This window comes from Puma concolor, chromosome B3, assembly GCF_028749965.1.
Source record: "Puma concolor isolate L17-30 chromosome B3, mPumCon1.1.hap2, whole genome shotgun sequence".
Classification (NCBI taxonomy): Eukaryota; Metazoa; Chordata; class Mammalia; order Carnivora; family Felidae; genus Puma; species Puma concolor.
Window position 1 is genome coordinate 120705464 of NC_141672.1, and position 487587 is coordinate 121193050.

The following is a 487587-nucleotide window of genomic DNA, read 5'->3' on the forward strand; positions in this document are numbered from 1 at the left end:
CTACACCTCAAACACTGATGGCTCTATCAACTGATGGACAAAGAGGGAGGGATAAAGTCAGAAATCACAGGCTCCTAAAGAAGGAATGCAGACTCCTTACTGACAGGCCTCCCAGGTGTAGTCCTTCAGAGGGCTCCCTTTGCCTAAGCCCACAGACATTTCTGATTCCAAATACAACCTGGTTGATAGGAGACTGGTGCTGGGTACTTCATTCTCAACATTCTCCGCATCTCATACGTGATGAAGAATTCTGCCAGTCTGGGTCTCACTTCCACCACTTACCGCTTTTTATGAAAAATGGTTCTGCATGGAAACAGTTCCAACAGTTCCATCAGTTCCTTCTCAATTTGGTTTCAGAATGATGTGGCCATCTCCAAACTTAGGGTGTGTAAATGTGCTTGGGGAGAATGCTTCTCGGTAGGCTAAGCCAGAGATTAGAGGGGGACTCCAACTCCTGTGTGAAACAAGGGGAAAGGAACATATATATCTCCTTCCAAAATTTTATCTATGCCCATTTGATTGAGAACTCTGACTCCCATTGTGGTCATTCCTATCCCATTGCTGCTCTTCTAACTTGGTCTCATTACACATAACAATACCATGGGTCATTCCCTTTCACAACCAATATCCAAGGACTGGAGGTGAATCCAGGCAGTTTCTGAGCCAATGCAGGTCCCTAAGAGTCTGATATCCCAGAAGACAGCTAGCCCTCCTATACCTGAGGCCTCAGTGCTTAGCAGGCTAAAGTATTAGGGGGATAAGTAGCCACAGTGACTCCCACCTGAATTGTTGGAGAGACCTTCATGCAGAGGAACAGTCTAAACATGTAGGTATGCTCCATGATGTGATCAATGCCGAAAAAGACTTTTGAATAAATAGTGCACCAAGGGCTCGTTCCCAGTACTCGATCATCACATTCTTCACAACTGAGAGTCACTGCTGCCCTTATCTAGTGATACAATGGGAGGAAACACACCAGAAGTCAAAATTTCCATTTCTGAAGAAATGCTCACAGGGTTCACAGGGCCTCTTCCTTTTGAGTACTCCTGTACTCAAAGCCTACACAAGGTTCTTTTGGATCCTGAGCAAGCCACCTTGCTCATGTATTGTGCTGTTCAGTTTATTCTAAATGGTATCCAATTCTCATCCTCGGTGAAGAACTCTGACCCCTGGTGTGTCACGTCTCATGACATTGCTTTATTATCCATCAAAGATCATCTTGGGGCCCATACAAAGGCAGTCGTTCAGATCAATATCTCCAGTTTGCAAATATCCAATGTGAACATCCCTGGTGATGGTGGGACAAGTGTAGCCAAGAGGCCCTGGCATTTTGGTTTGGGGACTACATGGGCACTGGAAGGGGCCCAGATGAGGACTGTTTGTGTGGAAACTGGACCAGACAGACATATTAGTGGAACCTGGCCCCCTAGTGGGGCCTAGGGGATATGAAGTTCAGCATCTTCTTTCTGCATTGATCACATCCCCATTGGAAGGAAATATTGAATGCACGTTGGTCCTGGCTGCAGCCATTCCTTTACCCGACTGCTATTTCTGACTCAGTCTTTGTTCACCCTTGAGGGGTATGGAGCTGGTACTCCCTCAGTAGGCACCAAGGGATGGGTGTCGGGTTCCCACTGGGTCCTGCGCTCAGGAACAGCCATCAACTTCAGCTATCCTTAAGGAGATTAGCCCTTCTCTCCATGAGTGTGGTGCTTGACTCTTTGAAGCACGGGGTGGCAGGAAGAGAGCCAGCTTGCTTCATTGTTCTGCCTGATTGAGGTGCCCTCCTTCTGCAAAGCAGACAGTTCACAAAGGAGCAGTAGTCTCCAGAAGCTGGTCACCACTGAAAGAGCCCTTTACAGGAAGCTGGCACCAGTGCCCTTTGCCATACTATGGAACAAGAGCCCTGGGACCCTTCCAGCTGCAGCACTGTCACAGCTCCCTCCATTCAGTGATGGGAAAAACGAGAAAAGCAAAGTCCCAGGACTCTGTAGGTCCTTCCAAAAGAAGGCAGGCCTTTTCCTGACAGGGCTCCCAGATGCAGACGCTAGAGGGCACTTTGGCCTAGGCCCTCCGATGTTTCTTTTTCCCCACAGACAGGTTGCCAGGAGCTGGTGCTGAGCACTTCCTTCTCCACAGAATTCCCCTCCCAATCTCTGAAGAGCTCTGGCGTCCTTATCTTCCTGTACACGTTTGCTCTTTTGTAGAAACAATCTTTGCAGAGCTCTGGGTTTGTTTTGTTTTGTTTTGTTTTTATAAAACTTTACATATGTTTGCTCTTTTGTAGAAAGAGGGTTCTTCTCTCAACCCATTAAGAGTGTCTGAGAGGGGCACCTGGGTGGCTCAGTCAGTTAAGCGTCCGACTTTGGCTCAGGTCATGATCTCACGGTTCACAAGTTGGAGCCTTGCATCGGGCTCTGTGGTGACAGCTCAGAGCCTGGAGCCTGCTTCAGATTCTGTGTCTCCCCCTCTCTCTGCCCCTCCTCTGCTCATGCTCTGTCTCTGTCTATCTAAAAATAAATAAAAACATTTTTTAAAAATTTAAAAAAAAGAGTCAGTGTCTGAGAGTCATATTCTCTATGTTTCACCTGGAAGTCTGGTTTAGTCCTTGTGAATGTGGGAGAGATTTTGCCACAGGGCTCCCTTTCAATTAATTATCAGATATATGTGGCTATTAATATTCTCAGGGCATTTGTAGCTGTCCAACAGAGGATTTTTTTGTGTGTTGCCTGGGACAGAGATTTGGGCAGAGAGCCTGCTTCCTTCTGTGCAAGGGCAAATGAATTAATACATCTTCTTTCCAAGTTGATCCCAGTTCCCATTGGAAATGTCAAGCTTTGCTTCCCCTTGAGCACATTTCCTTCCCCTTGCTGTATTTCTATTTTTAGGAGCCATACAGCTATTAGTCCCTCAGCTAGCACCCCTAGGTGGGCCACAAACTCTAACTCTGCTCCTGTGTTCATTGAGAGCACCCAGGCTCTGATCTACCAAAGGACAGATGGCCTTATTCCCTGAGTGCTGGTGATTGGCCTGCCGTGGTATGGGAGGTAAAGGGGAGCCAGCTTGCGTCACTGACCTGGATGCTTCATTGCCTTCCTTCTGAGAAGCAGTTTGCTTAGGGTTCATATAGACCAGGAGATGGTCATCCCTGGAGAAGCCTCTTCCAGGAATAGGGAATGAAGTCCTTGTTCCAGACTCCTGAGCAAGAGCAAGCAGAACCTAATAGCTAAACCATTGCTGCTTCCATCAAGTGATGGAAGGGGGTGGGGGGGGGGCAGGCAAAGCCAGACATCTCTAGATCCTCAAGAAATAATGCAGGCTTCTTGCTGACTGGGTTCTCAGCTGGAGTCCTTCACAACACTCCCTTTGCCTAAGCCCACAGGCATTTTTTTTTTTTCCAGATACAAGCAAGCCTATAAGAAACTGTGCTGGGTACTTCATTGTCCACCTCTCATGTAATATGCAGAACTCGGGCAGTCTGTCTCCATTTCCACCACTTAGCCCTTTTTGTGAAAAAAAGTTCTGTGTGGAATTTATCCAAGGCCAGGTTTTAGAGTAATAGCCTTCTTCTTTCAGTTTGGAAGTTCAGTGGGTCCTTATGATGGTGATATAGGTATATATAGGTGATATAGGGCCCTTCTCAATTTCGTTTTAGAATTATGTGGCCACTCCCAAATCTGAGGTGTGTAAAGCTGCCCAGGAAGAATGTAGGTTAAGCCAGTGGTTAAGGGAGGATCCTGCCTCTTATGTGGGACAAGAGGAAAGGATTCTAGAGATAAGTCCTTCTTCAATTTAACCTGTGCCCATTAGAATGCAGAACTTTGACTCAGCTTTTAGCCATTCTTATCCCAATGTTGCTTTTCTAACTTGACCTCAGTTCACCCACCAAGATCATGGGGCTTTCCCCTTCACAACCAAGTTCCAAGGATTAGAGGTGATTTTCCAGGTGGTTCCTGAGCCAAAGGAGGGCTCTCAGAGTCTGATGTCCCAGAGGACAGCTGACCCTTTGTCCCTGAGCTCTTTTTGCCTAGCAGGCTCATAGTGTTACTAAATGATTGCTCTTCTATGGAAACAAGGTTCTTCCTGGAATACTTTCAGAGTTAGTGTCTCAGAGTCCTGTCTTTTCCTATTAAGTGGGGAGTTTAGGACAATCCTGGTGAATGTGCAAGAGGCTTGCCACTGGGCCCCTAGGAAATGGGTTTCAGAATTTGTAGATATCACCTTGCCTAGGGTACCTTCAGGTGCCCAGTGGCAAATGCTTGTGTGTAGGCTAAGCCAAAAGTTTTAGGAAGGGAGCTGGAGTACTGTCTGGATCGAGAGTTAATGAAGAAATATATCTCCTTGCCAGATGGATGCCATTCCCTTTGGAGATGCAGAACTTTGGCACTGCTTGTACTCATCCCCATTCCCCACATTGCTGCTTTTCTAGCTAGGCCTCAGTTCACATTCCAGGACCACAGGGCTGTCACCTACACAGCCATGGCTGTATGAATGGCGCCAGTTTCCCAGTCAGTTCCTGAGGAAATTGAAGGCTCTCTGGATCTAATATCCCAGAGGAAACCGGCCCTTCTTTTCTGAGTACATGTTTAGCTTGCCAGGGTATGCACGAGCATGGGCAGCCAGTTGGCCTCGCTCCCCTCACGAATGGAGATCCTTTCATTTTGATGAACAGCAGGTTTTCCTGTGGGCAGGATGCTCCAGGATCTGGTCGGCACAGATCTATTATAAAGAGTGAAATCTTGTCTTTTGCAGCAACATGGATGGACCTGATGCTAAATGAAACCAGTCAGTCAGAGAAAAACAAATTCCATATCACTTCACTTCATATGTGGAATTTAAGAAACAAAAGAAATTCACAAAGAAAATGTAGATGAAATGAAAAAAACTATTCTTAATTATAGAGAACTGATGTTTACTAGAGTAAGGTGTTTTGGCTGATGGGTGAAAGAGGTGAAGTGGTTTAAGAGTACATTTATTGTGATGAGAACTGAGTGATAACAGAATTGTTTTTTTTTTTTATTTTTTTAAAGATTTTCTTTAAGCTTATTTATTTTGAGAGAGAGAGAGAGAACAAGGTGAGGGGCAGAAAGAGAAGGAGAGGCAGAACCCGAAGCAGGTTCCATGCTGTCACTGCAGAGCCCATTGTGGGGCTCCAACTCACAAACTGGGAGATCATGACCTGAGCCAAAAGCAAGAGTCTGATGCTAAGCAAGTGAGCCACCCAGGTAACCCAATAGAATTGTTGAATCACTATATTGTACACCTGAAACTCATAGTATGTTAAATATACTGGAATAAATTTTTTAATGTTTATTTATTTTATATTTTTTGAGTTAAAAAAATTTATTCCAGGGGCTCCTGGGTGGCTTAGTCAGTTGAGCGTCCGACTTTGGCTCAGGTCATGATATCATAGCTTATGAGTTTGAGCCCCGTGTCAGGCTCTGTGCTGACAGCTCAGGGCCTGGAGCCTGCTTTGGATTCTCCCTCTCTCTCTGCCCCTCTCCCACTCACATTCTCTTTTGTGCCAGTACCATATTGTTTTGATGATTACAGCTTTGTAGTAGAGGCTAGAGTCTGGGATGTGATGCCTCTGCTTTGGTCTTCTTCTTCAAAATTACTTTGGCTATTCGGGGTCTTTTGTGGTTCCATACAAATTTTAGGATTGCTTGTTCTAGAAGAATGCTGGTACAATTTTGATTGGGATTGCATTGAATGTGTAGATAGCTTTGCGTAGTATTGACATTTCAACAATATTTATTCTTCCAATCAGTGAGCATGGAATGTTATTTTTTCCATTTCTTTGTATCTTCTACAATTTCCTTCATAAGCTTTCTATAGTTTTCAGCATACAGATCTTTTACATCTTTGGTTAGGTTTTTTCCGAGGTATTTTATGCTTCTTGGTGCAATTGTGAATGGGATCAGTTTCTTTATTTGTCTTCCTGTTGCTTCATTATTAGTGTATAAGAATGCAACTGACTTCTGTACATTAATTTTGTATCCTACCACTTTGCTGAATTCATGTATCATTTCTAGCAGACTTTTGGTGGAGTCTATCAGGTTTTCCATGTATATTATGTCATCTGCAAAAAGTGAAAGCCTGACTTCATCTTTGCCAATTTTGATGCCTTTGATTTCCTTTGTTGTCTGATTGCTGATGCTAGAACTTCCAATACTATGTTAAACAACATTGGTGAGAGTGGACATCCCTGTCATGTTCCTGATCTCAGGAGGAAAGCTCTCTGTCAGATTTTCCCCATTGAGGATATTAGATGTGGGCTTTTCATAAATGGCTTTTATGATGTTTAAGTATGTCCCATCTATTCCGAATTTCTTGAGGGTTTTTATTAAGAAAGGATGCTGAATTTTGTCAAATGCTTTTTCCGCATCAATTGGCAGGATCATTACGTTCTTTTCTTTTCTTTTATTAATGTGATGTATCACATCGATTAATTTGTGAATACAGAACCAGCCCTGCATCCCAGGAATGAATCCCACTTGATCATCGTGAATAATCCCTTTTATATGCTGTTGAATTCAATTTGCTAGTGTCCTGTTAAGAATTTTTGCATCCATATTCATCAGGGATATTGGCCTGTAGTTCTATTTTTTTTTTTTTTTTTTTTTTTTTTGCAGGTCTCTGTCTGGTTTGGGAATCAAAGTAATGCTGGCTTCATAGAATGAGTCTGGAAGTTTTCCTTCACTTTCTACTTTTGGAACAGCTTGAGAAGGATAAGTATTATCTCTGCTTTCAATGTCTGGTAGAATTCCCCAGGGAAGCCATCTGGTCCTGGACTCTTATTTGTTGAGAGGTTTTTATAACTGATTCAATTTCTTCACTAGTTATGGGTCTGTTCAAGTTTTCTATTTCTTCCTGTTTGGGTTTTGGAAGTAGGTGGGTGCTTAGGAATGTGTCCATTTCTTCCAGTTTGTCCAGTTTGTTGGCATATAATTTCTCATAGTATTCCCTGATAATTGCTTGTATTTCTGAGGGATTGGTTGTAATAATTCCATTTTCATTCATGATTTTATCTATTTGGGTCCTGTCCCTTTTCTTTGTGAGAAGCTTGGCTAGAGGTTTATCAATTTTATCAAAATTTATCAATTTTGCTTATTTTTTCAAAAAAAAACCCCTTGGTTTTATTGATCTGCTCTACAGTTTTTTTAGATTCTATATTGTTTATTTCTGCTCTGATCTTTATTATTTCTCTTCTTCTGCTGGGCTTGGGGTGTCTTTACTGTTCTGCTTCTATTTCCTTTAGGTGTGCTGTTACATTTTGTATTTGGGATTTTCTTGTTTCTTGAGATAGGCCTGGATTGCAATGTATCTTCCTCTCAGGACTGCCTTTGCTGCATCCCAAAGCATTTGGATTGTTGTATTTTCATTTTCATTTGTTTCCATATATTTTTAATTTTTTTTCTCTAATTGTCTGGTTGACCCATACATTTTTTAGTAGGGTGTTCTTTAACCTCCATGCTTTTGGAGGTTTTCCAGACTTTTTCCTGTGGTTGATTTCAAGTTTCATAGCATTGTGTTCTGAAAGTATGCATGGTATGATCTAAATTCTTGTATACTTATGACGGGCTGTTTTGTGACCCAGTCAGTATGTGATCTATCTTGGAGAATGTTCCACGTGCACTCGAGAAGAAAGTATATTCTGTTGCTTTGGGATGCAGAGTTCTAAATATATCTGTCAAGTCCATCTGATCCAATGTATCATTCAGGGCCCTTGTTTCTCTTTTGTTACCTTGTTAGCTCTTCTTGATGGATAGACCCTGTAATTATTATATAATGCCCTTCTTCATCTCTTGTTACAGCCTTTAATTTAAAGTCCAGTTTGTCTGAGTATGATTACTCCAGTTTTCTTTTGACTTCCAGTAGCATGATAGATAGATCTCCATATCCTCACTTTCAATCTGAAGAAGGTGTCCTCAGGTCTAAACTGAGACTCTTGTAGACAGCAAATAGATGGGTCTTGTTTTTTTATCCATTCTGATACCCTATGTCTTTTAGTTGGAGCATTTAGTCCACTTACATTCAGTGTTATTAAAAGATATGGGTTTAGAGTCATGTCTGTAGGTTTCATGCTCAGTCAGACCCTAGGTCTGTCTCCAGCCCACTGCTGGGGCCACAGTCAAACTGGTGTGTACCTTTTCTTCCCTTCTCCCAGAGGCAGGACTCACTGTGGAGTCGTGTGGCCCCTCTCTGGGCTACTTGCACACTGCCAGGCTTGTGGTGCTGATTTGATGGGATCTGGCCTATTTAGCCAGGGTGGATCCGTAAGGTGCACAGGGGCGGGAGGGGCAGGCTTAGCTCACTTTGTCATTGGCGGTCCCCTGTGGGAGGGGCCCTGCAGCACCAGGAGGGAGGCAGATCCGTCGGAGGGATGGATCCACAGAAGCACAGCGTTGGGTGTTTGCACAGTGCAAGCAAGTTCAGTGATGAGACCTGGTTCCTTTTGGGATTTTGGCTGGGGGATGGGAGAGGGAGATGGCGCTTGCTAGCGCCTTTGTTCCCCGCTGAGCTGAGGTGTCCTCTTGCCCTCCGGCTCTCAGAGCAGAGCTGTTGGCTTTTAACATTCCAGATGTTAAGTCCCGCTGGCTGTCAGAACTCACGAAGTCTGGCCCCTCTGCTTTTGCAAGCCAGACTTCAGGGGCTCTGCCTTGCTGGGCGGGCTGCCCCTCCACTGCCCCGGCTCCCTCCTGCCAGTCTGTGTGGCATGCACCGCCTCTCCACCCTTCCTGCCCTCTTCCCTGGGCCTCTTGTCTACACTTGGCTCCAGAGAGTCCGGTCTTCTAGTCTTCTGGCAGTTTTCTGGGTTATATAGGCAGATGTGGGTGGAATCTAAGTGGTCAGCAGAATGAGGTGAGCCCAGCATCCTCCTATGCCACCATCTTCTCCAGATGTGACATTTTCATGTGTGGTATAAAAAATACCTTAAACACAACTAAAAATACCCAATGTCATCAAAATAAAATGCAATCAGCCACTGTCCTATAAAAACAATTACATTAACCAAGTAGTAATATATATGTCATATACCTATATGAAACATATTGTGTATAATATATAGTTTGTATAATATACAGTGTATAATAGGTATATAACATTTATTACATATATACACAAAACATATATTAGTAAGTAATATACAATATAAAATCAAATATTGTAATAGTAAAATATAATCCAAAATAAAATTAGAAAATACACCATGCTGAAATCAGAAGTCCATTAGAACAAATAGATTATAAATTTTTATGCAGTTTTATGCAGAATTGGATTATATTGTATGACCCAAGTGAAATTTTTTTTAATCTTTTTTTTAAAGTTTATTATTGACAGAGAGAGACAGAAGCATGAGCATGGGAGGGGCAGAGAAAGGAGGAGACACAGAATCCAAAGCAGGCTCCAGGCTCCAAGCTGTCAGCACAGAGCCTGACGCAGGGCTTGAATGCACAAACCGCAAGATCATGACCTGAACCGAAGTCACATACTTAAATAACTGAGCCACCCAGGCACCCCACAACCAAGTGAAATTTGGAGAGCTTTCTGCTCTCCAAAGATAAATCCTGACTATATGTAAACATGCATGCTGATTAGAAGCCCTCTTCTCCAAAGTGAGAAGACCAAAGTGAGAAAGTCACTTTAAAATATAATAGGAAAATGTAAAGCTTTAACAACACATAGGAAGATATTTTCTGATTTAGAAAATAGAGGATACATAATGACATAGGCAATGAAGAATCTGTGGATAAAATATTAAATTCTTACAGGAAAGAGGCTTATAACAAAAAATTAGACTATAGTAACCTAATTTTACTTTTGCATGGAGATACACAAAATTAAACTAAATGCCTTCAGATTTTGATTTTTAATAGGAGAAAATTTGATTTGCAATGAATTACTATATGCAATTAAAATGCAGTCACTATCTTCACTCTTTAATAATCTGAAAATTTAAGTTTTGATATATTTTATGACAATAGTTTTATTTTTTTCATCTTTTTATTTTATTATTTTTTTAACAATTGCAAATGTTTTATTTGATAAGGGGTTAATATCTAAAATGTATAAAGATTAAAGATGGGCAGAGGTCCTGAATGGACAATATCCCACAGAAGACATAGACGACCAACAGACACATGAAAAATGTTTAATACCACCAATAATCAGGGAAATTCAAGTCAAAACCACAACAAGACACCATCCCACACTTCCCAGAATTGCTGAAACAAAAAATAGAAGCAATAACAATTGCTGTTGAGGATGCGGAGAATAAGAAACATTCATGCCCTTTTGGTGGGATAGCAAACTGGTGCAGATACCGCAGAACGTAGCGTGGAGGTTCTTCAAAAAATCAAAAACAGAATTACCATACATCCAGCAATTCCACCACCAGGTAACTAACCCAAAGAAAACAAAAACACTAATTCAAAAGGATACATACACCACTATTTTCATTGAAGCATTATTTACAATTTACGTATCTAATAATCTCTAGATATGAAATCAACCCAAGGGCCCACTGAGAGATGAATGGACAAAGGCAATATGGCACACAGCACACACACACACATACACACACACACACTGAAATACTACCCAGCTGTAAAAAAGAATGAAGTCTTGCCATTTGCAACATTACACCCTATAGGGTATAATGCTAAACGAAATAAGTCAGAGAAAGACAAATACCACATGACCTCACTCATATGTAGAATTTAAGAAACAAAGGCCTGTGTCATCCGCCATTTTATGCAAAGCAAGGTGGCCTCCACGTTCCCAGAGCGTCCTCTCCGCTTCTGCCTCGACCGCGTCTTGATAACAGACATGTCTCGCCTTGAGCTGTGGCGGCGGCCGGGGCAGCCTCCACGACTTCCGCTCCCCGCCACCTGGCATGGGCCTCAATCAGAACCGGGGACCAATGGGGCCCAGCCCGGACCAGGGTGGCCCCAAGACCCCAATCCCCCAATCCCTCAATCCCACCACCAGCAGCAGCAACAGCAGCAGCCACCGCTGCAGCAACCGCCGCATCAGCAGCCGCCTCCACCGCCACATGACTCGTCCAAGCCCGTCGTTCCTCAGGGACCCAGCCCAGCTCCCGGAGTGGGCAGCGCTCCACCGGCCTCCAGCTCTGCACCGCCCGCCATTCCCCCGACCTCTGGGGCCCCCACAGGGCCAGGCCCCACCCCGAACCCGCTGCCCGCTGTCACCTCGGCGCCCCTTGGGGAGCCACCGCCCGAGCTGTCGAGCAGCGGCGTCCCCACCACCCCACCCCAGGCCGGGGGTGCCCCCAGCCTCCACCCGCAGGGGGCCTGGGCCCCGGTCCTAAGCAGGGCCCAGGACCCGGAGGCCGGAAAGGCGGCAAAATGCCAGGCGAGCCAAAGCCCGGCAGCGGCCCGGGCCTAAGCACTCCTGGCGGCCACCCCAAGCCACCACACCGAGGTGGCAGGGAGCCCCGAGGAGGCCGGAGGCCGGCAGCACCACCCACCCTACCACCAGCAGCACCACCAGGGGCCCCCACCCGGGGGGCGCGGTGGCAGCAGCGAGGAGAAGATCTCCCAACTCGGAGGGGTTTAAAGCCAACTTGTCTCTCTTGAGGAGGCCTGGAGAGAAAACTTACACTCAACGTTGTTGGTTATTTGTTGGGAATCTACCTGCTGATATCACAGAGGATGAATTCAAAAGACTATTTGCTAAATATGGAGAACTAGGAGAAGTTTTTATTAACAAAGGCAAAGGATCTGGATTTATTAAACTTGAATCTAAAGCACTGGCTGAAATTGCCAAAGCTGAACTTGATGATACACTGATGAGAGGTAGACAGCTTCGGGTTCACTTTGCCATACATGCTGCCACCCTTTCTGTTGGAAACCTTTCACCTTATGTTTCCAATGAACTGTTGGAAGAAGCTTTTAGCCAGTTTGGTCCTATTGAAAGGGCTGTTGTAATTGTGGATGATCGTGGGAGGTCTACAGGGAAAGGCATTGTTGAGTTTGCTTCCAAACCAGCAGCAAAGAAAGCATTTGAAAGATGCAGTAAAGGTGTTTTCTTACTAACAACAACTCCTCGTCCAGTCATTGTGGAACCACTTGAGCAATGAGATGATGAAGAAGGCCTTCCTGAAAAACTTGCACAGAAGAATCCAATGTATCAAAAGGAGAGAGAAACCCCTCCTCATTTTTCCCGGCATGGCACATTTGAGTATGAATATTCTCAGTGATGGAAATCCCTGGATGAAATGGAGAAACAACAAAGGTAGCGACTTGAAAAAAACATAAAAAATACAAAGGACAAATTGGAAAGTGAAATGGAAGATGCTTATCATGAACATCAGGCAAATCTTTTGTGTCAAAATCTGATGAGATGCCAGGAAGAATTAAGATGCATGGTAGAACTTCACAATCAAGAAATGTAGAAACGTAAAGAAATGCAGCTAAGGCAAGAAGAACAACGTAGAAGGGAAGAAGAGATGATGATTCGTCAATGTGAAATGGAAGAACAAATGAAATGCCAAAGAGAAGAAAGTTATCGCCAGATGGGCTACATGGATCCAAGAGAAAGAGAGAGACATGAGAATGGGTGGAGGAGGAGCAAGGAGCATGGAGATCCCTATGGTTCAGGAGACCAGAAATTTCCACCTCTAGGTGGTGGTGGTGGCATAGGTTATGAAGCTAATCCTGGAGTTCCACCAGCAACCATGAGTGGTTCCATGATGGGAAACGACATGGTAAGAATGATGTTGGCTGATATTGGAGTACTCATTCACTTCAAGTGGATAAGCTATTAATCTCAAGGCAATATCCCACAACATGAGCCAAGAAGGAAAGCCACAACTTGTTAGACTCAGGAAGAGTCTGGGATCAGGTGAACTGTGTCCAGAAAACCAGTGAGTAAGAGGGCAGAGGAATGAGCAACCTAATTGTTGTTAATAAAGACATTTTAAAATCAGAAAAAAAAGAATTTCAGAAACAAAACAAATGACCAAAGAGAGAAAGAGACATTCAAAAATGCTCAAACTCTTAAATACACAGTACAAACTGTGCTGACAGATACTTAACATAATCTCTTCATTTTATTTTATTTTTTCAATTCTTAAATTTTATTTATTTATGTTTTTTAAAAATTTAAATCCAAGTTAGTTAACAGATAGTGTAATAATGGTTTCAAGAGTAGAATTTAATGGTTCATCACTTACATAAAACACCCAGTGCTCCATTCCAACAAGTGCTCTCCTTAGTGCCCATCACCCATTTAGCCCATCCCCAACCCAACACCCCTCCAGCAAACCTCAGTTTCCTCTCTGCATTTGAGTCTTTTATGGTTTGCCTCTCTGATTTTATCTTATTTTTCCTTTCCTCCCCATGTTCATCTGTTGTGTTTCTCAAATTCCCTGTGAGTGAAATCATATGATATCATGATAATAGTTTTAAACTGAAAGCAGTTGTTAGTATTTTTTAAATCATCATTGTGTTTTGATCTTCTAAAACTGATCCATTATTTTATTATTATATTCTTATACATTTGGTAATGGTCTGGATTTATTGTTGTTTTTAAATAATACTACACTTAACAATACTAGTCACATGAAGTCCTGCAAAGATACTTAATGAGTTGATAGTAAAAATATCTAAGATTGTCACTATATTATGAGAAGATGTCAAACACACAAAATAGTCTCTTTCGAAAACAAGAAGTGTATTTTAAATACAGATAATTTGTCTTCATTTAAAGCCAAGAAAGTAAAATAATAATAAATTCTGATTTTGACATACTTGAAATATTGTATCATAAAGCGATGTCTTTTTTTGTTGTGTTTTAATACACCTACTACTTACTTTTTCAATATACCTTCACGTTATAGGAAAAATTAACCATTAAAAATTAATGAAAGTAGGTGTATAAGTTTACACTTTTACCCTTAGGCCTGTGGATTCCGTATGTCTCTAACAGGTACATCCCATGTCCCCCAGCTCATTGGACCGGAAGGTCCTTATATCCTGTATATTCTTTTCATCATCATCCATGTGTTTATCTCTCTCTGAACTGTGCAGGGATTTCTTCCCATGAAACAACCCTGAGTCTGTAAACGACCCCAGAGCGTTATTTTGACCCACCAAGTCCTTTAAAGAACAGGTCCTGTTGTAAAGTAAGTAGTGTTAAAGCAGAGAATAATCCACATATCCACATGGGAATGGTCCAAAAACAAAACGAAACAAAACAAAACAAAACAAAAAACAAGGCTCTGTGCCTCTGGGACAAGCTGCAGCACAGCCCCTTACTGAGCCCTTGTGGCACCAAAAGGGAGTGTTTTCCTCACACTGACACCACCTATCCAGTCCTGAAGCCATGAACCTTGTTGGAAGTTCCTAAGGAAATTATCTCACCAAGGACATGCTGATGTACTCTAAAGGAACACTCACTCACGTGTTGCAAGATACTCAGGAAGGGTGACTTCTCGCTCCCCCTGCTGGCTATTGGGTGCAGTGCAGGATGCTGAGGACCCACTTTGGGACGGCCACGCATGCTCTTTCTGCTGTCCAGGGCAGTGCAGGATGTTCTGGGATCACAAGGAGATGTGTACCTCCTCCCAGTGGGGATGCTAAATCATTTAAAAGCTCAATGTCCCAGTCTTTTTTGCTGATTGCACCATGAGTGATGCTTTGCTCTAGCCATGCTCTAGTCATGCTCTAGCCACACTCTTGCCCGGAACATGCCTCATTGCTTGAAGCCACGACGTGGAGAGAAAGTGAGTCATCAGGCTTTTGAGTCATCTCAAAAAAATTGCCTCTGTGCCATGACATAATGGCAGTAATAATTTCAGCTCTCTGCAAAGAGCCAGCCATTTCCACCATCAGATTCTCCACTGGATTTTTAACCTATTAGACACAAAGAATTGCAGCTCTCCTTGGGAGCAAGGTCTTCCTTGATGAACACAATATGTAGACTTGATCATAATCACAAATAACTGAAGCAGAAGAAAGTGGAAAATCTTCGGCTTGTCCTAATTTTGAAATTGTGGTCTAGAGATACTTCCAAAAACTCAGTAGTTATCTACGCAGTGGAACACAGTTGGTATACTTTGGAGCTTGTCAAGGAAGGAATAAAACTGTTTTTTTTTTTCTCATTTAGCAATTCCTCTGAAAAACTAATGAATAAGGTGTAATATTATGCTCATGACCCTTTCTATTATGTTTTTATGCACAAGAAAGTAATCTGCACTCATGCTATGTGAAATATATCTGAAAATGTAATAATGGTAAGATATTTAAAATGACACATCTTGGATAACCAAAAAATGATTAAGAGAGAACAGGATCGATGCTTCTTTTTTTTAACTTTTTTTTTTTTTTTTACTTTTGAGAGAGACAAAGACAGAGTGGGAGTGGGGAAGGGGCATAGAGAGAGGAAGACACAGAATCTGAAGCAGGCTCCAGACTCCAAGCTATCAGCACAGAGCCAGATGCGGGGCTCGAACTCACAAACCGCAAGATCATGACCTGAGCTGAAATCAGACACTTAACCAACGGAGCCACCCAGGTGCCCCTGGGATCTATGCTTCTTAAATAAAGAACCTTATGAGTTATATTTTAAATTTATCCTTTCAAAATTCTGAGTGTTAAAACTCCTTGGGACTTTCTTGTAAGCTCAGAACAGCATCTGTTTTTCCCTCAGATTGTAAGCAAGTCAATATTTAAATTGGTAATTCTGTGTCCATGCATGTCCACAAATCAGCCTGGTGGCATTCCCATGATAGAATTCCCTACATCCGCCCCTCTCATGCCTCTTCTTTCCAAGAAGAAAGGTTCCCACCCTCCCCCCATCCCGCCCACGAACTAACCAAAGCATTCAACAATGGCAAAGAATGCAGCCATTCATGGGCTTGGGCCTAGCTACCCTAGCTACAAATCAGTAACAATAAAACTGTTTGTGCACACTTGTGACTGTCTGAGACCATGGACTTCAGAACCACATGGACCCAGAAGTCATCTTGGCCAGCAAAGGAGAATGTGGGGGTTCTCACTGGCCATTTATATGGACCTTGATCTTGGCAAATAAGAAACCACCACAGATCCAAGTCCCAGCCAAGGAGTGGGAGTGATGCAGGGAATTTTTGCCTTAAAAAGAATTGTATAAGGAAGTGTAGGAATGCTGAAAATCTTATTCATGAATGTTTATGGAAGGAGGCCCAGCTAGAGCTTTAAAACATGCATCACACTCTTTCCCCTGGATATAAGACAAGCAGAAAAAGGAATTTAAAGTACATGGATGAAGATCTTAGGTAGAGGGTGATCATGGAACCCCTATAGGGATACAGGATAGAAAGTTCTTACTGCACTTAGGCCATTCACAAATTATCTTTTCTCTTCATGCTTTACACATGCACAGTTTGATCTCTTTACGTTTTTTCCCTACTTAGTGCTGATGCAATTTCAGACATTGAACTAGAGAACTTAAAGTTTTTAATACTTTATTGCAATAAACCTCAACAAGAGAAGCTAAAAAATGTTTCCTTTCCTCCAAAGTGTGAAAACCACTGTCCTGGGGCAGGAAGTGGTCCTGGCAAGTGTTAGACTCCCAATTTCAGTGATGGTTGCTATGTCTGTGAAATTAGCTTCAACTTCTACATCCTAGTAGATTTGAGGACTCTTCTGCTTCTTACAAGAGAGCCACACTGAAGTGAACATATCCTCTGAGGAAGGGGAATTTGGGGCCCCTTCACTAGGAAGAGTGTGGCATGGACATTCTCCTTTCTCTCACATACAATAAGCTTGTAACTCCAAGATTTCTTTATTCAAGAGGAAATGTGAGCATCTCGTCATCATTTAAATTAGCATAGGAAGTAAAAGAACCAAATAACAACTCCTAGGCTGTAAAAGAAACATGACTTTAATGTAATATTTAAACTAAACTAGCACTTACTAAATATCACCCCTCCAAATAGGTAAATAGGCCTCAGAGAACTGAAGTCAGGGAGATGGATGGGATCATTTCTTCTTCCCCTGGCCTTCAAGAGACCCCAAGAAGAAGCTCCCAGTGTTCTCCTTCACCTCAGAGCAGGGGTACTGGTGCCCCCAAGCATCTCAGCTGTGTCTCCACAGCCGAGGAAGAGGTTACACTGCCAGCTTGGACACTCACTCACACCTGAACTTGATGATGGCCATTTCTTCTTGGCCTTGACAGATCTGCTGGCTCACTAAGATCAGGGCTCCAGCTGACAGGACAGGATGTAGATATAAGACAGAGTGACACCTATGAGCCTATCAGGAATCACACTTAAGGAGTCCTTTCCAGTGTCTGACCAGCAGCTAAAGTCCAGGTACTCCAAAGGTTACAATGCACCAAGGTCTAGGGCTGACCCAGGGAGCTATGGACACAGATTCTCTGGACTGGCCACCAGGGAGAGTCCAAGCTGCTCTCCACCATCTCCTGCTTGAGCTCATCTCACCTCTCATTCTCACTGAGTCTCTCTGTGTCTTGGAACCAGGCCCCAAATTCCTCCTTAGGGTTGAGGTTGTAATTATTTGCAGCCATCTGAAGCAGCAGGATCTCCCTCATTGCTTTGTATTCCTGGAGCCAGAAGAGAGAAAGACAGGATACAGACAGGACCTCATGGGGGATGCTATAAAGTCTTGTGGGGTGTGAAGAATGGGACAGTGGATAGGTCCTGGGTCTTTGCATACATGGGAACCCTCCTTTCCTCAATTCCATCCAGGCCATATCTATTCTCAGAGATAGGTGTAAATAGCGCCTCCTCAAGGAAGTTTGCCTTGATCCCACCCCTTCCCCCTTAACCCCAAATTTCAGTTGGATGGGTCTCTTCTGAATACACATAAAATATGGGATGGAGTCAGGGAGTAATCTGTTTGGGGTGGGGCCATGTCTCTGATTTCCACTCCCCAAACTCTCCCACAGGAAGTATCACAGCTGTTCACCTCATTCCTTTTCTTGAGGTTGATCTTTCCTCCCTGGAAAGCAGACAATCAAAACCAATCAGAAAGAGCCCAGTAGCCATTCTGAGCCCCCTATGCCAAATGCTTCTCATGTTGCACTACCACCAGGTCCCACAATGGGGCCAGGCACACACAGAAAACAGAACAAGGACTTAGGCCAGGTGCTGGGTCCAAAGAAGGGGGGACATGGGGACAGAGGCTCAGGGACCTTATAACCCAGCCCTTTCTGATGGTATACAAAGAGGCTGAGGCCTCAGGCAAGAAAAGACTGCTCATTCACTTAGGTGCTTCCTGACATGGATGGGCCAGATTTCAGTCTCCCCCAAGGTGCCTCATATGAGGAAGAGACTGACCCCAGCTCTGTCAAAAGCTTGTGCACTTTGCAGTCAGGCAGGTCTGCTGATTTATCAGCCTGGGGAACCCAAACCAATGTCTTATGCAGAGTCTCCCTTCACATCACTTAAGATGGGCATGATTTACCAGCTCACAGGAGTGGCTGTGAGGCTCTCAGGAGAGGAGCTTTGCCAAATTCTGCGCTCAGGGCTCTCTGCTTCCAAGCTTCATTAATGGTTCCCTGCTTAGTCCCCAGGCTCACCCACCTCCAGATAATCCTCCATTGTCAGGGGCAGCATCACCAGGCTGATGAGGGATATTCGAAGGAAGGGGACAACACCCTGTGCCATTGTGGTAAGGGTGGGATGAGCCCCTGCCCTCAGGAAACCCCACAAACTTCCAAAGAAAAATCCTTACCCTCAGCCTCTTCACCTACCCCAGGGTTCCCACATGGACCAGACTATGTCCCTTAGCAGCTTCCCCCCAACTCCCTTTCCCTCACCCTCTAAGAACACCAGACTCCTAGTCACAGGATATGTGGTCCTAGGCCCCTCCTTACCCCCAAATCCATCCTGCACCCAGCTTTACAGACCATCTTCCGGTTACTTCTAAAAGAGGATTTCAGGCACTGTGACAAAAGGAGTCAGAACTAAAGTGAGAAGCTGCTCCTCTCTTGATTTGCAGTCCTCCTGCTGGGAGGGGGAGCCCCTCCTCTCACCCTGAAGCCCCTGCCCCATGCTCCATGAGCACACTTACTTCCTGCTGCTGATTCCTCTCTTGGGCTTTCTGGGTGTTTATCTCTTGGGTGACAAGCCTGGAGGGTGCCTCCTGCCAGGGTTGAGGACAAGGTTAGTGAGGCCACACTTCCCCCTCACCCAAATTCTCCTCAGTACTGCTGTATTTGGCCACTTGACATGTGACCTGAGTCATCCGGTGCCAATGCTACTTTAACATCCCAGTGTGCCCTGATTCTAGATCAATCCCAGAACACTCATTCTGTGTGTGAAGTAGGGCCTGTGGATGGGCCTCCCTGAACCTGCTTCTTCATCTGAAAAGTGTGAGAATTCCACCTACCTCACAAGGCCTACTGAGGACCCAATGCCATATTTTTTATCATCACTGGTCTTGCTCTTATACATCAGATGGAGCAGGACAGAAAGATCTATACATTCCTTTCCTCCCTTGAACCTCATCACCACTTGGTGAGGCCTGCACCACAGAATTGGCATCCCTCCATTTCCCAAATGAGGAAACAGAAGTCCAAATAGGGGAAATAAATTTTTCAGGGGTTCACAGATGAAAGGCCACTCTCTCCTTTTAGTCAGAGACCCTGTCTCAGCTGCTCTTCCCCAGTCTAAGACCACCACTGACCAGAAATCCTTTCTTCTGGGCTTTTGAAGTATGTCCAGGCCCCTGACTGGGCCAAGCCATTGATGGAGAAGAATAGGGTGTCTTGAAAGTCTGATTAAGCAGTAGCTGCCTGCCTTATCCCATTTGGAGTCTCTGTACCCAGATCAAAGCCAAAGTTTGATCCTCTCCAAGCAACAAGTCCTCAGGACATTCCTCAGCTGAGCAGTCTTCATTCACTCAGGAAGGAAACCCTTAAAGTGCTAACCTCTAATTGACAGAGAAGAGGATGACAAGACACTTTACTACCTTATTTACATGAAACTTCTCATACCCATTCAGGAAGGATCCACTGTGAATCCATCATTTCCCCAGACATTTCTCATTAGCCACTGAGGGCATATGTCAGTGTCAACTAAGCACTTAGGTGAGAATCCTATGATTGAATAGCAGTGATTGCCGTAGGGGTTTAGTGTGGAGTCAGAGAATGCATACATATCTGTCTCTGTCCAGCCATTTGAACACAAGCCTGGAAAGGCTTTTTTTCCACCGGATCCATGGGAATCCCCTTAGAGACGCCCTCTCCTTGGAGATGTGCAAACAGAAGAAAAAGCAGAGTCCAGCCTTCCTGAGAGCAGACTGGGCTGGTTTAGGAAAGAAAGGAATCCCTAGCTGTTTCATCCACTCAAGAGCCTAGAGGAAGAATAGTGCCAGCAGGATAGACCTCATGGAAGCAAGAGACTAGCTAATGTTGCCAGCTAGACAGTCCTGCCAACACCATTATATCCTATGACCAGGGACTCCCGAACCTCAAACTGTCCCCCATTTGTCCATAGACCACACAGGTCCCTCCTCCTGTAAAAAATCTATAATTAAACAACAATAAAAACAAACATTAAATGAGAAACTAACGAAACCACATCGCACCCATTCCCCTTTCCCTCTCAGTCCTCCCTCTGTTTCCAGACTCCCAACTTCCACTCTACCTTGGTCATCGTTTCCCTGCTCAGTGACTTGTCTTGACTACACAGCTCCTTAAATTTTTCGTAGCTCTCCCTGAGAGGAGAAAAAAGAAAAATTTAGGAATAGCATGGAGGATATGAGTGCCAATCCCTTTTATTTAAGAACCAAAAGCTTCAGCTGAGTGAGTGTTTTCACTAGGTTCCTCTGAGCACTAAGGTGTGTGTGGTTGGGGAGGGGAGCTTTCATGGTGGTCACCTGGGGCCTCAATTTCCATTTCTATTGAGCTTCTCTGTGTTGCCTAGTTTTTGGTTTTAATGGGCTTATAGTTCTGCTGCTACAAACACTGGAAAATCTCCAACTTAAATCAACCCAGTATCTGACCTGTAAGAGAACTGATTCCTGAAGCAGAACTGGTGGACTGAGGACCCAGAGAGTCTAAAGACCCCACATATCAGCCCAGTCTCTGCCCCCAGGGTTTGCTGCCTCCCAGGAGTTCCCAGCTGACTGAGGGAACAATGGTAGAAATAGGAGGTCCCTAATCCATCCTGGTCCTCTTGTGGAGAGAGGTAGATACCTGGAAACCTTCCCCCATGTGTTCTTCGGACTGCAAATCAAGGTGCTCTGCAGAGCAGAGAGGATGGCATGCAATGAGTAGTTCCTCAGAATTTGGCACTCCTGGAGAGGAAAGAGGATATGCTGTGAGGTGGGGAGCTGGAGCCCTATTTCCTCTAGCTTTAGTCGCCTCAGTTTAAATCTCCCCTCCTGGATGAGACAGATGCTTGGGGAGTCCTGGAAATGCATATTTAGGGCCAAAAGAGTAACACTCATAGGGAGGACGATTTTGTTCCATTCAAGGAAGAAACCAGGTAGGAAGTCCACCACTGGGACATAGGAGTCAAATCCGGTGTGCTTCTGGCAGGAAAGGCCTAGGGACTGTGGAGGGGCTCAGACCATGACAATGAAAAAGTGAAGAGGCAATTCCCAAGATTCCAGAGTAGGACTCCACTGGAACTCCCCCAGCATACCTGGGGCACCTGGATCCAATGCTCTACTACCCTGGCCCTGTCCTGGGCAGTCAAGCGTGGGTCCCTGAGGCAGGTGGTGATGACACAGTTGGTCACACTTTTGAATGGGTGATGGTGTCACAGACCATGGCTGCCAGATGCTCATTGCCAGGTTTATCCCTCTCGGACCAAGTGGAGCCCAGGCAATGACTGGGCACCACCTTCTTGAACAGCTCTTGGGGAGCAAGGAGAGTGTCATTGGGCACTGCCACATCCTAGATCAGTGCCCGCAGTCCCAGGAAGTATTCACTGGTCAAACCTGGAGCTCAGACCTATTGGGAGTTCCTAGGTTTTGTTCTCTGCTCGCTGAGGGCATACAGCATGGAATGACTCATGACCCAGCACTGATGGTGAAAAAGGGTTCTTTTGCATCCAGCCCCTCCTCACTAACTCTGAGATTCCAGAAAGTAGCTCAAGTTTGTTCTTCCCAAGGGAACATCTTCCAGCCATCCTGATCACCCTCTGCTCTTTCTATTGAGATGCACATCCTTCTGTGACAACTATAACCATGGCCTTCTTTGTCTTGCTTGTAATTTAGTACACACCAGGTGCCTAATAAGTGCTGAGGCTGCTGAGTTTCCTGGGCATGTGGGTGGCAACCCATGGACCTGGCTGCACACAGGGAGTGTTCCTCCCTCACCAGTTGGGCTAGGCCTTACCCAACTTTCTATCTGTTCTACTACATTTAATCTGCACAGCCAATTTTTGCAGCAAGGTGCTATTAGTGTCCCTCTCTACTGACCAAGGTGGACAGTAAAGGCTCAAACGTTTAAAAAGTTACACAAATCAGGGGCGCCTGGGTGGCGCAGTTGGTTAAGCGTCCGACTTCAGCCAGGTCACGATCTCGCGGTCTGTGAGTTCGAGCCCCGCGTCAGGCTCTGGGCTGATGGCTCGGAGCCTGGAGCCTGTTTCCGATTCTGTGTCTCCCTCTCTCTCTGCCCCTCCCCCGTTCATGCTCTGTCTCTCTCTGTCCCAAAAATAAATAAAAAAACGTTGAAAAAAATTAAAAAAAAAAAGTTACACAAATCAGACAAATGGCAAGCGGTGGAGCTGGGACTTGGACCCAGATAATGAGTCCAGATCAGGAAAAGGCAGGTCTGAGGCAGCTGATGACAGAGGGAAGTCCTCCCTTGACAAAAAGAACCCAGCTGCTCACCACATCTATTACTGTTAATTGCTTGGCCACCAGCTGGGGAGGGAAGACCATGAGGTCAGACTTTTCCTCAACTGGACTGTTCTTACTTGTTACATGCCAGGAGCAGGAGGCCTCTGAAGCTGGAGGTGGCTCTGTATTTATTTTCATAGGTGGAGATGAAATTCTGAATATAGCTGAAGGTCTAGCTGACTCCAGTTCAGGACTTGGCACCTAGAGCTGATGTTTGCTCTTGCTCCAGCACTAGAGCTGTTGATGGTGTTGATGGTGGCTCCATCACTAAATGTGGTAGTAAAAATAAATCTGGAACAATCTCTAAATCCAGGGTTGGCTCTTGTTCTGACTTTGCAGCAGGCTGGGGAACTAGAGTTGGCAGTGGAGAGGATAAAGAGAAAAGTTCAACAATATAACAGACTTTCCATGTGTCTTTCCCAAAACAGGAAGGATCCCACTGTCTTTAAGGGAGTACCTAGCACATGAACCCTACCCTAGAATTTTTTCCCAGACTGAAGTCCCTCTTACCCTCTTGCTCTGCCTCAAAAGGCGCTAGATATTCCAAATGGACCATGAAAAGTGGGTCATGGCACTTCAGGTCTAAGCCAAATTGGCCTATATGTATGCCATCTTTAAGTTTAACCATAGCAGGGTCTGCCAGTCATCTGTAAGTATTTATCTGGCCAGGTGCCTGAGATGGGAGAGAGGCCACTGGAGGAAGCATGTGTGGAACAGAGTCAGAGGCCTAGCCTTTTGCTCAACACCATGCTTCCACAACCTGCTTCTTTGGGGCTGAGGTCAGACTCCCAACCACTCTGTGGCTCTTTTTAGCAATGGAAGTCATGGTCAAAAAGCAAATCTAAAAGAGATCCTGTGTGCACCTCATCTTCCCACTGACACTTGTCTCCCAAAGAGTCTGAGCATACTCCTATGCACATGAGCATCAGACTGAGGTTTATGACATATTTGTGGGCAGGCTGTTCACCAAATCTACTATTCTGGACACCAGCTGTAATGGTCAAGAGAGGTAGGTATGGACAGGCAGGGAGTGTAAGATGGAACTGTGGAAACGATGAGTCCTTCATGGGCTGATTCAGCCCAGCCTCCCCTCTGATCCCAGGGGGCTTGAGGCCCCATCCAGAGTTCCCTAACTCATTTTCTCATGCAGTGGAAGCCCTGAGATGCCAGCCCTCCATGGGAATCAAACATGTGTGAGATCAGGGTACTACCAGTCCCTCCCCAGGGGCTCCCTTACAATCCCATTTTGTTGTGTGCAGACAGTAGATCCTCTTTCTAAGCCCAAAGACTATTCACAGTTTTAGTTGTTCTTGTGTTCCTTCATCAAAGTCTGAATATGGGAAGACGCATCTGTGTCTACAGAAGGTCAGGAGAGAGTCAACAGCTAATGTACTGAGAACATGACTGATTATACTATCTAGTATGACACTCTGATTCTCAGAATAGAATTGAGGTCCAAGGATTGAGTCTGCTTCATTGAGTTATCTTAGTGTCTACAAAAATGCCTCCATTTAGTAGGTGTTTAATATATACTATTTAATGGATGGAGCCCAACCAGAACCTTCCCAGATATATGAGTGTGACTGGGGCTCCTCTGCCTGCCCCCAGAGAGGTCCAATCTGGCTACACCAAAGGCAAATACCAGGAATAGTTAGAATCTCAAAACTTCTTTGCAATTGGGAAACCAGTTTGTTTTCCATGTTCCTTTCCAAACTTACAGAGGCCACAGGCCAGGGAGGGACAAGGCAGTGAGCTCCTTCACTGGGGACAGAGAAATAACAGACATGAAGATACCCAGCATGTCTAGCAGCCCTTTGTGCAGCGTAGGGTACTAGGTAATCACCTGCCATGAGTTTATCCCATGATGTCCTACAATGATATTTATTCTTTTACCAACCTACTTTTCAGGAGAGCAAAGTGAAGTTCAGAGAAATACATTGACATTCCACAGACACATGATTCTATGGGGGGGGGGGGGCAGGCACTCACCTACTAAATAGATGGCCCAGGATCTTTTGGAAGCTGGTGAAGACCTCATAGGGGTTGAGGAATGTGGTGATGTAAGTGATGTTTCTACTTGGGCATGCTGGTACCAGAGACGTGCCTTCCATGAGTGTTTACATTGTGCAGGCCTCATCCAGGCACAATGTGGACTCTTTTTCACACTGGTGGACAAGAGGAAAATATAATCAGCAGCATCACCATGAGACACCAGGAAGATCAAGGACTGGAGCTCAGACCAGAAACTCCCATCACCTCATGGACTTGTGCAAGACATGGGACCTGAGTGCCCACACCATAAACTGTTCTAAGCTTTAAAAGTACATCTTGATACTTTTAAATGATAAATAATTTATCATGATTATGATAAATTGTTATCACTGTTAGGTGAAAACAGTAAAACCTCTATGTGTTAATATCCTGTTGTAAGAGAATTATCCCAGTGAGTCTTCAACAATATTGAAGGAGGATTAGGGATTTCCTGTGGTTTCTCAAGATTATGCACACCAGAACTGAGAAGCATCTAAAGAATAGGCTGCATGACATTCCCAATAAATAATCTGAGGCTTGGTCAGCTCCTGACAGGGATGGGAAGGATATGGAATAATCATATTCCTGGAAAGGCCTCAGGAGTTGCCAGATTTGAGTCAAGGATCTGGGCCCACCCCAGTTATCCTGGGGTCCTGGCTGTGGTGACCTCCTCTGTGCTTATACTTAAAAAAGACCAATTTTGGCCTTTGTTGCTGGCCTGATGCATCTGTCCCTTGTCTAGGGAGATGGAGTAGTTGAACCCATTTTCCAGCTCCTAAACAACTTCCTGAGTGGAGATCTGTAGAGACAGAGCCCATTACCAGGCCAGTAGGCGTTAGAGGACTTTCACCCATACTGCGGTTATATATTATGGCACACCTAGCAAATCAATACAGACTATTAGGACACTGAAGATGTAACCTGTAGAATTGCTAAAGTGGCAATAAAATTGACACTTTTCAAGGTCCAAGAACACGGAAAATCTAAATCAGTGACCAATTATTTTCTTTATTATTATGAGATATTATGAAGATGCATAAGGCCAAAGTTTCTGACCTGGTGGGCCTATAATGATTTTACATGTTCTGTCACATAAATTGCAAAGAAATATACATACCGCATTAATCCACCCCTACCCTATCTTGTAGAAACCACCATACCAAGAATGGTAATTTATAAGACTTGGAAAAAGTCTGCAAGGACATTTGAGCTGATTGATACACTGGATATCTGGACAGGTAGTTAAAACAATCAAAGCAATAATAAAATGCAAAAACAATATACATTTTTTAACTATTCTAACATGTATGTGAAGAGTGCATTTCTACTCTACCATGTGGCTGGTGGTTTACATGGGGAAGTTCAGATTGATTTGGGAATAGGCCTGTGGAGTGCTCATGTCAGAAAGCCCTGGGAGGGCCTCAGGGGAGTGCCCAGATTTGATTCTGGGTCTGGTCCCACCCCAGTCATCCCAGGGTCCTGGTTATGGAGGTCCCTCTACTCTTGTTCTCACCTCAGGTCAGTATTGGACAGTAATGGTGGCTTGATGTACCTGCCCCTTGTCTGGGAGGATGGAGATGTTGAATCCATCAGCCATATCCTCGATGATCTCTCTGAGTTCTGCAAAGACTGTGCCTGGTAGCTTGGCCAGAAGAAATAAGGGACATGTCTGGACACTGCCACTGGGAGATACTTTCAAGAGAAAATCTGTTCCAAAATTGGGGCATAGTAGGGAATCTGCAAAGAACTCTAGTCAGGGAGGAAACAAGATAAAACTTGTAGGTCTCAGGACTAACATATGGGTAGAGGAACTCACCTCATGAATCAGCCATGATCTAAGGCATGAACAAGAAAGACCCACCAGGCTTCCAACATCTAACAACCAGCTTCTTCCCAGGAAGGACCCAACCCTAATTCCTTGTCTTGTCGCTCCCCAACACACACATGTGATGAGGGACAAGAAGTGTGGAGCTGCTCAGGTAGAACCACGATTTTGTCCTGGCCTGAATTGGCCTGCCATGGTCTCTTCTGTTACCTTTCGGTGTCTTCTCCAAAATGACCAGATACGTTGGGACTCATGGCTGAACCAATATCTACAGTAACAAAGACAATTCTCATTCTGAGCTTTCCGAGCCCAGACCTGAAACCAGGGAGACAATATTGGAACATCTAACTATCCTCCACTCAAGTGTCTCCACTCAAGTGAGATGAATAGGGGGCTGTGTCTGGAATGTGGGTGATTGGTTATCACAGTTCTAAGTTCTGTTGAGGTCTAGGACCAAAGATGTGAGATCACTTTTTGAAAATTCTCTTACCAGGGTACCTTCTTTGAATCAGACTTACCCAAATCCCCCTATGGGTGTTTATTGCCGCTTCTCATCCCCCATGCCAACTCCTTAGCCATAAAAAATTAGTCAAAACATCCCTCTTTACAGTTCCCTGAAGATGTAATGAAGATTCTAGCACTGAGAAGACAGAGCTAAATTTGGACCTCCTTTGTCTTACTAGTTCTTTCTCCTGAGAAAATCACTGTGTCTCTCAGGTCCTCCCCAGTCTCCAAACCTGAACAAAGGGGATGAGGATGAGTCTAGAACCTACTTTCTAGGGACCTCATCAGGTGTATCTGAGATACTATCTACTCCACCTGTGGGATGGTGTCATATGTGTCGAAGGCAAAATTTAGTGATTGAAGAATTACAAGAAGGAATTGGAATATGACTCAAAACAGACCTGGGTTCCAGCAGTATGATACTGGAATAGTCACTTCCATCATTTTTAGGTCATTAGGTCATTTTACGTCATTAGGTCATTCCCTCATTTTTAGGTCAGACCCATGAAGGCTTTGTAATTAATGGAAATTCAGACATTGTCATCCATGGGATAAAACCGTTCAATTGTCTCATAATAGAATGAGACCCATGTACATCATCTCATCTTATGAGGTGGGCCACCTCCACAATGGCTTTCAGTGATCCCCACCTCTGATATACACATCCTTGGGTAACCACTAAGTATTTAGAAACTGGCTTCTGACCGAGAGAATACGGCCAAAGTGATAGGATGTCTGAATTTTAATTACAAAGAGCCTCTTACTTCCCTCTTAACTCATCATTTGTGTCACCCCCCCCCACCCAGCTCCCTCCCTCTCTCTCTCTATCTCTCTCTCTGTCATTTTACAGAAGCATGGAATCAAGTGCTTGATTCCCCATTTCCAGAGGTAGAGGAGAAACAGAGGGAGAAAATGAGGACAGAGAGCAGAGAGACAAGGGAAGGATAAAAGACCAAGAGAGCGTGAGAGAGGAATAGAGAGACACACAGAGAGATAGAACAAACACAGGACAAAGCAAATAAGAAGAAAAGGACAGAATTTGTGTCATGAAATTTTGAAACTGACCTCCTATTACTCCGACTATGTTCCAATGATTAGAAGTGAGTCACTAACAGCTGAGTAGTTTTACAAGGAGTGAAATTTCCTGGCTGGACATGGATCACTGTCTGTGTACCCTGGGAATGTCCAGGAGAGTGTGTTCAGGCTTACCAGAACAGAGAACAGTGGCTACATTCTGGAAATGGCTGTAAGTGATGAATGTCCAGCCTCACTCATCAGAAAAGTGAAAATAGGACAATGAATTTGGTGCAATTTCTCATCCACCAAACCAGCAAAAATATTTCACCAAACTCCTGAAACTAGACCCCTTGTTGTGCATTAGAGATAAGGGCACTCATTCTTCACTAGTGAAAGCAGCCTCAACTCCTTTACTGGAGGGTGATTGTTGCCATGATTTTAGCTACCATCACCTTTGATTCTGGTGGGTCTGCTTCTAGAAACCAAAGACAGTGATTAGAGATTTGCACAAATAATTCATGTAGGCATGTGTCATCTCTGCTTTGACACTAAGGGCCCTGAAAGGGAAACCTTATCATCAGACAGTAGAATTCAGTGATTCATCACTTACATATAACACCCAGTGCTCATCACAATACCCATCATTCATCTAGCCCATCCCTCACCCACCTCCCTCCATCAACCCTCAGTTTCTTCTCTGTTGTTAAACACCCCCTTTTCTTCTCTTCCCCACCATCTCATATGTTAAACTCCACATGGCAGTGAAATTCTATGATATTTGTCATTTCCAAATGGACTCATTTTGCTTCACATAATACATTCTAGTTCCAACCACATAGTTGCAAATGGCAAGACTCCATGCTTTTTGATGGTGGGGTAATATTCTCATCAAAATCAAAAGGCCTACACAGTAAAGGAAACAATCAACAAAACTAAAAACAGCCTAAAGAATGGAAGAAGACACTTGCACGGGACATATCTGATAAAGGGTTAGGATGCAAAATTGAGACACAATTTATCAAACTCAACACCCAAAAAACAAACAGCCCAGTTATGAATTGGACCTGAATAGACACTTTTCCAAAGAAGACTTCCAGATGGCTAACAGAGTCATGGAAAGATGCTCAACATCAATCATCATAAGGGAATGCAAAACAAAACCATGATGATATACCACTTCACATCTGTTAGAATGGCTAAAATTAACAACACAAGAAACAACATCTGCTGGTGATGATATGGAGAAAGGGAAACACTCTAGCACTGCTGGTTGGAATGCAAACTGGTGCAGCCACTCTGTTATGATTTTTTTAAGGAGAGTGTTAGAAAGCACTCCTCCTCCTTTTTTTGAACATTTTATTTTTATATTTGAGACAGAGAGAGACAAAAATTGAAAGAAGGGACAGAGAGAGAGGGAGACACAGAATCCCAAGCAGGCTCCAGGCTCTGAGCTGTCAGCATAGAGCCCAACATGGGGCTCAAACCCAAAACCCGTGATCATGACCTGAGCTGAAGTCAGACATTCAACCAACTGAGCCACCCATATGCAAGGATCCCCTTTCAACACATCTGTGCCAACATCTGTTACTGCCTGAGTTGTTCATTTTAGCCTTTCTGACAGGTGTGAGGAGGTCTGACATTGTTGTTTGATTTGCATTTCCCTGAGCATGAGTGATGTGGGACATCTTTTCATGTGTCTGTTAGCCATTGGATGTCTTCTGTTCTATTGATCTGTGTGTCTATTTTTGTGCCACCTATTTTTGTCACGCACCTAGCTTTGCTTTTCTCTTTAAGGAGTGTTTTGGCCCTTTGGAGTCTCTTGGAGTTCCACAGAAATTTTAGGATTGTCTGTTCTAGTTCTGTGAAAAATGATAGGGATTGCATTAAATGAGTAGATTGCTCTGGGTACAATAGACATTTCAAACATGTTTGTTTTGATCCATGAGCTCAGAATGTCTTTCTATTTCTTTGTGTCATCTTAAATTTCTTTCATCAGTGTTTTATCATTTTCAGGGTAAGGTCTTTCTTCTGTTTGGTTAGGTATATTCTTGGTATGTTATTATTTTGAGTGCAACTGTAAATGGGATTGTTTTCTTAATTTCTCTTTTGGTGGCTTCATTATTAGTCTATGGAAATGCAACAAATTTCTGTATATTGATTTATGGATCCTGAGACTTCACTGAATTCATTTATCAGTTCTAGCCATTTTTTTTTTAATTTTTTTCTTTTCAACGTTTATTTATTTTTGGGACAGAGAGAGACAGAGCATGAACGGGGAAGGGGCAGAGAGAGAGGGAGACACAGAATGAGAAGCAGGCTCCAGGCTCTGAGCCATCAGCCCAGAGCCCGATGCGGGGCTCGAACTCATGGACCGTGAGATCGTGACCTGGCTGAAGTCGAACGCTTAACCGACTGCGCCACCCAGGCGCCCCTGTTCTAGCCATTTTTATTGTGAAGTTTTTAGGCTTTTCTATACATAGTATCCTGTCATCTGCCAATAGTGAGAGATTTACTTCTTCCACACTGATATGGACTTCTTTTATTTCTTTTTGTCTGATTGGTTTGGTTATGTCTTTCAGTACTATTTTGAGTGAACATGGTAAGAGTGGACATCCCTGTGTTGTACCTAAGGGGAAAAGACCTCAGTATTTTCTTATTAAGGATGATGTTAGCTGTGTTTTTCATAGATGGCCTTTATTATGAGGTATGTTCCCTCAAACCCTACTCTGTTGAAGTTTTTTCTTTTTTATCATGAGTGGGTGTTTTATGTTACCAAATGCTTTTCTGCATCTGTTGAAAATGATCTTATGGCTTGTAACCTTTCTCTTATTGATGTGATATATCACAATAATTGGCATGTGAATATTGAAGAACAGTTGTGATCCAGGAATAAATCCCAGTTTATCATGGTGACTGATTTTTTTTATGGATATTGAATTATGTTGGCTATTCTTGTACTGAGAGTTTTTGCATGTATGTCCATCAGAGATATTGGCCTGTACTTCTCTTTTGTAGTGGTGTCTTTACCTGGTTTTGGTATCAGGGTAATGCTGGCCTTATAGAATGAATCCAGAGTTTTCCTTCCATTTCTATTTTTGGGAATACTTTAAGAAGAATAGATATTAAATCTTCTTTAATGGTTTGGTAGAATTTGCCTGTGAAGCCATCCGTCCTGGATAGTGTGTTAGAAGTTTTTAATGACTGACTTGATTTTCTTACAGGGTATCAGTCTGTTCAAATTTCCTCTATTTTTTTTTCCATTTTGGTCGTTTATATGTTTCTAGGAATTTAAGCATTTCTTCTAGGTTTGCATTTTGCTGGCATGTATTTTTATATAGTATGCCCTTATGATTGTATTTCTATGGTATTAGTTGTTATTTCTCCTTTCTCATTGGTGATTTGATGTATTTTTGTCCATTCTTTTTTTCCATGATAAATCTGGTTAGAGGTTTGTCAATTTTATTGATTTTTTTCAAAGAGCCAGTTTTGGCTTTCATTGATCCCATCTATTGTTTTTGTTTTCTTCCTTCCTTCCTTCCTTGCTTCCTCTCTCTTTCTCTCTGTGTCTTTCTCTTTCTTTTCTTTTTTTTTTTTTAATTTTTTTTTCAACGTTTATTTATTTTTGGGACAGAGAGAGACAGAGCATGAACAGGGGAGGGGCAGAGAGAGAGGGAGACACAGAATCGGAAACAGGCTCCAGGCTCCGAGCCATCAGCCCAGAGCCTGACGCGGGGCTCGAACTCCTGGACCGCGAGATCGTGACCTGGCTGAAGTCGGACGCTTAACCGACTGCGCCACCCAGGCGCCCCTGTGTCTTTCTCTTTCTCTCTCTTTCTTCTTTCTTTCTTTCTATGTAATTTGTATCTGCTCCAATCTTCATTATTCCTTCCTTCTGCTGGTTCTAAGTTTGTTTCTTGTTCTTTTTCTAGCTTCTTTAGATGGAAGACTAGGTGGTTTACTTGAGATTTCTCTTGCATCTTGTGGTAGGCCTGTATTGCTATAAATTCCCTCTTTGATTTGGTTTTGCTGCATTCAGAAGTCTTCCACCATTATGTTTCCACTCTCATTTTTTTCCATGCACTAGTTAAAAATTTAAATCCAATTTACTTAACATATAGTATAGTAATGATTTCAGGAATAGAATTTAGTGACATCATTTATATATAACTCCCAGGGCTCACCCCAACTAGTGTCCCCCTTAATCATCCATTTAACACATACCCCACCCACCTCCCCTCCAAACAACTTCAGGTTGTTCTTTTTTTTAAAGATTTCCTATGGTTTGCCTCCTTCTCTGATTTTATCTTATTTTTTCTTCCCTTTCCATAGGTTCATCTGTTGTTTCTTTATTCCACATATGAGTAAAATAATATATTTGTCCTTCTCAGACTGACTTATTTTGCTTAGCATAATATACTTCAGTTCCACCCACGTTGTTGCAAATGGCAATGTTTCATTCTTTTTCATCACTGAGTAATATTCCCTTGTACATATATAACACATCTTCTTTATCCATTCATCAGTTGGACATTTGGGTTCATTCCATACTTTGGCTACTGTTGATAATGAAGCTAAAAACGTTGGGATGCATGTGCCCCTTCAAATCACCCCTCCTATATCCTTTGGAGAAATACCTAGTACTGCAATTTCTGAGTCATAGGGTAATTCCATTTTTAATTTTTTAAGGAACTGCCATATTGTTTTCCACAGTGGGTGCACCAGTTTGCATTCTGAACAGCAGTGCAAAAGGGTTTCTCTTTCTCTGCATCCTCACCAACATCTGTTGTTGCCTGAGTTGTTAATTTTAACCATTCTGACTGGTGTGAGGTGATATGTCATTATGGTTTTGGTGTGTATTTCCCTGAAGATGAGTGATGTGGAGCATCTTTTCATGTGTCTGTTAGCTTTGTGGAAGAATTTTTTGGAAAAGTGCCTATTCATGTCCTTTGCCCATTTATTCACTGGATTATTTGTTTTGGGGATGCTGAGTTTGATAAGTTCTTTATAGATTTTGGATTTTTCCATGCACTTTTAAAATTTCTCCTTCTCCTCCTCCTCTCTCTTCCTTTTCCTGTTATGCTTCCCTTTCTTCTTCCCTTTCTCCTTCTCCCTTTCCTTCTCCTTCTTCCTCTTTCTCTACCTCTTATCCTTCACCTCCCCTTCCCTTTCTCCTCTCCTTCTTCCCCTTCTCCTCCTGCTCCTTCTTCTCCTCCTCTTCCCTCTTCTTCTCATTCTCCTCTTCCTCCTCCTTCTTCTCCTCCTCCTCCACCTCATCCTCCTCCATCTATTTCTCTTCCTCCTCCTTCTCATTCTTCTTCCTCCTCCTTCCTCTCCTTCTTCTTTTATTTTTCTTCTTCTTCATCCTCTTTTTCTTCTTCTTCTTCTTCTTCTTCTTCTTCTTCTTCTTCTTCTTCTCCTACTGTGCATTCACTATTTAGCAGAATGTTATTAACTATCATGTATTTGTTGTCTTTCCAGACTTTTTCTTGTAGTTGACTTCTAGTTTCATAGCACTGTGGTCAGAATAGTTGCATGGAATGTCTTCAGTCTTTTTGTATTTGTGCAGATCTATTTTGTGACCTAACATGTGGTATGTTCTGAGAATGTCCCATGTTCACTTGTAAAGAATGTGTATTATGCTGTTTTAGGATGGAATGATCTCAATATATCTGTTGAGTCCATCAGGGCCAGTGTGTCATTCAAAGCCATGTTTCCTTGTTTATTTTCTTTTTAGTCCATTGCTGACTTCTTGAAAGTAGATGTTAGCTGAAAGATTGCTCACAGTGTTGTTTCACATAGTTGAGAATATGACACATTTCTTATGTTTCTAGTCCAGATTTCCAAACACTTCTCAATTAGTGAAACAAGGTGTTAGTGGAAAGATGGGTTGTACACAGTGTTGTTTCACAGAGTTGAGTATATGGCACTTTCCTTATACTCTCGGCCTAGGTTTCCAAACAATTCTGAGTGAAAAAAAATGTTACCTCTCAGATGGCTTTTCCAGGTTTGTTTCACACTATATAGAATATGGCACTTTCCTTATACATCTAGACCTACCTTTCTAAACATTTCTAACTTAGTGAAACAAGATGTTGGTTGAAAGATTATTTCTCCACAGTGTTGTATAACAGATTGAGTATATGGCACTTTCCTTAAATTTTTAGTGACCAGATATTAGTTGAACGATGGTTTGTCCACAGTGTTGTATCACAGAGTTGACTATATGGCACGTTCCTTATACTTCTAAGCTTAGGTTTACACCAATCCCAACTTAGTGAAACCGGATGTTATTGAGAGATGTTGTCTCCACCGTGTTGTTTCACAGAATTGAGAATATGACACTTTTCTTATACTTCCAGCCTAGATTTTACAACACTTCTAACTTAATGAAACAAGATGTTAGTACACAGATGGTTTCTTCAAAGTGCTGTCTCACAGAATTGAGTGTATGGAACTTTCTTTATATATCTAGGGCTACTTTCAAAACATTTCTAACTTAGTAAAAAGAGATGTTACTTGAAAGATGATTTTTCCACAGTGTTGTTTCAGCATTGAGTATATGGCACTTTCCTTATACTTGTAGGGCTAGTTTTTAAACACTTCAAACTTAGTGATATAAATTGTTCATGTCAAGATGATATCACCGCAGTGTTGCTTCACAGAGATGAGTATATGGCACTTTCCTTATAATTGCATGCCTAGATTTGCAAACACTTTCAACTTAGTGAGACAAGATGTTAGTTGAGAGATGGTTTCTTCACAGTGTTGTTTCAGAGTGTTGAGAATATGTCATTTTTTTTATACTTCTAGGCCTGTGTTTCCAAACCCTTCTAACTTAATGAAACCGGGTGTTAGGTAAAAGATAATTTCTCCACAATGTTGTTTTTACAATATTGAGTATATGGCACTTTACTTATACTTCTAGTCCTGGATATCCAAACACTTCCAATTAATGAAACAAAATGTTAGTTGAAAGATGTTATCTCCAGTTTCTTTCACAGATTTGAGTGTATAGCACTTTTCTTATACTTCCTGACCTCTCCAAACCCTTCTAAATCACTGAAAAAAGACGTTAATTTAAAGTGGTTTCTCCAAGAAAAATCCCAAATACAAAATCTAACAGCACACCTAAAGGAAATAGAAGCAGAACGAAGACACCCCAAACCCAGCAGAAGAAGAGAAATAATAAAGATCAGAGTAGAAATAAACAATATAGAATTTAAGAAACTGTAGAGCAGATCAATGAAACCAAGAGTTGGTTTTTTGAAAAAATAAACAAAATTGATAAACCTCTAGCCAGCCAAGCTTCTCAAAAAGAAAAGAGAGAGGACCCAAATAGGTAAAATCATGAATGAAAATGGAATTATTACAACCAATCCCTCAGAAAGACAAGCAATTATCAGGGAATACTATGAGAAATTATATGCCAACAAACTGGACAACCTGGAAGAAATGGACAAATTCCTAAACACCCACACACTTTCAAAAGTCAAACAGGAAGAAATAGGAAGCTTGAACAGACCCATAACCAGCGAAGAAATTGAATCAGTTATCAAAATCTCCCAACAAATAACAGTCCAGGACCAGATGGCTTCCCTGGGGAATTCTACCAGACATTGAAAGCAGAGTTAATACCTATCCTCAAACTATTCCAAAAATAGAAAGGGAAGGAAAACTTCCAGACTCATTCTATGAAGCCACATTTCTTTGATTCCTAAACCAGACAGAGACCCAGTAAAAAAAGAGAACTACAGGCCAATATCCCTGATGAATATGGATGCAAAAATTCTCAATAAGATACTAGCAAATCAAATTCAACAGCATATAAAAAGAATTATTCACCATGATCAAGTGGGATTCATTCCTGGGATGCAGGTCTGGTTCAACATTTGCAAATCAATCAACGTGATACATCACATTAATAAAAGAAAAGATAAGAACCATATGATCCTGTCAGTCGATGCAGAAAAGGCCTTTGACAAAATTCAGCATCCTTGCTTAATAAAAACCCTCGAGAAATTCAGGATAGAAGGAACATACTTAAAGATCATAAAAGCCATTTATGAAAAGCCCACAGCTAACATCATCCTCAATGGGGAAAAACTGAGAGCTTTTTCCCTGAGATCAGGAACACGACAGGGATGTCCACTCTCACCGCTGTTGTTTAACATAGTGTTGGAAGTTCTAGCATCAGCAATCAGACAACAAAAGGAAATCAAAGGCATCAAAATTGGCAAAGATGAAGTCAAGCTTTCGCTTTTTGCAGATGACATGCTATTATACATGGAAAATCCGATAGACTCCACCAAAAGTCTGCTAGAACTGAATCATGAATTCAGCAAAGTTGCAGGATACAAAATCAATGTACAGAAATCAGTTGCATTCATATACACTAACAATGAAGCAACAGAAAGACAAATAAAGAAACTGATCCCATTCACAATTGCACCAAGAAGCATAAAATACCTAGGAATATATCTAACCAAAGATGTAAAAGACCTGTATGCTGAAAACTATAGAAAGCTTATGAAGGAAATCGAAGAAGATATAAAGAAATGGAAAAACGTTCCGTGCTCATGGGTTGGAAGAATAAATATTGTTAAAATGTCAATACTACCCAAAGCTATCTACACATTCAATGCAATCCCAATCAGAATTACACCAGCATTCTTCTCGAAGCTAGAACAAGCAATCCTAAAATTTGTATGGAACCACAAAAGACCCCGAATAGCCAAAGTGATATTGAAGAAGACCAAAGCAGGAGGCATCACAATCCCAGATGTTAGCCTCTACTACAAAGTTGTATTCATCAAGACAGTATGGTATTGGCACAAAAACAGACACATAGACCAATGAATAGAATAGAGAACCCAAAATTGGACCCACAAATGTATGGCCAGCAGGAAAGAGTATCCAATGAAACAGTTTCTCTACAAATGGTGCTGGGAGAACTAGACAGCAACATGCAGAAGAATGAAATTAGACCACTTTTTTACACCATACACAAAAATAAATTCAAAATGGATGAAGGATCTGAATGTGAAACAGGAAACCATCAAAACCCTAGAGGAGAAAGCAGGAAAAAACCTCTCTGACCTCAGCCGCAGCAATTTCTTACTCAACATGTCTCTGGAGGCAAGGGAAACAAAAGCAAAAATGAACTACTGGGACCTCATCAAAATAAAAAGCTTCTCATGGTGAAGGAAACAACCAAACCGAAAGGCAACCGACGGAATGGGAAAAGATATTTGCAAATGACCTATCAGACAAAGGGCTAGTATCCAAAATCTATAAAGAACTCACCAAACTCCACACCTGAAAAACAATCCAGTGAAGAAATGGGCAGAACACATGAATAGACACTTTTCCAAAGAAGACATTCAGATAGCCAACACACACATGAAAAGATGCTCAACGTCACTCCTTATCAGGGAAATGCAAATCAAAACCACACTCAGATACCACCTCACGCTGGTCAGAGTCGCTAAAATGAACAAATCAGGAGACTACAGATGCTGGCGAGAATGTGGAGAAATGGGAACCCTCTTGCACTGTTGGTGGGAATGCAAACTGGTGCAGCCGCTCTAGAAAACAGTGGGAAGGGTAGTCAAAAAATTAAAAATAGAACTACCCTATGACCCAGCAATAGCACTGCCAGGAATTTACCCAAGGGATACAGGAGTGCTGATGCATAGGGGCACTTGTACCCCAATGCTTATAGCAGCACTTTCAACAATAGCCAAATTATGGAAAGAGCCTAAATATACATCAACTGATGAATGGATAACGAAGATGTGGTTCATATATACAATAGAATACTACTTGGCAATGAGAAAGAATGAAATCTGGCCATTTGCAGCAACATGGATGAAACTGGAGAGTGTTATGCTAAGTGAAATAAGTCAGAGAAAGACAGATACCATATATGTGAATCTTGAGAGACTTATTGAGGACCATGGGGGAGGGAAGGGGGAAAAAAGTTACAGAGAGGGAGGGAGGCAAACCATAAGAGACTCTTAAATCCTGAGACCAAATGAGGGTTGATGGGGGATGAGGGAGAGGGGAAAGCGGGTGATGGACATTGATTGAGGAGGGCTCTTGGGATGAGCACTGAGTGTTGTATGGTAACCAATTTGACAATGAATTGTAGTTTTTTAAAAAATGAAAGTAATTAAGGGAGACAAAAATATGGAATATTCCATGCTCATGTATTGGAAGAACTTCTTTTTTAATGTCGTTACTACCCAAAGGAATCTACATATTCAGTGCAATCCGTATCAAAATAACACCAAAATTCTCACATAGCTAGAACAAAAATCTTAAAATTTGTTTGGAACCAGAAAAACACTAAATAGTCAAAGTAATGCTGAAAAAAGAAAACCCAGCTTGGAGGCATCACAATTCCAGACATTATGTTGTATTACAAAGTTGTAATCATTGAGACAGTATGGCCCTTGCCCAACAGACACATAGATCAATGGAACAGAATAGAGTACCCAGAAATGGACATACAAATGTCTGGCCAACTAATCTTCGACAAACCAGGAAAGAGTATCCAATAGAAAGCAATCTGATGCAAAGGTTCTGGAAAACTGGACAGCAAGAAGAATAATGAACCTGGACCACTTTCTTACACCGTACACAAAAATAAATTCAAAATGGATGAAAGACCTAAATGCAAGACAGAAAAGCATCAAAATACTAGAGGAGAAAAGAGGCAGCAATTTCTTTGACCTCAGCCAGAGCAACTTCTTACTAGGCACGTCTCTGGAATCAAGGGAAATAAAAGCAAAAATGAACTATTGGGACCTGATCAAGATAAAAACTTGTGCATAGCCAAGGAAACAATCAACAAAACTAAAAAGGAAGAAGATATTTGCAAATGACATATCAGATAAAGGATTAGTATCCAAAATCTATAAAGAACTTATCAAACTCAACACCCAAAAAACAAATAGTCCAGTGAAGAAATGGGCAGAAGGCATGAATAGACACTTTTCCAAAGAAGACATCCAAATGGCTAACAGGCACATGAAAAGATGCTCAATATCACTCATCATCAGAGAAATACAGAGCGAAATCACAATGAGATACCACCCCATACCAGTTGTAAGGAGGTTCCTCAAAAAATTTAAAATAGAACTACCCTACAACCCAGAGATTACTAGGTAATTCTTCAAAAGATACACCAGTGGTGATTTGAAGAGGCACCTGCACCCCCAAAATTTATAGCAGCAGTATTGACAGTAGCCAAAGTATGGAAAGAGCCCAAATGCCCATTGACTGGCAAATGGATAAAGATGAAGTGGTATATATACACATTGGAATACTGCTCTGCTTTCAAAAAGAATGAAATCTTGCCACTTGCAACAACATGGATGGAACTATAGTGTATTTTTTTTAACGTTTATTTATTTTTGAGACAGAGAGAGACAGAGCATGAACGGGGGAGGGGCAGAGAGAGAGGGAGGCACAGAATTGGAAGCAGGCTCCAGGCTCTGAGCCATCAGCCCAGAGCCCGACGCGGGGCTCGAACCCACAGACCGTGAGATCGTGACCTGAGCCGAAGTCGGACGCTTAACCGACTGAGCCACCCAGGCGCCCCTAGAGTGTATTATGCTACACGAAATAAGTTGATCAGAAAAAGACAAATATCCTATGATTTCACTCATATGTGGAATTTAAGAAACACAACAGGTGAACATAGGGGAAGGGAATGAAAAAATAAGATAAAACACAGAGGAAGGCAAACCATAATAGATTCTTAAAATCAGAGATAAACTAAGGGTTGCTGGAGGGGAGGTAGGTCAGCAGATGAATGAAATGAGTTATGAGCATTAAGGAGGGCACTTGGGATGATCGCTGGATTTTATATGAAAGTGGTGAATCACTGGGTTCTATTCCTGAAACCAATACTACACTCTATGTTAACTAAGTTGAAGTGAAATGAATATTTTTAAAAAGAAAGTAATCAGGCTGAGCAAATAAGCAAAAAAGAAAAAAAAATAGACCAAATTAGAATAGACATAGGAAGCTCAGTCACTTCATCAAGCATAATAACATTCATATTATAGTGATGTCAGTAGAAGAAGAGAGAGAAAATAGGGCAGAAAACTTTTTTGAAGAAATAATAGCTGAAAACATCTCTAATCTGGGGAAGGCAACAGATATTCAGAAATAGGAGACACAAGAATCCCTCAACAAAATCAACCCCAAAATTTCCACGCTAAGACACATAGTAATAAAAATGGCTAAGTAGCAATAAACAATTTTAAAAGCAGCAAAACAACAGTTTCACACAAGGGGAAACCCCATAAGGTGATCAGCAGATTTTTCAGCAGAAATTTTGCTGTCCAGAAGGGAGTGGTATAAGACATTCAAACTGTTGTAAGGGAAAAATCTGTAGCCAAGAATATTGTATACACTGCAAGGCTATCATTCAGAGTAGGAGAGATAAAAAGCTTCTCAGAAAACAAAAACCAAAGGACCATTAAATTGGCCCTTCAAGAAATATTAAAGGGGACTCTCTTAGTGGAAAGGAAAGACCATAAGTGAGAGTATATAAAGTAGAAAACATAAAAGCAGTATAAATATGTATATCTTCAAAAATCAGGCATAGGATGGGAATGCAAGCTGGTGCAGCCACTCTGGAAAACAGTATGGAGGTTCCTCAAAAAACTAAACATATAACTACCCTACAACCCAGCAGTTGCACTACTAGGCATTTATCCATGGGATACAGGTGTGCTGTTTTGAAGGGACACATGCACCCCCATGTTTATAGCAGCACTATCAACAATAGCCAAAGTATGGAAAGAGCCCAAATGTCCATCAATGGATGAATGGATAAAGAAGATGTGGTATATATATATACAATGGAGTATGACTTGGCAATCAAAAAGAATGAAATCTTGCCATTTTCAACTATGTGGATGGAACTGGAGGCTATTATGCTAAGTGAAATTAGCCAGTCAGAGAAAGACAAATATCATATGACTTCACTCATATGAGGACTTTAAGAAACAAAACAGATGAACATAAGGGAAGGGAAACAAAAATAATATAAAAACAGGGAAGGGGACAAAGCATAAGAGACTCATAAATATGGAGAACAAACAGAGGGTTACTGGAAGGGGGATGGGAGAGCAGATGGGCTAAATGGGTAAGGGGCATTAAGGAATCTACTTCTGAAATCATTGTTGCACTATACACTAACTAATTTGGATGTAAATTTAAAACATAAAATCAATCAATCAATCAGGCATAGGAACACAAAATAAAATAAAATGTGGATATAAAATATGACAGTAAAAAAAGTGGGGAGAAGAGTAAGGAATGGGTTCAAACTTAAGGGACCATCAATGTATTATAGACTACTGTATGCAGAAGATGTTATAAACAAACCTAATGGTAACCACAAATGAAAAACCACTAATAAATATTCAAAGAACAAAGAAATCTAACAAACCATGAAAGAGAGCAAGAAAGAAAAAAGGATCAGGAAAACCTACAAAAATAACGCAAAACAACACAAGGGCAATAAATACGTATCTATCAATAATTGCTTTGAATGTAAATGGACTTAAACCCTCCAATCAAAAGACATAGAGTGACGAAGCCAATAAAAACATGAGATTCATCTATATGCTGCCTACAAGAGACTCATTTCAGACTTAAAGACACCTGAAGCTTGAAAATGAGGGGATAGAGAAACATTTATCATGCAAACGAATGTCAAAAGAAAGCCAGGGTGGCAATACTTACATCTCACAAAATAGACTTTATTTTTTTGTTGTTCATTTATTTTGAGAGACAGAAACAGTGTGAGTTGGGGAGGGGCAGAGAGAGGGGGAGAGAGAGAGAATCCCAAGCACGCTCTGCACTGCCAACTGGAGGCTGACATGGGACTCAAACTCAGAAATTGCAAGATCAACCTGAACCAATACCAAGAGTCAGACACTTAACCAACTGAGCAACACAGGAGTCCCTCACAAAATAGACCTTAAAACAAAAGTCATAATTAGAGAGAAAGAAGGACTATATAATAATGTATAATATAAATATTAATCGTAATAAATATATAAATATGGGACATATATAATATATAATAAAATAAATATATAACAATGTATAATTATATATAATAAGGGGGACTCTTATTGTCCTATATATAATATAATATAATATAATATAATATAATATAATATAATGTACAATAATAATAAATGGGACAATCCAACAAGCAGCTCTTGAAACATATTTTACATCTTCTTTCATATTCACTATTCATATGAAAAACATTGTATTTAATATGCAAAAATGTTATGCTAACAAGCTTTTTTGCATTTATTTTTTTACCTGGGAGGCTGAATATATATTTTTAGGTTAGCCATTTACTTTTTCTATTGCAAATTTTTTCTTCAAGTTCTTTGCTTTTATGCACTGGGAACTGAATGTTCTTATACTTGTTTTAGATTGAATTCTTTCAAACAAAAATTACATTTTCACCAAGTACTCTGCCATTGAATTCTTGAGTATATATTACATGTATTTGTGAGGTGGTATGAGACGTTATAATTTATTTGGTCAAATATATTAGTCAATCACATTGCATTCCCACATTCTTTTTTTTCTCCCCCCTTCTTCATTCCTTTCTAAACATAGGAAGTTTTGCACCATTTTTATGTGTATTGTCCCTGTATTATACATCTGTTTTTCCTAATTGTTACCTTTTTACATTTTGTAATTAGACCTATTTTTTAAAAAAACAATCATTATCTTCCATCTTGTGGAACACATTCTTTGTCATTCAACTAAAGATCATCTATACAATTTTTTGCACGTATGAATACCTTTATGATTATATAAAGGGTGAAATTGTAACTTTGGATACTGCTTTCTACATATTTTTAAAAATGTAGATTTTCCAGGTCTTTTAACTCCAGTCTTTCATCCATTTAAACTTGAGTTAGAGATTCATGTTAATGTGATTATTTTATTGTTATATATACATATATATGTGTGTGTATATATATATATGTATATACACATATCTACATGTATATGTGTGTATATATATGTATACACATGTACATGTAGATATGTGTATATACATATATATATATGGCAGTTTCAAGATTTCAATTCCATTAGGGAGGAAGAGTTAAGATGGCAGTGTGGTAGAGGGCCCCTTGGCTAGTCTCATTGCCTGAACATGGCTAGATCAACACCAAATCATTTTTGAACACCTAGGAAATTGAGTTGAGGATTAAAATTTTTTATTTATTTTTGAGAGAGTGAGAGAGACAGAGTGCAAGCAGAGGAGGGGCAGAGAGAGAGAAGGAGACACAGAATCTGAAGCAGGCTCCAGGCTCTGAGCTGTCAGCACAGAGCCCTACACGGGGCTTGAACTCACAAACCGAGAGAGATCATGACCTGAACCGAAGTCCGACGCTTAACCAGCTGAGCCACCCAGGCACCCCTCGATTTAAGGATTAAGAGAACATTCTGCATAATTTGAGGGTGAGAATGTGGCATATACATGGTGCAGAGAGGGAAACGGGGAGAGAAAAGCCACAGTGCTGCAGTGGAGTGGGAGCCCTTTTCATGGAAAGGAGGAGAGAAGGGGAGTGAGATAGCAGTGCATCAGGTTCGTGCAAGAAACTACTCCCCTAAAACCTTTGATGGGTAAATTGTGAGGACTATCACAAGTTTTTGCAAACAGTAGAGCTGAAATTCTGAGTTTTTGGAAGTCTGTGACATTCATTTGAGTATATTCAGGTGGGTGGCGGTGCTCCAGGGAAGAGGGAAGGGAAGCTGGGAGCGAACAGCAGACTGCATGGTACAAGGATCCCATGGGTCGCACTGGAACAGAAAGTTCCCCTTTTCCAAGTGCATTTGGAAGACAGTACACTGCTTCTCCAAGGACAAAAGATCTGGCTGGCACCTTTGAGTAGCTCTTCAACAGCAGAAGACAGAAGCATGTGCAGAGGGCAGAAAAAGTGGTTGCAGCTTTTCACTGTGCTTCACTATAAATGCCAGGAACCTGCACAGCCCTGAGACTGCTTTTCTGGGTCAGAATGCTGCAGCAATGGCGAGGCTTTCCTCTGCAAGAGGAGAATGGGTCCATGCCTTGCCAAGTTCTTCAAGATTTGGAGTTTTGAATCCCAATCACACACCAGAGATAAAGCACAGGAGAGCTGTGGCACTCTGTGGGTCGATGGCCCAGGCACACAGGGTTAAGGGCAGGGATCTGACACAGGAAGCATAGGACACGGGAAAGGAGATCACTTATCTGTGAGAATGACCTGAACAGAGGTGAGCACCAGCTCCCCTACACCAGAAGAGAGAGTGGGGTGACCCCATCTTACCCTACCCACCAGAAATGCTGGACTTCAGCAAACAATACAGTACCCCAGGCAAGGCTGCAGCCACCTACACCAACCCCCCACCCCTGGGCCCTACAGCAACAACTTTATAAAGGTAGGTCTAATTGTGTGGCAGCACAGCAGGCCTATCCCCAACAAGACCAACACAGGCTTCCCCACATGCACCAAATCTACTGATCATAGAGCACTCCAAAACAGCAGTTTCGGTTCTGGTGGAAGTACAACCAGGCTTTTTTATTTTTATTTTTTGGAATCAGGCTTATACTGTTTTGTTCATTTGTTCTTCTTGCCTTTTCTCATTTTTGGATCAGGCTCCTTTTTCTTGTTCTTTTCTTCTTATTCTCTTTTGCTTTCTTTTTTTTTTTTTTTTTTTTTTTTTTGGAATTAGGCTTATAGTTTTGTTTGCCTGTTTTTTAGGGTTTTTTTGTTCCTTTTCCTTTTTTTATTTTTTTGGATCAGGCCTTTTCTTTTTTTCTTTTTTAATTTAAATCCAAGTTAGTTAACACATAGTGTGATAATGATTTCAGGAGTAGAATTTAGTAATCCATCACCTACATACAACACCCAGTGCTCATCCCAAGTGCCCTCCCTAATGCCCATCACCCATTTAGCCAATCCATCTACCCAGTATCCCTCCAGCAACCCTCAGTTTGTTCTCTGTATTTAAGAGTCTCTTATGGTTTGCCTCCCTCTCTGTTTTTATCTTATTTTTTGCTTCCCTTCCCCTATGTTTATCTGTTGTGGTTTTAAATTCCACATATAAGTGAAATCATATGATTTTTGTCTTTCTCTGACTTATTTTCCTTAGCACAATATACACTAGTTCCATCCACATAGTTGCAAATGCCATGATTTCATTCATTTGAATGTCAGGTAATATTCCATTGTACCACATCTTCTTTATCCACTAGTCAGTCGATGGATATTTGGGCTCTCTCCTTAATTTAGCTATTGTCAATAGAGCTGCTATAGACATTGGGGTGCATGTGTTCTGTTGAAACAACACTCCTGTATCCTTTGGACAAATACCCAGTAGTGGAAATACTGTGTTGTAGGGTAGTTCTATTTTTAATTTTTTGAGGAACCTGCATACTATTTTACAGAGTGGCCGCACCAGTTCACATTCCCACCAGTAGTGCAAAAGAGTTCTCCTTTCTCTGCATCCTCACTAAATCTGTTGATTCCTGAGTTGTTAATGTTAGCCATTCTGACAGGTGTGAGGTGGTATCTCAAAGCGGTTTTGATTATTTCCCTGATGATGACTGATATTTAGCATCCTTTCGTGTGTTTGTTACCATTTTGATGTCTATATTAGAAAAGTGTCTATTCATGTCTTCTGCCCATTTCTTCACTGGATTATTTGTTTTGGGGGGTTGAGTTTGATAAATTCCTCATAGATTTTGAATACTAATCCTTTATCTGATATGTCATTTGCAAATATCTTCTCCCATTCTGTTGTTTGCCTTTAGTTTTCCTGATTGATTTCTTTGCTGTGCAGATGCTTCAACTTGATGAGGTCCCAATAGTTCATTTTTGCTTTTGTTTCCCTTGCCTCCAGGGACACATCTAGTAAGAAGATGCTCTGGCTGAGGTCAAAAAGGTTGCTGCCTATTTTCTCCTCTAGAATTTCGATGGTTTCCTGTCTTATATTTAGGTCTTTCATACATTTTGAGTTTATTTTTGTGTATGGTCCAGGTGCATTTTTCTGCATGTCACTATCCAGATTTCCCAACACCATTTGGTGAAGAGAGTCTTTTCCATTGGATATTCTTTCCTGCTTTGTCAAAGATGAGTTGATCATATAGTTGTGGGTCCATTTCTGGATTCTCTATTCTGTTCCATTGATCTATGTATCTGTTTATGTGCCAGTACCATACTGTCTTGAGGATTACAGTTTTGTAATTAAGCTTGAAATTTGGAATTATGATGCCTCCAGCTTTGTTTTTCTCTTTCAACATTACTTTGGTTATTCAGGATCTTTTCTGGTTCCATACAATTTTGAGAATTGTTTGTTCTTGCTCTGTGAAGAATGCTGGTGATATTTTGATAGGGATTGCACGGAATATGTAGATTGCTTTAGGTAGTATTGACCTCTTAACAATATTTATTCTTCCAATCAATCTTTGTGTCTTCTTCAATTTCTGTCATAAGCTTTTTATGGTTTTCAGGGTATAGATCTTTACATCTTTGGTTAGGTTTATTCCTAGGTATCTTATCATCTTCAGAGCAATTTTAATGGGATTGATTCCTTGATTTCTCTTTTTTACTGCTTCATTATTGGTATATAGAGATGCAACTGATTTCTGTACATTGATTTTATATCCTGTGACTGCTGAATTCATGTATTAGTTCTAGTACTTTTTTGGTGGAGTCTGCTGGGTTTTCAGGTAGAGTATCAAGTCATCTGCCAAAAGTGAAAGTTTGACTTCCTCCTTACTGATTTGGATGTGTTTTACTTCTTTGTGTTGTCTGATTGCTGAGGCTAGGCAACACTATGTTGAATAACAGTGGTTTGAGTAGATATTCCTGTCATGTCCCTGATCTTAAGGGGAAAGTTCTAAGTTTTTCCCCATTGAGGATGATATTAGCTGTTCTTTTGTATACAGCTTTTATGATCTTGAGATATGTTCCTTTACTCCCTACTTTCTTGAGGGTTTTTATCAGGAAAGGAAGCTGTATTTTGTCAAATGCTTTTTCTGCATCTATTGAGAGGATCATGTGGTTCTTATCCTTTCTTTTATTAATGTGATGTATCACATCGATTGATTTGCATTATTAAACCAGCCCTGCATTGCAGGAATAGATCCCACTTGATCCTGGTGAATAATTCTTTTAATACTTTGTTAGATTTGGTTTGCTAGTATCTTGAGAATTTTTGCATCCATGTTCATGGTGGAAATTGGTCTGTAGTTCTCATTTTTAGTGGGGTCTTTGATTTTGGAATCACTGTAATACTGGCCTTCCAGAATGAGTTTGGAAGCTTTCCTTCCATTTCTATTTTTTGGAACAGCTTCAAAAGAAAAGGTATTAATTCTCCTTTAAATGCTTGGTAGAATTCCCCAGGGAAGCCATTGGTGTATAATTGCTCATAATATTCTTATTATTGTGTGTATTTCTGCTGTGTTGATTGTGATCTCTCCTCTTTCATTCTTGATTTTATTTATTTGGATCCTTCCCTTTTTCTTTTTGATCAAACTGGCTAGGGGGTTATCAAATTTGTTAACCAAGAACAAGCTCCTGGTTTTGTTGATCTGTTCTACTGTTTTTTTTTTTTTTTCATTCTGATATCATTGATTTTTGCTCTAATCTTTATTATTTCCCTTCTTCTGCTATTTTTTGGCTTTATTTGTTGTTCTTTCAGCTCCTTTAGGGATAGGGTTAGGTTGTGTATTTGAGATCTTTCTTCCTTCTTTAGGAAGGCCTGGATTGCTATAAACTTCACACTTATATTGGCCTTTGCTGTATCCCATAGGTTTTGGGCTGTCGTGTTTTCATTTTCATGGGCTTCCATGTACTTTTTAATTTCTTCTTTAATTTACTGGTTAACCCATTCATTCTTTAGTAGGATGTTCTTTTATCTCCAAGTATTCATGGTCTTTTCAACTTTTTCTTGTGGTTAGTTTCAGGTTTCACAGCGTTGTAGTCTGAAAATATCATGGTATGATCTGAATCTTTGTGTACCTGTTGAGGGCTGATTTGTGACCCAGTATGTGATCTATTCTGGAAAATGTTCCGTGTGCACTCAAGGAGAATATGCATTCTGCTTCTTTAGGTTGAATTTCTGAATACATCTGTTAAGTCCATCTAGTCCAGTGTGTCATTCAAAGCCATTGTTTCCTTGTTGACTTTCTGCTTAGATGATCTGTGCATTGCTGTAAGCTGGCTGTTAAATTCACCTACTACTATGGTATTATTATTGATGAGTTTCTTTATGTTTATCATTAATTAATTTATATATTTGATGCTTTAAGTTGGGGCATAAAGAGTTACAATTGTTAGATATTTTTGTTGTTACAGTCTTTGTTTTAAAATCTAGTGTGTCTTATATAAGTATGGCTACTCCAGATTTTTTTTTTATATCCATTAGCATGATAGGTGGTTCTCCATCCCTTCCCTTTCGATCTGCAGGTATCTTTAGGTCTAAAATGAGTCTCTTGCAGGCAGCATATATATGAGTCTTGTTTTCTCATCCATTATGATACCCTATGTCTTTTGATTAGAGCATTTAGTCCATTTACATTTAAAGTCATTATTGGAAGATACTAATTTAGTGCCATTGTATTGCCTGTAGAGTTGGTGTTCCTGGTGATGTTCACCAGTTCTTCCTATTCTCTGTTTCTTTTCAGGTTTTTTGTTTTGTTTTCTTTTCTCCACTGAAATATTCCACCTTAAAATTTCTTGAAGGGCTGGTTTAGTGGTCACAAACTCCTTTAGTTTCTGTTTGGGAAACTCTTCATGTCTCTTTCTATTTTGAATGACAGCCTTGCTGGATAAAGAATTATTGGCTGCATATTTTTCCAATTCAGCACACTGAATATATCCTGCCACTCATTTCTGGACTGTCAAGTGTCTATGGACAGATCTGCTACAAACCTGGTTTGTCTTCCCTTGTAGGTTAAGGACTTTTTTTTCCCCTTGCTGCTTTCACAATTCTTTCCTTGTCTGTGTATTTTGTGAATCTGACTATGATATATGTTGGTGATGGTCATTTTTTGTTTAATCTAATGGGAGTTCTCTGTGCTTCTTGGATTTTGATGTCTGGGTCCTTTCCCGGATTCAGAAAGTTTTCCGCTACAATTTGCTCACATAAATCATCTGCCCCTTTTTCTCTCTCTTCATCTTTGGGATTCCTATGATTCAGATGATATTCCTTTTTAATAAGTCACTGAGTTCTCTAAGTTTTTGCCATGATCTTTTGCCTTGGTTTCCTTCTTTTTTTCTACTTCATTGTTCTCCATAATTTTATCTTCTATATTACTGATTCACTGTTCTGCTTAGTCAATCCTTGCCGTTGCAACATCCATTCGAGATTTGCATCTTGGTTACAGGATTTTTAACTTTGGCTTGAATAGATTTTAGTTCTTTTATCTTGGTAAAAAGGGAATATTTTATCTCTGTAAAAAGGGAATGTCTTTTATGCTTTTTTCAACCCTATTCTTATACTCATGCTTTAAGTTTTAGTTCAGACATCTTACTTATATCTGTGTTAATTAAATCCCTGGCCTGCATTTCTTCCTGTTAATTAAATTCCTGGCCTGCATTTCTTCCTGTTAATTAAATCCCTGGCCTGCGTTTCTTCCTGTTCTTTCTTTTGTGGTGAATTCTCTCATCTTTCATTTTGGAGGAAGAAAAAAATTAACAAAATTAAAATAAAAAATTAAAAACAAAACAAATCAAATAAAGGAAGCTAGATCTTAGGTGTGTTTTGGTCTTCTTGTTGAAAGAAGCTTTATAGAATAGAGAAAAAAGGGAAAGGGAAGTGAAAAAAAGTGAAGAAAAAGTTTTAAATTAAAACATGTAAATGATAAAATAGAATAAAATAAAGAAATAAAATGGAATATGAAATTTTTAATTAGAAAATTAAAAATTAAAAAATAATTTTCCCTTTCTGTATTCAAGAAAGAGGAAAAAAAAGAAAAACACAGTTAAAGCAAAAACAGGAGTGAAGAAAACAAACTGATAAATGAGCCAGCAAACGTAATGAAACCTGAATGAAGTTACATCAAGTTTCCCCTAGAACTGACACTTTGAAGCACATTATAGTCCGGTTAGCTAAGCTGGTGGAGGAATTTGTGCTGGTGTTCTGGGGGATGTGCCTGGAAGGTGCAGTTGGGTGGGGTTTGGTATAACGGCTCCCTTCTCCACTAGGTGGCACTTATTAGCATACTGGAGTGGATCCGTGTGAGTATACACATGCCCATGCATGGTAGAGGTGAAAATGGTTTCACCCAACTACTTAGTCTATGATGCAGGAACTTCATGCTCTCACCAACTTGTGATCAAGCATACCTTTTTTGTCTCAGGCCTCTGTCAGCTCCCCACCTCTACCCTGTTTGTGTCCAAGCTGTCTGCCTACCAGACAGTACCTCCTGCCAGAGTTTTATCTTAGATGGGGTTGTGTTTCAAAACCCCACACTTCAGAGATCCCTGTGCCTTGGACCCATGCTGACTCTCTGGGGGAGGGTCTCACTGAGCAATGGCCAGACACCAGCTTTCCCCAGCAAACATTCATGTGATCACACAGGGGCAGAGGTTCAGAGATTTTGGCAAATCACAACACACAGCCAGCACAAGGTTTCACCACATTCTGGTGTCTTTCTCCCATTACCAGCAAATGTGGCTGCTCTACGGGATCTACCAGGACCTTTGCCCACACAGAAGCTATATGGCCTCTACCAAATGAACTCCAAGCAGAGGTACTGATATTCCCTGTGTGGCACATGGACCCCTCAGACCACACTGCCTGCTCCTGGGGATTCACCCTACTTCTTCACCAGAGCACTGCCAGGCAGTGAGCTCTGAACCTTCAGACTCTGAACTCCACTGTTTATAGAATCCAGGTGGTATTGAAACCCTCTCCTTTCTCCCCATCAATGGTTTTGGGGAACAGATTTCTTTTTCAGTCCCCTGCAAGTGTTTTCACTCTTTTTCTCAATCTTTCTCTCCAGCTACTTTCAGGGGGAAGGCTTTTCTTGTGCCATCCCAATGCACCACACTCTCCCCCATTCTCTTTCTTGCTCTGTCCTCTTTCTGTGAAAATGGCTCCCTACACTCTGCAGCTTTTCTCTCCCCCAATTCACCTCTCCACACTGTGTACCTGCCAAGTTCTGTGGCTCAATTTATGCATATTGTTGGGTTAATCCTCAGATCAATTTTGTAGGTGTTCAAAATGGTTTGGTGCTGGTCTAGCTGCATTTCAAGGACAATACAAGATCAGGGTCCTCATACTTTCCACCATCTTAACTCCTCTCTCAGGACTTTTATTTAATCAGGCCTATTTTAACAAACAATCAAAGAACACCTAGTGAAAGGCCCAAACACTCCCCACTGCAAACAAGGAGTAACTCTGAAGAGAACTAACCTGGGGAAAAGACCAGCCAAATCACAATAGCAGAGTGCAACAGCATACACTAAAAACATTTCCTGAACTGCCAAGCCCTGGACAGTATAAACCCCTTCTTAATATAACATTACACTCAGAATCAGGAACTATAACATGCTTTCCTAACATGCAAAAAACAGAAACTTAGACAAAATGAAAACACGGAGGAATTCTCCCCCAAAGAAAGATCAAGAAGAAACCAGAGTCGAGATATGCTCAAAACAGGTATAAGTAATATATCTGAACAATAATTTAAAACAAGAGTCATGAGAGTACTAGCTGGCTCAAAAAAAATCAAAGCATAAAAGACTCAAGGGAAGACCTTGCTGCAGATATAAAAGAACTAAAAACTAGTCAAGCCAAATAAAAAAATGTTATCACGGAGATGTAAAATCATCTGAATGTCATTGCAACCAGGATGGAAGAATCAGAGGATCAAATAAGTGATATAGAAGATAAAATTATGGAAAATAATGAAGCTGAAAAGTAGAGGGAAATAAAACTATTAGATCACAAGTATAGACTTTTTGAAGTCAGCAATTCTTAAAGCACAATAATATCTGTGTCATAGGAGTCTCAGAGAAGAAGAATGGGATAAAAGGGACAGAAGGTTTATTCAAACAAATTATAGCTGAGAACTTCTCAAATCTGGGGAAGGAAATAGGCATTCAAGTGCAACAGGCACAGAAAACTCCCCTTCCAAATTCACAAACAGGTCTACACCAAGACATATTATAGTAAAATTTGCAAAATATAAAGATAAAGAGAGAATTCTGAAAGTGGATAGGGACAAAAGGCCCTTAATCTACAGGAGCAGACACATAATGTTAGCAGAAGACCTCTCCACAGAAACTTGGTAGGTCAGAAGGGAGTTTCATGATGTATTCAATGTGCTAAACTGAAAAATACACAACCAAAAATACTTTATCCATCAAGTCTGTCATTCAGAATAGAAGGAGAGAAAAAGAATTTCCAAAACAAATAAAAACTAAAGTTCATTAACACTAACCCAGTTCTGCAGGAATTATTAAAGGGGACACTTTGAGTGACAAAGAGAGACCAAAAGAAACAAAGACTAGAAAGTAACAGAGACGGTCTACAGGAACAGCAAATTTAAAGGTAATACAATGACAGTAAATTCATACCTATTGATAATTACTCAGAATGTAAATGAACTAAATGCTCCAATCAAAAATATAGAGAAAGACAGATACCATATGTTTTCACTCTTATGTGGATCCTGAGAAACTTAACAGAAGGAGGAGGGGAAGGGAAAAAAAAGTTAGAGAGGGAGGGAGCCAAACCGTAAGAGACTCTTAAAAACTGAGAATAAACTGAAGGTTTATGGGGGGTGGGAGGGAGGGGAAAGTGGGTGATGGGCATTGAGGAGGGCACCTGTTGGGATGAGCACTGGGTGTTGTAAGGAAAACAATTTGACAATAAATTTCATATTAAAAGAAAAAAGAAAAATGTAGGAAGTCAAATGGATTTAAAAAAAACCAAGACTCATCAATATGCTGCTTATAGGACACTCACTTTAGATTCAAAAAACCCTCCAGATTGAAAATGAGGGGATAGAGAACAATTTCTCATGCTAATGGACATCAAAAGAAAGCTGGAGTACACATACTTATATCACGCAAACTAGATTTTAAACAAAAGACTGTAATAAGAGATGAAGAAGGGCACTATGTCATAATAAAGGGGTTTATCCATCAAGAAGATCTAACAATTATAAATATTTATGCCCCCAACTTGGAATACCCAAATATATAAATCAATTAATAACAAACATAAAGAAACTTGTTGATAATAATACAATAATAATAGAGGACTTTAACACCCCACTTATAGCAATGGACAGATCATCTAAGCAGAAAATCAAGAAGGAAACAATGGCTTTGAATGACACATCAGACCAGATGGACTTAACAAATGTACTCAGAGCATTTAACCCTAAAGCAGAAGAATACATGTTCTTTTCAAGTGCACATGGAACATTCTCCAGAATAAAGCACATACTGGTTCACAAATCAGCTCTCAATGAGTACAAAAAAATCCAGATCATAGCATGCATAATTTCAGACTTAAACCCTATGAAACTTGAAGTCAACCACAAGAAAAAAAATTGGAAATACCACCAATACATGGATGGTAAAAGAACATCCTACTAAAGAACAAATGGTTTAGGAGAACCTAGGTGGCTCAGGCAGTTAAGCATCTGACTCTTGATTTTGGTTCAGATCATGAACTCAGAGTCATGAGACTGAGTCCCATATCAAGCTCCATCCTGGGCATAGGGCCACTTAAGATTCTCTCTCTCTTCCTCTCCCTCTACATCTCTTCCACACACACACTCTTTCTATCTCTCTATCTCTCTCTGAAAAAAAAAAAGAATAAATGGGTTAAGCAGGAGATTAAAGAAGAAATTTTAAAAATACATGGTAGACAACGAAAATGAAACCACAGCAGTGCAAAACTTTTAGCATGTAGCAAAGACAGTCACAAGAAGGAAGTATATAGGAATGCAGGCCTTCCTCAAAAGGAATAAAAGTCTGAAATACACAACCTAATGTTACACCTAAAGGAGCTGGGAAAAGAACAGCAAATAAAGGTAAAAAACCAGCACAAGAAGGAAAATGATACATATTGGAGCAGAAATAAATGATAGAGAAACAAACAAAAGTAAACCACAGTAGAACAGATCAATGAAATTAAGGGCTCGTTCTTTGAACAAATAAACAAAATTGATATACCCCTAGCTAGACATACAAAAAGAAAGGAGAAAGGACTCAAATAAATAGAATCATAAGTGAAAGAGGAGATATCACAACCAGCACTACAGAAATACAAACAATTATCACAAAATATTATGAGCAATTATATGCCAACAAATTGAGCAATATGGGAAAAAATGGATAACTTCCTAGAAACACATAAACTGCCAAAACAAGAAGAAATGCAAATTTTAAACAGACCCATAATCAGTAAAGAAATAGAATCAGTAATCAAAAATCTTCAAATAAATAAGAATCAGGGCTGGATGGCTTCCCAGTGGATTTCTACCAAATATTTAAAGAAGAGCTAATACTTATTCTTTTCAACTGTTGCAAAAAATAAAAATGGAATAAAAACTTCCAACTCATTCTATAAGGCCAGCAATACCTTGATTCTAAAACCAGACAAAAACCCCACTAGAAAGGAGTATTACAGAGCAATAACCTTGATGAACATCAATGCAAAAATTCTTAACAAGATACTAGTAAATCAAATTCAACAATACATTAAAAGAATTATTCACCGTGATCATGTGGAATTTATTCCTGGGATGCAGGGGTGGTTCAGCATTTGCAAATCAATCAACATGATACACCACATTAATAAAAAAGAGATAAGAACTATATGATCGTCTTGTAGATACAGAAAAAGCATTTGAAAAAATACAGCATCCTGTCTTGATAGAAACTCTCAAGAAAGAAGGGACAGAAGAAACATAGCTGAACATCATAATGGCCATATATGGAAGGCCCACAACTAATATCCTCAACGGGGAAAAACTGAGAGCTTTACCTCTAAGGTGAAGAGCACATCAGGGATGTTCACTCTCACCACCGTTGTTCAACACAGTACTGGAAGTCCTAGCCTCGGCAGTCAGACAACAAAAAGAAATAAAAAGCATCCAAATCAGCAAGGAAGAAGTCAAACTTTTAGTCTTCACAGATGGCATGATACTCCACGAGGAAATCCCAAAAGACTCCACCAAAATACTGATAGAACTAATACATGAATTCAGCTAAGTCGCAGGATATAAAATCAATGTGCAGAAATCGGTTGCAATTCTATTCACCAATAATGAAGCAGAAGAAAGAGAAATCAAGGAATCAATCCCATGTACAGTAGCATCCCAAACCATATAATACCTAGGAATGAATCTAACCAAAAAGGTAAAATACCTGTATTTTTTTTTTTTAATTTTTTTTTTTCAACGTTTATTTATTTTTGGGACAGAGAGAGACAGAGCATGAACGGGGGAGGGGCAGAGAGAGAGAGGGAGACACAGAATCGGAAACAGGCTCCAGGCTCTGAGCCATCAGCCCAGAGCCTGACGCGGGGCTCGAACTCACGGACCGCGAGATCGTGACCTGGCTGAAGTCGGACGCTTAACCGACTGCGCCACCCAGGCGCCCCAAAATACCTGTATTTTAAAAACTATAGAAAGCTTATGGAAGAATTTGAAGGAGACACAAAGAAATGGAAAAACATTTCATGCTCATGAATGTGAAGAACAAATACCGTTAAAATGTCGATACTACCCAAAGTAATCTACACATTCAATGCAATCCCTATCAAAATAACACCAGCATTCTTCACAGAATAAGAACAAAGAATCCTAAAATGTGTATGAAATCAGAAAAGACCCTGAATAGCCAAAGCAACCTTTAAAAAAAAAAAAAAAGAAAATCTGGAGGTATCACAATACCAGACTTCACACTGTATTACAAAGCTATAGTCATCAAGACAATATGGTACTGACACAAAAACACATAGATCAGTGGAACAGAATAGAGAACCCAGAAATGGACCCACAACTGTATAGACAACTAGTTTTTGAAAAAGCAGAAAAGAATATTCAATTGGAAAAGGATAATCTCTTCAGCAAATGATGCTGGAAAATTGGACAGTGACATGCACAAAAATGAACCTGGACCACTTCTTACACCATAGACAAAAATAAATTCAAAATGGATGAAAGACCTAAATGCGAGACAGGAAACCATCAAAACCCTACAGGAGAAAACAGGCAGCAACCTCTGTGACCTCAGCCAGAACAACTTCTTACTAGACAAATCTCAGGAGGCAAGGGAAACAAAAGCAAAAATGAACTATTGGGACCCCATCAAGATAAAAATCTTCCTCAAGCAAAGGAAACAATCAGCAAAACTAAAAGGCAACTGACAGAATGGAAGAAGATATTTTCAAATGACTTTCAAGTAAAGGAGTATTACCTAAAAATCTATAATTAACTTATCACACTCAACACCCAAAAAAACAAATAATCCAGTGAAGAAATGGGAAGAAGATATATAGACACTTTTCCAATATAGACATCCAGATGGCTAACAGCTAAATGAAGAGATGCTCAACATCACTTATCACAGAGAAATACAAATCAACACCACAATGAAATATCACCTCACACCCATCAGAATGGCTAAAATTAACAACTCAGGAAGCAAAAGATGTTGGCAAGTATGTGGAGAAAGGGGAACACTTTAGCACTGTTGGTGGGAATGTAAACTGGTGCAGCCACTCTGGAAAATGGTATGAAGGTTCCCCAAGAAATTAAAAATTGAACTACCTTATGACCCAGAAATTACACTACTAGGTATTTATCCAAAGGATACAAAAATGCTGATTCAAAGGGGCACAGGCACCCCAATGTTTATAGCACCATTATCAGCAATAGTCAAATTATGGAAAGACCCCAAATGTCCATTGACTGATGAATGAAGATGATGTGGCATATATATACAATGGAATATTACTCAACATTCAAAAAGAATGAAATCTTGCCATTTGTAACAATGTGGATGGAACTTCTTTTGCTAACCAAAATAAGTCAAAGAAAGATAAATATCCCATGATTTCACTCATTTGTGGAATTTAAGAAACACAACAGATTAACATAGGAAGGAAAGGAAAAATAAGATACAAACAGAGAAGGAGCCAAACCATAAGAGATTCTAAAATACAAAAATAAACTGAGGGTGCCTGTAGAGGAGTTAAATGAGGCCAAAAACTAATGGGTGATGGGCATTAAGTAGGGCACTTACTGGGATGAGCACTGTGTATTATATGGATGTGTTGAATCACTGAGTTCTACTCCTGAAACCAATACTACAGTGTATGTTGACTCACTTGAATTTAAACAAAAAAATAAATAAAATAAAAACAAAAAAATTATTTTTCCTTTTTTCTTTTTGTACTTGTTCTTAAAATAGCCATTAATCTCAGTGTCAGGAATATAACAGGCTTTCCTAACAATCACACACAGACACAAAAACAGTGATCCAGACAAAATGACAAAATGGAGGAATTCACCCCCCAAAGAAAGAACTAGTGTCATAGACTCTGGGTCTAAAGTTCTTTCTTGTCCAGCAAGAAAGCGGACGTGGGATTAAAATGTAAGAGACGGCTAATGTCCAGAAAAAGACAAGAGCCCCAAATAAGGGTCCTTGCTCTGTATTTATTAAGATCAGAAAGCCCACAAATGTGATAGGCATGCACAGACAATGAATCTGGAACATTAACTCATGGGCATGAGGGAAAGGAGGTTTTGAAGATATATGGTGTTAGGGGTTTGGGTCAATATAAACCAAATTCCTGGCTACAGGCAGATTGGTGTTAATGGCAGACAAGAGGCACTGTGTTTATCTTAGTCAGCCTAGGGGATAAGACAGATAGACTGTGCAACCTCAAGGTTAACAAGAAACCTTTCTTTTGCTAATTAGCTCCCCTCCGGGCAGCTTCACAGGCAGAGGTCTATAGCCCTATTTACTTGTTTACCTAATTTGGTCCTTCCTTCCTGTGAAAGCAGCTTTCTGCTATAGTGCTAAATTGGGGGATGTATCTGCACTGAATATTTAATCTTATTTACCTCATATACCTTTGTATTGGGGCCTTTGCCCTGCCCTCTCTATCCTGGGGGCCTTTGCCCCCCCCCCACTCTATCCTGGGGGATCCCCCCATACCTATTTAGCTAATCTTGCTTACCCAAACTTGGGTGTGAGCATCCTATGGCTTTGTAATTCTTTATGCCTTGTTAACCCATCAGTGCAGGCTCAGAGAATTCCTAAGATTATTACCCACAAACTAGAAGTCACAGCCAATGATTTAATTAACACAGATATAGGTAAGATGTCTGAAAATAGAATTTTTAAAAATAATCATAAGGGTATGAGCTGAGCTTGAGAAAAGTGCAGGAGACACTAGAGAATTCCTTACTGCAGACATAAAAGAACTAAAAAGTAGTCAGGATTAAATTAAAAAAATACTATAACCAAGATGCAAAACCAAATGGATGCAATGAAAATGAGGAAGGAGTGATGCAGAGGAATTAATCAATAAGAAGATAAAATTATGGACCATAATGAATCAGATTAAAACAAGGAAAGAAAGATATTGGATGATGAATGTAGACTTAGGGAACTCAGCGACTCCTTATAGCATAATAACATTTGTGTCATAGGAGTCCCAGAAGAAGAAAAGAGAGAAAAAGGAACAGAAAGTTTATATAAGCAAATTATAGCTGAAAACTATGGCTATCCAAATCCAAGGGGCACAGAGAACCCCGATTAAATTCAACAAAAGCTGGCCATCATGAAAACATATCATAGTCAACTTCACAAAATATGCAGGCAAGGAAAGGATACTGAAAGCAGTATGGGGAAAAAAGACCTTAACCTACAAGGGAAGACAGATCATGTTCAGAGCAGATCTTTCCACAGAAACTTGACAGGCCAAAAGGAAGAGGCATGATATATTCACGTGCTGAATGGAAAAATATGTAGCTGAGAAAACTTTATCCAGCAAGGAATTCATTCAAAATAAAAGGAGAGATAAAGAATTTCCCAGACAACAAAAACTGAAGGAGTTCATGACCACTAAACCAGCCCTGCAGGAAATATTAAAAGGAACTCTTTGAGTGGGAAAAAAAGACCAAAAGCAACAAAAACCAGAAAGGAACTGAGAACATCACCAGAAACACCAACTTTACAGGTAACACAATGGCACTAAATCCATATCTTTCAATAATCACTCTGAATGTAAATGGACTAAATGCTCCAATGAAAGGAAATAGGGTATCAGAATGGATTTTTAAAAAAATAAGACTTATCTATATTTTGCCTGCAAAAAAACACATTTTAGACTTGAGACACCTGCAGATTGAAAGTGAGGGGATGGCGAACCATCTATCATGAAAATAGATGCCAAAGAGAAGCTGGAGAGGCCATACTTATATAAGACAAACTAAATTTTAAAACAAAGACTGTAACAAGAGATGAAGGGCATTATATCATAATTAAGGGGTGTATCCACCAAGAAGATCTAACAATTATAAATATTTATGCCCCAACTTGGAACACCCAAATAAGTCAATTAATAGCAAACATAAAAAAACTCATTGGGGGGCACCTGGGTGGCTCAATCGGTTGAGTGTCCAACTTCAGTTCAGATCACGATCTCGCGGTCTGTGGGTTCCAGCCCCAGGTTGGGCTCTGGGCTGTCAGCTCAGAGCCTGGAGCCTGCTTCCGATTCTGGGTCTCCCTCTCTCTCTGCCCCTCCCCCGCTCATGCTCTGTCTCTCTGTCAAAAATAAATAAATAAATAAGCATTAAATAAATAAATAAATAAACAAACAAACATTAAAAAAATTAAAAAAAGAAAAGAAACTCACTGGTAATAATACAATAACAGTAGGGGACTTTAACACTTCACTTGGCAAGGGACAGATGATCTAAGCAGAAAATCAAAGAAAACAATGGCTTTGAATGACACATTGGATGGACTTAACAGATAAATTCAGAACATTCCACCCTAAAGCAACATAACACACATTCTTCTTGAGTGCACACAGAACATTCTCCAGAATAGAATACATACTGGGTAACTATCAGGCATCAACCAGCACAAAATTATTGATTATATCATGCATATTTTCAGACCACAATGCTATGAAACTTGAGGACCACCACAAGAAAAAGATTGGAAATACCAAATATACATGGAGGTTAAAGAAAGAATTGGTTAACCAGTATAAAAGAAGAAATAAAGAAGTACATGGAAGTCAATGAAAATGAAAACACAACAGTCCAAAACCTATGCTATGCAGCAAGTCAGTCTTAAGGAGAAAGTATACTGCAATATAGGCCTACGTCAAGAAGCCAAGAAGCAAGAAAGGTAGAAAATACATAACATAAACGAATACCTAAAGCAGCTAGAAAAGGAACAGCAAATAAAGCCTAAATCCAGCACAAAGTGGGAAATAATAAAGACTAGGGCAAAAATAAGTAGTGTAGAAACAAACAAAAAAGAGTAGCACAGATCAATGAAACTAAGAGCTGGTTCTTCAAAAGAATTAATAAAATTGATAAACCTCTAGTCATACATCTCAAAAAGAGAAGAGAAAGGACCCAATAAATAAACCACGAATGAAAGGGGTGACATTACAACCAACATCACAGAAATATAAATAATTATAAGAGAATATTATGGAAAATTATATGCCAACAAACAGGACAATCTAAAATAAATGGATACATTCTTAGAAACATACAAACTACCAAACCTGAAGCAGAAGGAAATAGAAAATTTGAACACACCCACAACAAGAAAAGAAATTGAAACTGTTATCAAAAAATTCCCCTCCGGGGGTGCCTGGGTGGCGCAGTCGGTTAAGCGTCCGACTTCAGCCAGGTCACGATCTCCCGGTCCGTGAGTTCGAGCCCCGCGTCAGGCTCTGGGCTGATGGCTCGGAGCCTGGAGCCTGTTTCCGATTCTGTGTCTCCCTCTCTCTCTGCCCCTCCCCCGTTCATGCTCTGTCTCTCTCTGTCCCAAAAAATAAATAAAAAATGTTGAAAAAAAAAATTAAAAAAAAAAAAATTCCCCCCCAAAAAACAAAAGTCCAACACCAGATGGCTTCCTAGGGGAATTCCACCAAACATTTAAAGAAGCATTAATGCTTCTTCCTCTTAAACTGTTCTCCCCCCCCCCAAAAAAAAAAAAAAAAAATATATATATATATATAGAGAGAGAGAGAGAGAGAGAGAGAGAGAAATCGAAGGAAAACTGTCAGACTTAGCCTATGAGTCTGGCATTACTGGATTCCAAAACCAGACAAAGACCCCACTAAAAAAGAGAATTACAGGCCAATATCCCTGATGAATATGGATGCAAAAATTCTCAACAAGATACTAACAAAATGAATTGTGAGATTCATTCTCAAGTGAGATTTATTACTGAACTGCAGGACTGGTTCAATATTCACAAATCAGTTAAGGGGATATGCCACACTATTTAAAGAAAGTATAGGATCCATATGATCCTCTCAATAGATGCAGAAAAATATTTGACAAAATACAGCATCCATTCTTGATAAACACCCTCAACAAAGTAGGGATAATGGAATATACCTCAACGTCATAGAGGCCATATACGTAAGACTCACAGTTACTGTATTCTCAATGGGGAAAAACTGAGAGCCTTTCCTCTATGGTCAGGAACAAGACATGGATAACCACTCTCACCATTGCTATGTAACATAGTACTGGAAGTCTTAACCTCAGCAATCAGACAATAAAAAGAAGTAAAGGACATAAAAATTGGCAAAGAAGAAGTCAAATGTTCACTATGTGCAGATGACATAATATTCTACGTTAGAAAAGCCAAAAGAGTCCACCAAAAAATTATTAGAACAAATACAGGAATTCAGCAAAGTCACAGGATACAAAATCAACATGCAGAAATCTGTTGAATTTCTATACACTTATAATGAAGTTGCAGAAAAAGAAATCAAGGAATCTATCCCATTTTCAATGGCACCAAAAATGGTAGGATACCTAGGAATAAACCTAACTACAAAGGTAAAAAAAACTGTACTCTTAAAATTATACAAGATTTATGAAGATATTGAAGAGGACACAAAGAAATGGAAAAGCATTCTATACTCATGGATTGGAAGAACAAACATTGTTAAAATGTCTATACTACCCAAGCAATCCTGAAAAAGAAAAACAAAACTGGAGGCATCACTATTCCAATTTTCAAGCTGAATTACAAAGCTGTAGTCACCATGAAATATGGTAATGGCACAAAAACAGACACCTAGATCAATGGAACAGAATAGAAAACCCAGAAATGGACCCACAACTAAATGGTCAACTCATCTTTGACAAAATCAGGAAAAAATATCCGATGGAAAAAAGATAGTCTCTTCAACAAATGTGTTGGGAAAACTGGATGGCAACATGCAGAAGAATGAAACTAGACCCCTTTCTTACACCATACACAAACTTAAACTCAAAATGGATGAAAGACCTAAATGTGAGACAGGAAACCATCAAAAGCCTAGAGGAGAATACAGGCAGCAATCTCTTCGACCTCAGCCATAGCAACCTCTTACTAGATGTTGTTGGAGGCAAGGAAAACAAAGCAAACATGAACTATTGGGACTTCATCATGATAAAAAGCTTCTGAACAGCAAAGAAAAAAATCAACAAAACTAAAAGGCAGCCTACAGAATGAGAGAAGATATTTGCAAGGGTTAGTATCCAAAAATATAAGGAACTTCTCAAACTCAAAACCCAAAAAACAAACAACCCAGTTAAGACATGAGCAGAAGACATGAATAGACACTTTCCCAAAGAAGACATCCAAATGGCTAAGAGACACATGAAAAGATGTCAACATCACTCATCATCAAGGAAATACACATCAAAACCATGATGAGATATTACCTCACACCTGTCAGAATGGCTAAAATTAGCAACAAAAGAAACAGCAGATGTTGGTGAAGATGTGGAGAAAAGGGAACCTTCTTACCCTGCTGGTGGAAATGCAAACTGGTGCAGCCACTTTGGAAAACAGTATGGAGGTTCCTCAAAAAACTAAAATTAGAATTACCCTACTATCCAGCAATTGCACTATTAGGTATTTACCTAAAGGGTACAAAAATACAGATTTGAAGAGATACAAATTTTCAGCCATAGCCAGACTATGGAAAGAACTCCAATGTCCATTGACTGATGAATGGATACAGAAGATGTGGTATATATTCACAATGGAATACTACTCAGCCATCAAAAAGAATGAAATCTTGACATTAGTAATGGTGTGGATGGAGCTAGAATGTATTATGCTAAGCAAAATAAGTCAATCAGAGAAAGACTAATATATGATTTCACTTATATGTAAAATTTAAGAAAAAAACAGGTAAACACATGGGAAGGGGGTGGGAATTGAGAATAGAGGGAGACAAACCACAAGAGACTCTTAACAATAGAGAACAAACTGAGGGTTAATGGAGGGAGCTGGTGGGAGATTGGCTAGATAAGTGATGGGTATTAAGCAGGGCACTTGTTGTGATGAGCACTGGGTGTTGTATATAAGTGATGAATAAGTGAATTCTAGTCCTGAAACCAATATTGCATTATATGTTAACTACCTGAAATTTAAATTTTAAAAATAATACATTATATAATATATATAAGATACAAAGTATGCATTAATCAAATATTTGTGTTATTTGGTAAGGCTTCTGGTCAATAGTAGCTATTAGAAGCTGTTGAGCAGTCAAAAGTTTTACTGGGATTTTCAACTGTATGGGGCCAGGCACCCTGAACCTCCATATTGTTCAAGGGTCAACTGTATATACTATTGGCGTAATTTTATAGTATAGTTTTGCTGTGCAATACATATAAGCTGAACAGCATTGGAAAATGAATGAAACCCACTGGATGTGCAAGGGTCAAATTGAATAGCACATGTTGTGCACACCAGGAGTGATAGTCAAATGATACAGAGTGGTTTGGCATAGAGTGGTTGAATCACAAACAAGTTTGAGGGGTATAGTATTTGGTTGGGAAACTGCTGATGAGCAGGAATTTGAAATCAATGGCACAACCCGGGTTGAAAATGTGATGACTTGCAATGGGTATGAGGCATATAGACTGGACAACACAATTGGTTTGCAAATTATTAGGTGCATAGAACATCTAAATGTATAAGGAGTCAAGTTAGAATGATGTAGAATGGGTAAGCAAGAAGTTGTTATTTCTCTATAAGTTATAGTTAAATGGCACAGTGTGTATGCAAAGTACAGAAATGGAGAAAACAGCCTGGTTATGCCAGATGAATTCTACAGAGGGAGCTCAGGCAGGTGGTTTTTGGGGGGTGGATGGGACTGGGATCATCCTAGGGACACAGCCATAAGGCTGCTAGAAGCCATGCTAGCACTTGGTCAAATCTCTTAGTGCAGTGGTTTAGATGGAGTTGTTATATGCCAAGATTTCTACAATCCTCACCCCCAGGGCCTCCCAGGATGCCCTGTTTCCACCAGCACAGGGGTGGGTGGGTCCCACGCAGGGGTACGGGTGGGCTTGAACAAATCCCATGGTCATCTCTCTCCAGCCAGATCGTTCCAGTCCTCTAGGAAACATTTTTTGAGGTGCTGCCAACCCTAGGAGTAAGAAGCCAGTCCCAGGAACCCTTTCCAGGCCTCCCTACATGGTCCAAATGGACCTGGAAACATTTTCTAGAGGGTCATGTGATGACAAGGGCCCATGTGGGACTATGGTCAGACCACTGACTCCTCCACAGACGTCTCTGACTGGACACTCCAGAGACATGAAAAATATTTAAAAGGCACATCTGACCACCTAACCACACCCAGGACTGTGGCCAAAACCATGTTATCACTGGGCCTCCCTTTCCATCCCAAGGTTTTCACTGCCTTCAAGTGGGACTAAGAAAAAATTTCAAGAGGCCTATCTGGTAGCCAGGCCTCTCATAGGACTATGTTTGGGCCCCAGCACCATCCCATGCCATAGACCCAGTGCCATAGACAGGACTTAGAAACGTTTTCCACAGGCACATCAAGTGATGAGGGCCCACACTTGACCATGGTCAGGATACCTCCACAGAGCTTCCTAGACACCCAAGCTGTGCTTGTCACCAAAGAGAGCTTAGGAAATTTGTTGGGTGGTGCTTTCAATGACTGGCCCTACACAAGACCTCAATGAGCATGGAGTGCAATCTCAGAGTGTAGCTGACCTGCCTGCAGTGTTCCTTTCTCTGGTGAGGGATATGAAAATATTCAGAGGGCTGAGACAAGCAGGCCCACATAGGAAACCACCAGGCATGGGCAACCCCTTTTTGGTTCTTACTGGCCCCCATCATTGGAGTGGGCCTTGGGAATGTTTGGGGAGTGCCTTATGTGACTGGGTCCCATGCAGGGCCACAGCTGGGTTATAGACACCCACCTAAGACCTCTCTGGCCAGCTTGGACCAATCCCCGTTTGCCAGAGGCATCTGACAACCATGGCCAAGACCAAGGTGCCCTGCTGAGTTCCCCATGTCAGTCACAGGCTGATGTCCACCTCCAGAGAGGAACATAGAAAAAGTTTCTGGAGGCACATCAAAACCTAGACCTCATGAAGCACCCTCCCTGGGCAGCCCTTACTGGCCACCAGTACCCACATTCTCCAGAGGGCATATCCAGAGGCCATCCAATGACCAGATCCACACAAGACCAGGGCCTGATCCTTAGTGCCCCCACAGGCCTCTGTGGCAGGATGTGTCTATCTCAGCCACTGGAGGTGGGTTGAGAAACATTTTGGGGAGGCACCTCTTTACTTAGGAATCAAGTATCAGCTCAGGTCAACAGGAAGGCACAACAGGTCACCCCAGTTCTAGTATGATCCCACTTGGGAGACTAGAAGCTGAATGCACATTCTGAAAATGTTTATGCCTCCCTCCAAAGGGGAAACCACCAGAGAAGTCTGGTATAGAAGGGCACCATGGGCCTGGCTGTGGCCTTTCCTGGGAACTTTGGAGGCATCCCCAAAACATTTCTAAGTCTCTAGCATGGAAAGGCTTGAGAAGGCCAGCAAGTCCTCAAGAAGGAGCTCTGATGGGTCATGGTATTAGGAACCCCACCTGAAAAGTTTCTAATTCCCCCTTCACAGACCAGGACCAGTCCACTTAGTACAGACAGGTCTGGGGAGTGCACTCTAGGCTGGCCACAAGTCCCACATGAGTCCTGGTCATTGACTGTATCTCCCAAGAACATTTCCAGTTTCTCCTCCAGAGGTGAGCATTGCCTCAGGTTGGCCATGGATGAAGAGAAGGGCATTGCAACTCCTACAAATTTTTGTAAGTTCCCTCCAGAAGCCACTACAGACTTGGGTGGGCATGCAGGTCTGCAATAGGCATCCCCGGATTGGCATAGTCCCATGTGTGGAACATTTGACAGAGATAATCCTTAAATATTTCTAAGTCCCTCCAAGTGGCGGGAGGGGGTCATGGGACAAGATGGACAAGTGGGATAAGGATGGTGCCTTTGGCCAGGCTGTAGTCATGCATGGAGCCCAGTCTTTGCATGCACTTCCAGAAAATTTATCTAAGCACCATACTGGAGGGCAGCACTGATCCAGGTCAGCAAGGGACAGATGGCAGTATTCCTGGCCTGTTTGCTGTCCTATCTTTCATATGTACTTCCCAAAAACTGTTTCCATGTCCATTGCCAAAGGGGTGACCAGCTAGGGCCAGACTTAGAGGTCTACAGAAGATGTCTGGAGGCTTATGGTGTTTTGAATGGGACTCAGTCAACTAAGGCACCTTGGGAAAATTATTTCAACTCCCCTTTCAGAAAAGAGACGCTAACCCAGGCCAACCAGAGAAGCCCAGGAAGAGTGGCTCAATCTTTAAGAAGTCCAAGTCACTGGGAGTGACCTGTGGAAAGTTTTCTAAGTCTCCCTCCAAAGGTCAAGACCAACTGGCTGGACAAAGAAATAGAGACACATGTAAGCATATGCATATACTTTGATTTTTAGAGATGTACAGAAAGCAATTAGATTATAGGTTTGGGGTCCTGAGAAAAACGTGAACTACTTACACAGAGAGTGATAAATGTACAGACGACAGGTGAAACTGGAGTAGAAAAGACTGCTCAAGAATAGAGTAAAAATTCCCTTTCATAGAACCATCTAATACTATGATTTTCTCTTTCTTGTAAGATTTGTGTAATCATGTGCAGTCTATGTTTTAGGTAGTTGCTATGGTGTCTGAATGGTCTGCCCAAAATTTATATGTTGAAATCTATTAAGTTGAAATCTATTAATCTATTAAATCTATTAATCTATCCAGTGATGATGGTATTAGGAAGTTGGGCCTTTGAGAGGTAATCAGGTCATAAGGACAAAGCCGTTATGAATGGGATTAGTGCCCTTATAAAAGAGACCCTAATGAACTCCCTTGCCCCTTTCACCATGTGAGGACACCTTCACCCAACCCCATGCTGGCACCCTCATTTTGAATTTCAGCCTCCAGAATTGTGAGAAATAAATTCTGTTGTTTATAAGCTACCCAGTCTATAGTATTTTGTAACAACAGCCCAAATGGACTGACAGTGGTATATCAACTATCTATTACTACAGTAAAACAATGTAATAAATCACATGAAACCGTACCAGATCCCTAAAAGAAAACATAAAGAAGTCCACGTAACAGGTTTTGGAATAGTTAGATGCAATATTGAACAGAAACAGTTCAGGGGCACCTGGGTGGGTCAGTTGAGCTTCGGACTCTGGCTCAGGTCATGATCTCACAGTTCCTGGGTTCCAGCGACACATCAGGCTCTGTGCTGACAACTCAGAGCCTGGAGCCTGCTTCAGATTCTGACTCCCTCTCTCTCTGCCCCTCCTCCCCCCTCAAAAATAAATAAAAACGTTTTTTTTTTAATGAACAGAAACAGTTCACAGGTACAGTTTTAACTACTGAACTGTATTTTAGTAATTTAATTAGTGAACTGTATTTCAGTAATTTAATTACTGAATTTTAAGTACTGAACAACAAAGACATACTCCATCTTTAATCAACAGGAATTATAAAGTCCTTTGGCAGCTCCCAATCACAAGCCAGTGAGAGCAGAAGGAGCAGCGCTCAGCCTGTCTGCCTCTGCCAGACAAAGCACTTTGCTGACACTTGCTGTAGTGAGGACCATGTAGTGTGTCCTGTGTAGACAGAGGGAAACTGAGAGATCATTATAGATCACCTCTAGAAGGAGAAACTGAAGCTTGGATAAGAATGGACAATTAACTGGTCACGGTACCTGAAAACGTAGGTGCGAATGAGAACTAATGGCTGTTCTCCAAACATCGTAAATTAAACCACCTACCAAGGTTAGCCAGAGATTATTATTAATCTGACTAACAGTAACGGCTATTTCTTTGAGGACGCTCCTAAATGTACTCAAGGTTAAACTGGAAAACGCACGCAAGAACGTCCTACAAGAATCAGCACGGACACAACCGGGCAGGAGCTAGAATTCGAACTCTCGCGACAGCGGCCGGAACCTCTCCGATGAGCAAAGCGGTGGGACCGTGAACTCTCGCGAGAGCAGGAACAACCTCACGGAAGGGCGTCGTTGTGGAAGTTAGAGCAGTATGTTCCGGCCCGCGCCGTCTTGGAGCCAACTGGACCCACAGCAGGAGCGCGACGTTCGCGAGCTCATTCGCCATGTGGCTGGCCTTCAGGATGAGGCGGACCCCAACTTCCAGCTCGCCCTGCACTTTGCCTGGTCCAACTTCAGGTGTGGGGTGCGGCTCCGGGGCCGAGGCTGGGAACAGGAATGGGTCAAGGGGTATCCGGGCGCGCGGCCGGGTTTCCGACCGTCGTGCGCCTGCCTCTCCAGCAGCTTGGTGCTCTAATGTCCTTTGGATCCCTGTCGCGTGTGACAAACGCATAATGAAACAGTGGATTTTGGGTTGTTATGGGTCGGCCTTACCCTTAGAAGCGTACTTTTGGAGAAGGGGTTTGTGTCTCTCATGTTCCTTCTTCCACTCACTGCGCTTAGCGCGGTGCACTGCGCAGCAAACATTTTTTGAATGAGTAGGTAAATGAAGTTTTAGAGCAAAATAATGGTCAAACCCTACTTAACACTGTATTCTTACTCCCTACCCCTTATTGAGCCTCTCCAGATCTCTCTTACCTTGGTCTTGTGTTTTTTTTTTCTCTTTTCGAAACGCACAGCATAGTACACTGGATAACTTGTATGTTTACTGTTTGTCTCCTCCACCCCTCCTTCCAGCTAAAATGTAAGTTCCATGAGGGTAGGGATAATGGTTTGTTTTGTTCATTTCTTATCCCAACACTTGGAATAGTTCCTGGCACATAGTACACTAAGCCACCATATAATACAATTTCTAATACAGTGTCTCATGTAATTTCTTGAGATTTATGAAGTCAGAGCTCCTATTTTTATTTATGGAAGATGTAAATTAGACAGTACTGTTATGATCATTACCTATAATAGAATTATTACTAAAAGAATGTCCATCCATGTTAATATTTGCCTATTTAATTTCAATAGAAATGGTTTTTCAGTTTCAGTATTCTTGATCATCAACCTTAATCATGCATACAGTGCCTACTTGGTTTATAATGAGAACAGACAATGAGTCTAAAAGCCTGCCAAGTTTCTGAAATAATGAGTTCAGTTCTTAAGTGTAACCTATAAATATAACAATGTCTGAATAGGTCATATAAGACAGAAATTTAAGTGCTGTACCCCAAATAATTTCTCTATTAGTTAATATGTCAATGGCAGTAGGTAGCTGGACATCATTTTAGACTTCAGAGAGACATTAGAAGTTACTGTCTCACATTGAGAAACTAAGTGATAAAGGGATGTTCTCTATTCAGCCATTTACTGGAATAGAATTAGATATATATTTTTAGTGGTGTAAATTATTTCTTTTAAATACAGATTGTTGTCTTTGATACTAAAAATTAGAAAGTGAGTTGAATGAGCTATATGATGCTTTAATCCATGAGAAAAATGAACAATACATGTTTGCTTTTTTAAAAGTTTGTTTATTTTTGAGAAAGAGAAAAAGAATGAGTGGGGGAGGGGCAGCGAGGGGATGGGGGGGGGTGGTAACAGAGGATCTGAAGTGGCCTCTGGACTGACAGCAGAGAGCCCCATGCAGGGCTCAAACTCATGAACCGTGAGATGGAAGTCAGATACTTAACTGACTGAGCCACCCAGGTGTCCCATATTTGCTTTTTTTTTTTTTCTTTTTTAAATTGTGGCCATGTTCTAGGCCCTAGAAATTCAGAGATGAGTGAAATATACCCTCTATCCTAAAGGAAGACAGGTCTACATATGATATAGAATTGGAATTTTTAATCTGAGAGCCTGTAGAATTCAGGTGTTAAGAACTTGGACAAGAAAAAATTACACTAACCTCTAACTAAAAACTGGCATTTCCTCAAATTACAAATAAAAGCAACAAGCAATAACAATTTACCTAGGACTGTGTCACAGGTAGAAATCACATAGTTCACATCATAAAGTTGTGGCAGATATTTTCAAATATTTTTTGCTGTTGCTTTACTGATAATTGTGGATCCATTGCTAGATCTCGTTATTTAATGCTTTAATAAATGTCTCTTATTATATCACAAACTTTAAAAGGTACTTCACAACCATATTTCAGTAGGCTTGGGTTTTTTTGTATTTCATCTCACTGGCACCTGGGTGGCTGAGTTGGTTAAGCATCTGACTTTGGCTCAGGCCATGATCTTGCAGTTTGTGAGTTCAAGCCCCGTGTCAGGCTCTGTGCTGACAGCTCAGGGCCTGGAGCCTGCTTCAAATTCTGTCTCTCCCCCCACTCCCCGCCCCTCCCCCTCTTGTGCTGTCTCTCTCTCTCTCTCTCTCTCTCTCTCAAGAATAAACAAACATTAAAAAAATTTTTTTAAACATTACTTTGAGAAGTAATGTTTCATAAATTCATAAAGCCTAAGCTTCACTGGGCTTCACTATGGCATTAAAAGATTAGGAACCCCTGCTATAGAATGTGCTATACTGACTTAGATACAAGGCATTATGGGAAGATGAAGGAATCAGAGGACAAAGGAGGCTAAGGATGACCTGTGCTTGAGGAGTTTCTGAGATGCAGTGGCTGTTTGCCTGGATGGTAGAGGTGATACAGGGAGAGAGGTGCACTCCTGGAAATATATTGCCGAATATAGGGTGACTATGGGGATATAGAGGGCTCTTGAGACTGGTCTACTTAGCTATATGACAAGGTTCACCTAAAAATTACATTTTCTCTTTTAGATTTCATCATTTCTTGGATGTTAACAGCCACAAAGTAGAAAAAACAATAGAAGGGTAAGTTAGTTTCATATATATGTACATATTAAAAAATATATGCATTTTCTTATAAATCTTTCTATTAATGTAAGTTTATAACTATCAGTTTACTTTTAAATATATTTTAGAATTTATGAAAAATTCATCATTCATTCTGATCTCAGCAAAGCTGCTAGTTGGAAGAGATTAACTGAGGAATTTCTAAATGCATCTCTTCTGAGCATAAAGGAAATAAAGGTATGCATTATATTGTGAGATCTCTTTTATATTTTGCCATTTCTAATCTGTTATCATCAACTTGTTTCTGTTACTATTTAAACATTTATTTTACAATTATGATTGGAGCAGAGTCTTCTGGAAATTGACTTAAGCATTGTCATCAAACCCAGTGTGCCTCAGGCTTGTGATCCAGGAAAAAGCATGTTCTTGTGTAATCATCTTCTTAGCCCAACCTACTGTGGAGATTGAGATCAGAGATTGGCACAAATAATAACACTGTCTGGCTGTCTTAAAATTTTAAATGGCTTTTCAGCACTTGGTAATAATAACTACCTATGTAATGCCTACTAGATGCCAGGTGCTGTCCTCAGCACATTCACATTCAATTGTGGGTTCCTAAGATCACCCTTAGACTTGGTGATTCACTGGAAGGATTCACAAAACTTTAAAAACGCTGTTATCCTCACTGGTAACAGTTTATTACAGTAAGAGAATACAGATTTAAACTGAGCAAAGAAAAAAGATACATAGGATAAAGTCCAGAAGAAACCAAGAATAAGCTTCTAGGTATGCCTTCCCATAAGAGTTGTATGAGGATGCACTTAATTCTCCCAGTGATAATGTATGACAGCACATGCAAAGTGTTGCAAATGAAGGAAGCCCATCTGAGCCTTGGTGTCTAGCATTTTTGTTGGGGGTCAGTCACGTGGATGTGCAATGCACATGTGGCTGACCTTAGTTCCTCAGTCTCCAGCCTCCCCCAGACTTCAAACCAAGGACCTCAAGCATAAGAAAATACATTCACAGGGGCGCCCCGGGTGGCTCAGACAGTTGAGCATCCATCTTCGGCTCAGGTCATGATCTCACAGCTCATGAGTTCGAGCCCCACATCAGGCTCTGTGCTGACAGCTCAGACCCTGGAGCCTGTTTCAGATTCTGTGTCTCCCTCTCTTTCTGTCCCACTCATGCTCTCAGGAGCTAGTCAAGGGCGAGTTGTCCTGAGACCTTTGAGATACTCAGAGTTTGGGCAACTCAGGCTTCCTGAGTAAACCCTTTATTATGCACATACATTAACTCATCTTCACAATAATTTCTGTGAGATATTCTGTAATTGTTAGGTTTTACCTTTGTCTACACTGTGGGAAGTGGTAAGGAAGAGAGCTTTCTTCTTTGTAAGGAAGAGAGCTTTAAAAAATTTTTGAAACTATCGGTTTAAGGAAAGGCTATAAAAGTATTTCTGGAAAAAATTGCTGCAGTGCTCTGAATCCATGCCCTGAGAGTTAGGAACACTTGTGTGTAGGGAAATACAAATCAAAACCACAATGAGATACCACCTTACACCTGTCAGAATGGCTAACATTAACAACTCAGGCAACAACAGATGATGGCAAGGATGCAGAGAAAGAGGATCTCTTTTGCGTTGTTGGGGGGAATGCAAGCTGGTGCAGCCACTCTGGAAAACAGTATGGAGGTTCCTCAAAAAACTAAACATATAACTACCCTGCAACCCAGCAGTTGCACTACTAGGCATTTATCCATGGGATACAGGTGTGCTGTTTTGAAGGGACACATGCACCCCCATGTTTATAGCAGCACTATCAACAATAGCCAAAGTATGGAAAGAGCCCAAATGCCCATCAATGGATGAATGGATAAAGATGTGGTATATATATACAATGGAGTATTACTCAGCAATCAAAAAGAATGAAATCTTGCCATTTGCAACTACATGGATGGAACTGGAGGGTATTATGCTCATTGAAATTAGCCAGCCAGAGAAAGACAAAAATCATATGACTTCACTCATGTGAGGACTTTAAGAGACAAAACAGATGAACATAAGGGAAGGGAAACAAAAATAATATAAAAACAGGGAGGGGGACAAAACAGAAAAGGCTCATAAGTATGGAGAACAAACTGAGGGTTACTGGAGGGGTTGTGGGAGGAGGGATGGGCTAAATGGGTAAGGGGCACTAAGGAATCTACTTCTGAAATCATTGTTGCACTATATGCTAACTAATTTGGATGTAAATTTTAAAAAATAAAATTTAAAAAAAAGAAAATATTTTTTAAATAATTGGCATAATTTTCCAAATAGATGTCAATGAATTAAATCCTCTGAAAATAAAAAAGGAGCAATTCCAAAAAACAAAAACAAAACAAAAAAAGGAACACTTGTGGGTATTGTGTGGAATACACTCGTGTGTATTATTTCTGCAAGGACCATTTTGAAAGAGGAGGCAGCAAATCTTTTCTTGATTTATTTATACAACTTTCTGGTTAGACTATAGAATTTAATAATTTAGACCTTATGACAGCATAGTACTAATAAAAAAAATAATGGCAAGCATTATTACAGCACTTACTGCGTGCCAGGGCCTTTAGTTCCATAAAGACCATGTTCAGTAGGTACTATTACTATACTCATTTTGGCAAGACAAATGCCTTAATCTCAGTCTCATTTGAACCAGTGAAAACTTGTGTTGTACAAAATAATTAAATAAAACAGTGAGTGTCACTTCTGATTCCTGCTTTGACCTTTTCATTGTCATATCCTGTGATTTTTCTGTATATTCCTTGAGCACAGGGGGACCACATTCCCTTTGCTTTGCTGTGGCACGTCCTATGTCCTGTACTTGAACTGCCCTTCCCCTTCTCTCCTGCCTGAGAAATCTCATCCTTTAATATTAAATCCAAGTGTTGTCTCTATTGATACTATGTATTGCAGTATGTTATTACGTTCGTTATTGTTTCTTTCATATTTCCCCCTTTCACATGTGAGTTTTACAAGTTTAGGGTTCTGTATCTGATTTATTCTCAGTCACCTGGAACAGTGTAGACAATAAATATGTGTGGAAGAAAGAAATCTGTACAATCCTATCCTCTCCCTGTCTGTCCTCGACTCTTGTGCCACCTACATCCAGAATTGGTTGCCATTTTCCCCCTTGCTGTGGCATCTTCCACACACCTGTTATAGTGTAGCAATGTTGTAGACTCTTGAGTCTATAATTAAGAGTCTCTTATGGTTTGCCTCCCTTTCTGTTTTTATCTTATTTATGCTTCCCTTCCCCTGTGCTCATCTGTTTTGTTTTTTAAATTCCACATGAGTGAAATCATTTATCTGTCTTTCTCTGACTTATTTCACTTAGCATAATACCCTCTTCTAGTTCCATCCATGTTGTTGCAGTTGACAAGATTTCATTCTTTTTGATCGCTGAGTAATAATTCCATTGTATATATATATACCACATCATCTGTATTATCTGTTGATGGATATTTGGGCTTTTTCCATAATTTGGCTATTGTAGATAGCAATGCTATAAACATTGGGGTGCATGTGCCCCTTTGAGTCAGCATTTTTGTATCCTTTTAATAAATACCTAGTAGTGCAATTGCTGGGCTGTATGGAAGTTCTATGTTTAATTGTTTGAGGCACTTCCATACTGTTTTCCAGAGTGGCTGCACCAGTTTGCATTCCTACCAGCAGTGCAAAAGCGTTCCCCTTTCTCCACATCCTCACCAACATCTGTTGTGTGTGTTGTTAATTTTAGCCATTCTGACAGGTGTGAGGTTTTGATTTGTGATTTTTTTTGATATGTGGCTTTTCATTGTGGTTTTGATTTGTATTTCCCTATGATGAGTGATGCTAGGCATCTTTTCATGTGTCTGTTAGCCATCTGGATGTCTTCTTTGGAAGTGTTTATTCATGTCTTCTGCCCATTTCTTCACAGGATTGTTTTTTGGATACTGAGTTTGATAAGTTCCTTATAGATTTTGGATATTAACCCTTTATCCAGTATGTCATTTGCAAATATCTTCTCCCTTTCCGTCAGTTGCTTTTCAGCTTTGTTGATAGCTTCACTGTGCAGAAGCTTTTTATCTTCGTAAGATTCCAGTAGTTCATTTTTGCTTGTTTCCCTTGCCTACAGAGACCTGTCTAGTAAGTTGCCATAGCTGAGGGCACAGAGTTTGCTGCCTGTTTTCTCCTGTAGGATTTTGATGGTTTCCTGTCTTACATTTAGGTCTTTAATCCATTTTGCATTTATTTTTTATGTATCCCATTTATAAGTTACCCATTTACAATTGCACCAAAACCCATAAGATACCTAGGAATAAACCTAACCGAAGAGGTGAAAGATCTGTATGAAATCTGTAGAACACTTCTGAAAGAAACTGAAGAAGACTCAAAGAAATGAAAAAACATTTAATGCCCATGTATTGGAAGAACACATACTGTATTGTTAAAATGTCTATACTGCCCAACACCATTCAATGCAATTCCTGTCAAAACAATACCAGCATTCTTCACAGAGCTAGAAAAACAATTCTAAAATTTGTATGGAACCACAAAAGACCCCAAATAGCCAAAGTAATGTTGAAAAAGAAAAAAGAGAGAGAAAAGGAAATGAAAAAAATAAATAAGAAACTATGACCTTGATTCCAAAACAAAAAAAGAAGAAAGAAAAATATTAAGCCTGGCCCTGTTTCCACCGGAACTGCAGTTGTCATTTTGAAGCATTCAGTTTTCAGTATACTTGGTGCATGCAGGGTCCTGGCTGTGCTGTTCTTCTAGAGGAGAGCCTGAGCCACTGCCTTGGTTCAGAGTTAGTCTTGCCTGAGTAAATAAGCAGTTGCCAGGCACAGGGGGGGCGAGGTTTGTTGTAGGTATGGCCCGCCTCCACTGGAGGCTGCTGTGTTGCTCTCCAAAGTCATACTGTGTTGGTATGTGGGGAAAATGGCACTACCCCAATCCTTCATCACTGGACAGAGAATTGCACACCCCACACTGGTCAGGCAACCCTCACAGAACAGTGAGTGAGGGCAGTCAGCTTGCCCTGTACCACAACTCTCCTGCATCTTTTCTTTGGGAGTCCAAACTTATGCAGCTGGGATTCAAAACTTGAAGTCTTAAAGGACATGCAACCATGCTGACCCATGCCCTCCCTGGAGTAGTGCCCCTCTACTCTGTCTAAACTCTTTTGTCTCTGAAAAACAGTCCCAGGCCTGCACAGTGTGTGGAATCTATAGTGTAGCACCACTAAAAGCAGCAAAGGTTATTCTCTCTGGGTGCATCTCTGTCCCCTGCTGATTAAAGACCTTTTGCTGGCACCTGCAGGGTCTTTTGTCCTTGGGGAGGCAATGTACCCTCTTCCAAAAGTACTCTAGGAAGGAGAATGTTCTCTATCAGTATGCCCCTGAGATCCCTACACTACGCTGTGCACTCCAGCACCAGTGTCCTCCTTTTCCCCAGTAGCTCATGCCACAGCTCCACTCTGGAGTAAGTTGCACACTTCCAAAACCTCAGAGTTTAAGCTCCAAACACCATTTGCAAAAAAACCTGCTACACTCAGTACTTCTTATTCCCCGGCCCATGGTCCAGAGAGGCTTTTCTCCTGTGCAAATGAGTGCCACACTCTCTCATCTCCTCTCTTTTTCTTGCCCTTTTGTCTCTCCACAGAAAGGGTTCCCTCCCCTCCATGGCACCACTGTTTTTGTCTCACCCAGTTCACTTCATGTACCTTGCACCTGCCTCGCTGTCTCCCTCCAACAATGGAGATCGTTTTGCCACTCCACAGATTAATTTCCTAGGTGTTTCAGAGAGTGATCTGATCTCAGTACAGCTGTGTTTGAGGGACTAGGAAAGCCCAGGGTCGATTTACTTCTCCACCATCTTAATTTCCGAACTTCATACTTTTTTTTTTTTTAGTTTTATCAGTATATAACAACATACCATAAAATCTATCTACTGTGATATACATTTCACCAGTTTTAGTAAATATGTAGTTGTGTAACTACAATCCAGTTTTAGAACATTTCCATTACCCCAAAAGTTTCCCTCAAGCCCATTTGCAGTCAGTGCCTGCTCCCACCCCAACTCCAGGCAGCTGCTAATCTGTTTGCTCTATTTATAAAATTGCCTTTCTTGGATATTTCATATAAATGAGTTCACAAAGTATATAATTTTTGTGTGCTTCTTTCATGATGTTTTGAAGTTTCATCCATGTTGTAGCATGCGTTCATCTTCTATTTTAATTGCTAAATAGTATTCATTGTATGGATAAGCCACATTTTACTTATGCACCAGTGGATGACATTTGGATTGTTGCCAGTTTTTGGTTAGCATGAATAGTGAACTGCTATGAACATTCTTATAGAAGCTGTGTGTGAACATAAGTCTTCACTCTTTTTGGACACATTTCTAGGAGTGGAATTGCTGGGTTATATGGTAAGCTTAGGTTTAACCAAATTATTTCCCAAAGTGGCTATATCATTTATATTCCCCCAAGCAATGTATAAGGGTTCCAGTTTCTCCACATTCTTGCCAACACTTGTTTTTATCTATCTTTTATAGTATAAACATCATACAAAATATGTAGTAATACATTGTTATGGTTTTGATTTACATTTCCCTAATGACTAAAGGTTGAGCATTTTTATGTCTTCTGTAATGTCTGTTAAAGTTTTTTTCCGTTTTTAAATGATTGTCTTCTTACTGAGTCATCATTGTTTCTTTCCTACACAAGTTCTTCATCAGAAAAATGGTTTACAAATATTCTGGTTCCTAGCTTGTCTTGTCATTTTTTTAGTGGTGTTTTTTTGAAGTTTAAAAAGTTTTTCGTTTTGGGGCGCCTGGGTGGCTCAGTCGGTTAAGCGTCCGACTTCAGCTCAGGTCACGATCTCGCGGTGTGTGAGTTCGAGCCCCGCGTCGGGCTCTGTGCTGACTGCTCAGAGCCTGGAGCCTGTTTCAGATTCTGTGTCTCCCTCTCTCTCTCACCCTCCCCGTTCATGTTCTGTCTCTCTCTGTCTCAAAAATAAATAAATGTTAAAAAAAATTAAAAAAAAAAGTTTTTCGTTTTAATGAAGTTCATTTTATCTATTTCTTTCTTTTATAACTTGTGCTTTTGGTGTCATGTCTAAGAACTCTTTGCGTAACCCAAAGCTAAAGGCTTTTCTCCTCTGTTTTCTTCTAGCAGTTTAAGCACTTGTATTTCGATTTATAATCCCTTATGAGTTACTTGTTGTATATATTGTGAGGAAAGGATCTAAGTTAAAGGTTTTTGTTTTTTGTTTTTTGTTTTTTGTTTTTTTTACCTTCAGATATTCAATTGTCCCTTCACCATTTGTTGAAAAGACTATTCTTTACCTATTGAATTGTCTTGGCAACTTTGTCAAAAACAAATTGAACATAAATGTAAGGATTTATTTCTAGACTCTAAATTGTTTCATTAATTTATATGCCTATCCTTACACAAATACCATAATGTGTTTATTACCGTAGCTTTATAGGAGTTTCAGAATCAGGTAATATAAGTACTACAACTTTTTTCTTTTTCAAAACTGTTTTGTATATTCTAGACCCTTTGAATTTCCATGCACATTTCAGGACCAGCTAAATTTCTACAGAAAACCTTCTAGGATTTTGGCAGGGATTGCATTGAATCAGTAGATCATTTTGGGAAGTAGTGCCATCATTGGTTGAATTACATCCCCAGAAAAGATAGTCCAAGTTCTATCCAGGGAAAAATTCTTCCCTCAAGCATTCAGATTGAGTGTGGCTTTGCTGACAGCTTTATTTTAGACTTCTAGCTCCCAGAACTGAGAGAAAATAAATTCCGTTTGTTTCAAGCCATGCAGTTTGTGGTAGTTTGTTATGGCAGCCTTAAGAAACTACTACATGGTCTTATCAATACTAAGTCTTCTAATCCATGAACATGAACTCTGCATTTATTCATATCATCTTTCATTTTTCTCAGCAATTTTTTTCCATGTACAAATCCTTCATTTCTTTTATATTTATTCTAAATATTTTCTTCTATTTGATGGTGTTATGAATGGAATTGTCTTCTTAATTTCATTTGCAGTTTGCTTATTGCTAGCATATTAAAATGTTAATTCACTTTTATATTTTTTTGTGTATTTAGACTTGCTAAATTTATTCCAGTAATTGTCGTCTGGATTCCTTAGTATTTTCTATGTTAGGGTCATGTCGTCTCCAAAAACAGTTTAACTTCTTCCTTTCCAATGTGAAGTGTTTTTTGGCTTTTTGCACTGGCTGGAAGCTCCAATACAGTGATAAATAGAATGGATATCTTTGCCTTGTTCCCAGTCTTAGAGTAAAAGCTTCAGTTTTAACCCTTAATTATGATGTTAATTGTAGGTTTTTCACAGATACCCTTTATCATTTCAGAGATGTTCTTTTTTATTCTTAGTCTGTTGAGAGTTTTTATTATGATTAAGCTTTGGATATTGTCAAATTTCTTTCTGCACCTTTCAGATAATCTTATGTTTTTGGCTTTGTGTATTAACATGAGGTCTTAGCTCAGCCTACCATAACAAAATGCCACAGACTGGGTGGCTTAAAAAACAAAAAAATTATTTTCTCATGGTTCTGGAGTCTGGGAGGACTAAGAATAAGGTGCTGATTGATTTGCTCGTTATGACTCTCTTCCTGGCTCATAGATGGCCACCTTCTCCCTGTGTCCTCACATGGCAGAGAGAGCTCTCTGACATCTCTTCTTATCCCATTAGACCAGGTCTTCTTATGAACTAATTACCTCCCGAAAGCCCCATCTGCAAATATCATCACACCAGGGGTTAGAGTTTCAACATACGAATTTGAGGGGGACAAACTTTTAGTTCATAACATATGATGTGTTATATTAAATGATCTTTGGGTGTTAGTCTGATTTATTTGTGTGTGGTCTGAGAAGTACACTCATACTTAAGGCCTGGCTTATATTTTGTGTTAGTTGTCTCTCATCTCGTTGCATGAATTCGTGCTCCATCAGCCAAGAATGTATAGGTGGTTTGGGTCCACTCCAGTCTTGCTATATACAGCACAACCTGTAGTCAACCCAAGACATGAAGAGCTTAACATGCCCCTTTGTCTGTCTTGCCTCAGGATTTCCCTAATAAATCCTCAACTGTTCTGTTAGTTGGCTACTCGCCCCACAGAGGCCTACAACCACTGACTCCCCACTTCACTTGCTACTGCATTTAGCACTTTAGCTGACAGCTCTTTGATTCCAGTTAGACTTTTCCATCAACAACAGCAAAGCTGCTGTTTTTCACTTCCTGTCTATCCTGGTTAAACTACAACTGTGATAGAACTAGAAGGAGTGAAATAGCAAATATGCCACAAACTCACATAGTTCTTCCCTGAGATCATTTTCATGGATTAATTAATTCCTCTCAGCATTTGTATGCCCATAGTCCATTGAGAGCCCTGAAATGGTTGTCTGGCAATTTTGTCTAGCTTTTAGTTACTTTTAGAGGAGAGGATTTGAAGACCATGTGCCTCCAATCATGTCAGAAGTGAATCTCTAACTTCACTATCTATTATAAATAGAGATATATAGTATTCATGGGAGTTACTCAGTAAATGGCAGTTTACCATCCTCCAGGCTCTTAATGATATTTGGCAAAAGAGAATTTGGAGTTAGTTATTGTTGGAAAAATAAGCAAAGACTTTGACCTACTTTTAAAACCCCACTGGAACTATAAATTCTTAATTCTTCGTAGCTTTGAGTTTCAAAGAATGTGAAAGTAGAGTATATGTTATTCCTAAATTTGAGATTCAGGACCACCTCTGATATAATGTACAACACATTGGATTGCTTCTTTCATCATATATGTAAATGTGTTCATTGACTTTCTACAGAGTAGCGGGGACCGGGCATGTCTTCAGAAAACAGAGACTAGGGGCATGTGGCTGATGTGTAGATAGAGTTCCAACTCTTTATCTTCATCTCTTATGTAAAGAGATGGCATAAAAGAACAAGTTAACTTATATTTTTAAACTTCAGTAAAATTGGGGCACCTGGGTGGCTCAGTCGGTTAAACATCTGACTTTGGCTCAGATCATGATCTCATGGTCCATGAGTTCAAGCCCTGCACCGGGCTCTGTGCTGACAGCTCAGAGCCTGGAGCCTGTTTCATATTCTGTGTCTTCCTGTCTCTTTGACCCTCCCCTGTTCACTCTGTGTCTCTCTCTGTCCCAAAAATAAGTAAACGTTAAAAAAAAACTTTTTTTAAGTAAAATAGTTCATATCTTCTAAATGTAAGTGCCAGAGTCCCCACTCTTAGCAGTCTTCTTTTTCTTTATTACAATTAGTAATTGTGGTCAAAGCATGGTATACAGCTGGTTGATAGGCTATGTTTTGGCCATTAGTGCTAATTGCTAATTTATTGTTCAGTGATAAACTCAATTAATTGAGTTCTCTCAGGGAAAGTTCCTTTATAGATGTTACTCAGAAAATGAACAAGGAGTAGGGAAATGGCATCATTCAGGTCCTCTTCCCATGACCAAGAGCTGCTTTTGTGCATCCTTACACCACAACAGGTCAATGCTCCGATCCTTAGCAAAGTAGGGAGATCCACAGGGGTTTGATGTGTACCATTTTACTGCATACACTTCTTTCCTCTGCCACTGGTAACTTTCACCTTATTCAGGTGCACAAAAAAAAAAAAAAAAAAAAAAAATCTGATGTTAACAATTATTACTAAGTAACAGATTTATATAGTGAGAGGTATTTCTTTTTCAAGTATTTATATTTTAGACCACTTTTCTCTGTGGAATAAAAATTCTTTTCCTCGGTAAAGGAATTCAGGCCTTTCCAGGCAGGTGAAAAATTATCAGAAAAAGGGCAGCTCTTTGCAGTCTTATTAGTGATGTATTGCCTAAGCATTCCTAGGAAAGTTCAGCAAATGTTTACTGTGTCCCTGGCATCATACTAGGTGGTAGGAACACAGAATAAACAAGACATGATCATCACTGCCCAGATAGTTTAAGTTATTTAATCATAATTATAATAAACACTCTGAAGACATATATAAGGTACTACAAATGGTCCCTGACTTACAAAAAAGCAATTGGCATTCAGTGGAGATTCATATTTTGAGGGGCACCTGGGTGGCTCAGTCGGTTAAGCATCCAACTCTTGGTTTCAGCTCTGGTCATGATCTTGCAGTTTGTGAGTTCAGGCCCCACATCAGGCTCTACACTGACAGTGTGGAAGCTGCTTGGGATTCTCTCTCTCTCTCCCCCTCTCTCTGCCCTTCCCTGCCTCTCTCTTCCTCTCTCTCTCTCTCAAAATAAATAAATAAACTTTAAAAATTTTAAAGATTCAGATTTTGAACTTTTTCTTTTCCCAGGTTAGTGATGTGCAGTAGGATACTGGTGATGCTGGGCAATGGCATTGAGCCACAGCTCCCAGTCAGGTGCTCATGAGGGTAAACAACCAGTACACTTATATACACTTACTTGTTGGGTTGTATCCATACAACCATTCTGGTTTTTGCCTTCAGTTCAGTATTCAATAAATTACATGAGATATTCAGCACTTTATTATGTTAAGTAGGCTTCACATCCAGCATGGAGCCCACTGCAGGGGCCTGAACTCACGACTCCGAAATCAAGACCTGAGCCAAGATCAAGAGTCAGACACCCAACCGACTGAGCCACCCAGGCACCCCAGCACTTTATTATTAAGTAGGCTTTGTGTAAAATGATTAAGTGTTCTGAGCATGTTTAAGATAGGGTAGGCATGGGGTGTGTAACTGGCTCAGTCAGTAGAGCATGGGATCTTGATCTTGGGGTCCTGAGTTCAAGCTTCATGTTGGGTGTAGAGATAACTTAAAAAAAAAAAAGGGGGTATAGCCAATCTATGATGTTCAGTAGGTTAGGTGAATGTATTAAATGCATTTTCAACTTACAGTCTTTTCAACTTAAAATGGCTTTATTTGGATGTAACCCCATTAAGTTGTGGAAGATTTATGTAGAATATACAATAGAAAGAGCTCACCTGGTCTTTAGACATCAGAGACTTACCTTCCTTGAGTTCAACCCATCTTTTCTCTCCTTTCCAGCACAGTTTATGACTTTTAACATATTTGGGGGTATTTTTATTTTTTGGTAACTTTTTAAATACTTTTTTAAAAATAATTTGTTTTAAAAAAACTTAAAATTTGAAGAAAGTAAAGGAGATCCAGTGTACCCCTTGCTCAGGTTCACTAATCAGTATCCTTTGAACTTTCTAAAGAAAGTTCCTCAGCCTTTCTTTATCTTGACCCTGACATTTTTGAAGAACACAGGCCAGTTATTTAGTAGCATTTCCCTCAGTTTAGGTTTTTATGACAATTCCTTGTTAGCATTCAGGTAATGCATTTTTGACAGATTCTTTTTATGTACACATTTGAACTATAAAAAAGATATAGACATTAGGATTTATTTAGATATAATTCATGTTTTCTCCAACTAGGAACAATATTGGGGACACAACTGACATGGGGTTAACTTTTCTTAAACTAGTTTTGAAAGCTCTTTACAACCTCAGTGATTTATATTCTTCATTTTTTGTTTTAAAGACAGATGTGCATTATTCAATACTGTCACTTCTTCTGTGTCTGTCTGATTCTCCTTCAAACAGCAATTATGTGGAAACACCAAGAGATAAAGAAGTGGGTATGTTACCAAATGCTTTAATAGATAACAAAAGTGAAATTGGTTTTATTGTCAGGCATTGAGATTTTATAAAAAGTTGTAAAAATCTATGAAACTAAAATATTCTGTTACTTTGGATACAATTGCAATTGCAAATCCTCATTTAAAATATAAATTTAAAAAATAAATAAATAAATAAAATATAAATTTTGACTTTGTCAGTTAAACTACTTTCAATTATATAAAGAGAAAAATCACTTTTGAAGATGAAGTTAAAATTTAAAATGTATTAGAATATCAATTTATTGAGTATTTTGATATTTTTGAACTTTTGTTCTCTGAGTGTATTTTATTTGAGTTTTGTTAGACTTTTTTCCTATAGCTTTGGGAGTTTTTTCCCCCACATATTTTTTATAAAACTAATGAGTTTCTTCTGTTACATTATAGAAAAGAAAGATGATTTTGACTGGGGAAAATACTTGATGGAAGGTGAAGAAATTGCCCTTGGTCCGAATGTAGACACACCAGTAAGTAGCAATAGTTTAGCTATTGTAAATACAAATATATGCCAAGTGATATATTATTTTTATGGTTCCTTCCACCCTAGAGCAACTTAACTAAAACAGGAATACTCTTCATTAAATTAGAGTAGTTTATTATTAAAGATTTATTAAGATTTTGCACTGAATTAATAGTACTAGAAAGTTGAATGGAATGAATGTAAGTATCCCTTAAGGAGCTGTGACTCTAGGGGCGCCTGGGTGGCTCACTTGGTTGAGCGTCCGACTTCGGCTCAAGTCATTATCTCACAGTTCTTGGGTTTGAGCCCCACATCAGGCTCTGTGCTGACTGCTTGCTCAGAGCCTGGAGCCTGCTTCAGATTCTGTGTCTCCTTCTCTCTCTGCCTCTCCCCCGCTGACACTTTGTCTCACTCTGTTTCTCAAAAATAAATAAATGTAATAAAAAAAAGAAGCTGTGACTCTTGGGGGCTTCGCCACCAAAAATAATTCCATGCTATAATAGTAACTTTCAAGACATTTAGAAAAAAGTGTCATTTGGTTTAGTTTTGCTTTTCTTCTGAAATTTTCTTAATCTTATCATCTAGACAGCTCTAGTCACTACACACTCTAAGGGTAGGTGTATTTCCCTTTTTAATCAGAACTGGTCTGAAGAAAGTGAAGACGAAGATGATCAACAGCCCTTAAGTAGAGAAGACTCTGGGATTCAAGTGGACAGGACACCATTAGAAGAACAAGATCAAAACAGAAAATTGGGGCCTCGTGTCAGCTGGAAAGGTACCATGTGTTCTCAGATGCTGGCATCATTTTCTCATACAAGAATTCTCTGGAAGGACAGGCAATCTTTGGGGATCAGTTCTGTGTGATTTAAGATATTGGTAAGCTCTGCCGTCCTCATAAATGTTTTTAAACCATTAGTAGATCTTTCTTCTATAGTGTCTAAGAAGTGGCACTACAAAATTAATGTTGAAAAGGGATTTAGAGTGAAATTCTGTTCCATTTTTATTGTTCTGAGAACTTAGATAGTCCTAAATGTTTGTTTTTTTATTAGAGAAGGGTTGACTTTGCTAGTTAGTAACTAAATAAAAGGAGAAAAGATCTATACAATTTAATTTTAAATTGGAATGTCTGCTTTTTGAGTTTTAGTGAGGAACTATGAATTGGTAGAATCTAGAAAGAAGTGGAAGCAACCTCAGAGTTGTATTACTTCTCTAGTTGTATTACTTCTTCTCATTACTTCTCATTTTGTAGGTAAGGAAAACAAAGTCCTGGTTACATTGTTTTTTTTGTGGTCATGTAACTGTGAAACTAACCCCTTCACTAACCATGAAGCTTGGGATATGTAACCAGACTCTGTTCACTGTACTTGAACCTTGCCACATGGACAAAGAAGTTAAAGCTGATTTGGCATCCTAATGATTTTCTGGCTTAATTTTTCTTTTTAACTTGTGTATTAGACCTTTATCAGAGCATATCATCATCCCTAGTCCATGGAGGAACTATCATCTCTTCTGCTATTTCTGATTCTCACTTCCCTTTCCCTTTTTCTGCTAGCCAAGTTGTAGGCACTGTTCTAATGTATTTGATACCTGTGTTATCACATATGTTGGGTTCCTATAAAACATATTCTGTTGATTGGTATATTGTTTTGAAATTATGTACTGGTATTATCCCATGTGCAAAGCTTTGTTCTATTCCTCTTTTCATTTATCTCTAATTTAAATCTGTCCATGTCACTCTTGAACCTCTCTTCTGTCGCTCCTAACTGCTCCATAGATTTCTGCAGTTTGCAATACCACATTTCTATTATCACTTCCCTGTGGACTGTCTTGAGCTGCCTTTGCCCCCTCTACCTAGTGCCATGTGCATTATGGACCTGGCCCCCACAATCTCCTCCCTGCTTGATAAGATCCACCTCTCTGGTTTGGGGTACTTTTGTTTCCATTTGCATTTGACTGCTTGGGATAAGTACTTGTGGCTCCTCAGCTCCTTCAGTTTTTTTTTTGCTTGTTTGTTTTATCCATGTTAGTTAACATATACTGTAGTAATAATTTCAGGAGTAGAATTTAGTGTTCCATCAATTACATACAACAGCCAGTGTGCATCTCAAGTGCCCTCCCTAATGTGCATTACCCATTTAGCCCATCCCCCCCCCACCTGCTGCCCCTGCAGCAACCTTCAGTGTGTCCTTTGTATTTTAAGAGTGTCTTATGCTTTGTCTCCCTCTGTTTTTATCTTATTTTTGCTTAGCATAATACACTCTGGTTCCATCCATGTTGTTGCAAATGGCAGATTTAATTCTTTTTTTTTTTTTTTTTTAAGTAGTCATAAAACTTTAATTCTCTTCATACATACTATTAAATGCATACATACAATAAAACTGCCAGTTATAAGAAGAAATATTTACAAAAATACACTTGTTACAGTATGGAATTTAAAACATGCCTATTTTCCCAAAATCAGACAAAAAAAAAAGTGAAAAGAACAAGAGTATATGGTTTTATGGTGGTTAAAATTAAATTCAGGGGAAAAAATGAGCTTTGTATCTTATTAGGAGTACATTTCAAGCAGATGATAAATACTTATATAAAAATCACTCATATTAAGTCACTAAGAATACCTAAAAATACTCTCCAAATCAAAAATTTTATAGATACAATATTTTTAGTAATATAATAAAAATAGAACCTTATAATACATTTAAAAGACTTTTTCTTGAAGACATTTTTGGTTGAAAAGAAAGCAAAGCTTAAAAATACAATTTTTTAAAATAAAAGTATGATATTCAAACAAATAAAAGGAATATAAGGAAAGTGATCAGACTATATTTACAGGCAAATTTTTTTTAAGTTTTTGTTTTAAACATAAAAGAATGAATATAGTTTCAAAAAGCTAGCAACAAATCTTAAAAAATAAAAAAGATTAAAGATTGAAAGCAAAATAAACGAGCTTTAAAAAGAGAAATAATACTTTATTTTTATTTATTTTATTTTTTAAGTGTTTATTTATTTTTTATTTATTTATTTATTTTTTTTATTTATATATGAAATTTATTGTCAAATTGGTTTCCATACAACACCCAGTGCTCATCCCAAAAGGTGCCCTCCTCAGTACCCATCACCCACCCTCTCCTCCCTCCCACCCCCCATCAACCCTTAGTTTGTTTTCAGTTCTCAACAGTCTCTTATGCTTTGGCTCTCTCCCACTCTAACCTCTTTTTTTTTTTTTTTTTTTGTTCCCCTCCCCCATGGGTTTCTCTTAAGTTTCTCAGGATCCACATAAGAGTGAAACCATATGGTATCTGTCTTTCTCTGTATGGCTTATTTCACTTAGCATCACACTCTCCAGTTCCATCCATGTTGCTACAAAAGGCCATATTTCATTTTTTCTCATTGCCACGTAGTACTCCATTGTGTATATAAACCACAATTTCTTTATCCATTCATCAGTTGATGGACATTTAGGCTCTTTCCATAATTTGGCTATTGTTGAGAGTGCTGCTATGAACATTGGGGTACAAGTGCCCCTATGCATCAGTACTCCTGTGTCCCTTGGATAAATTCCTAGCAGTGCTATTGCTGGGTCATAGGGTAGGTCTATTTTTAATTTTCTGAGGAACCTCCACACTGCTTTCCAGAGCGGCTGCACCAATTTGCATTCCCACCAACAGTGCAAGAGGGTTCCCGTTTCTCCACATCCTCTCCAGCATCTATAGTCTCCTGATTTGTTCATTTTGGCCACTCTGACTGGCGTGAGGTGATACCTGAGTGTGGTTTTGATTTGTATTTCCCTGATGAGGAGCGATGCTGAACATCTTTTCATGTGCCTGTTGGCCATCCGGATGTCTTCTTTAGAGAAGTGTCTATTCATGTTTTCTGCCCATTTCTTCACTGGGTTATTTGCTTTTCGGGTGTGGAGTTTGGTGAGCTCTTTATAGATTTTGGATACTAGCCCTTTGTCCGATATGTCATTTGCAAATATCTTTTCCCATTCCGTTGGTTGCCTTTTCGTTTTGTTGGTTGTTTCCTTTGCTGTGCAGAAGCTTTTTATCTTCATAAGGTCCCAGTAATTCACTTTTGCTTTTAATTCCCTTGCCTTTGGGGATGTGTCGAGTAAGAGATTGCTACGGCTGAGGTCAGAGAGGTCTTTTCCTGCTTTCTCCTCTAAGGTTTTGATGGTTTCCTGTCTCACATTCAGGTCCTTTATCCATTTTGAGTTTATTTTTGTGAATGGTGTGAGAAAGTGGTCTAGTTTCAACCTTCTGCATGTTGCTGTCCAGTTCTCCCAGCACCATTTGTTAAAGAGACTGTCTTTTTTCCATTGGATGTTCTTTCCTGCTTTGTCAAAGATGAGTTGGCCATACGTTTGTGGGTCTAGTTCTGGGGTTTCTATTCTATTCCATTGGTCTATGTGTCTGTTTTTGTGCCACAGATTTAATTCTTTTTGATTGCTGAGTAATTGTGTGTGCGCATGTGTGTACACACACACATGCGTGCACACACACACACATACACACACACATCTTCTGTATCCATTCATCAGTCAATGGACATTTGGATTCTTTCCCTAATTTGGCTGTTGTCAGTAGTGCAGCTATAAACATTGGGGTACATGTGCCCCTTCAGATCAGCATTTTTGTATCCTTTGGATAAATTCCTTGTAGTGCAAATTACTGCGTAGGTCTATTTTTAATTTTTTGAGAAAACTCCATACTGTTTTCCAGAGTGACTGCACCAGTTTACATTCCCAACAGCAATGCAAAAAAAAAAAAAAAAAAAAAATCCCCTTTCTGTGCATCCTTGCCAACATCTGTTGTTTCCTGAGTTGTTAATTTTAGCCATTCTGACAGGTGTGAGGTGATATGTCATTGTGGTTTTGGTTTGTATTTCCCTGATGATGAGTGACGTAGAGCATCTTTTCATGTGTCTGTTAGCTTTGTGGATGACTTTTTTAGAAAAGTGTCTATTCATGTTTTGCCCATTTCTTAAATGGATTATTTGTTTTTTTGGGTGTTGAGTTTGATAAAAGCTAGAACAATTCTAAAATTTGTATGGAACCAGAAAAGACCTTGAATAGCCAAAGTAATGTTGAAATAGAAAAACAAAACTGGAGGCATCACAATTCTGGACTACAAGCTGTATTACAAAGCTGTAATCATCAAGACGGTATGCTACTGGCACAAAAACAGGCACACTGACCAGTGGAACAGAATATAGAACCCAGAAATGGACTCACAAAGGTATGGCCAACTAATGTTTGACAAAGCAGGAAAGAATATCCAGTAGCAAAAAAAAAGACAGTCTCTTCAGCAAATGGGGTTGGAAAGCCTGGACAGTGACATGCAGAAGAATGAACCTGGACCACTTTCTTGCACCATACACAAAAATGAACTCGAAATGTAAGGCAGGAAGCCATCAAATTCTGCTAGAGAAAACAGGCAACAATCTCTTTGACTTCAGCCGCAGCAACTTCTTACTTGACATGTCTCTGGAGGCAAGGGAAACAAAAGCAAAAATGAACTATTGGGACCTCATCAAGATAAAAACATCCTTGGGTCGCCTGGGTGACTCAGTTAAGAATCCGACTTCAGCTCAGATCATGATCTCACAGTTCATGGATGTGAGCCCCACGTCGGGCCCAGTGCTAACCACATTATGAACAATTTACAGGTCTGAGTACAACAAAATAGAAAAAAAGAATCAGATTCTGTTTGAAGTATCCCATGAAAAACATTAACTAGACAACAACTGCAATGTTAAATCTAGGAATTAGTATCTAGACATACAAAGGACTCTGAAGGGTGCGGTTGGGAAGGAAAGACATGAAACCCAAAAGAAAACAAGAGGGATATCAGTGGCCACTTCACAGAGGGGGCAAGACTGAAGGAGCTTTTTATCTTTTTTTTTTTATGTTTATTTATTTTTGAGAGAGAGAAAGAGAGGTGCAGTGTGTGATCGGAGGAAGAGCAGAGAGAGAGGGAGACACAGAATCCAAAACAGGCTCTAGGCTCTGAACTATCAGCACACAACCTGATGTGGGGCTCAAACCCACAAGCCATGAGGTCATACCCTGAGCTGAAGTCGGATGCTTATCAGACTATAAGCCACCCAGCCACCCCTTCCATAAGCATTTTAGAAGCAGTAGCAGTTCTTTTTAAAAATCCAGCTGGAGGGGCGCCTGGGTGGCGCAGTCGGTTAAGCGTCCGACTTCAGCCAGGTCACGATCTCGCGGTCCGCGAGTTCGAGCCCCGCGTCAGGCTCTGGGCGGATGGCTCAGAGCCTGGAGCCTGTTTCCGATTCTGTGTCTCCCTCTCTCTCTCTGCCCCTCCCCCGTTCATGCTCTGTCTCTCTCTGTCCCAAAAATAAATAAAAACGTTGAAAAAAAAAATTTTAAATAAATAAATAAATAAATAAAAATCCAGCTGGAGGGGCACCTGGGTAGCTCAGTCGGTTAAGCGTCCGACTTTGGCTCAGGTCATGATCTCACAGTTCATGAGTTCAAGCCCTGTGTTGGGCTCTGTGCTGACAGCTCAGAGCTGGAGCCTACTTTGAATTCTGTGTCTCCCTCTCTCTCTGCTCCCCTGCACATTCTCTCTCTCTCTCTCTCTCTCTCTCCCCTTCAAAAATAAATAAAAACCATTTTAAAAAATTACAAAAAAAAATCCAGCTGGAATTTTTATTGGGATTGCATTGAATTTATATTTTTAGCTTGGAGAGATTTAATATCTTTACTTTGAAAATACCTACATTCTAATTTTTTGTCCGACGATTTGGAAATTCTCTTTATAAAGATTATCAGTATTAATTTTTACATGTGTTAATCATTTTTGCTGTGAATGATGTCTTTTTTGTTTTATCACTGGTGTATGGGAACACTGTTGGTTTTTGTAAATTGTTCTTATATCCAGCATTTGGTGAACTTACGTATTAGTTGTAATAGTTTGTTGACTCCATTGGGTTTTTCTTTCTTTTTTTCTTTCTTTTTTTTTTTTTTTTTTTGAGACTGAAGCGTTTAGGAAAGATGAAGTTTTGGGTTTTTTTAATGTTCTTCAGAGAGAGAGAGAGAGAGCGTGAGTGGGAGAGGGAGACACAGAATCTGAAGCAGGCTCCAGGCTCCGAGCTGTCAGCACAGAGCCTAACTTGTGGCTCAAACTCACAGATGGGGAAATCATGACCTGAGCTGAAGTCAGAGGCTTAACCGACTGAGCCACTGAGGCGCCCCAGGAAAGCTGAAGTTTTAAAGGTGTTCCCAGAATTTTAAAAAATTCTGTTTTCCCCAGCTCCCAAATTGTAACTGAATATTGGACAGATTAATTGATGGTAATTTTATAGTATTTGGAATTGGGAATTATAAGGTTTTTCATCATGGGCACAAGTGAAAGGCACATGCTCTTTTTAGAACTGTGATGTTTCAAATGTGCATTTAACTAAATTCATTGAGCTCTTGCTATTCATCATATATTGTCAGACTAAAAATACAAAAAAAACAAGAAATATTATTCCTTCATATGAAGAACTCACAGTATAGTGTGGGAAACTATATTGTTAACAGATAAACTGTGATTCAGTGTGATAACTGCTATAAATAAAGTGTAATGCTTTAGAGAACCTAAAAGATGGAACAACTTTGAGAGAGGCAGGAAAGGTTCATACAGTCAGAACAATTTAGAATTTATATTTGTGGTCTTGAAAATAGTTATTTCCAAAACTATTATGCAAAAGGAGCCATGTGGGGAAACTGTTTAAAAATACTGATTATAGGAGAGGAGCCAAGATGGCAGAACAGCATGGAAGCTTTTTGTGTGTCTCGCGTCCATAAAATAACAGCCAGACCAACGCTAAATCATCCTACACACCTAGAAAACCAATTGGAAGATTAACACAACAATTTGCACAACCTGAACCACAGAATTCAGCAGGTATGTAACACGAAGAGCTGAACTTGAGGAGCAAGAAGCCCTGAAAGGTAGGGAACCCCTTTTGCGGGTGGAGAGAGGACAGAGACTGGGGAGAGGGGGAGCATACAGGAAAATCACCCCTCCCCAAAAGCAGCTGGAGAGAAAGTGGAAAATTGGAAATGGCCGCAGGGCTAAACTAAAAAGGGAGAAAGGAGAGGGTTTAAATTCCATTAGGACTGTAAACAAGGGGAGCGCAAAGGCTGCAACTCCACAGCTTGATACCTGACAGTGCTCTGGTGGGAAAGGTGAATCCCCAGGAACAGAGTGGGGTCCGGGAGGTTCTTGGGCTACACGGGGAAAGCGGTTTGACTGCTGGAAGGACATTTGGTAGAGACTGTTGAAGCCACCTGGTCCCAGCAGACCCCGGAAGGCAGACACATTCACTGGTGCTGGGACAAGGTTGTTGAGGGTGAAGCCTAGTGTCAGATGTGTGTTGTGATTTTCCATGGTCCCTGAAACACTGAGGCTACACTGTCTCGCCATTTTTTGGAGGGGCAGGATGGCAGCTGGCTGCAGTCTCGGGTCACCGTCAATAGCAGGATCCAGCGGGCCATAGCTCATTCGGCCATCGCTTGGTGAGACCCTCCCACAGAGGGGCGGAGCGGGTCAAAGCCACAGTCCTTTGGAAGTAAGGGACCCAGAGAAAACAACCACATCTGAGACAAAACTTGGGAGAGAGGTACTCCCCAGGGCCTGGTCACAGAGAGTGGAAAAGTGGGGAGTGGATGAGAGCTGAAGACGGATAACTGGTGCATGATGCTGATCTGGGAGAACAGACTAGGTGGCACCATTTTTCACCGCTCCCGCGCATGCGCACTGATGAGCATTACAACAATCCACCCCAGTAGGCTACCAGCACCATCTAGTGGAGAGCGGATCTGTTGCACTGAGCCCCACCCAACTGGGCCAATTTTGCTCTTCAGGAACACAAACCTCACTGCCAGCTTAATCTATGGACTATAAAGAGCTACTTTGACCTACCTCTAGAGGAAAACAAAGCAATTTCAGTCCTACTTCAATCTGTTAGCAGGTTCATCTACTCAATTTTTCTCTCTCTCTTTTTCCTTTTTCTCTTTTACAATTCTTTTCTTTTTCTTGAATACAGAAAGAGAAAAAACTCATTTTTATTTTCAATTTTCATTAAAAATATCTTTAATTTTTATTACTGTATTTTTTACTTTTGTGTAAATTTTCTCAAATTATACTTGTATCATTTTATTTTAGTCTACTTCAGTGTACTCACCTTTTCAAATTTTCAAACAATTTCCTTTTTTTAATTTCTTTTTTTTCTTTTAAAAATATTTTTATTTAATTGTTACTACTATATTTTTTGCTTTTATGTAAATTTTTTCAAATTCTATCTTCCTCCCATCATTTGATTTCAGTGTACTATAGTGTATTCACTTTTTCAAATTTTCAAACGATTTCTTTTTTTTTGCCTTTTCCTTTTTTCTTTTTTATCTTTTTTCCTTTTCTTTTTTCTTAAATACATAAAATGAAAAAATTTGTATTTCTTTTTAATTTTTATTAAAAATATTTTTCTATACTTTTTTCTACCATTCTCTATTTTCTACTATTCTCTATACTATTCTCTACTTTTGTGTATTCTAGTCTACTTTAGTGTATTCATTTTTTCAAATTCCCAAACGATTTCCTTTTTTTTCCTTTCCTCCCCCCCTTTTTTATTTGTTTTGGTTTTTTTTGTTTGTTTCTCTAATCTGTCAAACCACTTTCTACACCCAGACCAAAACACACCTAGAATCTAGCATCATCTATTACATTTTTGTGTGGGTGTGTTTTTGATTTTTAATTTTAATATTTTTTTAACTTTAATTTTTTTAATTCCAATTTTTCTACCTCATTAATTCCTTTTATCCCTTCAAAATGACCAAATGAAGGAATTCATCCCAAAAGAAAGAGCGTGAAGAAACAACAGCCAGAGATTTAACTAACACAGACACAAAGCAAGATGTCTGAACCAGAATTTAGAACCATGATAATAAGAATACTAGCTGCAGTCAAAAATAAATTAGAATCCCTTTCTGCAGAGATAAAAGAAGTAAAAAATAGCCAGAATGAAATAAAAAATGTTGTAACTGAGCTGCAATCACAGATGGATGCAGCAGCGGCAAGGATGGACGAGGCAGAACTGAGAATCAGCGATATAGAGATAAACTTACAGAGAATAACGAAGCAGAGAAAAAGAGGGAGATTAAGGCAAAAGAGCACGATTTAGGAATTAGAGAAATCAGTGACATGTTAAAAAGGAACATCAAAATCATAGGGGTCCCAGAGGAGGGAGGGAGAGAAAAAGGGGTAGAAGGGTTATGTGAGCAAATCATAGCAGAAAACTTTCCTAACTTGGGGAAAGACACAGACATCAAAATACAGGAAGCACAGAGAACCCCCATTAGATTCAACAAAAACCGACCATCAGCAAGGCATATCATAGTCAAATTCACAAAATCCTCAGATAAGGAGAGAATCATGAAAACAGCAAGGGAAAAAAGTCCCTAACCTACAAGGGAAGACAGATCACGTTTGCAGCAGACCTATCCACAGAAACCTGACAGGCCAGAAACGAGTGGTGGGATATATTCAGTGTGCTGAATCAGAAAAGTATGCAGCCAAGAATTATTCCGGTATTATCTCATTTGATCTTCGTAACAATCTAATAGGCACTTTCCCCATGACTCCAAAGAAGGAAAATGAGTCAAGGCAGGCCAACCAATGTGCCCACCTGGGCTCATGTAATGATATTGAAGCAGACATCAACAACTCAGAGCAGCAGGCTTGCCAGGACCCAGCTTGATCTCACCTGCTCAAGTCTGTCTTTCCTACCACTGGGTAGCTGGGTGGTCCCAGACACTGAGCTGACCTCTCTATAAGGTGATGCTAGTGAAACACAAATCAAAAGCCAGGACACAGTCACACAGTGAGAGGGACAAAGGGAACACTGGCCCATCTGAGGAGTGGGAAGGCAAGTGCTCCTGGAGTGCTGAGTAAGCATATTGCCTTAAAAGAATCATAAGCGAGTGATTCAGTAAGTGTGTGTGAGGGTCAGGTCCTAGGATCTAACATTTTGGGGAAGGTATTTGGGGCAGCTTCTTTCTCATTTTCAACTTGATGTATGCAGTCAGATGCTGGCTCTGCTACTTACCAGGCACATAACCTTGGACACATACTTCATTTCTCTTTGTCAATTTTCTCATCCATAAAGTGGGCCTAAGAACTGCACCTACATTTGAGGGCTGCAAGGATACGTAGTATGTAAAGTACCCAGAACTAGAGTTAGCCACACTGGTGTTTCTGTAATTAAACTTTTATTGAAACACAGCCACACTCTCATTATATATTGTCTATGCCGCTTTGATGTTACAACAGTGGAATGAGGTAGTTGTGATAAATATTCACTCTCTGGACCTTTATAGGAAAAATAACCCTGGCTTAGAACATTGCTGGAGCATAGGTACTCAAGGTATTATTTAAACCCAAACTCACTTCCAGGATGATAAGCCTGAGTATGTGCACAAAGATAGAAACAAAAGTATTGACTATGGTGGTAACAAATGTGAAACAACAATGTCAATTAATAAGAAGCTGATTATATAAATTATAATATGTCCATGTTATGGAACACTATACAGATATTAAAAAGGAATGAAGGAAAATTTGTGTATATACACTGTGTATGCCAACATATAAATATCTCCAAGATCTTTAAATGAGCCAAAATCATCAAATGGATAGGTACAGTGATATATGCAATATAATCTCATTATGTTACCAAAAGAACACACACAAAAAAACAAAAACTATGTGTATGTACAGAAAAGGCTATATAGTACCACAGAAGTACTGAGGAAATTTCACTTTTAATATATACAGTTCTGGGGGTGCCTGGGTCGCTCAGTCAGTTAAGTGTCCGACTCTTGGTTTTGGCTTAGGTCATGAACTCATGGTTCATGGGATCAAGCCCCGCATTGGGCTCTGCACTGATAGCACAAAGCCTGCTTGGGATTCTCTCTCTCCCACTCTCTCTGCCCCTTCCCTGCTTGCACACTCTCTCTCTCAAAATAAATAAGTAAACTTAAAATATATGTATTATATATGTTATGTATAATATATATATACACACACACACACACAGAGTTCTGTATGGTTTCAATTTTCTAGTAACTGGAAGTTTTATCATTCTTTTCATGACTTAAAAATATTACTCAAGATTATACCGTGCATATTTTCAGACCACAACGTTATGAAACTCGAAATCAACCACAAGAAAAAATTTGGAAAGGTAACAAATACTTGGAGACTAAAGAACACCCTAGTGAAGAATGAATGCACAAACCAAGAAGTTAAAGAGGAAATTAAAAAGTTCATGGAAGCCAATGAAAATGATAACACCACAACCCAAAACCTCTGGGACGCAGCAAAAGCGGTCATAAGAGGAAAGTATATAGCAATCCAGGCTTTCCTAAAGAAGGAAGAAAGATCTCAGATACATGACCTAACCTTATGCCTTAAAGAGCTGGAAAAGAACAGCAAATAAAACCCAAGATCAGCAGAAGACAGAAATAATAAAGATTAGAGCAGAAATTAATGCTATTGAAACAAACAAACAAAAAAAAAAAAAAAACAGTAGAACAGATCAATGAAACCAGAAGCTGGTTCTTTGAAAGAATTAGCAAAATTGATAAACCACTAGCCAGTTTGATCAAGTTAGAAAAAGGAAAGGACCCAAATAAGTAAAATCAAGAATGAAAGAGGAGAAATCACAACCAACACAACAGAAATAAAAACAATGAGAGAATATTATGAGCAGTTATATGCCAACAAAATGGGCAATCTGGAAGAAATGGACAAATTCGTAGAAACATATACACTACCAAAGCTGAAACAGGAAGAAATAGAAAATTTGAAAAGACCCATAACCAGTAAGGAAATCGAATTAGTAATAAAAAATCTGCCAAAAAACAAGACTCCAGGGCCAGATGGCTTTCCAGGGGAATTCTACCAAACATTTAAGGAAGAGTTAACACCTATTCTCTTGAAACTTCTCCAAAAAATAGAAATGGAAGGAAAACTTCCAAACTCTGTCTCTGAAGCCAGCATTACCCTGATTCCAAAACCAGACAGAGACCCCACTAAAAAGGAGAACTATAGACAAATTTCCCTGGTGAACATGGATGTAAAAATCCTCCACAAGGTATTAGCCAACCGGATCCAACAATACATTAAAAATATTATTCACCACGACCAAATGGGATTTATACCTGGGATGCAGGGCTGGTTCAATATCCACAAAACAATTAACGTGATTCATCACATCAGTAAAAGACGTGAGTCATCACATCAATAAAAGAAAGGATAAGAACCATATGATCTTCTCAACAGATGCAGAGAAAGGATTTGACAAAATACAGCATCGTTTCTTGATGAAAACCCTCAAGAAAGTAGGGATAGAAGGATCATACCTCAAGATCATAAAAGCCATATATGAGCGACCCAATGCTAATATCATCCTCAATGGGGGAAAACTGAGAGTTTTCCCTCTAAGGTCAGGAACAAGACAGGGATGTCCACTCTCACCACTGTTATTGAACACAGTACTGGAAGTCTTAGCCTCTGCAATCAGACAACACAAAGAAAAAAAGGCATCCAAATAGTCTAGGAGGAGGTCAAACTTTCACTCTTCGCAGATGACATGATACTCTATATGGAAAACCCAAAAGATTCCACCCAAAAACGGCTAGAACTGATTCATGAATTCAGCAAAGCTGCAGGATATAAAATCAATGCACAGAAATCTGTTGCATTCCTATACACCAACAATGAAGCGACAGAAAGAGAAATCAAGGAATCGATCCCATTTACAGTTACACCAAAAACCATACAATACCTGAGGATAAATCTTACCAAAGAGGTGAAAAATCTATACAATGAGAACTATAGAGAGCTTATGAAAGAAATTGAAGAAGACACACACAAAAAAAAAAAAAATGGAAAAAGATTCCATGCTCCTGGATAGAAAGAATAAATATTGTTAAAATGTCGATACTACCCAAAGCAATCTATATATTCAATGCAATCCCTATCAAAGTAACACCAGCATTCTTCACAGAGCTAGAACAGATAATCCTAAAATTTGTATGGAACCAGAAAAGACCCTGAATAGCCAAAGCAATCTTGAAAAAGAAAACCAAAGCAGGAGGTATCACAATCCCAGACTTAAAGCTATACTACAAAGCTGTAATCATCAAGACAGTAAGGTACTGGCACAAGAACAGACACTCAGATCAATGGAATAGAATAGAGAACCCAGAAATAGACCCACAAACATATGGGCAACTAATCTTTGACAAAGCAAGAAAGAATATCCAATGGAATAAAGACAGTCTCTTCAGCAAGTGGTGCTGGGAAAACTGGACAAAGACATGCAGAAGAATGAACCTGGACCACTTTCTTACACCATACACAAAAGTAAACTCAAAGTGGATGAAAGACCTCAATGTAAGACAGGAAGCCATCAAAATCCTCAAGGAGAAAGAAGGCAAAAATCTCTTTGATCTTGACCACAGCAGCATTTTACTCAACACGTCTCCAGAGGCAAGGGAAACAAAAGCAAAAATGAACTCTTGACCTCATCAAAATAAAAAGCTTCTGCAAGCTAAGGAAACAATCAGCAAAACTACAAGGCAACTGAGATTTTCCTGGTGGGGAGGGGGAAGATGGCGGCATAGGAGGAGGCCGGGCTCACCGCATCCGGCTGATCACTTAGATTCCACCTACACCTGCCTAAATAACCCAGAAAACCGCCAGAAGACTAGCAGAACAGAGTCTCCGGAGCCAAGCGCAGACGAGAGGCCCACGGAAGAGGGTTGGAAGGGTGGCAAGGCGGTGCGCGCTACACAGACTGGCGGGAGGGAGCTGGGCGGAGGGGTGGCCCGGTGGCCAAGCGGAGACCCCGAGTCTGGCTTGCAAAAGCGGAGGGGCCAGACGGAGTGTGTTCAGACAGCGAGCGGGACTTAACATCTGGAAGGTTGTAAGTTAACAGCTCTGCTCAGAGAGCAGGAAGGCTGGAGGACAACGGGAGGGAGAGTTGCTGAGTCCTGGGAGGACAGAGCTCAGTTTGGTGGGGAACAAAGGCGCTCGCCAGCGCCATCTCCCTCATCCATTCTCCAGCCAAAATCCCAAAGGGAACCAGTTCCTGCCAGGGAACTTGCTTGCACCGCGCAAACACCCAACGCTGTGCTTCTGCAGGGCCCCTCCTGAAGTGGATCACCAAAGGAGAAGCGAGCTAAGCCTGCCCCTCCCGCCCCTGTGCACCTTGCCTATCTACCCCAGCTAATGCCAGATCCCCAGCACCACAAGCCTGGCAGGGTGCAAGTAGCCCAGATGGGCCATGCCACCCCACAGTGAATCCCGCCCCTAGGAGAGGAAAAGAGAAGGCACACACCAGTCTGACTGTGGCCCCAGCAGTGGGCTGGGGGCAGACATCAGGTCTGACTGCGGCCCCGCCCACCAACGTGAGTTATGCCAGACAGCACAGGGGAACTACCCTGCAGTTCCGCACCACTCCAGGAACTATCCAAAATGACCAAACGGAAGAATTCTCCTCAAAAGAATCTCCCCCAAGAAATAACAACAGCTAACGAACTGATCAAAAAGGATTTGAACAATATAACAAAGTGAATTTAGAATAATAGTCATAAAATTAATCTCTGGGCTTGAAAACAGTATAGAGAACAGCAGAGAATCTTGCTAAAGAGATCAAGGGACTAAGGCACAGTTGGGAGGAGCTGAAAAACGCTTTAAACGAAATGCAAAATAAAATGGAAACGACGACGGCTCGGATTGAAGAGGCAGAGGAGAGAATAGGTGAACTAGAAGATAAAATTATGGAAAAAGAAGAAGCTGAGAAAAAGATAAAAAAAATCCAGGAGTATGAGGGGAAATTTAGAGAAATAAGTGATGCACTAAAGAGAAATAATATACGCATAATTGATATTCCAGAGGAGGAAAAGAGAGGGAAAGGTGCTGAAGGTGTACTTGAAGAAATAATAGCTGAGAACTTCCCTGATTTGGGGAAGGAAAAAGGCATTGAAATCCAAGAGGCACAGAGAACTCCCTTCAGATGTAACTTGAATCGATCTTCTGCATGACATACCATAGTGAAACTGGCAAAATACAAGGCTAAGGTGAAAATTCTGAAAGCAGCAAGGGATAAACGTGCTCTAACATATAAAGGGAGACCTGTAAGACTCCTGACTGATCTCTCTTCTGAAACTTGGCAGGCCAGAAATGAATGGCAGGAGATCTTCAATGTGATGAACAAGAAAAATATGCAGCCGAGAATCCTTTACCAGCAAGTCTGTCATTTAGAATAGAAGGAGAGATAAAGGTCTTCCCAAACAAACAAAAACTGAAGGAATTTGTCACCCCTAGACCAGCCCTACAAGAGATCCTAAAGGGGATCCTGTGAGACATTGCTACAAGCATAAAACATACAGACATCACAATGATTCTAAACCCATATCTTTCTATAATAACACCAAATGTAAATGGACTAAATGCGCCAACCAAAAGACACAGGGTATCAGAATGGATAAAGAAAATAAGACCCATCTATTTGCTCTCTACAAGAGACTCATTTTAGACCTGAGGACACCTTCAGATTGAGAGTGTGGGGATGGAGAACTATCTATCATGCTACTGGAAGTCAAAAGAAAGCTGCAGTAGCCATACTTATATCAGACAAACTAGACTTTAAATTAAAGCCTGTAACAAGAGATGAAGAAGGGCATTATATAATAATTACAGGGTCTATCCATCAGGAAGAGCTAACAATTATAAATGTCTATGTGCCAAATACGGGAGCCCCCAAATATGTAAAACAATTACTCATAAACATAAGCAACCTTATTGATAAGAATGTGGTAATTGCAGGGGACTTTAATACTCCAATTACAACAAAGGATAGATCATCTAGACACAGGATCAATAAAAGGCCCTGAATGATACATTGGATCAGATGGACTTGACAGATGTATTTAGAACTCTGCATCCCAAAGCAACAGAATATACTTTCTTCTTGAGTGCACATGGAACATTCTCCAAGATAGATCACATACTGGGTCACAAAACAGCCCTTCATATGTATGCAAGAATTGAAATCATACCATGCATATTTTCAGACCACAATGCTATAAAGCTTGAAATCAACACAGGAAAAAGTCTGGAATACCTCCAAAAGCATGGAGGTTAAAGAACACCCTACTAAAGAATGAGTGGGTCAACAAGGCACTTAGAGAAGAAATTAAAATATATATGGAAACAAACGAAAATGAAAATACAACAATCCAAATGCTTTGGGATGCAGCGAAGACAGCCCTGAGAGGAAAATACATTGCAATCCAGGCCTATTTCAAGAAACAAGAAAAATCCCAAATACAAAATCTAACAGCACACCTAAAGGAAATAGAAGCAGAACAGCAAAGACACCCCAAACCCAGCAGAAGAAGAGAAATAATAAAGATCAGAGCAGAAATAAACAATATAGAATCTACAAAAACTGTAGAGCAGATTAACGAAACCAAGAGTTGGTTTTTTGAAAATACAAACAAAATTGATAAACCTCTAGTCAGGCTTCTCAAAAAGAAAAGGGAGATGACCCAAATAGATAAAATCATGAATGAAAATGGAATTATTACAACCAACCCCTCAGAGATACAAGCAATTATCAGGGAATACTATGAGAAATTATGCCAACAAACTGGACAACCTGGAAGAAATGGACAAATTCCTAAACACCCACACGCTTCTAAAACTTAATCAGGAGGAAATAGAAAGCTTTTGAACAGACCCATAACCAGTGAAGAAATTGAATCAGTTATCAAAAATCTCCCAACAAATAAGAGTCCAGGACCAGATGGCTTCCCAGGGGAGTTCTACCAGATGTTTAAAGCAGAAATAATACCTATCTTTCTCAAGCTATTCCAAAAAATAGAAAGGGAAGGAAAACTTCCAGACTCATTCTATGAAGCCAGTATTACTTTGATTCCTAAACCAGACAGAGACCCAGTAAAAAAAGAGAACTACAGGCCAATATCCCTGATGAATATGGATGCAAAAATTCTCAATAAGATACTAGCAAATCAAATTCAACAGCATATAAAAAGAATTATTCACCATGATCAAGTGGGATTCATTCCTGGGATGCAGGGCTGGTTCAACATTTGCAAAACAATCAACGTGATACATCACATTAATAAAAGAAAAGAACCATATGATCCTGTCAGTTGATGCAGAAAAGGCCTTTGACAAAATTCAGCATCCTTGCTTAATAAAAACCCTCGAGAAATTCAGGATAGAAGGAACATACTTAAAGATCATAAAAGCCATTTATGAAAAGCACACAGCTATCATCATCCTCAATGGGGAAAAACTGAGAGCTTTTTCCCTGAGATCAGGAACACGACAGGGATGTCCACTCTCACCGCTGTTGTTTAACATAGTGTTGGAAGTTCTAGCATCAGCAATCAGACAACAAAAGGAAATCAGAGGCATCAAGATTGGCAAAGATGAAGTCAAGCTTTCACTTTTTGCAGATGACATGCTATTATACATGGAAAATCCGATAGACTCCACCAAAAGTCTGCTAGAACTGAATCATGAATTCAGCAAAGTTGCAGGATACAAAATCAATGTACAGAAATCAGTTGCATTCATATACACTAATAATGAAGCAACAGAAAGACAAATAAAGAAACTGATCCCATTCACAATTGCACCAAGAAGCATAAAATACCTAGGAATATATCTAACCAAAGATGTAAAAGATCTGTATGCTGAAAACTATAGAAAGCTTATGAAGGAAATCGAAAAAGATATAAAGAAATGGAAAAACGTTCCGTGCTCATGGATTGGAAGAATAAATATTGTCAAAATGTCAATACTACCCAAAGCTATCTACACATTCAATGCAATCCCAATCAAAATTGCGCCATCATTCTTCTCGAAACTAAAACAAGCAATCCTAAAATTCATATGGAACCACAGAAGGCCCCGCATAGCCAAAGTAATTTTGAAGAAGACCAAAGTAGGAGGCATCACAATCCCAGACTTTAGCCTCTACTACAAAGCTGTCATCATCAAGACAGCATGGTATTGGCACAAAAACAGACACATAGACCAATGGAATAGAACAGAAACCCCAGAACTAGACCCACAAACGTATGGCCAACTAATCTTTGACAAAGCAGGAAAGAACATCCAATGGAAAAAAGTCTCTTTAACAAATGGTGCTGGGAGAACTGGACAGCAACATGCAGAAGAATGAAACTAGACCACTTTCTCACACCATTCACAGAAATAAACTCAAAATGTATAAAGGACCTGAATGTGAGACAGGAAACCATCAAAACCCTAGAGGAGAAAGCAGGAAAAGACCTCTCTGACCTCAGCCATAGCAATTTCTTACTTGACACATCCCCAAAGGCAAGGGAATTAAAAGCAAAAATGAACTACTGGGAGCTTATGAAGATAAAAAGCTACTATACAGCAAAGGAAACAACCAACAAAACTAAAAGGCAACCAACGGAATGGGAAAAGATATTTGCAAATGACCTATCGGACAAAGGGCTAGTATCCAAAATCTATAAAGAGCTCACCAAAATCCACACCCGAAAAACAAATAACCCAGTGAAGAAATGGGCAGAAAACATGAATAGACACTTCTCTAAAGAAGACATCCGGATGGCCAACAGGCACATGAAAAGATGCTCAACGTCGCTCCTCATCAGGGAAATACAAATCAAAACCACACTCAGGTATCACCTCACGCCACTCAGAGTGGCCAAAATGAACAAATCAGGAGACTATAGATGCTGGAGAGGATGCGGAGAAACGGGAACCCTCTTGCACTATTGGTGGGAATGCAAATTGGTGCAGCCGCTCTGGAAAGCAGTGTGGAGGTTCCTCAGAAAATTAAAAATAGACCTACCCTATGACCCAGCAATAGCACTGCTAGGAATTTACCCAAGGGGTACAGGAGTACTGATGCATAGGGGCACTTGTACCCCAATATTTATAGCAGCACTCTCAACAATAGCCAAATTATGGAAAGAGTCTAAATGTCCATCAACCGATGAATGGGTAAAGAAATTGTGGTTTATATACACAATGGAGTACAACGTGGCAATGAGAAAGAACAAAATATGGCCCTTTGTAGCAACATGGATGGAACTGGAGAGTGTGATGCTAAGTGAAATCCTGAGAAACTTAACAGAAACCCATGGGGGAGGGGAAGGGAAAAAAAAAAGGTTAGAGTGGGAGAGAGTCAAAGCATAAGAGACTCTTAAAAACTGAGAAAAAACTGAGGGTTGGTGGGGGGTGGGAGGGAGGGGAGGGTGGGTGATGGGTATTGAGTAGGGCACCTTTTGGGATGAGCACTGGGTGTTGTATGGAAACCAATTTGACAATAAATTTCATATATTGAAAAATAAATAAAAGGTGATTTATAGAACAAAAAAAAAATGCAACTGATGGAATGGGAGAAGATACTTGCAAATGACATATCAGATAAAGGGTTAGTATCCAAAATCTACAAAGAACTTGTCAAACAATGCCCAAAAAAGAAATAATCCAGTGAAGAAATGGGAAAAGACGTGAATAGACACTTCTCCAAAGAAGACATCCAGGTGGCCAACAGACATGAAAAAATGCTCAACATCACTCATCATCAGGGAAATACAAATAAAACCACAATGAGATACCACCTTACATCTGTCAGAATGGCTAACATTAACAACTCAGGCAACAACAGATGTTGGCAAGGATGCAGGTAAGGAGGATCTCTTTTGCATTGTTGGTGGGAATGCAAGCTGGTGCAGCCACTCTGGAAAACAGTATAGAGGTTCCTCAAAAAACTAAAAACTACCCTACGACCCTGCAATTGCACTACTAGGCATTTATCCAAGGGATACAGGTGTGCTGTTTCGAAGGGACACATGCACCCCCATGTTTATAGCAGCACTATCAACAATAGCCAAAATATGGAAAGAACCCAAATGTCCATCGATGGATGAATGGATAAAGAAGTGGTATATATATATACAATGGAGTATTATTCAGCAATCAAAAAGAATGAAATCTTGCCATTTGCAACTACATGGATGGAACTGGAGGGTATTTTGCTCAGTGAAATTAGTCAGAGAAAGACAAAACTCATATGACTTCACTTATATGAGGACTTTAAGAGACAAAACAGATGAACATAGGGAAGCAAAACAAAAATAATATACAAACATGGAGGAGGACAAAACAAAACAGACTCATAAATGTGGAGAACAAATAGGGTTGCTGGAGGGGTTGTGGGAGGGGGGATGGGCTAAATGGGTAGGGGCATTAAGGAATCTACTGAAATCATTGCTTTAATATATAGTAACTAGTTTGGATGTAAATTTTAAATAATAAAAAATAAAGTTAAAAAAAAATACTGATTATAGGCACCTCACTCGGGTAGTCTTATTTTTAGTAGGTAGCATTTCAGGTGATTCTGCAATGGGTCATAGATCTCACTTTGGAAAACATTGAGATAAATATTTATGAATTGGAATCCTACTTGAGATCCCAGAACTGTTATATCATTTAACTAAATGATTTTAAATATTTTTGAAATAAGTGTGGTTATCAAAAGGGCATTTTGATACGTTAATAGAATTTAATGAGTATACATTAAATTTTTGACTCATTGAAATTTTGTTATTTGTGGGAGTGTCTGTTAAAAGTCACTGGTTTTGGGTAATATTTAAATTTTTTTGCAACAAAATTCAGTTTCACAGGAAGCCAACAAAATACAAAATGATATATTAAAGAATGGGTTTGGATAGATAATTTTTTGCCTTATAGGAGCTGATGAAAATCATTAACAAAAGTTTCTGAACATGTATATCAACATAAGCAAATATATGTAAACAAAAATGTAGTTTGAGTTGCAAGATTTTGGAAACAGGCAAATCACAATTGTGGATTGCCTTGTTCTTCATTCAGTCTTTGTTTTCTTTCTTTTGAATTTTTTTTTTTTTTAGTTGAAGTATACTGACACAATTTTATATTAGTTTCAGGTGTACAGCATAGTGACTTGAAATTGTATACGTTATAAAATGCTCACCACCCTTAAATGTAGCTATTATCTGTCACCACACAAAGTTATTACAATATTATTGACTGTATTCCCTATGCTGTACTCTTCATCCCAGTAACTTATTTTATGACTGAAAGTTTTTACCTCTAAATCTCCTTCTAGTTCCACCCATCCCCCCCATCCCTCTTCCCTCTGTCAAACACTAGTTCTCTGTGTTTACAAGTCTTTTTCTACTTGTTTTGTTTTGTTTTGTAGATTCCACATATAAGTGAAATCGTATTTGTCTTTCTCTGACTTATTTTAATACCCTCTTGGTTAATCCACGTTGTCATGAATAGCAAGATTTCATTATTTTTTGTTGCAGAATAGTAGTTCAACCTCTATATATACCACGTTTTTTTTTTAATCCATTCATCTATTTATGGATTTAGGTTGGCTATTGTAAATAATGCTGTAATAAACATACAAGTCCATATATTGTCTCAAATTAGTGTTTTCATTTTCTTTGGGTAAGTACCCAGAATTGTAATTACTGGGTCAGTGGTATTTCTATTTTAATTTTTTGAAGAAATTCCGTACCATTTTCTACAGTGGTCACACCAATTTATTTTCCCACCAGGAATGCACAAAGGATCCCTTTATTCCACATCCTTCTCAAAACTTCTTATTGTTACTTCTTGTCTTTTTGATTAGCCATCCTAGATAATGTAAGATTATATCTCATTGTGGTTTTGATTTACATTTCCTTGATAGTAATGCTGAGCATCTTCTCATGTGTGTCTCTTTGCCGTCTGTATATCATCTTTGGAGAACTATTCAGGACCTCTGCCCATTTTTTAATCAGAGTATTGGGGAGTTTTGGTGTTGGGTTGTATAAGCTGTTTATATATTTTGAATGTTAACCATTTGTTGGATATATCATTTGCACAGATCTTCTCCATTCAGTAGATTGCCTTTTCATTTTGTTGATGGTTTCCTTTGCTGTGCAAAACCTTTTTATTTTGATGTAGTCCCAATAATTTATTTTTGCTTTTGTTTTCTTTGCCTTGGGAGACATATGTAGAGAAATATTGCTAATATTGATGTCCAAGAGATTACTGTCTGTGTTTTTGTTGTTTTTGTTTTTAGGAGTTTTGTAGTTTCAGGTCTTCCATTAGATATTTAATCCAGGGGCGCCTGGGTGGCGCAGTCGGTTAAGCGTCCGACTTCAACCAGGTCACGATCTCCCGGTCCGTGAGTTCGAGCCCCGCATCAGGCTCTGGGCTGATGGCTCAGAGCCTGGAGCCTGTTTCCGATTCTGTGTCTCCCTCTCTCTCTGCCCCTCCCCCGTTCATGCTCTGTCTCTCTCTGTCCCAAAAATAAATAAACGTTGAAAAAAAAAATTAGATATTTAATCCATTTTGAGTTTATCTTTGTATATGGCATAACATAGTCATCTAGTGTCATTATTTTGCATGTAGCTGTCCAGGTTTTTTAATACCATTCTTAGAAGAGACTCTCCTTTCCCCATTGTATATTCTTGCCTCCTTTGTCATAGACTAATTGAGCATATAAACATGGATTTATTTCTGGTCTCTCATTTCTATTCCATTGATCTATGTGTCTGTTTTTGTGTCCATACCATACTGTTTTGATTACTGTAACTTTGTAGTATAGTTTGAAAACTGGGATTGTGATACCTCCAGCTTTGTTCTTTCTCAAGGTTATTCTGGCTATGGGGCGAATTTTGTGGTTCCGTACAAATTTTAGGATTGTTTGTTCTGGTTCTGTGAAAAATGCTCTTGGTATTTTGAAAGAGATAGCATTGAATTTATAGACTGCTTTGGATGGCATTATGGACATTTTAACAGTATTCTTCCAATCCATGATAAGGGTATATGTTTACATTTATTTGTGTTGTCTTCAGTTTCTTTCATCAGTGTTTCATAGTTTTCAGAGTACAGGTCTTTCAGCTCTTTGGTTAGTTTTATTCCTAAGTATTTTATTATTTTTGGTGTGATTATAAGTGGGATTTTTTTTCTTAATTTCTTTTTCTGCTACTTTGTTGTTAGTATATAGAAACACAACAGTTTTCCTTATATTTAAAAAAAAAATTTTTTTAATGTTTATTTATTTTTGCGGCAGAGAGAGAGAGGGATACACAGGATTGGAAGCAGGATCCGGGCTCTGAGCTGTCAGCACAGAGCCCAACGCAGGGCTCAAACCCACAAACCATGAGATCATGACCTGAGCCGAAGTTTGACGCTTATCCAAGTGAGCCACCCAGGCGCCCCAACACTCTTTCTTATATTAATTTCTGTATCCTATAATGTAACTGAATTCATTTATTACTTCTAATAGGGTTTTTTGGTAGAGCCTTTAGGGTTTTCAATACATAGTATCATATCATCTGCAAATAGTGACAGTTTTCTTTCTTACCCAATTTGGATGCTTTTTAGTTCTTTCTTTTATCTGTTTGCTATGGCTAGGACTTCCAGTATTATCTTGAATAAAAGTGGTGAGAGACTTGTTTCTATTGAGAGTTTTCAGCTTTTCACCATTGAGTATGATATTACCTGTGGGTTTTTTATATGTGGCCTTTATTATGTTGAGTTATATTTCCTCCACATCCACTTTGCCGAGAGTTTTTGTCATGAGCGGATGTTGAATTTTGTCAGATGCTTTTTCTGCTTCTACTGAGGTGATATTTTATCCTTCATTTTGTTAATGTGGTTGTATCATGTTGATTGATTTGCAAATATTGATCCATCCTTACATTTCTGGGGAAAATTGTAGTTGATCATCATGGTTGGTGATACTCTTAATGTATGTTGAAATCAGTTTGCTAATATTTGTTGATGATTTTTGCATCTGTGTTCATCAAGGATATTGGCCTATCAAATTTTTTGTGATGTCTTTATCTGGTTTTGGTATCAGAGTAATGCTGGCCTAATGAAATGAGTTTGGATTTTTTTTTTTTTTTCTATTTTGAAATAGTTTGAGAAGAATAGTTATTAACTCTTTTTTTAATAATTTGGTGAAATTCACCTAGGAAGTCATCTGGTCCTAGACCTCTGTTTATTGGGAGTTTTTTGATTGCTGATTCAATTTTGTTACTAGTAATTAGTCTGTTTGGATTTTCTATTTCTTCCTTATTCAAGGTTAGAAAATTGTATGTTTCTAGAAATTTATCCATTTCTTCTAGGTTGTCCAATTGGTGGCATATAATTTTTCATAGTAGTCTCTTACAAAATTCTTTTCGTTTCTATGCTATTGGTTGTAACTTCTCTTTCATTTCTGATTTTGTTATTTTGAATCCTTTTGATGAGTCTGTCTAAAGGTTTATCAATTCTTTTTTATCTTTTCAAAAACCAGCTCTTAATTTCATTGATCTTTTCTACTTTTCTATCTCTATTTCATTTATTTCTGTTCTATTTTGTCTGAGTTACTTTCTTCTACTAACTTTGGGTTTTGTTTGTTCTTGTTTTTCTAGTTCCTTTAGGTATAAGATAGGATGGCTTATTTGAGAATTTTCTTGATTCTTTTTAAAAAAAAATTTTTTTTAACGTTTATTTTTATTTTTGAGACGGAGAGAGACAGAGCATGAACGGGGGAGGGTCACAGAGAGAGGGAGACACAGAATCTGAAACAGGCTTCAGGCTCTGAGCTGTCAGCACAGAGCCCGACACGGGGCTCGAACTCACGGACCGCGAGATCGTGACCTGGGCCAAAGTCGGACGCTTACCCGACTGAGCCACCCAGATGCCCCAAATTTTCTTGATTCTTAAGAAAAGCCTGTATCATTATAAACTTCCCTCATAGAACTGCTTTTATGACTCCCAAAGATTTTCAACTTTATGTTACCATTTTCCTTTGTCTGCATATATTTTTTAATTTTCTCCTTGTTTTCTTCATTGACCCATTGGTTGTTTAATATCATTTTGTTTAGTTTGCACGTGTTTTGGGTTTTTTTACCCAGCTTTCTTAATTAATTTCTAATTTCATACCATTGTGCTCAGAAAAGATACTTGATGTGATTTCCATCTTAAATCTATTGAGACTTATTTTATGGCCTAACATGTGATCTGTCCTGGAGAGTGTTCCATGTGCCCTCAAAAAGTACATATATTCTGCTGATTTGGGAAGAAATATTCTGCATCTACTAAATTCATCTGATCTGTTGTGTGGTTCAAAGCCACTGAAGTCTGTTTTCTCTGATGTAAGTATTGCTGCACCAGGTTTTGGGGGGTATGGGGGAGTGGGGAACTGATATTTGCATGGAATATCTTTTTTCATTCTCTCACTTTTCAGTAGGCTGTATGTGTCTTGGGTCTGAAGTGAATCTCTTGTAGGCAGCATGTAGATGGACTTACCTTTTTTATCCATTCAGTCATTCTATGTCTTTTCATTGGAGCATTGAGTTCATTTACATTTGAAGTAATTATTGATAGGTATGTAAGTATTGTTTTTTGGTAATTGTTTTCTGTTTTTGTGGTTCTTTCCTGTTCTCTTGCTCTCTTCCATAATGATTGATGACTTTTTTTAGTGCTCTGCTTGTATTCTTTTCTCTTTTTTGTGTATCTTCTATATTTTTTTGGTTTTTGGTTGTTATGAGGTTCATATATAACATCCCAGATATATAACACATTTGAAAGGCACATTTTCACTCTATCTCCCCACATTAAACTTTCATACTAGGTTTATAAGTGATTGATCTACCAACTTTATTATGTGTTTACCAGTAAAATTTTTCCCTTTCATAATTTTCTTCTACTCATAGCCTTTTCTTTTCTGCTTAAAGAAATCCCAATTTTTTTTTCCAATTAAAAAAAAAAAAAAAAAAGAAATCCCAATTAAAAAAATAAATTAAAAAAAAAAGAAATCCCCTTAACATTTCTTATAGGCCAGTTTAGTGATGATGAACTCCTTTAGCTTTTTTTTTTTTTTTTTTTTAATATCTCTCCATAAATTCTGAATAACAGTCTTGCTGGGTAGAGTATTCTTGGTTGTAGGGTTTTTTCTTTCAGCACTTTGTATATATCATTGCCACTCCCTTCTTACCTACAAAGTTTCTGCTGAAAAGTTAGTTGATAGCCTTATGGAGTTCCCTTGTACAAAACTAGTTGCTTTTTCTCTTTCTTCTTTTAAGTCTCTCTCTTTATCTTTAATTTTTGACATTCTATGTTATGTGTCTTCATGTGAACCTCCTTGGTTCATCTTTTTTCAGGCTTTCTGTACTTGGACCTGGGTATCCAACATCCTTGAACCTGGATGTCCGTTTCCTTCCCCAGGTTAAAGAAGTTTTCAGCTATCGTATTTTCAGATAATTTTTTTGCCCCTTTCTCTCTCTTCTCCTTCTTGGATCACTATAATGTAAATGTTAGTATGCTTATTGCTGTCTCAGAGGTATAACCTAACCTTGTTGTTATTGTTTTTAATTCTTTTTTTCTTTTTGCTGTTCCATTATTTTGCTTTCCGTTATTCTGTCTTAGCTACTGCTATCTAGCTGCTTCTAGATAGCTTCTAGACATCCTCTAATCTGCTGTTAATTCCTTCTAGTGTTTATTTTATTTCAGTCATTGTATTCTTAAGCTCTGATTGGTTCTTTTTATATTTTCCATCCCTTTGTTGAAGTTCTGAGTTCATCCACTCTTTTCTCAAGTCCCATGAGGATCTCTATGATTATTACTTTCAACTCTTTATCAGCTAGATTACATTTCTGTTTCACTTAGTTCAAAAGTTGTTTTGTCTTATTATTTCATTTGGAATATATTCCCTGGCCTTCTCATTTTGTTTCACTTTCTGTGTTTGTTTCTATGAATTAGGTGGAACACCTACGTCTTCCAGTCTTGAAGGTATGGTCATGTATAGGAACATCCCCTGCATAGACTGTATGTCTGGAAACGTAGGCTGGCTGGCTGGAGATATAGCAGGTGCGGGATGAAGATCTGGGGGCAGTCTGTGTCAGGGGTACCCTGATGGTCCAGTTGAACAGCCACAAATCTGGCTGCTCCATGCAGGGGGCCCTGTCATAACAGCTGGCACTAGAGCAAGCACAGGCCAGGGTGTCCCCAGGATACTCCACATCAGGGCCATTTTGGCAAGAGGGCTGAAGCTATAGTCAGTGCAGGCTAGGGGTGTCCCACTACCTGCTACACTGGGGTAGCTTTGTTGGGAGGGCTAGAGCTGGGATGTTTGGAGGCAGTGGTGCCATCTTAGGTATGTAACTGCAACTGGTGTTGGCTAGGGGCCCAGGACTCACCAAGGTAGCAGGCCACCTAGAGTGCCCAGACCCTGCTTCCCTCTATACTATCAAGGTTGAGGAGAAACATAAACAGTGGTGTTCACCAGTACCTCTGGCAACTCAGAGAGTTCTAGCTATTCCTTCACTGGTGGACACTCTAGGGTAGTAAATGGGTTTCCTTCAATTCTAGTCTAGTTTCCCTTTAATCCGCAGCTTTTTCCTGTGTCCTAGGGTGGGCAAATCTTCTGGTCCCTCAGTACTGTCCCTCACCACTGCATTTCACAGCATTGGGGGTCATGTTCCTGTCATTACCATGTTTCTGTCTCTCCTACCCCTCTCTATGTGGTACCTCTGTCTTTTATACAGAAACTGTTCAGTCAGTCCTCAGTTCTTTGAGCAAAATTGCTCCATATGTAGGTATAGATTTGGTATGTTGATGGGTGGAGGGGAATTCAGAGTCTTCCTACACCACCATCTTGGACCTCCCTCCCCATTAGGTTTTTTCTTTTTTTAACGTAAGCTCTACACCAAACATGGGGCCTTGAACTCTTGACTCCAAGATCAAGAGTCGCATGCTCCACTGAGCCATCTAGGCCCCCCTCCCATTTGGTTTTTTACATAGATGACCATTATCATCTGCAAGTATTGACAATTTTGTCTCCTGTCCATTCTTACATCTTGTATTTTCTTTGTGACACATTAATGGTTACACATTAATTAATGGTGTCTGTTTTGGCCAGGCCTCTAGTCTGCAGAGGAAGCATCAGCAGTGAGAGCAGGTTTCCTGGAGTGGGTCTCAGTCTAAGAGGGATGTTGTCTTAGGGATGTTAGTCTAAGAGGGATGATGTCCACACTTAATGAGTGTGATTTTGTGTTAGTGAATCATCCTTGAATTCCTGAACTCCCATGATGGTTCTGTTATTTTTTACTACTATTTTTTTTTTTTTTAAATAAGCTCTACACCCAACATGGTGCTCAAACTAAAGACCCTGAGATGAAGAGTTGCATGCCCCACCAACTGAGCCAACCCCTGGGTTAGCTATTTTTTAATTTAGAATTTTTCATTTTTATTCTTTGATGAACTTTTTTTATGTCTTTATCTGGTTTTAGAAGCAATGTTATATTAGCTTATAACCCAAATAACATATCTAGTTTTTTTTTTAAGTTTTATTTATTTATTCTGAGAGAGAACGAGTGGAGGGGTGGATAAACAGGGAGAAAGACAGTCCCAAGCAGGCTCTGCAGTGGCAGCACTGACCAGGGGTTCGAACTCATGAACCATGAGAGATCATGACCTGAGCTGAAACCAAGAGTTGGATGCTTAACCGACTGAGCCACCCAGGTGCCCCAGATATCTAATTCTTTAAAGCTTAGCACCAGCCCTCAGGGTTTGAGGGTTCTTGAGAGCATCTTTGGTTACCATTTCAATTTCTTTCATGACTATTGAACTATTATTCATGGGGTTATTTAAAATTGAGTACTTTTTTATTTTATAGCCAGTGATACTTAATTAAATTTTGTATATATGTTCCTGTATGTATATTCTAAAGAGCCTTTTTCAGTTGAATGTTTGAACAAGGCCATAAGTCCAAAATTGTGGCATAGTTGATCAGGTGTTTCTTTGTTAATGCTCATAACTTAAACTTACTAAATATCCTTCCAGTAGATGAGCCAAATGGCCGAAGCTGGCTGGAGCAGCATGTTGTTCATCAGTACTGGACAGCCAGATCCTCAAGGTTTCCTCATAGTTTACATTTGCACTCCAATTTAGCCTCTGTCTGGTAAGAAGCTAAGTTTTTCATTTAATGTGTTAATAGAATAAACTTTGATATTTTAATATTTGCTTTAAATTTGTGGTTTAAATCGAGTACTTCCCTGAAATTTAAACTTGTTTTTTTAAACAATTCTAATTGAACATAGTTTTAAATTATTTAATTATTTTTAAAATGAGATTAATTATTTAATTATAATCTGTCTTTTGACTTATTTTCGAAGTGAGTGGATTGGTTTAAATTAGGCCATTTATTTGATTTCTCTTTTAATGCACTTATTACAAAATTACAATTACTATTTGCCCAAACAATACACAGTTTTAAGCATTTGACTCAGATGTAATATAATATATATATTATTATATATATATAATATAATAATTGGAATTATTCTCAAAGTACTTCTCTTAGAGTATTACAGTTGACATGTAGAAATGAGTATGGGAGGGCATTTAAAGCATATTATGTTTATTTGCCTTATTAATTACTTGTTAAATTACCACTAAATGCATATATATTTTTTTAATGTTTATTTATTTTGAGGGAGAGGAAGAGAGCACACAAGGGCGGGGCGGGGGGTGTCAGAAAGAGGGAGAGAGAATCCGAAGCAGGCTCCACACTGTCAGCACAGATGTCAAGAGTCAGACACTTAACCAGCTGAGCCACTCAGTCTCCCCTAAATGCATATATTCCTTAAGGCATGTAATTTTACTTCATGAGAAACCTTTTCATTGACATTTGTTGTTTACTGTCTAATAGGGACCAACACTTGTATAGCAGTGACCCATTATATGTTCCTGATGACAGAGTTTTTGTTACTGAGACACAGGTTATTCGGGAAACCTTATGGTAAGATCTATTAACCTAAGTATTCGTGTAGAAGATTTTATTAGTGAGAAGCCAGAATTTTAGTTTATAAGGAAAAGTATTCACAGTTTCTTTACATGCTTTCTAAAAATAGGCCCTTGGGTTTAACCCAAAACTGTTTCTAGTGCTCCCCTACAGGTAGCCTGGGGTCCAGGGTAACCCATATTTCAGAATTGATTGTGGAGATTATGAGAATTTGGTATGTTTGCTTCTTTCCCATTTTAAATAATTTAGTATATGATTTAATTATATTAAACCATTACTTTTTTAATATCTGAGTTCAAAGAAAGGTTCCTGGTTTGCTAACTGCTCTTAATAGGTAAGAGTTTATCAATGAGAGCCTGTGTCATATACCTGGAAACCAGGAATCTAAGATTTTAGATTGTGTTCACACAAAAATGAAAATGAGAAATGCAACATGTAGTGCTGGTATTACTGAGATTTCTAGGTTATGGTCCTCTCTACCAAAAAGTATATTGACTTTCTTAAAAATGGGAAATCTGTTTGGGCCATCACAAAGAGGAGGAAATACTTTAACAACACTATTTCAACTTCTCTGTAAGATAATATTGAAATACCCTTGAGTCTTAAGTTAATCAGATAAAAAGATTGATGTCTCTTATTTTCTAATTCTCTGACCTGTTTGCCCCCAACACCCAATTTTGAATCTTTTGTTAAAACTTCTTAGGCATTACTGTAATGAACATTTTTATAGATTTAAAGTACATTCATCTTTTTTATTTCATTTCAGGTTACTTTCAGGGGTAAAAAAGCTCTTTATATATCAGTTGATAGATGGGAAGGTAACTGTGAGAAACAGTATTATAGTAACTCATTTGACACATGTAAGTTATTTGTAATTTTTTTAATTAAAATTAAATAAAAGGATTTATGTAAACCCTGGTTATATAACTTTAGAACATTTTGCAATATTAAAATTAGTTATCAAATCTACTTAACGTCCCAAAGACCAAATTAAGTTATGCATCTTTACAATGCTAGAGAATTCTTTAATAGTGTGTGTTATATTCACATTTAGTTTCAATTTACATGTTCTGCTTTTTGTCAGTTCTATATTGGAAAGCTGTATACTATATATTTTTTTGCTTGTAGCATATTTATTTACCTTATAGGTGTTTTTAAAAAGTATAAGCCACAATTCTATATTCTGTAGAAATTAATGTTTGTATTCCTTTGAGTATAAAACTATTCATTTTGTTCCCTACTAAGCATAGTGTTTAAAACAGTCACAAAATAAATATTTTAGTGAAAGAATATGAATTTGAATGTTTATAGAAGACCACATGTTTGCGGTTTGCTTCTATTGTAGAGCTGTTTACGATCAGTGCTAGAACAAATAGCAGCATATGGCCAAGTTGTGTTTCGACTCCAGGAATTCATCGATGAAGTCATGGGGCACAGCTCCGAAAGCATGTTACCTGGAAATGGTTCTCTTCCCAAGAAGTTGACTGAAGCTCCCTTTAGGACATACCAGGCTTTCATGTGGGCCCTGTACAAATACTTTATTAGTTTCAAAAAGGAACTTACAGACATTGAGAAGTACATCATCAATAATGGTATTTAAATGTCCTTCCCTTCTACTCATAAGACATAAGTCATATTTTGAATGCCATCTAGGTTATTAACTGATAAAAGGTTTGAAAATTCTATTGCAAGTAAGTAATAATCATGATAATTTTTAAATCATTTTAAATTTGTATTTTAAGCCATTCCATTCCCTAAAAATCCAAATACTATAGAAAGTTTACAGTGAAATTATTCTTTCTGTGCTATTTCTCCAGTCAAGTACTCAGTTCCCCTCCCCAGAGGCAACCAAGTCATAAGTTTCTTGTGCATCCTTCCAGAAATAATTTAAACATATGCAAGCAATGCATATTCATATATACATACCTTGTAGTCTGTTAACTACTCTCTTCAAATTATTTTCTAATTTAAATTTTGAGGATTATATCATACAAAAATGTAAAGAGCCTCCTCATTCTTTTCTACAAATTCTCTTTTACAAAGATGTATGAATGTATAATAGGCTTATCACCTTTTGTTTGTTGTGGACTTTTTAATTTTATTTTAGAGAGAGAGAACGCAAGCAGTGGGGAGAAGGGCAGAGAGGGAGAGAGAGAATCCCAAGCAGGCTCCATGCTTGGTGTAGAGCCTGATGCGGGGCTCAATCATATGACCCTGGAATCATGACCTCAGCCAAAATCAAGAATTGGATGCTCAATTGACTGAGCTACCCAGGCACCCCCAACCACCCAACCAATCCCCTTTTGATGAACATTTAGGCTATTTCTGATCTTTTGCTATTGCCAACAGTGCTGTAGTGATAACCACTAACATGTAATTGTACACACGAGCTGCAAGTTATAGCATACATTGTTAATGGAATTGCTAAAGTTAAAGAGTATGTGATAGCATGTGTGATTTTGATACACATCACCACATGGTTTTCCACAGAGAACAGTTGCCAGCAATGTATATGAATACCTGTTTCCTTACACTCTTACCAACAGTGTGCTGTCAAACCTTTTGATCACCAGTATGACAGCTACAAAATGGTAACCAGTGTCAGCTCCCCTCCACCACTTTTATTTTCAACTACTACAAAAAATAGTACCCAGAAGACCTGTATTCTCATCACCCAACTTCCCCAATAACTTCCACCCTTGCATATAGTATGTTATCAAAACTAGGAAATTGACATTGGCACAATACATGTAATTGCTCTGCAGACCTGACATGAGTTTTACCAGTTTTGCAGGTACTTGATATTTTGTGGGGAGAGGAGTAATATCTTTGTGTATAGTTTTGTGACACTTTGTCACATGTATATATTTGTATATCCACTTTCATCTTCAGGATACGGAGCTCTGCCAATCCCATGAAAAAACTGGCTCTTGCTCCCCTTTGTAATAACCATCCCCTCACTAAAACAGTAGTCAACTGTTATCTGTTTATTTGCCCAGTGTAGTTTTAATTTGTATTTTTATGTTAAGAATTGAAGTCGAGTTTAAGAATCACTTTTATTTCCTTTTCCCTGAAATTCAGTTACTTTATACATTATTTTTCTTCAGAGTTGTTTTTTCTTTGGGGAAATTAGCTCCTTATGAAATGAGATTAAAACCCACCACCCTCCAGTTCGCCATATCTTTCTATGACTTACCTTTTATATCACATTCTGAATGCAGATATGCTTCCTTGCTAGTGAGTTTGATCCCTTGATATTTTGCAGACACTACAATAACTCTTGCAATAGTGGTGGACAAGTTGTCACCTCGACTGGCTCAGCTCAAAGTTCTCCACAAAGTATTTAGTACTGGAGTAGCAGAAGTTCCACCTGACACTCGAAATGTTGTTCGGGCATCTCATCTGCTTAACACACTGTACAAGGCCATTCTTGAATATGACATTGTTGGAGAAGCCTCTGAGCAAACTGTATGTAAGACTTTTGTCCTTTCTAAGTTGTATGACTCCATTCTGTTCAGCCAAAGGAGTGGTGGATAGACTGTCATATAGTTCTTTGTAAAAATGGTACTTAAATCGTGTGTCAGACAGCTGTTCAGAGGGTGTTTTTGTTTTTAAAGAGAGAGTGTGTGAGTGGGGGAGAGTGGCAGAGGGAGGGAGAGAGAATCTTAAGCAGGCTCCTCGCTCAGCACAAGCCTGACACTGGCCTCAATCCCATGACCCTGAGATCATGACTGGAGCTGAAATCAAGAGTTGGGTACTCAAATGACTGAGCCACCTCAGGCATCCTTTTGTTTTGTTTTTGGTTTTGGTTTTGGTTTTTTCAGAGTTTTAAAATTGGCTTCTAAATTCAGGGCTACAGGAAACTAGCTTCTTACTTTTAATCGCCAAGGTCACCAGAAGGATGAAGCAATAACAAAGCAAAGCATAAAAGCAAGATGTGAAAAATGCCTAGCTGACTTATTATAGATATTTGCAGCAACTCTTCCTTGAATAAAAATACAAATCTTAATAGATTTGATAGATATAGATTATATAGATATAAGGTATCTAGAGTAGTCAAATTCATAGAAACAGAAAGTAGAATGGTGGCTGCCGGGGACTGGGGAGAGGAGAAAAGAGAAGATATTTAATAGGTACAGAGTTCCAATTTTGCAACATGCCAGAGATCTGTTTTCACAACAATATGAATATACTTAACACTACTGAATTGTACACTTTAAAGTGCTTAAGATAGTATATTTTTGTGTTACCTGTTTTTTGTCACAATTTTTAAAAATACAAATCTAACTGGTGATTTATAATCTAGAGAACTGCAGGTTTGTTTGGTCAGATACACATTTTGTTTGGATGTTTGGATACACATGCACTAGGTATATTTCCTAGTTTGGTGATGTAACTTTTCTCACCATTTTGATACTGCAGTTCAGTATAAAACAGGTTGATTTCTTTCAGCTATGCAGTTTTTTTTTTACTACTTGGAACTATAGTAGAATGAAATCATTTCCTCATTCCAAATGGACATTTTGCTAATAGTGTGCTTTAGATAGGATAAGCGTGCCTCAGTTTGGACTATCCTACTTAGAACTGTTGTTCCTCTTTAACTTTCACTCTCAAGAGAGTCCTGGTATGGACTACAGACAATATGGTCATCTCATATTTAGGTGAGTTTTCATAAGGATTTTATAGAATATGTTTTGGATTTTTAATTTCTTTTTGTCAAAAAACAATTACTTTTGAAAAGGTGTTTCAGAAATGTTTAAACTTCATTTTATCCAGAGACAAGGGGGTTCTGATAGTTGATTGTGCACACTCTGTCCTCAGGTCTCCCTGCTGTTCTCTCTCTGGGTGGAAACAGTAAGACCCTACCTGCAGATTGTGGACGAGTGGATCGTGCATGGGCACCTATGTGACTGCGCTAGGGAGTTCATCATCCAGAGGTTGGGTCCTACACACAGCTCGGGAGACCTGGGGTGCTGCTCATACCTTTTTTCTCTCACAGGAAAATAATGCACTTTTGTAGTTCAGGTGATACTGAGGGAGACCAGTGCAGTGACAGACTATGTTTTTACCATAAACAAGTTGTATTGAATTTTTATAGAAGATGTCAGGAATCAGCCAAAAATATGTCTCCCAAGCTTTATGTCAGTTCACAGCTTTCCTTAGCAAATTCTGCTTTTTAAATGATAGTGTGTTTATGGTTGGCTGGTATGGTAAAAGGCATATTGCTTCCTAAAGAGGGAATTTAGGTGATAATAAGTGGCTTCAACTAATTGCTGTTATAAATTAATCAGTAGGATAAAAGATTTGAAAGTATTACGGAATATGCCTCGAATACATTTATTTTTCCAAATTAGCTGGCTTTTTTAACCTTCTTAATAAAATATTTAGGAAAACAATTAAGGAAAATCATAATTCACTTATGATTTCCCCTTCAGTTAATTGATGTTTCTGAGCAGAATCATACAAACTGCAAATGTAGAACTCTCTTAACTCACTTTTAAGTTATGCACTCTGTTTAGATGTGTGATTTTTATGGATAGCTATCCATTTAACTCATCAGAAAGGAGACTGTTAAGTCCTTACAACTCTGAAAAGGTAACCCTGCTTATACACTGCAGATGTAAATTAGCTAGCCTTCTTTAACTGAATCTCATGTCTGTTATTATATCGTTTTTCATCGATCTTACATGGTAATTTTTGTGAAAATGGGATTCTGGCTGTTATTAAAGGGTGGTGAGTGACCATCATTTGATTGTTAAAAGCATTTCAGTTAAGAATCTGTATGGGACGAAAAAATGTAGAAGTGTAGAGATTACTTTTATAGGAAATGGCAAAATCGGTAAACTTTTATTCTACTTCTAAAGAGAATCAAAGTAATCATATTTTGTTTAATTCTAATTCAAGAAACTTTTTGTCATAGACTCTAAGTCTGAAGTTCTCTTTTGGCCAGCAAAAGAGCAGGACGCAGGATGAAAAGCAAGAGATGGCTAATATCCTGGAAGACAGGAGCCCCAAATAAGGGTCCTTGCCCCGTTTTTATTAAGATCAGAAGGCTTACAAACATGGCGATGGACATGCACAAAGAGAGACTGAATCTGTGAACATTAACTTGTAGACGTGAGGGGAAGGGAGTCTTGAAGATATTTGGGGTTAGGGGTGTGGGTTAATACAAAGCAAAATCCTGACACCAGGGCAGTCAGGCAGGAGGTTGTTTACAGCAGACATGAAGCACCACCTTTGTTTATCTTAGCTAGCCTAGGGGATGAGACTGGTAGGGGAAATAACCTCAGAGTTAACGAGGCACCTTTCTTTTGTTAATCATCTCTCCAGGCTGCTTCAGCTGCAGCCCAACAGTCTGTAGGCCAATTTATCTGTTTACCTAACTTGTTCCTTTCCTCCTGTGAAAGCAGCCTTCTGCTATACTACTAAACTGGGGGGTGCTTCCACCCTGAATATCTAATCTTGTTTATTTCATATGTTCTATATTGGGGCTTCTGCCCCACCTTCTCTATATTTATTTACCTAATCTTGTTTACCCAAACCAAGGTGTGAGCATCCTATGGCTTTGTAATTCTTTATGCCTTGTTAACCCATTGGTATAAGCCCAGGAAATTTCTAAGCTTATTCCCCACAACTTTTTACTTAAATTTTACCTGTGTCATTCAGAGTATTTATCCACTTTTCTGTTAAACTGAAGTCAGATAAAACCTCTGCCCCATTTTGCCTGAAGATTGCTTCATATTACTAATAATTGATATTATTGTGTTTTGGAATGTCTGGACAACATGCCTAAGCTAAAACAGATACACTGTTGTTTTTAAGGAAGTAAAGTTGAAGTTTAAAATTCTTTTGAATCTCTATAGAAACAAAAATGTTCCAGTAAATCACAGAGACTTTTGGTATGCAACTTACACACTATACAGCGTATCGGAAAAGACAGAAAATGAAGAAAAAATGAGTGATAATGCTAGTGCAAGTTCTGGCAGTGACCAGGGGCCCTCCAGCAGGCAGCATACCATGGTGTCCTTCCTCAAACCTGTCCTTAAGCAGATAATTATGGCTGGCAAGTCAATGCAGCTGCTGAAGAACCTACAATGTGCAAAGAGCACCACGTGCCAGGACACAGCCAGAGGTAAAAGGTTCCTTTTCCATGTATCCCTCAGCATTCGGGCAATTACTCTGTCTTCATTTTTGTCAACCTGAAATATGTAATTATTTTGTAGTTTGAAAATTATCAAAGCCTTTTACTTTCATGGAAATTATCACCTTGTTACTGCTCCTAATTGAAAAGATTATCCTCAGTGGAAACTTTTAGCACTGTTTCAAAGGCAGTGATTGCAGTGATGATAAGTTCCACATGCTTTTTCCTTAGTCTGGATTCCTTAGAACTGGTCATTTAAAAAATAAATCTCTAGCATTTCTTAATGCAGTGCAGCATTTAGCTGTTGAGGACATAAATGTAAACCCTGGCAGATATGAATTTGTTGGTTAGCAGTTTAGACTTGATCATAGATTTCAAGAAAATCTTGATATAATTTATGGCCTTTTTTGATACAATTTAAGCAATATACTTCAACTTTTAACAACTGACTAAAAAGATTTGAAAGGTGTATATATAGCCTTAATTGTTTTTAAATCACCTTAATGTTACATTACTTTGAATTGTTGTATTTACTTTAAATAATATTTTCATTTTGTGGAATATTTCCTTTTTTGACTGAATAATAAAATGTAATGAGCTTTCGGGACCACTGTCAAAAGTGTTTTCCCCAATGAAATTATGACTCCTATAAGTATTATAGTGCTGTCCAGTATGGTGGTAACTTAACTTTTAAGCACCCTACTTAGGGTGTTACTCTGTTCAGAAAAAATTAGCTCATACTTTGAATGTTTATGAACTTTGCAATTATCTAACAGGGTATAAAAGTATTTAGTTGTACTGTACTGTGGAAGTAAAGAAACAGGGATAAACTCTCATAGGCCAAAGGAAAAATACCAGACTATATTAGGATAAAACTACCTAATGCTACTTAATATTATTTACAGGAATATAGTTCACCAAACATATTTCTTTGTTTCAGATGCAGAGAGAAAAAGCTTGTATACCCTGTTTCTGGAATCTGTACAGTCGCGTCTTCGACATGGAGAAGATTCCACTGCACAGGTCCTCACTGAGCAGCAGGCTACCAAAGAGAACCTAATTAAGATGCAGTCCATTGCTGAAAGGCATCTTGAACTGGATGATGTTCACGATCCCCTGCTGGCAATTAACTTTGCAAGGTGATACAAAGCTGCAAGATTTTAGATAATTGAAATGGCAGAATCTGTGCAGTATTTAGTAACTGTTAATTTCTGCTAGTTAGGGCTTTCCAGCCTTAAAAATAAAAACCTTTGTAGCTTATCCTTTCTAATGAATGGAATGCAAGAGGGCACTGTGTTCAATTTGGCCTCCTTGTTTGTGAAAGTCCATAGACTACCTTGTGTCCTACACCCATGGGGAGTTGCTGTTACTCATACAGAAGATACTTCTGAAAGTCTAGGTCTTGTGCAAGCATGTCACACACACACACACACACACACACACACACTCTACTTAAAATGTATCTTGGCCCTTAGGTGGTTTTAGGCGCACCATGCCTTACTGTCTAATGCATTGCCCTTATTCACCTCATATACTGCCTGAGACGCAGTGGCTAAAAAGACCTACTCAGTACTTGACCCTTAAGGCAGAAGTGGTTGAAAAACTGTTTCACTTAAAGGATATTTGGGGTGGGCGGGGGGAGTTTCTTTCTGTAATAGTTGGTAATTTTAAGACTAAAGGTAAAAATTGGACTCTGGAGTTTTGCTTTTAAGGGAATTCTGTTGATAGCAGCTCATAAAAAAAAAAAAAAAAGACTCACGTTTTTATCCTAAAGGCTGTATTTGGAACAGAGTGACTTTCATGAGAAGTTTGCTGGTGAAGATATATGTGTGGATAGATCATCAGAATCTGTGACATGCCAGACTTTTGAGTTAACACTGAGATCTTGCCTCTATCCTCATATTGATAAGCAGTATCTCGAGTGCTGTGGAAACCTCATGCAAACTCTGAAAAAAGACTACAGGTATAAAGGAGTAGTTTAATTTTGGAAGTAGTCAGTAGTTTATTGCACTTTAAGAACAATTGAAATTATTTTAAAACCTATGTTTCAAGTTAATTTTTAATAAAGTAGGAAATGAGTATGCAATGAATAATTTTGAGAGAATCAACTAGCCATCTGTGTTTCACACCATTATGTTGTGAAATTTAATCCTTTATTTCTGAGACTCTACCCCGAAAGAAATACAGAAAAAGCTTGTTGCACAAAAATGCCCATCTGAAAGTTTGCTGTCAGAGGGAAGAACATGAAATTACTTAGTAATAGATGACCAGTTCTTTAAATTATGGCATATCCATAAAAATGGCATATCCATATAAGCTTTGGCAAATCTGTCATGTATGAACTTTATAAAGTTTATGTTTCTCCAGAGTTTTAAATAATGTAAAATGTTCTTAAAGCTTAAAAAGGATATATAATACAGTGGGAACTATATTTTTTCAAATGCATAGAAAAAAAAGACTAGAAAGAAATATCCCAAATATTAACAGTAGAAATTCACTATGAATAGCAGGATTTGGACTGACTAGTTTGTTACACTTTTTTTTTTTTACACTTTTTTTTTTTTTAAGTTTATTTTATTTATTTTGAGAGAGAGTGCGCATGTGCGCAAGTAAGCAGGGGAGGGGCAGAGAGAGAGGGAGAGAAAATCCCAAGCGGGCTCTGCACTGTCAGCACAGAGCCTGATGTGGGACTCGAACCCATGAACCGTGAGATCATGACCTGAGCTGAAACCAAGTGTTGGACACTTAACTGACTGAGCCACACAGGAGCCCCTAGATGGTTACACTTTTTTTACTTTGGCCATCTTTCTACAGTGTTATAGAAAAGTAACATTTCTTTCTATTAAAGGCAAACATATACTATTTTTATTATTTTAAAAGTCTCTAAGAGGTATTAGTATTTTGGGATTTTTGTTTGTTTGTTTGTTGTATTTCTGTTTTTAGTAAATGTAGAATGTAAAACTCTTTCAAAATTAGTAGTGTACAAAATCTGCTACTGATCTAAAATTCTGTCTCATGAGTGTAAGATCTTTCTGTAGCTTATTTTCTCTCCATTTAGATTGGTTGAGTACTTGCAGGCCATGAGAAATTTTTTCTTAATGGAAGGTGGAGATACCATGTATGACTTCTACACATCAATTTTTGATAAAATAAGAGAAAAGGAAACCTGGCAGAATGTGTCTTTTCTTAATGTTCAGCTTCAGGAAGCAGTAGGACAACGTTATCCTGAAGATAGTTCACGGTAAAATATATCACCTTTTTATTTTAAATAATATAAAACAATCCATGTGTAATAACTCCTCTGTGAATTCTTATATATATCATTTATTCCTCACACTAACCCTATGAATTTTAACATTATTTTTCATATTAGAAAACTGAGGCCGAAGGTAGCTACATGACTTAACCTACTAAGCAAGAAGTGATGATGAGCTGGTGCCATGTAGGCTGTCAGGGTCTGATGTCCTGCCTCATAGGACAGTGTTAGCCACTGGGTGTGGAATTTCTCTGCCCACTGGCCTCACCCTCCAGCCAAATGCACTGGCCTTCTTACATACGAGTCTTAGGCAGTGTTTTGAAACGAGCAAAATTCTCAGGGCCTGCTGAGGCCTGAGCTCTAGGCCTCATAGACCTTCACTTCTACCACATGCTGTTGGTCAAACCATGTCATAGGCCAGCTAGGTTCAGTGGTGGGAAATAGATTCCACCTCTTAATGGGCAGAGTTGCATGTTTTCAAACCGTTAGGTGAGCTTATCCCCAACTGTGGAGCTAATCAACCCTTTCTCCCTGTCAGTATGCCTGCTGAACAACTCACCCAGGTCTGTGGGTTGGTGCCATCAAATCTTTGTGAAGCAAAGACTCATCTTGTACACTGCTTGGCAATCCTTTTTCCTGTTCCATGTCCCTGTTCAGCTCTCTTTCTCAGCTCCCTCAATGGTCCTTCAAAAGTAATAGTCATAATAATTAACATTACATGCCAGACAAAGCATTCTTTCTCTTACAACCACACCCAAGTTCCCAACCTACTACTTAGTAGATTATTTTTATTTTTAATTTCTTTTATTTTTGTCACTCTTATTACCTTTAATTCTTCTATAAAAGCAGAATTTTCATCAGTTATGTGGTTAGTAAAAGCAGGGTGTAACAGCTGGATTCTTTCCATAAGAAGTAATTGGTACCCAGCAATCCCCAGAGGGAGCTAGAGAAAGTTGTTTTTCACTACCAGCAGAAACTCATGAACTTGTTGTATTTAATATGTTGCAGTCTATTACAGTTATTTTTGTTGCTCAGACTGTCTCATTTTCACCCAGAGGGAGACCCTTCATTCAGCCCTAGTAATCTCAGAGAGCATTCTTACTTTCAGGACTAGATGTCCAGGCTTGTCTTGTGCACCTCCTGCTAGGAGCAGTAGTCCCATTTAATTGATGGCTTAAAAAGCCCTTGATCTGGTGCCAGAGTGTTCATCAGTATTGGATTGTCAGTACTTCTGGACTTTCTCAGTTGACAGAGCTGGGAAATACGTAGGAAGAAAAAATCATAAGCTCATATTGATATTTCCAATTTATATTAAAGATTCATTTTTCACTTCTTTGATTTTCCTTTGTATTTCTTCCCTTGAGTGCTTACTAATACATTGATATAATTAATGGTTTTATTCTCTAAGTAACAGTTCCAAAGTGACAATAATAGCAACAAGCCCACTGAGAGTTTAAATTAATGCTTGTGATTGTTTTCTCTTCCTCTACTATCAAGCCATCAGAATACTGTATTTCAAGGTCACTTGGAATAATTCTCCATGTGATTATGCTACCAACTTAATGTAGGGTCAAGTTCATTTGTTTTAGTTTACTTTCTACTTTTAGGAATTTCTATTTCTGTTTCTTAAGTTAAAGTCATTGGTACAAAAGGAGATCTGTCTAGGGAGCTGCTTCTCATGAGAGGGCAAGCTTTTACTGTCTGGTTCATTTCTCAGCCTCATTTCTAGTATGTGTACACATATAGACACATCATGTTTTCTCTCCTACCACACTTTACATTTCAGGGATTCAGAATATTTCTGGTTTGCCCAAGAGCTATACTTTCCCTGCTTCATAGCTTCCTCTAGTTATGTGCACTTCCATTTGCATGGCCTGGCAATGGTCTGCTTTCCTACAAAGTCCTGCCTGGCTTGGATTGGTGTAGCACCCTATATCTGCTTTGTGATTTGCTCTGGGCTCTAAGGAGAGGGATTGACTTTCTTTCACCTGCTTGGCATGGTGATGACAAATAACGTATTCAGTTAGTGCCTTCTGAGTACTTAGTGGATACACATGTAACAAATTTATGGGCTAAAAAAATTCTGACTAGTGCCTGTGACATGGAATGAATTGGTTAATTTATAAGTCACATGCTACGTTTTCCATCTCTAGTTGTAAGGCTGCCTCCCCACCTCCATGGTACACTTAAACCTTCCATGGTCTGCATTCCAGTTTCATCACTTGGTGCCCCTATAATTGTGGGAGAGTTACATCATTTCCTAGTCTTCTGACAGGACTACTCTGAGGATTAAATGAGTAAGGGCACTTAAGTGCCCACGTAGTGCCTGGTGCAAGGACATTTCCTTGCATATTTGTTGATTATTTCTAGTGAGGGTTACTTTCAAAGCATCATTAGGAAAGAATGGATGAAGCAGTGTGCAACACCTTTGCTTTGGAAGCAGACCCCATTCTTGTTAACACACTTGCATACACACTCTTCAAGGCAAGGAGAGCAACCTCCCCCCCACTATCTTCAGCAGAGTGTCCATCTTCTGAGCCTGTAGCCTGAATTTTATCCTAATTAAGCACCCAACCTATTACCATTATATTTTTTTCCCCAACTTCATCTTTTTTCCTAATTAACTTACTACACTTAAGAGTCTCTTTTTCATAGCTAAACCCATTGTTTAAAAACTTTGCCCCTCTTCTAAAACCAAATTCTTATTCTGGAATATAGGCTAGAAAATAGCACTTTATTTAAATATTTGCATTCCTTTTATGAAATATGTCTTCTTTGAAATATGTAAATAAAATAAATGGTAAAATGCTAGTGGTTTTTTAGAGTTTTTTTTTATGTGAGCATAGAATTTTCAAACTAAAACTGAAATTTCTTTATCTAGTCTGTCTATATCTTATGAAAATGTTGACACAACTAAGAAGAAACTCCCTGTTCATATCTTAGATGGTCTAACCTTGAGCTACAAGGTATGTGCTAATACATTTAGTAAGAACATTGTTTTCTATTAAAATTATAATGTGCAAGTAATAGGTTACTTTCTACTCTAATTTTCTGTTTTTGTTTTCATAGATCCCATGGCCTGTGGATATTGTTATAAGTTTGGAATGTCAGAAAATTTATAATCAGGTGTTCCTTCTCTTATTGCAGATAAAATGGGCAAAATATAGTCTGGATGTTTTACTATTCGGTGGTAAGATTTGTTTGCAACAGATAAATTATAATTTAATTTTAGCCCTGAAAAAAAGAAGTAGGTGATCTTTGGTCATTTTTTATGTATATACAAGTGCCCAGATGACAAGTATTTATAGTAACAGTTTTACAGATGTCAGAATTAACTTCCCTGAATGAAATACCAGGGAATTAGTACTGCAGTCAACCTGAAATATAGCAACTTGATTAGGAATTCAGCCAGAATAAATATTCTTAAATTATGCAAAAATTTTTAATGACAAGTTATTGGGACTTTGCATTTAAATTTAAATGACAGTGATAATCAAGGTGATATGGGGGAACTTTTCACTGCTTTACCTTCCAGAGACACTGAAGGCATGGTCCCTGATGTGACTCCTGTAGAGTGCCCTTTGCGGGTTGATGATGACACCAGAAGTCCCACCCCTGTGCAGTGGTATGGGTGGGGCCTGAGTAGATGTTCTTCCCACCTACTCTGATTTTGCATCTTATGCAGAGCTAACTAGTACTGCTGGAAAACCACAGTTCAGAGAAGGACTCTTATGTGAAGAAGACACAACTGTTCAATTTGGACCACAGAAGGAAACAGTAAGACAACAGATTCATCGTATGTTCCTCTTGAGAGTGAAGCTCATGCACTTTGTGAACAGCTTACACAACTACATCATGACCAGGGTTTGTGTCTGGATTACTTGTGATATATTTATAGGTAAAAAGCCCACAAAATACTTGTAGACTGTAAGTGTGAAAATAGCACATATGAAATATTTGATCATAAAATAACATGGCAGTGGAGGGAAATATTTTTTTAAATATTCCACAGAATGTGTATCTTGAGACTCCTGTCCCTCCTGTCCAGCAGCCTCTTGGAAGAGGCATACCCAGAGCTCCTCTTTTGGAATCACCTTTAGAACTTGTAGGATAGCCCTCTAAACTTTATTAGTGGTTAACAGATCTGCCCCTGGAAAATGGCTTCAAATTTTAATAACAGCCAAAAAATCTGTCAGGCTAGTGTGGTATATAAGGAGAGAGATGCAGCCAGATTATTTTTTTTCTTAAAAACAAGAGGCAACTCATTGCAAAGTAAGTGAAACTACTCTCTTACACATCTTAAAACCAGATCTAGAGGAAGTCTGGAAGAAGAGTTCAGATATTTGAATAGTGGCAGTGTTGTTGGAAGACAGTACTCATTTGGGATTTTTTTTTTTTAATTTTTTTTTAACGTTTATTTATTTTTGCGACAGAGAGAGACAGAGCATGAACGGGGGAGGGTCAGATAGAGGGCGACACAGAATCTGAAACAGGCTCCAGGCTCTGAGCTGTCAGCACAGAGCCTGACGCAGGGCTCAAACTCACGGACCGCGAGATCATGACCTGAGCCGAAGTCGGCCGCTTAACCAACTGAGCCACCCAGGCGCCCCCTCATTTGGGATTTTAAATGGTTGCTTTAAAAAACTAATTTGTAGTCATTCTGGTATAGAAGCTCTGAAACTCATTTTATTTGAAAGAATTGAAACTTTGAAGCCTGTGTTTTAGACATGATGCATATGGCAGAGGTACTCTCTGTTTACCATGCATTAGTGGCCTTCAGAGGGCCAGCCTTAAGCCCTTAATTATTGAGAGTAATTGGTAGTTTAATTTTTTGCTTAATTTGTTTCTTGTTTTCTAGTTGAAGAACATCTGTGCTCCTTTTAAAGAAAGACCAGTATATAAACATTGGGACTTAAAAAAAAAAAAGAAACATATAAATTCAGTTTACCTGATAATTGTTGTTGTTGTTATTGTTGTTTTTTTTTTAATCAGTGCATTTGTCCCTCCCCACCAGAAACAGTCTGCTAGTCCAAAGTAAGGCATTCATTTACCATGCAAATGGATTTCCTAAAGGACTGGCATCTACCATTATTCTAGGATAAGAATTTCAACCTTTAAAGAAGGTACTTTGTGAGTTTTACAGTTGTAATTATTGAAGAAAGAATTTGAGAGGAATAGAAGAGGTTGGTAATAAGTTTTGTGTCTGGCATACAAGTCCTCAAAGAAGTCTGCTAATTAAACTTTTCATCTTTCTCTTCCAAGATTCTTCACAGCACAGGACTAGAGTTTCAACATCAAGTCGAGGAAGCCAAGGATTTAGATCAGTTGATTAAAATTCACTATAGATATTTGTCCACCATCCATGATCGATGCTTGCTGAGAGAAAAGGTACATGAGATGTCACCTGCAGATTTGGCCAGTTGAGGCAGGAAGGAAGCTGGTCAAGGGAGGTTGTCTCTGTATTTTGGAATTTTAAGGATATTCGTTACGAAATGACCAGGTCAAATGAAGTATGTGTACTATACTACTAGAAATTATACCTGAGAGAAACAAATGAGAACTGTATTGTGATCATCTGCACCCTGCTCTGTGCTTGGATTCAATTGGAAAATTGTGTCTGCAGTTGTGGAATAATAGTGTTTTAGTCAGGAAGTACATCCAGCTTAGTGAGAATATATGGGATTAAGTCAATTTATAGCCATTGGAATTACTTACTCCCTTTCGTTGGTGAACTTAAATGGCCATCCCAGGAAATGGTCACTTGCTTTGTTGGTCAGACTCTGCTGGTAATACTCCCGGTATCATAGGTGCATTAGATGTGTGACCTGATTCCATATCTGATTCCAAGTGCACTTATTCAGAGCCTAGTACCCTTCTTTATTTGATTCAAGGCAGTCTTTTAAAGTGTTGGTGTCAGTATCCAAACATAGTTACAGAGCCTGTGTTCTCTCTGTGGCTTTGATCTCCAGGTCAGTTTTGTGAAAGAAGCCATCATGAAGGTACTGAATTTGGCTCTCATGTTTGCGGATGGTTGGCAAGCAGGCCTAGGGGCATGGCAGTAAGTATGTAGCTTGTGACCATTTCAGCTTCCCTTTTAACTGGCTTCTTTCTGGAAGCCTTTTTTTTTTTTTTTTTTTTTTTTAAAGTAAGCTCTATGCCTAACATGGGGCTTGAACTCATGACCCTGAGATCAAGAGTCACATGCTCTACGAACTGAGCCAGTGAGCCACCCCACTAATGAGAGAAAGAAGAAATGCCTTTTTTTAAAAAATGCATTCTGGGAGCCCTTTTTCTCAATCTTGGCAATATATCATATATCACTTATATTTAAGGGAAGAATTGAATGTGTTCACCTTAACTAGGCAGCATCAAGAAAGTGCAGTTTTTTAAGAACGGTAAAACCAGAAAAATATGAAAATTTAAATTAGAACAAATAAATATTCTTAGGTTGCATTCATGTATTCTTGTATAGGTTTTATTAATTATGAATTTCAAACATATACAGAAGTAGAGAGAACTGCGTAACAAACCCTGGTTGCCCATCACCCCATTTCAGCAGTTACCAGCAATGACCAGTTCTGTTTTGTGTTTACCACACACCCCTGTTCATACTTGCTGAATCATTTTAAAGCAAATTCTGGATGTTACGGTAGATTATAGTCCAGAGTCCCATAGAAAGACAGATGCCCTGAAGTCAGAGTACAGTTGTGGAGCTCAGAGCTTGTTGCTCTTCCTATGTAGAGTGCCATCCTCTACTGTTAACCTGAATGTACAGTTCAGTAGCTTGTCCTTGTCTTGTTCATAAAATTAATGTAATGATGATGCCTGTGTTACTTCTCAGAAATAAAAATACAAGTCTGGTTGACTGGGCTGTTGAAATAATAGCTTGTACTAGTCAGTAAAAAGGGGAGAGTTTATGATCTAATTTAAAATCTTAGTCTATGGCTATATCAGTCTATGGCTGTGTCTACAGTCTTTGTCTGTATGAAGAAACTAAGAGTGTAGGTAAAATTCATAATTGAAATATTATGAAAAAGGATGAAAATAAAAGTCTTATTTGTTTTATTATGGGTGTCTCAAAGTGTGTAAAGAACATTTTTCTTTCCATATCACTGTGAGATGGAGGAGAAAATAATAACACTCCTGCATATGCTTGGCTAAAATTGAACTGTTTCAGTTTCTTCAATAAGTAAATTGTGAAGACAAAAACAGGGAGTGAGGAGGACTTAAGCATATCAGCCATTACAGTTTATGGAAATTAATTGGCCCTGATTCAGACTTGAAGCAGAAGAGTGAAAAATTGCAAAAGCGATGTGAAATTCAAAAGCTGACTGGTTATTTGATGATATTAAAAAATCATTAAGTATTTTCAAGAAAATGGTATTGTGGCTGTTTTAAAAGGAGTCTTTATCTTTACTATATACACACTGAAATATTTATGACTGAAGGGCTGTGATGTTTCAAATGTGCTTCACAGTATGGCAGGGCTGGGCTGTGCTGAAGCTGGATGTGGGCATGTGAGTGTCCTCTGCGTTCTCTCCTAATGTATGTTCTAATATAGGGTTTTGTATCTTTAATGTATTTTTTGTTTCAAAAAGAAGATATGCTTGTGAAAAGTGAAAATACAGAAATGTGTAATGTAAAAGGGAACACCCCCAGTCATCCCAACTCCAGAATTCAATGCGACCCCACAACAGCACAGTTTTATGTGTTAATAACTCTTTCCTTCAAACATTTGGAAAGCTTTTATTTTGAAGTGGGGCAGGAAATTTTCTATTTTATAATCTTTAGACTTAGGAAATTTAGCGAAAGTACATTTGAAATTATCCCAAAGATATTTTGTAGCCTATGTATTAACACTTTATGCACTTATTTAAGTTAAAATTTACTTTCTTTCCTAGAATGGAATCTATAGAGAAAATGGAGTCTGATTTTAAAAACTGCCATATGTTTATTGTAACCATTTTAAACAAAGCTGTCTGTAGAGGATCCTTTCCCCATCGTGAGTATACCATGTTAAAATAATTTTTACTGCTTTTATATTTTCTTGTAGCTAAGTCTGCATGTTCTTGCTTTGGTACTAATCTCATGAAAAATTATAACTTTTCACCATTTCAAACCTGGAAAGTCCCCCAGCATTTGTGCCATGCTTTGACTTGTTTTTTCAGAATTACAGTTGGTGAGTGAATATGAGATGTAAAACACTGAGACTAAAGATACTGCTTTTTACTATGTGATTTGGTATACCAGTGGATTTCTAGAACCATTATTAGGTAAAGCAGAAGGCAAAATAGATCTCAGTCATACTTTACATTTATACGTAGCCTTTGTAACTATTCCTTTCAAAAGATAGGCATTTTTTTAGCAATTTGAAAAATTCCCATGGCTGCCTCTTACACAGGAAAGTGCAAGCATGACAGTTCAGAATGCAGTGTGAAGCACAGAGATTGTGTCACAAGAAGAGAGCTGTTTCATCTGTAGAACAAAGGCAAACTAGATATTTGTATTTGTAGAACAAATATCTAAACTAAAAGCTCTTTGCACAGTCTTTTTTTTCAAGTGGATAAAACAGTGCATTTTATTTTAATAAAAAATATTTTTTTTTTAATTTTTTTTTTTTTTTCAACGTTTATTTATTTTTGGGACAGAGAGAGACAGAGCATGAACGGGGGAGGGGCAGAGAGAGAGGGAGACACAGAATTTGAAACAGGCTCCAGGCTCCGAGCCATCAGCCCAGAGCCCGACGCGGGGCTCGAACTCACGGACCGCGAGATCGTGACCTGGCTGAAGTCGGACGCTTAACCGACTGCGCCACCCAGGCGCCCCAATAAAAAATATTTTTTAAATGTAGTTATATAAAAAATTTTTGAGTTAAATGAAGCCAGAATTTATCTTGACCATGAAAAATTGTTCTGTGGACTAGATAAACCAAGTAACGTACTTTGTTTTCTTTCTAATACATTTTTCCCCCAGAATTGCCTTTACTCAATTGCTTAGTTTTCTGTGAAACTTTGTTGTAGTTTTTAACATGTTCAAAATCTGTCACACATCAAACAGTATTTTCTCAGTGCTTCAATATAGCTTATCTGTCTGGTTTTTAATTTACATCCAAGTTAGCATATAGTGCAACAGTGATTTCAGGAGCAGATTCCTTAATGGGTCTTACCCTTTTAGCCCATCCCCCCTCCTAAAACCCCTCCAGCAACTCTCTGTTCTCCATATTTATGAGTCTCTTTTGTTTTGTTCCCCTCCCTGTTTTTATATTATTTTTGCTTCCCTTATAGTCCTCTGTTTTGTATCTTAAAGTCCTCATATGAGTGAAGTCATATGATATTTGTCTTTCTCTAATTTCGCTTAGTATAATGACCTCTAGTTCCATCCACATAGTTGCAAATGGCAAGATTTCATTCTTTTTGATTGCCGGGTAATACTCCATTGTATATATACACCACATCTTCTTTATCCATTCATCTGTCTGTGGACATTTGGGCTCTTTCCATACTTTGGCTATTGTCAATAGTGCTGCTATAAACATGGGGGTGCATGTGCCCCTTTGAAACAGCATACCTGTATCCCTTGGATAAAACCTAGTAGTGCAATTGCTGGGTTGTAGGGTAGTTCCGTTTTTAATGTTTTGAGGAAACTCCATACCGTTTTCCAGAGTGGCTGCACCAGTTTGCATTCCCGTCTTTACACAGCCTTTTTATTTTTTTTGGAAAAGTACACAGGGTTAATCTCTTCCTTTTTTCTACATATTCCAATTATAATGTACTAATTAAGAGTAGCTGAACATTTAAAAAAATACTGTTAGAAATGTGTTAGAGGAAACATTGATGCATTTGTCCATTTTTGCATTGGGCGATTGTTATGCAAGTTTGTTATGAACTGACTCCAAATTCTGTGACATAGCGGACAAGAGTGATTTGTTCAGTGAAATGCCCAGACTTTTTGTTTTCAAAATTAAAATGATCTGAAATAGAAATAAATCATACTCTTTCAATTTGTATTTAATAATCATCATTTTATTGTACATTTAAAGTAATCAATATATTAATTAAAAGTAGAAAAGTCTAAATACTTTCAATTCTGAAATCATTGAGACCTTATTCAGACATTTTCAAATATTTAAACCTATTTTTTTAACCTTATTTTTATTCTTTCCACAGTGGAATCTCTAGCACTGTCACTCATGGCTGGCATGGAACAAAGTTAAATATCTTTATTGTATTATATACCTCAGATTTGATCTTCATACATATAATTCCACCATATGCACCTGAGGAGTGGAAATCTCTATTTTGATTTATTTTGAAAACTGTTGTCTACTGTCTAAACAAGTACATTTGTAGGTATTTTCTTTGGAGATTGTTGGATAGTATATAAATTTATGTGTATAAAATTGTATCAATAAAGTGTATATAGGCTGTTTACACTTATATTTCCTACCATAAGCTATAGATTTATGGTGAATTATGTCATTTTGAAATGCAATTATTGCTATTAAAAATAAAGCATTTTAAATTCTTCTATTCTCCTTTTACTCAGTCACAGAAGTATTTGTTTTGTTTTGTTTTGATTTGAAAGTAAGAAAATGTGTGTATATGGGGGAGAGGCAAAGGGAAAGGGAGAGAGAGAATCTTTTAAAGTTTATTTACTCATTTTGAGAGAGTGCAAGCCAGGGAAAAGGCAGAGAACAGAGCCTGGTGTGGGACTTGATCTCACAACCCTAGGATCATGACCTGGGCCAAAATCAACAAGCTCAACAGACTGAGCCACCCAGGTACCTCCAGAAGTTTTTTTTGTTTCTGTTTTTAATTTTTTTAATGTTTATTATTTTGAGAGAGAGAGACAAAGCATGAACAGGGGAGGGACAGAGAGAGGGAGACACAGAATCTGAAGCAGGCTCCAGGCTCTGAGATGTCAGCACAGAGCCTAACATGGTGCTTGAACTCACGGGCGGAGAGATCATGACCTGAGCCCAAGTCAGATGCTTAACTGAGCCACCCAGGTGCCCCTGGAAGTGTTTCATATAGAGTTTTACATGCTGTTTTCCCTAAGTTTGTCCTGTATTTGGCTGTCAGAAAAATGTATTTTTATTTGCCTGGGAAGTTTCAAAATGGAAAATCGCTTTAATCAATATCAATAAATGTAAAAGCCAACTTCACTTAGGGCCAACTGTTGACACATACATTGACAATTCTGAGCAATTCGTGTGAACTGGCCAGTTATATCTTAAATAAAATTATGCTTCCTATTTAAATGTTCCACATTTTCCTTGTAGATTTCTTGGCATGTCTCTAGTACTTACGACTTAACACTATATATAAGTGGTATATATACCACTTTTTTTTTTTAAATATAATTTATTGTCAGGTTAGCTAACATAGAGTGTATACAGTGTGCTCTTGGCTTCGGGAGTAGATTCCCATTATTCATCACTTACATACAACACCCAGTGTTCATCCCAAAAAGTGCCCTTCTCAATGCCCATCACCCATTTTCCCCTCCCTCTTGCCTACCCCCCCCCCCATTAACCCTCAGTTTGTTTCGTGTTTTCAAGAACCTTTTATGGTTTGCCTCCCTCTGTAACCTTTTTTTTCCTTTCCCGTCCCCCATAGGTGTCTGTTAAATTTCTCAAATTCCACATATGAATGAAAATATATCTGTCTTTTCCTGACTGACTTATTTCACTTAGAATAATATCCTTCAGTTCCATCCACATTGTTGCAAATGGCAAGATTTCATTCTTTTTTGTTACCAAGTAGTATTCCATTGTTTATATATACCACATCTTTATCCATTCATCAGTTGATGGACATCTGGGCTCTTCCCATAATTTGGCTATTGTTGATACCACTGCTATAAACATTGGGGTACACATGCCCCTGTGAATCAGCACTCCTATTTCCTTTGGATAAATTTCTAGTAGTGCTATTACTGGATCATACAGTAATTCCATTTTTTGAGGAGGCTCCACACTGTTTTCCAGAGTGGTTGCACCAGTTTGTGTTCCCACCAAGAGTGCAAAAGGGTTCCCCTTTCTCCATATCCTCACCAATATCTGTTTCCTGAGCTGTTAATTTTAGCCATTCCAACAGGTGTGAGGTAGTATCAATGTGGTTTTGATTTGTATTTTGCTGATGATGAGCAATGTTGAGCATCTTTTCATGGGTCTGTTGGCCATGTGAATGTCTTCTTTGGAAAAGTGTCTATTCATGTCTTCTGCCCATGTCTCCACTGGGTTGTTTTTCAGGTGTTGAGTTTGGAAAGTTCTTTATAGATTTTGGATACTAACCCTTTACCTGATCTGTCATTTGCAAATATCTTCTCCCATTCTGCTGATTGCCTTTTACTTTTGTTGGTTGTTTCCTTTGCTATGCAGAAGCTTTTTTTCTTAATGAGATCCCAATAGTTCATTTTTGCTTTTATTTTCCTTGCCTTCAGGAACATGTCAAGTAAGAAGTTGCTGTGTCTGAGGTCAAAGAAGTTGTTGCCTGTTTTCTCCTCTAGGATTTTGATGGTTTTCTGTCTCACGTTTAGGTCTTTTATCCATTTTGAGTTTATTTTTGTGTATGGTGTAAGAAAGTTATATATCAGTTATTTTTAAAAGCATCCTTAACCCCAAGTATCCTCAGAGCTGAGCATCAGGGACCCTCTGCCTTTAGATACAATCTCAGTCATCTTGCAGCATCAGCATTTCCTGCATGCAGATGGCAAAGTCTGGTAATAATGCCTCCTGGGTGATAGCCAAGGTCTAGAGCTTTACTCTGAAGTCTTGGTGAGGATGCCTTCAGACAGAAGATGAACAGCTGCTTCCATGTCTCAAGAAAATACTCCAGTATAACCTAACAGTTGTAAGATATGTGAAGGTTTTTGTGATCTGGTCCCATCAAGTGAAAACATTCTTCCATTAAAGCAGTCATGATGAACTTGAGTTTTAAACAATGATGGGCTGACTCTTTTGGTAAAGTTTTTTATACAGGCATACCTCAGAGATAATCATGGGCTCAGTTCCAGTCTATAGCAATGAAGCAAATTTCACAATAAAGCAAGTCAAATTAATTTTTTCGTTTCCCAATTTGTATAAAAGTTATGTTTTTTACACTATTCTGTATCTGTTAAGTGTGTAATAGCATTATGTCTTTAAAAATCTATGTTAATTTTTGGGGCGCCTGGGTGGCTCAGTCGGTTGAGTGGCCGACTTCGGCTCAGGTCATGATCTCGCGGTCCATGAGTTCGAGCCCCAAGTCGGGCTCTGTGCTGACGGCTTAGAGCCTGGAGCCTGTTTCAGATTCTGTGTCTCCCTCTCTCTGACCCTCCCCCATTCATGCTCTGTCTGTCTCTGTCTCAAAAATAAACGTTAAAAAAAAATTTTTTTTTTAAAATCTGTGTTAATTTTAAAATACTTTATGGCTAAAAAATGTTGACCCATCATCGAAGCTTCCAGTGAGTCATAATCTTTTGCTGGTGGAGGGTCTTGCCTTGATGTTGATGGCTACTGACTGATCAGGGTGTTGGTTGCTGAAGGTGTGGAGAACTGTGCCAATTTCTTCAAATAAGATAAACTGATGGGCTAATTCCACTGACCTATAATTCAGGTTGACTTTTCTCTCTGGCCGTTCTACCTTTCCCTTCTTTCCACTGGGCAATCTGCATGTCTAAATCCATCTTGGTTTTTGGAAGATGGCGGCTTAGGAGGACGCTGGGCTCACCGCGCATCCTGCTGATCACTTAGATTCCACCTACACCTGCCTAACTAACCCAGAAAACCACCAGAAGACTAGCAGAACGGAGTCTCCGAAGCCAAGCACGGACGAAAGGCCCACAGAAGAGGGTAGGAAGGGCGGAGAGGCGGTGCGCGCTCCACGGACTGGCGGGAGGGAGCCGGGGCGGAGGGGCAGCCCGCCGGCCAAGCAGAGCCCCCGAGTCTGGCTTGCAAAAGCGGAGGGGCCGGACGGAGTGTGTTCTGACAGCAAGCAGGACTTAGCATCTGGGAGGTCATAAGTTAACAGCTCTGCTCCAAAACCGGGAAGGCTGGAGGACAAAGGGAGGGATAGTTGCTCAGCCCCTGGACGACAGAGCTCAGTTTTGTGGGGAACAAAGGCGCTCGCCACCGCCATCTCCCTCGCCCATCCCCCAGCCAAAATCCCAAAGGGAACCAGTTCCTGCCAGGGAACTTGCTTGCTCCACGCAAACACCCAGCGCTGTGCTTCTGTGGAGCCAAACCTCCGGCAGCGGGTCTGACTCCCTCCCGCTGCCACAGGGCCCCTCCTGAAGTGGATCACCTAAGGAGAAGCAAACTAAGCCTGCCCCTCCTGCCCCTGTGCACCTTGCCTACCCACCCCAGCTAATATGCCAGATCCCCAGCACCACAAGCCTGGCAGTGTGCAAGTAGCCCAGATGGGCCACGCCACCCCACAGTGAATCCTGCCCCTAGGAGAGGGGAAGAGAAGGCACACACCAGTCTGACTATGGCCCGAGCAGTGGGCTGGGGGCAGACATCAGGTCTGACTGTGGCCCCGCCCACCAACTCCAGTTATACACCACAGCACAGGGGAAGTGCCCTGCAGGTCCCCACCACTCCAGGGACTATCCAAAATGACCAAACGGAAGAATTCCCCTCAAAAGAATCTCCAGGAAATAAGAACAGCCAATGAACTGATCAAAAAGGATTTAAATAATATAACAGAAAGTGAATTTAGAATAATAGTCATAAAATTAATCGCTGGGCTTGAAAACAGTATAGAGGACAGCAGAGAATCTTGCTAAAGAGATCAAGGGACTAAGGCACAGTCGGGAGGAGCTGAAAAACGCTTTAAACGAAATGCAAAATAAAATGGAAACGACGACGGCTCGGATTGAAGAAGCAGAGGAGAGAATAGGTGAACTAGAAGATAAAGTTATGGAAAAAGAGGAAGCTGAGAAAAAGAGATAAAAAAAATCCAGGAGTATGAGGGGAAAATTAGAGAACTAAGTGATACACTAAAAAGAAATAATATACGCATAATTGGTATCCCAGAGGAGGAAGAGAGAGGGAAAGGTGCTGAAGGTGTACTTGAAGAAATAATAGCTGAGAACTTCCCTGATTTGGGGAAGGAAAAAGGCATTGAAATCCAAGAGGCACAGAGAACTCCCTTCAGACGTAACTTGAATCGACCTTCTGCATGACATATCATAGTCAAACTGGCAAAATACAAGGATAAAGAGAAAATTCTGAAGCAGCAAGGGATAAACGTGCCTTACTTATAAAGGGAGACCAATAAGACTCGTGACTGATCTCTCTTTTAAAACTTGGCAGGCCAGAAAGGATTGGCACGAGATCTTCAATGTGTTGAACAGAAAAAATATGCAGCCGAGAATCCTTTATCCAGCAAGTCTGTCATTTAGAATAGAAGGAGAGATAAAGGTCTTCCCAAACAAACAAAAACTGAAGGAATTCGTCACCACGAAACCAGCCCTACAAGAGATCCTAAGGGGGATCCTGTGAGACAAAGTACCAGAGACATCGCTACAAGCATAAAACATACAGACATCACGACTCTAAACCCGTATCTTTCTATAATAACACTGAATGTAAATAGATTAAATGCGCCAACCAAAAGACATAGGGTATCAGAATGGATAAAAAAAACAAGACCCATCTATTTGCTGTCTACAAGAGACTCATTTTAGATCTGAGGACACCTTTAGATTGAGAGCGAGGGGGTGGAGAACTATTTATCATGCTACTGGAAGCCAAAAGAAAGCTGGAGGAGCCATACTTATATCAGACAAACTAGACTTTAAATTAAAGGCTGTAACAAGAGATGAAGAAGGGCATTATATAATAATTACAGGGTCCATCCATCAGGAGGAGCTAACAATTATAAATGTCTATGCGCCAAATGCGGAGCCCCCAAATATATAAAACAATTACTCATAAACATAAGCAACCTTATTGATAAGAATGTGGTAACTGCAGGGGACTTTAACACTCCACTTACAGAAATGGATAGATCATCTAGACACACGGTCAATAAAGAAACAAGGGCCCTGAATGATACATTGGATCAGATGGACTTGACAGATATATTTAGAACTCTGCATCCCAAAGCAACAGATATACTTTCTTCTCGAGTGCACATGGAACATTCTCCACGATAGATCACATACTGGGTCACAAAACAGCCCTTCATAAGTATACAAGAATTGAGATCATACCGTGCATACTTTCAGACCAGAATGCTATGAAGCTTGACCTCAACCACCCTACTAAAGAACACCCTACTAAAGAATGAGTGGGTCAACCAGGCAATTAGAGAAGAAATTTAAAAATATATGGAAACAAATGAAAATGAAAATACAACAATCCAAACGCTTTGGGATGCAGCGAAGGCAGTCCTGAGAGGAAAATACATTGCAATCCAGGCCTATCTCAAGAAACAAGAAAAATCCCAAATACAAAATCTAACAGCACACCTAAAGGAAATAGAAGTAGAACAGCAAAGACACCCCAAACCCAGCAGAAGAAGAGAAATAATAAAGATCAGAGCAGAAATAAACAATATAGAATCTAAAAAAACTGTAGAGCAGATCAACGAAACCAAGAGTTGGTTTTTTGAAAAAATAAACAAAATTGACAAACCTCTAGCCAGGCTTCTCAAAAAGAAAAGGGAGATGACCCAAATAGATAAAATCATGAATGAAAATGGAATTATTACAACCAATCCCTCAGAGATACAAACAATTATCAGGGAATACTATGAAAAATTATATGCCAACAAATTGGACAACCTGGAAGAAATGGACAAATTCCTGAACACCCACACTCTTCCAAAACTCAATCAGGAGGAAATAGAAAGCTTGAACAGACCCATAACCAGCGAAGAAATTGAATCGGTTATCAAAAATCTCCCAAAAAATAAGAGTCCAGGACCAGATGGCTTCCCAGGGGAGTTCTACCAGACGTTTAAAGCAGAGATAATACTTATCCTTCTCAAGCTATTCCAAGAAATAGAAAGGGAAGGAAAACTTCCAGACTCATTCTATGAAGCCAGTATTACTTTGATTCCTAAACCAGACAGAGACCCAGTAAAAAAAGAGAACTACAGGCCAATATCCCTGATGAATATGGATGCAAAAATTCTCAATAAGATACTAGCAAATCGAATTCAACGGCATATAAAAAGAATTATTCACCATGATCAAGTGGGATTCATTCCTGGGATGCAGGGCTGGTTCAACATTTGCAAATCAATCAACGTGATACATCACAATAATAAAAGAAAAGATAACCATATGATCCTGTCAGTCGATGCAGAAAAGGCCTTTGACAAAATCCAGCACCCTTTCTTAATAAAAACCCTCGAGAAAGTCGGGATAGAAGGAACATACTTAAAGATCATAAAAGCCATTTATGAAAAGCCCACAGCTAACATCATCCTCAATGGGGAAAAACTGAGAGCTTTTTTCCTGAGATCAGGAACACGACAGGGATGCCCACTCTCACCGCTGTTGTTTAACATAGTGTTGGAAGTTCTAGCATCAGCAATCAGACAACAAAAGGAAATCAAAGGCATCAAGATTGGCAAAGATGAAGTCGAGCTTTCACTTTTTGCAGATGACATGACACTATACATGGAAAATCCGATAGACTCCACCAAAAGTCTGCTAGAACTGATACATGAATTCAGCAAAGTTGCAGGATACAAAATCAATGTACAGAAATCAGTTGCATTCTTATACACTAACAATGAAGCAACAGAAAGACAAATAAAGAAACTGATCCCATTCACAATTGCACCAAGAAGCATAAAATACCTAGGAATAAATCTAACCAAAGATGTAAAAGATCTGTATGCTGAAAACTATAGAAAGCTTATGAAGGTAATTGAAGAAGATTTAAAGAAATGGAAAGACATTCCCTGCTCATGGATTGGAAGAATAAATATTGTCAAAATGTCAATACTACCCAAAGCTATCTACACATTCAATGCAATCCCAATCAAAATTGCACCAGCATTCTTCTCGAAACTAGAACAAGGAATTCTAAAATTCATATGGAACCACAAAAGGCCCCGAATAGCCAAAGTAATTTTGAAGAAGAAGACCAAAGCAGGAGGCATCACAATCCCAGACTTTAGCCTCTACTACAAAGCTGTAATCATCAAGACAGCATGGTATTGGCACAAAAACAGACACATAGACCAATGGAATAGAACAGAAACCCCAGAACTAGACCCACAAACGTATGGCCAACTAATCTTTGACAAAGCAGGAAAGAACATCCAATGGAAAAAAGACAGTCTCTTTAACAAATGGTGCTGGGAGAACTGGACAGCAACATGCAGAAGGTTGAAACTAGACCACTTTCTCACACCATTCACAAAAATAAACTCAAAATGGATAAAGGACCTGAATGTGAGACAGGAAACCATCAAAACCTTAGAGGAGAAAGCAGGAAAAGACCTCTCTGACCTCAGCCGTAGCAATCTCTTACTCGACACATCCCCAAAGGCAAGGGAATTAAAAGCAAAAGTGAATTACTGGGACCTTATGAAGATAAAAAGCTTCTGCACAGCAAAGGAAACAACCAACAAAACGAAAAGGCAACCAACGGAATGGGAAAAGATATTTGCAAATGACATATCGGACAAAGGGCTAGTATCCAAAATCTATAAAGAGCTCACCAAACTCCACACCCGAAAAGCAAATAACCCAGTGAAGAAATGGGCAGAAAACATGAATAGACACTTCTCTAAAGAAGACATCCGGATGGCCAACAGGCACATGAAAAGATGCTCAACGTCGCTCCTTATCAGGGAAATACAAATCAAAACCACACTCAGATATCACCTCACACCAGTCAGAGTGGCCAAAATGAACAAATCAGGAGACTATAGATGCTGGAGAGGATGCGGAGAAACGGGAACCCTCTTGCACTGTTGGTGGGAATGCAAAGTGGTGCAGCCACTCTGGAAAACAGTGTGGAGGTTCCTCAGAAAATTAAAAATAGACCTACCCTATGACCCAGCAATAGCACTGCTAGGAATTTACCCAAGGGATACAGGAGTACTGATGCCTCGGGGCACTTGTACCCCAATGTTTATAGCAACACTCTCAACAATAGCCAAATTATGGAAAGAGCCTATGTCCATCAACTGATGAATGGATAAAGAAATTGTGGTTTATATACACAATGGAGTACTACGTGGCAATGGGAAAGAACGAAATATGGCCCTTTGTAGCAACATGGATGGAACTGGAGAGTGTGATGCTAAGTGAAATAAGCTATACAGAGAAAGACAGATACCATATGGTTTCACTCTTATGTGGATCCTGAGTAACTTAACAGAAACCCATGGGGGAGGTGAAGGAAAGAGAAAAAGAGGATAGAGTGGGAAAGAGCCAAAGCATAAGAGACTCTTAAAAACTGAGAACAAACTGAGGGTTGATGGGGGGTGGGAGGGAGGGGAGGGTGGGTGATGGGTATTGAGGAGGGCACCTTTTGGGATGAGCACTGGGTGTTGTATGGAAACCAATTTGACAATAAATTTCATATATTGAAAAAAAAATTTAAAAAAATAAATCCATCTTGGAGGCTGCTTCCCAAAGAAACCAACTAATGACAGTTATAGTCTATTCTTCCTCCAATTTAAACTTGGTAAATGTGCTTGGAAACTCTTTTTTTTTTAATTTTTTTTTTATTTTTTTTTTCAACGTTTATTTATTTTTGGGACAGAGAGAGACAGAGCATGAACGGGGGAGGGGCAGAGAGAGAGGGAGACACAGAATCGGAAACAGGCTCCAGGCTCTGAGCCATCAGCCCAGAGCCTGACGCGGGGCTCGAACTCACGGACCGCGAGATCGTGACCTGGCTGAAGTCGGACGCTTAACCGACTGCGCCACCCAGGCGCCCCGGAAACTCTTAAAATCACAAGTCAAATACAGGTTACAGTGTAAAGTCAGAGTCCAGATTTCTAATTTTTTTTATTTAGGAGACAAAATGTTGGAAACCACTGATTTAGAACATAGGCTCAACTTCTGTAATAGACCTAAGCTCATTTCCATGAAGAAAGTAGTTCATTCTAATAGTGCAGAGGGTGGTTCAGGGTGGATGAGTATCTCCACACCATGAGGTTGTTCACAGTGCACGTTCCTTATGCTTATTCTGCGATTGCCTTTGGTGCTTCCCTTGTTTGTATGGTCAAAGCTGGCTTGCAGAACTGTCTACCTCCCAGTCCACAGGAGGGTGGAAGAGAAGACAGATGGCAAGCAACTTTCTTACATGGTCACACCTAGTTGTAAAGAGGCTGAGAATTTAGGTATTTAGAGTTCCAGCCATTTGGAAATACTGAGATCTAATTTATCTACAATTCCTCTTGTCAGAGATTTGTCAGACACTTGATTCAAATTCTTAGAAAATGTTCTACATACTTCTGCTTTGGGTTAGGAAATAAAGGACACTAAAGACTTCCACTCCTGTGGTTAACAAGAAAAGGCAAAATAAATGTATACTTTTCTGTGGGATTAATGCAGACTGTCTATACAGGAAACTTGAACTGAATTCCAGAGAGAAATAAGCCCTTTATAAGAGAGCAAAGAGCTGTGCAACTTCCATACCTGGGAGGGATGAATGGTGTAGGTTGGCAGCTGGACCTAGCCTGTCATCGATGGAAAGAATATACAGGAATGAGAAGAAATCAGTTGACCCTTTGACATCTGCTAGGATGGAATGGAATGCAAAAATTGTAAATACAAGCTCAGTCACTTGTTCCAACAGTTTTCTCCCTGAATCCTGCCCAAATTTTGCTAAGGTGGCACAAGGTAGAAAACTGGGAGTGTAGTCCTGTGCATTCTCAGAGTGATTAGATTCTGGAGCCCTAACAAAACTAAATCCAAAGGTGAACCAAAAATACCTGAAAGTACAACTCAACCTCTCCTAATTCAAATACTCACAAGATTTAAAAAAAAAAAAAAAAAGTAGTGATAGTGGAGGTTAGAGATTGGAAATCACATGTGAAATATAATTAAAGCTGAGGTCCAGCAGCAATTCAGCTCAACTCTAGAAGAAATCTGAGGACTCCTTCCCTATCAAATTCCAATGTGTATGTGGTTTTTCCAGACACCAAGCAGTTCCCCAACACCAGCTGGCTGTCCTACAATTTTGCTGAATTCTGACAGTGTTAGGATAGCTTGCAAATTGACACTTGCAAATAGCTTCCGAGAGGTTAAGGGGCTCAGTCCCACAAGAATGCCTCCCCACTCCCATTTCAGACACCAATTGCAAGTCTAGATTTGCACTTCTGCTTCTGACTGACCAGGTGTAGATCATAGGTTCCAACAACCCCCTCCTTGGGTTTCATTTGTTTGCTAGAGCAGCTCAAAGACCTCAGAGAAACATTTTTCTTAGTAGATTGCCAACTTATTATGGAAGGATGTAATTCTGCAACAGCCAGATGGAGGAGATGCATAGGGCACAAGGTATGTGAGAAGGGGAACAGAGCTTCCATGCTTTCTGAGCACTCCACACTCCTAGAACTTCCATGCATTCACCAACCCCAAATCTCTCTGAAACCTGTTGGTTTTAGGTATTTAAGAAGGTTTTCTTACATAAGCATGATTGATTAAATCATTGGCCATCGATGACTGAACGCAATCTTCAGCCCCTCTCCCCTCCCCAAAGGTGGGAGGAGAGACTGAAAGTTCCAACCCTCTAATCACATAATTGGTTCCTCTGGGGCCAACCTTCATACTTAGGCTACCTAGAAACTTTCCCAAAGTTGCTTCATTAACACAACAAAGGCACATTTATTGCTCTCCACACACGAAATCCCAAGGGTTTTAGAAGCTCTGTGCCAGGAATGGGACAAAGACCAAATACATATTACCAAGTTGTCTGGTTGGCTCAATTGGCTCAGCGTCCAACTTTTGATTTTGGCTCAGGTCATAATCTCATGATTCATGAGATCAAGCCCCATATCGGGCTCACATGGAGGTAGCATGGAGCCTGCTTGGGATTCTCTCTCTCCCTCTTTCTCTGCCCTTCCCCTATCCCCTCTCTCTCTCAAAATAAATAAATACACTTAATTTTTTTTTCTTAAGAAATAATGGCCTCAATTTTGGGACATAGATCCTAAATCCAAGCTGAAGAAAGACTCTTAACCCTCTTATTCAAGAAAGGTAGTAACTCCAGGGTTTTTCCTACTACTTTGTTTATTACTAAGGATCTGCTTGAGTAGGGAATAGAGAGGAAACTCGCTAAGGCATGACCAATGAGATGCAAGAGAGCCTGTATGTATGTGTTCCCAGGACCCAGCCCTGTACTATTCTGTAGTCAGGTTACTGTCTGGGGGCACTAGTCACTCCAGTGGAAGATTAATGTAACCTGCATGGTGATTAAAACAACCATTTCCCCCACTTGCTCCCGAAGATTGGGATCTAACTGAATGCTTATTGTTGCATTTACTTTTACAAATATACATGTAAAAATAATATAAAACAAAAACCCTTCTGGGGTCCCCATCTGGGGAACTATTGCCACATGTGATTATCCAAATATAAGCCATTCTTCATAATATGTGATAAACTCCTTCACTTCTGAGGCCTAGGAGTTCATCTTCCTGTGTGTTTTAGAATCTCTCCCCAGTCTTAATGTTTTATAGCAGTGAAATGCCTCTTGATCCTGTCCAAGTTTGTCTTTCATCGTATCTGTTTCTGATCAGGTTACAGTTGTTTGGCCCTGCCACTTGTGCCCAAGTACTCATTTTGAGTGTAACTGTACTAAATCTTTTCCCCAGATCAGTATAATAAAGGAGTGATGTGCAATTAAAAAACAGTGGCTCAAACTTTTCCAAATTTGATGAAAAACATGAACCCACAGCTTCACAAACCTCAGTGAATATCCAGTTGGATAAAGAGAAAGAAAATCATACCTATGTTCATCATGGTTAAACTGTTGAAAACAAAAGTAAGGAAAATCCTAAAAATCAGAGGAAAAGAGATACATTACATACAGGATAACAGTGATTTAAAAAAAAATGATATTGATATATCGGAAGCAAAATAACCAAGAGGAAACTAACATCTTTAAAATATTGAGAAAGGTTGCAGGTTCTAGTGATGGCTGAGTAGTGAATATTGGACTAAAATTTTGCCAACAATGATAAATTGGACAAAATTTTTAAAATGGTACTAGAGAATGAACAAAAGCAGGCAGAAATTAAGGGTACTTACCTTGAAAGGGGAGCCATACTGGGTGAGACCCACACCTATATGGCTTTCTCTAAGGACACTTCCAGAATGCACAGTACAGAGCAGACCACTCTCAACCAAAAAGCTCAAGTCTCATTGACCTTAAACTCCAGGACTGCCATGAAGGTATGAGCTATGAACAGGAGTCCTAGAAACTGTATTTAACTCTTCTCAGATCTTTGATTCCTAAACTACACATGTGTATAGTAATGATGAGGTTTTGGGTGATGATGGGATTCATGGGGTCTGGAGCCATGGCCAAGAAGGAATTTTTGAAGACGTCTTTGGTGCAAAAGATGGTTTTATTAAAGCACAGGGACAGGACCCATGGGCAGAAAGAGCTGAACTGTAAGTGTGGGGGGGGTGACTGTTTTATGGAGTTGGTGGATATAAAGTCAAGAGGGAGTTTCCAAAGAGACTTTCACACGCTAAAGACTTACTGGAGGCCTAGCTATTGTCAAGCTAAGGTTGTTTTTCCCTCTAGCAAACATTAACATTGAGACAGTAGAGAGTTCCTGGACTTTATGCTATTGATGGAATTGCCTTTTTCTTGTAATTTACTAAGATATTTGTGAATTGATGGAGACAATCTGTTTAACCATTTGTTTTCTCTCCTTTCCTTTGTCCTTGGGCAGTCAGGAGTGTCTGAGGAATGTCACATATATCCCACCTTGTGGGGGGGTGGGGGGAGGTGCTGTTAGCCTATACTTTGCCCTCAGCTAGCCCCATGCTCTCTCATCAGTAAGACCTAAAAACCCAACGTGTAAAACAATAGGTGGTAGCCAAAACAACTGAACAAGGATTTCGAAAGATACTCCCTGAGGAGAAAGTATTATGTTCAAGGCCCATTTGGTTATGATAAGGGACCATAAGGCAAGCTGAGGGCCAAGCACAAGCTAGCATTACCCAGCCCCCAGATGGGTAATAACCAGTCATTCTACACAACCCCAGTGCAGCTCTTCCTGCCCATGGATCCTATCCCCATACTTTAATAAAATCACCTTTTTGCAGCAAAGACTTCTTCAAGAATTCTTTCCTGGCCATTGACTCTGAACCCCACAAACCCCACCATCATCCCCAAACCTGATCATATGGCACCCAATGTGTGAGGCTATGAGTCTTTTCATCTGGATTCTGAGCTTCAGTGTAAACTTGGTGAGTACTTTCTCTTTGTTCCTTTACATTTATTTCAGGGGCTTTTCAAGAAGTATGGTCTTATTGGAACACTTTCATGTTAATTGCTTAGGCTGCAATCCTCTAACCTGCTACTCTATGGGAGGATAAAGGCTGGAAGTTAGTACCCTGGCCAGAATGATAATAAGACCCAGAAACTTGATGCCTTCTCTTTATTCCTGTCCTTATACAAAATTGTCTTGGGCATGGGACAGCCACCTAGGTCACCAGGATGGCTGCCAATCTTAACACTGCCTGTGAGGTTTCCTCCTCATTGGTCAAATGTAATCCCTTCCACATCTCTGGTCTAACTACTTCTGGACCCAAGACCTCCATTGGGAGCTGGCCAAAACCAGTACCCAATTGAATTAAAATCCAACTGGGGACCATTTCCTAGGGAATTTGGCTGTAGAGACTAACTGTCTCTTAGATCATGATGGATTTCTAGCTTTAATGTTTTCCATCAATATCTTCTACTAACTACTACTTAAACTACAAAATTGGGTAATTCCCCCTTGTAAAGCTTTTCCAGTATTTTCTGAGTTAAAAACAATGATTTCTTGGCCTTCTCAGCAAGGTAAGCTCAGGCCCATATGCCAGAACCCATTTGCAGCCTAGGATGCAATGGGGAAGCCAGGGGGATGCTAGCATCCCTCTTTCAGTAGCCCTTAGTCGGCTGGTCAGTGATCATAGTGATTTCGTTGCAGGGACACCTCGGGTCACTTTGACACCCAGAACCTCTGACATATTCTGCGTGTGGGACACAACCCAGGAGCTGGGGGGGAGGAGGAGATCTACATGGTAATGGGCCTTCTCTACTTCCATCTCTAGGAGCATGGGAGCTTCTCTTTAGTCCCCAAGGACTCTCCCTTGGGATGCCTTTTTAACACACTGGAAACGATTCAGATTGCAAAATTTAGGAAAGGACTGATCTCCTGTAATACTGCATGGCCTTAGTAGGATCTAGCAGTTAGATCTCTTTTGCAGGAAACAGGGAAAATAGATGGAGGTACGCTAGGTCCAGACCTTCACGGCTCTAAATCAGGACCCAAACTAAAAGGCCTCTTGCAGAATGTGTTTGGCTAGTAAACTCCCTCCTGACAAATTGGATGTGTAAATAGGCCTTCTCCTGATAAAACTCAGTTGCTGGAGGAAACACAAGCTATCTCTCACAAAGGGGACACTGACTCTTTCTCTGTTCCTCCTAATTGATGTGGGGCCTCTCCCTCATTCATTTCCCAGGTTAACAGCTATAATTGGAGCCAACTGGGGTTAGTCTACCTTGGGATGGGGACTTTAAGGTATATTCCCAAGCAGCTGCTGAAACTCCATTTGTTTTGGGGAAATTCTTTCTTCTCCAGCCTAACATAGATTGCCTAATTCCACTAGTTGGTGGAAAGAGAGAAAGAGAGAGAGAGAGAGAGAGAGAAAGAGAGAGAAAGAGAGAGACATGGCATCTGCTCCTCTGTCCTAGCTGACGAGGTTTAGGACCAGAATTTTTTTTGTCTGCCTTCTGCTGGCATCTCACCTCTTCTGCCTTCCCCTGCACCTCCTCCTGTTTCTGCACCACCTTGAGTGCAGCCTGCATAACAAGTTTCTATACCATCCGCAGTGCCTCAGCCACCATTGGCTCCTCTTCCCAGTCTCAAGGTCAAGCGAGGAGCACCCCCTCAGACCTCCCACTTCAGATTTCCCCACCAGCGTTCCAGGTAAAAATTGACAATGGGGAACAATTTGTCCTAAGTGGACACATAGGTGGAACGTATTTGGTATTTAAACTAAGTTTGTGGTTTAAGATAAACATGTCTTTAGAGTTATAAACATTAAATATGAAACTTTCATTCTATCTAGGTTTCCTGAAGATCAAATAAGCTCATGTTATCTGTTGCAATTTGTTAGTAAAAAGACAACTTAAAATGATTCTATGTCAAAATTCCATGGATAATTGTTAAGATAGCTTTCAAAGTCTTTGATAACCTAAAACGTTAACAGTTTTTGCTTGCATGACAAATTGTGGTTGAATTCATTGGATATATAATGATGTAAGAGGCTAAAGCACTAATTTCTAGATGTGGGTATGTGCTTTTGACTTGTTGCAGAGAAACTAAGGATATTTGGATCTGTTGGAAAACATGTTTTGTGCTTAATTGGTTCATAAGTTTGCCATCTAAGGAATTCTGATGTAACAGACAGTACACAATTGGTTACTACTTAATTTTCCCCAGAGACTAAGGTTTCTAAGTGTTAAAATTCTGCTAAATGTAGTTAAGACTGATGGAAATAAGGAAAGCAACTCTGTATATAGAAAAGTAGATGTGTATGAAAGATATCAGGAATGGAAATACACTTTTGTTGAAGGTAAAAGAAAGTAATTTTGTCCTAAATGAGACTGGTTGTTTGGAGAGAAATGGCTTGGGGCAAAATCTGAAAGCAAAAGAAAGTTGTAGAAGGTTCGTGAAGGGAAATATTTGGAAAGGAATTTTATGTGTGGTTAGGATGGACTGAGGTTGCAATGAAGGGATTTTTTTTTTTAATGTATGCAGTATATTTATTAAAGAATTATCATTGATTTATTCAACACCTTTCTATTTAGTGACTAAGTGTAAGATTCTACATTAAGCACTGCAGAGGATCCAAAGGTGAACAAAATCTTATAAATAATCATCTTACTGTAGACTGTCATCCACTCCTAACACACAACTATGAAGGAGTTCATGAGAAAGAGCAAAGATCACCTATGGTGGGGAATGGCTGAGGGTCTGAGAGCAAAGCAAATAGTGTTGGGAAGACAGGATGGGATGAGAGAGTGGACGCTCTGGAATGTGAGCATAAAGGTTTATTCCCCCCAAAAATAAAGTAGCGACATGGACAGAACTGTGTTGTAAAATGAGGAATCTGATGGAAGTGGGGAAAGGCATTAGAAATGGGAAAACCAATTGTATGACTACTTAAATAGAGTGTGTGAGAATAAATGAGGTAGAGATTAAGTTACCATTAAAAAAAATACAAGGGAAGGGATTAAGCAAAGCCTATCACAGAAGTGAGACCTCTAGGATTCAGCAACTGATTGGATAAACAGGTCTAAGGAATCAAAGGAGTCATTTGTAACTCCAGGTGACTGGGAGGTTATAGGTGCTTGCAATGAATGATTTTAAAAAGCACACTGGTATAAGGTTAAAATTCTGCTTTTCTCTATGTTTAAAAAAAAGAGATTTTTCTTGGATTGTTAGTCTGTTCTTTTAAAAAAAAAATTTTTTTTAACGTTTATTTATTTTTGAGACAGAGAGAGACAGAACATGAACAGGGGAGGGTCAGAGAGAGGGAGACACAGAATCTGAAACAGGCTCTAGGCTCTGAGCTGTCAGCACAGAGCCCGACGCAGGGCTCGGGCTCACAGACCTCAAGATCATGACCTGAGCCTGAGCCGAAGTCGGCCACTTAACCGCTGAGCCACCCAGGCACCCCTGTTGGTCTGTTCTTGATAAGAAAATGTAAACAAAGTTTTTTTCTCTTGTCTCCTGGAAAACCAAAGCTTGTTTTAAATGTTTATGTTTATGTCTTTATCAGGTCTTTGATTACTGAAAGTGAAAACTTTTCAATGTTAAATGAGCTAAATTTTGCTAACAACTATATAACCCTACATATCTGCCTTTGGAATCTCCCGTTTCTTTCTTTTTTTTTTTTTTTTTTTAATCTCGTATTGCCTACCTTGGTTAAATAAGATTTGTAAAGATCTGTAATCCTATTTAGGATATGCTTTATAACTTTCTAAGGTTTTTATAAACCTAAATTGTAAATGAAGTCTTTTTGACCAGTTAGGCCTTTTTATTTGGTATGTTAAGTGGAAAGCCCTGTCAAATAATGGTAAAACTTAGGTTGTATTTCTTGGGTAAAAGCTATAACTGCTCAAATATATATGCAATTCCTAAAGTTTTAATGTTTTGGTAATAAGGCCATCACTTGATATTCTGACTATCAAAGTGTTATGTGTCACAGTAATAACCAAATTTCCTTGTCAATTGCATCATCATGAACTCTCACATCATATTTTTAACCATGTCCATTTTTTACTTCTGTCATTTATAGTTAATTGTTCTGATGTTCCTACAAAACGTGTTTCATCTTCAAGGAGACTTATAAAAAGGATCTTTAAGACAGATACAGCTTTTTGAAATCTTTAAGATTAATACAAAAATGGGTAAGAATTTCCAGAACTAAAAAGCTGCATTCAAACTGAACAAGAATTAGAAACATAGAACTAAATGAACTGAGGAAAATGTTTATAGTTTTGTGACTCTTGTTTTAAAGTATTGCTGGTTCTCTAATATTTGCTCTTCTAGATTAAGGAAGCTTTCTCTTAAGATGTCCATTATATACAGTAGTAGGATACTGAGTAAAATAGATAGGATAATAGAGTACAAACTGAAGTATTTAATTTTTCTCTCTACTTAAACCCTCTAAAATTCAAAGATTATCAGTGAGTATTCTTTCATGACAATTACAGTTATTTGCATTAGTTCAATAAGAATCTGTTCTTGTAACAAGACACCACTGGAAATACTGGTCATTTTACCAAGGCTTTGGCTGGAATTGTAGCAGGTTTCTCGCACAGAGAGTCGTGACACTGAGGCTTTTCTTTCCAGAAAGGAACTTTATTTGTACTGACATAGGCTTAGAGGATTTTTACCCCAAGTTGAGTCCTGAACACCACATGGTATAGCCTTTTATGCATTTTCTACTTTGTATCCCATATATGGGTAACATATAGACATACAGTCTGATTGATTGGTCTCATGTTACAGGGTAGTGACTGATGCACATATGCACATAGCCAAGTGGCCTTCCCTTATCTTAAGGTCTTTTCTCACCACATTCCTTAGGGAGGGGATTCTACTACATTCCCCCATTTGATTCTCAGACCCCCCTATTTTGGGTCAAAGAGCATCACCTTGGTTTAGAGGTCTATATTTTCATAACATTATCACATGCGTGGCTATAGCTATTTTTCTTTCGACCATTGCCTCAATGAGGCTGTAGACAGACCGTATAACCAGGGGAGCTAAGCAAGGTAGGATTAAGCAAGTTTCCAAAATCAAGAGGATAATTCCCATGAGGGTTTTGAATGCCCTAAGAGTTTAAAAAAAAAAAATCCTCTGAATAAAACTCCCTGGGGTCCCAACCTTTCCAGGTCTAGATTGGGACATGAGCAACTTTCTCATTTGATCTGTGATCTTTTCTATAACTTTTCCTTCGTCATCTATCTGTAGGCAACAGTTAGTTAAACTAACTAGTTAAACTAACTAGTTAGTTAAACTAAAGTTAAATTTAAACTCCTGCCTCTGAAGCAAGCAAGTAATCTAAGGCCAAGCGATTTTGATAGATAGCATTGCACATTTTGGCCTGCTGCTCAGCTAGTAAATTAAAAGCCCTGGCAGTTCTATTGGTTATAATGTCTACAACTTCTTGCAGCATGATTATGTTGTTTAGCATATAAATGGGATTACAGTAGCCCCAGGACACATCCTCTGCCCAGGTGGCAGGGCCATAATATTAGATTATATGCTCAGGAAGTCATTCATCATCTTTCCAATTGCCAATTTGTAAGGCACATCATTTCCTTCGAGTCTCCCTGTCCGCATACACTTGGACTCCCAAATGTTCCCCTCTGGCAAGTGGGAGCAGTAAGAAATATTGACGGATAGTTCCCAGCACACATAACCCAGACCAACCTGAAGGAAGTACTGTATAGGCTGTCCTTCCACATATCCAGTATATTCCACCTGGTGCCCACCATTCGATGGCTGCATCGACATTATCCCAGGCCTCTTGGAGATGAGAGAAGTTAGACAGGGGTGGGGTGTCACAGACTTTGAGTCTGGAGTTCTCTCTTGTCCACCAAGAGAGCAGATGCAGAAATGAATATGAGAGAGGCTAATGTCTGAGAGGAGACAAGAGCCCTGCATAAGGGTCCTTTCTCCATATTTATTAGGATCAGAAGGCTTACATACGTGATGCAGAAGTAAAACTTACATACATGGTGCAGAAAGAAACAATAAAACAGTAATCATTAATTCATGTGTGTGAGAGAAAAGAGATTTTCAAAGATACGCGGTGTTAGGGGTTAGGATCAAGACAAATCAAAATAGCCATGCAGATGGCCATTTATTGCAGGAACCAGGCACCTTATCTGTTTATCTTAACTCTTCTACAGGCTAAGACAGATAGAGAATGCTACCTCAGGGTTAACAAGGTATTTTGGTCACTAATTAGCCCTCAGCCCTTTCACTGTGTGGCGACTTTCCACCCTAACCCTTGTTAATCCATTGGTGCAAACTCAAAGAATTCTTAAACTTATCCTCCACAGTGGGGATCTGGCTCAAGGTGATCTGGGGTTCCCCACTATTGGGTTTCCAAGGCAGTTGAGTTATAAAATCTTTGGCCCAGGCATGTCAAGCTTCCAACAGAGATGGTGAACTTCCTTCCCCAAGGCAGGAATTTTTTTTTTTTCCCCAAGGCAAGTTCCCTTTCCCCAAGGTAGTTTTTGTTTTTGTTTCTGTTTTGTTGTTGTTGTTGTTGTTGTTTTTACCAATAATTGAGGTTTTGAGGAACCCCAGTAGTAGGACAGGGTATTCTGTTCCACTATAAGATTCATGTGGATCTATTTCTGTAGACTCCCATGGCCATTGATCCCCCATGTTGGTACCAACAAAGCATCCTATCCACAAAAGGAAGGAGAGTGCTAATAGAAACCTCTCACCATATTCCCAGCCAGCCAGGGTGGTTTCAGCCATTTCTATGGTGAAAAATAGACCAAGAATCACAATAACAGTGAGAAACAAGGGGTAACAGTACATCACAGTAAGGAAACAGATATGGAAAATAAGAACAGTATTTTGTTCCACTGAACCGTGATTCCTCATGCTTCTGCTGTGCATAGATTAGTCAGCTTCCAGAGTGACTAAAGCAGGGCTGCAGTCTCCCAGAGCCTCTGGAGTTGCAGATTGCTTCTTCCATATGGTCAGCTTGCACGTTGTTGATGGATCAGGAATGCATTCCCAATTTTGAGATATCAGTTTCACTCTGCTGTGGTGAATCCAGGGTCCCACCTTGGCTACCCTTACTGCAGTAGAGGTAGACAAAATAACACTGAACTGGCCCCTCCAGAGGGGCTCTAGGGGTTGGACATTCCACTCCTTCACCCATACAGCATCTCCTGATTTAAGGAAGTGAGCGTCTGTAGTCAGACTCACAGCTCCCTAACCTAGTGGTGTAAGATGGTTAAGGTAGAGCCAAGGACCGTCATCTGTTGTCTTACGGTTAGATTGCCTGTCTTATTTAGAACCCCCCCCCCCTTATGCCCTTGATAATGGGGGGAGAACTCCATCTGCTTCTTTAGTGTCCCATTTATAGCTGCAGTCTGCCTCCCTGAAGGTCCCTTATCTCTCCCTGCCTAATGTTAACCATTTCCCTATTCATTCCTCCCCTGTAATAGGACCCCTAACTGTTGTTAGGGAACAGGGATGATGACCATTCTGGCTTCTTCAAGTTGATAAAGGACAGTGTGGGGGTACAGCAGTTAGAGTCTACCCAAGGTTTGGTTGAGTGGCCCATGGTATGGTTCTATAAGAAGGCTGGTAGGCATGAGGCAGCATAAACATTAGCAGACACAAAGAGAAAAACACAAAGTAAAGATTATACTGACCAAAAAGATGGCATCTTAAGATAATGTCCCCAGTTCCCAAACTAGTCACACAATCCAGGAGAGACCCTGACTTTGTTCAATTACGCCCAAAAGTCATCTATATCAGTTCTAAGACTGTGAGAATTATCGGTTATATTGAAACAACATATGTCAGGGAATGTCTCATAACCCAGGTGATGGAGGAGCAGTAAGTAATCAATGGTGGCTCTAATGTCCAAGAGTTTGGCCCTAACTCAATTTAAAAATTTTTAAGCATCTAATGTGTGTGAGAGTTATTTATAGTTTTTGCTGAGTATAAGCAGACACTTTGCTTTATTTCAAGGTGTAAAACTTTCCCAAGAACCGGGAGTCCTTCTAGAGTCAAGGCAGCCATTTACCATTATTAATTTGGAAATTTTTAGGGAAGCCAAACCTGGGTATTATTTTATAAAGCAGAACTTTTATTATTTCGTGTGCCTTTTCTGTCTTGCAGGTGAAGGCCTCTACCCAATTAGTAAAAGTATCAACCCATACCAACAAATGTTGAAACCCTTTTGACCTTGGCATATGAGTGAAATCTAATTGCCAATTTTCTCTGGATAGCCTCCAGTTCCTTGATTGCCTGGGAGAGAAAGTTTGTGGTTGAGAGGATTGTTTCTAAGACATACTTAACAGGCTGATACTACTTGCTGAACTGTCCTTGACAAATTTTTCTCAGTAAACGTACTTTGGGCCATTTGATAAGTTTTACCCCTCCCTAAATGAAAGGCCTGATGTAGTGCTTTAATGATCTTTTAGCTCTGTGAGCTGGGTAATAATAATTGCCCCTGCTCTGTTTGTAAGCATCCTGAGGGTTGGAGTCAGTATCCATGAGTCAGACCCCAGTTTATTTCCTTGGGAGAGTAGATGGGATTGAGTCTTCTTTAATAACGGATATAGCAGGTGAGCTCTTTTCATGTCCCTTTCTAGCAAGGGAGTAAGTTCTCCGGCATTATCAAGAAAGGATGAGAAAAAAATTAGTTTTCCCCATATGCATCCCAGGGGCTGAGAGAAAAATTTAGTTATAAGTTTTCTAGAGATGCCTCTAATCATCATACTGGCGTTTGGATAGTTGGACTGGAGTGGAAAGGAGAACAGAAAAGGTGGCTTCAGTATCAAGAAAGAAATGAACCAGCTTTTAGTTATCTGAATTTTCCAGAGTTACCCAAGGCTCTGGGCTTCCAATAGACAGTTGGATCTGGGTAGCCACTCCAAAGAATCCCAGGCCCCATCAGTCCCTTTCAGGGATACTGTTTATCTGAGCCCTCATAGATGGAGGTCCCTGAGGACATTCAGACTTCCAGTGATGGTCTCCACATAAGGGGCATGACCTGCAGAGCTTTGACTTCTGTTGTCCCTCTTGAGGACAGTCTCATTTCCAGTGCCCTGACTGGCCACACAGTGGCATTTGGGGCCAGGACCTTGGGAAATCTAGTCTGACATAGTACATAAGACTGCAACTAAGGCCTCAGTTTTTGTTTTTGTTTTTAAGCCTCCTTCCTGTTTTGTTTTCTTGATCTTGGTTGTAATATACCCCATTGGCAGCTTGTAAGATCTCCTCCAGGGTCGGGTCCCTTCTGGTCCAATAGCCAATTTTTGTATTTCCTCTGAATATCTAGGGCTGATTGAGTGACAAATTTGTCCTTTAAGATCATTTCACCCTTAGCAGTACCAGGGGAGATAACCATATATTTAATGAGAGCCTCCCTCGACCTCTCCAGGAAGGCCATTAGGCTCTTACTCTGTGTTTGTAAAATATTGGCTAATTTAGCATAATTTAAGGGCTTAATTTTAGATTTCCTTACTTTTTCCAAAACACAAGCTTGGAGGTGGCAGCGACACCATTCCCCAAGGGGATGGTCATAATCTCAATTAAGATCTTGGGGTGGAACTGCCTGAGCTCCAGTAGGGAACTGGAAGTTCCCTATAGGACATGCATTCCATGCAGTCCCATGGTAATTAATGAGTTGCTCATCCCCATATCTCTCAGCTGCTGCCAGAACCCCACAGTTCTCTGATTCATTAAGAGTCTGATTCAACAAAAGCATTATATCTTTCCAGGTCAACTCAAAAACATATATAATATTCTGAAAAGCCTCTATACACTTATCTAATCAGAAAATTTACCTAGATCTCCATTTATCTGTTTTAGATCTTGTAATATAAAAGTTTTCTCCTTCTGGCATTCTAGATTCTCATAAGGGAAATATGCCTGTTACGTTGTGTGGAGGGCCTGGATAAGGTGGGCAACAGAGACCCAAGGAGGAAGAGGTTGAAGTGGAAGACTTCCCTTCCTCCTTCTCTAGGTTTGCTTTGGATACAGGTAAGTGGCCTTTAATTGTCTCCCCTTCTAATTGCTGGACTTTAGAAAGGGTTGCCATTAAAAATCAGAATCGACCTTACATTGCATACATATATGTCCATTTTTTCTTACAGCCCAAAAACACTGAACATAGGGGACTTATCCCCATTTCCCTTCACATTTGCAAACCAAGTTCAATTGTAGGATAGTATTATCATTGATATTTCCCTTTGGTGGCCAGGTTTCCTCCTCCAATTTGCATTGGGGCCAAGACTTTGTGTAAAAGAAAGAGTCATAATGCATTCCAAAGGAGTATTGGCCTTGGTTTGGGAATAGCCCATCTATAGAAAAAAGGAAGAAAGGTGTCCCTTATCTCAATTTCCTATAGCTGGCCAAGAGAAACCTCAACTCCCGGCCCCCTGTTTTGGCTGACTATGCGACTGGCAGCCAAAAGTCCTGTCAGTCTCATGAGGTGCTGGGAGTAGTCGCTCTTACCCAGACTTGACCCTACTTCCAAGAGCTGACCTGGTCTTCCCCAGTTTTTCCTACCCCTCCATTTCCTGCCTGCAGGACGTTGCAGGTATGGACCGTGACCAATCAAGACTTCCCTGGTTGTGGTAGGATGCACTAATTTTATTTTGGCCCAATAGTAATTTATATATTGATCATAGGCCATTGACGGGGTGGTTAAAGAGCCAAAGTCAAGATCTACTCCCGTGCCTTTTTCAGCAATGCCCACAAAAATATATTCCAGCCATGTGGATATCCATTTTTGGCATACAATGGGCTAGGCTGAGTAAAATCATTCCCATGTATCCCAGTAAAAGCTCTTCGTATGTCATCCATCCCTTATATGTCACAGGCATCCTTTCCTCTGCTAAACAGGAACAACACATTTGTGGAAGTTTTGGAGGCTGGCACCAAGGGTATTACCACCATTTTCCCAGCCTTTGAATCAAAGGAGAAGGAATTTTAATCTTAAACCAGTGTACTTTTAAAATCCATTCATTTTAACCTTAGTTGGTCCTGACCACATATAAAATTTTTCTAAAGATTTGCCTTCACAAACCTTCTACAACTTTCATTTGCTTTCAGATTTTGACCTAAGCCCTTTTTCTCCAAACAACCAGTCTCATTTAGGCCAAAATTACTTTCTTTTACCTTCAGCAAAAGATGTATTTCCATTCCTGATATCTTTCATACACATCTACTTTTCTATATACAGAGTTGCTTTCCTTATTTCCATCAGTCTTAACTACATTTAGCAGAATTTTAACACTAAGAAACCTTAGTCTCCGAGGAAAATTAAGTAGTAACCAATTGCGTACTGTCTGTTACATCAGAATTCCTTAGATGGCAAACTTATGAACCAATTAATCACAAAACATGTTTTCCAACAGATCCAAATATCCTTAGTTTCTCTGCAACAAGTCAAAAGCACACACCCACATCTAGTAATTATAATTAGTGCTTTAGCCTCTTATCTTATTATATATCCAATGAATTCAACCCCAATTTGTCATGCAAGCAAAAACTGTTAACGTTATCAAAGACTTTGAAAGCTACCTTAACAATTACCCATGAAAACTATGATACAGACAAAGTTAACCATTACTTTAAGTTATTCTTTTGCTAACAAATTGGAGCAGAGATAACATGAGCTTATTTAACCTTCAGCAAACCTAGGTAGAATAAAAGTGTTTTTTTAATTTTTTTTATTTAATGTTGATAAACAGATCTATCTCAAACCAACAAATTTAAATTAACTTAAACACTGAATGCGTTTTACTTGGGTTCACTTAAGACAATTTGTTCCTCGTGGTTAATTTTTACCTGGAACACTGATGGAGAAATCTGAAGTGGGTGGTCTTTGCTCCTTGACATCTAGAGTGGGAGGAGGAGCTGATGGTGCAGGAGGCATTGAGGAGCCAGTTATGCAGGCTGCACCCCAGGTGGTGCAGAAACAAGAGGAGGGGGAAGGGAAGGGAGAAGAGGTGAGATGCTAGCAGAAGGCAAAGAAAGAGAATTCCAAGTTTTAAATCTTGTCACCTCAGACAGAGGAGCACACTCTAGGGTTTTTTTTAGTTTGTTTTGTTTTCCACTAGTGAAATTAGGCAGTCCATGTCAGTCCAGAGAAGACAGGGAATTTCCCCCAAAACAAAGAGAGTTTCCGCAGCTACTTGGGAATATTCCTTAAAGTCCTCATTCTGGGGCAGACTAACCAGAGACAGTTGGCTCTAATGATCATAGTCATTGACCCAGGAAATAAATGAGAGAAAAGTCCCCACACACAGTCACACAGCAACTCTAACCAGCATGTTAGAGTCTGGTGACCCCACACATAGTTACACTGCAACTCGACACTCTGGTTAGAGTCATATTTCCATTCCTTATTCCTTATGGAACTACTCAGGCAACTCTGGGAGGTGATCATGTTAGGGAAAAATCTGTTATATGATGGCCAACAGGACTGATAAGGGAATTTCTGTCCCTGCCTGAAGACTTCCCTTGTTCCCACCCTGCTTGCCTCTTGCCTCCGGTGCCAAATTACTACTAACGAGGAATGCGGAAGTAACAGACTATAAATTGTCCCCTCTGTTGATGCTCTGGACTCAGACCTCTGGAGAATGATCTCTTCTGAGCCCATTAATGTAAAATAAACTTCCTGCTTTCCAAGATCTCCAAGTGCCACTTGGTTCTTCTGCCGGGTGATCCAGACCAGTTTCTGTAACAATCAGGCTCTCCTTCTGCCTCTTAGGGGCAGGTCTACCAAATGAGCCCAGGTTCTTATCTGATTTTGGTGGCACTCCCTGAGCTGGTTCCGGGGCGTACAGAGGGTCCTCACCCTGGCATGCCCAGAGGGGCAAGTTTCCTATGGATTAAATGGGTCCACTGGCACCAGGTAAGGTCACTTCCCCTGGTTTTCCAAGGTCCATATCTGGGCAGCAAAGGAGGTAGAAATGCACCATCCCTCAATCCCAGATGTGAGCCCCCAAGAAATGTAGCAGGATTCTCTCACAGAGAGTCGTAACTCCAAGGCTTTTCTTTCCAGGAAACAACTTTTTTCATACTAACATGGGCTCAGAGGGTTTATACCCAAAAAACTGAGCCCTGAACACCACGTAGGGTACCCTTTTATGTATTTTCCACTTTGTCTCCCATATATGGGTAACGTATAGACATATAGTCTGATTGGGTGGTCTCATGTTACAGGGTCATGAGAGATGTCACATAAGCACATAGCCAGGTTGCCTTCCCTTATCTTGAGGTCTTTACTCACCACATTCCTTAGGGAGGGATCTCTACCGCAGAATGTCATATTTGAGAGTGACATGCATAGACTCAGATATGACCACCCAGCTCTAAGGAACCAAGGTTGACTTTATGAAACATGGAGCCATAAAGACCCTTGGAAATGTTGGCCTGATACCTTACTTACAGAATTCCCAGCTGTCTTACCAGGTAAGTGAAGAATGTCACTTCCTGGCAGGTGCAGGAAGCTCAAGATATCTTGGGGACCTCCTCGAGAGGAATTTGCCCAATTCTACAGGTATTGCAGCATGTCTGACAGCAAGTACTTGATTTTTGGCTTCTGGCCTGGAGAGGCTACTAAAAGTTCAATCTGGAGATTCCTTATAAAAGATTCCAGCAAGCAAACTTTAAAAGATCCTTATGATCAATTGGCATTCTTGCCAACCTTATGTAAATAATCAGACCAAGTTTGTTAAAACTGGACTTGTTTTACAAATGAATTAGTCTTGATTTGGCTGTCTCTGGAAATGAGGGTTTTTAGAAAAACTCTTTCAATAATGCACCTTTATGGGTGTTAAATTCTAGTTTTGATTGTTTTTAAATGTTTGTTGTTTGCCAACTTGAGGTAAACCTCAGAAAAATTGTCACAACAGCACAGATATGGACAATCTTCTTGGTTGTTATTCTGTGGAGATAGTAACAGGACCCCATTGGTATATTATTTAAACAACTAGAAAATGGGATAGATTTCCCCCACAATTGTATTTAAAAGACTTTTCTCAGTATTGACCTATCAGTAGATAAAGACTATAGTGCTTTATTAAATTGTTTCCTTAAGGCCAGGTTAATTCATACATCTCTAATTGAATATACAAACCATACCCTCCCTATGCCTGATACGACAGTTACTAGAAACCCACCCTCTATAAACCTAGGACATCTGGTTTTATTTAAAGGATTGAAAGTCTAATACAGCAGGGCATTTAATTCCAAAATGGAAGGGCCCCTACTGGGTCATATTATATAGTCTCACTGCAGTAAAGTTAGAGAGGCACTCTTCATGGTGTTACAGCAAATAGCACCCAGGAAGAGACCAGCGACAAGCACTGGGGAATCAGAAAAGACTGTTTATTTCACACCAGTGCCAGCCCAGCGGAGTCACCTCCTAAGGCTGAGCATCTGGCTCAGATTTTACTGATCTACACATATGTGCTTCTGGGTTGGGCAGGACTAGTATATGCAAGCTTCTGGTTCCTGCCTGCTGGCTGAAGCAAGAGGGAAGCAAGATTGCAGAAGCCAAAAGCATGCGAGGGAGGTATCCAGCCTCAGACACCTGTCTCACCCTTTTTATTTGTGTTTACCAGCTTTCCTTCTCAATGGGCTCATATAATCTAGAACAAAACCTTCCTCCTTCACAGGAAACCAATGAGCAAGCTAAGACACCTTCTTATTCTTGTAAACCTATGGAAGACCACAAACTTCTCTTATAATGATTGTACATTTCTTTTGTATTCTCCTTTCCCCAATCTATACTAACAATTCCTTCTTACAATGGGCCGTTCAAAAGGATCACCACAGACATTTGAATTACAAACCAGAAAAACCCATCTGATTCCTGCTGCCAGTTCCCACTCCATCTGAGGAGGCTTCAATCCTGACATCTAAAAAACTTATCACTGTCAGACACTTGGTTTGTAATTTGCCCTAACCATTAACCTATATTTTTCTTGTTTCTATAAAAATTCCTTTTATTAATTACCTGATTGCTTACTAAACAAAACAGAGTCTATACGATGGCTAAACTCCACCTGTTACACAGTTAAGGCCTTAAGTGGCTCTCAAAATAACATCATATTATTAAATGGTAAAATAACTCAAATACATAAAACAGTTCTATAAAATAAAATGTCATTAAATGTTTTAGCTACTGCACACGGTGGAACTTGTGCTCTCATAGAAAATGTTGTGTGTGCATCCCAGATTACTACAAAAATATTTCTGGATTTCTAACTGACATGAATATTCAAACTGATGCTTTAAACAATCCCTCTCTTTCCTTTAGTGATTGGACTGGAGGATTTTCATTGGAGGATTTTTATCAACTACCAAAGAACTTTTCTTTGGGCTTCTCTTTAGTGTTGTACTGAATATGTTTTGCAGTTTTCTCCCCTGTCTCTCTGCTTGGTGCTGACACTCCATCACTACAATGACTTCTCAAGGACAGATAATCCTTACCCACAGAGATACCACCTTACTGATGAAGTTTTGGGGTGATGGTGGGGTTTGTGGGGGTTGGAGCTGACGGCCAGGAAAGAATTCTTGAAGATGTCTTTGGTGCAAAAAGGTGATTTTATTAAAGCACAGGGACAGGACCCGTGGGCAGAAAGAGCTGCACTATAAGTAGGGGGAGAGAAAGTCAAGAGGGAGTTTCCAACAGACTTTCTCATGCTAAAGACTCAGAGATTACTGAAGGCCTAGCTGTCAAGCTAAGGTTGTTTTTCCCCTAGCAAAGCATTAAGACAGTCAGTAGGGAGTGCCTGGACTTTAGGCCATTGATGGTATTGCCTTTATCTTATAAACTGGTGGAGACTTATCAGTTTAACCACTTGTTTTTGTTTTTCCTTTCCTGTTTTTGGGTAGCCAGGAATGTCCAAGGAATAGCACACATATCCCACCTAGGGGCAGGGGAGGGAGGGTGTGCTACCTTCTACTTTGCCCTCAGCCTGCCTCATGCTCCCTCATCAGCAACACTTCTATGCAATATTATACTGGAGGTTCTAGCCAGTGCAATAAATAGGAAAAAGAAATAAAAGGCACAAAGATTAGAAAATAAGAAGTAAAACTCTTTACTCGTAAGTGACAATTGTATATGTAGAAAATGCAAAGGAATTTCAAACTACAAGAACTAACAAGTGAATCTAATAAGTTCACAAGATTCAAGGTCAATATAAAAAATATTTCCAGGCGCCTGGGTGGCTCAGTCATTTAAGCGTCTGACTTCCTCTCAGGTCATGATCTCGTGGTTTGTGAGTTCAAGCCCTGCGTTGGGCTCTAGGCTGACAGCTCCAAGCCTGGAGCCTGCTGTGGATTCTGTGTCTCCCTCTCTCTCTGCCCCTCCTTTGCTGGCTCTCTCTCTCTCAAAATAAATACACATTAAAATTTTTTAAAATATATTTCTAAATAAGAGTAACAAACTGAAAAAAATTGAATATATAAGCAAATATAGTAACATGCTATTAATAGGAACTAGGGTATAGGTTCAGTGTAGAATTCTTTCAACTTTCCTGTATGTTTGAAATTTTTGTAATAAGATATTGGAAGGCAAAATTGTACAATATAACATTGGAAATATTAACTAATAGGAATACATTTAACACAAGATATACAAGGCCTCTGTATTGAAAACTATAAAGCATTGCTCAGAGATTAAAGACCAAAATGAAAAGATATACCATAATTAGGAATTAGAGATTCTATGTGAATGTCAGTTCTTCCCAAATGACCTATAAAATCAGATCAACCCAAATTAATTCTAGTAGGTATTTTGTAGATGACAGACTGATTCTGAAATTTATATGAATATGCCAACGACCTAGAATAACCAAAGCAATCTTGAAAAGATAATAATAGAGGACTTTCATTACCTGATTTCAAGACTTTATATAAAGCCACAATAATCAAGGTTAGTGTGGTACTGGCAGAAGGATAGACAAATGGATTAATGGAATAGAATATAGTCCAGAAATAGATTTATACCTATACCACCTATTGGTGTTTTGTTTTGTTTTACAAAGATGTCAAAAAATTTAATGGAGAAAGAAAAGTTTTTAAACAAATGGTGCTAGTACTGGATGATTCTAACTATATGGCATTTTGTAAAAGATAAAACTATTGAGAGAGTAAAAAGATCAGGGGTTGGAAGGAGAGAAGGATGAAGAGTGGAACACAGGACTTTCAAGGCAGTGAAACTATTCTGTAGGACACTACAATGGTGGATAAAAGTCATTATACATTTGTCGAAAACCATGGAATGTACAACACCAGAAGTAAATCCTAATGTAAATAATGGGCTTTGGGTGATATTATGTCAATGTAGGTACATCAACTGTAACAAATGAAACAGAGTGCTGTCGAGAAAAAAAACCATGAGACGCCGAATAGAAGTGAGGCAAGATTTTATTCACGGCTGGGCCAAACCTGATCTCCTGATCTTAAGGAGGAAAGTGCAGAGAATGGCTCCGAACAAAGGCAGCAGTGAGCTTATATGGATTTTAGCAAGTCAGAATACGTCATTATTTTGTTAACCAATTACAATTTACAACATTTCATGGTAGCCAATTATATTGTGACACACAGACGTTAGTTTTGGTGGGAACCTGTCAATTTAAAGTTATTTGTCCTAAGAGGGTTTAAAATGACCAATCATAGTTAGACACCTGAGATGCCGTAGGGCAGCGAGTACATGATCTTTTACATGTTGGTCTTGCCTAGGCCAGATCTTGGTAGGGGGGTGGGGGAGCAAGTTATCTATTTAGCAAGCAAGCAAGGTCGCAGAAGCCAGATAGGGTGGTTAGTAATTTCCGATAACCCTAATAGGGAACTACGTAAGCCTTTTATCTCAACTATTCATGAAAGGTGAGTTTAAGCCAAACTTATATACAATAAGCTTTCTGATATCTTATAAGTTGACCTATTACAACAAATGTACATACCAATCTGGTACAAGATGTTGATGGTAGGGGAAGATGTGTATGTGTGTGGGGGCAGAGGGTATATGGGAAATCTCTGTACCTTCTTCAGTGAACTTTGCTGAGAACCCAAAACTGCCCTAAAAGTAAAGTCCATTTTTTAGACAGTAATACATTTCTGACACACATAACAACATAGATGATTTTTCAAGAAATTTATGCTGATAAAAAAGAAGCCAGATTTAAAGGATTTGTGGTTTATGACTCCATTTATATTAATCTAACAACAAACAACACTAATATATATTGATAGAAATTGTAGTGGGTCCCTCAGGCAGGTCATGGTGCCTGAAAAGGGTCAAGGGAGAGTTTTCTAGGGTAATGAAAATGTTCTATAGTGCTATTGGTTATACAGATAAATACCTTTGTCAAAATTTACTGAACTATAGGTTTAAGATCTGGGCATCTTACTGTATATAAATTATACCTCAATTCTAAAAAGTAAATATTTAAAAAAATTCAACACAATTAGGGGCATCTGCCTTGCTCAGTCAGAAGATCATGCAACTCTCGATCTCAAAGTGATCAGTTTGAGCCTCACATTGGGTGTAGAAATTACTAAAAAAAATAGATAAACTTCAAAAAATTCAGCACAATTATATGCCATTTACACACCTATTAAAATGGCAAAAATAAAACAAGAAACTGATAATATCAAGTTTTGACATGGATGTGGAACAACTGGAACTTTAAAAAAAAAATTTTTTTACATTTATTTATTTATTTTGAGATACAGAGGGAGACAGAGCACAAGCAGGGGAGGGGCAGAGAGAGAAGAAGACACAGAATCCGAAGCAGGCTCCAGGCTCTGAGGTGACAGCACAGAGCCCGATGCAGAGCTCGAACTCACAAACTGTGAGATCATGACCTGAGCTGAAGTCAGATGCTCAACGGACTGAGCCACCCAGGCACCCCACAACTGAAACTTTTATACATTGCTAGTGGGAATACAGAATGGTTTAGCGACTTTGGAAAAAAGTTTTTCTGGGTGTGTTTTTTTTTATAATATTAAACATATACTTATGACCTAGCAATCCCAGCCCTAGGCATTTACCCAAAAGAAATGAAATGTGTGTTCACACAAAAACCTGTACACAAATGTTTACAGCAGCTCTATTCATAAGGACCAAAAACGAGACCATCCACATGTCCATCACCTGGTCAATGAACAAATGGTGCCATTTCATACAATGAAATACTGTTCAGCAATGGGAAGACATAAACTTTCAACAACCTGGATGAATCTCAAAAACAACACTAAGTTAATCCATCCTCGAATGGCTACATAATGTATGATTCCTTTTAGATGATGTTCTGGAAAAGACAACACCGTAAGACAGAGAATAGATCATTGGTTGCCAGGGGCTGGGGCTCAGGGAAGGAGATTAACACAAAGGGGTATGTGGGAATTTCTGGAGATGATAAAACTATTCTCTATTTTGACTGGAGTAGTGAGTTCTTCAGGATTCATGAAACTGCATATCTAAAAAGGATAACTTTTACCATAAGTTGTACTTCAATAAACTTGACTTTAAAAATAGAGAGGGGTGTCTGGGTGGCTCAGTCATTTAAGTGTCTGACTCTTGGTGTCAGCTCAGGTGATGATCTTGTGGTTGTGAGATTGAGCCCTACCAGGTTCTGTGTTGAACATGGAGCCTAAATGGGATTCTCTCTTTCCCTCTCTTTGCCCCTACCCTGGTTCATGCTCTCTCTCTCTCTCACTCTCACTCTCCTTCTCTTTCTCTAAGTAAACTTTAAAAAAAAATAGAAAGTAGGGACGCCTGTCTGGCTCAGTTGGTAAAGCATGCAACTCTTGATCTCAAAGTTGTAAATTCAAGCACCGCATTGGGTAAAGAGATTACTTAAAAATAAAATCTTAAAACATTAAAAAAAGAAAGTCATTTTATAAATGAGTAGGTGGAAAATTTAATTCCAACTAAAGTTCAATATAGTGTCCTAATTCAATGCAAAGAATATGACCTGATTTGTAAAAGCAAACCAACAAAACAACAGCACAATCGCACATAGTCTCATATTCTGCAATGCAATATGTAGCTCTGATTTTGGTTTATATGAAGACATATAGGTTCATGACACATATAATCCCCGTGTTTCATTGTGCTAGCTATTCACTCAACAAATATTGAGCATCTACTGTGTACTTCGCCCCATGAGAGATGCTGACCATAACATGTTCAGATATAGGCCTGTTCCCAAGAATCTCATCGTGCAGTGAAGAAAATATATCATAAAAAGGATATATTTATCTTCAAAAAATTAATCATACCATTATGAAAGAAACTGAAGAAAACACACACAAAAAAGGAAAAAGATTCCATGCTCCTGGATAGGAAGAACAAATATTGTTAAAATTTCAATGCTACCCAAGCAATCTATATATTCAATGCAATCCCTATCAAAATAACACCAGCATTCTTCACAGAGCTACAACAAACAATTCTAAAATTTGTAGGGAACAAGAAAAGATCCTGAATAGCCAGAGCAATCTTGAAAAAGAAAACCAAAGCAGGAAGCATTACAGTCCTGAACTTCAAGCTGAATTACAAAACTGTAATCATCAAGACAGCATGGCACTGGCAAAATACAGACACTCAGATCAATGGAACAAAATAAAGAACCCATAAATGGGCCCACAAATGTATGGTCAACTAATCTTTGACAAAGCAAGAAAGAATATCCAATGGAATAAAGACAGTCTCTTCAGCAAGTGGTGCTGGGAAAACTGGACAGCAACATGCAGAAAAATGAACCTGGACCACTTTCTTACACCATACACAAAAATAAACTCAAAATGGATGAAAGGCCTAAATGTAAGACAGGAAGCCATCAAAATCCTCAAGGAGAAAGCAGGCAAAACCTCTTTGATCTTGACCGCAGCAACGTTTTACTCAACACGTCTCCAGAGGCAAGGGAAACAAGCAAAAATGAACTATTGGGACCTCATCAAAAGAAAAAGCTTCTGCACAGCAAAGGAAACAATCAGCAAAACTAAAAGGCAACCGATGGAATGGGAGAATATATTGCAAATGACATATCAGATAAAGGGTTAGTGTCCAAAATCTATAAAGGAACTCACCAAACTCAACACCCAAAAAACAATCCAGTGAAGAAATGAGCAAAAGACACGAATAGACACTTCTCCAAAGAAGATATCCAGATGGTCAACTGACATGAAAAAATGCTCAACATCGCTCATCATCAGGGAAATACAAATCAAAACTACGATGAGATACCACGTCACACCTGTCAGAATGGATAACATTAACAACTCAGGCAACAACAGATGTTGGCAAGGATGCAGAAAAAGAGAATCTCTTTTGCACTGCTGGTGGGAATGCAAACTGGTGCAGCCTCTCTGGAAAACAGTATGGAGGTTCCTCAAAAAGTTAAAAATAGAACTACCTTATGACCCAGCAATTGCACTATGAGGTATTTATCCAAGGCAGGCAGGTATGCTGTTTCAAAGGGGCACATGCACCCCAATGTTTATAGCAGTACTATCGACAATAGCCAAGGTATGGAAAGAGCCCAAATGTCCATTGAGAGATGAATGGATAAAGAAGATGTGGTATATGGAAATGCCAGCTGGTGCAGCCACTCTGGAAAAGAGTATGGAGGTTCCTCAAAAAAAAAAAAAACAAAAACAAAAACAAAAATAGAACTACCCTATGACCCAGCAATTGCACTACTAGGTATTTATCCATGGGATACAGGTGTGCTGTTTCAAAGGGACACATGCACCCCCATGTTTATAGCAGCACTATCAACAATAGCCAAAGTATGGAAAGAGCCCAAATGTCCAATGATGGATGAATGGATAAAGATGCGGTATATAAATACAATGGAGTATTACTCAGCAATCAAAAAGAATGAAATCTTGCCATTTGCAACTACATGGATGGAACTAGAGGGTATTATGCTAAGTGAAATTAGCCAGTCAGAGAAAGACAAATATTACATGATTTCACTCATATGAGGACTTTAAGATACAAAACAGATGAACATAATGGAAGGGAAGTAAAAATAATATAAAAACAGGGAGGGGGATAAAACATAAGAGACTCTTAAATATGGAGAACAAACAGAGGGTTACTGGAGGGATTGTGGGAGGGAGGATGGACTAAATGGATAAGGGGCACTAAGGAGTCTACTCCTGAAATCATTGTTACACTATATGCTAACTAGCTTGGATGTAAATTTAAAAAATTAATTAAATAAAAATAAAATAAAATAAAATGAAATGAAAAAAAATTAATCACACCTTGTCATTTTCACCAACAGACAGGAATGTCCATGTTCGTTATAACACATCCTGAATAGCAATTTGATGATCTGAAGCCCTTATTCTTTATTTCCTTTGTTTATTTTAGCCTGATGTCAATTTCAAATAAAAGTCAATTTAAAAACCCCTTTGCACGCTACAAAATATTTTGTGGCTAATATTTGTCATCATTATAGTAAAAGATGTAAAAGATTAAAAAAAAAAGATTGCATTCTGAAGGCCTAAAAATCTCCACTTTAAGGCTCACAGGAGGGTGACCCCTCTGGAGTATATCCTAGTAGAAAGAGTAATAAATATGTTAATACTTTTAACATGTGAAGTACTCATATGACATACATGTGAAGTACATGTGACATACAAAGAAACATTCTGGTTTCTGCCTTTGAAGAGCTTATAATTTAGGTAAGAAAACCTGAAGTTTATGAAAAAACATCTTCCCTATAATATCCACATGCAGTGCTTATCCAGCTTGAGTGTGCATCAGACTCACCTAGTAGGCATTTTAAAACATAAGTTCCTGGACTCCACCCCAGAATTTCTAATCCAATAGGTCTGGAGTGGAACCCAAGAATCTGCTGTTCCCAAGGGATCCCATCTTGCTGTCCTAATGAGTAAAATATCAAAGGTTTGTGTCAGAGGAGAGATCACGTCAGATGAGCTGATCAAAAAAGCTTGGAGCATCAAGTGAGGACAGAGCTAGGCTCAGAAGAAAAGACTCAATTGCTTTGGGAATATCTATATATTATATATCTATAATGTAGATATATAATAAAAGTAAAACATCAAAAATGCAGGTTGGGTGTTGTTCATGAAGTTTAGTGGGAAAGAAAGTTGGAAAGTTCAATTGCATTAAATTGTGGGGGGGTTTGGGTATCATCTAATGTATCATTTACTACCCTCTAGGTTGCAAGTAATAGAAACAAACTGTTTTATCTATTGCTGCACAAAAAATTATCGTGAACTTGGTGTCTTAACACTATTTCATAGCTTCTGTGAGTCAGGGATTTGGGTATGGCCAAACTGGGTGCTCCTGGCTTAATAAAACTGTTGGCCAATCCTCTGGCTGCATGTGTCCTGGGGTTCAGGTCCTATCTGCTGGACTCCTGGCATTTAATAACTGTTTCTCAAAGACATGTGGTAACTTGTTTTTTCTTTTTTGTTTTAAAAATAATAATGTCTCAAAAAATACACAAAACAAAAGGAAGAATATCTAATCACAGAGCAGAAGTAAACACTGCCGATATTTTGGGGCTCCTGGGTGGCCCAGTTGGTTAAGCATCCCACTTCAGCTCAGGTCATGATCTGGCAGCTCATGGGTTTGAACCCCCTGTCTGCTCTGACAACTCAGAGTCTTGAGCCTGTATCTCCTTCTCTTTCTGCCCCCTCCCCTGCTCATTCTCACTCTCTCTCTCTCTCTCTCGAAAATAAACATTAAAAAAATTTTTTTTAAATACTGTCGATATTTTAGTACATGACTGTCCAGTGTTTTGTATGCATACTTCTAAATTTCTGGTATCAATATCAAAAGTGACATCATCCTCTACTTCTGATTTATAACCAGTTTGTTTCATAACATGCTATTTTCCTGTGTCATTAAATAATTATGTCAAAAAAAAATATCGATAGGCTGCAATGATATCATGGCATCAAAGAGAAAATGTGCCCCATGCTCATTCACATGAGCCTTGACAGGCTTCAGGTCCTCACTGGCTGCTGGTCAGAGATCATGATTCCTTGTCATGTGGCCTTTCCACTGGGCTGCTCACATAATGGCAGCTGGCTTTCCTCAGAGCAAGGGATGAGAGTGAGAAAGACCCGAAATGCAAGCCATAGTCTTCTTATAAACTATTATTGAAATAACATCTAACCGCCTCTGCTATATTCTTTTCAACAGAACTGAATACCAAATGCAGCGCACTATCCAGGGGATGGGTTTACATAAGGGAATAGACATCAGGTGTTGGGGATTTGGGGTACCAACTTCAAAGCTATCTACCACAATCTACCGTCTGGCCTCCCAATCATTTGTGTCATTAAAAGCATCAAAATGCATGCACTGCTCTTGCAAGGCTCTCAAAAATTTCATCCCACTGTAGCATTATAGTGATTTAGAAGGTGATTTAGACTCACCTTCTAAATCAAATTCACGTGTCAATAGGGTATCTTGAGACAGTTCCTTAAGTACAGTGGCTCACTCTGGTTTCTTCACCTGAACATAGATGAAACTAAAGAGACAAATGATCTACCTCATACATAGTCACTATATAGTGGTGGGACAAGTGTGGGATAATTGTCAGGGTCATTCCTGTTCAAAAGGGGTGGGTGGAGGGGTGGAAAGATAGGAAGCAGATTCACAATGATTTTGTTACCCAGCTGACCAAACATGGAAGTTTCTTGACTAGATCTGAAGACCTGGGAATACTTTTCAGAGTTCTTGGCTCTACCCTCTGGTCTCTTGGTTCTGCACTCAGTCACACTTTTTCCTTTTCCTAGACTTCCTCCTGGCAGTAGAATTCTGAGGGTCCAAAGTACTTTCCTCATTCCCACAATCTCTGTTCCTTCTAGTCCAAACTGGTGGTTCTTCTGGTGACATAATACTACTAAAGTTTTTGTGGGTGTCCTTTAAATCTTTTCAGGTTCACTCAATTAGATACACCCACAAACAAATGTCTTTGAAATAAACCCCTTCCTTATATTGCTCTTCCTCCAGCTTACTAAGGACCCTAATATTTGAAACACCCTTAATCCATTGACAGGGCCTTTTATGTGACTGAAGTATACTCTGAGGCACAACTTTAGCTCTTTCTGGAGAATCAAGAAAATATTTTGAAAAGATTTTATAGTTATAGTCTCAGTATCTTTAGACCACATTTTCTTGACAATGCTACATATTTCCTCTTTGCTCAACAGCCATTTTTTAATTTTAGCCTCATTTGCCACATGGATAAGCTGAACATATTCAAAACCATTAATTCAAGTTCCTTTTTATTTAAGAGTCTTCTCAAATTATCACTCCTCTCTCGTGTTTACTATAACCAACAAGAAGAAACCAGGCAGTATCTTTAATATTTCACTTGGAAAATTCATTAGCTAGGTCACTCAATTCATTAGGGATATTTTATTCTTTCAGCATAGCTGCAGGCAACAGCATTGGTAAACATTCTGCTTGGACATAACAAGGATCTTCTTTCTACAGTTTCCAACAATATTTTTCTCATTTTTTAGGCCCTTTCCAGTATTTTCCTCAAAGTTCAAAACTCTATGAGCACTGTTGCAGGCATTTCAAGGTATCATCAACACTAAACTCAAACCATGGTTTCAAAGCCACACCCACATTTTAGGGTTTTGTTACAGCAGCATTCCTGCCTTGGTACCAAATTCTGTGTCAGTCAAGGTTTGGTCCAAGAAGAAGGAAACACTAATATATATATAACCCATGTATATGTGGATATTCATAAATAGACTTGTCACAGGACTTGTGCTACAAAGATTTGATCTTACAAAATTGTGAAAGCCAGTCTATCAGTCTCCACAAGGCTGTGGGTCTGCATCTGATCCTGGAGGATGTTGTCCACAGGGCAGGATGTTGGGAGGAGAAGATGGATGTGAAATGAGACAGAACAAAAACAAGCTGGAGTCCACAAGCTTATGCTAGAACCCCATTCAGAGAGACTGAAACCCATGTCAACTCCTGTTGTTTCTGACCGTAGTAGGCTAGGTGACCTGCAAAACTGGGGCCTTTCATCATGACACTAATAAGCACAGAACCTGGTTCAGGAGTCAGAGGATCCAGAGAAGGAGGCAGTGGCAGGCCTTGTTTTAATGACATGGACTGTCAGAAATGCAACACATGTATGAGCTACAAAGTTGCTGCTGCCTCATTTCCCTCCCAAGTCTCTTTTAAAAATTTCTCTTGTGGGGTGCCTTGGTGGCTCAGTCAGCTGAACAACCAACTTTGGGTCATGTCATGATCTCACAGTTTGTGAGTCTGAGACCTGCATTAGGCTCACTGCTGTCAGCATGGAGCTGTCTACTGATCCTCTGTCCTCCTCTCTCTTTGCTCCTCCCCTGCTCATATTCTCTCTCTCAAAAATAAATAAAACATTAAAAAAAAAAAACCTTTCTTTTGATACTTAGGCACCATACAGGAAAGACAACCCTGGGGACATCTGGCTGGCTTAGTTGGTGGAGCATGTGGCTCTTGATCTTGGGGTCATGAGTTCAAGCTCCATGTTAGGTGGGGAGATTACTTAAAAATAAAATCTTAAAACAAAAATAAGGAAATAATTCTGGTAAATGTAGGTCAGCATAGCCAACTTGAGATATCACAAAACCATCCCATCAATTCTATGTACCATTAAGAAAAGGTAATTTATTGTAAAGGGAAATCTCCACATAACTGGAGGGCAGGAATGTAGGGATTTGAACCCAGAAATAGAAACTTGTTCTACACTCAAGGAACTCTCCTCTCCCTCCATTTCTGGTTTCTATTTCTCTAAACCTATAAGCTTTATTTCATTTCTTGGGAGAACACCTCTCTTTGCATCACTGTGCCTATGGTGGTTGGAAGACAGATTTTCACAGCTCGCAAGTGCATAAGACCATTTCTTGATTCCTGTCTTAGCTTGAGTTCCCCCAGAAAATTCAGCCTAGGGTTAAGATGCATGTGCTTCAACTTTCTGATGAAGTACAATCCCTGTAGCAGGAGTCAGAAAGGAGAGGAGTGAGTCAAGGAAGGAGGAGAGCTATTGGTATGGGAGTGCATTGTTGAGCAAAGAAAGCATGCCCATTCCATCTCTCAAGATATGGCCCCAAGAGACCACATAATCTCTTGTGTCAGGAAGAAGAGAGAATTGATCTTTTGGCTCCCCTCTTGTAAGTCAAAGCTTTGCCCAAAAAAGAAAGATGTGCCCTCTGCCCATCTATGAAGTCCATCTGCCAGTTTCACAGACCCTCATGCCTCATTGTTGACAAGGAAGCCCCAGGGCAGGAAGTGAGAGGTCCATGTGGACACCTGAGGAAAGTTCTCTTGGTTTTTGGTTGAAGACCACACAGACCTATCACAGATGAAACAAGGATCCCAAAGACAGAATGAGATGTGAGTGGTACAGTTCAAACTCTAAATTTCCAAGTAAGTGTGGTACATTGAGTAAACTTAGGTTAACTGTCCACCCAAGGTTTAATACAGTGTGGGGGGAAAAAAGAGATTTTATTGTACACATATGGCTAGTGAGATCCTGCCACTTTGAAATGGTGAGATTAGCTAAGAAGAAATTTAGGTTTTTGTTAATACTATTAGAAAAAAATATTAATATTGGAAATGAGACAAAATTATCATCATTTGAAGATAATAATTGTCTTCCTAGAATCCCCTCCACTCAAAATCAGAGGACAATTCACTAAATTAGTAATAATGCTTTCCTATATACCAATAATAGGTTAGAAAATATACTGGAATAAAATAATCAATAACCCAAAAGATTTCTGCTACATGTAAGCTAAGTTGTCTGGACTGTGTAGAATAAAGAACATATCAAGATTAGATTCAGCAAAAATGATAGAAACCCTAAAATACCATGAATATAAAGAGAATAGGGTTCTCTCTCATGTAAAACTAAAAAACTCTGGAGTTAGAGCAGCTCAGGTATGGCAGTTCTTGGTGACAAGGTCCTAGGCTTCTATCTTTTGGTCCTCCATCCTCAGCACAAAGCTTTCATTTCATATTTCATGAGGGTTATCAGCCAGCAGAAAAAAGGAAGTACTAGAGACTGACATATCTTCCCTTTAAAGACACCTTTCAGAAACTTCACACCTACTCCTACTTGGGTCACAATGGCCAGAACTTTGTATCTAACTGATGAGGTTTTTCTGGGGTGATAGTGGGGTTGACAGGCTCCAAGAAAGAATTCTTGAAGATGTCTTTGGTGCAAAAAGGTGATTTTATTAAAACATGGGGACAGTACCCACGGGCAGGAAGAGCTGCCCCCGGACCATGAGGAGAGACTGGTTATACACCATGGAGTTGGGAGAGGTAAAGTCCAGGGGAAGTTTCCAAAGAGATTTTCATATGCTAAAGAGACTCACAGGAAACTGAAGTCCTAGTTATTGTCAAGCTGAAGTTTTTCCCTCTAACAAAGCATTAGTATTAAGACAGTAGGGAGTTTCCTGGAGAAACTTTTACTCTGCTTGTTTCAAGTATTTACCAATGGGCTGCAGGTTATAAGGAAATTTAGTTCTATCTGACGTTTCCTTCTGCCTTTGTTCCACACATCACTATGGAGGGGTGATGTTGGGGCTCCAGGAAATGGAGTCCATAGGTTTCTAAAGATTAGACTGTTGATAAGATTGCCTTTTTCTTGTAATTTACTAAGATATTTGCAAATAGATGGAGACTCAGGTCCTGCAGGACAATAATCTCTATCAGTTAGCCATTTGTTTTTCCCCTTCCTTTGTTCTTGGGCAGCCAGCGGTGCCCGGTGCCCGATGCCCGAGGAATATCACACATGCCCCACCTGAGGATGGGGGGCGGGGGGGGGGATGGCGGCCTGTCAGCTTGCCTTACACTCCCTCATCATAATTACACCTAATTGTAAGCAAGGCAGGGAAATGTGCACCCAGCTAAAATGGTAAAAGTGGTCATGGATGTGATCCATCCACTAACAAAGAAACAGGGGAAGCAGCTACTTACTTATGGGTCACTAGCAGTTTCTAACACAGTAAGAATAAGAGAGAAATGATCAGCACTGTACTTCTTGCTTTGGTTTAGTTTGGGTTTTTAATATTTTTAAAAACTTTTTCTTGTACAAATACCAAGTAGACAGCTCAAAGTGTCTGACCTCAACAAAAACATGCAAAAATCAAACAGAAACTGTTAGAATCAACTTTGCCAGAACTCTGGAACAGTCAAAGGTTAACAGCAATGAGAACACCAATAAAATTGAGCAACTTAAAAACAATAAGAAAGATTTGTATGTTTTTATTTGCCCTTCTCCCATCCCCTCCCCATCTTGCTTGTGGCCTTGAGGACAGGAGCCTATTTTCTCAGTGCAGGACATTTGGTCTCAGAGGGAACAGGACACATCTTATTTGCAAAGATTATGTTTATCTGTTTATCTGGGGCTACTGGCAAGACTGATACATGGTGTTTGCCTTTGTTTTGCCAAATTCAGAGCTCATTTAGGGAAGAAAGGAAGTAGGTATTCTACAAAAACACTGTAAGTTAAAAAGCAACCTACAGCTGCCTCAGGCAAAAGATTGTTGTTGAGGAATACAGTAGAGCACCTAAATTCTGGGAGGAAAACCAGGGGTAGAGAGTTTCTTGAGGAAATGAGGGCATTCAAAAGTCCTATATGTATACTGGGGATTTTGAAAAACACACACATGCTGAGGGCAGGATGCAGGCTCAGAAAAGATATGAGAGTATCTTAAGCTTTTACCTCTAACTGATCTACAGGCTCAGTGCAAGCAGGAAGTGTAGATTAAGGCCTGGCTAAGCATTGAAGGAGCACCCCAGCACAGAACCAATCTGAAAAGATGGGAAGAGAGTTTTCTCTTCTCTCCCTCCTACCCTCCCTCCCTTTCTCTCTCTTTCTCCTGTCATTAAGGAAATCTTTGTCAAAACACTAGCTAAACACAAGCTAAGAGAATATAGACTTCAGAGTCCACATGTGACAAAGAATACAGACCTTACACTTTAGAAAAGACAGTAAGCACATGAACACCTACAAATCATAGCAAATGAAAGGGAGGACCTACACCGGCTGACTCCATCTTGTTCTGTGTCCTCCACCTTGAGTGACTATGTCCCCGACATGCCCCCTTTCCGGGAAAATCGCAGAAACCTCAGACCAGGCCTCCTCCCCTTGAGTAACCTCCCGCTCACCCGTTCAAACTTCCCCATCAAAACACGACCTGCATAACAGGACTCCAACCCTTCCCCAGCCAATCGGCTGAGGCCACAGCCATTACCTCACCAACAGCCCCTAGACCCCAATAAAACCTTTGTGCTTTTAAAACTCTCTCTCCCCAGCATCTCACCGCTGCATCGGTGCAGGTAGGGGATTGAGCTCGAGCTAGCTCGAATAAAGGCTCTTTGCTTTTGCATCGGACTTGGCTCCCTGCTGGTCTTTGGGGATCACGAATTCTGGACGTAACACAAGCAAGAAATAAACCCTGATAAAGGGGGAAAATCTGATTTCTAGAGTTACCACATTATAATAAAAAAAAATGTCCAGGTTTCAATAAAAAAATTATGAAGCATGCAAAGAAGGAAGAAGTATGGCCCATTCCCAGGTAAAATTAAAAGCAACTCTCCCTGAGGAAACATAGACATCAGACTTACTAGACAAAGGTTTTAAGTCAGCTGTGTTAAATATGCTCAAGGAGTTAAAGGAAATCATGGATAAAGAGATAAAGCAAAGCAGGAAAAAAATGTCTCAACAAATAAAGAATATCTTGGGGCGCCTGGGTGGCTCAGTCGGTTGAACGTCCGACTTCAGCCCGGGTCATGATCTCGCAGTCTGTGAGTTCGAGCCCCGCGTCAGGCTCTGTGGTGACAGCTCGGAGCCTGGAGCTTGCTTCTAATTCTGTGTCTCCCTCTCTTTCTGCCCCTCCCCTCTGTCTCTCTCTGTCTCAGAAATAAATAAACATTAAAAAAAAATAAAAAAAAAAACAAACAAAGAATATCTATAAAGTGATAGCATTATAAAAAGGAACCAAAAAATTCTGGAGCTGAAAAACACAATAACTGAAGTGAAAATTTCCCTAGAGAATTTCAATAGAGATTTGAGTAGCCAGAAGAAAGAATCAGTAAGCTTGAAGATAGGTGGGTTGAAATTGACAGGTGTGACAAGAATGAAAAAAAGTTCAAGAGCCTAATGTACAGCGAGCAAGTGTACCAACATACAGATAATGAGAAACCTAGAAGGGAAGGAGAAAAGGGAGCAAAAATAATTTTGGAAAAAATAATGGCCAAAAACTTCCAAAGTTTGATGAAAGAAATGAATCTACACATTGAAGAAGTTCAGTGTTGGGGTACCAGCTGCTTAGTCAGTTAAGCCTCCAACTCTTGATTTCAGCTCAGGTCATGATCTCAGGGTCATAAGATTAAGTGCCATATTAGGCTCCACACTGAGCATAGAACCTGTTTAAGATTCTCTCTCTTGTAATAGGTCAACTTATAAAATATCACAAAGCTTATTGTATATAAATTCGGCTTAAACTCACCTTTCATGAATAATTGAGATAAAAGCTTATGTAGTTCCTTATTAGGGTTATTGGAAATTACTAACCACTCTATCTTGCTTCTGTGACTTCGCCTGCTTGCTAAATAACGTAGGTTGCAAAATGCTCCCCCACCTCTTCTACCAAGATCTGGCCTAGGCAAGACCAACATGTAAAAAGTCACAAACTCACTGCCCCACGGTATCTTAGGTTTCTAACTATGGTCATTTTAAACCCTCTTAGGACAAAGAACTTTAAATTGATAGGTTCCCGTCAAAACTAACGTCTGTGTGTCACAATATAATTGGCTACCATGAAATGCTGTAAATTATAATTGGTTAACTAAATAATGACATTCTCTGACTTGCTAAAATCTATATAAGCTCACTGCTACCTTTGTTTGGGGCCATTCTCTGCACTTTTCTCCTTAAGATCAGGAGATCTGGTTTGGCCCAGCCATGAATAAAATCTTGCCTCCCTTCTATTTGGCGTCTGGTGGTTTTCATCGACAGCACCCTGTTTCATCTCTCCTTCTCTGCCCCCGCCCCCCCCAAATAAAAAGAATGAAAGAAGTTCAATGAATTCAAAAAGGATAAACACAAAGAGATCCACACTGAGACACATTGGACTCTCAAATGTATGGCCTGTATGCTCCCCACCTTTACCCGGTCTGTGTCCAAGCTTTCTGCCTGTCAGTGGTGCCTCCCTCCAGAGTCTTATCCCTGGGGTGTCAACCCCCCACTTCAGAGACTCCTGTGGCTTGGACCTGCGCTGATCATCTCTGGGGGAGGGTCTCACAGAGCAATGGCTGGGTACCAACTTGTCCCAGAAAATGTTAGCATGACTGCACAGTGGCAAGGCTCAGAGTTTATGGTAAACTGCAATACACAACTCATGCCAGATTTTGCTACACTCAGTTGGCATCTTTATCCCAACATCAGTAAACGTGGAGCTCTCTGGGATCTGCCGGGACTTTTGCCTGTGGATAAGCCCTGCCACCTCTACCAAATGCACTCCAACAAGGGGAACTGCTTCTTCCGATGTGGCACATAGGCCCCTCAGACCATGCTGCCTACTCCTGGGGATTCATCCCACTTCCTTACCAGAACACCGCCAGGCACTGAGCTCCAAAACTACAGACTCTTCACTCCACTGTTATGGAAAACTGGCAGTATTGAAACCCTCTCCTTTTTCCCTGTCAATGGTTTGGGGGAACAGATTTCTTGTCCAGTGCCCTGTGAGTATTTTCATTCTTTCTATCTTTCTCTCCAGCTACTTCCAGGGGGAGTGTTTTTCTTGCACAATACCAACACACTGCACTCTTTCCCCCTTTCTCTCTATCCTTTCTCTATGAATATGGGTCCCTACCCTCCACAGCACTGCCACTTTTCTCTCCCCTACTCAGCTATTTCACCTATTTGAACCACATACCTGCCAAGATCTCTCACTCAAATTATGCAGATTGTTGCATTCTCAGATCAATTTCCTAGGTGTTCAAAATGGCTCGATGCTGATCTAGCTGTGTTTCAGGGACAAGACAAGCTCAGGTTCTCCATACTACTCTGCCATTTTGACTCCCATTATTCATAGTCTTTGCATTAAATTGAAATTTGACCTGTAACCACAGTCATAGAAATGCAACATTTTGGAAAGGTTAATCTGGGAGTGGTATGCAGAATTAATGAAGAGGAAAGAGAGACAGAAACTTCAAGTAGGTGATTATTCCAGTTATGGAGACTGGAATGTAGAAATAAACACTTTGACAACAGGAGTGAGATAGTCAGAAACCTTGAGAACAAGCCCCTATATACCCAGGGCACTCCCTGCCTGGTGTTGCTTTTCTTTCAGAGCAGAACTAGAACCAAGAAGCAAACCCAGACCGGTTCAAACTGATCCAAGACAGGATGGTCACCAAATTTGAGCTTTCATTGACTTTTTCCTTCATTTTAATGTTAACAATCACACCCAGAGATAGACACTTAGTATGCAAATGAAACATGTTCTATCAACTGTACCTGCATGCCTACTTTCCTGGGATTCCCTGCCCCTACATGCTTAACCATCACTCCTTTCCCACCTCAGCCTCTATAAAACTTTCTCTGGCTATTGTTTGGGGAGCTAGTTTGACACCTTTGTGGTGATTGTGTCTCCCCTTACCATAGCTTTTGCCCCAGTAAAGCCTTGCCTGTGATTTAAATTTTGGTCCAGCCCATTTCTATAGTTTCTGGGCCCAAGGACCCAAGTCTGGTAAGAGTAGTATTATGGGTTTTTGATGTGTGACAGTAATTTTGTATATGTAATAAAGTTCCTAATTAGTTGACTTTAAACGAAGGAGAGTATCTTGGTGGGCCTTAGTCAGTGGAAGCCCTGTAAAAGAAGGCTTAGACATTCTCTGAACTAGACTCTTAACAGTAGCTGGGTCTACAGTTGTTCTTCTTTAGCTGGCTCTTCCTTCCTGATTACCCATAAACACCAAATTCAGCTTGTGTTGGTGGGGTTCCATCCTGCTTGTGATCATCCCTTTCTGATACTATGTGACAACAGCATTGGCCCATGCCCATGAATTCCTGGCTGCCCACTAACTTCCCCTCCTGATGGCCTATCCAACACATTTTGGACCTGCTTAGCTCCAGCCTGAACAATTAGGTAAGCAAATTCCTTGTAATAAATTTTAATATGGATTATATATGCACATATATATCTCCTAGTGTTTCTACCTCTCTGGTTGAACTCTGATTGATATACATTTTGATATTTTATACTAAATATGGCTCCAGAACAACAGAATCTTAAGAATAAATTCTTGAAGAAGAAGAAGAAGAAGAAGAAGAAGAAATTCTCTGAGGAGTGCCTGAGTGGCTCAGTCGGTTAAGCATCTGACTTCGGCTCAGGTCATGATCTCACAGTTTGTGAGTTCAAGCCCTGCATCGGGATCCACGCTGGCAGTTCAGAGCCTGGAGCCTGCTTTGGATTCTGTGTCTTTCTCTCTCTCTGCCCCTACTCTGTTCAAACTCTGTCTCTCTCTCCTCTCTCAAAAAAATAATAATAATAAAATAATTTTTTAAAACATTGAAAAGGTTAAAAACAAAGAATAAATTCTCTGAATTGTTTCTGGGTTTTCTGGAATTGGCTCTCTGGTTAGATTTAAGGCACTAATGACCCTGTTTCTGGTGATAATGAAGACACTGTAAGTTCATAGCATCACATGGCATAAGAGTTACTCAAATTTCACTGTTGGATATCTACAATTGAATGATGGTGGGAGGGGAGGTTCTAGGTGCCCAAGTATTTGTTAGAATATTTCAGTAAAAATAAGATAGAGAATGGAGTTGAGTGGTTGCTTCTAAATACACAGAGAAATTGAGGAAAGTTAAGAACGAGCCAAAGGGACTTCTGGGGAAGATGGTGGAGTAGGAGGACCCCAAGCTCACCTTTTCGCATGAATACAGCCAGGTAACACTCATATCAGTGTAAATAATGCAGAAAACAGCCCAAAGATTGGCAGAACAGATTCTCCACAGCTAAATGTAGTCACTGTGGAAAACAGTATGGAGGTTTCTCATAAAATTAAAAATAGAGGGCCCCTGGGTGGCTCAGTCGGTTAAGTGGCTGACTCCTGATTTCAGCTCAGGTAATGATCTCACTGTTTGTGAGATCGAGTCCCATGTTGGGCTCCACGCTGGGTGTGAAGTCTGCTTAAGATTCTCTCTACCCCTGAACTGCTCATGCTCTCTCTCAAAAAAAAATTAAAAACAGAATTACTATATCATCCAGTAATTCCACTACTGGATATTTACCCAAAGAATATGAAAACACTAATTTGAAAAGGTATATGCACCTCTGTGTTAACTGCAGCATTATTTACAATAGTCAAAGTATGGAAGCAGCCCAAATATCCAGAAAAATGAATGGATAAAGAAGAAGTGGTATATATATGCTGTAATATTACTCAGCCATAAAATAAGAATGAAATCTTGTCATTTGCAACAACACAGATGGATCTGGAGGGTATAATGCTAAGTGAAATATGTCAGTCAGAGAAACACAAATACAATATGATTTCACTCATATGTGGAATTTAAGAAACAAAATAAATTAAGAAAAAAGACAAACCAAAAACCAGACTCTTAACTATAGAGAAAAAACTGATGGTTGACAGAGGGAGGTAGGGGGTGGGGATGGGCAAAATAGATGAAGAGTACACTTATCATGATGAGTACTGGATAGATGTATAGAATTGTTGAATCACTATATTGTATATATGAAACTAATAATAACACTGTATGTTGACTATACTGGAATTAAAAAAAGAAAAAACAGAATGAGTTGAAAGCCTCACACTCCCAGCTTAAGTTCTAATAAAGGGCCAAAAGCTTCTATACTTGCCCTGAAAAAAATCTTATCTCCTATAGCTGCAAGCCCAAGATTTCCAAAAATCAAACCCACCACCTTTAGTGAACAGCTGAATTACAATACAAATTGAATTCCTAACTTCACAAGGTCTTTTTTGTTAAAGTCAGGGAATTGATTGGGAAGGAATGGGATCCTAAAAATTGGAATGGGGCCATACCGGGTGATCCCAATGAAGTTGGGGATATCAAACCCTTAAATTCTACTGAGTGGTCTTTGCCAGACAAAACAGCCCTTCCACCGTAGCCTGAGGATGTTAGCCCTCTTTTGTTTAAATAATCTGTAATAGTCTCCCTGTGGCAGTTGCCTTGAGAGGCACCAATGATCTTTCTTAGAACTTACCCCACAACCTTTTTCCATCTAGACGTATAAAGCACACTGCAATCCCAGCAGGCTTCAGAGGATGAAGTGCAAACTGTGACCCAGAATATTACCATCATTTTAAATTCTGGTTTTAAGACAAAAAAAATTTCTTATATTCACCTGAGGTCCTTTGGACCCATATGACTGGTAATGTAACAGTGGTCTAGGCCAGCTTGGAAGAGTAGAATTCACTGTTTTGAGGGAAAGGGACAGTGGTTTCAAAAGACCCTTAGAATTAGTTCTTATCCTTCCACCTCCTTTCTCCCCTGCCACCTCTCCCAATATTTACATGGATATTTGTATATGTTAACCATATATTTTTGTTTTCTTCCTTCTCTCATCCTCATCATCTAACATAAGATATATTATTAATAGTAACTTTATATCGCAGTGTAAAAATTACAGCATACCAAGGAGAAGAGAAAGCATCAGCCAATGATGAAGAGTCCCCATCACCAGAGTGACTGTGAGCTGGGGAAGGGGAAATAACCTTAGCATTGACTGCCTGGCTGCCCTTCTGTCATCTGTTGGAGCCTGCATTCTGCAAATCTGGAGATCTCAGTCTGCTTTCTATGTCCAGGGGCTGCTGGAGGGCAACCAGGTCATCACCCTCAGTGATTCCCTGGGTAGTAGAGGTGACACTGACCAGAACAAGCAGTTCCTAGTCTCCTAGGAATTAGAATATTCTGCACAGGCTCAGGTGGCCAGGGCTGCCCTCACCAGGCCTTCCAGGCTGCCAGATTGAGGCAGATAAGACAGCTTCCATAGGGCCAAGGAACCTTCTCCTTGCCTATCCCCCAAACCCCTCACCCCAGATGGGATAGTCCCTACCTCCGGGAAGTACTTGGAGTATTTACAAGGTTCCATTCTAAGAAGGGCTCCAGGCAGCACCAGGTATAGAAATTGGAAGAACTCTCCATCCTCATCATCACTACATTGGACACCTTTTATTATAGATCAATTTTATACAATGTTGTATAAAAACAATAATAAATAATAATGTAAAAGTAACAATAATGATGAATAACAACAATGATAATGATGATGACCACAATAAGAAGTAGGAGGCGGTGGGGAGGAACAAGAGATGCAAAGGGGGAGAGAAGATAAAGTTCAGACCCTCTGAGTGAATAACCACCTATCCACATGAGGTCACTGGCAGTGGTTTGAAATCAGAGTCCTAAATTTGGACCAAGAAATGTGTTCCATGAAGGCCAAGGAGGAGCAAAATGAGAGGGGAAAAAATACCCCCCCCCCCCCCCATGCAGAGGGCATGGCTAAGGCTGGGACTCCTGTTTGCATTCTTAGAGGAGAGGCCTGCAGTGGTTGTGGGGGTGTGAGAGAGGTACCTTGGTCAGGGACCTGCCCTGCAGCAGGGCCTTGGGCTTCCTTAGAGATCAGATCAGCAAGGAGACAGAGCCCAAGCTCCGCCTTTAGCCCCAAGCCCTTCCGCATCAAACTTTTGGTACAAGCTCTGAAGGCGGTACCCTCTCTGAAATCACTTTCCGCTGTCCTTCTGGTATTTGTTCTACCTGCCCCCTCTGGTTCCTGCCTAAAGCATTCGGAGGGTGTCCCTTCAGTGCTCCCCCTGGCAGAGGTGGTACTGGCAAGGAAGAATGGCTTTTAGCTCCCAAAGAACTTACAAACGGCACAGGCCAACTAAGCAGGCATTAGCAGTTCCAGGGCCCTTTACAGACTTAGATCATATTCAGTCTCAGGGAGGCCAAAAACATCTTCCTTGGGATTTCCAAGCTCACATGGGCAGAGCTAAGCCTCCAGAGGGGTTCTTGGAACATTTTTATAGTCTCATTTGACAAACAGGCACAGGATGGCAATGCTGAACGCGGGAGCAGCTGTGTGTATAAGATATATTCAATGTTTTATAACAACAATCAATAATAATTGTTAACGTATTAATTGATTAATAAGGAAAAGAACAATTTGATTACAAATGGAGGATGAGGGAGAGGAATCGAGGATGAGTCCTCATTTTATGGCTTCAGCAACTGGAATGAAGAGTAGTACTCTTCCATGAGATGGTGATAAAGGTGGCTGAGCAGATTTGGAGCTTGGGAGGCAGAGGGGAAAACAGTTTTAAAGAATGCTCAAGTTGAATTCCTGCAAGATAGAAATATCCAAGAGTCAGTTTGACAGAGGTCTGGCCAAGAGAAATAGAAGGAAAGGATGCAGAACGTTGTGAAAACATTTCAATAACGAAAATGTTTTCTGGATACAGATTGTCTTTTTCCAAAGTTTTCCACAATAAACACGTCTTATTTACCATTATGGTATTCCACACAGCATTTCTTCTAATCAAGGAACTCACTTCAGAACAAATAAAATGTAGCAATGGGCCCATGCTCACGGATTTAACTGGTTCTATCATGTTGCCCATCATCCTGGAGCAGCTGCCTTGAAAGAATTTACTTAGATTATTTTTAATTTCTTTCAACATTTTCTAGTTTTCAGTGTATGTCTTTAACCTCCTTGGCTACATTTTTTTCTAAGTATTTTATTCTTTTTGATGCTGTTGTGAATGGAACTGTGTTCTTCCTTTCCCGATTGTTCAGTGCAAGTATATACAAAAGCAATTAATTTCTATATAATGATCTTGTATCTTGCAACCTTACTAAAACTCTTTTACTAGTTCTAGTGGGTTTTTAGTGGACTCTAAGATTTTCTACATATAAGATTATGTCATTTGCTAATAGTTTTTCCTTTTTCCTTTCCAATATAGGTATCTTTTCTTTCTTTTTCTTCTTCTAGTTGCCCTAGGTAGAATTTAAGTACAATGCTGAGTAGAAGTGATCTTAGGGGTAAAGTGTCCAATTTTTCACCATTAAGTGTGCGGGGTGTCTATAAATGCCTTTCATCATGTTGAGGAAGTTTACTTCTATTCATACTTTGTTAAATGTTTTTGTTATGAAAGGCTATTGGGCTTGATCAAATGCTTTTTTTGTATCATTGAGTTCATTGTGTGATTATTATTTATTCTATTGATAATGATGTTAATTGATTTTTGTATGTTCAAATAACTTTATATTCCTAGGATAAATCTCATTTGGTTATGGTGTACAATTTTTTAAATATCTTGTTGCATCCCATTTACTAGTGTTTTGTTGAATGTTTATGTGATTTTTAAAAATTATGATAAATTACACATAAGAAAATTTATCATATTAACCATTTTTTAAAAATGCTTATTTATTTTTGAGAGAGAGAAAGAAACAGAGTGTGAGCAGGAGAGGGGCAGAGCTGTCAGCTCAGAGCCCAACACAGGGCTTGAACTCACAAACTGTGAGATCATGATCTGAGCCAAAGTTGGATGCTTATCTGACTGAGCCACCCAGGCATCCCACATCTTAACCATTTTTAAGTGCATAGTTCAGTGATATTAAGTACATTAACATTGTTGTGCTACCATCACCATCCATCTTCAGAACTCTTTTCATTTTGTAAAACTAAAGGTTTGTACCCATTAAATAATAAATACCCATTCCGCCTTCCTTACAGCCATTGGAAACCACCCTTATATTTCCTACCTCTATCAATTTCAGTACTCTAGATACCTCATAGAAGTGGAATCATATAGCATTTGTCCTTTGTGACTAGCTTATTTCACATAGAATAATGTCTTCAATGTTCATCCACATAGCATGTGTCAGAATTTCATTTCTTTTTCAGGCTGAATAATATTCCATTGTATGTATATTCCACATTTTGTTTCTCCATTCACATGTCAATAGATAGTTGGGTTATTTCCACCATTTGGCTATAGTGAAAAATGTTAATATAAACATAGTTATACAAATACCCCTTTGAGACCATTGTTTTGCATTTTTACCCAGAAATGAAATTGCTGGATCATGTGATGATTCTATTTTTCATTTTTATAGCATCTGCACCATTTTACATTCCCACCTATAGTGCATAATGGTTCCAATTTCTTCACATCATCAACACTGGTTATTTTCTGTTTTTAGGGTTTGGTTTTTTTTTTTTTTAAGTAGCCATACTAATGGGTGTGCGGTAGAATTTCATTGTTGCTTTGACTTGTGTTTCCCTAATGATTAGTGATGTTGAATATCTTTTCATGTGCTTATGCATTTGCATATCTTCATGGGAGAATATCTGTTCAAGTCCTTTGCCCATTCTGTTTTTTTAATTTTAATTTAAATTATAGTTAGTTAACATACAATGCAATATAGGTTTCAGTAGAATTCAATGATTCATCACTTATATGCAACACCCAGTACTCATCATAACAAGTGCCCTTCTTTGTACCCATCACCCATATAGCCCATCCCCCATCCACTTCCTTCCATCGACCCAGAGTTTGTTCTTTAAGAGTACCATATGGTTTGTTTCCCTCTCTCTTTTTCCCCCTCCCATATGTTTATCTGTTTTTTTTCTTAAATTCCACATATGAGTGAAATTATATGGTATTTATCTTTCTCTAGCTGACTTATTTCACTTAGCATAATACAATCTAGCTCCATCTATGTCATTGAAAATGGCAAGATTTCATTCTTTTTGATGGCTGAGCAATATTCCATTGTGAATATATACTGCATCTTCTTTATCCATTCATCAGTCAATGAATATTTGGGCTGTCTCCATAGTTTGGTTATCATTCATAACACTACTATAAACATCAGGGTGCATGTACCACTTCAAATCTGTATTTTTGTATCCTTTGGGTAAATACCCAGTAGTGCAATTCCTGGATCATAGGGTAGTTCCATTATTAACTTTTTGAGGAAACTCCAAATTCCAGAGTGGCTACACCAGTTTACATTTCCACCAACAGTGCAAAAGTGTTCTCCTTTCTCTGCAAATTCACCAACACGTTGTTTCTTGTATTGTTAATTTTAGCCATTCTGACAGGTGTGAGATGGTATCTCATCATGGTTTTGATTTGTATTTCCCTGATGATAAGTAATGTTGAGCATTTTTCCATGTGTCTATTAGTCATCTGGAAGTCTTCTTTGGAAAAGTGTCTATTCATGTCTTCTGCCCATTTCTTACCTGAATTATTTGTTTTAGGGGTGTTGAGTTTGATAAGGTTTTTAATAGATTTTGGATAATAATTCTTTGTCAGACATGTCATTTGAAAATATCTTCTCCCATTCCATAGTCTGCCTTTTAGTTGTGTTGATTGTTTCCTTTGCTATGCAGAAGGTTTTTATCTTTTTTTATTTTTTTAACATTTATTTATTTTTGAGACAGAGAGAGAGCATGAACGGGGGAGGGGCAGAGAGAGAGGGAGACACCGAATTGGAAGCAGGCTCCAGGCTCTGAGCCATCAGCCCACAGCCTGACGCGGGGCTCGAACTCACCGACCGGGAGATCGTGACCTGAGCTGAAGTCGGACGCTCAACCGACTGAGCCACCCAGGCGCCCCTCTTTCTTTCTTTTTTTTTTTTTTTTTTGACATGTTTTCACTTTTTGAGAGACAGAGACAGAGTGCAAGCAGGGCAGGGGTAGAGAGAGAGGGAGACACAGAATCCAAAGCAGGCTCCAGGCTCCAACCTGTCAGCACAGAGCCCGATGCAGGGCTCGTACTCATGAACCATGAGATCATGACCTGAGCCAAAGTCGGACGCTCAACCAACTGAGCCACCCAGGCGACCCCAGAAGGTTTTTATCTTGATGAAGTTCCAATAATTCATTTTTTCTTTTGCTTGCCTTGCCTTTCAGGATATGTCTAGTAAGAAGTTGCTCAAAGGTCAAAGAGGATGCTGCCTGTGTTCTCTAGGAATTTGATGCTTTCCTGTCTCACACTTAGGTCTTTCATCCATTTTGAATTTATTTTTGTGTATAGTGTAAGAGAGTGGTCCAATTTCAGTCTTATGCATGTCACTGTCCAGTTTTGCCCACACCATTTGTTGAAGAGACTTGTTCTATTGAATATCTTTCCTGTTTTTTCAAAGATGAGTTGACCATATAGTTGTGGATCCAATTCTGGGTTTTCTATTCTGCTCCATTGATCTATGTTTCTGTGTTTGTGCCAATACACAATATATTTCTGTGTGCGGTCTTGATGACCACAGCTTTGTAATATAGCTTGAAATCTGGAATCGCGATGCCTCCAGCTTTGGTTTTCTTTTTCAGAATTCTGTTGGCTATTTGGGTCTTCTGTGATTCCATACAAATTTTAGGATTGTTTGTTCCAGCTCTGTGAAAAAATGCTCATGGTATTTTGATAGAGGGATTGCATTAAATGTATAGATTGCTTTGAGTAGTATAGGCATTTTAACAATACTTGTTCTTCCAATCCATTGAGCATGGAATGCTTTTCCATATCTTGGTGTCTGTTTCAATTTCTTTCATAAGTGTTTTATAGTTTTTAGAGTCTAGATCTTTTACCTCTTTAATTAGGTTTATTTCTAGGTATCTCATTGTTTTTGGTGCAATTGCAAATGGGATTGATTTCTTGATTTCTTTTACTTCTGCTTCATTATTGATATATAGAATATACAACAGATTTCTTCATGTTGATTTTATACCCTGTGACTTTGTTGAATTCATGTATTAGTTCTAGCAATGCTTTTGGTGTAGTCTTTTGGGCTTTCTGTATAGAGTATCATGTCATCTGTAAGTAGTGAAATTTTGATTGCTTCCTTGACAATTTGGATACCTTTTATTTCTTTTTGTTGTCTGACTGCTGAGGCTAAGACTTCCAGTACTATGTTAAATACTAATGGGTAAAGTGGATATCCTTGTCTCATTCCTGACTGTAGGGGAAAGGCTCTCAGTTTTCCCCATTGAGGATATTAGCTGTGGGTCTTTCATATATGGCCTTTATGATGTTGAGGTATGTTCCATCTATTCCTATTTTGTGTGTGCGGCAGTTATCAAGAATGGATGCTGTATTTTGTCAAATGCTTTTTATGCATCTATTAAAAGCATCAAAAGGTTCTTATCTTTTATTAATGTGGTATATCACACTGATTGATTTGCAAATATTGAACCAGCCCTGCACCATATGAATAGATCACACTTGATCATAGTGAATAATTATTTTAATGTACTGTTGAATTTGAATTCCTAGTACCTTGTTGAGAATTTTTACATCCATGTTCATCAGGGATATTGGCCTGTAATTTTCCTTTTTAGTGGGGTCATTGGCTTTGTAATCAAGGTAATGTTGGCCTCATAAAATGCATTTGGAACTTTTCCTTCCATTTCTATTTTTGGAATGGTTTGAGAAGAATAGGTATTAACTCTATTAAAGTATGGTAGAAGTCCTCTGGGAAGCCTTTTGGCCCAGGATTCTTGTTTGTTGGGAGATTTTTGATAACTGACTCAATTTCTTTGCTGGTTATGGTCCTGTTTAAATTTTCTATTTCTTCCTGTTTGAGTTTTGGTAGTGTGTAAGTTTCTAGGAATTTGTTCATTTCTTCCAGATCGCCCAGTTTGTTGGTATACAAGTTTTCATAATATTCTTGTATAATTGTTTGTATTTTTGTGGTGTTGGTTGTGATTCCTCCCCTTTCATTTTTGTTTTTATTTATTTGGGTCCTCTCTCTTTTGTTTTTGATAAGCCTAGCTAGGGAGTTATGAATTTATTAATTCTTTCAAAAAATCAGCTCTTAGTTTCATTGCTCTGTTCTACTAGTTTAATTTTGTTTCTGTATCATTTATTTCTGCTCTAATCTTTATTATTTCCCTTCTTCTGCTGGCTTTAAGTTTTATTTGCTGTTCCTTTTTAGGTCCTTTAGGTGTAATGTTAGGTTGTGTACTTGGGACCTTTTTTGCTTCTTGAGGCAGACCTATATTGCAATATACTTCCCTCTTACTACTACCTTTGTTGCATCCCAAAAGTTTTGCAGTGTCATGTTTTCATTTTCATTAGCTTCCATGTGTTTTTTAACTTCTTCTTTACTTTTCTGGTTAACCCATCCATTCTTTAGTAGGATGTTCTTTAACCTCCATGCATTGTGGTCTTTCCAATTTTTTCTTGTGGTTGATTTCAAGTTTTATAACATTGTGGTCTGAAAATATGCATAGTATGATCTCGATGTTTTTTACCTGTTGAGGTCTGATTTGTGACCCAGTATATGATTTATTCTGGAGAATATTCCATGTGCATTTGAGAAGAATGTGTATTCTGCTGCTTTAGGATAAAATGTTCTGAATATATGTGTTAAGGCCATCTGGTCCAGTGTGTTATTCAAAGCCATTAATGATTTTCTCCTTAGATGATCCATCTATTGGTGTAAATGTGGTGTTAAAGTCCCCTAATATTATTGTATTGTTATCAGTGAATTTCTATAAGTTTGTTATTAATTGATTTAGATATTTGGATGTTCTAATTTGGGGGCATAAATATATATGTTAGTTCTTCTTGATGGATAGACCCCTTTGTTATGATATAATACCCTTCTTAATCTCTTGTCACACTCTTTGTTTTTAAATCTAGTTTTTCTGATATAAGCACAGCTACTCCAGCTTTCTTTTGACTTTAACATGATAGATGGTTCTCTGTGCAAGGGCTTGTTTAGTGGTCATGAACTCCTTTAGTTTTTTGGGGGGAAATTCTTTTCCTCTCCTTCTATTCTGAATGACAGCCTTGTTGGATAAAGAATTCCTGGCTGGATAGTTTTCTGATTTAGTATGTTGATTATATCCTGCCACTCCCTTCTGGTTTGCCAAGTTTCTGTGGACAGATCTGCTTCAAACCTGATGTGTCTTCCCTTGTAGGTTAAGGATTTTTCCCTTGCTGCTTTCATAATTCTTTCCTTGTCTGTGTATTTTGTGAATTTGACTATGATATGTCTTAGCAATGGCCAGTTTTTATTGAATTTAGTTAAAGTTCTCTGTGCTTTTTGGATTTTGATTTCTGTGTTCTTCCCCTGATTAGAGAAGTCTTCAGCTATAATTTGCTACATGAAGCTTCTGCCTGTTTTTTCCCTCTCTGCATCTTCTGGGACTCCTATGATATGAATGCTATTTTGTTTTAATAAGTCACTGAGTTCCCTAAGTCTACTGTTGTGATCTATTGCCTTTTCTCCCCCTTTTCTTCTCAGCTTCTTTAGTTTCCATAATTTTATCTTCTATATCACTGATTCATTCCTCTGCTTCATCCATCCTCCTTGCTATGACATCCATTCAGGATTGCTTCTGTTTTAGCATTTTAATTTTCACCGGACTAGATTTTATCTCTTTTATCTCTGCAATAAGGGATTCTATAGTGTCTTCTATGCTTTTTTGAAGCCTAGTTAGTGTCCTTATAAGTGTTATTTTAAATTCTAGTTCAGGCGTCTTACTTATATCTGTGTTGATTAAATCCCTGGCCTTTACTTGTTCCTGTTCTTACTTTGGGGTGAATACTTCCATCTTGTCATTTTGGAGAAAAAAAGGGGAAAAAAGATAAAATTAAATTTAAATTTAAAATAAAAAAAATGAAGGGCACCTGGATGGCTCAGTTGGTTAAGCATCTGACTTCAGCTCAGGTCATGATCTCACAGCTTGTGAGTTCAAGCCCCATGTCGGGTTCTGTGCTGACAGCTTGGACCTGGAGCCTGCTTCAGATTCTGTGTCTCCCTCTCTCTCTGCCCCTCCCCCACTTGTGCTCTTTCTTTCTCTGTCAAAAAGGAATAAAGCTTCAAAAAAATTTTAAATTAAAAAAATGAATAAAGGAAGCTAGATCCTAGATGTGTTTTGGTTTGCTTGTTATGAGAAGCTGTTTGTAGTTGTGCAGCTTTATTCTCAAAGATTTCTGATCTATTTCTTGGGTGTTCAGAATGATCAATATTTATATAGCTATGTTCAAGGTAGGAGGCAAGCTTAGGGTCACCCTACTCCTCTGCCACTTTAACTCCTCCCCCCTTTGCCCAGTCTTGAATTGAGTTGCTTGTTTTTTGCTGTTGTGGAGTTGTGTAAGTTCTTTATATATTTTGTATTTTAGCCCCTTGTCAGATATATGACTGGAAATATCTTCTTATATTCCAGGAGTTGCCTTTCACTTTACTTGTTGTGTCCTTTGATGCACAGTTTTTAGATTTGTTGTTAGTCCCATTTGCCTATTTTTTCTTTTTGTTATCTGTACTTTTGGCAACATATCCAAGATATCATTGCCAAATTTACTGTCATGAAACACTTCTCTTATGTTTTTCTTTAGAGTTTTATAGTTTTTGCTCTAACATTTATGTCTTTGACCTATTTTGAGTATATTTTTGTATGTGGGTTAAAGTGATTATCCAAATTCACTCTTTTGCATATGGATATACAATTTTTACAGTACCATTTATTAAAAAGACAATCCTTTCCCAATTGGATGCCCTTGGGGGTCCCTCTGAAGCCTGCTTCGCTACCATGGCACTTCACTGTATTTGGCAGCTTTCTCCAGGCAGCAAGCCAGATCAACAACTGACACACTGGGGTGTGGGGACACAGAAGGGCATGCCAGTGAGCTTTCCATTCAGCTCAGGGATTATTTTGCCTATAGCCTTGGCAGTGTTAGTAGAAGCAGGGATGATGTTCTGGAAAGGCCCTCAGTCATTATGCTACAGCTTCCCAGGGGGGGCCATTCACAGTTTTCTGGCTGGCAGTGATGGCATGGACTGTGGTCATGAGTCTCTCTATGATGCCAAAGTTGTCATGGATGACCTTGGCCAGAGGTGCCAAGCAATTGGTAGTGCAGGAGGCATTGCTGACAATCTAGGGGAAGTTGTCATACTTCTCATGGTTCCTGCCTGTCACAAACATGGGGGCATCAGCAGAAGGGTCTGGTGGTGAAGATACCAGTGGACTCCACAACATACTCAGCATCAGCATTATCCCCATTTGATGTTGGCAGGATCTCACTCCTGGAAGATGGATATGGGCTTTCCATTAATGACAGGTTTCCCATTCTCAGCCTTGACTGTGCCATTGAATTTGCATTGGGCAGAATCATACTGGAACATGTAGACCATGTTTAGGTCAATGAAGGGGTTATTGATGGTGACAATATCTATTTTGCCAGAGTGAAAATCAGCCTTGGTGACTAGGTGCCCAATACAGCCAAACCTGCTTACTCCAACCTTCACCACCATGTCTTGGGATGTAAGACATGGCAAGACTGCACCAGAAGATGCCACATCTGTTGAACAAGGAGGAGCAAAGAGCTCCTTCTGCTAGTGATTTCTAGTTTTATTCCACTGTAATCAAAAAAGATGTTTTGTATGATTTAAATCTCTTTAAATTCCTGAAGACTTGTTTTGTTGCCTAACATATGGTCTATTCTAGAGAATGTTCCTTATACACCTTAGAAAAATGTTTATTCTGATGTTGATTGGAGTGTTCTGTATATGTCTTTTAGGTCAAATTGATTTAAAAAATTTACTATAAAGCTATAGTAATCATAACATACAGTAATCATAACAATGTAGTACTGGCATAAAGACAGACATACAGACCAATGAAATAGAATAGAAAGCCATAAAGAAACCCTCACATATATGGTCAAATTATTTTTGACCAAATAAGGAAATAGAATACTTGAACAATATGTCCTTAGCTTATTAATAATAGTTTTGAAAAATCTTATTCTGATAATTCCAACATCCCTCCCATACCTGAGTATGGTTCTGATGCTTGCTCTGTCTCTTTAAACTGTTTTTTTTTTGCCTGTTATTGTACTTAAAATGTTTGTTGAAACACATATATTATGTACTGGTGATGCTGGCAGGCTGGCTCCAGAGATCCAGAGAGAGTCCTGCAGGACCAGCCAAGAGGGTCATTGGCTGTGTATAGGATGGAAATCAAACTCAAGTCAGCAGGCAGTAAAAGCAGAGTTTATTGAAGGTATAGAGGGAGTGCAGATACAGAAGGAATGTCTGGGAGACTCAGAAAGGAAAGGAGGGGGTCTTGTCTGTATTTGGGGTCTGGGGATTTTTACTGCGGACAGTGGTCTGGTGTCCGTGTCCTCTTAGGCATCCAGGAACTGGTTAGAACAAAGATGAGATCACAGATGTTATTCCTTGGAGTCAGGGTTCTTGGCATTGAGATGTCTAGCTCTGGTGATCTGGAACACATATATGATAACTTCATCTGATCATTCTCATCTGGTCCTTCCTTAGATGTTATTCTAGAGAAATCATGAACTCCTTGTCCCTTACAATGCTATTTGCATTACAAGGCATGTGTCATGTGGGGTGGAGGTACAAGTCTTAGCAAGAATAGAAGCAGGAAAAGGAGAAAAAGCAGATTTTTATGGAGTCTTTCAGTTTCTCTATCTTACTGGGTAAAAGGATCTGTGGTAAATAGACTTTTATTGATATGACATTAAGATGTAGTGGGGTGGGAAGAATTCCATAGTTCATGAAATTATGATTATGATGAAGAAGCAAAAGGTAAGCTGAGAGCAAAGCACAAGCTAACACCCTGCAACTACCCTCCCGCCCAGGTAAGATGTATGTGACATTTGTTAGGCACTCCTGGCTGCCCAAGAATAAAGGAAAGAGGAAAAACAAATGGTCAACTGATAGGATGTGAGTCTTCATCAGTTTGCAACTGTCTTAATGCTTTACAAGAAAAAGCAAGCTCCAGAAACCTATAGACTCAATTTCCTGGACCCCTAACATCACCCTCCTGTCCATAGGATAGAAAATCTGACATAGTCTTCATAACCCCAGTCCAGCTCTTTCTGCCCGCAGGACCTGTCCCTGTGCTATAATCTTTTTTGCACTAAAAATGTCTTAAGAATTTTTTTTTGACCAATCCTCCTAAACCCCCCTTCAAACTATATCAATTAGTTCTCCATTTTCTAGTAAGCCTATGCCCCCGGGCTGTGAACTTCACAAGTGTTTCTCAGTTTTCTCCCCTTTAGGTGGGACAGGATGGCTAGAAGGGGCTGCATTGAGTATTTCCCTTCACTCAGGTTGGTTATGCTTTGATACCCCGCAACCCCCCCACCCCCCGCCATGAGTTAGGGTTTGTTGAAATGGTCCTCTTGAGGACAGGCTTTGTTAAGAACATACTACTCTGGAATATTTCAAAACAGTTCCTTTTTTCTCCTCTTGCTGGAAGCACAAGGTGATTTTTCTCCAGTCTTCACTGTGAGAACATAGTAAGACTCCTGGAGATAAAAATTGCAAAATTGTGGATATAAGACAGGCTCCCTCCTGGAATTTTTAAGTCTTAAGCTTATCTACACTGAGGCTCTGGCAGTTCATTAGTTTCAGCTTAGGTTTCCCTACCCTAGTACTAGGTCCCTAAAAGTTTCTGTTCATGGCTTTCTCTTTTGGTAAGTTCTGATTCTTTGTATCCACCTGTCTTATCTCTCTGATTTATGAGTTAGCAATTTGTCCTGTGACCTCACTTCTTTAATGGATCTAAGAACTGTTGATTTTCAGTTCTTGTAGCTTTTTACTTGTTAGGACACAGTGACAACTTTCAAGCTCCAGATACGCTAGACCAGAAACTGGATCTCCAGAATTTCTCTTTGTCAAGATTCTCATTTTGTTCATATAACAATATATCAATGTATGCTTATATTGTGTTTTCCTGATTTCCTTTAGTTCTCTGTATGTGTTCTAATTTAGCTCATCAAGCATATTTGAGGTAGTTGTTTCAAAGTCTTTGTCAAGTAAGTCTGAAACCTGTGTTTCTTTAGAGTCAGTTTCTGGAGATTAATTTTGTTCCTTTGGATGGGTCATGTTTCCCTGCTTCTTTGTATGCCTTGTGATATTCTGTTGAAAATTAAGCATTGAAAAAACAGGTACCTCTCTCAGTCTTTGCAGACTGACTCTATGCAGTGGAAGACATTCATTAATCATTGCAAGTGAAGACTTAAGGCATGTATCATTCTTCATTCTTGGGGTGTGTGAATCCTTCCCCCCCCCATACCCTATATACACAGCTGCTTTTAAAATGTCTTGTTTCCCTAAGAGTCTCAACCTCAGGGCTTTAGATGTTCTATTGTATTCCTCTATGCATAATTAATCTCTAGGTCTGGAATTCCCTACAGCTCTCCACCATGCTCTGACATCCACCACTGCTTTCATCAGCCTCCAACCTGATATTCAAATTAATCCACCATTCCTGTCATCACTGTGAGCCAAGCAAGACAAAAAACAATCTCTCTAAAAACCCCCAGACAAGTCAGAACATTGCAGACAACTCCCACTTTTTTCCTTTCATCCTAAGGGAGGGACCAGAAATTGAGTGGCTTCCTCCTAAATCAGACCGGGTGGTGGGGGGGAGGAAGGGTAGTAGGCAAGGGTGATCAAAAATGCCATGAAATTTTTGTTTGGAATATTTTCAGTATAACTTTTTCTTTGTGCATTTGTTTAGTTGCTGCAGATTACTAACTGGTTTCTAGAGTACTCACAAAGCTACTTTGGTAAGCTATTGGGTGGCTTATAAACAACTTGATGTTTTTGTGGGAGAACAAGGGTTTAGGGTTTCCTACTCTGTCATTTTGCTCACACCAACCAACACATTATCTTTTCTATGTGGTAAAATTATGTAATAATCTTGAGATTCATCCATTTTGTGATAATGCTTCCATCATTCTCTCCTTTTTATTAGTGTTATTCCATTGTATGAATATAGCACGATTTATCCATTTTTCCTAGTTATGCACTTTGAGTTGTTTCTAGTTTTTGCTATTATGAATAAAACTCATAAGAATGTTCATGTACAGGGGCACCTGGGTGGGTTAGTCAGTTAAGCATCCAACTCTTGGTTTTGACTCAGATAGTGATCTCATGTTTCATGGGTTCAAGCCCCACATTGGGCTCTGTGCTGATGTGAAACCTGCTCAGGATTCTCTCTCTTCCTCTCTCTCTGCCCCCTCCCTCCCTCATCTCAAAAATAAATAAATAAACTTTAAAAACAAAGAATTTTCACGTACAAGTTTTTGTGTAGAGATACATTTTCATATCTCTTGGGTAAATACGTAGAAGTAGGATTATTGTAGCATGGTGTACATGTATGTTTTTATAAGAGATATCCAATATGATTTCTTTTTTGAAGTGTCCTGTTTTTTGTTTTTTGTTTTTTTTCAACGTTTTTTATTTATTTTGGGACAGAGAGAGACAGAGCATGAACGGGGGAGGGGCAGAGAGAGAGAGGGAGACACAGAATCGGAAACAGGCTCCAGGCTCCGAGCCATCAGCCCAGAGCCTGATGCGGGGCTCGAACTCACGGACCGCAGATCGTGACCTGGCTGAAGTCGGACGCTTAACCGACTGCGCCACCCAGGCGCCCCTGAAGTGTCCTGTTTTTATTGGGTTATCATTTTACTGTTGATTTGTAGGAGTTCTTTGTATATTCTGGATATAACTCCTTTGTCAATTACATGTATAGCAATATTGTCTTCTAGTCTGTGCCTTGGCATTTCATTCTCTTAACATTGCCTTTTGATGGGAAGTTATACAATTTTGATCCAATTTATCATTTTTTCCCTAAAGATATTGATGAAAGAACCTTACCTGTTCTAAGAAGTTTTTGCCTATGTCTACCATGTCTACCATAAGATTTTGAAATTATTCTTTTATGTTTTCATCTAGAAGCATTGTATCTATCTTTTAGATTTCACATTTAGATCTATGATCCATATTGAGTTAATTTTTGCATATGGTGTGTGCAAGGGGAAGGTTCAGTGTTCCCCCCACATGGTTATGCAGTTATTTAGCACCTTAAAAAAATCCTATTTCTCATCTCATTGAATTACTTTGGCACCTTTACTGAATATCAACTGACCATACCGTTGTGGGCTTGTCTTAGTCCATTTGGACTGCTATAACAGAATACCATAAACTGGGTGGCTTATAAACAACAGGATTTTAATTCTCAAAGTTCTGGAGGCTGGGAAGCTCAAGATCAAGGTGCTGACAGATTCAGTGTCTGGTAAGAGCCTACTTCCTGGCTCATAGACCTGTAACCTCACATAGTGGAAGGGATGAAGAACTCTCTGGAGTCTTTTTTCTAAGGACACAAATCCTATTCATGAGGGCTCTACCCTGATGGCGTAATCACCTTCCAAAAGCCCCACTTCTAAGTCCCAACACATTGGGGATTTGGTTTCAACATATGAATTTTGGAGGGACACAAATATTCAGTCTACAGCAGGACTTATTTCTCACTATTCTGTTTCATTGATCTATTTGTATATCCTCATGCCAAGACCATACTTTTTCTTTTTTCTTTTTGACAAAGAAAGAGTAGCATAAATATGTTACAGTAGTTGTATTAAAGTCCTTCCCTACTAACTCCAGTATCTCAGTCATGTTGAGATCTATTTCTCTTGGCCTATTTTTTTTCTTGATTGATTTCTTGATTTCTTGTGGGTTTTGTTTGTTTTTTTACTTGTTTTTTGTTTTGCTTTGTTTTGTTGCAGTCTTGGCATTTATGACTATATACCAAATATCACAAATGATTCATTGTAAAATTAGAAATATAGGTAAGAAATAAATTTCTCACCACGAGACATTATTTTATAATTAGGATGACCCAGCTATTTCAGACTATGTGAGTTATGCTGTGTATTACCAATATAATGGAAACTATCATTTGAATGACATTTCAAATCTTTGTATTTTTTTCTAGTAATCAATTGCTGATCATCTTTACTATGGCCGTGTTAATTATATACATTCTATATATACATATAAAATCTTGGATTATAATTCAAAATTATATAAACTGGGCACTTACAGTTTGTTTTTGTTTTTTCCCAATGATTTCCTCACCCAAATTTCCCACTGGTTTTTCTTTATCTTTCTCTCTTTCTTTAATTAATTAATAAATTTTTAATTTACATCCAAGTTAGCATATAGTGCAATTATGATTTCAGGAGTAGATTTCGGTGGTATATCCCCTGTGTATAACACCCAGTGCTCATCTCAACAAGTGTCTTCCTTAATGCCTCTTACTCATTTAGCCCATCTCCCCATCCACAACCCTTCCAGCAACCTTCAGTTTGTTCTCTGTATTTAAGTCTCTTATACTTTTCCCCCTCCTTGTTTCTATATTATTTTTGCTTCATTTCCCATATGTTCCTCTGTTTTATATCTTAAAGTCCTCATATGAGTGAAGTCATATGATATTTGTCTTTCTCTAATTTTGCTTAGCATAATACCCTCTAGTTCCACCCACATAGTTGTAAATGGCAGGTTTTCATTCTTTTTAATTGCCAAGTAATACTCCATTGTGTGTATATGTGTGTATGTGTGTGTGTGTATTCTTTATTCATTCATCTGTCAATGGACATTTGGGCTCTTTCCATTCATACTTTGGCTATTGTTGAGCCAAGACCATACTTTTAAATACTGGGATTTTATACAATTGGTATTGTTTCTTCCTTGCATGTTTTATAGAATTCACTGCTGAAGCTATATAGACTTGGAGATTTTCTTTGAGGGAAGGTTTTAAATTACCGATTCAATTATGTTTCTTCTACCAATATGGAACCATTTATATTTTCTATTTTTTTGTGTGTGTCAGTTTTGGAAAACCATGTTTCCAAGAAATTTGTGTTTCTTCTGTATTATTAAATTATTTCCTTGAAGTTTTTCATATACGTCTTTTTAATACCTTTTTATTTTTTTTATCAGAAACTATTGGTGTTTCCCTTTTTATTTTTGAAGTTGGTAATTTATGTTTTTCTAAAATCAATTTTGCTAGGGTGTAACAATTCTATTAATTTTTTTTTTCTTTCAAGCAAGCTCTATGCCCAATGTGGGACTTGAATGCACAACCTTGAGATCAAGATTTGCACATTCCACTGACTGAGTCAGCCAGGTGCCCCTCTAAAAGTTTTTTAAAAGTAAGCTTTTTTGCTTGGTCATCTCTCTTCTAGTTCATTGACCTCTGCCCTTATCTTTATTATTTCTTTCATTTTTATTTTCTTTGGATTTCATTTGCTTTTCTTCCCCCTAACTTTTATGAGGTAGACATTTAGATAATTGATTTTAAACCTTTCTTGTTTTATAATATATGTATTTCATATATAAACTTTACCTCTGAGAATTCATTTAGCTGCATCTTGCAAATTTTAATGTTGTTTTTCATTATTAGTCCTGCATATTTAAAATTTCCATGTGATTTCTTATATGATCAAAGGGATATTTACAGGTATATTATTTCATTCTCTAATAGTTGAGCATTTAAAGTTATAATTTTGTTATTCCTTTTTAGTTTAATTCCATGGTGGTCAGAGAAGGTACTATATGATTTCAACCCTTTGAAATCTGTTGAGATTTGTTTTACTTCCTAGCATAGGGTATGTTTTGCAAATATTAAGTATTTGAAAACTTTCATTCTTCTCGGTAGTACCGGGAGGGTTCAGTATAAAGGTTTTGAGCATCTTTTATTGAATGCAATGTATTCTGTATTCTGTATTGTGAAGGTAATATTTAGGTCAAATAGGTTAGTTGCTTTATTTATTTATTTATTTATTTATTTATTTAAATATTTGTTTGCTTAAGTAATCTCTATCCCCAATGTGGGACTTGAACTCATGCCCCCAAGACCAAGAGTCACATGCTCTTCCAACAGAGCCAGCCAGGCACCTTCACTAATTGTTTAAAAAATTTTTCTGTATCATTATTTATTTTTGTGTCTGCCTGTTCTGTCAGTTATGAGGAGAGAATTAGGATCTCTAATTATGACTGTATATGTTCATGTTTCTTCTTCTGATTCTATCAATTTTCCCAAGCATTCTAAAACTTATTTGGTGCATACATACTAAAAAAAAAAGTTTTTTTCTTAATGAATTGATCTCTTTATCTTTATCAAATGTCCCTTTTTATTTCAGGTGACTCTGTCTTTAAGTCTTTGATATTAACATAGTGATGAAAACCTTTTTATGATTGTTATATAAATGGTAGATTGTTTTCCATCTTTTTAATTTCAACCTCTTTGTCTATTTTAAATAGCATATATTTGGGATTTGTTTTTATTCAGTGTAACAATTTAATTGGAGTGTTTAGTCCATTTACACTTAATGTAATTGATAATATGGTTGGATTTAAGCCTAACAGCTTGCTCTTTGTAACTGCTTATCTTATACGCTTTTTGCTTTTTTGCTGCCTTCTTTGGATTGAGCATATTTTAGCATTCTATTTTATTTCCTCTCTTGGCTTTTTATATATGCCCAATACACCTTGAATTTGTATTCTATCACTTTATCTACAGTGTAAAACAAAACAAAACAAAACCCTTTGGAATCTAACTTTGAGACTCAGCCCTGGACAGAGTGAAGTAGTAATCTGATTGAAAATGTGTGGCTGAGAACCAGAAGCTTACTTAAAGCCCATGTTTTGCAGGAGTGTTAGGGAGCTCCAGGAACTTCTATGAAAAATGTTCTCAGAATATTTAAACAACCGGTAGATTCTGGTCTAGTCAGGATCCATTTGCTGTGACTTTTTGCATTATCCAGACAACAGCTGAAAGTAAATCTTTTGTGGTTTTCATAGTTAAGTGGCCAGATTTAGAATACTTGATGCCCATCATTATTGGGCATCCACTAGAACCACAATGTCGGTGGGTGGGTGAAGGGGAAGTGGGTAGGTGGGGTGTGTGGGGTGTTTAGGGCCGTTTTTTCTCCTAAGCATGCTTGTGATACGCTCACTCCATTTACTGTTTCCACATGATTTGTTACTAAATTGGCCTCTGTCGAGATTGTCTTTTGGGAATTGTTCAAGTTTTCTTCTGCCAGCCATCCCCCCCCCCCCCCCCCCCCCCCGCCCCAGCCATTCCCCCAAGTCTGCACCTGTGTTTGCCCCTGGCTCAGAGAGAGATGGGGTTGAACAGATATGATCACTGCAGGGTCTGTTGGGGTCATTCTCCCCTAGTTGGCTGGGCTCTGGCGGTGTATACCTGTTGCACCCTGTACCTGGCCGCCTGCCATGCTCTGGCCTGCGGAGTACAGGTGTGCGCACCTTCTACATGGCAGTGGCGACGGAACGACGCGCCCTGAGTGTCCCGCCTTTTAGTCTTTTCTGCAGCTCATCCACCCACCGCCCTGATCCGATGGAGCCCCGGAGCAGGATGCGGGCCCCGCTCCTTTTCCTCCACGAGCCCGGAGGCTCCCACGGGGAAGCTTCACAGCAGTACTCCCCAGCTGTCCCACGCAGAGCTGAGGCAGGTGGCCCTCGGGGCTGTCCCTAGGAAGCACCTTAGGCGGCCGGAGGGGAGCGCAGCCAGGGTTTTTCGGTTGCCTCCTTCCTGTCCATTGGCGTCGGGCGTGGGTGGGCCGGCTGGATCGGGGTGGGGGGTGAAGGGGGAGCGAGCAGGGGCGGTGGGCGGTGGGCGGTGGGCGGGGGAGGGGGGGTGCACCGCGCGGAGGAGAGAGCTGCCAGAGCTGCGGCCCGAGCGCGGAGGGAGGAGCGCCAGGAGGAAGAGGCCGAGCCGGGAGAGCCCCCGCCCCGGGAGGAAGGGGAGGAGGCCGGGTGTTTCCTGGCGCATTCCCGGCCCGCCCGAGTGACTCACTCAGCCTGGAAACTCCCAGGGCCCGTCCGGGACCCCCGAGCCGCCGCCGCCGCTGACCCAGGTGAGGAAGGCTGCTGCCCCCGCCCAGCTTCATAAACCCTGTGAGGTCCAGGCGGCCCTCGGAACCGAGTCGGGCATTGCGGCGGCGGTGCCCGGCCGGGGCCCCGTGGGCGGCCAGGACTTGGTTCTCCGCGGCGCGGCCTCCCCGGCGGCGCGGCCTCCCGGGATCGCTTTGGCCCACGGACGCCTGTTTCCGTGCCTTCGAACCCCCAGTTCCAGCGCATCGCGGTCTATGCGCCCTTCGAAACCCTCACATTCCCGGCCCCAGCGCTCTCCGGCCCCTGACTCCTCATCCAGCGCCCCGGCATTCCGGACCCCGACCCCCCCCCCCCCCCCCCGCACGTGGCAGAGCTCAGTGGAGAGGGTATATTGGTGTTTTGTAGTTATTGTTGGAAAGTAAGGCGCAGACAGCTTGCAGTGAGATCGTGCGGCGAGACCTGAACCAGTTTTTGCTCATTTTGTGCCCCTATCTGAGGGAAGGAGGAGACAGACACTGGCCAAGCGAAACCATTTTGCAGAATCTTGGAGACGAGTTTTAGGCTTTGTTAAGGCGCGGGGATTGTTAGGTGGGCTGCGCTGTTCCTACAGCCATACTGAGTGTATTTTAAGGATGAAATACGTGCGCTTAGTTTGCAGCACATTGTGGGTGTGAGAAAAAGGGTGAGAGGGTAATTTGGGAATGGGGTTTAAGGAGCGTTTTTTAAGCTGAGAGGCGTCCAGACCATGTCCACTTTAGTGTTAGGTCTAAACAGTACAGATAGCAATTGCTATTAAACCTAGTGTTGGATGATCTGTGCTTCTGTGGGCGACTGAGACTTTGTAGTGTTTCTTTTCTAGTAGTAGCGGGTACTGTGTGCCACATTGGACGGTTTTTACTGCTTTGTGAGCCCAGTGGTGTTTCTTGGCCTTTTTCTAATATTATTTCTTCAATGATTAGTGATTGAAGTAGCATTGATACCTAGTACTGTAGATCAGATTGCTGTGCTTGACCCCTCGTCACCAACTCTTTGGTGATTGTGCCAGAAAATCCTGTCCAGGTTCATCAGCCAGAGGTGGCAGTTTCTGATGCTGTGTGCTGGAATGCCTGAACCATTGAGGGTCCCACCCATGCTGTCCCTTATCCCTGCAGGTTGTTAGTGGTTTTCCGTGTGAAATGTAGATGTGCAGGCACAGAGCTGAAAAGAAATCACATTTTAAATAAACGGGGGACACAGCAAGTATGCATTTGTAGGAATTCAATAGGAATTTGGTGCTATTTCATTCTCTGCTGCCTTTCCCCCCCTAGAGCATCATCTCTGTGACAGAGGCAAATAGAATTGTGGTGGAATACATTTCCTGTGTTAATACATATATACATGTGTTTGTGTGCTGATAGGTCGCTCAAAGAAAATTTTCCTTTATTTTGGTATGTGTGTTTATTTGGATTTATTTTTAAATTTACATGCAGTAAAGTTATCTTTTTGGTGTATGGTTCAATGAGTTTTGACAAATGCATAGTCATGTGACTCCCATCACAATCAAGATACAGAGCAGTTCTGTCACCCGCCAAATTCCTTCAACTGTCTTTTTGTAGGCAGCCCTTCCTCCCATTTTCAACTCCCGGCAACCACTGAGTTGTTGTCCATTGTTACAGTTTTGCTTTTTCCAGAATGTCGTATATGGTCTTTGAGTCTGGCTTATTAGTTCACTTAGCACGATGAATTTGAGATTAATCCATTTGCTAGTTTATCCCCAAGGGGTAAAGACATGAAGGTTTGAAAAGTGTACGTTTAGGATACAGCCTGAGAGATTCAAGCAGTATTTAAAAAAATTTTCTTTAATGCTTATTTATTTTTGAGAGAGAGAGAGAGAGACCGAGCTCGAGCAGGGAAGGGGCAGAGAGAGAGAGGGAGAAACAGAATCCAAAGGAGGTTCTAGGCTCTGAGCTGTCAGCATGGAGCCTGATGCGGCACTCGAACTCATAGACCGCGAGATCATGACCTGAGCTGAAGTCAGACGCTCAACTGACTGAGCCACCCAGGCGGCCTCAAGTAATATATTTTTTTAAATTTACATCCAAATTAGTTGGCATATAGTGCAACAATGATTTCAGGAGTAGATTCCTTAATGTCCCTTACTCATTTAGCCCATCCCCCCTCCAACAACCCCTCCAGTAACCCTCTGTTCTCCATATTTAAGAGTCTCTTATGTTTTGTCCCCCTCCCTGTTTTTATATTATTTTTGCTTCCCTTCCCTTGTGTTCATCTGTTCTGTGTCTTAAAGTCCTCATATGAGTGAAGTCATATAATATTTGTCTTTCTCTGACTGACTAATTTCACTTAGCATAATACCCTCCAGTTCCATCCACGTAGTCGCAAATGGCAAGCTTTCATTCTTTTTGATTACTGAGCAGTACTACATTGTATGTATACGTGTGTATACACACGTTGTGTATGTACACAACCACATCTTCTTTATCCATTCATGCATTGATGGGCATTTGGGCTCTTTCCATACCTTGGCTATGGTGATAATGCTGCTATAAACATTAGGGTGTATATATCCCTTTGAACAGCACACCTGTATCCCTTGGATAAATACCTAGTAGTGCAATTGCTGGGTCATAAGGTAGTTTTATTTTTAGTCTTTTGAGGAACCTCCACACTTTTCCAGAGTGGCTGCACCAGCTTGCATTCCCACCAACAATGCAAAAGAGATCCTCCTTATCTGCATCCTCGCCAACATCTGTTGTTGCCCGAGTTGTTAATGTTAGCCATGCTGACAGGTAGGTGTAAGGTGGTGTCTCATTGTGGTTTTGATTTGTATTTCCCTGATGATGAGTGATGTTGAGCATTTTTTCATGTGTCAGTTGGCCACTTGGATGTCTTCTCTGGAGAAGTGTCTATTCATGTCTTTTGCCTGTTTCTTCACTGGATTCTTTGTTTTTTGGGTGTTGAGTTTGATTAGTTCTTTATAGATTTTGGATACTAACCCTTTATCTGATATGTCATTTGCAATATCTTCTCCCATTCTGTCAGTTGCCTTTTAGTTTGGCTAATGGTTTCCTTTGCTGTGCAGAAGCTTTTTAGTTTGATAAGATCTCAGTCGTTCATTTTTGCTTTTGTTTCCCTTGCCTCTGGAGACATGTTGAGTAAGAAGTTACTGTGGCCAAGATCAAAGAGGTTTTTGCCTGCTTTCTCCTCAAGGATTTTGATGGCTTCCTGTCTTACATTGAGGTCTTTCATCCATTTTGAGTTTATTTTTGTGTATGGTGTAAGAAAGTGGTCCAGGTTCATTCTGCATGTCGCTGTCCAGTTTTCCCAGCACCACTTGCTGAAGAGACTGTCTTTATTCCATTGGATATTCTTTCTTGCTTTGTCAAAGATTAGTTGCCCATATGTTTGTGGGTCCATTCCTGGGTTCTCTGTTCTGTTCCATTGATCTGAATGTCTGTTCTTGTGCCAGTACCATACTGTCTCTTGATGATTATAGCTTGTAGTATAGCTTGAAGTCCGGGATTGTGATACCTCCTGCTGTGGTTTTCCTTTTCAAGATTGCTTTGGCTATTCGGGGTCTTTTCTGGTTCCATACACATTTTAGGATTATTTGTTCCATCTCTTTGAAGAACGCTGGTATTATTTTGATAGAGATTGCATTGAATATGTAGATTGCTTTGGGTAGTATCGATATTTTAATAATATTTGTTCTTCCTATCCAGGAGCCTGGAATCTTTTTCCTTTGTGTGTGTGTGTGTGTGTGTGTGTGTGTGTGTCTTCTTCAATTTCTTTCATAAGCTTTCTATACTTTCAGTGTATAGATTTTTCACCTCTTTGGTTAGATTTATTCCTAAGTATTTTATGGGTTTTGGTGCAACTGTAAATGGGATCGATTCCTTGATTTCTCTTTCTGTCACTTCATTGTTGGTGTATAGGAATGCAACCGATTTCTGTGCATTGATTTTATATCCTGCAGCTTTGCTGAATTCATGAATCGGTTCTAGCAGTTTTTGGGTGGAATCTTTTGGGTTTCATCTGTGAAGAGTGAAAGTTTGACTTCCTCCTGGCTGATTTGGATGCCTTTTATTTCTTTGTGTTGTCTGATTGCAGAGGCTAACTTCCAGTACCGTGTTGAATAACAGTGGCGAGAGTGGACATCCCTGTCTTGTTCCTGACCTTAGGGGGAAAGCTCTCAGTTTTTCCCCATTGAGGATGATATTAGCATTGGGTCGTTCAGATATGGCTTTTATGATCTTGAGGTATGATCCTTCTGTCCCTACTTTCTTGAGGGTTTTTATCAAGAAAGAATGCTGTATTTTGTCAAATGCTTTCTCTGCATCTGTTGAGAAGATCATACGGTTCTTGTCTTTCTTTTATTGATGTGATGAATCATGTTGTTTTGTGGATATTGAGCCAGCCCTGCATCCCAGGTATAAATCCCACTTGGTCGTGGTGAATAATATTTTTAATGTATTGTTGGATCCGGTTGGCTAATACCTTGTGGAGGATTTTTACATCCATGTTCACCAGGGAAATTTGTCTATAGTTCTCCTTTTTAGTGGGGTCTCTGTCTGGTTTTGGAATCAGGGTAATGCTGGCTTCAGAGACAGAGTTTGGAAGTTTTCCTTCCATTTCTATTTTTTGGAGAAGTTTCAAGAGAATAGGTGTTAACTCTTCCTTAAATGTTTGGTAGAATTCCCCTGGAAAGCCATCTGGCCCTGGAGTCTTGTTTTTTGGCAGATTTTTAATTACTAATTCGATTTCCTTACTGGTTATGGGTCTTTTCAAATTTTCTATTTCTTCCTGTTTCAGCTTTGGTAGTGTATATGTTTCTACGAATTTGTCCATTTCTTCCAGATTGCCCATTTTGTTGGCATATAACTGCTCATAATATTCTCTCATTGTTTTTATTTCTGTTGTGTTGGTTGTGATTTCTCCTCTTTCATTCTTGATTTTACTTATTTGGGTCCTTTCCTTTTTCTAACTTGATCAAACTGGCTAGTGGTTTATCAATTTTGCTAATTCTTTCAAAGAACCAGCTTCTGGTTTCATTGATCTGTTCTACTGTTTTTTTTTTTTTTTTGTTTGTTTGTTTCAATAGCATTAATTTCTGCTCTAATCTTTATTATTTCTGTCTTCTGCTGATCTTGGGTTTTATTTGCTGTTCTTTTCCAGCTCTTTAAGGCATAAGGTTAGGTCATGTATCTGAGATCTTTCTTCCTTCTTTAGGAAAGCCTGGATTGCTATATACTTTCCTCTTATGACCGCTTTTGCTGCGTCCCAGAGGTTTTGGGTTGTGGTGTTATCATTTTCATTGGCTTCCATGAACTTTTTAATTTCCTCTTTAACTTCTTGGTTTGTGCATTCATTCTTCACTAGGGTGTTCTTTAGTCTCCAAGTATTTGTTACCTTTCCAAATTTTTTCTTGTGGTTGATTTCGAGTTTCATAACGTTGTGGTCTGAAAATATGCACGGTATAATCTTGAGTAATATTTTTAAGTCATGAAAAGAATGATAAAACTTCCAGTTACTAGAAAATTGAAACCATACAGAACTCTGTGTGTGTGTGTGTGTATATATATAAATATATATATTATACATAACATATATAATACATATATTTTAAGTTTACTTATTTATTTTGAGAGAGAGAGTGTGCAAGCAGGGAAGGGGCAGAGAGAGCGGGAGAGAGAGAATCCCAAGCAGGCTTTGTGCTATCAGTGCAGAGCCCAATGCGGGGCTTGATCCCATGAACCATGAGTTCATGACCTAAGCCAAAACCAAGAGTCGGACACTTAACTGACTGAGCGACCCAGGCACCCCCAGAACTGTATATATTAAAAGTGAAATTTCCTCAGTACTTCTGTGGTACTATATAGCCTTTTCTGTACATACACATAGTTTTTGTTTTTTTGTGTGTGTTCTTTTGGTAACATAATGAGATTATATTGCATATATCACTGTACCTATCCATTTGATGATTTTGGCTCATTTAAAGATCTTGGAGATATTTATATGTTGGCATACACAGTGTATATACACAAATTTTCCTTCATTCCTTTTTAATATCTGTATAGTGTTCCATAACATGGACATATTATAATTTATATAATCAGCTTCTTATTAATTGACATTGTTGTTTCACATTTGTTACCACCATAGTCAATACTTTTGTTTCTATCTTTGTGCACATACTCAGGCTTATCATCCTGGAAGTGAGTTTGGGTTTAAATAATACCTTGAGTACCTATGCTCCAGCAATGTTCTAAGCCAGGGTTATTTTTCCTATAAAGGTCCAGAGAGTGAATATTTATCACAACTACCTCATTCCACTGTTGTAACATCAAAGCGGCATAGACAATATATAATGAGAGTGTGGCTGTGTTTCAATAAAAGTTTAATTACAGAAACACCAGTGTGGCTAACTCTAGTTCTGGGTACTTTACATACTACGTATCCTTGCAGCCCTCAAATGTAGGTGCAGTTCTTAGGCCCACTTTATGGATGAGAAAATTGACAAAGAGAAATGAAGTATGTGTCCAAGGTTATGTGCCTGGTAAGTAGCAGAGCCAGCATCTGACTGCATACATCAAGTTGAAAATGAGAAAGAAGCTGCCCCAAATACCTTCCCCAAAATGTTAGATCCTAGGACCTGACCCTCGCACACACTTACTGAATCACTCGCTTATGTTTCTTTTAAGGCAATATGCTTACTCAGCACTCCAGGAGCACTTGCCTTCCCACTCCTCAGATGAGCCAGTGTTCCCTTTGTCCCTCTCACTGTGTGACTGTGTCCTGGCTTTTGATTTGTGTTTCACTAGCATCACCTTATAGAGAGGTCAGCTCAGTGTCTGGGACCACCCAGCTACCCAGTGGTAGGAAAGACAGACTTGAGCAGGTGAGATCAAGCTGGGTCCTGGCAAGCCTGCTGCTTTGAGTTGTTGATGTCTGCTCCAATATCATTACATGAGCCCAGGTGGGCACATTGGTTGGCCTGCCTTGACTCATTTTCCTTCTTTGGAGTCATGGGGAAAGTACCTATTAGATTGTTACGAAGATCAAATGAGATAATACAGGAATAATTCTGTAGAAGGGACAGCTACTATTAGTGCTATGTTTTCTAAAGCTTTTATATTAGAAAAAAATTTATTTTATAAAAGTGTGAAGTTTTAAGTAAGTAACCTGTCTCCTCTACTTTTATTGTTTTTGCAACCAAAATTTAGCCAGCTCTTAGCAGCCCCAGCTATAGTATGGATTAATTATATCTACATAATGTAAGAACTTTAATTTAGGCATTTCAGTAAGGACAGAAAAAGAAAAAAAAGGCATAGAAGTTGGCAGGGAAAATGAAACTGTCCCTTATTTGCAGATGACATGATGATCTGTACAGAAAATCCAAGGCATCTATGAGAAAACTATTAGGACTAGTAAGTGAGATTAGCAAGGTCACAAAATGCAAAGTCAATACATGTAAGTCAATCATTCTGTATACTAGCAACATACGATTAGAAAGTGACATTTTAAAATACCATATTCAGGGGCACCTGAGTGGCTCAGTCGGTTGAGCAACCGACTCTTGGTTCAGCTAAGGGTTGTGGGATTGAGCCCTTCTGGGCTCTGCGCTGAACGTGGAGGCTGCTCGAGATTCTCTCTCTCCCCACCTTGTATTCTCTCTCTCTAAAAATAAACATAAAAAATAAAATAAAATACCATTTTCAGTAGTTTAAAAAAAATCAAATACTTAGATATAAATCTAAAAACACAGGAACTGTATCCTGAAAATGACAAAATGCTGATGAGTGAAACAAAGATGATGTAAATAAATGGAGAAGCATACTATGGTCCTGAGTTGGAACACTCAACATGGTAAAGATGTCAGTTCTCTTCAAATTGATGCATAAGTTTAACACAAGTCCAGTAAGATATCTCAGCGAAAAAATATTTTAAACAAGTTATTGAGGTATAATGTACATAATTTATTTACTTTAAGCATACAGTGATTTATAGTAGATTTACAGGGTTGTGTAGCCATCACCATCATCCGGTTTTAAAACATACTTTTCACTCCAGTAAGATTCCACGTGATCTTTTATAATCCCCATTTCTAACCCAGCTCTAGCTAATTGCTAATTTACTTTGTCTTCTATAGAGTTCTACAGTTTGTAGTTTTTATGTGTGGCTTCTTTCACTTAAAATACTGTTTTTGGAAGTTCATTTCTGTTGTAGCATGTATCAGTATTTCATTCCTTTTTAGTACATTTATATTGTTATGTAACCATCACCACTATTCATCTCCAGAACTTTTTCATCATCTCAAACGGAAACTCTGTGCCCAGTAAACAAAAACTCCTCATTCCTACATTTCCCTAACACCTGGCAACCACCATTCTACTATCTGTCTGTGAACTTGACTATTCCAGATATCTATATAAGTGCGATAATATAATATTTGTCCTTTTTTTTCTGGCTTATTTCACTTAGTAAGGCCATCCACTTTTATCATGTATTAGAATTTAATTCCTTTTTAAGGTTGAATAATATTTCCTTGTATGTATATACCATGTTTTCTTTGTCCATTCATCTGTTGATGAACATTTAGGTTGTTTCCACCTTTGTCTGTTGTAGAATGCTGCTATGAACATGGATATACAGATACCTCTTTGAGATCCTGTTTTCAATTCTTTTGGGTATATCCCCAGAAATAGAATTGCTGGATTATATGGTAATTCAATGTTTAGTTTTTTTTAGGAATTGCTATACTGTTTAACACAGCAGCTGCACCAGCATTCCCATCAGCAATGTACAAGGGTTCCAGTTTCTTCACAACCACACTAACACTTGTTATTTTCTGGTTTGTTGGTTTGTTTTTAAACAAATATTTTTTGTATGTTTTACATTTTATTTATTTTTGAGAGAGAGAGAGAGACAGAGCAGAAGTCGGGGAGAGGCAGAGGGAGAGGGAGACACAGAATCTGAAGCAGGCTCCAGGCTCTGAGCTGTCAGCACAGGGCCCGACGTGGGGCTCAAACTCTTGAACCGTGAGATCATGACCTGAGCTGAAGTCATAATGCTTAACCGACTGAGCCATCCAGGCACCCCATGTTGGTTTGTTTGTTTTGATAACCATCCTAATGGGTGTGAAAGTGCATCACATTCTGATTTGGATTTGTATTTCTCTAGTGATTAGTAATGTTGAGCATCTTTTCATGTAGTTATTTGCCATTTATATATCCTTGGAGAAATGTCTGTTCAAGTCATTTGTACATTTTTAAATTACGTTGTTTGTCTTTCTGCTGTTGAGTTGTGGTAATTCTTTATATATTTTAGATGTGAATCTCTCATCAAATAATCATTTGCAAATATTTTCTCCCATCCTGTGGGTTGTCTTTTCACCACTGACAGAATCCTTGGGTGCATATACTAGTTTTTAACTTTCATGTCTAATTTATCTATATTTTCTTTGTGGTCAGTCTTTTGGTACATATCTAAGAAATCCTTGCCAAATCCAGTGTTATGAAGCTTTTCCTAATATATTTCCTTCTTAAGAGTTTTTTTTAGTTTTAGCTTTTATGTTTAGGTTTTTTATTTATTTGAGTTAGCTTTATATATAGTGTAAGGTAATGGCCCAGGTTAATTCTTTTGCATGTAAATATCCAGTTTCCCCAGCACCATTTGTTAAAAAGACTGTCCTTTTCGGGGTGCCTGGGTGGCTCAGTCGGTTAAGTGACCGACTTCAATTCAGGTCATGATCTTGCGGTTTGTGAGTTCAAGCCGCACGTCAGGCTCTGTGCTAATAGCTCAGAGCCTGAAACCTGCTTCATATTCTTTGTCTCTCTCTCTCTCTCTCTCTCTCTCTCTCTCTCTCTGCCCTTCCCCCACTCATGCTCTGTCTCTCTTTCCTTCAAAAATAAATAAACATTAAAAAAAAAAAGACTGCCCTTTTCCCATGGAATGGTCTGGACACCCTTGTTGAAAATCATTTGACTGCATATGCAAGGGTTTATTTCTAGTACTATTCTGTTTCACTGGTCAGTGTGTCAGTCTTTATGCCAGTGCCACATTGTTTTATTATTGTTGCTTCATAGTAAGTTTTGAATTCAGGAAGTGTGATACCTCTGACTTTGCTGTTCTTGTTCAAAATCATTTGGCTCCTCTGGGTACCTTGTAACTCTATATTAATTTGGGGGTGTGATTTTCTATTTTTGCAAAAAATGCTGGTGGTATTTTGAAAGAGATTACATCAAACCTGTAGATGGCTTTGGGTTATATTGTCATCTTAGCAATATGAGGTTTTCTAAACCATGAACATAGAATGTATTTATTTGTATCCATGAACATGGAATATACTTATTACTTTCAGCACTGTTTTGTGTTGTATGAATCTTTCACCTCCTTATTCTTAAATATGTATTTTTCTTTCCTTTTTTAAATTTTATTTTAATTCCACTGTAGTTAGCATACAATATAATTAACATATAGTGTAATATTAGTTTCAGGTGTACATATAGTGATTCAACAAATTTCTACGTTACTCAGTGCTCATCATGGTAAGTGTACTATTATTAATCCTTTCATGTGTTTCACCCACCTCCCCTCCGGTAATCATCAGTTTGTTCTATATAGTTAAGTGTCTGTTACATGGTTTGTCTATCTTTTCCTTGATCATTTGTTTTGTTTCTTAAATTCCACACAAGAAATTGTATGGTATTTGTCTTTCTCTGCCTGACCGATTTCACTTAACATTATATCCTCTAGATCCATCCATGTTGTTGCAAATGGCAAGATTTCATTCTTTTTTTATGGCTGAGTACTATTGCATTCTATGTATATATCACATCTTCTTTATCCATTCATCTATTCATGAGTGGCTTCCATAATTTGGAGGTGTAAATAATGTTTGCAATAAACATAGGGTTGCATATATCTTTTCGAATTAGCGTTTTCCTATTCTTTGGATAAATACCCAGTAGTGGGATTACTGGATGATAGAGTATTACTATTTTTAGTTTTAAAGAACCTCCATGTTGTTTTCCAGAGTGGTTGCACCAGTTTGCCTTCCAGCAACAGTACCCAAGGGTTCCTCTTTCTCCACATCCTAACCAACACTTGTTTCTTGTGTTTTTTTATTTTAGCCATTTGGATGGGTGTGAGGTGATATCTCATTATAGTTTCGATTTGCATTTCCCTGTTGGTGAGTGATGTGTCTGTTGGCCATCTGGATGTCTTTGGAGAAATGTCTGTTCATGTCTTCTCATTTCTTTTCTTTCTTTCTTTCTTTCTTTCTTTCTTTCTTTCTTTCTTTCTTTCTTTCTTTCCCCTTTTTTTTTGAAAGAGAGAGCATGTAAGCAGGGGAGAGGGGTAAGGGAGAGAGAGAAAAGCTTAAGCTCAGTCACACAACCCTGGGATCATGACCTGAGTTGAAATCAAGAGTCAGGCGCTCAACCAACTGAGCCTACCCAGTGTTGCAGGGAGTATGGCCGGAGTCGCAAAAGATGAGTCCGCAAAGTGCAGTTAAGTGAAGGTCCTCATACTCAAGTCGGATTGAGGCCCCGAATCCAGAATGAAGCTTCTTTTTATTAGGATAATTGCTAAAGACTATGTGCATAAAGTCAGCTAAGCAAGTGTGTTAATCAATCTAATGGTTAAGCTTTTCAAGGTTGAATTTCGAGTTAATTGGTTTCTATAACACTAGGAAGGGTCCAGTGTTAAGGAAGATCCGGCCCTGGACAATGTTAATGGCTCTAGGCGTTCCTTATAAGCCTAACTGCAGCTGCATTCAGTTGTGTAAATATGTCCTAAGGCCTTGCACCTTCTCCAGGCCTTCCCTTTTGAAGTCTTTTCCTTTGATGCTTCTCTCCTGCATCTCCCACAACCCAGGCTCATTTCTTAATTGGATTAGTTTTTGGGTGTTGAGTTGTATCAGTTCTTTATATATTTTGGATACCAATCCTGTACTGGATATGTCATTTGCAGATAGCTTCTCCCATTCCATGGGTTGCCTTCAGCTATGTTAATTGTTTCCTTTGCTGTCAGAAGCTTTTTATTTTGATGTAGTCCCAATAGCTGATTTTTGCTTTAAGTTACCTTGCGTCAGGAGACATTTCTAGAAAAATGTTGATGTGGCCAATGTCAGAGAAATTACTGCCATGCTCTTTTCTAGGATTTTTTGGTTTCATGTCTCACATTTAATTCTTTAATCCATTTTGAGTTTAATTTTGTATATGGTATAAGAAAGTGGTCCAGTTTCATTCTTCTGCTTGTGGCTGACCAGTTTTCCTAATACCATTTGTTGAAAAGACTGTCTTTTTTCCATTGCATTTTCTTTTCTGCTTTATCAAAGATTAGTTGACCATGTAGTTGCGGGTTTACTTCTAGGTTGTCTCTTCTGTTTCATTGTTCTGTGTCTGTTTTTGTGCCAGTACCATACTGTTTTGATCACTACAGCTTTGTAATATGTATAACTTGAAGCCTGGAACTGTGATACTTCAGCATTGCTTTTCTTTTTCAAAATTTAGGGTCTTTTGTGGTTCCATACAAATTTTAGGGTTTTTTGTTCTAGTTCTGTGAAAAGTGTGGTTGGTATTTGGATAGGAATTCCATTAAATCTGTAGATTGCTTTGGGTAGTATAGGCATTGATACAATTTTTATTCTTCCAATACATGAGCACTGAATGTCTCTCCATTTCTTTGTGTCATCTTCCTTTCTTTGATCAGTGTTTTATAGTTTTCAGAGTACACGTCTTTCACCTCCTTGGTTAGGTTTATTCCCAGGTATCTTGTTATTTTTGGTGCATTTGTAAATGGGATTGTTGCTTTAATTTCCGTTTTTTTTTTTTTTTTTTAATGTATAGAAATGCAACAGATTTCTGCACATTGATTACTTGTATCCTGCAACTTTACCAAATACCTTTATGAGTTCTAGTAGCTTTTTGGTAGAGTTGTCCAGGTTTTCTAAATACAGTATCATGTCATCTGCAAATAGTGAAAGTTTTACTTCTTCCTTACCAGTTTGGATGCCTTTTATTTCTTTTTGTTGTCTAATTGCTATGGCTAGGACTTCTAGTACTATATTGAATGAAAGTGATGAGAGTGGACATCCTTGTCTTTTTCATGGTCTTAGGGGAAAAGCTCTCAGTTTTTTCCCATTGAACTCTCAGTTTTTCATGTAAGGCTTTTATTAAGTTGAGGTATGTTCCTCCTAACTCTACTTTGTTGAGAGGTGGTTTTTTGTTGTTTTTTGTTTTGTTTTGTTTTGTTTACCATGAATGAATGTTTTACTTTGTTAAATGCTTTCCCTTCATCTTTTGAAAAGATCATATGGTTTTTTTATCCTTCCTCCTGTTGATGTGAAGTATCACATTGATTGATTTGCAAATATTGAACTATCCTTGCATCCTGGGAATAAATCCCACTTGATAATGGTGAATGATTTTTTTAATCTATTGTTAGATTCAATTTGCTAGTATTTTGCTGAGGATTTTTGCATCTATGTTCCAGAGATACTGGCCTGTAATTCTCTTTTTTTTTTTTTTAGTGCTATCTGGTTTTGGTATCTGGGTATTGCTGGCCTCATAGAATGAATTTGGAAGTTTTCCTTTCTCTTCTGTATTTTGGAATAGCTTGAGAAGAATAGGTATTAACTTTTTTTTTTTAACGTTTATTTATTTTTGAGACAGAGAGAGACAGAGCATGAACAGGGGAGGGGCAGAGAGAGAGGGAGACACAGAATCTGAAACAGGCTCCAGGCTCTGAGCTGTCAGCACAGAGCCTGACGCAGGGCTCGAACTCACGGACCGTGAGATCATGACCTGAGCCAAAGTCGGACGCTTAACCGACCGAGTCACCCAGGCACCCCAGTATTAACTTTTTAAATGTTTGGTAGAATTCTCCTGTGAAGCTTTCTGGTCCTGGATTTTCATTTGTTGCAAGTTTTTTGATTAATGATTCAGTTTCATTGCTGATAATCAGTCTGTTCAAATTTTCTGTTTCTCCTGCTTCAGTTTTTGGAGGTTATATGTTTCTAGGAATTTATCCATTACTTGTAGGTTGTCCAGTTTATTGGCCTGTAGTTTTTCATAATACTGTCTTAGAGTCATTTGTATTTCTATGATGTCAGTTGTTATTTCTCCTTTTTCATTGGTGATTTTGTTTGAGTTCTCCCTCTCTCTCTGTTTTATGAATCTGGTTGGAGGTTTATCAATTTTGTTGATTTTTTTCAAAGAATCAGCTCCTGGTTTCATTGATGTGTTCTATTGCTTTTTTAGTTTCTACACCATTTATTTCTGCTCTGATCTATTATTTCCTCCCTTCTGCTGGTTTGGGGGTTTGCTTATTGTTCTTTTTCTAGCTCTTTTGTGTATAAGGTTGCATTGTTTGAGATTCTTCTTGCTTCTTGAGGCATACCTGTATTGCTATAAACTTCCCTCTTAGAGCTACTTTTGCAGCATCCCAAAGATTTTGGATCATTGAGTTTTCATTTTCATTTGTCTCCAGGTATTTTTTTTTATTTCCTTTTTGATTTCCAGGTTGACCCATTCATTGTTTAGTACCATGCTTTCAACCTCAATATATTTGTGCTCTCCAGATTTTTTCTTGTGGTTGATAGCATTGTGGTCAGAAAAGAGGTATGGTATGACTGATCTTTATGAATTTGTTGAGATTTGTTTTGTGATCTAATATATGATCTGTTCTGGAGAATGTTCTGTGTGTACTTGAAAAGAATGTGTGACCTAGTGTTTTAGGATGGAATGTTCTGAATATATCTGTTAAATCCATCTGGTCCATTGTGTCAGTCAAAGACACTGTTTCCTTGTTGATTTTCTGTTTTAGTAATGTGTCTGTTGATGTAAGTGGGGCATTAAAGTCCCTCACTATTAGTGAATTGCTACCGATTAGTTCCTTTATGTTTATTATTAACTGTTTTCTGTATTTGAGTGCTTTCCTGTTGATTGCATAAGTATTACAATTGTTCTATCTTCTTGTTGGATTGTCCGCTTTATTACCATATAGTGTCCTTCCTTGTCTCTTGTCACAATCTTTGTTTTATTTATTTTTGTTTTTTATTTTAATGTTCATTTTGAGAGAGTTTGCAGGTGCTTGTGCGAACAGGGGAAGGACAGAGAGAGAGAGTGAGAGAATCCCAAGCAAGCTCCTGGAGCTTGGAGCCTGATGTAGGGCTCGATCCCACAACTGTGAAATCAGCAACCCGAGCTGATACCAGAGTCAGCTGCTCAACTGATTGAGCCACCCAAGCACCCCTACAGTCTTTGTTTAAAGTCTGTTTTGTTTGATACAAGTATTGTTATCCTGGTTTGCTTTTCACTTTTTTTGCATGATAATGCTTCTCCATCTCTTCCCTTTTAGTCTGCATATGTCTTTAGGTCAAGGAAGCATATAGATGGGTTTTGCTTTTTTGTTTTATTCATTTGTATCTTTTGATTGAAGTGTTTAGTCCATTTGCATTCAAAATAATTATCGATAAGTATGTATTTATTGCCATTTTGTTACTTGTTTTGTGCTTGTTCTTGTAGTTCTTTGTTCCTTTCTTCTCTTGCTTTCTTTCATGGTTTGCTGGCTTTCTTTAGTCATATACTTGGATTCTTTTCTCTTTATCTTTTGCATATCCATTACTGGTTTTTGATATGTAGTTATCATTAGGTTTATATGTAACATCTTATGTATATAGTAGTCTATATTAAGTTGATGGTTGCTTATGTCAGAACTCACTATTTGTGCCTTTTCCCCCAACATTTTAGGTGTATGGTATCATACTTCACATCCTTTTAGTTTGTGAGTCTCTTGACTGAGTTGTATAGGTATACTAAATTTTACTGCTTTTGTGCTTCCTACTTTTCTTACTCCTACTTATGGTCTTTTCTTTCCACTCAAGAGTGGAACATTTCTTGTAGGGCTGGTTTAGTGGTGATGAATTCCTTTAACTTTTGTTTGTCTGGGAAACTATCTGTCCTTCTGTTCTGAATGATAGTCTGACTGGATAGGGTATTCTTGATTGTGGGCTTTTTCTTCCAGCATTTAAATATATCATGCTACTCCCTTCTGGCCTGCAAAGTTTCTCCTGAAAAGTCCACTGATAGCTTTATGGTAACTATCTTCTTTTCTTTTGCTGTCTTTAAGTTTTTTCTTTATAACTACTGTTTGCCATTTAAATTACTGTATGTCTTAGGGTAGATTCCCTTGGGTTGATTTTGTTGGTAGCTGTCTGTGCCTCCTAGATCTAGATTTCTGTTTTCTTCACCAGATTTAGGAAGTTTTCAGCTATTATTTCTTGACATAAATTTTTCTATTCTTTCTCTTTTCCTTCTGGGATCCCTATGATGAGAATGCTATTACACTTGATGATGTCACTGAATTCCCTTAGTCTGTTTTTATTTTTTATTGTTTTTCTCTCTCCTGTTCAGCATGATTGCTTTTCATTACTGTGTCCTACAGGTCAGTGATCCATAGTTCTGTTTGCTCTCATATACTGTTTGTTCCCTTTAGTGTATTTTTAATTTCATTTATTGAGTTCTTCATCTTTAATTGGTTCTTTTTTGCTTTCTGTTTTTTTGAGGACCTCCTTGAAGTCCTCCATTCTTTACTCAAGTCTAGTAAGTATCTTTATGACCATTATTTAATTTTTTTAATATTTGAGAGAGAGAGAGAGAGAGAGAGAGAGAACATGAGTGGGGGAGGGGCAGAGAGCAAGATGGAGACACAGAATCCCAAGCAGGCTCCAGGCTCTGAGCTGTCAACACAGAGCCCGACGTGGGGCTCGAACTCACAAACTGTGAGATCATGACCTAAGCCGAAGCTGGATGCTCAACTGACTGAGGCAGCCAGGTGCCCCAGTCACCATTGTTTTAAATTCTTTATAAGGCATATTACTTATCTCCATTTTGTTTGGGTCTCTTGCTGTGATTTTTCCTGTTCTTTCATTTGGGACATATTTCTTTGTCTCCTCATTTTGTCTAACTTTCTGTGTCTATTTCTATGTGTTAGGAAAGTCAGCTCTGTCTCCTGCTCCTGAAAATAGTAGCCTTATGAAGAAGAGGTTCTGAAGTGCCCTACAGGACAGTATCCCCTGTTCATCAGAATGTCACATTTCAGGGGTATCCTCTTTGTGTTGCATGTGCACTACTGTTGTGGCTGAGCTGATTTGCCTTCAATCCAGTCATGTGCAGTGGCTTTCTTTGCCTGTTGTGGTCAAGATTTGGTTCCTTTGTTGTTAGTGTGTTATTCTGGGGCTGTCTTGGTCTTTTTTTTTTTTTTTTTTTTAAGTTTATTTGTTTATTTTGAGAGAGAGAGAGAGTGCAGGGGAGGGGCAGAGAGAGGAGAGAGAAAGAGAATCCTAAGCAGGCTCTGCACTGCCAGCACAGAGCCTGACAAGGGGCTCAAACTCAAGAACCATGAGATCATGACCTGAGCCAAAACCAAGACTTGGACACTTAACCGATTGCGCCACCCAGTCACTCCAGGGCTGTCTTGGTCTTGAGTCAGTTCAGGCATTTGCCAGAGCTGCAGTAGCACTGAACTAAAGGTTGCTTTCCCTGTATTGTCTCCTGAAGATCTTTCATTAGTAGGTAGGGCCTGCAGTCAGACCAGATGTCTTCTCCTAGCCTACTGCTGGGACCACTGTCTGACTGGTTGTGTGCCTAGGCAGAGGCACTTTGAAGTGGTGTTGGCCTGTGTTGGGGCTGCTTGCATACTGTTAGACTTGTGACACCTCTTTGGGTGAGCTCCAACCAAGAGTGTAGTGGATGGGGCAGTCTCCAGGAGAATGCGTAGGTTGGGCTCACAGTGCCTACAAGGTCCATGCTGGTCCATTGTAGGAAGGCACCTGCTGCTCCTTGGGAAAACTAGGCTGGTGGGTTTGGTGATGATGGGTCCACAGAAGTGCTTGGGGGTAGGGGTGGGGCATACTGTTAGCAAGGTAGGTGGAGAGTGTGGGAGAGCACTGGTTCTCAAAGGTGTGCTTGTATTATATCTATGCTGGTGAGTTGGGAGGGTGGAGAATGGCACCCACCAGCTCCTTTGTTCCTAGAGAAGTCTCCCAAAGATCCCTGCCCTTCCAGGTTATGTTCCAATATTAGTAAATAAATCTTCTTCCTGTATTCCCCAGGCATTTTTCAAAATGTTGCTTCTCTCTTGTATCTCAGGGGGACTGTTTGTTGTGCATTGCTTGAAGGGTGGGGACTCAGTTTTCTATTGCCCTCAGGCTCTCCCAGAGCTGACTGAGCTCACTGGTTTTTAAGGTTTCTGGTGTGATTGTAAGAACTTGGAGAATTAGGCTCCTCTGGTTTTGAAATTGAATGTTATGGGGATTCATATATCCTGTGTGGGAGCCTTGTGTGGGGTTCTGCTCCTTTCACCTTTCCATGCTCATGGTGTACCTCTGTCCTGAGGACAGTTCTGTGGGTCCATTTGGCTCCCGACCATGTCTTCCCCCTTCCTACTTTCTTTTCTGCAGCCTCTTCTCTACATTTAGCTGTAGAGGGTCTATTCTGCCAGTTTTCAGGTTGTTTTTTGGGTCATTTACACTGATGTGGGTGTTATCTAGTTGTACCCACTGGACAAGGTAAGTTTGGGTTCTTCCTACTCCACCATCTTCCCTAGAAGTCCCTTTTTAAAATTTTGATGCTATTGTAAATAGAATAAATAGAATGTTTTCTTTATATCTCTTTTTGGTTGTTAATTGCGACATAAAGAAATACAGCTGATTTTAATGTGTTGCTTTAGTATCTTGCAGTTTTGCTAAATCATTTATTAGCTCTAACGTTTTTTTATTTTTATTTATTTTTCTAATTTTTTTAAATATTTATTTATTTTTGAGACAGAGACAGAGCATGAATGGGGGAGGGTCAGAGAGAGAGAGGGAGACACAGAGTCTGAAGCAGGCTCCAGGCTCTGAGCTGTCAACACAGAGCCCGACGTGGGGCTCGAACTCAAGACCGTGAAATCATGACCTGAGCCAAAGTCGGAAGCTCAACCGACTAAGCCACCCAGGTGCCCCTTAATGTTTTTTTTTTTTAATATTGAGGATGTACTGCATATAAAATTATATTCTCTGAAGTTTCATGTATTATAAAGCTGTGTTGTTGGGTGCGTATGTGTTCATGATTGTTAAATCTTGCTGAGAGATTGGCCCTTTCATCATGTGTTCAGTATCAATTTTTATCAAGTGTATTTTGTTTCATATTTAATATTAGTAAAGCTACTTTTTGCCTACTTTTGGTTTCTCTTTACATAGTGTGTCTTTCTCTATTCGTTTAGTTTCACCTATTTTCATCTTTGGATTAAAATGTGTCTCTCATAGCATATAATTGGTTCATTTAAAAAAATTTATTAGGTCAGTGTCTGCTTTAGGATTGCTTAGTCCATTTACATTTAATGTAAGTACTTATATGGGAGGGTTTATATCTGTCATTTTGTTGTTTGTCTTCCTTATATCTTATATCTGGAGAATATCTGGTCACAAGTTGGGGCCTTAAGCACAGGAACTCTGCAGGAGATTGTGGAGAACCTAGGGCCGTGAGTGGGGCATAAACATGTCAGCTCTGCCCTCATTTCAGGTTATCTAATAGGATTTCAGAACATTTCAGTGATAAGATTTGCATTTGTATGAATTTTCTGCATTGAAAGCCTCTTAGAACATGGTCTCAAGGAAATAGGGATGTGCTTTTTGTCTCTGGTGTGCATTTGTACTGTTAGCAGAAGCTTATTGAGCATTCATTTAACTGGTTGGTCCCTACCCAACATTATCATGACTGCCTCATCTTCTGTGCATGGCTGTGGGGATAGAAATGATGGACCTTAAATGTGGCTTTCAGAATTTTTAGTTGTGAGTATGACATATGGACAGTAATTACTACTGTGACCTAGAAACAGCATATTTGTGATTTGTATTTATATCTCAGGTATTCCACTAGCCAAACTTGTTAAGCCCAGTTCTTTGCTCTCCCTTGGGTTCATTTTACTCCACCTGGGAGAAGAACCAATGCTTAGAGAGCAGTGAGTTCCATCTTGGATTCTGATTCCATAGCCAGAATTTTGTGCCCAGAGCTAGCATGGTCATTCCTGGTGCCCATGTTGTCTTGGCCAGGGCCGTGGGGATGGGTGTTTATTCATCTTTCAAGATACTTGTCCAAAGAAGGTACGCTTTGCTCTGAAGAACCTTCTGGCCTCAAGTCAGAAGTAGTGATGAGTATTTGCATTGTATTTAAATCCCTGACCCTCTCAAGCTGTTTACTTTAAATAATTTTCTTCTTTTTCCACAAATCCAGCCTAGAAGGACCAGGCTTCGCAAAAACAGTGAGCTCTAAAATGACATGGACTCTTGATTCCTTGGGGTAAGCTGTCCCCAGAGATCACTGAATAACTTAAGTGTGTTAAATCAAGCAGACTTACGCATGTGTGTGATAATTTCATTGACTCTGGAAAGTCAGTCTTGCTGCTGCTCTGGAGACCACACTCATAAGGTTTTTGTACACAGTTGTAGTTTTTCCTTTGTTTTAATGGGCATGGGGGTGCGGGTCTTAGGATTCTCCAGATAAACAGAGCCAATAGAGAGAAGGAGAGGAATTTATCTTAAGGAATTGGCTCACAGGATTATGGAGGCTGGCAAGTCTGAATTTGCAGTAGGCTGGCTGGAGATGCAGGGAAGAGGTGATTTGGCAGCATGAGTCCAAAGGCAGTCTGGAGGCAGAATTCCTTACTCTTTGGAGGACCTCAGTCCTCTTATGTTTTCTCTTACATCTATCAACTGATTAGATGATGTTCACCTACAGGGTGGAGGGTAATGTGCTTTACTCAAAGTCTGCTGATGTAAATGTTAATCACATCTAAAAAATACCTTGACAGGGAAATACAAATCAAAACCACACTCAGATATCACCTCACACCAGTCAGAGTGGCTAAAATGAACAAATCAGGAGACTATAGATGCTGGTGAGGATGTGGAGAAACGGGAACCCTCTTGCACTGTTGGTGGGAATGCAAACTGGTGCAGCCACTCTGGAAAACAGTGTGGAGGTTCCTCAAAAAATTAAAAATAGATCTACCCTATGACCCAGCAATAGCACTGCTAGGAATTTATCCAAGGGATACAGGAGTGCTGATACATAGGGCACTTGTACCCCAATGTTTATAGCAGCACTTTCAACAATAGCCAAATTATGGAAAGAGCCTAAATGCCCATCAACTGATGAATGGATAAAGAAATTGTGATTTATATACACAATGGAATACTACATGGCAATGAGAAAGAATGAAATATGGCCTTTTATAGCAATGTGGATGGAACTGGAGAGTGTGATGCTAAGTGAAATAAGTCGTAGAGAGAAAGACAGATACCATATGTTTTCACTCTTATGTGGATCCTGAGAAACTTAACAGAAGACCGTGGGGGAGGGGAAGAAAAAAAAAAGAGGTTAGAGAGGGAGGGAGCCAAAGCATAAGAGACTCTTAAAAACTGAGAACAAACTGAGGGTTGATGGGGGGTGGGAGGGAGGGGAGGGTGGGTGATGGGTATTGAGGAGGGCACCTGTTGGAATGAGCACTGGGTGTTGTATGGAAACCAACTTGACAATAAATTTCATATTAAAAAAAAAAAATACCTTGATAGTAACATCTAGGTTGCATTTGAACCCAAACTAGGTAATACCATAGAATAGCCAATTTATCACATGAAGTTAACCATCACATTTTTTCCATTTAATTAATTAATTATATTAATTTTTAAAAACTAATTTTCATTTAGTTTTTATTTTGTGTTTTAATAACTTGAAGTTTAAATTTTTTTTTTTCAACGTTTATTCATTTTTGGGACAGAGAGAGACAGAGCATGAACGGGGGAGGGGCAGAGAGAGAGGGAGACACAGAATCGGAAACAGGCTCCAGGCTCTGAGCCATCAGCCCAGAGCCCGACGCGGGGCTCGAACTCACGGACCGTGAGATCGTGACCTGGCTGAAGTCGGACGCTTAACCGACTGCGCCACCCAGGCGCCCCAATAACTTGAAGTTTAGATAATTGCCTCTTCCAACAAAGCTTGGCTGAGTACGTACTGAAGGGTAAGTCCATGCAAAGGGTGGTCATGGGTACAGGGAGGTCCTTGCCTTCTAGAACTGCCAGGTGTGTGAAGGGAGAGTCAACACTTCCCACCTGCCCTCTACCAGGAAAGGGGAGCACATCCTTTCACGTGTCACTTTTAGACCTTGCACATGAGCTGTGGGAGGCTGTAACCCTCTTCATGTCCATATATAGCACCCCCCAACACACACCAGGATTGCCCAGAATGGGGTGAGCCTACTTGTGGATGCCTCTGCCAGGGTGGCTGAGGATTGGGGTATTTGCCAGTTGCCACGGGGGATGTGGCTTCCTTTCTCCTCTCTGTGACCCTGTGCTGAGTTCCCTATGTATCATTTGTATTCTAGTCACACATTTTGGGCTTATACCATAGAGTTCTGTAGAATTAGTTGTGATTCTGGAAGGGCCTTTGAAAAGCTTTTGGAACTCTCTGTTGCCCCAATTCTGCCCCAGGTCAAGGCAGGAAAGGAGATATGCTGTATTGTCTGATCTCTAGGGTGTGACTCAGTCTTGGGGTCCCCCCGACAGACTGTGGTAGGGGTGGCCCTGGGCACTGTGGCCATGCACACCCTTCCTGCAGACTATGAATGTGAAAGTCTCAAGGTCCCTCTGAATTCTCCCTTCTTATATAGGTCATGTGCATTCCTACAGTTACCCGAGATGATGTTTTTGAGAGTATGCTTAGAACTCTGCCTCAGGAGGGGCGCCTGGGTGGCTCAGTGGGTTAAGCGTCTGACTCTTGATTTTGACTCAGTTTATGATCTCACACTTTGTGAGTTTGAGCCCCACATCAGGCTTTGTGCTGGTGGTGTGGAGCCTGCTTGAGATTCTATCTTTTCCTCTCTGCCCTTCCCCTGGTTCATGCTTTCTCTCTTTCTCTTACAAAAATAAAATACACTTAAAAAAAAAAAAAAAGAATTCTGCATCAGGAGCTTCTTGATTTCATTTAGAGTAATTGGGGAGCATGTCCCCACTAGACAGCCCTGCCAGCTTTCCCAGAAGGTCCTGTTATCAACTACATGAGGAGGGGACATGCATGCCTGAAGACCAAGTCATCTCCTGCAAATTCCTTAGCTGGCCAACTCAGCCAAGGTCTGTCCAGGCCAAGCTTAAGAACTAGTTGGTTCCTTGGCACAAAAACAGACACTCCGATCAATGGAACAGAATAGAGAACCCAGGAATGGACCCACAAACATATGGCCAATAATCTTTGACAAAGCAGGAAAGACTATCCAATGAAATAAAGACAGTCTCTTCAGCACGTGGTGCTGGGAAAACTGGACAGTAACATGCAGAAAAATGAACCTGGACCACTTTCTTACACCATACACAAAAATAAGCTCAAAATGGATGGAAGGTCTCAGTGCAAGAGGGAAAGCCATCAAAATCCTCAGAGGAGAAAGCAGGCAAAAACCTCTTTGATCTTGACCGCAGCAACTCCTTACTCAGCACATCTCCAGAGGCAAGGGAAACAAGCAAAAATGAACTATTGGGACCTCATCAAAATAAAAAGCTTCTGCACAGTGAAGGAAACAATCAGCAAAACTAAAAGGCAACCGACAGAATGGGAGAAGATATTTGCAAACGACATATCAGATAAAGGGTTAATATCCAAAATCTATAAAGAATTTATCAAACTCAACACCCAAAAAACAAAGAATACAGTGAATAAATGGGCACAAGACATGAATAGACACTTCTCCAAAGAAGACATCCAGATGGCCAACCGACACATGAAAAAATGCTCAACATCGCTCGTCATCAGGAAAATACAAATCAAAACCACAATGAGATACCACATCACACCTGTCAGAATGGATAACATTAACAACTCAGGCAACAATAGATGTTGGCGAGGATGCAGAGAAAGAGGATCTCTTTTGCACTGCTGGTGGGAATGCAAACTGGTACAGCCAGTCTGGAAAACAGTGTTGTAGACTCTAAGTCTAAAGTTCTCTTTTGACCAGCAAAAGAGTGGACGTAGGATTAGAGCGAGAGATGGCTAATGTCCGGGAAAAGACAAGAGCCCTGGATAAGGGTATCTGCCCCATATTTATTAAGATCAGAAGGCTTACAAACATGGTGATGGGTGTGCACAAAGACACAAAGAAACTGTGAACATTAACTTAGGGATGTGAGGGAAAGGGGGGGTTTGAAGATATACAGTGTTTGGGGTTAGGGTCAATATAAAACCAAATCCTGGCATTGGGCAGATGGGCAGATGGTTGTTAACGGCAGACAGGAGGTGCGAGGCACTGCATCTGTTTAACTTAGCTAGCCTAGGGGATGAGACAACTAGAGGGAATAACCTCAGGATTAATAAGGCACTTTTTCTTTTGTTAACCATCTCCTCCCTGGGCTGCTTTGCCTGCAGCGCAGTGGTCCATAGTCCAATTCACCAGTTTACCTAACTTGGCCCTTTCCTGCTGTGAAAGCAGCTTTTCTGGTATAGTACTAAATTGGGGGGCATTTTTGCCGTGCATGCCTGATCTTGCTTATCTCATATACCTTTGTATTGGGAGTCTTTGTACCCATTCCTATTTTGGGCCTTTGCCCCTCCCTCTCTATTCTGGGGGATCTGCACCCCCTTTCTATTTGGGGGTGTCTTTGCGCCCCCTATTCTTGGGGTGCCAATCTGGTTTACCCAAACTCGGATGTGAGTATTCTATGGCTTTGTATTTCTTTATGCCTTGTTAACCCATTGGTGTAAGCCTGGAGGATTCCTAAGCCTAACCCCCACAAACAGTGTGGAGGTTCCTCAAAAAGTTAAAAATAGAATTACCCTACGACCCAGCAGTTGCACTACTAGGTATTTATCCAAGGGATACAGGTATGCTGTTTCGAAGGGGCACATGGACCCTAATGTTTATAGCAACACTGTCAACAATAGCCAAAGTATGGAAAGAGCCCAGATGTCCATCGATGGATGAATGGATAAAGAAGATGTGGTGTGTGTGTGTGTGTGTAATATATATATTACACACACACACACACAATGGAGTATGACTTGGCAATCAAAAAGAATGAAATCTTGGCATTTGCAACTACGTGGATGGAACTGGAGGGTATTATGCTAAGTGAAATTAGCCAGCCAGAGAAAGACAAAAATCATATGACTTCACTCATATGAGGACTTTAAGACACAGAACAGATAAACACAAGGGAAGGGAAGCAAAAATAATATAAAAACAGGGGGGAGGACAAAACAGAAGAGACTCATAAATATGGAGAACAAACTGAGGGTTACTGGAGGCGTTGTAGGAGGGGGGATGGGCTAAATGGGTAAGGGGCATTAAGGAATCTACTTCAGAAATCATTGTTGCACTATATGCTAACTAACTTGGCTGTAAATTAAAAAAATAAAGTAAAATAAAAAACAAAACAAAACAAAAAGAACTGGTTGGTTTCTGATGATTGTAGCCCCACGATGGTTCATAGCCTTTTGCCTCTTCAGCTGGCTGCTCCCAGGAGGGAGTGATGGAGTTGTGCCATTTCCTCATCCCACATCTCCATCCATATGCCCAGGTTGGTACTTCTAAGTACCTCACGTTGCTTGAAAATTCAGTTTAAATAAATTATACACATTTATTCAGTATTTCTCCTTTCATCTTTTTTCTGCTTTATTAGCTCCTCCTGAAAAGAAAGAAAGAAAGAAAGAAAGAAAGAAAGAAAGAAAGAAAAGAAAAAAGAAAAGAGAAGCAAAGAAAAGTGTTTTTGGAAAGCACAGCATTTCACATCCCTATCATTTTCATCTGCTTGCTCCATCCCTAACATGACTCTGAACATGAGCTCTAGTTGGTGATTTATAAATGTAAACAGTATCTCTGTCCCAGTTTGGTGGGTCAGTCATAAAGTATGCATAGTTGATAATAGATAATAGTTTGAAAACTAAGTGATTGAGGTGTAGGAGACAATGTTGTACGATGTTGTAGTTGTGGTGGCCTTGTGCTGGCTGTCTTAGAACTTCCCATGCTTGCAAGTTGGAGTGAGGCTGACTGTGAACTGTAGTGGGTGCCTGGGCTGCTGGTACTCCTGATTTCCTCCATCTCCAGGATCTTTGCAGGAATGAACCTTTCAAAGGGTTTGTGTGTTAGTCTGTTAAGGCTCTTTTAACCAAGTACGACAGATTGGGTGTCTTAAACAACAGAAATTTACTTCCTCACAGTTCTGGAGGCTGGAAGTCTAACAACAAGGTGTCAGCAGGGTGGTTTCTCTGAACAAAGCCTCTTTCTTTGGCTTGTAGATGGACATCTTTCCTCTGTGTCCTCACATGGCCTTCCCTCTATGCCTGTCTGTCTCCTAATCTCTTCTTATAAGGACACCAGCCATATTGCATTAGGGCCACACTATGACCTCATTTTACCTTAATGAGCTCTGTAAAGACTCACTCCCATGATACCTAAGGGACGGGGGATTAGGGCTTCAAAATATGGATTTGGGGTAGGGGGAACATTTCAGCCCATAGTAGTGCATTTAGTTAAAACTTGGTGTTAACAGTGGCACTCTTCAGTTCCCTGGGCCAGACCCTCAGTGATAGGGCACCTGTGAGTCCTCAGACCTGTGGGCTACCACTGGTTAAGGGAGGACTGGGTCAGGTGAGTAGCTGTTAGGACAGCTTAATTCCTTGTCCTTGTTAGGTAAAAATACAGTTGCCCCCTGTTTTCTTATATCATTGCAAAGGATTATATGGTACACCCCATATGGGAGACCAGTGTCCTGAAACAGTTTCTTACAGAATGGGCCAGAGACTCCTACCTTAGAATCAATGCAGGAGGTTAGGGGGTGGAGCTCTAAAAATGCAGGTGTCCAGAACCACCTTACCTCTAAAGAATCTGGGAAAGGCCTGAGATTTGGCATTTGGCATTGTATGTAAGTGATGAATCACTGAATTCTACACCTGATACCAATTTTATCATATATGTTAACTAGAATTTAAATAAAAATTAAAATTAATAAATAAGTAAAATTTATAAGTAATATAAGTAAAATTTCAAAAAAAAAAGCCTCCCTGGTGGTTTTCTGCAGTATTTAGTCACAGCCAGCTCATACCCCAGCTGGGTATGAGGACCATTAGGGCATTGAGTGGGAGGGTCCCACTCAGAATTTTATGGTTTTCTGAATAAAGTATTCATCTTATGAGCTTTGTAGCAGCCTGAAAATGGTTGCAAAAACTGTTATCTCTTGAGGAGTTTTAATTACCACAGGGAAAAAAGATGTAGACAATTAAAACTAAGCTGGAAAATTAAAACTAAGCTGGAAGGAACTTCAGGGTTTTAAATAGGTGGGAGTGGCTGGAACCCTTTGTGTCTGCAGGCAGAGCCACTACCTGCTGCCTCATCACCCACAGGGACAAGGGATTTGAAATCTCATATATATGTGTATTAAACTGTTCATTGTGAGCAATTCCAAAATGTACAGAGATACTGAAAATAGGATTATGATCCCCCAACAGTGATCTTGGTTTGTCTGTAACCACCACCACACATGCACTGTTGTGAAGCAAATCCCAGATGTAGCATTTCATCTCATTCACAATGCTTCCGTGTGTATTCCAAGAGATAGGAGTTCTTTTTAAGAACATAAACAGTGTTGGAATTTTGTTTCTTTTTTTTCTGGGCCAGAAGTGGAAATGGTTTTGCACTTTCAAGGTCTTTCACTATTTTCTGTAAGCTGTTTTCTTTCCGATCCTAAATATCTGGGAAGTATAAAATTAAGTAATTGAAGCTAAAAATTTGGGATACTATATATTTTCTAAACAAAGCCCAGCAATTTGTAGTAGTCTGAAGTGTTCTAGTTGAAGTACTAAAATGATCATTTCTGGGGGCTAAGTCACCTTTTAAAAGCCCTGCCTGAGGCTGTGTGCTTTCCAGGCCACCTCTCCATGAGGTCTTTTAGAAGTTTTCTTCCAGGAGTGTAGGACTCTGGGCAAAACCTTCCTCTGGGCAGACAGACATAGGGATTTCCAAGGTAGGTACTGTGGTTGGAAAGATGCATTTTACTTTGAAGTGGATGCAGGTGTGTAAACTTGCCATGGGTCATAGCAGTAAGGAGCTACTGAAACACACCTCCATTCAAGGACTTAGGACACATCTGTTTGAACATTAAAAAAAAAATTCTTTTTTGAGAGAGCACGAGCAGGGGAGGGGCAGAGAGAAAGGGGGACACAGGATCCAAAGCAGGCTCTACGCTGAGAGCAGTGAGCCCGATGTAGGGCTTGAGCCCATAAACTGTGAGATCAAGACCTGAGCCAAAGTCAGACACTCAACTAATTGAGCCTCCCAGGTGCCCTTTGAACATTTTTAATTCCTTTTCCCTTATGTTCATAAAAAGTTTTCAGGGGAGTATTCCATTTTTACCCTTTTTAAATAATTTCAAACTGACAAAATATTGCAAAAATAAAAACAGTACAAAGAGCATGCACACAGAGAAAACTTTTTCCTACTAATTTGAAGCCCTTTACTCTGAAACACATCAGTGTATATTTCCTAAGCATAATGTATGTATCCATAGGACAGCTACCAACTTCTGGCCTTTTTATAAGAAGTTTACTGACCCCTGCCTTACAGAATTCATTGCACATATATTAATGTGCAAGAATTTTCCTCATAATTCATGATAACAAAGACCCTGTAACCAGCCTCATGAGATTGGGCCCATAGACTGTACTCCCATTTGTTCAGTGGAATAATATACACCTGTCAAAACCACTCTTCAAAGCAACCTGTGGTTGTGGATGCATCTTAGTGATAATATAGCAGTGAAAAAAATAAGACAATTATATATAGCATGTTTTCCTTTTTTTAATGATTAAAAAAGTGTCTTTTAAGAATATGTATAGATGAGATGCAACTTATATAAAAGAAAGTGGGGGATCAGTGCCTCCTGTTTCTCTTGTGGATCACATGTAGGTCCCCAGCTTTCATTGTGGACAGGAGTTCCTCTCCTGTTATGGCATTATTAAACATAATTAAGTTGAAAGATGTCAGGATCTAAGAACAATTGTGCATCTGAGGTCCAACTTTCTGTGGACCTCAACATTACTTTGAAGTTAACTCTTGGGGATTAACTGTTGTCTCAAAACTGTTTCTCAGATGGGCAGTGTTTGACTTACGGAAGTGGGTCAGCAGTTTGCTGAGATGGGAGCTATGGATTAGAAACTGCTTCCTTCCCTGGGTGGGGCTCGCAGAGTTCTTCTGGGTAAATTTAAAAATTTTTTTTTTTTTCAACGTTTATTTTTTATTTTTGGGACAGAGAGAGACAGAGCATGAACGGGGGAGGGGCAGAGAGAGAGGGAGACAGAGACAGGCTCCAGGCTCTGAGCCATCAGCCCAGAGCCTGACGCGGGGCTCGAACTCACGGACTGTGAGATCGTGACCTGGCTGAAGTCGGACGCTTAACCGACTGCGCCACCCAGGCGCCCCAGTCTTCTGGGTAAATTTAGAAGTAAAAGAGGAAATTCCAATGGGAAAAGGCTGAAAAGGTTGATATAAAAATTTTACTTATTTATTAATTTTAATTTTTATTTAAATTCTAGTTAGTTAACATATATGATAAAATTGGTATCAGGTGTAGAATTCAGTGATTCATCACTTACATACAACACCCAGTGCTCATTCACAAGTGCCCACCTTAGATCTCATCACCTGTCTAGGCCGTCTCTACCTCCCTCCATCAATCCTCAGTTTGTTCTCTGTTGTTAAGAGTCTCTTATGGTTTGCTTTCCTCTCTTTTTTTTCCCCCCGTTTGTTCATCTGTTTTGATATGATACAAATTTTAAACTGAAGTTTCAAAGAAAAAAGTGGCAAGAAAGGCATAGAAAGCCAAGTAACCTGATCTGGGAAAAATGTTGCAGTAGCTTTCACATGGTTTTAATGTCTTAATATCAGTGCTGTAGTGACCTGCCTGTAAACATTGATGAGGAAAATACCAATATTTTAAAGGATGAAATAACAGGAAAATAAATCAAACTGGCAAGGGAAAAGAAAAAAATCCCACTAGGTTATTATATAGGAATGTGTTCAGCCTTAGTAAGAATAACAGAAATGCATATTAAAAGAACATTGAGATACAGTTCTGCTTACTAGATTATAAAAATGAAAGTGATCCCTGGGTGCTGTGCTGAGGCTCCATGCTATCATCTCTGGGCCCCTGTGGTAGGACACCTTGCCTGAATCCACCTGCAACTTTTTTTCACCTGAATCCACCTGCAATTTTTAAAAATTGAGATATAATTGACATATAACATTGTATTAGTTTACTCTGTACAACATAATGATTTAATATATACATACAGTGAAATGATTACTTACGACAATAAGTCTAGGTAACATCCATCACTTCACATAGTTACAGAAAACCTTTTTTCCTGTGATGAGAACTTTTAAGGCTTACTGTCTTATGAACCTTCATATATGCAATACAATATAATTATTAACTGTAGTCACCATGCTGTGTATTACATCCCCAGGATTTATTTATTTTATAACGAAGTTAGTACCAGTTGACCACCTTTACCTGATTGATGCATCCTGTACCCCATGCTTCTGACAGCTACCAATCTGTTCTCCATATTTTTGAACTTGGGTTTTTGGTTTTTTTGTGTGTGTTTTTTGTTTGTTTGTTTGTTTGTTTTCAGATTCTAAATGAGATTGTACAGTATTTGTCTTTCCTTGGCTTATTTCTCTCAGCATAATGCCTTCAAGATTCATCCATCCTGTTGAAAATGGCAGGATTTCTTTCTTTTGTATGACTGAGTAACATTCCATAATGTGTGCATGTGTACACACACACACACACACACACACACACACACACATACCACATCTTCATTTATCCATCGACGAACACTTAGGTGGCTTTTGTGTCTTGGCTATTATGAAGTATGACTCAGTAAAGATGGGGTTTAGATATCTTTTGGAGTTAGTAACTTTGTTTCCTTCAGATAAATACCCAGGAGTGGGATTGCTGGATCATCACTTGCAGCTTTAAAGACAGTAGTTTGATTTAAGAATCTCCTCCTGGGATGCTCAGCCAGGAAGGTCATCTGAAAACATACTGACTTTTCTGGTTAGAGATGGTAATCTTAGGCTTTTCTCTAGAAGAGAAAAATGTATTAACTTAAATGGTTAATACAAAGGGTCCGAGTGTTTGGAGAGCATTTATGAGGCTGTGTAAGTAAGGATGAGGCTGCCATCCAGTATGGAGTGTTCTTGGTGATGCAACCTGGGCAGGAAGCATCTAGGTCCACACTTATGGGGACTGGGCTTGGGACAGGCTAGGAGGGTAGGCCTCTTCTTGTGCACTCCTGGGGGCTGAAGACCAGTGTGTTTCCTTTCTAAGTTTTTGTGCTGTGCAGGTGTTTCTATGATGGTGGAGAAGATCTGCATGAGCTTGGTGAAAGAACTGCTGTCTGCTTTTGTTCAGTTGAGACTAAGTGCCAGCTGATGGCTTCATTGGTCTGGACAGATTCACTGTTGTTCTGGAGAGAACTGGGGGGTATCTGGCTCTAAGAATCAGGATTTTGGTTTCCATGAAGCTAAGATCTCCTCCTCTGAGTTCCTGCCCCACTTACAGAGTTGGCATCTTTGTGGGAAAGCCTTCTGCCTGTACCAGGACCTCTCAGGACACCCGCTCCATGGGAACAGTGGGTCATAGGGCACAGAGGAAGACAGCAAGTCTGATGTGGATATTTTCAGGCTGAATGGCTTGAACAGCAACATCCTGGGTAGAAATTGGGGAGTAGTGCGGTATAGGTAAAGTGGTGGCTAAGGTCAGGGTCATGGCCTCAGGCTAGAGAATACTAGGTGGAGTCTGGCCCAGGGGCCACCGTCAGTCTGGTGCCCCTCAAGGGGTACTCCTGGAGTGGGAGGAACTTGGGCTGCTAGTGGGCTGCTCCAGAACCACTGGGGACTTTTTAGAACCCCGGTTGGCACCCTGCTATACCCAGACAGTTAGATGGGGATGTGGAAGGCTAGGGTCCTTGCTGGGTCAAAAGAAGGACAAGGAGGCACATTCAGGTAGTGTAAAGTGCCTGGTGAAAGTTGACCCTGCAACTTCTGTGCCTTTTCGTCATAGTCCTGCAGCTTTCTTTACCCTTAGAGGAGAACTTAGGAAGCTGGCCTAGCACTTGTAGGTAAGGCCAGGGAGAAGCAGGCCTCACAGCCTTGAACCTTATGAGACCTGTTCCTCAGCTGCCCACAGGATCTGGTCCTTCAGAGCACAACACATGATAAGGGGAACGAGTCGAATTGAGAAGGCTAAGAATGCCCAGCCAAATGATGAACAGTGGTATTCCTCACCAAATGCTTAAGACAGTGTCCAGTGCTCATTTGATGCTTGGCCCTTGGATGTAGCACTCTGCATCACTCTTTTCACACACAACTGCTTAGGTGAAGGCGGCAGCACCACTGAGCTGGGGTTGCAGGGACAGCATAGGCCAACTTGTGGAGCGGGGGGGGGGGGGGGGGGGGGGGCGGAGGGGAGAAGCTGAGCTGCTCCAGGGGAGTACAGTGGACCCTCCAGGTTCAGCTTCCCCCACTGTGAAGTAAAGAGGGTCATCATCCCTTGCACAGGGCAGGTCTCAAGGTTTGTTGATGGGCTTGCGTGGTGGGTGTAAGCCCATGTTTGGGTTAGTCTCTCTCATCTTCCAGGGCTTCATGCTGTCACTGAGGAATATAATATAACAGTGTTACACTAGTTTCAGGTGTACAATGTAATGATTCAACAGTTGTATATATTACTCAGTGCTTATCATGATAAGGGTGCTCTTAATCCCCTTCACCTATTTCACCCATCTTCCCACCTACCGTCCTCCCCCCCTCCCCTGCAGCTACCAGTTCTCTATTGTTAACAGTTTGGTTTTTATCTCCTTTTTTCTTTGTTCATATGTTTTGTTTCTTAAATTCCACATGAGTGAAATCATATGGTATTTGTCATTCTCTGACTTATTTCACTTAGTATTATCCTCTCTAGCTCCATCCATTTTGTTGCAAATGGCAAGATTCTATTCTTTTTTTTTATGACTGAGTAACATTCCATTGTATACAAATAGCACAGGTAGTGCCCTCTCTTACGGATTGACACCCAGACACATACCAGAGACTGCCACCGTGGGGTGTATTCTACTACCCACCTGGATATATTCTTGACTTCCTTTGATGTCTCTTAAACATGTACTGGATTCCGTGTGAAAGATGAAGGACTGCCACATTCACATGAAGAAACATTTAGTAATTAATACAACATGCTGTCTCTCTGGATCCCAGACCATGGAGGAAAACAACCAGCCCAGCAAGGAGAGTCCTGCTTAATCTGAATGTCTGTCAGATGGCAGTATATCAGGTTCTGTGGTGCTTACCTGTGTGCCTTGCATTCAGCTAGGGGGCCATTTCTTTCTTTTTTTAAGTATTTATTTATTTGGAGAGAGAGAGAGAGCGAGAGAGCGTGCACATGTGCATGCAGGGGGTTGGGGGAGAGAAAGAAAGACAGGGAGGTAGAGAATCCTCTCCTCTGTCGGCATGGAGCCTGACGTGGGGCTCAAACTCATAAATGATGAGATCATGACCTGAGCCTCATGAACCATGGGATCATGACCTGACCTGAGCTGAAATCAAGAGTTGGATGCTTAACCAACTGAGCCACCCAGATGCCCCTGCGGGACTGTTTCTAGTGTTTCCACTTTCCCAAGGGACCCACAGGGGGCCATGGGAGGGAGAGCACCATACAGGCATGTCAGGCGGGGCCTGGGTGTTAGGGAGCTGAAGAAGGGCAGCTGCAGGATGTGGGGAGGGCCCTTAACTTTACCTCAGGGATTGAGACTTTACTCTGGAATACTGGGCCCATTCTGCCTGTTATTGATTATTTTAGCATCAGAGTAGTTTCTTCATACAAATCTCAGGAAGTATACCAGTATATTAAATGCTAAAAGCAGGACTACTTTCCCTTGCCATTATGGGGTACCCCAGGGTCTCACAGAACAAGGTCTGAAAACCACAGCTATAGGTAGCAGTAGCCAGTACAAATGTAAAGCAGGAAAGTAACATGATCAGAGTTGTGCTTTGCACAGTTAAAAGAAGTTAAAAAGGAGGGTGGCAGACATGAGTGCAGGTTTGGAGTGCTCCGTGTTAGGGAGGGGCTGGACAGACAGTGGGGCAGTAGCAGGAAACCTGCAGTGGGGGCAGGGACCCTTTCAGGAGGCTGATAGCTCTGTCTTGGGAAGACCACACCTAGGGGCAACCTGACCCCCAGGGGGATGGAGAGCAGTGTCTTGGAGGGAGGGGTCCAGAGAGTCAAGATTCCCAACCCGACTCCATCTCAGGACTTCACCTTATTGTGATTTTCAAGTAGACTTGATTTTGTTTCTCTGTTGATGCAGCAGTTCTTTTGAAGTGATAGTAAAAGAGACTAGTGCTGCATTTGAGAATGGAATTTGAAGTTTTTGTTCATTAAAACAGTTGAGTTTCTTCAGCATTCAAGCTTGGCTAGAAAATGATGTTTAGTTTTTAATTATGAACTTTTTGCTTGGTGATCACAGCAGCCCCTTCCCCGCCCTTCCGTATCTCCCCTTAATCTGGAGAAATAAGATAGAGTCCATGCTAGTTGGTGATACAGAAAAACCCATTGTTTTATTTTTAATTTTTTATCTTTCAAAGTTTTAATTTAAATTCCAGCCAGTTAACATATAGTGTAAATTTAGTTTCAGGTATAGAATTTTAGTGATTCAACACTTACATACAACACTTGGGTGCTCATCACAAGTGCCCTCCTTAATCCGTGTCACCTATTTCAGCCATCCCCCACCCACCTCCGCTGGGCAACCATGAGTTTGGTCTCTATAGTTGAGTCTATTTCCTGGTTTGCCTCTCTTCCCCCACACTGCTGTGTTTCTTTGTGTTTTTTCCTTGAATTCCATATTTGAGTGAAATTATGGTATTTTTCTTTCTCTGACTTATTTCGCTTAGCATAATTCTAGCTCCATATAAGCTGTTGCAAAGGGCAAGACTTCATTGTTTTTGATGGCTGAGTAAATGGACACTTGGGCTCTTTCTATAGTTTGGCTATTGTTGATAATGCTGCTGTAAACACTGGGGTGCATGTATTCCTTCAAATTAGTATTTTTGTATCCTTTGGGTAAATACCCAAAGTATTTATAGTAAGGCACATTGTTTTAAAATGTGGGAGAGAAAGGCAAGGTTCAGTAAAGTATGCTTCTTTTCTTTACATGATTTATTATTTTACATGTGAACAGATTGCATAAAAATATTGGACATTTCTACTTTTCTGGGAAGTACCTTTATTTGCATATAGAAGAGGAAGAAAATCAGTGTTCATATGTTAGCAGAATCATTTCAGTTTCTTCTTTGGTTATGCTGTGGAGTTTGGCAAGCAAAATACTTTCAATTTGTAAAATAAAAATTTAGAAATACTGGGAAGACTCCTCTTAGTGGTCATGTTGACTCAGGGTGGAATCAACACGTGCATGGCACTCTCACTGTGGGTGCCACAAGCAGGACTCTTGAGTGGGCACCAAAGTGATCAGTTCTGCATTTTCCTGCCTGTGGTTTCACCATGTTTTGTAACCTTGGTGTTGAGCTGCTTTGGCAGTTTCTATTTTAAACAAAGATTAGTCCTCTCAGTGCCTGTGTAGAGCTGCCACTTGCTGGCTCTTGGATAGGACACACCTTCACTTGGCTTGTCTGACAGTGGGCCACACTCCTTGCAGATGTCCCCAGAGGGAGGCTCTGGATCTCAGTCTGTGCTAGACTCTGTCTCCGTGTGTGCATGGTGGTAGTGCCTCCCCTGCAACATACCCCTGGGTCCCCAGCTTCTGGCCTCTGAATTGGTGTCCCCATGCCTCATTCCTTCCTTAGAGCATCCAGGTGCTAGCTATTGCTGTACATACTGCTGCCTACCCTTCCAGAGCTTCAGGTCAATTTTTGACCTCTTTGTGAGCTGGGTTAGCTGCCACCCTATCTTACTGACAGTGAGAACCCAACCTAGTCTGGTTCCTGGCCCTTGGATGCTTACTATTTATTAATAGGCATGTACCTAACAATAGTTTTTTTTCCCTAAAGTTTATTTATTTATTTTGAGAGCGATTGACAGAGAACAAGAACGGAAGAGGGTAGAGAGAGAAGGAGAGAGACAGAGTCCTAAGCAGGCTCCGCACTGTCAGTGTGGAGCCTGACTCAGGGCTCAAGCTCACAAACTGTGAGATCATGACCTGAGCTGAAATCAAGAGCCAGATGCTCAACCATCTGAGCCACCCAGGCACCCCCTCCCCCAGCATAATGGTTTTACTTTCATTTCTTTTTTTTTTTTAATGTTTATTTATTTTTGAGAGAGAGACAGAAAGAGAGCACTAGCAGGGGAGGGGCAGAGAGAGAGGGAGACACAGAAACTGAAGCAGGCTCCAGGCTCAAACCCACAAACCATGAGATCATGACCTGAACTGAAGTTGGATGCTTAAACAACTGAGCTACCCAGACAGACACCTCTACTTTCATTTATATTTTTGTGGTGGACAGTAATTTATCTAGGTAAGACCTTACCTTAATAAAAGTTACAGATCTGTGAAGTTATTTGTTGAGTTCCTTTGTGAGTATGTGAGACCTACTGGAGTTGTGTTTGATTTACTAAAGATTTAAATTTAGAGGCTGTAGTAGGAACAGAAGTAACCAGAACCAGTTTGCTTACTGTTTATGTTTTGAGCTGTCTCTCTTAGTGTTTTAAACCAGCCTTCTAAAGAAGCCACCTTAAGCTGATGTCCATCGTCCCTAGGTTCAACCTTTATTGGCATTTATTTTCTTTTGCTCTTCATTTTTATTCTTTTACACTGGTAGATGACTGTCCTTCTTCCAAGTACATGCAAATGATTTCACCCAAAAGTGTTTTCAGATATTTTCTGTTTCTAGAACAGTGTTAGAGGAATGGTGATAAAACAGAAATACATCTCTGTGGTGACAGAAGTTTATCCTCTAATCTGCTAAAACATAAGCCACCCCCCCCCCCCCCCCCCCCCCCCCCCCCGCCTCCCTGGCCTGAGTCCTGCTCTGGGCTGGCCTGGGCTGGCCCCAGCAGGCAGTGCAGACTGAAGTTGTCCAGGCTCAGAGGAGGCCTCGTGTGGAGACTTCAAGTCAGCTCTGTAATACTGCCCCAGGAGCCCTGTGGTCACCCTGAGGTGCTCTTGGGGGTCTGAACCGGGGCTGGACCCTTCAGGAACAGATGCCTCCATGCTGTGCTCTCAGGGGACCTTGGCAGGGATGTCTGGACTGTGGATCCTCTTAGGCACCCCTTGTCAGCAGCCCCGAGCCACCTGCCAATCCTTTTGCTTCACCTGCCATGTCCATGTCTGAAGGCAACGGTCTTATCTTACACCTTTGTTTTGTTTTGTCTCTGCCACACCTTTCCTGACAGTATCCCATTTCCTAGGGATACTGGCTTATTGCAGACACACTCATACTAGTACGTGTCACACACACAGACACACACACACACACACACACCACTTTTTTTTCTTTTTGTTTTTATCTCTTGGCACCAGCCATACTGCCAGTTGAAAATCAGTCTCACTGCTTTAATTTTTGTGAATTCTTTGCAGCCTAAGTATTCTTTTTTTTTTTTTTTCTAAGTTTTCTTTTTTTTGAAGACCATTGAGTTGTATAAGGACTCATTGTGTATTGTTACCTTTTAATGGAACTGCCAGCACACAGGGGCTTCCCTTTCTTCCCTCCCACCTACTCCCATGCTACCCAGAAACAGGGAAGACTATTAAATCATATTTATTTTTACAAAATGTTCTCTTATTCACTGTTCTTTGCTTCAAAAGAGTGTGGTAACTATTACACTTTATAGAAATCATCTTGCCTTTTCGCTTGGCTGCTTACTGTGGCTCTGTCCCCTGTTCCCATGCTTCCCACCTGCCCCTGGGCAGCTCTTTCGGGGGTTCTGGCTCTTGCTTGCTTCTCTCTTGCCCCTCAGGCCTAAGCTGCTTTCTAACACACAACACTCACCCTTGTGAAACTCATCTTATTGACTTCTCTGTTTGCCTCTGGCCTTTACCCAAGTGGACACAGTGCCTGGTGCTGGGGTGGGTAGCTCTGTCCCTGCTCTGTGGGGCCTCTGAGCCTTGCTCTGCTCATCTGTCAGAGTGTGATGGCCCCACCTTGAGGGTGGGTGAGAGGACAACTTATTGAGAGGATGTCAGGATAAATCTGAGCCTGAGGGGCAAACATTGCCAGGTGAAGGAGAAAGAAGAAGGTCAGAAGCCATGGGCCTTCAGCATGTCAGGTGGGTACTGCCCTTCTAGTGGGCAGCTGTGAGGAACTCCTGCCCAGTGCTGGGAACTCCAGCCTTCTGACTACTTGTGATTGCTTGACCTCTGCCTAGGGTCCTCTGATACCCACCTGTGATGGCCACCTGAGATGCATGGGACATCATCCTTGGGCTCTAAGTCCAAGTGGGAGATGAAAGGAAGAGGTGCCCCTAGTTCCCTCTGCTCAGGAGCTGCACTGGCAGCGTTGTCCAGGCTGCTGGCCCTGTGTGAGGGGATTTATGCATGCCAGTATGGTCTGTATCACAGCGGGAGAGGGGAGTCTGCATTTAGATACCTCTTATGGAGGCAGATGCCAGCAGGATTTTGAAGACCCTGCCCTGCACAGACCTGAGCCTTCATTTGGCATGAGTCTGCTCCTGGCCTTGAGCAACCTGCAGTTGTTTGACAACCACCTGAGGTCACCTGCATCCTGGGAGTGCCTCACTCAAGGGCAGGGAACTTGGGGCATAGAAGGAGGAAGTAGCCTAGCTGGGCTGGGAGTGTTATAGTGTGTCACAGCACAGCCTTCCTTCCTCTGCCCTGTTCCTCCAGCTCAAGCTCACAGGCATGTGGTCCACATACCAGGGTCATGCCTTAGGGACCCTGCTGATCACTCAGCAGTGTCTTCCCCGGACACAGGCTGAATGAAGGAAAAGCTGGGTATGTGAGGCACACAGCATAGTGTGCAGGGCTCCCTAATTCATACCGCTGGCCAGCTCTCATGCACTAGTGTGAAAATGCTGAGTAGCTATCCAGAGCATAGGTGTCCCCTGAGCCAAAGGGACCCCTGCAATTGATTCAGGGGTACTTGAACAGTCACTAGAAGAGCAACAAACACATTTAGTATGTCCTTTGGAATGTTTATTTTAAAAGCTGTTAAGTTTACAAAATCAGTTGATGGTTTGTTAAAATGGCAGTTTTATAACTTGACAAGCTTGGAGACAAACCTGAGGGCTGGGAACTGCTGCCAGTGGAGATTCAGTCAAGGAGGAAAAGCCTGGCTTGACATCATTTGTTGATGAAATGAGGGAGAGTTTGTTATTTGCAGTCAGTTCTCTGTGACGGGAGGTGGATGCTCCCACACCAGAAGTGCCTATACTAGCTCTTTAAGACTGAGGCTCAAGCTTGTTTTTATTCCCAGCCATCTGCTTTTTCTGCATTGAGCATGTATTGTTTCATGATCAAAAAACAGCAGCGCATGGCGGATTTTAACAGCCATTTGGTGCAAGGGCATAGGGACCCTGTCTGGGCAATTCTGCTCAACTCATTCTAGCTCTGTGTTAGTTTTCTTAGGCTGCTACAACAAATACCGCAGACCAGGTGGTTTAAGGAACAGAAATATATTGTCTTACAGTTCTAGAGGCTGAAAGTTTGAGATCAAGGTGTCTTCCAAGGTCTCTCTCCTAGGCTTGCGGACGGCCACCTTCTGTCTTGTGTTCCCATGTGATTTTCCTTCGGTGCTTGTGGTCACAGGCCACCCTGCTGTGACCAAGCCCCAGCTGGTGTGCATCTCTGTACATGAAGCTGTATGTGAGCTGAACTGGTGGAGACAGAAATGGGATTGAGTTATTAAACTGTAAACTCCCACCAGGCAGCACTGTTGGGTTTGAGCACTGTTCCAGATATGTCATTTTCATTATGCTTTTGGGCATTGGCATTGTGGAAGCTGGTTACAAAGTCTTATCATTCCTTCCAGTGCTCTGTCCCACAAGCCTTGTGGTAGCCAAGCAGATGACGCACACTTGTCCTAGGGATACCCAGGCTTTGTGGGGGCTGACAGTAACATGGGCAGTAGCATGGACCTGAGGGGATGAGGCAGGAAGAGGCAAATTCCTGTGGCTTGGGGCAGCTAGAGTGGTTACAGAGAGCATGGACTTCATTTCTAGAGTGGTGTGATGCCCATAACGAGCACAGGATTTGCTGGTGGCAGTTAGAGATGGAGAAAAGTAAATAGATTTAAAAGAAATCTTGGGGGTGACTCAGTCGGTTAAGCCTCTGACTTTGGCTCAGGTCGTGATCCTGCAGTTCGTGGGTTCGAGCCCTGCATCGGGCTCTGTGCTGACAGCTCAGAGCCTGGAGCCTGCTTCGGATTCTGTGTCTTCCTTTCTTTCTTTCCCTGCCCCGCTTATGCTCTCTCTCTCTCAAAAATAAACACACGTTAAAAATAATAATAATAAAAGAAATCTTGGAGGTGGAACTGTGAGGTGTCAAAGAATAAATCAGGACAGAGACTTTGGAGACTTGGACCCAAAGCTGACTATTCCAAATTTCCTTAATGTGGTTGAGGCAGAGGCCATGCAGATACACATTTGTGGAAGATGCACAGGATGGAGAGACGTGGGAATGTTTCTGGGGCCCTGGGATTGTGTATGTGTATTCATGGCAGCTGTATGTGTATTCATGGCAGAGTGTTTGTTGAGGGGTGTTTATGGCTGTGAAAAAGATGAAAATGTGACAAATAGGAAAGAACAGTAGTGAGGTACAAAAGGGCCTTGGCCAATGGTCCACACAAAGCTAAATGGGTGCTGCGGGAAAATGTTCAATAGTTTGAAAATTTTTATTTTGAACATTTTTATGGAAGTTGGAAGAAAGAAGCAGCTTACAAAACAGCTTGTATCATATTCTCTTCTTTCTGTGGGGGATGGAGGCATTATGGACTTTTTTCTCTTTTCCATATTTTCTGATTTATGTATGGTAAATATTGCCTTTTTTTTTTTTATCCTGATTTTTGTTGTTGTTGTTGTAACATCAAATTTACCATTTTGACCATTTTTAAGTGTATAGTCAGTGGCATTGAGTGCATTCACGATATTGTGCAGTCACCACCACCAACCTTTCCAGAACTTTTCCCATCTTCCCAGATGGGAACTCTTGTACCTATTAAACACTAACTCCCCATTCCCACCTCCTTCCAACCCCTGACAACCATTGTTCTACTTTCTCTCTATGACTTTGACTACTCTAGGTACCTAACATAAGTATAATCACACATTCTTTGTCCTTTTGTGGCTGGTTTATTTCACTCAGTATGAAGTCCTCAAGGTTCATCCATCTTGTAGAATGTGTGAGAATTTCCCTCCTCATTAAGGCTGAATAGAGGTGTGTGTGCACCATACAAATATTGCTGTGTTTATATGAGAAAAGTATTCTTTAATAGTGATTTGAATAGAGCATTTATGTTTTTCCTTGAATGTGACCTAAGTGTGTCACTGAGTCTGTCTGCAGCCCTCTTGTACCACCTCTTCTCCCATCAAAGGTGGTCTTGGGCTCTCTTGGGCAGAGGTGGAGGAGGGAGAAGGGTCCTGTGGGCGCTGGGCAGAAGGCCAAGATGACTGGTCACATGGGCAGTATGGCTGTCCCAGGGTAGTTAGCCTGACCTGTTTTCTCACTGACTAATTGCACAGGTGGCATGGGAGCATGGAGGCACTACAGGAGCCCCCAAGCCTCTCCTGGCACAGATTGGGCTTGGGCCATGCAAAGGGCCAAAAGCAGGACTCAGGGCTGGATCCATAGGAGACATGGTGCCTTGGAAGATGTTACTGGGACTCCCTACTCTGGCTCTTTAGGGCAGTGGCCAGTGCAAGAACCAGCCTTCACTACTTGGTGCTTTGCTATCCTGGACTTCTTCTTTCATAAGTATGCAGAAGAGGAAGTCATGATGATAGAAGGAAGTTGATGATGGAAGTTAAAAGGCCATCTTCCTTGTTTACAAAGGACCAGATATTTTGAAAAATTATCTGCTACATTTTAAATTTATGGTTAGAAACATGCAGAATAGATATGTTGTTGAAGGGACTTTTGTGTAAATGCTAATTAGTCCCAGTAGGTCCTAGTATTCAGTTCCTCTGTGTTCTGGCTGATTTTCTGTCAAGGACAGAATTGTTGCTGTCAGTGCACTTGTGTATTTACTTCTCCTTTCAGTCCTGTTGGTGTTGGCTTGTTGTTTGAAGCTCTCTCCTTAGATGCATCCACATTGAGCATTGTTCTGTCTCCTTGGTGAATGACCTTCTGTCGTCACGCAGTGCACCTCTTGAGCCCTGGGAATTTCCTTGCTCTGAAGTTTACCTCTCACATAGCCATTCCAGCTTCCTTGGGACTGGTGCTTGCATGGTTTATCTTTTCCTCTTTTACTTTCAACTTACGTCATTATATTTGAGGTGAGCTTCTTGTAGCTGGCATATAGTTGAGTCAGGATGTTTTTCATCCTGACAGTCTCTGGTCTTTAGTGTGTTTAGACTGTTTGTGATCAATGTAATTATTGGTATGTTTGGATATAGGTCTACCATTTTATTATTTCATACTTTTTATATTCCCACCCCACATACACTTACATATTTTTGTGTGTATATATGTGTGGCTTATAAACAATAGAAATTTATTTCTCACAGTTCTAGAGGCTTAAAAGTCTAAGATCAGGGTGTCAGGGTCCCAGCATGGTCTTGTCTGGTGAGGATCTGATTTTTAATAAGAAATACGTATTTGGGGGCACCTGGGTGGCTCAATCGGTTAAGCACCTGGCTTTGACTTTGGTTCAGGTTATGATCTCACAGTTCATGGGTTCGAGCCCTACATTGAGCTCTGCCCTGACAGTGCTTGGGATTTTATGTCTCTCTCTCTTTCTGCCCCTCCCCTGCTCATGCTCATGTGCACTCTCTCTCTCAACATGAATTTAAAAAAGAAATATATTATATATATATATATATATATATATATATATATATTGGTGTTCATGTGTTTCTGACAGAGAGCTCCTAAAATCCTTGTAGTTCCCTAAGTGGAAAAGAATATAAAGGTGTCTTGATATTCATTAACAAACCCCTTTCAAAGATTTTTTTTTTAACGTTTATTTATTTTTGAGACAGAGAGAGACAGAGCATGAATGGGGGAGGGTCAGAGAGAGGGAGACACAGAATCTGAAACAGGCTCCAGGCTCTGAGCTGTCAGCAGAGTCCGACGCGGGGCTCGAACTCACGGACCGTGAGATCACGACCTGAGCAGAAGTCGGCCGCTCAACCGACTGAGCCACCCAGGCGCCCTAACAAACCCCTTTCAACCACATCTGAGTTTATGTTAATGAGGTAACTTTTGGAAAACTCCTTAAAAATGGGAGCCATTTGCCAGGATTGGGGGGGTTGGAACTTTTAATCCCACCTCCCTGACCTTGGAGGTTGAATCCTTTGCCAATAGCCAGTTATTTAATCAGTCATGCCTATGTAAGGAAGCCCACAAGGACAGGATTCTGAGAATTTCTGGATTAATGAAATATGTGAACATTTGGGAAGAGTATGGAGCACTCAGAGAGGGCATAGAAGTTCAGCACCCTTTTCCATAACTTGCCCTATGCCTCTCTTCCATCTGGTTGTTCCAGAGTTATATCCTTCATAATAAACTGGTAATCTAGTAAATAAAATACTTTGCTCAGTTCTGTGAGCCATTCTGGCAAATTAATTGAACCCAGGAAGGAGGTTTTGGGAATCTCTGATTTCTGTCAGAAGCACAAGTGACAACCTGGACTTTTGATTGGGGTCTGAAGTGACACAGGGGGCAGTCTTGTAGGATTGAGTTCTTAACCTGTGGGATCTGATGCTATCTGCAGCTAGATAGTGTCAGAATTGAATCATAGGACACCCAGCTGGTGTCTAAGAATTGGTTGGTGGTGTAGGGGGAAAAAAACCCATGCTTTGGAATTGGTCACAGAATCAGAGGACCCTTTTCCAGGTTGCAATCCCCAGCTTCTCATTGTGTCCTCAAATAGCAGAAAGAGGATCCCTATTTTTTCCATTGCTCTGCTTCCTTTTCCTGCCTTCTATTGGTTATCTGAACATTTTTAGTATTCCATATTGATTCATTATATATGATCTTTTTATAAGTTATGTTACTTTTCATAACTTTTTTATTGGTTGTTCTAGGGATTGTAAAGCACACGCTTAACATTTCAGTTTACTGAGAATCAATATTTCACTACTTCAAATGGATTGTAGAAATCTTACACCTTTCCCTTCCCCCCCTTATGTCATAGTTCTCTTACATATTATGTTTATAGTCACCGAAATCCTATTAGACAGTGCTTTAATTTCTTACTTTCAACCACAAAATATCTTTTAAAGAGCTCCAGAAGAAACAGTCTATTCTCTTGTTCAGTTTAACCTCTGGATCGCTTTTGCTTTGTTCTTTGTGTCCCAGGTGTCCTTCTGGTATCACTTCCTTTTTATCTAAAGAACTTTGATTAGCCTGTTGTCTATGAATCCTCTTACTTTTCCTTTATCTGAGAATGTTATTTCACCTTCATTCTTTTTTGTTTTTAATTTTTTCCAGTGTGTATTTTATTTTTGAGAGAGAGCGCATGAGCATGAGCGGGGGAGGAGCAGAGAGTGAGGGGGAAGAGGATCTAAAGCAGGCTGTGCATTGACAATAGCAAGTCTGTTGCGGGGCTTGAACTCACAGTGAGATCATGACTTGAGCCGAAGTTTGACACTAAACCGACTGAGCCACCCAGGCACCCCTTCACCTTCTTTCTTGAAGACTATTTCACTTGATATAGGAATCTGTGTTGACAGTTCTTTTCTTCCAGACTTTAAAAAGTGTCATTCTACTTCCTAAGGCCTCCTTGGTTTCTGAGGAGAAATCAACAGGCATTCAAATTGTTGTTCTGTAGGTAATGCATTTTTTTCTCTGTTTTAAAGGTACATTATTTTCATCAGTTAATTTTATTTTAAATATAGTTGACACCCAATATGTCACATTAGTTTCAGGCATACAACATAGTGATTTGACAAGTTTATACATTATGCTGTGTTCACCACAAGTGCAACTACCATCTATCCTGATACATCCCTGTTACAATACCATTGACTGTATTCATTATGTTGTGCCTTGTATTCCCATGACTTATTCATTCAAGATATCTTTTTTTTCCTTTGCTTTAGTTTATAACAGTTTGATTATGATCTGTCCAGTAAGGATTTCTTTAGGTTTATCCTGTTTGGGATCTATTAAGCTTCTTGAATTCATATGAGTGTTCTGCCAAATGTGGGAAGTTTTCAGTCATTGTTTTCAGCTATTTTTTTACCCACTTTCAGCACTCCTTGCACTCATAACACAAATGTTAGACCACTTGTCTCATCCCAAAGTTCCCCTGAGGATTTTCACTTTTTTCCCAACCTTTTTTCAGTTGTTCAGATTAGATAATTTCTATTGTTCACCGAATCTTTGTTTTGCTCTTGAGCTCATGTAGGGGCTTTAAAATTTTTCACACAGTATTTTTAGTTCTAAAAGTTTAAGGATTTTCTTTAGTTCTTTATATAAAGGTTTTTTTTCTTCCTCTGACATTCGATTTTTTCTTTCAGTTTGGAAGTGTTGTCATTGTTAGAGCATTTTTTTAGTAGTTGCTTTAAACTCTGATGCATGATTGTAATATCTGTATTATTTCATTGTTGGTATGTTAGTCATCTTTTCCTATAAGAATTAAGACATTTCTGGTTCTTTGTGTGCTGAGTCGTTTGGACTGCAACTGGACGTTTTGTATATTATGAAATGAGACTCTGGGTCTTAAGTCCTAGGCAAATGCTGACTTTTTATTTTAGAATCAAACAACCTGGTTCAATTTAGGGTGTGGTTTTGACCTGCTTTCTCTGGCGTGTGATTCAGTGTCAGTTCTGTTCTCAGAGCCCCTGTGGTGCCATTTGGATCTGTCCTATGAGTGCTGCCTCTGGCCATCTGGGAGTTTTCTGTGGTCTCAGGGATTGGGGTGTGAGAGGATCAGATCCATGCATTTGTCTCTTGGGCATGGGCCCAAAGTTCATGAGCAACTTTATGGGCTTGCTCTTCTGAGATTCTTCCTCTCCACATTGTCCCTGGGGCTGTCCAGTACCTTTGGGTTCCTTTTTTGGTTCTTAAGCCAGCAGCTTGGGGGTTTGGTAACTTGCCCTACCATGTACTTCTATACCCACACTTTCTCTGGGGCCTAGTGTTGGGAGGAGCTTCTTCAATTGAGTGTTCTCATCCAGCCTGTCTGCTGCTGTTTCCTTCTCACAATACATGTAGCTGCCTCATGTGTCCCATCTGGGGTCAGAGCTGCCCCACATGTCCTATCTGGGATCAGAGCTGCTTGGTGTGTCACATCTAGGGCTGCAGCTGCTTATACTCCCTGTGGCCTATCCAGGTTCAGACCAGCATTCAGCTGGAAGCAGGCTGGAGTGTGCGGTCTCCTCTCCTGGAGCTGGCACAGATGTGTTAGATGACATCCACCTTCATTTCTGTGCTTCTCTGTACTAGCCTTCGAGTTTATGCTCTCAGTCCTTTGCTAACACCTCCCTGTTTCATGTTGGCCCTTGGCCCTCAGCTTAGCCTCTACAGGCTGACCATGGAGAAAGGGCTCTGGCCTTTTCCATTTTCATCCTTAGTGTGTAATGTTGCTTAGAGGACCCACCTGGGAAGGTCTGCATGCTGGGAAGCACTGTTGCCCCCTTAGAGGATGTGCTGGCTTTCTTGAGGGCAGACATGGTGTTGAAGATGATATTCCCTACTCTGGCCCTGTAAGAGCCCCTTTGGGAGCCCTCTAGAGACGATGGCCTTAAAGTGGAAAGGGTGACAGGAAGCATGTGCCCTGCTCTATGACACTCCTGGAAGCTAGAAGAGGCTACATCATGCCTCCATTGCCAGCAAGCCCTAGAAGAGACACCAGACTCTGGGGGATTGGTCCTGACACCTCATCCACCCCCAGTTCCCTCAAGTGAGGGGTCAGGGGAAGGGGGTCTGATTGCCACACCTTGGAATGGTTGTCAGAGTATTACTACCCTTCCTCACAGTACAGGTGGCTCTGTGTTTTGTTCTAGGCCAGGATGGCAGCCCAGGTGACACTGGAGGATGCACTGTCCAATGTGGATCTCCTGGAAGAGCTGCCTTTGCCTGACCAGCAGCCCTGTATCGAGCCCCCACCATCCTCACTGCTCTACCAGGTGTGTGCCGAGTGGAAGTGGAGTGCATTGTCTGCAACACTGACCTCCACGTGATGGTTTTTCTCTTCCTTTCAGCCAAATTTCAACACTAATTTTGAAGACAGAAATGCATTTGTCACTGGGATTGCAAGATACATTGAACAAGCAACTGTCCATTCTAGCATGGTAATTCCTTCTGTATGTCTTTGTTTTCCTTGGGGGAATAGTACCTGTACTGACAAATGTACACCTTTTTGGTATTATCCTGATATGATCTGTGGTAAGGAAAAAAAGAAGAAAGTGGATGAAAATGCCTTATGTTTTTAAAAAGACCTTTGTGTTTCTTATTATAAACATAATACATATTCTTTCTGAAAATTTAGCATTTATAGCTCAGAGAAAACCTTTGTCAGCATTTTGAGGGAGTACCATTCTCTCTCCTCTTTATGTTTGTATTATTTTTTTAATGTTTATTTATTGATTTTGAGAAAGAGAGTGCACAGTTGGGGAAGGGGCAGAGAGAGAGAGAATCCCAACCAGGCTTTGCACTGTTAGTGCAGAGCCCAGTGTGGGGCTCGAACTCGTGAACCGTGAGTGAGATCACTACCTGAACCAAAATCAAGAGTCAGATGCTTAACCGAGCCACCCAGGCACCCCTCTCTCCTTTTTATTTACACTCGTATTCACGAACACAGTTATACACTAAGATATGACTTCGATTGCATGAATGAATTGCAGTGTTATTATGTATTTTAATGATTTCATGAACTTTTCACTTGTCTTTAAAGTGTGCCAGATAAGGTGGTTTTTTCATAACTGTATAGTTCATTTTGTAAATGTCCACAGTTGAATTACTTTTGCATGTTTACTTAGTTTCCCTTTTTTTATTTGTAATAGAAAATGCAGTGATGAATATCCTTCCAAATCCATCATTATTCCCATTGGTAGATTTGTAGAAGTGAAGTTACTGGTTTCAAGGTTGTAAACATTTTAAAGCATCTTAAGAATATGATGAAATTGTAGTTGATGTTTTTAGAACATCTCTGAACTTCTTACCATTTTTATCAAAGGAAACAATGTGAAAGGAGTAGACACTAAAGCAGTTTAAAAATGATGGCAGTCCTCTTTGCATGGATACTCTCTCTGGATTTTAAGTGTTGCAGAAATACAGCTTTTCCTCCCCTGCACTGGGGATGGCAGAGCTGCCTCAGTCTTAAGAGCCTTGAAGACCCTGTGCGCATCTGTGCTACTTCAGGTCTGCACTGGCAGCAGGTTGTTTAGGGTTGAATGGAGCTGAGGAATAGTGGCTGTGGCAGGTGCCTTGGGCTGTGCTGGCTCCTCTCCAGCCAACAGAAGCCATGAGAGTGTTTGGGCGGTCATTGTGGCCACACTACTGCACTGAACGTCACCAGCCTCTTAGCAGCTGTCTTGTGGCGTGCAGGTCCTGGTACTTGTCTATTCTCAAAGTGAGAGGATACTATGAAGTATCTGGGTTTTAGCAACATGGCATTTCCTTTTTTATGATCATTTTCCTACTTGTCTTTGATTTGCCCTTTGTACCCTTGCAGAATGAAATGCTGGAGGAGGGCCAAGAGTACGCGGTCATGCTGTACACCTGGAGGAGCTGCTCTCGGGCCATCCCACAGGTGAAGCCATCCCAGCCAGGCCACGCTGTCATTCCCGTGATTCCATCCCTGCTGGCCACGTCCCTACCACAGACCTCACTCCTATCCTTATGGTTCCCTCATCTTAGCCAGACCACACCCCCATGCCACCAGCCCTGCCTCTATCCCACCAGTACTTTCCCCCTCCTGCACCCTACCCCACAGCCTGCTGGGACTGCCTGCTCTCCTATCTAGCTTATTTGAAGCCTCTATATCATACTTGTTTATTCCTAGGTGAAATGTAACGAGCAGCCTAATAGAGTGGAAATTTACGAGAAAACTGTAGAGGTCCTTGAGCCTGAAGTCACAAAACTGATGAATTTTATGTACTTCCAGGTAAAACGGTGAAATAATCCTAGGGGTTTAATGCAGAGGAGTAGGAATCTGGCCCACTCTCACCCATCACCATGACTTACTAAACAAAGTGTATGTGAATTAAAGCAGCCATCATGGCCTCTGAGACAAAAGGGCACCAGACCTTTGTCAGTCTACAGCTTTATTGGCCCTTCCAGAATAAATACGTCTTTTGTGTTTCACTTCTCTTATTTCTTTAAGAGTGAATGAATATTTCCTTCATGAAGACTGCTTTCTGTCAGTTCCAAATATGTTTGTCTTTCTGCCAGTTTGTACTTTTGATTCATCTGGTTTTTCAGATGTTTTTCTCTCAGCCTCTGCTGACTGTCCACTTAGTGGTCCTTGGCCTGCCTTGGCTCCTTTGGCCCATTGGTTGGGTGGAGTAGCCACAGGGAGGGGACTTGCTGGCTTTTTAAGGATATACTTTGGAATTGTATGAAGGTTTTTATTATAGATTCCTTCAGCAAAAGGAGAAGATAGAACTTATTAGGAGATGAATTTTTGTTTTATCTTAAAGGTTATTAAGAGGAAAAATTTCCCTGCCCCCATCTTCACCTCTGAAAGTGAAAACATCTGTTTGTAGACCTTCTATTGGAGCATTTCCTCAGTAACTTTGCTTGAATAATCAACAAAATTCTTTTATTTTAGGGATAGTTGGTAAAGTGGAAAATTAATGGTGATTATCACAGAGCAAAGGCATGTGGAAATTACTTTATAGAAACAAGTCTCATTACCTGAGCTGTAAATGTCCACTCATTTGGGTGGGTATTTCATCAAAGAGTAACAGTGACTGTGCTTGAAGGTGGGCATGGAGTTGGCCCATCAGTGACAGCAGTTTTTTTGCCCTCCCTTCCTCTTTTCAGAGAAATGCCATTGAGCGTTTCTGTGGGGAGGTGAGGCGCCTGTGCCACGCGGAGAGAAGGAAGGATTTTGTTTCTGAAGCCTATTTGATCACGCTGGGAAAGTTCATCAACATGTTTGCTGTGCTGGATGAGTTAAAGAACATGAAGTGCAGTGTGAAGAATGACCACTCGGCATATAAGAGGTGAGTTTTGACCTTGTGCCCTAGGACCTTGCAGAGAGTGCTCAGGCAGGCAGAGTGGTTCTTGATTAGCCACATGCTCTGCACCTAGTAGGTGCACATCCCATATGTGCTGAAATAACCACAACTGTTTGGTAGTGGTTGTTTGGCAGGCTCAGGACTATTTGAATACACACTCCTGCGTATGAGATGCAGGGGTAGCTGGCGGATTATGTGTGTGGCGATGTATTGAGTGAGATGTCTTCTCATAGAGTATGTGTACATTGTGGTTTTATGAAGCTAGAGCGGAATATGGACACCCTGGTCATCCTCAAATGTTTGTTGAGGACCTCTGGGTGCTCAGCACATGTGAGAAGGAAGATGTGCACAAGATCAATCCCTGTTACAGAGGGTTAGGGTCACTGTAAGGCTTTTGGCTCCATAAGCATCTTGATGAACAGCACCTCACTTCCTGGTTGTACATTTTGGGAAGGTACACACCATCACAGCAGTGGGCAGAGCTGGCCTGTGGACTGTCTTGGGGTCACACTGAGCTTCCAGGTCCCCAAAACCAGCTCTCCTCCAGGGAGAATGTGGAGAACTTCTGGAGAAGAGAATTGGAAAAGGTGGGTGTGCCATGGAATACTGTGAGGGAGCAGTTGATGGCAGGAAGAGGAAGAAGGGTGGTTGTTTAGAGCAAAGCGAGCTGTCTTCTAATAAACTTTCTTTAGAAAGTCTGTGCTTGGTACTGTTGAAGGCATGGTTGGCTGGAATGAGATGCTGACTACTGTTTCTTCTGCTAGACAAAGAATCTTTGCTGTGAAATTAAATTTGATGAGATTTTACTTTGCATTGGAATAGGCTTTAGTTGTGTTGTATCTGAAATCACACAACCGTTGTCGGGTCTTTAAAATAAAATCAACATGGGATATAGTGCTAAACAGATCTAAGATTGAGGCAGCAGTAGGAGTTAAGCTGGATCATCTAGGGTTTTAAGCTTGGTCCATGTGATGTTAAGTGTAGGCATTCATCACCTAGAATTAGCTCTATGCAGAAGCCTGGATCTCCAGAACTAGAGAATCCTTGGAGTTGACCTATTAACCTTGCTTGAATAGGAAAGTCTGGAGTTGACCTTGTTTGATGTGCTTGCAGGCAGTCCGCACCCCCTCTAGGAGCCACCCAAGCTCTCCGGAGCACAGAGTGGGCCTGGGGCACCCCTCAGCTGCCATTGGCTTCTTCCTTTGACCTCTGTTTGGGATCCCTTATCATCTTCCCAGATAGTAACCCCCATTTCTCCCCAGCCCTCACACACTTACACTCACACTTTTTATTTGCACCTGGAAATAGCTAACAGTACAAATGCTTCTGAGTATAAATGCCAGGATAACCTATATGGCGAGGCTTGAGGAAAATAGAAAACAGCATCTTTGATTTTAAGTTTATTTATTTTGAGAGAGTGAGACAGCATGTGCCTGTGTGTGTGCGGGAGAGGGGGCATCTCTCAGCACATAGCCCGATTGGGGACTCAGTCTCATGAACTGTGAAATCATGACCTGAGCCAAAATCAAGAGTCGAACTCTTAATCGACTAAGCCACCCAGGTGCTCCAAAAAAGTGCTATCATATCAGGGTTCATATTAGGTTTAACTATATAATTTATTTATTTATTTTTTAGTTTTTAATGTTTATTTTTTTTATTTTTATTTTTTCAACATTTTTTATTTATTTTTGGGACAGAGAGAGACAGAGCATGAACGGGGGAGGGGCAGAGAGAGAGGGAGACACAGAATCAGAAACAGGCTCCAGGCTCTGAGCCATCAGCCCAGAGCCTGACGCGGGGCTCGAACTCACGGACCGCGAGATCGTGACCTGGCTGAAGTCGGACGCTTAACCAACTGCGCCACCCAGGCGCCCCTTTAATGTTTATTTTTGACAGAGAGAGAGAGAGAGAGAGAGAGAGAGAGAGAGAGAGAGAGACAGAGCATGAGCGGGGGAGGGGCAGAGAGAGAGAGGGAGACACAGAATTGGAAACAGGCTCCAGGCTCTGAGCTGTCAGCACAGAGCCCGACGCGGGGCTCGAACTCACAGAGTGCAAGATCATGACCTGAACCGAAGTCAGACGCTCAACCAACTGAGCCACCCAGGTGTCCCTAACTATATAATTTTCTAAAACCCAGAGAAATAATAGTGGCTTAAACAAGATTGCAGATTATCTCTCATTTCTCTCTCATCTGAAAAGTCCCAAAGTAGGTGATCTGCAACTGATGAGGGGATTCCACAGTGCTCATACCAGGGCTCCTGCTGTCCTGCTGCTCTGCCATCTTCATGTGTTGTCTCACGGTCCAAGATGGTTGCTTGAGCTCCAGCTATCATGTCTGCATTCCAGTCAACAGGGAGACAGTAGAATAGAAGGGATCATACTGTTTATTATCCATATACTTCCAAGTACTTTGCAGTGCTTTTCATTATATCTCATTGCTCAACCATTGGTCATGTGAAGATGAAGCACATTGCTGTAACATGGAAATTCAGGATTTATTCCTAAGGAGGTATGGAGGAAATGACTGTTGGGATAGGTTATTAGCCTTTACCATGGGAATTTTTTTCAGTAAAACCCCAAAGTTTTTTGGTTGCACAGACATGTCCTTAGGTGGCCAGTTTACGCTAAACTTTTTGGGGAACAGCCCTAGATGTGCAGAATGCTCACATTCGCTGCTTTATGCTGCTTTGCAAGACTCAGAGACTCAGTGTGTGCCTTCTAGTCTTATTGGACCTAAGTGTACAGGTAATTCTGTGTATGCTGTTTCCTCTCTCCTCACATCTTCTCTGTGGGTAGGTCAGGTGGACAGTTGTTTGTTATAGATGTGATAAGTGAGGTTCAGGAGAGTTCAGGAGGTCAATCCAAGATTGAGCAGTGTTTTGGTGGTGGAACCAGGATTCTGTCTCTGACCTTTGGCACCAGAACTGTGTGTGGTCCCTGACTTGTGGGAGACATGGTGGCCTAGAGGATTCTTGGTGGAGAACATGGACAGTGCCGGCCATCTTCATTACCATACTCTGGGAGTCACAGAGGGGGAGGCAGTCTTTCTCAGACTTAGGAACAGGTAGCCCAAGGGAGAGGCCAGTGTGCAGGAAATCCCCAGGAAGGCCTGTGGTTGGTGCTGCCACGTCTCTGAAGAAGTCCATTAGCTGTTGGACAGTGAGGTCGTGAGCTGTCCAGGTTGACAGAAGAGTGACCTGGAGTCCAGGGTAGAGAAGTTTGAGGAGGCTGAAATTATAACTCGCTTCTAAGACCTACATTGTCACAGATAACTGTAGCCAGATAAAGTAATCCTGATTTTCTATGCTTTTTTTTTTTTTAATCATTAAGTCCGTTGGTTATATGACTTTTTTTTTTTTTTTTTTGCTTTCAAAGGGCTGCTCAGTTTTTACGTAAAATGGCGGACCCACAGTCCATCCAGGAATCACAGAATCTGTCCATGTTCCTGGCCAACCACAATAAGATCACCCAAGTAAGGCTTCCCCCACCCTCCCCACTTTGGCTGATGGCATGCACTGCTGGGGTCTGAGGGCCAGGGAGCTAGGAGCAGTCAATGGCATGGATTTCCCACTTTGTGTTTCAGTCTTTACAGCAGCAGCTTGAAGTGATTTCTGGCTACGAAGAGCTCCTCGCTGATATTGTGAATCTGTGTGTGGATTACTACGAGAATAGGATGTACCTGACACCCAGTGAGAAACACATGCTTCTCAAAGTACGTGTATGGGCATGGCTGCTCACATAACTGTGCAGAGAGACAGGCTTGCTCTCAAGAAGAGGCTGTGCTTTGACTGTGATGCTCTTGCCAACCTTTTCTTATTCTCACGCTTGCCGTGTGTGTGTGTGTGTGTGTGTGTGTGTGTGTGTGTGTGTGTACACGTACGTGTGTTTGTGTACACAGCACCCTCCACCCTGCTGACAGCCTGCACTATAGGCTCTCCAGACACATTCCTTTGAATGTGTCCCAGGCTTGATCCCATTGTCAGGTATATGACATGCCTACCCCTGGAGAACGTGCTCATGACTGAGGAGTCCTGGTCAAGGGCTTCTGTCAGCATTAGCTTCTTGTAGCAAAGTTATCATCAGATTCTACTTGTTAAGGATGTGATTCCTAAGAATTAACACTACTGTGTCTCCATGATTGTAGTAGACTTTTCTTGGTCAAGAGCATAGCCTTTTACCATACTTTTCTTTATTACTCAGTTTTAAATTGGGGAGTGTTTTCAGTGACATTTCTTACTGGGATGAGGAGAAGTCAGTTCTGCCATTGCATTTGCTCTGCTTTCCACCTTTGGAAAGGATGGCCCTGAAGAACACTGTGCTGAGTGTCCTGTCAGCACAAACCCTTCCCTATAAGAGTGGGTCCAGCCCCAAGATCTCTTCCCCACAGGAGAGCATGGGCGAGTTGGTGCCCTCTCTAGTGGAGCACTTTATGACAGTGGAAATATTCTGTTTGTGCCATCTGGGGTGGGAGTCTCTGGCCATGGATACTTATGGAAATACATACTTAGTATTTCATTGGGCTTAATGAGAGGTGGGTGTTTGTGCCTGGAGAGGACAGTAAAATACGCACAAGAAATGACACAGATAAAAGAAGGGCTTCTTATGAAGGGATAGCTATTTATGAGGAGCTTTTAAAAGTGCTTTTTGAACTTTTTTTTTTAATGTTTATTTATTTTTGAGAGAGAGACAGACAGAGCATGAGCAGGGGAGGGGCAGAGAGAAAGGGAGTTACAGAATCTGAAGCAGGCTCGAGGCTCTGAGCTGTCAGCACAGAGCCCGACGTGGGGCTCAAACCCATGAAACCGCGAGATCATGACCTGAGCCAAAGTTGGGTGCCAACCGACTAAGCCACCCAGGTACCCCTAAAAGTGTTTTTTGAAAGAAGAATGAACTCCCACTTCAAATATATGAACTGTAGCATTAGAAGTTTTTATGGGTAATTAAACTTTTAGGTCTGAGTTTTATGTGCCATTTTGTGATTTTCAGGTCATGGGATTTGGTCTATACTTGATGGATGGGAGTGTCAGCAACATCTATAAACTTGATGCCAAGAAAAGAATAAACTTATCCAAAATTGATAAGTACTTCAAGGTGAGTTACATTTTTTTAGATAAGCCTTTCTTATCAAGTGTATACACTTAATTTTGGGAGTTAAACCTCTGTGCCCCATATTTGGAAACATGGGTGTGGGCAGTGGGGCGGGGGGAAATCACTGGCTCCCATCTGCAAAAGCAGCAGTTTTGTCTGGGTTTGAACCTTGTATAAAGGGCATCATGGCAGGTGTACTCTTTTGTATCTAGCTGCTTTCACTCACTTATTAGATTCATCTCTGTGAGATCCTGAAGCTGTAGTCCTTAGGTTTTCATTGTGGTATCACAGCCCATTTTATTATTATACCTCAACTTATTTATCCATTCTGCTGTGATGGACATGAGTTTTGGCTGGTATGAACAGTGCTCCTTTGATTTAGTGCACATCTGCGCATGTTTGTGTTTGCTCAGGGCTAGGATTGGGGGCCACAGGCATATACATTTTCAGTGTTAGATGTAGGCTAACAACTTCCCACATGGCTATGCTGATTTGCATTCCCATCAGCTATGAATGAGCCTTCCTGTTGCTCCACATCCTTTGCCAACACTTGACACTCACTTTTTTGAGGAAGTGCATCCTAAAGGGTGTACATCATTGTGATATTTTTGGCTGACATTTCCTTGTGGTTTAGTTCATATTTCTCTGATAACTTCACACTCTTCATCTTTTGTGTGTTCTCTTGTGAAGTGTCACTTCAAGTTTCTTGCTCCCTACCCCGCTCCCCCACCCCCCTTGATTTATAGTTCTTTATATATTCTGGGTACATGTTCTTTGTTGAATACGTGTGTTATAAAATACATGCATTCTGTGCTTCTGGCTCTCCTTTTCACTTTCTTAAAGGTGTCATTTGGTGGACAGCAGTTTTTAATTTTAATGTAATCTAATGTATCAATCTTTAATATCTACTTTAAGAAATCTTTGTAGGGGTGCCTGGGTGGCTCAGTTGATTAAGCGTCTGACTCTTGGTTTTGGCTCAGGTCATAGTCTCACAGCTCATGGGATCGGGCCCCATGTCAAGTTCTGCACTGAGTGTGGAGCCTGCTTTGGACTCCCTCTCTCTCCCTCTCTCTCCCTCTCTCTGTCCCTCTCTCTCTCCCTCCCCCCCCCACTTGCTTTCTCACTCTCTGTCTCTTTAAATAAACAAACATTAAAAAAAAAAGAAATCTATATAGAGCGGGCTTATGAGAATTTTCTTCTTGTTACCTTCTAGAAATAGCACTATTTCTTTTTCCATCTAGATCTATAATCCTCCTGGATCTGGCCTCTGTGAATGGTGTGAAGAAGGGTGTTGACATTTTTTGATTTTCTTTTTTCCCCTTATGGGTATCCAGTTGATTCCGTCCATTTATTGTAAAGGCCATCTTTTCCCCCATTGCTGTGCATTGTTGCCTGGGTCATAAAGCAGGTGTCTATATATATGTGATACTGTCTTAGGTTTCCTGTCCTCCTCCACTGCTCTCCATGCTCCAGGGCAACACTGTCTTAGTTGCTATAGTTTTCCGTAGAACAGATCTGCTTATCAAGAAGACTTCAAGATACGTTCTTCAAGATTATCTTGGATATTGTCCCTTTACCTTTCAAAATAAATTTTAGAATTGGCTTGTTGATTTCCATATACACAAACACATATATGCACTATCCATAAACCATTTTTCTTCTTGGAATATTGTTTTGTTTTGATGTTTATTTATTTTTGAGAGAGCATGGGTAAGGGAAAGGTAGAGAGAGAGAGGGAGACACAGAATCTCAAGCAGGCTCCAGGCTCTGAGCTGTCAGCACGGAGCCCAAAGCAGAGCTTGAACTCACGGACCACAAGATCATGACCTGAGCCAAAGTCCGGTGCTCAACTGACTGAGCCACCCAGGCACCCTCTTCTTGGAATATTGTTTGGGATTCCATTGAATTTATAGATCAGTTTAGGGAGTAAAAAGTACCAAGTCTTCCAAAACGTTAACTTGATATATTTCTCCAGTTACTTAGAACTTTAAAACTTTCTCTAGAATTTTTAGTAGTGTTTTTGTTTAGAGGTCTTGAACATATTTTGTTAGATTTATTCATATATATTTTAGTTTTTTTGATGCTATTGCAAGTTGTTTCCCTTTAGATTTTAATTTTCTGTTTGTTACTAATAGATAGAAATGCAAATTGATATTTTTTTATGAGCATGGATCTAGCAACAAGGTAGGTTAATTGTAATATTTGAATTGGTTTTATGAATATTGGTTCTTAAATTGTATTTTGTGCAGAGATAGTATTCAGCCCATAGTAATTACTACCATTATTCATTGATTGTATTTGGTGAGTAAACATACATAATGACCTTATTTTTTTTGTTCTTTGAATATAGCAGCTCCAGGTTGTTCCACTGTTTGGGGACATGCAAATAGAACTGGCAAGATACGTCAAGACCAGTGCCCACTATGAGGAGAATAAATCTCGGTAGGAGGAGAGTGAGTTGTCCAGTAGAACATTCTGCAGTGTTCTCATTGTGGTTTTATAACACTTATTTATCTAGAGAGAACACCTTTGACAGTTTTAATCATCTGGAACCAAAACCAAAAACCCATCTGGTAGGCCCTGTCACTTGTGACTGCCTACTTTTAAATTTATTAAAACATGCAATTTATTTTCTTCGTTAGAGAAATTTAACCAAGAAATTTATTTTCTTGGTTATTTTCTTGGTTAGAACATCTGTATTTCATTTTTTGTTTTAAATATGTGAAATTTATTGTCAAATTGGTTTCCATACAACACCCAGTGCTCATCCCAACAGGTGCCCTTCTCAATACCCATCACCCACCCTCCCCTCCCTCCCACCCCCCATCGAACATCTGTATTTCAAATGTTAGTAGTGGCTACTATGTTAGCACAGCTATAGAACTTTTCCATCATCAATCGCTTCTCGGCCTTTTGGCTAAGATCAAGTGTAGAACTTTTCCATCATCACAGAGAGTTCTTTTGGATAGAACTCACGGAGAATGTCCAAGTGTAAACAAGCGGCACACTGGTAAATGCTTAACAACTAGCCCTGCTGGGCAGTGGGATGTTTGCATTTATATTACAGAGCTTATAAAACTATCACTGAAGAGCCAAATCCAGCCCAGGGCTATTTTTGTAAGATCTCTGTTGCTGTGAATGGCCTTTACATTTTTTTTTTAATGTTTATTTATTTTTGAGAGAGAGAGAGAGGGAGACAGGATCTGATGGACTCTGCGCTGATAGCAGAGAGCTTGACAGGGACAGGGCTTGTGGACAAGGCTTGAACTCACGACCCGAGATCATGACCTGAGCAGAAGTCTGAAGCTTAGCTGACTGAGCCACTCTGGACTTTACATTTTTAAAGGGCTGGTTTTTGTTTTTGTTTTTGTTTTTGTTTTAAAGAAGACAATGGCTGTGTGACAGTGTAGCCCACAAATTCTGAAGTATTTACTTTCTGACCTTGTACAGAGAGAGTTGGCCAGCCCCTGGCATAAAGAAAGGGTCTGTAGCTCACAATTACAGATGAGAAAAAAAAACACACCATACTCTTTTTTTTTTTTTTTTTTGTAGATTCCACATAGCTGGTTGAGTCTTCACGGGATGCTTTGTTGACTCTTGCCAAACAGGTGTATCCATAGCCAACCTACAATTGCAAATAGCCATGATTTTGAAAAATCAGTTACATCTCAATCTGCTTATTCAGAGGTTGGCAATCTTTTTTTGTAAAGGCTGAATTATAAACACTTTAAGGCTTTGCAGGCCACATGTGGTATCTGGCAAATATTCTTCTTTTCTGTTATTGTTGCTTTTTTTAAATAATAGAAATGTGAGTACCATTTTGTATGGATCTTATACAACACAGGTTGTGTTTGGTCTGTGCTGTAGTTCGTTGAGGTCTGTGCTAGCTTATTTCCTAATAAAATTTCCCATTAAATTTGATATACCATCCAGTTAGGTGACTTCTCATTCTTCTCTAAGTTACGTTCATTAAACTGAAACCTCTTTCTGCTTCAGCACTAATTCAAGCTCTGACCTGGAGCATGTGCTGATTTACATGGTGTAAATACTCCCGCCATGACTGACTTGAGGCTAACAACTTGTTTCAGCTCTAGTAGCATGCCATTACACAGTGCTTCTACCCTAACAGACACAGATGAGCTCTAGATGAGAGGTAATGGTAAAACCAGTAAGACAATCAGGAAACAATGAGTTTTGCATGCTTATTTCTATTTTTTTTTAATTTATTTTTAATGTTTTTATTTTTGAGACAGAGAGAGACAGAGCATGAATGGGGGAGGGGCAGAGAGAGAGGGAGACACAGAATCGGAAGCAGACTCCAGGCTCCGAGCCATCAGCCCAGAGCCCGACGCGGGGCTCGAACTCACGGACTGCAAGATCGTGACCTGAGCTGAAGTCAGACGCTTAACTGACTGAGCCACCCAGGCGCCCCTTATTTCTATTTTTAAATATGATTTATTATAAGTCAATAGCATATAATTGGTGTTAGTGGGCATTTAACAGCCACCTTGGGAGGTGCCTGAGCAAGTAGCGGTGAGCTTTGAGAGCCCAACCCACTAGCCCTGCACCGACATCTGGGTCCAGAAAGGGTGGCCAGAGTGTGTGATGTCAGCAGTCAGGTTCTGGGCTCTAGGGCCTTGCTTTAGGTGGACATGCTTTTTGGGGCCTGCAGGGGAGGCAGGTTTATTGAGGGTGGAGCCTGGTCTAGGGCCTGGGCCTCATGTACTCATTGCAGACTCAGGGAGCCACCTTGGATGATGCCAACATAATCATTGCATCATCTTATAGTGGAATCAGAAAGTAAGAAAGGACTGCTGCTTGAGACAGTGTCCCCATTATTTTGAAAAGTGGTAATCTGAATTCCTTCCCTTCAAGCAAAGAGGACCAGCTTGTTAAAAACATGGTGAGAGTGTCTGTGCTGAGTGTGAGGGAGCAGAGGTCAGAGCCCTAGGGCCCATACTTTCTGCCTAAGAGCTCCAACAACTTTTAATTCTTAATAAACTTCTTTCCCATTAAATTGACTGTTTGCTGCTAAAATGGTGTATTGTGCACATAAGTCAACTGTCTAACTTCCAATTAATGTCAGTTTTCAACTCCCTGTAAGGATAACTTTTGTTTCGGAGTCTTTGGCTGACTTGTTTTCTACTATAGCTTATGTTTTCACATGTGAGTAATAAAGAATTCTTAGTTCCCACCAAATCTGCAGTATGTGTCAAGGGTCCTTGCACGGTGATGCAGTATCCTAACTCCAGCAACACCTCTCAGCTTTTTGAAAGTAGTTGGCTGATTAAAGAGAAATTATGATTCCTTTTCCAAAACGCAGGTATCGGAAGATAGGACAGTGAGCCTAACACAGGGAGATGGGGCTGGCTGGCTACTTCTTTGCTGAGAATTCATATTCTCTCTGAGCCTCTTTCTCCTTGGCAGCATGCAGGACCAGTAGGCCATCCTGTGTGCCTGCTGTGCATATGTCCCTGGCCACCCAGCATTATGATGTATAAGTCTTATGCAGGTAATACACATTTTCCCTTCACTGCCAGATGGACATGCACATCATCCAGCAGCAGCCCGCAGTATAATATCTGTGAGCAGATGATCCAGATCCGGGAGGACCACATGCGCTTTATCTCAGAGTTGGCGCGCTACAGCAATAGTGAGGTAAGTGGATCTTCCATGCCTGCCTGTGCTGGTACCTAAGGCCACAGCTGTGCAGGAGCCTCTGGCTGGATAGGAGGACATGTCCTGTGCACTCAGAGGAGGGCCTGGAGTTGGGGGTAGAAGGAAGCACTGTCTCACCTATAGGTCTTTTTAATTCCTTCCAGCTTTGCAGCTGGGTTTTCTGTGTCCTTATTTGGGCTGGTCACATTTTTCCCATCTGCCAAGCATACCTCCAGGCCAGCCCTGCCTGTATGTGGGGTGGATAGGAGTGGAGAGGTCTGAGTCCAGAGGAGCAGTGGGAATGTCATTTTTCACATCTGAGCAGGCAGGGCAGCGAAGTCAGGGACAAGCAGTAGTCAGTGGTATGGGTGTTACACATAGTCTTTGAGGGACTGTGAGACCCTATGAGTCCCCTTTGGGGACTTGAGACCACATACACCGGTCTGGTTTTTGAGACTGTGGTACTTCAGGGTTCTCAGGAGGACCATTAACATTTGGAGGGAGTAACTCTGTGTTGACCCCACCTACTGCAGGGCAATGAGCTCCCCTGTTTCTCACCCAGCAAACACTAGCCATCATGTAACCAGAATGACTAGAAGATAGTCCAAATGGCTCAGAGCACATGCTTATTCCAAGCAGACCCCTGGTGGCCAACTCCCCAGAGAGAAGGTAGTATCTCACTCCTTCCCAGCCACCAGCACAACCCACAGGATAGAGATGGGGTGGGTGTTCAAGAAGGCTGTGCTGATAGAGTTGTAAACCAAATTCTTGGAAAGCTCTCAGACAACATATAGAGTTGATTTCTACCCTAAAAATAGGTGCATTTGATAGCATGTATGGTTCCTGTCTATTTTTCCTCTGATTTCTGCTGTCATACCTTTATAATTACAGTAACGGTTTGAATAAGAAAAAAGAGATCTGTCTTTGCTGCACAGTTGTTTTTTTTAAAATTAAGTTTATTTATTTTGAGAGAGAGAGAGAGAGAGAGAGAGAGAGAGACAGAGCACAAGCGAAGGAGGAGCAGAGAGATGGAGAGACAGAATCCAAGCAGGCTTCACACCATCAGCACAGAGCCCAATGCAGGGCTCGAACCCACGAACTGTGAGATCATGACCTGAACCGAGATCAAGAGTTGGACACTTACCGAGTGCCACCGAGGTGCCCCTGCACAGTTTATTTTTAAACAGATTTATGGATATTTAATCCACATACCATACAATTCACCCATTTAGAGTGTACAATTCAAAAGTTTTTAGTTTATTCACTGAATTGTGTAACTACCATGATAGTCCATATTCGAACATTTATTACCCCCAAAGCAACTCCATACCCGTGTGCTCTGTATATAGATCAGAGGTTCCAACCACCCTCTCCTTTGGGTTTCCATGTGTCTTACAGAGATAAGGGCTCTTTTTAAACATGGCTCTAGTACCATTATCATACCTTAAAAAAAAATCAAGTATTCCTTAATATTAAAATCATTGTTTAGTGTCTTCTATCGACTCACAAATGGTTTATTTTTCCAAGTTTGTTTGCCTCAGTATCCAAAGAAGTTTTGTGCACCATAGTTGGTTGGTGTGTCTCTTACTCCCTGTGGTGTCATTTGCCATTGATATGGTTTGAAGTGTTGGGGTTCAGAGCCAACAGCCAGGAAAGAATTTTTGAAATGTCTTTGGTGCATAAAAGTGGTTTTATTAAAGCCCAGGGACAGGAACCATGGGCAGCAAGAGCTGCACTAGGGTTGTGAGGAGTGACTAATTATATAAGATGTTTTGGGTTTTTTTTAAGTTTATTTATTTTGAGAGATTGCACACGTATGTGTGTGTGTGTGAGCAGGGTAGGTGCAGAGAGAGAGAGAGAGAGAGAAAGAGAGAGAGAGAGAGGTTGTGTGCACATGCAAGCAGGGGAGGGGCAGAGAGAGAAAAAGAATCCCAAGCAGGCTCTATGCTGTCAGAGTAGAGCCTGGCACAGGTCTTGATCTCATGAACCACGAAATCATGATCAGAAATGAAATCAGGAGTTGGACATCTAACTGACTGAGCTACGCTGATCCTCCTACATAAGATTTTCTATCCTTTGGAGGGCAGGGTAATGTTAAGGCTCCAGGAAACAGTCTGTAGGTTTCCGGAGATTACCTTTTTTCTTGTAAATCATTGAGACAGTTGCAAACTCATGGAGACTCGTCCTACATGACTGTGATCTCTATCAGTTAACCCTTTGTTTTTCCCTTCCTTTGTTCTTGGGCAGCTAGGAGTGCCTGAAGAATGTCACACATATCCCACTGGGTTGTGAGCTTGTGCTTTGCCTTCAGCTTGCCTTTTGCTCCTTCATCATCATGTCCCCTGTGCTTCCACTGCGTTGGTTCTTAGATTCAGGAGCCTGATTAGACTCCTCTTTCATCTGGCCACCTGGCCCATAATTTGCTGCACTGCAGTCTGCTAGAGTGCTGGCTGTCTCACCTGGGTTGTAGACAACCACTGTTCACTGCCAAATGTATGAATTCATTAGGGCTGCAACCTGATGGTACTCTACTCTATTCACTCCTTCTTGCTCTGCATGTATGATTCCTTCAGGAGAGACAGGTCAGAGCTGGATTCCTTTACTATGCATATCACATTTTCAAATAACTGATTCTCTAGCATCATCTAAGGTAATAAACTTTTTTGAATACTCTTTTGAAGTAAATCTACTTCAGATTCTTTTTTTTTTCCCTTTCATGCTGAAAATCCTGGTTCTTAATTTGACTACAGCATTTTTTGACTTGATGTCTTATCTTAGTATACACTTACCAGTCTTAAAATAGCAATACCAGCACTGCTAATAACAATATAATTACTAGAAACAATATAATTGTATATTGTCATATGCGATGTTATAATATATTATAATGACAATATAATTACTAAAAAGTATTTTAAGATTTCTTTTGTAGTTAATTTTGTCCTTAGATTTTCTCCCTCTAGGGTTAGAGAACAAATCATTGTTTTACTTTTTCTTTCTTTCTTTCTTTCTTTCTTTCTTTCTTTCTTTCTTTCTTTCTTTCTCTCTCCCTCTCTCTCTCTCTCTCTCTTTCTTTCTTTCTTTCTTTATCATTGTTTTACAAAGTCACTTGAAGTGGTTTTTGTTGGTCTCAACCTCCTGATAGTGATACCTGAGGGACTCACCTATCTTTGGCAGTCTCCATAGACATGTCCCCGAGCAGAGCCAATACTGTGGCTGCACAGGCCCTGTGGTTCTTACTACAACTGCAAGATGTACCTCAGCAACAACCATCAGGGAACTTTGGGGGAAAAAGGCATATGTACTCAGAGTTCTGGAAGGCACATGGCATGCCTGGGGCCACAAAGTGAAATGACAACGGAGTGTGGACCTCGAGCTCTGTCTTTATTAAGAGACCAGGGTGTAGGGTACCTAGGATTTCATTGGTTTACTCTTTATTGGCAAATTTCAAACATAAGAGCAGGAATGAGGGCAGTAAAGTGGGTCACTCAAGTGATGAGTTATGTAGGTCACCAAGAGCTTTCTAGAAGGGAACTTCATAGATTGGGCTACCTGGCTCTTTATCTACTTATGTAGCTGGTACTGTGTTTATTCTAGATGGATGTTTTTGAAATAGATGCCTCAGCAATCAAAAGCTTAATGCCAGGCACTTACACTATAATAAAAAAGCTCATTGTCAGATACCTGCACTACCTAGTTCCTCTGTGCAGTCATGCACCCAATTCAAGTACACACTTTAATTCATTGTTTCATTTTGCTTTTGAGTTTTAAGGATTGCTTTTGTCCCCTAATTTAATTTTATGTCATAATTATATAAAATATTAATGTGGTTCCAAACTCAGAGGTACAAAAGGAGGTATATTCCTCTCCACCCTGCACTTTCCTGTCTTTTAGGTAGCCATTCTTAAATTTTTTTTCTACATTTATTTATTTTTGAGAGACAGAGAGAGAGCACAAGTGGGGGAGGGGCAGAGAGAATGAGACACAGAGTCAGAAGCAGGCTCCAGGCTTTGAGCTGTCAGCACAGAGCCCAATGCGGGGTTCGAATTTACAAACTGGGAGATCAGGACCTGAGCTGAAGTCCGACGCTTAACCGACTGAACCACCCAGGCGCCCCTAGGTAGCCACTGTTAAATACGAGTTTTCAGAGGCACCTGGGTGGCTCAGTCAGTTAAGCATTAGACTTCGGCTCAGGTCATGATCTCACAGTCCGTGGGTTTGAGCCCTGTTCCAGGCTCTGTGCTGACAGCCTGGAGCCTGCTTCAGATTCTGTGCCTCCCTCTCTGTCTGCCCCTCCCCTGCTCACACTCTCTCTCTCTTTCTCTCTCTCTTTCAAAAGTAAAACATTAAAAAAAATTTTTTTTAACTTTTAAAAAAGTATAAAAAATAAATTTAGGTTTTCATTTTTTATATAAGCAAATACACACGATGTGCATGTTTTCCTTTATTAGCTAAGTAGAAGCATAACTATGCACATGGTTCTCTTAACACCATGTCCTAGAGATCCCTCCAGCACAGTCTGCAGAGACATTCTCTTCTTTGAGAGCTGCAGAATGTCCATTATCAGGACTCTACTGTTGCCAGCCTTTTGTCATGGTAAAGGCTCATGTGCCTACATCATTTTGTAGTTTTGCAAATGCACCTTTAATGTAGATTCCCAGTGGGTCTGATAGGTCATGGGGTAAATGCATAAGTGACTTTTCTAGATGTAGGGCAACTTCTTGATGTTCCTGTGCTGCTCTAGGTTGTCACAGGGTCGGGCCGCCAGGAGACTCAGAAAACAGATACCGAGTACCGGAAACTCTTTGACCTGGCGCTTCAGGGCCTGCAGCTGCTGTCTCAGTGGAGTGCTCACGTGATGGAAGTGGTAGGCACTCTATGCTTGCTTCTATTTGGAAATGCAGAGACCTGAAAGAACATCTACCCCTGGTTGGTTACAAGTGCTTTTCTTCCCAAGGCCATCAAGAAATTAAATGATATTTTTTCTGCATTAACTTTAGTCTTTGTTCGAGAATGAATTGGCTTTTTATTTCTAACCCTAGAAATAAAAATGTATATCAGTCTAAATGTTTCTAAGATGGCTCAGAATATGTTTTGTCTGTTTATAAAAAAAGTCTTATCTTTTAAAACATTTAGATAGAATTTGTACCATTATGATTTTTAATTCTCATGCAATTATTTATTTATTTATTTATTTATTTATTTATTTATTTAGAGAGGGAAGGGAGGGGCAGAGAGAGGGGGAGAGAGTGAGAGAGAGAGAGAAAGAGAGAGAGAAAGAGGATCCCAAGCAGTTTCCATGCCCAGCGTGGAGCCCAATGCAGGGCTCAATCTCACGAACTGTGAGATCATGACCTAAGCAATCAAGAGTCAGATGCTTAATTGACTGAGCCACCCAGGTGCCCCTAATTCTCATTTTTTTAAAACGCTTTCTCTGTGGAGTTCCAGCCATTGGTTTCTTTTGTTTAGCATTACTAAAATAGTTTCTGATGTGATATGAAGATTTGGATACCTGTAAGTTTTGGAAGATTTTCCCTCCTCTTGTTTACTTTGATTAGATGAAAATTATTAAATCAGATGAGCACATGATCATTTGAAGAGCTGATTTTAAAAAGAAGTGATGATGAAATGGCTAGTTTTAGATATTCAACACAAAATATCCTGGACATTTTACCTGATATATTTCTTAAACCTGAAGTCATATGGCTAGAATGTTTTGCAGTTTTATGGAGATGAACTCTGGTGTGTGTGTGTGTGTGTGTGTGCGTGTGTGTGCGTGTGTGTGTATGTGTATGTGTGCATAGTGTATGTGTGAGCATGCATGCATGTGTGTGATTTTCAGATGCAACTAATATTAAAAGACTAACCTTTGGTTACTTTGGTGATGGCCATGTCAGTCAGATCAGAAGGTAAGCATTTTACGTTCAGTGTGGATGTCTCCCCCTTTTCTGACCACACCAGTATTCATGGAAACTTGTGCACCCAACGGACAAGTACTCCAACAAGGACTGCCCAGACAATGCTGAGGAGTATGAGCGCGCCACCCGCTACAACTACACTAGTGAGGAGAAGTTCGCCCTGGTGGAGGTGAGGTTTGCTTTCTTTTCCTCCTTTGACTCTGGCCTCAGACTGTCTTCCCATTCAAAGCAGAGGCAAAATCTTGAGTAAAATTCAATGAATAGTTTCATGTTGTTGCTTCTGTATAGGACAGCCCTTTGTATCTGTTGTAGTTGTCAGCAGAACAATAAAATAGGATGTGAGTTTCTGGTTTCTGTATTGATAGCTCCCTGTGAAGATCAGGGGTTTGTTCACAAGTATCTGGGAGTAGGACACATCTTGTGGGAGGGGGCAGAAGAGGAACAAAATGTGGACCCTGGTGGTCTCAGAGGACCCCCTGTGTTTCCAGCTGTTGTCACCAAGTTCTTTGCTCTCACATATGTTGGCTGTGTTCCCTCAGCTCTGCAGTGTCTTCATGAGCCTTTTGATGAACAGAAGTTCTTAATTTCAGTGCCATCGAGTTTCTTTTCTTTTGTAATTGGACTGTTTTTTGTCTTAAGAAAACTTTGCATACCCTAAGGTCATAAGATATTCTCCTCTACTGCCTTCTGGATGTTTTATTATTCTGACTTTCACATTTAGATCTCAAGTTCACCCCAAGTTAGTTTATTTTTAAGTTTATTTTTTCAAGTAATCTCTACACGCAACATGGGGCTCAAACTCACAACCCCGAGATCAAGAGTCACATACATCCTCTTCTAACTGAGCCAGCCAGGCATCCCTCTCCTCCCCCCCGCACCCCAGGTTAGTTTTTAAAACACTTCTGCCCCCATTGCTCCATCTTGCCACCTTTGTTGTCAGTCAAGCGATATGGGTGTGATATGGGTGTGATTCTGGTCACTTTTCTAATCCATTGTTTTAATTGGTCTATCCTTGTTCTAACACCACCTCCTTCTTAATTACTGTAAGTTGATTCTGTGTCAGGTAAAGCAAGCTTTTCTGTCTTCAAGAGTTCCTTGGTTATTCTTGCCCTTTGTATTTTCATACAAATTTTAGAATCATTTTTTCATATCTCACAGTGAAACCTGTTGGAATTTTTTATGGATATATGAATAAACCTATAGATCATTTTAGGGAGAATTGATAAATTTAGAATATTGAGTCTTTTATGAACATGATATATATCCCTCCATTTATTTAGATTCTCTTTTATAATCTGTAAAACTCTTCCACATCTTTTGTTAGCTTTATTTCTAGGTGTTTGATATGAGATGGTATATTTTAAATTTTTTCTAAATGTTTGTCACTGCTATTTAACATGTAAATTATTTTTTGTATTTTTCTTTATATCTACTAACTTGTCTAAACTCATTTATTAATTGTAATAAATTATCCATTAGATTTTCTACCTATATAATCATCTGAAAATGATGACAGTTTTATTTATCCCAATTTTCCATTTTTATTTGTTTTTTAAATCACACTGGGTAGGATCCCTGCTTGTTAAATAGGAGGCACTAGGCTTTGTCTCATTCCTCATCTCAAAGGGAAAGCTTTCAACATTTCACTGTATAATGTGTTTGCTACAGGTTTCTTAATGCCAACAATCATCAGTTTAAGGAACTTGTGCTCAATTCCTTATTTGCTAAGAGATTTTATTATGAGTTGATATTACTTCTATTAAACACTTGGCATCCACTGAGGTACTCCTGTGACTTTTCTCTTATATTCCATTAATGTGTTAATGTGGTTAATTTATATTGATTGTGAGGGTCCTCCCCCCCCCCCCACTGGTTGGTTTGTCTTTTTGTTTTTTTGTTTTGTTTTGACCAGGTTTAATGTAGCCTTGCATTCCTGGTATAAACTCAACTCAGTCATAATAGATTATCCTCTTTATATATTGTTAGATACAGTTTGCTAATATTTGGCTTAGGATTTTTATATCAAACTTGATGAGTGAAACTGTCTTTTACTATCCCTTTTAAAATAAACCTTTTATTTTAAAATATTTTTAGAGTTACAGAAAAATTGCAAAGATTATACAGTAAGTTCCTGTATACCCCACACCCATTTTTCACATTTTATATTAGTATTGTTATAATTAATAAACCCATATTGATACATGATTATTAACTAAAGTCCATATTTTATTCAGATTTCCTTAGTCTTTCCATAATGTCTTAATTCTGGTCTAAGATCCCACATTACATTCAGTTGTCATATCTCCTTAGGCTCCTCTGGGTTGTTTTTCAGACTGCCTTTGTTTTGAATGACCGGTCAGGTATTTTGTAGAATGTTTCTCCATTGGTATTATCTGATTAACCTGGGGTTATAGGTTTGGGGAAAGAGGATCACAGAGGTAAAGCACCATTTCAGTCATATCACATCAAAGGTACATGTGGTCAACAAACTCATCACTGTTGGTGTTGACCTTGATCACCTGGCCAAGGAAGTATTATCAGGTTTCTCTATTATGAAGTTACCTACACCTTCCCCTTACCCCTGTTCTCCCCTTTTTATGGTGTACTTTAGGGAAGGAAGTCTGTGCTCAGCCCACACCTGTGGAATGGGTAACATTACTTCTTTATAACCATCCATTCTAGTTTTCTGGATGCTGGCTTCATAAAACAATTCATTGAGGGCTCCCTTCTTTCTGTATTGTCTGTAGTCATTTGTGTAAGGTTCATATTCTTCCTTAAATGTTTGCTAGCATTTATGTGATGGTTTTTGGTGATCAGTTTCTTTACCATGTACATTTTCTATTTCTTTTTATATCAGTTTTGGAAAGTTGTATTTTCAGGGATGGTAAGTCATATTTTCAGGGAGTTTTCAAAGAATCTTTTAAATTTTTCTAATTTTTTTGTAAATATTTTTTAAAGTTATTTTTAACATTTATTCATTTTTGAGAGGGGGTGGGGGGACAGGATACTAGCAGGGGAGGGCAGAGAGAGGGGGAGTCACAGAAACTGAAGCAGGCTCCAGGCTCTGAGCTGTCAACATGGAGCCCGACATGGGGCTCGAACTCCTGAACTGTGAGATCATGACCTGAGCCGAAGTTGGCGCTCAACTGACTGAGCTACCTAGTTGCCCCTAAAATTTTCTATTTGTCGTAAAGTTTTTCATAATAAATTCTCCTCTTATTTTGTTAACAACTTTTTTTTTCTACATCATATGCAATTCATCTGTTTTGAAGTATAAACATTCAATGCTTTTTTTTAGATATTCACAGAGTTGTGCAATCACAATCAAATTTAGAACATTTCTGTTATGTCAGAAAGAAACTTTGTACCCATTAGCAGTCACCCAATTCTCCCCTCCCTTTTGCCCTAGGCAGCCAGTCTGCTTTGTGACTCTAGATTTGCTCATTCTGAACAGTTCATATAAATGAAATCATACAATATGTGGCTGACTATGATTGACTTCTGTCACTTAACATAATGTGTTTAAGGTTCACACATGTATCAGTATTTCATTCTTTTCATTGCTGAATAATATCCCATTGTATGGATGTATCACATTTTATTTATTTATTAGCTGATGGATATTTTGGTTGTTTCTATTTTTTCACTATTGGGACTAATGCTATTAGCTTTTCTGGACTAGCTTTTGTATGGACTCATGTTTTCATTCCTTTTGATACACCTAGGAGTAGAATTGATGGGTCATATGGTAACTCTGTGTTTAACATTTTGAGAAACTACCAGATGGTTTTCCCAAGTGGCACCACTATAGTATACTCCTATAAATAGTGTATGAGGGTTCTACTTTCTTAGAATCCTTATTAACACTTGTTAATTGTCTGTCTTTTTGGTTCTGGCCACCCTACTGGATGAGAAGTATATCTCATTATCATTATGATTTTGATTTGCATTTTCCTAACAACTAATGATGCTGAGCATATTTTCATGTGCTTGTTGGCAATTTATAAATCTTCTTTGGAGAAATGTCTATTCAGATCCTTTGTCCATTTTTTAATTAGATTTTTATCTTCTTATTGAGTTTTTTATATATTTTAAAGAGTTCCTTATCAGACATGATTTGCATTTTCTTCCGTTCTTTGGTTGTCTTTGACTTTCTTAATGGGGTCTTGGGAAGCATAAAGTCTTTAATTTCAATTAGGTTCAGTTTACTTATTTTTTCTTTTGCTGCTTATGCTTTTGGTTTTATATTTACGAAACCATTTCCCAACCCAAGTCATGAAGATTTACTCCTATCTTTCTTATAAGAATTTTATAGTCTTGCTTCTTACATTTAAATGTGTGATGCGTTTTGAGTTAGTTTTTTAATATGGTGAGGTAGGGGCTGTGTTAGAGGTTCCCAAAATTGCCCTTGGGCTTGATTTGCTAGGACTCACAGGACTGAGTAGCTGTTCTACTCAAAGTTATAATTTATTACAGTGAAAGTGATGAAGTTTTGGGGTGATGATGGGGGTTCGGAGCTGATGGCCAAGAAAGAATTCTTCAAGATGTCTTTGGTGTAAAAAGGTGATTTTATTAAAGCACAGGGACAGGACCCCTGGGCAGAAAGAGGTGAATTGGGATTGTGACAGGTAACTGATTATATACCCTCAGGTTGGCAAGGGGGCAGGGACAGTGTAAGTCTCTAAGGAATTTTAGAAGCAAGGTTTCCAGGACCTTGAGGGGCTAGCTGCTGTTAGGAAAACACCATTTATTACTGTTTAGTAAAACCTCAGTCATGAGACCCTTCTGATATATATCAGGGGTCATGGCTTGGAGTCTGATTACCAGTGTATATCTTGGGGAAGTTGAGATAAAGGAAGTTTCCAAAGGAATTTTTATATGTTAAAGTAGACTTAAAGGTTCGGGGTGGGGGGGGGGTGGGGGGTGGGCTGGTGATGGTCAGGATAATGTTAAGCCAAGATTCTCTTTTGCCCCTAGCAAAGTGTCATCATTGAGGCAGCTGAGCTCCTAGAAGGAGGTCACTCTGCCAGTTTCAAGGACTTGTCAACGGGCTATAGGCAGTAAGGGAATTTAATTTTTTATTTGCCTTTGTTTCCCATATCACCATGGCAAGCACTTAAACCCCTTTCCTTTGTTCTTGGGTAGCCAGGAGTGTCTGAGGAATATTACACATATTCCACCTGGGTGGGTCCAGGGGCTGCTGTTAGCCTGTACTTTGCCTTCAGCTTGCCTTTTGATCCCTCATCAAAACAACACATTTAAATCAGCAAAAGGCACCTGGGCATAGTCTAGGAGAAACCAGATGCAAACTTCTAGGTATCCCCTACTAGTGCAGTTGTGCAGGATGTACTTTATTTTCCCGGCAAAGATGAATGGCAGCATGAGAAAAATGTTGCCAGCTAGGGAACCTTACCCAAGATCTTAGTGTCCAGGTTTAATAAAAAACCTCAATAAAGGGGGTTAATAATGTCAATAATGTAGGTCTGTAGTGTAGGCATGCAGCATGCCTGCATGATTGACCTCAGCTGCTCAGACTCCAGACTCCAGTGCAAAAATAGGTGTTTACCATAAATTACATTGTTGGTATAAACTATCTAGTCACACTGGTACTGCAGTGGCCCAGAGCCTTAGGTAGCCACAAACACTCTTTTCAGAATATTCGGAGGCTCACAGCTCAGTTCCTAGGAGTTGGCCAAGGAAGGGCCAGTCCTAAAAACAGGGCTTTCTTGGGAATATGCAGGGTTTGATTATCTCAGTCCTCAGAGTTTATCCTTTCCTGCGTAGGAGTGTTTTGCATGTGGATATCTAATTATCCCACTACTGTTGAAAATGGAATATTTCCCTGTTGAATTGTTTCCACACTCTTATTGAAAATCAGTTGACTGCAAATTGATAGAAATGTGTAAATTTCTGAACTTCTATTTCTATTCCATTGACGTGTATGTTTATCTTATGTTGATATAGTCATATAGTCACATAATCTCTTAATACCTATAAACTGTGTGACAGTTGATAAGGTGTTTTGGGGTGATGGTAGAGTTCGGAGCTGATGGCCAAGAAAGAATTCTTGCATCATCCTTGATGCAAAAAAGGTAATTTTATTAAAGCACGGGACAGGACCCATGCAGGAAGAGCTGTCCCGGACCCTGAGGATAGAATAGTTACATACTTGGGAGTTGGGGGGATGTAAAGTCTAGAGGAAGTTTCCAGTAGGATTTTCTTGTGCTAAAGAAGACTCATAAGATCCTGGAGGCCTAGCTCTTGTCAAGCTAAGGTTGTTTTTTCCCTTTAGCAAAGCATGAACATTAAGACTGTAGGGAGTTCCTAGAGAAACATTTTACTCTATATTTGTCAATGGCTGCAGGTTATAAGGAATTTTAATTTTATTTGCCATTTCCTTCTTGCCTTTGTTTCCCCCATCAGTAATCATCCCCTTTTCTTTCTTAATGCTGGTAATTGTGGCTTGTCTATTTTTCTTGATTAGTCTTGGCTGGACATTTGTCAATTCTATTATTTGTTTACTTATTTTTTTAAACAGCTTTATCTTCATTGATCACCTTCTGTGATATGCTTGTTTTCTGTTTTTTTAATTTTTACTTTTATTTACCTCTAGTTCTGGGGGGGGTTATTTTGCTATTCTTTTTGTAGATTTATGATGAATATTAGATTATTATTATTTTCACACAGTTTTGTTTTCTAATGTATGCCTCTAAAGCTCAAAATTTTACTTTTTAGCATACTTTTCCCACATACCATAAATTTTTAATATGTAGTGTTTTCATTTTCATTCAAAGTGGTTTGAATTTTATTTCAGTTAAAAAAAAATTTTTTTAATATTTTATTTATTTTTTGAGAGACAGAGAGAGATAGAGTGCGAGCAGGGGAGGGGCAGAGAGAGAAAGACGCACAGAATCCGAAGCAGTCTCCGGGCTCTGAGCCATCAGCACAGAGCCCTATGCAGAAGATGATAACCTGAGCCAGTCTGATGCTCAACCAACTGAGCCACCCAGGCACCCCTTGAAATCAGTTTTAATTTGAATTGGGGCATTTGCCTTTTTTTTGGCCGAAATCCCCCCCACCATTAGAAAAGCAACACAGAACCATCAAATAGATCCCTAAAGCAAACAAATAGAACACTAGAGTATGTAGTAAGCGCAGTATATGATGCTGCCACAGAGATGAACTTTAAGCATTTTAGTGTAGTTTCTTCCAGGCCTTTTTATGCATATTAATTTAGCATGCTGTTACTGTTTAACAAGTGGAATTTGGGCTATAAACTCCTATAACTTCTTTTTTCTTTTCCAGCTAATAACATATTTGCTTTCCTGAATCTTTTTTGTTCTTTTTCCTTTAAAGTCCTTCACAGGGCATGTGCCTTTATGCGTTTGGGAGTGCTTTGAGTCAGTCACCAAATTCTCTGTTAGCTCCATGTCAAGCGAAGCAGATCCATCCCTGCCCTCAAGGCACTCATGGTCTAATGGAGTCAGACCCAGGCATAGGGACAGCTACTGAGCCAGAGCTCCTGAGAAGAGTTACAGGGTAGCAGCTTCAGAGCAGAAACATAGGAGGCCAGGGAAAGGTACTATGCATGAGAGGGAGGCAGCTTCCAGGTGCAACTTGGCATCACCTGAGAAGGAGCCATCACCTGTTCTCCTCCACCATACTGAAACTCATGTGTCCCCCTGCAGGTGATTGCCATGATCAAAGGCCTGCAGGTGCTAATGGGCAGGATGGAGAGTGTGTTCAACCACGCCATCCGGCACACCGTCTATGCTGCGCTGCAGGACTTCTCCCAGGTTACCCTCCGGGAACCACTCAGGCAGGCCATCAAGAAGAAGAAGAATGTCATCCAGAGGTCAGCCTCAGTGTAATACCTCCCTGTGAGCTTGGAGTCCAAAACTGTAGAATTAGTTTAAACAACTGTATAGTTACATTTTCATAAATATGCTCAATGCATTTATATTCAACCTTCAAAATCCCTTCTGGTAAATGTCCTCTAAGATTTTCCATCTCAAAATGTGTTGTCTTTAAGTATTTTTGCTTCTGTTCTTTTTGGCCTGTCCTACAAATTGGCCAAAAAATACATAGATATTGCAGACATCTTGTAGCGATCCTGAGCTAGTTTTCTCTTAATATTTAGCCTTTTAAAGTTGTCTTTCAGAGACATTTATGTAAAATGAAGCTTACAAGGGCTCACAAGTGTATTGATTTCATTTTCTTGCTTTATAATTGATGTGTTTATCACCAGGCTTGGTATGATTTTTAGCATTAATAAAATTTTATACTGTGAGTCTTCCCATTTTGCTCATGCTTGCTGTAGTAGGAAGCTAACCACATGGGAAATGTATAGTCTAAGAGTAACTTGGGTTTTAACTAGAATTTTCACCACGAGATAGGATTGGTACATCTGCCAAGTGTGGTGCCTATGGGGGGTCTCCACATGGTGGGATGGGAGCATGTTTCAAATGTGTCCGAGACATAGACCCAGTCCCCACAGTTGTGTTGGTGACATGTTCCTTTAGAAATCAGGGAATCAGCCAAGGGAGGTCGAGTTTCAGCTCCCTAGGTGGATGTTTGTGGTCTGTGCTCTTGTTGCCCTTTGCATGACAGTGTTCAGGAAATAAAACACCACTTCCAGGCTAATTGATGCAAACTGCAGCTAAGTCAGATCTTCTGGGGCTACTAATGTCTCAGAGAAAACAGTCTATCCAAAGATAATTTCACTTTGAACTGGTCCATTATCATATCCCACACTGTCCCCAAAGGAAATCAGGTGTGAAAATTGGTTTTCCAGCTGTGTGAGGTGAGGAGATGCAGTGATTGTAAAAGTCCTGAAGCTATAAGTGCTCCATGCCTCACTGATGACTTGATGGGGCTGTTTAGTGTTCTGCAGGCCATCAGGAAGACCGTGTGTGACTGGGAGACGGGGCACGAGCCCTTCAATGACCCAGCCCTGCGGGGTGAGAAGGACCCCAAGAGTGGCTTCGACATCAAAGTACCCCGGCGTGCCGTGGGACCCTCCAGCACGCAGGTTTTCATCCTCCCTGCTCCCCTGCTCTATCTGTTCCCCTGAGTGGGCTAACCCAAAGCTGAGGGTTGGTAAGCAAGACCGGGAGTAAAATGACATCACCACTTCTGCTCAAGATGATCAAGTATTGCCTGTGCCTTTTCTGCTCCTTGGTTCCCTGCCCAAGTGAATCTGGAGCATTCTTGTGATTCTCAGATTTGATCATTTGCATGCAGAACTTAATTTGACTGCATCAACTCCTATCACAAAAATGTGGGTGAAAGTCTGTGTGTCCGTATTTATGCTGTGTTTCCTGATAGGTGTTTAAATGTATGGTTATAATTTTTACATTGGGCCTAAAAATGATTGTTTCTGAAGATAAAACTTTTAGAAATTTAAGAATATACCTTTTTTGTATCCCTGGTCTTAAGCCACCACTGCTCTTCTCTCTCCTGCCATGCTCAGCCCCCTGCTCCCCAAAAGCAGCCTTATTCTGACTCTCATATCTGATTTAGTATGTCCTTCTGCTTTTCTCTTCCCATTTTGGGATGTAGTACTTCTTAACTCATCATTCTTCTGTTGAGGGCTTTTATAATCCCTTCTTGCCAGTCTTTCAGAGAACTACCAGCAAAACACATTGTTGGCTGTAAATGAAACCTCTCAAATATCTGGGAGGAAAGCATTTGGCCCACCCAAGGAAGATGCTTGTCCTGATTCTGTCCAGTGTGCATGCACCCTTCCCACCCTCCGTTCCCATGTGTGTCTCCCCACCCTATGATGTGTGTGTCCTGTGACTAACGGCTCTCTCCCACCTCTCCCCCCATCTGTCCATGTCTAGCTCTACCTGGTGCGCACCATGGCGGAGTCCTTGAGCTCTGCCGAGCTGCTGAGGCAGCTCAAGTCTTTGGGCATGGAAAGACTCTTGCATGTGGTAAACGCGTTTCTGAGGCAGTCCTACACCTATCCGCCTCTTTTAACCTTTGGTGGTAAGACATCATTTGTTTTTCTTGTTGACATTATGGCACGGAGGTGAATTGCTCCGTTACAAGTTCTTTCTCACAGGCAGCACCAACTTGGCTACTTAGATGGGCGCCCAGACCCACTTTGAGGAGCTGGCATAGTGGTAGGCTTACTGCTGCAGCCTGGCTCTGGTCAGGGCATAGCACAGTAGTCGTTCTCTTGTGGTTTATCTGAGTTTGGTATAACTAATGTGCCATGTATATTTTCTCCCCCACAAATGTTTCCTTGGATAATGCAGCTTTACATGGTGAGAACCATGCTAGAGTCCCTCATTGCAGACAAAAGTGGTTCCAAGAAAACCTTGAGAAGTAGCCTTGAGGGGCCCACCATATTGGACATAGAAAAATTTCATCGAGAGTCATTCTTCTACACTCACTTGATTAATTTCAGTGGTAAGAGCTACTGCTGACCAGCATTTGGCCCAGCATGTTCTAACACTAACACTGTCTAGAATGCTTCTGCTGACCATCCCTGCTGTGGTCCCTCACACACCCAGACGATGATCCATGTTGTAACCTTCGTGGTATTTCCTTGCCTGTCGCTTTAAATGCACGGCTGGCAGGGCTCCTTCCATGTGGCGTGGCCCTTAGAAAGATGAGGGCCGTGGGCCTGCAGCTGGCTCTGTGACCTGAATGCAAAGCCTTTGTAACCCATACAAGGTTAGAAACACAGACAAATGTCATCTGTCACCTGGCTCGAGAACAAGATAGTGATGAATATGAGAAACAACCTCCATGAGCACTGATGTGTGGAAGGTGGCAAATCACCTTGACCAGGGCATTGGGTGGCTACCCTTTGTCAATGTGGAGTCTGTGTTTACTCCAGTGCTGCAGCAGCTTCCTCAGAGCAGGAAGCCTCTATCTTGGCTGGGAGTATAGTGGGTTTGGAGTAAATAGTAAGGCTTTTGTTTTTCACTTGTCAAATGATGGAAACTTTTTTTAAAGTTTATTTATTTATTTTGAGAGAGAGAGAGAGAGGAGTGGGGAGGCGCAGAGAGAGAGGGAGAAAGAAAGAATCCCAAGCATGCTGTGCACTGTCAGTGCAGAGCCCGATGCGGGGCCCAAACTCATGAACTGCGAGATCATGACCTGAGCCAAAACCAAGAAGTCGGATGCCTAACTAAGCCACCCAGGCACCTGGAAACATTGTTTTAAAAAAAAATTTCTGTTTTGCATTAGATAGATTTGTATTGAATATGCATGTAATGCTGCATCTTTATCCTAAAATAAAGTAACACGGTTTTTATTTATCCTTTTATTATTTGTTTATTTACTTACTTAAGGTTTACTTATTTTTGAGAGAGTGAGAGAGACAGTGTGAGTGGGGGAGGGGCAGAGAGAGATGGAGACACAGAATCCGAAGCAGGCTCCAGGCTCTGAGCTGTCAACACAGAGCCCAAAGTAGGGCTCAAACTCACAAACCGTGAGATGACCTGAGACAAAGTCAGATACTTAACCAACTGAGCCACCCAGGTGCCCCTATTTCTCCTTTTAAAAAGGCCATTTTCCCCCTTCCCAGTCCCTCAAAGAAGCTCACAGGGTTGACAAGGTCCCATTGGCAGGTGGTGGTATACCAGACCAGCAGGGGCCAGATGCTGAATCTTCTCTTTTTGTGAGCAGGAATGTGCAATGTCTAGGGTGGCTTTGCTTGCAGCCACTTTGTGGTTGTCTCATCCCTAGTGTGAGGTGCCGTGTGACCCCTCCCTGCTCATATCTGCTCCCGCATGGCTCACGGCTGAGATTGAAAGAGTCAGCATCTCACACATGCCCCCCTCCCACCTGAGATTGTCCTGCTGAGTCTTTTCTGCTTGCAGAAGATTAACATGATGTCGTTTGAATCCTTCAAGAAACGCTGCAGCAGTGCTGTGACCTTTCACAGTTGTGGTTCCGAGAGTTCTTCCTGGAGCTGACAATGGGCAGGAGGATCCAGTTCCCCATTGAGATGTCCATGCCCTGGATCCTGACGGACCACATCCTAGAGACCAAGGAGGCATCCATGATGGAGTGAGTGCCCTGTGGGCCTGTTTTAGTTATTTGTGGTAACCAGGGTCCGTGGTGGCATTTGGGAGCTGGGAGAGGGAGGAAGGGGCTGGACTGTTTTCAGCACTTTATTTGAAGTTGTCATACTTGGGGTAAGACTTCAGAGATTAATACAAGTAATGGGTTTCTTGGCTTTAGACTCCAACTGGAACATAGCAGAAGTCACTAAGTCCCACCATGTCCAAGTAAGGCCCTGGGGACTCAGCTAAGTTCAGCAAAAGGAGATGTGGCCTGGCCTTTCGTGTGGCACAGCCTCTGAGCCAGATGAATTTGGGAGAGAAAGTATTAATTGAACAGCTTTGTTTTGTGGTCAGGACTCAGGGCCAACGGAGGGGATCAGAGATTTTGAAAATATGAGGTCCATGAAGGTATTCTTGGGAACTGACCCAGCAGGTTCTTCGACACACAGAGCAAATGTCTTTGTCTTTGCCTATGCACATCAGTTCTTATGTGGTGGTCAGGAAGATGGCCTTCCACTTTCTCTGGAGTGGCCATATCCTCTGTTCTACAACACTGGAAATCTAATGCAGAGGCCTTGGCATGCCTCTTTGTTGCATCTTTGGAGTTGAACTTGACCCCACTGCTCACACAGCCTCCCTGCTGTGAGGTGGGAGTGGCCTTGTACCCTCAGAGGATCCTTATTACTGGAGACCTCTGGCTGCTGCCTTCTGTCCAGACATGGGGCAGAGGGAAAGGGGCTTTCAAAAGCTATGCTGGTCATGGTCATGGTCAGCTGTAGGACCCAGGACCTTTATGTTTTTCTTGTTAAGTCAGACAGTTCATTCTTAGAAATAAGAAAATAACTTGTTTTTGTGGTTATAAAAAATACTGTATTCTGTGGTGAGAAACTTTAAACATAAATGAGAAGATGCAGCTACAGGAGGCCCTTGTGGACCCAACGGGCCCTGGGCATGACCTCCATAAGTGTGTCCCATCTGTGGGATTGTCTGGCTTATTAGTCCATTAGGATCCTGGACAAAAACCTAGTTTGGTGTTTGAAGTAAGAACTGTTTTTCCTCATGTGAGAGGTCAGCAATGAATGTTAAATTTCACTTGGAGTACGGGATGTGAGAGCCGAAAAGCCCTTTGTGGAAGGCTGGGCTGACCACTCGCCCCCTCTGCAGGTACGTCCTCTACTCCCTGGACCTGTACAATGACAGCGCACACTATGCCCTCACCAGGTTCAACAAGCAGTTTCTCTACGACGAAATTGAAGCAGAGGTGAGGGCCCAGGCACTTTTAACAAACTTTAATTTCCTTTTTCTCGGAGTGTTACAGGAAGCAGATTTTCTTTAATAGTACAGGAGGTTTAAACAATAGAATGAACTTTGAAATAAACATTTTGTAGTAAACCTTCCTATCTGTACTTTTCTCTCTGCATCTACACATGTGATGATTGACAGCATGTCATAAGCACCTGTTTCCTCACCTGTCTTCTGTTAAAAACACAGTTTAAAGCAGGTGCATCTACATAGTAGATGCACTGAACCAACCCCTATTTTATTTCTTTCATTTTAGTTTCTTAGTTTTGCATATTGTAAGTAATGCTTTGATGAACTTCCTTGCACCTAATTTTTTAACTGTGTTCAATTATTTTTTGAGGACAAATTCCTATAAGTGGAATTATTAAATTTTTCTACATGTAGCTAAGGAGATAAATCTAAGGAGAAAATTTAAAAATTTTCTAGTTTAAGATATAAGACAGTTTAAAGCTCAACAAATTACATTGTGCATCTGGATTTCCTTCTCTGCCTCCTTGCAAAAACTAGAAAACGCTTCTTAAGGGCAGACACCTGCAGGTCCTGTAGTGGTTCCCCTTTGAGCACATGGTGTCCTGTGAGCACCAGGTGGGGTGGGGAGGCTAACCCTATTTGCAAGGGAGAATACAGTTTTAGGAGTGGAGTCATAGGGGTTTATCCATCCTATGTGTCTTCACCAACCTCAGTGCTTAGAGCAGCCAGCCATGCTCCAGAGGATGCCACCACACACAGTAGTTCCTGGGACACACAGCCTGGTGGCAGAGCAGAACCCAAATACAATTAAACCACTGGGAACACTTGATAAAGAGAGACTTTTTCATACTCCTTTGCCTTTAAGAGACATGAAACGTTTTTCTCCATCAGTAAGAAAGGTTCTGACATAATTCCAGTGGCTGTGTAGTGATCACTCCTGGCCACACCATAATATCTGCTGGTGTTAGACAATGAGTTTATTTCTTGGGGTGCCAGGGTGGCTCAGTCAATTGAGCGTCAGACCCTTGGTTTCGGCTCAGGTCATGATCTCATTCATGGTTTGTGGAATTGAGCCCTGCGTCAGCACAGAGCCTGCTTGGGATTCTCTCCCTCCCCTCTCTGTCTGCCCCTTCCCCACTTGCTCATGCTTGCTCTCTCAAAACAAATAATCTTTTTTTTTTCTTTTTTTTAATTTTTTTTTCAACGTTTATTTATTTTTGGGACAAAGAGAGACAGAGCATGAATGGGGGAGGGGCAGAGAGAGAGAGACACACAGAATTGGAAACAGGCTCCAGGCTCTGAGCCATCAGCCCAGAGTCTGACGCGGGGCTCCAACTCACAGACCGCGAGATCGTGACCTGGCTGAAGTCGACGCTTAACCGACTGCGCCACCCAGGCGCCCCTCAAAACAAATAATCTTAAAAAAAAAATTGAGGTTGTTTTTTGTCTCTCTTTGCTAATAATTGCCTTTGTTTACCTTAATAAAAGATTTTCTTTTAATTTTATATTCCCAGAACTTACTCATTTTATAACTGAAAGTTTGTACCTTTTGACCACTTTCACCCATTTTGCCTACCCTTACCCCTGCTTCTGGAAACCACCAGTCTGTTTTCTGTGCATTCTTTTTTTTTTTAAGTTTATTTATTTTTGCAAGAGGGTGTGAGTGCTAGTGGGGGAGGGGCAGAGAGAGAGAAGGAGAGAGAGAATCCCAAGCAGGCTTTGTACTGTCAGTACAGAGCCCAGTGTGGGGCTTGATCCCATGAACCATGAGATTATGACCTGAGCTAAAATCAAGAGTCAGCTCAACCGACTGAGCTGCCAAGGCACCCCTCCCCCCTTTTTTTTTTTTTTTTTTTTTTTTTTTTTTAAGATTTCACACATGAGATTGTACTGTATTTGTCTTTCTTTGTTTGACTTACTTCAGTTAACATAATGCCCTTAGGGTCCATCCATATAGTTGCAAATGGTAGGATTTCTTTTTTTATGGCTGAATAGTATTCCATTATATATATGTGTGTGTGTGTGTGTGTGTGTGTGTGTGTATGTGTGTGTGTATGTGTGTATATATATATATATATATATATATATATATATACACCAAAATTTCTTTATATGTTCATCCATCAATGGACACTTAGGTTGCTTCCATGTCTTGGTTATTGTAAATAATGCTTCAGTGATCATGGGAGTGCAGATATCTTTTCAAGTTCGTGTTTTTAGTTTTTTTGGATAAATACCCAAAAGTGGAATTTGCTGGATCAAAAGATTTTTTTTTTTTGAAGTTGGGTTATTTGATCTTTAGGGAATAAAAATCTAATATATGCTTTCTTTTTCTTCAGGTGAATCTATGCTTTGACCAATTTGTTTATAAACTGGCAGACCAGATATTTGCATATTATAAGGTTATGGCAGGAAGGTATGTGGTTTATGATTTAGACATGAAATCTTGGGTTACTTGACATTTCCATTAAAATTCACAGCATATGAGAAATGTCTTCTCTTCCTCTCTACTAGTTTGCTTCTTGATAAACGTTTACGATCAGAATGCAAGAATCAAGGGGCAACGATCCATCTCCCGCCATCTAACCGTTATGAGACACTGCTTAAGCAGAGGCATGTGCAGGTGAGCCAGACCTCTCCTGGGCATGGTGAGGCGTGGAGCCAGCACTGGAAATAGCGTGGTTTTCTTTGAGCTGACTGGGTATTAATAGATGTCAGTATGTTGTGTTACTGTGGAGACATCCTTGTAAAGTGTTGAGATTTTAAAGACAGTTTCTTTTGGATACCCTGAAATACAGAGGAAGATTTGTAGCACTCTGCACCCTGTCCTGTTCTACCTCTGGGGAAAGGCATGGCCCCAGAGGGCTTGGGTCCTCTCTAAGAGCCCAAAATTCAGAACTTAGAAGGAATGAAGGTGAGAAACACTTGTCAGCTGAGTGTTACAGAGGAGCTCTCTCTTGGCCAGCACAAAGAATAAAAAATACAGTGTTTACTTTTGTTTCTTTAAAAACAATATGTCAGAAAAATGAGTAAAATACAGAAAACTGTAGGGAAAAATGCATATAATTCTACAGATAATTACCATTCACATTTTGAGACATTTTCTACCAGGATTGTATCTATATGTTTATGTTATTGAAATGATATTGAGAAACACATATGTTTTTAGGATTCTGATGTAGAGAGGGAATAATTTTCTCTTATTCATTCTTGTAATACTGTGAAAGTTAGGCATGTGCAGGCTGCTCTGTAGTGGGGGTTGGTCCTGAACACCATTGTGAGGGGTCCTAACTGACAGACCCAGATTTTCAAGGTGTGTGGTGAAACTTAGAGTTTCTCTCCATGATGTTAAGTATAAATTCAGCAAAGGATGCTACAAAAGTCCTTTATGGTTTTGACCTGAAGGAATTTTAGCTCTAGGAAAGTAGAGTATTTGATCATGACACCTATATATATAATTTGATCTAAAATGTTTACATTTTGTGTATTATTTGTTTTATCTTTTGGAATTGGATTCTGGAACAGATATATTTAATATCTGTATAGGTGTATAAGTATATAGATATACATATACATATATACATATGCATATATACATTTGTTTTTTATTGTTCATTCTTTTTTCCTTTCTCCATCTTCCAGCTCCTGGGCAGATCCATAGACCTTAATCGCCTGATTACTCAGCGTGTCTCAGCAGCCATGTATAAGTCTCTGGAACTGGCCATTGGACGATTTGAAAGTGAAGACCTGACATCAATAGTTGTAAGTGCTCTCCCCTTTGTCAAGCTCAGCAGAAACTGGTCACAAGGATTGGAGCTAATTTTAATTTTGTCCTTATGATAAACTGAACCAATAGTAGGTTCAGTTTTTGCATAGAAATCAAAAGCTTTGCACTACTCGAGCTTGGCCTATCCTGAGTATCATTTTTTAGTGTCTGTTCTTATTGGCTGCAATTCTAAGATGACTTCAAAGAACAAATAATCCTAACCTTGAATAAATTACACCTAACTATGGCAAGAGAATAAAAGAAGGAAAATTTGGGACCTCTGGGTGGCTCAGTTAAGCATTTGACTCTTGGTTTTGGCTCAGGTCATGATCTCACAGTTCGTGAGTTCGAGCCCCATGTTGGGCTCTGTGCTGACAGCACAAAGCTTGCATGAGATATTCATTCTCTCTCTCTCTCTCTCTCTCTCTCTCTCCCCCTCTCCCTCTCCCCCTCTCCCTCTCCCTCTCCCTCCCCCCTCCCTCCCCAGCTCCTCTTTCTTTCTAAATAAATAATTTTTTTTAAAATGGAAAATTTTAAAAATCAAAAAGAAATGAACACAGAGAAAAAGGATTTGAAAGAAAATCATATAGAAGATTAACAATGAAGATCCAACATATAATACATATCACAAGGGTCTCCGAAGAGAAAAACCAAAGCAGTGTGACCTGAAAATTGTGTTTCCAGGAAATGTGGATAAAATTTAGTACATGCTATAAATATATATTAAAAGCCTGTGGCATGTGCCTGGGAAAACTGACCCAAAGTGGCCAATACCAAGGAATATTTCAGTGGAAGTATTAGATTTTTTTTTTTATTATTTTTTTTTTTAAATTTTTTTTTTCAACATTTTTATTTATTTTTGGGACAGAGAGAGACAGAGCATGAACGGGGGAGGGGCAGAGAGAGAGGGAGACACAGAATCGGAAACAGGCTCCAGGCTCCGAGCCACCAGCCCAGAGCCCGACGCGGGGCTCGAACTCACGGACCGCGAGATCGTGACCTGGCTGAAGTCGGACGCTTAAGCGACTGCGCCACCCAGGCGCCCCAGATTTTTTTTTTTTAATGTTTATATTTTTTAAAAAATTTTTTTTTTTTTCAACGTTTATTTATTTTTGGGACAGAGACAGAGCATGAACGGGGGAGGGGCAGAGAGAGAGAGGGAGACACAGAATCAGAAACAGGCTCCAGGCTCTGAGCCATCAGCCATCAGCCCAGAGCCTGACGTGGGGCTCGAACTCCCGGACCGCGAGATCGTGACCTGGTTGAAGTCGGACGCTTAACCGACTGCGCCACCCAGGTGCCCCAAATGTTTATATTTTTGAGAGAGACAGAGCATGAGTGGGGAAGAGGCAGAGAGAGAGGGAGGTACAGAATCCAATGCAGTTTCCAGGCTGTCAGCACAGAGCCAGATGTGGAGCTCCAACTCATGAGATGCAAAATCATGACCTAAGTTGGAAGTCGGACGCTCAACCAACTGAGCCACCCAGGTGCCCCTGTAGAAGTATTAGATTTTAAAGGAAAAGAAAAAATTCTCTGGATATCTGAGCAGAGTGATAAGAGAAAGAAAATTTGTCTTCAGAGCTTTGTCTACAGCTATTCATGCCAGAAGCCAAGGAAAGGAAATGAGAATTAAGGATTTTATGCCAAACCAAATAGATCTTCCAAGAATGAAGGCTTCAGACATTGTCAGTGAACATGTAAGAACACAAGGAAGGTTGTTCATTACTAAAGACACAGTTTTGGCTAGAACAAGAGAGGCATCAGTGAGCACTGGGCTTCAGCAACTTGGGTTCAAGCATCTCCACATAGGGTGAGCAGTCCTCCTCATATTCTTCCACAGAATCAGGATGACTGACATAGATATCTTATATTCTTTGTCTTCATACTTGGTCTTTTAAAGCTGGTGTGTAACTCACATGTACAGTGCACCTCAGTTTGGACCAGCCATGTTCTCATTGCCATTATGTGGCCATTGGCTACTACCGTGGATAACACAGACCTAGGCATATTTATGAGCAAATTAGAAGTTTGGAAATCTATCTGTGAATGCACTTGCTGACTGTGCTTTGTCGCTGTGCACAGTAAGAGAGGCTGACTCAGGCTGATGCCTGAGGACACATAGCGTGCCAGCAGGGCAGGGGTGGATGCATCCTAGTGGTCTCTGCCCTAGGGGTGGTTGGAAGCCAGTGAGGGGGCAGTGCGGAGGTTTCCTTAGTGGAAAAAGGATGATTGCCCTGGAGGTGTGACCACGGTTAGGAGGGGTGTTTCCAAAAGAGTGGAGAGGACATAATGAATTTAGGTGTAAGAAGCAAGCTCCTGTGGCCTACTAGACCCCCACTGTGTATATTCTTGGCCTAGCTCACTAGCCTTACCTCTGTGTATCCTATTCTCTCCTACCCAGCCCACCCTAGCACCATGGCACTGCCCATGTAAGGAATGGGGGCCAATGAGCTGGGCTCAATTCTGTCCTCACACCCCTGTCTTTGTGGTACTATAGGAGTTGGATGGCCTCTTGGAAATCAACCGCATGACCCACAAGCTGCTAAACAGGTACCTGACACTGGACAGCTTTGACGCCATGTTCCGGGAGGCCAACCACAATGTATCAGCGCCATACGGGAGAATCACCCTCCATGTCTTCTGGGAACTCAATTACGACTTCCTGCCCAACTACTGCTATAATGGCTCTACCAACCGGTGAGCATGTAACCTCATGGATAGTTTTGGATGCCCTTGCCAAAGGGTTCCTAAACAGGATATCTCTGGGCCTCCACATTGTCCATTAAGTTGCTGTCTTTTTCCCTGTTCCCTATCATTTGTCACGTCCAGGGTACTCAGACCCTCCCAGTCTCCTCTTTTTGCAAGTATAGCCTTAGGCCAGCCCCTGGGCATGTTTTATGGCTTTGCATGTAGAGACTCCACTGGGGCACTTGCTTGTAGGTCAGGGCAGGATCTCATGGTGCACGTGGACAGTAGCTGCAGGGTCTGCACCACCTCCACCGTTGTCAGTCTACCTGATGTTGGAATATAGTGGGTGACTTTCTATTTTTCTTCCATTCTGGTATGTTGGGATGTATGAAGATCAGTTCGTGAGCCACACTCTCACCAACCTACCATTTACTACTATGTTGAACGACATAAAAGTGGCCAGTTATGTGGGTGGCACGGTTGATAAGTGGTTTAGCCTCCTGATGTGGCCCAAATCCTGGGACAGCCCTGCCTTGGCCTCTGTGCACTGGGCAGCCACCTGTCCAGGTTTGTTCTCTGTGCTCTACTCTAAGCTGACCTTCTGCTCTGTGTCAGCATGTGCCAAAGACGTGTGTGTGTGTGTGTGTGTGTGTATGTATGTGTATTATGACCACTTTTTAAAAAGCACTGTCTTTGGCTTTTCTGCTAGATCTGAACATCCCACCATGTATTAGCTGAATTGTTACTGACTTTCAAGCCCAGTTTTATGTCTCAAAGGACATACTGAGGACAGAAGGGAGGCCCTCCTGTGGTCTGATCATGTCTGCTATTGCCATTTTCTATTTAGGACCTCAAGGTTGGATTTCCTTATAGGGACACAGGCTTGACCCAAGGTGCATGGGGCTATGCCATCACACCAGCCCCAGGTGGCTGACACTTGCCAGGCAGCAGTAGTGGGAACGTGACCATAGCTTCCAGAGCCACAGGGGGAGGAGTCCCAGTCAGTCTCCTCAGATTAGGGGGCTTCTGGGCCTGGCTGGGCATATACCAGAACCAGACTTTACACACTACTTATCATTGTTTAACTTCTTTGAAGGTGTCTAGTCTCCTGAAACAGATATCTTTCAAATTGTTAGAGTCTGGATTAACTGAAAAAATATTTTTATTACATAAATAATGCATCATAATTGTAGAAAAGCTAGAAATCATATATACATATATGAGGAGGAAAATAAATCCCTAGAGATTGCTCGCATTAAAAAATATATCGATGGGGGGGGCATCTGGGTGGCTCAGTTGGTTACTGAGGTTCAGGTCATGATCTTACGGTTCGTGAGTTCAAGCCCCACATCAGGCTCTGAGCTATTAGCTCAGAGCCTGGAGCCTGTTTCGCATTCTGTGTCTCTTTCTCTCTCTGCCCATCCCCTGCTTGTGCTCTCTCTTTCTCTCTCTAAATAAATAAACACTTAAAAAAATGTTTTGGGGCTCTTTGGGTGGCTCAGTTGGTTAATTTTCCGACTCGGGCTCAGTTCATGATCTTATGGTCATGAGATTAAGCCCTGTGTTCGGGCTCTGCGCTGGGCATGGATCCTGGTTATGATTCTCTCTCTCCCTCTCTCTCTGCCCCTTCCCTACTCTCTCTTTCTCAAAATAAATGAGTAAACATTTTTTAAAATGTGTATTTCTTCTACAGTTTTTGTCATACAGTCAGATATACATATATATTTTTTTATTTTGCAGAAATGAGTGCTATTAGGCATGCTATTATATGCACATTTTTATTCCACATGATATATCACAAGGAGGGTCATTCTGTATTAGACTATAAATATGCTTTTCTGCTTCTGAAAATCTGTTTAAGTCATGGCTGATGTTTGCAGGACCAAAGAGTTGTTTTGGTTGATCCATTTGGAACCTTTGGAATTAATTTCTGTTACCTTTCCTTAAATTGTTTTTGCCTTGTCAGGTGTCTCTGAAGGTTACATACAACAGAACTCCACCATCAGTAGGCTGAAAAAAGGTGTTATGGTGAGGTTGGAATTGGGCAACACAGGAAGTTGTGATTTTTTTTTGGTATTATTTTAGATTGTATTTTTTAAATGTTTATTTATATTGAGAGAGAGAGAGGGGGAGAGAGAGAGAGAGAGAGAGAGTGTGTGTGTGTGTGTGTGTGTGTGTGTGTGTGTGTGTAGGGGAGGGGTAGAGGGAGAGAGAGAGAGACAGGGAATCCTAAGCAGGCTCCATGCTGAAAGCACAGAGCCCAGCCTGACTTGGAGCTCAAACTCACAAACTCTGAGATCATGACCTGAGCCAAAACCAAGAGTCAGTTGCTTAACCAACTGAGCTACCCAGGCTTATCTAGCATTTGGTCTTCCTTTAATTATCTAGCATTTGGTCTTCCTTTAAGGGATTTCTCAGAGATCTTGCAAAAGGAATAATGAAAGGTGTTCCCTGAGCCTCCTTTATGCCTGTTGGACTGCCCTGGTCTTGGTGATGGTTCAATGGGTCAAGTCCTCAGAATTGATGTGAGCTGTGTAGAAGATCTGCAGAGGAGGATCAGGATTACATGATGATGAAAAGCCAGCATTTGCCGTAAACTCTTGTGTTGAACTGCTATGTTTTCTGAAAGATACTTTAGACATATGAACACAAGTTTGGTGAGGAAGAGTGGAGTTAGGGAAATGGATCAAATTCTGAGTCCCTGCCCACCAAGATAGGCCCTTGTTGGATGCCCTGTTTGGGACTGATGGTGGAGAACATCCCCCCTTCAAGGCTGCCTGGCCTGCTGGCAGTAGGGGTCTTATTGTCAAAGACAGAATTGACAGGGCTCAGGTTAGGAAGTTGGTACTATGAAGGGTAGAAAACCTCCAGGCCAGTGTCGGTTATAGGACCCTGGTAGAACTGTGTGAGGAACATTGAGGCATCCAATATGTAACTGAGGAGTGGTGTCAGGTCACACCTCAGCCCTCAGCTACCTGAGACCACACAATGTCTGATGTAAATGACAGTGAGCAGAAGGGGCAGCTTTGGGTGCCTTCATCTCTTGTGGCATATTTCTTCCATTGGCCCATGAGATGTGAATACCCCTGTTTGCAGAGTGAGCACAGAGCCCATGGAGGCTATGAGTGGGCCCCACCTGTGTTGTAAGGAGGCTGCTCTGCCCACCAAGGCTCCTGAGAACTGAACTGGAATCCTGAGAAGACAGACAGAATTGTGTCACCCAGTATTTTAATTCCATCCCTGAAGGTTTCCTAAGAACTGTTCAAGGGAAACCAGAACTTCACTGGTTGCTTATTTTTGATTAGTGATTTTGCCTGATGGCTCTAGGAAGTGGTTTAGGGTAGCCTATGACTTAAATTTAACCTATACAGCTGATAATTGTGTGAAAATGCTATAGCTCTGGAAATAGGCAATGATTGGGATCAAAGTCAGGCCTCAGAGGGAGGAAGGCCACAGAGGAATGGGTGTGTCCTCAGTGCAGTGTACAATGAAGCAAAGGGCATTACTTTGTCCGTTACTGGTGATGTTAACTTCTGTCTTTTGGTTAGGATGGTGGCTGCCTGGTTTCTCTGCTGACATGTTATCATTTTTCTGCTTAGAATTTATAAGTAATTTATAGAGAGATAGTTGAGACTTCATAAATAAACTGTTCCTCATTAAAATTTGGCCTACTAGTTTTATCATCTGTTGATGATTCTGACCCAACTCAGTTATCATTATGGTGGTTGACAATGGTGATTTTCAAATGTCATCATTCCATGTATATATATTAGTTGGCCTTCAGCTATATATGTTGGCATATATTTATTTGTTTATTATAAGTAAAGACTTGCAGATTCTAACTCAGCATTGTAATCTGTTATTATCATGATTTGGTTTTTGTGGCTTAAATTGACCCCATTTTGGCCAGTGGGAGCCCCTTCCACCTGGTTTTGGTGTCCTGTTAGCTGTCCACATCATTTTGAAGCACTGCCCTACTTTCTGCACCACAAAAAGTCCCAGGTTCATCTTGTACTTCTCCTGCTCTATCTTTGCAATTTGTTATTTCTACAAGGATTCCTTTTAGTGGAGAATATTTTACATCTAGGCTTAATGTTTACAAAGTAAGTCTGGGTGTTAGATATGTTCATTGCTACTGGAATGTCATTGTTTCTAGACTCTTTCGATGTTCAGAGCTAGGGAGTACCTGACTATGTACTGTATTAAGTCCCTGTATTACCACAAACCTTGGGGCTTAAAACAACAAAAATTTATTTTCTCACAGTTCTGGAGGCTAGATATCCAAAACCAAGGTGTCAGCGGGGCTGTGCTTCTTCTGAGACTCTGGGTAGAGACTTTTCTTGCTTTTCCCCAGCTTCAGGTGGGTGGTCAGCAATTCTTGGCCTTCTTAGCATGCAGCTGTATCATTCCAGTCTCTGCCTCCTTAGACACATGCTGTTTTCCCTTCTTCCTACAAGGACATGAGTCATATTGGATCAAGGGCCTGCTCTGCTTCAGTATAACTTCATCTTGACTAATTACATCTGCAGTAGCCCCATTTCTAAATAAGATCACATTATGAGGTACTGGTAATTAGGACTTCAAATTATCTTTTTAGAGGACACAACCCCATAAAATGTTTATGTGGTGGGGGGTGGGGGTTGCTTCTCTGTAGCGGTCTACATGTTCTAACCCCGAATTCACACTAATATCTTCAATTCCAGTTCAGCACTGCAGTTCTCATTCTCGTTTTCTCCCTCCCTTTCCATTTTTATAACTCCTTTCTACAGTGAGAATCCTGTTTCGTTATTAGTATATTTACTCACTTGCATAATTCTAGAAAATGCAGAAAATTCAAAATTACTAATCCTTTCCACCATGAACACAAGCCTACTAACTAGAATTCCATTTTTTATCTTTACATTGAGTGTATATATACTCAATAATATTATTTGACTATATGTATATATTACATATGTATATAAATATATAGTCAAAATACAGTGCTTAAAAGTTATTTGGGATAATGAGGTAACAGGGTTTGGATATATCTTTTGCCTTAAACAAGTGAAAAATTTATGAAACCACTGTTTCAGACATTGCCTATTTCTCTAGGGGAAAGGAAACAAAGGAGGTAAGCCCTATGACCTCCCTGGGTTTCTGCTTGGAAGCACTTTCTGGGCTTCAGTGTGGAAGGATGTATCCCAAGTACAGCTTTGAAGTCTTATTTGGTAGAAGGGACAGATTGGAAACAGAGGATGCTGAGACAGCTGGAATTTGCAGGGCAGATTTGCAGTATGAGAGAAGAGAGAGCTGCATAGAGGAATAGCTCCTGAGACCAACTTAGGAGCCCTTTAGTCTTTGCTTGAATATTAAACTGTGTGTGCATTGTGGATTGTGGAGATCCATCTTTGTGGATCTCCACAAAGATGGGCAAAGAACAACTTTTTGGGGGCTCTAAGCTGAAGAATTCCCGGAGCTGACACAGAGCTAGGAGCCATCTGAGGCCCTGCCAGCAAGAATGGGGAGACCTCATCAAATACCTATGCATTCAGTAGAATTGACAGAAGGGCCTGCCTTAGTACTAGCCCTAAGCTGTTTACAATACCATGCCACCCTAATTATGAAAGGTTCCAGCTGACTTGCAAGCAGTTTTAACATTCTGCCCAATATAACTCAACAGTCTTTAGAGGGTAACAACAAAATCCAGACACTCAAAAGCATGACATTTCTGTGTAAATGTACTCCCCTCAGATATGCATGTTCATTTCATGCACTGGTGGTATTATGCCAAGTACATCCTTTTTTATTTATTAAAGTGTAATATGTGTTAATCAAGTGCTTCATGTTTAATAGTTAGCAAATCCATGTAGTAATGATGCTTCTTTATAAAAGTTTTATAAGGTTTTTGGTTTTCTTTCTTTGTTTCTTTGTTTCTTTCTTTTTTTTTTTTTTTTTAAATTTTTTTTTTCAACGTTTTTTATTTATCTTTGGGACAGAGAGAGACAGAGCATGAACGGGGGAGGGGCAGAGAGAGAGGGAGACACAGACTCGGAAACAGGCTCCAGGCTCCGAGCCATCAGCCCAGAGCCTGACGCGGGGCTCGAACTCACGGACCGCGAGATCGTGACCTGGCTGAAGTCGGACGCTTAACCGACTGCGCCACCCAGGCGCCCCTCTTTCTTTCTTTCTTGAGAGAGAGAGAGAGAGAGAGAGAGAGAGAGAGAGCAAGCAAGCAGGGGAGGGGCAGAGAGAGAGAGGGAGAGAGAGAATCCCAAGCAGGCTCCTCTGTGCTATCAGCACAACACAGAGCCCGACATGGGGCTCAGACCCATGAACTGTGAGATCGTGACCTGAGCTGATATCAAGAGCCAGACATTCAACCAACTGAGCCACCCAGGAGCCCCAAAAGTTTTATATGTTTAAATGAACTCTTCTGATATGAAAGTATTAGCCAAGCTTTTCATGTCCACTTTAAAATCCAAACATTTGATTTTCAAGGTCTCCTAATCCATTATCAAGCCAGTATGTTGGCTAAATGAATGTGGTTATAAGTACTTAGTTTGCTCTTTCTTCCCATTAGCTTGTAACTAGTGATTTGAGTAACTGGATATCAGTGCCTGTATCTTCCTTTCCACTCCTATCCCCGAGGTCATCACCATGTCCAGAGACCCAGCAAGGCCTGAGTACTAGGTCATTACCACTTGTCAATGGACTGCATTAGGCATGAAATGGTCCTGGTGTCAACAGACCAGACTGTCTTCCAGAGTTTGGAGACTGCTTATGCAATGGTAGGACCTGGGTGTTCTCACTCTGTGAATACTGGATACATGTATATCATATTTCAGAGTGTTTATATCATCTGTACTATGGTTTTTGATTTCTTAGAATTTTCCTATGTGATGATTGTATCAGTTAACTGTGAGGAAGATTTAACTGATGGGTAATGGAAAAGTTCTGAATTTTAAAGAAGTGCCATTAAATTTTTTTGTTTTCTTTTTCTTTTTTTTCTTTTCTTTTTATCCTTTTTGTTTAGATTTGTTCGGACAGTATTACCATTTTCTCAGGAATTTCAAAGAGATAAACAGCCTAATGCACAACCCCAGTATTTACATGGATCAAAGGTAGGTCCTTTTGTGTTTGTGTTAAAAATTTTAAGTTCGCAATGAAGCATATTTTCTAGTTTAGTTTAATTCATGTTAGTTGCAGTGATTTAGATGTATCATGCCATGTGTGAAATGTTATTGTTTTCTTCCATTAGCATCTTCCTAAAAAGTAATAGTAGTGTTAGGACAGCCCTCTGGCTGTCGTAGGTGTCCAACTAGGCCTGGCCTCACTCCTGGCACTACAGTAAGTGAGGTTGTCAGCAGATTTAATGGTTTAAAAATATCAAACCAGGAAAGTGCGGAATAGGCTCAGGGCCATATCTGTGACAGAGAGGGCAGGATATCTTGTCCAGGTGTGATGCCACGAAGGGAGGGGCTGAGGTGGGAGGGGGCGTGGAGAAAAGGGTTGGCATCCAGAAACTACAGGCAAGCAGGCAAACTGGCAAAAACCACAGAACCACTGCTATCTAGTAAGGTAAGACAAGTGTCCAGGCTGAGGGTGGCTGAATTTGTAACAAGTTAAGAGTATTATTAAAGGTTAGTTTTGTTAATAATTAAAGCACTCTTAGGGTTTCATAAAAAAAAGACAAACCCTCTATAGTAAAAATGAGATAGATTTAATGAGCAGATATTTCCAAAAAATGTAGTAAAAAAAATAAGAATAGGTAACTGGCCTCACCAGTAATTAAAGAAAAATAAATGAGTGCACATGGGACTGTATGATTCTAGGGAGCCAGCTGAAATGTTTATCAATATTTAAATGTTCTCACTTGTAGGAAGCTGGACAGCTAAGGGAATAAATCAGACAAGTATAAAGTAAGGTCTCCTATGGGGGTGGTCATAACAACATTGTCATAAAAAATACAGAAGCAACTTAACTGACCATCACGTAACACTCCAATAACTTACTGTCCACTGGAATACAGTCATCACAGATAATTACATAGATTTTATGATAGGTTGTGGGGGCTGTATTGTATTAAGTTGAAAAAAAAAAAAAAGATCACACTCCAAACAGAATATTCCTTATTACAAAAAGATAAACCCAGAGAAAAGATTAGTGGATGCTAAAAAGTGGCTGTCTCTGGGAGGGCTGAGTCTGAGAAACGTTTTCCTTTTCTGAATTCAGTTTATGATGTGTGTGCATTGTTCTCACTAGTTATTTTAAGCTGTTTCCTCTGATGTTGGTGTCAGCCTCGGTCTCCACACAGCCTGTGGGCTGTGTGGGGAAGTGGATCATGGCCCCTGCCTGGTCATGGACACCAGCGCCTATGGCCTTAGAACCTAAAGCTCTGAGCAGCTGCTGCTTCATTCGGCTCTAAAGCTCTGAGGGGCTGAAGTTTGGGCAGTACCATCTCCATATTTTCTGCACATTCTTCTCACAGGTGCAGAAGTGAGCCTATTAATAATGACATAAAAGGACCACTCTTCACATCCCTAGTGCTGGCTCTCAGGAGGGTGTCAGAATTTCAGCCTTCCCTTCTGACGAGTCTTTGAAGAGACAAGTCCTTGGCTCACCCTCCTTCTCTCCCTTCAACTTCTCCAGGCTTGTGATATCATCTCCCTTTGGCCACTTCTGTCTTAATCAGAGCATCATAACACTTTACAAATTAATGTGACCATTGAAAGTTTTCAACCTGTCAGCCAAGAAGGAAATGGTAGATGTCTTAGTGGGATAAGCCAGAGGGTTAAGTAGAGGATATATTTGGGAGGAAGGGGAAACCAGTGTTGAGAGAACTAGAAACTGCCTGTGTTTTGCAAGGATATGTGGAACTTCAAGCTGAAATGGATGCTGTCTCTGTTTTCCACATTTGGGTGGTGCCATGTACTCTGCATTGTGTGTGGGAAGGGCATGTCCACTTGAGAAGCAGCGTTCCTAGGATGCTGTGAAAGGAACTGTTGTGATAGAACCTTGGCTGGTTTTTAGAGAGGCCTTGCTCTAACAAGATCTGGATGCTGAGAAGGAACCAGCCCTGCACAGGACCCCGTGGTCCCGAGTCTCTGTCACAAGATGGGGGTGGGGAGGGGTGGTGTATGACAGGCAGGGGTCTGAGGGAGGGACCGGGACCAGAAGCAGATGGAGAATGTTGACAGGTGGGAAGATGTTATCCTAGTCCAGGCAGGAGGTGGTGCCTTGGACCAGGTGGCATTGACAGAGATAGAAGTAGCTAGACTCAAGGGGTATTTTGGAAGTGGATGTGACTGGACTTTGGCTAATAACCCAAAGATTGAAGGGGAGAGAAATGGAAGACCCAAAGATGTTCCTAGGTTTCTGGCAGTTGGTGGGTGGAGGTGTCCATTTTTGAAGTCAGACAGGGCTAGATTTAGGAGGGTTAAAGGGAAGAGGCCTTTATCCCTGGGGCCTGTGTCCACTCCTCTTCCTAGGTCTGTCTGCTCTGCACGTCATAGACCTTACTGTGAGCGGGGGAGGATGCTGCCCTGCTGGGTATCTGTTTTGGACACATCAGGCAGGTTTCATGGCTCACTCAGCTGAGGCAGAGGTTGTGGGAGTTGGTGGGCTGGGTTGGAGGATCATATTGCCCCATTTGTTAGGGTCAGGATTTTGGCTGCTGTGTTAAGCCTAGTGATGATGACCAGGAGTGAAGAAGGCCAGATGTCATTGTTCTTTCTGCTGTGTTCTGGGACTGAGTGTCATTTTTAAAAATATTAAGTAATGTTTTTTTTCTACCTATACCAAGTTGCAGTCATAGTCTCAGGCACTCAACAAGTGTTTCCTGGGCATGCGCTGTGACCCAGGCTGCACCTGGCCTGAGCCAGGGAGCAGAGTTCTTGGCTCAGCAGGTGAGTGCAGGCCTTGTTCCACAGAGGCCTGAAGGTGTTGGACTGGGCCCTGGTGTGCAAACAGGTACCAAGAGCCTGGGCAAGGGAAGGGCACCCCAGCAGTTTTGGGAGCATGGCCAGTGAGGCAGGGAGGGTGGAAAGGAGACTGAAGCTGTTGAGATACAAGCAGGGGGCCACATGTCCCTGTTCTCTCCCTTCCTCCCACTTGGCCAAAGATTTCTCACCTGCAGAGGAGTCCCCAACAGCACTGCCTCAGAGAAGGGAGGTGGAAGATAAAGCACCTGACTCAGTGCTGCCTCTGGGAAACCCCACTGGTCAGACAGGTGATGCTTATGATGGGACACGAGGCCCAAGCAATTAACAGACTCTGCTCCTGTCCCATGCCCAGGAGACACCCACACTCTGTGGACCCTGAGAGAAGGCTGTTCTCATGCTCTGAGCTGCTGGTCGAGTGTAGCTGGCAACAGGTGTAGACCTGTGTACATGTGTTGAATCTCAGGGCAGTCGAGGCTAGGACACAGGTCAGGAGCTGAGGGGCTGCTACCCCACATCACCTACACTAGGACATCCTTTTAGATGCCAGCTGATCTGAGAAGTAGAAGAGATGCTTCTAACCCATTCTTTCCTAATCTATTCTTTAGAGTGTGAACCTTTCATTTCTGTCTTCTTGTTTGCCTTCATTGCTGTCACTACAGATGGTAACTTGAACTTGATTGTGCTAGGACTATGCCTTTGGAAGTGGGCAAACACTGTGATCCTGGCTGGTGTATTGGTGCAGGCTGCCCACCTCCTCTGCCCCTCCAGAAAGGCGTGAGGATTTTTAGAAGGATTAGAATAAGTACTCTATGCCCCCTTTCTGAAATTAAAATGTAATCAGTGTTGAAACCTATCCCGAAGCTGACCACCTGAAGTGTGTATCAAAAACGAGTGAAAAGTCTTATTTAGGGGAACAAAAGAAAGCAATTATCAGAGAGAACTTAAAACAACCAGAATACAGTGTACAGGTATAGAATTCACATTCTATACTGATGCCACTACACTGATGCCATTTTACTCAGAATATATCATAGTTATGTTTAGTAAAATTCAATCATTTAAAAACAAATAAATAAATAAAGTGTAGTATTTTACCTTCTTGGAGCTAAAAGAAGTTTTATATAGTTTTAGAAGATAGGACTAGAAATTTTGGCAAGTAAGAGAAATTTCTTGGGTCTGTGTTAACTAAAAGATTTGCTATGAACTAGGCTTGATTCTGAAGTTTAATCCCTGTCTTAGGCATGACCACAAAATATGTCTTTATAATGCTAAGATAAAAAGAGAAGAGCCTTTGGGAAGGAGGAACCAAGAAATGAAGTGATTTTTCCATTCTCTCCTCCATTTCCTCCCCTGCCCCAGCATTTGGTGAGGATGACAAGGCGTAAGGGAAGTTTGGCCCTTTGAGGAAAGGTAGATGCTTGTGATTTACCACACATTTGCACAGCATCTGGCCATGGGGTGTCAGACCAGCCTCCCGCATTGTCGTTGGAGGGATGGATTCCTGGGAAGAAGGCTTGTGGTGTTGGTTCTGAGAGAGCGGTTCCTCACCAGCACTGTTGTGTCCATCCTGCTGCCCAAACATAGTGTGCATCCATCCTGGTGTTAATGGCTCAGGATTTGGTTTTATACTGCAGGTTTTGGTTTTATACTGATATTCCTCCAGGAATTCAGGCAGCAGTGTTACTGCTTCTTGTACAGCAAAGATCCTGAGGGGCGTGGGGTCTGTGTTCACACCTCATGTGTCCTCAGGGGCGTGAGCAGTCTAGGGTCATCTGCTGTACCCATTTGGAGGAAAAGAAAGATTAGATGAATTGGACTTAATTATTCTCTTAAAAGTGATCAGCTGCGACCGAACTGCAGATTTCAGCCTCAGTTTCTCAAATTACGTTTGTGTCATTTTTATTCTTATGCCCTAAACTAGTAATTTTTGTTAAATTGTTTGGATTCTAACACAAAGTCTGCCAAAAATTTGGGTGAGTGACATCGGTGTTGACTGTTCATCTTATATGATACTTTTTTGAGGACCAATAAAAGCAGAATGACAATATATCATGATATCAGAGTTGAATATTGTATTCAGAAACATCATTTTACTTCATTTTGTTGCAATGCAGTTTATAGTGTTTGTACCTGTGAGATTATGGAATACCATGAATCCAGTTCAAAAATCTAATGTGTTTTTTTTTTTTTTTTATTTTAATGAATGATGAACTAGGGTAAGTGTCTTGTGAGAATAATATTGACTTAGATGAGTGGCTCATTTATGGTGCTGTTTGGTTCTTGGAATATCACCACTCTAAGTGAACATGCTCTTGAGTATGTCACTGATGCTGTCTTTCTGTAAGATAAGTAATATAGTCCCTGACTTACAGTTGAAGACTCGTACCTTCAAGGGTGTTAGAGAACCCAAGACACACCGCTAGTGAGTCTAGCTCTGTGTCCTCTGGTTTCAAGGTGAGACCCAAGTCTTTGTGTCAGGTGTGGCTGGCAGAGTGTTTCTTGAATTGAGCTGTAAGTATTTATTTTACAATAAATTATTTGTAACTTTGCCCTTTTCAGAGGTAGTGCCTTCTCTTCTTCCTCTGAGTAGTTACACCACTTTAGTTGTAGTGCCCCTGGGATGTGCCCTATTTGGGGTGAGTGTAGTCCATAGGGAAGCTGGACATTAGCTGGGGGCTGGGGGAGTATTTTTTTAATGTTTATTTTTGAGAGAGAGACAGAGCATGAGTGGGGTAGGGGCAGAGAGAGAGGGAGACACAGAATCTGAAGCAGGCTTCAGGCTCTGAGCTGTCAGCACAGAGCCCGATGTGAGTCTCAAACCCACAAACCACAAGATTATGACCTGATTTGAAGTTGGATGCTTAACTGATTGAGCCACCCAGGAGCCCCTGGGACCAGGTATTATTAAGCCACAGTCCCTACGCAATTCAGGGCAACTTTGAAAGTGAATTTTCTCATTTGTAATATGAGGCCCTCAGATTTATTTTTGTTTTTAAGTTTTAATTCCAGTTAGTTAACATACAGTGTTACATAAGTTTAGGTGTACAATATACTGATTCAACAATTCCATACATCACCCAGTGCCCATCATGACAAGTGCACTCCTTAATCCCCATCACCTATTTCACCCATCCACCCCTCCTGTAACCATCAGTTTGTTCTCTGTAATTAAGAGTCTGACTCTGGGTTTACTCCTCTTTCCTTTTTGCCCCTTTATTCATTTGTTTTGTTTCATAAATTCCACATATGAGTGAAATCGTATGGTATTTGTCTTTCTCTGAGTGACTTCTTATATATGTGTGTGTGTGTGTGTGTGTGTGTGTTGTGTGTACACACACACACCCCACATCTTCTTTATCCATTTATCAATCAGTGGACACTCAGCTGTTTCCATAGTTTGTTTATTGTAAATAATGCTGCTGTAAACATAGGGGTGCATGTATCCCTTTGTATTAGTGTTTTTGTATTCTTTGGGTAAATACCCAGTAGTGCAATTGCTGGATCACATGGTAGTTTTAACTTTTTGAGGGACCTCCATACTGTTTTTCAGAGTGGCCGCACCAGTTTGCATTCCCATCAACAGTGTGAGAGGGTTCCCCTTTCTCCACATCCTCACCAACACCTGTTGTTTCTTGTGTTGTTGATTTTATCCATTCTGACAAGTGTGAGGTGGTATCTCATTGTAGTTTTGATTTGCATTTCCCTGATAGTAAGTGATATTGTACATCTTTTCATGTGTCTGTTGGCCATCTGTTTGTCTTCTTTGGAGAAATATCTGTTTGTGATTTCTGCCCATTTTTAATTGGATTATTTGCTCTCAGGCCTTTGAGTTTTAGAAGTTATTTACATACTTTAGATACTGGCCCTGTATCAGATAGGTCATTTGCAAATATCTTCTCCCATTCTGTAGGTCACCTTGTAGTTTTTTGTTGATTGTTTCCTTCACTGTGAAGAAACTTTTTATTTTGATGTAGTCCCAGTATTTTACTTTCGCTTTTGTTTTCCTTGCTTCAAGAGATATACCTAGAAAGAAGTTGTTACAGCCAATGTCAAAGAGCTTATGGCCTATATTTTCCTCTAGGATTTTTATGATTTCAGGTCTCACATGTAGGTCTTTAAACCATTTCGAATTTCTTTTTGTGTATGGTGTAAGAAAGTGGTCCAATTTCATTCTTTTTGCATGTAGCTGTCCAGTTTTCTCAACACTGTTTGTTGAAGAGACTGTCTTTTTCTCATTGGATATTCCTTCCTGCTTTGTTGAAGATTAGTTGATCATATAATTGTGGGTATATTTCTGGATTTTCTATTTTGTTCCATTGATCTGTGTGTTCATTTTTGTGCCAATACCATCTGTCTTGATCATTACAGCTTTGTAATATAGCTTGAAATCTGGAATTGTGATGCCTCCAGCTTTGCCTTTCTCTTTCAAGATTGATTTGGCTCTTTGAGGTCTTTTGTGGTTCCATACAAATGTTAGGAATGTTTGTTTCAGCTCTGTGAAAAGGCTGTTGCTATTTTGATAGGGATCACATTGAAAGTGTAGATTGCTTTGGGTAGTATAGACATTTTTAACAATGTTCTTCCAATCCATGAGCATGGGATGTCTTTCCATTTCTTTGAGTCTCTTGGAGGCAGCGTATAGAGAGGTCTTGTTTCTTTATCCATTCTAACATGCTTTGTCTTTTGATTGGAGTGTTTAGTCCATTTACACTCAGAGTAAATGATGGATATGTATTTACAGCCTTTTTTTTTTTTTTTTTTTACTCATTTTTTCATTGTTCCTGGGGATTTTCTCTGTTCCTTTCTAGTCCTTATCACTTTTGGTCTTTCCTTCCCACTCAGAGAGTCTCCAATATTTCTTTTAGGGCTTGTTTAGTGGTTTCGAACTCTTTTTAGTTTTTGTTTGGGAAACTCTATCTCTCCTTCTATTCCGATGATAGCCTTGCTGAATAGAGTATTCTTGGCTGCAGATTTTTCCCATTCAGCACTTTAATATATCCTGCCACTCCCTTCTGGCCTGCCAAGTTTCTGTGGAGTGATCTGCTGCTAACCTTATTTGTCTTCCCTTGTAAGTTAGGGACTTCCTTTGTCTTGCTGCTTTTAAGATTTTTTTCTTTAGCATTATATTTCACAAATTTAATTATGCTATGTTTTGGTGTTGGCCTACTTTTGTTGATTTTTGATGGAGCTCTCTGGTTTTTAAAGCCAAAATTTATAAATATTAGTCCTCTTATGTGAGCTCCCTGGTGCAGAGGTCTTTTTCTCTGTCCATTTTGCACACTCAGTTCCCTCTTTTCTGTGGGCAGCGTCCTTCTGCCTTTCTGACCATTGTAACATTTCAGATGTAGCTTCTTCTCTGTATTTCGATGTGGAGTTTGTTCCCACAGTCTTTGGTTAGCTCTCCATCTTACTGACTTGGCAGTGGATCATATCTCATTGAAAACATGAGATGGGGTAAGCTCAGGGTCCTCCTCCACCATCTTTCCTAGCTCCTGAAACCTTTAGATTTCACTAACAATTTGCATGTTTTTCTTTTGAAACAGTAGAACTTATCAAGCAAAAACCTAACATGGAATCCCAGCAGTTAAATGCAAATTTGAGGGGCGCCTGGGTGGCGCAGTCGGTTGAGCGTCCGACTTCAGCCAGGTCACGATCTCGCGGTCCGTGAGTTCGAGCCCCGCGTTGGGCTCTGGGCTGATGGCTCAGAGCCTGGAGCCTGTTTCCGATTCTGTGTCTCCTTCTCTCTCTGCCCCTCCCCCGTTCATGCTCTGTCTCTCTCTGTCCGAAAAATAAATAAATGTTGAAAAAAAATTTTTTTTAAAAATGCAAATTTGAGGAGGAATTATTAAGAGGATATATCTGGTCTGATGATCAAAATATGCCCCTTTCAAGTGTGATTGGAGTTGTAAGGGTGGGCACAGGGCAGGCACTTGGCAGTGCTTCCAACCTGGTCAGTGTTTTATTTGAAAATTGTTTTCAGTTTTCATACTTTTTGTTTTGGGGTCCTAGGACACCCACACATTTTGATTCTCCGGAAGAACTCACAGACTCACTTGTACTAACAGCTATAGTTCATTATAGCAAACGGATGCAAAACAGGATCAGTAAGGGAAAAAGATGCATCAGGTGTGATTGAACTGGGCACAGGCTACCAAAGTTGTCCTTCATGGGGGTTGCTTGGGATGTGTAGTTTTTCTGCCCAGCAAGGAGGTCCACTCAGATCCTCAGGTCCAAGGCTTTCACTAGGGCTAGGTACATAGGAATATGCCACCTATGTTGACCGTTCATAGTTACTGAAACCCCAGAACCCCCAGAAGGAAAAGAGCCCATCATAAATCACTGTTTGTACATATAACCTAAACAAGTTTATATAGCATGGTTAAGTGCCCTAGTGGTAGAAAACAACCTTATTGTGCACAGGCACCCCAATGTTTATAGCAGCGCTGTCAACAATAGCCAAAGTATGGAAAGAGCCCAAATATCCATCGATAGATGAATGGATAAATGTACACAGACACACAGACACACAGACACACACTGGAGTATTATGTGGCAATCAAAAAGAATGAAATCCTGCCATTTGCAACAACATGGATGGAACTACAGGGTATTGTGCTAAGCGAAATTAGTCAGAGAAAGGCAGATATCATAGGACTTCACTCATATGTGGAATTTAAGATACAAAACAGATGAACATAAGGGAAGGGAAGCAAAAATAATATAAAAACAGGGAGGAGGACAAAACATAAGAGACTCTTAAATATAGAGAACAAACTGAGGGTTGCTGTAGGAGTTATGGGTGTGGGGAAGGGCTAAACAGGCAAGGGGCATTAACGAGGACACTTGGGATGAGCACTGGGTATTATATATAGGGGATGAATCACTGGATTCTACTCTGAAATCATTATTGCACTATATGCTAACTAACTTGGATGTATATTTAAAACAAAACAAAACAAAACAAAACAAAACAAAACCCTTATTAGTTGGTAACAATCCAAAGGATGAATTCCCAGGAATTACAAGCAGGCCTGCTGTGCTTGTTCTTCAGAATCCTCACTTTTCTGATGTGGTTTTCAGTGTATGTAGAGGAAATATTTAAGACAATGATTAAGGGGGCAGGAGGAGGATACAGGGAACCTAAATGGAAGTGAGATTGGTACACTTCAATCAAAGTGGTAAAATGTTGGTAACAGTGGATTATGATTAACTTATACAATGTATAAGACCTAGAACAACCACTAAAACATCCGTGTGAAGAGATACTCTTGAAACTACTATAGGTCAATTGCAGTGGAATTCTAAAAAATGTTTAAGTGACTCAGAGGAAGTCAGGAAGAATGAAACAGACCCTACTTAGATATCAATAATTACATTATGTGTAAATGTCCCAAATGTAAGTGAGACATCTAAATACAATTAAAATACTGAGAGATAGGCAAAGTGGAGTTAAAAAGTTGATTAAGCAAGACATGCACTTCAAATTAATGATACAGGTAGGTTGAAAGTAAAAAGATGGATTAAGATATACCATGCAAACATTAACCAGAAGAAAGGAGTGATTCTATTAATATAAGATAAAATAGAGTTCAAAGCAGAGAATATTAATCTGGGACCAAGAGGAACATTACATAATAGGGTCAAACCACCAAGAAAATAAGGCAGTCCTAAATGTTTGTGTACCAAACAATAGAACTTCAAAATACTTGAGGCAAATACTATACTAACATGGGTGAAAGAAGAAATGAACAACTCCACAATTATAGTTCGGGAATTCAACATTTCTCTCTCTCAGTCATCAGTAGACAGAAAATCAGCAACAACAAAGAAGTAAACACCATCAAGCAGCAGTAAATTATTGACATGTGTAGAACACTCTACCCAACAAGGGCAGAACATACATGCTTTTCAAGTGCCCCTGGGGCTTCCCCCCAGATAGACCATATTCTGGGCCATCAAACAAACCTCAAGAAAATTTTAAAAGAGTTGTTTTAAAAAGACAACCAAACTAAATGAAATGCAAATATATCAAAATTTGTGGGATGCACCTGAAAAGTGCTGAGAGGGAAATACACAGCACTAAATGTTTATTAGGGGTCTCCCGGCTGAGTGTTCAATCTGTGTTCTTAGACAAGCTTGGAGGTCTCCTCCTATAAGAAACAACCCTGATTTCCTTTCTCACCCATTCTCCCTGAAAGGGCTGCTGTCCCAGCTCCCCATGTGTCCCTGAGATCAGTGTTTGCCCCAGATGTCTCCACCAGGAGACTGGAAACAGCTCCAAGGAGACAGCAATGAGGATGTATTTGTTTCTCATTCCAGGACCTTAAACTGGCACTTTGATAAATCTTTGAAACCAAATGGCTTTGTTTTCTTTTTTCTGTTTTAGCAAGCTTGCTTGTCATGTTTTTATGTTGAAGATATAAATACCAGTAAGGGCAGTCTAATAAATTCTCTGGAATTCTCCATCTTAAGGGCATGATGTATTGAATGCATCTTTGGTGTAGCAATTTTTTCATCTTGGCTTCATAGTGACCACATTGAAAATTTTGGAGATTTCATTAAGCCCTTATATTCTTTGTCCCTCAGGCTTTGAACTTGGCCTACTCTAGCATTTATGGCAGCTACCGAAACTTTGTGGGGCCTCCGCACTTTGAGGTCATCTGCCGGCTGCTTGGCTACCAGGGCATTGCAGTGGTCATGGAGGAGCTGCTGAAGGTCGTGAAGAGCCTGGTATGTTTTCCTCAGTCTGCTTCCTTTTCACAGTGCAGTGTTCTGCACCCAATTCTTTTTTTTTTTTTTTTCATTTATTTTGGGGACAGTGCAAGTAGGGGAGGGACAGAGAGAGGGGGGACAGAGGATTTGAAATAGGATTTGCACTGACAGGCTGATAGCAGCAAGCCTGATGTGGAGCTCGAATTCAAAAAACAAGAGATCATGAACTGAGCCATGGTCAGATGCTCAACTGACTGAGCCACCCAGGTGCCCCTGCACCCAATTCTAATGTGGGGAGGGGGGTTTTCCACTCCACTGAGCAATTCTCGTATACCAACTGGGTGTCCTATAATTCAACTCAATTATAGCACTGTCTACCTTGAAATAGCATGAGTTCCTACAGATTAAGGGGTCTGACCCACAAGACTGCCCTACCCTCACCCCCACTAGTTTCAAGTCTAATTTGTCACCTGTGCCTCTGACCCACTGGCTGTAAATCAGAGGTTTCTATAGCCCCCTCCTTGAGTTCAATTAATTTGCTAGAGCAGCTCACAAAACTCAGGAAGCTGGTTTACTCTCTAGATTACCAGTTAATTACAAAGGATACAAATCCACAGCCAGTGAAAAGATAACATAGGGAGAGGTCCTGAAGACAGGAGCTCCTCTCCTTGTGGACTTTGGAGCCCCTCATAGTGGCCTGTGGACCTGTTCTGGTTCCCAAATCTGTAAGCTCCCCAGACCCTACCCTGTTGGGGTTTTATGTGGGTTTCAGTATATAGCCACAATTGATTAAATCTCTAGCCTTTGGTGACTAAATTGACCTCCAGCCCCTTCTCCTCCCCAGAGGTCTGGGGGTGGTACTAAAAGTCCCAAATCCAACCATGGGGTTGTTTCTCCTGGCAGCCAGCCCCCATTGGTGGGTGGGCCTCCAAAAGTGACCTTAATAACGTAATAAGAGATGCTTTTTTTTTTTTAAATCTTTTTCACATTTATTTATTTTTGAGAGAGTGAGACAAAGTGAGAGTGGGGGAGGGGCAGAGAGAGGGGGAGGACACAGAATCCGAAGCAGGCTCCAGGCTCCGAGCTGTCGGCACAGGGCCCGACGCGGGGCTCAAACTCACAGAATGTGAGATCGTGACCTGAGCCACAGTCGGATGCTCAACCGACTGGGCCACCCAGGTGCCCCATAAGAGATGCTTTTAAGGCTCTCAGGATAATTTGAAGGTTTTAGGAGCTCTTTGTCAGGAATAGATACAAGACCAAATATATATTTATTATAAATCACAGTATCACACATAACCTTAAATTTTCTGGGGTGGAAAAGCCAGGGGTCCTTCCTCTGTGGTGGTTAGCACCACTTTTGACCATATGTAGTTTGATTTCTCTCCCATCTATCTTCCTTTTTTCTTTTTTTTTTTAGTTTCTTTTTTTTATATTTAAAATTTTTATTTTAATTTCTCCCCCAACTTTCTTAATTCAAGAGAATAGGTCCATGTTATTTTAACTAATTCGTAGAAAAAGTTAAGGGGTGCCTGGGTGGCTCAGTCGGTTAAGCCTCTGACTTCAGCTCAGGTCATGATCTCATAGTTTGTGGGTTGGAGCCCAGCGTTGGGCTCTGTGCTGACAGCTCAAAACATAGAGCCTGCTTCAGATTCTGTGTCTCCCTCTCTCTTTCTGCCCCTCCCTTGCTTACTCTCTGTCTCTCTCAAAAATAAATAAACGTTAAAAAAATTTTTTTTTAAAGAAGTTACGTACCAAAATATAGCTTTCTTATAAAGGACCACTGCTGTTGCCCAAGGGAACCATAAAGGCATTATGGAGAGACCATATTTTAGTTGGCAAGCATCTGGGTAGGGACAGTTGTATGGAGAGGCCCATTTCTGATTGTGAAGTAGGAGTTTTCTTAAAACACAGATATCCAGGAAACATTTATACTGGGGGATATGGAGGAGAGTCTGTTGGCCACGAGGAGTTCAGAGCTGTCTGTGGGGTAGGCCTGAGCAAGAGGCAGATGGGCTCAGCTGTGAGGCAGTGGTGTGGGCAGGGTCCCGCTGCTGTTCAGACTTCTGTTGCCCAGTGATAGCTGGTTGTACCTGCAAGGCTGATGATGTGCGCCCCTGTCCTGGGTGCTAAGGGTTAAACTGTGAATAAAGGATTCAGACACTCATCTGTGTAACTTAAGATTGAGGTCAGAAGTTCTATGCAGAAGTATTTTATTTAAGTCTTTTTGCAAAGAGAAAGTGAGAGAATGATACATGTAGACTAACATGGATTTAGTTTTCTATGTTCTATTTCTGTTAATTGAGAAAGAACTTTATAAAATCTTAATCTTTAATCTTTTTCCATTATTTTAATAAACTACCTGTGATTAAGTCCATTTCTTTAAAATTTTTTTATCGCGAAATAGAGACTTTCAGGTATTTCCCATGCTTAAAGCTGAATTAATGGCCACATAATTAAAGTAGCAGTCCATCAAGGAGATGATATGATCATCAACACAAAGCAAAACCTGACAGAATACTAAGAGGTTGACAAAATATACAACCTGTTTGGATCAGAAATCAATTAAGAATATATAAAAGTTGGGTCTTGGGGCGCCTGGGTGGCGCAGTCGGTTAAGCGTCCGACTTCAGCCAGGTCACGATCTCGCGGTCCGTGAGTTCGAGCCCCACGTCGGGCTCTGGGCTGATGGCTCAGAGCCTGGAGCCTGCTTCCGATTCTGTGTCTCCCTCTCTCTCTGCCCCTCCCCCGTTCATGCTCTGTCTCTCTCTGTCCCAAAAATAAATAAACGTTGAAAAAAAATTAAAAAAAAAAAAAAAAAAAAGTTGGGTCTTTTGGCACAGACATGAGCCCATGACCCACTCAGTCACTTCCGGGAACCCCAGCTAGAACCTCTGCCCCAAAACACATAACTTGTAAGGTGTTAGGCACATGAGGTGACATGGTCCAGTGTTGCAGCTACACCAAATCCGTCAGAGGAATACAGAAACTGCCCCATGAGGATGTCACTTCTTCAGAGCCACCACACTCACCACAGATAGATACAACTAGAGCTCCTTGCCCTCCCACTGTCATACCTCAGGCCACTTGTCTCCTGAAAGAAGAATTGTGTTTTAGAAGAAGCATTTAGTTACTCCTGTAAAGTCACTCTGGTGGAGGTTGTTTTCTTTCTGTGGATAGGATTTCCTTTCCCAGCCAAAGTGATTCTCAGTCCTGGTCATTACCATGTGTTTTACTAACAGACTCCCTTTTAGAAGCCCCACGCACCACTCACAACCTTTGAGACAGTGGCAGCCAGTGGCTGATGCAGCCTATTTCTCCTACAGCTGCAAGGCACAATCCTGCAGTACGTGAAGACGCTGATGGAGGTGATGCCCAAGATCTGCCGCCTGCCCCGTCATGAATATGGCTCTCCTGGTGAGTATGGGCACCTCCCCAGGAGTGCAGTACAGAAGGGACAGCATTAACATTCAGACCTCAGTGCAGGATATCAAGTCAGAAATTACTGATAAGGGTAGGATCTCCTTTCCCCAGGTGGGAGGAGGCCACGAACCTAATCAAAGCCTGGTTGTTTCCAATGGAACAAACAAACCAGCCTTTCTTTTGGGAGCAGGTGTGTTGGAATCATCACACTTGGGTGAGAAAGATATGGGGGAGAGGGGCAATGCCGCCTAATCACTGATGGGTGATGGGGCTCTGAACTCTGAACCCCTGACTCTTGCACAGCACTGGGACCTTGAAGATCACCAACCAGGGAAGGACAGGGAACTCAGCTTCCAGGTCCAACTGCCCTGGGGATCCTTGCAAAATGGCAGTTGGTACCTGACAGTTGGGATGAGGGGTTTGAAAACTGTTAAGTCTCCAACTTTGTTCTTCGTAGAGTTGTTTTGGCTATTCTAGGTCTTCTGCGTAACCACGTGAATTTTGGAGTCAGCTTGTGGACTTTTGACTGGGTCAGCATTTGAATGCATAGATCAAATTAGGGAATATTAGCTTTCTTTCCAGTGTTTATGCCTGGTGTCTTTTTGTGCCTTATCACAATGTGCAGGATCTCCAGGACAGTGATGAAAATGTGTGGTCTTGCTCTGGGGCTCAGAGAGAGAGAATGCAGGTTCCACCACTGAGACTCATGACATTAGCTGCAGGGCTTTTGTAGATGTACTTTAGTAGATTAAGTACATCCCTTTCTACCTATGCCTGAGAAGGGATAATGAATTTTATAAAGACCTTTTCTGCCTCTGCTGGAGATGATGATGTGGTCTTTCTCCTTTATTCTTGTAATGTGCCTCCTCAGAAGATACAGGGTTGACAGAGAAAGAGGCTTTGGAGCTGAGTCCCAAGGCCCAGGTGATGGACAGGCTACTGTTGCAAGGAAGATGTTGGGGTCAGGGGACACATGGCCATCTCCATAGCAGGCACGATGGCAGTGTCAGAGGATGTTTCATGACCAGCACAGATGCTCCCAGCCGTAGAGCCCAGGCTGTGCCTCCAACCTCCCCAGTCCCCTTACTCACTCTCTGCTACTACAGGCATCCTAGAGTTCTTCCACCACCAGCTGAAGGACATTGTTGAGTATGCGGAGCTGAAGACCGTGTGCTTCCAGAATCTGCGGGAGGTGGGCAATGCTGTCCTCTTCTGCCTGCTCATCGAGCAGAGTCTGGTGAGTGCTCAGCCTAGCCAACCTCCAGGCCATGTAGAGTTATTTCCCATAGGTGACAGAAAAAAGAATTTTTTAGAGGCTTGATTTATTGGGGTTATTTAATGGGGGTAAAAAGGGAGTAAGTGTTACAAAGCACCATTTTTTTGTGTGTGACTATTTAGACTTTAATTTGAATTTGTTTCCTGCAACTGAAAAACAAAAATGCAGTGTAGTTCATCATTTAAGAATGTTCTATGTGAGCACTGTGGAAATATTTTAATATGTAGTATTTGCTATACCTAAACAAACATGGGACATGTATGTAAGGATATAAAGCACTACTGCCCAGGAGAGCTGTTTGCATGATGGAAAATTCTATATCTGAGGCTGTTGAGCACTTGAAGTGTGGCTTAGTGTGACTGAAGAACTGATTTTTAAGTTTGGTTGAATTTTAATTACTTTATGTTTAAAAAGCTACATTAATGTCCCATGACTATTGTGGTGGGTAGCATAATAGAGCAAATTCTGGAAGCTTACTATTACTGAGAAATTGCACAGGGGGACACCTGTTCTCTCCACTGGTTGCCTCCTTGTGGCGTCATTTAGCCTGTCTCTCAGTCCCCTCATGACAACTGACCATTCTGAATTGGAAAACCTAGTGACTGTAACATACACACTCTTGTGGCCTTACTCTGGTTTTCTCTCTGTTGTGACTAAGGAGGTGGGCATCTTCGTTTGTTGCTTGTTTTTCCTATTCTGTTAAATCCTCATTGTGTCTTTTGCCCATTCTTCTCTAGCTTTATAGAAGCTCCTTGTATATCCTTTGTGTTTTACATGCATTGCAAATTCTTCTCCCTGTTTGTGGTGTCTTTTCACTCTGATAGTGGTGATTTTTTTTTTAATAAACTGGTACTCTTAATTTGTTTGTTTTTTTTTTTTAAGTTTATTTATTTTGAGAGAGAACATGTGCAAGTGGGGGAGGGGTAGACAGAGGGGAAGAGAATCCCAAACTGACAGCGTGAAGCCCAACGCAAGGTTCAAATTCACAAACTGTGAGAAATCAGAGTTGGACGCTCAACCAACTGAGACACCCAGGCAACCCCCTTTTCATATCTTTTTGACAAAGTTCTTTCCTACCTAGGGAATCATAAAATACTCCATTATATTTTCAACTGAAGATTTTAAGTTTTGTTTTCTAGATTTAAGTTTATAATCCTGGAATTGGTTTTTGTGTGTGATAAGAGTGGATGAAGTTTCTTTTTTCTCTGTGGAGCTAATCAGTTGTCTCTCCTCCAGTGGCTGAAGAACCCTTCCTTTCCTTTATGATCTGCAATGTCACTGTCATCTGCCATATTTCTGTGGATGCACTGGTCAGTGTCCAGGCTTTTGCAATGTCCTTTCTGCAGACCTTCATGCATTGGTCATGTTTATGTTCATGGCATAACAACACATTGTCTTATTCCTGATAGCTCTCACTTAAGTCTTGCTACCTGACAGGACATATTTCCTTACCATATTCTTCTTCAAGGGTATGTTGCCTCTTCATACATTTTTGCTTTGCTTAAAGTATCAGTTTGCCAAATGTACTGAAAAAGCATGACATTTCAGTGTTAATTGTGTTGCATCTCTATACCTATTTGGGGAGATTTTTTGCTGTGTTGCTTCTTAAAGGAGTCTTTTGTCTTCAGGACCTTGGGAGCTTGACAGAGGCAGGGTCATGCTTTAGAGTGACCGGGACCAGGGTGCCTATATACATTTCAGGCCATGACAGCCAGACTACCATACTCTAAGGACTGAGCCACTGGATTGGCCACTTTACACCTAAATTTAAAAAAAAAAGAAAAAGAAAATACATTGTCAGAGAGTCCAGGGTTGGATGTGGATACCTCCAGGAGCTGATGGCCTCCCATCAGGACCTGCATCTTTTGACTTTACCCTCTGTTACTGTATTCCTGGGTAGACCCTTTCCATGTGTGTGACACAGAGGGGGAACCCCAGGCCATCTGCAAGTCAGCATGGACTCTGAGTGAGCAGCCCCTCATGTGCTATCCTCTTCCACAGCAGGAGTGACAGCATGAGGTGGAGAACCCACCAGAGTCACTTGGTGGGCTGGGCAATTCTGCAAAGAGCAGGTAGGCTGCCTGTAGAGGGAGCAAGCAGCTGATGTCCAGGGCAGCCTCGCTCCAGGAACATATTAGGGAGAACTGAATCTTATACTACAATATTTTGTGAATTTTTGACAACCAGATAAGCTAAAAAGAATTATTTTAAATCATAATCTATCATGAAGTTTAAATATTTAATATAGGAAGATTCCCTTCATGTGTGACTTTTCCTGAACACATAGTGCCACACAGTATAAAGTGCCATCTCTCTCATCCATATGTATCTAAACCTGAAGGTGCGTTTTAGTCACTGGCGTTGAGTTATGGCAGGGAGCCCCAAGTTTTACTGAGGGAGGACTGCCTTAGAGAATTGACATTAGTTACTGGCAGAGAACCATTAGAAGGCTGATTTTTCTCCTGATCCAGCTGTGCTTTTAGGAAATACGATAAATGGTCAAAACCTTTTCTTCACCTACAAAATAGAACATGTCCAGGAGGCCTTATACGGACATAAAAGAATTATAGAACCACTGGTGTTTGATGCTGGAAGGACAGAACTCATCAACTAAAAGGAGCAGTCCATACCCATTTTTAGGGCAACAGTTGGACATTTGTTGGCTTTTGGTTGGAGTGTGAGAGTGTAATGCTGTATTAGAAACTTAAAACAGAGAAATTGGAAACCCATGTGATCTTTGCTGCCTAGATCCCTAAATTATGCCTGTTGCAAATCTCTCAAGACTAGCAAATCCCTTCTGAGACTTGTTCAGCACTCTTAAAGACCTCACCACAATCCAGTGGGGATTGGTGCCTCAGCAGTGGAAGAATCCCCTGGGCCTCAGGTGCCTGGTGAGTGCTGGGTCTCTAGCAGCCAGTTGACACAGCTCCCCTTCGTTCTCTCCCTTCTGAGACTAGGCCTGTATCTCAAGTGTATACTCTTGTGCTTAGTTCCTTTGAGTGACAAGCATAGTATTGGACACTGAGAAAAGATGTTAATTAGTAGTTGTCAGTTGACTTGAAAGCAAACTTTGGCTTATGAGTGTATGAATATTTCTGAAACAGTGAATAAAAAGACAGTCATCTACAGTTTAATCATGTGCAGTTTTGTTTTTCTTTTTTTTTTTTTAATTTTTTTTAATGTTTATTTATTATTGAGAGACAGAGAGACACAGAGTGTGAGCAGGGGAGGCACAGAGAGAGGGGGAGACACAGAATCCGAAGCAGGCTTCAGGCTCTGAGCTGTCAGCACAGAGCCCTATGTGGGGCTAGTACTCACAAACTGTGAGATCATGACCTGAGCCGAAGTTGGTACCTTAACCAACTGAGACACCCAGGTGCCCTGCAGTTTTGTTTTTCATGGCAGATTCTGTGACCCATGCCTGAGGCATAGTGAACACCATGCATGGCTCTCTTCTGGACGTGGTAGCCCTTCCCTATAAAAATGCCTGTCACCACCCTTCCTCAGGCCCTTTGCTTACTGTCACCCCTTCACTTCTCCCTTCTCCAGATCCCCTTGTCAGTGCACCTTGTGGAAGTGGTGAGAAGCCACATGTTCTGTGTTGGGCACGTCTGCTCCCAGGTTCAGTCCCAGATAGGAATTTTGTGGTGTTGGCTTTTGTCCTGTTGGAAGTAGGAGGTTATATTTTGCAGTATGTCCACTAGGGGAGAATTTCCCATGGTGGAAGGAGGTATGGCTGTTGTTCTCAATCTATCTCAGATGATTATGCCCAAGTCCCATCAAACCCAGGGGCAGGTTTGAAGACGCTAGACACTGATCTCTTCTTAGTGGTCTCTCCAAGGAAGGTGGTAAAAAATAAGTTTTGGTATTTGTGTAGGTTCTCACTATTATAAATGGAGGTATTAAGGGTGAATCAGATTGTCACATTAGAAAAGTGGGGTAACTGTGACCCAACTGCCAAGGCAACAAGTATTTGGGTGGGGGCCTCCAGGGCCTGTCCATATGTGGCCATGCAGTAGTTGTCCCAGTTGGCACCAGGATTTGATTCAGTAACCAAAAATGTTGATCTTTTTTATTCTGAATTCATGCATTGGGTAGATACATGTAGCTTCCTGAAGTTTGTTTGTTTCATTCTATTTTCAAATTCTGCTCCTTAAACCCAACCTGGGTAGTATTGTTTTGGTGTTTTTTAGTTTATGCATGTGTGTCTAATAAACTTTTTTCCTTTTTATTTCTTTCTTTTTCTTTTTCTTTTCCTTTTCCTTTTCCTTTTTCTTTTTTTTTGTTTCATATGTAGAATTTACTGATTCATCACTTAAATACAACACTCGTGCTCATCAGTCATCATTAAGTGCTTTCTTAATACCCATCACCCATTTAGCCCATCCCCCTGCCCACCTCCCCTCCAGCAGCCCTCAGTTTGTTCTATATACAGACATGTATACAATGGACATTTAGGCTCTTTCCATAGTTTGGCTCTTGTTGGTATTGCTACTATAAACATCAGGGTGCATGTATCCCTTCAAATCACTATTTTTGTATCTTTTGGATAAATACCTATGAGTACAATTGCCAAATCATAGGCAATTCTAATAGATCAGTTCTATTTTTAGCTTTTTGAGGAACCTCCGTTTTGTTTTCCAGAGTGGCTGCACCAGTTTGCATTCCCACCAACAGTACAAGAGGGTTCCCATTTCTCCGCATCTTCACCAACATCTTTTCTTTCCTGTGTTGTTAATTTTTTTTTTAAGTTTGCAAATGCTTTATTCTTTGTTTTACTGAAGACTGTAGCCTGAGAAATGGCCTTTTAGATTGCTCTGAAGAACTTTGAAGCTTGTTAGCTACAGGGGAATATATATATATATATATGGGAAAGAATATACATTCTTTTTTTTTCTGCTCCTTTAATAGGATTTATTTTATTTTATTTTTTATTCTTTAAAATTTACATCCAAATTAGTTAGCATATAGTGCAACAATGATTTTAGGAGTAGATTCCTTAGTGCCCCTTACCCATTTAGCCCATCCCTCCTCCCACAACCCCTCCAGTAACCCTCAGTTTGTTCTCCATATTTATGAGTCTCTTCTGTTTTGTCCCCCTCCCTGTTTTTATATTATTTTTGTTTCCCTTCCCTTATGTTCATCTGTTTTGTCTCTTAAAGTCCTCATATTAGTGAAGTCATATGATTTTTGTCTTTCTCTGACTAATTTCACTTACCATAATACCCTCTAGCTCCATGCACGTAGTTGCAAATGGCAAAATTTCATTCTTTTTGACTGCTAATACTCCATTGTGTATATATATATATACACACCACATCTTCTTTATCCATTCATCCATCGATGGACATTTGGGCTCTTTCCATACTTTGGCTATTGTTGATAGTGCTTCTGTAAACATGGAGGTGCATGTGTCCCTTCGAAACAGCACACCTGTATCCCTTGGGTAAATGCCTAGTAGTGCAATTGCTGGTCGTAGGGTAGTTCTATTTTTAAGTTTTTTGGGGAACCTCCATACTGTTTTCCAGAGTGGCTGCACCAGCTTGCATTCCCACCTGTGTTGTTAATTTTAGCCATTCTGACAGGTGTGTGAGGTGGTATCTCATTGTAGCTTTGATTTTTATTTCTCAGATGATGAATGATGTTGAGTGTCTTTTCATGTGTCTGTTAGCTATCTGGATGTTTTCTCTGGAACAATGTGTGTTCAGGTCTTTCCATTTTTTTACTGGATTATCTGTTTCTTGGGTGTTGAATTTTATAAGTTCTTTATATATTTTGGATACTAACCCTTTATCAGGTATGTCATTTGCAAATATCTTCTCCCATTCTGTTGGTTGCCTTTTAGTTTTGTTGATTGTTTCCTTTGCTGTGCAAAGATTTTTATATTGATAAATTCCCCATAGTTAATTTTTCCCTTGCCTTTAGTTAGAAGTTCCTCTGGCCGATGTCAGAGAGGTTACTGCCTGTGTTCTCCAGAATTTTGATGGTTTTCTGTCTCATATTTGGGTCTTTCATCCATTTTGGATTTATTTTTGTATATGTTATAAGGAAGTGGTCCAGTTTCATTCTTTTCCATATTGCTGTCCAGTTTTCCCAATACCATTTGTTGAAGAGACTGTTTTTTTTCCATTAGATATTCTTTCCTGCTTTGTTGAAGATTAGTTGACCATATAGTTGTGGGTCTGTTTCTGGGTTTTCTGTTTTGTTCCTTCAATCTGTGTGTCTGTTTTGTGCCAGCACCATACTGTCTTGATGACTACAGCTTTGTAATATAGCTTGAAATCTGGAATTGTGATGCCTCCAGCTTTGGTTTTCTTTTCCAGGATTGCATTGGCTATTCAGAATCTTCTGTGGTTCCATAAAAATTTTAGGATTGCTTGTTCTAGCACTGTGAAACATGCTGGTGGTATTTTGATAGGGACTGCATTCCATGTACATTGCTTTGGGTAGTATAGATATTTTTTTTTAAATTTTTTTAATGTTTATTTATTTTTGAGACAGAGACAGACAGGGCCTGAGCGAGGGAGGGTCAGAGAGAGAGGGAGACACAGAATCCAAAGCAGGCTCCAGGCTCTGAGCTGTCAGCACAGAGCCCAACTCGGGGCTCGAACTCATCAACCGCGAGATCATGACCTGAGCCAAAGTCAGATGCTTAACCGATTGAGTCATCCGGGCACCCCAGTAGTATAGATATTTTAATAATGTATGTTCTTCCAATCCATGACCATGGAATGTTTTTCCATTTCTTTGTGTCATCTTCAATTTCTTTCATCATTGGTTTATAGTTTTCAGAGTACAAATCTTTTAATTCTTTGGTTAGGTTTATTAGGTATCTAATTCCTTTTGGAGCAATTATAAATGGGATCGATTCCTTGATTCCTCTCTCTACTGCCTCATTATTGGTGTAGAGAAATGCAGTAGATTTCTGTACATTGATATTGTATCCTGCAACTTTACTTAATTCATATATCAGTTCTAGCAAATTTTTGGTAGAGTCTTTTGGGTTTTCTACATAGAGTATCATGTTGTCTGCAAATAGTGAAAGTTTGACTTCTTCCTTGCCAATTTGGATACCTTTTATTTCTTTGTGTTATCTGGTTCCTGTGGCTAGGACTTCCAGTATTATGTTAAGTAACTGTCTTGAGTGTTGACATCCCTATCTCGTTCCTGACCGTAGAGGAAAAAGCTCTCAGTTATTCCCCATTAAGGATAATATTAGCTGTGATTTTTTTCATAGATGGCCGGTCTCTATTATGTTAAGTTCCCTCTAAACCTACTTTGTTGAGGGTTTTCAGCAAGAATGGATGCAGTACTTTGTCAAATGCTTTTTCTGCATCTATTGAGAGGATCATATGTTTCCCATCCTTTCTTTTATTAACGTGGTGGATCACATCAATTGACCTGAGAATATTGAGCTCCCCTTTCAACCCTGGAATAAATCCCACTTGATTGTAGTGAATGATACTTTTAATGTACTGTTGGATTCGATTTGCTAGTATTTTATTGAGAATTTTTGCATCGATGTTCATCAGGGATATTGGTCTGTAGTTCTCTTTTTAAGTGGAGTCTTTGTCTTGTTTTGGAATTAGGGTAATGCTGGAGTCATAGAATGAGTTTGGAAGTTTTCCTTCCGTTTCTATTTTTTTGGATAGTTTGAGAAGAAAAGGTTAGCTCTTCTTTAAGTATTTGGTAGAATTCCCCTGGGAAGCCATCTGGCCCTGGACTTTTGTTTGTTGGGAGATTTTTGCTTACTGATTCAATTTCTTTGCTGGATATTCTTTGCTCAAGTTTTCTACTTCTTCCTGTTTTAGTTGTTGTAGTTTCTAGTAATTTATCTATTTCTTCAAGATTGCCCAATTTGGGGGCATATGATTTTTCATAATACTCCCATAATTTTTTGTATACATATGGTGTTGGTTGTGATTTCTCCTCTCATTAGTGATTTCATTTACTTGGGTCGTTTTTCTTTTCTCTTTGGTAAGTCTGGCTAGGGGGTTACCAATTTTATTAATTTTTTAAAAGAAGCAGCTCCTGGTTTCATTCATCTATTCTGTTGGGGGGTTTTTTAGTTTCTATATCATTGATTTCTGCTCTAATCTTTATTATTTTCCTTCTGCTGGCTTTAGGCTTCTTTTTTTTTTTTTTAATTTTTTTTTAACATTTATTTATTTTTGAGAGACAGAGAGAGATAGAGCACAAGCAGGGGAGGAGCAGAGAGAGAGGGAGACACAGAATCCAAAGTAGGGTCCAGGCTCTGAGCTGTCAGCACAGAGCCTGACGCGGGGCTTGAACTCATGGACTGCGAGATCATGACCTGAGCTGAAGTCTGCTGCATAACCAACTGCTTAACCAACCCAGGCACCCCAGGCTTCATTTTTTTTTTTTTTTTTTCCTAGCTCCTTTACGTATAAGGTTAAGGTTAGGTTGTCTATTTGAGATTTTTCTGGCTTCTTGAGGTAAACCTCTATCGCTATATACCTCACTCAGGACTGCTTTTCCTGCATCACAAAGGTTTTGAACCATTGTGTTTTAATTTTCATTTGTTTCCAGGTATTTGTTTAATTTTCAATTTTTTTTAAAATTTTTTTTACTGTTTTTAAATTTATTTTCAGAGAGAGAGAGAGAAAGAGTGCGTGAGTTGGGGAGGGACAGAGGGAGAGAGAGAAAGAGAGTCCCAAGCAGGCTCTACGCCATCAGCACAGAGCCCACTGTGGGGCTTGATTTCACAAACCGTGAGGTTATGACCTGAGCTGAAATCAAGAGTCGGTGCTTAACTGACTGAGCTACCTAGATGCCCCTCATTTATTATTTTTTTTATTTCCTGGTTGACCCATTCATTCTTTAGTAGGATGTTCTTTAGCCCCCATGTATGTGGTCTTTCCAAATTTTTTCATGTGGTTGACTTCAAATTTCAAAGTACTGTGGTTTGAAAATAGGCATGGTATGATCTCACTCTTGGTACTTGTTGAGACCTGACTTGTGACTCAGTATGTGATCTATTCTAGAGAATGTCCCATTGCACTTGAATAGAATGTTTTCTACTGCTTTAGGATGGAATGTTCTGAATAGGTTTGTTAAGTTCATTTGGTTCAGTGTGTCATCAAAGCCATTGTTTCCTTGTTGATTTTCTGCTTAGATGATTTGTCCATTGTTATAAGTGGGGTGTTGAAGTCCCCTACTATTCTTGTATTACTGTTAGTGAGTTTCTTTATGTTTGTTATTAATTGTTTTATATACTTAGCTTCTCCCAAGTTGGGGCCATAAATATTTACAATTAGTACTTCTTGTTGGATAGACCCCTTTATTATGATGTAGTGCCCTTATTCATCTCTTTGCAGTCAGTCGTTTAAAATCTAGTTTGTGTTGGGGCGCCTGTGTGGCTCAGTTGGTTGAACGTGCAACTCTTGGTTTCGGTTCAGGTCATGATCTTGCATTTTGTGGGTTCGAGCCCCTCATCAGGCTCCATGTTGACAGTGCAGAGCCTGCTTGGGATTCTCTCTCTCCTTCTCTCTCTGCCCCTCCCCTGCTTGCTCTGTCTCAAAAATAAACTTTAAAAAAATATTTTTTTAAATCTAGTTTTGTCTGATAGAAGTATGGCTACTCTGGCTTTCTTTTGACATCCATTTGCACGGTAAGTGTCTCTCCATCTCCTTACTTTCAATCTGCAGATGTCTTTAGATCTACAATGAGCTATGAAAGGCAATTGTATAGATGGGTCCGGGTTTTTTTGTTGTTGTTTTAAACAGTTCTGACATCCTTTGTCTTTTGATTGGAGCATTTAGTCTATTTACTTACAGGATAATTATTGATAGATATGAAGTTAGTGCCATTTTATTAATTTCTTTTGTCTGTGTTCCTTTTTAGTCTTTGTCACTTTTCTTCCTTCATTCCACTTGAAGAATCCCCTTTAATATTTCTTGCAGGGGGTGTTTAGTGGTTACAAACTCCTTTAGTTTTTGTTTGTCTGAGAAACTCTTTATCTCTCCTTCTATTCTGAATGATAGCCTTGCTGGCTAGATAGAGTATTCTTGGCTGCAGATTTTTCCCATTCAGCACATTGAATATATCATGCCTTTTTCTTGTCTGCCAAATTTCTGTGGACAGATCTGTTGCTAACCTTATTTGTCTTCCCTTGTAAATTAAGGACTTCTTTTGTCTTGCTTCTTTTAGGATCTTTGTCTCTATTATTTGCAAATTTAACTACAATATGTCTTGGTGCTGGCCTGCTTTTGTTGATTTTGATGGGAATTCTTTGTGCCTCCTGGATTTGGAGGTCTGTTTCATTTGTCAGATTAGGGAGGTTTTTGGCTATAATTTCCTCAAATGAACCTTCTGCCCCCTTCTCTCCCTTTTCCTCTGAGACTCCTATGATATCAATGTTATTACATTTTATGGAGTCACTGAATTCTCTATGTGATCCATGATACTTCTTTCCCTCTTTTGTTCTTCATTATTTCCCATAATTGTATTTTTTTATGTTACCTATTCATTCCTCTGCTTCTTCCATCCTTGTCATTACATCCAGGCAGTTTTGATAATTAGTTACTGCATTTTTTCATTTTGGTCTGATTAGTTTTTAGCTCTTTTATCTCTGTGGTAAGGGACTCCCTGGTGTATTCGATGCTTTTCTTAAGCTCAGTTAGTTATGATTGTTGCTTTAAGTTCTGGATCAGGCATATTACTTATATCTGTTTTGATTAGATCCCTGGCTGTGACCTTTTCTTGTTCTTTCTTTTGGGATGAATTCCTCTGTCTTGCATTTTTTCTAGTTCTCTGTCTTCTTCTGTGTGTTAGGAAAGCCGTTATGTTTCCTGCTCCTGAGAGTTAATGGCTTTATGAAGAAGAGGTCATATAATGTCCAGGGCCTAGTGTTTCAAGAAGTGTCTCTGGTGCATATTTTATGCACTGTGCTGCTGTGTTACGGCTGCTCTTTCCTTCAGGTCAGTTCTCTGCAGTTTCTCCTTGCCTGCGGTGGGGAAAGTCTGGACCATTGCCAGAATATAGCAACTTTTAACTAGGTGTGCTCTTGCCTGCTTGTTAAAAGAGACTGGATTCTATTTCCACTAGAGCTAAAGCTTTGTAGAACTCCATGGTCCTTAGACATAGTGTGTGTGGGAATTTGTGCTGGTCTTCTGGAGAATAGGCCAGCGGCGCTGGTCCTTAGGCATACTTGCCCAAGAAAAGCACTACCAGCATAGCACAGGAGGGTGGAGCTTGGTGTAAGCAGTTTAGGCAGCCAGTATTGACGCTGTGGTATTTACTGAAGTTAGTTTATGCTGAGGGGCAGGGGAGGAAATGGCTCCAGCCAGCTCCTTTGTCCAGAGAGGGGAGTTCATGCTTGCTTCTGTTCAAGAAGCCCTCCCAGAGGAGGGAGCAGTTTCTCCTTGTGTGTCCCAAGTATCCTTCAGATCGCTGCTTTCACACTGTCTGGGTCCAAGTTGCTTGCCTGCCTGGAGCAGTGCAGTATACTTTGAGCTCTATCCCAGCCAGGCCAACTGAGTTTTAAAACTCCAAACTTTAGGGACCTAGCATGGCGGAGATCTGCATTCATCCCCTTGAGGAGGGTCTTGCCACACCAGGACTGATGCAGGTTTGTTCCAGAAGGATAGTTGTACAAAGTGCAGGAGGATGGGGTTTTAAGTAAAGTACACTAAAGAGCCAGTGTACAGGTTAGCCACCCTCAGCAGGTATCCCTGGGCCTGTGCTGAGGTGTGGGGGAGGGAAATGATGCCCTCCACTCCTTTGTCCCTAGAGAGGCAATGCCACCTCTCTCAGATGCGCTCCAAGAAGGAGGAACGGTCTCTCCCAGCTCGGTCCACGGGATCCTCAGATCATGCCTTCTGCCTCCTGTCTTCTCTACAGGAGCACTGCAGCACCCTCAGAGCTTTATACTAGCCACACAATGGACCAACACTCCAGTCTTTGAGCCCCACTGGTTGCAGAAATTCAAGAAAATCAGCCTCTCGGGGCACCTGGGTGGCTCAGTCGGTTAAGTGTCCGACTTCGGCTCAGGTCATGATCTCACGGTTCGTGAGTTCAAGCCCTGCGTCGGGCTCTGTGCTGACAGCTCAGAACCTGGAGCCTGTTTCAGATTCTGTGTCTCCCTCTCTGTCTCTCTGACCCTCCCCCGTTCATGCTGTGTCTCTCTCTGTTTCAAAAATAAAACGTTAAAAAAAAAATTAAAAAAAAAGGAAATCAGCCTCTCTTTTTTTCCTAGTCAGTGGCTTTGAGGAAGTGTTTTCCTTGTGTATGCCTCAAGGCCTGTGTATACCTTGTGTATGCCTCTCTCTTGCCTCTGACCAGGGATCCCACCTCTCTGCAGCACCCATGATCTGTTTCTTCCCCAAACCATGTCTCTGCACCTCCTACCTCCCTTGAGGTAGACTCTTCTCTCCCTCTAGTTGTGCAGTTTGTTCTTTCAGTCCTTAGATCGATGTCTTGGGTATTCAGAATGATTTGATATTTATCTAGCTATGTTCGAAGTACGAGACAAGCCTAGGGACCCCTGCTATTCTGCCATCTTAGCTGTGCCTCCATTAAACTTTTTATTTTAGAATAGTTTTTTTTTTTAATTTTAGAATAGTTTTGATTTTAGAATAGTTTTCATTGCTTATTTGTTTTTAATGGTAGTTTTTATAGTTTTTAACAATAGTTTTTATATTTATAGTCTTTAGTTTTTATTGTTTTTATAGCTGTTCTTACTTTGTTTGTTTGTTTGTTTGTTTGCTTTGGTTTGGGGGCAAAAATTTGAGCTCATTGGCAATAACACCTGGAAGCAGCACAGCTGGATGAACCACCTGTCTTGAATGGTATTGCTGGCCTGTAGGCTACTTTACTGCCTGCACAGCTCTCCTTGTGTGTGGCTCTGCCTCCAGCATCCTACCTGGTAGCTATGGTCCCTTGTCAAAGTTTCCCATCCTCCATCCATTTCCCTGAGTACTTTTCTTGCAGTCAGTCAGCTTCCAACTGACCCCCTTACACTCTGACCATTCACTCATCTCCTCATTATTGTTTTCACTCGACAGTAAATATATCCTGGAGATCACTCTACATTTCTTATCTTTTTTGAGCTGCACATTATTCCATTGACATCACACTCCATTATGTGTTTGTGTACCATGCAATCATCATCTGATCATGTCCCTTTTTTTTTTTTATCTTGTTCTTCTCTCCTCCACACCTTCTTCGCCTAGAATAGAAGGCCCAAGCAAACAGGTCCTGGGTGCACTGGCCCAGAGGTGGCTTCTACTACATATATTCTGCATGAAGAGCTCATGCTTTGGTGCTGGCCTCAGGAATAGAAGGCAGAGTGTGGAGGGGTCAGTCTCCTGGTTGAACAGGTCACAGCTAACTGGCTGCTGCACTAGATTTATGTTAGGTGACCATAGGACACTCACTTATAAGTACAGAAAGTCTTATCTTCCTTTTCTTGGTCTTACCTTTGCCATCATCTGGGGAGGTCCTTGGAAGGGAAAATAGCATCAGTTGGTATATGTCTTGACCTTCTGTTAATAGTTCTTTTGTTTAATATTTTTTTTTAATTATTGTAGAATTATAAGATTTTAAGATGGGTATACAGGAGAAGGGTCTGTGGAGAGCCTGATGTAGATTGAGAGAGAGCTTACTCACCTCTTCTGCCTGCCCCATGGTGAACACACCAATCTTAGGGACCCTTTTTTGTGGTTTAAGAGCCTTCAGTCTCTGGAAATAAGCCCTGTTCTTGACCACCTTTAGATTCATGGTGGGTTTTTAGTTCTGCAACTCTTGTGATATTAGAAGTAAACTCTACCTCTACACTGCAATATTCTGGAGAATGGGTCTTCTTTTTATTACCTCTTTAAAAGAGTTGTGTTCCAAAAGCAGGTTCAAGATGACTACTCAGAACTTGGTTTGGGTGCAAGAATGATGCTGCCTTTCTTTCTGCCTCTAGTGCTGCTCACAGAGGAAGCACCTTCCTCCTGTCTATGCAGTGGTGTCTTGTTATAAAGTCTTATAACTCAGTTACAAACTTAAGAGGCAGGTAGCAAAAGTAAATAAAATTTGAAATTCAGTTATTCAGGTGTACTAGCTGCATGTAGCTAGTAACTAAATGTATAGCACAAACAATACATTTCCATCATTCCAGAGAGTTCTACTGCACAGTGCTGCTTAGACTATTTATTTTACACTAAAATGGCAAAGATATAGATCTTGTTTTCAGCACCAGACTTCTGTCTGTCTTTGCGGTGAGGTAAACTTCCTAATGCAACCTTCTGTTCCTTTGCTGTAGTCTTTAGAAGAAGTGTGTGACCTATTGCATGCAGCCCCATTTCAGAACATCTTGCCAAGAGTCCATGTGAAAGGTGAGTTTCTGTGCCTCTGACCAGGGAGTCCAGATTGCCTATGCAGTGTTGAGTGGTGACACGTGGTCTTTGTGACCAGAGAACTCAGTGCTAGTTTTGTTTGAGTTTGGTCCCTGTTCAGTCATAACTGAAGGTAACTGGAAATGTAACATAGTTAAGTTAATATTGAATAATTGAAATATTTAAGACTAAAACGGTATATCTTGGATGTGCTTCAGAATAGCAGGGGACGTTGAATATCTATGAAACAAGAGTGGCATGAGTTGATCCTCATTATAACAAATGGGTACAGAGAGTTTTTGTACTATTCTTTGATTTTGATTACATTTATAATTTTTAGTGTTTAAAAAAATGAATGTTGAACAGAAAATCAGTTCTGTCATTTTGAGTTAAAATATCAAATGAACCAGTTTTCTAAAACAATGTTCGGAGAATCTATGTGTATAATTTTAAGAAATCTTCATGTGTTTCTTTGACAAAATTAAACTTCAGCAATCATTTTCCATGCAAAGGAACAGAAAGTTAAAAAAAAATTAAAATATTTTTTTCTACTGCAGAGGGAGAGAGACTTGATGCCAAAATGAAAAGACTAGAATCAAAGTACGCCCCACTGCATCTTGTCCCTCTGATTGAAAGACTGGGGACCCCTCAGGTAATGCATACTGTGACAGCTGTCACTGTGGCAGGTTTGGTATCCACATCAAACCACTGGCACGGCTGGGACTTCAGAACACAGGTTCTGGATGACCCACCCTGGAAGGTGTAATGAGGTTGGATGGGCCCTCTCAGGCCTCAGTGTTTCCAGTGGGGTTTGTAACTGGACCTTGTCCCAGGATGATTGGGAAGTTTAAGTGAGCTAACATGTGCAAAGGGCTTAGGACATCACCTAGCATGTAAGATGTACACAGTAAATGTTACTTTTTTGTGTGGTCTGTCCTTTCATGAAGAAGGCTTTTTTCATAGGTTTTTAATAACAGAAAGTGGGAGTCTCCTATAGGAGGCAAGGTGTCAGGGTAGAGTTCCATGATTTTATATCAGCTTAAGCTAGAGCTGGGTTTCATAGTTGTGGCACTGTCCCCAGTTTGGATCAGATAATTTTTTGTTGTGGGGGCTGTCTTATGAATTGTAGGATGTTGAACAGTATCCCTGGCACAACAGCCTCATGGAAATATAGCATAGAAGTAGCAGTGTGAAAAACACCTGAGGCAAACGAAAAGGAGAGTAGTTTACTCATCTCAGAGCGCATCTTGGAGGGATTGAGATCCTTGGAAGATTTCTCCAGGAACAAAGGAGCTGGCAGGCACCATTTCCATCCTCTGCCCCCAGCATAAACTCATGGCCACCTTCAGTATAGCCAGCACCATGTTGACACTTACTGCCTAACTTGCTAACATTGCTACCCCACTCCCCGCTGTGCTGCAGCAGATCCACGCCCTCTAGACAGGCTCACTTCAGTCCCAGTATAGCAGGAACCCCCTACAGAGGACTGGTGCTGCACAAACTTTGCTAATACCACCAAATACCAGGCTCCCCTGCCCCTCGCCATTACAGCTCCTCCCCTCCAATATGCTCTTGGCCAGAGCCCATCCAGGGTAGTGCCACAGGCCTGGCAGTGTGCAAGTACCTTGACAAGGGTCAGTGCCAGTCCAGAATGACTCTTACCCTGGACAGAGGGAAAGATAACCACACACACAAGTCAAACGGTGGGCCCAGCAGTTGGCTGGGGGCAGACAACCAGTCTGGCTGCAGGCCCTGCCCACCAACGAAAGCTCAGGGGACAGTACAGGGAAAGCAGCTGTAGTTTGGTGCTACTGCATCTCTGGCAAACACCTAGTCTGACTCAACACAAGCCCTAGGCAGCATGAGACTGGCCCATTAACACCACAGGGACCAAGCAAGTACCCACAATAGGCAAAGAGCCACTGCAGACAACTGAAGGAAAAGCTCAGCCACAACAACAGGACATGCATAACATATATAGGAGACACACCTTAAGTGGCACTACAGGACCTCTTCATAAAAGCTACTTCTTTCAAGAACAGGAGACATAGCTGATTTTCCTAACACCTAGAAAGAGACACAGAGAGTTCATTCCTGGGATGCAAGGGTGGTTCACTCACCACTGATCAATCAGTGTGATACATCAGTAAGAGAAAGGATAACAACCATATGATCATCTCAATAGACTTAGAAAAAGGATTTAGCAAAGTACAATATCCATTCCTGATAAAAACCTTCAACAAAGTAGGTTTAGAGAGAACATACCTCAACATAATGCAGACTTTATATAAAAAACCCACAGTGAACATCATACTCAATGGTGAAAAACAGAACTTTTCCCCTAAGATCAGGAACAAGACAAGATGTCCACTCTCACCAGTTTTATTCAACTTAGTACTGGAAGGCCTAGCCATAGCACTCAGGCAACAAAAAGAAATAAAAAGCATCCAAATTGGTAAGGAAGAAGTAAAACTTTGATTATTTGCAGATAACATGATACTATATATAGAAAACCCTAAAGACTCCATCATAAAACTACTAGAACTAATAAATGAATTCAGTATATTCCCAGGATACAAAATCAATGTACAGAAATCCATTGTACTAATCTGTACACTAATGAAGCAGCAGAAAGAAATATTTAGACAATCCCATTTATAATTGCACCAAAAATAATAAGATATTTAAGAGTAAACTTAACCAAGGAGGTAAAAGACCTGTACTCTGAAAATGATAAAATATTGCTGAAAGAAAGTGAAGATGATAGAAACAAATGGATAGATATTTCATGTTCATGGATTGGGAGAATAAATATTATTAAATATCCATGTTAGCCAAAGCAACCTACAGATATAATGCAATCCCTATCAAAATACCAACAGCATTTTCACAGAACTAGAACAAAGAATGGTAAAATTTGTGTGGAACCACAAAGAAATCCCAAGTAGCCACAGCAATCTTGAGAGAAAAAAAACAAAACAAACAAAAAAGCTGAAAGTATCATAATTCCATAATTCCAGATTTAAAGTTATATTCCAGAGCTGTAGTAATCAAACAGTATGGCACTGGCACAAAAATAGAGATCAATGGAATAGGATAGAAAGTCCAGAAACAATGCTTCCATTATATAGTCAATTCATCTTTGACAAAGGGGGAAAAAATACGAAATGGGAAAAAGATAGTCTTTTCAACAAATGGTGTTGGGAAAACTACATGCAAAAGAATGAAACTAGATCACTTTCTTATTCCATATACAAAAATAAATTCAAAATTATTTAAAGACCTAAATGTGAGTGAGACCTCAAACCATGAAAATCCTAGAGGAGAACAAAGGCAGTAATTTTTCTGACATTGGCCATAACAGCATCTTTCTAGATATGTGTCTTGAGGCAAGGAAAACAAAACTATAAAAATAAACTATTGGGATTTCATCAGAGTAAAAAGTTTTTGCATAACAAAGGATACAACCAACAAAACTAAAAGGCAAACTGCTGAATGGTAGGGGATATTTGCCAGTGACATCCGATAATGGGTTAGTATCCAATATATATAAAGAACTTTATATATATATCCAATATATATAAAGAAATATACAACTGACACTAAAAAACCAAATCCAATTAAAAATGAGCAGAAGACTTAAACAGATATTTCTCCAAAGAAGACATCCAGATGGCCAATAGACACATGAGGAGATAACATCACTCATTCATCATCAGGAAATGCAAATCAAAACTACAATGAGATATCATCTCACACCTCTCATAATAGCTGAAAGCCTAAACACAAGAAACAATAAGTGTTGGCGAGGATGTTGAGAAAAAGGAACTTTCTTGCACTGTTGGTGGCAATGCAAACTGGTGGGTCCACTTTGGAAAACAGTATGGAGGTTCCTCATTAAATTAAATAAATAGATAGATAGATAGATAGATAGAACTATATCTAGGATCCAGTAATCGCACTACTGGGTATTTACCCAAGGAATACAAAAACACTAATTTGAAAAGTTAAACGCACCCATTTTTATTGCGATATTACTTAAAAAAAGCAAGTTATGGAAACAGCCCACATGTCCATTGATAAATGAATGGATAAAGAAGATATGGGGTGTGTATGTGTGCATGTATACATATATACATATACATGTATATGTATGTGTGTATATATATATATATATACACATATATATAAACACAGTGGAATGTCATTCAACCATCAAGAAATGAAATCTTGCCATTTGCAACAATATGGATGGAGCTAGAGTATAATGTAAGTGAAATAAGCTAGTCAGAGAAAGGCAAATACAATGTGATTTCACTCATATGTGGAATTTACAAAACCCAACTGCAGAGAACAAACTGATGGTTGTTAGAGGGAAGGTGGGTGAAATAGGTGAAGGGGATTAAGAATAAAACACTTTTCTGAGGACACCTGGATGGCTCAGTCAGTTGAGCACCTTACTTAGGCTGAGCCTTGTGAGTCTGAACCCCTCATTAGGCTCTGTGCTGACAGCTGGGAGCCTGGAGCCTGTTTCGGATTCTGTGTCTCCTTGTCTGTCTCTGCCCCTCCCCTGCTCCCCATTCGTGCTCTCTCTCTGTCTCTCCCGCTTTCTCTCTCAAAAATAAATAAATACACTTAAAAAAAATAAGTTTCTTGATGAGCACTGAGTGGAATAGTTGAATCACTATATTGTATACCTGAAACTAATATGACACTGTCTGTTAACTACATTGGAATAAAATTTAAGAAAAAACTTTTTAGAACACAGTATCCCTGACCTCTGCTGACTAGATGCCATTCACCTCACCCCAAGCTGTGACAATCAAAAATGTCTCCACACATTGCCACATGTCTTCTGAAGGCAAAATCACTCCCAGTTAAGAACGGCTATAGTAGACAGTTCTCCTAGACTGAAGTATATTTAATCTAGTAAGACATATATGTAACAGCTGACATATTTATGTTGCTGATGCTTATTTCTAGAAGTCCTCTTCTGCAAATTAGGATAGTTTTCAAGTAAGTCAGAAATAAATCTGGGTAGTTTGGTTTCAGCAGTGAGCCTGCCATGGCTCATAACATTCCATCCTTTCTGCAGCAAATTGCAATAGCGAGAGAGGGGGACTTGCTGACAAAGGAACGTCTCTGCTGTGGCCTATCTATGTTTGAAGTCATCCTGACTCGGATCCGGACCTTTCTGGACGACCCTATCTGGCGTGGGCCTTTGCCCAGCAATGGAGTCATGCATGTGGATGAGTGTGTTGAGTTTCACAGACTTTGGAGTGCCATGCAGTTTGTCTACTGCATTCCTGTGGGAACACACGAGTTTACAGTCGAGTAAGTGTACTCAGTGGATGGGGAAAGTGGGAACAAGCTGGTGTTAGGCTCACATAGAAGACTACATTCCTCTGGAAGTGGACTAGAAGTTTTTCAAGTTGCTTTAAAGCTATTTAAGTGGAAGTTCTTAATGCTCAGGAGGTGACTCGGGGTGAAGTTTCTAGGTGTTCTCTGAACCCATGGAAACTTAGGTAAGTTAAGTTTTCTTAGCTGTGCATTTTCTAGATGGGGGTGTCCACAGCTTCATAGAATCATTGTTCTTGGAGGGTCTGTGATCTGAAAGAAGGTTAGGAAACAGCGTGCCAAAGGAACTCAAAAGAGACTTTTACCAAAAAGGACACATCATCTGCTGCTTGGCGTTCCCTTCCTGGCCTGTTCCCAGTAGATCCCTTGGTCATTGAATTCTGGACACAGAGTTGTAAAAGACTTTATAATTGTTTGTTGATTGCTTGTTGTCCTTGTTGCTTCTTATTTCTAGGCAGTGCTTTGGTGACGGGCTCCACTGGGCTGGCTGTATGATCATTGTACTTCTTGGGCAACAGCGGCGCTTCGCTGTCCTGGATTTCTGCTACCATCTACTTAAAGTCCAGAAACATGATGGCAAAGATGAGATTATCAAAAATGTGGTATGTGGAAGAGAATCTTCCACTATGTGGAAGTTTCACAAAATATTTACTAAAAGTTATTTTTCTGGGAATGTTTTTCATCCCAATACATAAGGTGACACCAACTGAAGCTTTCTTTTCCAAAATGAATCTAAATATACTTGCTAAGTAAAGCAGTCAGGCAATTCAAATAGTAATTATTCCATTTTCTTTCTCTTTTTAGGGTACTTAGATTTGCTTCATATTATACAGCCTTATAGAATCTGCATTTTTAGATTATTGGCGTATTATTCCAGTTTCTGGCTTCCTTTGTTATAGTCAAAATGTGTGTGGTTTGTTTTGTTTTGTTTTGTTTTGTTTGATTTCTTTGTTATGACTGCTCTTTAGGCCTTTTTCCCTTTGTCATTTTATGGATTCTTTGTAATTCTAGAAAATACTCAGCCATTATCTTTTCAAATATTTTAGTTTTCTTCCATTCTATTTTCTTTTAGGACTGCAGTTACTTACTTGTTAGATATTCTTCTGGTTTCCATATCCCTTATCCTGTTAGTTTTCTAATTAGGTTCCAAATCCACAACAGATTTCCACAGGCTTAGTGGTTTAAAGCAACACCCATTCTCTCACAGTTCTGTAGGTCAGAAGTCTGGGTACAGAATGACTCAACTGACTTTATTTATCATCTCAAGGCCAAAATTAGTGTGTCTGTAGCACTGTGTTCCTTTCTGGAGCCTCTGGGGATGAATCTGCTTCCAGGCTCATTCAGGTGGTTGGCTGGTTGCAGTCTCTTGCATTTAGAGGACCAAGGTCCCCATTTCTTTACTGCCCATTGGCCTACATCCTTCTACTTTCCACATGAACCCCTCCAGCCAAGGCGGGTCAAGTCCCTCCCATGCTTCCAATCTATCAACTTTCCTTTCTGCTATATCTCCTGCCTCTACCTGAAGGAAGTTCTCTGCTCATATGATTAGGTTGGATTCACCTAGAAAATCCAGGGTAGTTTCCCCATTTTAAAGTCTAATCTTAACTACATTTACAGTCTCTTTTGCCATGAAAGGTAACAGTTTCATAGGTTCTGGGGATTCAGGCATGGACGTCTTTGAGGGGCTACTCTACCTTCCGTATCTCCCATTTTCTTGTCTCTCTGGGCTGTTCCCAGAGTACTTTATTCAGTTATCTAATTCATTCAGCTGTGTCTAATCTGCTGTTTTTAGTTTTGAGAAATAGTAGTTTATTTTTAAATTTTTGATTCGGAGGATGCCTGGGTGGTTCAATCGGTTAAGCACCTGACTTGATCTCAGGGTCATGAGTTCAAGCGCAGCATTGGGCTCCACACTGAGTGTGAATCCTATGTACGTACATATATACATACATACATGTGTGATGCCTACATATATACACACATACATACATACATACATACATACTTACAAGTTTGATTTAGTTCAAATCTTGGTGGTAATTGATCATTTTATCTTCTTCACTGAATTTTTCCCTTTTTTTTTTTACACATTTGATGTATTATATTTTTTAATTCTAGTATGTGAGGCCTCAAAGGTTATCTCAAATTCTGAAATGTTTTGTGTGTTAGGGTTTTTTATTTGCCAGCTCTTGTCCAATTGAACTTAATTTGGATTGCTTTTCTCCCAAGATATTTATTTGCTTCTCATCTCCACAGGCTGTTACCAACTTGGGGCCACATTAGCCTAATTAGAGGGTCCTGGCTTCATGGGGAGTCTTCAGGTGTAGCCCAGCTTGCTTACAGCCCAGGCCATCTCCTCATCTCACTGCTGCTGGTGGCATCTGTCCCTGAGGAGGTCCTGGCTTCTGCTTTACTTCCTGCATAGACAAAACCTGCACTGCTTTTTAAAGTTTCTTCCTGTGTGTGTGTGTGTGTGCATGTGTGTGTCTGTGTGTCTCTGTGTGTGTGTGTGTGTGTGTGTGTGTGTGTGTGTGTGTGTCTTTTATTATTAAACCAGGAGGATCTATCAAAGTATCCTGTCTATAATAACTGGAAATCTAAAACTTGTATTAGATTACTGGTCTTTCCCCACTGACCATATTATCTTCATCTTTACATCACCAATTTTTAGCACACAGCAGGTTCTTAATACCTGTGTGTTGAATGAATAGGTCTAAGTTGTAAAAGTAAATCTACCATCAGTAGTATGAAACCAATAGAGAAATGTATTTAAATGCAAAATACATTCATTGTCCAATAGGTACATTACAGAGATGTGTGCTAGTAGTTTGCTATAATTTTTGAGAAAATGTGAAAATTCTGACATTTTGAAACATGAAGAATAAATGTACATGTTTTAATAATAAAACATCCTAATTTTAACTGTTGCAGCCATTGAAGAAAATGGTGGAGAGAATTCGCAAGTTCCAGATCCTAAATGATGAGATAATTACTATCTTGGACAAGTACTTGAAGTCTGGTGATGGAGAAAGCACACCTGTGGAGCATGTTCGCTGTTTTCAGCCACCTATCCACCAGTCCCTGGCCAGCAGCTGAGGACATGTACATCATGTTTTTGAAGAGTCCCAATACTGACTGCATTTAATAACTATAAGGGCATGTTTTTCTTTCCATAAACTATTTAGTAAGATTTTTAGTGACTATTTTTCAGTATCTCTGTGCCTGTTAAAGGGGGTACTTTTCAATTTAAAAGCTTAATTTTATAAAATTATTTTTCTAGACTAAAATTGTATATGCCTTTGGTAATTAGAAAGTCTGAGAATATTAGCTGCTAATTGTTGCCATCATGTTCTTACAGAATTATTTTGCATTTTTCTATGGAATGTTCCAACAACTAGCTATGTCAAAATGCTGCTGAGTTCATCCATATATTCCTTAGCAAAGGATCAGTCATGTTTGGGGAAAGATTTATGGACTTAAGAAACTTAATACCAGCTCATTGTAATAAAATCCACTACCAATTAGAATTAAACTTAATGCTTATTTAGCTTTTGTTTAGGGATTTTTCTGATGGTCTTTTATGAATAACCTTTTCTAAGTCATTGTTCCTTTTTTTGTGTCAGTGTTTCAGAAAATAGTGAACTTGATTCCTCTGCTTCTACTAAATCCAGTTGTGACAGTCTAATTTGTAAGGTATGATTTAAAGGTTACAGAAATCAAACTAATAAAACTTAATTGTGTTCATTCATTTAGTGTTGTTGATAAGGTTTTGGAGTGATGGGGGTCTGGAGCCAATGGCCAAGAAAGAATTCTTGAGACATCTTTGGTGCAAAAAAGTGATTCTGTTGGGGTGCCTGGTGGGTCCATTGGTTAAGCGTCCAACTCTTGGTTTGGGGTCAGGTTATGATCTTGCTGGTTTCATGAGTTATGATGAGTTTCATGAGTTTCATGAGTTATGATCTTGCTGGTTTCATCAGGCTCCACGCTAGCAGCCCAGAGCCTGCGTGAGATTTTCTCTCTCCTTTTTCTCTCTGCCCCTCCCCTACTCACCTTGTCTCTGTCTCTCTCAAAATAAATAAATAAACTTAAAAAAAATTTTTTTTTAAACATGATTTTATTAAAGCATGAGGACAGGACCCATGGGCAGAAAGAGCTGCCCCGGGACAGTGAGGAGAGACTGATTATATACCTGGGAGTTGGGGGAGGTAAAGGCAAGGGGAAGTTTCCAAAGAGATTTTCATATGCTAAAAAAGAATCACAGGATACTGGAGGCCTAGCTATTGTCAGGCTAAGGATATTTTTCCCTCTAGCAAAGCGTTAACACTAAGACAGTAGGGGGTTCCTAGAGAAATGTTGTACTCTGTATTTACCTCAAGTATTTGTCAATGGGCTGCAGGTTCTAAGGAAATTTAATTTTACCTGCCATTTCCTTCCTGCCTTTGTTCCCCATATCACTACGGAGGAGAGGGTGATGTTGGGGCTCCAGGTAACTTGAGTCTACAGGTTTCTGGAGATAAGGCTATTGATAAGATTGCCTTTTTCTTATAATTTACTAAGATATTTGTAAACTCATGGAGACTCATGTCCTGTATGACTGTGATCTCTATCAGTTAACCATTTGTTTTCTTTACTTTCCTTTGATCTTGGGCAGCCAGGAGTGCCTGAGAAATATCACACATATGGTGGGAGGGGGGTGTTTGTGGGGTGTCAGCTGACCTTATGCTCTCTCATTTTGTGACCCTATGCCCTTGTTTGGGCAAGGTACTTTACTTATCCCAGTGCACACACCTGGCTCAGTAGGTCTGAGTCTAGGTCACCTGCAACCTAGCAGGAAGGGACAAGACCATGATAGGGAGTAACTGCCGTATGGCTTTGGAAACACACCACTAAAACCAAATCCAGCAGCATCATACATGCTACTAAAAATAAAGTCTGTGAACTATTCCATTCTACTCTTTAACCTTGACTTATTATGAAATGAAACTATTCTTTACAAAAAGTTGCCTAAAAATGTTGCTTTTGATAATGTGAACTAATGGCAGATTGAGGTAGTATCTGTGCTCACTCTATACTGAAAGTATAGAATATGTTGAGGAATTACGATTAATGGCTAAATTTAAGTAATTCATTTAATAAGTTCTGTAAGATTCTATTATAAACTAAATCATATGTAGTAAACATTTATGTACAAGACAATTTCAAGTGTTATAAGATGTTGAAATAAGAATTCATTAAACTATGCATTCTCAGTGAATGCAGTATCACACCCAACGGAAGTGAAAATTGATTCTTACTCTATTATGTACAAAGTACAGATACACAGTACATAAACATATAGAATATGTGAGAAGTAAGGGAAATAATTCATTTTCAGAAATACCAAATAAAAGCTGTGCTGTCTTGTTAGGTTTACAACTTATTGGAAAAATGTATGAATACCTCCCCACCACCACCACAATGGAGTCCCAAACCTTTAGACACTTCACTTCCTGTTTTTTTTTTCCCCCTTTCCATTTTGTGAGCTTATTTTCACAGGTTGCATGTGCCAAAGAACAAAGGGAAGAGAGACTAAAAGTCTCTGTGACACCTCAGGGAATGTACATTTGTTCCAATCAGACTACTTCTTGCCTTAAGGGTGTAGGGGATGTCTAGGTAAGGCTATAACCTCTGTAGTACTCAGCCAATGAGGAGCCATAGAAGGGACTTGCATGTTAGGAGATAAATTGCTATAACTGCCCTGAGTGTGCCTTCCGGTCAGACACTAACTTTCTCAAGAATGTTGATTAAATCCTCACTTCACTGTGCTCCAAGTCTCCGCATCCCTCCTTTGATTGGGTTGGTGGGCCTATTTCTCACAAGTTAGGGGCTTGTCCAGTATTCACCTCAACCTGCGGGGTTCAAGTTCTGAGAAAGGGGAGACACGTCCCACCCTGGTTTGGATGGCCTTTCCATGGGAGGACCCCTGGCCTCTGCAGGATCCATGGAGCTCGAGACTTTTTACCTTTGGAGACAGAAGAAGTGATGCTGGGGGAAGGGTAAAAGACAGGTACCACAGCGACCTGGTAATTCCGTGCATGGTCCAAGATAGGAAAATTAGACTAAGTACTGCTTGGGGGTCAGGAAATCTTTGGAGGCTATTTGTGACTGAGATCTATCCTACATACGAAGTGAATGTAGAGTCTCCATCTGCAGTTTCGTTCTCCCAAGAGGGGAATGGAGGGAAACGGCTGGAGACAGACAAAGCGAGTCCTGGAGAGTGTAAGAAACCTCCATTGAGAGTGGTTGAGCACCCCAGGGAAACTCAGAAGCAAGAACTAACCTGGTTGAGGATGGGGAACAAAAATTCTAGGCCTAGGGATAAGGGAAGAGACACCCAGAAAGAGGTGGGGTCTCGTCAGATTCCTCCACATAGTCCCCAGAGTACTGGGAGGATGCTCCTTGTACAAGGAACAAGGACAAACCTAAAATAATCAAACTCTACTGCATTGCTTGGACTAAAGACCCAATTCAATGACTATCTGTTTTTTGGCCCATTTGGCTCAGAAGACTGGGTATATGGCTGTGGTACTTCATGTGAATGACCAAAGTTCCAGTACAAGGGAGGAAAGGGACTAACTATGCTCTCTGCTGGTTATCAAGAGCTCTCCCTATGTTTTCAAGAGTAAAATGAGAGAGATCTCAGGTTTCTATTTCAAAACCATGACTGTAAGGACTGAGACTGAGGAAACATGGGATCTTCTTCAGTCCCCAAGGACTCTCCCTTGGGATGCCTTTTATCCCCCCTGGAATCAATTCAGATTGCAAGATCTAAGAAAAAAAAAAAAAAAGGATCTTTTATATTACTGCCTGGCCTCGATACTCATTAGGAGATGAGGAAAAATGGCCCATTAATGGGACATTAAATTTTAATATAATCCATCAGATCTCCTCTGCAAGAAATAGGACAAATGGACAAACAGGACAAATGGAGGTACCCTGTGTCCAGGCTTTCATGACCCTAAATAAGGATCCAGAATTGAGGGCCTCTTGCAGAATGTGTTTACCCAAATGTGTTTGGCTAGTAAACTCCCTCCTGATATATTGGATGATTGTCTAAATAGGCCTCCTCCAAATAAACCCAGGTTGCCAGAGGAAACAGGCCATTCCTAATGAAGGGGACTCTGACACTCTCACTGTTCCTCCTTCCTAATAGACTCTAGCTGTATGTGGGGGTTTCTTCCTCATTCATTTCCTGGGTTAATGACTATGATAATTAGAGCTAATTGGTTAGTCTACCTCAGGGGAGAGACTTTAAGGAATATTCCCAAGCAGCTGCTGAAACTCCTTCCTTTTGTTTCAGGGAAATTCCCTATCTTCTCCAACCTGATACAGACTCCATATTTCCACTTAGGTGGAAAAAAACATTGGCACCTGCTCCTCTGAGCTGACGAGGTTTAGAACCAGGAATCTTCTTTCTCTGCCTTCTGCTAGCACCTCATCTCTTCTGCCTTCCCCTCCTCCTCCTCCTGTTTCTGCACACCTACGGTGCAGCCTGCATAACTGATTCTATACCCTCCTCTCTGTCTCTGGCACCATTGGCTCCTCCTCCCACCCTTGATGTCAAGGAGTGAAGAGCACTCACTTGGACCTCCCACTTCAGATTCCCCCACTGGTAAAAGCTGACAATTGACTGACTTTTAAGTGGACACAGGTGGAACATAACTCATGTATTGAGTCAGCATTAAATATGAAGCTTGTTTTCTCAGCCAGAGTGTTCAGCCAGCTGAACAAAAGTTTCCCAACGTAGACAATGGGACAGGGTTGATTGGGACATTGATCCCGGGGACAGGGTTAGGATGCAGGATTTAAGAGAGCTAATCAAAAGGATCAGGAATAATCAAAAGGATCAAATCTACTCCAAGATATCAGAATGTTTCCAAGGCTTTTGAGATACAGCAAGAGAGGAGTACTACATGGCAATGAGAAAGAACGAAATATGGCCCTTTGTAGCAACGTGGATGGAACTGGAGAGTGTGATGCTAAGTGAAATAAGCCATACAGAGAAAGACAGATACCATATGTTTTCACTCTTATGTGGATCCTGAGAAACTTCATAGAAACCCATGCAGGAGGGGAAGGAAAAAAAAAAAAAGAAAGAGGTTAGAGTGGGAGAGAGCCAAAGCATAAGAGACTTAAAAACTGAGAACTGAGGGTTGATGGGGGGTGGGAGGGAGGAGAGGGTGGGTGATGGGTACTGAGGAGGGCACCTTTTGGGATGAGCACTGGGTGTTGTATGGAAACCAATTTGACAATAAATTTCATATATTGAAAAAAAAAAGATACAGCAAGAGAAAGAGGAAACCCCAACTGCTTTCTTACAGAGGCTTAGGGATCAAATGAGGAAGTATTCAGGCCTATATCTGGAGGACCTAGTGGGGCAAGGTCTCTTGAAGGTTAATTTTGTAACTAGAAGTTGGCCTCATATTGCCAGAAGGTTAAAAAAGATGGATACATGGAATGAAGAGCAGATAGAATTGCTCAGGGAGATTCAAAAGATTTGTAAAGAGGGATGAGGAGAGAAAAAAATAGAAGGCAAAGATTATGGTAACTACTGTGGAGAAAATGAAAGGAAAGGGGAAATAGAGAACCCCCTGGAGTGGGGGATGATGAGGAAAACAAGGGCAAGAGAAATGTAGCTTCAATAAATCTTACAGCTTGCAGCCCACTGATAGACATCTGAAACATGCAGAGCATGACCTTCCTTGAGGAACATATGGTTACCTTAATGCCTTAATATATTTGTTTTACTACCTAGGTTTACTGAAGGTCAAATTAGATATTGTTGGATATCTAATGAGATAAAATGCTAAAGCACTGATTACTAAACCTCAGTTTATGCTTTTAACTTCTTATTGCAGAGAAACTAAGGCTATTTGGGTCCGTTTGTAAACATGCTTTGTGCTTAATAGATTCATAAATTTGCCATCTAAAGAATTCTGACGAATGGTTCACAACTGGTAACTACTTAGTTTTCACATGGAGACTAAAGTTTCTAAGAGTTAAAATTCTGCTAACTGTAGTTAAGACTGATGGAAATAAGTAAAGCAACTCTGTAGAGAAGATGTGTAAGAAAGATATAAGAAATGGAAATATATTTTTGTTGAAGGTAAAAAAAAAAAAGGTAATTTTGTTCTGAATGGAAGAAATGGCTTGGGACAATCTGAATACAAAGGAACATTGTAGAAGGTTGATGAAGGGAAATCTTTGGAAAGGAATTTTATGTGTGATTAGGATAGACTAAGGTTAAAATGAGTGGATTTTTATTTTTATTTTTTTTAATCTTTATTTTTGAGAGAGAGAGTGAGCAGGGAAGGAGCAGAGAGGGAGACACAGAATCCAAAGCAGGCTCCAGGCTCCAAGCTGTCAGCACAGAGCCCGATGCGAGGCTTGAACTCACGAACCGTGAGATCATAACCTGAGCTGTAGTTGGCCGCCCAACCAACTGAACCACCCAGGTGCCCCATAAATGAATGGATTTTAAAGGTACACTGATATAAGATTAAAATTGCTCATCCTTTCTTCCAAAGGCTGGGAAAATGGTGGTGATACCCTCGCTGCTGGCATTTGTGTTGCTTCTGCAAGGCAGAGGAATGGATGACTATGATATATAGGGATTTTACCGAGATATATGGGAGCCATTTTGCTACACTTAGCAAAGTGTATGCTGACTTGTATAAATCTAGATACTTTAAAGTAGGGGTGACTTGGTGTCTTGGTTGAGCGTCATGATCTTGCAGTTTGTGGGTTCGAGCCCCACATCAGGCTCTGTGCTGACAGTTCAGATCCTGGAGCCTGCATCGGGTTCTGTGTCTCCCTCTCTCTCTGACCCTACCCTACTCACGCTCCCTCTCAAAAATAAACATTTAAGAATTTTTGCGGGGCGGCTGGGTGGCTTAGTCGGTTGAGCATCTGACTTCAGCTCAGGTCATGATGTCACAGTCCATGAATTTGAGCACTGCATCAGGCTGTGTGCTGACAGCTCAGAACCTGGAACCCACTTTGGATTCTGTGTCTCCCTCTCTCTCTGCTCCTCCCCTGCTCATGCTCTCTTTCTCTCTCTCTCAAAAATAAACATAAAAAAAATTTTTTTTATTTTTAAAAATTTATATCCAAATTAGCATATAGTGCAACAATGATTTCAGAGGTAAATTCCTTAGTACCCCTACCCATTTAGCCCATCCCCCCTCCCACACCCCTCCAGTAACCCTCTGTTCTTCATATTTGAGTCTCTTCTGTTTTGTCCCCCTCCCTGTTTTTATATTATTTTTGTTTCCCTTCCTTTATGTTCATCTGTTTTGTCTCTTAAAGTCCTCATATGAGTGAGGTCATATGATTTTTGTCTTTGACCAATTTCACTTAGCATAATACCCTCTAGTTCCATCCATGTAGTTGCAAATGGTAAGATTGTATTCTTTTTGATTGCTGAGTAATGCTCCATTGTATATATATACCACATTTTCATTATCCATTCATCCATTGATGGACATTTGGGCTCTTTCCATACTTTGGCTATTGTTGATAGTGCTGCTGTAAACACGGGGGTGCATGTGTCCCTTCGAAACAGCACACCTGTATCCCAGGGATAAATGCCTAGTAGTGCAATTGCTAGGTCGTAGGTAGTTCTATTTTTAGTTTTTTGAGGAACCTCCATACTGTTTTCCAGTATGGAAAAAAAAAATTTTTTTTAAATGGACACCCATGTGGCTAGAACATATTTATGTGGGCATTGCTGAAAAAGGCAAGGGAATAGACCTTGATGTGGCCCTTTTAGCTCCACTCAGTGGCCATTATCCTTACAAAGAAAAGGTTTTCAAATCCCTGTTGGGCCAAGATGAAATTATTCCATCCTCTACAACCAGGGGAGCCTTGCTTGATTGTAGTCAATACCCCCAAAGTCCCATAGGCAGCAGAGAGGGGTGAGAAATTGGGGAAGACAAGGTCAGCTTTCAGAGGTAGGGTCAAGTCTGGATAAAAGTGACTACTCCCAGCACCTTGAGAGACTAACAGGACTTTTTGGCTGCCAGTCGCATAGCCAACCAAAATGCAGGGTCAGGAGATGAGGCTTCTGGCCCACCATAAGGAATTGAGATAAGGGTTGTCTTTTCCTCTTTTTCTTAGAAATGGACAATTCCCCAACCAAGACCAAAAAAAAATTGAGATGCTTTTGATCTACAAACCCTAAAGAAAAAGGGACTCCTTTTCTTTTGTACCAAGGCGTGGCCCCAATACAAATTGGCCTGGCAGCCACAGGGAAATATCAATAATACTATCCTACAATTGGACTTGTTTTGCAAACATGAGGGGAAATGGGGGGTGGGAGGAATCCCTTATACACATTGTTTTGGGGCCTTAAAAAAATCAAGATACTTGTAAGCAGTGTAAGGTCAATCCTTACTGGTAACCTTTTCCAAAGTCTAGCAATCAGGAGGGGAAACAAGAGCCTGTACCCAAAGCTGACCTTAGCGAAGAAGGAAGGGAAGTCTTCCACCTCAACCACCTCTTCCTTGGGTCCTTGATCCATATATCCAGACTTAAAAATGAGCACTTCTGCTCCCTGCTGCCCACCTTATCCAGGCCCTCCCCATAGTGTAACAGGCATGTTTCCTCTACAAGAAGCTAGGGTGCTGGAAGGAGAAACTCAAGGAGGTACCACTATAAGATTACAAGTACCTTTTTCATTACAAGATTTAAGTTGGATAAAAGGATGTCTAGGTAAATTTTCTGATGATCCAGGTAAGTATATAGAGGCTTTTCAGAATATTCATGTATGTTTTAACATGGAAAGATATAATGCTTTTGTTGAATCAGACTCAGTGAGAAGCATGGTGTTCTGCAGCAGCTGAGAGATCTAGAGATGGGACTGGAGGTCCTATAGGGAGGGGACTTCCAGTTCCCTACTGGAGCCCAGGCAGTTCCATCCCAAGATCCTAATTGGGACTATAATAATCCCATTGGGTAATGGTATCGCTGCCACTTCCAAGCCTGTGTTTTGGAGAAATTAAGGAGGTCTAAGTTTAAGCCCTTAATGCTAAATTAGCCAGTATTCTACAGACACAGAATGAGAGCCTGGTGACTTTCCTGGAAAGGTTAAAGGAGGTTCTCATTAGAGGGCTATCTCCTCTGATACCCTCTGAGGCTGAGATGATGCTAAAGGACAAATTTGCCATTCAGTTGGCCCAAGATATTTGGAGAAAGCTGCAAAAATTTGGCTGTTGGCCCAGAAGGGACCCTAGAGGTGCTCTTATGAGCACTTATGAGTATATTACAACCAAGATCAAGAGGAGAATAAGGAACAGGAAAGGAGGCCTAAGAAAAAAATCTAAGGCCTAGTTGCAGGCTTAGGTATTATTTCAGACCAGACTTCCCGAGGTCCTGGCACTAAGTGCCATTTATGTGGCCATTCAAGGCACTGGAAACGAGAATGTTCTCAGAGGGGACAACTGAAATCAAAACCCAGTATGCAATGCCCCTTGTGTGGAGACAATTGCTGGAGATCTTAATGCCCTCGGGGATCTCAATCTGCCAGGGCTCAGATAACCAGTGTCCCTGAAAGGGACAGATGGGGCCTGGGGCTCTTTACAGTGGCTCCCCCAAACCAACTATATATTGGAAACCCAGAGTCTCACATACCTCTGGATATAGAAGGAAAACCAATTGATTTCCTTCCTGACATCAGAGTCACCTTTTCTGTCCTTCTTTCCACTTCTAGCCAACTATTCTAATGCAGCATGATTGGAAGCATCTCTGGAAAACTTATGACTAAATTTTTCTCTCAGCCTCTGGGATGCATATGGGGAGACATAATTTTTTTCACATTAAAAATTTATTTTTCAGAGAGAGAGAGAGAGAGCATGAGCAGGGGAGGGGCAGAGAGAGAGACACACAGAATCCAATGCAGATCCAGGCTCTGAGCTGTCAGAACAGAGCCTGATGTGGGACTTGAACCCACAAACTGTGAGATCAGACCTGAGCTGGAGCTGGACACTTAATGGACTGAGCCACCCAGGCACTCCCACATTCTTTTTTGATAATGCCAGGGAGCCCCACTCCCTTGCTAGGAAGAAACATGACTGATGAGGGAGCATAAGGCAAGCTGAAGGCAAAGTATAAGCTAACAGCCCCCACCACCCCCAGGTGGAATATGTGTGATGTTCCTCGGACACTCCTGGCTGCCCAAAAACAAAGGAAAGGAAAGAAAACAAATGGTTGATAGAGATCACAATCATGCAGGACAGAAGTCTTCTTCAGTTTATGGATAACTTAGTAAACTGCAAGAAAAAAGCAATCTTATCCATAGCCTAATAAAAATCTATAGACTCCATTTCCTGGAGCCCTAATATCACCCTCATCAAGATGTAAGGGGTTTTCAGGGCAAGTACTTATCACTATGGTGATGTGGGAAACAAAGACAAATGAAAAATTAAATTCCCTTACTGCCTACAGTCCAACTGACAAGTCCTTGAAACAGGCAGAGTGACCTTCCTCTATGAGTTCAGCTGCCTCGATGATGACACTTTAAGGGCAAAAGGGAATCTTGGCTTATCATCTTGACCCCCCCAGGATCCTGTGAGTCTCCTTAAACATATTAAAATTCCTTTGCAAACCTCCTTTATCTTTAATTCCTAAGAATATGTTGGCAATTATACTCCAAGCATATGGCTCTTAATATACATCTGAAGGGTCTCATGACTGAGGTTTTACTAAGCAGCAATGTTTTCCTAACTAGCCCCTCAAGGTACGGGAAACCTTCCTTCCAAAATTCTTTAGAGACTTACACTGTAACTCCTTCCCAACCTGAAGGTATATAACCACTCTTCACAACCCCAGTGCAGCTCTTTCTGCCCATAGCATGTGGGCTGCACTGGGGTTGTGAAGAGTGGTTATATGCTATGGAGTTGGGGAAAGTAAAGAGGAAGTTTCTTAAAGGAATTGCCATATGCTAAAGAAGACATTAATGGAGGCCTAGCTATTGTCAAGCTAAGGTTGTTTTTTCCTTTAGCAAAGCATTATCCATAAGACAGTAGGGAGTTCCTGGAGATTAGGCTATTGATGATTGCCCTTTTCTTGTAATATTACTAAGATATTCGTAAACTGATGCAGACTTTTTCAGTTTAACCATTTGTTTTCTGTCCTTTCCTTTGTTCTTGGGCAGCCAGGAGTGACTGAGGAATATCACATATCCCACCTGGGGGTGGGGGATGTGGTACCTTATCCTTTGCCTTCAGCCTGCCTTATGGTTCCTCAACTCCAAAACCCCATCATGAATTACAGGCTATAGTGCTGCTAGCTCCAGGATGGATAAACATTTGCCTAAACTTATAGTAATTTAAATATCAAATATCAATCTTTCCTTGAGGTAAATTACACCTCATGGAATGCTTATGGAAACTGGATGGCCAAAGAAGGAATTGAGGATTGAGGAACATGAACTCTTTCAGAAGCTTAATTATTCTATTCAACAGTATCACAAGATCCAAATAAGTATGGAAGAGGGAGGAAAAACTATAGTTAAATTGATTTAAAAATATATATATGACCAGACATGTCAGGGATTGTTTTGAATGGCTACAATATGTCTTTCCTTCCCATGGTGTGGTCTCCTCCTGTTACAGAACCAGGCTGGAATGCTGGCAGAAAAACCAAGCAGCACTCGGAGATCTTGGTGGATCAGAGATTTATTTAACACCAGTTGGCTCAGAGGAGACCGTTTCTCCAAAGATCTGAGTGCCGAATGCAAGTGGGAATGGTAATTTATAGTTGTCAGCTTCCATATCTGTGGGGTTTTTCGTGTGCATGGCAGGGCAAGAAGAACCCAGAAGAGGGGTCTCCAAGCTAGAGACCAGAGCTTGTTTTAGTTCCATCAGCCATCTTGTGGCGTAAAACTTTATTCATTTTCCCAACACTCCCTAGGAGGCATTGCATTTAGAATATTAATGCTTGTTGGTATGGTATTCTTTTTATATGTCATTCATAGATGCCACTGCATATGCCAGAAAAATAGGGCAAAATTTTGCTGAGACATTCCAAATAATTTCTCATTGTATCAGACCTCTGGCTTGACCTCTGAACTTGCCCTGCCATTCCATTATTACCACCCCCTCAGCAGGAAGCAGTTAAGATTATTGTCCCAATTCCTAATGGCAGTGTGGAGTCACATGTTCAAAGGGGGAATATGATAGGAAAAAAAAGGATTCAGTAAACAGAGAGGGAAAGGTTAGGACCCAAGGTGCCTGGGTAGGGGAAAACATACTTTGGAACAATGCTGGGAGCATCTGACCACAGCAAACCTCCTCAGGCGTAAGGTTCCTTTTAAGAATGTAACAGACACTACCTACTCCACCTCAGGTTTCCCTCAGGAATTGGACAATCCAGCTCCTAGAGCTATCAAGCCAGTAAGCTGGAAGGAACAGGAGGAAAGATAGGGGGGCTGACCAGAATCTTACAAATTTCTGTGCCTTATGGCTAAAATAACCTGTTATTATTGGAAGATAAACCTGTGAGGAGAGCCAGCACTTGCTGAGTATGTTTGTGACTTCAAACATAAAGGAAATATAAATGAAAATGGAATCAACTTAGAAGAGGGATTGTGAGAAGGGAGAGGATTCATCTTCAGAAATAACAAATAAGAGCTGTGCTTTATTTATGTATAGTTGCAGGTACAACCTATTGGATATTTACAACCCACACCCCCTCCACCCACCACAACGGAGTCCCAAACCTTTAGACGCTTCACTTCCTGGTTCTTCCCCTCTCTGTTTCGCAGGCTGCATGTGCCAAAGAACAAGGGAGGAGGGACTGAAAGTGTCTGCAACTCCTTAGGCAATTTATTTTCATAAATCGTCTGCTGTAAGTGCCCTCAGTGTGCCTTTCGGTCAGACACTTGCTCTTGAAAGGACGTCGATTAAAGCCTTGCTTCAGATGCTCCCAAGTCTCCATGTCCCTCCTTCGATTGGGTCGGTGAGCCTATTTCTCAGTGTATCTGTGATATTAAGATTACATGAGAAAGGCAGTTAGGAAAAAAAATGTCTACAAAGGCTCTTTACAGGATTAATAAGAAAATGGTGACGAAAAGGAAATTTATTTCATGAAATTTGGGAGACTAACTCGGTCCTGATAAAGCCAATGCAGAGCTGTGTGGGACGTTGGTGCCATTACCATAGTGAGGCTCTGGCGACCTCCAGGCAAGGACAGTGAGGCACCTGTGGTGACTGGTTACACAGTGGAGGTCAAGCTGTGTGACCTGGGGTAGGAGCAGCAGAGTGGGAACAAGCCTGTGTTCTTCCTATTACCCAGTGGATAGTGTCAACTGTCACTTTTATACGGCCAATTGCTATGATGATCTGTTTTGAAGCTGGATGGAGTTCATTATATAATATTCTACCTTTTTGCATACATTTGAAATTTTCCATAAACACTTTTTCATGGATGTTTTTAAAAGGTCAAAATATATAGTGGTCTACACAAACTCTTAAGTAAAATATCTGGTACAAAGAAACCATATTTTACAAACATCTTAAGTGTGTTCTAAGCATTCAGACTTAGATGAGAACTGTTTCAATTTTTCTTTTTATTATAACATGAACTAAATTTAAGAAATTAGTCTTTTGACTTTATTTCCCAGAGTTGTTAGATCTAAATGACAGTATAACTCATTATGAAAATATACTGAAAAGTACAAGAGCTGATGTAAAATGGTAATCAAGGTTCCAGGTATCAAGGGATTAGAGTAAGTGAAGAATGAAACTGGTCAGGCTGTAGTCTGACAGACACAGGATGCGCTGGTTTAGCATGGTGCCATCAAGGAATAGGAAGACCATCAAATGTGTGGTGGTAAGTCACAGTGTGAGAAACATTGCCTCAGGCAACTTCCTACCCTCTTTTTTTTTTTTCTGTAAATTAGTTTTTCTTCATTTAGTAACTTAGGTTTCTCTTTTAACATTTTAAAATTAAGTCATCAAACAGGAGTCATTTTTACAGGTAAGGTAAATCACAGGATAATGTATTAGGAAGATTTTGTTCCTTTTTAAATCAAAAAGCCTTCAGATGGTCAGGGATTGATGGAGTGGGGATGACAAATGTACATTTCAGATTTTCATCACCAATGAAAAAATACAGCATTTTTATAGACTTAAAACTGTCAGTGCATTTAGATTTTGGTGAAGGAAAATTTAAAATACCTCTATAATAATACAATGTTAATAGAAATTGGCCATGTACTGAGGTCATTTTAGTGAGCTACCATCATGTAAATATAAGAAAAGTAATTTCTTGGTCCAAATCAGTGAAACTTTAAAAAAGATTGTCTCTAGAGAACATTTTTTGAGAACAATGTTTTTTCAGACACATTCTGATACTCAAATTAACTTTATAACACAATTATAGATTAACCTTTTAATTACATTTTTCTTAAAAAGCTGTGAGATTTCCATTTCTTCGGGAGACATTTTCACCACTGTGTTGTTCAATTCCACAGGTTAAGTTTTCTTCATTATTACTAAGAACTTCATACATGTTAGACAGATTGCCATTCATTGCTTTTTCATCTTGTCGAAAAGACACAGGGAGACTTGCTAGAGTAAAGCTGACATCTTTAAAGGCATGCAACAAGAATATTCCCACAATGATTGTAAAGAAGCCACTCAAAGTACCAATGACATCATCAACAGGCATATCTTGCCACTCCTTAAAAAGAATAGCTGAACAAGTTAAAACTGATGCTGTAAAGAATACATAATATATTGGAGTCACAATGGAAGTGTTGAATATATCCAGAGCCCTGTTCAGGTAATTAATCTGTGTGCTTACACAGACTATAAGGCTCAGCAGCAGAATCCAGGCCAGGGGATGTTGCAGCACAGGCTTTCCAGCAAACAGCTCTTTGATAGCAATGCCCAGGCCCTTAACACAGGAGACTGAAAATGCTCCAATTACAGAGCAGATTGTTATGTACACAAGAATGTTTGTCCGTCCATGGCGAGGTCCCACCACGAAGATTAAGATCAATGACACAATGACCACAAGTGTTGCAAAGACCACAAAACCTGGAGGAGGCAAGAAAAGGCTTATTTTAGTAATGGTGTAAGTATTAAAAGAAACCCCTGAGAATCCAAAACTCAATACAAAGGAGAAAAGGTGTGTCCCTAAAATAAGTATTAGATTTCTTTTGCTACCCTAGCAAAAGCACACTCATAAAAATTTAGTTAAATGTATACACTGGAAGCACCATAACGTGCTTCATATTCACAAACTGTTATACCACTAACATTTTTAACATAGTATCTCAGGCCCCATGATAATTAGACCATAGGAAACATCAGAATGATTCACAGCCACCTATTCTAGAAGATCTTACTACTTCCTACCCACTGGAATGCTCTAATTCCAAGAATGGAAATAATCAGAAACTAGTGGAGAGAAATTATGAGATGATCTTGAACACTCAACAATTTACAGATGCTGAAAAGAACAGCAGTTATAAAGTTCATCCTAAAAGGAGTAAATTTTTTAAATATTTAGAGACAATATTTAGAGACAAACACTGGGGTAAACAGCAAATCAATAAGAGAATCTGAAAAGTATTGTCAGGGTTCTCGTTGAATATGGAGAACTGAACTTAGCAAACAACTGTGTAGCACCATGGGCCAGGCACTTTTCTCAGAAATTTGCACTGATTAATTCATTTAATCCTCACAACTACCCAATAATATCAATACTATCATCTGCATTTTAAGATGAGGAAATTGAGCAGTCACTCCTTAAACTCTGCTAATAAATAAATAGTAATAGGATTCTTAAAGAAGCAAATGTACAAAAACAAGAACAGGTAAAAGGAGATGACAGTAACATTATGGAAGCCAAAAAGCAGAAGATAACTCATAACTGATAAAGCATATCCACGAAAGCTGAATCCCACATCAGCAGTGATCAAAGACTAGAATGTAACTCAGTTTGCAGCACAGAACTTTCCAAAGATACAATGTATCTCTGGAAGTGGGGTTAAGGGGAGACTGAGAAACAGGAGGCCTGGCTGAAAGTCTATTAAATTATGATCCCAGAATCCCTGCTCAGTTCTGAACATCTGAGTGACTGTTCTTCCTTCCACAGTGAACTGGAGGACTCTGGGCCAGTTGAGTATGAAGGTACCACACTAACACAGAACTTTAGGGTAAGGTAAATGTCTATGCCATTGACTCCCCGTGTCCCACTCAACTCCCAGGACTCAGGCAGCCAAGGAGGAGACTTTGCTGGGGATTTGACAAGCCCGACATTCAGAAGGCAGCCAAGGATCACCAGGAGAGGCACCAAAACAAACAGAAAAAAACAATGGTGAAATACCAGAGAAGCAACCAGAACTTGAAGGGGCAAAATTGGAGAAAAAGGTAAGGTCCACACTCATCTCTGCTTTCTCCTTTGCAATGACTGCCAGTTCTAGAGTAGGGAGTAAGGATGGGCATAAAGGCCAGCAGAAAGTGGTGACTTGAGGCATGTGGAAGTTTCAGTAGACTAGGCAAAAATAAACCTTGGAATTTTGGGCTGCCTAAGCAGCTAGGACACAATGGACCAAGATTCCAGAAAGGAAGGAACTGAAGACAAGTGAGCCCAAATTTCTATGTGCAACTCCCCTTAAGGCATTTGTAGGCACAGAAGCTGCACGTGCCTAGGTTAGAGAAGCCAAGTGGACAGCCTGGTGAAAAAGCAAGAGAGCTGAGTCAAGAGGCCTGCAATCTTGGAATGCTAACACAGACACTGCCATTCAAAGTTCACCAAGGTGGAAGGTCCAAGTAAACATCCCAGGCTATCAGCTGAGAGAAAAGGACTTTGATCAAGAATATAAGCAAAATGGAAAGATACCAGCCCCTAAAAAGATAGAAGCAACACTTTAAGTTAAAAGTAATCTGTACTTGTATCTGCCCGACAGAAGAAATTTAGGTTCTCTCTGAAGGAATAAAACATCATTTAGAGCCTTTACACTTTTTAATATTGTATGTCCAGCATTTAACTGGAACTGCCAAAAGACAAAACTAAATGACTGAAAACAAAAGAAAAAATGGAGCCCAGAAATAATCTTGACGTTGAAGTTTGCAGAAAAACTTTAAAATAACCAGGACTCTCTGAGGACTTGCTGCTTACCACCATGCATGTAGTTGACCATACATATATGTGAAATGTTGAGAGAGTAAATTTTGTGTTGTGTTTTTTTGGCACACACACACACCAAAGAATAAAAGCAAGCTCTTGGAAATTAAACATGAAATAGCAGAAATAAAAAGTCAAAGAGCTGTAAGACAAAACTGAGGATATCTCTCCGGACACAGAGCTAAAAGGAAAAATGGTAAAAACAGGGAAAATATATATAAGAAAAGTCATGGTACAATCAAGGAAGTCCAATCAACAGAAGAATAAGAATTTCACAAAGAGAAAACAAAGAAAATTAAAGGACAAACTGATTTCCTAGAGTGAGATACACATTTCCAGATTTAAAAAAAATCCATCAAGTATCTGGGACAATGGATAAAACTGGCCCACAGCTAGGTACATCAGTGGAAAATTTCAGATGACAAGAGCAAAGACGACATCCTGAAGGTTTCTAAAGATAAAAGATGGGTCACATATTAAAGATAAAGAATCAACTGTGTTTGATTTCTTAGCAGCAACACTGGAAGTGAGAAGACAATGAGGTCACATAGATTAAAGGCATTTTAATATATACAAAGTCTCAAAAAGTCTCATCTCTTCTGTGCCTTTCTTCTCACCTACAACAGTGGTTCCAACCAAAATGAAGGAGTAAAACCAGGATTCAGAGCCAAGAAAAAATAGAAAGTGGAGGGGATCCTCTACAATGCTGATGAAGGAAAATCTAGAATGACGAATGTGCTAGCACCCTCAAGATACCAGTCTAGACTAAGGCCAAAAGAGTCTCTGGCAGAGATTTCCAAAAGAGATGAAACTGCAGAATACCTAATGTGTTTGAAATTTCTGAGGGGAGAATTAAGACCACTGGAGAAAAGCTTCAAGATGGACTGGTATATTCACAGAAAAGTTATCAAACAATATACTTATTAGTAAAGGAGAAGAAATCACAACATATCATATGTCTAAACTGGGAATAGGGGCGCCTGGGTGGCGCAGTCGGTTAAGCGTCCGACTTCAGCCAGGTCACGATCTCGCGGTCCGTGAGTTCGAGCCCCGCATCGGGCTCTGGGCTGATGGCTCAGAGCCTGGAGCCTGTTTCCGATTCTGTGTCTCCCTCTCTCTCTGCTCCTCCCCCGTTCATGCTCTGTCTCTCTCTGTCCCAAAAAAATAAAATAAAACGTTGAAAAAAAAAAAATTTAAACTGGGAATAAAAGTTATGTAGTGATTATAAATAAATCACTTACACGGAACTAAGTACATTCAACAGGTAGTAGATATAACAGATGATGCCTAAAGCCAAAGAGACTAGCAGCAATATAAGCACGTTATTTATAGACAAAGAGTTAAAAGAACAAAATAAACAAGGGTTTAGGGGCTGACAGGGGAGGAAAATGACCACTGTTTTTCATAATAAGCTATGTAGAACAATTTGTCTCTTTACATGCACATAAAATTTTAGTTAAAATAAAAACTAAATAAAAAAGCAAACTAGTAAGACTGATACAGCTTTTATTATCTCTTACCTGGATCTCCTAGCTTGTGAGACATTTCATTTAGAGTCTCGATCTCCTCTTCTTTTGGAGCATGAATGACCATAACTGTAGATCCTAGAATACTTAGCAACCATCCAATTTTCCCATGAAGATTAAGTCTTTCATTTAGAAAGTATGAAGAAAGAATGGCACTAAAATGGTGGAGAGGAGTGTGGAACATTAAAATAATCACACTTTTCTCATATTTAAATATCAACACAACTCAGAATTTTAAGTTATTAAAAAACTAAAACACTGTGAACTTGTAAAGATTCTGGCTTTCAGACAAAGCTAAAATGAAAGTTTCCAGAGAAACACTGGTTTCATCATACACTAAACCAGCATAGTTACCGTATTTCTACTGTAGAAAATATGAAACTTACAATAAGTGGAGCTGTGGCACAAATTTATAGCATTTTTATAGCATTTTATAGCATTTATAGCCTAAGAATATAAGTCCAAACCCAAATTTTATACTTAAAATTGGCTCAACTTTATTTATCCATACTGGTTGATGCATACTTCCTATGTGTTCGTGTAATAATTTGTCTATTAATTAAATCATCAAGTTTAAAAATTTTTTGATGTTTATTTGATAAAGAGAGCATGAATGGGGAAGGGGCAGAGAGTGAGGGAGACACAGAATCCAAAGCAGGCTCCAGGTTCTGAGCTGTCAGCAGAGCCCAACACGGGGCTCAAATCCATGAGCTGTGAGATCAAGACCTGAGCCAAAGTCGGATGCTTAACCCACTGAGCCACCCAGGTACCCCTAAGTTATCAAATTTTAATACATTATAGCCAGTTTAATCCAAATCTAAAAATATAATGTAAACCTATAAATATAATGGTATAATATACAGAAAATTCAGGGTAAAAGACAATGTACCATAATATATCATTATATATTACATAGTATCTTGAAAAATTATGTAATTTACATAATATCAATTTATATATATATATATATATATATACAGACTATCTTGGGGGAGAAAAATTAAAAGAAAACTTATTAATCAACTTTGAGAATAGTAGCCCAAATCCAACTTCAACTATTAGGGGCTAAGCTAATTAGCTATTGGGGCTAAGCATTAAGATAACAAAAAGGACAAATCTTGGACTGCTCCAAATGAGTACCCCGAATCAGGCTTCAGAGGCACATAATCTTGCACCAAATCACTGATTTTCTGTAGTAGGTATAAAAACTGATTTATCATCAACCATCATCTATCAAAGTGTACATGTCTCAAATGATAAATGTTCCAACAAGTCCAACTTGAAATTTTAAAAAATTGTAATAAAAGTAGAACTATCATTGGCTCTGAATACAAGCATGAAAAGCATAGATGCATTTTCTCTCCCAAATCGACAGCATGCCTATGCACGAAAGATAACCCTTTAAAAGCAAATTAATACACAGCTTAAAAAAAGTTCTCAAGATTGTTTAAATATAAATTATTCTGAGCATGTATAATTAGATGGTACTGAATACTTCATGGACTAAAATACCGACTGCTGTTTCTACATATGAAATGTAGTGTCCTTACCTTACTAGGACGCTGAGAGCTCCTAACGGAGTCACTAGGGTGGCTGGTGCAAAGGCATATGCAGCAAAGTTGACCACCTCACCTGCTCCCACTTGGGAGATAGACAACAAAAGAAACTCAGGAACAAATCACTCAAAATGGAAATGCTTGCATTTTGTTTTCATTTAGAGTTGACCCATGAACTGAACAGGAGTTTAAACTTTGTCCACTTACATGTACATTTTAACCACTGTAGATGTATTCTGTATGATCTTAATATTTTCTCTAGTTTATTAAGAATACAACGTATGATACATATCACATACAAAATATATGCTAATTAACTATGTTGTTGGTTAAGACTTCTGGTCAATAGCACACTAATAGTAAAGTTTTTAGGGAGTCCAAAGTTATTTGTAGACTGTCAACTGCACAGGGGGTTGGTGCCACTAACTCCCATGTTGTTGAAGGGTCATACACACACACACACACACACACACACACACACACACAATAATGTACTATTTATATATTATGTACTATATCTATAATATATATTATATATGTATATATATTATGTACGATTTCAATTGTATTTAGCAATTTATTTTCTCCCAGCTATTCATAAAGGTTCTTCTGTAAATTATCAACACTAAAGTTCCAACTAATTAGAAACAAATCTGTAATTTTAACTGGAAGAGACCTAATTTATGCTTACAGATTTTTTAAAATAAAATTTTAATAGATACCTATATCCTATGACAACAAACACAAATCAATTAAAAGCAGCTAAAACTGGTGTAAAAGCACTTCTCCCAAGTCTTTTTCACTAGCTTTTTTTTTTTTAATTTTTTTTCAACGTATTTATTTATTTTTGGGACAGAGAGAGACAGAGCATGAACGGGGGAGGGGCAGAGAGAGAGGGAGACACAGAATCGGAAACAGGCTCCAGGCTCCGAGCAACCAGCCCAGAGCCCGACGCGGGGCTCGAACTCACGGACCGCGAGATCGTGACCTGGCTGAAGTCGGACGCTTAACCGACTGCGCCACCCAGGCGCCCCGCTTTTTCTTTTTTTAAAACCCAACTCTTATATTCGAAGGACATCCTTAGGTACCTACAATGTTCCAGATGCTGTTGTAGGATCAGGAAATGCAGCAGTGAGCAAACAAAGATACTGTTCTCCTAAAATTTACATTTTGTGAGGGAAAACAGGCAAAATAAAGGTCAAGTGATTAGCCACGCAGTGCAGAAAAACAAAGTGACAGAAAGGAATGGAGTGCTGCTGAGGGCAGGATCGTGGTGCCAAACATGGGCACTCTGATAGGAAACTTTTAGACAGTCTGGTCTGAAGTGAAATATTTACCTGCAGCTATCCAGGGGGGAGAATGTCCCAGTCAGGAAGTACAGCAAAAAAAACCTCTGACTCAAGGCAATGTCTGGCATGTCTGAACAGCAAGGAAGGCAGGACAGCTCCAATAGAATGAGCAAGGGGAGAGTAGCCCAGGAGTCAGAGGTAGCCAGGGCCATATGGCACAAGTCCTTTGTGAGTCCTGACAAGGATTTCATCTAAATTGAAAGGCCACTGGGGAATCTTATGCAAGGGAAGGATGTGATCTTATAGAAAAAGATCACTCATGGCTACTGTTTTCCAAAATGGTTATACCAAATTTCACTTAGTGGAGTAACAGAGCTCCCTTTGTCCCACTTGGTGGTACTGTCAGATTTAGAAGTTTGCTAATCTGTTAATGGGGAATGGGATTATTTTATTATTCTTCCAATTTGCATTTTCCCTTTTCATGTGTTGGACAAAGGAAATCTTTTAATGGAGAAGCTGGTCAACTTTTTTTTCCTCTCTGCCAGTAAATCTATTTGTTTTCTCTTACTGATTTGAGGTAAGTTTTTATATATTTTGGATGTAAATCTTCTGTGGGTTAAAAATTGCCCTAGGCAGGAGAGTCTTTGACAAGGTGGAGGGGAGTGAATCCAGAACACAGATGGAGGGGCTAGCCTAAGCAGGAGGAGGACGTTTTTCTTTGTAACGAGAAAAAGGGATGAGAAAGAAGGTAAGATTTCAGATTTGGTGTGGGAAATGGAGGGAGTTCTTAATGGCTTTTATGATCTCTCTGAAGTAGAAGGCCTACCACTATTTGAGAGTGTGGAAGCCAGTGGAGTTGGAAGAGGAAAATAGAAGGTTTAAAACAGACCCACTGATATTTCTTTTTAAGTTTATTTATTTATTTTGAGAGAGAGAGAGAGACAGACAGACAGACAGACAGACACTCCCAAGCAGGCTCTGTGCTGTCAACACAGAGCTCAACGGGGGGAACTGTGAGATAATGACCTGAGCCAAAATCAAGAGTCAGATGCTTAACCAACTGAGCCAGCCAAGTGCTCCTTATTTTATTTTTTAATGTATATGTATTTGCAACCCCCCTCTCCCCCAAGACTCACTGATTTTTAGGGCAATTGAAACTATGCTGCATGACACCGTAACAGTTGATGTATGTCATTATACGTTTCTCCAAACCCACAGAATGTACATCAAGAGTGAACCCTAATGTAAATTATGGACTTCGGGTGATTGTTATGTGTCAGTGTAGGCTCATCAACCGTAGAAAGTGCACCACTCTGATGAGGGGTACTGATAATGGGAGAGGCTATAAATGTGTATGGGCTGGGAGCATATGGGAAATCTCTGTCCCTTCTCCTCAATACTGCTTTAAACCTAAAACTGCTCTAGGTTAACTAAACAACAACCAGAAAAAAAACAAAAATAAAAATTTCCCTAGGCATGTAATAGAGTGTGCTAAAAAAAAGCCCTGGAACTGGAGGAGTTTCAGAATATTGGAAAGTCACAAGGACATGATGAAATGGAACTAGTGGCAAAGAGGTGCTATCTGGAAAAAGAGGAATGTGAAAAAATTAAGAGTTTTTATCCAAGGTAAAGCAAGTGCCAGAAGAAAACATCACAATAAAGTTACAACAGCTAAAAGCTGAGGCAATATCAAAGAATAGCTTTGTAAATGAAATCATTTCACGAATCAAAGTTACATGAGAAAGTCCCATCAAAGGAACAAATATTGATAAGCTATTGTTTGGAATACTTTTGTATTGTTTTATATCAACCCTTTTTTCCACAGTGTTGACAATTTGATATCCATGAGATATCAACTTAATATTTAGTAATTTTGAGTTAAATCAGCAAAATATTACAACCACTTTTTTTGCCACATTCTGTAATTTGCCTTGTCATTCTTTTAAACTCTTGATAGTGCTTCCTACAACTTGCTTGAGAAATGTTATTTTTTAATTTTAATTACAGTATAGTTAACATACAGTGTTGTTAGTTTCAGGTGTTCAATATACTGATTTGACAATTCTATACATTATTCACTGCTCATCTTTTTTTTTTTTTTTTTAATTTTTTTTTCAACATTTTTTATTTATTTTTGGGACAGAGAGAAACAGAGCATGAACGGGGGAGGGGCAGAGAGAGAGGGAGACACAGCATCGGAAACAGGCTCCAGGCTCCGAGCCATCAGCCCAGAGCCTGACGCGGGGCTCCAACTCACGGACCGCGAGATCATGACCTGGCTGAAGTTGGACGCTTAACTGACTGCGCCACCCAGGCGCCCCTCACTGCTCATCTTTAAGTGTACCTTAAAAAATTTTTTTTATTTTTTAGAAAGAGCGCAAGAGTGGGGGAGAGGGGGAGAGGGGCAGAGGGAGAGAGAAGAGAGCCACAGAGCTTGATCCCACAACTCCAGGACCATGACCTGAGCCGAAATCAAGACCAGGACGCTCAACGGACTGAACCACCCAGGCACCCCTTAAGTGTACTCTGAATACCCTTCACCTATTTCACCCATCTCTTATATGGGAGATCTTTCTTTAAATTCTTTATCCTTCAAATTCTTTAGTGTTCTCTTTCACATTTAAGTTTATAAACCACCTAAAGTTTTTATATATGGAGGTAGAAATCAAATCTTATTTTTTTCCATATGGATTGTTACAATAATATATACTGAAAAGCACATTTCTCTATTTCAATATCATCTTTGCAATAAATATACTGTTTTTGGGTTTTAGGGTTCGCCATTCTTTTCTATTGGTCTATTGTGTATTTTGGCACAGTACCATACTCAGTGTAGCTTCATAATAAATCTTAATACCTAGTAGAGTAAATCCTTTCACCTTTTCTTAAGAATATCTTTGCTTTAGGGGCACCTGGGTAGCTCAGTTGGTTAAACAGCCTTCGGCTCAGGTCATCATCTCATAGTTCCTAAGTTTGATCCCTGCACTGGGCTCTGTGCTGACAGCTCGGAGCCTGGAGCCTGCTTTAGATTCTGTCTCTCCCTCTCTCTCTGCCCCTCCCCCGCTCACATTCTGTCTCGCAAAAATAAACATTAAAAAAAAAAAGAGTATTTCTGCTTTACTTGGACTTCTGTATTACCATTCAAATAAAAAAAAATTTTTTTTTCTAACGTTTATTTATTTTTGAGACAGAGAGCATGAACGGGGGAGGGTCAGAGAGAGAGTGAGACACAGAATCTGAAACAGGCTCCAGGCTCTGAGCTGTCAGCACCAGCCCGACACGGGGCTTGAACTCACAGACTGTGAGATCATGACCTGAGTTGAAGTCAGACGCTTAACCGACTGAGCCACCCAGGTGCCCCTCAAATTTTTAAATCAACTTACCATGTAGCACATAAGCACATAGGTTTTAAAACGAATAGCACTTAACCTGTCACTATGGAGAGGAATGTTGACTTTCCAATAAGGAATCCTCAATCCATGAAAATAATATATCCTTGTATTTGTCTTTTTCTCAATAAGATTTCATTTTTTCCATCAGTATCTTTCTCATCTTTTGTTAGATTTAGAATTAAATAATTCTTGTTTTTAAGAATTATATGCAAATGACACCATTTTAACATTTCATTTTCTAATTGTTGCTGATAATACAGAAACACAGCTAAGTTTTGTATGTTGACTTCGTAACCCAACACCACTTTGCTAAATCTTAATTTTATAATTTATCTGTACATAATTTGGAATTTTTATACCCATAATCATACAATCAATAAATAATAAGTTTATATATTTCTTTCTATTTCCACCCCTTTGCCTTACTGCATTTATTATGAAATTCTTTCAGGATATTGAAGGAGTAACGAGAAGTCATTTGTTTGTTTCCAGTTTCAAAAAGAAAGCCTTCAATATTTCATTTTGGTGCTTATTTTGATTGTTCTGGTTTCATTGGTCTTGAAATGACTTATTTGAAATGGTTTTTTAGTTATGAATAGTTGCTGAATAAAAATCCGGTAAACTGAAATGATGCTTTTTCTGAATTTATTAACATCATTAATTACAGTGATTGGTTTTCCAAAGTTATGCCAACTTTACCCCCCTAAAATAAATCTAGTTTGTTCATAATTTATTTAGGATTTTTGCATATATGTTCACAAATGAGACTAGACTATTTTTCCTTTCTTATACAGAGTCAAGTTTTGGTATTAGGATTATACTAGATTTTTAAGAAGAGTAGGGGAATGTATACCGTTTTTTCTATTATTAGGAAATTACTCAATTGCAATTATTTCTTTTAAAAATAGGGGCGCCTGGGTGGCTCAGTTGGTTAAGCATCTGACTTCCGCTCAGGTCATAATCTTGCAGTCCCTGAGTTCAAGCCCCACGTCGGGCTCTGTGCAGACAGCTCAGAGCCTGGAGCCTGCTTCAGATTCTGTGTCTTCCTCTCTCTGCCCCTCCCCTGCTTGCACTCTGTCTCTCTCAAAAATAAACATTAAAAAAATTTAAATAAATAAATATATAAATAAATAAATAAAAATGACCACAGAACTTGCCAATGAAACCATCTGGGCCCAGGGCTTAATGTATGCAAAGGTTTTAAAACTATAGACCCAATTGTACTAAGTTAGTAGAAGTCTGCCTATTTTATCCAAGTTCTTATATTTACTGAGATAAAACTGTTCAAACATCCTGTTGGTATCTACAAAACTCTAGTTACATTACCAGCTATTCTGCCTTCTCTATTTCTCCATCAGTTTCAACAAAAGGTTTATCAATTTTATTTAGATCATAAACCCAAATGTTGGTTTTAATACCTTTTGTTTTCTATTTAATTTTAGCTCTTCTCTTTACTTCCTTCTACATTTTCTTCTTTTTTTCTTGAACTAGATGCCTCACCTTTCTTATTTTTAATTATATTTATTTAAAACTGTAAATTTTAATAACTTCAGTAATAGTCCACAAGTTATGATATTTTGCATTGGGCACCAACATACTAAAATTTGAACATATTTTCTATTTTCATTCTGACTTCTTTAAACCATGGAGTACATAAGTGTATTTCTAAACTTCCACACATAGGGATTTGTATGTATTCTTTTTGTTACTGATTTCTAAGGTAATTATAATGATCTATGAAAACACTCCATTAAATCCTTTGAAAACTTTAAGACTGGCTTTATGGTCTAGCAAATAGTCCATTTGTATAAATATTCTTTCCATATGCCCTTGAAAACAATGTAGATCAATGACATGTCCAAAAAGTTTGTTAAATTTGCTCTTCAAATGTTCTATAGACTTAACAATTTTACTCTGCTTACCCTATGAGAGTGTTATATTAATATTTCACCATATGGTGTTGGATTTGTCTATTTCCCCTGTTCCTGTGTCAACTTCTGCTTTTAATATTTCAAGGCTATATTATTAAATAAAGTTAGAACTGTTAAAGCTTCCTGAGAAGTTGAACCTTTTATCTTTATGCTTTGAATTATATTTTACCTAGCATACTTTCTTCAGGTGTTTTTCCATCTTTCTCTTTCAGCCATTCTATATCCTTGTTTTACAAGTGCATCTTGTAAAAGACATGTAGTTAATTTTTATTTGTTTTTATAATTCCAATACAATAATCTTGTCCTGGTTTCCATTCTTAGCAGCACCTGACTCTGACCCTTATTAGCCCAATTCAAAAGTTCACTCTCTCTCCTACCTACCTGCTCTGAAGTCTGCAATTACATCTAGAGCAGAAGTGTCTTCAGCTTATCATTCTGAGCTTTATGCCTTTCTCTGATCTTGGCTAGGTAATTCATTACATGTTGGATCTTTCATGTTTTTAAGAGTTTATATTCTATCCAACCTTTTAACTTGTTTTCAGCAAATCTTATCAGTTCATCTTCAAAACAAAATCCAGTATTCTACCACTTCTTAACACGCTCACTTCAACTCCCTTGGGTCCATGCCATCACCACCTCTTACCTGATTATTTCAATAACCTCCCACCCAGTTTTCTTGCTTCTTCCCCTATGTGGTCTATTCCTCAACACAGTAGCCTGAGAGACCTTATTAAAACCTAAGGCATATCATGTCACCCCTTTGCTCAAAAGTCTCCAGTGACTTCCCACACATTAAAGTCAGAGTCATTTCTGTGATGTACAAGACCCACCCTCATTACTTCCCTGAACTTATCCCCTGCTACTTCCCCCACATTCACTCTCTTGCTGTTCTTGCCTCTTTAATGTTACCTGAGGCTTTAATAATCCAGCGCTGCATTAATAAAGCACTCCAAAATGTGGCAGTTTAAAAGACAAGCCATATTTTCTAATAGTCAAGATCTCATGGTTTCTCATAACTTCTATTGGTCAAGACTTCAGAAAGGGATCAACAGGTACTTCTCACTCAGGGTTTTTCAAGAAGTTTATAGTCAAAGATATAAGCTTGGGCTGCAGTCATCTGAAGGCTGGATTTCCCTCAGTAAGCAACCCAAGCAATCAAGGCAAAGCCACAGGCTTTTGGTGACTTGGCCTCAGAAGCCACACATTACAACTTCTTTTGCATCCTATCACCACACTGGGCCAGCACTAATTCAGTGTGAGAGGATTATACAAAAGTGTAAATACCAGGGGGCAAAAATCATTCTGAGCTATCACACTTCAAAAGGTCAGATTTGCTTCACCTCATAGCCTTAATATTTACTGTTTCCTCCTGCTTAAAACATTCCTCCCCCAAATATCCATATGGCTAGCCCCCTCATTTCCTTTACATCTTTTATCCATCTATCCTTCACATCCCTTCCCTATCTTACTCCTAGCAAATGTTAGCATTTGTCACTAACACACACATTTTAATTTCTTTATCTTGTTTATTATTATTTGTCTTCCATCTAGAATGTTAAGTCTTATGTGCATAAGGATTTTTCTGTTTGTTTCAACAGTTTATCTCCAGCGCCTACAACACCTGGCATACAAGAAACAATCAGTATTTGTTGAATGAATAGTCAAATCAGTCTCTTTGTTATTTCAACTGCTCTTAAACTTATAAGAACATTTACATAATTTAATCCTGAATACTTTGTTTTTTTTTGTTTTTTAAATTTTTTTTTTTTTTCAACGTTTATTTATTTTTGGGACAGAGAGAGACAGAGCATGAACGGGCGAGGGGCAGAGAGAGAGGGAGACACAGAATCGGAAACAGGCTCCAGGCTCTGAGCCATCAGCCCAGAGCCCGACGCGGGGCTCGAACTCACGGACCGCGAGATCGTGACCTGGCTGAAGTCGGACGCTTAACCGACTGCGCCACCCAGGCGCCCCAATCCTGAATACTTTGAAGGCTCAGTGAATTAAATATCACTTTTTATGTACTTTTTAAAAATGTTTATTTTTGAGAGAGCGAGAGAGAGAGAGAGAGAGAGAGCAAGCAGAAGAGGGGCAGAGAGGGAGACAGAATCTGAAGCAGGTTCCAGGCTCTGAGCTGTCAGCATAGAGCCTGAGGCAGGGCTCGAACTCAACGGGCCAGGAGATCATGACCTGAGCCAAAGTCAGACGCTTAACCGACTGAGCCACCCAGGCGCCCCTCTATGCACTTTTTTTTTTTAAAGGTAATCGTCAAAATAAGCATGGACACTCATCAAATGGATACCTGTTTTCCAATTTGGAATGAAAGTCAATGAAGGGGGAGGAATTAAAAATGGGATGTTTTCTACAATCTTTTTTTTTTTTTTTAAGTTTATTTATTTATTTTGAGAGAGAGAAAGAGTGCGCAAGGAGGAGTGGGACAGAGAGAATTCCAAGCAGGCTCCACACTGTTGGAGTAGAGTCAACAATCCCACCAACTATGAGATTACAACCTGAGCTGAAAACAAGAGTCAGATGCTTAGCCAACTGAGCCACCCATGTGCCCCTCTATGATCTTTTACTATCAAATTTATCTTCTTAAACTGAGAATTTAAAAAAACACAGGTATATTAAACATGTTTTAATCAGACAGGTAAAAGAAAGTCTTCTCATTCAAATTAAACTATTAAACTGCTTGCTAAATGACTTTTACTGGATTAAGTTTTACATATTTTGAGTACTGTTCATTAAAAAACAAGAATTTAAGGGGTGCCTGGGTGGCTTGGTCAGTTAAGCATTCAACTTTGGCTCAGGTCACGATCTTGTGGTTTGTGAGTTCAAGCCCCGCATTGGGCTCTGTGCTGACAGCTTGGAATCTGGAGTCTGCTTCAGATTCTGTGTCTCTGTCTCTCTCTGCCCCTCCCCCACTCACTCTCTGTCTCAAAAAAAACCCCAAAAAACACTAAAAAATTTTTAAAATAAAAATGAAGAATTTAATTAGTTTTAAAATGTGCTAATAATATGAAGCTGTACTAGATGCAAGTATTTTAATATACAATTATATTTTCTTGAAATGTTCTCTATACATACTTGATAGCAATCCAGCCCACCACAACCATTCTTTAAGATATGCATGGCCACCTTGACCTGTGAATGAAAAAATATTTCACTTTTTGGGAAGATTATCAGACTCTTATAAATTTATGACAACTATTAGCTATGACAGATTTTAAAACATCTTATTTGTTGATGATTATTACTTTGAATAAAGGTTCCATCATGATTTCTTAGATAATATTTTTATGATTTTCTTAGAAAAGAGGATGAGGATAATGAAAATGTTACAATTTTTAGGTTTGCACTATACTACAAACCTCATTCCTTGAGTGAAGTAATTAAATTAATCCTTATATTCAGTCCATACTTCATTCTTTTGTTTCGTGAACTCAGCTTCAATAAACCAAGTAAAGAAAATGAACCAGTAAGTAGTAGTCCAGCTTCAAATGAATTAGTCTGAAAGTGGATAAGCCATATAGGTGTGGGTTAGCCCCATTTATGAGGCAGTTACCTTGGAGAAAGGGGTCTTATATTGACCATACATAAAAAGTTAAGCATTAATCACAGTCTGGGGCTGCTAGGATATTCACCCTTTTCTACTTGACTTTCTTCCCAATAAAAATAATAAAACCAGGAAGCAACTGGTACTTAAGCCATTGTCCAAAAGAAAAAGCCAATGCAAATGAACTCTTTGATAAACATATCCATCATGGACAATGCAAGTACCTGTCTTAGGACAAGAATGAGGAATATACTTGTTCACGCAGTATATGCCAATACTCTCTCCTTTGCCCACTAACCTCTAATAGAGGCTACTATTTTAAGATGGTTTGACTAGCTCTGGCCATAAAGATGGCACAGGAAAGAGGGAGAAGGTGTTTTGTTTTGTTTTGTTTACTACCAAAGCAGGTCTTCCTGTGAGGTCAGAACCAGACCTAGAACTAAAGCAGAGACTGAGTGATGAAACACGGCCAGGATGCAACATAATGCTGTTGTGAATGCGCCAAAGTCAGAGTGGGGTTCAATCATAACGAGTATCCCCCAAGATGTTGCCTTCAGTAAGATTCTGATTCTATTCATAAACCCTTATTTCCTTCTCTGCAGAAATATCAAAATTTTAAGATAAGACTGGATGCTAATAGGGCACTGGTCCTTATTTCCACTTTGAAAGTAATTATAGGAGTGAACAGCTAGCTTATTAATGACATTGTCTCACTTTTATTTTTCTCATTACAAAGTAACTGATGTTTGATTCTCTATAAACATTTACAAGGCTTGCATAGTTCAAAGTTTCAAATATACTAACTAGGAATTAAGATGTGGTCATCTACCATCAAGAACCTGAGTAAACAAGCATACACAGATATCATTTCAGTCACATAGGGCATAGCCTACCTGCTCTCATGGAGCCTTTCCTGGCAAGGCGCAGAAGACCTTTTTTTTTCAAAATGAAACTCCCACCAATGAAAATGCTGGAGCTCATAGCCAATCCCAAACCAATGTAAAAGTCATATTTTCCACGCCCCTGGATCATTTCGTTTGTTACTGAAGTTCTTTAAATCACACTGATTACAAAACAGAGAAACCGCTGGTGCTAGAGGCAGGGTTATGCAGTCTTCAAATCTAAACAATGCAAAACAAGACAAGATTTTCAGAGAATGATAGTGATAGTCCAAATGCAACTCAAAAATTTACTCCATTTCTCTTCTCATAAAGGAATATTTTCATTACTACTATTGATAATTTACCACTAATGTAATTATCTCTCTTCCAGTTATGGCAAAAGATAGGATCATGATATAAAGCCATACTAAAAAATCAAACTCATGGAATCAGGGAACAGACTGGTGGCTACCAGAGCCAGGGATAGAGGAGTGACAGATATGGGTATAACATAAAGAAGTCTGGGGGTATAATGTACAGCATGGTGACTACAGTTAAAAATACTGTGTTGTACATTTGAAAGTAACTAAGATCTTAAAAGTTCTCATCACAAGAAAAAATTTATAATTATGTGAAGTGATAAATGTTAACTGAATTTATTGTGATCATTTTATAACATATACATATACGTAATCATTATGTTGTATACCTTAAGCTAATATAATGTTATATGTCAGGGATAACTCAATAAAACTGAAAAAAATTATGGGAATGCAAGCTGGTACAGCCACTCTGGAAAACAGTATGGAGGTTCCTCAAAAAACTAAAAACAGAATTACCCTACAACCCAGCAATTGCACTACTAGGCATTTATCCATGAGATACAGGTATGCTGCCTTGAAGGGATACATGCACCCCAATGTTTATAGCAGCACTATCAACAATAGCTAAAGTATGGAAAGAGCCCAAATGTCCATCAATGGATGAATGGATAAAGATGTGGTGTGTGTGTGTGTGTGTATATATATATATATATATATATTTATCTACCACATGTATGTATACACACACACACACACACACACACACACAATGGAGTATTACTTGGCAATCAAAAAGAATGAAATCTTGCCATTTGCAACTACGTGGATAGAACTGGAGGGTATTATGCTAAGTGAAATTAGAGAAAGACAAAAATCGTATGACTTCACTCATTTGAGGACTTTAAGAGACAAAACAGATGAGCATAAGGGAAGGAAAACAAAAATAATATAAAAACGGGGGGGGGGACAAAACAGAAGAGACTCATAAATATGGAGAACAAACTGAGGGTTACTGGAGGGGTTGTGGGAGGGGGGATGGGCTAAATGGCTAAGGGGCACTAAGGACTCTACTCCTGAAATCATTGTTGCAGTATATGCTAACTAGTTTGGATGTAAATTTTAAAAAATAAAAAAACAAAAAAACCAGACCTCATCTGAACAGGCAAGACAGCCAGAGATTGTATACCATGTGCATGGTACTATCTATGCAAAATATGGTAGAGGAATATCTGTAGGTTAAATAAATACTGTTGAAGCAGTAAGAAAAAAGAAAAACAATACACTAAATTTAAAAATTTAAATTAATTTTATAAACTCTAGTTTCATATTTAAATAATGGTTCCAGTCTTAGTTGACAGTCCAAAGTAACAAAACTTTGCTGTTAAGAAAAAATATTCTACAGAATGAAAATAAATCATAAAAATATACAAATTTAGTTCATAAATACATTTACCAGTTTCACAACATGTCCTTTTTAAATAATCTACACAGAGAAACTCAAAATTTTCTCACCCATACACTTTCTTCTTTGAAATCTATGTAGATATAAACAGATGGTTATTTATTTGTTATTTAGCCTATTTGGGGGTGTGTAGAAAGAAAACAGCTTCCACATTATTTTGTTAGCAGAGGATGATCATTCTAACAGACAGATGTTTGCCATAGTGCAAGTGTGATACTGATGGACTTTTTGGAGAACATGAGGGCCATGGACCTAGAGGGCTCAAACCCTAAGACCAGACAGGGAGCAGAGGCTTATCAAAGACATTTCAAATGTCACTCATGAACTCTGCTAACAAATGAACTAAAGCAAAGTGCAGAAAGTAGAGGGAAAGATATTACTCAGCAAGAAGGTTTATGATTAGTTATAACTTACTGCCAGCCCAACTTTCTGGTAGGTCTTGAGATTTTTTGTCCCACAAATTAACTACTGAGTTCCAGAACTAATCTACAATTCAGTCAGGACCCTCACTCATTAACCCTTGCCCACTAGCCAACTTTTTCCATTGTTCAGGTTATGAGATTCTGGCTTTTAGCAAAAGCATCATAACTCTAACCACCTAACCCCTCAATTGCTTTATCCATTCACTCAAACAGTATTTACCAAACATAAGCATTAAGCATTATGCTAAGCTCTATGCATAAAATGGTGATAGCTAAATTTTAGTCTTCCATGGGAGACAAACAAAAGACAGTTAAATAATGGGTGATAATGTTCTGTAATAATGGTAAAAAGGGGCCAAAGGGGGCCAGTGTTTAGGTTTGCCTGTTGAGTCACATTATGGTTCCCAGAACCCTTCATAAGAACAGTCCTTCCCAACCCATTGATTTGGGGCTTGGCTCCGTGGCTTATGCTGGCCAATGGGGGGAAGGTGTAAGTGACAGGAGTGCCAGTTCCAAGTCTAGACCTAAAGAGGACCTTTATATTTCTGCTTGCCCCTTTGCACCCTGCCATCACCCTGTGCACAGCCAAACACAGAGTCATCCCTGCTGACTTAATGAACCATGAGTACGATCATAAATAAATGCTACATGCCACTGGGATAACTAACTTACACACCTAAACAGACTTACTACAGGTAAATATAAAATTCCCGTCAGATTTTTGAAAAACCAAAACTTGTCTGCAGAAATGGGGATCAGTGGTAAAGATGGGTGGCAGGCAGACAGGGGTTCATTGTATTATTCTACTCTATGTACTATGTATGTTTGGACGTTTCCATATTAAGGTTTTTTAAAACACATGTTGCAGTGCTCAAGAGCTGCAGAGATGTCAGGAGAGAAACAACTAACAAGTCCCAAAAGCAAAGTCACCCCACAATCTAGGATAAGATAATATTGAAACATGGAAAGAACATAAGACACTCAAGTCAGGGAGGTGCTCCGAGTTTTATAAGTATCAGTCACATACAATATGGATGAGATTAGCTGTCTAATTGAAACCTTTCCAGAACTGATCTTTCTCATAAGGATTTGGAGAAGTATCCCTAGTCCTCTGAATGCCACTCCTAAGGGAAGAAAATGCATTGAGAAAGGTCCAAGGCAGGGAATTTGGAAGATTCAGTCCTGCCTCTAGCTGGGTGCATGACCTTGGTTGAGTTGCCACCTTAACACAGACACATAAGAAAAGAAAGAAGCTAAAGAATCTGTAAAGTTATTGATTTCCAAATTTCAAATAAACTATTGGTCTCTTTATGTGGTAGCCCCAAACTTCAACTTAACTTCAGCTTGCCTTTGGAATAATTCTGGACTGTGACAATCAGTTATGTACAGAGACATAAACATATGCAGGGAGGGGGGAGGCAGAAAATTTGGGAATAAAATGGTTAGCAGAAAGAATTACTTCTATAGACTGTAAGGGCGCCTCGGTGGCTCAGTGGGTTAAGCGTCATCTTTGGCTCAGGTCATGATCTCGCAGTTCATGAGTCTGAGCCCCACGCTGGGCTCTGTGCTGACAGCTCAGAACCTGGAGCCCGCTTCAGATTCTGTCTCCCTCTCTCTCTGTCTCTCCCTAGCTCATGCTCTGTCTCTCTCAAAAATAAACATTAAAATATAGAGAGAGAGACTATAAAAAGATTATGACAACAAAAAAAGTGTGCTTAATGGTATTCCCAGCACACTCTAAATGACTCACTTAACCATGTTTATGACCCAGTCTTCCTCACTAGACTGCCAGATGCTGGGCTCCTACAGCTTCAAAATATGTCTTAATATCGGTTTTCTCAGTGAATATAGATGAATGGAATAATTATAATTGGCCCTAAAAATAAAGCTGTATCATTTAGATCAGCTTCCTAAAATGTAACAACTGTTTTTACAGTGTATAAACTTACGAACTGTAAAAAGTTGTCAAAGTATGCTGGGAAGTGATAGTGTTATACGTAAGTGAAAATGCAAAGGTAACAGTAAAAAGTCTGGGAAGATGGGAGTAAAGAAACCTAGCTACCAAACACACTTCAGCCCACTCTGCATTCCAATGAACAAGGATCACCTAATAGTCATCAAAGCACCCCCTAACTTAAAATCAGCTCCTTTAACCATTATCATCATGAAGCACTGTTCTTAATTATCATTCAAATTCTACCGAGGAAGTGACTACCTAAAGTTCTCTGGTCCACAAACCTCCCTTTTAAAAGTCTGAACAAGCTGATTTATAGTTTGAATATTCTGAAATCTATAAAATATAACTTTGTTACCTACATAGATGATACCCATAAACAAGTCAGGTTTAGCTACAGTTCCAATCCAATAGCTTCACAAATCCAAATTCAGACTTCACTTACATAAAGCTCATTTTTTAATTTTTTTATTTTAGAGAGAGACTGCAGGCACACTCACAAGCAGGTGAGAGGGACAAAGAGAAAGAGAGAGAGAGAGGGGGAGAGGGGGAGAGGGGGAGAGGGGGAGAGGGGGAGAGGGGGAGAGGGGGAGAGGGGGAGAGGGGGAGAGGGAGAGAGTACACCTTAAGCAGGCTCCATGCTCAATGCAGAGCCTGGCGTGGAGCTCGAATTCACGAACCCGCGAGATCATGACCTGAGCCGAGGTCAGACGCTTAACTGACTAAGCCACCCAGGTGCCCCTGAAATGGATTGTTTTATTCTTGAGTATACTATGAAGTAGGGCCAGGTTTAAAGACAGCTAAACAAGAAAACTTAGTATGTTTCACTTCAACTATGTTCTCAAATCAGAGATGACAAGCTTCAGGTGATAATGTGCCCATCCTACCTCTGACAGGGACCAGGTAGAAGGTCCCATCCCATTCTCCTCTCCTCTAGCTGTTATATTATTTATAGTGTGGTCATCTGTTCAGTAAACATATGCGGAGCAGCTCTAATATGCCAGATGTTGGGGTTATAAAGATGATTTGATCACAAGTCCCTGACCTCAAGGATTCCACAGCTGAGTAAAATGATCTGAAGTGACCCATTTTAATTTTAAGCACACTTTTAAAGGCTCTTAGAATTTCCAAATTGTTCTTTCTGAAGTTTAATTTTCAAAGGTGATTTTACTTTTACGAATATTTATAACACTAACTTTCATTAAATACAAGTTATGTTAAAAATGAAATAAATATATCTTAAAGAAAATAAAGTTTTGAAATTGGTCCACCTTCTTCTAAAATATGGAGAACATGTAACAGGAAAAGATGGGACTAGTATTCTACCATCTATAAGATAAGCTGATACTAAGATTTGCTTTGCAAAATGACTAACAGTAGGCAACACAATTACCAAAGTCATATACTTTTTAAAAATATACCAACAGAAGTACATTTACAGCTTTAAACTTGTCACAGCATTTTTGACATTTCATTTTCACAAAACCTTGAAAGGTATGTGGTGAGGGCCCCATGAAGAGAAAAACAGGTACAGAGACGTCAAGCAACTTCTCAAGAAATGGGAAGGTAGCAGAACCAGTGCTAGAATCCAGCCTTTTGCCTTTCCCACTGGAGTCTCCATTTAGACCCAGAGGTGGAACACAAGGAAGTAACAGCTCCAACCAGGCTGTCAGTGTAAATCATCATCTGCCCAATCTGCTCCTCCTTGTTTTCTGACCATGGCTTCACCATCCTCATTACCCAAACTGGATACAAGGGCCAAGAGTACCATATGGAGTATACCTTTGTGAAATACAGCCTCATATCTCCATGGCTCTCCCAATCCTCATTCAGCTTCAACAATGATGCCATCACACTGCTCTATAAAACACATCTGTGCTATCTTATTCTCCTGCTTAAAACCTTAGAATGGCTACCCAATGTTTACAAAAAGTTCAAATTTTGTAATCCTCTAACACCTTTCACCATTTGTTCCCAACCTAACTTTTAAATCTTATTTCCCTATACTATAATTCACATACCCTATGATACACCAGAGGTCAATATACTGCTGTCATTCTTACCTACTCCTTCTCCTCCTCCATACCTTTGTTTATATTCTCCCTTCATCTTAAAAAAAAATTTATTTTTAATGTTTATTTTATTTGTGAGAGAGAGAGAGAGCATGAGCAGGGGAGGGGCAGAGAGGGAGACACAGAATCTGAAGCAGGCTCCAGGCTCTGAGCTGTCAGCACAGAGCCTGACGCAGAGCTCGAACTCACGAACTGTGAGATCATGACCTGAGCCGAGGTTGGACGCTTAACCTACTAAGCCACCCAGGCGCCCCTTCCCTTTCGTCTTTTAAGGTGCAAACTCAAAATGCACCTCCACAATGAAGCCCTGCTTGAATTCCACAAACCAGAGAAATCAATCTTTTCTGAATTCCTTGGCCTTTAAACCTACACTTCTCTTTGGACACTTTTCTAGCCTATATTATGGTTACTTATGTATATGACTTACATCCCCTTCATGGTGGCTTCTTGTGGACAGGTGCTTATCTCATTTAGTCAACCAACAAACATTGACATGAATATATACTATGTTCTAGGAATGGGAATATAGCAGTGAATAAAACAGACCAAAACCCTGCCCTCATGGAATTTACCTTGTGTTGGAGGTAGGGCAAGACAATTAAAAAAAAATAATAATAAATAATAATATTATATTGGAAGGTGGTAAATACTATGGTTAAGGGCATTGAGGAGTTGGGTTGAGGGGATTCTATTTGAACTAGTTTGGTTAAGAGGCCCAGTGGAGAAGATAACACTGAGTAAAGCCCTGAAAGAGACAGGAAAAGAACAAAGCTGAGAAAAAATGCAAAGGCATGGAGGTATGAACTGTTATGCAGCTTTCCAGGAAAAGAAAGGCCACTGTGGCTGACACTGAGTGAACAAGGGTAGGCAGGATACCACAGCAGGGTATTTTTATATAAAAGAAATATCCTGAAAACAAGTGTAATTCTTTTTTATCATTTCCCTCTAAATAGTAATAGCTACTACTTACTGAACACCTATGAAACACTGTTCCAGGTAACTGATACACATTATTTCTAATACATACAATGAGAAGAAGGTATCTTTATCCCCACCTTACAACTAAAGAAACCAAACCTCCAAGGGGTTAAATCACATGCAGAGGACCACACAGAAAGTTATACAGTCTGAAATGGAACCTAAGTGTCTACTAGACTCTACTTCTATATGGGCTGCTCACACTGAATGAAAACTAATATTAGAGTTCTTAATCTTTACTTCTGTTTGGTTTCCACTGATTTAACTTTTTCCAATCTCTTACTTTGCTAATTATTTTTAAAAAGTTTTCTTTAATGTTTATTTTTAAGAGAGTGAGAGCGAGCGGGGGAAGAGCAGAGAGAGCAAGAGACAGAATCTGAAGCAGGCTCCAGGTTCTGAGCTGTCAGCACAGAGCCCGATGCAGGGCTCAAACTCTCCAACGGTGAGATCACGACCTGAGCAAAGTCAGCCAACTTAACCGACTAAGCAACCCGGCTTCCCGCTAATTATTTTTAAAAACGGTACTTATAAATACTGCAGAACTTAAATCTCCAATCCAAATTTAGCAACATCAGTTATAAATTAAAATTTTAACTTACATGTAAGTTTAATATGGTCTCTCTTATGAAAAAAAAGGCTGGAAGAGGTCAGAGATGACTTATTCACTCTCATTTCCTTGTAAATAATACTCTTTATTCTCATTTAAAGTTTTAAACCCTGGTAGAGTAGCTCCGGCCTGGAAAGAAGAAAATACATAAGTAAGCAAAAGGACTGAACAGTTACCAAACAGTTTCAAAAATTTGGCTACTAGCCTCCATACTCTTTTTACTTACCAACATGAAACCTACTCAACCAAGCATAAACAACATAGTACTTCAACAGATAGCTTACTGCAATGAAACAAAGATCTCTACTCTCCCATCTTACTTTTACTACTAAAAAAAAAAAAAAAGTACTACTTAGGTATATGGTTTATAGAGAATTTCTAAAAACAGAAAACGTAGTCCTGTATTAAACGAATTGAAAAACCTAGTGAACAAATTAAAGAGACACAAAAACAAAACTAAACGTATATAGAGTTTTTATGAAAAGGAAGGAGGGATTAAATGACTTTATAAAAGTTAGGAAATTAAAAGTCATGTTCAATGGCTGACTTCTAAAACTTGTTCAACGGTCAGTTAATATCTCCGCAGCAGCTGAAACAATCTAAAACTCACAACAAAACGAAAGCTATGTGAATGAGCTGAATGAACTGGTGCCCCGACAGGGTCAAGCCAGATTTCCATAGAATTTAATAGCAACCCAATTCGCAGTGGGATTCCTTGAGGCAGGGTAAGAGGAAAAGCCCTTCCATTTCACAACACACGTGTTCCCAGGGAAGAGAAAGGCGCCCCTGAAGGGCCCCTGCCTACCCAAGACCAGCAGATTCGACCACAGCCCCTTCGCCCTTGCTTGAAAGAAAAAATTAAAAACTGGCGACCTCACCCCAACTGGAGGCCGCCCATGGTCCCCTCCACTACCTGGCCCTGGTCACCTCCGCTCACACGCCCACACAGGCCGCACGGGCCGCCCCTTCTTGAGCTCGCGCGGCCAGTGCCTTAGACGCTGTCCAGTAGGAGGTGAGAGCATCCAGGGCTGCAGCCGTGCGCGCCGCCTCCTCCATGGGGGAGCGCCGAGAGGAGCCTGCCCCGGATGACCCGCGACCGCTGCCGGGACCTAGAGCTGTAAGTAGCCGAGGAGAGCCTGGGCGCGGTCGAGTGACGCAAAAGGAGGCGCGCGCACGCGCAGTGCAACGCAGCAAAGGCCCGCCCCGGCCCACCTTACTGTGGATTTCCGGTTTCTTTAGCTGGCCTTGGGCTGTGGAGAGCAAAGAGAGCGGGGCGGGATGAAGGAAGGAGTGGATGCAATATTTTGCAAAGTAGGTTCGACGAGCAAGTGATTGAAGTCAAAGAACTGTGTGCTGCTTGCTTAAAATGCGAATTCCCTTACGCGGTTACCGTGTAAAGCTGCATTTTAAGCAGACTGCCTAGCAATCCCTAGGGAAATGGTGCTCCGAGAGGGCAAGGGGCGGAGCTAGGGCTGGGCCAGGAGGCTGGAGGCGGGTCCCGGAACGCGGAGGTGCGAAACCAAGTGGTGGGGGCGGGATTGGGCTCCAAGTGGGGCTCTTTCTTCCCGAGGGTGACCTAATCGAAACCCGTAGAGATGGCGTTCTCCTTAGTGGTTTGGTAAAAGCGCCTTTTGAGACACTTGGAGCAGAGATGTATTTCTCATGAGATACATAGGCAACCCACTGTTAGACTATCCCGCCTTGGCTTTCTTAGAACCCACAATCATGGTTTTCTATAAAGTGGACAAAGACAGAGGGCTCATTTATAAGAGGAGGGAGCGGGATGGGGTGCGACTAGCCAGGTCGGGTTATAGGTGCCAAGGTCCTCTGAGTATGTTGTTCCTGTTTCTGAATAGATTAAAAAACAACAACAACAACTAGTATTTGAAATGTTAATCATGTAGAATGGGCTTTTTTCTTTAAGTTTATTTTGAAAGAGAGACCACGAGCTGTGGAGGGGTGGGAAGAGAGAGAGAGATCGATCACAAGCAGGCTCTGCACTGTGAGTGCAGAGCCTGAGGTGGACTTGAACCCATGAACCATGGGATCAAGACCTGAGCTGAAATCAAGGGTCCCATGACCACCAACTGACCCACCCAGGTGGAGGCGGGGTGGGGTGGGGGGGAATGTTTTTTAAGTGAGTGCTTGTTGAACCAGAAAATGCCAAATATAATTTGCTCTTTTCAGACTAGTCTAATTGGACTACACAGCCCCTACACTCTGGTTTTGTTATAAGTGACTTTGCAGCCACTAATTTAAAAGTTTTTAATCTTTTGTGAGCTTGGTAACCAGCTAATCGTGCCATTTTAGAACTGACTCAGAAGGCCTTTTTGGCTTATTTCTTTGGTCTCAGCCAAATTCTAGCTGGATTACATAGCCAAATAAGGAATTACATTACATATTGAAAGATGGTTGGCATGTTCGTCTCTGATGATGTGATAGATTGATGAAAAATGGCGGCAATTCTCTGCTTATAAATGTACCCAAACATTTTGCAGAGTGACTTTGCAGCTCCACCCCATCCCCTGATTCTGCCTTGGCCTTGGGACTGGGGATAGTTTTTGGCCAAGAAAATGTGGTGGTTCCCAGCCTAAATTTTGCTAAGAAACTGGACTAGCTTGCTGGAGAAGGAGACCATGTGGAACAGAGCAACTTGCAAAGCTACCCAGATGAACCATACTGTGTCCAAACTCCAGAGACTGAGCCAACAGACTGATCCAATTGGTTGAATGCACTGTTGATCCACAGACCTATGAAAAAGACTAAATGATTGTTGCTTTAAGCCACCAATTTTGATGTGGATTGGTATGTAGCAATAACTAACAAATGCCAACAGATACCTATAGGAGGCAGATGATTATAATGAAAGTAGTGGTTTGCATGAATACTTAGAAATTATGTTAATTTAAGGAATTTGTTTGCAGGTCTTCTCTGCCAGTATTCTAATCATTCCAGCAAAGCCCTGCTTCATCTATTCAGCTTTCTCTCTTTGTTGTAGTCCACAGACTCCTCTCACATTTATCTGGTCCTCCCATCTGACACTTAACGGTCACATTATACAATGCATTGTTTCATAAGTGTACATAACATACCTTGCTAACATTATGCAGGCTTCTTAAATGCCCAGATCACTCTCTAGCACGTGATGTTGCATTTCTTTTTTTTTTTTAATTTTTTTTTAACATTTATTTATTTTTGAGACAGAGAGAGAGCATGAACAGGGGAGGGTCAGAGAAAGAGGGAGACGCAGAATCCGAAACAGGCTCCAGGCTCTGAGCTGTCAGCACCGAGCCCGACGTGGGGCTCGAATCCACGGACCACAAGATCGTGACCTGAGCTGAAGTCGGAAGCTTAACGACTGAGCCACCCAGGCGCCCCAGCATTTCTATATATAATGTGAATGCTCAAGCATTGATCATAAGACATTTTTAAATTTTTAAAAATCCACTTCCTTTTCAAACACTGCTGGTGGGATTATAAAATAGTGCAACTTCCTCGGAAAACAGTTTGGCAGTTCCTTAGAGAGTTAAACATATATCAACCATATGACCCAGATGTTCTATTCCTAGGTATTTATCCAAAAGAAATGAAAGCATATATCCACTAAAAGACTTGTAATTGAACATTCAATAGCAGCTTTATTTGTAATGGCCAAAAAAATGTAAACAACTCAAATGTCCAACAACAAAGCAACTGTGGATGAGCAACTGTGGTGTATCCATATAATAGAATACCACTGAACAATAAAAGGGAATGAACTACTGATACATGTTATAACATGGCTAATTCTCAAAATAATTTTGGTAAGTGAAAGAAGCCAGACCAAAGGAGTATATAATAAACAATTGTAATATATAGTAACAAAGTGGGTGGTTGACTGGGAGTGGAGGGAACAAGAAAGGCAGAGAGGGATCATAGTGGGTGGGGCAAAAAGAAACTTTGGGGTGATGTATATGTTTGCTGTTTTGCTCATGGTGATGCGATCAATCTGTAACATCATATCACATACATCAAAACCTACCAAATGTATATTTTATATATGTGCAGTTTACAGTATGTCAATTATACCTCAATAAAGCTGTAAAATTTTTTGTCAGTTATAGAAACAAGCTATATAAGCAAGACTTCTCTACTAAACAGTATTTTTGAAAATCATGTATTAGTAAATCAAATAGTTTTCTCATGTCTAAATTGTTCTTAAGTTGCTCTTCTGTGTTTTGGTTTTGTTACCACAGAGGCCAGCCAAGAGTCCAAGAACAGCATTTCAGGTGTACAATATAGTGATTCATCACTTGCATACAACACCGTGTGCTCATCTCAACAAGTGCATCACCTATTTAACCCTAATCCCCATTACTTATTTAAACCATCCCCCCCACCCATCTCTCCTCTGGTATCTCTAGCATTTTAAAGGTATTATATAAATGTTTTCCAATTAATATTATTAAGTTTACTCAAGACCATAGACTTAAAAATGTAGTAGGGCATATTCTAAAAACATTTGTTGGAGGGAGAGAGGAGAGCTGTCTGGAAAAGATAGTAATAACTTGAAGTAAATTTAGGTAGAACACTAGGATGTTCATTAAAAGCCAGGAATTGGCTTTTAATAATTACCTCATTTGATGAAATGGGGAGTGGATATGGTAGGCAGAATAAAGCCCCCTTCCCCAAAGATTTCCACAGTTCTAACCCATAGAACCTGTTACTATGGGTTAGAACTATGGGTTAGAGGCAAAAGGGACTTTGCACCTGTGATTGAATTAAGGGTCTTGAGATGGGGAGATAATCCTGGATTGTCCAAGTGGGTACAAAATAATTACACGGGTTTTTATAAGAAGGCAGGGGCGCCTGCAGGCTCAGTCAGTTAAGTGTCTGACTTGATTTCAGCTCAGATCACGATCTCCTGGTTCATGGGATTAAGCCCTGCGTCAGGCTCCACACTAAGAGCATGGAGCCTGCTTGGGATTCTCTCTCCCCGCCCCCACCCCTCCCCGTTTCTCTGCCTCTCCCCCATGCACACATGTTCTCCCTCTTAAAAAACAAAAAACAAAACAAAGGCATAAGTGTCAGAGACAGAGAATGAGATATGACAACGGAAGAAGGATCAGGGAGATGCAACATTGCTAGCTTTAAAGTTGCAGAAAGGGGAATGAGCCAAAAAATGTGCAAGGCCTCTGGTGAAAAAGGCAGGGAACAGATTCTCACCTAGAGCCTCCAGGAAGAATATAATCCTGATAACACCTTGATTTTAGCCCAGTTAAATTCATGTTGGATTTCTGTCCTCCAGAACTGTAAGATAATAAATTTGTGTTGTTTTAAGCCAAAAAGTTTGTAGTAATTTGTTAGAGCAGCAATAAGCACACCAAATTAGGGTAAGGAGGACACTAAGATCCCCCTAACATCATCACCAAAAGTAAAAGGATTTCATTTTATAGACAGGCAACCACACTTTGACTTCTCCATCTTCCATCCCTTTATTTCAGTTATTTTATATGGATTTGTTGTGTTTGTTACTTGATTAGCATCCCTCCTACCCTGCTTGCCATGGTGCAATTCAAATCCCAACTTTCAAATTTCCTCAGCTGGAATCCTTCTCTTCTGAACTGCTAGTACAGATAGAAGTATCTTTGTTTTTGTTTCCTGACTGCCTTAGCTCTCAAACTCAAAAAAACTTTTTGAAACGACCATGTGAGGTTTGAAATATGGTGTACCAGGTGATAAACATTAAAACAAAGATGCCAACAATGCCATGAGTCATCAGAGAGGCACATGACTCAGGAACAGAGAAAATAGAGCATAAGCTCTTTGGAGGGCAGGGGGCATGCCTGATTTTATACAACCCTCAGAACTAGGTGCAGTACTACTAGCTACTACTGTGCTTGGCTAGAAGCTGAAACTTACAGTTCTATACTAGTAACCAACCAGGACAAGTTTTTGTAGAATTTGGCACTTACACGCTTCACAACCTCAAAAACCTGTGTGGAAAGGGGTATCCATAGAAACATTTGGTGGTTTTTAAAAATGTCTGTTCCTGATTTCTAAATATATATAGTTTGATCAAAATGTGAGTAATTAGGGGCACCTGGCTGGCTCAGTCAGTGGAGCATGTGATTCTTGATTTGGGGGTTGTAAGTTCAAGACCCACTTTGAGTGTAGAGATTGCTTACAAGTAATCTTTTTAAAAATGATTTTAAAAATCTTTTTAAAAATGTAATTAAATCCTTTTGGACAGAGCCTAAAAAATACATATTTTTTCTCAAATAAAATATTTTTCTGTTTAACAAAGTGACTTACAGGACACTAAAAAGATTAATAATAAGATTTCTGATGATACTTGTAGTTTTAAGATGTATTATAATTCTCTAAAGTTTTATGTGCTTAAAATATAATAAAATGTTATGTTATATACTCCCCAAACATGTAAAAGATATTAATATATTAAAATATACCTGGTTTTCTTTAATTGTGTCAGAAGGTAATCACTAGATGGTAAATTCCTTCACACATCATGGTTTTGCTCCCTAAGATATTCACAGGCACATATTTTTTATATCATGATGGGAACTGGGCTATTTGTTTCTGTAAAGAAAATGGGAAACATTTAATAGAGGAATTAGGATGATATGGAACCTGGGACTACATGGGTGTTTCAAGTAGTGGGTAAAAAAAAAAAGCAACAAATGTTCAGCTAGAAATAAGTTATTTTATTTTAAAACACATACAGATTAATAAATATTATTGGAAAACTTAATAAATAGCCTTTTTTATTTACATAAGGCAATTACAACATGCTATGACTATTTCTATAAAGCAAAAGCAAGTCTTAGCCATTGACAAATGTGTGTATGTATGCTAATTGGAAGCTCCCCTGATACATTTACAGGAAAAAACTTATGCAGTCAATCAACATTTTACATTTTTTATCTAGTCTTCTTCTCTTTCACGATTATATTCCATTTTACAAGAAAGTAATAGTTGTCATTTAAAAAGGTAACAACACTCAGGAATGCTACTGGAAAACAGTACCTTTAAATTATTCCAAAGTGCAAAAACACTGACATAGAGGTGGGGGGAGGGAATTAGTACATTCTGACAAAGAAAAGAAACTTTTCAACGTGACCTTTTGGCACTAGTGGTTTGGGAACTCCTGACATTTACCTGGTGTCAGGTAATTCATGGTCAGGGTTGAGCTGCTTGGAAGCAGGAAGTTCAGCATCATTCCTAACAAATTTAACACAACAGAATCAATCTGGTTCACAGGTCATTGAATCTTCTGCAGAACATAAACATATGCAGAATGTCAGAAAATCTTATCACATCATCAGAATGTGATCTTTCAGTGCAGGTTTTAAAAGTCCCTGTTTAACCTTCACGTTTTATAATAGAATATATAAAAGCCTTCCTTAAAAAAAAAAAAAAAAGAAAAAAGAAAAATTAAAGCTTCATGGAATCGTGCAAACTTTACACCCAGCACTTCCTTTGCTTACTCAGTGCTTGAAGCTGCATGTCTAAAGCACAGTCCTGAGCATACAGGATGCCCAGTGCAAGCTGAGTTTCCACTTCACCACTCCAGAGCAATCCTACACATAACACTCTTGTCTGAGGCTACCAGCACACGCTAAAAGTGTGAGTGCTCTAAAACAGGTGATTTGGAGAACCATCTCACCCCTTTAGAGGTAGAGAAACTGAGGCACAGAAAGGTTAAGTGACTCACCTATAGTTGCACAATTCAAGGAAAAATAGAGAAAAGAACAAATAAATCTTTCTCCCTGGCTCATGCTCTGGGGTCCTAGACAATGCTTTTTATCACATTGGGTACATCTGAAATAGATTTATTTACATGATCATTGTTCTACTGAGTATCAACTTTTTACTACACAATAATTTTTGATGTAACATAAAGTTACATTTCTTAAAATATAATTCTCTTGTTGCATTTCACAGCATGTGAGAAATGTATATGAAAATAAACAAGTAGTGATACTGAGCCAAATTCTCATTCTCATTCCTATAATTCTTAATCTTTTCAAGTATATGATGGAGGTATAAGAATCTGGCCAGATGTGAAAAATCACCAATAAACTAAAGGACAGACCCTTAAAATTCATCACCAGTACAACTGTGAGGTGGAAGTGAGGAATACAGAAAATTGAGGTATTTTATATGATAAACTGTTTTATGGTGTGACTGGTGTGCAACTTGATCTTTTCTCTTTCCAACTCAAGTTAACAGGCTTCTAGCTATGACTATGAGTAAAACATATGAAAAACTAACATGGACATGTCCTTGGGAAGAAGGTCAATACTAAGTTGTTAATGTTACATTTTTGGTCCCTGAGAAGGCGGAACACCAAGATTCCATCTAATCCTGCTTGATGGGTGAACTACTTCCTTGGTTTCAAACACAGTGAGAAGGATAACTCCTTCAGACCACTGGAACCAATCAGACAGTCATGAACAGATCTAAATTGAAGCATTTTTCTCTTTCCAGTTTCCTACTCGGTCATAAGAGGTCTAAGTCAGGATCACGTAGGCATCAAAAAAGAGCAATGGCCATGGCTCTGTAGACAATTGGAGCACTTTCTCCACTATTCTAGATTAGTTGAGCAGCTTGGAAAAGAGAGGTACCATCTCCCAATAAGAACTATGCAGCCATCAATACCTTTGGTCTCCATGGACCAAAGTGCTTGTCTACACCTGGAAGACACTGCATATCAGTGCTTTACAAATGTCTAGGAACTAGCTTCTAGAAGTGAGCACAGTATTTACAAAGAGTGAAGCTGTCAAGGAAGAAGGAAGATGAGGGGTGACTGTACATGTTAATAGTGTTCTGACAGACATGAAACCCAAAGAAAAAGAACAAAGACCAACCTACTACAGCTGGAATGAACTTCTGGAAATAATATTGAGTATAACAAACTGGCTTGAAAAGTAGGAATTGAAAGAATATTTCTTATTGCTGAACCAAGAGCAGCAAAGTGTATTTCACTAACATTCTAATGTGAAAATACTATAGTGACATCTGACTGAAGAACGAGTTATGAGCAGTTCTTATTCCATGTGTGGCAAGAAGCAGACCGCCCTTCCTCTCGAGGACCTTCTCTACAGAGATGGAATAGTCCTCTAGAAGAACAAAATGCCCAGGGTGGTCTCAGAATCCTTAATAGGCCCTACACTTGATCAATTAGCAAAACAGAAAGCAATCTTTTCAAATGCAAACATTCAGATGAAAAAACAAAGCATTGTCCAAGTAGTAGAGGAGAGAAACAGCTTATTTAAGTATCCAGAGTAAATTTGCAAATTGTGATCAGAAATATAAGATTTTAGAGAGGCTTGAAAACAAGTAGGCGGTAGGTAAATTTCTTCTTAGTTTATCAGAGATAAAGCCCAAGGAATAGTATAATCATGAAAATGTTTCATATGTATTTACTTTTGGAGAGACCAATGAGACCCATTCCCATTCTAGCTCCTCCCAAACTCTCACTTTGAGGCCTTTTTTTTCTTTGCAATTCCAAATGAATTATGAAAACATGAATGTATAAAAAATACATATATATTATTAAATCAGAAGTTATATGCTCTATGTCAAACTTGAAAATTGGGCTCTTTAGACTGCTGGTCATGTCCATTTGAGGCTAGAGTCACACACTTGAAATACAATCCTAAGAACTTTGTCCCACTGGAAGGAAAGCTGTGCATCCCACCAAAATAATCTGCTAAACCTGGGAGAGTCCAACTGTTCCAGAACAAGTCATCCTTAAGAGGAAATCAGCTATTACTACTTTCAGATTTTGTTTTGCTATAAACAAAACAAAACAAAACAGGGATGATCATCCAGAAAATACCACTGCTGAGTATCCATGGTGTAACCGTGAACTAAAATATAATGAGGAACACTAATAGATGAATTTAAACTAAGCTTCAACTGTAAGCTGTAACAAAATAAACAAGATAATTTCCTTAAGACACATGAACTTTCTCAGTATACTTTTGTTCACCACATGTATTCTTTTAATGTCTCAAACTCCTTATGTAGGAAACTATTATACTGACACTGCTACATGATATTTTCAGAAAGTTCAGTTCAATAAATTAAGGCTTGCATTCCTAAAAATACCTGATAATAAAAAAAACCAAATCTTTAGGAGCTGATAAAAAAAAAGTGAGGGACTTTTTGAGTATTTATTAACTGTCAGTTAATGTAAGATTAAAAATTTTTTAAACAATTTTGTTGCTGCTCTTAGTTCACTAATCACTGACAACTCATGCCATCACATGTACTTTTAATTCATAAAGGTGTTCTTCACTGTATGTTAAACTATCCTCATTTTATTTAGCCTCTTTTATTTAGCCTTTTATTTAGCCTCCCCACACTTTAGGGAACAATTTCTTTGCTATTTAGAAATGCTCTTTTTGCCTGAAAAAATATTTTTTTCCTTAGTGAGTAACTTTAATTGGGTATTATTAAATGTGATATTCTAGTTCACTAATTCTGCCTTACCCAATCCCATTTTCCAACTTGGCACAGTTCCCTATTAGATAAAACATTGCATATGAAGTACATGATATCTTGATGAAACAACTTGCATCACTTTGTGCTTTGCTCCCACTTACTATACATAGGAGGTTACTATAAACAGACAAATGATCTCTTTGATCCAAATATTGGCATATTTAGTGGCTATTTTGCATTTCAGAAGATTAATGAGAGGTTGGGTGAGGAATTGTAGGGTGCTCTGCCATCTCAAACAACAGGGAGATGGCTAAATTAATTGTTTTCATTTTAGTAGAAATTCTTTTGAAAACTTACTTTGTATGTTCCAATTTTCAGAAACGTGCCTGAGCTTGACTGTGTCTTTTAACCTGTTCCTGTATTATAGGGAACCTGATATATGTGCTATTGAACAGTTACTCTCTCATCTAACAACCTTATTATCAAGTTGAATAATTTATTTCTTTGGAATGGCCACAATGGTCACTGAAAGAGAATGTGGATATATTTGATACTGGGTCCCAGTTACATAGATTAAATACAAATAAAATACCTTATGCTACTTAAGTCAACTGTCTTTAATTGGACAATAAATACATGCTAAAAAGGTCAATTTGCTCTTATGTGTCTTTCACTGTGACTTTCTTCCAACAAATGAATATACTGTTATTTCTAACTGCTCTATACATTTATATTTTGAATAGTGAAATATTAAAGTATAATCAAAGAGTTATTCTAAGAGAACATACACATAGTAATAGTCAAATTAAGTGAAGAGTTCAAGTGATAAAGGCACTGAAATTGATTTGAGCTATTGAAAGTCATCCTATAAATGGAACTCTGCATCATGTCCACTCATTCTCTCTCTATGTTCAATTAAAATGTCTTGGAGTAGGAGGTGGGAGAGTCAGCTCATTAGCAGATTAAAAACAATTAAATGTATATACTTCTTATTTGGATGAGGTACCTGAATGTTATACATGCTTAATGCAAAATAACACAACTACAGACACATTTACTGTATAGTCAGACTGTAAGACAACAATTTCCCCCATTTCCAAAGTAATCTTCTAAGTAACAATATTTGCTCCCCTGCAAAGACTAACCAGAAAGAGCCCAACTTTATCTTCTATTAAATAATGTTAAAATATTGTTAAAGGAAATAGTATTCATGAAAGCTTCCAGGTTAATGGCAATGAACATGAGATTCCTCTCATCAGAGAGAGATGATGCCCAGACAACCATTTAGCAACTTTAGACTGCAGAGGGCTGGGCCCCTACTTAGATGCTGAGCGATGCTCCCTACTGTCCACCAGACCACCCATTAATATGCAAGCAACTTTAATACCAGTGATTAGGGTCTCTTCTACTTCACATCAAATTAGGACCAGAAACCACATCCATTTCCTATTCCTTGAGCCACCCACCCCCCTGTTGCATCCTAGTCTGTTTTCATATTAGATTTGTTCATCTCCCCAAGGTTGAAATTGAACTCTTTGAACACCTGTATAAGGACAATCCCAACAGAGACAGTAGTGAACCCACAGGCCATACCCAAGAAGTCCACCAGGCCCACGTTGCTCCATTCCCGAAAGAGGATGGCCGAGGCTAACAGGACGAGGGTGGTGAATACGACGTAATAGATGGCCCCGAACACAGAGGAGTCGAAGCACTCAAGTGCCTTGTTGATGTACCTGAACTGGACAATGATGCTGCAACCAAGCACGGCGAGGAGCACCAGGCACAGGCAGAGTGCCCGTTGACTGGATGGGTTGTTGTGGAAGATGTCTTGGGCTGCCAGCCCGATGCCCTTGGTGGAAGGCACGGTGAAACTCCCCAGCAAAGAGCAGATACTAATGTAGACCATGATGTTGGTAGGCCCATGGGCTGGTGCAATCCAAAAGATGAGCAGTAGCAGCATAAGGAGCACGATACACAAATAGCCCACAAACACTGGAAAACAGACAATTTTCTTACTTTAGAGTCAATTCAACAAACCCTAGGCAGAATGTGGTCCTGTGTATGTGGCCAGAGTGGGAGGGTTCTTCAGGAACATGTGAGAAAGCTGTGGGGTAGTTGTGGCTGTTGCAGTGATTTAAGGGCTACATATAGTGGGCCAAGGCCAGGGGCCCTGAGATGTGGAGACAGTACCACACAAAAATCTCATTCTTCTCACAACTTCTGAGGGTCTCCTTGGACTTGTAAGTGACAAATGTACTTATAATTATCAGAGCCTAGAACCCAGTTATATATATAAAACAAAGTAATTTTTGCATATATTTAATATGCACTGAATTTTTCAGAACTTCATTAAGAACTTCATCCCATTGCTGACAACAATATCCCCTGAATGTTTGAGTTAATAGCACGACACTCCACATGAGTCTTTATTTACAGCTCCCAGGCTCTCAGCAACTCCACAAGGCATAGGGTCTATTGGTATGTCTTCTATAGTTGTACCTGAGCATTCTATTTTATTATAAAATACTATCGGGCTATTTCTCCTTCATATTACATTTAAGGCTTTATTTGCTTTGAAGTTATGTGTACAAAAGGAGGTTGTAATTTCTAATTCAATCTGAGATTATAAAGGAGGTGTTAGAAGCTGGGCCTGACAGGGCTAGGAACAGCCTGGACATGCACTAGGCAGGCTGTGACTCTTCCTCAAATGTAAGAAGAAAAAAGAACTACGGAGCCCTGTTCTGAGGGAAGATTCAGGAAGATGACCTTAAAATTTCTTCTGAGGCAATTCTTTGACAAAAAAATTCATAATGTTTTTTTAACCTTTAGAAAAAAAATTTAAAAACTTAGAAGCCTCTTGGGGTGCCTAGGTGACCCAGTTGGTTAACCATTCAACTCTTAATTTCAGCTCAGGTCATAATCTCACAATTCGTGAGATCAAGCTCCACATTGGGCTCTGCACTGGCAGCATGGAGCTTGCTTGAGATTCTCTTTGTCCTGAGCATGTAAGCACATGAGCTCTCTCTCTCAAAATAAATAAACATTAAAAAAAACTTAGAAACCTCTTTAATTTATAAGTGGCTAGAATAGGGGCACTTGGGTGGCTCAGTCAGTTAAGCGTCTGATTTCAGTTCAGGTCATGATCTCGCAGTCCGTGGGTTCAAGCCCCACGACGGGTTCTGTGCTGACAGCTCAGAGCCTGGAGCCTGCTTCAGACTCTGTGTCTCCCTCTCTCTGTTCCTCCCCTACTTGCACTCTGTCTCTCAAAAATAAAATAAACATTAAAAAAATTTATAAGTGGCTAGAATAACATCATTTTATATTCCAGGTTAAAACACGTTATTCATGTTAAAAAGAAAAATCTTTTAGGGGCACCTGGGTGGCTCAGTCAGCTAAGTGTCCAACTCTTGATTTCAGCACAGGTCATCATCTCACAGTAGTGAGATTGAGCACTGCATCGGGATCTGTGCTGACAGTGCAGAGCCTGCCTGGGATTCTCTCTCTCCCCCTCTCTCTGCCCCTCCCTGCTTGAGCATGTGGCTCTTTCTCTCTCAAAATAAATAAATAAACTATAATTTAAAAAAAAGAAAAATCTTTTTGCTACCATCATATTTTCATACCAAATTATTATGGCAGTATTCAAATTAGATATGTTTTTTGTAAAAGTTAAGACCTGAATATACTGGTATCATCCACATTTACCAGAAAGTAAAAGGCCTTTGGATATACTTTTCTGAAAATTACATAAAGTAAATTCTTCAGGATATTCATATCCATTTTTCTGATTTTTTTCATGTTTTTGTACTTTCATTTCTCACAGTTTTGGAAATATTTTGGCTTTTACAGGAGGAAGTAAATATAACAATGCTAAATGTTTAGGGATAAAAAATTTCAGGAAAATACAGTCTTGGTTAATTTCATTATGAATCCTTTTTGAAATTTTACAGATATTTCCACTGCAATGTCATTCACTGCCAATTAAAAGCTATAAAAGAGTGGTGAGGTATTTGTGGCTTAGAGATGTCTGTATTTGGGATATTGGTGTGGATGCAGTTTTGTGCTGGCACCTGTCTAAAATTGTTGGTAAGCAATATAAGATGGTCTGCTGGGAGTAATTTAGAAGAATCTATACTTTAGGCCAGTACAATTATGTAGACTGTTGTTTTTTATAGCATTTGTCATGTCAAAAACATGTAGAAAAACTATACAGAGATCTCTATGGGAAATCCAAAGATAAATCAAATTGGGTCTCAGCTCTCAGTTTCACATTACAGGGAAGTGTAGAGGCTTGGGCACAACAGTGGTCCTGAGGGGAACATGGTCCAGAGCAGATCCCAGGAGGACTGACACAAAAGAGAAGAGACAGTAGGAATGCAGGAAAGGAGGTAGGGTGGGAGTACTGGGAGGTGGCAAGAGGTGACAGGAGGAGGCGTGTGGGGGGTGGTCATAGGAGGTAGGGGAATGGGAAGGCCATGGTAAGTGGGAGGTGGGTGCTCATGGGATTGAGGCCTGAGGGGATGAGGCCGCGTTGAGGGGGCCAGGTGATAAAGGCACCCATGCGCAAGATCCCAGAGGTCTGGAAGAAAGCAGAAGCAGTACTGAACTCCAGGGAGCAGGGATGCAAGGTCCAGAACCACCAGACCTCTTCCCACTCCTGGGGCAGCAGGAGAGCAGGAGATGCTATAAAGTGTAGGGCACAGCAATGGCCACTCATATGCAAAGTCAAACGCAGGGTCTGTGAAAACAGACCATAGGTAGGCCAACCCAAGCCCAGGCCTGGATCACACTGGAGACAGGCAAGCTCTCTGGCACCTTTGCTAGAAAGGAGTTACCTGGGTTAGTCAGCTTCTCTTCCAGCTCAGCCTGAGTGGTCACACTCTCAGATTTCGGGGAGTGGATAATCAGTACAACAGAACCTGCACAGCTTAGCAGACATCCCAACTTGCCCAAGATGTTGAGCTTTTCCTTCAGAAGATAAGAAGCTAAAATGGACCTTTGTTTAAAAAAAGAGAGAGAGAAATCGTTAAAATTTAATACTATCTGACCTGTTTCTACTAACTGTAGTTATTTTAGAAAAGCCATATTTTCTTGATAGCCATATTCATTTTTAACTTAGTTTTTAAGAGTAGAAAAGATTAGGAATTTATTGAAATTATTAAATACAAAGGATTTTCATATCAATACCATGCAGTCAATACATAGTTAATGACTCTTAACTCATACTGCTATACATTATTTCAGTAGATATGAAATAGATCAGAATAGAAAAATAAGTCATCATTCATAAAATGAGGTTTTATGGTTAAATAAAAATATTCTTTCCTTATTTCTTTATTTTTGTTTATTTATTTATTTTGAGAGAGAGAGAAAGAGTACGTGTAAAGGGGCAGAGAGAAAGGGAGAGAGAATCCTCGCTGACAGTGCAGAGCCTGATGTGGGACTCAATCACACAAACTGCAAGATCATGACCTGAACTGAAACCAAGAGTCGGATGCCTAACTGACTGAGCCACCCAGGTGCCCTGTTTCCTTATTTTTAAAAGCAAACAATCAAAGAAACTATGTTAAGTGGGAAAGTAGGATATGAAAACTGTTAAAATAATTATAAGTCATTCACGATCAAAACACGTCAGTTAAAATAAATTAAGAAAATGCACAAACAAGAAAAAAACCAAAATGCTAATAGTAATTACATTATGGTAGGAGTATGGGTGATTGGTTATTTTTCTCTTCTATAATACCTCAAATATTTAAAATGTGGTCACATTATTTTTTAATGCAAAAAAAAATCATCTTAAAACATCTATAATTTTTTTTAAAAAGTTTTTGTTTTGTTTTGTTTTTTAATTAAATAGGCTCCACGTCCAACATGGGGTTTGAACTCATGACCCAGAGATCAAGAGTCACATGCTCTACCTACTGATTGATCCAGCCAGGCACCCCAAAATCTCTATAATATTAAGGTTGGTAATATGTTTCCTTTTTTTTTTTTAATTTACATCCAAGTTAGTTAGCATATAGTACAATAATGATTTCAGGAGTAGAATCCAGTGATTCATCCCCTACATATAACACCCAGTGCTCATCCCAATAAGTGTCTTCCTTAATGCCCCCTGCCCATTTATCCCATCCCTATATTTCTCCATATTTAAGTCTCTTATGTTTTGTCTCCCTCCCTGTTTTTATACTATTTTTGCTTCCCTTCCCTTATGTTAATCTGTTTTGTATCTTAAATTCCACAGGAGTGAAGTCCTATGATATTTGCCTTTCTCTGACTGACTAATTTCGCTTAGCAGAATACCCTCTAGTTTCATCCACATTGCAGCAAATGGCAGGATTTCATTCTTTTTGGTTGCTGAGTAATACTCCATTGTGTATATATATACACACACACACACCAAAGCTTCTTTATTCACCGGTTGATGGACATTTGAACTCTTTCCATACTTTGGCTATTGTTGATAGTGCTGCTATAAACATTGGGATGCATGTGCCCCTTTGAAACCGCGTACCTGTATCCCTTGGATAAATACCCAGTAGTGCAATTGCTCGGTCGTAGGATAGTTCTATTTTTAATTTTTTGAGGAACCTCCATACTGTTTTCCAGAGTGGCTGCACCAGTTTGCATTCCCACCAGCAATGCAAAAGCATTCCTCTTTCTCTGCATCCTCGCCAGCATTTGTTGTTGCCTGAGTTGTTAATTTTAGCCATTCTGACAGGTTTGAGGTGGTATCTCATTGTGGATTGGATTTGTATTTCTCTGATGTTGAGCATTTTTTCCATGTCTGTTAGCCATCTGGCTATAGATGGCTATCTTTATTTTCTTTTTTCAATATATGAAATTTATTGTCAAGTTGGTTTCCATATAACACCCAGTGCTCATCCCAAAAGGTGCCCTCCTCAATACCCATCACCCACCCTCCCCTCCCTACACCCCCCATCAACCCTCAGTTTGTTCTCAGTTTTTAAGAGTCTCTTATGCTTTGGCTCTCTCCCACTCTAACCTCTTTTTTTTTTTTTTTTTTTTCTTTTTCCTTCCCCTCCTCCATGGGTTTCTGTTAAGTTTCTCAGGATCCACATATGAGTGAAAACATATGGTATCTGTCTTTCTCTGCCTGACTTATTTCACTTAGCATAACACTCTCCAGTTCCATCCACGTTGCTACAAAGGGCCATATTTCATTCTTTCTCATTGCCATGTAGTACTCCATTGTGTATATAAACCACAATTTCTTTATCCATTCATCAGTTGATGGACATTTAGGCTCTTTCCACAATTTGGCTATTGTTGAGAGTGCTGCTATAAACACTGGGGTACAAGTGCCCCTATGCATCAGTACTCCTGTATCCCTTGGGTAAATTCCTAGCAGTGCAATTGCTGGGTCATAGGGTAGGTCTATTTTTAATTTTCTGAGGAACCTCCACACTGCTTTCCAGAGCGGTTGCACCACTTTGCATTCCCACCAACAGTGCAAGAGGGTTCCCATTTCTCCACATCCTCTCCAGCATCTATAGTCTCCTGATTTGTTCATTTTGGCCACTCTGACTGGGGTGAGGTGATATCTGAGTGTGGTTTTGATTTGTATTTCCCTGATGAGAAGCGACGTTGAGCATCTTTTCATGTGCCTGTTGGCCATCCGGATGTCTTCTTTAGAGAAGTGTCTATTCATGTTTTCTGCCCATTTCTTCACTGGGTTATTTGTTTTTCGGGTGTGGAGTTTGGTGAGCTCTTTATAGATTTTGGATACTAGCCCTTTGTCCGATATGTCATTTGCAAATATCTTTTCCCATTCCGTTGGTTGCCTTTTAGTTTTGTTGGTTGTTTCCTTTGCTGTGCGGAAGCTTTTTATCTTCATAAGGTCCCAGTAATTCATTTTTGCTTTTATTTTCCTTGCCTTTGGGGATGTGTCGAGTAAGAGATTGCTACGGCTGAGGTCAGAGAGGTCTTTTCCTGCTTTCTCCTCTAGGGTTTTGATGGTTTCCTGTCTCACATTCAGGTCCTTTATCCATTTTGAGTTTATTTTTGTGAATGGTGTGAGAAAGTGGTCTAGTTTCAACCTTCTGCATGTTGCTGTCCAGTTCTCCCAGCACCATTTGTTAAAGAGACTGTCTTTTTTCCATTGGATGTTCTTTCCTGCTTTGTCAAAGATGAGTTGGCCATACGTTTGTGGGTCTAGTTCTGGGGTTTCTATTCTATTCCATTGGTCTATGTGTCTGTTTTTGTGCCAATACCATGCTGTCTTGATGATGACAGCTTTGTAGTAGAGGCTAAAGTCTGGGATTGCGATGCCTCCTGCTTTGGTCTTCTTCTTCAAAATTACTTTGGCTATTCGGGGCCTTTTGTGGTTCCATATGAATTTTAGGATTGCTTGTTCTAGTTTCGAGAAGAATGCTGGTGCAATTTTGATTGGGATTGCATTGAATGTGTAGATAGCTTTGGGTAGTATTGACATTTTGACAATATTTATTCTTCCAATCTATGAGCAGGGAATGTCTTTCCACTTCTTTATATCTTCTTCAATTACCTTCATAAGCTTTCTATAGTTTTCAGCATACAGATCTGTAACATCTTTGGTTAGATTTATTCCTAGGTATTTTATGCTTCTTGGTGCAATTGTGAATGGGATCAGTTTCTTTATTTGTCTTTCTGTTGCTTCATTATTAGTGTATATGAATGCAACTGATTTCTGTACATTGATTTTGTATCCTGCAACTTTGCTGAATTCATGATTCAGTTCTAGCAGACTTTTGGTGGAGTCTGTCGGATTTTCCATGTATAATAGCATGTCATCTGCAAAAAGCTAAAGCTTGACTTCATCTTTGCCAATTTGGATGCCTTTGATTTCCTTTTGTTGTCTGATTGCTGATGCTAGAACTTCCAACACTATATTAAACAACAGCGGTGAGAGTGGGCATCCCTGTCGTGTTCCTGATCTCAGGGAAAAAGCTCTCAGTTTTTCCCCATTGAGGATGATGTTAGCTGTGGGCTTTTCATAGATGGCTTTTATGATGTTTAAGTATGTTCCTTCTATCCCGACTTTCTCAAGGGTTTTTATTAAGAAAGGGTGCTGGATTTTGTCAAAGGCCTTTTCTGCATCGATTGACAGGATCATATGGTTCTTATCTTTTCTTTTATTAATATGATGTATCACGTTGATTGATTTACGAATGTTGAACCAGCCCTGCATCCCAGGAATGAATCCCACTTGATCATGGTGAATAATTCTTTTTATATGCTGTTGAATTCGATTTGATAGTATCTTATTGAGAATTTTTGCATCCATATTCATCAGGGATATTGGCCTGTAGTTCTCTTTTTTTACTGGGTCTCTGTCTGGTTTAGGAATCAAAGTAATACTGGTTTCATAGAATGAGTCTGGAAGTTTTCCTTCCCTTTCTATTTCTTGGAATAGCTTGAGAAGGATAGGTATTATCTCTGCTTTAAACCTCTGGTAGAACTCCCCTGGGAAGCCATCTGGTCCTGGACTCTTATTTGTTGGGAGATTTTTGATAACCAATTCAATTTCTTCGCTGGTTATGGGTCTGTTCAAGCTTTCTATTTCCTCCTGATTGAGTTTTGGAAGCGTGTGGGTGTTTAGGAATTTGTCCATTTCTTCCAGGTTGTCCAATTTGTTGGCATATAATTTTTCATAGTATTCCCTGATAATTGTTTGTATCTCTGAGGGATTGGTTGTAATAATCCCATATTCATTCATGATTCTATCTATTTGGATCATCTCCCTTTTCTTTTTGAGAAGCCTGGCTAGAGGTTTGTCAATTTGTTTATTTTTTCAAAAAAACAGCTCTTGGTTTCGTAGATCTGCTCTACAGTTTTTTTAGATTCTATATTGTTTATTTCTGCTCTGATCTTTATTATTTCTCTTCTTCTGCTGGGTTTGGGGTGTCTTTGCTGTTCTGCTTCTATTTCCTTTAGGTGTGCTGTTAGATTTTGTATTTGGGATTTTTCTTGTTTCTTGAGATAGGCCTGGATTGCAATGTATTTTCCTCTCAGGACTGCCTTCGCTGCATCCCAAAGCACTTGGATTGTTGTATTTTCATTTTCGTTTGTGTCCATATATTTTTTAATTTCTTCTCTAATTGCCTGGTTGACCCACTCATTCTTTAGTAAGGTGTTCTTTAACCTCCATGCTTTTGGAGGTTTTCCAGACTTTTTCCTGTGGTTGATTTCAAGCTTCATAGCATTGTGGTCTGAAATTATGCATGGTATAATTTCAATTCTTGTGAACTTTGAAGGGCTGTTTTGTGACCCAGTATATGATCTATCTTGGAGAATGTTCCATGTGCACTCGAGAAGAAAGTATATTCTGTTGCTTTGGGATGCAGAGTTCTAAATATATATGTCAAGTCCATCTGATCCAATGTATCATTCAGGGCCCTTGTTTCTTTATTGACCGTGTGTCTAGATGATCTATCCATTTCTGTTAGTGGAGTGTTAAAGTCCCTTGCAATTACCAATTGATTCTTATCAATAAGGTTGCTTATGTTTATGAGTAATTGTTTTATATATTTGGGGGCTCCGGTATTCGGTGCATAGACATTTATAATTGTTAGCTCTTCCTGATGGATAGACCCTGTAATTATTATATAATGCCCTTCTTCATCTCTTGTTACAGCCTTTAATTTAAAGTCTAGTTTGTCTGATATAAGGATGGCTACTCCAGCTTTCTTTTGGCTTCCAGTAGCATGATAAATAGTTCTCCATCTCCTCACTGTCAATCTAAAGGTGTCCTCAGGTCTAAAATGAGTCTCTTGTAGACAGCAAATAGATGGGTCTTGTTTTTTTATCCATTCTGATACCCTATGTCTTTTGGTTGGCGCATTTAATCCATTTACATTCAGTGTTATAGAAAGATACGGGTTTAGAGTCATTGTGATGTCTGTATGTTTTATGTTTGTAGTGATGTCTCTAGTACTTTGTCTCACAGGATCCCCCTTAGGATCTCCTGTAGGGTTGGTTTAGTGGTGACGAATTCCTTCAGTTTTTGTTTGTTTGGGAAGACCTTTATCTCTCCTTCTATTCTAAATGACAGACTTGCTGGATAAAGGATTCTCGGCTGCATATTTTTTCTGTTTAGCACACTGAAGATATAGTGCCAATTCTTTCTGGCCTGCCAAGTTTCAAAAGAGAGATCAGTCACGAGTCTTATAGGTCTCCCTTTATATGTGAGGGCTCGTTTATCCCTTGCTTTCAGAATTTTCTCTTTATCCTTGTATTTTGCCAGTTTCACTATGATATGTCGTGCAGAAGATCGATTCAAGTTACGTCTGAAGGGAGTTCTCTGTGCCTCTTGGATTTCAATGCCTTTTTCCTTCCCCAGTTCAGGGAAGTTCTCAGCTATTATTTCTTCAAGTACCCCTTCAGCACCTTTCCCTCTCTTCCTCCTCTGGGATACCAATTATGCGTAGATTATTTCTTTTTAGTGTATCACTTAGTTCTCTAATTTTCCCCTCATACTCCTGGATTTTATCTCTCTTTCTCTCAGCTTCCTCTTTTTCCATAACTTTATCTTCTAGTTTACCTATTCTCTCCTCTGCCTCTTCAATCCGAGCCGTTGTGGTTTCCATTTTGTTTTGCATTTCGTTTAAAGCATTTTTCAGCTCCTCGTGACTGTTCCTTAGTCCCTTGATCTCTGTAGCAAGAGATTCTCTGCTGTCCTCTATACTGTTTTCAAGCCCAGCGATTAATTTTATGACTATTATTCTAAATTCACTTTCTGTTATATTATTTAAATCCTTTTTGATCAGTTCATTAGCTGTTGTTATTTCCTGGAGATTCTTCTGAGGGGAATTCTTCCGTTTGGTCATTTTGGATAGTCCCTGGCGTGGTGAGGACCTGCAGGGCGCTTCCCCTGTGCTGTGGTGTATAACTGGAGTTGGTGGCGGGGCCGCAGTCAGACCTGATGTCTGCCCCCAGCCCACCACTGGGGCCACAGTCAGAGTGGTGTGTGCCTTTTCTTCCTCTCTCCTAGGGGCGGGATTCACTGTGGGGGGGCGTGGCCCATCTAGGCTACTGGCACACTGCCAGGCTTGTGGTGCTGGGGATCTGGCGTACTAGCTGGGGTGGCTAGGCAAGGTGCACGGGGGCAGGAGGGGCAGGCTTAGCTCGCTTCTCCTTAGGTGATCCACTTCGGGAGGGGCCCTGTGGCAGCGGGAGGGAGTCAGATCCGCTGCCGGAGGTTTGGCTCCACAGAAGCACAGAGTTGGGTGTTTGCGCGGAGCGAGCAAGTTCCCTGGCAGGAACTGGTTCCCTTTGGGATTTTGGCTGGGGGATGGGCGAGGGAGATGGCACTGGCGAGTGCCTTTGTTCCCCACCAAACTGCGCTCTGTCGTCTGGGGGCTCAGCAGCTCTCCCTCCCTTTGTCCTCCAGCCTTCCCGCTTTCCGAGCAGAGCTGTTAACTTATGACCTCCCAGACGCTAAGTCGCGCTTGCTGTCGGAACACAGTCCGTCCGGCCCCTCCGCTTTTGCCAGCCAGACTCGGGGCTCTGCTTGGCCGGCGGGCCGCCCCTCTGCCCCGGCTCCCTCCTGCCAGTCCATGGAGTGCGCACCGCTTCCCCGCCCTTCCTACCCTCTTCCGTGGTCCTCTTGTCTGCGCTTGGCTCCAGAGACTCCGTTCTGCTAAGCCTCTGGCGGTTTTCTGGGTTATTTAGGCAGGTGTAGATGGAATCTAAGTGATCAGCAAGATGCGTGGTGAGCCCAGCGTCCTCCTACGCCGCCATCTTCTAGAATTATTTCTAGATGGCTATCTTTAGAAAAGTGTCTATTCACAGGGGCACCTGGGTGGTTCAGTCAGTTGAGTGTTGGACTTCGGCTCAGGTCATGATCTTGAGGTTTGTGAGTTGGAGCCCCGCATCGGGCTCTGCACTAACAGCTTGGGGCCTGGAGCCTGCTTCAGATTCTGTGTCTCCCTCTCTCTCTGCCCCTCCCCCACTCACACTCTGTCTCTCTCAAATATAAATAAATATTTTTTAAAAAGTGTCTATTCATGTCTTTTGCCCTTTTTTTCACTGGATTATGGTTTTTGGGTGTTGAGTTTGATCAGTTTTTTTAATAGATTTTGGATACTAGCCCTTTATTTGATATGTCATTTGCAAATATCTTCTCCCATTCAGTCGGTTGCCTTTTAGTTTTGCTGATTGTTTCCTTCACTGTGCAGAAGCTTTATATCTTGATTAGGTACCAATAGTAGTTCATTTTTGCTTTTGTTTCCCTTGCCTCTGGAGACGTGTTCAGTAAGAAGTTGCTGTGGCCAAGATCAAAGAGGTTTTTGCCTGCTTTGTCCTGGAGGATTTTGATGGTTTCCTGTCTTAAGCTTAGGTCTTTCAACCATTTTGATTTTATTTTTGTGTATGGTGTAAGAAAGTAGTCCAGATTCATTCTTCTGCATGTTGCTGTCCAGTTTTCCCAACACCATTTGCTGAAGAGACTGTCTTTTTTTCCATTGGATACTCTTTCCTGCTTTGTCAAAGATTAGTTGGCCACACATTTGTGGGTCCATTTCTGGGATCTCTATTCTGTTCCATTGATCTGAGTGTCTGTTCTTGTGCCAGTACGATACTGTCTTGATGATTACAGCTTTGTAGTACATCTTGAAGTCTGGAATTGTGATACCTACAGCTTTGGTTTTCTTTTTCAAGATTGCTTTGGCTATTCGGGGCCTTTTCTGGTTCCATACAAAGTTTAGGATCATTTGTTCTAGCTCTGTGAAGAATGCTGGTATTACTTTGATACGAATTCACTGAATATGTAGATTGCCTTGGGTAGTATTGACATTTTAAGAATATTTGTTCTTCAAACCCATGAGCATTGGAATATTTTTCCATTTTCTTGTGTCTTCTTCAATTTCTTTCATAAGCTTTCTATAGTTTTCAGTGTATAGGTTTTTCACCTCTTTGATTAGGTTTATTCCTAGGTATTTTATGGGTTTTGTTGGATAATATATTTCTTATTTCTCTGTATAACATCAGTATACACTTTGAATTGGAAAACCAAGACTTTTAGTTATCATGGGACTGTAATTGTCACTTTGTTTTTGTCTATGCCAAATGCACTCAGAGAACATGAATATCCATGAGGAAGGCACACCAGACCCAGATATACTGGATTATTTCCTTTTTAATCCTTGTTTACAGATAAAAAAGCTGAGCCTCAGAAAGGATTATTACTGAACCCAAGGCCACAGAAAGCTAACAAGAGGTGAAATCATGGTGATGACATACACATAAAGCCAAAGCTCCAACTTTTTCCATATACCACTTTGTGTCTTTACCCCTACACAGCCTGGTCCTCAAGGAAACCTTGGCAATGTACTTGGGGAAATAAATAACATCACTAAAAGAACCAACAAATGATGTTAGAATACACAACTGGGTGTTAAATTGAGGGGCTCCTCATAGCTGCACACAGAAGTGGAAACCAGAGGACTGGGAAGCTCTCAGTGCAAGAGATGAGCCTGGGATGATAAGCAGGCTATGCCACAGTGGAAGGTGGCTGCCAAGCATGAAAGCAGAGAGGCAGCTATGAGCCTGAACCACAAGGCCAACTCATCTCTTAGTCCACTGCAAAATACCAGAGTACAAATTAAATAGTACTGCAAAATAGTTTATTACTCAGTTTCCAAGATGAGGGGTCATAGCAACCACTATACAATACACTATGCGGAGCCACACAGGGAACCACCAGGGTTGGTCATGAGATGGGGGAAAGGAAGAACCTATTGTGGTTTCTGTGAGAAGGAATGGGGAGGAAGGGTAAGCCCAGGTTTAGAATTGGCTAATGTGATTAATTTCAAGACTCTGGGGCATAGGTGCTCTCCCTAGTTGTCTCATACCTGGCCCTGGGGAGATTAGGCTCTGGATTAGTTGGTTTACATTTGAAAAGAATGCCTCCCCCACCTAAGGGGTGATAAATGGGGGAGAAGGCCAAGGCAAGGTGACTTGGGCTTATTATTGGATTGTCCAAAACTAGGTGTGTTTAGCACATGCATGTAGGGCAGATGTTAAAACATCAAGTTTAGAGAAGTTAGAAACATAGTATAGTACTGTGTCATTTAAGGACACACGAAGAAAGGATTTGGGCAACTACTTACCTCTGAGTCTATTCCTCATTAAGAATTAGTCCTTGCCCTCCCCTCTGTGGCTAGGAATGAACAACCCCATGGTGGCTGCGATGGAGGCGGAGTATCTACCTAACAGGCCTCCCCAGCACGAAATCACCAACTATTCAATTCAAAACCTTTCTCTTATTGCTTTCCCTGGGCTGCAATCATTAGAGCCTATTGGCTTCTGAGCTGAGATTAGATGAAAGGCAATCACGAATCAACAAACTGTCCCATAGGCCCAACCCAGACTCCTATCTGCTTTTGTAATTAATGTCTTACTGTGCTGCAGTCATGTCCACGTGTTTTGTCTGGTCCATAGCTACCTTCCACTACAACACTAGAGTTGAGCAGTTGCAACAGAGCCCATACGGCCCACAAAGCATAAGATATTTGCCATCTAGCCCTTGAGAGAAAACGTCTGCCACCCTCTAAGTTAAATGGTTAAATGGTCAGTGAAACTGATGGCATAGCTACCTGGAGAGCTGGTCTGAGATGTAGCTACAAGTTACATGTTGGCATCAGGGCCACAACACAGAGAAGCAGTGTCTGCACTGGTGAGGGTGGGGGTGGGAAGGTGAAGTGGGGAACAGTGTGATAAAGAAAAGGCAAGAGAAAGAGGAAGAAAGAAACTTAATGCCAAGAGTCAATAAATTATCTCAATAAACATATAGCAATAGGAAACAAACAAAATGTGCTATTCACAATAGCTAAAACATGGAAGCAACCAAGTGTCCACTGATGGATGAAAGGATAGGCAAAATGTTGTCTATATTGGGGCACCTGGGTGGCTCAGTCGGGTAAGTGTCTGAACTTCAGCTCAGGTCATGATCTCATGGTTTGTGAGTCTGAGCCCCGCATTGGGCTCTGTGCTGACAGCTCAGAGCCTGGAGCCTGCTTCAGATTCTGTGTCTCCCTCTCTCTCTGCCCCTCCCCCACTCACACTCTGTCTGTCTCTCTCACAAGTAAATAAACATTAAAAATTTTTTTAATAAAAAATAAAAAAAATAAAAATGGGCAAGATGGTAAATTTTATGTCTATTCTGTCACAATAAAAAAAAAATTTCTTTAAGTGTTCAGAGAGCAGGAGAGTGCTCATGTTCCCATGAGGGTGGCCATTCAGAGAAAATTTAGGTTATGAGAAGGAAACATATACCATGGGAAGAATCACTTACACACACATAAAAATGCTGTGGAATTAGGAGTATGAGTTTAGGAAAACTCAGGGATTTACTAGATTGACTAGATATTTTATTATTTATTATATTTACTATAATCTACCTATCTATATTATTAAAATAAAATCAAATGAACTTTTTTTTTTTAATTTTTTTTTCAACGTTTATTTATTTTTGGGACAGAGAGAGACAGAGCATGAACGGGAGAGGGGCAGAGAGAGAGGGAGACACAGAATCGGAAACAGGCTCCAGGCTCTGAGCCATCAGCCCAGAGCCCGACGCGGGGCTCGAACTCACGGACCGCGAGATCGTGACCTGGCTGAAGTCGGACGCTTAACCGACTGCGCCACCCAGGCGCCCCTCAAATGAACTTTTTAAGAGAGCAACTTATGACAAGTTTATTTGGCAAAGTAGATAAAAGTCAGACTTTTTTTTTACTTGAGAGTGCATGTAAATATATTATTAGTGATATAGACAACAACCTTTTCAGAGTATGTTCTCTTTTTACTTATCTACTGAAAAAAAATTTTTTAAGTTTGAGAGAGACAGAGATAGCACAAGTGGGAGAGGAGCAGAAAGAGAGGGAGACAGAGAATCTCAAGCAGGCTACATGCTGCCAGCACAGGGCCTGATGTGGGGCTTGAACTCATGAAACTGCAAGATCATGACTTGAGCCGAAATCCAGTCAGATGCCTAACCTACTAAGCCACCCACGAGCCCCTACTTACTTATTTACTTGGGGCAAGAAATGAATCTATGTATCTATATGATTCAAATAGTATTTTCTAAAACAAATGTTGGAAGAAATTTATGCTGCATTTCTAAGACAGTGGTAGCTACAAACATTTTTCAAATGACAGCATTAATAAACACTTAGTGGATATGTTATTAGGAGGTTGCTAAAAAAAATGAAGGTTAACTTTTTCAAATGATTTGTCTTTCCTCTTCTAACAGTATCTTGTGTCATACTGAAATGAGTACCAAATTATTTGCCCCAATTTTATTATAAACAATGTTACAACATAAAAGGCAATTTAAAAACTTAAAAATGACAAAATCTCTCCATGCTGTCAAACACTTCTTTACTTTCTAACACTCTCCTCAGTTCTATCCATATCCACATATTTTTCCTTGAACTCAAATGGGCTCCATCAATCATGCTGTTTGTTCCCCCTCATCCACTGCTTCTCTAGGAAATTTACTTGTGAAAATACTTAGGACAGTTTATGGAACATGAAGCACAATAAATGTGGTTCTCTTTCATTTATAAAACCATTTACGTATGTTATAAAACTGAAATTGTCTTTGAATATTCAATATCATTTGACATTTATATTGGTACGTATACATATATCAAATATTTCCCCCTAATCATTTTCTAAGATTCTGTTCCTCAAAACTGGACTCTTGCTTAAAGATCAAAAACACTTGGATGACTCTGGATATCCACTGCCATTATGCCTTCTGAAAGTCTATATTAGTTTAAATTGGATAGACAGTTTGTCTATTTTCTTTCTTTTTCACAGTTTTACTGAGATACAATTAACATAATACAAAATTCACCCATTTAAAGTGTATATGTAAAGTGTATGGAATAGAATTACACATCGATCACCACAATCAATTTTAGAACAAACTTTAGTATGCCAAAAGCAACTCTTTAGGACTCCTTAGCCATAACTCACCACGCTCCCTCATGCATACATCCCTAAGCAACCACAAATCTACTTTTTGTTTATACATATTTCCCAATTCAGGACATTTCATATACATGAAATCACATAATGTATAAATGGCTTATTTCACCTAGAATAAAGCTTTCAAGGTTTATCTATGTTATAACGTATATAAGCAATTCATGTATTTTATAATAATATCCCATTGTATGAACACACCATCTATTATATATCCTTTAAATTTTTTTGAATGTTTACTTATTTTTGAGAGAGAGCGCACATGAGCAGGGGAGGGGCAGACAGGGAGATACAAAATTCGAAGCAGGGTGTAGACTCCAACCTGTCAGCACAGAGCCTGATGTGGGGCTCAAGCTCACAGACAGCCAGATCATGACCTGAGGTGAAGTTGGATGCTTAACCAACTGAGCCACCCAGGCACCCCTATTATATATCCTTTGTCACTTGATGGACATTTGAGTTGGTTCCACTTTTTGTCTGTAATGAATAATTCTACTATGGACATTTGCATACAAATATTTCTATAGACATATATTTTAATTTCTCTTGGGAATTTACTTAGCTGTGGATTTGCTAGATCATATGGTAACTCTATGTTTAACTGTTTGAGGAATTGCCAGGCAATTTTCCTAAGTAGCTGCAACAGTTTGCATTCCCACCAGCATTGTAAAAGGTTTCCACTTACTACAAGTTCTAGCCAACACTTGTTAATATCCTTCTTTATGAATACAGCCATCCTAGCAGAGGTAATATCTCATTATGGTTGATCTGCATTTCCCTGTTGGCTAATGATGTGTATTAATAGGTTTATGAGCCATTTCTAGATCTTTGGAGAAAGGTACACTCAGATCTTCTGCCCATTTTTAATTTGAGTTATTTGTCTTTTTATCAATGACTTGTTATGTAGTCTAAATACGAGTTCCCTATTAGATATATAACTTCAAAACTTTTCTAATATTCTGTCAGTTGACTTTTCACTTCCTTTCTTTTCCAGCTTTATTTATATACAATTGACAACAGTATGTAAGTTTACAACATACAATGTGTTGATTCAATACACTTATACATTGCAAAATGATTGCCACCAGTGTTAGCTAATACCTCCATCATGTCACATAATTTCCACTTTTTTTATCTGTATGTGTGAGAGCATCTAAGAACTCTTCTCTTAGTAACATTCAAGTATATAATACAGTATTAACTATAATGACCATGCTGTACACTGAATCCCAGAATTTTTCATTTTCTAACTAGAAGTTAGTATACTTTGACCAACACATCCCATTTCCCCCACATCCCACCTCTCATACCCACCAGTCAATTTTTTCTTTTTTTTTAAAGTTAAAATCCAGTTAGTTAACATACAGTGTAATATTAGTTTCATGTGTACAGTGTACTGATTCCACACTTCCATACAACACCACTTGCTCATCACAACAAGTGCACTCCTTAATCCCCATCACCAATTTAATACATCCCTCTACCTACCTCCCCTCTGGTAACCATGTTTGTTCTCTACAGTTAAAAGCCTTTTTCTTGGTTTGCCTCTCTATCTCTTTTCCCCCCTGTTGCTCATTTGTTTTCTTTTTTTTAATGTTTATTTATTTTTGAGAGAGACAGAGACAGAATGTGAGTGGGTTAGGGGCAGAGAGAGAGGGAGACACAGAATCCAAAGCAGGTCCCAGGCTCTGAGCTGTCAGCACAGAGCCCTACGCAGGGCTCAAACTCACAAGCTGTGAGATCATGACCTGAGCCGAAGTTGGATGCTCAGCCAACTGAGCCACCCAGGCGCCCCTCATTTGTTTTGTTTCTTAAGTTCCATATATGAGTGAAAGTCATATGGTATTTGGCTTTCTCTGATTTACTTATTTTGCTTGGCATAATAAGATGTGGCTGCTCCATCCACATCTTGCAAATGGCAAGATTTCATTCTTTTTATGGCTAAGTGGTACATATACCATTGTATACATATATACCACATCTTCTTCATCCATTGATCAGTCAATAGACACATGGGCTGTTTCCATAATTTGGCTATTGTAGATAATCTTGTTATAAACATTGGGGTGCATGCATCCCTCTGTATCCTTTGGGTAAATACCTAGTAGAGCAATTGCTGGATTATAGGCTAGTTCTATTTTCAACTTTCTGAGGAACCTCCATACTATTTTCCATAGTGGTTGCACCAGTTTGCATCCCCACCAATAGTGCACAAGTGTTCCTTTTTCTTCACAACTTCGCCATGTGTTATTTCTTGTGTTGTTAATTTTAGCCATTCTGACAGGTGTGAGGTCTCATTGTAGTTTTGATTTGTATTTCCCTGATGATGAATGATGTTGAGCATCTTTTTCACTAGTTGGCTGGCCAGCTGTATATCTTCTTTAAAAAAATGTCTATTCATGTCATCTGCTTATTTCTTAACTGGGTTATTTGTTTTTTGGGTGTTGAGTTTTATAAGTTGTTTATATATTTTGGATTCTAACCCTTTATCAGATATATAATTTGTAGATATCTTCTTTGATCCCATAGGTTGCCTTTTAGATTTGTGGATTGTTTCCTTCACTGTGCAGAAGCATTTTATTTTAATGAAGTCCCAATAGTTTATTTTTGGTTTTGTTTCCCTTGCCTCAGGAGACATATCTAGGAAGAAACTGCTACAGCTGATGGCAAACAGGTTACTACCTGTGTTTTCTTCTAGTATTTTTATGGTTTCATGTTTCACATTTAGGTCTTTATTCAGAATTCCATTTTGAATTTATTTGCGTATGGAATAAGAAAGTGGTCGAGTTTCATTCTTTTGCATCATGATGTCCAGTTTTCCCAACACTATTTCATTAAGAGACTGTCTTTTCCCCACTGGCTATTCTTTCCTGTTTTGCCAAAGATTTCCTGCTTTGTCAAAGACTAATTGACAACAATTAGTTGACTAGTTATGGGTCCTGGGTTCTCTATTCTGGGTATTCTATTCTGTTCTATTGATCTATGTGTCTATTTTTGTGCCAGTAACATACTATTTTGGTTACTACAAGCTTTGTATTGTAATGTGAAGTCTGGAATTGCGATGTCTCCAGCTTTGCTTTTTCTTTTTCAAGATTTCTTTGGCTATTCAGGATCTCTTGTGGTTCCATACAAATTTCAGGATTGTCTGTTCTAGATCTGTGAAAAATGCTGGTGGTATTTTGATGGGGATTGCACTGAATGTGTAGATTGCTTTAAGTAGTATAGACATTTTAACACTATTCTTCTAGTGCATGAGCATGGAATGTTTTCCATTTCTTTGTGTCACCTTCAATTTCGTTCATCAGTGTTTCACAGTTTTCAGAGAACATGTCTTTCACCTCTTTGGTTAGATTTATTTGTAGGTATCTTACGGTTTTTGGTACAATTGTAAACGGGAATGATTCCTTAAATGCTTTTTCTGCTTTCATTATAGTTGCACAGAAACACATGAGATTTCTGTATGTTGATTTTTTATTCTGCAACCTTACTGAATGTGTGTATTGGTTGTAGCAACTTTTTGATGGTGCTTCAAGTTTTCTATATACACTACCATGTCATCTTCAAATAGTGCAAGTTTGACTTCTTCCTTGCTGATTTGGATGCCTTTTATTTGTTTTTGTTGACTGATGGCTGTGGCTCGGACTTCCAGTACTATATTAAATAACAGTGGTGAGAGCGGACATACCTGTCTTGTTCCACACAATAAAGGAAACCTCTCAGTTTTTCTCCATTGAAAATGATATTAACTGTTGGTTTTTCATAGATGGCCCTTATTATGCTGAGGTACATTCCCTTTACACCTACTTTATTGAAGGTTTTTCTCATAAATGGATGTTGTACTTTGTCAAATGCTTTTTCTGCATCTATTGAGAGGATCATATGGTTCTTATTCTTTCTTTTATTAATGAGGTGTATCACATTGATTGATTTGCAAATATTGAACCAAACGTGCAGCCTAGTCATAAATCCCACTTAATCGTGTTCAGTGATTCTTTTAATGTATGGTTGGATTTGGTTTGATAGTATTTTATGCAGAAATTTTACAAATCTGTTCATTAGGAATACTAGCCTATAGTTATCTTTTTTAGTGGAATCTTTATCTGGTTTTGGTATCAGGGTAATGTTGGACTCATAGAATGAGTGTGGAAGTTTTCCTTCCATTTCTATGTTTTGAAATAGTTTGAGAAGAATAGGTATTAACTCTTTAAATGTTTGGTAGAATTCTCCTGTGAAGCCATCAGGCCCTGGAGTTCTGTTTGTTGGGAGTTTTCTGGTTACTGATTCAATTTCTTTGCTGGTTAGTAGTCTATTCAAGTTTTCTATTTCTTCCTGTTTCAGTTTTGGTAGTTTATGTGTTTCCAGGAATTTAGCCATTTCTTTTAGTTTGTCCAATTTGTTGGCATATTAATTTTTTTCAATTTTTAAATTCCAGTTAGTTAACATAGAGTGCAATACTGATTTCAGTAGTAACACTGTGATTCATCACTTACAACACCCAGTACTCATCACAAGTGCCATTTTTAATACTCATCTCCCACCCAAATCCCTACATCAACACTCAGTTTGTTTTCTATTTTTAAGAAATAAAAATAAAACATCGTTTGTACCCTCTCTATTTTTGCCCCTCCCATATGCTCATCTATTGTATTTCTTCAATTACACGAGTGAAATCATATATTTGTCTTTCTTTGGCTGACTTATTTCCCCTAGCAAAATACACTCTAGCTCCATCCACATCATTGCACATGTAAAGATTTCATTCTTTTTAATGGCTAAGTAATACAAAATTGTATGTGTGAGCATGTATGTTTGTGTGTGTGTGTATATATATGCATACATACATATATATATACACATATATATATATTCACATATATATATGTATGTATATATATATGTACATATATATGTATGTATGCATATATATACATAAACACCACTTCTTCTTTATCCATTCATCAGTCAAAGGACATTTGGGCTCTCTCCATAGTTTGGCTATGGTTGATAATGCTGTTATAAATATTGGGGTGCACGTACCCCTTCAAATCTGTATTTTTGTATACTCTGGGTATGTACCTAACAGTGCAATTGTGGGATCATAGAGTAGTTCTTATTTACCTTTCTGAGGAACCTCCATACAGTTCTCCAGAGTGGCTTCACCAGTTTGCATTCCAACCAATAGTGCAAAAGTATTCTCCTTTTTTCATATCCTAGCCAACACCTGTTGTTTCTTGTGTTGTTAATTTTAGTGATTCTTTCAGGTATGAGGTGGTATCTCATTGTTGTTTTGATTTGTATTTCCCAGGTGATGAGTGATGTGGAGCATCTTTTCATGTGTCTGTTAGCCATCTGGATGTCTACTTTGGAAAAGTGTCTATTCATGTCTTTTGCCCATTTCTTAACTGAGTTGTTTCTTTTCTTTTTTTTTTTTTTTTTCAACATTTTTTTATTTATTTTTGGGACAGAGAGAGACAGAGCATGAACGGGGGAGGGGCAGAGAGAGAGGGAGACACAGAATCAGAAACAGGCTCCAGGCTCTGAGCCATCAGCCCAGAGCCTGACGTGGGGCTCGAACTCACAGACCGCGGGATCGTGACCTGGCTGAAGTCGGACGCTCAACCGACTGTGCCACCCAGGCGCCCCGAGTTGTTTCTTTTTGGGGTGTTGAGTTTGCTAAGTTTTTTATAGATTTTGTATACTAACCCTTTATCAGATCTGTCATTTGCAAATATCTTCTCCCATTCGGTAGGCTGCCTTCTAGTTTTGTTGATTGTTTCCTTCACTATGTAGAAGCTTGTTATCTTAATGAAGTCCCAATAATTCATTTTTGCTTTTGTTTCCCTGGCCTCTGGTAATGTGTCTAGTAAGAAGTTGCTCTGGCCGAGGTCAAAGAGGATGCTGCCTGTGTTCTCCTCTAGGATTTTGATGGCTTCTTGTCTCACATTTAGGTCTTTCATCCATTTTGAATTTATATTTGTGTATGGTGTAAGAAAGTGGTCCAGGTTCATTCTTCTGCATATTGCTGTCCAGTTTTCCCAACACCATTTGTTGAAGAGACTGTCTTTTTTCCATTGGATATTCCTTCCTGCTTTGTTGAACAGTTGACCATGTAGTTGTGGGTCCATTTTGGGTTTTCTATTCTTTTCTTCTGATCGATGTGTCTGTTTTTGTGCCAGTACCATGCTGTCTTGATGACTACAGCTTTGTAATACAGCTTGAAGTCTGGAATTGTGATGCCTCCAGCTTTGGTTTTGTTTTTCAGGATTGCTTTGCCTATTTGGGGTCTTCTGTGGTTCCATACAAATTTTAGGATTGTGTGCTCCAGCTCTGTGAAAAATGCTGGTAGTATTTTGATGGGGATTGTGTAGATTGTTTAGAGTAGTATAGACATTTTTTTTCAATATATGAAATTTATTGTCAAATTGGTTTCCATACAACACCCAGTGCTCATCCCAAAAGGTGCCCTCCTCAAGAGTAGTATAGACATTTTAAGAATGTTTGCTCTTCGGATTTTGATCATGGCCATTTCCAAAGCGTTTAAACTGGAATTCATTACCACCGGGTTGCACCACCCATGTGAACTTGCACATCCCTCTCAGGGAGACCTGGCCTCAGGAGATGACAGCATTCAGTCCTGGGAGGAGCCTGCAATTAGTCATCACTTGCAGTTGGTGCTGTCCCTAGGAATACAGAACTGTAAAGAGCTAAACGAAACCTGCTGTCTGAATGGGTGAACCTGCATGCTGGGGTCCTTCTGTGCCTGCCCCCCTCCTTCTATGGCTGGAACTGTGAGCATGATTCACACTAAGAGAACTGTGAGTCTGGTGCCCCACGGTACCTGGCTGCCCAAGAGATGGTCCATGTAGAAATGCTGGCACTGCCAGGTTTCACTGTTTTCCTCCAACATTTCTACCGAGGTGTGATGGCCATGTGACGGATGAGCACTTCCTGGTTTCCAGGACTCCAGAATTAACACTGTGTTCAGGCACCATTTTTTGCTAGCTGGCATCTGCCTTGCTATACAAGATACTGTTAATGGACACTTGCATATGCAATATTTGCTATGCAAATTCTGTAACCTGTAAAGACTGTCACTCTAATGTCCTAACTGGAAGGTGACCATTTGCCTTGAAATAGTGGACAGATTTTCATCATGGTTCCTAACATTTTCTTCTTTTCTTTTTAAAAAAATTTTTTTTTTTCAACGTTTATTTATTTTTGGGACAGAGAGAGACAGAGCATGAATGGGGGAGGGGCAGAGAGAGAGGGAGACACAGAATTGGAAACAGGCTCCAGGCTCTGAGCCATCAGCCCAGACCCTGACGCGGGGCTCAAACTCACGGACCGCGAGATCGTGACCTGGCTGAAGTCGGACGCTTAACCGACTGCGCCACCCAGGCGCCCTCTTCTTTTCTTTAAGTATGTGATAATTTATTTATTGTTTTTTTTTTAAATTTTAATTTTAATTTTAATTTACATCCAAATTAGTTAGCATATAGTGGAACAATGATTTCAGGAGTAGATTCCTTAATGCCCCTTACCCATTTAGCCCACCCCCCTCCCACAACCCCTCCAGTAACCCTCAGTTTGTTCTCCATATTTATGAGTCTCTTCTGTTTTGTCCCCCTCCCTGTTTTTATATTATTTTTGTTTCTCTTCCCTTATGTTCATCTGTTTTGTCTCTTAAAGTCCTCATATGAATGACGTCATGATTTTTGTCTTTCTCTAATCTCACTTAGCATAATACCCTCCAGTTCCATCCACATAGTTGCAAATGGCAAGATTTCATTCTTTTTGATTACTAATACTCCATTGTGTATATATATATATATATATATATATATATATATATATATATACACACCACATCTTCTTTATCCATTCATCCATCAATGGACATTTGGGTTCTTTCCATACTTTCACTATTGTTGGTAGTGCTGCTATAAACATGGAGGTGCATGTGTCCCTTCGAAACAGCACACCTGTATCCCTTGGATAAATGCCCAGTAGTGCAATTGCTGGGTCATAGGGTAGTTCTATTTTTAATTTTTTGAGGAACCTCTTTTCTGTTTTTCAGAGTGGCTACACCAGCTTGCATTCCCACCAACAATGCAAAAGATCCTCTTTCTCTGCATCCTTGCCAACATCTGTTGTTGCCTGAGTTGTTAATGTTAGCCATTCTGACAGGTGTAAGGTGGTATCTCATTGTGGTTTTGATTTGTATTTCCCTGATGAGGAGTGATGTTCAACATTTTTTCATGTGTCGGTTGGCCATCTGGACGTCTTCTTTGGAGGAGTGTCTATTCATGTCTTTTGCCCATTTCTTCACTGGATTATTTGTTTTTTGGGTATTGAGCTTGATAAGTTCTTTATAGATTTTGACTACTAACCCTTTATCTGATATGTCATTTGCAAATATCTTCTCCCATTCTTTCAGTTGCCTTTTAGTTTTGCTGATTGTTTCCTTTGCTGTGTGGTCCCTAACATTTTCTTAAAGTCCCAACTACTTTCCTCTGCCTTCTCCTCTCCAAAAAACTTGTTTAAAAAAAGCCAGCCATATTTACATTGTGGCCAAGTTCCAAATGTTTCTTATTATTTCCCTTTAAACAATTGAATTCTATCTTCATATTATTAAAGACTACTCCTAATGTGGAACTCAGGCTAAAGCTTGGAGTGGAGTTGATCAAAATCAATAAAGACCTCATCTTTAGGGGCGTCTGGGTGGCTCAGTCGACTGAGCATGCAACTTCAGCTCAGGTCATCATCTCATAGTTCATGGGTTTGAGACCTGCATGAGGCTCTTTGCTGGATAGCTCAGAGCCCGGAGCCTGCTTCAGATTCTGTGTCTCCCTCTCTCTCTGTCCCTTCCTTGCTCATGCTCTGTCTCTCTCTCTCTCTCTCAAAAATAAACATTTTTTTAATTAAAAAAAAAAAGAATGTAAAAAAGACCTCATTTTTAAAAGGAAAGGAAGCCTCCGTAAATGCTAGAGAAAACAAGGGCAGTCCTTTTTTCTCAATGCATTGTAAAGAGATTGAAGTCTCCTTGGAAAAAAAATTCTACCTAAATTTCCCCAACATGGGGCACCTGGGTAGTTCAGTCAGCTAGGCGTCCAACTTCGGCTCAGGTCATGATCTCAGGGCTTGTGAGTTCGAACCCCATGTCAGGTTCTGTGCTGACAGCTCAGAGCCTGGAGCCTGCTTCAGATTCTGTGTCACCCTTTCTCTCTGCCCCTCCCCCACCCACGTTCTCTCTCTCTCTCTCTCTCTCTCTCTCAAAAATAAACATTTAAAAATAATAAACTGCTTTCTCCATACAAGTATTTTAACTGTTGTAAAAAAGAAAATGTTCACAATATATGCAGTTAGTTGTAAACCAGGTGATAAAACTATGTACTGTAAAACTCATTTTTAAAATACATTGTGTGTATGAGCATGCTCAGTAAAAATGGGAAATCTATGGACCAAAAAAAAAAAAAAAAAAAAAAAAAGTTTGCTCTTTCAATCCATGAACATGGAATGTTTTTCCATTTATTTGTGTCCTCCTTAACTTATTTCATAAGTTTTCTACAGTTTTCAGAGTATAGATCTTTTACCTCTTTTGTTAGGTTTATTCCTAGGTATCTAATTGTTTTTGGTGTAATTGCAGATAGGATCGATTCCTTGATTTCTCTTTCTGCTGCCTTGTAATTAGTATACAGAAATGCAACCAATTTCTGTATGTTGACTTTATATATCATGAGACTTAGCTAAATTCATGCATTAGTGTTTGCAATTTTTTGGTAGAGTCTTTTGGGTTTTTTACATAGAATATCATGTCACCTGCAAATAGTGAAACTTTGACTTCTTCCTTGCTGATTTGGATTCATTTCTTTTTATTGTCTGATTGCTGAGGGTAAGACTTCCAGTACTATGTTAAATAGTAATGGTGAGAGTAGACATCCTTGTCTTGTTCCTGACCATAGGGGAAAGGAACTCAGTTCTTCCCCATTGAGAATATTAGCTATGGTCTTTCACACATGGCCTTTATAATATTGAGATATGTTCTATATATCCCTATTTGTTGAGGGTTTTTATCAAGAATGGATGCTGTGACATGATGCCTGGGTGGCAAAGTTGACCATCTAACTGTTGGTTCAACTCAGATCATGGTCTCATGGTTGGTTTGTGGGATTAGGCCCCACATCAGATACTTCATGGACAGCCCCAAGACTGCTTGAGATTCTCTCCCTCCCTCTTTCTCTGCCTCTCCCCACTCACACACACACACTCTCTCAAATAAATACACATAAAAAAAAAGAATGGATGTTGTATTTTGTGAAATGCTTTCTTCTGCATCTACTGACTTGATCATATGGTTTTTATTCGTTTTATTAATGTGGTATATCATGTTGATTGATTTGAGAATATTGAACCAGCTCTGCAGCCCTGGAATAAATCCCACTTGATCATGATGAATAATTCTTTTAATGTACTAGTGGATTCAGTTTGCTAGTATCTTGTTGAGAATTTTTACATCCATGTTCTTCAGTGGGGTCTTTCTGGTTTTTATTTATTTATTTTTTTTTTTCAACGTTTATTTATTTTTGAGACAGAGAGAGACAGAGCATGAACGGGGGAGGGGCAGAGAGAGAGAGGGAGACACAGAATCGGAAACAGGCTCCAGGCTCTGAGCCATCAGCCCAGAGCCCGACGCGGGGCTCGAACTCACGGACCGCGAGATCGTGACCTGGCTGAAGTCGGACGCCTAACCGACTGCGCCACCCAGGCTTTCTGGTTTTGAAATCAAGGTGATGATTATAGACTCATTATAGAATGAGTCTCGAAGTTTTCCTTCCATTTCTATTTTTTGGAACATTTTGAGAAGAACAGGTAGTAACTCTCCGTTAAATGTCTGGTAGAATTCCCCCGGGAAGCCATCAAGTCCTGGGTTTTTGTTTCTTGGCAGATTAAAAAAAATTTTTTTTTAATGTTTATTCATTTTTGAGAGAGAGAGACAGAGCATGAGCAGGGAAGGGGCAGATAGAGAGGGAGACACAGAATCTGAAGCAGGCCCCAGGCTCTGAGTTGACAGCAGAGAGCCTTACGTGGGGCTCAAACTCATGAACCATAAGATCATGACCTGAGCCAAAGTCAGAAGCTTAACCAACTGAGTCACCAAGGCACCCCTCTTGGGAGATTTCTGATTAGTGTTTCAACTTCCTTGCTGGTTATGGGTGTTCCAATTTTCTATTTTTTCTTGTTTCAGTTTTGGGAGTTTGTATGTTTCTAGCAATTTATCCATTTATTCCAGGTTGTTGGCATATAATTTTTCATAATATTCTAATTGTTTGCAGTTCTGAGGTATTGGTTGTGATCTCTCCCTTTTTATTTGTGATTTTAATTTCTTGGGGTCCTATCTCTTTTCTTTTTGATAAGTCTGGCTAGAGGTTTGTCAATTTTATTAATTCATTTGAAGACCCAGATCTTACTTTCATTGATCTGTTCTGGTTTTATTTCTTGTTTCTACAGTGTTTATTTCTACTCTAGTCTTTATTATTACCCTTCTTCTGCTGCCTTTAGCCTTATTTTCTGTTCCTTTTCTAGCTCCTTTAAGTGTAAGGTTAAGTTGTGTATTTGAGACCTTTCTTTCTTCTTGAGGTAGGCCTGTATTGCAATATACTTCCCTCTTATGACCACCTTTGCTGCAATCCCAAAAGTTTTTGACTGTCATGATTTCATCTGCTTCAATTTTTTATTAGGTCTTTAATTTCCTGGTTAACCCATTCATTCATTAGTAGGATTTTCTTTAACTTCCATGTATTTGTGGTCTTTCTGAATTTTTTCTTGTGGGTGACTCCAAATTTCATAGCGTTGTGGTCTGCATATATGCACAGTATGATCTCAGTCCTTTTGTACTTGTGGGGGGTTGATTTTATCTTTTTTAAAAAGTAGGCTTCATGCCCAATGCAGGGCTTGAACCCACAACACTGAGATCAAGACCTGAGCTGAGATCAAGATTGGATGCTTAACTGAATAAACCACCCAGGATCCCCATGTGGAGGGTTGATTTATGAACCAGTATGTGATCTATTCTGGATATTGTTCCATGTGTACTCAGAGAATGTGTATTCTGCTGCTTAAGGATGGACTGTTCTGAATATATTTGTTGAGTCCATCTGGTCCAATGGATCATTGAAAGCCATTGTTTCCTTGCTGATTTTCTGCTTAGATGATCTGTCCATTGCTGTAAGTGGGATGTTAAAGTCCCTTACTATTATTGTGTCATCATCAGTGAATTTTTTGTTATTAATTCATTTATATATTTGGGTTCTTTCAAGTTGGGGGAATAAATATTTACAATTGTTAGGTGTTCTTGAAGGACAGACCCCCTTAATTATGATATAATGCCCTTCCTCGTCTCAAGTTGAGTCTTTGGTTTAAAATCTAGTTAAAATTGGGTATAAGTATGGCTACTCTGGCTTTCTTTTGCCATACATAAGCATGATAGATGGTGCTCCATCCCCTCCCTTTCAATCTGCAGGTGTTTTTAGGTCTAAAATGAGTCTTCTAGGCTTCTGTGAAGATGGTGGCATAGGAGGACGCTGGGCTCACCGCATCCTGCAGATCACTTATATTCCACCCACACCTGCCTAAATAACCCAGAAAACCGCCAGAAGACTAGCAGAACGGATTCTCCAGAGCCAAGTGTAGACGAGAGGCCCACGGAAGAGGGTAGGAAGGGCGGAGAGGCGGTGAGTGCTACACGGACTGGTGGGAGGGAGCCGGGGCGGAGGGCAGCCCGCCGGCAAAGCAGAGCCCGAGTCTGGCTTGCAAAAACGGAGGGGCCGGATGGAGTGCGTTCTGATAGCAAGTGGGACTTAACATCCGGAAGGTTATAAGTTAACAGATCGGCTCAGAGAACGGGAGGGTTGGAGGACAACGGGAGGGAGAGTTGTTGAGCCCCGGACAACAGAGCGCAGCTTGGCAGGGAACAAAGGCGCTGGCCAGCGCCATCTCCCTCGCCCATCCCCCAGCCAAAATACCAAAGGGAACCAGTTCCTGTCAGGGAACTTGCTTGCACCACGTAAACACCCAACGCTATGCTTCTGGGATCCATCCCTCTGGCAGGTCTGACTCTCTCCCGGTGCTGCAGGGCTCCTCCAGAAGCGGATTTCTGAAGGAAAAGCGAGCTGAGCCTACCCCTCCTGCCCCTGTGCACCTTGCCGATCCACCCCAGCTAATACGCCAGATTCCCAGCACCACCAGCCTGGCAGTGTGCAAGTAGCAAAGACGGGCGGGCCATGCCACCCCACAGGAATCCCGCCCCTTGAAGTGGGGAAGAGAAGGTACACACCAGTCTGACTGTGGCCCCAGCGGTGGGCTGGGGGCAGACATCAGGTCTGACTGCGGCCCCGCCCACCAATGCAAGTTATTCAAGACAGCACAGGGGAAGTGCCCCGCAGTTCTGCACCACTCCAGGGACTATCCAAAATAATGAAACGGAAGAATTCCCCTCAAAAGAATCTCCAGGAAATAACGACAGCTAACGAACTGATCAAAAGGGATTAAAATAATATAACAGAAAGTGAATTTAGAATAATAGTCATAAAATTAATCGCTGGGCTTGAAAACAGTATAGAGGACAGCAGAGAATCTCTTGCTACAGATATCAAGGGACTAAGGAACAGCCAAGAGGAGCTAAAAAATGCTATAAATAAGCTGCAAAATAAAATGGAGACGACCACAGCTCGGATTGAAGAGGCAGAGGAGAGAATAGGTGAACTGGAAGATAAAATTATGGAAAAAGAGGAAGCTGAGGAAAAGAGATAAAAAAATCCAGGAGTATGAGGGGAAAATTAGAGAACTAAGTGATGCACTAAAGAGAAATAATCTATGCATAATTGGGATTCCAGAGGAGGAAGAGAGAGGGAAAGGTGCTGAAGGTGTACTTGAAGAAATAATAGCTGAGAACTTCCCTGAACTGGGGAAGGAAAAAGGCATTGAAATCCAAGAGGCACAGAGAACTCCCTTCAGACGTGACTTGAATCGATCTTCTGCATGACATATCATAGTGAAACTGGCACAATACAAGGATAAAGAGAAAATTCTGAAAGCAGCAAGGGGTAAACGTGCTCTAACATATAAAGGGAGACCAATAAGACTAGTGACGGATCTCTCTACTGAAACTTGGCAGGCCAGAAAGGGATGGGAGGAAATCTTCAATGTGATGAACAGAAAAAATATGCAGCCGAGAATCGTTTATCCAGCAAATCTGTCATTTAGAATAGAAGGAGAGATAAAGGACTTCCCAAACAAACAAAACCTGAAGGAATTCATCACCACTAAACCAGCCCTACAAGAGATCCTAAGGGGGATCCTGTGAGACAAAGTACCAGAGACATCACTACAAGCATGAAACCTACAGATATCACAATGACTATAAACCCATATCTTTCTATAATAACACTGAATATAAATGGATTAAATGCGCCAACCAAAAGACATAGGGTATCAGAATGGATAAAAAAAATAAGACCCATCTATTTGCTCTCTACAAGAGACTCATTTTAGAACTGAGGACACTTTCAGACTGAAAGTGAGGGGATGGAGAACTATCTTTCACGCTACTGGAAGTCAAAAGAAATCTGGAGTAGCCATACTTATATCAGACAAACTAGACTTTAAATTAAAGGCTGTAACAAGAGATGAAGAAGAGCATTATATAATAATTACAGGGTCTATCCATCAAGAAGAACTAACAATTATAAATGTCTATGCACCGAACATGGGAGCCCCCAAATATATAAAACAATTACTCACAAACATAAGCAACCTTATTGACAAGAATGTGGTAATTGCAGGGGACTTTAATGCCCCACTTACAACAATGGATAGATCATCTAGACCATGGTCAATAAAGAAACAAGGGCCCTGAATGATACTTTGGATCAGATGGACTTGACAGATATATTTAGAACTCTGCATCCCAAAGCAACAGAATATACTTTCTTCTCGAGTGCACATAGAACATTCTCCAAGATAGATCACATACTGGGTCACAAAACAGTCCTTCATAAGTATAAAGGAAGTGAGATCATACCATGCACACTTTCAGACCACAGTGCTATGAAAGTTGAAATCAACCACAGGAAAAAGCCTGGAAAACCTCCAAAAGCATGGAGGTTAAAGAACAGCCTACTAAAGAATGAATGGGTCAACCAGACAATTAGAAAAGAAATTTAAAAATATATGGAAACAAATCAAACTGAAAATACAACAGTCCAAACGCTTTGGGATGCAGCAAAGGCAGTCCTGAGAGGAAGATACATTGCAATCCAGGCCTATCTCAAGAAACAAGAAAAATCCCAAATACAAAATCTAACAGCACACCTAAAGGAAATAGAAGCACAACAGCAAAGACTCCCCAAACCCAGCAGAAGAAGAGAAATAATAAAGATCAGAGCAGAAATAAACAATATAGAATCTAAAAAAACTGTAGGGCAGATCAATGAAACCAAGAGTTGTTTTTTTGAAAAAATAAACAAAATTGAAGCCAGGCTTCTCACAAAGAAAAGGGAGATGACCCAAATAGATAAAATCATGAATGAAAATGGAATTATTACAACCAATCCCTCAGAAATACAAGCAATTATCAGGGAATACTATGAAAAAATATATGCCAACAAACTGGACAACCTGGAAGAAATGGACAAATTCCTAAACACCCACACACTTCCAAAACTCAAACAGGAGGAAATAGAAAACTTGAACAGACCCATACCCAGTGAAGAAATTGAATCAGTTATCAAAAATCTCCCAACAAATAAGAGTCCAGGACCAGATGGCTTCCCAGGGGAGCTCTACCAGACGTTTAAAGCAGAGATAATACCTATCCTTCTCAAGCTATTCCAAGAAATAGAAAGGGAAGGAAAACTTCCAGACTCATTCTATGAAGCCAGTATTACTTTGATTCCTAAACCAGACAGAGACCCAATAGAAAAAGAGAACTACAGGCCAATATCCCTGACGAATATGGATGCAAAAATTCTCAATAAGATACTAGCAAATTGAATTCAACAGCTTATAAAAATAAGTTTTCACCATGATCAAGTGGGATTCATTCCTGGGATGCAGGGCTGGATCAACATTCGCAAATCAATCAACGTGATACATCACATTAATAAAAAAAGATAAGAACCATATGATCCTGTCAATCGATGCAGAAAAAGCATTTGACAAAATTCAGCATCTCTTCTTAATAAAAACCCTTGAGAAAGTCGGGATAGAAGGAACATACTTAAACATCATAAAAACCATTTATGAAAAGCTCACAGCTACTATCATCCTCAATGGGGAAAAACTGACAGCTTTCCCCCTGAGATCAGGAACACGAAAGGGATGTCCACTCTCACTGCTGCTGTTTCACATAGTGTTGGAAGTGCTAGCATCAGCAATCAGACAACAAAAGGAAATCAAAGGTATCAAAATTGGCAAAGAGGAAGTCAAGCTTTCACTTTTTGCAGATGACATGATATTATACATGGAAAATCCGACAGACTCCACCAACAGTCTGCTAGAACTGATACATGAATTCAGCAAAGTTGCAGGATACAAAATCAGTGTACAGAAGTCAGTTGCATTCTTATACACTAATAATGAAGCAACAGAAAGACAAATAAAGAAACTGATCCCATTCACAATTGCACCAAGAAGCATAAAATACCTAGGGATAAATCTAACCAAAGATGTAAAAGATCTGTGTGCTGAAAACTATAGAAAGCTTAAGAAGGAAATTGAAGAAGCTACAAAGAAATGGAAAAACATTCCGTGCTCATGGATTGGAAGAATAAATATTGTTAAAATGTCAATACTACCCAAAGCTATCTACACATTCAATGCAATCCCAATCAAAATTGCACCAGCATTCTTCTCGAAGCTAGAACAAGCAATCCTAAAATTCATGCGGAACCATAAAAGGCCCCAAATAGCCAAAGTAATTTTGAAGAAGAAGACCAAAGTGGAGGCATCACAATCTCAGACTTAGGCCTCTACTACAAAGCTGTAATCATCAAGACAGCATGGTATTGGCACGAAAACAGACATAGACCAATGGAATAGAATAGCAAGCTGAGAACTAGACCCACAAAAGTATGGCCAACTAATCTTTGACAAAGCAGGAAAGAATATGCAATGGAAAAAAGACAGTCTCTTTAACAAATGGTTCTGGGAGAACTGGACAGCAACATGCAGAAGAATGAAACTAGACCACTTTCTTACACTATTCACAAAAATAAACTCAAAATGGATAAAGGACCTCAATGTTAGACAGGAAACTATCAAAACCCTAGAGAAGAAAGCAGGAAAAGACCTCTCTGACCTCAGCCACAGCAATTTCTTACTTGACACATCCCCAAAGGCAAGGGAATTAAAAGCAAAAATGAGGCGTGCCTGGGTGGCTCAGTCGGTTGGGCGTCCGACTTCGGCTCAGGTCATGATCTCGCAGTCCGTGAGTTCAAGCCCCGCGTCAGGCTCTGTGCTGACAGCTCAGAGCCTGGAGCCTATTACAGATTCTGTGTCTCCCTCTCTCTCTGACCTTCCCCCATTCCTGCTCTGTCTCTGTCTCAAAAATGAATAAACATTAAAAACTTTTTTTAAAAAAGCAAAAATGAACTATTGGGGCCTCATGAAAATAAGAAGTGTCTGCACAGTAAAGGAAATAATCAACAAAACTAAAAGGCAACCAACGGGATGGGAAAAGATATTTGCAAATGACATATCAGACAAAGGGCTAGTATCCAAAATCTATAAATAGCTCACCAAACTCCACACCAGAAAAACAAATAATCCAGTGAAGAAATGGGCAGAAAACATGAAGAGACACTTCTCTAAAGAAGACATCCAGATGGCCAACAGGCACATGAAAAGATGCTCAGCATCACTCATCAGGGAAATACAAATCAAAACCACACTCAGATATCACCTCACGCCAGTCAGAGTGGCCAAAATGAACAAATCAGGAGACTATAGATGCTGGAGAGGATGTGGAGAAACGGGAACCCTCTTGCACTGTTGGTGGGAATGCAAAGTGGTGCAGCCACTCTGGAAAACAGTGTGGAGGCTCCTCAGAAAATTAAAAATAGACCTACCCTATGACCCAGCAGTAGCACTGTTAGGAATTTACCCAAGGGATACAGGAATACTGATGCATAGGGGCACTTGTACCCCAATGTTTATAGCAGCACTCTCAACAATAGCCAAATTATGGAAAAAGACTAAGTGTCCATCAACTGATGAATGGATAAAGAAATTGTGGTTTATATACACAATGGAGTACTACGTGGCAATGAGAAAGAATGAAATATGGCCCTTTGTAGCAACGTGGATGGAATTGGAGAGTGTGCTCTTAAGTGAAATAAGCCATACAGAGAAAGACAGCTACCATATGTTTTCACTCTTATGTGGATCCTGAGAAACTTAACAGAAACCTATGGGGGAGGGGAAGGAAAAAAAAAGAGGTTAGAGTGGGAGAGAGCCAAAGCATAAGAGACTCTTAAATAAAACTGAGAACAAACTGAGGGTTGATGGGGGGTGGGAGGGCGGGGAGGGTAGGTGATGGGCATTGAAGAGGGCATCTTTTGGGATGAGCACTGGGTGTTGAATGGAAACGAATTTGACAATAAATTTCATATATTAAAAAAAATAAAATAAAATGAGTCTTCTATAGGCATCGTGTAGATGGGTCTTGTTTTTTTTGTTTGTTTTGTTTTTTTAATCCTTTCTGATACCCTATGTCTTTTTATTGGAGCATTTAGTCCATTTACATTCAGGATGATTACTGAAAGAGTTTTGCCATTGGGTTACCTGTAAAGTTGGTGTTTCTATTGATGTTCTCTGTTCCTTTCTAGTCTTTGTTGCTTTTGGTCTCCCCCTCTTGCCCCCTGCCCCACTCAAAGAGTCCCCTTTAAAATTTCTTCCCTGATTGGTTTAGTGGTCACAAACTCCTTTAGTTTTTACTTGTCTGGGAACTCTTTATCTCTCCTTCTATTCTCAATGACAGCCTTGCTGGATAAAGTATTCTTTTTTTTTTTTAATTTTTTTAATGCTTTTATTTATTTTTGAGACAGAGAGAGACAGAGCATGAGCAGGGGAGGGGCAGAGAGAGGGGGAGACACAGAATCTGAAGCAGGGTCCAGACTCTGAACTGGCAGCACAGAGCCCGACGTGGGGCCCGAACTCACGGACCACGAGATCATGACCTGAGCTGAAGTCAGACGCTTAACTGACTGAGCCACCCAGGCGCCCCATAAAGTATTATTTTTTTTTTAATCAAAAGGAATAACAAGCAAATTTATTATTTACTTATTACTGTATTTGTCGCTTGATAGATATTACGTAACCATTACTTTTATTAATATGTAATACTTAAATATAAATGGCACAAAAAAATGAATAAAACATAAATGTGACTATACATATATTTCCAAAGTTTATATCCATTAAAGAACCTCAGAATTAATCAACAGATTAGTACTCTATTCCTGTTTTGATAGTTGAATATATTTTTCTTTTTAGTCTGCTATCTTAAGAGGCTGTTAAATTATAAAGTAGGTATCATCGTAAAGACAGTAATTTTGTGATCAAGAAAAAATATTTAAAGAATTTTGAGTGGGGGGCACCTGGGTGGCTCAGTTGATTGAGCCTCTGATTCTTGATTTCAGCTCAGGTCATGATCACATGGTTCATGATATACAGCCCTGCACTGGGGACTGCCTGTGATTCTCTCTCTTCCTCTCTGCTCCACCTCGCTCATGCTTGCTCGTTCTCTCTCTCTCTCTCAAAATAAACAGGGAGGAGCTGTTGGATAAATAATTTTTATGTGTTGGAATGTTAAATCTTGATTTAAACCCTGCTTGTTCCATGTTCTCAATCCTTGCCGAGAATCACCTGAGCCATGCAGGAAGATCAGCAAGGCGCTGTGTGCTGGCAACACCATGCAACGCTGCAACCGAATTGAATCCAATGCAGCCGCCATTGCTGCCGCCCAAGGAGTTTCGTTTGGATAAAGTATTCTTGATTGCATATTTTTCCTTTTCAGCATGTTGAATATATCCTGCCACTCCTTCTTGGCCAGCCAAGTTTCTGTGGATATATCTGCTGTGAACCTGATCTGTCTTCCCTTGTAGGTTAAGGATTTTTTTTTTCTGTTGATGCTTTCAGGATTCTTTCCTTGATGTATTTTGTGAATTTGTCCATGATATACTTTGGCGATGGCCAGTTTTTGTTGAATTTAATGGGAGGTCTCTGCATTTCTTGGATTTTGATGTCTATGCTCTTCCCCAGATTAGGGAAGTTTTCAGCTATAATTTGCTGACATAAACCTTCCGCCCCTTTTTTTCTCTCTTCATCTTCTGAGAGACTCTTATGATACAAAAGTCACAGAGTTCCATAAGTCTGTTTTCGTGATCCATTACCTTTGTTTCCATCTTCTTTTCAGAATCATTATTTTCCATAATTTTATCTTTTATATCACTAATTCCTTTCTCTGCTTCATGCGTCCTTGCTGTTATGCAATCCATTTGGGTCTGCATCTTAGTTATAGCGTTTTTATTTTTGGCCTAAATTTAATCTCTTATCTCTGCAGTAAGGGATTCTCTAGTCTTCTATGATTTTTTAAATCCTACCTCAGATATCTTAATTATATCTGTATTAATTGAATCCCTGGCTGTCATTTCTTCATGTTGTTTCTTTTGGGGCAAATTCCTCTGTCTTGTCATTTTGGAGGAAAAAACATAATAATAAAATAAAATAAAAATTAGAAAAAAAAAGGATGCTAGATCCTAGGTGTGTTTTGGTCTGCTTGTTAAGAGAAGCTTGAGAGAAAAAAAGTAAAATTTTTTTTAAAAATCTGCCTTTTCTATATTCAAGAAAAAAACAAAAACAAAAACAAAAAGAAAAAACAAAAAGCCAGATCCAGTTTCCCCTAGAGCTGACACTTTGCAGCACTCTGTGATCAGCAGACTTAGTGCATGAGAGGGGGTTGTGTTGGTCTTCTGGGAGAGTGGCCTGCTGCTCTCATTCTGAGGTATATTTGCCCTAGTGGAGATGTGCCTGGAGGATCCGGGGGGGGCGGGGGGGGGGGGGCGTGGAGCTTGGTGTAATGTGTCTGTTCTCTGCTTGGTGGTGCTGTTTAGCTCACTGAGGTTTATTAGTGGTAGTGGGCTATGGGTAAAAATGGTTTCATCCCCTTCTCTAGTCTCTGAAGCAGAAAGTTCCAGCCCTCACAGACACACAAATGATCCCCTCTGCTCTGTCCCTGGTGTCCTTGACCAGGCTATCCGCTTGCCTAGGCGCGGCAATCTTGTGTTTTATACCTCAGGTGCAGCTGTGTTTCAAAACCTCACACTCAGACAATGCACTGCTTGAACCCACTGCCTGATCCTGAGGGAGGTTCTTGACACACCGTGGCTGGTACCAGCTTTTTACAGAAAACAGAACTGTGCAGAAGAAGTGGCCTGAAGTTTATGGTAAACCACAAAACACAAGGGGCACTAGGGTATGCTGCCCTCAGCTGACACCTTTGTTCCTATACTGGTGAATAGGGCCACCCCACAAGGTCTTTTGTGCATGAAGAGGCCCTATCACCGCTTCCAAATTCACTCCAAGCAGGGGAGCCACTTCTCCCCGTGCAATGAAGGGGATCCTCAGACCATGCTGCCTGCACCTTGGGCTCTGCCCTGCTTCCTTACCAGAGTACCACCAGGCACTGAATTCCAAAGTTTCAGATTCTGTGCTGTTTATTTATTTTTAAATTATTTTTAATTTTTAGAAAGAGAGAGCACACACACACAAGCCAGGGAGAGGAGCAGAGAGAGAGAGAAGGAATCTTAAGCAGGCTCCACTCTAAGTGCACAGCCAACTTGGGGCTTAATCCCACAACCCTGGGAATATGATCTGAGCCGAAATCAATGGTCAGATGCTCACCTGACTGAGCCACCCAGGTGTCCTTGCACTCTGCCATTTATAAAAACCTGGTGGTATGGAAACCCTCTTCTTTTTCTGTGTCAACGGTTTTGGGGAACAGTTTCATTTGCAATCCCCTGCACATTTTTATGCCCCCCCCCCAACTTACCTCTCTGCAATCAGGGCTCCCTCCCCGCATCAGCAGAGCCTCTTTTCTCCCAAAAGTCAACTCTCTGCAGTTCCTACCTCCATGGGTTGTTTGTTCTGCTTGTAGATGAGAAGCTTTGTTTTCTAAGACTTTTGACTGATTTCTTGGATGTTCACAATGATTTGATATTTATCTAGCTGTTTGCAGGAGGAAGCAAGCATAAGGCTGCCCTACTCCTCTGCCATCTTAACCAGCATATAGTTTTTCATAATATTCTCTTATGATTGTTTGTATTTCTGTGGTGTTGGTTGTTTCTCCTCTCCCATTTGTGATTTTCTTTATTTGGGTCCTTTCTCTTTACTCTTTGATGACTGGCTAGGGGCTTACCAATTGTAATTTTTTGAATTATTTTTTAATTTATTTTTTAAATTTACATCCAAGTTAGATAGTATATAGTGCAACAATGATTTCAGGAGTAGATTCCTTAATGCCCCTTACCCATTTAGCCCTTCCCCCCCCCACACCGCCTCCAGTAACCCTCTGTTTGTTCTCCATATTTATGAATCTCTTATGTTTCGTCCCAATCCCTGTTTTTATATTGTTTTTGTTTCCCTTCCCTTCCTTTCTGTTTTGTATCTTAAAGTCGTTATATGAGTGAAGTGATATTTGTCTTTCTCTAATTTCGCTTAGCATAATACCCTCTAGTTCCATCCACATAGTTGCAAATGGCAAGATTTCATTCATTTTTATTGCAAAGTATTACTCCATTGTATATATATACTACATCTTCTTTATCCATTCATCCATTGATGGACATTTGGGCTCTTTCCATACTTTGCCTATGTTGATAGTGCTGCTATAAAGCATGTGTCCCTTCGAAACAGCATACCTGTACCCCTTGGATAAATACCTAGCAGTGCAACTGCTGGGTCATAAGGTAGTTCTATTTTTAATTTTTTGAGGAACCTCCATAATGTTTTCTGGAGTGGCTGCACCAGCTTGCATTCCCACCAGCAGTGTAAAGAGATCCTCTTTCTCTGCATCCTTGCCAACATCTGTTGTTGTTGGGATTGTTAATGTTATCCATTCTGACAGGTGTGATGTGGTATCTCATTGTGGTTTTGATTTGTATTTCCCTGATGATGAGTGATGAGCATTTTTCATGTGTCAGTTAACCATCTGGACATCTTCTTTGGAGAAGTGTCTATTCATGTCTTTTGCCCATTTCTTCACTGGATTGTTTGTTTTTTGGGTGTTGAGTTTTATAAATTCTTTATAGATCTTGGATACTAACCCTTTATCTGATATGTTGTTTGCAAATATCTTCTCCCATTCTGTCAGTTGCCCTTCAGTTTTGCTGATTGTTTCCTTCGCTGTGCAGAAGCTTTATATCTTGATAAGGTCCCTATAGTAGTTCATTTTTGCTTTTGTTTCCCTTGCTTCTGGAGACGTGTTGAGTAAGAAGTTGCTGCGGCCAAGATCAAAGAGGTTTTTGCCTGCTTTCTCCTTGAGGATTTTGATGGATTCCTGTCTTACGTTTCGGTCTTTCATCCATTTTGAGTTTATTTTTGTGTATGGTGTAAGAAAGTGGTTCAGGTTCATTCTGGATGTCACTGACCAGTATTACCAGCACCACTTGCTGAACAGACTGTCTTTATTCCATCGGATATTCTTTCCTGCTTTGTCAAAGATTAGTTGGCCATACATCTGTGGGTCTATTTCTGGGTTCTCTATTCTGTTCCATTGATCTGAGCTTCTGTTTTTCTGCCAGTACCATACTGTCTTGATGATTACAGCTTTGTAATACAGCTTGAAGTCCAGGATTGTGATGCCTCCCGTTTTGGTTTCTTTTTCAAGATGGCTTTGGCTATTCAGGGTCTTTTCTGGTTCCATACAAATTTTAGGATTATTTGTTCTAGCTCTGTGAAGAATGCTGGTGTTATTTTGATAGGTATTGCATTGAATATGTAGATTGCTTTGGGTAGTATTGACATTTTAGCAATATTTGTTCTTCCTATCAAGGAGCATGGAATATTTTTCCATTTCTTTGTGACTTCTTCAATTTCTTTCATAAGCTTTGTATAGTTTTCACTGGACAGATCTTTCACCTCTTTGGTTAGATTTATTCCTAGGTATTTTATGGTTTTGGTGTGTAATTTTTTCAAAGAAAAAGCTGGTTTCACTGATCTGTTCTGCTCGTTTTTTTTTTTTTTCAACATTTATTTATTTTTGGGACAGAGAGAGACAGAGCATGAACGGGGGAGGGGCAGAGAGAGAGAGGGAGACACAGAATCGGAAACAGGCTCCAGGCTCTGAGCCATCAGCCCAGAGCCTGACGTGGGGCTCGAACTCACGGACCGCAAGATCGTGACCTGGCTGAAGTCGGACGCTTAACCAACTGCGCTACCCAGGCGCCCCTCGTTTTTAGTTTTTATATCATTTATTTCTGCTCTATCTTTATTATTTCCTTCCTTCTGATGGCTTTGGCCTAATTTGTTGTTCTTTTTCTAGCTCCTTTAGGTGTAAGGTTAGGTTTTTTATTTGGGATTTTTTTTTTTTTTTGCTTCTTGAGGTTGGCCTGTATTGCTACCTACCTACCTCTGAGGACCACTTTTGCTGCATCCCAAAAGTTTTGGGCCATTGTGTTGTAACTTTCATTTGTTTCCATGTAGTACTGTTTTATTTCTTCCTTGATTTCCTGGTTGACCCATTGATTGTTTATCTACCTTCTGTTTCCATGAGTTCAGTTTTTTTTTAGATTCCACATATCAATGATATCTATAGTATTAGTCTTCCACTAACTTATTTCACTTAGCATAATGCCCTGAAGTACATTCATGTTTTTATAAATAGCAGAATTTTCCTTATAGTGATTTTCCTGTCTTTTTCAATAATATATCACGTCTTTTTTTTATCCATTCATTCATTGATGGACATTTAGTTTGTTTGCATACCTCACTATTGTGAACAATGCTGCAATGAACATGGCAGTGCAGACAGCTCTTTGAGATCTTGTTTTCATTTCCTTTGGATATATACCCAGCAGTGGGGCTGCTGCATCATGTGCTAGTTCTATTGCTAGTTTTTTGAGGAACCTCCACACTGTTTTCCATAGTGGCTATACCAATTGACATTACCGCCAATAAACCACCAGTGTTCCCTTTTTTTAATGCCCTTCCTAATACTTGTTACCTCGTAGTTTTTTGTTTGTTTGTTTGTTTTTGATAATAGTATTTCTAACAGGAGGGAGGGGATATCTTACTATTGATTTGATTTACATTTCCCTAGTGTTAGTTCTGTCAAGCACTTTCTTGTAACCGTTGGCCATTTGTACATATTCCTTGGAAAAATGTCTATTCATATTCTCTGCAAATTTTTAAATCATATTGTTTGTGTTTGCTATTGAGTTACAGTTCTTTATACTTTTTGGATATTAACCCCTTATTAGATACACGATTTGCAATATATATTCTCCCAATCTGTTGGCTGTCTTTTCATTTTGTTTCTTTTGCTGTGCAGAAGCTTTTTAGTTTCATGCAGTCCCACTTATTAATTTTTGCTTTTGTTGTGTTTTAGTTTGTATCCAAAAAATCATTGCTAAGACCAATGTCAAGGAGCTTCCCCCCTATGTTTACTTCTAGAAATTTTATGGTTTCAGGTCTTATGTTTAAGTCCTGAATATGTTTTAAATTTTGTGAGTGGTGTAAGAAAGCTGTCCAATTTCACACTTGTGCATGTGGTTATCCTATTTTCTGAACACGATTAATGGAAGAAACTATCCTTTTCCCTCTCCACTTGGTTCCCTTGTCAATGTTAGTTGACCATATATGTAAGGGCTTATTTTGGGGCTCTCATTGCTGTTCAACTGGTCTGTGGAATGGCCAATACCATACTGTCATGATTACTATTTTCATGCCAATAACATACTGTTGTGATTACTAGCTTTATATTCTAGTTTGCAGTCTGAAAGTGTGATGCCTCCAAATTTTTCTTTCATTCTCAAGGTTGCTTTGGCTTTTGCATACCTTTTAAGTTCCATATACATTTTAGGATTATATTTCTGTATCTGTGAAAAAAGCCATTAAAATTCTGATAAGGACTGCACTTAATCTATAGATGGTTTTGCATAGTATCAACATTTAAACAATATTAATTATTCCAGCCCACGAATATGAGATTTCTTTCCATTTGTACGTGTCTTCAATTTCTTTCATCAAAATCTTGTAGTTTTCAGAGGGTTCAAGATGGTAACATAGAAAGACCCTGAACTCACATCCTTCCAGGGACACAGCAAATCTACACCTATATACAAAGCAATTCCTCCTGAAGAACTGAGGGTTGACTGAATAGCTTCTGCACTACAAAGGATAGAGGGACCACACAGCAACTGGCAAAAGAGACAGAGGCATGGTAAACATAGAAACCCCACCGCTGATGCTACAACTATAGTGGGAAGGAACAGCACTAGGGGACCTACCTGCATGCATATTCACCTGCCCTAGGACACAGAAAAAAAAGCTATGGCTTAAAGGGAAACTAGAATTGAAGTGAAATAAGCCTGTAGCACTTGCCAAGTAGTAGAGAAACTGCTGGAATTCTCTCCAGGTTCAGAGGTACTTGTCAGCACCACTGTTTATGTTCACCTTCCACCTTGAAACCACAGATCGGAGTAGGGTGCAGGTGCCTGAGCTGGCATGTCACCTCAATGAGCACCAGGCCTCTAGCTCACACCAACCCCAGCATATGCCCCAAGGCAGTCCCTAGAATGATGCCTATAAGGGCTCTGTCTCCACAAGGAGGCCCCCATACTGATTCCTGCTCAAGCTCCAGCCATCCCACTAACACCACCCCAGTATGGTGGACACTGGGACTCCCCAGAAGTGCTCCCACTACAACTCTAGCCATCTCACCAAGGCAGCACAGGTACAAAGCTCCCAGAAAACCCCCAGCATGCATCTACTTCAGCTCTAGGTAGCCCTGATGCGGAACCCCCTGGATCACCAACCATCAGCCACATCAACTCAAGCTGACCCACAAAGGCACACCCTGCATCAACACCCCAGGACAGCCAGGCCTGTGCCCACTTCTGCACTAACTGTCCTACATTGTATGTTAACTAACTTGAGGATAAATAAATTTTTAAAAATATAAACAAACAAATAAATAACAACCAGGAGACATACTGTTTCACCTAATTCATAGAAACAAACACAGAAAGCCAAACAAAATGAGGAGACATATAAATACGCTCCAAACAAAGGAATGAGAAAAACCTCATGAAAATAATTAAATGAAATGGAGATAAACAATCTAACTGATAAGGAATTCAAAGTGGTGGTCATGATGATGCTCAATGGACTTGAAAGAAAAATGGATGGGGGCACCTGGGTGGCTCAGTTGGTTAAGCGTCTGACTTCAGTTCAGGTCATGATCTCACAAGCAGTGGGTCTGGGCCCTGTGCATCAGGCTCTGTGCTAATAGCTCAGATTCTCCCTCTCTCTCTGCCCTCTCTTACTTGCACTCTGTCTCTCTTTCTCTCAAAAAAAAAAAGCGAAAAAAATTTTTTTAATAAAAATAAAAATGTATTCTTAAGTATTTGTTTGTTTTGGTACTATTTTATAACTGAATTGTTTCCTTAATTTTCATTTTTGGCTTGCCCACTGCTACTATATACAGATACAATTAATTTTTTATATTGAGCATATATATAGCAACCTTGCTGAACTTGTTTATTAGTTCTAACAGTTTCTTAGCAGGTCCTTAGGATTTTCCATACATAAGATCATGTCCTCTGCTAACAGAGATAGTTTGACACCTTCCTTTCCAATCCAGGTGTCTTTTAATTCATTTTTGTTCATTCAATTTGCTTGCCCAGCTACAGTGGCTAGAACCTTTAGTACAATGCTGAATATAAGTGGCAAAAGTAGATGGCTTTTTCCTGATCTAAGGGGGAAATCATCCAGTCTTTAACCATTAAATATGATGTTAGCTGAGGGTGGGGGGTGGGGGAGGGGGATTCACAGAGGTCCTTCGCCAGGTTAGGAAGTTACCCTCTATTTCTAGCATATTGATTGTTTTCATCATGAAGGGGTACTGAATTTTATAAAAGGATTTTGCTATGTCTATTGACATGTATTTATTCTATTGATGAGGTGTATTAACTAATTTACACTGATGCTAAATCTATCTTGCATTCTTGAGATAAATCCCACTTGGTCATACTGTATAATCCTTTTTATATATTGCTGAATTTATTTTTTTTTTTAATTTTTTTTTTTCAACGTTTATTTATTTTTGGGACAGAGAGAGACAGAGCATGAACGGGGGAGGGGCAGAGAGAGAGGGAGACACAGAATCGGAAACCGGCTCCAGGCTCCGAGCCATCAGCCCAGAGCCCGACGCGGGGCTCGAACTCACGGACCGTGAGATCGTGACCTGGTTGAAGTCGGACGCTTAACCGACTGCGCCACCCAGGCGCCCCTATATATTGCTGAATTTAAATTAGCTGGTGTTTTGTTGAGGATATCTGCATATACGTTAATAAGAGAATGGTTTACAGTTTTCTTTTCTGCTGATTTCTTTGGTTTTCTTACCAGGGTAATATTGCCTTATAGACTGAGTTGGGAAGGGTTCCCATCTCTCCTATTTTTGGGAAAAGTTTATAAAGAATTCTATTAATTCTTCTCTAAATGCTTGAAAGTACTCACCTCAAGTGAAACCACCGCTACTTGAATTTTTCTTTGTTGGAAGTTTTTATATTACTAATTCAATCTCTTTACTTGTTGTAAGTCTATTCAGATTTTCTATTCTTAAAACATTTTCAGTAGTTTGAGTCTTTCTAGAAATGTGACCAATTCATCTAAGTTATCTAATTTGTTGACATACTGTTGTTTATTTGCTTACAATTTTTCTATTTCTGTAGAGCTGGTGGCAATATCCCTCTTTTGTTTCTGATTTTAGTAATTTCAGTCTTTGTCAATCTAGCTGAAGGGTTATCAGTTTGTTGATCTTTTTAAAGAACAACCTTTGGGTTTTGCTGCTTTTCACTGTTGTATTTCTGTTCTCTATTTCATTTATTTCAGTGATTTTGCTTTCTGATTTCATTCTATTGCAATCAGAGAAAGTATTTTGTATGGTTTCAATACTTTCACATTTATTGATGATAATTTTTATTGCCTAGCATATGGTCTATGCCAGAAGATGTTCCATATATACTTGGGAAAATGTGAATTCTACTGTTGGGTGGAGTGTTCTCTCTGCCCTTCCCCCACTCACGCTCTCTCTCTCTCTCAAAAATAAACATTAAAATTTTTTTCAAAAAATCCCTTATATCATAGCTTTAATTACTGACATATTTAACTTAAATCTTTTTCCATTTTATTTTTTATTGTAGTAAGTTAAACTTTTCATTTTTATTACTTCAAACTTTAGACACTTCTTATCCTTTCAACATCTGAAAGATACTCTTTTTTTCAAGTTGTAAAAATAAAATTTTTCTTATCCATGGGCCATAAACCATGGAAATATAGCTAACTTTTTTTCCCCTCCTCTTTTACAGATTAAACCTCCATCACACATACTATGGGTTGTGCTAAAGTAAAGATGCAAACTTATTCAGTAAAAATCAGAGACAGAAAATGTCTACAGCTATATGTAATGGATTACTGGGTACATTAACTCATTGGATTTGCCACAGCTCTACACCGAACGCTGAACTCTGCACTACTGAGCAGGATGACATACTTCGATATATCACATAATTCACATGAGTCATGCACTCCAATAGTATCAACAAACCATTCAATGTTGTATTTGCCTCTATTTCCACACTTGATGGCCATCCAGTATATAATGCTTTATTCACTTATTTTGATGGTTCTATGATTTAAATTGATGTTCCTACAAATTGCTTACCAGTTTTCCCAATATAATTTAAAGGAAAAAAAAACCCTCTCTCTTTTAGACTAGAGACATGACTGTTAAATGCAGTTTCCAATACTAGACTAGATCCTGTGCTAGGAGGAAAAATGATGGCACAAATGAAAAACAATGGTATAAAAATAATGGTATAAATGGTAAAAATAAAGGTATAAAGAATAATAGTATAAAATAAGGGTATAAGGGGACAATTAACAAAATTGGAATAATGAAGGCAGATTAGACATATGTATTACAATGTTAAATTTATTGAAATTGATCATTGTACTATAGTTATTAAAGAATATTTGTGGGGTGCCTGGGTGGCTCAGTCAGTTAAGGTTCTGACTCTTGGTTTTGGCTCAGGTCATGATCTCATGGTTTCGTGAGTTCAAGCCCCACATTGGGCTCCATGCTCCCAGTGTAGAGCCTGCTTGGGATTCTCTGTCTCCCTACCTGCCCCTCATCCACTCACGCTGTCTCTGCCTCTCTCAAAATAAATAAATAAAGTTACTTGTCATGTTAGGAAAGAATATTTGTCATGTTAAGAAATACAAACTGATGTGTTTAAAGGTGAAGAATCATGATAGAATACATAGTATTCTAGTGGATCAAAAAGACCTCACAAAACAAACAAATAAAAAACCAAAGAAACACCACATTCATATAGAACAATGGTTCTCAACTAGGGATGATCTGCTTCCTCCCCAAGGACATTTGCAGTGTCTGGATATATTTGGGGCGGGGGGGGGGTACTACTGGCATCTGATCAGTGGAGTCCACAACGCTACTAATAAGCGCCCTACAATGTACAAATCAACCCTCACAACGAATGATCTGGTCTCAAATGCCAACAATATTGAGGTTGAGAAACCTTGATGCAGAGAAAGCAACTGGTAGAGCAAAAGGGATAAAATAGCAACAATAGCTGTGTCTAGGTGAGTGTTATGAGTGTTGTTTTGATTATTCTTTTGTTTTAAAGTTTTTATTTAAATTCCAGTTAACATACAGTGTAGTATTAGTTTCAGGTGTACAATACAGTGTCTCAACCACTTACAGACTCCACCTGGTGCTCATCAAAAGGGCACACTTTAATCCCCATCACTTATTTAACCTATCACCTGTTTTGATTATTCTTTTTTTTTTTCTTAAGTAGGCTCCACACCCAGCGTGGAGCCCAGCATGGAGCCCAGGGCAGGGCTTAGACTCACAACCCTGAGATAAAGACCTGAGCTTAGATCAAGAGTCAGACACTCAGCCAACCAGACACCCCCCTACCCTGAATTTTAATTATTCTTAATCTTGTAACTTTTATGTAATTTGGAAATTATTTCCAAATAAAAAGTGTTTTTAAACTTCTTTTATAATTTTTTTAATGTTTATTTATTTTGAGAGAGAGAGAGAGAGAGAGAGCGAGCACGCGCGCATGTGAGTCGGGGAGGGGCACAGAGAGAGGGAGACAGAGAATCTGAAGCAGGCTCCAGGCTCTGAGCTGTCAGCACAGAGCCCGACACAGAGCTTGAACTCACAAGCTGTGAGATCATGACCTGAGCCCAAGTTGAACTCTTAACTGACTGAGAGCCCCAGGCACCCTAAACTTCTTTTAAAAGTACTATGTTGTTATGATTATCATACACTGAGTCATTACAGAGAAAAGTGGACCTATATTGGGGCTCTGTATTCTATTTCTAGTCTATCTCCTGAATATTTGGAGAAGTGAACATTTCTGGTGAGGTGACTTAATAACTGCTAAAGTCCACAGAAACAGTTCTTTGGGTCTTAACTAAGCAAGGTATTTTAATATATGCATATTAAATGTGCAATGTGCAAAGATTCCAGGGTCAGATTATTTGCCTGATTTTTTTTTTTCAGGAGAACAAATCAGAGTGAGGTTGGGCTCTAGGAAGTTGGAGCAGTGATTCCCCAAAGTGAGCACCACTCATGCAATCCAAGCTCTTAAGGGCCATCCAGACACAAAGCAACATCAAGCCACATGCGATATTAGCCTTTTGGGATAAGAGCAGCATCCTACAAACACATTTCCAAAGTTAACCTCTAGAAAACACGTTTGTGCTTTCAGCCTACAGAATTTTAAAGCCTAATTAACTTTAAAGTACAATTTAAATGTAATCATAAGACACCCTTCTCTGAGAGTCTGTCTGGAATGCAGCAGAATACCAATAAATAAATGAGTTAGAAACTTGGATTTTATTTCTCTTCTATTATATCTGTTTATTAATAACTTCTCCAAAGGTAAAACAGAATATAAATAGGTTCACAGGAGGATATGTATTAAGCTATTTAATAAATGTTTCATAAAATCATTTTTTAGGTATGCCAAATGTAATAAAAAGACTCTACTTGTAATGCATGCTGGCTGGCAGCCTTCGAGCCCCCAGTCCTACCTTTTTCCCTTTGCCCCACATCTGGGCAACCTGATTAAGAAAGCCTGCTCATACCCTTAGACCTTTGGTGTCCTCAGTCCCTGGCACTGGCAGAAATTTCAAACCACACAAGCCCCACCTGAGTGTGGGAACCTCCATCCCACTCACTTTCTAACAATAAAAACCCAAAGTCCCACCTCCCTCATTTCCCTCTGGACCAAAGAGAAACCCTTCTCCTAGGTGTGGGGATCCATGTGCTATAGATTGTTATGAGTCATGAACTCTATTTTACACCCATTGGTGCCCATGTGTCATTTGTCCCAACTCCAGGGTGGAGTGGGAGAATTGTCCAGTGTCTGGTAGAGGATTCTAGCTACCCAGATAAAACAGTAACTGACTAGTTTTGCTTAATGATTTCTCAGAATCACTTGTCAAGGCAGCAGGAAGACTCTAGTCTCTAAGTCTTCCAGGGCAAAGACCAGAAGAATGATAGGATCATACTTACTGATGTCCACACATAAGTTAGGGTCTGAAATATACCAAAGCAAATTTCTATGAGAAAGGTTAATAATTCACAAAACAAAATTGAAAGGATAAAATTAAACCATACAGAGTAGAATACTGAAGTTACAATTAGTTACAATTTTGCTTTTACTATTATAGAGACAATTAAAATGGAAAGTTTTTTTTTTAACTACATGTTAAAAACAAAAACACAGACTCCCAGCTCTCACCCAAACGGCACTCCAAGGGCACCCAGTGGAGTCACCAGGACTGTGGGGACCGCCGTGTAAGCCAGGAAGTTTCCAATCTGGCCAACAGCCACTGTCAAGAGAATCACAAGGATACCACTTGCAATTACAGCTCTCTTTCAGCAATGATCAGAGTTTAATTGGGCAAGGAGCTGTTCTGAAAGGGCTATTTCTTCTCTATTACTTGTAAGGAAGCAAATGTGGAGCATTATTGCATAATTAAGGGTCCTGAAGGCAGGGGAGAGCAGTCAGAGTGTCACTGACCCAAACTGGAAGACTAGTTTCCTCTGTAGAATTTCCCAAACTAAATGGCAATGATTGACAGTAGGCGCAACAGAGTATATTTCCACTTTCCCCTTAACACATCCTTGTTTTACAACTAATCGCGTAGAATTTCTTGAGCCCCTTCAATGGCCTGGGACTTAACTCCAGTATAGACCACTGGGCCACAGTGACACGCTGCTGATATACCAGGTAGAAACACAACTGCCTGCATAGGACTGCATTCAGGGCTATACTAAGAGAGCTTAAAGATGAGCTCCTCAATAAAAGGAAATAATATCTGCTAGGTAACATCTTGCCCGAAAGGCAATGTGTGACAAATAAACCTCATAATATTGTTGAATTTTATAGTACAATTTTTCTTTATATATTTAGGGTTCTGAACTCTAATCCTATTAATTTTTATATGATAGCACATAACCTCTGCATGCGACCTCTTTTATCAGTCTGATTGAAGAAACTCTCCTTTGTAAAACCAATTACGTTCGACAAAACAAGAAATTTCACCAAGTGCCAACAGCCTGACTACAGATGAGTAAGCAGGAGCTATTTTAATTTCTTTGGAACCAGGACAGTCTGACCTGGACTAAATTCAGGGCTTATTGCAGGAAGTAGGACCCTCTACCTCCTCCCAACCGTGACTCCCACCCTGGTCCACAGTCCAAAGAATGCAGCCACACTCATTCCAACCTCTGCAGTCCTGCTAGAGGAATGACTGATCTTAAGAAAGAAAGCACATCAAACTGTTCACCACACTGGGTACTTACTTGCAATTGTGCCTGCCCACCACACAATGTCTGTTAAATAGGAAGTACCTATGAAAGAGTGAGATAAAAAGGTCAGAAAAGTACAAAGCAAGAGGTTTACAAACTATATACTTTAAAAAGGAACTTTTACTTGAAAATAAAATTGAAAAGAATATTGAATGCCATACTGCTTAGTCACCATTTTAAGAATCTTTAAGTTAGTCTATAAATAGCAGCATGAAAAACCACTAAAAGTGGTAAATACAGGTATTTTTTTGCAATGAACACAAGCTGACCCAAACAAGTCAAGCCTTTATTAAAGAAACATTTTTGAGCTCATCATGTGACCCAGAGTCACAAATATTCTTTGGCATGAAGTTTTATGTTGAAGTCCAGTTCTCTCATGCATTTACTGTAAGCCATTTATATGATAATTTTATTAGTATAGGCTTCAATGACTTGGTGCTTAAACAGGTTAGTCAATTTTCAAAATTTACCTTTCTCATATGGCTCTCTTTTCAACCATTTGGGCAGCAGACCTTTTCTCTCACTCAGTGATTTGACATTTTACACAGTTTCTTGTACTCTCTTAGGTTACCCTCATATACCCCATGTATAGTCAGACAGAACCATGAGCAGGTGTCCAGGCCTCTCCATCACATGGGTCCCTCCTTCCTGTATGAGGAACCTGCAGCAAGATGGTCTCCCAACCGTTGAGACACAGATTTGTCCCACTTCAGATATGTCAAAATGTTTGTCTGACAGGTTTCTTCACTTCAGGTTAAAGTACCTAATTCTAGAGTTTAGCCATTCTAATAGGTGTGAGATAATATCTTATTGTGGTTTTGATTTGCATTTCCCTGATGAGTGATGTTGAGCATCTTTCCATGTGTCTGTTGGCCACTTGTATGTCTTCTTAGGAAAAATGTCTATTCAGATCTTGTGTCCATTTTTTAACTATGTTGGGGTTTTTTTTGGTGTTGAGTTGTGTAAGTTCTATAAAGATAACTTATATCTTAATATTTTGGGTATTAACCCTTATCAGATATATCATTTGCAAATATATTCTCTCATTCAGTAGTAAATGATGTTACAATAGGGATGTAATGGGACAGATGGTAGCTATACTTACAGTGAACACAGCATAATGTATAAACTTGTCAAATCACTAAGTTGCACATCTGAAACGAATGTAACATGTTATCAGCTATACTCATTTAAAAGTAACTCTGTAGTTACCTTTATAGGGAAATTACTTTTTAAAAAATAAAGTACCTAATTCTAACTGGACGTTCTAATTCTTAATAATTTAGTATAATGAACACAGGAAGTCAGTGATTCATGGAGGAACAGAATTACAGGTATTACAATATGTACTTGAAAACAGTGAAATGGGGCTAATAAGTAATGACAGAGTAGGAAGAATGGATGAGTTAAAATATCATCATTTGGCAACATCACAATAAAAACCAATTTAGCAAGAATCATTAATGGATACTAAAGCAAGTGGATAAAAGTTTGTTGAGGAATATAACATTGCCACATAGTCTCCCTTAATCACTTCCATCAGTTTTTCATTAATTATTAAGAGAAAAGCTTACCTTTACAGTACTCTATAGACCCTGACAGACATCACCTAACCAAGTGGCTCAAGTTATCATCAGCAATGGGACAAATCAATATTACATGCTTCCTGAGCGGATGCACTGAGAAGGATACAACATTATATCTGGTATTCCCGCCAAAGTGCATCACTTGAATTTAAATATGAGGAAACTGTGAAATAGACTATGAATTTGCTGGTTTGCACTCTAAAAAAGGCAAGGTCCTGGGGCACCTGGTTGGCTCAGTTAAGAGTCCGACTTTGGCTCAGGTCATGATCTCACAGTTAGTGAGTTCAAGCCCCACGTCGGGCTCTGTGCTGACAGCTCAGGCTGACAGCCTGCTTCAGATTCTGTGTCTCCCTCTTTCTTGCCTCTCCCCTGCTTGTGCTCTGTCTCTCTCAAAAAATAAATAAGCATTAAAAAAATGTTTTAAAAGACAAGGTTCTAAAGACAAAGAAAGGCTAAAGAACTGTTGCAGATAAAAGAAAACTAAGACATGGTAACTCAACACATAAGATGCTAAATGAAAAAAAAAAAAAAACGTTGCTATAAAGGACAGTATTAGGGCAATTGGCAAAATCTAAATATGGACCGTTGTCAAGAAAAGACTTATAAAACCCATTTTCTTTCTACATGAGAATGTGACTCAAGGTTCACTTTCTGGTTCTAGGAAGCTGACAGCCATGTGGCCGGAGGATAACACTTAGAAATGACCTCTGATGGACAAATAGCACCTGACTGGAGGTCGGTGAACACCTGGTAGAGATCCTATTACTTGGACTCCCGAGTGCAATGCCTCTGGGAACAAGTATGTCTCCTGTGGGCCTTGGGAGCTCTGCCTCTGTGACTTTACCCTAGGGGGCACAAGGCTCATACGGCAGGGCTGCTGTGGCATTGCCTACTGCAGCTCTGCCTCCAGGCCCCTGAGCCATGCTTTGCCTCTGCTGCCAACCTTCAGCAGGAGAGGGCACAGCACTAGCTATGGCTCCTGTTCTGTGTCCCTGAGTGTGTCTGAGGCAAATGTGGACCGTACAGCTGAGCCCAAGAAAGCCCCTCCTAGGAAGCACTGTAGACTAGTTACCAGATATTAGTGCAAAATCCATGTTGAATTTCCTGAATGTGTTAATCACACTGTGTCTACTTAAAAGAATGCCCCAGTACCCCCCAAATACATGCTATATTTAAGAAAAAAATTGTTTTAGTTTTTATTTTAAGTAGGCTCCATGCCCAATGTGGGGCTTGACTCATGACAATCAAGAGTCATATGCTCTACCAACTAAGCCAGCCAGGCACCCCTGCATGCTGAATTTAAAGAATGAAAGTTCATGAAGTCCACTTCCAGAATGCTGGTGTGAGGAACCCTGTGGACCAGTTTCCCACTGAAACAACAATAACTGCCAAATAAAGTATTAAAATTGTTTTTCAAGTCTCTGAAATTGCCCTAAAAGCATATAGCAAATAAAGAAACGTGTACTCAAGAAAAATCTACTAAATCACAGTGAGAACAGTGTAAGCCCTTAGCACATGAGCTAAGACCTATTTGTTCTCTCCCTCACTGCAATTCAGCTTCACAGAAGCTCCACTCCAGGCTGGTAACCAAGAAAATGAGGTCCCCTCTCCCTTTAGTTTTTTTTTTTTTTATATGAAATTTATTGTCAAATTGGTTTCCATACAACACCCAGTGCTCATCCCAAAAGGTGCCCTCCTCAATACCCATCACCCACCCTCTCCTCCCTCCCACCCCCCATCAACCCTCAGTTTGCTCTCAGTTCTCAACAGTCTCTTATGCTTTGGCTCTCTCCCACTCTAACCTCTTTTTTTTTTTTTTTGGTCCCCTCCCCCATGGGTTCCTGTTAAGTTTCTCATGATCCACATAAGAGTGAAACCATATGGTATCTGTCTTTCTCTGTATGGCTTATTTCACTTAGCATCACACTCTCCAGTTCCATCCACGTTGCTACAAAAGGCCATATTTCATTTTTTCTCATTGCCACGTAGTATTCCATAGTGTATATAAACCACAATTTCTTTATCCATTCATCAGTTGATGGACATTTAGGCTCTTTCCATAATTTGGCTATTGTTGAGAGTGCTGCTATGAACATTGGGGTACAAGTGCCCCTATGCATCAGTACTCCTGTGTCCCTTGGATAAATTCCTAGCAGTGCTATTGCTGGGTCATAGGGTAGGTCTATTTTTAATTTTCTGAGGAACCTCCACACTGCTTTCCAGAGCGGCTGCACCAATTTGCATTCCCACCAACAGTGCAAGAGGGTTCCCATTTCTCCACATCCTCTCCAGCATCTATAGTCTCCTGATTTGTTCATTTTGGCCACTCTGACTGGCGTGAGGTGATACCTGAGTGTGGTTTTGATTTGTATTTCCCTGATAAGGAGCGACGCTGAACATCTTTTCATGTGCCTGTTGGCCATCCGGATGTCTTCTTTAGAGAAGTGTCTATTCATGTTTTCTGCCCATTTCTTCACTGGGTTATTTGCTTTTCGGGTGTGGAGTTTGGTGAGCTCTTTATAGATTTTGGATACTAGCCCTTTGTCCGATATGTCATTTGCAAATATCTTTTCCCATTCCGTTGGTTGCCTTTTAGTTTTGTTGGTTGTTTCCTTTGCTGTGCAGAAGCTTTTTATCTTCATAAGGTCCCAGTAATTCACTTTTGCTTTTAATTCCCTTGCCTTTGGGGATGTGTCGAGTAAGAGATTGCTACGGCTGAGGTCAGAGAGGTCTTTTCCTGCTTTCTCCTCTAAGGTTTTGATGGTTTCCTGTCTCACATTCAGGTCCTTTATCCATTTTGAGTTTATTTTTGTGAATGGTGTGAGAAAGTGGTCTAGTTTCAACCTTCTGCATGTTGCTGTCCAGTTCTCCCAGCACTATTTGTTAAAGAGACTGTCTTTTTTCCATTGGATGTTCTTTCCCGCTTTGTCAAAGATTAGTTGGCCATACGTTTGTGGGTCTAGTTCTGGGGTTTCTATTCTATTCCATTGGTCTATGTGTCTGTTTTTGTGCCATCCCCTCTCCCTTTAGCTCTCCATCACCAGGAAGAGCAGTTCTTCAGCATTTCTTATCCCCTTCAAGTTGAATAGGCTAAATATCTGATCAGTGTATCCAAGAGTTTAGGGACTTCTTCCCCCAACCCAGCCCCTACCCAGAGACTCTATCCTGGTACAACAGGCCCTGATCATCCTATCCTGTTTTAAGCCTGAAGGTAGGGTGCAAGTCTCATGCTTAGAGAGGCAAGCAGAGATCAGAGGCTACCAACTACTCCCAATAACTAGTCTCAACAAATATACCTGCCTTAAATTAACTGGACAAGACTATGAAGCAACTAAAAGCTAGATGTGATACCCAATGAGGCAGACAAGAGAAAAATTAGGTAAAGAAACAGTCAAAGCCCAGCTAGTCATCTCAGGTAAAGGTGCACATACCCAAGACTATAACCTCTGAGGTGTGTGTCATTACAGGCTTCACAGGGGAAACAGACTTTACCAAAATACTCCGCTAAACAAATTTAGGTCACTAAACAAATAAACAAGCAAACAATCCACCGAGACAAGGAGGTCAATCAAATTCCAGAGTTGCTATCATACATTACCTAAAATGTCCAGATATCAACAAAATTCATGACAAAACAACAACAAAACAACCCAATTCAAAAATGGCCAAAAGACTTGAATAGACATTTCTCCAAAAAGATACACAAATGGCTAATAAGCACATGAACAGATGCTCAACATTGCTAAACATTAGGGAAACACAAATCAAACCCATATCACTTCACATCCACTAAAGTGACTACTATTCACAAAAACAAAACAAGTGTTGGTAAGGATGTGGATAAACTGGAAACCATGTGCACTGCTGGTGAAAATGGAAAATGGTGCAGCCACAGTGGAAAAGGGAATGGCAGTTCCTCAAGAGGTTACATATAGGATCACCATATGATCCAGCAATTCCCCTTCAGGGTATATACCCAAAAGAACTGAAAGTGGGGACTTAAACACATATTTATTTGTACATCATGTTCATACCAGCATTATTCACAATAGACAAAAGGTGGAAACAACAAGTGTTCTACAGCAGATGAATGAACAAATGGACAGACAAAATACAATGGACATGGTCCTTTTTGCTATACACGAAAAAGCAGCAAACGGTACAAGAAAGATTGTTATTAACCTTAAAGAGGAATGAAATTCTGATACATGCTACAGCAGAGATGAACCTGAGAGACAGTATGTTAAGTGAAACAGCAAGTCAAAAAATAACAAATATTTTATAAGTGAACTTAACATGAGGTACTGAGAGTAGTCACTTCCATAGAAACAGAATGTGATAGGGGCTGGGAGTGAGAACGGGGGGTTCCTGTTAAATGGGTACAGTGTTTCCGAAGGAGATTATGAAAAAGTTCTAGAGATGAATATTGGTGATGTCTAACACAACATGAATGCCTTTAACACAGCCAAACTATACAATTAAAAATGGTTAAAATAGTAAATTTTATGGCATGCATATTTTACAACAATAAAAAAATAACTGGAGCAACAGAGGCCTGAAAATGTTAAGCCCATGACTCCCTATCATCTTGAGATATAAACTAAGTCAAGAGCTTCCAGCATTATGAATCATAAACCAGAACGCCCATGGTAGGAGTGCCTGGAGCCTCCACAATATCTGCAGTCCATCCTACAATGACACTATTGCCATCTAGTGGTCCTTGAGCCCTAGACCTTTGGGGTCTCCTGTAACCTAGGTGCTATTCAACTTCAGGAGGAGATGCTGGGTCAAGTTACTCTCCAGGCAGTGCTTCTTGATGGGAAAACTGTTATTTCTGTCTTTTTTTTTGGTGTTCAAATGTACTAAGAAGATGGGTATAGGGACCATTCTACAGAGATTCTGTGCCTTTTTGCTTTTGATAGTTTGTCTTCATCTTTTTCCTTGTAGGTCCCTTAGGGGTTAAGTAGTATCAAGAGGAAGCAAGGCAAAGTTTTCCTGTTTATTCTGCATGCTGGGAATGAGGAACATTTTAGGTTCATGAATAACTTATTGTATATTTGTATTATAATTAAAGATAAAATATTCTTGCTCCATTTGTTACACATGAAACAGAAGCAAAGAACACAAGGTAAACTATAATTAAGTGCTTGAATGATGTTGGTTTCTATTAGGTGTAAAAGTTCAAAGAAAAAAAATGCTGTGTGATGGCATGATCATGTAATAATAAAAATAAGAACCCCCGCTCCCTAAATACAAGACATGCAAAAAAGCCAGGAGAATGTGACCTACATTACATACACTATACAAACAGGGAAAATGCAGGCAACTAAAACTGCCTGTAAGAAGGCCTAATTTCAGACTTCACAAAAATCTCAAACCATCCATTAAAAATATGTTCAAGTCACTAACTGGAATTAAGATAAAAACTTAAAAAAATATGTTCAAATAAGTAAAGAAACCATGCTTAAAGAAGTAAAGAAGGTATGTGTAAATACAACTTCTCATCAAATAGAGAGTATTAATGAAGAGATAGAAATGACTTAAAAAAAAAAAACAACCCAAACTGAAATTCTGGAATTAAAAAGTACAATACTGGAATGAAAAAAGAAATCAATAGCAAATTTGAATATTCTCGGCAAAAGAAAGATTTAGTGAATTTGAACATAGATTGATAAAGACTGTACATTCTGAAGGGGGGGAAAGCATAAAGAAAAATAAACAGAACCTTAGAAAAATGTGAAACAACATTAAGTACATCAACACAGTCATAATGTTACTACCAGAAGGAGAAAAGAGAGGAAGTAGAAGAAAAAACATTCAAGGAGAAAAAGGCTGAAATTTACGAAACATGATGAAAATTCAAGAAGCTCAACAAACTCCAAGAGTTCCACACACAAGTCACATTGGTAAAAATGCTCAAAGATGAAGAAAAATTTTAAGAGAAGCAATAGAAAAATGAATGATAATACGCAAGACAATCTCAGTAAATTAACAACTGATTTCTTAGCAAATTTTAATTACAATTTTTAAAAAATGTTTAATTACAAAACACAAATTTGTTTCCCTTTCTCACCTTAACTGATTTGAAAAGCTATGGGACATATGTGCACAGAACTGTTGTTGGATTTATAATACATAGAATTGTAATATATTTAACAATAACAGCATAAAGGATGTGGGTGTGATCAAAGTTTTACTGAGTAAGGACACGGTAACTTAATAACTTGAATGCCGTAAGAACAAATAAAGAGAACAAAGAATGGTAAATAAAAAGGTTAACATATCGATGGGGTGCCTTGGTGGCTCAGTTGGTTGAGTGTCTGACTCTTGATTTCAGCACAGGTCATGAGCTTGGAGCTTAAGATTCTCTCTCTGTCTCCCTCTTTCCCTCTCCCCCAGCTCTCTCTCTCTCTCTCTCTCTCTCTCTCTAATAATAAAAATAAAAATAATTAAAAATTTTTTTTAATTTTTTTTTTTCAACATTTATTTATTTTTGGGACAGAGAGAGACAGAGCATGAACGGGGGAGGGGCAGAGAGAGAGGGAGACACAGAATCGGAAACAGGCTCCAGGCTCTGAGCCATCAGCCCAGAGCCCGACGCGGGGCTCGAACTCCCGGACCGCGAGATCGTGACCTGGCTGAAGTCGGACGCTTAACCGACTGCGCCACCCAGGCGCCCCAATTAAAAAAATTTTTAAATGGTTAACCTATTAAACTCTATAAATCTATATTTGCTTTTCTTTATTTTAGAAACTTCTTTAAGGACATAAAATTATATAAAGCTTGCATTACTTTAATTATGTATTGCAACAATATATTGTTGGGTTTGTAACATAAAAACAATAACACAAATAAAAGAAGCAGCAATATACAAGCAAGGCTTCTATATCTAATTAGAATTAAATTAGCATAAGTCTAAAGTACATTTCTTAAAAAAATTTTTTTCTAATGTTCATTTATTTTTGAGAGAGAGAGACAAAGCATGAGCAGGAGGGGCAGAGAGAGAGGGAGACACAGAATCAGAAGCAGGCTCTTGGCTCTGAGCTGTCAGCACAGAGCCCAACTCAGGGCTGAAACTCACAAACCATGAGACCATAACCCGAGCCAAAGTCAGCCACTTAACTGACTGAGCCACCCAGGTGCCCCTAAAGTAGATTTTCTAAGTTAAGATGTATATGGTAAGTTTAGAGCAACCACTAAAAATATAATGCAAAAATACATTGACAGGGAAAATATCAGGAGGGTGAGATTCAAGTGGTAAAACAGGAGGATCCTGAGCTCCCCTCCTCCCATGCACACCAAAACTACAGCTACCTATAGAACAACTCTCTAGGAGAACTACCTTAAGACTAACAGAATAGTTATTCTGCAACTAAAAATATAATGAAAAGGCCATATAGAGATGGGTAAGAGGGGCAGAGAGTCTAGTAGGAACTCATGCCCCCAGAGTAACAAACCAAAATCAGAGGGATATCACAAAATGGAGGTTATCTCTCGGGAGCAAGGGGATCAAGCCCCACATCCGGCATCCCTACCCTGAGGACCTGCACTGAGTAGATGAGCCCATATAAAATCTGACTTTGAAAATCAGCCCAGCTTAACTCAAGAAGAACCAAAGGGCTACAGGATATTAAGGCTCCAATCTTAAAGAGCCAGAGCACTATACCACTCACTCCATGACTCAGCATAGAGCCAGAAGTTTGAAAAGTAATTGGACCATGCATGAAGGAGATTATTTGACTAATTTTAGGGTATCTGCTAGAGGGGCTGGGATCTATAAGAACTTTCTCCAGGAACGGAAGTGGTGGTACAATTTTTATTATTCTCCTTCTAACTAGCTGACCTGGTGCTGGTGGATACCATTTCTGGTAACTTCCATGCACCTTGCTAGCACCACTCTCCCCACCCTGGGGACTCACCCCACCTACCCTGCCCACCCAAGCAGGCACACTTCCCAAGTGGCTTCCACCTAACTCCCAACCCCACAGCACCTGGTGGGAAGCATCAGCTGAAACCACACCCTCCTCTAGGGACTCCCACAGGGCAGAGGGGAAGGAGGAGAATCCTTGCCCACCAGCACACTCACAACAGTAATGGCCTGGTTTCACAGTCAACCACACCAGGGGCCAGTCAAGCCCACCAGTGTGCCCACAGCAGTCACGGCTCAGCCATGATAGGAGGACATATGAAACCCACAGAGGCGACATCCCTGGAGCATGTAGTTCTGATAACCAGGGGGGATGGTGCTTCTGGGCCCCAAAGGAGACCCTGTATATAAGGCCCCTCTTTCAAGAACAGAAGACATAGTTGATCTACTTAATGCAAAGAAATAAACACAGAGAGTTAGACAAAATGAGGAGACAGAGGAACATGGTCCAAATGAAAGAATAAGACAAAACCTCAAAAAAGAACTAAATGAAATGTAGATAAGCAAGCTACCTGACAAATGGTTCAAAATAATAGTCATAAAGATGCTCACCAAATTTGGGAGAAGAGTGAATGATCTCAGGGACAACTTCAACAAAAGAGAAAATATTAAAAAGTTCAATCAGAGCTAAAGAATACAATAACAAATAAAAGACATACTAAACAGAATCAACACCAGATTACATAATACAGAAGAACAAATCAGGAATCTGGAAGACAGGGTAGAGGAATTCAGCCAAGCAGAACAGCAAAAAGGAAGGAAGGATGGATTTTAAAAGATACTTTAGGGAACCCCTGGGAAAGCATCAAACACACTAACAATTGCATTACAAAGGTCCAAGAAGGAGAAGAGAGAGAAAAAAAGGCAAAAAAGTTATTTGAATGAAAACATAGCTGAAAACATTCCTAATCTGGGAAAAGAAACAAACATCCAGGTCAAGGAAGTAAAGAGAGTCCCAAAAAAGATGAGCCCAAAGATGTTCATATAAAGACACATAATAATTAGAATATAAGAAATTAAAGACAAACTCTTAAAAGCAGCAAGGAAAAAGCAATTAGTTACATGCAAGGGAACCACTGTAAGTCTGTCAGCTGATTTTCAGCAGAAACATTGCAGACCATAAAGGAGTACAATGAAATATTCAAAGTGCTTAAAAAAAAAAACAAACAAACAAAAAAAACTATTGAGAATACCCTACCTGGCAAGGTTATCATTCAGAATTGAGGGAGAAATACAGAGTTTTGGAATCAAAAGTTAAAGAAGTTTATTATCACTAAATCAGCCTTATAAGAAATGTTGAAGTAAATTCTTTAAGCGAGAAAGAAAAGGCCAAAACTAGAAGAAAATTATGAATGAAAAAATTTCACTAAGAAAAGGAAACATATAGTAAAAGTGGTAGATCAACCACTTATAAAGCTATTATCAAGGTTAAAAGTCAACATTAGTAAAATCAACTATGTCTAAAATAATTAGTAAGAGATCCACAAAATTTAAAAGTGTAAAATATGACATCAAAAAATTAAAATGTGAAGGGGAAGTAAAAGTGTAGCATTTTTACATAGTGTTTGAACTTAAGTAACCATCAACTTAAAATAGACTGCTATATGTACAGAATGTTATATATGAACCTCAGAGTAACCTCAAACCATAAAACTATAATATACAAAAAATAAAAAGGAATCCAACAGTAACACTAGATAAAATCATTGATTCACAAAGAAAGAGAGCAAGAGAAAAAAAAAAGAACAGAGAACTACAAGAACAAACAGAAAACACTGAACAAACTGACAATGTGTACATGTCTATCAATAATTACTTGAAACATAATTGGATGAATGCTCCAGTCAAAAGACATAGGGTGGCTTAATGGATTAAAAAAACAAAAAACAAAAAAAACACCAAGATCCAACCATATGCTGCTTACAAGAGACTCACTTCAGACCAAAAGACATGTACATACTGAAAATGAAAGGATGGAAAACAATAACCCATGCAAATAGAAATAAAAAGAAAACTGGCATAGCAATACTTATATCAGACAAAATAGACTTTAAAATAGACTACAACAACAGACAAAGAAAGGTATTATATAATGATAAAGGGATAAATCCACAAGAAGATATAGGGATTTTAGGTATCTATGGACCCAATATAGGAGCATCTATGTATATAAAGCAAATATTAACAGATTTAAGAAAGAAATTTACAGTAATGTATTAAGAGTAAATGGTTTTAATACCCAACTTACATCAACAGATAGGTCATCCAGATAGACAGTGGACAAAGAAACAGTGGACATAAATGACACATTAGACCAGATGGACCACATGGACTTAACAGATGTACACAAAACCTTCCAACCAAAAACAGCAAAATACACATTCTTTTCAAGTGCACATGAACATTCTCCAGGATAGATCACATATTGAACCACAAAACAAGTCACAATAAATTCAAGAATACTGAAATCATATCAAGCATCTTTTGACAATTACAGTATGAAACTAGAAATCAACTGCAAGAAAAAAACTGAAAAAAAAAAAACCCACAAACAAGTGGAGGCTAAAAACAGCATACTACTAAACAACTAAGGGGCCAATGTAAAAATCAAACAGGAAATTTAAAAATACCTTAAGACAGGTGCACCTGGGTGGCCCAGTTGGTTAAGCATCTGACTTTGGCTTAGGTGATGATCTCACAGTTTGTGAGTTTGAGCCCTGCATTGGGCTCTCTGCTGTCAATGTGGAGCCCACTTCGGATCCTCTGTCCGCCCCCCCCCCCCCCGAACGTCCCTTATTCATGATCTCTCCTTCTCAAAAATAAACATTAAAAAAATAAAAATAAAAATAAAATACCTTAAGACAAAACAAAAACAAACACAATACTCCAAAATCTATGGGATGCAGCAAAAGCAGTTTCTAAGAGAGATGTTTATGTCAATACAGGCTTACCTCAAGAAACAAGAACTATCTCAAACCACCTATCTTTACACATAAAGGAAGTGGAAAAAGAACAAAAAACCCCCAAATTAATAGAAGGAAGAAAATAGGAAAGATCAGAAACTAAAAGAAACAACAGAAAACATCAATGAAACCAAAAGCTGGTTCTTTGAAAAAATAAACAAAATTGATAAGCCCTTAGCCACACTCATCAAGAAAAAGAGTGACCCAAAATAAATAAAATCAAAAATAAAGAAGAGAACTTACAACTGATAGCACAGAAATACAAATGACTTCTATGAACAATTATATGTAAATAAATAGGACAACCTAGAAAAATGGATAAATTCATATAAGCACACAATCTTCCCAGGCTGAATCAGAAAAAAATAAAAATTTGAACAAATCTACTACTAGTAATGAAACTGAATCAATAATTAAAAAAAAAAAAATCCAAACTCTTTCTATGAAGCCAGAATTACCTTTGATTCCAAAACCAGACAAAGACCCCACTAAAAAGGATAATTACAGTCCAATATCCCTGATGAGCCCGGATGCAAAAATGCTCAAAGGATACTAGCAAATCAAACTCAACAATACATTAAAGAATTATTCACCATGATCAAATGTGACTTACTCCTGGGCTGCAGACTGATTCAATATTCACAAATCAATGTGATACACTATGTTAATAAAAGAAATAAAATAATAAGAACCATACAATCCTGTCAATCAATGTAGAAAAAGCATCTACAAAATACAGCATCCTTTCTTGATTAAAAACCCTCAAGAAAGGAGGGATAGAAGGAACATACCTCAAAATCATAAAGGCTATATATAAAAGACCCATAGCTAATGTCATCCTCAATGGGGAAAAGCTGAGAGCCTTTCCCCTACTGTCAGGAACAAGACAAGGATGCTGGTACTATTTAACATAGTACCAGAAGTCTTAGCCTCAGCAATTAGGTAACAAAAAGAAATAAAAGGCATCCAAATCAGCAAGGAGGAAGTCAAACTTACACTCTGCAGATAACATGACACTCTATATAGAAAACCAGAAAGATTTCACCAAAAAATTACTACAACTAATACATGAATTCATCTAAGACACAGAATATAAAATCAATGTACAGATATCAGTTGTATTCGTATACACCAATAATGAAGCAGCAGAAGGAGAAATCAAGGAATAGATCCTATCTGCAATTGCATCAAAAACAATTAGATACCTAGGAATAAACCAAACCAAAGAGGTAAAAGATCTGTACTCTGAAAATTATAGAAAACTTAAGAAAGAAATTGAAGAGGACACAAAGAAACAGAAAAACATTCCATGCTAATGGATTGGAAGACTGTTGTTAAATGTCTATACTACTCAAAGCAATCTACACATTTAGTGCAATCCCCATCAAAACACCACAAGCATTTTTCACAGAGCTAGAACAAACAATCCTAAAATTTGTACAGAATCACAAAAGACCCTGAATAGGCAAAACAATCCTGAAAAAGAAAAACAAAACTGGAGGCATCATAATTCCAGAATTCAGCTGTATTATAAAGCTGTAGTCAAAATAGTATGGTACTGGCACAAAAACAATAAATCAATGGAACAGCATAGAAAATCCAGAAACGGACCCACAAGTGTATGGCCAATTTATCTTTGACAGAGCAAGAAAGAATATCCAATGGAAAAAGTTTCTTCAACAAATGATGTTGGGAAAACTGGATAGCAACATGCAGAAGAATGAAACTGGACCACTTTCTTAAACCATATACAAAAATAAACTCAAAATGGATGAAAGACCTAAATGTGAGACAGGAAACCATCAAAATCCTAGAGTAGAACACAGGCAGCAACCTCTTCGACATCAGCCACAACAACTTCTTGCATATACATCATCAGAGGCAAGGGAAACAAAAGCAAAAAAAAAACTTTGGGACTTCATCAAAATTAAAAGCTTCTGCACACTGAATGAAAGAATCAACAAAACTAAAAGGTAGCTTAGGGAAGGGACCAGATATTTGCAAATGACATATCTGATAAAGGGTTACTATCCAAAATCTATGAAGTTAGCAAACTCAACACCCAAAAAACAAATAATCCAGTTAAGAAATAAGCAGAAGATATGAATAGACACTTGTCCAAAGAAGACATCCAGATGGCTAACAGACACATGAAAAAATGCTCTACATCACTCATGATCAGGGAAATACAAATCAAAACCATGATGAGATACCACCTCACACCTGTCTGAATCCCTAAAATTAACAACAGAAAAAAAAAAAAAAAAAAACAGGTGTTGGCAAGGATGTGGTAATGAAAACTGGTGCGCCACTCTGGAGAACAACATGAAGCCTCCTCAAAAAGTCCAAAATAGAACTACCCTACCATCTAGCAATTGTACTACAAGGTATTTACCTAAAGGATACAAAACTACAGCTTTGAAGGAGGACATGCCCCCAATGTTTAAAGCAGCATTATTTTTTTTTTAACATTTAATTATTTTTGAGACAGAGAGAGACAGAGCATGAACGGGGGAGGGGCAGAGAGAGAGGGAGACACAGAATCAGAAGCAGGCTCCAGGCTCTGAGCCATCAGCCCAGAGCCCGACGCGGGGCTCGAACTCACGGACCGTGAGATCGTGACCTGAGCTGAAGTCGGACGCTTAACTGACTAAGCCTCCCAGGCGCCCCTTAAAGCAGCATTATTAACAACGGCCAAGCTATGGATAGAGCCAAATGTCCATCGACTGATGAATAAAGAAGATGTGATATATTTATATAGGAATGTTACTCAGCCATCAAAAAGAATGAAAACTTGCCATTTGCAATGATGTGGATGGAATTAAGCAAAATCAGAGAAAGATAAATACCATATGATTTCATTCATATGTACAATTTAAGATACAAAACAGGGCGCCTGGGTGGCTCAGTCGGTTAAGCCTGTGACTTCAGCTCAGGTCACGATCTCACGGTCCTTGAGTTCGAGCCCCGCGTCGGGCTGTGGGCTGATGGCTCAGAGCCTGGAGCCTGCTTCTGATTCTGTGTCTCCCTCTCTCTCTGCCCCTCCCCCGTTCATGCTCTGTCTTTCTCTGTCTCAAAAATAAATAAACGTTAAAAAAAAAGATACAAAACAGATGAACAGATGGGGGGGGAGAAGAGAGAAGGAAACAAAGCACAAGAGACTCTTAATGATAGAGAACAAACTGAGGGTTGCTGGAGGGAGATGGCTGGGAGATGGGCTAGATGAATGATGGGTATTAAGGAGGGCACTTGTAGTGAGTACTGCGTGTTGTATGTAAGTGATGAATTGCTGAATTCTACTCCTGAAACCAATACTGTACTATATGTTAACTAAAATTTAAATTAAAAAAAATAATAAATTCCCAACAAACAAAAGCCTAGGAATAGACACTTCACAGGTAAATTCTACCAAACATTTCATGAAGAGTTAATACCTATCCTTCCCCAACTACTCCAAAAAATTTGAATAGGAAGAAATGTTTCCAGATTCATTCTACTAGACATGCATTACCCTGATACCAAAGCCAGACAAAGAGACTACAAAAAAAATAAAAATTACAAGTCAATATTCTTAATGAATGAATATAGGTGCAAAAATCCTCAAGAAAATATTAGCAAACTGAGTTCAACAATACATTAAAAGGATCATTACCACAATTAAGTGAGATTTATTCCAGGGATGCAAATGGTTCAATATCCACAAATCAACCAACCTGGTACACTATATTCACAAAGTAAACGAGAAAAATCATATGATCATCTCAATAGTTGCAAAAAATGTATTAGATAAAATTCAACATCCATTTACAAATAAAAACTTCACAAAGTGGGAAGAGAGGGAATAAACTTCAACATTAAATAAACCACATAGGGGTGCCCAGCTGGCTCAGTCTGAAGAACATGTGACTCTTGACTTTGGGGTCATGCATTCAAGCCCCACATTAGGTATAGAGATTACTTAAAAAAATAAATAAAACTTAAATACGCACATACGTACATATATACCATATATGACATTACCACATACGACAAACCCTCAGCTAACATCATACACAACAAGGAAAAGCTTTTAAAATCAGGAATAAGACAAAGATGCTCACTCTCACCACTTTTATTCAACATAGTACTGGATATTCTAGCCACAGCAAAGCAAAAAAAGAAAAAGCAAAAAAGCAGAAAAACAAAACAAAAACAAAAACAAACAAAAAACACTCAAAACTATAAAAAGAAAGAAAAAAAGAAAGAAAAGGCATCCAAATTGGTAAAAAAGGAAAACTGTCACTATTTGCAGATGACATAAAACTATATATACAGAAAACCCTAAAGACTCCTCTAAAAAATGATTACAATAGATGAATTAAGTAAATTTTCAGGATACAAAATGGACATACAAAAATCTGTTGTGTACACTTATAATGTATACACATTATATGTAAGTGTATATACACTTATAATGACCTAGCAGAAAGAGAAGTTAAAAAAATAATCCCATTTACAACTGCATCAGAAAGATAAAATACCTAAGCATTTAACCAAGGAGGTGAAAGACCTTATAGTGAAAACTGTAAGCCACTCATGAAAGAAACTGAAGACGACACATACAAATGGAAAGATAAACCCTGCTCATGGATTAGAAGAATTAATATTGTTAAAATGTGTATACTCAAAGCAATCTACAGATTCAATACAATCTCTATCAAAATTATCAATGGCATTTTTTTCACAGAAATATTACAGACAATCCTAAAATTTGTATAGAACCACAAAAGACCCAAAAATAACCAAAATATTCTTAAGAAAGATCTAAGCTGGAGGTATCATGCTCCTTGATTTCAAACTACACTACAAAGCTCTAGTAATCAAAACAGTACATTATTGGTGCACACACACACACACACAAAGACACATAGATCAACAGAGCAGACAATAGAGCCCAGTTATAAACACATGCTTACATGGGCAATCTACAACAAAGGAGGCAAGAATATACAATGGGGGGAAAAGTCTTTCCAATAAATGGTGTTGAGAAAACTGCTCGTTTACATGTGAAAGAATGAAACTAGATCACTTTCTTCCACCATATATCAAAGTTAACTAAAATGGGCTAACCACTTAAATGTGAGACCTGAAAACATTAAACTCCTAAAAGAAAACATATGCAGTAATTTCTTGGGACATCAGCCTCCACAATATTTTTCTGAATTATCTCCTCAGGCAAGGGAAACATAAGCAAAAATAAACTATTAGGACTATATCAAACTAAAAACCTTTAGCACAGCCAAGGAAACCATCAACAAAACAAAAAGGCAACATGATGAATGGGAGACAATATCTGCAAATCACATACCTGATAAGCAATTAACATCCAAATTATATAAAGAATCCATACAACCCAATACCAAAAAACCCCAAATAATCTGATTAATAAATGGACAGAGGAACTGAATAGATATTTCTCCACAGAGGACATACAGATGGCCAACACACACATGAGAAGATGCTCAACATCACTCATCATCAAAAAGACAAGAAATAACATGTTGGTAAGGATATGGATAAACCCTCATGCATTAAACCCTTATGCACTGTTGGGGTGGGACATAAATTGGTGTAACAGCTAAGAAAAACTATATAAAGTTTCCTCAAAAAATTAAAAACAAAACTACCATATGATTTAGTAACTCTATCCCTAGGTATCTACCTAAAGACAACAAAAATACTAATTGGAAAAGGTATATGCACCCTATGTTTATTGCAAGATTATTTACAATAGCCAAATTATGGAAGCAACCTAAGTACCCACTGACAGATGAATGGATAAAGATGTGGGGTATGTGTGTGGATGGATAGATAGATAGAGATATAAATATATATATATATATATATATATATATATATATATATATATATATATACATAGAGTGGAATATTAGTCATAAAAAAGAATGAAACCTTGCCATTTGTGACAACATGGGTGAACCAGACAGTATTATGCGAAATGAAGTCAGACAAAGAAAGACATATTTGGTGTGATATCACTCACATGTGGAATCTAAAAAACAAACAAATAAATGAACAAAGAAAACAAAATAGAAACAGACTCATAAAAACAAAGAACAAACTGTTGCCAGAGGGGTGAAGAGGGGGCAGGGGAAAGATGGGCAAAATAGGTGAAGAGGATTAAGAAGTACAAACTTCCAGTTATAAAATAAGGCATGGGGATACAAAGAAAGCAAAGGGAATATAGTCAGTTATACCTTAATAACTACATGTGGTGACAGATGGTAACTAGACTTGTCATGGTGATCATTTTGTAATGTATGGCAATGTCAAATCACTACATTGTACACCTGAAACTAATATAATGTTGTATGTCAACTGTACTTCAAAAAACATATATACATAGTGAAAAATCACTAAAGGAATAAAATATTACACTAGAAAAATTCACTTTATGCAAATAAAATGAGTATAGAAACAAAGTATATGAAGCATATACAACAAAGAGTAAATGGCATACATAAATCCAACTGTAATAATTACAATATTTAACGTCAGTTGGTTTATAGTATCATTCAAGTCTTCTACTCCTTGTTGATCTTCTGCCTAATTTTCTATAAAAACTTTATTAAATAAATTTTTGAAAGTAGCATACTAAAGTCTCCAACTATTATCACTGAATTTTCTACTTCTTTTATTTGTCAATTTTAATGTATTTTGAGACTGCTGTCAGGTACATACTGATTTAGAATTGCTACATCATCCTCATAGATGGACCATTTCATTGTTATAAAATGTCCTTTGTTTTTTTTTTTTTTATAAATTTTTTTTAACGTTTATTTATTTTTGAGACAGAGAGAGACACAGCATGAACGGGGGAGGGGCAGAGAGAGAGGGAGACACAGAACCGGAAGCAGGCTCCAGGCTCCGAGCCATCAGCCCAGAGCCCGACGCCGGGCTCGAACTCGCGGACCGCGAGATAGCGACCTGAGCCGAAGTCGGACGCTCAACCGACTGAGCCACCCAGGCGCCCCTGTCCTTTGTTTTTAATAACAATTTTTTGTTAAAAATCTACTTTGTTTCATATTAGTATAATCACTCCACTTCTCTTTTGTGTATAAATAAATATCCTCATTAATTTAAATAATTGTAAATGTACATCATCCTACAATATCTTGAAGCTCATTTGTATGGCAGATGCGCACAATAATCTACTGAACTTTTTAAAAAGTTCTGTATTAGATATAACAAGATTTGAGGGACTTTAAAATTGAGGAATCAGTCACAATTGTGGGGAAACAGAATGTTGGGGGCAGAGAATGGTCAACTCCTTTTATTGCAATGAATATAGTTTGGTCATCAGTGCTTATGGAGTCAGGGATTGCTGCCGCAGCAGTATCTGGAATATGGGTGACCCTCCTGGGGCAGAAACTGGTCCAAGGATGCCAGGAGCCAATGCAATGAGACCCATGGGTTCTCCTCTTTCACTGCTACATTACCCAACACCATTTACCACCATATAGCACATGCATTTGGAGGTTTAGGAAAAAAAGTGTTAACTAAAATGGGGAAAAACCTGGGATACAAGGTACCCAGGGATGGGGAAATAGGCTTTTGGTCTCCCTTTTGTCAAAGGATACAAATCAGCTCCAAGTGTCTCAGACTCTTCCACTTATATGCACCAGGAGGAGCTTGCATTTGCTGAAATCCAAAAGCTTTTTAGATCACCCTCACATTTTAGGGCAATATCAGGCAAAACTTTTCTGCTTCCATGGACATTTAATAAGTCAGACTTTCTGTCTGTATACCTGTCCCACACCCTTTACTAGAAACCAAAGTGAAGCTCCTGCAGGTGGTCCCCAAGGGCTTCAAATGAGTAGTATCCCTCAAACAAGTGCTCTGCCTAAGGGTGGATAGGCTGGCTTGCCCATCCACCTGTGCACAGCGTCCTTGCTGAGCTGGCTGCCTCAGGTTCCTTCCTCTTTTTATAGCCATGAGCTCCCGGATGCCTGCATTCCATAACAGCTCTCAGCCTCTGTCATAAATAGAAATTTTTCTCTTATTCTAAAACCAGTTGGTTTCTTCACAGTTTCATCTTCAAACATCACTGTACCTAAAGATTTTAAAGTCACTCACCTTACATCAGGAGGCACTCATTCAAGCTTATGCCCACACTCCGTTTCCCAGCTGCTTCCCAGGACACTTCAAGTCCTCTGGGATCAGCAAGAACAGAGAGCCACAGAAGTGTAGAACACTGAGGATTTTTTGTTTGTTTGGCTACGCTCACATGTCCTCTCCTCCACTCCTACGTATGGGCTGCAGTGATCCTAATAGTTAAGTTGTAGGGGTATTTGTCTCACATTGGAACCCCTGGGTGCTGAGAGTTGAATGACTGTTTATAACAGCAGAACTATAAAACAAAGAAATGTTGTGCGAATACAAAAAAGACTTGTCAAGATGATAACATCAATTGGCAGTGATGCTGTCCAACCATGGACTTGTAGCTTTCGAAATCTTCCATTAAGTTATGTAAGTGCATCAGAAATATCCTTAAATATGACTTTCTAGCACAAAAATAGTCATCTAGTTTATTTACCTTTTGGATTATACCATGGAAAAATGGCTTCCTTTCATGCATGCTCCTAGAGCAACAATAGAAGTTGCTGCAAACAGCAAAAATAGAGTGCATCACTATGTCCTTTACTAATTAATTAATGCTTCAACTTAAAAAAAATGTGCAAAATGATGCTACAGTTTTCAGAGTTCTTTAAAAAGGACTAATAAGAAATTTTATTTCCAAACACCAACGTAGCTAGATGGGGGTATTAATTAGAATCAATTTGAGCACTGGTATTCACCAACTTATAAATCGATTTAGCATTTGAAGTTCTTTTGTACATCAATTATTAAATATGTGGAACTTATTTTCCTATAGAAATAGTTTGGCAGTCTTGAAAAAGAGGAACAGGGGCGCCTGGGTGGTGCAGTCGGTTAAGCGTCCGACTTCAGCCAGGTCACGATATCGCGGTCCGTGAGTTCGAGCCCCGCGTCGGGCTCTGGGCTGATGGCTCAGAGCCTGGAGCCTGTTTCTGATTCTGTGTCTCCCTCTCTCTCTGCCCCTCGCCCGTTCATGCTCTGTCTCTCTCTGTCCCAAAAATAAATGAAAAAGAGGAACAAAGTTGTAGGGCTTATACTATCTGATTGTAAATTTTACCATAAAACTACATAATCAAGACAGTGCGGCACTGGCATAAGGATAGACATATACAATGAAACACAACACAGTTCAGAAATAGAACCATACATGTACAGTCAAATCATGGGCTGAAGTGGCAGTATAATTCAATGAGGAAGTCACTTTAATAAATGGTGCTGCATCAACTAGATATCAGTAGGGAAAATATTGAACCTTGATTCATGCCTCAGCTATACCCAAAAGTTAACTCAATAACTTACAGACCTAAAGGTAAAAGCTAAATCTACAAACTACTAGAGGAAAACACAGGACAAAGGCATCATGACCTGAGGAGAAATGAAGATTTCTTAGGCAGAAATCAAATAAAAAAGCACCAATCATATAGAACAAAAGAAGTTACAGAGGTTGGAAGATGGTGGCAGAGTAGGAGGACCATAAGTTCCCCTTGTCCCATGAATACAACTAGATAACTATCACATCATTCTAAATACCCCCATAAATTGACCTAAAGACTGGCAGAACAACTGCACAGCTAACAGTAGAGGAGAGGTCACATCAAAGAGGGTAATTAGTGCAGAGCTGTGGTTCGGGAGGGAAACAGGTTGTGGCCATTGTGATGGGAAGGGAGCTGTGGCTGCAGAGATGGATGAAAGACAGACTAGCACACAGGAGAATATGCAGGGAAAACAAATCCCTATAGCAATTGCCTTAGAAGGTGAGAGGGGTTGAATTTCATGAGTTCTGGCAATGAGCCAGACTTAAAGCCTGGACTTTTAAAGGTCAGTGGGCTAGGATGGGATAGAGACTGGAGGGTATCATGCTGCTCTTGGAACAGAGGCAGGCAACAACTCACAGACATACAATGTAGAAACAGCAATCTGAAGAGCGCCAGGGATACACAATGGGAGGGCTATTCATTCATTTCAGAGTGCATTCTAGAGAGACAGTGTTCACAGAAAACCCCTCCAAGAACAAAGGAACTGGATAGTGCCATTACCTTCCCCTATCTCTCAAAACCACAGGACCACCTGCAGGTGGCACTACTTAATTACACCAAACCCTACCCCATCCCACACACACTCGGGTGGAACTACTCCTCCAATTCATCCTTGCCTCCGTCCACATGCAGTAGGCCCCACCCCTAGAAGACCTGCTCACACTGTACTTCCCCAAGGGTTTTGCAGAGCCTGGATTCAGGTGGTGGTGGTGACAGGTCTCATTTCACAAAGGACCAGAGTACACCTAGTAAAAATATGTCACATTCAGGCTAGGAATCCAAAACTGCCCACAACAGACAAAGTGAGCCTTTGCAGACAACTGGCCTGAGGGATAAAGCAGCCCGGAGAAAACAGAAGAGCACATGCAGCACACAGTGGAGATACACCTGGAAGTCCCAGGCCCTGGGCACTGAAGGATACTATACTGCAGTGCACTACGTGACCTATTCTTCATAAGGCCAATACCCTTAAGAACAGGAGACACAGCTGATGTTCCTAACACAGAGAAAGAGGCACAGACTTAGACAAAATGAGAAGACAGAGAAATTTATTCCAAATGAAAGAGCAGGACAAGGTCATGGCCAGTGATCTAAGCAAAACAGATACAAGTAATATGCCTGATAGAGAATATAAAATAATGACCACAAGGATACTCATTGGACTTGAGAAAGGAATGGGAGACATGAGTGAGACCCTTAACACAGAAATAAGGAATAGTACAAAGGGTTCAATAAATAAAATGAGAAACAAGCTTGATGGAATGATCAGCACGCTGGAAGAAGCAGAGGAACAAATTAATGACCTAGAAGATAGAGTAATGGAAAGTCATTAAACTTAAGAAAAGAGAGATAAAGGAATTATGCATGATGAGAAAAGACTTAGGGAAATCAGTGACTCCATCAAATGTAACAACATTCATATTATCTGAATCCCAGAAAAAGAGAAAAGGGAGGAGGAAAATGTAATTGAAGAAAAAAATAGATGAAACCTTCCCTAATCTGGGGAGAAGAAACAGATATCCAGATCCAGGAGGCAGAGAGAAACCCCAACAAAATCAACAAAAGCAGAACCACACCAACAAATACTGTAATTAAGTTGACAAAACATACTGAAAAATATAAAATTTTAAAGTGTAAAGTAAAAAAAAGATAATAATTTACATGGGAAAACACATAAGGCTAGCAGGGGATTTTCAGCAGAAACTTTGCAAAGCAGAAGAGAGCAGCATGATACATTCAAAGTACTGAATACGAAAAGTCTGCAGCCAAGAATATTCTATCCAGCCAGGTTATCATTCACAGTAAGGAGAGACGTAGAGTTTCCCAGACAAACAAAAACTAAAAGAGCTTGTGACCACTAAGCCAACTCTACAAGAAATATTAAAGGGGGCACTTTGGAAAGGAGAGCCCAAAAGTGAGTATAGAGGTAGGAAACACAAATGCATTAAAAATGACTATTTCTATAAAAAATCAGTCAAGGAACTCACACACAAAAAAGTATATAAAATACAATAACACATAGCTAAAATGTGAGGAGAGAAGAGTAAAGAATGGGTTCAAACTTAAACGACAATCAACTTAATATGGTATATGTCATATATATATATACATATATATGTATATATATATATATATATGCCTCTTCATATATATATATGCCTCTCTCTGCCTCTCCCTTGCTTATGCTGTCTCTGTCTCTCTCAAAAAATAAATAAATAAACTTAAAAAAAAAAGTGAAGGAATGGAGAATCATCTGTCATGCAAATGGATGTCAAAAGAAAGTGTGTGAAGCAATACCATTATCAGACAAAATAGACTTAAAAACAAAAAGTGTAACAAGAGACAAGAAAGGACACTATATAATAATAAAGAAGACAGCTGAGGAGAGAGTTAAGATGGTGGAGTAGGAGGGTGATCCTGGGCTTGCCTCGTCCCTCAAACACAGCTAGATTAACAACAAATCATTCTGAACACCTAGGAAATCGATCTGAGGATGAAAAGAACAATATGCACAATTAGAGGGAGAGACTGTGGTAGGTACAAGGTGCAGAGACATAAATTAGGGGAGAGAAAAGCCGCCACAGGAAAGAGAGCCTTTTTGCAAAGAGATGAGAGAGAGAGAAAGAGAGAGGGGGAGAGATAGCAGTGTGTTGGGTTTGTGTAAGAAAAACACTTCCCCAAAACCACTGACTGGGGATCAGGAGGATGGATCACAAGTTTTTACAAGCAGCAGAGCTCAAATTCTGAGCTTTTAGAAGTCTACACCATTCAGCAGAGTCGAGCTGGTGAGTGCAGTGGAGTTCCTGGGGAGAAGGAGGGCAGAGGCCTTGGAGCAAAGAGCACGGTGTAGGGAATCCCTGGGCTGCACTGGGAGAGAACATTCCTCTTCCTGGAGTACATTTGGAACAGGGTATACTGCCTCTCCAAGGACAAAAGACTGATGGTCGCCATTGAGTAACTGTTCAACAGCAAGGGACAGAAGCTCACACAGAGAGTAGATAACCCGGTTGCTGCTTTTCACTGTTTCACAATAAACTCTAAGCACGAGTGCAGCCATACAACTGCTTTGCTGGGACAAAACAGCACCAGATGCACCATGGCAAGTCTCTCCTCTGTGGGAGGGAAGCAGTTCCACACCCTGCAAGGGTCCTTTAAGATTTGGATTTCTGAATCCCAGTCACAGGCCAGAGACAAAATACAGGAGAACTGTGGCCCTAGGCATACCAACAGCCTTGTCACAGACAGGGTGAGAGCAGGAATCTGACAGAAGCCAGGAACACAAGAGGGAAATTCTTCAATCTGTGAGAGATTCCTGTTAGTAGGTGCCAGGTCTCCACTCCGGAGACCAGAGAGCAGGGTGATACCACTTTCTCACTACAAACCAGCATGGACAGACTTCAGTGAGAACACAGCACCCACAGTGGAGGCTGGAGCCACTTACCCCAAACCCTTACCCTGCCACTCCACACCGCCCCCCCCCCCCCCCCCCCCCCCCCCGCCATGCCCTGCAGATACATCTTTACTAGGGCAGGTGTGACTGTGACCCAGTGTAGTGGGCCTCTCCCCCAGGGGACCAACCATCACAGGCTACCTGCAGTCACAACTCTATTGATCACAGAGTGCTCCAAAATGTCAGCTTCAGATCAGGTGGAAATAGGACTAGGCTTTTTTTCCTCCCCGCTTTGGAAGTAGGCTTATAGTTGTTTGTTTTTTCATTTCCTTTTCTCTTTTTTTGGCCCAGGCTTTTTGTTTTTTCTGTTTCTTTGAAATCAGGCTTATGGGGTTGTTTGCTTTTTTTCTTTTTCTTTTCTCTTTTTCTCATTCAGACGTATTATTATTATTCAGGTTTATTTTAACAAACAAACAAAGCACACCTAATTAAAGGTCCAAACACTCCCCACTGCAAGCAAGGAGAAACTCTCCAGAGGACTGACCTGTGGGAAAGAGCAGCCAAAACACAACAGCAAAGTGCACACAGCATACACCAGAAACACTTCTGAAGTACCTGGCCCTGGACAGTGCATGACCTCTTCTTAATATAGCATTACTCTCAGGAGCAGGAAACATAACAAGCTTTCATAATATGTAAAAGACAGAAACATAGCCAAAATGACAAGATGGAAGAATTCTCCTCAAAAGAAATACCAAAAAGAAGTCACAGCCAGGGATTTACTCAAAACTGATATAAGCAAGATATCTGAACAAGAATTTAGAACAACAGTCATAAGAATACCAGCTGGGCAGTAGAAACCAGAGAAACCCTTCCTGCAGAGATCAAAGACTGAAAAACTAATTAGGCTGAAATTAAAAATGTTATAACTGAGACACAAATGGATACAGTCACAATAAGGATTGAAGAAGCAGAGGAGAGAGTAAATGACATAGAAGATAAAAATTAAAGGGGTACCTGGGTGGCTCAGTCAGGTAAGCATCCAACTATTGATTTCAGCTCAGGTCATATTCTCGCAGTTTGTGCTTGAGCCCTGCATCAGGTTCAGTGCACAGTGTGGATGGAGCCTGCTTGGGATTTTCTGTCTCCCTCTCTCTTCCCCTCTCTGCTCATGCTCTCTCTCTTTCTCTCTCAAAAGTAAATGAGTATTAAAAAATGAATGAATGAATGAATAAATAGAAAATTATGGAAAATAATGAAGCTGAAAAGAAAAAAGAAGAAAACTATCAGATCATGAAGGTAGACTTAGGGAACTCAATGACAAAATAAAGTGCAATAATATCAGTATCTTAGGAGTTCCAAAAGAAGAGCAGGAAAAAGGGACAGAAGGTTTATTTGAACAAATTATAGCTGAGAACTTCCCTAACCTGGGAAAGGAAACAGGCATTCAAGTCCAAGAGGTATTCAATGTGCTAAATGGGAAAAATATGCACCCAGGAATCCTTTATCCAGCAAGGCTGTCATTCAGAATAGGAGAGATAAAGAGTTGCTAAGATAAACAAAAAAGGAGTTCAGGAATACTAAACTAGCTCTGTAAGAAATATTAAAGGAGACCCTTCCAATGGGAAAGAGAAACCCAAAACAACAAACACTAGAAAAAAACAGAGACGATCTACAGGAACATTGACTTTACAGGTAATACAATAGCACTATATTCATATTTATCAATAATTATTCTGAATGTAAATGGACTAAATGCTCCAATAAAAAGATAATGGGCATCAGAATGGATTTTAAAAAAAGCTCCATCAATGTGCTTCTTACAAGAGACATATTTTAGACCCAAAGAAACCTCCAGATTGAAAGTGAGGGGATGGAGAATGATTAATCATGCTAACAGACATTAAAATAAAACTGGAACAGCCATACTTATATCAGACAAACTAGATTTTAAAACAAAGAATGTAATGAGAGATGAAGGGTACTGCAAAATAAAAGGGTCTATCAAAAAAGATTTAGCAATAAGTATTTATGCCCTCAACTTAGATAATCCAAATATATAAATCAATTAATCACAACCATAAAAAAACTCATTGATAATATAATAATAGTAGGGGGCTTTAACACCACACCTACAGCAATGGACAGACCATCTAAGCAAAAGATCAACAAGGAAACAATGGCTTTAAATGACATACTAAAGCAGATGGACTTAACAGATACATACAGAGCATTTCATCCTAACGCAGCAGAATACACATTCTTTTTGAACAGATACACCACAGATATACCAGCAATTATAAGAGAATGTTACAAAAAACTATATGCCAACATATTGGACAACCTGGAAGAAATGGATAAACTGTGAGAAACATTATTAAACTACCAACTAAAACAGGAACAGAAAATTTGAGCAGACTGATAACCAGCAAAGAAACTGAATCAGTAATCAAAAAACTCTCAACAAACAAAAGTCCTAGACCAGAAAGCTTCACAGGCAAATTCTACCAAACATTGAAAGAAAAGTTAATACCAATTCTTCTCAAACTATTCCAAGAAAAAAAAAAAAAAAAAGGGAAGGAAAACTTTCCAAACTCATTCTATGAGTCCAGCATTACCCTAATACCAAATAAAGGCACCACTGAAAAAGAGACCAACATCCTGGATGTTCACATGATGCAAAAATCCCCAACAAAATTCTAGCAAACCAAATCCAACAACACATTAAAAGAATCCTTCAAAAAAAAAAAAAAAAAAAAAAAAAAAAAGAAAGAAAGAAAGAAAGAAAGAAAAGAAAAGAAAAAAAAGAATCCTTCAACACAATCAAGTGGGATTTATTCCTGGGCTGCAAAGGTGGTTCAATACTTGCAAATCAATCAATGTGATACATCACATTAATAAAAGAAAGGATAAGAACCATATGATCCTTTCAGAAGATGAAGAAAAGCATTTGACAAAGCATAACATCCATTCATGAGAAAAACTCTCAACAAAGTAGGTTTAGAGGGAACACATCTCAACATAATTAAGGCCATCTATGAAAAACCAACAGCTAATATCATCCTTAATGGGGAAAAATTGAGAGTTTTCCCTCTACGGTCAGAATAAGAGGGGATGTCCACTCTCACCACTATTATTTAACATAGTATTGGAAGTCCTAGCCATAGCAATAAGAGAAGGAAATAAAGAGATCCAAATTATCAAGGAAGAAGTGAAACTTGCACTATTTGAAGATGACATGATACTCTATATAGAAAACCTGAAAGACTCCACCAAAAAATTGTTAGTAATGACACACAAATTCAGTAAAGTTGTGGGATACAAAATCAACGTACAGAAATCTGTTGCATTTCTATACAGCAATAATGAAGTAGCAGAAAGAGAAATTAAGGAACAATCCCATTTACAACTGCACCAAAAACAGAAGATACCTAGGCATAAACCTAATGAAAGAGGTTACAGACTTGTATTCTGAAAACTATAAAATACTGATGAAAGAAATTAAAGACGACACAAAGAAATGGAAAGACATTCCATGCTCATGGATTAGAAGAAATATTGTTAAAATGTCTATACTACCCAAAGCAATCTATACATTTCATGCAATCCCTATCAAAATATCACTAGCATTTTTCACAGAGCTGGAAGAAACAATCCTAAAATTTGTATGGAACCACAAAAGACCCCAAACAGCCAAAGCAATCTTGAAAAGGAAAAGCAAATTGAGAGGTATCACAATTCCAGATTTCAAGTTACATTACAAAGCTGTAATATAATCAAAACAGTATGGTACTGGCAGTAAGACAGACATATAGATCAAGAGAATATTATAGAAAACCCAGAAATGAACCCACAAATGTATGGTCGATTAGTCGTACTGGAAGTAAGATAGACTAAGAGAACAGAACAGAGAGAACAGAATAGAAAACCCAGAAATAAACCTACAAATATATGGTCACTTAATCTTAAAAAAATTTTTTTTAACGTTTATTCATTTTTGAGAGACAGAGAGAGACAAAGTGCAAACAGGGGTGGGGCAGAGAGAGAGGTAGACACAGAATCCAAAGCAGGCTCCAGGCTCTGAGATGTCAGCACAGAGCCCAACACGGGGCTCGAACTCACAAACTGTGAGATCATGACCTGAGCCAAAGTCAGAGGCTTACCTGAGCCACCCAGGTGCCCCTATGGTCAATTAATCTTAAAGCATGAAGGAATATCTAATGAAAAGACAGTCTTATCAACAAATGATGATGCGAAAACTGGACACTTCATGCAAAAGAATGAAACTAGACCATTTTCTTACACCATACACAAAAACAAATTCAAAATGTATTAAAGATCTAAATGTGAGACCTGAAATCATAAAAATCCTAGTAGAGAACCTAAAAATCTGAGAAGAGAACCTTGGATTGAAGTATCCTCTTTGACATGGACCATCGTAACTTCTTTCTAGACATGTCTTCTGTGGAAAGGGAAGCAAAAGCAAAAATAAACTGTTGGGACTACATCAAAATAAAGTTTCCACACAGCAAAGGAACCAATCAACAAAACTAAAAGGCAATCTATGGAATGAGAAAAGATATTTGCAAATGACATATCTGATAAAGGGTTATCCAAAATATATAAAGAACTTATAAAACTCTGGGCACCTGGCTGGCTCAGTCAGACCATGCGACTCTCGATTTTGGGGTTTTGGGTTTGAGCCCCATATTGGGTGTAGAGATTACTTAAAAATAAAATCTTTTTTCTTTTTCTTTTTTTTTTTTAACGTTTATTCATTTTTGAGACAGAGAGAGACAGAGCATGAATGGGGGAAGGTCAGAGAGAGAGGGAGACACAGAATCCGAAACAGGCTCCAGGCTCTGAGCTGTCAGCACAGAGTCCGACGCGGGGCTTGAACTCATGGACCACGAGATCATGACCTGAGCCGAAGTCGGCCGCTTAACCGACTGAGCCACCCAGGCGCCCCAGAAATAAAATCTTTTTTAAAAAAGTACTTATAAAACTCAACACCCAGAAAGCAAACAATCCAATTTAAAAATTGGCAGAAGACATGAACAGACATTTCTCCAAAGACATACAGATTGCCAACAGACACATGAAAAGATGTTAATCATCATTTACCTACCATCAGGGAAATGCAAGTCAAATCCATAATAAGATATTACCTTACACCCATCAGATGGCTAAAATCAACAACACAAGAAACAACAGGGTTTGGTGAGGATGTGGAGAAAAAGGAACACTTGTGCACTATTGGTGACAATGCAAACAAGTGCAGCTACTGTAGAAAACAGTATGAAGGTTCCTCAAAAAGTCAGAACTGCTCTATGATCCAGCAATCACACTACCAGGTATTTACCCAAAGAATACAAAAACACTAATTCAAAGGGGTATATGCACCCCTATGTTTATAGCAGCACTATTTACAATAGCCAATATATGGAAAAAGCCCATGTGTCAATCAATAGATGAATGGATAAAGAAGATGTCATATATATATATATATACACATACACAATGGAGTCTTATTCAGCCATCAAAAGGAATGAAATCTTGCCATTTGCAACAACATGAATGGAGCAAAAGAGTATAATGCTAAGTGAAATAAGCCAGTCAGAGAAAGACAAATACCATATGATTTCACTCAGATGTGGAATTAAAGAAACAAAACAAACAAGCAAAGTGGAAAAAAAAGAGAAAGACAAAACAAGAAACAGACTCCTCTTAAAAAAATTTTTTTGATGTTTGTTTTTAAGACAGGCAGAGCACGAGCAGGGTAGGGGCAGAGAAAGAGGGAGACACAGAATCCAAAGCAGGCTCCAGGCTCTGAGCTGTCAGCACAGAGACCGACCCAGGGCTTGAACTCACGAACCATGAGATCAAGTCGGACGCATAACCAACTGAGCTATCCAGGTGCCCCAAGAAATAGGCTCTTAATTATAGAGACCATACTGATGCTTATTGGAGAGGAGGCAGGTGGGGGATGGGTGAATAGTTGATGGGGATTGAAGAATCCACTTGTGATGAGTACCAAGTGATGTATGAAATTGTTGAATTACTGTATTGTACATCTGAAACTAATATAACAGTGTAGGTTCAGTTACTGAAATTAAAATTAAAACAGAACACACACACACACACAAAATTAAACTTCATCAAAACTAAAATTTTCTGTCCTTCCAAAGGCACCCTTAAGAAAATGAAAAGGCAAGCCACAGAGAAAATTTGCAATTCCTTTATCTGACAAAGGACTTGTATCCAGAATATACGTACAAACTAACAATCAATAACAAAAAGACACAATCCAATAAAACATAGGCAAAGCTCTTTAAAAGACACCTCATTAAAAAACATATACAAATGGACAATAAACTCATTAAAAGAAACTACCATAAGGTATCAAGAAAAAGAGAATGAAAATCACAGGATACCACTGTACACTTACCAGAAAGGTTAAAATTTAAATATATGACAACACTAAATGTTGAAGATAATATGGAACACCTAAAACCCTCATATATTGCTAATGAGAATGTAAAATGGTACAATTAGAGTGGGAAAAATGTTTAGTAATGTCTTAAATTTACTTATATACCTACTATATGATCCAGCACTATTATTCCAAGGTATTTACACGAAAGAAATGAAAACATTATGTTTTAAAAAGAATTATATGAGACTTGTCATTGCACCTTTATTCAAACTGCAAAACTTTGGAATCAACCAAAATGTTCATCAACAAGAGAATGAATGAGCAAATTATGGTATATTCAAACAATGGAACAATATTCAGCAATATAATAAATGTACTATTGATAATAGCATAATGAATCTTCAACCATGCTGAGCCAAAAAAAAAAAATAGACGTAAGAAAGTACACACTATATAATTCCACTTACATGAAGTTCAAAAATAGGCAAAACTAATTCATTCTATGCAGACAGGTATCAGAAGATTGGGTACTCTGCTGTGGTGTGGGGAGCACAGAATATAAAAAAGACATGAGGGAACATTCTAGGGCTACAGCAATAATCAATTTCTTTACTAGGGTGTTAGATACACACATATATTTATTTGTCAAATAACCCTAACCCTAACCCTAAACTCATCAAACTGTACCTTTAAGATTTGTGCAGCTTATTCTATGTAATTATACTCTAATGTTTTTAAAAAAGAAACAGTTTATAAGCAATACATAAACTTCTAGGTTAGCCCACACAATGGTGACCATAATGCAATAACTGCTATGGTAGTTTCTCAGTTTCTTCAGGAAATGACATTGTGTTTCAAGAGGAAAATGAATCTGGTATATATTAACACATTCTCCTTCCTCATCATACTCCCCCAGAAAGCTCAATGCAATACTTGTATTCTATTTTCTTACAGTGTCCATCTATCAAGTATTTACTAGAATCATCATGTACACAATCCTTAGTGAATACGAAGACTTAAAAAGTCTCCCAAGGGATGGTTTCTGCCCTGAAAGAGCATCCACTTCCTCCTTGCTGTAACTGCAGAGCTTTCTTTCCCATTTTTTTCCTCACAGAGATGGAGGCTGCCCCCAACCCACCCTGAGGGCAGAGAAGCCAAGGTGACTGATTCTTGCTTTCATGACAGGTAGATGTCAGATATTTATAGCTGTACTAGTGTGCTCTGTTTATGTGAACAGAACAATCTATGATAATGAGCTCTCAGTCATGACTAGTAGAATGCAACTATAGCAGAGAGAAGCCAAAATTGTAGAAAACAAATTTTGGGAATATATGTTTATATTTCCTCTACATTTAAATATGAGCATGGAAATAGATATGATATTCCTGGAAATCTTTTTGGCTATATATATATATGTATAATACATACTTGTGTATGTATACAGTTTATAAAAACATCACTTTTAGGGGCACCTGGGTGGCTCAGTCAGTTAAGTGACCAACTCTTGATTTTGGCTGAGGTCATGATCTCATACATCACCCAGTGCTCATCACAACAAGTGTACTCCTTAATCCCCATTACCTATTTAATGTGAAAAGTTATCTTTTCTAGTCCATCATGGTTAAAAAAGGTTTTTTTTTTTTTTAATGTTTACTTATTTATTTTGAGACCTCACACATACGTGCAAGCAGGGCAGGGGCAGAGGGAAAGGGAGAGAGAGAATCCCAAGCAGGGTTTGTGCTGTCAGCATGGAGCCAGATATGGGGCTCAATCTCATGAACTGTGAGATCATGGCCTGAGGCAAAATCAAGAGTAAGATGCTCAAATGACTGAGCCATCCAGGCACCCTCCCCCCAATTTTTTTTAAAGTTTATTTATTTTGAGAGAGAGAGAGAGCATGCGCAAGAGCAAGCAGGGGAGGAGCAGAGAGAGAGGGAGAGAAAAAGAATCCCAAGCAGGTTCTGCACAGTTAGCATGGAGCCCCATGCAGGGCTTGAACTCATGAACCGTGAGATCATGACCTGAGCTGAAATCAAGAGTCAGATGCTTAACTGACTGAGCCACTCACGCACCCCCAAAATTTTTTAAATGACTGTTTACTCATTACGGACTTAATTGGACTGAAAATATAAATAACATTTTATACTATACAAATATTTTTGAGGAAAAAATATATTCTGTTCAACAGCAATCCAATAAGACCAAGGGTTATTTCACTTACATTGTATGAAAATGAGAATAAATTTTTATTTGCCTTAAAGTCTTTGGGTATTATTCACAGTTATAATAACACAGTATCAGATTACAAAGTAAATTTCACACTTAAGCCTTATCTGTAGGTAAATCTATCTTCCCTCTTACCTTCCCTACAGGGACCAGGGCAAAATAGATGATCTTCATAATGAGCATGAGCTGGGTTAAAATCCTGATACCAGCAGTTCCACATCAGGTGCATGCCTCAGGGGATCTATGCCTTATACATTCCCCTCCCACACTGAACCTGGGTTGGCCCTGAGTAAGCCAATAAAATGTGGCAGAAGTGGCACTGCAAAACTTCTGAGATCAGGCCACAAATATCCACACAGCTCCCACCATCATCCTTGGAAGATCTGGTCTAAGGGAAGCTACCCACCATGTAAGGGATCTGACTTCCCCATGAGACCATGGAGTAAGGAAGCCCAAGGTAGCCACATGTGAAGAGACTATATGGAGAGATGGAGAAAGGGAGGGAAGGAGGAAAGCAGAAAAGGAGGGAGGAAAAGACAGAAAGAAGAGAGGGGGGCTCAGCAAGCTGATAGATACACGAGTCTGGGACACCATGGGTTTTCTATTAGTAGCCTCCTTTATCTTCTCTTCTTATGGAAACAGTATCAGTTAAACCAGGTACAGGCTTCAGAGCTATTCTCACCATGTTCCTTATCAACAATGATCTCTCTTCAGGACTAGACAGAGATCAGATAGGTGTAGATGTTCAGATGTAGCAGTAACTCTGGCTTCATTTACTTAGTAGAGGCCACAGGTAAATGACGTGAGCTTTAAGTACCTTGAAGAAAGCTCTGAAGTCTTTTCATAAAATATAAGGTCCAGTTTTACCTTCTTCACTCAAGTTATACATGTCCAGTTAGCATTACTGAGTATCCATCACATGCCTCCCAAGTGGACAGGAGCTGTGCCCTGCCTTGATAAGCCGAGATCCAGGGGAACAGACAAGTAAACAGGCCATCATCCCATGGGTTTCAGAGGCAGAAGGGGGTTGAGGACCAGCGCCAAGGAAATGCATGGGGGAGGAAACTGACCCCATCTGTCAGGGTCTGGAGGGTTCACAGAAGCAGCAGAAACTAATCGCAGACCACTGCAGGGATGAAGACAATGTGTGTCTGTCTTCTCTGTGGATGTGGAGGCACCTAAGTGTGCCTGGAGATGGCAGGAGAAGCAACGAGAAAGAACACATACATCCCACAGCCAGGGAATGCACGTGCTTCAGAAACAATGTACAGAAGGCTTGGGACAGCAGGCAGAATGCCTGAATCCCAGGTTCCATGCTCACAACACAACTCACTCACCTTTCCAGTGTCTTAACAGTATGACTACAGTTTTAGACTATACTCCTCAGGAAAGAGACTATGAAACCTGGAAAGGATTTTTATTATGGTAAAATAAACATAAAATTTATCATTTTAAACACTTTTAAGTGTACAATTCTATGACATTAAGTACATTCACATTGTTGTACAACTATTACCACCACTGATCTCCAGAACCTTTTTATCTTCTCAAACAAACACTGTACTTGTTAAACACTAACTCTCCATTCCCTGCTTCTTGCAGTCCCTGCAACCACCATCCTACTTTCCGTGTCTGTGAATTTAACGAAGTACCACATATGAGTGAAATTATACAGTGTTCATCTTTTTTTAACAGGCTTATTTCACTTAGCATACTGTTCTCAAGGTTCATCCATGTTGTAGCATGTGTTAGAATTACCATCATAAGAGGCTAAAAAGGCTAAATAACATTCCATTAAATGTATATACCACAATTTGCTTATGTGTTCATCTGTCAATGGATATTTGGATTGCTCCCACCTTTTGTTTATGCTATGCCCTTTTGTTCTTGCTATAAACATGGGTGTACAAATATTTGTTTGAGACCCTTCTTTCACTTCTTTTGGGTATATACCCAGAAGTGGAATTGATGGGTCATATGGTTAAGTCTGTTTAATTTTTTGAAGACTCGCCATACTGTTTTTCAAAGCAGGTGAATCATTTTACATTCGCATCAAAAATGCACAAGAGTTCCAATTTCTCCACACCTTCACCAATACCTGTTATTTTATGTCTTGTTTTTTGTTTCTTTTATTTTTATAATAGCCATCCTAATGTGTGTAAGGTGGTATCTCCTGGTTTTGAAGAAGGGATTTTAAAAAGATCTGCTGGTTCATCCTGGTCTAGGGCGTTCTATATAAAGTAACTTACTATGCAATTTTCCAAAGCTTCCAGCAAATTCAACCACATGACTTTCCTGAGACTGTTTCCACAAAGCCTGTCCCAGGGCAGGATACCACCCCCAGGCTATCAACCTCCCTAGCCATCATTGCCTACGTGTGCCAGAATTCTGAAGTTGTAACTGGCTTTCCACAAATGCTTTCACACCCCACAATTACCTTGTTTTTCTCACTTAAATCTTTCTTTAACTGGACTCTGACACTAGACATACTATAAATGATCTGTGGCCCCTTGTGTCCCCTGCTCTCTTCTCATACAGAGTCCTTCAGAGGTGCCCCAGGAGTCAGGTAGTCCACCATGAGCTTGTGTTATGGAAAGTGCTCCTGGACTATCTGGTTACTCTGTTTATTGGGAAGGTCCCTTCAAGAGTGAGTGAAAGCCTGTAACAGAGGAAACTTGGCCCCAAAACCCCCAGTAGAAGGGCTGTGACCAAAACTTGCCTCTCCTGAAGCTAAAACTCAATGCTCTCATGTGGCACTTTGTTTAAAGTTGAAACTGCCCATTTCTTCACTGGATTGTTTTCTGGGTGTTGAGTTTGGTAAGTTCTTTATAGATTTTGGATAGACACTTCCAAAGACGACAACAGATGGCCAACAGACACATGAAAAGATGCTCAACATCGCTCATCATCAGGGAAATACAAATCAAAACTACACTGAGATACCACCTCACATCAGTCTGAGTGGCTAAAATTAACAACTCAGGAAACAACATACGTTGGCAAGGATGTGGAGAAATGGGAACCCTCTTGCACTGTTGGTGGGAATGCAAATTGGTGCAGCCATTCTGGAAAACAGTGTGGAGGTTCCTCAAAAAATTAAAAATAGAATTACCCTACCACCCAGCAATAGCACTACTAGGAATTTATCCAAAGGATACAGGAGTGCTGATCCATAGGGGGATATGTACCCCAATGTTTATAGCAGCGCTATCAACGATAGCCAAATTATGGGAAAAAAACCCGAATGTCCATCAACAGATGAATGGATAAAGAAACTGTGGTTTATATATACAATGAAATACTACTTGGCAATGAGAAAGAATGAAATCTTGCCATTTGCAACAACGTGGATGGACTGGAGGGTATTATGCTAAGTAAAATAAGTCAGTCAGAGAAAGATATCATATGTTTTCACTCACATGGAATTTGAGAAACTTGACAGAAGACCATGGGGGAAGGAAAGGGGAAAAGTTGTTTCAAACAGAGAGGGAGGCAAACCACAAGAGACTCTTAAATAGAGAGAACTGAGGGTTGATAGAGGGGCGGGGGAGAGGGGAAAATGGGTGATGGGCATTGAGAAGGGCACTTGTTGGGATGAACACTGGGTGTTACATGTAAGCAATGAATCATGGGAATCTACTCCCGAAGCCAAGAGCACAGTGTATACACTGTATGTTAGCTAATTTGACAATAAATTATATTAAAAATAATAATAATAAAGTTGAAACTTTCACTGAGACAGTTTTTTACAGTGTAAGAAACTGACTGGTCTCCCTTAATGCAAGACCTTGACTTCCTAGTTCTTAGCTACCTCCTCTTTCCTCCTATCTCTCCCATATCAGTCATTTCATAATGGTCAACTCTACTACTTGTTAGCAGAGGTGGGAAAAGATTTTAAGGAGAGTAGATTCTGAAACTGCATATCCTCATAATAAAAGTTTCAAGAATATCTGTTGAACAAATCAAAACTGCATTTATCAAAACAAGACTATATGTCTGTCTTCCATCACGGTGAGCAACCCAGCTAACCTGAATCTGCAGCAATGGGTTGTAAGTGGGAAAGTATGAAATTAGCAAATAGCACATTTTCACTTTATTAATTTAAAGGCATAGTACATAGTTATAAATAACAGCATCAATTATGGGTGGGTTTTTTTCTGGTTGTGTTTTTTTTTATTTTCTTATTCACTAATATCCTCAAACACATAAGCTGAGCTAAAAAAACACATTTTAGTTTTACTCAATAATTGTTTGTTTTTATTAACTAAAGTCCGTATTCAGGTTTCCTTAGATTTTACCTAATATCATTATGTGTCCTTAGACGACTCCTGTCTGTGATAGTCTCTCAGACTTTACAACTTTGGCAGAGGACTGGTCATATATTTTGCAGGATATTCCTCAATGTTTGTGAGATGTTTTTCTTATGGTGAGACTGGGGTTGTAGGTTTTTGGAAGGACACTACAGAGGAGGAGTGCCCTTCTCACATATCTTATCAATGGGCACATGTGTTATGTTTAAGTTACAGTAAACACTTCACACACCCCTGAAACCTGTCAAATTGATAGGTGCTTCCAGAAAAATAGGCCAATGCCAGATGTGTCTTAGAGACATGTCTGCATCCCAAGGAAAGCATACTTGGTTTTATTCAGATTTTATGTAAAGTTCAGTGTTTTCACTTCTAAGTTGAATTCTTTAAACAAATATCCATGATTTTATATTTTCATTTGAGATTGCAGTCTTTCTGAAGGGATTTTTGGCTCTCCATCCAGGAAACTCTGAGAAAGTTTCACCTGTGTTCTGGAATCAGCACTATTAAATAAGTTTACTTATTCTCAAACCCTTGACCTGGTGGTCTCATTTTCCTGAGAACTCTTAATACTATTCTTGTGAAAATAACAGCTAACAACCCACAAGATTCTCTGTCCTCCTGAGAGCAGCATTTCTTGTGTCTCACAGCATGCTACATCTTGCATTCAGTAAATCGTCCCAGGGTTCTCTTAACACAGACGCTGTCAACGAACTGTGCTACATCTCTCACTTTCCACATTACTAAGGAGTGGGGTCTGGTGGCTTATCCACCAGGGGAATAGTCAGTTGACCCATTTTTTGCTTTTTCAGAAAAATCTGCCTTCAGTTTTCTCCACACTGAAGATCACTTGTAGCCAGATGGCTCAAGTCTAAACCAGAGTATCTCAATCAAGGACCCCAGGAACAGAAGCTACAAAGAAGCACAGACTTCTTGCTTGACCCTGCGAGTGAGAGCCTTCTTGGCCCACCTGTTCCCCGCTCCACCCCCCGCGGCCCTGCCTAGTTCTTTCTTCTGCACTGGCGTGGTCACTGCAGGGGGTTAGGGGAGGCAAATTAGCGGGTCTTGCTCTCCCCTAGGCCGAGGCCACAGTCTAGGCGAGAGGTTGCTCCTTCTGGGCAAGCACTGCACTCCGACCACTTTGGGATACTATAAACCGGAAGGTTTCCCTAGCAGCGAATGGGTGCGGGTGACAGGGTCGCCTAGGCTCCAACCGGAGGGCAGGTTGGTAGGCTGCGCGGCTGCAGAGGGAGTGGGAGGGTCTGGGAAGGAAGAAAGAAGTCAGCTGGTGAAACCCTGTAAAATTGAACAAAGCCTCTCTAGACGCTAGGAAAAGAGAAAAAGGGTGGGGGAGACACAACTACCACGGCTCTGGGTGCATCGGTTGATTCTCGGACAGCTTCGGGAACTGCGAGAGGACAAGACGCGGCAGCGGCTGTTACGCTTCTAGGGCGCAGGGCCGCGGCAGTGCCTGCGCTTCAGGTGGGCGAGGAGACTCCCGCCCGAGCAGCTTGCCCTCCGAGGTGCTCCGCCTTGGCCCTAGGCCGGGTCTAAGCAGCGACCCAAACACCCCCAACTTGCGGCCGCTCCCCTGCTCATCTCCCGGCGGCTGCTCCCTCCATCCTCACCCCCTTAACCCAAAGCGCAGCCCCTGCGGCCCGCCCTACCTCGTCGCTTGGCGCGCACGATGCCCTTTTTTTGCAGCACGAACGTGGACCCATTCACCAGGCTCGACACGACGGCCACGCCCAGGCCAAGCGACACCGCGGCGGGGCTCGGGCTGCGCGCCCCCTCCCCGGCCGCCGCCGCTGCCGCCGCTGCAGTCCCCATTCCGCCCGCGCCCGCCCTCCGCGCCTGCGCCTGCGCGCCGCGCGCGCTGGGGCTGGAGGGGGTGGACCCGGGGATCTGCTGGGCCTGGACGGAGTGGAGGGTTGGGTTCGGACCGGGTGTGGGTGTGGGGAGAATTCCGAGTTCCGCGGAGGCGGGAAAAGGGAGGAGTAGAACTTGGTCTGCGTGAAGAGGTTGCAGTGGGGGACCCTGGGGCTCGTCCAGTGGGGGTGGAGCCCTGGTTCCGCGGAGCCGGGTGATGGAGTAGAGAGGAGGGGAGTGACAATGAGGAAGGAGAGTGAGGAGAGGTAAGAGGGGGCGGTGTGGAAGGGATAAAGTGGTAGATGGGTGGGTGGAGGTAGGGTTCCCAGATTTGGTAAATGAAAATACCGGAAGCCCACTTAAGTTTTTATTCGAGATAAATAATTTTTTAGTGTCCCATGCATTATTTGGGACCAGAAGGAGGTCGGCACGACACCGCCTTTGCTGGGATCACGATCCCAAAGCTTCTAGTCGGAGGCCGTCAGGGAATCTCAAGTGGGTCCTAAAACCTGGACGACTCAGCTGTAGACACTCAAATGGGACTGCTGAATCGGGTGAAGTCAAGCTGCCTCCACAGTGGAGCAGGGAGCCTGTAACCATACCATCTAATTTCCTAATTTATTTTCAATAAAATATATCAAAATTATGGAAAGCATGGAAAACAAGAAATAGTTATTTTGACATTCCACAATCCCAAAACACTATAGCCTAATTATTATTTATCTTCCCTTAGTATACATTATTTTACGTATTTCCAGTTACAATATACAAAACATCCTTTTTATTTAAAGTTATAATCAGTTTCTTTGTTGCTACATAATTATGATTATTTTAATGACAGCATAATTTCCCATAAAGTTAATTACCATAGTTTGTCCAACCATTTAGCAGTTGTTGGTTGTATGGTAGTTTTGACTACCAGTTTTTTTCTATTATAAATGATGCTGTAATAAACATCTTCATAAATTTTGAAAATACTAGGTTAGAGTATAAAACCTATGCCGACAACATTACTAGTTTCTGGAGCAGTATGAAATAATATACTATTCTGAACGAAAACTTTAATACTGAATGAATCTAGCCCATTGTTTATTCTTTTGTATTGTGGTAACATACAGTTGACCCTTGAACAACAGGGGTTTGAACTGCTTGGGTCCACTCACACTTGGATTTTTTTTACAATATAGTACTGTGAATGTGTTTTTTCTTCTTTACGATTTTCTTGATGTTCTCTTTTCTGTAGCTTACTTTATTGTAAGACTACAGTATATAATACATATGTAAAACGTGTTTTAATCTACTCTTTATGTTATTGGTAAGGCTTAGGTCAACAGTAGGTTAGTAGTAATAGTAGTAGTAGTAGTAGTAGTAGTTAAGTTTTTAGGGAATCGAAAGTTATTTGTGGATTTTTCTGTGCGGGGGGGGGGGGGGGGGGTCAATGCCCCTAAACCCCAGATTGTTCAAGGGTCAGTTGTATATAACATAAAACTTGTCATTTTAACCATTTTTAAATGTACTATTGATATTAATTATGTTGACAATGTTGCAACCCTCTCTACTATTTATTTCTAAAAATTTTCCATCATCTGAAACAGAAACTCTGTAGCCATTAAGCAGTCATCCCCATTTCTTCTTCCCCCTACTTCCAATCTTCTAATCTACTTGCAGTCTCTATGAATTCACCTATTCTAGATATTTCATGTAAATGGAATTATATAATATCTGTCCTTCTGTGACTGGCTTATTTCACTTAGCTTGGTTTTCATTTGGTTTTAAGGTTCATCCATGTTGCAGCATGTATCAGAACTTGATTCCTTTTTATAGCTGAGTAATATTCCATTGTGTGTGTGTGTGTGTGTGTGTGTGTGTGTGTGTGTGTATATACACAACATTTATATATATATATATATATATATATACACACACACAACATTTTATTTATCTGTTCATCTGTTGATGCACACTTGGGGTGTTTCTGCCTTTTGGCTTTTGTGAATAATGTTGCAATGATCACCACATGAAAGTATCTGTTTCAGTCCCTGACTTAAAAATGTTTTGGATACACTGTACCTAAGAATGGAATTGCTGAGTCATGGTAATTCTATGTTTAGTTTTTTGAAGAACTGCCAAACTTTTCCATAGTCTCTGCACCATTTTACATTCCCACCAGCAATACACAAGGATTCCAATTTCTCTACATTCTCACCAATACTTGTAATTTTCCAGTTGTCTTTTCTTTAATAGCCATTGTAGTTAAGTGTGAAGTGGTTGCTTATTGTTTTTAAATATACTTGTGAACATCAGTGGTATTTCCTGAAATAAGCAATAAGTCCCATTATAACTCTTAGAGGCAAGTGAAAGCAGTAGCAGCAGCAGCAGCAGCAGCATTGCCAAAATAGTCATAGTCATTTACTTCTCTAATAATGCCAGTATGTATATGTAAATATATAAATATGTACGTAAACATATACATAAACACACACACACATGCCTTCAGTGCTTTTGGCAAAAAGAGTAATGCTCATTAAAAAAAAAAAAAACTCAGTGAATTCAGTAAATGCCAGAGAATATAAAGCCTCACCCCAAATTCCATCACCCTAAAGTAACTATTATTACCATTAAGAACTCCACTACAAACATTTTTCCAGATGAGTAAATGGGTAAAAGGATAGACATTTATCACATGGGAAGGCACATATGGTATTTTAATTCAAAGCTAAAACTATATTACATGGATTTAACATTTAAAAAGCTGAAATAGGGGCGCCTGGGTGGCGCAGTCGGTTGAGCGTCCGACTTCAGCCAGGTCACGATCTCGCGGTCCGTGAGTTCAAGCCCCGCATCGGGCTCTGGGCTGATGGCTCAGAGCCTGGAGCCTGTTTCCGATTCTGTGTCTCCCTCTCTCTCTGCCCCTCCCCCGTTCATGCTCTGTCTCTCTCTGTCCCAAAAAAATAAATAAAAACGTTGAAAAAAAATTTTTTTTAAAAAGCTGAAATAAAAATGGAGTGACTACTGAAGCTGAGGTAAAATGCTATTCTATCACAAGAGATATTAGTTCCTAAAAGATGCTTCTAAAATTAAAGTCAGTGAAAAACATTAAGAGGTGGGAGTAACTATGTTTCATTTAACTCTTAACTTTTAGACACTATAAATTGACTCCTTGCAATAACAAATGAGGAAATCAGCTCACTTTCCAAATCCTTGCAATTTTTTTTGTATCTGCCAAGGCTTATAACATTTAGAAACTACCATGTATTCATAATTCTATACTTGTATAATCTTAAATATATATTTTACTGCGTTCATTATTCACATCACTCTTTTACCAATTTTTTTTTCTATATTTCAGTTCACTAGAAAATTTTCAATGAACAGACACTGAAAATAAACCATAGGTGCTATAATCTTTAAGGTTTTTAAATGTTATGGAATGTTTACATGAACCACAAAATGGACAGATTTATTTATTTATTTATTTATTTTTTAATGTTTATTTATTTTTGAGACAGAGAGAGACAGAGCACGAACAGGGGAGGGGCAGAGAGAGAGGGAGACACAGAATTTGAAACAGGCTCCAGGCTCTGAGCTGTCAGCACAGAGCCCGACGCCGGGCTTGAACTCACAGACCGCAAGATCATGACCTGAGCCGAAGTCGGCCGCTTAACCGACTGAGCCACCCAGGCGCCCCCAGAAATTTGCTTTTTAAAACGTTATAAGGTTGGGGTGCCTGGATGGCTCAGTTGGTTAAGCATCAAACTATTTTTTTTGTTTCTTTTTTTTTTTTTAATTTTTTTTTTTAACGTTTATTTATTTTTGAGACAGAGAGAGAAAGAGCATGAACGGGGGAGGGTCAGAGAGAGGGAGACACAGAATCTGAAACAGGCTCCGGGCTCTGAGCTGTCAGCACAGAGCCCGACGCGGGGCTCAAACTCACGGACTGCGAGATCATGACCTGAGCCGATGTCGGCCGCTTAACCGACTGAGCCACCCAGGTGCCCCAAGCGTCCAACTCTTGATTTCAGCTCAGGTCATGATCTCATGGGTCATGAGATTGACCCTTGTGTTGGGCTTTGCAGTGACACTGCGGAGCCTGCTTGGGATTCTTTCTCTCCCTCTATCTCTGCCCCTCCCTGGCTCAGGAGCACATGGTTTCTCTTTCTTGCTCTTTCAAAATAAATAAATAAGTAAGCTTTAAAAAATTAAAATAAAATTTCATAAGTAAATAAGATGAGTGTGTAAGCATATGTGTAAATGGATTTATCAAGCGACACCTGTTACTGTCTCCAGGCAAGGAAAAGTCCTACTGCATGGAAGATAGCACAGTAGGGAATGGATACCTGCCACCAAGAGCAGCAGTCACAGGATTTCTACTCATTCCATGGTATATAAATGTCAGGGTCACCAAGAGAGATAAGACTCACATAGGCACTGGATAGCACAAACCTTTACTCTCACACAGAAGAGACAGAATAAGACCAGCTTCAGCAGTAGGTTTCAGTCTCTCGTGGTCAACAGGTCGCAGCCTGCAGCCAATGTGGGCAATGGCCTGCATGCACCCCTCTTTTGCTGCAAGCAAAGGACCCCATTCCCACCCCTCTGGGAATGGATATAGTAGTGGGGTTGGCTAAGGGCCATATGATGCGCCTGCTTAAGCAGAACAAAGGAGTACACAGAATCTGAAACAGGGAAAGAGATTGTCACTCAAGGTGATAAACCCAGAACAGGCTGCCAAGGCTCTTTACTTCTTGATAAAGAAGTATTCTGTGCCCTACACACATTCTCATGCAACCAGGTAGGGATCAGAAGACTGCACACAAGTGATTGCCTTTCCCACCAAGTTTAAAAAAGTAAAAACAGGGGCACCTGTGTGGCTCAGTCAGTTAAGTGTATGACTCTTGATTTTGGCTGAGGTCATGATCTCATGATTCGTGAGTTCAAACCCATGTGGAGCCTGCTTGGGAGTCTCTCCTTGGGTAATGTGTAACATATATGAGGATTGCATGCTATCCTCTATGTGTTTGAAAACATTCTCTTTTTAAAGTTTATTTATTTATTTTAAGAGAGAGAGAGAGAGTGCGCACATGCAAGCAAGGGAGGGGCAGTGAGAGAGGGAGAGAGAGAATCCCAAGCAGGCTCCATGCTGTCACTGCACAGCCCAACACAGGGCTTGATCCCACAAACCTGGAGATCATGACCTGAGCTGAAATCAAGAGTCAGATGCTTAACTGAC

The 487587-nt window shown here is 40.0% G+C and overlaps 4 protein-coding genes, 1 long non-coding RNA gene and 3 pseudogenes across 17 annotated transcripts; 5 read left to right on the forward strand and 3 right to left on the reverse strand.

Moving 5' to 3' along the window:
- The window catches only part of LOC112855507 (splicing factor, proline- and glutamine-rich pseudogene), a 117165-nt pseudogene extending 104205 nt beyond the window's left edge, over positions 1-12960 (forward strand).
- A 55895-nt stretch (positions 12961-68855) lies between these two features.
- Positions 68856-136686, forward strand: TUBGCP5 (tubulin gamma complex component 5). Of its 9 annotated transcripts, none has more exons than XM_086711311.1 (24): positions 68856-69063; positions 71596-71649; positions 71760-71868; positions 84217-84313; positions 84740-84819; positions 85452-85587; positions 112718-112825; positions 114800-114917; positions 115668-115757; positions 116527-116620; positions 117106-117352; positions 119026-119228; positions 120582-120697; positions 122624-122892; positions 123842-124040; positions 124676-124864; positions 125960-126142; positions 129039-129123; positions 129305-129347; positions 129843-130021; positions 131420-131545; positions 132127-132215; positions 134059-134159; positions 136324-136686. In XM_086711311.1, the coding sequence occupies exons 1-24, from the start codon at positions 68918-68920 to the stop codon at positions 136368-136370; spliced, it is 3108 nt and encodes a 1035-aa protein (XP_086567437.1). In that variant the 5' UTR covers positions 68856-68917; the 3' UTR covers positions 136371-136686. The 9 variants fall into 9 exon arrangements, 7 of the variants coding, with proteins under 7 accessions (XP_086567437.1, XP_086567434.1, XP_086567435.1 ...); XM_086711308.1 differs by having other exon boundaries at positions 68857-69063; positions 129227-129347; XM_086711309.1 differs by having other exon boundaries at positions 68857-69063; positions 114803-114917; positions 129227-129347.
- A 60407-nt stretch (positions 136687-197093) lies between these two features.
- On the reverse strand, positions 197094-197924 carry LOC112855506 (glyceraldehyde-3-phosphate dehydrogenase pseudogene; annotated as a pseudogene).
- Positions 197925-207221: 9297 nt separating this feature from the next.
- Positions 207222-340949, forward strand: CYFIP1 (cytoplasmic FMR1 interacting protein 1). Of its 4 annotated transcripts, XR_015252818.1 has the most exons (32): positions 207222-207370; positions 254572-254694; positions 254770-254859; positions 256242-256319; positions 256572-256673; positions 257555-257736; positions 261127-261223; positions 261335-261463; positions 262738-262842; positions 265190-265281; positions 268380-268497; positions 273242-273364; positions 274459-274584; positions 282104-282270; positions 283299-283446; positions 284681-284834; positions 286289-286445; positions 287606-287702; positions 290053-290129; positions 290228-290336; positions 291356-291475; positions 293977-294176; positions 301183-301270; positions 312677-312820; positions 316129-316219; positions 317332-317462; positions 331771-331843; positions 332401-332495; positions 336939-337177; positions 337656-337803; positions 339458-339596; positions 340133-340269. XR_015252818.1 is itself a non-coding variant. In XM_086711317.1 (31 exons), exons 2-31 carry the CDS (start codon positions 254578-254580, stop codon positions 340295-340297), a joined length of 3756 nt encoding a protein of 1251 aa, XP_086567443.1. In that variant the 5' UTR covers positions 207222-207370; positions 254572-254577; the 3' UTR covers positions 340298-340949. The 4 variants fall into 4 exon arrangements, 3 of the variants coding, with proteins under 3 accessions (XP_086567443.1, XP_086567442.1, XP_086567441.1); XM_086711317.1 differs by lacking the exons at positions 284681-284834; positions 339458-339596 and adding an exon at positions 284261-284408 and having other exon boundaries at positions 340133-340949; XM_086711316.1 differs by lacking the exon at positions 339458-339596 and having other exon boundaries at positions 340133-340949.
- Positions 340950-351136: 10187 nt separating this feature from the next.
- Positions 351137-353161, forward strand: LOC147580347 (uncharacterized). The gene is made up of 2 exons (XR_015252819.1): positions 351137-351986; positions 353004-353161. It is a non-coding gene; the product is annotated as an uncharacterized LOC147580347 (long non-coding RNA).
- A 626-nt stretch (positions 353162-353787) lies between these two features.
- NIPA2 (NIPA magnesium transporter 2) lies at positions 353788-380489 on the reverse strand. Of its 2 annotated transcripts, none has more exons than XM_025920077.2 (7): positions 380239-380489; positions 379318-379454; positions 371520-371747; positions 370158-370214; positions 360453-360543; positions 358897-359057; positions 353788-355281 (listed from the first exon to the last, which is right to left on the reverse strand). In XM_025920077.2, exons 3-7 carry the CDS (start codon positions 371656-371658, stop codon positions 354647-354649), a joined length of 1083 nt encoding a protein of 360 aa, XP_025775862.1. In that variant the 5' UTR covers positions 371659-371747; positions 379318-379454; positions 380239-380489; the 3' UTR covers positions 353788-354646. The 2 variants fall into 2 exon arrangements, with proteins under 2 accessions (XP_025775862.1, XP_086567444.1); XM_086711318.1 differs by having other exon boundaries at positions 380204-380489.
- A 5519-nt stretch (positions 380490-386008) lies between these two features.
- Positions 386009-482374, reverse strand: NIPA1 (NIPA magnesium transporter 1). Its single transcript, XM_025919694.2, has 5 exons — positions 482156-482374; positions 441955-442002; positions 440888-440978; positions 394610-394770; positions 386009-391769 (listed from the first exon to the last, which is right to left on the reverse strand). The coding sequence occupies exons 1-5, from the start codon at positions 482316-482318 to the stop codon at positions 391258-391260; spliced, it is 975 nt and encodes a 324-aa protein (XP_025775479.1). The 5' UTR covers positions 482319-482374; the 3' UTR covers positions 386009-391257.
- LOC112855018 (protein CRIPTO3-like) lies at positions 414251-414850 on the forward strand (annotated as a pseudogene).
- Positions 482375-487587: the final 5213 nt, after the last annotated feature.

Excerpts from the sequence above, each read along its gene's own strand:
- CYFIP1 (XM_086711316.1), top strand. The coding sequence starts at position 254,578 with ATGGCAGCCCAGGTGACACTGGAGGATGCACTGTCCAATGTGGATCTC. Across the intron at positions 316,220-317,331 it reads TCATGAATATGGCTCTCCTG|GCATCCTAGAGTTCTTCCAC; the intron begins GTGAGTATGGGC and ends CTGCTACTACAG. Across the intron at positions 332,496-336,938 it reads AAAGACTGGGGACCCCTCAG|CAAATTGCAATAGCGAGAGA; the intron begins GTAATGCATACT and ends TCCTTTCTGCAG.
- TUBGCP5 (XM_086711308.1), top strand. The coding sequence starts at position 68,918 with ATGTTCCGGCCCGCGCCGTCTTGGAGCCAACTGGACCCACAGCAGGAG. Across the intron at positions 112,826-114,799 it reads GCTGGCTGGAGATATAGCAG|TAGATGAGCCAAATGGCCGA; the intron begins GTGCGGGATGAA and ends ATATCCTTCCAG. Across the intron at positions 119,229-120,581 it reads GAGAAGCCTCTGAGCAAACT|GTCTCCCTGCTGTTCTCTCT; the intron begins GTATGTAAGACT and ends CTCTGTCCTCAG.
- NIPA2 (XM_025920077.2), bottom strand. The coding sequence starts at position 371,658 with ATGATCCAGGGGCGTGGAAAATATGACTTTTACATTGGTTTGGGATTG. Across the intron at positions 370,215-371,519 it reads GAAAGGCTCCATGAGAGCAG|GTCAAGGTGGCCATGCATAT; the intron begins GTAGGCTATGCC and ends TTTCATTCACAG. Across the intron at positions 360,544-370,157 it reads GTGGGCTGGATTGCTATCAA|TGGGAGCAGGTGAGGTGGTC; the intron begins GTATGTATAGAG and ends CTATCTCCCAAG.
- NIPA1 (XM_025919694.2), bottom strand. The coding sequence starts at position 482,318 with ATGGGGACTGCAGCGGCGGCAGCGGCGGCGGCCGGGGAGGGGGCGCGC. Across the intron at positions 442,003-482,155 it reads CGTGCGCGCCAAGCGACGAG|GTACTTCCTATTTAACAGAC; the intron begins GTAGGGCGGGCC and ends ACTCTTTCATAG. Across the intron at positions 391,770-394,609 it reads AGAGAAGCTGACTAACCCAG|TGTTTGTGGGCTATTTGTGT; the intron begins GTAACTCCTTTC and ends TCTGTTTTCCAG.